The 576716-nt window shown below is 45.9% G+C and overlaps 4 protein-coding genes, 1 non-coding gene and 2 pseudogenes across 10 annotated transcripts; 1 reads left to right on the forward strand and 6 right to left on the reverse strand.

The window, feature by feature from the left end:
- Nucleotides 1-71045: 71045 nt before the first annotated feature.
- Nucleotides 71046-425776, reverse strand: pnpla7b (patatin-like phospholipase domain containing 7b). Of its 4 annotated transcripts, none has more exons than XM_043719899.2 (36): nt 425616-425776; nt 401506-401543; nt 394018-394092; nt 383715-383802; nt 376155-376237; nt 374532-374620; nt 371052-371192; nt 365295-365454; nt 362925-363005; nt 350882-351010; nt 349334-349414; nt 339415-339571; nt 322504-322575; nt 320341-320447; nt 318244-318402; nt 306122-306199; nt 300042-300247; nt 298534-298665; nt 291900-292023; nt 255162-255275; nt 243307-243382; nt 241188-241343; nt 216029-216092; nt 212555-212723; nt 210027-210209; nt 200495-200613; nt 148504-148660; nt 139041-139157; nt 137933-138002; nt 114554-114670; nt 111531-111679; nt 109242-109394; nt 104592-104708; nt 83497-83578; nt 82618-82724; nt 71046-76027 (listed from the first exon to the last, which is right to left on the reverse strand). In XM_043719899.2, the coding sequence occupies exons 1-36, from the start codon at nt 425656-425658 to the stop codon at nt 75956-75958; spliced, it is 4065 nt and encodes a 1354-aa protein (XP_043575834.2). In that variant the 5' UTR covers nt 425659-425776; the 3' UTR covers nt 71046-75955. The 4 variants fall into 4 exon arrangements, with proteins under 4 accessions (XP_043575834.2, XP_043575835.2, XP_043575836.2 ...); XM_043719900.2 differs by lacking the exon at nt 425616-425776 and adding an exon at nt 401668-402054; XM_043719901.2 differs by lacking the exon at nt 322504-322575.
- On the reverse strand, nt 314074-314172 carry LOC122565028 (U6 spliceosomal RNA; annotated as a pseudogene).
- Nucleotides 314689-314799, reverse strand: LOC122565029 (U6 spliceosomal RNA). The gene has a single exon (XR_006316064.2). It is a non-coding gene; the product is annotated as a U6 spliceosomal RNA (small nuclear RNA).
- On the reverse strand, nt 399493-400109 carry LOC148146139 (uncharacterized; annotated as a pseudogene).
- Nucleotides 425777-425904: 128 nt separating the features above from the next.
- Nucleotides 425905-427842, forward strand: mrpl41 (mitochondrial ribosomal protein L41). 2 transcript variants are annotated; one of them, XM_043719905.2, is made up of 2 exons: nt 425905-425963; nt 427208-427842. In XM_043719905.2, the coding sequence occupies exon 2, from the start codon at nt 427215-427217 to the stop codon at nt 427620-427622; it is 408 nt and encodes a 135-aa protein (XP_043575840.2). In that variant the 5' UTR covers nt 425905-425963; nt 427208-427214; the 3' UTR covers nt 427623-427842. The 2 variants fall into 2 exon arrangements, with proteins under 2 accessions (XP_043575840.2, XP_043575841.2); XM_043719906.2 differs by lacking the exon at nt 425905-425963 and adding an exon at nt 426201-426749.
- Nucleotides 427843-430365: 2523 nt separating this feature from the next.
- dph7 (diphthamide biosynthesis 7) lies at nt 430366-459210 on the reverse strand. 2 transcript variants are annotated; one of them, XM_043719896.2, is made up of 10 exons: nt 459191-459210; nt 448981-449173; nt 447889-448028; nt 442512-442599; nt 440707-440798; nt 439342-439505; nt 437723-437795; nt 434805-434870; nt 434177-434364; nt 430366-431686 (listed from the first exon to the last, which is right to left on the reverse strand). In XM_043719896.2, the coding sequence occupies exons 2-10, from the start codon at nt 449128-449130 to the stop codon at nt 431226-431228; spliced, it is 1422 nt and encodes a 473-aa protein (XP_043575831.2). In that variant the 5' UTR covers nt 449131-449173; nt 459191-459210; the 3' UTR covers nt 430366-431225. The 2 variants fall into 2 exon arrangements, with proteins under 2 accessions (XP_043575831.2, XP_043575832.2); XM_043719897.2 differs by lacking the exon at nt 459191-459210 and adding an exon at nt 459130-459147.
- A 7042-nt stretch (nt 459211-466252) lies between these two features.
- Nucleotides 466253-480415, reverse strand: zmynd19 (zinc finger, MYND-type containing 19). The gene is made up of 6 exons (XM_087998538.1): nt 480281-480415; nt 477233-477292; nt 474490-474596; nt 473187-473327; nt 470736-470916; nt 466253-469620 (listed from the first exon to the last, which is right to left on the reverse strand). Exons 1-6 carry the CDS (start codon nt 480329-480331, stop codon nt 469477-469479), a joined length of 684 nt encoding a protein of 227 aa, XP_087854664.1. The 5' UTR covers nt 480332-480415; the 3' UTR covers nt 466253-469476.
- Between the last annotated feature and the right edge of the window lie 96301 nt (nt 480416-576716).

Consider the following 576716-nt stretch of genomic DNA (forward strand, 5'->3'; position numbering starts at 1 on the left):
CATAATCAATCTCACAGTGACGCCCAAGACTGTCACAGTGACACTTCCATCTCTCTCCCAGTGATCTCCCTCACTGTTTCACAGTGACCCCCCCCATCTACTGTCACTCTCAAATTGACACCCCCATCACTGTCACTCTCACAGTGAAGGCCCCACTGTCACAGTGACCCCCATCACTGCCACTCTCACAGTGACCCCTCATCACTCTCACAGTGACCCTCCCATCTCTCTCCCAGTGACCCCCCATTCACTGTTTCACAGTGACCCCCCCATCACTGTCACTCTCAAATTGACACCCCCATCACTGTCACTCTCACAGTGACGGCCCCATCACTGTCACAGTGACCCCCATCACTCCCACTCTCACAGTGACCCCTCATCACTCTCACAGTGACCCCCCCACAGTGACATCCCCACCACTGTCACTCGCACAGTGACTCCCCTATCACTCGCACAGTGACCTTCCATCTCTCTCCCAATGACCCCATCACTCTCACAATGACCCCCCCTCACTCTCACAATGACACCCCCTCACTCTCACAGTGACCCTCCCATCACTGTTTCACAGTGACCCCCCATCGCTCTCACAGTGACCCCATCACTGTATCACAGTGCCCCCATCACTCCCACAGTGACCCCCTTTACTCTTACAGTGACCCCCAATCACTGACACAGTGACCCCCCATCATTGTTTCACAGTGACCCCCCATCACTGTCACTCTCACAGTGACGGCCCCATCACTGTCACAGTGACCCCCAGCACTCCCACTCTCACAGTCACCCCTTCACTCTCACTGTGACCCTTCCATCTCTCTCTCAGTGACCCCCCATCACTCTCCCAGTGACCCCACCATCACTCGCACAGTGACCCACCCATCTCTCTCCCAGTGACCCCCCATCACTCTCACATTGACCACCCATTCACTGTCCCATTAATCCCTCTTCACACTCACAGTGACCCGCATCACTCTCACAGTGATCCCCCATCACTGTCACTCTCACAGTGACGCCCCATCACTCTCACAGTGACCCCCATCACTCTCACAGTGACCCCCCATCACTGTCACAGTGACCCCCATCACTCTCAAAGTGACCCCCCCCATCACGCTCACAGTGATCCCATCACTGTTTCACAGTGACCCGCCCCCCCATCACTCTCACATTGACCCCCCCCACCACTCCCACTCTCACAGTGACCCCTCATCACTCTCACAGTGACCCTCCCATCACTCGCACAGTGACCCACCCATCTCTCTCCCAGTGAACCCCAATCACGCTCACATTGACCCCCCCCTTCACTGTCACATTACTCCCCATCACACTCACAGTGACACCCCCTCACTCTCACAGTGATCCCCCCATCACTGTCACTCTCACAGTGACCCCACATCGCTGTTTCACGGTGACCCCCCATCACTCTCACATTGACCCCTCCATCACTGTCACAGTGGCCCCACATCACTCTCACAGTGACCCCCCATCACTGTCACAGGATCCCAACCCACTCTCACAGTGACCGCCCATCACTGCCACTCTCACAGTGACCGCCATCACTGTCACAGTGACGCCCCATCACTCTCACAGTGACGCCCCATCACTCTCACAGTGACCTCCCATCACTCTCAAAGTGACCCCCCATCATTCTCACAGTGACCCCCCATCACTCTCACAGTGACCCCCATCACTGTCACATTGATCCCCCCATCACTGTCACTCTCACATTGACGCCCCACCACAGTCACTCTCACAGTGACCCCCCATCACTATTTCACAGTGACCCACATCACTCTCACATTGCCCCCCCATCACTGTCACTCTCACATTGACCCCCCCATCACTGTCACTCACACAGTGACCCCTCCATCACTGTCACACTCTTGGAGACCTCCCATCACTGTCACTCACACAGTGACCCCCTCATCACTCCCACAGTGACCCCCCATCACTCTCACTCTCACAGTGACCCCCATCATAATCAATCTCACAGTGACGCCCCAAGACTGCCACAGTGACACATCCATCTCTTTCCCAGTGATCCCCCCATCACAGTTTCACAGTGACCCCCCCATCACTGTCACTCTCACATTGACAACCCCCAACACTGTCACTCTCACAGTGACCCCCCCATCACTGTCACACTCATGGAGACCCCCCCATCACTGTCACACTCACAGTGACCCCCCCATCAATGTTTCACAGTGACTCCATCACTCCACCTCACAGTGACCCTCCCATCACTGGCACACTCACAGTAACACCCCCATCACTGTCACAGTGACCCCTGATCACTGTCACACTCACAGTGACCCCCACATCACCGTTTCACAGTCACCCCCCCCATCACTCTCACATTGATCCCCATCACTGGTTCACAGTGACCCCCCCATCACTCTCACAGTGACCGCCATCACTATCACACTCACAGTGACCCCCCCTCACTCTCACAGTGACCCTCCCATCACTGTTTCACAGTGACCCCCCATCGCTCAAACAGTGACCCCCATCACTGTTTCACAGTGCCCCCCTTTACTCTCACAGTGATCCCCAATCACTGACACAGTGACACCCCATCATTGTTTCACAGTGACCCCCCCATCACTGTCACTCTCACAGTGACCCCCTTTACTCTTACAGTGACCCCCAATCACTGACACAGTGACCCCCCATCATTGTTTCACAGTGACCCCCCATCACTGTCACTCTCACAGTGACGGCCCCATCACTGTCACAGTGACCCCCATCACTCCCACTCTCACAGTCACCCCTTCACTCTCACTGTGACCCTTCCATCTCTCTCTCAGTGACCCCCCATCACTCTCCCAGTGACCCCACCATCACTCGCACAGTGACCCGCCCATCTCTCTCCCAGTGACCCCCCATCACTCTCACATTGACCCCCCATTCACTGTCCCATTAATCCGTCTTCACACTCACAGTGACCCGCATCACTCTCACAGTGATCCCCATCACTGTCACTCTCACAGTGACGCCCCATCACTGTCACAGTGACCCCCACCACTCTCAAAGTGACCCCCATCACGCTCACAGTGATCCCATCACTGTTTCACAGTGACCCTCCCCCCCATCACTCTCACAGTGATTCCCCCATCACTGTCACTCTCACATTGACCCCCCCCACTGTCACTCTCACAGTGACGGCCCCATCACTGTCACAGTGACCCCCATCACTCCCACTCTCACAGTGATCCCTCATCACTCTCACAGTGACCCTCCCATCACTCGCACAGTGACCCACCCATCTCTCTCCCAGTGAACCCCAATCACGCTCACATTGACCCCCCCTTCACTGTCACATTACTCCCCATCACACTCACAGTGACACCCCCTCACTCTCACAGTGACCCCCCCATCACTGTCACTCTCACAGTGACCCCACATCGCTGTATCACGGTGACCCCCCATCACTCTCACATTGACCCCTCCATCACTGTCACAGTGGCCCCACATCACTCTCACAGTGACCCCCCATTACTGTCACAGGATCCCAACCCACTCTCACAGTGACCCCCCATCACTGCCACTCTCACAGTGACCGCCATCACTGTCACAGTGACGCCCCATCACTCTCACAGTGACGCCCCATCACTCTCACAGTGACCTCCCATCACTCTCAAAGTGACCCCCCATCATTCTCACAGTGACCCCCCATCACTCTCACAGTGACCCCCATCACTGTCACATTGATCCCCCCCATCACTGTCACTCTCACATTGACGCCCCACCACTGTCACTCTCACAGTGACCTCCCATCACTATTTCACAGTGACCCCCATCACTCTCACATTGCCCCCCCATCACTGTCACTCTCACATTGACCCCCCCATCACTGTCACTCACACAGTGACCCCCTCATCACTCCCACAGTGACCCCCCATCACTCTCACTCTCACAGTGACCCCCATCATAATCAATCTCACAGTGACGCCCCAAGACTGTCACTGTGACACATCCATCTCTTTCCCAGTGATCCCCCCATCACAGTTTCACAGTGACCCCCCCATCACTGTCACTCTCACTTTGACAACCCCCAACACTGTCACTCTCACAGTGACCCCCCCATCACTGTCACACTCATGGAGACCCCCCCATCACTGTCACACTCACAGTGACCCCCCCATCACTGTTTCACAGTGACTCCACCTCACTCCAACTCACAGTGACCCTCCCATCACTGGCACACCCACAATAACACCCCCATCGCTGTCACAGTGACCCCTGATCACTGTCACACTCACAGTGACCCCCACATCACCGTTTCACAGTCACCCCCCCATCACTCTCACATTGATCCCCATCACTGGTTCACAGTGACCCCCCCATCAGTCTCACAGTGGACGCCATTACTATCACACTCACAGTGACCCCCCCTCACTCTCACAGTGACCGCCATCACTATCACTCTCACAGTGACACCCCCTCACTCTCACAGTGACCCTCCCATCACTGTTTCACAGTGACCCCCCATCGCTCAAACAGTGACCCCCATCACTGTTTCACAGTGCCCCCCTTTACTCTCACAGTGATCCCCAATCACTGACACAGTGACCCCCCATCATTGTTTCACAGTGACCCCCCCATCACTGTCACTCTCACAGTGACCCCCTTTACTCTCACAGTGACCCCCAATCACTGACACAGTGACCCCCCATCATTGTTTCACGGTGACCCCCCATCACTGTCACTCTCACAGTGATGGCCCCATCACTGTCACAGTGACCCCCATCACTCCCACTCTCACAGTCACCCCTTCACTCTCACTGTGACCCTTCCATCTCTCTCTCAGTGACCCCCCATCACTCTCCCAGTGACCCCACCATCACTCGCACAGTGACCCACCCATCTCTCTCCCAGTGACCCCCCATCACTCTCACATTGACCCCCCATTCACTGTCCCATTAATCCCCCATCACACTCACAGTGACCCCCCATCACTCTCACAGTGACCCCCCATCACTGTCACTCACACAGTGACGCCCCATCACTCTCACAGTGAGCCCCCCATCCCTCTCACAGTGACCCCCATCACTCTCAAAGTGACCCCATCACTCTCACAGTGATGCCCCCATCACTGTCACAGTGACCCCCATCACTCTCAAAGTGACCCATCATCACGCTCACAGTGACCCCCCATCACTGTTTCACAGTGACCCCCCCCCCCATCACTCTCAAAGTGATTCCCCCATCACTCTCACTCTCACATTGATCCCCCTTCACTGTCACTCTCACAGTGACGGCCCCATCACTGTCACAGTGAACCCCATCACTCCCACTCTCACAGTGACCCCTCATCACTCTCCCAGTGACCCTCCCATCACTTGCACAGTGACCCACCCATCTCTCTCCCAGTGAACCCTAATCACGCTCACATTGACCCCCCCTTCACTGTCACATTAATCCCCCATCACACTCACAGTAACACCCCCTCACTCTCACAGTGACCCCCCCATCATTGTCACTCTCACAGTGACACCCCATCACTCTCACATTGACACCCACTCACTGTCACATTGATCCCCCATCACACTCACAGTGACACCCCCTCACTCTCACAGTGACCCCCCCATCACTGTCACTCTCACAGTGACCCCACATCGTTGTTTCACGGTGACCCCCCCATCACTCTCACATTGACCCCTCCATCACTGTCACAGTGGCCCCCCCATCACTCTCACAGTGAACCCCCATCACTGTCACAGGATCCCAACCCACTCTCACAGTGACCCCCCATCACTGCCACTCTCACAGTGACCCCCCCATCACTGTCACAGTGACCACCCCATCACTGTCACAGAGACCCCCCATCACTCTCACAGTGACGCTCCATCACTCTCACAGTGACCTCCCATCACTCTCAAAGTGACCCCCCATCATTCTCACAGTGACCCTCCATCACTCTCACAGTGACCCCCCATCACTGTCACATTGATCCCCCCATCACTGTCACTCTCACATTGACCCCCCACCACTGTCACTCTCACAGTGACCCCCCATCACTATTTCACAGTGACCCCCATCACTCTCACATTGCCCCCCATCACTGTCACTCTCACATTGACTCCCCCATCACTGTTGAAACTTTATTGCTGGAACAGCACAGCAGGTCAGGCAGCATCTAGGGAACAGAAGATTCGACGTTTCGGGCACATGCCCTTCTTCAGGAATGAGCAGAGAGTGTTCAGCAGGAGAAGATAAAAGGTAGGGAGGAGGGACTTGGAGGAGGGGCGTTGGAAATGTGATAGGTGGAAAGAGGTCAAGGTGAAGGTGATAGGTCGGAGTAGGGTGGAGGCGGAGAGGTCAAGAAGAAGACTGCAGGTCAGGAAGGCGGTGCCGGGCTGGAGGGATTCGGCTGAGACAAGGTGGGGGGAGGGGGGATGAAGAAACTGGTGAAGTCCAAGTTCATCCCCTGTGGTTGGAGGGTTCCCAGTCGGAAGATAAGACGCTCCTCCTCCGACCGTCGCGTTGTTGTGGTTTGGCGGTGGATGAGTCCAATCACCTGCATATCCTCGGTGGAGTGGGAGGGGGAGTTGAAATGCTGTGCTCCCCCATCACTGTCACTCACACAGTGACCCCTCCATCACTTGCACAATCTTGGAGACCTCCCATCACTGTCACACTCAGTGACCCTCCCATCACTGTTTCACAGTGACTTCACCTCACTCTAACAGTGACCCTCCCATCACTGGCACACTCACAGTGACCCTCCCCCCCATCATTGTTTCACAGCGACCCCTCCATCACTCTCACAGTGACCGCCATCACTATCACTCTCACAGTGACCCCCCCATCACTCTCATAGTGACCCCTATCACTGTTTCACAGTGACCCCCCCATCACTCTCACATTGACCACCACATCACTGTTTCCCAGTGAGCCCCCTCTCTCTCATAGTGACCCTCCCATCATTTGGCACACTCACAGTGACCCCGCCATCACTGTTTCACATGACGCCCCATCACTCTCACTGTGACACTCCCATCACTGTCATTCGCACAGTGACCCCCCATCACTCTCACACTGACCCCTGCATCACTCTCACACTGACCCCTGCATCAATCTCACACTGACCCCCCCATCACTCTCACAGTGACCCCCCATCACTGTCACTCTCACAGTGACGCCACATCACTCTCACAGTGACCCCCCCACCACTGTCACTCTCACAGTGACTCTTCATCACTCACACAGTAACCCCCCATCACTGTCACACTCACAGTGACCCTCCATCATTGTCACAGTGACCTTCCATCACTCGCACAGTGACCCCCCATGACTTTCACTCTCACAGTGACCCCCATCATAATCAATCTCACAGTGATGCCCCAAGACTGTCACAGTGACACATCCATCTCTCTCCCAGTGATCCCCCCCCTCACTGTTTCACAGTGACCCCCCCATCACTGTCACTCTCACAGTGACCCCCCATCTCTCTCCCAGTGACCCCCCATCACTGTTTCGCAGTGACACCCCCATCACTGTTTCACAGTGACCCCCATCACTGTCACTCTCAAATTGACACACCCATCACTGTCACTCTCACAGTGACCCCCCCCCACTCTCACAGTGACCGCCATCACTATCATTCTCACAGTGACACCCCCTCACTCTCACAGTGACCCTCCCATCACTGTTTCACAGTGACCCCCCATCACTCTCACAGTGACCCCCATCACTGTTTCACAGTGACCCCATCACTCTCACAGTGACCCCCTTTACTCTCACAGTGACCCCCAATCACTGACACAGTGACCCCCCATCATTGTTTCACGGTGACCCCCCATCACTGTCACTCTCACAGTGACGGCCCCATCACTGTCACAGTGACCCCCATCACTCCCACTCTCACAGTCACCCCTTCACTCTCACTGTGACCCTTCCATCTCTCTCTCAGTGACCCCCCATCACTCTCCCAGTGACCCCACCATCACTCGCACAGTGACCCACCCATCTCTCTCCCAGTGACCCCCCATCACTCTCACATTGACCCCCCATTCACTGTCCCATTAATCCCCCATCACACTCACAGTGACCCCCCATCACTCTCACAGTGACCCCCCATCACTGTCACTCACACAGTGACGCCCCATCACTCTCACAGTGAGCCCCCCATCCCTCTCACAGTGACCCCCATCACTCTCAAAGTGACCCCATCACTCTCACAGTGACCCCCCATCAGTGTTTCACAGTGACCCCCCCCCCATCACTCTCAAAGTGATTCCCCCATCACTGTCACTCTCACATTGATCCCCCTTCACTGTCACTCTCACAGTGACGGCCCCATCACTGTCACAGTGACCCCCATCACTCCCACTCTCACAGTGACCCCTCATCACTCTCCCAGTGACCCTCCCATCACTTGCACAGTGACCCACCCATCTCTCTCCCAGTGAACCCCAATCACGCTCACATTGACCCCCCCTTCACTGTCACTTTAATCCCCCATCACACTCACAGTAACACCCCCTCACTCTCACAGTGACCCCCCCCATCATTGTCACTCTCACAGTGACACCCCATCACTCTCACATTGACACCCACTCACTGTCACATTGATCCCCCATCACACTCACAGTGACACCCCCTCACTCTCACAGTGACCCCCCCATCACTGTCACTCTCACAGTGACCCCATATCGTTGTTTCACGGTGACCCCCCCATCACTCTCACATTGACCCCTCCATCACTGTCACAGTGGCCCCCCCATCACTCTCACAGTGAACCCCCATCACTGTCACAGGATCCCAACCCACTCTCACAGTGACCCCCCATCACTGCCACTCTCACAGTGACCCCCCCATCACTGTCACAGTGACCACCCCATCACTGTCACAGAGACCCCCCATCACTCTCACAGTGACGCTCCATCACTCTCACAGTGACCTCCCATCACTCTCAAAGTGACCCCCCATCATTCTCACAGTGACCCTCCATCACTCTCACAGTGACCCCCCATCACTGTCACATTGATCCCCCCATCACTGTCACTCACACAGTGACCCCTCCATCACTTGCACAATCTTGGAGACCTCCCATCACTGTCACACTCAGTGACCCTCCCGTCACTGTTTCACAGTGACTTCACCTCACTCTAACAGTGACCCTCCCATCACTGGCACACTCACAGTGACCCTCCCCCCCATCATTGTTTCACAGCGACCCCTCCATCACTCTCACAGTGACCGCCATCACTATCACTCTCACAGTGACCCCCCATCACTCTCATAGTGACCCCTATCACTGTTTCACAGTGACCCCCCCATCACTCTCACATTGACCCCCACATCACTGTTTCCCAGTGAGCCCCCTCTCTCTCATAGTGACCCTCCCATCATTTGGCACACTCACAGTGACCCCGCCATCACTGTTTCACATGACGCCCCATCACTCTCACTGTGACACTCCCATCACTGTCATTCGCACAGTGACCCCCCATCACTCTCACACTGACCCCTGCATCACTCTCACACTGACCCCTGCATCAATCTCACACTGACCCCCCCATCACTCTCACAGTCACTCTCACAGTGACGCCACATCACTCTCACAGTGACCCCCCCACCACTGTCACTCTCACAGTGACTCTTCATCACTCACACAGTAACCCCTCATCACTGTCACACTCACAGTGACCCTCCATCATTGTCACAGTGACCCTCCATCACTCGCACAGTGACCCCCCATGACTTTCACTCTCACAGTGACCCCCATCATAATCAATCTCACAGTGATGCCCCAAGACTGTCACAGTGACACATCCATCTCTCTCCCAGTGATCCCCCCCTCACTGTTTCACAGTGACCCCCCCATCACTGTCACTCTCACAGTGACCCCCCCATCACTGTCACTCTCACAGTGACCCCCCATCTCTCTCCCAGTGACCCCCCATCACTGTTTCACAGTGACACCCCCATCACTGTTTCACAGTAACCCCCATCACTGTCACTCTCAAATTGACACACCCATCACTGTCACTCTCACAGTGACCCCCCCCACTCTCACAGTGACCGCCATCACTATCATTCTCACAGTGACACCCCCTCACTCTCACAGTGACCCTCCCATCACTGTTTCACAGTGACCCCCCATCACTCTCACAGTGACCCCCATCACTGTTTCACAGTGACCCCATCACTCTCACAGTGACCCCCTTTACTCTCACAGTGACCCCAATCACTGACACAGTGACCCCCCATCATTGTTTCACAGTGACCCCCCCATCACTGTCACTCTCACCGTGACGGCCACATCACTGTCACATTAATCCCCCATCACACTCACAGTGACACCCCCATCACTCTCACAGTGACCCCCCATCACTGTCACTCTCACAGTGACGCCCCATCACTCTCACAGTGACCCCCATCACTCTCACAGTGACCCCCCATCACTGTCACATTGATCCCCCCATCACTGTCACTCTCACATTGAGCCCCCCACCACTGTCACTCTCACAGTGACTCTTCATCACTCACACAGTGAACCCCCATCACTGTCACATTGATCCCCCCATCACTGTCACTCTCACATTGATCCCCCCATCACTGTCACTCTCACATTGAGCCCCCCACCACTGTCACTCTCACAGTGACTCTTCATCACTCACACAGTGAACCCCCATCACTGTCACATTGATCCCCCCATCACTGTCACTCACACATTGATCCCCCCATCACTGTCACTCTCACATTGAGCCCCCCACCACTGTCACTCTCACAGTGACTCTTCATCACTCACACAGTGACGCCCCATCACTCTCACAGTGACCCCCCATCACTGTCACATTGATCCCCCCATCACTGTCACTCTCACATTGAGCCCCCCATCACTCCCACTCTCACAGTGACCCCTCATCACTCACCCAGTGACCCTCCCATCACTCGCACAGTGACCCATCCATCTCTCTCCCAGTGACCCCCCATCATTCTCATATTGACCCCCCCTTCACTGTCACATTAATCCTCCATCACACTCACAGTGACACCCTCTTACTCTCACAGTGACACCCCCATCACTGTCACAGGAACCCAACCCACTCTCACACTGATCCCCCATCACTCGCACAGTGACCCACCCATCTCTCTCCCAGTGACCCCCCATCACTTTCACATTGATCCCCCTTCACTGTCACATTAATCCCCCATCACTCTCACAGTGACCCGCCATCACCGTCACAGTGACCCCCATCACTCCCACTCTCACAGTGATCCCTCATCACTCTCCCAGTGACCCTCCCATCACTCGCACAGTGACCCACCCATCTCTCTCCCAGTGAACCCCAATCACGCCCACATTGACCCCCCCCTTCACTGTCACATTAATCCCCCATGACACTCACAGTGACACCCCCTCACTCTCACAGTGACCCCCCCATCACTGTCACTCTCACAGTGACGCCCCATCACTCTCACAGTGACCCCCATCACTCTCACAGTGACCCCCCATCACTGTCACATTGATCCCCCCATCACTGTCACTCTCACATTGAGCCCCCCACCACTGTCACTCTCACAGTGACTCTTCATCACTCACACAGTGACCCCCCATCACTGTCACATTGATCCCCCCATCACTGTCACTCTCACATTGAGCCCCCCACCACTGTCACTCTCACAGTGACTCTTCATCACTCACACAGTGACGCCCCATCACTCTCACAGTGACCCCCATCACTCTCACAGTGACCCCCCATCACTGTCACATTGATCCCCCCATCACTGTCACTCTCACATTGAGCCCCCCATCACTCCCACTCTCACAGTGACCCCCCATCACTGTCACTCTCACAGTGACCCCACATCGCTGTTTCACGGTGACCCCCCATCACTCTCACATTGACCCCTCCATCACTGTCACAGTGGCCCCCCCCATCACTCTCACAGTGAACCCCCATCACTGTCACAGGATCCCAACCCACTCTCACAGTGACCCCCCATCACTGCCACTCTCACAGTGACCCCCCCCATCACTGTTTCACAGTGACTCCACCTCACTCTAACAGTGACCCTCCCATCACTGGCACACTCACAGTGACCCCCCCTCATCATTGTTTCACAGTGACCCCTCCATCACTCTCACAGTGACCGCCATCACTATCACTCTCACAGTGACCCCCCATCACTCTCATAGTGACCCCCATCACTGTTTCACAGTGACCTCCCCATCACTCTCACATTGACCACCACATCACTGTTTCCCAGTGAGCCCCCTTTCTCTCATAGTGACCCTCCCATCACTTGGCACACTCACAGTGACCCCGCCATCACTGTTTCACAGTGACACCCCATCACTCTCACTGTGACACTCCCATCACTGTCATTCGCACAGTGACCCCCCATCACTCTCACACTGACCCCTGCATCACTCTCACACTGACCCCTGCATCAATCCCACACTGACCCCCCCATCACTATCACAGTGACCCCCCATCACAATCACTCTCACAGTGACCCCCCATCACTCTCACAGTGACCCCCAATCACTGACACAGTGACCCCCCATCATTGTTTCACAATGACCGCACCATCACTGTCACTCTCACATTGACCCCCCAATCACTGTCACTCTCACAGTGACCCCTCATCACTGTCACTCTCACATTGAGCCCCCCACCACTGCCACTCTCACAGTGACTCCCCCATCACTCGCACAATGACCCCCCCATCACTGTCACAGGAACCCAACCCACTCTCACACTGATCCCCCATCACTGTCACATTGATCCCCCATCACTTGCACAGTGACCCCCCATCACTGTCACAGTGACCCCCCATCACTGTCACTCTCACAGTGACGCCCCATCACTGTCACAGTGACCCCCCATCACTCTCACAGTGACCCCATCACAATCAATCTCACAGTGACACCCCAAGACTGTCACAGTGACACATCCATCTCTCTCCCAGTGATCCCCCCCCTCACTGTTTCACAGTGACCCCCCATCACTGTCACAGTGACCCCCCATCACTGTCACACTCACAGTCACCCCCCATCACAATCACAGTGGCCCCCCATCACTCTCACAGTGACCCTCCATCACTCGCACAGTGACCCCCATTCACTCTCACTCTCACAGTGACCCCCATCACAAACAATCTCACAGTGACGCCCCAAGACTGTCACAGTGACACATCCATCTCTCTCCCAGTGATCCCCCCTCACTGTTTCACAGTGACCCCCCCATCACTGTCACTCTCACATTGACCCCCCCATCACTGTCACACTCACAGTGACGCCTCCATCACTCACACAGTGACCCCCCCATCACTGTCACACTCACAGTGGCTCCCCCATCACTGTTTCACAGTGACTCCACCTCACTCTAACAGTGACCCTCACATCACTGGCACACTCACAGTGACGCCCCCATCATTGTCACAGTGACCCCTGATCACTGACACACTCACAGTGACCACCCCCATCACTGTTTCACAGTGGCCCCTCCATCACTCTCACAGTGATCGTCATCACTATCACTCTCACAGTGACCCCCCGTCACTCTCACAGTGACCTCCCCTCACTCTCACAGTGACCCTCCCATCATTATCACTCTCACAGTGAACCCCCTCACTCTCACAGTGACCCTCCCATCACTGTTTCACAGTGACCCCCCATCACTCTCACAGTGACCGCCATCACTATCACTCTCACAGTGACCCCCCGTCACTCTCACAGTGACCTCCCCTCACTCTCACAGTGACCCTCCCATCATTATCACTCGCACAGTGAACCCCCTCACTCACACAGTGACCCTCCCATCACTGTTTCACAGTGACCCCCCATCACTCTCACAGTGACCCTCCCATCACTGTTTCACAGTGACCCACCATCACTCTCACAGTGACCGCCATCACTATCACTCTCACAGTGACCTCCCGTCACTCTCACAGTGACCTCCCCTCACTCTCACAGTGACCCTCCCACCATTATCACTCGCACAGTGAACCCCCTCACTCTCACAGTGACCCTCCCATCACTGTTTCACAGTGACCCCCCATCACTATCACTCTCACAGTGACCCCCTGTCACTCTCACAGTGACCTCCCCTCACTCTCACAGTGACCCTCTCATCATTATCACTCTCACAGTGAACTCCCTCACTCTCACAGTGACCCTCCCATCACTCTCACAGTGACCGCCATCACTCTCACAGTGACCCCCATCACTCTCACAGTGACCCCCATCATTATCACTCTCACAGTGACCCCCATCATTATCACTCTCACAGTGATCCCCCCAACTCTCACAGTGACCCTCCTGTCACTGTTTCACAGTGATCGCCCATCACTCTCACAGTGACCCCACATCACTGTCACAGGAACCCAACCCACTCTCACACTGATCCCCCATCACTCTCACAGTGACCCGCCATCACCGTCACAGTGACCCCCATCACTCCCACTCTCACAGTGATCCCTCATCACTCTCCCAGTGACCCTCCCATCACTCGCACAGTGACCCACCCATCTCTCTCCCAGTGAACCCCAATCACGCCCACATTGACCCCCCCTTCACTGTCACATTAATCCCCCATCACACTCACAGTGACACCCCCTCACTCTCACAGTGACCCCCCATCACTGTCACTCTCACAGTGACCCCACATCGCTGTTTCACGGTGACCCCCCATCACTCTCACATTGACCCCTCCATCACTGTCACAGTGGCCCCCCCATCACTCTCACAGTGAACCCCCATCACTGTCACAGGATCCCAACCCACTCTCACAGTGACCCCCCATCACTGCCACTCTCACAGTGACCCCCCCATCACTGTTTCACAGTGACTCCACCTCACTCTAACAGTGACCCTCCCATCACTGGCACACTCACAGTGACCCCCCCTCATCATTGTTTCACAGTGACCCCTCCATCACTCTCACAGTGACCACCATCACTATCACTCTCACAGTGACCCCCCATCACTCTCATAGTGACCCCCATCACTGTTTCACAGTGACCTCCCCATCACTCTCACATTGACCACCACATCACTGTTTCCCAGTGAGCCCCCTTTCTCTCATAGTGACCCTCCCATCACTTGGCACACTCACAGTGACCCCGCCATCACTGTTTCACAGTGACACCCCATCACTCTCACTGTGACATTCCCATCACTGTCATTCGCACAGTGACCCCCCATCACTCTCACACTGACCCCTGCATCACTCTCACACTGACCCCTGCATCAATCCCACACTGACCCCCCCATCACTATCACAGTGACCCCCCATCACAATCACTCTCACAGTGACCCCCCATCACTCTCACAGTGACCCCCAATCACTGACACAGTGACCCCCCATCATTGTTTCACAATGACCGCACCATCACTGTCACTCTCACATTGACCCCCCAATCACTGTCACTCTCACAGTGACCCCTCATCACTGTCACAGGAACCCAACCCACTCTCACACTGATCCCCCATCACTGTCACAGTGACTCCCCCATCACTCTCACAGTGCCCCCTCCATCACTCGCACAGTGACCCCCCATCACTGACACACTCACATTGACCCCCCCATCACTGTCACACTCACAATGACCCTTCCATCACTGTCACACTCACAGTGACGCCCCCCCATCACTGTTTCACAGTGACTCCCTCTCACTCTCACAGTGACCCTTCCATCACTGGCACACTCACATTGACCCCCCCATCACTGTTTCACAGTGACTCCCTCTCACTCTCAGTGACCCCCCCAACACTGTCACACTCACATTGACCCCCCCCATCACTGTCACACTCACAGTTACCCCCCATCACTGTTTCACAGTGACTCACTCTCACAGAGACCCTCCCATCACTGGCACACTCACAGTGACCCACCATCACTGTCACTGTCACAGTGACCCCTGATCACTGTCACACTCACAGTAACCCCCCATCACTACTGTTTCACAGTGACACCCCCATCTCTCTCACATTGACCCCCCATCAATGTTTCACATTGACCCCCCCATCACTCTCACAATGACCACCATCACTATCACTCTCACATTGACCCCCCTCACTCTCACAGTGACCCTCCCATCACTGTCACTCTCACAATGACCCCCCATCACTCTCAAAGTGACCCCCATCACTATCACTCTCACAGTGACTCCTCTCACACTCACAGTGACCTCCTATCATGTCACTCTCACAGTGAACCCCCATCAATGTTTCACAGTGACCCCCCATCACTCTCACAGTGACCCCCCATCACTCTCACAGTGACCCCCCATCACTCTCACAGTGACTCTCCCATCACTCTCACAGTGACCCCTCCATCACTCTCACATTGACCCCCCATCACTGTCACACTCACAGTTACACCCCCATCACTAATTCACAGTGACTCCCTCTCACTCTCACAGTGACCCCCCATCACTGTCACTCTCACATTGACCTCCCCATCACTGTCACACTCACAGTTACCCCCCCATCACTAATTCACAGTGACTCCCTCTCACTCTTACAGTGACCCTCCCATCACTGGCACACTCACAGTGACACCCCCATCACTGTCACAGTGACCCCTGATCACTGTTTCACAGTGACCCCCCCATCGCTGTTTCACATTGAGCCCCCCATCACTCTCACAATGACCACCATCACTATCAATCACACAGCGACTCCCCTCACTCTCACAGTGAGCCCCCATCACTCTCAAAGTGACCCCCAACACTATCACTCTCACAGTGACCCCCCTCACTCTCACAGTGACCTCCTATCACTGTCACTCTCACAGTGACCCACGCATCACTGTTTCTCAGAGACCCCCACCATCACTCTCACAGTGACCCCCCTCAATATCACAGGATCCCAACCCATTCTCACAGTGACGCCCCCATCACTGTCACAGTGACCCCACATCACTCTCACAGAGACCCCCCATGACTCTCAAAGTGACCCTCCCATCACTGTCACAGTGACCCCCCCATCACTCTCACATTGACCCCCTCATCACTGTCACTCTCACATTGACCCTCCCATCACAGTTTCACAATGACCCACCATCACTCTCACAGTGACCCCCAATCACTGACACAGTGACCCCCCATCATTGTTTCACATTGACCCCACATCAGTGTCACTCTCGCAGTGACTCCCCAATCAGTCACAGTGACCCCCCATCACTCCCACTCTTACAGTGACACCCCATCACTCTCACAGTGACCCCCCAGCACTCTCACAGTGACCCCACATCACTCTTACAGTGACCCCCATCAATGTGACAGTGACCCCCATCAGTCTCACAGTGACCTTCCCACCACTCTCACAGTGACCTCCCCACACTCTCACAGTGAGCCGCCCATCACTCTCACTGTGACGCGCATCACTGTCACAGTGACCACCCCATCACTCTCACAGTGCCCCCCCCATCTCTCTCACAGTGACCCCCCATCACTCTCACAATGACCCCCCCATCATTGTCACTGTCACAGTGAACTGCCCATCACTCTCACTGTGACACCCCCATCACTCCCACAATGATCCCCCCATCACTGTCACTCTCACAGTTAGCCGCCCATCACTGTCACATTGATCCCCCCACCACTTTCACAGTGAGCCCCCACCATTCTCACAGAAATCCCCACATGACTGTCACAGTGACCCCACCATCACTCTTACAGTGACCCCCATCACTCTCACAGTGACCCCCCCCTTTACCGTCACTCTCACTGTGACCCGCCCATCACTCTCACAGTTACCCCATCACTCTCACAGTGACCCCCACATCACTCTTACAGTGACCCCCATCACTGTCACACTGACCCCCATCAGTCTCACAGTGACCCCCTCATCACTCATACCATGACCCCCACCACTCTCACAGTGACCTCCCCATCACTCTCACAGTGAGCCCCACATCACTGTCACAGTGAGCCCACCATCACTCTCACAGTGACCCCCATCACTGTCACAGTGACACCCCCATCACTCCCACTCTTACAGTGACACCCCATCACTCTCACAGTGACCCCCCAGCACTCTCACAGTGACCCCACATCACTCTTACAGTGACCCCCATCAATGTGACAGTGACCCCCATCAGTCTCACAGTGACCTTCCCACCACTCTCACAGTGACCTCCCCACACTCTCACAGTGAGCCGCCCATCACTCTCACTGTGACGCGCATCACTGTCACAGTGACCCCCATCACTCTCACAGTGACCCCCCCCTTTACCGTCACTCTCACTGTGACCCGCCCATCACTCTCACAGTTACCCCATCACTCTCACAGTGACCCCCACATCACTCTTACAGTGACCCCCATCACTGTCACACTGACCCCCATCAGTCTCACAGTGACCCCCTCATCACTCATACCATGACCCCCATCACTCTCACAGTGACCCCCATCACTGTCACAGTGACACCCCCATCACTCACACAGTGACCCCTCCATCACTCTCACAATGACCCCCCATCATTGTCACAGTCACAGTCAGCGCCCATCACTCTCACATGATCCCCATCACTGTCACTCTCACAGTGACCCACATGACTCTCACAGTGACCCCCATCACTGTCACTTTCAAAGTGACCCCCCATCACTTTCACAATGACTCCCCACCACTCTCACAGTGACTCAGCGCTCTCACAGTGACACACCCATCACTTTCACAGTGACACCGCATCACTCCCAGTGACCCGCCATCACTGTCACTCTCACATTGACCCCCATCACTCTCACAGTGACCCCCATCACCGTCACTCTCACAGTGACCGCCCATCACTCTCACAGTGACCCCCCATCACTGTCACAGTGAACCCCTCATCACTCTCACAGTGACCCCCATCACCTCTCACAGTGACCCCCCCACCACTCTCACACAATGCTTCTCTCATCACTTCTACAGTGACCCCGCATCACTCTCACAGTGACCCCCCATTACTCTCACTGTGGCCCCCCCATCACTCTCACAGTGACCCCCATCACTGTCACTCTCATAGTGATCCACCCATCACTCTCATAGTGAACCCCCATCACTCTCACAGTGATCCCCCATCACTTTCACAGTGACCCCCATCACTGTCACAGTGACCACTCATCACTCTCACAGTGACCCCTCATCACTCTCACAGTGACCCCCATCACTCTCACAGTGGCCCGCATCACTGTCACAGTGACCCCCATCACTGTCACAGTGACTCCCCATCAGTTTCAAAGTGACCCCCATCACTCTCAAAGTGACCCCCTATCACTGTCACAGTGACTCCCCATCACTCTCACAGTGACCCCCATCACTCTCACAGTGACCCCCCATCACTGTCACTCTCACAGTGACCCTCCATCGCTCTCACAGTGACCCCATCACTCTCACTGTGACACCCCATCACTTTCACAGTGACCCCCATCACTCTCACAGTGACCCCCATCACTCTCACTGTGACACCCCATCACTTTCACAGTGACCCCCATCACTCTCACAGTGACCCCATCACTCTCACTGTGACACCCCATCACTTTCACAGTGACCCCCATCACTCTCACAGTGACCCCCATCACTCTCACTGTGACACCCCATCACTTTCACAGTGACCCCCATCACTCTCACAGTGACCCTCTATCACTCTCACAGCGAGCCCCCCATCATTCTCACAGTGATCCCCATCACTGTTACAGTGAACCCCCATCATTATCACAGTGCCCCCCATCACTTTCACAGTGACCCTCCTATCACTATCACTCTCACAGTGACCCCCCCATCACTTTCACTCTCACAATGACACCCCGTCACTGTCAGTGACCCCCCATCACTCTCACAGTGACCCCCCATCACTGTCCCTCTCATAGTGACCCCCCATCACTCTCGCAGTGACCCCCATCACTGTCGCTCTCACAGTGACCCCACCATCACTCTCAGAGTGACCCCCATCACTCTCACAGTGACCCCGCATCACTCTCACAGTGACCCCCCCATCACTGTCACAGTGACTCCCCATCAGTTTCAAAGTGACCCCCATCACTCTCAAAGTGACCCCCCCATCACTCTCACAGTGACCCCCCATCATTGTCACAGTCATAGTGAGCCGCCCATCACTCTCACTGTGACCCCCCAGCACTCTCACAGTGACCCCACATCACTCTTACAGTGACCCCCATCAATGTGACAGTGACCCCCATCAGTCTCACAGTGACCTTCCCACCACTCTCACAGTGACCTCCCCACACTCTCACAGTGAGCCGCCCATCACTCTCACTGTGACGCGCATCACTGTCACAGTGACCACCCCATCACTCTCACAGTGCCCCCCCATCTCTCTCACAGTGACCCCCCATCACTCTCACAGTGACACCCCCATCATTGTCACTGTCACAGTGAACTGCCCATCACTCTCACTGTGACACCCCCATCACTCCCACAATGATCCCCCCATCACTGTCACTCTCACAGTTAGCCGCCCATCACTGTCACATTGATCCCCCCACCACTTTCACAGTGAGCCCCCACCATTCTCACAGAAATCCCCACATGACTGTCACAGTGACCCCACCATCACTCTTACAGTGACCCCCATCACTCTCACAGTGACCCCCCCTTTACCGTCACTCTCACTGTGACCCGCCCATCACTCTCACAGTTACCCCATCACTCTCACAGTGACCCCCACATCACTCTTACAGTGACCCCCATCACTGTCACACTGACCCCCATCAGTCTCACAGTGACCCCCTCATCACTCATACCATGACCCCCATCACTCTCACAGTGACCCCCATCACTGTCACAGTGACACCCCCATCACTCACACAGTGACCCCTCCATCACTCTCACAATGACCCCCCATCATTGTCACAGTCACAGTCAGCGCCCATCACTCTCACATGATCCCCATCACTGTCACTCTCACAGTGACCCACATGACTCTCACAGTGACCCCCATCACTGTCACTTTCAAAGTGACCCCCCATCACTTTCACAGTGACTCCCCACCACTCTCACAGTGACTCAGCGCTCTCACAGTGACACACCCATCACTTTCACAGTGACACCGCATCACTCCCAGTGACCCGCCATCACTGTCACTCTCACATTGACCCCCATCACTCTCACAGTGACCCCCATCACCGTCACTCTCACAGTGACCGCCCATCACTCTCACAGTGACCCCCCATCACTGTCACAGTGAACCCCTCATCACTCTCACAGTGACCCCCATCACCTCTCACAGTGACCCCCCCACCACTCTCACACAATGCTTCTCTCATCACTTCTACAGTGACCCCGCATCACTCTCACAGTGACCCCCCATTACTCTCACTGTGGCCCCCCCATCACTCTCACAGTGACCCCCATCACTGTCACTCTCATAGTGATCCACCCATCACTCTCATAGTGAACCCCCATCACTCTCACAGTGATCCCCCATCACTTTCACAGTGACCCCCATCACTGTCACAGTGACCACTCATCACTCTCACAGTGACCCCTCATCACTCTCACAGTGACCCCCATCACTCTCACAGTGGCCCGCATCACTGTCACAGTGACCCCCATCACTGTCACAGTGACTCCCCATCAGTTTCAAAGTGACCCCCATCACTCTCAAAGTGACCCCCTATCACTGTCACAGTGACTCCCCATCACTCTCACAGTGACCCCCATCACTCTCACAGTGACCCCCCATCACTGTCACTCTCACAGTGACCCTCCATCGCTCTCACAGTGACCCCATCACTCTCACTGTGACACCCCATCACTTTCACAGTGACCCCCATCACTCTCACAGTGACCCCCATCACTCTCACTGTGACACCCCATCACTTTCACAGTGACCCCCATCACTCTCACAGTGACCCTCTATCACTCTCACAGCGAGCCCCCCATCATTCTCACAGTGATCCCCATCACTGTTACAGTGAACCCCCATCATTATCACAGTGCCCCCCATCACTTTCACAGTGACCCTCCTATCACTATCACTCTCACAGTGACCCCCCCATCACTTTCACTCTCACAATGACACCCCGTCACTGTCAGTGACCCCCCATCACTCTCACAGTGACCCCCCATCACTGTCCCTCTCATAGTGACCCCCCATCACTCTCGCAGTGACCCCCATCACTGTCGCTCTCACAGTGACCCCACCATCACTCTCAGAGTGACCCCCATCACTCTCACAGTGACCCCGCATCACTCTCACAGTGACCCCCCCATCACTGTCACAGTGACTCCCCATCAGTTTCAAAGTGACCCCCATCACTCTCAAAGTGACCCCCCCATCACTCTCACAGTGACCCCCCATCATTGTCACAGTCATAGTGAGCCGCCCATCACTCTCACTGTGACCCCCATCACTCTCTCAGTGATCCCCCATCCCTGTCACTCTCACAGTGACCCCCTATCATTCTCACAGTGACCCCCCATCACTCTCACAGTGACCCCATCACTGTCACAGTGACTCCCACATCACTCTCACAGTGACCCCCCATCACTCACAGTGACCATCCATCACTCTCACTCTCAAAGTGACACCCCCATCACTCTCACAGTGACCCCCCATCACTGTCACTCTCACAGTGACCCCCATCACTCTCACAGTGACCCCCTCACCACTCTCTCAGTGACCCCTATCACTGTCACTCTCACAGTGACACCCCATCACTCTCACAGTAACCCCCATCACTCTCACTGTGACACCCCATCACTTTCACAGTGACACCCCATCACTCTCACTGTGACCCTCTATCACTCTCACAGTGACACCCCCATCACTCTCACAGTGATCCCCATCACTGTTACAGTGAACCGCCATCACTATCACAGTGCCCCCCATCACTTTCACAGTGAGCTCCCATCACTATCACTCTCACACTGAACCCCCTATCACTCTCACAGTGACCCCCTATCACTGTCACTCTCACAGTGACCCCCCCATCACTGTCACAGTTCCCCCATCACTATCACTCTCACACTGAACCCCCATCACTCTCACAGTGACCCCCATCACTGTCACAGTGACACCCCCATCACTCACACAGTGACCCCTCCATCACTCTCACAATGACCCCCCATCATTGTCACAGTCACAGTCAGCGCCCATCACTCTCACATGATCCCCATCACTGTCACTCTCACAGTGACCCACATGACTCTCACAGTGACCCCCATCACTGTCACTTTCAAAGTGACCCCCCATCACTTTCACAGTGACTCCCCATCACTCTCACAGTGACTCAGCGCTCTCACAGTGACACACCCATCACTTTCACAGTGACACCGCATCACTCCCAGTGACCCGCCATCACTGTCACTCTCACATTGACCCCCATCACTCTCACAGTGACCGCCCATCACTCTCACAGTGACCCTCCATCGTTCTCACAGTGACCCCATCACTCTCACTGTGACACCCCATCACTTTCACAGTGACCCCCATCACTCTCACAGTGACCCCCATCACTCTCACTGTGACACCCCATCACTTTCACAGTGACCCCCATCACTCTCACAGTGACCTTCTATCACTCTCACAGTGACCCCCCCATCATTCTCACAGTGATCCCCATCACTGTTACAGTGAACCCCCATCATTATCACAGTGTCCCCCATCACTTTCACAGTGACCCTCCTATCACTATCACTCTCACAGTGACCCCTCCATCACTTTCACTCTCACAATGACACCCCGTCACTGTCAGTGACCCCCCATGACTCTCACAGTGACCCCCCATCACTGTCCCTCTCATAGTGACCCCCCATCACTCTCGCAGTGACCCCCATCACTGTCGCTCTCACAGTGACCCCACCATCACTCTCAGAGTGACCCCCATCACTCTCACAGTGACCCCACATCACTCTCACAGTGACCCCCCCATCACTGTCACAGTGACTCCCCATCAGTTTCAAAGTGACCCCCATCACTCTCAAAGTGACCCCCCCATCACTCTCACAGTGACCCCCCATCATTGTCACAGTCATAGTGAGCCGCCCATCACTCTCACTGTGACCCCCATCACTCTCTCAGTGATCCCCCATCCCTGTCACTCTCACAGTGACCCCCTATCATTCTCACAGTGACCCCCCATCACTCTTACAGTGACCCCATCACTGTCACAGTGACTCCCACATCACTCTCACAGTGACCCCCCATCACTCACACAGTGGCCCCCCATCACTATCACTCTCAAAGTGACACCCCCCATCACTCTCACAGTGACCCCCCATCACTGTCACTCTCACAGTGACCCCCATCACTCTCACAGTGACCCCCTCACCACTCTCGCAGTGACCCCATCACTGTCACTCTCACAGTGACCCCCCATCACTCTCACAGTGACCCCCATCACTCTCACTGTGACACCCCATCACTTTCACAGTGACCCCCATCACTCTCACAGTGACCCCCCAGCACTCTCACAGTGACACCCCATCACTCTCACTGTGACCCTCTATCACTCTCACAGTGACACCCCCATCACTCTCACAGTGATCCCCATCACTGTTACAGTGAACCGCCATCACTATCACAGTGCCCCCCATCACTTTCACAGTGAGCCCCCATCACTATCACTCTCACACTGAACCCCCTATCACTCTCACAGTGACCCCCTATCACTGTCACTCTCACAGTGACCCCCCCATCACTGTCACAGTTCCCCCATCACTATCACTCTCACACTGAACCCCCATCACTCTCACAGTGACCCCCTATCACTGTCACTCTCACAGTGACCCCCCCATCACTGTCACAGTTCCCCCATCACTATCACTCTCACACTGAACCCCCATCACTCTCACAGTGACCCCCATCACTGTCACAGTGACACCCCCATCACTCACACAGTGACCCCTCCATCACTCTCACAATGACCCCCCATCATTGTCACAGTCACAGTCAGCGCCCATCACTCTCACATGATCCCCATCACTGTCACTCTCACAGTGACCCACATGACTCTCACAGTGACCCCCATCACTGTCACTTTCAAAGTGACCCCCCATCACTTTCACAGTGACTCCCCATCACTCTCACAGTGATTCAGCGCTCTCACAGTGACACACCCATCACTTTCACAGTGACACCGCATCACTCCCAGTGACCCGCCATCACTGTCACTCTCACATTGACCCCCATCACTCTCACAGTGACCCCCATCACCGTCACTCTCACAGTGACCGCCCATCACTCTCACAGTGACCCTCCATCGCTCTCACAGTGACCCCATCACTCTCACTGTGACACCCCATCACTTTCACAGTGACCCCCATCACTCTCACAGTGACCCCCATCACTCTCACTGTGACACCCCATCACTTTCACAGTGACCCCCATCACTCTCACAGTGACCCTCTATCACTCTCACAGTGACCCCCCCATCATTCTCACAGTGATCCCCATCACTGTTACAGTGAACCCCCATCATAATCACAGTGCCCCCCATCACTTTCACAGTGACCCTCCTATCACTATCAATCTCACAGTGACCCCTCCATCACTTTCACTCTCACAATGACACCCCGTCACTGTCAGTGACCCCCCATGACTCTCACAGTGACCCCCCATCACTGTCGCTCTCACAGTGACCACACCGTCACTCTCAGAGTGACCCCCATCACTCTCACAGTGACCCCGCATCACTCTCACAGTGACCCCCCCATCACTGTCACAGTGACTCCCCATCAGTTTCAAAGTGACCCCCATCACTCTCAAAGTGACCCCCCCATCACTCTCACAGTGACCCCCCATCATTGTCACAGTCATAGTGAGCCGCCCATCACTCTCACTGTGACCCCCATCACTCTCTCAGTGATCCCCCATCCCTGTCACTCTCACAGTGACCCCCTATCATTCTCACAGTGACCCCCCATCACTCTTACAGAGACCCCATCACTGTCACAGTGACTCCCACATCACTCTCACAGTGACCCCCCATCACTCACACAGTGGCCCCCCATCACTATCACTCTCAAAGTGACACCCCCCATCACTCTCACAGTGACCCCCCATCACTGTCACTCTCACAGTGACCCCCATCACTCTCACAGTGACCCCCATCACTCTCTCAGTGACCCCTATCACTGTCACTCTCACAGTGACCCCCCATCACTCTCACAGTGACCCCCATCACTCTCACTGTGACACCCCATCACTTTCACAGTGACCCCCATCACTCTCACAGTGACCCCCCAGCACTCTCACAGTGACACCCCATCACTCTCACTGTGACCCTCTATCACTCTCACAGTGACACCCCCATCACTCTCACAGTGATCCCCATCACTGTTACAGTGAACCGCCATCACTATCACAGTGCCCCCCATCACTTTCACAGTGAGCCCCCATCACTATCACTCTCACACTGAACCCCCTATCACTCTCACAGTGACCCCCTATCACTGTCACTCTCACAGTGACCCCCCCATCACTGTCACAGTTCCCCCATCACTATCACTCTCACACTGAACACCCATCACTCTCACAGTGACCCCCATCACTGTCACAGTGACACCCTCATCACTCACACAGTGACCCCTCCATCACTCTCACAATGACCCCCCATCATTGTCACAGTCACAGTCAGCGCCCATCACTCTCACATGATCCCCATCACTGTCACTCTCACAGTGACCCACATGACTCTCACAGTGACCCCCATCACTGTCACTTTCAAAGTGACCCCCCATCACTTTCACAGTGACTCCCCATCACTCTCACAGTGACTCAACGCTCTCACAGTGACACACCCATCACTTTCACAGTGACACCGCATCACTCCCAGTGACCCGCCATCACTGTCACTCTCACATTGACCCCCATCACTCTCACAGTGACCCCCATCACCGTCACTCTCACAGTGACCGCCCATCACTCTCACAGTGACCCTCCATCGCTCTCACAGTGACCCCATCACTCTCACTGTGACACCCCATCACTTTCACAGTGACCCCCATCACTCTCACAGTGACCCCCATCACTCTCACTGTGACACCCCATCACTTTCACAGTGACCCCCATCACTCTCACAGTGACCCTCTATCACTCTCACAGTGACCCCCCCATCATTCTCACAGTGATCCCCACTGTTACAGTGAACCCCCATCATTATCACAGTGCCCCCCATCACTTTCACAGTGACCCTCCTATCACTATCACTCTCACAGTGACCCCTCCATCACTTTCACTCTCACAATGACACCCCGTCACTGTCAGTGACCCCCCATGACTCTCACAGTGACCCCCCATCACTGTCCCTCTCATAGTGACCCCCCATCACTCTCGCAGTGACCCCCATCACTGTCGCTCTCACAGTGACCCCACCATCACTCTCAGAGTGACCCCCATCACTCTCACAGTGACCCCGCATCACTCTCACAGTGACCCCCCCATCACTGTCACAGTGACTCCCCATCAGTTTCAAAGTGACCCCCATCACTCTCAAAGTGACCCCCCCATCACTCTCACAGTGACCCCCCATCATTGTCACAGTCATAGTGAGCCGCCCATCACTCTCTCAGTGATCCCCCATCCCTGTCACTCTCACAGTGACCCCTATCATTCTCACAGTGACCCCACATCACTCTCACAGTGACCCCATCACTGTCACAGTGACTCCCACATCACTCTCACAGTGACCCCCCATCACTCACAGTGACCCCCCCATCACTATCACTCTCAAAGTGACACCCCCATCACTCTCACAGTGACCCCCCATCACTGTCACTCTCACAGTGACCCTCCATCGCTCTCACAGTGACCCCATCACTCTCACTGTGACACCCCATCACTTTCACAGTGACCCCCATCACTCTCACAGTGACCCCCATCACTCTCACTGTGACACCCCATCACTTTCACAGTGACCCCCATCACTCTCACAGTGACCCTCTATCACTCTCACAGTGACCCCCCCATCATTCTCACAGTGATCCCCATCACTGTTACAGTGAACCCCCATCATTATCACAGTGCCCCCATCACTTTCACAGTGACCCTCCTATCACTATCACTCTCACAGTGACCCCCCCATCACTTTCACTCTCACAATGACACCCCGTCACTGTCAGTGACCCCCCATCACTCTCACAGTGACCCCGCATCACTGTCCCTCTCATAGTGACCCCCCATCACTCTCGCAGTGACCCCCATCACTGTCGCTCTCACAGTGACCCCACCATCACTCTCAGAGTGACCCCCATCACTGTCACAGTTCCCCCATCACTATCACTCTCACACTGAACCCCCATCACTCTCATAGTGACCCCCATCACTCTCACAGTGACCCCCCATCACTATCACTGTAACACTGAACCCCCCATCACTCTCATAGTGACCCCCATCACTCTCACAGTGACCCCCACCACTCACAGTGACCCCCCATCACTTTCACAGTAAGCCCCCCATCACTATCACTCTCACAGTGACCCCCATCCCTGTTACAGTGACCCCCATCAGTCACAGTGACCCCCCATCACTATCACTCTCACAGTGACCCCCATCACTGCCACAGTAACCCCCCACCCCCCCCACCACTGTCACAGTGACCCTCCCATCACTATCACTGTCAGTCATTCCTCCCCACCCTTATTCACTGGCCATGATGCCCTCTCCGGTGGTTAGCCCTGACATATCCATCCCCTCCACAGACAGGGTTCAGTCTCGCCCAGAACCTGTCTCTGAGAGGGAGAAGTGGGACCTCAGAGGGAGCATTGGAGGAGGTCTCCCCTCTCACCCTCCCAGCAGCACTGAGACTGCGTGCTCTGTGTGAACGTTGGTTTGTGAATGTTTTGGTACACAGTCTGGTGAGCAGTTCACTGAGATATGTCCACCGCCAGCTGAGGGAGGTACATTTCAGGCTGCTGGGACTCAGTGTCTACTCAGGCCGTGGATGATAGGAGCCTGTAGGCCCTGCCCCCAGGGACATCATCAGAATACTCCAGGATGGGCTGGAGGGTCAGGCAAGTAAGAAACTGTGGCTTTAAGAGTTGTATTCTGTCCTGGAGGGTTTTTTTAAAAGAGAGGTTTTAGACAGAGGTGTGGAGTTGTCTATTCGAAACCAGTAAACACCTTGCTTAGGCCTTGGGTTTTTTGACTAAAGTTGGAGCAGCCTTGATGGGTGGGGTCATGGGCCCACTGAGCCAGAACTTCTGGTTTTAGTTTTCTCAGTCACAGTTGCTGGGGTGTTGAAGTTGGGTTTGGAAGCTGCAGTACATCTCTCCCCGTTACGCTCTCTCTCTTACTGAATTTGCCTTTTGCCAAGGGTGTGTTTTTGGGATGGTAATGTATTGGAACAGTTACAGTTTAGCAGTCAAGAAGTCTATTATTCTGTTAAGCTTTCTAATACAGTCAATTTATTCCAATTCCTTCTTTCTTTTGTTGTATTTTAATTATAACATATGAATAAAGTGTATTTTGCTTAACGTCATGTAGTTTAACCAATCAAATTGTATCTGGATCGCAATGTTTGGCACTGGGTTTTAAACTGAGAATAAGTTATGGTCGAGGCTATCTTCTTCATATATGTTGAAGGGGTTTCATCTGGTCCATTACACTGACCTCAGTTAACCATAGCTGTTAGGGACAGTACCAAATGAAAGAATACAAAATACACAATATAGCAAAGATTGGCGATGACTCAAGATTAAAAAAGCTTTAAAAACCACCAAAAAGTAACAGAAGGAGAAAATAAATTATCAGCACAAACTAGCAAGTAGCATGAAAACAGACAGTGAGAGCCTTTTAAAAAATATATAGGAAGGAAAAGATAGCCAATAGTGAATATAGGTCCCTCAAAGGAAGAGGCTAAGAAATAATAATGAGGAGACAGGAAACGGTAGAGGAGTTAACTAAATACTTTGCATCAGGATTCATGTTAGAGCTTACTAATAGCATTCCAAAAATACCAAGTAATCAATGACTAGAGGAGGAGAGGAAATGGATACAACAAATATCACTGGAGAAAAAGTCTGAGGGAAATCAATGGGATTAATGACTGCTAGTCCCCTGGATCTGATCTGTTGAAGACATACTGGCACTGGAGGCAGTCCCAGAGAAGGATCACTAGGTTGATCACAGATATGGAGTGGTTTTTTTATGAGTAGAGGCTGAGTAGGTTGGAGTTGTACTCATTGGAGTTTAGGAGAGTGAGAGGAGACCTTATTGAAACCTATCCAATTCTCAGGGGTTTGGCAAGGTAGATGCAGAGAAGTTGTTTCCCCTTATGAGAGTCCAGGGCCAGAGGGCAGAGAATAAGGGGTCACCCACTTAAGACAGAGATGACGAAAAATTTAATCCCTCCGAGGCTAGTGGAATTGTGGAATTCTTCACACGGAGGGCTCTAGGGACTGTTAAGTATATTCAAGGCTGAGATAGATTTCTAATCAGTAACGGAATCAAGCGTTATGGGGAAAAGGCATGGAATAATGGAGTTGAGGCTTCTCAGATCAGCCATGACCTCATTGAATGCAGACCTGATGGGCTGAATGGCCCACTTCCACTCCTATGTCTTAGTGTCATGGAACTACATTGTTTCTGCAACCCTTCCACATGGTGCCAGGGCAGCCTATTGCTCTTGCCCATATTTCTATCAAGATTGTTGGCAAAGAGAGTTGAAACTAAGGGCTGCGAGAATAAATCTAACCTCACATGGTACACCTGCTGATGCTACATTTCTGGAAAGTTCTCTGTCAACATTCAGCCACCATGCAGTACTGAAACTATGACTCAGTAAACTTACTGTGCACTACAAAGGGTGTTTTTCACATCAGTGAAATTTAGTTTGCACATTTGCAAGAGGCAACTTTTATGAATTCTTTCATGGGGTGTGGCCATTGGTGGCAAGATCAGCATTTGTGCCTGTCCCTAATTGAACTGAGTGACTAGCTCAGCCATTTCACAAACCGGTCAACCCTGTTAGTTGTGGGTCTGGAGTCACATGTAAGCCAGACTGTAGAATCATAGAGTCACACAGCATGGAACCAGACCCTTCGGTCCAACTCATCCATGCTGACCAGATATCACAAATTAATCTAGTCCCACTTGCCAGCATTTGGCCTCCCTCCAATCCCTTCCTATACATATACCCATCTAGATGCCTTTTAAGTGTTGTAATTGTACCAGTCTCCACCACCTGATCTGACGGCTCATTCCATACACGTACCACCCTCTGTGTGAAAAAGTTGCCCCTTTAGGTGCCTTTTATATCTTTCCCCTCTCACCCTAAACCTATGCCCTCTAATTCTGGACTCCTACCCTATTCACTCTATCCATGCCCCTCATGATTTTATAAACCCCTATAAGGTCAAATTTTAATTCCAGATGTTTCATTAAGCAAATTCCAGATTACAACAGCCATCATTGTGGGATTTGAATCCCCACTCTCCAAGGAATAATATCACAAATCCAATAGCATGACCATTATCCTCCCATCGTTTTATTTGATATATCTTCAATTTAGTGCGACATTTAAACTGCGGGAATTATGCGGTGCACTCTATACGTGATAACAACAACTACTTATATTTATGTAGCATCTTTCATGGTGTGAAATATCCCAAGTTCCTTCACAGGAGCAATATCTTGTAAGGAGATATTAAGGCAGCCATTGATCAAAGATGTAGGTTTCCAGGATCTCTTAAGGGAGGAAAGAGAGGCAGACACATGGAGAGGTTTAGGGAGGAAATTCTGAGATCGGAGCTCAGGTAACAGAAAGATTTGCTGCCGATCGTGGAGAGATGTTTAAGGTGCTGGGATCAGGGGAGTGCAGATGCCTGGAATACGTAGGTAGTCTCGTGAGGACAGGCTAGCCCTGTACCCTCTGGAGTTTAGAACAGTCAGAGGTGACTGACTTTAAACACTTAAGATCCTGAGGAGATGTGATGTGGTGGATGCTGAAAACATACTTCCTCCTGTGGAACAATCTGAATTAGGGGTCATAGTTTTAAAAAAGGGGCCACAATTTCCAGATGAGGAAACCTCTCTTAAAAGGCAGTGGATGCGGATTCTTTAAATATTTTTAAGCGCATCGTAGATAGATTGTTGGTTACTGAGGGGATGGAAGATTGCCGGGGATGTGTAGGAATGTAGAGTTGAGATTACAATCACATTAGCCACGATATGAGTGGATGGTGTAGCAGGCTGAAGGGCTGAATAGCCCCCTAGAATCATACAATACAGAAGAAGCCATTTAATCCATTGAGTCTGTTCCACAAAAACTGCGCTACTACCTACACTGGCTTTCCCACACTAGGCCCATATCCTGGAAGGTTATGACACTTCAAGTGCTCCTCCAAACACCTTTATAAGATTGTGAGATCCCCTTCATTCCCTTCTTCATACCTTTGTATCCAAAGGGGCTGTGGGTCTGGAGAAGATGACAGAGATAGGGAGAGCCGAGGTCAGACTATTTAAAAATAAAGGTGGCCATTTTAAGATCAAGATGTTTCTTGCCCGAAGCTGAGGTGACTCAGTGAGCTCAGCGATAACAGAGTAGAGCTGGATCTGGTGCTAGTCAGGAAATGGGAAGCAAACGTTTTGGTGACCTCAATCTTTTAGAGGGTAGAAGCTGGGTGATTGGCTGGAGGTGCATGGGAATAGTCAAGTCCAGAGGTAAAAGTCACGACTGAAGGGTTGTCATGGCTGCCGACCTGAGGCAGAGAGAGAGCTGTGTGATGATGTGGGGAGTGGTCAGAAACTGAGTCAAGATCGAATATGGGCTGGTTCAGCCTCAGGGAATTATCATGAGGTGATGGCGAGAAGTTGTTGGATCTTTTTTGCCACTCAGTGCTCAGACTCTGGCTGAGGGGGTCTCATATTTCAGAGACAGTAAATGAGGTAGAGCTGGATGTCGTAGCATAGAATCCCTACAATGTGAGAGGAAGCCATTCAGCCTATCAAGTCCATACCAACCTTCTGAAGGATATCCCACCCAGACCCATGCCCCAACTCTATCCTTGCTTTTCCCACGGGTAATCCACCCTAACCTGCACATCTTTGGACTGTGGGAGGAAACTGGAGCACCCGGAGGAAACCCATGCAGACACACGGAGAATGTGCAAACTCCACACAGACAGTTGCCCGAGACTTGAATTGAACCCAGGTCCCTGGTGCTGTCAGGCAGCAGTGCTAACCACTGCGCCACTGCACAAAAAAAGCTTGAAAAAAGCCCAGTAAAGCTGTGAAAACCAGCACTATACTGTCAGTAGTTGTAACCAAGGGGAAGTGTGGAGATGATGATGCACAGAAGGAGGTGAGAAATGGATGCCTGGGGGACACGACACGGTTATGGGATGGGATCAGGGATATAAGACACTGGATCTTATCCACTGGGTTCAATCTAGGTGGATATGAACCGAATCAGACAAGTGCAGTCCCACCCAGCGGGAGGGTCTCGGGTTGAGGATGGGATAGGACAGATCACGAAGGTTGAGGAGGGAATGTTTACCACAGTCACACACAGAAAGCCATCGGTGATTTTGGTTAAATCTGGTTGGATCCTGTCATTGAAGCAGAAACCCGTCGTGGGGCGGGGGTATTTAAGGATGGAGACTTCCAAGAGTTGGCAGGGAGCACCATGTTTAAGGCCTTTGAACTGGAGAGACAGGATCCTACTGACAAGGCTCACGTGCTGTTCTTTCAAGGCGGGGGGGGGGGAACAGCAGGTACGATGCAGAGGGGGAGCAGAACCCCAGGTTTACAGCATCGGTTTCCCTCAGGATCAGAAGGAGACTCTGGGAAAGGGGGTGGTTGGGGGGTGGGCGTGGTGTCAGTGATTTAGTCAGGATTGGGCTAGTCAGAGCAGGGCATATTGACCCCAATGAGGATAGAAACTTGAGAAAGGCACAGTTTTGAGGGTTAGCATTAGGCGGGAGATGGAAGGGACATTTGGCTAAGGTCAACTGTGAGGTCTATGAGCTGGCCCTGTGTGGTTGGAGAAGGGCTTATGCCCGAAACGTCGATTCTCCTGCTCCTTGGATGCTGCCTGACCTGCTGCGCTTTTCCAGCAACACATTTTCAGCTCTGATCTCCAGCATCTGCAGTCCCCACTTTCTCCTGTGTGGTTGGAGGTGAGGATGGGGAGGCCAGGGGTATATTTGTGTGTGATGTAGTTTATGTGATGACCCTGGAGTAGTGGCAGCTTGAATAGTTAAGTAGGGAGGGTCGTGATTGCGTTATGTGGTTCAGCCAGGGCTGGCAGTGGATGACTAAGTTAGCTGCTCACCATATCCCTTGGAGTGTCCATTGGCCTGAAGGGGGCAGAGATAATGGCCATATTGGGGTAAGGCCCAGGGTAAGGGTCATTGTTTGAATGGGGACGAGGGCCTTATTTACATAGTGAGGGAGCAGGAGCACCAGAGGCCAGGTTTGAAAGGGCAGCAGTTAGTGAACTGGGAAGGAATTTCTATTCCAGGATTGGATATAGGAAGGATGAAGGTTGGAAGGAGATGGTGGGGGGGAGGAGATTTAGTTGGGAGTGTTACAATGAAATGAACAAAGTTGGTCTGATCTCTAATTAACAAAATGGGAGTGGCTATGTTGGAAGAACTCAAAAGGACAGCAACGTTATAGGTGGTGGAATTCAGACTGAGAGAAAAGATTAAAGCTGGATCGGAAGACAGGCAACTCAAAATCTGCTTTAGAGTGAGGTATAATGAGAGTGAACCTAAATAAATTTACAACTTAACTCAATTCCAATTCCATCTTCCAGCCAATAGCAAGTCTAACTGGCTCCCTGATGGTCACACGGCTGGAGACTGAATATTAAGGGAACATCTTTCAATTAAAAACCAACCAAACATAGAAAACATTAGGCAGAGAATTGCCGCTGGCAGATGAAGACTAAATGAGCTGCATTCTTCAGAGCACAGTTGTAATGGGAGCAGTAACCTATTTAAGGTAAGCCATCCGAAGTAAAGAGACATCTATAAATGTCCCTTTTATTACTGAACCTTGTGTCATATGAGTGTCAGGGGTGCTGCAATCCATGCCTAAAATGGGATTCAAAACAGAGGTAAAAATTACATCCCAGTCACTGTTATGTCAGGAATGTGGAGACGTAACGAAATATGAAACACATTCTCTCTTCTCCCTTTCGTAAGCCGTATGTTAGAGAGGGGAATTTACCCTGGATCTTCCTGCTGTATCCACTTCCCTGACTATGTGAGAGAGTGGAGATTATTTAGGGTATTCACAGACCGTGAGGTCTTTCTCACCCTCCATGTTCTTGTCTAGGCAGGTCCTTTACTCCGGGTCTTCCTGCATCCTCCAATCCAAGCTACTGCCTCTCTCACAGACTGTCCTTGATGCACCTCAGCTAACACCCTGAATCTCAAACAAATCACAACTAGAGGTGCCCAGGTCCAACTCATCAAAAAACCTCTCACACAAACCGCGAGCACAGATTAATGTCTTTTATGCCAAAATGTAATTGCCTCGGAGAAGACTTTTCATGCAGCCAGTGTGCTGCTCTTTGCTAGGCCTGGGTTTGAGAGACCATGGGCGAGACACAACTGTTTGCCTATTGAAACCGAACAATGTGCCATCCAATGATACAGCAGCGAAAATATTCCCGTTGATTTATCGATCGCATCGTGCTAATTAAGTAAAGGCTTGGAGGTCAAAGTCGGGATAAATACATGAATTGTGACAGGGAGTCAATTCTGTGACATATTCTTTCAACCATGCCAGCAGGATGATGGATGGAGATGGTGGAAAATAGCAGTGTCTAATGGCCATTGATTTAACAGCTGAATGAACTGTACTTTACTGTCTCACAAGACAGCAGCTGCAGTGGAGTGTCATCTGGTTTTGTGTGTTGAATCTAAATGCATGTTTACATTTGGAAATATGTCAGTCTAGATCTTTGTATGTACACTTACTTATGTACGCAACCCATTATGTGGACATGCATCTATCCAGATGGGGTGTGTGTGTTAGCTGTCTCAGTGTGAGTAGATCTCTCTCTGGCTCAGTGATACGGCTATAGCCTTTGAATCAGATTTGGGACTCTCCCCAGGGGCTGACCCGATCAGATAGTCCAATTCAGAGTTTCACTGAGTGAATCGTGCCCTCTCAGATATTCTATCTTCCGAATCGGAAATTAAACCTGGCCAACACGCCTCCATTCACTTTGAGAGAGAGAACCGGCTGGAGCCCCTTTCTTGAAACTAGGGTCCAATTCATTAGGAAAAATGTAGAGAAAGTGTTTAGGCTTGTGGGTTATATATATGGGATAGTCACACTCAAATCCAATTAGGAAGAAGGTGCTTCCCCTGAGAATGATTAGAATGTACAATCCATTACCATTAGGGAATTCAGACCAATTCAGTAACGACTTCCAACAGAATATTGGATTCACATTTACACCAGGAGCATGGGGAAGGATTAAGATTAATTGTACAGCTCTGTCAAAAGGCAGAGATATCAACAAGTTGTTTCAAAGCCTTGTCCTGTGCTGTAAATTTCTGTGATTTTATCCCAGCAATCCTTCTTCTATCAAAAGGTTCTGGACATGTTTATTGGAGCAATCAGTTTGATTCATCGGTGTGTGTGCTATCTTTGTGACATTTTAATAGTTCCTTTGTATTTTTTGAACAGCGGTTCACAGAGCCACCTCAAGGGGCTGTAGCTCTGCGGAGTATAAAGGACAAGGAGAACAGATGGGCTGAATGGCCTGTTTCTGTGCTGGGTTGTCAGTAAAATGCTAATATTTGCCACAGACAGCTACCGGGGCCAGGGCTGGGAGTGGGAATATGCTGCTGAGTTCAGTAGTGGAGCCACAACAGATCTGCAGGCTCATTGCTTAGATAGACCTGGGGTCAAGGGAGTGGAGACACTTCCTCTGTGTGGTCCCCCTGCTATCTACAAGATATCATAGCTCTCTCAGACGGTGTCCTATCGTGTGTGTGTGTGTCTGTGCATGTATGTGCATGTGTGTGTCTAAGTGTAAGTGTGTGTGCGTGCGTGCGTATGTGTATGCATGTGTGCAGTCTGTCTGTGTCTATATGTTTGCAAGTATGTGCATGTGTGCGTGTATGTGTCTATGTGTGAATGTGTGTCTGTCCGCAAGCATGTCTCTGTGTGTATTTGTGTGTATTTGTGTGTCTGTGTGTGTATGTGAGTGTCTGTGTGCATCTGGATGTGTGTGTGTGTATCTGTGTGCGCGCTTGTCTGTGTGTGTGTCTGAATGGGTGCATGTGTGTATGTGTTTATGTGTCTGTGTGTGCTGCCTGAGTGTGTATGGGTGCATGTCTGTGTCTGTGTGTGTGTGTGTCTATGTGGCACGTGTCTATGTGCATCTGTGTGCATGTATGTGTGTGTGTGTCTATGTGGCACATGTGTGTGTGTGTATTTGTGTGTTTATTGGGGCGAGGGGGACAGGGCCCCTTTTCTCACCCTGCCTCTGGTGTAGAATTTGGGATTCTATACAATGGGGCCAATCTGAGCAATCGCCCTTGAAAGTTACGAGGTATGAAAATATTAGATGAAGCTGTTGGTTTCATGGCTATTTGAGTGTGTACGGTTGGAAAGGAAATGGCTTTACCCTTGTCCTGATTGCCACCATGAGTCGGGTGAACCATGATAGATGGCCATCGTGAATCCCACACAAAGTGGTTTCAGAGCTGCAGGATATCGAGAGCATTCTTGGAAGGTCTCAGTCAGCTAGCTCCCTTAGCATCAGAGCTCCCACACTGAACAGTGGGTCTCAGTGCTTGGCCTCCACGCTGCTTTAGAAAACAGGGAGAAATACACAAGTAAATGAGCTTGCAATTTAATCCAATGGTCTTCTCAATCTAAGACAGAAAGAAATGAGTTGTACCCTTCTAAATGCCAACCTGTGCCACCTTTAGAAAATAACCCATTGGTTTTAATACATTCGGAATAATGCTCTGATTTATTGATTGCGGAGCATTCCATTCTGTGGAGAGGAACATTATACCCAGAGGTACGGATAGTGCCAGGATAAGAGGGTCCTACGTTGGGGCAGCTCTCCCGTGTGTAGGCTCCTTCACCTGTGGGCAATGAGATTTGTTTTGCTCTGACATGAATGTGGCATCACTGTAAAGGTCAGCACTTGGTGTCCATCTTTAATTACCCTTGTACTGGGTGACTTACAAGACCATTTCAGAGGGCAAACGTCTCTTATAAGTCGGACTGGGTAAGGATGGCAGAATTCCATCATTTCGGAAGATGAATCAACAATAACTTCCTGGTCACTGTCACTGAGACTAGACTTTAATAGCTAATGTTAGTAATTGAATTGAAGCTCCACCATCTCCCAATTGTGGTAGGATTTGAGCCCATGACCCCACATTATTAAGCTGTTGTCTGGCTTACTAATCCAATTGCATTAGCACTCTGTTCCAGCCTGCCCTGTCTCCCTGACAGGCTGTGAAGAACTGGGAAGACGGACACCCTGTTGAGGTGACTCTGCAGTGCCGATGTGTGAGTCTAAAGGTACTGGAGTCTTCATTTCTAACCGAACCATCAAGGACCTCAACATCACTTTAACATGTCCCACAACAGATTTGACACATTTATGAACAAGGAACAAGAGCCAGCTCTGCTGTTCAATAAGGTCATGGCTGATCTGATTTTAACCTCAGCTCGAATTTCAAGCCTCTCCCTGATAACCTTCCGTCTCTTCGGTCTGTCTACCTCTGCCTTTTGAGGAAGGGAATTCCAAGACTCTCATTAAACAGAATTTGTTTTTACCCTCATCCCTGTTTTAAATGAGTAACCCTATATTTTTAAACTATGACCCCCAGTTCTAGATTCTCCCACAAGAGGACACATCCTTTCAACATCCAACTGATTATATTCCCTCAGGATCTTATAAAGGCTTCAATTACATCACCTCTGACACTTCCAAAAGCCAGAGGATACAGAGTTGAGAGCGTGGTGCTGGAAAAGCACAGCAGGTCAGGCAGCACCTGAGGAGCAGGAGAATCGCCCGAAACGTTAATTTTCCTGCTCCTTGGAGGGAGGCTGCCTGACCTGCTGTGCTTTTCCAGTACCATGCTCTCAACTCTGACCTCCAGTATCTTCAGCCCTCACTTTCTCCTGCCAGAGGACACAGGCCGAGCCTGTCTAGCCATTGCTCATAAGGCAACTGCTCATTCCAGGTATTAGTCTAGTAAACCTGCCCTCAACTGCAGGGTTCTCCATTTAGTTTGTGATTGCAGTAGTTTGCAAACGACTGAAATCTTTTCCATTTTTCCTGATAACAGAGCAGTTATTCCAGATAAGGTACTGGAGCTTTCACTTCTAATCCAACTATCAAAGTCGTCTACGTCATTTTAACATTTCAACAGATTTGACGAAACAAGAATAGACCAAACAGCCCTTTGAGCCAGCTCTGCTGTTTAGTAAGATCATGGCTGATCTGATTTTAACCTTAGCTTGAAATTCCTGCATCTCCCTGATAACCTTTCATCTCTTTGGTCCAAAGGCTGGTGATTTCAAATAAATCTTGTGACATGTCACTTCTGACCTTGTCCACCCTAGTCCAACACCGGCACCTCCATACCATGGCTCCCAGATAAAAACAGAGGCAAATATATAGGGGACCTGCAGGCAGTAAGGTCACCACCATCCTAGAGAGCTGCTCTCTCTCCTCAATAGAGGTGACTTAACCTGAGGGTCACCACACCTCAGGCAAAGGGAGAGGTTGAGAAGGCAAGTCCTTCATGGTAACCTCAGCTGGTGCAGGAATTGAACCCACACTGATGCCATCTCTGTATTGGACCAGCTGTGCAGCCAACTGAGCTAACCCACTCATAGATAAGCAATAGTAAGAATTCTTAGCTTGCCTTTACAGAGTATTCCTCACTGCTCTCCATCAGAATTAAGTCTTTCTATTGCCCTTGGAAATGATATCATAGGAAGCTAAATGAGTGCATGGCACTATATCAATAAGGATGTTGCAGTGTTTGAAACAGTTCTAATATTCTGTGTTCTTTCAGAGACGGTGCTAGGTCATCTCTTTGATCCTTACCCAAAACACTTCTTTTCTTTGCAAGTCCTGCCATGCAGCTATTTAAAATTCTCTTGAGTAAAATTAGCATTTTTGCACTTTATTATTGAACAAATGAGATTTAAAAGCAGAAAGAAACAGAGATAACATGGGAGGGAGGGAGAGAGAGAGAAAGTCCTGGGGACTCCTGACTATGGGAAGCCTCGAGGATGGACTCTCTTGTCGGCAGTGCATCAGCTGTGGTGGTGGCAGTACCCAGAGGGGCGCCCCCTGGCTGTGGGAGGTGGGGACCGTTGACTCTTGGCGATATTGGTGAAGTGGCTGCAACTGCAGAGCTGGCCTCTTCTAGGGCATCAGGCTCATCATTGGAACAGGGACTCGTTGAGACCCAGAACACCTTACAGAGACAGAGAGAGAGAGAGAGAGAAAGAGAGAGAGAGAGAGAAATGAAGGTTTCACCAAATTGATCTCTGGGATGGTAGGGTTGTCCTGTGAGGACAGGTTGAGGAGACTGGGGGGCACGTTTTCTACTGGTTAGAAGAATGAAGCTATAAGATAATGCTTCCCTTCACTGGCAGAAGAAAACCAGACCCTGTCTCAGAATAAGAGGAGGACATTGAGAGCTGCAAGGAAGAGGAAATCCTTCACACAGAAGGCAGTAACCTTCAGAATTCTCCTTCCCATGAAGGGTGGTGGTGGGTCAGTCATTGCCATGTTCAAGGCCAATATTGATAGCTTATTAGTTTTCAAAACTATTGAGGGATGTGGGGATAATGAGAGAATATAGAGTTGAGGTAGAAGATCAGCCATGGTTGGGTTAAATAGCGAAGCAGGCTCGAAGGGCCAAATGGCCTAATCCTGCTCTTCCTTCCTATGAAATATGAATGTGGGAAAGGCAAAGAGTGAGGCAGGAGTGTGAATGTAAAGTAATGAGACAACAAAGCACAGAGCGACGGAAAAAACAAAACAGCAGCAAGGAGAACCTTAGAACATAAACAAAAACACAGAAGTGTATTAAAAGCTGAAACAAAGGAGATATTAGGAGGGCCAAGTAGAAGATTGGCCAAATTGGTGGAATGAATGTGTAGGACAGGTATCAGTATTATGATAGGTGGAGTCAGAGACTTGGGAGAGATGTTGTATGAATAGGTTAGTGTGAAAATGTGAATAAGATAATTTCCATCATAGTAGTTCTATATCATGTATATACAATATATTAAAATAATTTATATATTCTATAATATTCATAGCTATATTATAGACAGTAGTTGTATCTAGCAGCATTGTGGTTATGGTGAAGTCCTGTCCTGTACAAAGTTGGTATATCCAATTGATTAAAGAAAAGATAATGTTTGCCAATAGCTCAGACTGTTTATTAACCGCATTTGCAGATACAACCCAACCACAGCAACAGATTAAGAATGGTCTCAGTGGAGGAAATGCAAAGGCAGTGAGAATGGTGGAACAGGGGAATAATTGGATTTAGAAGGAGAAACGGAAACTGTAAGAATTGGTACAAGTCTCCTGGACCTTTCCAGAGCTTTCAGCAGAGGAAGTGGTGGAGCCTGTTAGGGTGGGAGACAATGGTTCAGTTTCCTGATGGCAGATTAATGTTTTTTATTACGTTCTCAGAACCTTTTAGGGTAGATCAACTTTCCTTCATTAGTAAACCGTCAATAGCCCAGTCCACTGGATTTGTGTTGACAGCACAATCTTGTTTACCAAAGATTTGGAAACCCGTGTTCACAAACCTGACACTATATTTTTATGCATAATGTATACATAAAATATGTTTTATTTATACATAATATGAGGCACTCGATATATACTCTTCCTCCAAACTCTGACAAGTACAAATTTCTTCCTTACATTACCAAGCCATGCAATTGTCCAGACCAACCCAGAGTACACCATGATTCGCCAGAGCAACATGTGAAGGAACAATCCCAAGATTTAGTCCATGGCTCACAAACGCATTTGATTTGATCCATTGTCGTCACATGCACCGAGATACAGTGAAAAGTATTGTATTGTTTGCTATCCAGACAAGTCATACTTTACACAAGTACATCAGGGTAATTGAACAGAATGCAGGATATAGTGTTACAGCTACAGAAAAAGATCACGTCTACCATCATACAATCCCTACAGTGTGGAAAGAGGACATTCAGCCCATCAAGTCCACACCAACTCTCTGAACAGCATCCCGCCCAGACCCACCCACCCTACCCTTTTCCCATATCCCTATATTTCCCATGACTGATCCACCTTACCGGCACACCTTTGGACTGTGGGAAGAAACGATCACCTGGAGGAAACTCATGCAGACATGAAGGGAATGTGCAAACTCCCCACAAACAGTCACCCAACGATGGACACAAACCTGGCTCCCTGGTGCTGTGAGGCAACAGTGCTAGACACTGTGCTGCCCATAGGAAGGATTCGTTCCCAAGTCTTATAACAGCAGGGAAGACGTTGTTCTTGAATCTGTTGGTACATGTTTTCAAACGTTGGTATCTTCTGCCCAATGGCAGAAGGTGAATGAGAGTATAATTGGGGTAGGAGGGGCCTTTAATTATATTGGCTGCTTTCCCAAGGCAGTGGGAATTATAGATGGAGCCAATGGGTGGAAGGCTGGTTTGTGTGATGGACTGGGCTGCATTCACAACTCTCTGTGATGTCTTGCAATCTTGGGCAGAGCATCAACAAAGTCCAAGAGGTAACAGCAATGGCCCCTGTCAGACAGCACATAGGATCCACTTGATACACAACATAGACCATCAGAAAATGTTTAAACTTTTATCTCCATCTAAGTGATAAACCCCAAAAGGAATGAGCAACATGCATGATATGCCAAAATTGAAATTAATGCACCTATAAATATCAAGCCCTTTTTGTATCTTGCATGAAGTGCACTCAGGAAACTGGCACAGTGTGATGCAGTCTCCTTAAGATAAGCTAACTGCTTACAACGGGCCTGATATCCCATGCATTGTCATTTATATTCTCCTATCTTAAATCTAAATGTCAATCCACAGATTGACAGATTATTGTGATCCATGACAAATCTTTCAGCTGCAGCACCAAAGGTTTCAAACTGCAACTCTGGGTCTGTCCATCACCTGGCTAACCTTTACCCAGAGTCGAGAGTGTGGTGCTGGAAAAGCATAGCAGGTCAGGCAGCATCTGAGGAGCAGGTGAGTCAGAGAGGAGGAGAACAATCTTTACCCAGACTTGCTTTGATGCTCCTTGTAACAGAGGAGAATCTCAAACTGGAGTTGGTCTCCTCACTGAGAAACATCATCCAGGCGTTTGAACATTCTACTGATTAGATTAGTTTCCCTACAGTGTGGAAACAGGCCCTTCGGCCCAAAACGTCTCCACCAAACCTTTGAAGAGTAACCCAACCAGACCTATTTCTCTCTGACTAATGCACCTAACACTATGGGCAATTTAGCATGGCCAATTCACCTGACTTGTGGGAGGAAACCCGTGCAGACACGGGAAGAACATGCAAATTCCACACAGACTGTCACCCGAGGCTGGAATCAAACCTGGGACCCTGGCGCTGTGAGGCAGTAGTGCTAACCACTGAGCCATCATACCACCATACTTATGATTGGAGCTCCAGTGTCTGTGTATATTTGAGTCCAATGCACTCTAAAGATGTCCAGACAGGATTCTTACTCTCGAAAAGCTTTTATCTCAGGATAAAAGCATTTTTCCAAACTTGATGCCAAGAATGGATATTGGTCCATATGTATTTCCTCAGAGTAACAGGAGCTGACAACTTTGATAACGCCATTCAGTGGATATGGTTTCCCTCAGATTACCATTTGGATTGTCTGTCAGCCAAAAGATATTCCAACAACACAGTGATTGTTACATTAAGAATCTAGCAGGTTGTCTCTGTATCACCGAAGACATTGCAGCCGTTGGAATAATTAAAATTAATACAATACAAAGCTCCATCGACTCATAACAGTGGCAGATGAAACAGCAAAAGCAAAAAAGATGTCAAATTAGCATGAAACAAATCAATTCCTTCAGTTCAATCTCCAATATTAAACCTGTTTTGACCAAAATAGAAGACATATCAAAGATGCTTGTACCACAGGATAAAGGTGATTTACAAAAGTGCTTCCGTTTCTTCAACATTGTATCCCCATAAATTCAAGATTTTGTACCCAAGATATTTCCTCTCAGATCGTCTCCACAAAAACACACCATTACAAATGGCAGAAGATCACCAGCACATTTCTCAACTTCTCGAAATGCTCTATCACCCAGCAGGTGATATGTCAATGCTGCCAACCTCACCATATTGGAAGCAGGAATCATGTCTATCACAGGATGACAAATGCTCAGGCAGAAGACTGCAATATTGAACAAGAGACTCTTGTTCCAAATCTCAAAATGCAGCAGTTTCACATGTCCCTATTCAGAAAGCATTTCATTACACATACTGAACCACAAACAATTGGAAATGATCTGTCAAAAACCTCTCACAACTGCACTCCACCACCACAATGTCTACTCGTGAAAATCCAAGGTATGATGTGAAAGTACAAAACAAGCCAGGTACCTAATGGCCATCTTCGATGCTCTTAGCTCATGTACTGCGGGTCATTATCCAACACAATCTGTTGAGGTACAATGAACATCTGAATATAGGGGACAACATGTTATCAACCATTGCATTCGTGATATCTTTAATTTGACTCAGCTGACTTCTAGAACCCTCTAAGAATAAAGATATTCCTTTAGACTGACAAGTGGACCTTAATAAAACCAAACTGGAAGATTGCTTTAATATCGATCTGTTACATGTTGATCCCAACGCAGCAGATCAGATTCAGTAAGTTACAGCACATTACAACCAGCTACAACAACCCAAAAAAAAATCATACTCAGCACGTGGTATGAACACATCCAGCAGGACCCTGAGCTGGTATGTTTGTTCCAGTCGCTCAGAGACAAACTTGGACCCTCCTGAAATTTACCTTTTTTAGACAGATGATAATTCCAGAACCTCTACATTAAGACATTCTAAGGTGCATTGTACATATAAGTGACATGGACGCAGACTAAAAACAAGACGCTTCTGCATGAATCCGTGTATCAGTCAGGCATTAAAAAGGACATTGACTAACTTGATCAAGTTGTGTGAAACATGTGAACAATCGAGGCTGCCTTACTTTTTACACCAGATTCCTTCCACGCTGTGATGCATGAGATGGAGGTTTTCCCTATTCAATGCCATGGCTACATTTTGATAACTGACCACTTCACCTAATTCCCTTCTGTGAGCCCAATTAAAGATACTACCAGTGCAATGACTGTTGACATGTTATCTGCCATATTCAGAATGTACCTCAACAGACTGTGTTGGACAAAGAGCCAGAAGACACAAGAACACCCTTCCAAAATGTGCAGGAAATGAGGTGCTCAACATGTTACTCCCTCTACTCACTATCCTCAGTCAAATGGTCTCACACTGCTCATAAAATCCTTGATAGTCAGATGTGAAGTGACTTGCACAGATTTTCAGACAGGTTCCACTCCTCAAGACAATGGTTTGCCCTCACCAGCAGCTCCCCATGTTTGGAAGATAGATCCATTCAGTCCTGCCCTCTCGCACGCCCAACACCCAATCACACGTACTCGACACATCATTGGGAAGAAGGGATAAAATGGAACCATAGCGTAAACGAGCATGCATTTATCTCAATTCAGCCAAGAGAAAAGTGTGCATGTTTGAGATTTTTGTATGATTATGTGTTTGTGGAAAGATACTATGTTGTTGTGAAGGGGGTCACTTAGCTCAGTTGGCTGATCTGCAATGTGGAGTGACACCAACAGTATGGGTCCAATTCCAGCGCTGGCTAAGGTTACCATGAAGCATTCTCCTTATCAACCTCTCCCCTCACCTGAGGTATGGTGACCCTCAGGGTAAACCACCACCAGCCATCTCTGTATAATGAGAAAGCAGTCTTGTTGTGACTTTCCCTTTGCTGTGCAAAGTAAGTAGGGAGGCTATGGCCCAGCGGTATTATTACTGGATTGTTAAGGTAATGTCCTGAGTTTGAATCTGCCATGGCAGAATTGAACCAAAATCTGTAATTAGGAGTCTGATGATGACCGCCAATTCATTGTTGGAAAACTCCATCTGGTTCACAAATGCCCTTTGGGCAAGAAAGCTACCATCCTTATCTGGTCTGACCCACATCAATATGTGGTTGACTCCTAACAGTTCTCTGGGCAGTTAGGGATAAACAATAAATGCTGGTCCATCCAGCAATGCACTCAGATGTGAATTAAAAAAAAGCAATATTGTTGCATCAAGCCTGGGTCATATGACATTGACAACAATTGGTCAATAAACTTTAACCAAGCCAGTGACACTCATTTCCCAGAATCAATTTTTAAAAAAATCTTCAATCTTTTCAACAGAACCTGACCTGATAGTCTCTCACACCCACTCACCTGCCCATGACTGGACTGGCGAATAGTCTATGTACAAATTTCCTCCTTCCTCACTCCCCCGTCCTCATCCTGGAGGTTTCATCACATGAGCACATGGCCCAATACCCCGCCCCAGCACTCCCGCCATTTGTTGTCCAATGAACACATCATCGACATATACCTCCACCCCAAGCCAATGAGAAGCCATACAAGCTGAGAAGGAGCTGATTGGCTGATGCATGGCTGTCAGTCAAACCGCTTTTTAATTCCACCTCCTGACTAACTTTTGAAAATCTTTACAGACAATTACAAAACGTGTATAATTTCCAAAATGTTCTAGTCATTTTCTATATGAGCTACTTGGAGCAGTGTCCAGGAGATGACTCTTTATTTCCCAGAAATCCAAGGATGGTCTGGGGGGTTTATAAAACTGCAACTCAACATCTAGCCCTTGCTCTGACCGAGTTACCATTAACTTACTCAGAAACAGGAGAAAGTGAGGTCTGCAGACGTTGGAGATCAGAGCTGAAAATGTGTTGCTGGAAAAGTGCAGCAGGTCAGGCAGCATCCAGGGAACAGGAGAATCGACATTTCGGGCATAAGCCCTTCTTCAGGAATCTTCCTGAAGAAGGGCTTATGCCCGAAACGTCGATTCTCCTGTTCCCTGGATGCTGCCTGACCTGCTGCGCTTTTCCAGCAACACATTTTTTTACTCAGAAACAGACCATGGATAGAACTTGGACCACCCATCCTGTCCCCAAACCCTCATCAGCCCATTCCCCTCCCATTCCATTCCCCAACTATCCCAGTCCCCTGATCCTCCTCATTCACCCATTCCCACCATCTAATTCTTCCACTATTACATTCTCGCATCTCCCACCACCCATTCCCACCTCATCCCTTCAATATCTCATCCACCATCATCCCATTCCTGCTATTTCTCATTTCCCTGCTCCTCACTTATCCATCCCCCATCATCCCATTCCTGCTGTTTCCCATTTCCCTGCTCCTCACTTATCCATCCCCCATCATCCCATTCCTGCTATTTCACATTTCCCTGTTTCCCACTCGTCCATTCCCCAACTGTTGCAGCCTTTGCAATCAGGAGCTTGTCACTGGGACGTTTACCAATGGAGCTAGTGTATCATTGAACCAGAACACTGTGTGTAGTGATGGATATAATTGTCCAACTCTTGGCACAGCATCTAAGGTCTCCTGAGCACTGGGTTTGTGGGTAGGTCTGGCTGTGTTGCTGGCTGTAACAAACTTGCCTGAAGGATCCATGATGCAAATGACCAGAGGATAATCTCAGATCTCATGGCAGGAGAGGACACAAAGACACAAAAAGGTCACGACATATGCAACCAATCCTAGTGTGGCCAAAATTATTGGTTTGTATAAAAAGCCACAGTTTCATGCAGCTTGTCACTGCCAGCTGAAATTTGCCTCGAAGACGTTCATTCATTCCATGTTGGACAAACTTGGGTAAAGGTTAAATGGTTGAATTTGCCAGACTTTGGCTTAACAGAATTGCAAACGTTTTATCACCAACATGGTAATACCATGGCATCAGCTTAAACCCCACCACTGCCAAATGTTTGGGTAATTTGTCATTCAGGACACTTGCCAAATCTCTTAAGCAGGAGGTAAAGGACAGCAGACTTGTGCAGGTTTAAAGCATGGGAGCATTAGAGTCATACAGTCATTGAGGTCTACAGCATGGAAACAGACCCTTCGGCCCGACTCGTCCATGCCGACCAGATATCCCAACCTAATCTAGTCCCATTTGCCAACACTTGGCCTACATCTCTCTAAACCCTTCCTATTCATAACCCATCTAGGTGCCTTTTAAATGCTGTAATTGTACCAGCCTCCACCACTTACTCTGACAGCTCATTCCATACACACACCAACCTCAGTGCGAAAACATTACCCCTTTTATATCTTTCCCCTCTCGCCTTAAATCAATGCCCTCTAGTTCAGGACTCCCTGACCCCAGGGAAAAGACCTTGTCTTTTACCCTATCCATGCCCCTCATGATTTTATAAACCTCTATAAGGTCACCCCTCAGCCTCTGACGCTCCAGGGAAAACAGCCCCAGCCTATTCAGCCTCTCCCTATAGCTCAAACATTCCAACCCTGGCAACATCCTTGTAAATCTTTTCTGAACCCTTTCAAGTTTCACAACATCCTTCCAATAGGAAGGAGACCAGAATTGCACACAGTATTCCAGCAGTGGCCTAACCAATGTCCTGTACAGCCGTAACATGTCCTCCCAACTCCTGTACAGAGGAATCTTGATTATCCGAATGACACGGGCAGGGAGTATTTTGTTTGGATTATCAAATTCCAGACAACACAGTATAGCCAAGCATCGAAACCTTGTGATCTTGTTCAGATAATCCAAAACTCAGATAATCGAATGTCGGATAATCGAGGTTCCTCTGTACTCAATGCTCTGACCAATAAAGGAAAGCCTTCTTTGGCTGGTTCAGATTGTGAGGGTTATGTTGAATTGATGCTCATGTTTTCTACTTTGGCTTTTTAACAGCCTGGGCAGCTCATTTGGTAAAGAAAATGAAACACTTACTCTCAGGGCCATCCGTTCAAGGCCTCGGTTGGGTAGATTTTAGATTTAGATTACTTACAGTGTGGAAACAGGCCCTTCGGCCCAACAAGTCCACACCGCCCTGCCGAAGCACAACCAACCCATACCCCTACATTTACCCCTTACCTAATACTACGGGCAATTTAGCATGACCAATCCATCTAACCTGCACATGTTTGGACTGTGGGAGGAAACCGGAGCACCCGGAGGAAACCCACGCAGACACGGGGAGAATGTGCAAACTCCACACAGACAGTCACCTGAGGCGATGAATTGAATCCGGGTCTCTGGCGCTGTGAGGCAGCAGTGCTAACCACTGTGCCACCGTGCCGCCCAATTAGTTAAAAAAATCAGGGACATAGTAGATATGGTGAGATTGTTTCCACCTGTTAAGGAATCGAGAATGAGTGGGCTCAGAGTTCATAAATAAGATGCAAAAGCAACACAAGGAGAAATCTTTTCATGTACAGGGTGGTTAATGTCAAGGATGTGAGTGTGGTGGAGACAGATTCAATGGAAATGTTCGAAAAGGAATTACCTTATTATCTAAAAGCGGATGTGCAGGATTATAGAAAGGGGTGGGAGAATAGTGAACAGTGAGTTGCTTGTAAGTGCAGACAGGATGGGTGTATGGAGAAAGTGAGGACTGCAGATGCTGGAGATCAGAGCTGAAAATGTGCTGCTGGAAAAGCGCAGCAGGTCAGGCAGCAACAAAGGAGCAGGAGAATCGACGTTTCAGGCATGAGCTCTTCTTCAGCCCTTTCCTGAAGAAGGGCTCATGTCCGAAATGTCGATTCCCCTGCTCCTTGGATGCTGCCTGACCTGCTGCGCTTTTCCAGCAACACATTTTCAGGGTGGGTGTATGGCCTACTCCTGCACTATAACAATTCTGTAGGAATTTCTGACCATCTTCACAGGCTGTCTAAGGCAGGGGAACAACCCCCATCCTTGACAGTGAATCCTGCATCCTCAGGATAGATAGAATCCCTACAGTGTGGAAAGAGGCCATTCAGCCCATTAAAGTCTACATCGACCCTCCAAATAGCATTCCACCCAGACCAACCCACCCCTAATCCTCACATTCCCCATGGCTAATCCACTTAACCTACACATTCCTCAACATTATGGGGTAATTTAGCATGGCCAGTTAACCTCAACACATCTTTAGACTGTGGGAGGAAACTGGAGCACCCAGATGAAACCCACACAGACACGGGGAGAATATGCAAACTCCACACAGACAGGCATTCAAGGCTGGAATCGAACCCGTGTCCCTGGTGCTGTGAGGCAGCAGTGGTAACTGCTGAGCGACCATATTGGCCATATACTTTTAAAAAAATCATTATTCTTCTGAAAGGTAATGATGAATTGTTTTATTCTATGCACATTTACAAGCGCGTGCATATTGTGCCTTGTAATAGCTGTGGTTTTCGTTTTCAATTTAGAAATTATCTGTGGATATATGTTGGTTGAGTTAGTCTTTAAATTTGATGGATTACATTCAGTCCTTGGAGCTGTGTATAAAATAGACCCTTTTCTGAATGACTGGAAGCCGTGTTGAACAAATGGTCCTTGTATGAATCTCCTTGTGAATATCTCCATGATCTCAATCACACTGGGGCTAGGGAAATAGCAAATGAGAACCCCTACAGCATGGAAACAGGTGATTCGACCAACAAGTCCACACCGACCCTCCAGAGGAAACCCACGCAGACATGAGGAGAATGGGCGATCTCCACACAGACAGTCACCTGAGGCTGGAATCGAACCCAGGTCCCTGGAGCTGTGAGGCAGCAGCACTGAGCTACCACACCACCCCTTATAACCAGGGACTTGAAAACCACAGCAGGTAGCAGGAGGCAGTAAGTGTTACCTCTTTATTTATTGATAGTTTCTCCTGATGTCTATATGAATAATGGGATACAGTGACCCTACTTCTAGAGCCAAGATCTGGGTTCAAGACCCACTTGACCCGGAAGTGAGTCAAACTGTGTCTGAAAAGGTTGATTACGAAGAATATTTTTTTTATGTGAAAGATTACTGGAGTGCAGCTAGAGTTAGAGGAATTTGGGTAAAATAGTGTGGACGCTGCAAGTCTGAAATGAACCCAGAGAATACTGGAGAAACTCAGCAGGTCTGATAGAATCTGCAGAGAGAGAGAGAGAAACAAGTTAACATTTTGAATGCAATGTGACTTTTCTTCCGACCGGAGGAGTTTGCCTGATTCAGAAACTGTTAGTTGGGGGCAGAGGGCAGGTCATGACTGATACCTGGCCAATTGGTCACTGCCACATCCAACATGTGTGTCTTAAAGTGACTGCACGGTGCAGAGAGTCACAGATCCCAACAGTTATGGGTGGGGCAGCATTCCTCATGTGGAATTACTCCCCCGGTTTCAGGGCATTATGTTGATGACCTGCACAGGGTTTCTCTGAGAAAACCAACACATTAACAGTGCATCAGAAACAAAAGCAGTTTCCTCCACACTCTGCAGCTTTGCTGATGGACAGCAAGGGAACAGAAACAAGAGCTGGGTCAATCTCTGGGCCATGGGTGAGGTGCTGGAAGACTGGAGGGGGGGCTAATGGTGTGCCTTCATTTAAGAAAGGCTGCAAGGAAAAGCCAAGGAACTACAGACCAATGAGCTGAACGTCAGCAGTGGGTAAGTTGTTGGAGGGGATTCTGAGAGACAGGATCTACATGCACTTGGAAAGGCAAGGACTGATTAAGGATAATCAGCATGGCTTTGTGCAGGGGAAATCACGTCTCACAGATTGAAGTTTTGAAGGGGTGATCAAGAAGATAGATGAAAGCAGTGCAGTAGTCATTGTCTACATGACTTTAGCAAGGCCTTCGACAAAGTTCCACTTGGAGGCTTGGTTAGTAAAGTTAGGTCACATGGTGTCCAGGGAGAGATAGCCAATTGTATACAAAATTGGCTTGACAGTAGGAAACAGAGGTTGATAACCAGCAGTGATCTGTGGGGATCGGTACTGGGTCCACTTTTGTTTGTCATTGATATAAAGGATTTGGATGAAAATGTTGGAGGCATGGTTAGTAAGTTTGCAAATGACACCAGATTTGCGGAAGAAGGTTCTCTCAGAGTACAATGGGATCTTGATCAGGTGGGCCAATGGGCTGAGGCGTGGCAGATGGAGTTTAGTTTAGATACGTGTGGTGCTGCAGGGGCAGGATCGATACACTTAATGGTAGGGCCCTGGGGAGTGTTGTTGAACAGAGAGACCCAGGGATGTGGATACACAGGTAGACCGTGTGGTGAAGAAGGCGTTAGGCAGCCCGGAGAGCAACTCTCACTGCGTTAGAATAGCTGGTCCTTTCATTGGTGGGTGTGTCCTGGAACAGTGCAGGCCAGAGACAACCAATCAGCAGGCCCCTCGACAAAAATCCACTGCACCTCTCTGCGGAGCTGCTGGGCCAAGGCTCTCTCCTGAAGGAGGTGGGCGATAGACACTGTCCCACCGTACGTCGGCAGTGTGTGAGACATTGAGTGTACAGGGGAAATCGAATTGAGACCATCCCTTTCTCAGCATCATTCTTGCTGCTTGTTTGAGAGTACTGCCAAATGATGAACTCTATGCTCCAGGGACCACTTGGCAGAATCCAGCCACTTCCAGCTCATCCATTTGGAGAGAAAGCAGCCAGCTCAGTGCCTAATAAGCGGATAATGCACAATTTAGGTCAGATAATAATTAAAAACTATAATAAATACCTCAGCTAAGGCAATATTAAAATGCTTCTTCAATTTAAATCTCCTCTGACAACAAGTTAAATCCTGGAGCATGGGGTGCCTTGCTGGATGAACTCCGATTATGTTGCCGGGTGGATCGAGTAGGATTGGTGTCCATTGGGATTACTGATTGCTGATGTCACAATGACCATGAGCATTGCCAGAATTCAGTGCCACGTGCCAGAGACTTGGTGAGATTCCGAGAGGAAGGAATTTCTTTTCCAGTGCTGTTAGTTGGGGTTCAGGTAGTAGCTTGCTTTCAGAAGCAGACGATCAACTCTCTGAGTCCCAAACCAGAGCAAAACATTCCAAAACAGTACAGGTTGTACCTTCCTCATCCAGCATTCGTTGTTCTGATAGGTTTTCCGGTTTTCCAGCACGGCAGGGAGAATTTCCAGACCAGCTGATTCACCCTCATCATCACATAATTGTAGCAACCTTACAGTGCAGAAAGAGGCCTTTCGGCCCATCAAGTCTGCACTGATCCACTGAAGAACAACCCATTTGTGTTCCGCAATCTATCTGTGAATTTCTCATGACTAATCCACCTAGCTTGCACATCCCTGGACACTATGGGCAACCTAGCATGGCCAATCCACCTAATCTGTACATCTTTGGACTGGGGGAGGAAACTCACACAGATATGGGAAGAAAATGCAAACTCCACACAGACTGTCGCCCAAGGGTGGAATCGAACCTGGGTCCCTGGTGCTGTGAGGCTGCTGCGCCAACTGCTGAGCTGGACCTATCATCTAGGTATAGGTATGAGGGTACGCACTGTTGCTTTAGGGATAATGGAAACACCTTGATATGGAGGGGCGGGAGCAGAGATATGAATGGTTTAAACATTTCCATGCTGACCCCAACATGTGATCTCCCATGGTTCAGGACATTCTCTGGGTCAACTAAAGGCGCAGTCTCAGGGCTACCCAGACTTGGGGAGTGGGCTGGAGGTACAGTCTGTCTCGCGTGAGGTGCCGGGTGAGAACTCTGACTGCTACCATCAGGTAGTACCATGGCCATGACCCATCCCTCAGATGAAACTAATTAAAAAATCACCTGCTCATTTATCTCAACAGTTGATGAGGCCTCCCTGTATATCATTGGCTAGACATGTTTTTATTCTTTCCCAGGATGTAGGCATCACAGCTTGGGGCCATCTTTCATTGGTTCCCCCCTCCGTGCCCTTGAGAAGGTCCAGTGCTGAGCTGCTTTGTTGCGCCGTTGCAGTCCATGTGGTGTGGGGACCCTAGAAACACTGTTAGGGAGCAGGTTCCAGGATTTAGTGACTACATGTCAAAAATATGACCACAAATCGCTTTAAGACATGAAGCTGCTACAGAAATGCAAGTTCTTTCTTCTCAATATCCCATCAAACTGCAAGCTCTAGGATTATATTTCTATAGATTTAGTGTCAGTTTGCTGGACTCTCAGCTTTGCGCTGTTGCTCAGCTTGTGACATTTATCAACGGTCAACAAACCCACTGCTGAATGCTCCCTGCACCTTCTCACTAAATTCCTCTCTTACCAATACCCGTCTTTATTAGTGTCCAGAATCCAGTGCAGGGAGATGGTAGACTACAGTTAAACTCAGAGGAGGGAGGTGGAAACTACGTTTTGCACAGACAGTGTGGGGCATATTTGGAATGGACTGTCCAGGGAGAGGAGATGGAAACTATCAGCAAATTCAAAAGCGGAGACAGCAACCAGGAGAGGCAAAAGATACATTGGCCTGAGGGTTTTACTGACTAGAAAAGTTTGCTGATCCCCTCCACCTCTGTTCATTCCTATACATATCAAATGTCCCAAGAATCACTCATTAAGGTGGCAAATACAAACAATACCAACACCACTCTGGTGGGAACTTGGTCGTTTGTAGATGACATTTATGGGGCAAGACTCAAAAATTATCCTGATAAACCTAAACGTACCTCCTCCATGTCTCACAGGTGGCATGGGTGACATGGTGGCTCAGTGGTTAGCACCGCTGCCTCACAGCGCCAGGCACCCTGGTTCAGTTCCAGCCTCGGGCAACTGTCTGTGTGGAGTTTGCACGTTCTCCCAGAATCTGCGCGGGTTTCCTCCGGGTGCTCCGGTTTCCTCCCACAATCCAAAGATGTGCAGGTTAGGTGAGTTGTCAATTCCAAACTGCCCAAAGTGTCAGGGGTGAATATAGGGTAGGGGAATGGGTCTGGGTGGGTTACTCTTGGAGGGTCGGTGTGGACCTTGTTGGGCCGAAGGGCCTGTTTCCATACTGTAGGTAATGTAATCGCATGCAACATATTTCTGGGTGACACAGGACTCGCATTTATTCAGAAAGGGGAGGCCTGTGACCTGGAGAGTTGAGGGACTAGTTCTGTGGGGCTTTGTTTTGATGGCCTGCAGGAGATGGTCTACCATGGAGAATGTTTCTGTTTACAGCTCCTCTAGTGTTTTGAAGGGGCTGCCCCTTGAGCTTTGGTTGCACTTCAATCCCACGCTCCTGATCTATGGACACCCGGCTCAGGGAGGGCTGGACCAGTCTAAGGGTCTTCTCCTGGGCATGGCTGAGATGGCCATTAACAGGCCCAGGCAGAGGGCTACTTGGGGGCTCAGTGTTTCTGTCTGGCCCTCTTTCACGGTTAGATCGGTGCTTGGGTGTCCCTGAGGACGGAGTCCGTGCTGTTCACTGACATAGTCACAGCCTTTCGAGCCCGATGTGCACCATGGGGACTGGGTGCATCATCCACCTAAACATTACCTTTTTAATTTAGTACGGTTCTGTTTAGTTCTGTATGTTTTCATTTGACTTTTTCGTTTCTGCTTCGTTTCGATACGGTTCCCCTTTTGAGTTTTTGGATTCATAGAAGGGATAGAGGGAGATTTATTCTGTATGTTAACCCCTTGTTGATCCTGTGTTAAATGCAGACGGTGCCAAAAGAACTTTACGTTGAGTTGATTTGTGGTAGGGGGTCTTCACCTCTATTTCCACCCTGTCGCAGGAGTGTCTGGTGCAGACGGTGTCGAGGGAATCCTACTTTCAGATCTAAAGAGTCTGGGGAACTTTAAGTTTGAGGGGTAGAGGGAGCTTTACACTGTATTGAATCCATGAATATTGCTGCCTCTGTCCCTGGAGTGTTGATTTGGGGCAATGTTGAGGACATTTTCTGTCCACCTCCTGACTAAGAGTAGAGTGAGCTTTACTCGGTATTTAACCCTGGACTGTCTGTACTGGGAGTGTTTGATGGAGATGATCATTTTCATTTACTTCATGTTTAAACGAATAAGAACAGCTGAAGGGGTGACTCATACAGAATGTAGAATGGTGCTGAATCACTGATGGCTACCTGAGCTGTGATGGTCACCACAGAAGCACTGAGAGCCTTAGTTGCTACTATACTGATGCCATCCATCTGAGATGCTCATTCACCCTGGATTTCGTGTGAAATAACTGGCAAACCTCCTGCTGAAGAACTTGTTATCCCCCAGAGGCTTTCCTCTGAGATAAGTTTGAGTCATCAGAGGTATTTAAATGATAAGTATTAAACCATCCTGTCTTTTACAAGTGACAGACGTTTAGACAAGACACTTTTCCCCCGAAATTATATCAGGACTAAACACTTATCATGGTTATTGTATAAATTAATGATTGTGAAAGGGTTCACGTTTGAGGCTGCATTAATACCCACCCAATTTGTTGCTGTCAAGTGGACTTGGGTGAGATAAGGCAGAACATTTTTGGATCTAGTAGATGAAGATATATATGCACATTCCCCAATCATCTGTGACTATGTTAAACTCACTCCTCTAAATTGCTCCTGATGCTATCATGCAATGAGCTACATTTTGTTTAAGATAAAAGCCTCTTTTCACTAAGTCTCATTGGTGTCTTCCCTCTGCCTCTGTAAACCAAAGAAGGCTCTTTACCCTCAGTCAATGAAAGAGGGTGGTGGCATCCCGGACCACAAACAGGCAGCAATTGGCATCGCAGGAACCTGGCAACTGTGGAAGAAAGATCCCTGAGCTCAAAACATGAAATTTGCTTTCTCTTCTTGATGATACCACACTTGTTGGGTTTCTCCAGTAACGTTTTGATCAAGAATCATAGGGTCTTACAAGACTGAGAAGGAACATTGTGCCGACCATATCTGTATTAGGAGTAAAATGGCAGTCCACGAATGAATCAGAACGGTTGAAGGACAAGGGGGTGTGGTGCTCTCACTCCGTATCTTAATTACACTCGCGATGGAGTCAGATCTACAGGGAGCCATTGTACCTCCTCATAGCCATGTAAAATGTTCTGTCCATGCACTCAGTTGGGAACAGGGGGGATTGAGAGGGTAAGTCTTTTTGAGCGTAATAAACTTCGCCATTTCTGATAGAGACTCCATCATGTTCTATAAGTACCATCAGGCGTTTCCCAAAACATATTCTGAGGGGCTGTTGGCTTCACCAGGAAGGAGCACAAGGGTGGGCAAAGCGTTTTCAAGCGAGGCCCCACTGCTTTCTTTTGATATCAATGTCAACAAGTCCTGTCAGACAAGGTCAACCCCTGGCTCTTACCCAAGTAGATGGAGCAAAATTCCAGAAACACAAAACCATTGCGCCGTATTCTGGTTAACAGGAATTATTGCTTGCCACTGGAAAATTCTCCTCCTCTTCAACAAGTGGATCAGACACACAACAGATCATACTGAAACATGGATTGTAAGGGAGCTTTTAAATGTTTTTATTCATGGAATGCAGCTGTCTTTGGCGAGACCAGCTTCACTGTCCATCATCAATGGCCTTGCGAAGATTGTGGTGACCACCGTCTTGAATCATTGCATTCCACGTGTTGAGATGCATCCACAGAGCTTTTGAAATTTTCAAGGTTTTGACCCAATGACATTGAAGGAATGGAGATATATTTTCAAGTCAGGATAGCGAGTGACTTGGAGGGGAACTTGAAGGTGGTGGTGCTCTCCAAGTATCTGCTAGCCTTGTCCTTCTAGATTGTAGGTTTGGAAGGTTCTGTTGAAGGAGACTTGGTTAGTTACTGCAGTGTATTTTCCAGATGGTACTTGCTGCTATCACTGTCTGTCACTGATGGAGGGAGTGAACATTTGAAAAACGGTGGACAAGATGCTGATCAAGTGGGTTGCTTTTTTTTTTGGTTAATGGAATCAGGGAGTCTCTGGCAAGGCCGGTAGTTATTGCCCATCCCTAACTGCCTACAGGGCAGTTTAAGAATGGGACTGGAGTCAAATGTAGGCCAGGCCATGGAAGCTTGACAGTTTCTTTTCCCTCAAGGACATGAGTGAGCCCGAAGGGTTTTCTGACAATAGAGTCATGGCCAAGATTGGACTCTTAATTCCAGGGTTTTATTGAATTCAAATTCCACTATCCGCTATGGCAGGATTTGAATCCAAGTCCCCAGGACATTACCTGGGTCTTTGAATTAATAGCCTCACAATAATACCACTCCCCATTGTCCTAGATAGTACTGGAGCTGCACCCATTCAAGTAAGTGAAAATGAAAAAAGTGTCACCAGTACACAGCGGGGAGAATTAACCAATTACTCCAGAAATGCACCAAATCAGTAAGAGGTGCAAATTGCAAATCTGACCAGATTTATTGAAATCATTCAATATCTGGAATCTTACAAATTCCAACTCTGCCACGTTCAAACCAGTTCCTCACATTGACTTGAAACACTCTGAAACTTATTCTCTGATGTAGAATACGAGTCTAATTTCTACTTGACTTTTAATAAACTTTCCACTTTACAAAATAGCATCATTCTCTGCAAAAGTGGCAGCAAGATCAATAGGAAAAGCCCAAAAATGCACAGTAGATCAGCCAGCAGTTGGGATCGACTACCTTGGAGAGCGGTGGATACTGGGACACTGCATAACTTGGAGGCAAACAATGAAGAACAAAGAAAATGTACAGCCCAGGAACAGGCCATTCGGCCCTCCAATCCAAACCTGACTCAATCCAAACCCACTGTCTAAACCTATCCTAAGCATCTGTATCCCTCTGTCCTCACCTCCTCATGCATCTGTCCCGATGCACCTTAAATGGGTTAACCGTGCCTGCCTCTACCACCCCTGCTGGCAACTTGTTCCAGGCACCTACCACCCTCCGTGTAAAGTACTTTCCACGTGTATCCCCCTTAAACTTTCCACCTCTCACCTTGAAAGCGTGACCTCTCGTTATTGAATCCCTCACCCTGGGAAAAAGCTTGTCTCTATCTACCCTGTTCTATACCCTTCATGGTTTTGTAGACCTCAATCAGGTCCCTCCCCAATCTCCTTTTTTCTAATGAAAACAATCCTAACCTACTCAACTTCTCTTCATAGCTAGCACCTTCCATACCAGGCAACATCCTCGTAAACCTTCTCTGCACCCTCTCCAAAGCGTCCACATCCTTTTGGTAATGTGGCGACCAGAACTGTACACCATATTCTAAATGCGCCCGAACCAAAGTCTTGTACAATTTCAACATGACTTGCCAGCTGTTATATTCAATACCCCGTCTGATGAAAGCAAGCAAACCGTATGCCTTCTTGACCACTCTACCAACCTGTGCAGCCACCTTCAGCATACAATGGACCTGAACTCCCAGATCTCTCTGATCATCAACTTTTCCCAAGGCTCTTCCAAGTACAGTATATTTCGCTCTAGAATTAGACCTCCCAAAATGCATCACCTCACATTTGCCTGGATTGAATTCCATCTGCCATTTCTCTGCCCAACTCTCCATCTATCTATATCCTCCTGTATTCCCTGACATTCCCCTATCCTTCCTGCTCCTCCACCAATCTTCGTGTCATCTGCAAACTTACTAATCAGACCATCAATATCCTCTTCCAGATCATTCATGTATATCACAAACAACAGTGGTCCCAGCATTGATCCCTGTGGAACACCACTGGTCACCTTTCTCCATTTCAAGAAACTCCCTTCTGCTACTACTCTCTGTCTCCTGTTGCTCAACCTGTTCTTTATCCACCGAGCTAGAACACCCTGTACAGCATGTGACTTCATTTTCTCTATTAGTCTACCATGGGGAACCTTATCAAATGCCATACTAAAGTCCATGTATATGACATCTACAGCCCTTCCTTCATCTATCAACTTGGTCACTTCCTCAAAGAACTCGATTAAGTTGGTAAGGCACAATCTCCCCTGCACAAAACCATATTGCCTATCTCTGCCCATTCTTTTCCAAATACAAATAGATTCTATCCCTCAGTACCTTCTCCAGCAACTTTGCCATCACTGATGTCAGGCTCACTGGTCTGTAGTTACCCAGAATATCCCTACTACCTTTCTTGATCGGGGGACAACATTAGCAACTCTCCAGTCCTCCGGTACTTCTCCTGTGTTTAAGAATGCTACAAGGATATCTGTCAGGGCCCCAGCTCTTTCCTTTCTCGCCTCCCTCGGCAATCTGGGACAGATCCCATCCGGTCCTGGGGATTTGTCCACCTTAATATCCTTTAGCCCACCCAAGACATCTTCCCTCCTTATGTCAATGTGATCCAGAGTAAACAAACTTCTATCTCTAATCTCAACATTCATCATGTACCTGTCCTTAGTGAACACTGATGCAAAGTAATCATTGAGAATCTCACCCATTTTCTCAGGTTCAACACAACCTTCCTTCCTTATCCTTTAGTGGACCAATCCTTTCTCTAGTTACCCTCTTGCTTCTTATATATATGAATAAAAGGCCTTGGGATTCTCCTTAATTCTGCTTGCTAAAGTTATTTCATTATTTTAGCCCGCTTGATTCCTCGTTTAAGATTGGTCCTACTCTCCCGATATTCCTCCAGGGCCCGTTCTGTTCTTAGCTGCCTGAACCTTATGTATGCTTCCCTTTTCCTCTTGGCTAGTTGCACAATTTCTCCTGTCATCCACGGTTCATGAATCTTGCCTTTCCTATCCGTTATTTTCAAAGAGCTGTGCCTATCCTGCACTATCTTTGAAAGCCTCCCACATATCAAATATGGACTTCCCTTCAAATAGCTGCTCCTAATCCACATTTTCCAGCTGCTGTCTAATTTTGATATAATTGGCCTTGGCCCAGTTTAGTACTCTTCTCTTAGGACCACTCTCATCTTTGTCTATGAGTATTCTAAAACTTATAGAATTGTGGTCACTATTCTCAAAGAAATTCCCAATGCAACTCCTACCACCTGACCTGGCTCATTCCCAACACCAGGTCCAATATGGCCCCTTCCCAAGTTGGACTATTGTCATACTGCTCTAGAAAACTCTCCTTACAAATTCTGCCCCATCCAGACCTCTGACACTTAGTGTATCCCAGTGAATACTGGGAAAATTAAAATCTCCCATCACCACCACTCTGTTGCCTCTACATCTTTCCATAATCTGTTTACCTATTTGGTGATAGACAGTAATGGGTTGAAGGGAGATGGAGAGTGGGCAGGGAATTGGAGTTGAAGCTGAACTGAGATCAATCATGATCATATCAAATAGTAGAGCAGGTTCGAGGAGCTGAATTACCTACTAATTCTTCTAAGCTTTCTTCGGAAGTGCTGAGGCAGGGCAGAGAGACACCTTCATGAAGAAGGGTAGGGAAGCTGCATCAAAGCCAGAGAGAAGCAACAGACCGGGAGACAATAGTAATTAACTAAGTGAGGAGCAACAATGGATTCTCCCAGATCCAGAAATTCCTCCTTGTGATGGTGGTGGTGAGGAAGTTGGTGGTGGGAGAGGTGGTGTCAAATTCAGTCTGCTTCATGCTGGGTCTCCACCAATGCTATAAGGTAAAATAAACTTCCTTCTGAACGAGGTGGGTGAAGTGATGGCTTCCACCTTCCCATAAGACCAAAAATTCCAAAGTGCTGCTCACTTGATGCAGGTGTGGTCAGCTGTACACCAAAATCAGGATGAGACATTCATCGTAGCTCCTCCTGAAACATTACAATCCTCCCTCGCTGATCAGAGAAATGGTGAGCTGCAACAGTGCTCTGTCGGTGGCAGAACATCAGAGGCTTACAAAACTAAATTTCAAGACCAAATGGATTCAAAGGAAACATGCGATGTCAAAGATCAGAGTATCCTTAACAAAGTTAGGGTTGTCAAGGTTACGAGATGTTCTTGGATATTTTCCAACCAACCTGTTCAGGGATGTTATTACACATCTCTGGAGCAGGTGAGCCTTGAATCCAGGGCTCCTGTTCCAGTGGTGGGGATATTACCACTGTGTCACAAGAGCCCTAAAACTCAGCTCTTCCAGTTTTCCAGCTTCTGGTCACATTTATGAATCAAAGCCCATGCAGAGAGCCCTCTCTGGTGTAGGTAGATCTTAAACCTGCTTCTCCAGGTTCAGAGGTGGGAGCATTGCCACCACACCTCAGGGGCTTACTAGTTTCTGTTCATACCCAGAAGTGCTATTACACACAGCAGAGCAACTTTCCACCCCCCAAAATCACTGTGGCTTCTTTTCCACCCCATTTACCTGCCACCAGTAATCATTCAAGTAGCTGATTAAATATTTACAAGCAAAGCCCATTCAGAGATGCTATGACACCTCTCTGGTGGAGGTAGATCTTGTTCTTTTTCTTAAACGTAAGTCACCAAATGAAATCAAATTATGTTCAGGTGCACTGTGTTCAGGTGTGGGGATCGATGACTCTTTATCTGCTACTTATTTAACTAATTCATGCCAATTCAATCTCTTGGAACAGAACACACAAAACCATTGGAACTGCTTCAATGTTCTTGTCCAGAGAACTGAATTGTCTATAAAAGGCTTCAATTAAATGAGCTCTCCCTTCCTTGCTGAATGCATATCTACTCTTTACATTGTACAATCGAATTTATTTTACTCAAATAATCAGTCCTGCTGCTGGAACATATACCACTTGGCAGGGAGAAGAAGAGCAGACTGTTATTTAAATAGGAAAGATTACAAAAATACAACAGCAGTGGAATTTGGGGTTGAGAGGGAAAGCGTCCTAGTACATGAATTGCAAAAAGCTAACATCCAAATTCAGTGGGTAATAGTGAAGGCAAATGGAATGTTGGCCTTTATTTCAAAGGGAATGGAGAATAGAAATAAAAGTCTTGCCAAAATGATACAAGGCACTGGTGAGAGAACAGCTCGCAAACTGTGCAGTTTTGGTGCCCTTATGTAAGTGGCAGTCCAGATATTTACCAGGTCGATCTCAGGTGTGAAGGAACTGTTTTATGAGGAGAGGTTAAGTAGGTTGGGCTTGTACTCATTGGAAACAGAAATTCAGAGTTAATGTTTCAGGTTCAGTTCTGAAGGAAGGGACACTGGATCCAAAACGTTAACTGTTTTCTCTCCACAGACACTGCCAGACCTGCTGAGTTTTTCCAGAAATTTTTTGTTTCCGAATTCAACACCTGCAGTTCTTTTGGCTTTTTTAAAAATACCCATTGGTGTTTGGAAGAACAAGAGGAGGCCTTATTGAAACATATAATATTCTGAGGGAGCTCAACAAAGTAGATGAGAAGTTGTTTCCCCTTTGTAGGAGAGTCTAGGACCAGGGGGCATCATCACAGAGTAAGGAGTCACCCATTTAAGACGAGAGATGTGGGGTAATTTCTCTTCTCAGTGTGTGTGAATCTGTGGAATTCTTTTACTGCAGAGAGCTGTAGAGGAGACCTCCGCAGGACACCCTCTGTGAGATTGCGAAGGGTGGTGAATTAGAGGGCAGCTGAGAGCCATCACAGCAGAGACATTGCCACAGTCATCACGACTGTACAGGAGACCTCCGCAGGACACCCTCCCTCATCAAATCAGAGTACATCTGGGAGACAGCACTACACTCACCACGACTTGTCTGAACATCACAGAGGGACAGCAACACAGTCAGGGTGACTGTGAAGAAGGTGCAGGACCGTACACTGGTCGATCGGACGGTGTTTGTGAAGAAGATTTTGCTGGAGTGCTGCGGGTTCGAAGCAGCGGACGTGTACTGCCTGCAGGATTTCCCTGCGGCAGGCTATTTCAACGTGACCTTCAGGAGCGTGAAGAATTGCGAGCAGCTCCTGAAGGTCTTCAAGGAGAAGGAAGGGGAACCTCTGTTCTCCATCTTGTCGGCGGTCCCGTTGTGTGTGCTTCCTGCACAGAGGAGTCGGGTTGTAACAATCCAGATGTACAACCCTCACGTCCCAGCAGCAGATGTCCTGACCTTCCTGAGAAGGTACATCCAGGTCGAGGGAGATAGCTCCTTCAAGACAGACGGAGGAAATGGAAGAGGAGGGATCGAAGGAGGCAGAGGATTGGATTACTGTCAAAAGCAGGAAGAAGAAACCTCCCAAAGCCACCCAGCGAAGGGGGAAGCGACACCTACACGACGAGGATACAGGCAGTTCTTCCGACGGTGAGGACGGGCGCAAGGAGGGTCGTCACCAGAGGAAGAAACAGAGCGCCGGGGGGAAAAAGGAGGGCAGCACCACCCAAGCAGGAAAAGACGATCCCTCTGAGGGGTTGGGTAAAGGCCTCCCCCCACCCGGTGAGAACCAAGAGGTACCCACCGGCCCACAGCTCCAGGTAACTGGGAGCAGCGGGCCTGTGGCAGCCCCGCTGTCAGATAGAGAACTGGACTATGCGGACTCTGGGCCCGACCCGAAGACACCAGAGCGGGGAAATGGCTCCAGCATGGAGCCGGACAGCTACCTCAGCCCTGGGAGGGTCCAGCAGTTTGCCGTCACCACGGGGATGCACACAGCTACCCCAGAGGAGCAAGGCCAGCAGCAAATGGACAGTGTTAACCTCGTAAACTGTTAAAATGGGGTTAAAAATTACCAGCATCAATGTGCGTAGCATCAAATCGGCTACGCGATGTGTATCTACGATGGCCTTCCTGGCCAATGTTAAAGCCGACGTCCTGTTCCTGCAGGAGTGTGGGATACCGCACCTCAGCAGCTACAGGAAATGGTCGAGCTTGTGGGCCCATGGGCCGTCAGTTTGGTCGGGAGGCAACGATAGCCGCGCCTCCGGCCTGAGTATCCTGTTGCGAGGTTAAGGAGATGGTGGGCGGGCGCCTCCTCGTCGCCGACGTCATGTACGGGAATGCTCCCCTGAGACTGATTAATGTGTACGCCCCAGTGGGTAAGAGTGAACGGTTGGCCGTCCTGCAGCAGCTTCCACTGTTGCTGGCTACGTCCAGGCCGGTCATTCTGGCCGGAGACTTCAACTGTATCATTGATGCAGATGGACGATCCGGCGGGGGGACGTAAACTGGACGCCACGTCCAGAGCCCTGATGGACACGGTAAAAGATGCCAAGCTGCACGACGTCTTCAGCACCCCTGCAGACGGAGCGCAGCGTAGATACACCTGGTCACGGGCAGACGGGTCTATCCGCTCAAGGATAGATTACCTGTTTGTGTCCCGAACTCTCTCAGTCAGATCCACCGACGTCAAGCCGGTGTTCTTCTCTGACCACTGCCTCCTGCTGGCCGACTGTCACCTGCAGGACGAGCAGCGGGTGGTAAGGGAACGTGGAAGCTGAACACAAAGCTGTTGACCCCGGGAAACATTGAGAATCTCAAGAGGGACTACACAGGTTGGAGAACCGTGAAGCCCCTCTTTGAGTCCCCAGCGGACTGGTGGGAAACAGTAAAAGGGAACATCAAGAGGTTCTTCATCCTCGAAGGTGTTCAGGAGGCGAGAGAGAGGCGGGGAAAACTGTCCCAGCTCCAGGAAAGTATGCAGAACCTGCTCCTGCTGCAGACGATGGGGGTCGATGTCACGGAGGACCTCAAGGAGGTGAAGGGCCAGCAAGCCTCGCTCTTTGCCTCGGAGGCCTCCAAGATAATCTTCCAGTCCAGGGTCCGCTCGGTGGAGCAGGACGAGACGTGCTCATGTTTCTTCTTCCAGAAGGTGCACAAAGAGAGCTCCGTGCTCAGCAGCCTGAAGGAAGAAGATGGCTCGATAACGTCGTCTCAGGCTGACGTCATGAGGATCAGAGCTGAAAATGTGTTGCTGGAAAAGCGCAGCAGGTCAGGCAGCATCCAGGGAACAGGAGAATCGACATTTCGGGCATAAGCCCTTCTTCAGGAATGGCTTATGCCCGAAACGTCGATTCTCCTGTTCCCTGGATGCTACCTGACCTGCAGCGCTTTTCCAGCAACACATTTTCAGCTCTGATCTCCAGCATCTGCAGACCTCACCTTTTCCGTCATGAGGATCAGTAAATCCTTCTATGCCAGTCTGTATGACGCGAAGCCGACTGACAGCACAGCCTCCCAGTCGTTCTTGTCCTCTATCATGGAGGTCTTAGACGACGGAACACGTGAGAGGCTGGACCAGCCGCTATCGCTGGATGAGCTGACCAAGGCCCTCGAGTCCTTCGAAAAGAAGAAAACTCCCGGAAGCGACGGCTTACCGGTCGAGCTCTATTCCGCTCTGTGGGACTTGATTGGCCAGGACCTGCTGGAGGTGTATGTCAGTATGCTTCGGGCAGGTATCATGAGTGAATCCATGAGGAAAGGCATCATCACCATCGTCTACAAGCGGAAGGGGGAGAGGGAGGAACTCAAAAATTGGAGACCAATCTCACTGTTGAATGCAGATTACAAAATTCTGTCAAAGGTAATCGCCAACCGGGTCAGGTCTGCTCTAGGGTCAGTGATTCACCCTGACCAAACCTGTGCTGTGCCGGGCAGGAAGATCGCTGAGAGTCTCGCACTCCTCAGGGATTACAATCGCCTACGTGCAGGACAGAGGGTTGGACACCTGCCTGATCAGCCTGGACCAGGAGAAAGCCTTTGACAGGATATCACACAGGTGTATGAGAGATGTTCTCTCCAAAATGGGCTTTGGGGAGGAAATCTGCAATTGGATCAGACTGCTCTACACCAACATTGTCAGTGCAGTCTCAATCAATAGGTGGGAATCAGATAGATTCCCAGTCAGATCTGGAGTCAGGCAGGGTTGCCCTCTCTCTCCGGCCTTGTTTGTGTGCTACATAGAGCTATTTGCTGAGTCCATCAGGAAGGATGCGAGCCTGAGAGGGCTGACTATTCCTGGCAGCGGGGGCTTGCAGGTTAAGGCCTCCCTGTACATGGATGACGTCGCCGTTTTCTGCTCGGATCCGCTGTCCGTGCGCAGACTCACGTACATATGTGACCAGTTCGAACGGGCCTCAGGGGCCAAGGTAAACCGAGGCAAGAGCGAGGCCATGCTCTTCGGGAACTGGGCTGACCAATCCTCGATCCCCTTCACCGTCAGGACCGACCACCTGAAGGTGCTGGGTATTTGGTTCGGGGTGGCTGGGGTGTGGGCCAAGTCTTGGGAGGAGCGTATCAGCAAAGTGAGGCAGAAACTGGGCAGATGGAAGCTACAGTCGCTCTCCATCGCGGGAAAAACCTGGTCATCAGGTGTGAGGCACTGTCATTGCTATTATACGTGGCACAGGTCTGGCCTATTCCCAGAACCTCTGCCGCTGCAGTCACCTGGGCCATCTTCCAATATACATGGAGATCAAAGATGGACCAGGTCTGAAGGGACTCACTGTATAAAGATCTGGGCAACGGGGGAAAAAATACACCCAATGCCACCCTCACCCTGATGGCCACCTTTGTGTGTGGCTGCATCAAGCTGTGCGTGGATCCCCGGTACGCAAATACCAAGTGTCACTACGTACTGAGGTTCTACCTGTCCCCGGTGTTGCGAAGGATGGGCCTGGCCTCACTGCCGCGGAACGCTCCGAGTAGTTGGACCATTCCGTATCACCTGTCCTTCGTGGAGAAGTTTATGAAGAAAAACACCTTTGACCACAAGTCCATCAGGAAGTGGTCAGCACGTAGTGTCCTTGAGACCCTTCGGGAAAAGGAGAGGGCGGATCCTATCGAGCGGTTCCCTGAGCAGACTGTCAAAGCCATTTGGCAGAATGCCTCATTGCCAGAACTTTCCAACAAGCACCAAGACATGGCTTGGCTGGTGGTGAGAAGGGCTCTGCCTGTGAGATCCTTTATGCACGCCCGGACTCTCAGCCGCACCGCACGCTGCCCTCGAAGCGGCTAAGAGGGGGGAACGAGACCGTCTCACACCTCCTTCTGGAATGTGCTGTGCAGAAGAAGTCTGGAGAGGAATGCAGTAGTGTTTGTTGAGGTTCGTCCCGAGCAGCGCCGTGACGCGGGACTCCGTGCTCTACGGCCTGTTCCCCGGGACACACACTGAGGACGAACATCAACTGTGTCTGGAGGATCATCAACTCGGTGAAGGATGCTTTCTGGGCAGTCCGAAACCTGCTGATCTTCCAGCTGAAGGAGTTGACCCCGACTGAGTGCTGCAGACTGGCACATTCCAAGGTCCAGGACTACGTGTTGAGGGACGCGCTGAAGCTTGGGGCAGCTGCCGCCAAGGCGCGGTGGGGAAAGACCACCGTGTAACATCTGCCTGTCTAAGAAGAACAGGGGGCCCACGCAGTCATTTGGGCTCTGCTGGCACCTCAGCTCAATGTAATCACACCAACCTGTAAATAAGAATGATTACTCTGTTTCGATATACAAAGAAATGGAATGTGTACATATGTATGGCATGTCCAGTTGTATAGATCAAAGTATTTATGAATAAAGTATATTTTTGAAATTAAAAAAAATCACAGAGGGACTGGTGAAGCCCACTAGTGTTCCCCCCCCCCCCCCCCCCACTACTCCTCTAACCAAATGAAAGGGCACTTTGAGAAGGACAGGATAGATTTTCATCTCAGGAGCAGCCATTGCTCTGGGGTCGTGCCATGTGAGGAACCGTGTTGAGGCTTTGTGTTGGGTGACTTTGGTCAGGCTCAGGTTAGTTTTTTTTCCTCTTTGTTTCCCTTTTTTAAAAGGAGCAGAGGGGATGGAGGCTGGATCAGTTGCACGTCCTCTTGCAGGATGTGGGAGGTCAGGGTCACCACCAGTGTCCCTGCTGATTTTATCGTGAGAATGTACCCAACTCCAGCTCCTCACAGACCGCATTAGGGAACTGGAGTTGAATGAGCTCCAGATCATTTGGGAGGCTGAAGGGTTGATAGAGAGGAGTTACAGGAAGGTAGTCACACCTAGGTTACAAGATGAAGGTTGCTGGGTGACCATCAGGAGGGGGAAAGGGAATAAGTAGTCAGTATAGGGATTTCCCGTGGCCATTCTCCTCAATAACAAGTATTACCATTTTGGATACAGTCAGGTTGGAGGGAGAGACAACTACCAGGGGAAAGCCACAGCAGCCAGACCTCTGGCACTGAGTTTGGTGCTGTGGCTCAGAAGGGCAGGGGGGGAGAATAGGGGAGCGTTAGTGTTGGAGATTGATTGGTTAGAGGAACAGACAGGACATTCTGTAGACAAGAACAAGACTCCCTGATGGTACGTTGCCTCCCAGGCATCAGAGGTAGGGGCGTCTCAGATTGAGCCTACATGAGTTCTTAAAGTATAGGATTGGAGGTGAGGACCTCAATTGAATTGTTATCACACTTGAGGGTCTAAAGGTAGATAAGTCCCCTGGTCCTGATGGAATGCATCCCAAGACGCTGAAAGAAATGGTGAAAGTTATAGTAGATGAGTTAGTGGTAATTTACAGGACTCTGGGCAGGTCCTGGTGGACTGGAAGACAGAGAATGTCAAGCTGCTGTTTAAAAAAGGGTGTAGGCAAAACAATAGGCCAGTTAGCTTAACATCTGTGGTTGGGAAAATGCTGGAGGGTGTCATTAAAGAAGAAATAATGAGATATCTGGATTGAAAGGGTTCCATCAAGCAGATGCAGCATAGATGCAGGAAGGGAATGTCGTGTTTGACAAACTTACTAGAGTTCTTTGAGGATGTAACAAGCAAAGTGGATGGAGGGAAACAGGTGGACGTTGTACACTTGAATTTCCGGAAGGCATTTGATAAGCTGCCGCATAAAAGACTCATCCATAAAATAATGCATGAAGTTTCAGGGAATGTTCTAGCATGGATAGAGGACTGGTTAACTAATAGAAAGCAGAGAGTTGGGATAAATTTGTGTTTCTCTGGTTGGAGACCAGTGGTGCTGCAAGGATCTGTGTTGGGCCCACAACTGTTCATGATATATATAAATGATTGGAAGAGGAGACCAAGTATAACATATCCAAGTTTGCTGATGACACTAGATTGAGTGGAAAGGTCTGCAGAGAGATTTAGATAAGTTATGTGAGTGGGCAAGGGTCTAGCAGATGGAGTACAATGTTGGTAAATGTGAGGTCATCCACTTTGGAAGTAAAAATATTAGGTCAGGGTATTATTTACATAGTGAAAGATTGCAGCATGCTGTTGTGCTCATACATGAATCACTGAAAGTTGATTTGTAGGTGCAACAGGAAATCAGGAAGGTAAATAGAATATTGGCTTTCATTGCTAGAGGGATTGAATTTAAGAGCAGGGAGGTGCTGCTGCAGTTGTACAGGATATTGGTGAGGCCAAACCTGAAGTATTGTGCACAGTTCTGATCTCTTTACTTGAGGATAGGTATACTGGCTTTGGAGGTAGGTGCAGAGGAAGTTCACCAGGTTGATTCTGGAGATGAGGAGAGGTTAAGCCACCTGGGACTGGGCTTGTTGGAATTATGAGAAAGGATCTTATAGAAACATATAAAATTATAAAAAGGATTGATAAGATGGAGGCAGGCAAGTTGTTTCTGCTGGTTAGTGAGACTAGGACTAGGGGACATAGCCTCAAGATTAGGGGGAAGTAGATTTAGGACAGAGATGAGGAGGAACTGCTTTTCCCAGAGAGTAGTGAATCTATGGAATTATCCGCCCATGGAAGCAGTCAAGGCAACTTCATTAAATATAATCAAGGATGGGTTTTTACATGGTTGGGATATTGAGGGTTATGGGGATAATGCAGGTGGGAGGAATTGATACAATGGATAGATCAGCCATGATCTTATTGAGTGGCAGAGCAAGCTGGATGGGCCAAATGGCCTACTCCTGCTCCTATTACTGTGAAAGACATGGTCATTAAATTGATACAAGGCTGAGATAGATTTTTAATTAGTGAGGGAGTAAAGGATTATGGAGAAAAGTGGAGATGGGGATTATCAGCTCAGTCATGATCTCGGTGAATGGTGGAACGGATTCATTGAGCTGAATGGCCCATTCTGCTACAATGTCTTATTATCTTTTATATCGCAGACCCGTCCCTTCTGAATTGAATTTCAGTAAAAATAAGAGAGCCCTAAAATGCTGCAATAACAGTTGAATGCGAAGTCTGAGTGGAGGGTGCTGTTGGTTCCCCTTGTTCCAGGTGCTAATTGACAGATTGCATACTTCTTATCCCTAACTTAGCAGTTTTTTTTTAAAAAAAAGTATCTTTCAGGCAAGGAACAATGAATAAATCATCTTTAATGGATATATAAGGCACATGGGCACAATATAAAGTGGATACTGAAAATACTTCATGTTAGTTACATACAGATTCCATCGAAGAAACTACTCTCAAGTAAACTCCTTAATGATAAACATCTATTCACTTTGTCAACAACTGAAGCTTGCGTTAATAACTCTGTCCTACACAAGCCCCTAAATGTATTTGTAAAAGCTGTTTTAACAACCTACATAGCAAAATCCATCAAATACATCTAGTCACCCAGCGGAAATGGTAAGGCACCTGCTCGGAATTTCCTTTTTATCTTTTTTCTCCCCCTTTTCTTTCCTCCCTTTCCCTGCTGAATCTGGCGATTCAGTTACAGCAGGCAACATTCCCACTGCAGGATTCCAATGCAATATATGACCAGTTAATCGGATTTGGTGGGTGGGGGTAGAAGGAGAAGATAATGTTGACCACTGCCCTCTGGAGAATGTCCCATGCTTCATGCTATGAGATCTCTCCAATCCAACTGAATAGCAGCTTCGACAATGCTGCACTCCCAGCTCCATGCAGTAGGATGGGGCTTGAATTCCTGATCATCCTGCTCCGATGAGATTGCAGTCAATGCTGATAAAAGCCACTCGATTATACACATTCTGGTACACATTGCCCAAAAGGCAATTCTTTGTCTGCGAGCTTTAACAGTGGGTCATGAATAGCTGTGATGGCATCAAAAATGGACTCTCATTTGACACCTCCACTTTCACCCTGGTAAACTCTCCATCCTGCTTTGGTCACGAGGCATTGTGGCCAATGGTAGCTCAATCCCCTAACACCACCTGATAATATGTTCCAACCAACGATACACAACCAGGAATGGGACATACAATCATGTTCATCTGTGCTGTGCACTGCCACCTCACATTGTGTTGTTAGAGTGTCCACCTTCAGCAGATTGACTGGCTTCATGAATAAATGCACGGTTCCCAACCAACAGATCAGGCGGCCTCCATGGGAGAACCCTGAGGTTTCTCATTCTTGGTCCTTCTCCCTGGATGAGCCACTGGGAGATGCCATGATGGATGAATTTGAACAATAGGCACATCAAGGCTTCAATTAACACACTGACAGACTGCCCCATCAATGTATAGTGCAGGGCTTTCCAAACACAAAAAATTATACAGAGCTCATTAACAGAATATTAAAGAGAATTTTAAAAAAACCTTAAGATAATAAACATTCAGTATTTCACAAGCCAATATTTCATAGTTAACACACAACTTTCCCTTCTTTCCATTCAAACTCAGGCAGTGATTCTAAGAAAGATTGACCTCCCAGTTCAACATGTAGTCTGGGAGAGGTAGGGATTATACAAGGTACATTGCTAATTACATTAAAAGAGATGAGATAGGCCTGACATCAACTGGAGATTTTTTTTACACCCCCAATACATGCCCCAAAACATCCCTCCACAAGTGGGAGTGAGGATTTCTCTTCCTAGCTTCCTAGTAAAGGGACTCACTGCACTGCTCCAACATCAGAATCAGACATGTCCTTCCCCAGCAAGAGAACAGGACTGAAGCTGTTCAGACAGTTGTACCCTTGAAAACTGCACATCTGCGAGTTACAGCACATTGCTCCAGTGCAGCTCAGTAAAGTCACCACCCTGTGAAACACCACTCTGAAAACAGCATTTCGGGCAGGATGTGAACAGATGATCTTTTTTTTAAACCACTGTAACGATTCCCTGATGGCACTTTCATGCAGAGTTCTGTTTTGATTTCTCGAAATGGCTCATTGCTCATATAGTCCCCATACCTATTCGGATTGCAAAACTCTGTGGTTTAAATGCATTTCTGGTTTACACACTTCAGTGGGGTGTGTTCTGGTAGCAGCTGTGGCTAGCCTCATATGGGAGGAGATTGATTCTATTGTCAAGGCACTAGACACCAGTTAATAATCATTAGCCTCTCAACTCTATACAAATAAAGTTTCAGTCACATTAAATATTGCATTGATTATTGCAACAAAAAATAATCTTTCACCTGATCACAATCAGGATGGCTACAGGAACTGTGCTTCATATGTCAATAATCCTTTTGGCTATTAGTATTTTTTGTGGATTGTTCATTCTAGTTAAGCTTTTAACTTGCTTCAGGACTCCAATTACATGACAGAGGCATGATTTATAGAGTATGACTTTACCCTTTCATTCTCTTTTGATGGAACTGCCTGGAGATGCTATTAAAGTTCACGTGTTCCTTTCAGTGGTTTTATCTTCAACATTTTAAAAAAGCAACTAAAAAAACTCAAGAGAAATCACTGTTAAGACTCCCCCAAGTCTTTACCAAATTCAGGTTCCTGTGACAGCAGATGAAGTGCTTTGTGTATGAGATTTCTGCACTCACTCCCATCACAGAATCAATCTCAACCTGATTGAAAGTAAACACATTCTTCATACATTGAGCTGTACATCCTCCAGACACCTGCAACTTTAAAAGATTTGGAGTGCATCTCTGGGAAATCTGCCAGGGAGTGCCTGCTACATTTGAGTTTGTAAATTGGTGGCCGGTAGTGCAGAACTATGAAGGGAGATCTGTTGTGAATCTTACTCTTCATAGTATCATTGAATACAGCTTCCAAAGGGAGGGGAACTAAAGGAACAGGGGTTGTGAGCCACTCAGGTAGAGGGCCTGCAGCTGACAGGAGGTTACCTGTCTAGCCAGTCAGGAGCAGGATACTGACCTGTATCAGCTCATGACTTTCCTGGCCATTAAAATAAACATGTGGGCCAATGCACCAGGGAATTGTGGGCTATGAATGAATGTGTGCGCACACGATGGAGCTGTAAAACCAGAAACTGAGCACTTAGTCCATAAAGGTTGATACTTTTTATATATATGCTGGCTGCATTACGAGATAATGTTCCAAACTTTTAGCACACCTATATTCTGCAGAATGTTAAGGTTATTTTAAAGTGCGCACTTGCTGAACGAGTACTCCATAGCTGTTAGTCTGCCTTAGTTGAGCAGAGAACCACAGCTCACAACACACTGATATGCAGTGATGCTACCTTTCAATTACACTGCTCTCTTGTTTCCTTGGTATATCTGGACCATATTATTCATTCATATTTGGCTTGAAAAGTACAAAGCAGACATGCAGGGCTGGAGAGCAACCCAAGTTGTGATTTGACGTTCTGATGAGATTGGCAGAATTTGAATGGCAGGTAAGTGCACCCAGTTTACAACAGTGTTGTAAGTACTGCACGTAGGATTAGAGCTGTCACAATGCCGTGCCCATCTTTCCAGAACAGTCCAACTGTCCATACAACACACTCCTAGAAGGTACCCAATCTTACTGCAGCAATGACAAGAGACACAAAGGTATCAGTGTCAAACCTGAGCTGCATGCAGCTTGCCCACACCCTCCAATGTGCGAGAAGACAGAGGAAGGTGGAAGAGTGGAGGAAAATATTTAATCTTAGGATTCAAGGGTTTGAGAACGTTAGAGAGAGCAGGAACGGCCTCTGAAAGCTTCAGGACGTTTGAGGTTATAAATTTCACTCATTGGCTGAGTTTACAAGGCTCCAAACTGGGAAAACTGGCAGCGATTTGAGGAAACCCCTGGCTAAACCGAGCCTCAAGGAGTGAGGGCGCTGGGTTAGGCAGACAGGAGACATCAACCATGAGAGTTGCAGAAGGTCCTGAGGTCCCTCTCGGTCAAAGGAAAGAACACAGTCAGCCAATGCAAGTGTGGACAACTACATGCCAGCGTACAGCATGACACAGACACAGGTGAGTCTAGTACCAGAAAACTTATGGAGGACGGCGTCCCACAAAGTATCCTTCTCCGTGGTAACTATCAGTCACGATACCATGTCAATGAGCAGCAACAGATAAACTGGGCTCTGGGAATCACTTAGAGTTTGGAAGGTAGGGACTATGAGGTCTGTATTTTCTTTAAACTCAGATCCACTCTGATTGTAGCTAGCTGACGGGGAGGAAATAAATAAGTGATAGTAAACTAAGAGGGGTGTTAACAGAGGTTTAACTGTCAGCACAATACAAAGGGTAGGTGTTTTGTGTGAAAATCCAAACGGATTTGAAATGGACACTTTGTGTTTGGGGTAGAGATGGAAGCGGTCGTTTTGAATGGAAAACCCACTCAAAGAAACAAAACGACTAGCTTTTCGGGAGTGTGTTTTCGCAAGGCCTTTTTATTTGGCCACCTTTCCACACAGGAGCAGGAAATGGGTGATCCACTCCAGACGAGAAAGATCAAAGAAGTATGTGAGCGCTGCCTCCTGCTGGTGACCTGAAGAACAGTATTTAGGCAGAGGCTTGGTGACAGGTCTCCTGTTCCTTGTCTACTGCCCTTGCAGTTACAGGAGTGCACTGTGAGGCAACTGTAAATGGCTAAACCTTGGGTTTAAAACATACACATTCACTTTGGCAGAAACAAGATGAAACGCTACATCACGCCATTGAAAAGAGAACGTGTGGATATAAAGTGCTAAATGAGTCTGTGTGACTCGTTTCTGGAACTTCTACTGATGGATGGGCGTGGGAAAGAGAAGGTTGGGAGTGGGGAAAGAGGAATGAGGTGTTTTAAAGTAGTCCTGAAATAATTAGGATACTGACACACTAAGCATCTGACTTTTAAAGTTACAGTCTGAAAACAATCTCTGTACAATTTGGTTTACAAAACTGGATTCATAAGGCCTCAATTTCACACACACCAATTACAAACAGGGTGTGGCAGGCAATATTGCTATTACTGCTTTGCCACAAACACTCTTCCTCCATCTTAGCCCCTGGATATGAAATGGAAGAGGCTGTCACTCTTCGGAAAGTAAAATGTGACAAGGAACAGGGGATTGAAAACTAATAAACCCATCAGGATACAGTCTGCAAAGGTTGGGGCTTCATTCTGTTCCAGCCTCCGTGCTCTGAGGTCCAGAAGTGGAGCACTTTTCTTTCAATTCACATTCTTCATCCTGTAACACATTTAAAACAAAAAGACTTAAACACATTTTGCTGAGAAGGGATCTGCTAAGATTTTACTGTGTCTTTGAGCAGTAGGCCTCACCATTGGTTGGGCCTAATTGCCATGGCAACAATATCAAGGCTCTTGTTCTGTAAAGAATACCAAGGTTAAACAGATAACCTTGAACGGAACTGTTGATCTCTTTGTTTATTTGAGTGCAAATCTGTATTTAGGCCAACCATTCAATTTGACCTGCAAACAGCCCCACAGTTCCTATTTTTATGGACATTAATTAGCTTTCAAAGCCCGTATATGGTAGGTATGAGATGCATATTCAATAAGCAAAAATACCATTCTACATCATATTGGTAAAGTTCCAAAAATTAGTGTGTAGTGTGTGTGCCTGGAACAGGTCCTTGTCCTTGCTTTCAAATGCAAAGAGACAAGCGTTTGACGGCCCCACTGCAAAAGCGAGTTTACCTTCAGGGAGCCAGTGCATTCTGGGAAAACGCGGTGAAATAATCAGCAGTCCTTAAAGACTACATACAGCAATAAACTTACGGAAACGCAGCAGGGCTGCAACACCTATGTGTGAGAGAAGAATGGGAGCTGCCTCTGCCTCCCACCGAGAGTTTACAGGTTAATTTGAATTCAAAAGCTTTTAAAGTGCTGCTCCTTTGTCACCTGATGAAGCAGCAGCACTGTGAAAGCCTGTGATTTCAAATAAACTCATTGGACTATAACCTGGTGCTGGGAGACTTCTGACTTTATCTATTCCTATCTAATGTGACAGCAACCATTCCTCACTCAAGACTCACACACCCCACAATCTTGTACCCAAAAAAGGTGGCCTGTTTTCTGAGTCTGTATGTGTACAATTATAAAATGTCTTTCCATTAAAATGCTGTTGAGCAATCCTTGTAGGTGGATTGGATAGAGGACAATGCACTGCATGACCCTGTATATGGTATAAATGCAGACCCCATCCTATATTATAATTTGTAAAACCTAAAGCACCTCTTAACCGGTGCGCACAAGGAGGTGGCAGTGGCGTGGTAATGACACTAATCCAGAGGCCCAGGCTAATGTGACCAATTCGGACCAACGGCTAATGGAATATAAAGATGGTCACCTCTAGTGAAAGTAATCTGTTGTTCTTACCAGCCTGAGTTACGCGTGACTCAGTATCCACAGCAATGTGGTTAATTCTTAACTGCCCTCGGGATTAGTCAGTTTCCCATTTCAGTTTCAGCCATCCCCTCAGATCAATGGCAATTCAGCAAAAATGCTGTCCGTGTCAGCACCAGCCACATCCCGTGAAAGATTCAAAATAATGACAGCTTCCACAGGCATGTTGCTTTTAACATTTTAACATGGTCAGGAGTAGGCAACAGACCAATGTAAATGGCTGATGGGGCAGCCAAACAGGTAAGGTTAGAGACGGCTCTGGGAAGATGAAGGCAGAAATCTTTTAGGAAGAATTCTGCATTGCAGTTCCTTTCAGAGTTATAATGTCAGATAATGTCAGAAAGCTTACATGGCAACAGGCACAGAGTGGGCCAGAAAACAGGTCAGTGGGAGGGTGAGGGAGAGGGGAGTGAAGGACAGGCCGAATACATGATAGGATGCTAGGAGAGTCTAGAAATGTCAGATTCGCCCTTGGACTGCTGGAAATGGACAGGAAATTAAACTGATCAGTCTGGAGTGACAGCAGGGAAAGGCACTGTTATGGTCACAAATGTGTCAGAAAACAAGATGAATGAAGTGGTCCTGAGTAGGACGAGAACAAAGACTTATCCCATGAATACGGAGATAGTTTGCAGCTAATATAAGTTCCCATGGCAACCCCTTTTATTTGGAGGAAGAGAGTGGAGTCAGAGAGGTTATTTCATTTAAGAGTAGGAGTTCAGGAAAGTGGAGGAGGGGGTTGAGAGATAAATACTGGTTGGGCTTCTGATTGCAGGAAAACTGGATAAGCTGCTTTGTTGGGGGTAAAGCTGTAGAGCGACTGGACTTCCAGGCTTTTCTGTATTCATTTGCTTTTTCCCCCCCCACAACTAATAAACGGTAAGAATGACCGATTGCTCTGTGCTGTTAGCTGGTGGAGGACTACAGTGCTTGGAGCATAGTAACAGCAGGACATTTAATCACTGGAGCCTGTTTTGCCATTAAGCAATTATCGACCTGTTTAGGAAACTGAGTAAGATCAGGAGAGAGAGAGTTGGGACAATGGACAGGTATTTGAATTCACAGGATGTGTCTAGTAGTATTTCTCAAGAACCCTGGGGTCTTAACTATTCACTGTGTGTGTTAATGACTCGGATGTGACAGAATGCCACATTGGGCGGCATGGTGGCACAGTGGTTAGCACTGCTGCCTCACAGCGCCAGAGACCCGGGTTCAATTCCCGACTCAGGCGACTGTGTGTAGTTTGCACATTTTCCCCATGTCTGCGTGGGTTTTCTCCGGGTGCTCCGGTTTCCTCCCACAATCCAAAGATGTGCAGATCAGGTGAATTGGACATGCTAAATTGCCCCGTAGTGTTAGGTAAAGGGGCAAATGTAGGGGTATGGGTGGGTTGCGCTTCGGCGGGTCGGTGTGGACTTGTTGGGCCGAAAGGTCTGTTTCCACACTGTAAGTAATCTAATCTAAAAGATTTCTACATTGCTGATGATGAAAAGACAGATGGCATTGTAAGCAGCATAAATGGAAACAAAATTTTACAAAGACACATCACTACTGAAATTTCCAAAAATGTGGTAAATGGATTTCAGTGTGGGCTAATGGAAGTTCAGAACCTAAAAAAGACAGAACAAGGCACTATCTAAACGGTGAAAAGCTGATCATGGAGACAGTTCAAAGTGACTTGGAAGCCAAGGTACATAGATCACTAGAATGTCATGAGCAGAAACAGAAAAGAATCAAAAAGCTTAATGGGATGCTGGCTTTTATATCCAGAAAACAAGAATACCGTACAAGGCTTAAGAAGCCATGGTTAAACTATACAAAGTCTTGGCTGCAGTACACTGCAGGTTTTATGACCTCTGGACACCAAACTTTAGCAATGACATACTGAACTCAAAGGGACTATCACAGAGATTTACCAAACAAGGGTCAGCAGCAGCTCAGGTGGTAGCGTTTTCACATGTTTTGGGTTCAAGTTGCATATCCAGACTTGATCACAAAAATCAAGGCTGCCGATCGGTGCAGTATTGAGGGAGTCCATTGGAGATGCACTGTATTGGGTGTGATATTACGCTGAGGTCTGGTACACCCTCTCAGGCTGATGGAAAAGATCAATGGCAATATTTTAAAAGAAGGGCAGGGAGCTAGTTATCTCCGGTGTCCCAACTAACATTTATCCCAGAACCAACCTGGTAAAAGCAGATGATTTGGTTATTATCACATTGCTGTTTGTCGGAGCTTGCTGTGCACAAACTGGTTGCCATGTTTCCAATATCACACCCTGTAGCTACTCTGTAAAAGTACTTCCCTGACTGTAAGTGCTTTGGGGCATCCAGTGGTGATGAAAGGTTCTATACAAAAGCAGTTCTTATCTTTTTTCTCCAATGTGAAGAGGAGATTACATAGACTAGAGTTGTACTTTCTGGCATTTAAGACAGTTAAAAGGTGATTTGGTTAAACTTTCCAATACATTAAGGGCAACTGTGAAAGTAAATAGAGAGAAACTATTTTTACTGTTTGGGGGAGTCTAGGACATTCTAAAAATTACAGCCAGTCCTTTCGGGAATACAATCAGGAAACAGTGTAGATGTTTGGAACTTTCTTATATAAATGGTAAGTGATGCTTGATTAATTGTTAATTTTAAAACTGAGATTGATAGATTTTCCAAATTACTAACGAATATGGGACAAACCAGTTATGTCACAGTTCAGCTATGATCTCACTCAATGGCAATGTGATAGGTTCAATGTGTTAAATGGTCTACATCCATTCCTGTGATCTGACAGTGCGGATGGAGGCCATTTGGCCCATAATGTCTGTGCTAGTAATTTTCAAAGTATCTATCCAATTAATGCCCATGCTCCATCCCTGTAGCCTTGCAAATTTATTTCTTTCAAATATATATCCAATTTCCTGTTTGAAAGTCACTAATGAATTTCCCTTTAGGCAGTGCAACTCAAGTGGATATAAGTCAACGTGTAAAGGGCATGACATCTTCCTATCAGAGCAATGCCTAGGAACTGAAATCAATAACCCCGCTGAAGCATAGAAATATTGGTAAAAAGAATTATGAAGGTTTAACAATTTCCTGTTTCAGAAGCTAACAATCCTCTAACAGCTTTCTCAACCTGATTTGCAACTTCTAAATCTTTGTTCACGACTACCCCTAGGGCCCATTGTTCCTGTTCCCCTTTAAAGTTCTCATTTAACTGGCATTGCTTCACCACCTCTTTCCTACCAGAATGAATCACTTCACACTTCTCTGTGTTAAATTTCATCTGCCCCTTTCGCCAGTCTGTCTACATCCTCCTGAAATCTGTTACAATCCTTCTTGTTGTTGTATACATTTCCAGCATGTCATCTGCAAACTTTGAAATTATACCCCTGTTTTTCCAAGGCCAGGTCATTAATATAGATCAAACAGAGCAGAAGCCTGAACACAGAGTCCTGGAGGACACCACTTGTACACTGCCGTCTCATCTGAAAAACAATCCTACTACTCTTGGCTGCCTGTGTTGTAGCTGATTTCATATACATGCAGCCACTGTACCTTTAATCAAATCTCTACTGTAATATTCTGATACCCTCATTCAAACAAAAAAATTGATTTCAGCCTTGAAAGATCCAATCTTCTCAGCATCCATTGCCCCTCTAATATACTTTTATTATCCAAAGAGTCAGTGTGGGCTTCCATCTCCTCGATATTTCAATTTGTCCTTTCTCTAAGCATCTGAAGCCACACTGAATTTTTTTTTCCTTATTCATTCATAGGATGTGGGCGTTGCTGGTGGCAGCATTTAATGCCCAGAGGGCAGTTAAATGTCAACCACATTGCAGTGGATCTGGAGTCACATGTAGGCCAGACCAGTCAAGTTTTCTTCCCTAAAGGACACTAGGGAACAAGATATGGTTTTTTTGCACAATTAATATGCATCATCATTAGACTCTTAATTCCAGATTTCACCATCTGGCAAAACTGGACGTGAACAGGGGTTTCCAGAACATTACATGGGTCTCTGGATTAATAGTCCAATGATAATACCACTTGGCCATCATCTTCCCGCCACCCCACTTTCTCAATTCTCAAATACAACCTGCATTTGTATAATCCTCTTAACAAAGTAAACTGCCTCAACACACTACATTGGACAGTTACCAGCCAAACTTTGATGCTGAACTATTGAAGAATTTATTAAGACCAAGGGCTTGGTCAAAGAAGTAAGTTTAAGGAGCATCTCAAGATAAGAGATGAGGGTTAAGGCAGGGAATGTCAGGGTTTAAGGTCCAGGGGACTGAAGATCACCTATCAACGGTTAAAGATTAAAATGGAAGATGAGGAGGAGATCAGAGTGTGAGAAAGTTCAGGGGGGGTTGTGGAGCTGGTGGATCACAGTATTGTTCTGGTTTCTTCCTCACTTTTCCCTCTGCTCCCAATGTGATGATTGCTTTCTTTTTGCAGACATGTGAATCACTGGAACAGACAGACAGGTTTAACATCTTAGCTGGAAGACAGCATTCATTCAGTTCTAAACTGGAGTGTCAGCCTAGATTACCTCTCCAAATGTTGGAATTGGGTTTGAACCAACAAGCTTCTGACTCAGAGCTACGAGAACTGCCAACTGATGCAAGCTGATCAGTAAAAGTTAGAGATAGTCTGACTTATCTGTGCACCAGAGATACTTTAAGTCCATTATGCTCCCGTCAAGCTGAACAAGCTTTTGAGAGCTCTGGCGATTAATTACCTGTCATGCTCAGTCTTTCTCCTTTCATTTTCAAGTGTCAGTTTTAGATCAGGCAATGTATTGTTAACTAAAATATTGATTTAGCCAGTTTTGTCTGAAAAGCATCTCTCTCTGCCCATTAGCAGTTAAACGATGGATTATTTCACGAGACTTCTTGGCGTGCCCCAGCGGTGTGATGAAGATGTTAGTTTGAGAGCCTTGATGCAGAAATAACTAACAAGGGGTTATAATCTTAGTATTAGAGTCAGACAGTTAGGGGACTGGTTGAAGACAGCGGGATGTGTGGGGATTAGGAAACATTCCCACACAAAGGCTCATAGAAGTCTAGAACCTCTTGCTGAAAATACCAGCTTTCAGGACTGGGATAAATAGATTCTTGTTAGGTAAAGGTATCAAGGGATGCACAAAGGGTAAACTGTCAGCCTGCAACCTTCGTCTATTATTCACTGCAGCTGTTTTGAAGCCGGGGAGTGCTGTTTGTGCAGCGACTGTAAACAGTAAGAACGATAACAACAGAACCAGTGATAAATAAACTCAAGATACACAGCAGGTTTATCAGTGTCTTCAGGTGAGGCAGTTTGAAATGAATCACCTTCCTCCTTCAGACACTGAAGAGACCTACTGTGTGTTTCCAGCGTTTGCAATCTCTCACCAATACTGTACACTCCTTACACTGTTAGAGATTTCATCTTCATTCTGCTCACTGGGGACACCATCAAAGTCATCCCTCTCAGTGTCAAAAGCATCTTCCTCATAGTCAGTCTGGTAGTCAGACTCATCTGTGGAACAGACAGTAAATGTTAACTGAGTATGTACTAATGTACAGTCAGTACAGCATCTGGAACGAGGAGCTTTTTCCACACACTGACTGCAAATACCAAAGCTAATTCATAATGGGGAAATGTAGCACTCATGAATTTCACATCAATTGTTGACGTTGTGATTAATGCTGCTCTGTAAAGCACATGTCACCCTTGGCAGTGGGTGTCAGACTCTAGATTTGTGGGCTAGCTCTTAAAGAAACATAAACCATTGTTTCATTGAAAGAAGAAGCCTCGCTTTTTCCCAAATTTACTACGCTCTGCAGTTAAAGGTGTTAACTCTTCCTACGACAGATAGCTAAGACCCTTCAGCATCTGTTGATGTTCTTCATATGGGACCACGTACTAAGCTTTGTGACAATGGGAATCATCATGGCTGAGCCTTGATGGTGAAACAGTTTTCCCAGAAAGGATCACAGGATATGAAGAATCGTGGAGCAAATAGGATTCAAAATCTGTCTCCATGTATCCCAATGAAACTTCCAATGGATGGATAAGTGATGTGACTTGCTTTTTTTTTAAAAAATCAAAAGTCTCTGAAGTCCAGTGAATCCTTCAAATTGGAAGTACAGGTGGGGGTGGAGGGGGGGGCGGGCAATTGGAGTCAACCACAACAAGAAATGAAATAAATGTGATGAGACGATGAAAGGGAAGGGCTACACTGCATCGCATTAACATTTTGGCACTGATACACCGTGTGAAGCAGCCTCCACAAGAAGTCGTGACTTACCGTCCACAACCAACAACTTTGCAGGTTCGATTCTAGACACGATTTCAGCCAGGTCAGTGAAGGAAGCATTTGGACAGGTGACCTGTTGAAAGGGAACATGGACATTATACAGGGTGGATGAGAAAGGGAGAGCTTGTTTTAAGTCACTGGGTTTACAAAGTGGCTGTAACAGAATGCAGTGAAACACAAAGTGAGTCCAGATCAGAGACAACCTTCATGGATACACGGTTTGGAGATGCCGGTGTTGGACTGGGGTGTACAAAGTTAAACATCACACAACACCAGGTTATAGTCCAACAGGTTTAATTGGAAGCATTAGCTTTTGGAGTGTTCAGACCTGATGAAGGAGTGTCGCTCTGAAAGCTAGTGTGCTTCCAATTAAACGTGTTGGACTATAATCTGGTGTTGTGTGATTTTTAACTTCATGGATACAGTCAGATTCAGATTGTTAATCCCTTCCCTTTCAGCCACTGTCGAAATGCACTGCCAGTATTTTATTGCAAATTCTCCAATCATGCTTTTCTTTTTTCTCTCACATCAACAACCAACTTGAAACTCTCCACAACAATGTGCACTCCTAGAGCTCCTCTAACATTGTACAATATCCCATGACACTTAAACAACATGACAACAGATTACACCAGGAGGCATGACAGTTGGTGACAAAAATGCTTACCAAATGGCTAGATTTTAAGAGGAGTTATCCTGAGCATCGTGGCTAATATTAATGCCTCAATTAATCTGGTTCAGAAACATTACTTTTCAGGAGATATTAACAGCTCTCAATGACTCAAGCATCACCACATTCTCTCAAGGGCTCTGTTCCATTTCAACAGATCAATCACAAAGTTGATAAGAGTTTTTGAAAAGTGTTATATAGGACTTGGGCTCCACTGGCAGGGCCAACATTTGTTTCCTACCCTTTGAACAGAGTGGCTACCTTGGCTATTTCAGAGCATAGTCAAGAGTCAACCACTTTGCTGTCTGGAGTCACATACAGGCCAGGCCAGGCAAAGAAGGCAGCTTTTCCTCTCTAATCATTAAATGGGAGTATTCCAAATGGACTGACTGGGAACCTGTCAAGTAACTGGGAAACTGGATCTTGGAAGGGGAGAACCTGGCTGTGATTGAAATCAACCCTGAACATCCTGAAGGCTCAGAGGCTGCAACCCTAGGGACGGACTGAATCAGCTGGATATCAGGTAAACACACAGGTCCTCCATCCCGAGGGCCATGTTCCCTATTCACATGCAATCTCTAAACACCCTGGGAGCTGTCAGCAATCCCAATGCTGCATAGTGTTGCCAGTACTCCAGGGCTGTCCCAGAGGGTTCAACAATCAGAGGTTAGAATCAGCACGGGAGCATTAATAAAAATACTGATATCCTTTGAACACTCTTTCTTAATTACACAATATTGAACATGGAATAGAAAAGAAAAGGCTGGCTGACTTGGGATAGATTGTCTGGATCCATCTCATCTCTCTTGATGTTTAAAGCCCTTTTTAATAGGTGGAATTCCACAATGCCAGAATTAAACTGAAGCTCTATTTTAACCAGCTCACATTTAGCTAAGGTATAGATTAAGGAGATCTGTTGAGAAGTAATCACTGGAATCAAAATGGCTGGTCCAGTGATGGGTTAATTTTAAGTTTCATATGCATACTGATTTCCCTTTCTGGTTTGTGTGTGTTGTGTGGCTGTACTTGAAGGTGCAGGAAGACTCTCCAACACTGGAACAGGGACCAAAGGACAGGTATCAGCTGAGCTTTGTGAATGTTATTCTGCCCCTACAGACTTAGGGCTGCAGTACAGGTGCTCCCTCCCTGTCTCCATTAATTTCATCCTCTGACAGACCAGAGTAAATTAATTTAGGCTCACAGATCCTTTTCTTTTTTTTTTTAGAAAGTGATGTAACTCAATCTTTTAATTGGCAAAAGCAGCAGAGGGAGCAACAGAAGATTTTATTTTACATAGCAAGTTGCCATGATCTTGAACACACTGTAATAGAAATGTAGATGAAGCAGGGTGAATGGTAATTTTCAAAAATGAATTGGATCTACATTTGAAAAGGAAACATGCTCGGCATTGTGGGGAAAGAGTAAGGGAGTGGGATTGGTTGGATAGATCTCTCAAAGAGCCAGCACAGACATGTTGGGTTGGATGGCCTCCTGTGTCGGGAAGTTCGATGATTTGTATCTTTCTGTGAATTTCTGCTATTTTGAAGAGCTGCTATGGGGAGGATTTGAACTCATGTCACACATGTTACTGCCAGCTCTCTCCTCCAGGCTAAATCAAATCAGAGGATGATAGGTGTGTGAACGGGCTTTCTGCACCTTCGCTGACTCACTTTATGAAGGGCGAGAGGCTGTAGTTCACCAGTAACATTCCCAGTCCCTGGCACGTTGAACAACATCTGTCTGTTCTTGATAGCTTGACAAGGCGGCAACAACAGAGTTCGCGGAGGTTTAAGATTTTCTCTCTCTCTTTTCAAATGTTTAGGAACAATCCAACAGAATGTATTTCTGCTTCCACTAAAACAGTCTCTTCATTCAGCTTGTCAGAAATGTGGAGAGCTAGCCTTCAATGGTGACCAAAAGTAGACAGTAGATCACCTGGGCCAACAGTCATGAACAACAGCTTTAATGATTTAGTGGGGCAAAGGTTCAAAAGAATAATACAGGTGAGACTGACTAAAGAGGGAAACCCTAATCTTACAACTCAGTGATCTGAAGTGAGACTGGGTCTCTGGTAAGATTAGTTCAATCCTACAGCAAATTCAGTAACTTTAAAAACTGAGAGGAGAGCTGAAAGGGAGGCTTGTGTCAAGTTTTCATTTTCCATGCTGCTCTGAATACAGTGAGCTTGGCTCCTGGCAGAATGTAGTAATTAGCAGCACTCCCCGAATGGAGCTATTCAGTGGCAGAATCACCTTGGCAATTACTGTGTCTCAACTTTCAGGGGCTTCCATTGTCCTAGCTGCTGTTTTTGGCTTAAAGACAGGATTCTGACAAATATCTTCCTCCTCTGTGTTGCCCCTTTCTTTTCCACCTACTGCAGATTGATTTAGATTCTAGAGAGGCTGTACTCACAGTCTTACCCAACCAGGCACAACAAAGACTAGATAACACCACCGCATTCCATCAACAAAGTGTGAAAGGAAGAAAAATCTTGTATTTCCTTGGCCCAGTCATGAACCCAGGATGTCCCATAATCCTTCACAGCCAGTAAAGTATTTTTTGAAGTTGGAATGTAGGAAACATTGCAGTCAATTTACATATAAGATCCTATAAACAGCAATGAGATAATGGCTACATATTAATGATCTAGCTCTTGACATACAGGAGACAATTTCAAAGCGTGCAGATGATACAAAACATGGGACCGTTGTAAACTGTGAGGAGGCCAGTGCAGAACTTTAAAATGACAGGGTAAGCTGGTGGAACAGGCAGATGGAGGTACCTGCAGTTTAATGAGGAGAAGTGTGAGGTCATAGAGTCATACAGCACAGACACAGACCTTTCAGTCTAACCAGTCTGTGCCAACCATAATCCCAAACTAAACTAGTCCCATCTGCCTGCTCCTGGCCTATATCCTTACAAAGCTTTCCTATCCAAATGATTTTTAAACATTGTAACTGTACCCGCATCAACCACTTCCTCTGCAAGTTCATTCTCCACACAAAGCACCCTCTGTGTAAAAAAACCCTGCTCCTCAGGTCTTTTTTACATTTCTCACCTTAAAAATGTATCCCTGGTCTTAAAAGATAATTACCATTAACTCTACTATTTTATAAACTTCTATCAGATCACCTCTCAACCTCACTCTCCAGTGAACAAGTTCCAGCCTATCCGACTTGTCTTTATCTGGTAAGAAGGACAGAGTCTAAAACAGTGAGTACAATACTTAATAGAGTAGCAGAGGGGCCTGAGTACACAGGTACATTGATTATTGAAGGTGGCAGTTCAGATGAAAACAGCAGTTAATAAAGCACACGGTATTCTGGGCTCTATCTACTGGGGTATTGCGTATAAGTCCAAGGACGTGATACTAAACTTAGACAAGACTCTTGTTAGACCTCAGCTGGAGTAATGTGTGTAGATCTGGGCACCACATAGAACATTATAGCACAGTACAGGCCCTTCGGCCCTCGATGTTGCGCCTACCTGTGGAACCAATCTGAAGCCCATTGAACCTACACTATTCCATTCTCATCCATATGTCTATCCAATGACCATTTAAATGCCCTTAAAGTTGGCAAGTCTCCTACTGTTGCAGACAGCGTGTTCCATGCCCCTACAACTGTCTGAGTAAAGGAACTACTTCTGACATCAGTCCTATATCCATCCCTCCTCAGCTTAAAGCTACGTCCCCTTGTGCTAGCCATCACCATCTGAGGAAAAAGGTTCTCACTGTCCACCCTGTCTGACACTCTGATTATCTTACGTCTCAATTAAGTCACCTCTCAACCTTCTTCTAACGAAAACACCCTCAAGTCCCTCAGCCTTTCCTTGTGAGACCTTCCTTCCATACACTGTAGGATAGATGTGAATGTATTGGAGAAAATGCAGAAGAGGTTGATGAGAATGATTCCAGGCTGTGACTGTTCTCCTTAGAGAAAACAAGGCTCAGAGGGGACTTGGTAGAAGTTTTGAAAACCATGAGGGGTTTGGCGAGAGTAGATGGAGAAACTGCTCCTGTTTGTAAAAGGAACATGTACAAGATGGCAGAGATTTGAAGTGATTTACAAACAGAGCAAATGAGATGAGAGAAAATGTCTTCACATTTGTTCCCAGAAATATGGCTGGGGCAGGTTGAATTGAGCCATTTAAGAGGGCATTAGGTGGATTATTAGAATAGAAACAAGGTACACGGGTGTGGGGTGGGGAGGGGGGAAGCAGGGGGAATAGCATGAATTCATAATGTTCACTGGAGAGTGCAGACATGGGTCAAATGGCCTCTTTCTGCACAGGAATAACTGTGATTGAATATATGTTTGCAATGTTGGCTGAAGGATTAATGTTGGTCAGGGCACTGGGGAAACCTCTACTGATTTTCTTCCAACCTACAACTCCACTTAAGAGGGCAGACAAGGTTTAATGGAAGGACCACATCATCAACAGTGCAGCACTTTCTCACCCTCTCATGATTTAGTGGAGCGTCAATCTGGATTTTGTGTTCATGTATCTGGGGGTCAGAGCCCATAGCCTCTAACTCAAAAGGTAAGTCTGCTACCATTGGATGACAGTTAAACTAAATGTGGCAAAAGCCACCTCAAGGTCTTCAATCTTTCAATGCAGACGCAATCAGAGTTATTTCAGGCACCAGGAGTCAGCTATTTGGTCCATCCAAACCACCCTCACTCTCCTTAGAGCAATCCAGTCGGTCTCAGTCCCAGAGTCTTTCTGTGTACCTGTGAAATGCACATACAGGCCGGTCTGTCAGGAGTATGCCAAAGATTTGAAGTAGCAAGTGACAAAACTCAGACAGAATGGAAGTCCTCAGCCGAGGCACATGATTTCCTAACTTCGAGGCGCCCAAATTGTGTTGCTTTGTCTCTGTAAGTGTGAGGAAGAGAATCTCACCTCTCTATTGGACACTGCACCTATGTTCGGAAGGTAATCTACACACTTGATGCTGGCCAACTGCTTTCTTCCAGAGCGCTAGGCTGCAAGAGCTTGCTTGACTTTTTGAATTATACCCATTGCTTTGTGCCTACCTAGACTTCACTATACTGCTATCCTCTGGCGACTCTCTATCTTACGAGTCTTTGATCTCTCACATTGTTTCTTCTTCTGTCTTAGCTTGGTTCAATATAAAGCACCTCCTGCTTCAGTATCAGAGAGGGTGCAGGTTGAAGAACCCCATTTCCTGCCTCCCAAAATAAAGAGAATTTACACAACATGTAGGCTGGTAATTCAGTGTGGTACTAAAGGAATGCTGCACCGGCAACGGGATGGCACAGTGGTTAGCACTGCTGCCTCACAGCGCCAGGGACCCAGGTTCGATTCCAGCCTCGGACAATTGTCTGTGTGGAGTTTGCACATTCTCCCCGTGTCTGTGTGGGTTACCTCCGGGTCCTCCAGTGTCCTCCCACAATCCAAAGATGTGCAGGTGAATTGGCCATGCTAAATTGCCCATTGTGTTCAGGGATGCGTAGGTTAGGTGCATTAGTTAGGGATAAATGTAGAATATTAGGGTAGAGGGAATGGGTCTGGGTGGGTTTCTCTTCAGAGGGTCGGTGTGGACTTGTCAGGCCGACTGGCCTGGTTCCACACTGTAGGGATTGTATTCTATTCTATGAAGTATAGAGTCTTTTAGTTGTGATGTTAAACTGAGGCATCATCTGCTCTCAAGTGGGAATAAGATCCCCGATGACCTATCACAGCCAATAATGATGTCTTCAAACCACAAAAAGATTTTATGGCAAGTTATTTTATCCGTCACAAATAATTAACCAGTTCCTGATCTCTACCAAAATGTGTAACAGCTCGTTCTATCTCTTGTCCTGTGTATGCATGTGTCTTTCCCCATTTCTTATATTCTTTTTGGTGCTATTCATTTGTTATCTTCTAACCTGGTAGGAATCTACAACTAAAACATCTCTCCAAGATTGTTGTCCGTGCTGTTCACTGTCTTCAATGCATTCCCTTTCTTTTCCTATAACTATGTTCTCTGCTACAACAATCAAGAACGAGGGCGTAATCTTAAAGTTAAAGCTTGGCCAGGCAACAGCAATGCTCATTTATCTGGGAGATAGGAAAATTGTAAAAGATGGCTCTCTCCCCGAGAAGGTTTAAAGTGCTAGGAAGATTGGAGGTTTGGAGATAAAGATCATTAGATTGATGCCTGTTTCAGAGTATCAAGGGATATGGAGATAAGGTAGAGAAATGAAGTTAAAGCACTGATCTGCTCGAGTCTAATTGAATGATGGAATAGGCCCAAGGGTGTGAATAGCTTACTCACGTTCCTAATTTTCTTTATACAGTTATTTATGAGCCCTGAGGTAGGAAGCAGATTTTATATAAATTAGGCAATGTTAAATAATTAGCACCTCCAACCCAGAGCAGACAATGTTTTTGTTTTTTTCATCTTTTCTTCAATCTTCGTTTTTTTAATAAAAGATTTAGATAGTTTAGGAGAGTGGTCCAAGAAATGGCTGAGAAATTCAGTGTGTAAATGCGAAGTCTTGCACTTTGGAAAAAAGAATACAGGCATGGACTATTTTCTAAACGGTGAGAAAATTCCTAAAGCCAAAGTACAAAGGGATCTGGGAGCGCTAGTCCAGGATTCTCTAAAGGTTGACTTGCAGGTTGAGTCCATGACTAAGAAGGCAAACGTAATGTTGTCATCTATCTCATGAGGGTTGGAATGTAAAAGCAACAATGTGTTACTGAGACTTTATAAAGCTCTGGTTAGGTCCCATTTAGAATACTGTGTCCAGTTTTGGGCTCCACATCTCAGGAAGGACATACTGGCACTTGAGCGTGTCCAGCAGAGATTCACACGGATGATCCCTGGAATGGTAGGCCTAACATACGATGAACGGCTGAGGATCCTGGGATTGAATTCATTAGTGTTTAGAAGGTTGAGGGGAGATCTAACAGAAATGTACAAGATAATGCATGGCTTGGAAAGGATGGACGCTGGGAATTTGTTTCCGTCAGGTGGGGATACTAGGACCCGTGGGCACAGCCTTAGAATTAGAGGGGGGTCAATTTAAAACAGAAATGAGGAGACATTTCTTCAGCCAGAGAGTAGTGGGCCTGTGGAATTTTTTGCCATGGAGTGCAGTGCAGGCCGGGACGTTAAATGTCTTCAAGGCAGAGATTGATAAATTCTTAATCTCACAAGGAATTAAGGGGAGAGTGTGGGTAAGTGGCGTTGAAATGCCCATCAGCCATGATTGAATGGCGGAGTGGATTCGATGGGCCGAATGGCTTTACTTCCACTTCTATGACTTGTGGTTTTATCTTCCCGAAAATAGAAATTATGGACAAAATAAACTTCATACATTATTCACCACGCTGTTGATATTTCCCCAACACACTTGTGGGCTCATTAGAGGGGTGCAGTACAGGGTGAGAAATTGTTCTTCATTGTTGTGGATTGTCTCAGTGGTTGTGTTGAGCTTGGCCAGACCCCAGACAGTGGCAGACGCTATCTAGTAAATCAGCCATGGCACTGCTTATTAGTTAGCCGGAGCCATGTTTCTCTTCGTGTGTTGGTCATTTTGGGAAGTTGTTCAAGTTTGTCCCGTATTATTGTCCAAGTCAATGTTCTAATATTAATGTCCAATTTGTCTCTTTTACTCTTCACATTCGAGTGTGAAGCATAGTAAATATAAGAAGTGGAAGTAAATACAAAGTAGAGTACAAGTGGATGTAGGAGCAGGAATTTTAGGTGTTTTATCCAGGGTGCAGATGACACAGAGACACCAAGATGTTCCATAATCAGCGTTGAGGATGTCTCCTGTTACACACACTGAGATGACCAAATGCGTCGATGCCTGATTCACTCTACCACTTGTGGGGCTGGTGGTGTTCAAAGGAACAGGGAGAGGAGTTGCCAGGGAACTGAGCATATCTTCCACTGCCGAATGTTGGCCTCCGCAAGATCCCATCAAAGTCCTTAGTGCCTTCGCAAGCACTCCTTCCCCGTTGGGCACTCGCAGGCCAGGAACTCCTGTGAATTAGTACGAATGTTGGATCCCTTCACTGATGCTTCAAAGGTGGCCTCAAAGAATGCCTTCCATCTTCGTGAAAGTGTCTGACAAGAAAATGTTTGAAGTAGACTAGTTGCTCTGGGAGTCTCTCGTCAGGTACATGAGCACATGACCCGATCATGGAAACTGATTAGTGCCCCATGTTAGCCTGGGAGAGAATGCAGGCATTCCACCACCTATTCTGCCAACAACTCTGAAACATTTTACATAGAGAACATTGATAATGTTTATCCAGTGCTTGGAGGTAACTGCTGTAGACTGTCAAAGTCTCTGAAGTATTTTGGACCTGCAACTGGGCTCTGAGGACGGGTTACTGGACCTGAAACGTTAACTCTGATTTCTGTCCACAGATGCTGCCAGACCTGCTGAGCTTTTCCAGCAATTTCTGTTTTTGTTTCTGATTTATAGCAGCCACAGTTCTTTCAGTTTTTATCAAATCAAAGGGCTTTTTTCTGTTCTGTGAAAACACTATGACTAATCAGTCAGCGAATGGCCAAGAATGAACCAAGGAGTAGAGAGGCTGAGGACAAGACAGCAATTAAGTTGGGCACAACGTGACACCGGGTAGTGGGCCATAACTGGCTTAAAATTGGGAAAGGAAGAAATTGAGAACAGTACAAAATATTAAAATTAAAGACAATTGGAATCAACATGTAAAAAAGTATGAACATGTGAGAAATATCACATTTCGTGATGGCAAGATAGCGGAAGTAATCTCTACCCATTGGCTAATGCTGAATAATACAACAGTTAAAACTTCAGTGCCATCTGGTGAACAGATCCCACATTTACACCATGAACAAAGGCTGTTGACATAGGAAAATTACATTGAAAATGTAGACATCTAAATTCACTACTGGAAAGGTTGATACAAAACTGAGATCAAAAACATATCAACAGGAGATAGGAAGAGCATAATGAGAGCTGTGTAGCGTGCCGGGTACTCATGTGACTCAGCCAACGTTGTCTATCTTATACGGTGCAGGCAAGGATGCCTGGAGGCATGGTACATTGGGGAAACCGAGCAAAGGCTATGACAACGGATGAATGGGCACCGCACAACAATCAACAGACAGGAGGGTTCCCTCCCAGTTGGGGAACACTTCAGCAGTCCAGGACATTCGGCCTCGGACCTTCGGGTGACCATCCTCCAAGGTGGACTTTGGGACAGGCAGCAGAGAAAAGTGGTCGAGCAGAGGCTGATAGCTAAGTTCAGTACCCATAGGGAGGGCCTCAACCAGGACCTTGGGTTCATGTCACATAGAACATAGAAGAATACAGCGCAGTACAGGCCCTTCGGCCCTCGATGTTGCGCCGATCCAAGCCCACCTAACCTACACTAGCCCACTATCCTCCATATGCCTATCCAATGCCCGCTTAAATGCCCATAATGAGGGAGAGTCCACCACTGCTACTGGCAGGGCATTCCATGAACTCACGACTCGCTGAGTAAAGAACCTACCCCTAACATCTGTCCTATACCTACCCCCCCTTAATTTAAAGCTATGCCCCCTTGTAATAGCTGACTCCATACGTGGAAAAAGATTCTCACTGTCGACCCTATCTAAACCCCTAATCATCTTATACACCTCTATCAAGTCACCCCTAAACCTTCTTTTCTCCAATGAAAACAACCCCAAGTGCCTCAGCCTTTCCTCATACGATCTTTCTACCATACCAGGCAACATCCTGGTAAACTTCCTCTGCACCCGTTCCAGTGCCTCCACATCCTTCCTATAGTATGGCGACCAAAACTGCACACAATATTCCAGATGTGGCCGCACCAAAATGTGTCACATTACAGGTGATCACCATTGCACTACACACACACACCCAGATATTCCTACACACACACACACTCTCACATACACACTCTCACATACACACGGACACAGGTGCACACAGACACCCACACACACCCTTATAGACACACACACACTCTCACATGCACCCCCTCACAGACTTAAGACACTCTGCACTCACTACACACACACTTTCTCACACTCTCAACCCCCACCCCAGACACACACACACACACACACACACATTTTGTGGGGTGAATTTGTACTTGCAGAGTTACATTCTACTTTGCTCAAAAACTGCATGAATTTATGTAAAACTCTGTTATCTCACTTTTTAGATTAGAATGGCATAGACAGAGAACACAGGGGGCTAACACCTTCAACATATTGTTTAGCTATCACCATTGTTAACAGCTAACCCGAGAATGCAACTTTTAAAAAAAAGTTTTGTGATTTACACATGAAAGAAGTGAAACTATCACTGTATTCTAACAGATGAAAGGCTTAACAGACAATCAATTTTTCAATGTATAACTTCAGTTACATCACACTGTAAAGTTTTGCTATAAATTCTGTGTTACGATCGAGCCCTCCACTATCACCTGATGATGGAGCGTCGCTCCGAAAGCTAGTGTGCTTCCAATTAAACCTGTTGGACTATAACCTGGTGTTGTGAGATTTTTAACTTTGTTTAAGTATAGGATGGTGACAGTAGGAGGGAGATTTCAGAATCATGGTTACTACTTCCAATGACATGATTAAAGAAAAAAAACTGCTTACATACAAGATTCCCAGTTTACATGCTCATACACAGCAAGTTCCAACAAGGAGAAACTGCCATAAAAAACACCCAACAGGAAACTATAACAACAGGCAAGAAATGTGTACAAACAGAATACTATTTCTACATCAGTGGACAGGCATGCAGTATAAAAATGTAGCAAAGAGACTGGATAGTTAGGGGGACAGATAGGTTCTGTGGCAACGACAGAGACTCACCGTTGGTGTGTTCCCTCCCACGTGCCAGAGTTCATGATGTCTCTGATCATGTTTTCAGGATCCCTGAGGGGGAGCAGCCCCAAGTCGTGGTCCACATAGGCACCAATGACATAGGTAGGAAAGGAGATGGGGATTTAAGGCAGAAATTCAGGGAGCTAGGGTGGAAGCTTAGAGCTAGATCAAACAGAGTTGTTATCTCTGGTTTGTTGCCTGTGCCATGTACTAGCGAGGTGAGGAATAGCGAGAGAGAAGAGTTGAACATGTGGCTATAGGGATGGTGCAGGAGGGAGGGTTTTGGATTCCTGGATAATTGGGAATCTTTCTGGGGTAGGTGGGACCTCAACAAACAGGATGGTCTTCACCTGAACCAGAGGGGTACCAATATCCTGGGAGGGCACTTGCTAATGCTCTTCAGGAGGGTTTAAACTAATTCAGCCGGGGGATGGGAACCTGAATTATAGTTCGAGTATACAGGAGGTTGAGAGTTGGTGGGGGGGGGGGGGGGGGGGGCATTGATAGTCAAGGACAGTATTACGGTGGCAGAAAGGACGTTTGAGGGTTTGTCTACTGAGGTAGTATGGGCTGAGGTTAGAAACAGGAAAGGAGAGGTCACCATGTTGGGAGTTTTCTATAGGCCTCCAAACAGTTCCAGAGATGTAGAGGAAAGGATAGCAAAGATGATCCTCAATAGGAGCGAGAATAATAGGGTAATTGCTGTGGTTCTGTTCGCCGAGCTGGAAGTTTTTGTTGCAAACGTTTCGTACCCTGGCTAGGCGACATCATCAGTGCTTGGGAGCCTCCTGCGAAGTGCTTCTTTGATGTTTCCTCCGGTGTTTATAGTGGTCTGTCCATGCCGCTTCCGGTTGTCAGTTTCAGCTGTCCGCTGTAGTGGTTGGTATATTGGGTCCAAGTCGATGTGTTTGTTGATGGAGTTTGTGGATGAATGCCATGCCTCTAGGAATTCCCTGGCTGTTCTCTGTCTGGCTTGCCCTATGATAGTAGTGTTGTCCCAGTCGAATTCATGTTGCTTGTTGTCTGCGGGTGTGGCTACTAAGGATAGCTGGTCGTGTCGTTTCGTGGCTAGTTGATGTTCATGTATGCGGATTGTTAGCTGTCTTCCTGTTTGTCCTATTTAGTGCAGTCCTTGCATGGTATTTTGTACACTACATTCATCTTGCTCATGTTGGGTATCGGGTCCTTCGTTCTGGTGAGTTGTTGTCTGAGCGTGGCTGTTGGTTTGTGTGCCGTTATGAGTCCTAGGGGTCGCAGTAGTCTGGCTGTCAGTTCCGAGATGCTCCTGATGTATGGTAGTGTGGCTAGTCCTTTTGGTTGTGGTATGTCCTCGTTCCGTGGTCTTTCTCTTAGGCATCTGTTGATGAAGTTGCGCGGGTATCCGTTTTTGGCGAATACCTTGTATAGGTGTTCCTCTTCTTCTTTTTGCAGTTCTGGTGTACTGCAGTGTGTTGTGGCCCTTTTGAATAGTGTCCTGATGCAGCTTCGTTTGTGTGTGTTGGGGTGGTTACTTTCATAACTTCCCAAATATTGACTAGGAATACTATAGTTCAAGTATTTTGGACAAAAACTGACCCATCTAATGTGTGCAGGAGGGTTTCCTGACATATTGTGTAGACAAGCGAACAAGGGCGAGGCCACATTGGATTTGGTACTGGGTAATGAACCCAGCCAGGAGTTACATTTGGAAGGAGGTGAGCACTTTGGTGATAGTGACCGCAATTTGGTGATGTTTACTTCCATGTTTAGGGAAAGGGATAGGTAGAGACAGCAGGCCAAGAGTTTTAGCTGGGGGAAAGGCAATTACAATGTGATGAGGCAAGGTTTAGGATAAAAAGGATGGGGAAGGAAACTGTATGGGATGCGCACAATTGAAATGTGGAACTCATTCATGGAACAGGTCCACAGATCATTGATAACTATGTACCTGTCAGGCAGGAAGGAAGTGGTTGAGCGCGGGAGCCGTGGCAGTTAAATCTCTTGTCAAGAGGAAGAAGGAAGCTTATGTTAGGATGAGATGTGATTGCTCAGTTTTAGGGCACTTGAGAGTTACAGGTTAGCCAGGAAAGACCGAGAGAGCTAAGAGGAGCCAGGAATGGACATGTGAAGTTGCTGGCGGATTGGACCAACGAAAATCCCAAGACTTTCTATCAGTATATCAGGAATAAAAGACTGACGAGAGTAAGAATAGTGGCAATCAAGGACAGTTGTGCGTGGAGTCAGAGAAGATAGGGGAAGTGCTAAATGATTACTTTTATTCAGTATTCATAATAGAAAAAGACACGATTGTCAAGCAGAATACTCAGATACAGGCTACTAGACTAGATGGGATTGAGGTTCATGAGGTGGTGGTGTTAGCAATTCTGGAAAGTGTGAAAATAGATAAGTCTTCTGGGCCAGATGGGATTTATCCTAGGATTCTGTGGAACGCCAGGGAGGAGACTGCCAAGCCTTTGATCTTTATGTCACCATTGCCTACAGGAATAGTGCCAGAAGACTGCAGGATAGCAAACATTGTCCCCTTGTTCAAGAAGGGGAGTAGAGACAACTCTGGTAATTATAGACCAGTGAGCCTTACTTCGGTTGTGGGTAAAGTGTTGGAAAGGATGATAAGAGGTAGGATTTATAATCATTGAGAAAGGAATAAGTTGATTAGGGACAGTCAGTACAGTTTTGTGAAGGGTAGGTCATGCCTCACAAACCTTATTGATTTGAGAAGGAGACCAACCAGGTGGATGAGGGTAAACGGTTGATGTGGTGTATATGGATTTCAGTAAGGCATTTGATAAGGTTCCCCACGGTAGGCTATTGCACAAAATACACAGGCATGGGATTGAGGGTGACTTAGCGTTTTGGATCAGAAATTGACTAGCTGAAAGAAGACAGAGGGTGATGGTTGATGAGAAATGTTCATCCTGGAGTTCAGTTACTAGTAGGGTACCACAATGACCTGTTTTGGGTCCACTGCTGTTTGTCATTTTTATAAATGACCTGGATGAGGGCATAGAAGGATGGGTTAGTAAATTTGTGGATGACACTAAGGTCGGTAGAGTTGTGGTTAGTGATGAAAGTTGTAGGTTACAGAGGGACATAGATAAGCTACAGGGCTGGGATGAGAGGTGGCAAAAGGAGTTTAAAGCAGAAAAGCATGAGGTTATTTACTTTGGAAGGAGTAACAAGAATGCAGAGTACTGGGTTAATGGTAAGATTCTTGATAGTGTAGATGAGCAGAGACACCTCGATGTTCAGGTACATAGATCCTTGAAAGTTGCCACCTAGGTTGATAAGAGTTGTTTGGAAGGCATACGGTGTGCGTTAGCTTTTATTGGTAGAAGGATTGAGTTTCGGAGCCATGAGGTCATGCTGCAGTTGTACAAAACTCTGATGCGACTGCACTTGGAGTATTGCGTTCAGTTCTGGTCACTGCAATATAGGAAGGATGTGGAAACTTTGGAAAAGATTCAGAGGAGATTTACTAGGATGCTGCCTGGTATGGAGGGAAGGTCTCAGAAGGAAAGGCTGAAGGACTTGAGGCTGTTTGCGTTAGAGAGAAGAAGGTTGAGAGGTGACTTAATTAAGACATGTAAGATAATCAGGAGGTTAGATAGGGTGGGCAGTGAGCGCCTTTTCCTCGGATGGCGATGGCTTGCATGAGGGGACATAGCTTTAAATTGAGGAGTGATAGATATAGGACAGATGTCAGAGGCAGTTTCTTTACTCAGAGAGTAGTAGGGGGCGTGGAATGCACTGTCTGCAACAGTAGTAGACTTGCCAACTTTAAGGGCATTGAAATGGTCATTGGATAGACGTGAGGAGGAGAATGGAAGAGAGTAGGTTAGAAGGGCTTCAGATTGGTTTTACAGGTCAGCGCAACCTCGAAGGCTGAAGAGCCTGTACTGCACGGTAATGTTCTATGAAAAAAAATGTACTTTTTTTATTCATTAAGGGAAGGACCTATTTTCCTTTGACATCGTCTTATGACATGTGCAAGGCTGAAAGCACCTAATAAGTGATGTGTAATAGCACACAATGATCCAGCTGCTGTACAATGTCTCTGTAGAGAATGCATGAGTAAATGCACTGTGCTTTCTGCACTTCCCAAAGAATCACAGCCTCATAAGGTGGTCTATTGTGCTGGTCCCAGCTCTTTGAAAGGTCTATCTAATTGGTTCCACTTTTATCACACAGCCTGGCAAATTTTTCATTTCCAACTATTAATCTAATTACCTTTGAAATTACTATTGAATCTGGTAGGTTCTGTATCTTAGCTGGCTGTGTAAAAATCTCTATATATCCCTTTTTTTTTGTCAAGTACCTTAAAGTAAGGTCCTCCACTTACCAACCCTGCATCCAATTGAAATGGTTTCTCCCCAGCGACTGGATACATTGGGGTTAAAAAGAGCCCAATCTACCTCCATATATCACTTCACTTGATTCCCATTCAGCTCTCCAATCTCAATAAAAAGACATCAAACACAATCAGTTCTGAGGAAGGGTTGCTCAATCTGAAACATTAATTCGGATTTCTCTCCACAGATGCTGTCAGACCTGCTGTGCTTTTCTGGCTATTTGTTTCTGTATCAAACAGCGTGCCATAGAATCATATATTCCCTACAGTGTGGAAACAGGCCAGTTGGCCCAACAAGTCCACACTGACCCTCCAAAGAATATTCCACCCAGACCCATTCCTGTACCCTATTACTCTACATTTCCCCTGACTAATGCACCTAACCAACACATCACCGAACACGACAGGCAATTTAACTTGGCCAATTCACCTCATCTGTGGGTGGGAACTGGAGCAGCTGGAGGAAATCCATGCAGACACGGGGAGAATGTGCAAAAAAACTCCATACAGGCAGTGGCCGGAGACTAGAATCAAACCTGGGTCCCTGGCGCTGTGAAGCAGCAGTGCTAACCACTGAGCCACCGTGCTGCCCATGCTCTAATCCTATGGATTAAAACAAAAGAGCGAATGCCAGTTCAATTTATTTTCATAAAGGTCACCATGAAGGTCCCAGCTTCTGAAACTTGCCCCTTGCCTGAAACATGGTGACCTTCAGGTTAACCCCACCACCAGTTCCCTCTCTTTAATGAGAGTGCAGCCCTTGGCCCTCCGGCACTTTGGCAAGTTACACCACTTATAAAAGTAGGTGAGGGGAAGAGAAAGGTGACTACAATCATAAGAAGGAAATCCCATCTGAAGACCTATCTGTGACCCTGTACATTTCTGGATTTCAAAAGTACTCAGCAAAGTCCCCAACATCTATACCTTATATTCAGTGATCAGAATAGCCCATCCCTTAGTTCTCTCAAACACCAGAAACTGCAGTAGCGAATGATCATTCAGTAGCTTGACCTACTTGTGCCTTTCAGTGTACATTTGAAATGCTAATCCAACATCATGACAGTGACTACATTTTAAATATACTTCACTGGCTGCTGAGTGCTTGGAACGCGCTGACACCTTGCAAGGTGCTGGTTAAATGCAGGTCTTTAGTTTACTCACATAATTACTCATACCATTTTAAACACTGACAATTTGGTTCAATAAACTAGCTGTCTTTGTGATCGTGCTGTATGTAAATAAACCATGGTTAAGCCATTGAGGAAGGTTTTTTTCAGGCCAGTCAGACTAAAATTTTTCTTTTTCTTTAAATCATTTCAAACTGATAGTAATTCTTATGGCTCAAACAGTGACAGCATGAGCAAGCAACAGTCAATGTGAGTGCTCAGTCAGTCACTGGGATATTTCATCACCTTCTGAGTAACTAGGGAGCTGTAAAAACTCTATCTCCAAGGGCAAGAGCTGAGATGGAAGGTCGCTAGGTTCAATGGTCACTGTCTCCAGAATAACTTGACAGACAATCTGACAGAACACACAAGCAGACTGCATCCATCACAGCTTTATGGGAACAAAAAAAGAATTGGACATTTAGGAGGTAAAACATTATGGAGGTGGAGATGAGAAGGAATGGCTGTGATATCTCGACATGCCACCTAGTAATGAACCACTTTTCAGGTATTTTAGGAAGTTAATACTGAATAAAGGAGTAGGAAGGTCACTAGGAAAGGAAGATGAAAAGCAAGAAAGCAGCTTTCATTAGAGACTGTGCCTTGGTGCGAAGTCTGGCTACTGCACAAACCTCCTGTGTAATGACATTCTGAAACTAGTTGTTGATTAATTATGATCAGAGTCAGGAGAAATGGCTTAACTCCATAAAATACTCCCAATCTGAAATTGTTGACTTTAATAGTGGGAATATTGCAATAACAATGATGTGTTGATCTCTAAAGTGTCCTCATTTTCTCATTTTACACTTGATCTTAAACAATCTGTAATAAGCACAGTGGACAGCAACAGACATATCCACAAACCAGTGTATACAGAGGGTTTTGTAGCGTTCCACAAGCCATGGTTTATACACGTACACAGTCATGTCGTCTTGGGTAGTGCACCGGAAATCAAGCCTAGTCCAGGAATCATCACACAAGTTAAAGGTTTAGTTAAAATAAACAAATTTCCTAACTTATCTGTCATTTTAGATCCAGGTTAACAGAAAACACAGACCATGCCTCTGCATTTATGAATTATGATTTATTATAAATAAGATTGTGGCCACAGGTAAACACTGTGAATGACTGACACGTAATTTGACCAGATAAACCTCTAATCCTCCCTTTCTAAAACCCCCTATCCACACAGACAGACAAAATAATTTTTCTGCTCTGGGTGGAAGGAAAAACTGGGAAGGCAGCTCAATGGTCCCTGTCCACAAGATCTGATAGGTGGTCCTCCTCAATCTCTCAAGCAACAGTTAACAGCAACTGGTGAGGGGCAATAGACTGGCTTTCTTCAAGTTTTAGATATGTTCTACTGCAGAGTAAAAGATACCAAGTCCCTTTCCAGAGGTCGAAAGTTTCTGACTTTATTAATCACTCCCATAACTTGTCCAGCTACCAAGGAGCCAATCACATAGCTCTTGGCAGGTGAAAAGCCTCTGCCATTAACTGGTCACCACTCTGAAACCAATCAGCTACATGTTGCAAGTTTCCCTCTGTATATGTCCACAGGCTCAAGTCTGTCTGCAGTAACCTCCACCTACTACTTAAACAAACAGCAAGGAAGGAAAACGATTACAATGTGGGAAAAGTTACTTTTAAAAGATGCAGAAGTCCCTTCCAAACTTGTTAGTCAAAAACAGTCCCTTGCCAATTACACTCCACATTACGAAAATACACACACACAGTTTTCCATAACTGAAACTGTATCAAAAGACTGCAGTAGGGTCAATGGAAGAGTCCTGTTCAAAAAAAAGAGACAAACCAAGTAACTGTGGGCCAGCTCTGTTGCTGATCATACTAAGCAATATCACAAGTTAAATATGGATGAGGAAGATCATTTAAGAAATAGGATCACATGTAGTAATATGGCACATTTGTCAAACAATAAGATCATGGCTGAACATTTTTACCTGCTCCACCTTCTTATATCATCCTTACGTCCTGTCAATTCCATTCTCATTCAGAAACCTATAAATCGGCTTTAAATATGCTCAATAACTAGGTATTAGCAGTCTCAGGGATTCAATCATTTGAAAGGCAACGTTTCTCTTCACCTCAGTCCGAAGAGGCCAGAACTGTGAATCCTAACACTAGACTCCCTAACCAAGGGAGACATGCTTCCAGTATCAACCATATCAAGCCTCTTTAAGAATTTTATAGTTTTCACTGAGATACAGTCATACAGCACATAAACAGATCCTTTGATCTTATTCATCTGTGCCAACCAGTAATCCCAATCCGACCTAGTTCTATTTGCCAGTATTTGGCTCAAATCCTTCTAAAGGCTTCCTCTTCATGTCCCCATCTAGATGTTTTTTAAATATTGTAATTGTACCCACGTCCACCACTTCCTCTAGTGGTTTGTTCCATACATGCACCATCTTCTGCATGAAAAAGTTATCCCTCAGGCCCTTTTTAAACCTTTCCTCTCTCACCCAAACCTATACCCTTGAGTTTTGGACTCCTCTACCCTGGGAAAACGACCTTGGCTATTCACTCTATCCGTGCCTCTCATGACTTTATAAACCTCTATAAGGTCACCCCTCAGCCCTGCAACCAACATATCATTCTTCTCAACCTAAGGGAATATAGGTCTATGTACCTTTTGACCCAATTAACTTGATCTAGCAAGAAAGATCGTACAGTCTTTTTCTCATAAGTTAAGATTTTCCTGACTTTCCAACCTCTTAGAATATTCTCAGGGGTTAGTCCCACCTCTCCGTCCCAATGGCTGTGTTTCCTTTGATCAGTTTTGGGTTATGTGCAAATGCAGGTGGTATCACCATTTAGCTCCTGGATGTGCCTCTGGCATCATTGTGTTTTGTCCTGGCATCCTGGCATTTTAATTGGACAAAGTAATACAGAAGACCTAGTTTTAAGTTTAAATTAGAAACAAATTTATTTACAATAAGTTAAACAAGCACTGAAGAAAAAATAAAACAGTTCCAACTAACTCTTGGAGGAGGGGGAATAGTTTTTTTTAAAACACAATTTTAAGATCAGGACTAATACTCTAGAAACAAAATTGTCACTAGATGTACACATTTCCTGAACCAAAATGTGTTTCTCTGAGATTTCAGTCTCTTTTCAAGGGATTTTCACATTGCCCATAACAGAATAGCACTTTTGCTTAATCCCAGTAAAATACGATCACCTGAACTGCCCTGCCTCTCAAATTCAAAGAAAGGATTTGCCAATCCAATGCAAACTGAACAAATCTGTTTATCTCAACTCTCTCTCTCTCTTTCCCCTAAGGCTGTAACTAAGAAATACCATGAATGGGTGACTTGTGCATTTTCATACATCCCACAATTAAAGAAACAGTATCAGAAAAAGCTTTAACACCACATTTTGAACATTGACTGAGCCTCCCTTGAATAACACAACCCCCTGAATGACACTCTCTTGATTTGACATTGGGAAACTAAGTCAATGAGACAGCATCACAAAGCTTCTAATGAGAAGGAGCAATGATGAGATAAATCAAGCAACATTGACACTATGTTTGGAATGTGGTACATTCTGAAAATTTTCTGAAAAATATATATAACTTTTAAAAAGTTAATATTTATTGATGCGAAAAGGCATAAAGAGGTATAACTGTGGCCCAGAGAGAGGACTGAGAGATTCTCCTGAGGATATTACAGGAAAGTGGGGAATGCTGGATAAATGAAAGCAAGGGAAGGGCTTAGCACGCAATGTACTCAGTGTTCCTGGTAAAGATAGCACAGCATGACAGCAGCAGAATACATCACACATATTACTCAGGACATCAACAGTTTCCTGAATATTCAGTGTATATCAATTTCTGCAAACGAATACTCTGTCCAAAACCAAAAATGGCTTTGAAAAGTCAGTAAACATTCTAAGCAAATTAATAACATTCTGGGCATCGGTCGCATCGACAAGCATTGACTTGCTACAATTATTCAGAGTTCAGATTGTATGACAGATACTATTCCACTCTCCAGTACTACTGAACGTCGAACTTACATCAGAGGGCCGTGCCTTGGTGACATTATCTACCGATCTGTCTTTCAGAATATTGTCGATAACTCCACTCCTGCTCCACAGCTCAAACAGTGTCTTCCCATGCTGATAGCCCACTTCCTGCATTTGAATCACAAGTAAAAGGTCATCTCTAAAGCAGTAGTGAGCACTTATAGAAAGATCTGCATTTCTTTAGTTTCTTTTGTAACCTTAGGACATCTCAAATGATTTAGAATCTTTGTTGTAATATTTAAGTGCAGTCACTGCAATAACAGGATAGGAATGTCGCAGCTAAATTGTGCACCACAAGCTACCTCAAACAGTAATGTGCCAATGACTAGAAAATGTGCCTGTTGATTAAGGGATAATTATTGGCTAAGGTACCAGAGAGCGCTTCTGTCTTTTATTGAGTCATACTGCATGGAGAAGGACACTTCCGTCCAAGGTCCATGCCTGCCATGTTCCAAACTAAACTAGTCCCACCTGCCTGAATTTATCCCATATCCCTCCAAATATTTCTTATTCATGTACTTATCCAAATGTCTTTTAAATGTTGTAACTGTATCTGCAGCCACCACTTCCTTTGGAAGTCCACTCCACACATGAACCATACTATGTAAAAAAAAAAGTTGCCCCTTAACTCTTTCTTAAAATCTTTCTCCTCTCACCTTAAAAATATGACCACTAGTCTTGAAATCTCCCACTCTTGGGACAACATAACTGTGATTCACTTTGTCTACGTACCTCATGATTTTGTATACCCCTCAATCTCCTCCACTCCAGTGAAAGAAATCCCAGTCTATCCATATTACTCAAACCCTCCATTCCTGGCAACATCCTCGTAAACCTCTTTGGAACACTCTCCAGCTTAATAATATCCTGTCTTTAACAGGGAAATCAGAACTGGACAAGTTATTTAAAATACTTCAATGGAATCACCTCTGACCACCTGTGAGGCAAAACAGGGCCTTAGGATAATTTCTCATATGAAAGTCTTTGATCTTTGACTCAGTACAGCAATGAGGTCTGGGCCAGTTCTTGAACTACAAGTAACAAAAGCAGGAAATTATGTCGAACTTTTATCAAGCTCTCTGCGTGCCACAATTAGAGGATTGCATCCAGTTCTGATCACTTTTGGAAAGTGCGAGGGTCCTCAGGATGGTGGACAAATGATTTACTAGAATGATTCCAGAGATCTGGAATTTTAATTATAAGGTTAGATTGGAGAAGCTCGGATTGTTCTCCATAGGACAAAGGAGATCATGGAAAGATTTGAATGAAATGAATAAAATTATAAGTGGCTTAGATAACACAGAAGTGAAAAAACAATACTGTTCCCAATTGCTGATGGCACTAGGACAAAAGAATGCTAGAATTTGAGGAAGAATATGTTTCTCCCCCTACAATGTGTGATAATGAACTGGAACTCGTTGCCCACATGGATGATGAAAGCAGGGACTTCAATGGCTTTCAACAGGGACTTGCATTGGAACAAACTTGCATGGCTAGGAAAGGAGGCAGCGAAAGAATAAAACATACTACTTTGCTCCACAGAGACACAGCATGGACTCAATGGGCCAAATGGCCATCTTCTGTGCTCTGAATGGCAATGGGTTTCTCACTCAATTGCAATGCACGTTAGAAGAACAGATTGAAAAGCAAAGAATTTATGTTAAACTCGGGGTAATCATCAAACAGTCTGCTATGCCTTCAATGATGTTGCATCTCAAGAGTTGTTAGAGCTGCATTTATAGAGACAAACAATAAGGGAACAGACCCATCAATCCAACCCATCCATGCCAACCAGATATCCTAAATTAATCTAGTCCCATTTGCCAGCTTTTGGCCCATATCCCTCTAAGCCCTTCCTATTCCTGTACCCATCTAGATTCCTTTTCAATGTTGTAATTGTACCAACCTCCACCACTTCCTCTGGCAGTTCATTCCATACACACACCACCCTCTGTGTGAAAAAGTTGCCCCTTAGGTCCCTTTTAAATCTTTCCCCTCTCACCTTAAACCTGTGCTCTCTAGCTCTGGATTCCCCTACCCTGGGGAAAAGAACTTGGCTATTTACCCTTTGCATGTCCCTCATGATTTTATAAACCTCTATAAGGTCACCCCTCAGCCTCTGACACTCCAGGGAAAACAGCCGCAGCCTGTTTAACCTCTCCCTATAGCTCAAGGCCTCCAAGCCTGGCAACCTCCTTATAAATCTTTTCTACACCCTTTCAAACTTAACAGCATCTTTCATGTGGCAGCAAGATCAGAATTGAATGCAGTATTCCAAACGTGCTCGAACCAATGTCCTGTACAGTTGCAACATGTCCTCCCAACTCCGATACTTCAGTCAAATGGAGCATAATTATCCTGACTTGCAATTTGCAGATGGTAGCCTGTTTCTATGAACTCAGGAGGTGAGTTATGAGTCACAGAATTCGCAGTCTCTAACCTGCTCTTGCAGTCACAGTGTATATGTCAAATTTCTGGTCAATAACTATTTCCAGAATGTTCAATGATGTAGCCTTCAAACTGGTAATGCCACTAAATGTCAAGGGGAGATGGTTAGACTCTACTGAAATGCAGATTACAAATTTACTTAATACAGCTATCAGCTCAAGCGTGGATCTTGTCCTGATCAAGAAACAACGTACCAGCAATATATAGTCACAAAGAACAACAGGTCAAGGAACTGCCAATCATGGAAAAACTAATAAGAAGGACATCAGCAGAATATCTTATAGGGCTCCCGAGACTCTTGGAAGAATCCAAACAGAAGACAGAGTCCATTGAGCTTAGCTTTGTTTGAAATAAGAAATTTGTAAGCTTGATAGGAATTTGTGACTATACTGGATTGACAAATATATTTTTCATTGCAATGAACATAAAGAGAGATCAGACTATAGGAATCAGCAAGATTTGCAAGGAAGCACAAGCAATGAGTTAGCCAATGACCAGTCCACAGGAAAGGAGGGAGGAGGAGAAGTTCTTCAAGGTGAGTTTCCTGATGAAGGGCTTATGCCCAAAACGTTGATTCTCCTGCTCCTCGGATGCTGCCTGACCTGCTGCGCTTTTTCAGCACTGCACTTTTCAACTCTGACCTCCAGCATCTGCAATCCTCACTTTCTCCAATGACCAGTCCACTCTACGTGAGCTAACGAATGAATCAGTACTCATGTAACTCACAGTGCTACATGACTTGGCAAACAAATATCTACAGTCAATTTAAGATTGATCTTTGAAGCTACAGGGATGTGGAAGAGATAAGATGAAGCAGAATAATCAAACTCCTTATCTTCCCAGAAAGAATCCTCAGTAACAGCATACAGCCATTGCCATTTGCCAATCTCTGGCAGAATAGTGGAATTGCCAGATCACCTGAATTTGTGAAGTCTGAAACTTGAGTAGGAATAAGGTAGAGATGGAGTAGAGGTAAATTTAATTATATATGGAAAAGGTGAAAGGTTTAAAATGAAGAAAAGCTCTAGAGGAGATGTTTTATTTGGGTGTAAGGCTCTGAAAGGGTTAATATGGAGAAGTGCCTTATGCGGCAACGACAATGAGGTCATCCAGGCTTGTGGGGAACCTGAAAGATCAATAGCTCCCACTGAGGCCCTTCTCCGAGTATCCACACAACTTGTACTTCGGTGGGATTGGGTCATAATAGTCCCAGCCTCTTTTTTAGAATGAGAACTTTTTCCATGAGTGTTGCAGGGTCAAGGTCCTGGAACCTATCTACCTAACATTGTGGGTCCACCTACAGCATATGGGAGTCCAGTCGTTAAAGAAGACAGCTCACCATCGTTCTCTCAAGGGCAAGTAGGAATGGGCTATAAATGCTGGCCAGCAATATCCACATCCTGAGAGTGGTCAAAAAAAAAGACTACCTCGTGATTTTTCCTTTATCAAGCTAGAGCCCTGTAGATCTTTACCCTAAAAAGAGAGGATGGTAGCAACAAACCTCCCCTGTGGTGAGAACAGTGCAGATGGATTCATACACAAAAGTGCTCAATGATGAGGATTATCTACTTTGCAAAGATCATCAACTAGAAACAAACAGTTTAGTCCTAACTTGTGCACTCATGAAGTAGAGACACTGCATCTGTTGTCCAGCATGTATGTTAGTCCTGCATTGTAGTGTCACCATGATAGCAACTCAGTTTCAGGTATACCTGGTGCTGTTCCTAGCATGCTCTTCCACAGCTTTCACTGAACTAGAGTTGGTTACTTGGCTCGATGGTAATGGTAGAGTGAAGAATATGTCAGGTCATCAGGTTAAAGATTCTCATCGGAGTACAATTATACTGATTTCAAAACTAACCCTAACCACTCAGTCTCATGGTACTGCGAGTAAATGTTACGAATCTATCTTAGAAGTGCAATGCAACCAAATGAAGGATTTGGTGTTTAGTTCCACAAGTACACTGGGTGAGGAACTCCTCTCAATGCTATCATGAACAAATACATCTGTAACAGATAGAGCAGTGACGACAAGACCAATTAGGTTTCGAGTTTTTGATGCGTGGTTCTTTAATCACATGCAGGTCTTTTAATGGATGGATAATGATCAGCTGCAAAGAATGACAGGCCTGTTCGCGTTCTCGAACCTCAACCAAAGATTCCTACAATAGCTCAGAGTAACGCTCCACTTACTGCAATTTCATCAAATTTGCCAAACTCCAGGGTTTCATAGCGGTCGATCGGAGGTCGAATGTACTCGCAATAGTCACTGTTCTTCACCACCTCCAGCTGCCGCACACAGCAAACATAAGCAAGGCGAGTTTGGATTTCTGCCATGCCCAACACCTGTAATCAGGACAGAATAACAAATGACAAATGTCCCTGAATGAGAGAAGCTGAGTGAAGTGAGAGCAGATGATTCTCCTAACTGAGGCTACATATGACTGTAGTTTTTATAACAGGATGTTGAAAGAAACAACAACAGCAAACACAAGCAATACTCCAGCTGGTCAGATTCCCTCTTCACAGATGCTGACTGCTCTGACATTTTCTGTTTCAACCAGGCTGCCAACTTCTGACGTAGATAGCAGACTCCTTCCACTCAGTGAGGGGGCATTAACAACCAATACAAGATTCAATCAATGATGGCAGGGAAGAATTCTCCCTGTGGAGAACCACTTTGCCTCTCTACTGGTATACCGTACTGCTTGTCTGACATTCAGCAGTGGGTGAGCAGAAATTTCATCAAATTGAAGATTGGAAGAGCAAACCCTCAGTCCCCAATACCAATTCTATTCACCTCTCTGCAGGGTGCACAAACTGATTGCAATTGCTGCACCAAATTTGACCCCAAACTGAACGCTATAACTTTCATTCTCATCATCACAAAATTCATCAACATATACCTCTATGATATTTGCCATTTCCTCCCTTGCTCAACTGAAACCCTCGAGCTCCAATACCTTCACATACCGGAATTCCAATACACTCTTGGTGAGCTTTCCACTCTTCATAAACTTGAGCTCGTCCAACATTCTGCAGTAATTACCTCGGCTCAAACCTAGTCACAAGCACCCATTACAATCATGCTTCATGGCCTACGCTGGCTCCCCGTCTCACTGGAACGCCAGTCCCAGCACTGTACAACTGTAGACCATCTCAATGATCCACAAAGCACTTTTTTCCATTACTACCACCATGCATTCACTAATAGTCTGATTTGACTTGTGCCATAAACCAGAGATTATCACTTTTGTGGTTCTGCTTTCTCACTGAATACCTAGCATCGCAAAAACTCCTCAGCAGAGTCTCTTTCTTAACTCCACCTATTTTTGTTGGTATAGCCACCAGATCCTGCCCCTCCCACTTCTCCAGTCCAGAGCAGATCTCCTAAACTATAAACTCTGCCAACGTTCAAGATTTGATCAGCTAGATGGATGAAAGAAAAGGGGTTGAATATTATGGAAACCGGGTGGGTAAATCTGATCAGATTGATTGACTCATATGGTGAGTGAACCAACTTGATTGGTTGGAAAAAATGTTCTTTTCCAGGGCTATACCTCTATGGAAGAGGTTTTAATCTGTAACATGTTACAGTAGGGCTCAGATGAGATTATCTTTTAGTTTTTAAAGGCTAGATTTAGCAATCACAAATTCAATTGGATATGTTTGCGCTCTGTTGAATCAGGCAAGCCACATTCTCTTCTCTTGTGCCTGTGCTGCGTTATCACTGCATTCTTCAACAACAGGGAAGGCTGCCTTCAGGACTGTGTTAAAAATGAAAGGCTACTGATTATATCACTGCATTAAAGTGAACAAACACAGCAGGGTGGAGACGTCACAGCTCTGCAGAATTATGTTTACAGCTGAAACTCTTGTCCTTGCTTTCGTTAACTCTAGACTTGGTTATTTCAGTGCCCTCCTAGACAGCCTCTCATACGTTATAAACGTGAGATCTTCCAAAACGCTGCCAGTGTCCTTACACGCACCATGGCCATTCATTCTCTCATTGGCACTTTGCTTCCTAGCTTACATTGGATCCCTGTTATTGAATGCCCTACTTTAAAAATTCTCATCCTTGTTTTCAAAGTCTTTCATTGCATTGCCTTTCCTTACCTGTCTAAAAGTCAACAGTTCCATATCTCTGCTCTTCTAATCCTGGCCCGAACATCCTTGGTTTTAGTCACTCCACTGTCAATAGTTGTGTTAAGCCTCAACTCCCCCAAAACCTCTCTTAAATCCTACCTTCTGGCCAGCTGACCCAATCATACCTGATATGGCTTGGTCTCAAACTTTGCTTAATAATGCTGTAATGAAGAGCATCAAGCCTTTTAATAGATTAAAGTTGCTCAATAAACATCAGTGTTTGCACTGCCGATGACAGTGCTAGTTTTATTCTGCTTGTCATTGCAGTTACAAGGCACCAGCCACCCCTTCGGGTAGGGTCCTCGCAAGGGTCCTACAGGGATTTTTATTCTTTACCTTCACTTTTGCTGCCCAAGGATTAAAACGTTTCCATAGTAACCACCAGCCAGAAAGGGAGTCTCCATAATTTGTCAGATCGGTTTCATCCTGGCTGCCAACATCGATTGCTATCACGACCTTTGCACCCAAAGACCGGGCGATATCAGCTGAAAAGAAAAGATAGATAAGTGAGCAAAACCTCATGACCTTGGACGCAGGACTTCAGGAAACCGGCCACCTGAGTGAGTGAGCAGCGTCCAGCTCTGCAAGAAGTGACCACATTTCCAACCTCTCCAACTGCATCCCCTTGTGACTGATAGTGTTTGAGGAGAACAACCAATGATAGGGACAGTGTGCAGACTGGCTCACATTCCACTTATAAAAGATGCCAATGTTCACATCAACATAAACCACAATGACAGAGCTGGGGTGCGGTTCTCTTCAATCACTGATGATTGAGGCCAGAGGTGAGTAGGAGAAACAAAAAAAGCTGGGATTACTCTCCTTTCAGCAGTGAAGATTAAGGGAATAATTTAAAAGTTTGAAGGACCTCTTGCTGGACTACAAGATTTCACACTCCAGACTGAGTTACTTTGATGCTCGAGCCTGGACACGTTAGAAACTACTAATGCTTTGACAGGCTCATCATGCTGAGCAGCTAACTGTATTCTGCAGGCAACGTGAGTTCATTTTCCCCAAGAGCAACTGAACCGATTAATGTTTGGTCCTATTCTGTTCTTGAGAGACACAGAGTGGAAAAAGAACAGGCGTACTGTGGATCATTTCTCAGTGATTGCAAAGTGTGAACATGAGGTGAAGGCAGCATTAAACTGGCTTGTGGCAGTTCCCCGTCACATTCCATGGCATCAAGTTAGAGAACATCTACGGTTGAGTGTGAAGAATGTCCATCTTGGTAAAGTGAAATCCCTGATGTGCAATGCACAGCACGCAACGACAGGAGGTGGGACTGTGTTGAATGTCCAGGATTTAGTTGCATTCACATTAACTGGGATCTGCAGGTGGAAGATTACCTGTGCTGCAGGGTTCCTTATCCCATCCAGGACCATCAGGTTCTTTACAAAGTTTGGGGTAACTGGAGAAGCACTGTTTATGACCAAGGCTTCTTGGGTAACAGGGCACAAAGCTGTGAGATTTTGAAGAGGGAACCAACCACTGTATGGGTTACTGTGCATCGTTGCAAAGTATTTCAGAGCTAACAGAGTTGAGGTGGAGAGTGTCAAGTTCCCAAAGTGTGGACGCCACTGTTTAAAAAATGATGTGGATAAAAGATGGGGAATTATAGGCTAGTTAGTTTAACTTCTATAGTGGGGAAAATGTTTGAGGCAATTATCAAGGAAGAAATAGCAAGGCATCTAGATAGAAATTGTCCCATTAGGCAGACACAGCATGGGTTCGTGCTTAACTAATCTATTTCAGAGCTCCAATACCACATGCGCCCATGTTGGATTGACTGCAATGTAATATTTTAATTTAATAAAGGAAGTCAAATAACCATATGTTCCTGGTTTGCTGCATCTACAAAAATGCAATAAATACACCTAGAATGACAGGCAGTCCACCAACAATTTGACCAACATAATGAGAGCGAAATGAAAGACCATGTCACTATCATAATGTATTCTGTTTGTGAAGGACTGTAAATATTTATATGATGACAATACAGGTTGTCTCCAAACTTGCAAACAGATTACATTCTGGAATCCACTTGCAAGTCAATTTGATCACCAGTCGGAGTACAAAGTAGCCATTTGTAAGTACTGGAAATTATCATATGTCACGCCTTGAAAATTACAACCATGTATGGTATTGCACTTGTAAATGCAAGCATTCATAAATTAAACATTCATAAATCAATACTGCTTGTAAAATGTATTTCAACTTGAAATACAGAAATTGGAGCAGACCGTAGCTGCTTGATTTGAAGGTGCTCATTTGTAATGTGTCTTCTCAATAAGAACTTAGAACAGCATACAGCATTTTATTTTTCCATAACTTCTAAAATTACACAAAATAAATTGGTAAAAAGATAAACAAAGCTTTTTTCTTATTCATTTGTGGGATGTGGGTGTTGCTGGCTGGCCAGCATTTATTGCCTGTCCCTAGTTGCCCAGGAGAAGGTGGTGGTGAGCTGTCTTCTTGAGGTCCACCTGCTGTTGGTTGAACCACAATACCATTAGAGGGGAAACTCCAGGATACTGAACAAGTGACAGTGAAGGAACAAGAACATATTTCCAAGTCAGAACGGTAAGTGACTTGGAGGGGAACCTCTGGTGGCAGTGTTCCCATGTATCTGCTGTCTTTGTCTTTCGAGATGAAAGTGGCTATGGGGTTGCGAGGTGCTGTCTAAGGGTCGTTAGTGAATTGAATGCATTTTGTAGACAGTACATATTGCTGCCACTAAGCAACGGGGGCAAAGGAAGTGGATGTTTGTGAGTGTGGCTGCTTTGTCCTGGACGGTGTCAAGTTTCTTGAGTAGTTGCAGTTACATCCATCCAGGCAAGTGAAGAGTATTCCATCACACTCCTGACTTGTGCCTTGTAGATTAGATTCCCTCCTGTGCGGAAACAGGCCCTTCGGCTCAACAAGTCCACACTGATCCTCCGAAGAGTCACCCATCCGCCTCTGACTAATGCACCTACCTAACAACTATGGACAATTTAGCATGGCCAATTCTTTGGACTGTGGGAGGAAACTGGAGCACCCGGAGGAAATCCACGCAGACACGGGGAGAATGTGCAAACTCCACATAGACAGTCGCCCGAGGCTGGAATCGAACCTGGGACCCTGGCGCTGTGACGCAGCAGTGCTAACCACTGAGTCACTGTGCCGCCTGGTGGACAGGTGGTGAGTTTACTGTGGTATTCCTAGCTTACAACCTCAGAGGACCTGGAGCAGACTATTCTTTGGGAAAAAAAATGCACTCCATTGACTGTAAAGCTTTTCAGAACATTTGATAGTCATGAACTATGATATAAAAACATAATTTCATCTTTCTCTTTATAAAGCTCATTCAAATGTACCTGGTAGATTATTGATATAGCCTCCATCCATGAGCAGGTGACCATCCTTTGGATCACAAAGAGGCGGCAGGTAACTCGACAACGACATACTAGCTCGACAGTATCGCCAGAGAGAACCTGTGATGAGGATGAAACATTAACAATGATCAATAACAGTGATTTTTGAGAAGATTTGTAGCTCAGGTTGATGATCAGTATGTAAGTTAGCTCGCTGAGCTGGAAGGTTTGTTTACAGATGTTTTGTCACCATACTAGGTAACATCATCAATAAGAGTTTCTGGTGAAACTTCATTAGAGACTCTCACTGATGATGTTACCTAGTATGGTGACGAAACATCTGAAAACAAACCTTTCAGCTCAGCGAGTTAACTTTCATACTGACCAATAATATAGTTGAGTGTGAAGTGAGTCAAGTACAGCTAAACAAGATTCACTCATTTAGGAACACTACTTTTATAGGTAGAACCAGCAGTCTTGCATTCAGTAACTGTGATAAATCCACCATCAGGGACAAACACACTAATTTATGCAAATAATAAAAGCAAAATAGTTTGGAAGCTGGGGATATTGGGCTCGAAACATTAATTTTGTTTTCCTCTCTCTGCAGAGTGAGTCTGTCCAGCACCAATTTATCTAACATGCTTAAAAATGTGAGAGATTCACAGTCAGTAAAGTTGGAATTCTAAGATAGAGAAGGAAAAATTGGAAATACATAGATAGCTAAAGAAGCAACTCTGATTTAAAACCAGTAAAAGGCCTACTCTGGAAATCCCCACCACATAAACCTGGCAGATACCCCAATGCTGTACTGAGGGCAGTGTCATCTTTCAGAGATGGTGGTTCTGAATCAAAATGTTCACGTTACATAGAAGATCCCATGGCACCACCTGAATGTGTTTTCTCACCAACGTCCTACTATCTATCACTGACACCATGAACAAGAAAAATCAAAGTTTCTGTTCATCGTCATCTCACTAACGCTCACTACATTTTGGTTCCCACAATTCCATTACAATAGTGACTTCACTTCAAAAGTTGTTTCATCTAAGACAGAAAAGTTTAGTATATATTGAGTTTGCAAAAGCCATGGTAGAAATACAATGGACTCAACTTCATACCCTTATACCCCAAATTAATGAATTTCAGGTTGACCATAATGTTGAACTGTTTTTCCACCGCCTCCATTTCTTCAGGCAGTCTCATTTCCCTGCCACCCACCCCTCTGCCCCCACCACGCCCCTCCATTCTACTGATCCCTTCACCCACCTCCCGGCCTCTTACATGCCCTCGATCTCTCCATTGAAAACTACAATCTTCGCGTCAGCTATCTCAGTTTCTCTGCTCTCCTCACCTAGTCTGTCTCGTTCTGAAATTTTTTTTTAGAAACCCTACAGTGTGGAAAGAGACCCTTCGGCCCAACATGTCCACATCGACTCTCTGAAGAGTAACCCACCCAGACCCATTTCCCTATCCTATTATCCTACATTTACCCCTGACTAATGCACCTAGCCCACACATCCTTGAACACTATGGGCAATTTAGTGTGGCCAATTCATCCTACCTGTACATCTTTGAATTGTGGGAGGAAACCTATGCAGACAGATCAATGCACCAGACTACATGGAACTGCCTTTGCCAGTCGGTTTGATAACCAACTGTGCAAACGCCACACAGACAGTTGCCCAAGGCTGCTGCACTTCCCTCTCCCAGGTTCAACCCTAACTTGGTTATCAAACCGACTGGCAAAGGCAGTTCCATGTAGTCTGGTGCATTGATCTGTACCTTGCAGAGGCTCAACACCAGCTCTTGGAGACGTCTTCCCCCAATCCACGACCCCCATATCTGAACATCAAGCCATTGTTGCTAGGGGTATCACCAACCTCATTACCTCTGGAGATCTTCCACCCCCCCCCCCCCCCTCACTGCCTCCAACCTAGTAGTCTCCCAAGCTCAGACAGCCGCTTCCACCTCCTTCCCAAAATCCACAAACTAGACTGCCCCGATAGGCCCATTGTATCAGCCTGTTCCTGTCCCACTGAGCTTATTTCCTCCTACCTTGACTCCATCCTCTCTCCACTTATCCAGACCCTGCCCACCTACATCCGCGATTCCTCTGATACCCTCCACCACACGGATAATGTCCAGTTCGCTGGCCTCACTGCGTCCTGTTCACCACGGATGTCCAATCCCTCTCTCCCTCCATTCCTCAACTGGACGGTCTGAGAGCTCTCGGCTTCTTCCTCGACCAAAGGCCTAAACAATCCCTAACCACCTTCACTCTCCTCTGCCTGGATGAACTTGTTCTTTCACTGAACAATTTCTCCTTTAATTCATCTCACACCTGCCAAGTCAAAGGAGCACCCACATGGGTCCCAGTTATGCCCTGCCTCTTTATGGGGTCTGTAGAACAATCCTTGTTCCAGACCTAAACTGACCCCTTCCCGCTTTTGTCGATACATCAACGGCGACTTCAGTGCAGCTTCATGCTCCCGCCAGAACCTTGACAAATTTGTTCACTTTGCCTCAAATTTTCACCACTATAATTTTTGCGTCATCCATTTTCAGCACTTCCCTTCCTTTCCTTGACCTCTGTCTCTATTTCGGGGAATAAACTGTCCATTGTTATCCACTACAAAGCCATTGACTCCCATAGCTTCCTTCACTACAGTTCTTCACACCCCACGTTCTGCAAGGACCCATCCCAAACTCCCAGTTCCTTTTCCCAAGTCAGATCTCTTCTAATGATGCAACCTTCCAAAAACATGCTGCTAAGATGGCTTACTTCTTCCATTTCCTTGGTTTCCCACCCACTGTGGTTGACAGGGCCCTCAACCGCATCCGACCTATCACCTGTGCTTCTGCCTTTGCCTCTTCCCCTCACTCACTGTGTGAGCGGGTCCCACTTGACCTCACTTTACCAACCTCCGCAAAGGATCATTCTCCAGACAACTCCAGCAGAACACTACCACCAAACACAGCTTGCTCTCACTCCCCCGCCACCATTTCACAGGGATCACTCCCTTCAGGACACACAAGTTAATCCATGACCACCAACATCAACGCTCCTTCCTATAGCACCTTCCCCTGTAACCGCAGAAGAATCGACACCTGGCCCTTCACCTCCTCCCTGCCCACCTTCCAAGGGCCTAAACAGTCTTTCCAGGTGAAGCAGCATTTCACCTGTACCTCCTCCAATCTTGTGTGTGGTATTCACTGCACCCAGCGTTGCTTATATATTGGAGAAACCAAACGCAGACAGGGTGACTTGCTTTGCAGAACAGCTCTGGTCCATGTGCAAGCGTGATCTCAACCATCCCGTCGCTGGTCATTTTAACACAGCGCCCTGCTTGTATGCCTACTTATCTGTCCTTGCTATTGACAATGCTCCAGTGAATCACAGCGCAAACTGGAGGAACATCTCACCTTCAGACTCGGCACTTTAAGTTCAATACCTTCAAATTGTGTACCACTTCCTATTCCTTCCCTTGCTTTCAGCGTTACTTGTTACATTCTCTGTCACCATGTCCTCGCAGCCCTTCCCCCACCCCAGTGGGTCTGTTTTTTTCTTTCAAGTCTGACAGTTAGACACCCCATTGCTCTGCCATTCTCATATTCCAATCTTTTAATCTGAACTATCAACACCTTTTCTCCCCCAGCACTCTACATCCACGACCCCTCTGCTTCCCCCTTCCCCCCCCTCACCACTGTAGCATAAATGCTGCCCCCTCCACACTTCACTTCAGCTCTGAAGAGTCATCTAGACTTGAAACGTTAGTTTGTTCTCTCTGCATGGAGGCTGTCTGACTCACTGTGATCTCCAGCATTTGTTGTTTTCAGTACAGATTCCAGCAGTTATTTCTCCAATGTAGGAGCAAATTAAAGTCTTTTGTTGTAATGAATTAAAATGTTAACAATCTTGCAGCTATCAGCTGGCCTGAAGCTTCAACAATTCACTTTTATATTGGTGAGGCCTCTTCTGGAATACTGGATCCAGTTCTGGTCGCCCAGTTATAGGGAGATTATCATTAAGCTCGAGAGACTTCAGAAAAGATTTATCAGGTTGTTGCTGGTTATGGAAGGCTTCGTTGTAAAGAAAGGCTGGATAGTCTGGGACTTTTCTCACTGGAGCTTAGGAGTCATAGAGATGTGCAGCATGGAAACATACCCTTCGGTCCAACTCATCCACGCGGCCAGATATCTCAACTTAATGGATAGAAGATAGATAAATAGAATCCCTACAGTGTGGACACAGGCTATTTGGCCCAGCAAGCCCAGGTCAATCTGCCAGACAGTATCCCAACCAGACCCATTTCCCCTACTACTAATTTCCCTGACTAATGCACCTAAACTACACATCCCTGAACATTATGGATAGTCAGCATGGCCAATTCACCTAACACATCTTTGGACTGTGGGAGGAAACTGGAGCTCCCGGGGAAAACCTACAAAGACACAGGGAGAATGTGCAAACTCCACACAGACGGTCACCTGAGGCTGGAATCAAACCTGGATCCCTGACGCTGTGAGGCAGCAGTGCTAACCACTGAACCACCGTGCTGCCCATTTGGCTCATATTCCTCTAAACCCTTCCTATTCATAAACTCACCCATGTGTCTTTTAAATGTTGTAACTATACAAGCCACCACCACTTCCTCTGGCAGCTCATTCCATACACGTGCCACATTCTCCGTGAAAAGGTTGCCCCTTACGTCCCTTATAAATTTTTCCCCTCTCACCCTAAACCTGTTACGAAGATGTGGGTATACCTTTAAGAGAGTTAAAAGCAGCAGAACAACTGGACCCAGCACCAATTGTACTCAAAAATGGTAACAATGTAATCCGGGGTCAAACCACTCAATTAGTTCATTGCTTGGAGATAAAAATAAATTCGAATTTGGCCAATCAGTTTAAATTATACCTGAAACATACCAAACTCAAGTTTGAATCAAGTATATTGACAATCTTAAAAGCCAATGACACAATCCGATGCTCTGGAGTATAAGACCGGGGAAAATTGAACAGTTGGAAGGAGATCTACAGCGTGCTAGCATGTAAGAGACGGCTTGAAAACATATCTCTCTTAAAAGTCCCTTTTCGATCAGTAACCTGTAACGCAGAAATTCCTAACAAGGAGAAAAGAAGAAACAGGAAGATCCGAAAACAACAACCTATAGCTGCCTGGTTTTGAGATAAAAAGTGTTGTTTTGTAAATTTTAATTGGAGTTTTATCGGACCAGTATTGTAGAATAGGTTAGGGAAAGAAATTGTAAATAGTGGTTAGTTAATTATTCTCTGCTATACTTTAAGAAATAAAGTTGTTAATTTTTACTTTAAACAGTTCTTGGTCACTTGATTTTTACAGGTTAAATCTTTTCTGTTTTGCTGATTTTAAATTAAGCAGGAGGGTTTACCCCGTGTCATAACAAACCTACGTGCTCTAGTTTTGGACTCACCCACCCCAGGGAAAATACCTTGTCTATTTACCCTGTCCATCTCCCTCATGATTTTATAGACCTCCATAAGGTCACCCCTCAGCCTCCGACGCTCCAGGGAAAACAGCCCCAGCCTGTTCAGCCTCTCCCTGTAGTTCAAATCCTCCAACCCTGGCAACATCCTTGTAAACCTTTTCTGAACTCTTTCAAGTTTCACAACATCCTTCCAATAGGAGTGAGACAGGATTGCACGTAATATTCCAAAAGTGGCTAAACCACTGTCCTGTACAGCTGAAAGATGACCTCTCAACTCCTATACTCAATGCTCTGACCAATAAAGGAAAGTATATCAAACACCTTCACTATCCTACCTACCTGCAACTCTACTTTCAAGGAACTATGAATCTGCATTCCGAGATCTTCTTGTTCAGCAACACTCTCCAGGACCTTACCATTAAGTGTATAAGTCCTGCTCTGATTTGCCTTACCCTAATCCAGCACCTCACATTTACCTAAATTAAACTCCATCTGCCACTCCTCAGCCCACTGGCCCATCTGTTCCAGATCCCGTTGTACTCGGAGGTAACCTTCCTCACTGTCCACTAGACCTCCAATTTTGGTGTCATCTGCCCCATCTTCTGTGGTTCCACACATTGGCTGCCTTGTTGATCTTTGAGGGGCCATATTCTCTCCAAAAGGTTACCCTTTTGTCTTTAATGTATTTATAGAATCCCTTTGGATTCTCCTTAACCCTATTTGCCAAAGCTATCTCATGTCCCCTTTTTGCCCTCCTGATTTCCCTCTTAAGTATACCCCTACTGTCTTTGTACTCTTCCGAGGATCCACTCAACCTCTGCTGTCTGTACCTGACATATGCTTCTTTCTTTTTCTTAACCAAAACCTCAATTACTCTAGTCATCCAACATTCCCTGCATCTACCAGCCTTTCCTTTCACCCCGACAGGAATATACGGTCTCTGGTCTCTCGTTATCTCATTTTTGAAGGATTCCCATTTTCCAGCCATCCCTCTACCTGCGAACATCTACCCCCAATCAGCTTTTGAAATTTCTTGGCTAATACTGTCAAAATTAGCCTTCCTCCGACTTAGAACTTCAACTTTTAAATCAGGTTCATCCTTTTCCATCACTATTTTAATAGAATTATGGTAGCTGGCCCCAAAGTGCTCCCCCACTGACACCTCAATCACCTGCCTTGCCTTATTTCCCGAGAGTAGGTCGAGATTTGCACCTGGTCTAGTAGGTACATCCACATACTAACACAAAATTTTTTTGGGCACTGTTCACTGAGCTGGAAATTTTTGTTGCAAACGTTTCGTCCCCTGTCTAGGTGACATCCTCAGTGCTTGGGAGCCTCCTGTGAAATGCTTCTGTGGTGTTTCCTCCGGCATTTATAGTGGCCTGTCCCTGCCGCTTCCAGTTGTCAGTTTCAGCTGTCCGCTGTAGTGGCCGGTATATTGGGTCCAGGTCGATGTGTTTGTTGATGGAGTTTGTGGATGAGTGCCATGCTTCTAGGAATTCCCTGGCTGTTCTTTGTTTGGCTTGCCCTATAATGGTAGTGTTGTCCCAGTCGAATTCATGTTGCTTGTTGTCTGCGTGTGTGGCTACTAAGGATAGCTGGTCGTGGCGTTTCGTGGCTAGTTGATGTTCATGGATGCGGATCGTTAGCTGTCTTCCTGTTTGTCCTATATAGTGTTTTGTGCAGTCCTTGCATGGGATTTTGTACACTACATTAGTTTTGCTCATGCTGGGTATCGGGTCCTTCGTTCTGATGAGTTGTTGTCTGAGGGTGGCTGTTGGTTTGTGTGCTGTTATAAGTCCTAGTGGTCGTAGTAGTCTGGCTGTCAGTTCTGAAAAGCTCCTGATGTATGGTAGTGTGGCTAGTCCTTTGGGTTGCGGCATGTCCTCGTTCCGTTGTCTTTCTCTTAGGCATCTGTTGATGAAATTGCGTGGGTATCCGATTTTGGCGAATACCTTGTACAGGTGTTCCTCTTCCTCTTTTCGCAGTTCTGGTGTGCTGCAGTGTGTTGTGGCCCTTTTGAATAGTGTCTTGATGCAACTTCGTTTGTGTGTGTTGGGGTGGTTGCTTTCATAGTTCAGGATTTGGTCTGTGTGTGTGGCTTTCCTGTATACCTTTGTGGTGAATTCTCCATTCGGTGTTCTCTGTACCATCACGTCTAGGAATGGGAGTTGGTTATCTTTTTCTTCTTCTCTTGTGAATCGGATTCCTGTGAGTGTGGCGTTGATGATCTAGTGTGTTTTCTCTATTTCTGTGTTTATTCGACTGGGACATCACTACCATTATAGGGCAAGCCAAACAAAGAACAGCCAGGGAATTCCTAGAAGCATGGCACTCATCCACAAACTCCATCAACAAACACATAGACCTGGACCCAATATACCGGCCACTACAGCAGACAGCTGAAACTGACAACCGGAAGCGGCAGGGACAGGCCACTATAAATGCCGGAGGAAACACCACAGAAGCGCTTCACAGGAGGCTCCCAAGCACTGATGATGTCACCTAGACAGGGGACGAAACGTTTGCAACAAAAATTTCCAGCTCGGTGAACAGAACCACAACAACGAGCACCCGAGCTACAAATCTTCACCCAAACCTTAACACTGTGGCAGTCCCTGTCTATATTTGGAAAGAAATCACCTTACAAATTTGTTTCTCAATTTCCCACTGACTGTTGGGGGGGCGGGGGGGAGAGAAGGTCTATAATACAATCCCACTAAGGTGATCATCCTTTTCTTGTTTCTCAGTTCCACCCAAATAGCTTCTCTGAATGCATTCCCAGGAATATCTTCCGAGTACAGCCGTAATGCTATCCCTTATCAAAAACACCAGCCCCCCCCCCTCTCCCCTTTCTTTCCTTCCTATAGCATTTGTATCCTGGAACATTAAACTGCCAGTTCTGTCCATCCCTGAGCCATGTCTCCATAACTGCTATGATATCCCAGTCCCATGTTCCTAACCATGCTGTGAGTTCATCTGCCTTCCCTGTTAAGCCTCATGCATTGAAATAAATGCTGTTTAATTTATCAGTCCTACCTTGTTCTCTGCTTCCCTGCCCTGACTGTTCCGGTCTCAGATTGATCGCTTTCCTCGCTATTTCCCTGGGATTCCCCCCCCCCTTACTAATTTAAATACTCCTGAGCAGCTCTATCTAGCTTCCAATCAGTATATTAGTCCCCTTCCAATTCAGATGTAACCTCTCCTTCCTATACAGGTCACTTCTACACCAAATGAGATTCCAATGATCCAAAATATTTGAACCCTTCTTTCCTGCACCAGCTCTTCAGCCATGCATTCATCTGCTCTATCCTCCTATTCCTACCCTCACTAGCTTGTAGTACCAGGAGTAATCCAGATATTACTACCCTCGAGGACCTCCTTTTTAAATTCCTGCCTAACTTTCTATATTCTCCCTTCAGAGTTTCCCTTTTTCCTTCCTATGTCATTAGGACCTCCTGCTGGTCCCTCTCCACTTTGAGAATATTCTGCACTCTCTCCGACATACTCTTGATCCTGGCACCAGGGACGCAACACACCATTCTGACTTCTCGCTGCTGGTCACAGAAAAATCTGTTCGCTTGGAACCTGACATACCCCTCAATACATTAGAGCCATTCTCAGTACCAGAAACTTGGCTGCACACACTACATTCCCCTGAGAGTCCATCACTACCTACTTTTTCCAAAACAGCATAATTTTTTGAGATGTTGATGGCTACAGGAGACTCCTGCACTACCTGCCTCTCCTCTCCTATCTTTCCTGGAGGTAACCCATCTATCTGACTGTATCTGTGGCATTGCTCCCTTCCTATAACTGCCATCTATCAGACCCCCTAGCTTCTGTATATTCCTTGTTGCCTCTAACTGCCGCTCCAATTGATCCATGCAATGTGACAAGATTTGCAACCGAAGACACTTCCTGCAGACGTAATCATCAGTACCAAGGAAACTCTCCCTTATTTCCTACATCTGACAGGAAGAGCACATCACTCCACTGAAGGCCATCTTTGCTCCTTCACAATCTACTAACCCAGAAAATTGCCCAGTCTTACAGCTCTAAAAACACTGCTCCAGGCTAACTTAGTACGTATGCTTTATATTTTTAAAATTTAATCAAGAGACAGATCTCAATAAAACATATAATCAAGGAAGAACCCACTCTACTCACTCTTGTAGATTTAGAGCAAGGTTATACTTAAAAACTATGCACTTATCTGCTCCTGTGCTGTGAGCTCTCTCACACAGATTCCTCCAAGGTCAGCTGTGAATTTCATTGTTTGTTAATTTTTCCTTGACACATTCAGATAGCCAGAGATACTTGAACTCAAACAGCAAAGGCAGTAACTGTGCAGATTCACTGCTGTGTCAGACAGTAGTGTCAGTTTCTTTCTCTGATCATGTGGTCACTGCCTTTGTCTGTCTTCCTCCTTTTTAAAGTGCCGTTGTTTTGTTCTTTCTCCCCATCCCCCCAAACGTTCCAAAACAATGCAACATCATATAAAACAGTAATTACTGCTCCTAGAATTCAAGGAACTCACCTCCAGCACCTAAAATACCTAAAAAAAAGGAGCAGCTCTTGGTCACAATTTTTTTCCCATCGTCCATCTTGGATCACCGGGAGGTTGAGAGGTGACCTTATAGACGATTATAAAATTATGAAGGGTATAGATAGGGTTAATGGTGGGTGTCTTTTCTCAGGGTGGGGATTTCAAAACTCGGGAGCATATTTTTCAGGTGAGCAGAAAAAGACTTGCAAAAGACATTGGGGAAAATTTTTTATACAAAGGGTGGTCAGCATGTGGGATTTATTTCCTGAGGAATTGGTGGATGTGGGAACAATTACGGCATTTAAAAGACATTTAGATAAATATATTAATAGGAAAGATTTAGACCAGGAGCAGGCAAGTGGGGTTAATTTAGTTCGGGATTATGTTCGGCATGGACTGATTGGAATGAAGGGTTTGTTTCTGTGCTGTATGACTCTATGGTACACAATTTAATCTGGTCTGAACATTTCAAATAAATCCATGGAGAACGGGGAACACTAGAGTAGGACAACAGTGTCTCACGCCAACTCGGGGGATAGCTGATGGCTCACCATACTATACTACCCATAAATTTAATATGGTGTTTAGCCTTACTGTGGAGGTTGGTCCGAAAGAAAGGGCTGGATTTTCTGGGGAGTGGTGATCTCACACAGTTTGCTGCACCAGGTCATCTTTTACAATGAACAAGTGAGCTCTGCATTTCTGAGAGAAGGCTTACCTCAGGGCTACCTCAGCAATGAAGAGCAGTACGTCAATTCCGACAATTCATTTGCTCTACGATGGGCATTTCACAGGAAAAATCCTATTTGTGCTGGAATAATGTTCATCTGACTATCAAGTCAATAAGTCAACTCAAATTTGGAATTGCAAGTGACATCCCAGCACCCAGTTCAGGAAAAGACATCCTGGACCCCAGTTAGGAAGTGCATATGTGTAGGTGAATGATAGTTAGGTCCAAGACCAGTTCAGCTTTTGCACCCCTCATGGGAGCAGCCCACACATACACCCAAGCCTGGCCTACATGGGAGCCAGCCAGGCAGGTTAAACCTCAGAGGATTCAGAACCATGTCAAGAATCAACAACCCTGGCAAAGAAATGAAGAAGGGAGATGATTGCAAACAAGTAAGCAGATGCTGCAGTAACAAAAGCTCCTGGAATAACCATTTGTAGTTTCATAAGTCACCCTAGGTCGTGAGGAGGGAAAAGAAACACTATTTATCAGAGTATGGCTCAAAAGTGAGAATGAAATACAATTTCCTGACAAACTGCCTGCACCACAGGAAGCTGGACATGTTGCTTCTAAACTAAGTTGGATCTATGTTCATGCATTTCCCCAGAGAAACAATTAAAAAGTTCCAAAATGTTCAACCAGTACTCATGTAGAAATTGAGCTTCTGCCCTGTTCATTCAACACCTTTATCTCTTCCCAGCAACCACTTTAGTCTACCTACAGCAGTGTGACTGCAGGCTCTTGTCGGTTAGTCTGATTTACTTGTGAAAGGTAATTACTGTCTGCCTGTTGATTGCAAATTACTTTGCCATTTTGGGTAATCATTATAAAAATACATGTGCTGTGCTGATGAGTTTAAATGGCTAAAGAATGTCAATATTGCAAAGTACAGGATAGTTCATTTTGCTTGATGAAGTAAGGAGGACACCAAGTCCTTGGAAGGTCATAAAATAAATGAAGTAAGAACAGCCAAAAACCTGGGAATGTAGATAAATGATTCTGCATAAAACATCAAGATAAGGAGACGAGGTCATAAACTGAGAATGCCAGATGGGGACAGATTGTTGCTGTTTCTCTATTCAAATCATTGCACCTTCCTAAATTAAGCTTGATCTAAACTGGCGACTCCTCATCTAGCAAGAATTCTTGGCCTCTACAACGTGACCCTTCATTACTCTATATTAATATTATAGCAGTGAAGGGAAATAGAAGGCACTTTAAACAACCTATAAAATAAACATCAACAATAATTGCTGTTTCACATCTGTGCTCACGAGGCAATACCTCAATGAAATAATTTAAAATGTCTACAATGGGGAATTCCTCATCATAAACTGCATCCAAGGTAGTTGCTTTCTGTTTCAATTAGTTTTTACAAAGACATTTTTACTTAGTTGCTCCATGGTACTTTGTGTAGCAACACTCGCTAAAACATTAGAGCTACACTGCGGACTTGGCATCAACGTTGCCCTGTTGATTGTACATGTTAAGGTTAGTTTATTCACTGCTCCTCTCCCGTCACTACAATTGAACACTTCACAGAGCACAGAGGAATATGAAGATATGATGAGTGAGTCATTCTCAGAGGTGCTTTCTTTAACGCAGTACATAGCCTCAGATTGGCATCTCGCATTGATATAACAAACATGTTCGAAAAATTGAGAGGGAATGTGATGAAGCCACATTCAAATTAAGCCAAGTTAAAACTGAAAACGCTGGAGAAACTCAGCAGGTCAGGCAACACCAATGCAGAGAGAAAGAGAGTTAACATTTCAAGTGGAAACTGTTGGGAAATTAACAGATGTTGAATTTGCAGAGCGGGAAAAGCACAAAAGGAAATGTCTACAATACAGTGAAAGACAGGGGACATCAAATGACAAAAGAGTTGGATGTGCAGTGCAATAAGAAAAAAAAGTGTGTCCTGAGGAAGTGTGAACAATGGGAATAATTTACAACCAACAGTAAGAAAATGAGGATAACAAGTTTAAAACTGAGTCGAGTGTGTGGTGCTGGAAAAGTTTGTCGCGTTTGTGGGCAGCACGGTGGCACAGTGGTTAGCACTGTTGCCTCACAGCGCCAGAGACCCGGGTTCAATTCCCGCCTCAGGCGACTGACTGTGTGGAGTTTGCACATTCTCCCCGTGTCTGCGTGGGTTTCCTTCGGGTGCTCCGGTTTCCTCCCACAGTCCAAAGATGTGCAGGTCAGGTGAATTGGCCATGCTAAATTGCCCGTAGTGTTAGGTGTAGGGGTATGGGTGGGTTGCGCTTTGGCGGGTCGGTGTGGACTTGTTGGGCCGAAGGGCCTGTTTCCTCACTGTAATGTAATGTAATCTAATCTAATCAAATCATAGCAGATCAAGGAGCAGGAGAGCAAAACCCTTCATTAGGAACGGGGCTCTGATCTCCAGCATCTGCAGTCCTCACTTTCTCCAAGTTCAAAACTGACAAAGAAAGCAAAACAATCAAGGCAGAGATTACAGATTGAAATTACTGAACTCAATAACATTGAGACCAGATGGGAAAACACCATTGAGGTTCACAGTAACACTCCAGGAGGCTGTATACAGAGAGGTGTGCAGGAGAACTACGCGTAGAATTACAATTGCCAGAAAGTCTGGTTCTGAACGAAGAACCAGATTAGCTGCAAAATGGTAACCATTTAAATGATTCAAAACTTCTACTGCATTCTCAAAGAGTCAGCAGAAAGCAATAACTTCCAGTCCATTTGCTTCCTCACATTCAAAGCGAATGACCAAAGCAAAGTGAATTCTCACAGGCATAACAACCAGAAGCACCAGATGTTCATTATTGTGTGTCTTGGGCTTTCAATTCACTTTTCGACTGACAAACATCTGCCAAAAAAAACCCTGAGATGCTGGCTAACAATAGAGGGTCAAGGAAAGGTGATGCAGATAAAATTCTGACTCAACACAACCTTTCCTTTGGTGGATTAACCAACAGTGGAAAATATCAGCATCACTGAGTGCTATGGAACTTTCTTTTAATATTTTAGCTATGGTGGAAATCAAAATTGGACAATTATCTCAGTGAAGAACTGAAAATTCACAAGGCTCAAGCGAGAGATTACAATAAAACTATGCTCACCAGATAATCGGAAATCCCAGAGAATCAGCTGGACTGGAGGCAGAGCTTGGAAGTTTATTTTAAAGACATTAGTAACACTGTTTGATTCTCTTCTCTGGAAGGTAGAAGAAAGTACAGCAAACTTTGTTTTAACCTGACACCTTATGAGCCAGCAGACTCGATGTATCAGCAAAAATTATATAACTGAAATACCAGACGTTTACAATGTTACTGTCATCGCTGGGAAGTTGGAGTAGTCACCTGACGGTGCGAGTGAGAAGGCTCTCTGCCAGTAAGTTTTATTTAAGGCAAAGTTACATTATTATTTAAGTGATTTATGGGGAAATGAAGTAAAACACTGATGTATATTCCCTCTGAATTACGTTCTATTTCTTAGTTTTTACACTGAAGTGATCCACCTAATCATCAACCAGAATATTTGACCAAACGGGACACTGCTGGTCCACAAGGTACCAGCTAATAAAAGATTTACTGTACTTAGTAATTCTGAAAGTAGGGGTTCAATAGGTGATGATATTGGAGGATGGCCCATAATTATTCGATCACAGACATGGTGTTTGGCTGTAATAGTTGGGCTGGCGAGAATGTCATGTCGCACTCCTGACATTGCTATGTAGTTATTTTCGACACTGTGTACAGACTCCTTTGTTCTCTACATATTTAACATCTGCATGAAACAAGGCTATTAATTATTAAAACTAAAATGGAAGATGCTGGAAATATACAATAGGCCTGTCAGTTTCTGGAATGAGAAGCATTCTTGGTGTGCAACAATGCCTTGAATATTTTGTTCAGAGTTTACCGTCAAAATGTTAACCCAATATTTAAGATGCTGACAACACCATTGGTGTGAAAATAGAAATGGAAGGCTAAGTAAACATGCAGAAACATGTTGGACTCCTATTATTAGACACCCTGGAGATATTCTGTTCTATTGAAGTGAGTATGGGAGAATACTCATCTGGGCAGCAGCACGCACCCCAACTCAATTTCACCTCAGAATGTTTCTCAATCGTCTGCTGTCTGCAGTTCAGAAATTCAACATTTGCATGCTTTCGTCCTCCTCCAGCTTGGATGCTTCTGAGGAATCCTTCACATGAGGAAAGATAACAGGAAAGAGTGAACACTAAGTTGCACTCAGGCACCGGCCACCGGCCAACACTCAGGGACTAAGCTGTAAAGAACGTTTGGAACGAGCTCACTTGTCACTTGCATGACACCGAGTTTACTGCAGTCAATCCTCCAGTTATAACAAAAGGAAATCCTTTTCTGAGGAAAATTATCACTGAGAAGTAATTTACTTGTTCTTCAAATCCTTGAAGAAATTCTTGAATCCTGATTTGAAAGCAATTCGACTATGCATGCCGGCTAACTGCTGGATATATTAGCTGCACCTTAAATTTCTTTGAAGGCCCTCTTACACCATCCAGTTCTAAAACATAAAGGATATAATTATATTGTAAGCAGTTAAGAGGAGGTTCACTCACCTCATTTCTGAGATGAAGGCCTTATTTTGTGAAGAAAGGTTAAACAGTATAGGAGCAGGGACGGCTTGCCACAACTATACCGAGCCTAAGTGAGACCACACCTGTGTGTGCAGTTTTGGTCTCCTTATCGGAGGACGAATGTTCTGGTGATGGAGGGAATGCAGCAAAGCTTTCCTGGACTGATGCCTGGGATAGCAGGACTGACATACGAAGAGACACTGGACTGGTCAGGACTACATTCACTGGAGTTTAAAGAATGAGGGAGAATCTCATAGGAAACTATAAAATTACAACAGGAGTAGACAGGTAAACACAGGAAAAATGTTCCTGAAGATTGGGAGTCCAGAATTGGTGTCACTGACTAAGGGGTGAGCCATGTACAACTGAGATGAGGTGAAATGTCTTCACCCAGAGAGTGGTGCATGTGTGGAATTCTCTGCCACAGAAAGCGGTTGAAGCCACAATATTGAATGTTTTCAAGAAGGAGCTCAACACAGTCCATAGGACCAACAGGAACAGTGGGTATGGGGAGAAAATAGGAATAGGGCACTCAGTTGGATGATCACCCATTATCATGAATGGTAGAACACACTCAAAAGGTGAATGGCCTACTCCTGCTCCTATTTTTCTATGTTGCTGTGCAACAGTTGTGCCTCTATCCATTGGAGTTTAGAAAAATGAAGACATCCTGGTGAAACACCAAGTCACGAGGAAATTTCATAGGCTAGACACAGAGAGGGTATTTCTTCTTGTTGGGTGACTAGAGTCAATGACAGAATCCCTACAGTGTTGGAGGTGGCCATTTGGCCCATAGAGTCCACACTGACCCTCTGAAGAGCATCCCACCCAGACCCAAGCCCCTACCTTATCCCTGTAATTCTGCATTTCTCATGGCTAATCCACCTAGTCTGCACAACATTGGACTTTGGGAGGAAGCTGGATAACCCAGGAGGGAAACCCACACAGATACATGGAGAATGGCAAACTCCACACAGTGGCCCAAGGGTGGAATCAAACCAGAGTCCCTGGTGCTGCGAGGCAGTAGTGCTGACCACTGAGCCACCGGGCTACCCCTTTATGAATAAGCAGAGTCCCTTTTGAGCTAGAGATTTTAGAAGAATTTGTTTTCTCTCAGAGGATGCAGAATTCTTTTAGGAAGCAACAGAGACATGGTCATTGCGTTCATTGAAGACTGAGGAATACTGACTTTTGACAAACATGGGAGTCAAGGCTTATGGGCCAGAGGTGTAGTTGGGGAAATGGATTTGAGATTGAAACTGGATCTGCCATGATCTTGTTGAATTGTGGGAGTAGGGCTATCTAAAACGCTAAATGCTTTGCTCTAACTCGAGTTCCATATAGGTCTGCTCATTCTCACTAAACTGAGGAGCACCAAGATATCTGAACCACAGAACAAAGAAAATGTACAGCTCAGGAACAGGCCCTTCGGCCCTCCAAACCTGAGCCGATCCAAATCTACTATCCAAACCTGTCGCCTAATTCCTAAGCATCTGTATCCTTGTGCTCCCCACCTACTCATGCATCTGTCCAGACTCATCTTAAATGAATCTACCGTGCCTGCCTCTACCACTTCTGCTGGCAATGCATTCCAAACGCCCACCACCCTCTGTGTGAAGTACTTACCGCATGTATCCCCCTTAAACTTTCCACCTCTCACCTTGAAAGCATGACCTCTCGTTATTGAATCCTTTCACCCTGGGAAAAAGCTTATCTCTATCCACCCTGTCTATACCCTTCATGATTTTGTAAACCTCTATCAGGTCCCCCTTCAATCTCCTTTTTTCTAATGAAAACAAATCTAACCTACTCAACCTCTCTTCATAGCTAGCACCTTCCGTACCAGGCAACATCCTTGTAAACCTTCTCTGCCCCCTCTCCAAAGCGTCCACATCTTTTTGGCAATGTGCGGGCGTTCAGAACTGTACACAGTATTCTAAATGCAGCCGAACCAAAGTCGTGTACAATTTTAACATGACTTGCCAGCTCTTAAACTCAATACCCCGTCCAAAGAAGGCAAGTATACTATCTGCCTTCTTTACCATTCTATCCACCTGTGCAACCACCTTCAGGGTACAATGGACCTGCTCTCCCAGATCTCTCTGCCCATCAACTTTTCCCAAGGCTCTTCCGTTCATTGTATAATTTGCTCTGGAATTAGTCTTGCCTAAATGCATCACCTCACATTTGCCTGGATTGAAATCCATCTGCCACTTTTCCACCCAATTCTCCAATCTACCTATATCCTCCTGTATTCTCTGACAGTCCCTTATGCTTTCTGCTACTCCACCAATCTTCGTGTCATCTGCAAACTTGCTGATCATACTAACAGTGCCCTCTTCCAGATCATTTATGTATATCACAAACAACAGTGGCCCCAATACTGACCCCTGTGGAACACCACTGGTCACCTTTCTCCATTTCGAGAAACTCCCTTCAAATACTCTCTGTCTCCTGTTGCTCAACCAGTTCTTTATCCACCAAGCTAGAACACCCTGTACACCATGTAACTTCACTTTCTCTATTAGTCTACCATGGGGAACCTTATCAAATGCCTTACTTAAGTCCATGGATAAGACATCGACAGCCCTTCCTTCATCTATCAACTTGGTCACTACCTCAAAGAACTCTATTAAGTTGGTAAGGCACAATCTCCCCGCACAAAACCATGTTGCCTAACACTGATAAATCCATTCCTTTCGAAATCTAAATTGATCCTCTCCCTCTGCACCTTCTCCAGCAACTTTCCCACCACTGACGACAGGCTCACTGGTCTGTAGTTACTGGAATATCCCTACTGCCCTTTTGTACAGGGGGTCAACATGAGCAACCGTCCAGTCCTCTGGCACCTCACCTGTATTTAGGGACCCCACAAAGATATCTGTCAGGGCCCCAGTTATTTCCTCACAGACTGTCGCGATCATTACTATTTCCCAAATTATGGGGAAAGGAGGAGCTGCCGCACTTATATAAGGAAATGCTTTTTTGACAGAGCTCTGTCTGACTGCTGTAAGAATAAAATGCTCTAATTTAAGGATAGGAAAAATAAAGTATAATGTAAAATACTGGGAAGCGTCTTCTTCTCTGGTTATCTGACATGAGTAGGTTCCATTTGTCAACAAAAAACAAATGGGAAGCATTTTCACCCGAGTCCAAAGATTATGGGGTGAAACCCAACTCTGGGACTGCAATTAAAACCTCCGGGCTGAAAGGCCAGTGAGAATGCTTTTGTTACTAACTTTCAGATGAGCCATTAAATTGAGGCCGTGTCTGAGCTCTCAAGTAGATGTAGAAGACTGCAGTATTATGAGGAGAGGGGGATTATTTCTGATGTCTGGCCCACACTTGCCCTTCAATCAAACTCCCGAAAACAGATAAAGGAAAATACTGCGGATGCTGGAAGTCTGAAACTGCGTTTGCAGCAAAAACAATTATTAGCACGTTGCTGTGCACAAGAGTTTTGTGTGTGCAAAATGACTGCTACTTTTCCGACATTAGAATGCTAATTCACTGTGAAGTGGTTTGAGCTGTTTGGTGGTCATAAAATGCGGCATATAAATGCAATTCTTTTCTTTTTCAAAATGCAGCCGCTTCAATGTGAGAAGGATCGAGGGAAATCACTGCTACAGCAATGGGTATGTAAGACAGGACTTCACCAGGTTACCCAATGTTTACGGTATGAAGTCTGACACTTACTATGTCCCAGAGCTTTTGCTCCTGTTTGGATGATAGCTTATTCAATTTCATCTTCACCAGCTACCCAGAGGTAGAAGAGAGGGCATTTCTCATAGAAATGTCAGGCTGCGTGAGCTTTTCTGTGCACAAACGTAGTGAGACACTCAAGATGCTAAGCTTCATTGGGCTGAACAATTCCACCATTCTGAAATAGGAGAGAAAAAGGCATGAAACGGAAATCAAGCCAGAAACTGTCTCAATGGCGTGGCTGTTAAACAGCACGACACCTGGCAGGATTGTTGCAACAATCTGACGGATGATAAAGAACTTTCTCAGACACTTTCTCCTGTTTCCTCTCTCAGGCCAGGCTTTCAATCCACTGACACAGGTGCTGGAAACAAACTGGGGCATTTGCAAGATTTATAACAAGAGAACAGCAAACAAGTGCTTTGTTTCATTGACAGGATGTCAAAATCTGAAAGGATACAAAGGCAGGAGATTCAGTGAAAGTATGGGAATACTATGCTATGACCTTGATTTGGTAGTGAAAAAAAAATCAATACCAATGCAATCAGTCTTTAAAATACAATGAAGGTTTTCTTTATTGAACTGCACTCTGATTAGAGGAGAAGGGCTGTTACATTACAGAATCATGCAGTGCTACTGAGGACCATTTGAAAACTTGACATTTCGCAGATGTGAACAGGAAATGTTGCAATCTGGATTAGTCGTCAACAATGCATTTATATAGTGCTGTTGCAATAAAACATCATAAGATGTTCTATAGACATTATCAACACAATTTGATACCAAGCTGTATTGCAGAACTATTTGATTAGAATGTCTTTTTTAAAATAAAATTTAGATAATCTTTACTTAAATTATTTATCCCCCTTATTTCTCTCCAAGTGTCAAACTAGAATTTTTTTGTCCCCGAGGGATGATGGTAATTCAAACAATTCTCCAGAGTGAACTGAGGCAGGGTGGATTTGCAGCATATTGAACAATGTGGATATCATATTTGGGCTCAATGTAGCCTTTAACTGAAATCCTGGAGAAAGTCTTATGAGTAGCCATCACTGGTTAGTGATCAGGAATAAACACAGTGGCAGCATCGTCTCCCTCTCTGAATCCAACATTGCTCACTGTGGTCGTCTAACTGTGCTCCATCTGAGGTAAGTTAGCTGTGAACAGGTCAAGAACCAAACTTGGGATTGCTGTTGCTCAGTGCATTTATCAACGGTGACTCCTGGGGAATCTTTGGCAGCAGTCACATTTTGTCAATTCCATAAAAGTCTTTTTGATTTTAAGGATTGTAGGAGAACCATACAAGAACCCAATTAAGCTTGCAGTTATGCTCACCAAGCTGTGAAAAAGACTATCATCTTATTTTTCAGTATAAGTGGGAAATGGGAAAAGAACTGCCTTGAAGTCAAGGATAAAGGATTGCTGAAGGATTGTTGCATGTTTCTGAAAGCAAGTGACTTGACACTCATTGTGAGCACTGTTTCCACAGCTGCTGGTTCACGTAGGAGTTGAAAGTGCAGACAAGCTGGAGCCAAGAGTGTGTCAAATGGAGGTTCAGAGGGCTAAAAGCAGCTGATTGGTCTGTGAACTAGTGACCAGTCATTGTCAACAAAGGCCTTCTATCTGCTAACAACTGGGTTTATCAGGTGACTGAACAGCTTGGTACTGTGAAGAAGATTGTGAGAAGCCTACAAGCCACCACTAACTCAGGACCTCTCTCTGTTCTCCACTGTCAAAGCGACATTAAAACTAAAGGAAACCAATTTAGTTTTCCTCTATCAGTTGCTGTAAGCTTGGTCATTTGATGAATAATGCATAGGCCTTTAAAAAATGTGAACCAGTTAGCGCAGGACTCCTATAAACCAGTGTAAGCATCCAGAGAAGGAAGATCAAACAGCAGCACAAGGACCATCTCAGTAAATCCTGCAAATAGAAACATTGAATTTCTTTTCCAGTCTTTCCTTCTAACTAAGACACCTTTTTTTTGTGCATAAAGGGGAGTACAGCTTTAACTAGTAGAGTTGTATGCTGATGGTTCAGAATTGTCTGCCTGTAGCTACACTCTATTTACGTGTAATAAATAGCAATTCCTGTTAAATATGGAAATCTGATCAGTGTTTTCTGTCAATCTGGATCTGAAAATCAGGTAAAGTAGGATTCTGGCCTGCTTTCAAAAGTCTTTCTTTTGCTAGGAATAGCAGGGTTTGATGCTTAGCACTCCACTGCAGTGAGGCTGGACCAAGCATCAGTTTATATATGTTACAATTGCAACTATTACAGAGATAATATTAACCTACACAAAGGAATTGCTTTTATCTTTGAATGCTAATATACATTGGCGTTTTACAATAACTGGTTCATATTTTCACCTGCCCTCTGAAAAATATCAGGATATCAAAGTTTGGGCACTGACACCACATGAAGGCATTAAAGTTAATCCACATGACTGCAACAGTGGCTCTTGGATTGGTCAAGCATTTACTCTGATTTCTTGAGCTCCCATCATCTGTGACAGAGTGGATAAACAGTTTTGGGGTGTGGAGAGTAAAGTTTCAAATAATGATCATTCAGACACTACACAAACTTCACCCTCTGAAAACATGGACAGGCATCATTCGAGGAATATTAGCACCAAGATAGATTAAATTCAAAGCAATTATAACCCACAGAATATAAAGTAGTACAATAGCTTGCATATTGTTTGCCTCATTATATTATAATTCACTAACTTAGTAGTTACACCTGTTCCACATACTGAAAGTGATGAAATTTCAAATTCAAATACTAATTTCTACATGTTTCATTGCAAGAATGAATATGGAATTAAGTTCTGGTTATTGTGTTTCTCGCATTTCATTTCTCAAGTACTTCATTCATGGTAAAGTGACTTAGGATATTCCAAGGTCATGCAACACGTTTCTATCTCTTGTGCTTTAAATAAAAATGACATCCCTAAAACAGCAGTTTGTTGTTGAAAATAAAAACCCCTTTTATCTCTGAACTGAGGGGACTGGTTATGGATCAACCATGATCTTAATAAATGGTGACGTAGACCTGAGGCTGAATAGCCTATACCATTCTTGCATCTGTCAGCCAGTGGTGTAATTACAGATATTAGAAATAGTCACTAAGCTCGTGAACTGATTTTACAGTCCCAAAGAGACAAGACTCCAATGTAATAAAAACAGAAAATATTGGGGAAACTCAGCAGGTCTGGCAGCATCTATGTAGAGAAAAACAGAATTAATGTTTTGAGGCCAGAATGATTTTTCATCAAAATGTCTGCATTCTAAAGAAGTATGTCTTTTCTTAGATAAGGGGACCAAACCTGTTCACAGAATTTCAGCTGTAGTCTGACTAGTGCCTTGTTCAATTTTAGCGAAACCTCTGAACTTTTACACTCACTTCCTTTTGACATAAAAGGCCAACACGCCATATTCCTTCCCCATTACCTGATGAACTTGGATGCTAACTTTTATTGATTCACTTTATTGACTTCCAAATCCTCTCTTCTGTAGCTTTCTGCAGTCTTTCTCCATTTAAATAATATTCATCTCCACATTCTTCCTGCCAAAGTGCACACTTTCACATAAAAAATGTGACCAAAGTTACATTTTCCCACATTATATTCCATCTGTCACGTTTTTGTCCTCTAATTTAATCTGCCAATATCCCTCTGTTGACTCTGTGTCATCCTCACCATTTGCCCTTCCGCCTATTTTTGTGTCATCCGCAAACTTGGCAATAGTATATTCACTTCCCCATCCAAATCATTAACATATATCAATAATTGTGGTCCTAGCACTGACTCTTGTCGCACACCACTAGCTGCAGGTTGCCATTTTGAAAATGTCCTCCTTATCGCAACTCCTCTTCTGTTAGTTAGCCAATCTTCTATCCGGAACAACAGAAATTTGGAGAGTGGGGATTGTGAGTGTATACTTCAATTGCATATTAAAAATGTTTTTAAACTTTCAAAACAAATTCAATTTCACAGAACTGAAGTAACAAAGTACCACAACAAGGCTCTCAGTGACAAGTAACATTTTCCTGGGACATCTTCCACCAGAGTGTGGGCCAATCAATGTGATCAGATCAGTGGCAGTGCAGAGACATCGAACAACCGAAGATCACCAACGGAGATGGAGTTACCAAAATGAGTATTAACTTTTTACAATGCTAAGAATGGAGGTTTAAATCTCCTGTGTTAATGATTCAACAGCATCTCCCTAGTTAGGTGGGTAAAATTATCACTGGTCACATAAACTAGGCAAATTAGGTAGTGGAGGCAGGACTGCTCAGAATATCAAGGTGTACTCACCATCAGTATGAACCCGCATGGCAGAAGCAGTTATATCTGTAGTGATGTTAAAGTAAGGAATCCACAGATCCTGAAAAGAGAACATGTAGCATCCTTTCAGTGTCAGGACAGGCAACACAACCCCATCCCCCAACCTTTTCCATCAACAACCAGTTCTAATTTCGGAATTAAAAAAACTAAACCTGGAGGGAGACTGGGAGGGTGAGGGGGAAAACTGATAGTGGGGAATGATCACCTACAAGGTCAAATTTGAAACAATTGAGGAAAAGAGCACATTTAAGGAGAAGTTATTTACATACATGGAGGGATTTAAAAAATGATTTTTAGATTAAGGAAATAAATGGGAGGAAGATTTCATGGACAGCAGAAAGTTAGAATGGCTCAAATGGCCTGAATCTTACAGGCTGTATAGCCATGAAAATCTATCACAAAGTATAGAGGTGGATCATTACACCCAAACAGAATATTTTGTTATAGTTGTGCATATTTCAATTGCCTTAGATTATCTCATGTTGGAAACCTCTAACAACAACACTACAGCTGCTGAATTGCCCCCAGGCCATTGCTGTGCAGAAACAAGCAACCAAGGGGAATGGGAATTCTTGATCACTTTTCAAACCCACTGAGAGATGAGTCAAGTCATAAAGATTGGAAAGTGCCAAGTTGGGACTGTGCACAGAAACCAGTTCAAGTTGGTGCTGTGCAACCAAGTGACCCATAGTAATATACCAAGTTCTGTGCGACAATACAGTTTATCCAGTACAAAATGTTAAGCACATCAACTACTGAATGTTTACGTAGCAACTACCAGCTACATGGCATCAGGGGCAAGTGTTACTAATTATGACAACCAGCACGTAATATTTAAACTAGTATTTAGTATATAAAACATTGCAAGACTGTTTAGAATTCTGTGGTTGATGAAGAGAATGTTGAACCAAGGGAACATTTAGGAGCCCTGCAATAGTGTAGGTGTAGGTTTGAGAAGGTTTTGCAAGAAGGAAGCTGACAGTCAGTCAAGGTGACATCAGTACTCTTTTGAACATGTTGGCAGCTCAAGAACAGGGTTATATTAGCTGATACCAATACTGATGGTTACACCTCTTACCTCTATCTGTTTGTCCTTAAAGGTGTTACTGATGCTGCTGTTAAAAGCAGATCCTGAGAATATTGAGGTGATTGGGTATGTTAAATCAAGCACTTTCTTGAAAACATTTGTCATTTCCTGTTGATTAAAAATACATTGGTTATGAAACTTCATTTCAGACACATATGGACACACCATTTGCAGGAAACAACTGGAAGAGGTGTTTCATTCTAGAAAGGCCAGTTTGAGCATGTGACTCTGACACAGTACCTACAGCACAGAAACAAGTCATTGAACCGAACTCTACTCTTCTGGCATTTGTACTCCACTCACATTTTCTCCTACCTCTTTACCCAGTCCATCGACATCAGATCACCTACTCCATTAGTCAATGAGTGCAACACTTGACCTAACCACAAAAACAGTGGATGCTGGAAATCTGAAATACAAACTGAAAAAAAGCGCCTAGAGCTGCTGAGTAGGTCTGGCAATTTCTGATTAGTCTACAGTCTATCTTCTGTGTCAGAGAGGGTGCTAAAATTTCCAGCTTTTGTTTTTGTCATAATTTTGGGACAAAACTCAAAAATTTGGGAACAAGTGGACCTACAATTACGGCAGCAGCAGCTTCCTTAAGCTGCTAATTACTGGCATCCTCGTACTCTATCAATCGCTTAGATAAACAAAGTGGTGACACACTATGACAGATCACACTACTATGAATCAGGCTAATTAACTAAAAGTATTAAAAGTGAGAACAAACATAGCAATTTTAACAGATTACAGAATTTCACTTTCAGTGCCTTTCCAGAAAGGCTTTACGAAGTTCTTGACAACTCCATAAGAAAAGGGGTAGGCCGCTTAACTCCTGAAGCCTGCTCGCCTATTCAATTAGATCATGAAAGATTAGCACGCCAAAGCAAAAATCCTCCTCTAACCACATTCCCCTAACAACTTCGCCAAAATCGCAAATAATCCATCTTTCAGAGTTTGAAAACTTAAATTGTCTGAGCATCCACAGTATTTTAGTGGGAAATAGTTCTTCATTCCCACTGCCCTTTTTTGTTCAAATTAACACAAATTTTAAGAATGTGACCCCTTTGTTCTGGAATCTCTCAATTAAGGAATAATCTTCGCCACATTTGTTAAGTATTTTTATTATCTTAAAAGCATCAAGTAGATCACTGTCAACTTTTCAAACTAATAGAAATAAACCCAAGGTAATGTCTTACAAACATGCCCGTTAGGAGTGATTGGCCTTCTAGCCTGAGCTGCTTCAGATAATCATGATTGATCTGACTGACACCTCAAATCTACTCTCCCATTTAAGTTCTGACAATCTCCAAGTCCTTTGTCAGTTAAGAATATATCTCTACCTTAAAGGTATTCAAGGACCCCACTGCTATCACTCTCAGGGAGAGTTCCAAAATCCTTCAGCCTCAGAGAAAAGCTTGCTGCTCATTGCCACCTTAATTGGAAGACCCTTCATTGATAAACTGAGTAGCCAGTTTTACCTTTCACCTATCAGAAACATCCTACCTGCACCCACCTTGCCGAGCCCCCTTAAGTTATTAAGTGTTTCACTAAAATCACTTTTTGACTTCTAAACTCCCAAGGATAGGGGCCTAACCAGTCCAACATTATCTCACTAGACAACTGGCCATACTAAGTTGCCCATAGCGTTCAGGGATGTGTAGGTTAGCTACATTAGTCAGGGGTAAATGTAGGATAATAGGGTAGGGGAATGGGTCTGGGTGGGTTACTCTTTGGAGGGTCAGTGTGGACTTGTTGAGCCAAAGGGTCTGTTTCCACACTGTAGGAATTCTAAAAAAAAATCCTCACCCCTACTCAGACACCAGTCAAGCGAACCTTCTCTGGACTGCTTGCAATCCATTTACATCCTACTTGAAATTAGGAGACAAAACCTGTACCTAGTAGTTGACATGTAGCCTTACTAACATTCTATACTACTGTTGGTAGTCTTCTCTAATTTAATATTCCATTCCTCTTGCAATAAATGACAACATTCTGTTAGCCTTCCTAAGCACTTCCAGTACCTGCATACTAATCTTTTTGTAAATCTTGCTGTATACCCAGATCCCTTTGTACCTCAAAGTTCTTCAATTTCTTTCCGTTAAAATAATATGTAGCTTTTGTATTCTTCCTGCCAAAGTGGAGAAGTTCATTTTCCCACTTTATAATCCACCTTCCAAATTGTTGTACACTTACTTAACCATCCTAAATTTATCATGCCCTCTTCACAGTTTATGTTCAGATCTTCACATCATGAGCAAATTCGGCAATCACACATTTGAGCCCTTCACCTGAGTCATTTGTACAGATTACAGATGATTGAGGCAGCAACCCTGCACCAGACCACTCCTGACATCTTACCAGTCAGAAAACAATCCATTTATGTACTCCTGAAAACTATCAGCCAAATAATTCTCTATCCATATTAGCATGTTACCCTTTTCCCACAAGCTCTTATTTTGCATTGCAACCTTTGATAAGGCACATCGTCAAATGCCTTCTGACTAATTTATACATCCATAAATTCCTTTTTATCTATGCTGCTTGTTACTTCCTCAAAAGAGTGCAAATGAATTAGTCAAATATGATTACCAAGACTACAGTTCTGAAGAAGAATCACATTGGAGACATTAACTCTGTTTCTCTCTCCACAAAAGATGGCAGGCCTGATGAGTTTCTCCAGCCTTTTCTGTTTTTATTTCAGATTTCCAGCTTCTGCAATATTTTGTTTTTATGTCGATTTTAAATTTGCTCATTGGTGCTTGATATCCAAGGATATTGGTTAGGCCACTTTCCGAATATGGCACACAATTCTGGTCTCCTTAGGTCTTTTTTATATCTTTCCCCTCTCAACCTAAAGTTATGCCCTCTAGTTCTGGACTCCCCTACCCCAGGGAAAGGACCTTGTCGATGTACTATATCCATACCCTTCATGATTTTATAAACCTCTATAAAGTCACCCCTCAGCCTCTGACGCTCCAGGGAAAACAGACACAGCATATTCAATCTCTCCCTGTAGCTCAAATCCTCCAAACCCCGGCAACATCCTTGTAAATCTTTTTTGAACCCATTCAAGTTTCACAACATCCTTCCAATAGGAAGGAGACCAGAATTGCACTCAATATTTCAAAAGTGGCCTAACCAACATCCTGTACAGCTGCAACATGACCTCCCAACTCCTGTACTCAATACTCTGACCATAAAGGAAAGCATACCAAACGCCTTCTTCACTATCTTATCTCCCTGCGACTCTACTTTCAAGGAGCTATGAACCTGCACTCCAAGGTCTTTTTGTTCAGCAATACTCCCTAGGACCTTACCATTAAGTATATAAGACCTGCCCTGATTTGCCTTTTCAAAATGCAGCACCTCACATTTATCTAAATTAAACTCCATCTTCCACTCCTCAGTCCATTGGCCCATCTGATCAAGATCCTGTTGTAATTTGAGGTAACCCTTTTCGCTGTCCACTACACCTCCAATTTTGGTGTCATCTGCAAACTTACTAACTGTACCTCTTATGCTCTCATTCAAATCATTTATGTAAATGACAAAAAGTAGTGGACCCAGCACCAGTCCTGGGGATTTATCCACTTTCATGCGTTTCAAGACATCCAGCACTTCCTCCTCTGTAATATGGTCATTTTTCAAGATGTTACCATCTATTTCCCTACATTCTATATCTCCCATGCCCTTTTCCACAGTAAACACTGATACAAAATACTCGTTTAGTATCTCCCCCATCTCCTGCGGCTCCACACAAAGGCCGCCTTGCTGATCTTTGAGGAGCCCCATTCTCTCCTTCTTTACCCTTTTGTCTTTAACGTATTTGTAAAAACCCTTTGGATTCTCCTTGACTCTTTTTGCCAAAGCTATCTCATGCCCCCTTTTTGCCCTCCTGATTTCCCCTATTAAGTATACTCCTACTGCCTTCATACTCTAAAGATTCACTCGATTTATCCTGTCGATACCTGACATGTGCTTCCTTCTTTTTCTTAACCAAACTTTTAATTTCTTTAGTCATCCAGCATTCCCTACACCTACCAGCCTTTCCTTTCACCCTGACAGGAATATACTTTCTTTGGACTCTTGTTATCTAATTTCTGAAGGCTTCCCATTTTCCAGCTGTCCCTTTACCTGTGTATATCTGCCACAAGCAGCTTTTGAAAGCTCTTGCCCAATACCATCAAAATTGACCTTTCTCCAATTTCAACTTTTAGATCTGGTCTATCCTTTACCATCACTATTTTAAAATGAAGAGAATTATGGTCACTGGCCCCAAAGTGCTCCCCCACTGACACCTCAGTCACCTGTCCTGCTTTATTTCCTAAGAGTAGGTCAACTTTTGCACCTTCTCTAGTAGGTACATTCACATACCGAATCAGAAAATTTTCTTGTACACACTTAACAAATTCTTCTCCATTTAAACCCTTAACACTATAGCAGTGCCAGTCTATGTTTGCAAAGTTAAAATCCCCAACCATAACACCCTATTATTCTTACAGACAACTGAGATCTCCTTACAGATTTCTCAATTTCCCTCTGACTATCGGGGGGGTCTATAATACAATCCCAATAAGGTGATCATCTCTTTCTTATTTCTCAGTTACACACAAATAACCCCCCTGGATGTATTTCCAACAATATCCTCCCTCAGCACAGCTGTAATGCTATCTCTTATCAAAAACAGCACTCCCCCTCCTCTCCTGCTTCCCTTTCTATCCTTCCTGTAGCATTTGTATCCTGGAACATTAAGCTACCAGTCCTGTCCACCCCTGAGCCATGTTTCTGTAATTGCTATGCTATCCCAGTCCCATGTTTCTAACCATGCCCCAAGTTCATCTGACTTCCCTGTTCGACCTCTTGCATTTAAATAAATGCAATTTTAATTTATCAATCCTACCTTGTTCTGCGATTTGTCCCTGCATACCCTGTCTGTTTGACTTGGTCGTTTTCCAAATTGTATCAGTCTCAGATTGATCTCTTTTGTCACTACCTCCTGTGTTTCCGCTGCCACACCCCCCCCAGCATACCAGTTTAAATCCTCTCGAGCAGCTCTGGCAAATCTCCCTGTCAGTATATTAGTTCCCTTCCAATTCAGGTGCAATCCATCCTTCTTGTACAGGTCACATAAGAGATTCCAATGATCCAAAAATGTGAATCCTTCTCCCATACACCAGCTCCTCAGCCATGCATTCATCTGCTCTACCTCAGTAGCTCATAGCACTAGGAGTAATCCAGATTTTACTACTCTCTAGGACCTCCTTTTTTAAATTCTTGCCTAACTCTCTGTGATCTCCCTTCAGGATCTTAACCTTTTCCCTTTCTATGTCATTGGTTCCAATGTGTACAATGACCCTCCCCCTTGAGAACATTCTGCACCCTCTCTGAGACATCCTTGATCCTGGCACCAGGGAGCCAACACACCATTCTGCGTTTTCACTGCTGGCCACAGAAACATCTGTCTGTACCTCGGATTAGAGAGTCCCCTAACACAACTAATTTCTTGGAACCTGACGTACCCCTCATTAGATTCGAGCCAGTCTCGGTACTAGAAACATGGCTGTTCGTGCTAAATTCCCCAGAGAATCCATCACCCCCTACATTTCCCAAAACAGCAAACTTGTTTGAGATAGAGATAGCCACAGGACACCCTTGTACTACTTGCCTACCCCTCCTACCTTTCCTGCAGTTAGCCCATCTATGTGACTGTATCTGTGACTTTTCTCCCTTCTTATAACTGCCATCCATCACACCCCGTTGCTCTTGTAAATTCCTCATTGCCTCTAATTGTCACTCCAACTAATCCATTCAATCTAACAGGATTCGCAACCAATTTATTGCAGAAATAATCCTCAGTAACATGTAAACTCTCCCTAAACTCCCACATCCGACAAGAAGAGCATATCACTCTATTAAGGACCATTTTTGCTTCTTCCAATCTACAGAATCAGAAAATAGCACCATCTTATTCCTCTTCAAAACACTGCTCCAGGCTAACTTAACACTTATAGCTTATATTTTTAAGTTTAATCAAGAGACATATCTCAATAAAACTCTCTATTGTAGATTTACAGCAAGGCTATACTTAAAACTATTCACTAATCTGTTTTTGTGCTGTGACCTCTCCCAACCAGGTTCCTCCAAGATCAGTTGTAAATTTCACTGTTTGTTAAGTTTTCCCAGACACACTCTGATATCCGCCCCAACCCCAGCAGCAGCACAAATACCATTGCCCAGCTGATTTCACTTATGAAGAAGGGTCATTGGACTCAAAATGCTTCTCTCTCCACAGATACTGTCAAACTTTCTGTGTTTCGCCAGTGGTTACTGTTTTTGTTTCAATTAACCCTTGGGGACCTTTTGGTGCAAATCAGTGACAGATCAACAGACAACTTTCTGTTGGAAATGCAATTCTATGATCCCACTTAACACCAATAACAACACTACCAACATCACACCCTCTGACAATGAGAGTATTAATATCATACCACCAACCCCTCCAGCCTGTCCCACTATTCAATGGCATCATGGCTGATTTGTGCCCTAACCCCATATGCCTGTCTTTGGCCCATATCCCTTAATACCTTTGCTTACCAAAATTTATCTGTCTCAGAGTTAAAATTAACAACGGATCCTGTATCACTACTGTTTGTGGGAGAGTTCCAAACATACACCCTTTGCGTGTAGAAGGGTTTCATTAACATCTCTCCCAAACTGTCTGGCCCTAATTCTTAAACTGTGCCCCTAGTTCGAGAATCCAGTTCTAGTTTTGTGCAAACTGTGGAAAGAGTTTAGCTACCCTGCCTTTTCCTGTTAATATCTTTAAGACTTAGATTAGGTCACTCCTTAACCTTCTAACTTCTAGAGATAATAGGCCTAATTTGTATGATCTTTCCTCATGACTAACCCATGAAGTCCAGCTATCATGTTTGTAAACACATGTTGTCCTTCCTCCAAAGCCATTACATCCTAAGGTGTGACACCCAGATCCACATTCAGTACTCCAAGTGGGGTCTAACCAGGGTTTTGTATAACTGCAGCATAACCTCTGCATTCCTATGCTCCAGTTTTCTCAATATAAAGTCCAGCGTTCCATTAGCTTTCTTGATTATTTTCTGCATTTGTTCATGGCATTTTAAAGATCTATGCAGCTGAACTCCCAAATTTCTTTGCATATCCACTGCATGTAACTTCATACTATCTAGAAAGTATCTGTTCTTTTTCCGTGCAAAATGGATAATGTCACAGTTGCTAACATTGAAATCCATTGGCCAGTTTTGACCATTTACCAAATCTATCAATATCCATTTGTAATTTTACATTGTTGACAGTGTAGATGACAACGCTGTCATTAGCAAATCTGAATATATGCCATTATCCAAGCAGTTAATAAATAATATGAATAATTGAGGGCCTACCACAGACCCTTGTGGGACACGATTGATCACCCACCCATTACCCCTACATTTTGTCAAATGCCACTCAACTAATTTCCCAGCTATGTCATTAACTTACCTTTAATTCCATGGGCTTCTATGTCTCAATGTGGGATTTTATTAAACGCCTTCAGAAAGTAAATATAAACAACATCCATACTCCCTTGTCCAGTACCTTAGTCACCTCTTCAAAATATTCAATCAGTTTAGTTAGGCATGACCTACCCATCAGGAATCCATGCTGGCCTCCCTGATTAACTGAAAATTTTCAAGGTGTTCAGTTACCCATCCTTGACTGTAGACTCTGACTATTTCCCCCACTGTAGATGTGAGGCAACAGTCTGTAGTTCCTTGGTTTTCCACTTTCGCCCTTCAGCAGAGTGACATGCACAATTTTCCAATCCAGAGGGATGACCCCTGTCTCTCGGGAATGCTGAGAAATTACAGTTAGGGTATCTATAGCGTGGCCCCCCTACTTCCTTTAACACCTTTGGATGAAAACCATCAGGTCCCAGGGATCTGTCACTCTTTAATTCCATTGATTTCCTCTTAAACACTACGCTATTTATATTAGTTTTATTCAGTCTCTGCTTCCAAACAAGAATAATTTCCTTGTGACTTCTGGCAAGTTATCCTCCTTTTCTGCAAAGTCATGATTCAACATGTCTGCCATTTTCCCATATTCATTGACAATATCTTCACTTCCAGTCTTTATTGGGCCCACATTGCTCCTGACCACCTGCTTTCCTTTCATATAACTATAACATTTCTTCTTATTCATTTTGATGTCATTGGCACGTTTCCTTCCATAGTCCCTTCTAGCTGTCTTTATAAGCCAAGTTATGACCCTTTGCTGGTCTTTCTTTCTGTCACATTCTGCAGGATCTGTGGTTTTTGCATTTTTGTATACCATTTCTTTTAGCTTTATGCAGTCCCCTTATCTCTTTAATTGTCCATGGCTGTTTTCTTTCCCCTGTGAAGTGGAGCCTTTCCATCTCAGGGTTACAAACTGGCTTTGTTTTGTGTTAAATGTTTCTTCAAACATTCCCCACTATTCTTCAGTTGTTTTACCCATTAGCAGACTTTCCCACTTTTCTGTGGACAGTCCCTGTCTCATCTCGTCAAAGTCGGCCTTATCTTAATCTAAAACTATCATCGCTGGTTTATGCTTCTTGCTTTCAAATGTGACATTGAATTCATTCATGTTATGACCACTGTTTAATAAATGCTCACACACAGTTAGATTACTAACTGAATTTGACTCATTACTCATTAATAAATCCAATATTGTTTGCCCCCTTGTTGTATTCGGACATACTGCTGCCAAAAACTATCCTGGACACACTCCAGAAATTCACCATCTTTCTGTCAGGTGCTTGTCTGTCTCCCCCAATCTGTGTTAAAGTTAAAATCTCCCACTTAATACGACTCTGGATTTGGTACACACTTTCCTAATTTGTGCATTTATACAATCTAGCACTTCAAAGGTGCTACCCCCAGGAGTCTGTACCCAACACAAATTATAGTTTTAGATCCTTTACTGCTCTTCAGTTCCACCTGTAAGTTCTGTACTGACTGCTTTTCCCTCGTTATATCCTCCCTCACCATTCAAGTAATATGGTATTTCCAATAACAATAACTACAACATTGTCCCTGACAGTGACAGAATCATGGTTCCCAATAACTACAGCTTTAAACCCCTCTCTCCCTGAAGATGCCATTTAAGAAGTGCATTATTCAAGAAGCAATAGCAAGTAATCACTACTGAGCAGCTGTAGTGGAAGGTAATTAATTCACTGATCCCAGGCTGGATAATTCCACCTCTGCATTATCTCAATCATTGTTAGCTAACTGAGCCACACGATTTACTGGAAAAACAGCACCTGATGCAGCCAGCAACATCCCATTATTGCAGGGCACCTCAGTGTTTTTATACATAGTGACTCCTCTGCAAGTAACTCTGCCCTTTAAACGATCTTCCTCTCTAGTTGTGGTTGGCAGGTAACTGGTCTTACCTTGGCCCATTGCTGGGCTCTGTTCCTCATGCGGTTTGCGTTTCTCTCCTCTGCATAGAGTGCCCCCATGAATGAGCCAATTGAGGTCCCACCCACCATGTCGATGGGGATACCAGCCTCGTGCATCGCTCGGATGATCCCAACCTGAGAACAGCCCCTGCAAACACAAATGTAGTTCATGTGGTTGCAGCTTACAACATTGACCAGCATTTTCCAACATTAACAGACAGTAGCAAACACAGAATAGAGCAACTCAGTGTCAGACCTGCTATCTTTGGGCAGAGATGAAGATTTCTGAATTCTATTTTGCCTATAAGAATTACCACGCCCTTCTAGTCGCTGCCCACTTCAATGAACCATGCTGCTAGGATACTAACATTTCTGCCGTGGGCCTGCTGCAGTGCTCCAATGAAGTACAACACAAGCTCAAGGAACAACATCTCATTTTCTGCTGAGGCACCTTACAGCTTTGTGGTCTCAACATTGAACTCCCTAACTTCAGAAACTAACTAGATTATATCTATTCCCATTTTTCTTACAGCCTCTTCCTCATAAACCCTCACAACTGTGTCATATTTGTCGCACACTTACTTTACACTTAGTAGAAAGGACCAATTCTCTCTCTTTCACACCTTGATTTACACATTTTCACATCTTTGTTTCTTTCCCCACTATTAACAATCCCTGTGTTTTGTGCATCAGGCCTCCATCCCACCTGCCCTGTAGTTCCTCCTGTGCTTCTGTCAAAAGTATAAAAGGCACCTATACTTCAACACCTTTCAGTTCTGAAGAAGTCTTACAGGACTCAACACATTTACACCCCTCTCTCCACAGATGCTGCAAGACCTACTGAGTTTCTCTGGTATTCTTTATGTTTGGTTCCGATTTCCAGCATTCACAGTATTTTCCTCCTTAAACTGTAGACTTGTTCAATATGAGTTAGAATCTAGACCTCACTATCACAGGATAAAATTGGGACAAATAATTCAGATGCTTTCGAAAGGAAACTAGGTGAGTACACCTGAGAAAGGGGAATAGAATAAATACAGAGATGAAGTGGATGGAACGGGAAAGACTTGGAGTGGAACCCCAGCACTGATTAGTTCTGCCAAATGGCAGTCTCTGAACATGTATTACAATACCGAAAGTAATTTTTCCTTGTTGCTTTTTCTCCCCAACCAATCCAAAAGAAAATTAGATTAAAACTCAAATGAAAACAGAAATTACTGGAAAAGCTCAGCAGGTCTGGCAGCATCTCTGGAGAAAAATCAGAATGAATGCTTTGGGTCCAATGACCCTTCCTCAGAACTGATGGTAGCTAGGAAAAGGTTGATTTTTATACAGACGATAGGGTGGGGAGAGGAGGTAAGGAGTAAATGATAGGTGGGGATAGAGCCCAAAAAGAGAGAACAATTGGACAGTCAAAGGAATGGAAAAGAATCAGTTTAGTGGCTAACAATGGGTTGGGTGCAATAATGTTAACTCTGATTTCTCTCCACAGGTGTTAGCAGACCTACTGAGCTTTTCCAGCAATTTCTGTTTTTGTTTCAAAAGAAAATTAGCTTTAATTTGAGATTATGAACACCGCTGAAGACTCATTTGGTTGCACTCTTGCATACAAGTCAGAAGATCTCACTTGAGATGAGAGAGCCCTATCCAAGCTGACATGCCCCAATACAGTGCTGAATGAGTCCTGCACATTTGGAAGCACCATCTTCCAAGTAATTGATAATTGGAGGCCCTGTCTGCCACTCAGATGGACACAGAAGATCGCAGGGCACTATTTGAAGTGTGGAAGGTGACTTGTTCCATGCTCATGCCAACACCACTATCTTTGTTTATAATTATCCCTCAAGCATTATCACTGAACAGATTGCTGATAGAGTTTCTATTTTGGGTGCAGTTGGGAAATTAGTATGAATTATACTCATTAGGCTACAATTTCTGCAAAAATACTTTTCTTTAACTTCAAATGCAGAATCTTTAATGACAATAGAATCAGCTCGCATAACTGAACAAAATTATGTATTCTTGACATCGTCAAGTGATAAATTTTAGTGTTATTAACAGAATTGAAAATAAACTTGTCACAAAAAAAGTAGCATTGCTTAAACATGCTCAGTATATTTGGTTCATAACTGAAATTATATTGAGTTGTTTCACTTTGCACTGGCATTTTAGTTCAGTTTCCTAGCAAATTGAGTATATTCTTAAATGTGTAGCAATGATTTAATTGTGCCGACTAATTCCTCTGTACCACACTTGGGAAGAGCCTCCTCTATGGGCCACAAATAAGTTCAATCAGCAGAAATTTGCCAAGCTCAGTATTTAGGTCAAGGAGCTTTGTGGGTGGAACAAAATGATTCTGAGTAGTCATAAAGGCTGCAAATTTACGACTTGAGTTTTGGCACAAAACCTACACTCAACCTTGTTCTCAGCAAATTGACTACCATGCTTTTAACATTACAATAGCACAGGGGGGGCAATTAATTCTTCCAAGGGGCCACATGAGAAACTGGAGTTGTGTTGGAAGGCCGAACCAACAATAAGTTGAACATAATTCTGCTCAGTATTAATTTTCTCCCATTGTAAAAAGTACTAAATTATATAGTCTTGCACTGAAACTTATAATCAAAAGAATAAGGATATTCTGTTACAATAAAAATACGAAATTGTGGAATAGGTCAAATATAGAAGAAATAAACAGTAAAAACAATAATTTCAGTATTTCATTTTATTTTTAACATGTTAATCTCACAAACCAATAATGAAAAGTTGTTTCATTATTGTTCAGTATTACAAACAACAAACAACTCTATACAAAAAGCAGTAAGTGCTTTTGATGTTTTTCAGTTCATTTTACTTGTTTAGTGAGAAAAATCCAGTCTGTTTTGGGCTTGAACAAGTGCATTGAATGTCTGAGGTGGATATGCGAAGGACAGCTGAGAGGTGATCGTCAGTGATAGAGGATCTATATTTGGATTTGTTGAACTTCATCACTGAGAATGTCTGTTCGCATATATAGGTAGATCCAAAGAGGACTAGAATCTTCTGAGCATGCCTCCTCATGTGTGGAAAGTGGTCCTCTTTGAGGGAAGAGTAAAAATCAAGCAGTGAGACTGACCTAAAGTACTCGCCAGAAGTGTGTCAGACTGCAGGTCAATGAGTTCAAGCTGAACATCACTAGGTGCATTCTCCACATTGCATGTAAATGGGGAAAAATCATGTGCATTTCATTCTCAACCGTTTTAAAGTCTTGAAATCGCCTTGGAAATTCGCCATGCACTGCTTCTAACATAGATGAGTACCTGTGGAGGTGATCAGCTGAAGGTGTGGCTTCCTTCAGTGTTGGCAAGTGGGTGAGAATGTTGGCTTGAGAGAAGCTGCAACTTTCTCATAAAAGCCTTCACCAAGTTGTACATTTCATGCACAAAAAGGCCCTTGCACTGCAGTTTCACATTTAGTTCATTCATAAGTGCAGTCACCTCAACAGCAAAACCAAGGTCTGTAATCCAGTCTGCATCTGAAAGCTGTGGAATACCATTCCCTTTCTTCTCTCAGGTCCCATACACCTTTCAGCATGTTGCCCAGGCTGAGCCACCTGACAGCTGTGTGGTAGCCTATGTCACGATGTTCAATCTCAATTTCCTCCAAAAGTGCAACAAACTGCCTGTGATTCAAAGCTCTTGCCCTGATGAAGTTAACTATTTTAGTTACAACATTAACCACATGGTTAGTTTTTAACACTGACTTACACAACATTTCCTGATGTATAATACAATGCAAAAATACCAATTTCTGTTCAGGGTCAATTTCTGTAACTTTATCCTGCATTCTCTTAAAGAGTCCAACATTTTTTCCCGTTAGATTTGGACAATCATCCGTTGTCACACCCGCTAGCTTGTCCCATTTTAGTCCCAACGTGTCCAAACATGCATTTACCTCCGTGAACAAATCATTACCAGTTGTTGTTCCTTTCATTGACTGCATGGCTGCCAGCTCCTCTGTGATTTTAAAGTCCGTAGTTATCCCATGTACGAAGATGAGTAACTGGGCTGTGTCACGTACGTCGCAGCTCTCATCCAAAACCAAGGAAAAAAAGTCAAAGTTGACCGCTCTGTGCTGCAGCTGAAGCTCCAGATTTCTCATGATGTCCCCAATCCTTCTCATTACAGTGCGTCGGGAGAGGGGCACATTCTCATATGCCTCCTTTTTCTCAAGGCTTATTAGTTCTGCAGAGTCTAACAAGCACTCCTTAATAAACGCTCCATCAGAAAACTGCTTACTGTTTCTGGCGATTTTGTGGGATATGACATATCATGGTGTGAGCTGACATTTTGTGGGCTAGCCAGCAAGCATCACTTTTAGCTGTTCACGCACGCATGCACATACACACGCATGCGCGTCCATACGTAAATAAAAAAAGCATCCTTTTCAAAACAAAAGCAACACAGTTGTATTGCATGCATGGTGTAAATACTTTTTCATTTATGTTCTAATTTAAGATTGACCTCAAGCGGGCCGGACAGGAATGACCAAAGGAATGACCAAATTTTATGGCCCGCGGGCCGTAAAATGCCGAGGTCTGCAATAGCAGGTACACTTCCATTGGTTGCAAAGGACTTTGTGCCAGTCTGAGGTCACGATTGGTGCTACTTAAATGCAAGGCTTTCTTTATGCTGTTGAATTACATGCACCCTGATCTGTCCCAGTTCAGCTCTTGGTCTGTGTGGATTGCTGACTCAGTGAAACAGTCGTAATAAGGAATTTGCCTTCAGTTAAAAAACACCAAGGAACGTTAGATGGAGGTGAAACGGGGAGGCAGAAAAAGGCCTCTCCTACGAGCCCTGGAATAACATTAGATGATTGAAACAACGTGATGGTCTTTGCTCAGCGAACCCTCAGGATCAAATGATCTGCCAACAACATCTAGCCTCGCGACGGAAGACAGATGGTGGATGAAGCAGTGCAGAGTAAAACAAATGTCAGCATGTATTAGTGCAAAGAGAAATTACAACAGTTTATGGGCAACATCATCATCAAGAGATACATGGACAGATGCAACACTGCTGTGGTGCCACAGTGACCCATCACAGGTTAATAAAATTCCCTGCACTTCAGAGAGTAATTATGCGATACAAAATGGTAGTTCTGATTTCCAGAAACAAATGTCAAATTTTATTCGAGTTACAAAGTCATTGACAATGTCCAGATAACGTTAAAAGCAAAGTGAACTATTCGTGTATTTGCTGCATCACAAGATGCCCATTTAAAAAACAAAAGCAACTTTAAAACATATAAATGATCTATTCTGGCTTTAAATTTGTACATAAAGAGACACCAGGAACCAGTGTAACATGACGTGTAACATGGGTAAATAAGCTAAAACGATTAGCCAATGCTGAATTGCACAAATTCCAAATAGGTAGTTTATATTTCAAAAATCCTAAACAGGCCACTGTTGTTTATTTGCGCTTTACTGTTAGGAAACCCAAAGGTGTTAGCCTCAAAAGTTAATCAAAACTTGACCTACTCTTGGGAAATAAGGCAGGGCAGATGACTGAGATATCAGTGCAGGAGCACTTTGGGGCCAGCGACCATAATTCTATTTGTTTTAAAATAGTGATGGAAAAGGGTAGACCACAGCTAAAAGTGGAAGTTCTAAATTGGAGGAAGGCTAATTTTGAAGGTATTACACAAGAACTTTCAAAAGCTGATTGGGGGCAGATGTTCGCAGGTAAAGGGATGGCTGGAAAATAGGAAGCCTTCAGAAATGAGATAATGAGAATCCAGAGACAGTATATTCCTGTTAGGGTGAAAGGAAAGGCTGGTAGGTATAGGGAATGCTGGATGATGGAAGAAATTGAGGGTTTGGTTAAGAAAAAGAAGTAAGCATATGTCAGGTATAGACAGGAGAGATCGAGTGAATCCTTAGAAAAGGATAAAGAAAGTAGGAGTATACTTAAGAAGGAAATCAGGAGGGCAAAACGGGGACATGAGATAGCTTTGGCAAATTGAGTTAAGGAGAATCCAAAGGGTTTTTACAAATACATTAAGGGCAAAAAGGTAACGAGGGAGAGAATAGGGCCCCTCAAAGATCAGCAAGGCGGCCTTTGTGTGGAGCCGCAGGAAATGGGGGATATACTAAACGAGTATTTTGCATCAATGTTAATGTAGAAAAGGACATGGAAGATATAGAATGTAGGAAATAGATGGTGACATCTTGAAAAATGTCCATATTACAGAGGAGGAAGTGCTAGATATCTTGAAACACATAAAAGTGGATAAATCCCCAGGACCAGATCAGGTGTATCCTGCAACTCTGTGGGAAGCTAGGGAAATGATTGCTGGGCCTCCTGCTGAGATATTTGTTCCATCAATAGTCACAGGTGAGGTGTCAGAAGACTGAAAGGTGGTTAGCGTGGTGCCACTGTTTAAGAAGGGCGGTAAGGACAAGCCAGGGAACTATAGACCAGTGAGCCTGTTGTCGGTGGTGGGCAAGTTGTTGGAGGGAATCCTCGAGGGATAGGATGTACATTTATTTGGAAAGGCAAGGACGGATTAGGGATAGTCAACATGGCTTTGTGCGTGGGAAATCATGTCTCACAAACTTGATTGCGTTTTTTGAAGAAACAAACTCATGTAAGGGCAGAGTGATGAACGTGATCAATATGGACTTCAGTAAGGTGTTCGACAAGGTTCCTCACAGGAGACTGGTTAGCAAGGTTAGATCTCATGGAGAATTTGCCATTTGGATAAAGAACTGGCTCAAAGGAAGAAGACAGAGGGTGGTGGTGAAAGGTTGTTTTTCAGACTGGTGGCCTGTAACCAGTGGTGTGCCACAAGGATCTGTGCTGGGTCCAATACTTTTCATCAGTTATATAAATGATTTGGATGTGAGAATAAGAGGTACAGTTAGTAAGTTTGCAGATGAGAAAATTAGAGGTGTTGTGGACAGCAAAGAAGGTTACCTCAGAGTACACTGGGATCTTGATCAGATTAGCCAATTGGCTGAGAAGTGGCAGATGGAGTTTAATGCAGATAAATGCGAGGTGCTGCATTTTGGAAAAGCAAATCTTAGCAGGGCTTACTTATTTAACGTTAAGGTCCGAGGGAGTGTGTGGTTAGGTGGGCTTGGATCGGCGCAACATCGAGGGCCGAAGGGCCTGTACTGCGCTGTATTCTTCTATGTTCTATGTTCTAAAGAGACGTTGGAGTTCAGGTTCATAGTTGCTTGAAAGTAGAGTCGCAGGTAGATAGGATAGTGAAGGTGGTGTTTGGTATGCTTTCCTTTATTGGTCAGAGTATTGAGTACAGGATTTGAGAGGTCATGTTGCGGCTGTACAGGACATTGGTTAGGCCACTTTTGGAATATATTGCGTGCAATTCTGGTCTCTCTCCTATCAGAAGGACGTTATGAAACTTGAAAGGGTTCAGAAAAGATTTACAAGGATGTTGCCAGGGTTGGAGGATTTGAGCTACAGGGAGAGGCTGAACAGGCTGGGGCTGTTTTCCCTGGAGCGTCGGAGGCTGAAGGGTGACCTTATAGAGGTTTACAAAATTGAGGGGCATGGATAGGATAAATAGACAAAGTCTTTTCCCTGGGGTCGAGGAGTCCAGAACTAGAGAGCATAGGTTTAGGGTGAGAGGGGAAAGATGTAAAAGAGACCTAAGGGGCAACATTTTCACTCAGAGGGTGGTGCGTATATGGAATGAGTTGCCAAAGGAAGTGGTGGAGGCTGGTACAATTGCAACATTTAAAAGGCATCTGGATGGAAATATGAATAGGAAGGGCTTGGAGGGATATGGGCCGGGTGGTGGCAGGTGGGACTAATTTGGGTTGGGATATCTAGTTGTCATGGACAAGTTGGACCGAAGGGTCTGTTTCCATGCCATACATCTTTATGACTCTATGACTGCAATTTCCAGAGCAGGTTGAGATAACTGTCCAATGATGGGAGAACAACAATGATCAAATGAAGATGTGTTGTACAGCTCAACCACGTGGCTCCTTCATAAAAAAATCACTGAACCAAGGGACATGCACAGGAAAGTCACAGCCTTTATTCAGTCAGAGCACAGCAGCCTTAGTTTAGAGAAACAAAGCAGAGACAGCATATGTGCTCCCACTCTCTAATCAATAACTCTTAAAGGTAGCAAAAACAAAGGAACCTTGCACGTTCCACTGGTCATGTTGTTCACAGCTCCGAACAAAACATACAGGACGGTTATCGATCTTTTATGTTTTCTGTACTCTTCAATTCTGTTCTGAACTCAACCACCTGACTAAACAATGTCTATCAGCTACTGAGCAAAATCTACCACACCCAGAAGTTTCAGTTCTCTTCCCAATGGACAAGATTTGATCTCCCTCACCCTGCTCTTGAGGGACGCATTTCCACGCTGTTAATCTCTCCATCCACACTCAATACTGGCTGTGCGTACCTCTCATCCCCTCTCAATCCCACTGTGTTTCCACTTTGCAATAACATTCTTCATAAACCAGCTACACCCCCGTCCACCCAAAAACAAAATCCATTCCGTTGCATTTAATACCCACAGAATGTTCTCTTACAACTGGCTGTAGTTCTCATTGAATAATTACTGCGTCTTCCATGTTGCTGCTTTGTAAATATAAACCATCGAAGGAGAGCAAGAAACAGAACCTACATTGCGATGAAGAGAGCATGTGGTAGAAACGATGGCAAAGAAGGCACAATGGTTTGGTCCACTTAGCTGTCAATCTCAGTTACTGACCCCAAAGTATATGTTTATTCTTTGATGTGGGAGCAGGAGGCACCTCTGTGTATGTTTTAGCTAATCACTCTGCCCTGTAGAGTGTACAAAATTATAATTAAATGATGCAGGGCCTTATGAGAAGAAATGATCTTTAGACAACAGCCCAAAATGTTTGACATCATACACCTGGACCCTCTCTCTGAGGAACCACTGAAACATCTAATCAGCGCTGTAATGGTTCAAGAGCTTAGTGCTGAGGACAAAGCTGAAGCTAACATAAATATAAAATCCAATATATCACTGCCCATGGGCATACAGCCTGATAGCATCCCAGATTTATGTTCAGTGAGAGAATGGCCTTTTCCTTTCATCTGTGAGACTGATCAACTATCAGCAAAGAGGGAAACCAAAGCTGAAAAATCACTATGTATGTAGAAGACAACAGAGCTGTCCTTTGTCAATTTTTCACAGAACGCTGAGAGATGGGAAATGTGCTGTAGAACTGAAACACATATTCGACAGTGGCTTGCAAAGCCAAGCAGAACAGTAAGACAGTATGCCCAGTCTGCATTTTCATTTACACTTCAGTTGAGTTAAGTCTTTTAATACAAAAGTGCACTCTCTGACAATGAAACGTGACGTGATGGATTCTTCTGATCAATTAATTGAACACTGAAGTTAAAAGACCATAGCAGGGGATAACTAACAAGACCATTCTGGCTCTGTGACTCGGCTATTATTTGGGACAATCTTTGAGGAGAAAGTGAGGAGTGCAGATGCTGGAGATCAGAGCTGAAAATGTGTTGCTGGAAGAGCGCAGCAGGTCAGGCAGCATCCAAGGAGCAGGAGAATCGACGTTTCGGGCATAAGCCCTTCTTCAGGAATGAGGAAAGTGTGTCCAGCAGGCTAAGATAAAAGGTAGGGAGGAGGGACTTGGGGGAGAGGCGTCAGAAATGCGATAGGTGGAAAGAGGTCAAGGTGAGGGTGATAGGTCAGACTGGGGTGGGGGCGGAGAGGTCAGGAAGAAGATTGCAGGTTAGGAAGGTGGTGCTGAGTTCGATGGATTTGACTGAGACAAGGTGGGGGGAGGGGAAATGAGGAAACTGGAGAAATCCGAGTTCATCCCTTGTGGTTGGAGGGTTCCTAGGCGGAAGATGAGGCGTTCTTCCTCCAACCGTCGTGTTGTTGTGGTCTGGCGATGGAGGAGTCCAAAGACCTGCATATCCTTGGTAGAGTGGGAGGGGGAGTTGAAGTGTTGAGCCACAGGGTGGTTGGGTTGGTTGGTCCGGGTGTCCCAGAGGTGTTCTCTGAAACGCTCCGCAAGTAGGCGGCCTGTCTCCCCAATATAGAGGAGGCCACATCGGGTGCAGAGGATGCAATAGATGATGTGTGTGGAGGCGCAGGTGAATTTGTGGCGGATATGGAAGTTTCCTTTGGGGCCTTGGAGGGAGGTGAGGGGGGAGGTGTGGGCGCAAGTCTTGCACCTCCTGCGGTTGCAGGGGAAGGGGCCGGGAGTGGAGGTTGGGTTGGTGGGGCTTGTGGATCTGACGAGGGAGTCACGGAGGGAATGGTCTTTACGGAATGCTGATAGGGGAGGGAAATATATCCTTGGTGGTGGGGTCCGTTTGGAGGTGGCGGAAATGACGGCGGATTTTTAGATTAGATTAGATTAGATTACTTACAGTGTGGAAACAGGCCCTTCGGCCCAACAAGTCCACACCGACCCGCCGAAGCGTAACCCACCCATACCCCTACATTTACCCCTTTTACCTAACACTACGGGCAATTTAGCATGGCCAATTCACCTGACTTGCACATCTTTGGAGTGTGGGAGGAAACCGGAGCACCCGGAGGAAACCCACGCAGACACGGGGAGAATGTGCAAACTCCACACAGTCAGTCGCCTGAGGCGGGAATCGAACCCGGGTCTCTGGCGCTGCGAGGCAGCAGTGCTAACCACTGTGCCACCGTGCCGGATGATGCGCTGTACATGGAGATTGGTGGGGTGGTGGGTGAGGACCAGTGGGGTTCTGTCCTGGTGGCGGTTGGAGGTGCGGGGCTCAAGGGCAGAGGAGCAGGAAGTGGAAGAGATGTGGTGGAGGGCATCGTCGACCACGTCGGGGGGGAAATTGCGGTCCTTGAAGAAGGAGGCCATCTGGGTTGTACGTTTTTGGAACTGGTCCTCCTGGGAGCAGATGCGGCGGAGACGAAGGAATTGGGAGAATGGGATGGCGTTCCCTACGCTCTCGGATTAATGAGTTCAACACATGGCGTGACATCGAACAATTCTTCCGCCGCCTTCGCCTCCGCGCCTACTTCTTCAAACAGGGCTCTCGCCCACCCTTTGACGACCCCTTCTCACGCCTCCAACACACCCCATCCATCTGGACACCCCGTGCTGGCCTCCAACCTGCCCTCGACCTCTTCATAGCCAACTGTTGCCGCGATATTAACTGCCACCTGAACTCCCCCACCCCTCTCACCCACTCCAACCTCTCATCCTCGGAACACACAGCCCTCCACTCCCTCCGTTGCAACCCCAACCTCACTATCAAACCAGCAGACAAGGGAGGCGCGGTAGTAGTTTGGCGCACCAACCTTTACACCGCTGAGGCCAAACGCCAGCTCGCAGATACCTCCTCCTACTGCCCCCTTGACCATGACCCCACCCCCCACCACCAAACCATCATCTCCCAGACCATCCATAACCTCATCACCTCATGGGATCTCCCATCCACCGCCTCCAACCTCATAATCCCACAACCCCGCACCGTCCGTTTCTACCTCCTGCCCAAAATCCACAAACCTGACTGCCCCGGCCGACCCATTGTCTCCTCCTGCTCCTGCCCCACCGAACTCATCTCCGCATACCTCGACACGGTCCTGTCCCCCTTAGTCCAAGAACTCCCCACCTACGTTTGGGACAGCACCCACGCCCTCCACCTCCTCCATGATTTTCGCTTCCCCGGTTCACAACGCCTTATCTTCACCATGGACATCCAGTCCCTGTACACCTCCATCCCCCATCACGAAGGACTCAAAGCCCTCCGCTTCTTCCTTTCCCGCCGTACCAACCAGTACCCTTCCACTGACACCCTCCTTCGACTGCCTGAACTGGTCCTCACCCTGAACAACTTCTCTTTCCAATTCCTCCCACTTCTCCAAACGAAAGGAGTAGCCATGGGCACCCGCATGGGCCCCAGCTATGCCTGCCTCTTCGTAGGATATGTGGAACAGTCCATCTTCCGCAACTACACTGGCCCCACCCCCCGCCTTTTCCTCCGCTACATCGATGACTGTATCGGTGCTGCCTCGTGCTCCCACGAGGAGGTTGAACAGTTCATCCACTTCACCAACACCTTCCACCCCGACCTCAAATGCACCTGGACAGTCTCAGATTCCTCCCTCCCCTTCCTCGACCTTTCTATTTCTATCTCAGGCGACCAAATCAACACGGACATCTACTACAAACCGACCGACTCCCACAGCTACCTGGACTACACCTCCTCCCACCCTGCCCCCTGTAAAAACGCCATCCCATTCTCCCAATTCCTTCGTCTCCGCCGCATCTGCTCCCAGGAGGACCAGTTCCAAAAACGTATAACCCAGATGGCCTCCTTCTTCAAGGACCGCAATTTCCCCCCCGACGTGGTCGACAATGCCCTCCACCGCATCTCTTCTACTTCCCGCTCCTCCGCCCTTGAGCCTCGCCCTTCCAACCGCCACCAGGACAGAACCCCACTGGTCCTCACCTACCAATCTCCATGTACAGCGCATCATCCGCCGTCATTTCCGCCACCTCCAAACGGACCCCACCACCAAGGATATATTTCCCTCCCCTCCCCTACCAGCATTCCGTAAAGACCACTCCCTCCGTGACTCCCTTGTCAGATCCACACACCCCCACCAACCCAACTTCCACTCCCGGCACCTTCCCCTGCAACCGCAGGAGGTGCAAGACTTGCGCCCACATCTCCCCCCTCACCTCCCTCCAAGGCCCCAAAGGAAACTTCCATATCCGCCACAAATTCACCTGCACCTCCACACACATCATCTATTGCATCCTCTGCACCCGATGTGGCCTCCTCTATATTGGGGAGACAGGCCGTCTACTTGCGGAGCGTTTCAGAGAACACCTCTGGGACACCCGGACCAACCAACCCAACCACCCTGTGGCTCAACACTTCAACTCCCCCTCCCACTCCACCAAGGATATGTAGGTCTTTGGACTCCTCCATCGCCAGACCATAACAACACGACGGTTGGAGGAAAAGCGCCTCATCTTCCGCCTAGGAACCCTCCAACCACAAAGGATGAACTCGGATTTCACCAGTTTCCTCATTTCCCCTCCCCCCACCTTGTCTCAGTCAAATCCATCGAACTCAGCACCGCCTTCCTAACCTGCAATCTCCTTCCTGACCTCTCCGCCCCCACCCCAGTCTGACCTATCACCCTCACCTTGACCTCTTTCCACCTATCGCATTTCCGACGCCCCTCCCTCAAGTCCCTCCTCCCTACCTTTTATCTTAGCCTGCTGGACACACTTTCCTCATTCCTGAAGAAGGGCTTATGCCCGAAACGTCGATTCTCCCGTTCCCTGGATGCTGCCTGACCTGCTGCGCTCTTCCAGCAACACATTTTCAGCTATTATTTGGGACATAAATGTAGCAACTTGTTATTGGCACTGTCCTGTGGGACAGTTCAGCATAAACAAACACTTTGAGCTCCAAAACTCTGAAACTGCCTCAGAAACAAAATTTTATCACTCCTGAGAACTACAGCAAATTCTGCACAAATTCACTTCTTTAAGCATTCACCAAAACCCTACAGTGCAGAAAGAGGCCACTCAACTGCACTGACCCACATTTCAAGTGAGGCTGTACAAGGATTTCAAGTATAACAAGGTTAAACATCAGTCTACCTGAATGGCAGCGCATTCATCTCAGAGCAAACATTGAAGCTTTGAGTTTCGTTCTGGATCTTAAGCATGCAAGCCTTAACTGGTATTTCAGTCCAGTAATGATATTTTTTGCACCAAAGAATAATACATAATAAATGAGATTCTGTATTGAGACTGATACATTTCCCAGATTTACATGGGAATTGGTTTCTAAAACTTAGTTATAGTACACAAATGCCTACTGGCTGTGGTGGAACTGCTAATATTCATGTCTTAGTCCACAGATTAGCAGGAGGGTGGAAGAACACAGCAAGCCAGGCAGCATCAGGAGGTGAAGAAGTCAACATTTTGGGTGCAACCCTTCCCATCGATCAACCAGGTCGTACTCTCAACCTGTGTTAACATATCGCTACCTCACAACCCTGCCCCCTCCCACCCCCTTTTTCTGCTACTCCCCTTACACCCACTCCCAGTCCTGAAGAAGTGTTCCACCCAAAATATTGATTCACAATCTCCTGATGCTGCCTGGCTTGCTGTGTTCTCCAGTCTCCTGCCTGTTTACCTTGGAATCCAGCATCGCAGTATTTTTGTCTTTAGTCAGCAAATTAGCAGTGACTTGAGGGCTTGACCACCAAATTCCTCGTGAACATTCCAGTGCAATATTGAAAACTGACAGCTTCCCAGTGAGACATCAAAACAAGGTCTTGCCTGTTCTCTCAGTTAGAACGCAGTACAGGCCCTTCAGCCCTCAATGTTGCACTGGCCCGTGAAACCAATCTGAAACCCACCTCACCTACATTTAGATTAGATTACATTACAGTGTGGAAACAGGCCCTTCGGCCCAACAAGTCCACACCGACCCGCCGAAGCGAAACCCACCCATACCCCTACATTTACCCCTTAGCTAACACTACGGGCAATTTAGCACGGCAAATTCACCTAACCTGCACATCTTTGGACTGTGGGAGGAAACCGGAGCACCCGGAGGAAACCCACGCAGACACGGGGAGAACGTGCACACAGTCAGTCGCCTGAGGTGGGAATTGAACCCGGGTCTCCGGCGCTGTGAGGCAGCAGTGCTAACCACTGTGCCACCGTGCCACCCACATTATTCCATTATCATCCATATGTTTAGCCAAAGCCATTTAAATGCCATTAAAGTTGGTGAGTCTACTACTGTTGCAGGCAGGGCATTGCACATCCTTACCACTCTGAGTAAAGAACCTATCTTTGACATCTGTCCTATACCTATCACCTCTCAGTTTAAAGCTATGTCCCCCTCGTGCTAGCCATCATCATCTGAGGAAAAAGCCTCTCACTGTCCACCCTATCTAACCTTCTGATCATCTTGTATGTCTCTATTAAGTCACCTCTCAACCTTCTCCTCTCTAATGAAAACAGCCTAAAGTCCCTCAGCCTTTCCTCATAAGACCTTCTCAATACCAGGCAACATCCTGGTAAATCTCCTCTGCACCCTTTCCATGTCCTTCCTATATTGTGACGACGAGAACTGTCCGCAAAACTCCAAGTGCGGCCGCACCAGAGTTTTGTGCAGCTGCAGCATGACCACATGACTTTGAAACTCAATCCCTTTACAAATAAAAGCTAACACACCGTACGCCTTCTTAACAACCCTATCAACTTGGGTGGCAACTCTCAGGGATCTGTGCACATGGACACAGAGATCTCTCCGCTCATCCACACCAAGAATCTTACTACTAGCCCAGTACTCTATTTCTGTTACTCTTTCCAAAAGTGAATCACCTCACACTTTTCTGCATTAAAGTTGGATGTGAAAGAATTTGAAGCACTATTTGGAGAAGTATTTTTGGTGTCCTAGCCAGTAATTATCCTTCATCCTATAATCCTCAATAGGTTATCTTATTGCAGTTTGTGGGGACATTGCTATGCACAAATTGCCTGTTGTGTGTCCAATATTACGACAGTGACTACACCTCCAAGAAGTACTTCATCAAAGGCTGCACATCATTTTGGAGGATCAATCTTTCTTTCTATTCCCCCCGAAAATCTGTTACAAAGACAGAAATGATGTCCTGACTTAAACTTGCACACAGTGTCAGACGGTTTAGTGACAGGAGTAACTCAATTTAAATCAATCTCCTTTTTAATGTGTTTAGGTAAGTATTCAGTTGAGAATAACTGAGAACAGTCTGTTAATTAAATTCTGCAGTTTGAGGTGCCCGTCGCCTGCAAATTGCTAAGTTTGATCTGAAGCTTTAATACAGCTTCAGGTGGTCTGTCTGATGAAGTTACATTTGGAGCTTTCAAAGAGACAACACTCTGCCGATAGCTTTAATAGTGAGGCAGTCCAGAAAGCATGATTTCTGGACAAGGCAAAACACAAACTAAAGGGTAACTAACATTTAGAACTTAGGATGGAAGTTGTGAATATTTATTTGCATTTGCATCTGCATAGGAATCTGGATAAGCTTAAGATCTATTAGAAAGAGGGTAGAATATGTTACTTGATGTATTACTCTTTACTAAGTTTATTTGCTCGCCATGAAACCAAACTCAATAAGATATGCAATATCTGACAGACAGTGTTGCAAAAGTCCAGCTGGTATCTTTCAGCAAAGGAAGTCTCCTGCCCTCTCTGGTTACCCTGCCCATGATCGACTGTTCATTCCTTAAAAAGCTCACAATTCTTCACAGAGCAATCATAATAGTGCAGCTAGTGTCATCCATTTTGAGAAACAAGCAAAATCTTGACATGTGTGTCAAGGTGCTATATAAATGCAAGTTATGATGGAAAGTAATGCTTTATGATTGCAGACATCCCTCGAGTATCCTGCTTCTGGAACATTAACAACACAAATACACTGCCTCGATAAGTTATAGAGTATTTAAATAAAACACATGAATTCCAATAGTCAGGTTTGTTTATACTGCAATATAAGAACATAACAGTTGGATTATCAGATGATATATCTCTCTGGTCGAGTTTTGTTTAAATACCATAACTTACTTCCACCTAAAACTGAATGGCAAAGGTCTACACTTGCAAGAAATCAATTAGTTAGAGTTGGTCAGATGATAAAAAGATTCATCCCTTTCATAAATCTTTTACATTAATAACAGTTGAATTCTTTCATGTTTAATTCAGTTGCACCCTTTCTGATTCTGTTTTAATGAGATTCATTCAGTATCTAGGTCGGTACTATCTAGAGCAGTCAATTCAAAGCTAAAGATAGAATTGTGCTGGCGGAGGAGTTTAAAGGCCAGCCATATTTATCGTATGCCTATATTCAAGAACATTTAAATGTTTCTCAAAGCAGATTCAGCACAGAGTGCCTAATGAGACACTGACTCAACTGTGATGAGATCCAGCATTGTACGAATTCTGTTATTAAAGTTGTCATACATCTACCATCGCTGGGAGAGAATAAACCCCAGTAAAGATAGATCAACCTGAGCAAACACAGCCTCGAAAACCCTTCACACTTACGTTTGCTAATGTAAGACTCACTGATTACATCTAATGGAGCCATAATGACTCTCCAGTGGGACCCAACGATAAAATATCTAAACTTCTATTCAATACACCGTAAATTTAAAGAACATCTCTTTTCCTCAATTTACACAGAAGAAACCATAACCAAGAAGTTATAACTACCTGGAAAAACTGAACAAACTGAGGCTCCTTTTTCCTGGAAAGTACAGGCTAATGGCATAATTGATAACAGGTCTTTAAAACTGATGGTTCCACTTGCGGGAAGAGTCTAAAACTGAAGGTAATAAGTATAAGATATGATTTGGAGATGCCGGTGTTGGATTGGGGTGGACATAGTTACAAATCACACAACACCAGGTTATAGTCCAAGAGATCTACTTGGAAGTACTAGCTTTTGGAGTGCTGCTCCTTCATCGGGTGATTGTGGAGAATAAGATTGTAAGACACAGAGAAATAAACCTGTTCAAGTATAAAGATAGTCACTAATAAAGACAGTAGAGGTTTGACTCACAGAATAGTTAAATGTGGAATTCAATACCATGAAGTAGTAGTGAGGTGAACAATATAAATGGATTTAAGGGTAAACTAGATTAGTACAAGAGGGAAAAAGAACATAAATATTTGCTGATAGTGTTGGATGAAGTGGGATTTGAGGAGTCTCAAATGAAGCATTATATGATTGGACCAAATAGTCTGTCTGTGTTTTGTAAATTCTACGTAATTCTGTTTATCTAATTCTCAGACATTGTTTATCAAAACCAACTTTAATACTGCAGCATTGTGACTCAGCCCTGCTCCCAATGAAGGACCAAACAGATTATAGACTTAGAATGATGCAGTAAGGCAAAATGATGTGCACTTCACAAGGCCAGTCGTTTCATACCCCCCTGAACTTTTGCTTCCTGAAATGGGGAAAACAAATCCTAAGGCAGTCAAACTCACCCCATCCTCTTTGAGGTGCATTAAGGAATTGGAAGATCCCTTGGAATAACTCTTTAAACAAGAAAAGGTGAAGAAAGTTGAAGAGAAGACATTGACACTTAAAAAAGCAAGGCAAGCCCCACCTGTACTGAATCGGCCTAAACAGGAACATCCTGCTTTCAATATTTTTAGTTTGATGCTTGCTTTTTAAAAACTACTTTCCTGAAATGATCTGGTTCTCACCCATTGAATGCTGTCATATGCACTGGAGATCAAACTCAATAAACATTGCCTTTAATGGAAATTCTGCAATTGATAGTCTGTTTGGTGATTTCAGATGACAGTGCAGCATTTCAAACAGACGTAATGCTAAATGACACCTGATATCTCAAAATTCTTTCACTCCCAACATGGATGGCTAAGAGAAAACATTACATCATGTTCTTGTACAGGAGAAAGCTTTGAGATTAGTTCAACAGTTTGAATGCAGAACAAAAAGACTTTTAAAAATGCGTTGACCATTCAACCAAGCAATGTCAAGACACAGGATTTACCAAGTGATCCTTTCATTTGCAGGATTTTCCAACCACTTCACCAGTTCTCTAGCTTCCGAATGTCAATCAGATTCCTCTGGCAGCTGCAGAAACACGGATAAGGCAACATGCTTTGTCCAGAGATAGGCCGTACAAGGTGGAAAGCGATGCAAATAAATACTCACTCAAGCATTTAGATGGAGTTTTATATGAACGAATTGGAACAGCGGCAGCTCAGAATACCTCTCACTCTCAAGTGCTTTTTGAATGTAACAGATTTTTGCAATGTGTCACCTTTAAGAGGACAGGGAAGAGTGGGCAAACATCTTCATCACTTAGTGAGTTTGCCCATTTGGATTGTGTGGACAAACAGAAACATTATTGGACATTGAAATTAGCCCTGTGCCCAGAGGCATTTGCGGCATTCCAACAATCCCAGACATTTCCCGCAATCAGTGTGACCTTTGTTCCAGACATATTACGGCTGGGAGATTTGCAAGAAGGGTAAGGGGCGACTGGTTCACTGACTTATTTCCAGATAACCTTCTTGCATCAGTCCCATATCCACAACCCGTCCACATCCCAACTGAACCTACTCTTTTGTCCCTAGAAAATAAAACCAATCCACTTTCACAACTACCACCATCAAGTTTTTAGTCATCCGATTGCTATGACATTTCTGCAGCTACTGCAATAATGAGCAGAATGTGATGGAGTTGCCCAATAAGGAGTCATTGGGTGGTCTGGGCAAATGCTGCTTGGAGTACAGAAGAATGAGGGACGATCACATTAAAACATAACATTCTTAAGGAGCTTGACAGCTCAGATGTTGAGCAAATGTTTCTCCTGGCTGGGGAACTTGGAGTACAGTCTCAGAATACGGGGTCAGTCATTTAATGCTGACATAGAGTGAAATGTCTTCATCAAAGAATTGTGAATTGATGGTATTCTCTATCCCAGATAGCTGTGGATACACAGTCATTGAGTATATTCTATTCAGAAGTCAATAGATTTTAGATGCAAAGTGTTTGCAGGATATACCTAGAGTGACACCTTATTGTCAGTGGGAACTTTGCAAGATGGTTATCTTCCTTTTCCCGTACTAGTCTAAGGCTTACAGATATTAAGTGGTAAAGGATGACCACGTGGGAGTCACAGGAGGAGCATGTTCTTAAATAACAAAATAATTTATTATATAATAGTAAGATACCAATTTATAGTAGAGTAAGATGAGATAACTACATTACAATGCAAGTAATACAGCAAAAGGAACAAAAGTGATGTATCCACTCCCTCCACTCAGCAGCAGCAGTGGGCAACATCTACAAGGTGCACTGCAGAAATCCACCAAGGTTCCTTAGACAGCACCCTCCAATCGCACAACCACTAATATCTAGATGGAAGGGCAGCAGATACATGAGAATGCTATAACCTGTAAGTTTTGCTTCATATCCCTCACCGGCTTGACTTGGAAATATATTACCATTTCTTTAAGCTGGGTCAAGGTGCCAGAACTTACTTCCTCTCAGAAATATGTTCACACCTAGAGCACATGGACTGCAACAGCTCAAGAAGGCAGCTCACCACCAACTTCTGAACAGCAACTAGAGACAAGCAAATAATGTGGGCCCAGCCATCGACTCCTACACCCCACAAGCGGTTAAACAAAATGTAGACATTGCCTCTGACTAAACATTATAAAAGCTGAAAGCACTGCTTTTTGTAATATCACATTTGTTGAATTTTTCTTCATAATCCTCATGTGAAGAACCTTGAGATGTTTTGTGGTAAAAGTGCTCAATACATTAAGTTGCTATGGTTTGTTTGTTCTCTCCACTCTCATTATTTTGCTAGCTACAGTAACTAGTTCAGTACCAGGATGCTCAGCACCAAACAAACATTCAGGTCACACCAGAATTCTCCAGCTGAACTTGTTTATGTAAATGATGAAGAGTGGAGGCACAATCAATTCTTTTGTGGAACTGCATTTCCCACCTTCTGCCAATCTGATGAATGATTGTTAACCCTGACTCTCTGGTTCTTGTTTGTACCCAGCTATGAATTTTGCTCCTTTTCCCCCCTCCCCCCCCACTGCTTAAATAGTCTCTGACCCGATTTTCAGTGTTCCAAGTATTCTGGTTTTGTTAGAGCTCCCTGAAATTGCCCATTTCCTTTTATAAATATACAAATAATTTTAGCTATCCAACTGTTCATTGGCACGATCCACTTTCTAATGAATTTCTGTATTAATAACGCTTCAGTTACCTTTTCCCCAGGTTCCTTTAGTACGTGCAGATTCAATCCTTTCAGGACACAGAGTTTTGTTCTCTATAAGCTTATTAATATGCTCACCCCAACTCCTCCACACAAACCTCTTTAAGGCATTGTGAACTTGGATCCCAGTCAGCATGCAGAGGCAGGGGTGGGAGGAGAGGGAAAATCAGAAATAGGGTGATCGATAATGAAAGTGTATGAGATGAGAAATACTCAGCCTTTAGTCTGTAACATCATTCCAAATCTAAGAGGCCCATAGTTCTCGACGAAGCTCAGGTGTGTGCTTGGCAACCTGTTTCTGCCATCTGCGAAAGGAACTGAGGGACAGCTGACCCCAGCTGCAGGCACTTAAATACCGGGTACCCTCCAAACTATACTTCTGTTGTAGACAGTCAAATTCCATCACACCGGCTCCTGACGTTATCAAATAATTTATTTTAGTCATTATTATCCATGTAATGAAACCCCAGCCCTCCATTACAGTAACTTATCCAACTCCATCTGTTATTTTATATGTCATTTATCCCTGAACATCAATTAGTCTGTTTGCAATGTAACCCTGACTGACCAATGCATTGACTGACATTGTCATGGAAATGACCAGCACCATCTGCTGGTGATGTTGGAGAGTACAGAGGATGGATCAATGTCATTTGAGAGATTCAGACAGAAACTTCATTCGTCTGAACAGATAGTCTGTTCATATCACTGTCATTGAGTTAGAGAGATGTTTGGCACAGAAACAGACCCTTCAGTCCAACTCGTCCATGCCGACCAGATATCCTAAATTAACTTAGTCCCATTTGCCAGCATTTGGCCCATATCCTTCTAAACCCTTCATATCCAGATGCTTTTTAAATGTTGTAATTGTACTAACTTCCATCACTTCCTCTGGTAGTTCATTCCACACATACACCACCCTCTGCATGAAAAATTTGCCCTTTTGGTCCTTTTAATTCTTTCTCTCTCTTAAACCTACGCCTCCAGTTTTGGATTTTGTTACCTTTGAGAAAAGACCTTGGCTATTCACCCTATCTATGCCCCTCATGATTTTATAAACCTCTATAAGATCATCCCTCAGTCTTTAACAGTCCAAGGAATATAGCCCCAGCCTGTTCAGCCACTCCCTAAAGCTCAAAGTTTCACAACATTCTTCCTACAGCAGGAAGACCAGAACTGAATGCAGTATTCCAAAAGTGTATAAGAAAATGTTTGCATTTATATAGGGCCTTATGCTATCCCAACACACTTTAGAGACAATTAAGCACTTCTGACATGGAGGTACTATTATAATTATTGTAGGTCATCTGACAGCCCATTTGCACTCACTAAGTTCCCAAAAGCTTATTGATCACAAGTATTGATCAGATATTCCGTTTTAGTGATGCTGGCTGAAAAATAAATATCAGCCAGAATCCACGGAGAGCTCCCCTGCTCAATCTCACAATAGAACTGCAAGACCTTTTACTGAGAGACCCAATGAGACTTCGGTTAAATGTCACAACTGAAAGACAGATCGGAGAGAGCCACCCAGGTTCTGAATTTGCCCAGTTTTCATGACTGAATCAGTTTGCAATTCATGTCATGAGGGTAGAAATCCAACCGTCACAGAAAGAATTGTCACCCTAATGTTACGACATGCACACAATCCAGTAACTCAATGACACCCATTTGCAGCTGTAGCCAAGTGACAGTCCGGTCACAGAGGCAGGATGCCTCCTTCTCACTCTAGGGGGATGCAGGATGCCTCCTTCTCACTCATGCAGAAGGAGCTGTGGAAGAAAAGGATGTTCCTTGTTTCACAGGCACCTCCTAACATCCCAGAAATAGCCCAATCTTGCCTCTGAAGGTAAGACTAAAATATAAAGAGGATAGTATTAGCTATTTGCTAGAAGAACTTGTTAAAGAGTAGTCATTGATAAAAGACTTTTGCTTATAATCCTACTGTGCTTTATGGATAGCATGAAGCCATTGTTAATTATTGAAAATGTCAACAGTAACATTATTACTAACTGACACTAACTATATAGAAAAAGGTGACATTCAAATCATTGCTACAATGTAGACATATCTATGTTTTCCCACAGTTGCAGATATCTGTTGCATGAATGAGGCTGTGTGGGAACAAATCACTGCTCAACAAGTGACAAACAAACCACTTACACTCCACTCACTTTAACACAATAATAGGCAACCCAAATGGCAAAAGCCTGGACAAAGCCCATCATTAAAAGGGTCCTAACGTTACTAAATACCAGCGTACGTTTTTACAATGAGGTCAATTAAATGGGGCAAACTCCGCAATCTCCTGAAAAACAGTGGTTGATAGTATGCAAGGTTAGCAATAGAGAAAAGGAAATAATCTCGCAATTCGTGCTGATTTGCAGTTTTACTGGTATAGTTTCCTCACCAGACGATGCCGATGGTTTACTTCCAAGTAACACTGAGCTCTATTCAGCTTCCCATTATTAATGTAGTATATTCTGCACCATTGTAATAGCTGCTTAAGTCAAACCACCCACGTTTAGAAGGCCTACTCCCACCAGCAGCCTTCTGTTGCTTGCAGTTCCAAATGTTGTACCCAGAAAGTGACTGCAATTATGTCACACTCTACGTCTTTTGGAATTGATGACTCATCCACATTGGAACCTTACTCACAGGGCACTTGTTCACTTGTACAATCTTGTGTGTCAGAAAGCACTCTATCCTTGGTGCAATTTGTCAAAATTAAACTCATCTCCCAGTGTTTTCCAAGCTCAATAACTCTGGTTAACTAAACTAATGGCAGGTTGTACAAAAACAAGATTCCACTTTTTGCTTTAAATCATCTTAAATAAAGACATCTGTCATACAATCTCCAAACTTGTCCTTGTCATTCCTATGAATCAAGTCACCACAAATGGTTCGGCAATTCTCAAAAAAAGCAGCCTTCTGACAGAAACCAAGTGACAAATACCAGGATACACACGTTCCAGAAATGAAGTTTGGACTTTTGTTTTCTTTTCCAAATGCTACGAACTTGCTCAATGACATTAAGTTTTGTGTTCCAATCAATCAAACTAATGGCCAAAATAAATAAAAACAAAAATACTAATGGCCAACTAAGTACGTTTGAAATGTAGTCACTGTTGGAATGTAGGAAATGCAGCAATCAATTTGTGCACAGCAGGCTCCCGTAGACAGCAATGTAATCATGATCAGTCTTTTGTGGCATTTGGCTTGAAGGATAGACTTGAGGCCTGGTCTGCATCAAACAGCCTGAATAGATCTCAGGTGTGTCATGCAAAACCTCTCTTCCTAAGTACTTCAGTGATGCCAAGGTAAAATTTGCATAACGGGAGATTTTACTTTGTAGAGAGTTGGAGATGTGTTGACAGGGTAAGTAGTTGTTTGCCAATGTAATGGATTAGTGAAGCAGCTAGGGATAAATAGGACTGTCATCTAAGCAAAGATGCTGAAAATATAATGCTGACTCCAGATTTCAAGAGGGCAGGTTGTATCAAGATGACATTTGGACAAACTCACATGTTAAAGAAATTAGTAACATGGAAGATACATGGAATACATTGGAAATCATTCTGATGCAAAGGTTGGTGGTGTTTATCGCTGAAGATTATGGATATATAGCAAAACCAAGTCAATATGGAATGCTGGCTGTGAGTAAAAATACCTTTACAGTTGAGAACAACATTCTCAGAACAGTCTAGAGAACACGAAGAGGTAACGAGCTCAGCTAAAGGTAACAGAAACTGCTGTGGTCAGTGGACAGGGCAGCAAGGAATGACGTTTTCTCAACGTCTGAGGCCAGTTTAGCTAACTTTGGAGTCAGAAGCAATAATTGGGGCAGTAAAAGATTACTCAGTATACACACTGCAGAGGTTCTATATGGTTACTCTGCACCAGTTTTCACAGCAGCTGCTGGCAATGCTCAGCTACAAGTAATACAACGCATAGCGGTGCTGTGACTTCAAACATCAAAGATGTGCCTTTATCCAACACCTAACATGAGCAATGACTATTCAAAAAAAACTTTACAAACAATGAAGGAGTTGCTTTTGTAATGAAGCAAACACAACAATCAACTGTGCAACATCAAGCATCCACAAACATCAAAGTAATTGGATGATATGTTTTAGTGATAAAACTATCAATACCACTGTGTTCAGTAATGTCCTTTAGACAGGCAATCTGCTATCCTTACCAGGTCTGGCCTTCATATACCTCACAGCAATGTAGTTAATTCTAAAGCAGTCCTCTGATATGGCTTAATAAGCCACTCAGTTCAAGGGCAATTAGGGTAGGCACGCTGTTTCTGCCAGAGACATTCACATGCCATGAGAAGAATAAGTTTGATCAGATTCACACTTTTATAACTATTTTGCTGGTTTGGCATTCTCCATAAGAGACAATGCACCATGTAACGCAATATAATCCATGATAAAAGTTGTATGCATGCACAATTAATATGCCCCTTTAAGGCCACAGCTGAATTGCTAGGCATTGCTAAGGTTAACTCAGAGCTAACTGTTCTGAGCAAATCCTTTGCTCCATTAGATGTTCGAATCATGGAAAGGCTACAGCACAGGTAGTCGTTGGATTCTGCTGCCTGTGCTGATTCTCTGCAAGGCCAACTCAACTAGTCCTGCTTTCCCAAATTCCCACAACCCAGCAAATCTTTTCCGATAATTTTCCACTTCCTTTTTAATATCTATGACTCAATTGGTCACCGTCACACTTGGGCAGTACATTTCAGATCCTAACCACATGCAGTCTAATAAAATATTTCCTCATGCTATTAGTTCCCTCACATTAAGAATTGTTGTTCTTTCGTCTTTTAGCCTTCTGCAAATGGAATCAGGTTCTCTGCAACTACTGCGACCAGACATACGAGTTTGAATACCTCCATTAAATCTCCCCACAATCTTCTCTGAGCAAGTCTCCAATCCATCAACAGAACTGAAAGTCCTCATTCCTGAAAATACACACAATCTTTTCTGTCTCTTCTATGTATTTACATCTTTCTTAAAGTGTGGTGCACAAAACTGGACACAGTACTCCAGGATGAGTTGAATTGAGTTCAGCTAGTGAGCTTTTAAAATAAAATCCTTATTATTTCAAGTGCGACAGATAAATTTGCATAGGTGACAGTGTGACGGACGCAGAAGATTATTAAATGTAGGGGTTTTATTGTCTAAGATTTACTGCCTTCACGATTTCTGTTAGAGCTTTAGGGGTTAAGAGCCAAGCTGTTTCTCAAAAACAATTCCTCAATGTAACTCAATGCATTCTTACAACAATGCTTCACTTGGTCACTGAGCAATTTGCTGGAAGGTACAGGCAAACTATTCAATTCAAATATAAATATGATGCAAGATTTGTTTAAATATTGGCCTGACTGGCAGCTTTTAGGATTTAACAAGACAGTTCTTTAAATTAATCAAACTCCCTTCAGTGTATTGAGCAGCCTGACTTGTTTCAGTCACTGATTTTGATCTGGATTCTCCAAACATAGACTGTTTGACTGAAAATTCGAGAGAGGTAAGCAAAGAAACATAGTCGTTGGCAGGGGCAAAAAATGAGAGCGACCAAAGAGTGTAATCTTAGACCTAATGTTTGAATTACTATCCATGAAACAGTTCTTATTTTCCGATAAAGATAAACTCATGTAGCATAATTTCTCTAATTAACTCATTTTCCTAAATATTGTTTGTTTGGAATTTAAAGCTCACAAAATACTTTAACATTATTCTGCTTTTCAGCACAAAGACCAGCTGGCAGAGACATGAGATTCAATCAATAGCTGGATTCATCTGAAAGACTATTAGTTATCTATAGTTATGAATATAATTTGGCAAGATGTAAGATGTAAAAGCACTCTCAAGAGTAGGAAGATCCATGACCTCACCAACAAAAAGTGATCAGAAGTACAGGACCCAAAACTGTATTGAATGCAATTTAGCTGTGCCTCTTCGGAGCACTCAGGGACTTGGCACAAAATCTAGGCTGGTTCTCCAGTGCAAGGATGTGTGTCTCATGGGAAAGATATAATGCATCTTATGGGTAAGACTGGAGATCTGCAGCAAGCGATGTGCCACAAGGATCAGTGCTGGGTCCACTTCTTTTTATATTTTATATAAATGATTTGGATGTAGATGTGGGAGTTACGGTTAGTAAGTTTGCAGATGACACTAAAATTAGAGGTATAGTGGACAGCGAAGAAGGTTCCTTCAGAGTACAATGGGATCTTGATCAGATGGGCCAATGGACCAAGGAGTGGCAAATGGAGTTGAATTTAGATAAATGCTAGGTGCTGTACTGTGGCAAGACAAAGTACGGCAGGACTTATATACTTACTGGTAAGTTCCTGAGCAATGTTGCTGAACAAAGAGACCTTAAATGCAGGTTCATAATTCCTTGAAAGTGGGGCCGCAGGTGATGGGATAGTGAAGAGTTGAAAATCACACACCAGGTTATAGCCCAACAGGTTTAATTGGAAGTACTAGCATTCAGAGCACTGCTCCTTCATCAGGAATAGTGAAGGCAGCACTTGGTACGCTTGCCTTTATTGGTCAGTGCATTGAGTATAGGAGTTGGGAGGTTATCTGGTGGCTGTACAGGACATTGGAATACTGCATGCAATTCTGGTCTCCTTGCAATAGGATGTTTCCAGGGTTGGAGAGTTTTAGCTACATGGTGAGGCTCAGTAGGCTGGGGCTGTTATCCTTGGAGTGTGGGAGGCTGAGGGGTGGGTGACCTTCCAGAGGTTTATGAAATCATGAGGGGCATGGATAGGGTATACAGACAAGGTCATTTCCTTGGGGTGGGGGAATCAAAAACTAGAGGGCATAGGTTTAATGTGAGGGGGGAAAAGAGTTAAAAGGGACCTATAGGCAACTTTTTTCACACAGGGGTGGGGTGTGCATGGAATGAGTTGTCAGAGGAAGCAGTGGAGGCTGGTACAATTACAACATTTAAAAGGCATCTGGATGAACATACAAGTAGGAAGGTTTTAGAGAGGTATGGGCCAAATGCTGGCAAATGGGTCTGATTTTATTTAGGATATCTGGCTGGCATGGATGAGTTGGACGGAAGGGCCTTGTTTCTGTGCTGGATATCTCTACGACTCTATTGTAGAGCTGCCACCCTATCTGCTCTCTCAGGTGGACAGACAAGATCTCATGCGTTGTTTGAACTTCGTCCTCGTATCCTCACCAGTGTTTAAAACACATTTTCTGAATGTTATCACACAACTATTTGTAAGGTCAGTTGGCTAGATAGCTAATTTGCAATGCAGGATAACGCCAATAGCCTGGTAACATCGGCTGAGGTTACCATGAAGGCTTCTCCTTCTCAACATCTCCCCTCACCTGTGACATGGCGTCCCTCAATCAGTCATCTCCCTCGAAAGAGAGAGCAGCCCTCTGGTCTGATAGGTATATAACGACTTTACCTAACTACGGTGGAACCTTGCTGGCTTTCTTCATTTCAACAGTTATAATACTACCAATATGTTTGGGACAGCATGGTGGCTCAGTGGTTAGCACTGCTGCTGCACAGCGCTAGGGACCTGGGTTCGATTCCAGCCTCGGGCGACTGTTGGTGTGGAGTTTGCACGTTCTCCCAATATCTGCGTGGGTTTCCTCCAGGTGCTCTGGTTTCCTCCCACAATCCAAAGATGTGCAGGTTAGGTGGAATGGCCACGCTAAGTTGCCCATAGTGTTCCGGGAAGTGTAGGTTAAGTGAATTAGTCAGGGGTAAATGCAGAGTAATGGGAAGTGGGTTTGGATGGGGTACTCTTTGGAGGGTCAGTGTGGACTTGTTGGGCCAAAGGGCTTATTGCCACACTGTAGGGATTCTAATTCTAATGTCTGCACTGGCAGTAAAGTGCCTTTCTGTTGTAAAAGACATTTCATAGGCACAACTCTTGACTTTTTACAATAAACTAGATCAAAATAAACCCAGATGTTAAGGTCTCAATATATACCAGTGAACCAAGGAGATGGATGAGCCAAGATTCAATACTACATATTCATATTCATACTGCCGAATCCTTTCAGCCAGGAGTAGTTCAGGTCCACAGCAGTGAGAGAACTGTGCGAGTATCTGCAGGTGCCTGGGGAGTGGCTGGGAGTGGTGTGCAAACAGGCCGAAGGGAAGGATGGAGACAGGTCGGGCTCGGGTGGTGCTAGCTGCTAGCTAATGTTACATCGGCAGCAAATGTTAGAAAGGCAGCAACATTTAAACAGCAGCTACCCCACCCTGTCTTATCCACACTCACCCTGAAAACTAGGCAGCCGATACATCCCCTTTGTTTCTGGCACCGGGTGGGGATACAGAAGAGGGAGAATGCCTAATGTCTTTCCAAAATAAATCATGCATTGAGACTCATTTCATCCCTGACTGCAGAACTAAATTAAGCCATCAGAAGTAATCTATTGCTGCTTCCAATGAAAAGGTCAGTCAGACTAAATTCATTTGCACCTTATTTAAGTGGAGCTCTCAGTTCCCTTCCCCTGCAAAAACACACTATGCCATCTCAGTTCCCTAAGGCAATCCATTAGTGTTTCAAGGATGTTGAATTTTAGAATTTAACCTAAAACTTTAGGCCAGATTTGAGTATCATTCATTAAAACACTTAACACGCTCTAATGAATTACTTTCACAATGGTTCTTGAGCACTTATCCATCCGAACGCGACTTTGCCGTAATGATCAAATTTGAATAACTTTGGAAAGACAAATGCATAATTCTGCAATGGCCCATAAATTGTCAGCAGCCTGATTTCTAGATGGTGAGGTGCCATTTTATAACTTTTTCTTCATAAGCCTATGAAGCTTCAATGGTTAATCCATATTGTTCTGTCAAATGCTCTATTTGCACTGCATCCATATTGCTATCCAAAATCACTTTATTGACAGTACGGTAAAGCAATTAAACATCCAGAGTTGACAGCTCCACATGGTCCAGCTGTAAATCTGAATTTCAGAGTTACCTTAACAGCAACTAGCAAAAAAAACTGAGCCAACAGCTCAGAACCTGAGCTTCTTCTGCGGCCTTGATTTAGACACACAATCAGCAAATCTGGTGCAAGATTTGTTTTCTTTCCGATGTGCTCAGAACACAACTGACTGCAGACGTGACCCCAAAGTCTGGGCTGAGTCCCATGGAAGCCCAAGAACAGTTGTTCCTCGATGCTCTTCCTCCTGTAACTCCATTTTAATGTTTTACTCACACGTTAAGATTCCAGGATGAAAATAGAGGTTGATGGCGGAAGGGATTGGAGGGGGTGGTTTAACAGGGTGAGGTAAAAACAACAGGATTACACGTACAAAAAACAGCTGAATCACCTGCCATTTTATGCTGTCTGCTGGTGTCAGTGATTTAGACCCAGGAGCCCAAGAAGCTGCAGTTGTTCCCGCTGTCACAGAAAAAGTGAACGGCAGACAGTGCTTGAAATCACAAATAGTTTGACAAGAGCAATGTGGGGAAATTGTTCCCAGTGACAGAAGGGTTAGCATCTGAAGGAGAGAGATTCAAGGTGATTGGCAACACTAGAATACGTTAGTGAAAGACATGGGAAAACTTGACAGAATCCTGGAGAATGAATAGAATTAACTGGACACTGGATAATTGGGGTGACAGCCGTAAATTTCCATGACAGAGTCATGAGGATGAGGTAGGAAGATACAAGGAGGTTGGTGAGATTGGGTGGGATGCTGAATAGAGGACAGATGGAGGGAGGTGGGATGTGTTTGAAGGACCAGTTTCAGGGATGGGGCTGGGAGGTGTTCTTGAGGACCTGTGGAAAGATTGACAGTGCTCAAACTAGCGAGGAGCAAACTAAGAAAATATTCACACTATGTTATAGAAACAGGGCTGGCCTCAAAGAGCATTCAAATGGTGCAACCTGCAGAGGTATGGATACCAGTGCTGGTACGGGACCCTCAACATCTACCAAGCTCCAGGCTCCAAGTCACTGAACATAGGCAGATGCTTAATAACATGACCAGTCTGCAAGGGGAAAGCATGGCAGTCCCAGGAGCTCTCCTCACATTTGGTTGGCCTGCCCATTTATTTCACCACATCAGAAACAGCTCGTTTCACAGCACACCCAGCTGGTGAAATTGCAGAATGTAAAAGATGCTGGGATGTAATTGCAGTCAAAGTGCCTGGTCATGAAGAGTATAGGCAGAGTAGACAGAGATAAGCTTTTTCCCAGGGTGAAGGATTCAATAACGAAAGGTCATGCTTTCAAGGTGAGAAGTGAAAAGTTTAGGGGCATACACGCAGCAAGTACTTTACACAGAGGGTGGTAGGTGCCTGAAACGCATTACCAGCAGAGATAGTAGAGGTAGGCATGATAGATTCATTTAAGATGCATCTCGATAGATGCAGGAGTAGGTGGGAAGCAGAGGGATACAGATGCTTAGGAATTGGGCGACAGGTTTAGACAGTGGACTTGGATCATCTCAGGCTTGGAGGGCCAAACGGCCTGTTCTTGGGCTGTAAATTTTCCTTGTTCTTGTTCTAAAACCAATATTGGGCTCAGTCATGGCTTCCTCCATCTGTCTACATTTAATAATATGGGCATCAGAAGAAGTCTGCACATTCTTAAAAGCATATGGAGACACTGGAGAAGGTTAAACACTGGTTACATTGATAATAAAAGAACTGAGAGGTTATAGTTCAGGAAGGCCAGAATTGATTTCTTTTAAAAAAAAAAGGGACTGATTCAAGGCATTTAAAATTATGAAGGGGTTCCCGTGTGAGTGAGTGATAGAGAGAGAAAAGAGCTTTATTTATGATTTCTACCATATACAAAGGATACAGTAAAAATGAGAAATCGTTTCTCCAGGACCAAGGTACTACATGAACAACACAAACTACACGATCATACACAGGGCAGCATAAAGTGCATAAGACATGCAAAACACGCAAGACAGCACAATAATTCCTGACAAGACAATAGGCACAGTGGTGGACAAATTACAGTGTAATAATAAATGATCATTCATGTGGACATCGCCAAGATGTTTTCACTGATATGCCAGACCAAATCTAGGGACCATAAATTCAACAAGCAATTCAGGAGAAACATCTTTATCCAGCGCATTATGAGAATTTAAAATTCACTGCAAGCAGTAGTGGAAGTGAATAGTGTGAGTTAATTGTACCAGTACTCTGACAGTTGTTATAGAGTATGTGCATCAGGAATTATGTCATCGTCGTGTTAGATCTAGTGGCAGATGGTGGAATTTGTATTTCAAATTTGAATTCATAAATCCCAATGATCCACTAAAGTGCTTTAGGGAAGGAATGGTGTGAAGGTGCCAGTGATGGACTCAGGCGGACAAAGTCAGAAGTCACATGACACCAGATTATAGCCCAACCGACTTATTTGAAACCATAAGCTTTTGGAGCGCTGCTCTTTCATCAGGTGATGGAGCAGCAGTGCTCCAAAAACTTATAACCTGGTGTCGTGTGACTTCCGATTTGCCATCCTTACCTGATCCGGCAGACGTGGGACTCTAGATTCATAGCAATGTGGTTGACTCTTAACTGTCCCCTAACACAGCCTAGCAAGTCACTCAGTTGTTAAAAAAAATCACTAAAAAGTCTCAAAGGAATGAAACCAGACAGATCTCCTGGTATTGACTTAGACACTGGAAGCAAAAACAGCCCCACCGTCCCTGCGAAGTCCTTCTTTCTAACACCTGGGAGCTGGTGTCAAAACTGGGAGAGCTGTCTCACAGATGAGCCAAGTAACAACCTGACAAACATACTCATGGAATCATTCCTTACACAGACCACTCCTGCTTTCCCTGTACTTCCCATATCACCAGACAGGCCCAGCAGAGGTGATGGCACAGTGGTATACGTTCGGGGTCGGTAATTGTGGAATCAAACATAAGCTAGGAAATCCCTTGCTTATGACAATGTGTTGCACCTTCCTCACCTGCTGAATCAGTGGTCTGCCATGCTGAACAACACTGGAGGAAATACTGAGGGTGTCAAGGGCACAGAATGTACTCGAGGTGGGGGATTTCAATGTCCACCACCAACAGTGGCTCAGCAACAATACTACTTTTGATTGGGTCTAAAAGGACATAGCTGCCGGACTGGATATGAGAGAGGCGGTGAACAGAACTAGAAAAGAACAAAACATCACCAATTTGCCTACTGCAGACACATCTGTCCATCTCACTATTGGTAGGAGTGATCACTGCACAGAAACAAAATGCCATATTCAAACTGAGAATATCCTCCAATGTGTTGCACGGTACCATCACAGTGTTAAACAGGACAGACTTCGAAGAGATGTGACAACTAAAAAACTGGGTATCAATGAGGCACAGTAGGTCATCAAGGAGCAGAATGACACTCAAGCATAATCTGCATCCTGATGGCCCAGCACATCCCCATTCTCGCATTACTATCACGTCAGGGGACCAACCCTGGTTCAATGAAGGATGCTGAACAGCATGCCTGGAGCACCATCACAGTACTGACAAATGAGGAGTCAACCAGGTGAAGTTACAAAACAGGACTATGTGTATGCCAAACAGCAGATGCAGCAAGCGATAGACAGAGCTAAGCTGAAAAACAATCATACCAGACTCAACATGTTAACTGTTTCTCTGTCCAAAGATGGTGCTAGGCCTACTGAGTTTCTCCAGCAGTCTTTCAGATTTCCAACACTGGCAGTGGTTTGCTTTTTTTCAAGGATCAGATCTGAGCTGCGATGACCTGGTGGACAATTAAACACCAGACTGCAGGAGACTGCTTGAGAAATATCTCCATCCTTCATAGTGGGGGAGTCCAGTGCTTCAGTGTAAAAGGCTAAAGATTCATAACAACATTCAGCTGCAAGTACTGAACACTGCCCTCTTCAGGACGTCTCCAGCCAATTAGATTCATGCCTGGTTCTATGTCTGGAGGCACTGCATTTTGTGAAGGCTATTCTCTGGCAATGGACACCCTCCGTTGTAGAACTTGCAATGCCCCTAGTCAAGCTGTTGCAGTACAATTACAACAGTGGCATCTACCCAACAATGTGAAAAATTGCACAGTTATGTTCTGTACACAATGAAATAGAACAAATCCAACCCTGCAAATGACCACCCCATCAGTTTAATCACGATCATCAGTAAAATGATGGAAGGTGTCATAAAATGCTATCAAGCAGCACTTGCTCAGTGACGCCCAGTTTGGGTTCTGCCAGCTCTTGACCTCATTATAGCCTTGGTTCAAATACAGACAAAAGAGATAACTCCAGAGCTGAGGTGAGAACGACTACCCTTGACATCAAGGTCTCATTTGACAGAGTGTAGCACCAAAGAGCCCTAGCAAAACTGGAATCAGTGGGAACCAGGTGAAAATGCTCTTCTGGTTGGAGTCAAACGTACCATAAAAGATGTTATAGCGAACAGAACATCACACAAGAAATTCCTCATGGTAGTGTCCTAGGCCCAAGCACTTACAATTGTTTCCTTAATCCCATCATAAGGACAGAAGAGAGGATTGCACAATGTTCACACAAAGTCTCTTCCTTGGGGTGGGGGAGTCCAGAACTAGAGGCACAGGTTTAGGGTGAGAGGCGAAAGATATAAAACAGACCTAAGGGGCAACTTTTTCATGCAGAGGATGGTGCATGTATGATATGACCTGCCAGATGAAGTGGCTTGTACAACTGCAACATTTGAAAGGCATTTGGATGGGTATATGAATAGGAAGAGTTTGGAGAGATATAGGTCGGGTGCTGGCACATGGGACTAGATTGGGTTGAGATATCTAGTCAGCATGGATAAGTTGTACTGAAGGGTCTGTTTCCGTGCTGTACATCTCTATGACTCTATTCACAACCTCTCAGATACTGAAGCAGTCTATGCACATATGCAGCAAGATCTTACCAACATCCAGGCTTGGGTTGACAAGTAGTAAGCAAAATTCACACTACACGAAGGCGAGGCAATCACCATCTCCAACAAGACAGAATCTAACTATCATCAATTTACATTCAACTCAAACACCCACTAACCAGAAATCGAACTAGACTAGCCACATAAATACTGTAGCAACCCAACAGCAGGACAGAGGTTAGAAATCTTAAAGTGTGTAACTCACCTCCTGATTCCCCAAAGCCTGATCATCATCTAGAAGACACAAGTAATACTCCCCACATACCAGAATTAGTGCAGCTCCAACAACACTCAAGCTTAGCACCATTCAGGACAAAGCAACTTACTTGATTGGCACCACATCCACAAACATTCACTCCCTCCACCACTATCTACAGAATGTACTATAGAAATTCCCCAAAGATCATTACAGCACCTTCCACTAACCATCTTACCACCACCATCCAGAAGGACATGGGTAGCAAATTCCCTGCCTAACAGCATTATGGGTCTATCTGCAGTACATGGACTGCATTAGTTTGTGGCTCACCAGTAGCAGCTCACTGCCGCCACCTTCTCAAGGGCAAGCACAGAGAGACAATGGTTACTAGCCCAACATAGTTTCATAAAAACACAGCTACTCTGGTATGCCACCCAAGAACTGGCAGCAGCCAGGAAACAACATCTTAAGGCAGATTGGCATCTTTACAAGGAACAGGAGTAGAACGTAACAAAAATAAAATTATTTGAAAAATGTATTTATTCCAGAAAATGCAACGATATAACTCTTTCTGATATAATTCAAGGCAGGAGGTGATCATGCAATTGTACTAGCACATTGACATCATCCTTCTGACTGAATGTGACAATTCCAAAGGATCGGTCTGAGATTATCCTGAAACATCACCTTGCAAGAATCTCCTGATTCAGCTCACTAGTGTTTTGACAGCAATGTATCATCTTCCAGTCGCAGTACACAACCTGTGGATAAATGTCCTTGAGTTAAGCATATAGTAACTAATTCAAAAAAGATTCTCAGGAGAGGCAACGAGCAAGTTCATGTCACTTCCTTCAGGAAAGCTCACTCACATTCAAAATACAACAGAAAGTCAAAGCAATGTCAAGGGTTCACCAGGATAAGAGGCTTCTGTGGAAAAACAATTATGACAAACAAGCAAACTCTTTTTCTCATCTTTTGGTAATTTCAATGATTGCACCCCTGTACTGACTGCTTTAGTCCCCAAAGTACACATTTTCTGCCTTTGGTAGTTATCTGTCCTTGATCAAGGAAATAAGATCTGGATTGGCTTTGTGTCCTGCACTTAGCTGAGAAAATGCACAAGACAGACAGAGACTAGAAAAGAATGATGGTGATTCAGTACCAAGGCCTACCATGCAACCCAGAGCCAATAGGAACAGCCAAGACAATAAGGAAACTCAAAATGCCTGCCTGCTTGGAGACCCATACACCTGCAATAGCCAGTCTCTTTATGGTGGAGGAAAATGGAGCAAAAGGTGAATTGCTGAGCACATGAAAGGCCATGAGCACTGTTGCTCTGGATGTCCAAAAAAGTGCTGTTCTAGCATCTCAATATTCCATTTTGGATAGTCAAAATCCACACGCAGTACTAATCAGGGAACAGTACTACAGGTACACAGATGAGTTGGAAAGAAAATCTCTCCATCTCTGGATATCGCATTTATCCTCTGAGACAGTATTTTTGCTTCACAGAATCAGAGTGTTTTGGTGCAGAAAGAGACCATTTGGGCCACTGTGTCTGCACTGGCTCCTCAAATGAACATTATTATGTACTGCCAATATCCTTTTCCTCATACTCTAGCAAATGATTTCCATGCAGATAATCAACCAATTCCCTCTTGAATGCCTCCAAAGATGCCAAAGAAAACTATATGCCATTTAGTACTGCTGGAGCTGGTCGTAGTTAAACTGCAGCAGTCCAAGGGACAGTCTGCATAACTCAGTGCCCAGAGATTCATTTGCCTTTAGATCTTCCAGTTAACTGTGCAAGTGCACAGCCTGCAATCTGACAGCAGCTTGTAGTTGCAGCTTTGTCAAAATGGATCTAAGAATTTCACAGCTACATTTATTAAAACATGCTGCAAACCAGTACTGCAGAACTCATCACGCATCTAGTTAAGGTGCTTTCAATACAATTACAATGTTGGCATCCACCTGACATTGTGAAAAAATGCCCAAGTATGGCTTGGCTGTGAACAGCGGGACCACTCCAATCAAACTAATGGTCACAATTTCCAGGAAAGCAATGGCACAGATGAACAGATCATCTTGTGTCCCTTTTGGGGAAAACTGTGCAAAAAACAAAGTCAGGGTAAACCAGGTGCATGCCATCGCTCCCACTTCCTTCACCTAAACACCGCCCCCCACCCCCCCAATTCTTCCTCTGAATACAGCATATATTTGCAGGACAGGCACGTCATCAGAATGTACTCAAATTACTCAGTGCCATTATTCAAAGCTTCCATCAAGTTGAATCCACTGTGAGTTGGAACATGTTCTAGCTAATTACAGACACCAATGTTATGAATTCAATCTTCTATCATTTCTACCTAACACTTCAAAATCCAAAAACTAAAGGCTCCTTGATATTTTACAAATAAACCTATTTCAGGAAATATTAGCCTGAGGTCAAGGTCACTCAGTCTGACAGAGAAGGTGGGGGAAAAAAGGCTCTTTTCTCTCCCCTCAATAACATTCTCAAAAAATGCATCGTGATAAAAGCGAGTCAAATGTGGTTCAGGGATCGGAGGTGGAAGAGAAGCAGACAGCTTAATTAGTCGCTTATAACACTAATGATCTGAATAAACTGCTGTAAAGCAGTGCAGTGCTTTTGCCAACATTATTCAAGCACTCACTTTGATGAAATCATTAACTGAACTTCAGTCTGCTAATTTTCCCACATCGGCAGCAGGAGAACAGACGTGCATTTGTACAGCAGTTCTCATGATCTCAGGACATCAAAAAGAATTTTACTGCCAATGAGATACTTTCTGACATAAAATTACCATTGTGATGTAAGAGATATTACAGTCAATTTGCCTACAATAGGGGTCCACGATCAATAATGAAATCAATGAGATTATTAGTTCTCATAGAGATGTACAGCATGGAAACAGACCCGTCCATGCCGACCAGATATCCCAACCCAATCTAGTCCCACCTGCCAGCACCCGGCCCATTTCCCTCCAAACCCTTCTTATTCATATACCCATCCAAATGCCTCTTAAATGTTGCAATTGTACCAGCTTCGACCACTTCCTCTGGCAGCTCATTCCATACACGTACCACCCTCTGTGCGAAAAAGTTGCCCCTTAGGTCTCTTTTATATCTTTCCCTTCTCACCCTAAAACTATGCCCTCTAGTTCTGGACTCCCCGACCCCAGGGAAAAGACTTTGTCTATTTATCCTATCCATGCCCCTCATAATTTTGACCCTCTAGAAGGTCACCCCTCAGCCTCCGATGCTCCAGGGAAAACAGCCTCAGCCTGTTCAGCCTCACCCTGTAGCTCAAATCCTCCAACCCTGGCAACATCCTTGGAAATTTTTTCTGAACCCTTTCAAGTTCTAATAAAAACAGGTTGATCATATCGATGAGAACATCAGGAGAAGTCCGCTGTTCTTCCTCCAATTGTGCCAAGGGATCTTTCATACACACCTGAGGGGGCTGTTTGCAAACCTGACTTAACATCTTGTCTGAAATAAACTGTGCCCTGAACAAAGGCAACACACGCTTTTTAATGAATAGAGGGATAGGAAAGGCTCAGGTAGATATATTTACGTAAATATTCATTCTAAAATCAAAAGAGCAGAGTAGTAGTCAGAAATTGCATTTTTAGACACTGCAGGAAAAGGGAATACGAAAACAAGTTGAGGCAATGAAATGTGAGAAAAACAGAGTAGGTTGGTGTGTGCATCCCAGACAAGTTTGTTTATATAAACATACAAGAGCATAAGAAGCAAACTGAATGAATTACAGTCACAAATTCACCTTCAAGAGTTTGACATGGTCGTCGTGAGGGGAACAAGATTATAAATGGTCAGGCCTGGGATGAGGATTGAATATATGGGCTGAGAAGATCAACAGGAAGGATGGCAGAAATTACTTGAGAATAATGAGAGGTTAGTGGCAATGGGCTGAGTGTCTGGGAGCAGCTCAAGATTAAATTCGAACTCCATTAAGCCACTGTGCTTACAACCCTGTCGTATGATGCAGAATCATGAGTCTGCTATCATCCAGCCTCTGGAATGCTTCCAATAAGACAGCTTAGGACTATCATGAGAATTCGAGGCAGGACAAAATCACAAACATGCGGTGGAGGCCACGCTGCAGAAAATTCAACTTAGCTAAGTAGGCCATGTCCCCCACACAGATGGTGACAGAATCCCTAAGCAGATCCTCCATTGGGAATGGCGTTCGGGCAAACAACACAGGGTGGTCAGCACAAATGGTAGTAAGGATAAAAAAAAAGCAAAGCTCTACAAATGTCTGCATTGAAAACCCCTCCCCTTGGGAAGTCACTGCAGTCTAACAGCCCACGTGCAGATATGTCTAGGCACATTTTAAGGACCATCAGCACAAAACCCGACATTGAGAATGGTCATTAGAGGAAGGTAAGCATGGTGAACCATGTCAAAGGCTGGAGACTGTTCTAACTACAAGCTAGTATACAAGTAGTCAGTCACAGGCGCCATTTCAGGGCTACTTTAGTGGAGGAAGAACACTGGTTGGATGAATTCAAACATGGCATTTGTTTAAGGATGGGCATGAATTTGAGAAGTGAAAGCTTGTTCAAGCACTGGAGAGGAAGAACTTGAAGACAGGGCAGTTGACAAGGGGACAAGAATTTCTTTGTGATCAGAGATGTGAAGGGAGGGTGACAGTACCTGAGAAGAGGAAATCGGATAAGTGAGGATACTTCCACCAGTGAAATCAAACACATTGGAAATGCAGAGAGAAAACACTAAAAGGAATCCTGAGCCTGCAACTTAATCGTCCTTACTATCCTGTCCTTTTGCCAAGTGTGGTGCTGGAAAAGCACAGCAAGTCAGGCTGCATCCGAGGAGCACACGAGTCGATATTTTGGGCATAAGCCCTTCATTCCTGACCTGCTGTGTTTTTCCAGCGCCACACTTTTTGACTCTGATCTCCAGTCCCCACTATCTCCTGTCCTTTTTCCATTGCAACGTTTTGGGGACAGATCTACTTAAGCAGTAACTACAAACCTGCTGAACACTATTAAATAACTAGGATGATGAGTGTGATCATCTTCACCTCACAGGGCAAGGATGTTGTGAAACTGGAAATGGTTCAGAAAGGATTTACAAGGGTATTACCAGGGTTGGAGGATCTGAGCTATTGGGAGAGGCTGAAGAGGCTGGGGCTGTTTTCCCTGAGCACTGGGGGCTGAGGGGTGACCTTATAGTGGTTTATAAAATCATGAGGGGCATGAATAGGGTAAATAACAAGGTCTTTTCCCTGAGGTGGGGGAGTCCAGAGCTAGAAGTTTAGGGTGAGAGGGGAAAAATTTAAAAGGGGCCTAAGGGACATTTTCACGCAGAGGGTGGTACATGTACAGAATGAGTTGACAATGGAAGTGGTGGAGTCTGGTACAACTACAACATTTAAAAGTCATCTGGATGGGAAAGTGAATAGGAAGGTTGAGAGGAATATGGGCCAAGTGCTGGCAAATGGGACTAGATTAGGTAAGGATATCTGGCCAGTACTAACGAGTTGGATCTAAGGGTCTGTTTCTGTGCTGTACACCTCTATGCCCTCCTTTAGTAGGATTTAGGGAGCAGGTAGTGGACTTCGTGGACAAAATGAGATGGGAGTTAGCAGAAAAAATTGGAGTTCACACTTGAAAAATGGGAAAACCTCCAGGATACAGCCCGGTAGGCTAGAAAACGCAAGGGAAACAGCAATACCAGCTGACTGATTGAACTTAATCTTTGTGGCAAAGAAGTCATTGAGGTCTTCATAGCTGTTTCTTCAGGTCAGGATGAAGGACGAAAGTGGACGGTGCTATTGAGGTGGTTTGTAGTGGAGAACAGAGGCCAGGAATTGTGAGCAATTTTGGCAGAGAGTAGCGAGACTTGATAATGTTTTACAAGGTCGAAGCAGATATACCACAGCCCTGATAGCAATCAATAGCTGAATCAGGTCTGAGTCCCTGAACTTGAGACAGCTGAGAGGAAAGTCTTACGAGGGGGGTGAGCAGACAGACAGCAATGGCTTGAACGGGAAGAAGAGCAAAGAAAAGAGTGTGATTGAGTAGACTGGTGGCTTCAAAAATGTTGCAACTAGGGCCAAGGTTGGATAGTTAGTAATTTGAAAATGCATTTGTGGATAGCTTGCAGGAGGAGTACTTTTTTTCCCCAGATGCAAATACAGAAGGAAGTAGGTTTGAGAAGGGATATAGCAACTGAAGTCAATTGTTGGAACCACACCCCATTGAAACCAGTTAAATCAACAGCAAAAATTGTTTGAACTCGAGACATTCTTATCTGCTTAGCTTACAATCCCTTCAGATTGTACATTTATTATTGGGATTTCAGAGAAACTGCAGACTAAAAAGGCATTCTGTTATACAAAACATGATAAAGTGAATCAGGCAACCTTTACCTGACTGCGTAAAGAAAAAGATAATTGTAAAGGCGTTAGCAGTGGCAGGTCTTCCCCAAAGACCGACGTGCGTCAATCACCAATGCAGTACCTGGTTATTCTACCCTCCGAATTGAACAAGGAAATCACCATCGCTCTAGCTACACTACAAGTCAAAACATTTCAGTTTTTAAATCAATTTACAAAAGTAAGTGCAATTTTCACACATAATATTGTTTTTAAAAAAATCATCTCAAAGATGTAGCGATGGGACACTGAAAAAGGCATCAGCTGCCACTTACGCTTCACTTTCAAACTAGGTTGCTTAGTTAAAAAAGGGGAGAGAGAGTCAAAACGTTTAGACTGATAGACATGGCGAGCAACTTACAACAGACTATAGAATTTTTAAAAATCCATGTGTAGGATGTGGGTGTCAGTGTTCTAGGCCAGCATTTATTGCCCATCTCGAACTGCCTTTGATAACATGGTGGTGAACGAGTTTCTCAAACTCTGGAACTGCTACAGTCCACGTAGTGTAGCAGTGTTTGACAGTTCCCACAGAGTATTATGCAATTGAGTGTTTGCTATGCCATTTTCAGACTGCCGGCCTTAGGTCATATGGATGCCAAACTAGATACAGACCTAGATTTCCTTCCATAAAGGACATTAGTGAATTAAATAGGCTTTTTGGACTAATCAATAGTTTCATGGTAACCGTTACTGAGGCTAGCCTTTCATTTCAGATTTTGAATATTGCTGAAAAATCTCATGAGGGCATTTCGCAAATATACCAATGTAAAGGGGAGCAATGTCTGTATTATTCATGAGAGGAGCATGGTTTTTGGTTGGAAAGTGGATACTGACTAGTAGAGGTTTGCCTGTTGCAAACCCAGCATCTACTAGAGAAACTGATCCTTGAAGTGCACCCCCCAGCTGATCGAGAACACGTATGTTGCGAGATTCCAAATAAGTGGTTTGATTTTCACATGCAACACTGAATATCTAGCAGTGCTGTGAGGTTTCAAGGACAATCTGGACACGCACATCTATAAACCAACAAAAAGATGGGTTTAGTCATCTGAAAAATGCATGATGATACCAATAAAATGCGAGCATATCTAAGTGACAGGTGCCCAGCAGGACCAGACAACCTTGCTCTAAAAAAAATGCTTGTTGGATTAAAGCAGCTGAATGATATATCATATTGGGTTCACCCTCATTGTCTACTGGATCCGCACATGCAGGGCTGCTCAAGACATAAAAAAGTGATGTCCAGTCTTATCTTGAAGAAGTTCTGCACAACGTAAATTGGTCAAATGAAGAGCGATTTACAACAACCAGTTTTGGCCAAGTTTTCCACATATCTGGTGAAGCTTTCCTTTACATTTGTAAAGGTCATATAGGACTCTCAAATCAATAGCAATTCCGTGTTCATGTGCCCATTCCACAATGCTAGCCTATTCACCAACGTACCACATAAGGAGGCCACAGACATTTTACCCTGCAACACTACATCATGGTAATTGAAATCTGTCACCAATGTGTGAAATTCTGCGAACTAATGAACTCTACAATTTATGCAGCTACATTGAGTTTCAGTGACATCACAAATATCCTAGCTGATGCTGTTGTCACAGGACTCGCTCTGTCTAGTACTCTCAAACATCTTTGTTGGATTCCATGAGGAAAGTGCAACCTCCTACCCTCATATTGCTAAATATGTTGCTGGTATATTTACTAATCTTGAATTCAGAGTTGCATGTAAAAATTTCCTTACTAGTTTTAATCAACTCCATCCTGCACTCAAATTCACCTTTGATATGATCCAAATAAATAAATTCAGTTTCCCTGAATGCTAGTTGAGAAGTCTGCCAGGAGTTTCCCAACGACAGTCTGTTGCAAGCCTAACTTCACTGGTTAGGAATCCCAATACAAATATTGGCTAGAATTCCAAATGCTATAGGACTGACCTTATATGCAAACTCCTAAATAGGACTCAAACTATTTGCTCTCTGCACAAGCTAGATGCTAACTAGTGTGCATCAAAGCCATCCTGCAAGATAATGGCTCTCCTGAGCACATCACCTCTCACTGTATATTAGTAATCTCATGAATAAGCCTCAGGTTGCCTTGTTGTCGTGAAAGTGCCCAAACCCCCTGGAAGGATAAGGTACCTTAATAAAATTATCAACAGGTGACTCCGCATGTAGCTACGTGAGTGAAATGCCTTCATGAGACTCTTTTCAGCAATACTCAAAATCTGAAATGAAAAGCTAGCCTCAGTAACAGGCTATTGCCATCAAGCTAAAAAGACATTTTGCTGACTATTTAAATGAGGATTTGAAGTTCAGTGTGGGTGTGATGCTAGGTATGTAGGCTGTACGTCTCAAAGATTGGTGCATCATATCAATCAGCATGTCTCTTTGGCTGTTCACACCAGGCACGATATGTCCAAAGGAAGCAGCACACACTTAAAAAACATTAAGTAGTGTTCGACATTAGATAAGATTCTTGTGCCAAGAATTACATTGTCAATTTAAGCCTATTACTCAGGATTGCAGTGTGGCACATTCATACTATTGAAAGCTACATATATTCATTCACAGGGCACTGTCCTTTGCAGCCAGAAAGAACATACACACACAAACAAACACACACACATGCCTCAAATTACAAAAAAACTAGATGACAGCCATTGTTTGTTTCATTTCTTGAGGCAATGCCTTGACCATAGTCAAACTGATTGTTTTAAATTTAATCACAGCTTGGCAGTTATCGGTCAGTCATCATCTAACTGGTGCATTCTCCATGGCAACACCTCCATCCATTTTTCAACCAATCAGCATGATTTTTGCATACAGTATAAAAATGTTGCTCCTCTTCACATCGGATATGCTTGTAAAGTGCCCCGATGATTGCACAATCAACAGCTTTGACAAAATGTATATTTTTTTAAGCAACTCTCAAGCTCTGTGCAACCAGGTAATGAGTTACATGCTGGTGTTGCAGACTGCAGCTGATTGTGCAGTAATAAGGATTCTCTCTTGGATAGGTTGACAAAGAGAATTGGGAGAAAAATGACTTTTTGACTGAACAGTGAGCTGCATTAAAACAGTCAGTGAAACGAGTTCAGAAACTTCGGAGAGAGAGGGGAGCCAAGAACAAGGGATGACCAATTCATTCACGAGTCAAGTCAGTCAGAACTGCAGCAGCTAGGGATTGCAGTGAGCTAAGAGAGCAGGCAGAAAGAGACAATTTCAGTGAGTTTCGAGCAGCTTCCGACTGCTACATTAGAGATGGAGGTTGCTACCTTGGAGTCAAAGGTGTGTGCAAGGGGACATATAAACATGTGGGCAGCACGGTGGCACAGTGGTTAGCACTGTTGCCTCACAGCGCCAGAGACCTGGGTTCATTTCCCGCCTCAGGCGACTGACTGTGTGGAGTTTGCACACTCTGCCAGTGTCTGTGTGGGTTTCTTCCCACAGTCCAAAAACGTGCAAGTTAGGTGAATTGGCCATGCTAAATTGCCCGTAGTGTTAGGTGAAGGGGTAAATGTAGGGGAATGGGTCTGGGTGGGTTGCGCTTTGGCGGGTCGGTGTGGACTTGTTGGGCCGAAGGGCCTGTTTCCACACTGTAAGGAATCTAATCTAATCTAATCTAATTTATTACTTAGGTTGAGAAGGTATTAGAAACAGTGAAACTTATAGGGAGTGTATGTATTGTACATCAACACATGCAGATTGTTTTGAATGTAATAGAATCTTAAATATTAGGTGCCTGAAACTCTCAAAATATTCCGATTTACAAATTTGAAAAAGTACCCTCTAATTTAAGATGAGCAACATCAAAGACATTATACTCAATGAATTAAAATGGTACATTAACTGCCTGCCCACATCCCCTTTAGCTGCAAATTTATACTTAAAGAAAACTCTCAATTTTAAAGCTCAGCATTGAATGAGTATTAATTGGCTTGGCTAAATCATGTGCACAGTTAAATGCATGTTTTGCCAAATCAGCAGTTAATGAGAGGACACTATTCTTCTATGGCAAAGACTATAAAGACAGAAACTGCAGTACACCCACCACTGAGACACAAAAGAAATCACAACCACTTAGAAAATTACAATGAGGAATTCATGATCCTCACCCTTTATGAACAAACTTAAGTTCTTATAATGGTAGGCGATAATTTGTACATGCTTCTCATAAATGACTCACTACAAACGGAAATACTGAGTTGTTGCTATATCGATGAATTCTCCACACGGTAGGGATTCTATGATTCTAACTCCCCTATAGAAGGTGATGCTCAGGTACACTACTAACAGGATTGCTGAAGGTGGTCCTCAGATGAGACATTAAACTGTGGTTCCATCTACTTTCTCAACTGGAAGCCACATTTCTACTCAAATGCCATTATGCAGACAGGGCTGCGGAGTGACTGAGACTGAGAACTGAATAGTCAGGGCTCTGTGACATTTAAGAGAGATGGGCAAAAAGGAAAAGGTGGTGGCGCAGCGCTGCTAAGAAGGGATGAAGTCAGTGTTTTAATGAGAGACGTTCTCTGATTACAAGAGCAGAATGCAGAATCTGTTTTTTTTAAATCATTGATTCACAGACCATGGGCGTCACTGGCTCAGCCAACATTTATTACCCATCACTAATTGCTCAGAGGACAATTAAGAGTCAACTACATTTCTGTGGGTCTGGAGCCACGTATAGATCAGATCAGGTAAGCAGAACAGTTTCCCTTCCTAAAGGACATTAGTGAACCAGATAGGTTTTCCTGACAATCAACAATGGTCATCATTACACTAATGATGGCAAACCTATTTGGGTGGAGTTTAGAAGCAGCAAGGAGGCAGCAGCAATCATTTGTAGGAGAGGTTTCTCAGTGGTAACACACCAACATGGGCATTTACAACCTACATAGAGATGAGCTAAATCTAATGAAAACCAATCCTCTGGTGAAAGAATTCTGAGAATGCGCTTGGACAGACTTCTGGAGCAATATGTGAAGGCAATAGGAAAGGGCTAATTAATAACCTTGAAGTAAAAGAACATTTTAGAACAATCAGCACAGTATTGTAGAAATTTCCATGGAGTTTAAACAAAGTCACCAAATGCAAAACTAGGGCTTCAATCTAAACAAAGGCAATTATGAAGATACAAAGAGGAAGTTGGCTGCAATGAATCGGAAAAATATAAAGGTTTGGTAGCAGCTAGACAATGATTAACATTTAAAGAGTTAATGGTTGGTTTTCAATAAGCATATTTCTTCATGGCAGGACAAAAACCGAGTAAGTGAGAGCGCCATTGCTAACAAGAGAAGCTAATAATTGTATTAAATCAAAGGTGGAAGGGTGTAAGTTGCCAAGAAGAGTTGTAAGCCTGAAGACTGGGAGTATTTTAGAATTCAGCAAACCAGGAATGGAACAGAATATGAATGTAAAATAGCAAGAAATATACAAATGGACTGTAAAAGCTTCTACTGGTATACAAAAAAGTACTAGCAAATCTGGGCCTACACAAAGACATAGGAAGTTTATAATTGTCAAATGGCAGAAAAGCCAACTGAGTACTTTGTGTCTGGCTAAATTGAGGAAGACATATGATGTCTCACTGAAATAATTAAGATCCAAGGGTCTAGTCAGAGTGGGTAAATGAAAGCAATTAAGATTACTGAGAGAAAGTAGTATTGGAGAAATTAATGGGAGTTTTTAAACTTTCAATGGATCCAGTAAACTTCAACATACAATGTTGAAAAGGATAGCTACAGGGAGAGTGAATACATCAATGATCATCTTTTAAAACTATGAACTCTGCAATAATTGTTCCAGATTGAAAGTTTGCAAACGTAACCCCATTGCCTCAGAAAGAAGGGAGAAACAGAGTCCAAGGAATTATAGGTCTGTTAGCCTGATGTCAACAGTTGAGAAAATTCTGCAATCTATTAGAAAGAATGTGATAATTGGACATTTAGAAAATAATTGTTCAACATAAATTTAAGAAAGGGCAATCAATGATTATAAACCTGACATAGCTTTTTGAGAATGTTACTAGCAGAATTGACAATGGGCAAGCAGTGGACGTGAAGTGCTTGAATTTTTAGAATGCTTTTAGTAAAATCCCTTTCAAGAGGTTAGTAAACAAAATTAAAACTCTTGGAATTGGGGTAATATACTAACATGAACTGGTTAACAGGCAGAAAGTAGAGGCTACGAATAACTGGGTCATTCTCAATTTGGCCGGCTATGATCAGTTGCGTATCATAAGGATGGGTGTTTGCACCCCAGCTGTTCACAATCTATTATCAATGATTTGAATGTGGGGGCCAATCGTAATCTTGCCAAATGTGACAATGACACAAAACTGGATGGGAATGAGAGTTGTGAGAAGGGTACAAAGAGGCTTCAATGGGATTTAGTTAGGCTGGGCAAGTGGACAAGAGCATGGCAGATGGGCTATAATGTGGATGCATGAGGTTATTCACTTTGGTATGAGGAATAAAGGTGCAAAGTATTTCTTAAATGGGAAAAGGTTAGAGAGTGCCAATGTCCAAAGACACCTACGTGTCCTTGTTCCTAAACCACTGAAAGCCGGCATGTAGATGCAGCAAGCAATTAGGAAGGCAATTTGTCTGTCAGCACTTATCATAAGAGGGGTTGAGTGCAGGGGCAAAGGAATATCGCTTCAACTGCATATGATTCTTTATAAATGACTTGGAAGAGGAAGTGGAAGGGTGGGTTAGTAAGTTTGCTGATGACACGAAGGTTGGTGGAGTTGTGGATAGTGTGGAGTGCTGTTGTAGGTTGCAATGGGACATTGACAGGATTCAGAGCTGGGCAGAGAAGTAGCAGATGGCATTCAACCTGGAAAAATATGAAGTGATTAATCTTGGAAGGTTGAATTTGAATGCAGATTACAGGATTAAAGGCAGGATTCTTGGCAATGTGGAGGAACAGTGGGATCTTGGGGTCCACGTCCATAGATCCCTCAAAGTTGCCACCCAAGTTGATAGGGTTGTTAAGAAGGCGTATGATGTATTGGCTTTCATTAGCAGAGGGATTGAGTTTAAGAGCCACAAGGCAATGCTGCAGGTGTTGAAAGCCCTGGTTAGACCACACTTGGAATATCGTGTTTAGTTCTGGTTGCCTCATTATAGGAAAGATATGGAATCTTGAGAGAGGATGCAGAGGAGATTTATCAGGATGCTGCCTAGACTGGAGGACAGATACAATAGGGATATTTAAGCAATTCTTGGATAGGCACATGGATGAAATGAAGGTTAGTTTGTAGGTTAGTTTGATCTTACAGTAGGGTAAAAGGTTGGTACAACATTAAGGGCTGAAGGGCCTTTATTGTACTGTACTGTTCTATAATACTGATTAGCCTGTACCTGCAGTTGTGTACATGTCTGATCCCCTTGCTTAAGAATGGATATATGTGCTACAGAGTAGTCACAGACAGGATAGACAAAGTAGATGCAGAGTAGCTGCATTGTGGGGGACCTGAAGCAAAGTGATTGTAATAGTACAAGGGAGCAGATCAAGACCATTTTGTCAAGGTCAACCAGTGTTGGGCAATAAATACTGTCTTAGCCAGCAATGCACATATCCATGAATGAAGAAAAGAAACAATGTCTTTTAATGGCTGCAGAGGTTAGAACGAGGGACACAGTCTCGGGGAGGTGGGGCTGAGTGTCAAGTGAAGAGAGAGAGAGAGACACACACACACACAAAGAGAAAGACACAAAGAGAGAGAGAGTCAAAGACAGAGACACAGAATTATTCAGACAAAGGAATGGCTGATAGCAAGCATGGGAAGGAAAAAGCTTATAATGGGAGCAATGAGTTAGGAATGGGTTGGCTGTGCTGAAAACTGCCCATGTCATGTCAGGACCTGAGGTGTGGGGTTGGTTCAAGAACAAGAAGGTGGTATTGGGATCCTAAAATTATTGAAGTCAATATTGAGTCCTGAAGGTTGTAGGCACCAGCCCAAAACAAGAATATTGGTCAGGAAACATAATGATGTGTTGAAATAGCAGGCAACTGGAAGCTTGGGGTCACTTTTGTGGATAGAAAGTAAACATCTTGTAAAGTTGTCGCCCAGTATCAAGGAACGACATTGTGAGCAGTGAATACTGTAGACTAGATTAAGTTAAGTGCAGGTAAATGCTTCACCTGGAAAGTGTTCCCAAGGCCTTGGAGAGTGAGGAGGGAGGAACTAAATGGGCAGGCATTTCACCTTCGATGATCGTATGGTAAGGTGCCGTGGAGAAATGTTGGGTGAGGACCAAGATGTGCAGAAGGAACAGTCCCTGCAGAATGCTGACATAGGAGTGGAAGGAAGTGTGTCTCTGGTGATGGCATCCCACTGGAGGTGGGGAAATGGTGGATTATAATCCTTTGCGAACTGGGGTGGTAAGTGAGGCCCAGCGCGACCATATCAGCATCATAGGAGGGAAGAGTAGGGGTGAGAGCTGAAGTGCTGGAAATGGGTCAAAAATGGCTAAGGGCCCTATCAATAACAGTGGTGGGAAATGCTCAGCTGAGGAATAAGATGGCCATCGGGAAGGTGAGAATGCTGACTTGAGGCCGCACTCGTTTCAACCATGATCTACTAACAATCAGAGACATGAAAGACTGTGTTAATACCAGCCATCTTCAGAGAAGCTTCCTTCAAAATGCTGGCTGGATTTGAATTTAATAAATATCTGGACAGCTCTCCTGATGCTGCTTGTGGTATAACCAACACTGGAACCACAAGAGGTCCTTGCTTGGTTCTGATGCTGTCACAGTTGAAAAGCCAGATGAGGCACAGTGCCTTGGTTTACATTTGAAGTGAGATAGAGATGGATGCCCAAAGATGGTGCCAGAAAGAATGGGAAAGGGAGAGAAAATTCTTGAAAAGTTACAAGTAAAAGACCAGTTTGTAACACACAGATCCAAAGCCCAACCACGGAGACTGCCTCAAACATTGTGCCTCAGTTTGATCTAAACCACGTCCAGAGCTAACATCCAGTATTGGAAATGCAATGCAGCACCCATTTCCCTGGGTGTTTTGTGAGCAGCTGTGCAATTGTCAGATTAATTTACCCCTAATTAAAAATGAAGTTTTAATTAAACTTGGGTTCACTGAAAACATCAGAGCTTTGCTGTAGTGAGCCATCTTGTGCTTCAGTATAAAAACACACATGAGCATAAACACAACTCAGATTTCCGGAATCTCTGGACCTGAAACCGTGGTAGCGTGACTCAACTTTCTGATAGACTAACAGGATCTTGCAAGCAGACACGGGATATTGATTATTCATGGCTCTTCAAAATAACAGCTGGTATAATATTCAGTGACTCATTTAAGTCAGAAAAAAACAAACAATCTTCAACACCTCGAGCTAACTTAATGCTTTAAAGTGTTGAATTTAAAAATATGAAAGGTAGCTGATTCTTGTCCAGATGGAATTTAGCTTTCTGTTCTGTGGGGGAAAACTCAGAAAAACTGGAATATGACAGAATTTGTGACTAAGGTAAAGTTGAATTTTGGTATAGATAAAGCTGCAAATGGATGCGACCTGAAACATTGTACAACTGCAGAATTTATTGGAAGCTGTGCACATACCAGTGCAAATGCAAATGAATTCCTTAATGTACCAATGTCACCCTGTCAACACTTTAAAATATCATTCACAGAGACAGGGAACTGGCACACAGGCAGAATAGTTCATCTTTCTCCAATTTTAACAGACTTGAAATCACTTAAATTAAAATACATTATGAGCCTCGCTGTTCATCCTGGAAAATCACTGCAACCTCAAATAGCTTCTACAGAAGGCCCTTGCATCTCTCATTGCTTAATGTAGGAACTGAGAGTGAGCTGTAGGAACTATGCACAATTATCAATGTACGTTTAGTGTTTGAAATTACCCCAGAATCCAAAGACAACCATAATTCAATGCATTGTGTAATAATCTCTGTCAAGGTTTACATAAAGAGCCACCGCCTGGTTGTGATACTTGATAGTACATTGGTGCAGCACCAGTAGAAATTCACTGATCACTGCGTTCACATGACAGATGTAGAAATGACCAGTATCATGAGTGTTCCCTGCCAGATTTGCGAAGGGTCCGTTCTGGAGGCCCTCTGCCAGAAGCAGCAGTTGAGGCTTTGGTTAGCCCTTTAAAGTGATGTCTAGAAAGCCATTCAGTTCAAGAGCAATTAGGATAGGGGAAACAAATTCTAGTCTTCAGCCTGTGCACCAACTCACATTGTATGCACATGGACTGATGGATATAGCCTTCCAGCAATATTGTCATGTGGCCCAACTTCAGGTAAACCTCACTCTCATTTGGTGAAATGAATTTCCACCTTGGTATCTTTGGTGGGATAGTAGGCAACAGGACTATGCAGTGAGTAAATGTAGATCTTCAGCCTTGTGGAACCTATAGTCCAGAAGGGGAAACTAAGTAGAAATAAGTAATGATTTGGAAATGGAAAATAGCTTTAAGAAAGAAAGCCCTGTGTGGTTTCTGTAAATATACTTGCAGTCAATTTCAATCAGAGTCTAATTCAAGATTAAATACTTATAATTCAGCTATCAGGACTCACCTCGCGCCTCCACCTCCCAGCACCAGAGCAATAGAATTGCCAGTGAGAGTCCGAGCCAAGCGGGAGAAATCCGAGTGACGATCTGGCAGCTTCTGAGAGATTCTTTGGTACATCTCGAGCTGAGAAGGCATAAGACCAAACAGTATCATGCATCAGTTTGACTAACAGAGGTAAAAGTGTAAAAATTCGGCATAATATGGAAACGCCAAAGCACTAAGTTATACATTTGATGTGACAAATTACACCTTGCAAATTTTTTCCACCAAATTTTAAAGAAGGAATATTCCAAGTTCAATGTTGATCTGAATGTGGACTTCTCAGAGACAAACTAAACAGATACACTGAATACTAGTTTCTGCTGTGGCTATCTCACACATGACAGGCAAAGAAGTCCCTAATGTTGTGCTACTCATCCTTTTACCGAATCAGGAGCCATTCTGTCTCCCACAACTATTCATTGGCATTTCCTTAACTGAATACAAACTTAGGTTGCTGTCCTCCCCTCCTCAAACAACTCCCTTTACTGGAACAACCAGTCTTAAATATATAGTTTCAAAGGTCATGAACTGCTTTATTCTCAAAGAGACCATCATTTACAACATTGTCAACTATGACTATACATTTTGCTTGACAGGTGGAGCAAAACACTGTTGCTGGGAGCAATGGCACTTCTCCAGTACAGTCATACAGCACCCATCTTTAGTCAAACCCATCTGTGGTGTCCAGACATCCCAATCTGACCTAGTCCCATTTGCCAGCACTTGGCCCATATCCCTCTAAACCCCACCTATTCATATACCCATCCAGATGCCTTTTAAGTGTTGTAATTGTAGCAGCTTCCATCGCTTCCTCTGGCAGCTTTAGATTAGATTCGCTACAGTATGGAAAAAGGCCCTTAAGCCCAACAAGTCCACACCAACCCTCCGAAGAGTAACCCACCCAGACCCATTCCCCACATTTACCCCTGACTAATGCACCTAACATTATGGGCAATTTAGTATGGCCAATTCACCTGACGTGCACATCTTTGGATTGTGGGAGGAAACCGGAGCACCCGAAGGAAACTCACGCAGATACGGGGAGAACGTGCAAACTCCACACAGACAGTCTCCCGAGGCCGGAATCGAACCCAGATCTCTGCACTGTGAGGCAGCAGTGCTAACCACTGAGCCATCGTGTGCTGGTGTCCGTGGCTGAGTGGTTAAAACAACAAATGTGAAGTGTTTTGGGGTTGACCCACGCAGGTTCAAATCCTGTCAAGTACGTTTTTCAAAGGCGGCACGGTGGCTCAGTGGTTAGCTTGTTCCATACACACATCACCCTCTGTGCAAAAATGTTTCCCCTCAGGTCCTTTTAAATCTTTCCCCTCTCACCTTAAACTTATGCCCTTTAGTTGCGGACTCCCCCACCCCAGGGAAAAGACCTTGTCTATTTACCCTCTCCAGGCCCCTCATGATTTTGTAAACCTCTATAAGGTCACCCCCTCAGCTCCAGGAAAAGAAGTCACGGTCTATTCAGCCTCTCCCTATAGCTCAACCCTCTAACCCTGGCAACATCCTTGTAAATCTTTTCTGAACCCGTGGAAGGGAGACCAGAATTGTGAGCAGTATTCTAAATGTGGCCTCACCAATGTCCTGTACAGCCACAACTAGACCACCTCAACTCCTATACTCAATGTTCTGACCAATGAAGGCAAGCATGCCAATGCCTTCTTCACTATCCTATTTACCTGTGACTCCACTTTCAAGGAACTATGAACTTGTGTCTCTCTGTTTGGAAACACTCTCCAGGACCCTCCTGCCCTGATTTGCTTTACCAAAATGCAACACCTCACGTTTATCTAAATTAAACAACATCTGACACTCCTTGGCCCACTGATCCAGATCCCGTTGTACTCTGAGGTAACCTCCGGCTTTGTCCACACCACCACCTATTGTGGGGTCATCTGTAAAGTTACTAACCATGCATCCTATATTCACATCCAAATTATTTATATAAATGATGAAAAGCAGTGGACCCAGCACTGATCCTTGTGGCACACTGACGGTCACAGGCCTCCAGTTTGAAAAGCAACTTTCTATCATCACCCCCTGTCTCATACCTTCAAGCCAATTTTGTATTCAATTGGCTAGTTCCCCCTAGATTCCATGTGGTCTAACCTTACTAACCAGTCTATCCTGCGGAATGTTTTGCTGAAATCCATACAGATACTGTCCACCAGTCTGCCTTCATCAATCCTCCTTGTCACCTCTTCAAAAAACACAATTAGGTTGACTATCTCTAATCAGTCCTTGCCTTTCCAAATGCATATAAATCTTGTCCCTCAAAATCCCCCCCTACAACTTATCCGCCACTGACGTAAGGCTCACTGGTCTATAGTTTCCTGGCTTTTTCTTACATCCTTTCTTAAATAATGGCACCACATTAACCAACCTCCAGTTGCACACCAGGGCTGTTAACAACATCGGTTTTATTTTTATGGGCATCAGCACTTCATGTCTATCCTTAATTGCCCAGAGAGCAATAAGAGTCAACTGCATTGTTGTGGATCTACAGTCACTTATAGGTCAGACCAAGAATTCCTCCCCAAAAGGAAGGAATGCTCTCAAGGACACTGGTGAGCCAGATGGGTATTTTACAACAATTGATAATGGTTACATGGTTGCCAGTGGACGAGATTCTAATACCAAATTTTCAAGAGATTCCAATGCCACCATCTCCATAGTGGGAACCCATGTTTCTGCAATATTGCCTGGGCTTCTGGACAATGAACCCCCCTTCACCTGTGCAAGCATTTAAGATTACTTGCCATGACATTGATATTCTTTCTAGAAGCATCTCTCCTTTCGATGTTGGATCTACACAGCAGCTCCCTTAGCAAACTTTGCTCTCAATTACATCTGAGCTCTAGACCAGAAGCAGAAGCAAAACGATTCTAAATCCAGGCATACTCTAATACTCTACAGGTTTTTTAAAAAGCCTTATAATGATGATCGATTCAAAGAGCAAGCAATAGGCACACCGTAATTAACACCCTCTCTCACAAGATCAACCCTTTTGCAAATTAACTGCATATGAGGTCATTGAAATAGGAAATTCGAAGAGTTGAGGATAGGTTTCTTTGGGGATCCATTGCCAGAGGCCTGTTGGAACCATACTTTACAGGTATACATGACGTGTCTGGTAAGTTTACATCCCTGAGGAATTTACACTCACTCCAACATGGAGGTTGGAATATTACAGTGCTCAGATGAATATTTAATCCATAATCATCACTGCAAGAAAATAAGTCGTTAACTAGATCAATAGAAACTGGATACAAATCAAGGAAGTGCTCTTGGGAGAGAGACAATTATTAATTCGCATTTTGCTGTTTCTCAAATATGCAAAGCTCATCTTTAACAACCAACTTGAGCATCAATTGCCCAGTGCCGAGGAGTGTTCTAAGAATTAGTACTGCTTGAATGGGTGTCAAGTGTTTTTTTAACCACAGCTGGTGTCAGAAGTTTAATTCAAATTAGAACTTAATTTTATACTTGTTGAAAACTCATTTTACTTGTTAGCATAGTGGGCCCCTTGGCAGTAATCAAGGTTACATTACATAACTCATTTGTCTACTTGGGCAGCAACCCCTCCACCACCAGCGCACTGTGGCTGCAATGTAAGCCAACCAAAGCTGCACGGCAGCTACGCACTAGTACTCCTTTGACAGCACTTTTGAAAAATGTTCATTCATTCGTAAGTCAGCAGTTATTATCTCCCCCTAGTTGCCCTCGAGAAAGTGGTAGTGAGCTGGGTTCTTGAACTATTGTAGTCAATAGGTTAGCCTACAATGCCATTAGAGAGAGAATTCCAGGATACTGAACCAGTGACAGTGAAGGAACAACAATATATTTCCAAGTCAGAACGGTGTATGTCTTGATGGGGATCTTTCAGGTGGTGACATTCCCACATATCTGCTGCCCTTGTCCTTCTAGATGGAAGTGGATGGTGCTGCCTGAGGATCTTTGGGGAATTTCTGCATCTTGTAGACAGAACACACTGCTGCAACTGAGCATCAGTGGTGGAGGGAGGGGATTTGTGGATGTGGTGCCAATCAAATGGGGTTGCTTTGTCCTGGATGATGTCAAGCTTCTTGAGTGTTGTTGGAGTTGCACGCATCCAGACATGTGGGGACTATTCCATCACACTCCTGATTTGTGCCTTGTAGATGGTGGACTGGCTTTGGGGAGTCAGGAAGTGAGTTACTCATCACAGCATTCCCAGCCTCTGACCTGCTCTTGCAAAGTCTTATAAAGCTGCAACATGACCTCTTGACCCCATTACTCAATTTCCCAGCTTATAAAGGCAAGTGTGCCATACACCTTCTTTCCCACCCTATCTACTTGTGTGGCCACTTTCAGGGAGCTACAGACTTGAACCCCAAGATCCCTCTTCACAACAATACTGTTCAGGGCCCTGCCATTAACTGTATACTTTTCCTTAACATCTGATCTCCCAAAGTGCAGAATCTCACACTTACCTGGATTAACCTCCATCTGCCATTTCTCTGCTCATATCAGCAACTGCTCAAGATCCCGCTGTATCCTTTGACAGCCTTCTACATGATCCACAATGCTACCAAGCTTGGTATAATCTGCAAACTTACTAACCCACCCATTTACATGTTCATCCAAGTCATTTATAGGTCACAAGCAGATATCCCAGTGTGGAACACCACTAGTTAGAGACCACCAGCCAGAAAAACACCCTTTCACCACTACCCTCAGTCTTCTATGGGCAAGCTCATCTGAATCCACGTGGCCAAGTCACTGAGGATCCCATGCATCTTAATCTTCTGGATGAATCTACCATGAGAGACCTAATCGAAAGCCTCACTAAAATCCATGTCGACACCATCCACTGCTCTACCCTCATCGGTCATCTTTGTCAACTCCTTGAAAAATTTGATCAAGTTAATAAGATATGACTTGCCCTGCACAAAGCCATGCTGACTGTTCCTAATTAGACCATGCTTTTCCAAACGTGCGTAAACCATATCCCCAAGAGATTTTTTGTAATAGCTTCCAAATGACTGATGTGAGACTCATTGGTCAAAGGTTTCCTGGATTATCCCATTTCCCTTCTGCAAAAACATTAGCTACCTGTCAGCCCACCGGCACCTCTCTAGTGGTTAGCGACAATACAAAGATCTTGGTTGAGGCCCCAGCAATCTCCTCTCTTGACTCTCTCAATAGCCTGGGGTAGACACCATCAGGCCCTGGGGGCTTATCCACCTTCATGTTCTTAGAGAGATCCAAAATGTTGTAGCATATTTGCAAATTTATATCCTTATCCTGGGTGAATACTGACGCAAAGTACTCATTTAGGATCTTGCCCATATCCTCTACCTCCAAGCTCAAGTTTCCTCCTTTATCCTTGAGTGGTCCTACCTTCTCCTTAGTTATCCTCTTGTTTTAATGTATGTATAGAATGCCTTGGAATTCCCTTCAATCCGACTTACCAAGGTCATTTTATGGCGCCTTCTTGCTCTCCAAATTCCCTGCTTGAGGACTTTCCTGCTTTCTTTATATTCCTCACGGGCCCTATCGGATTTTAGCTTCCACAGAACAGTACTGGGAAGTTGTGTGGAGTCCGAAGAGATACGAATGGGGCTAAACGAATATTTTTCATCAGTATTCAAACAGGAAAAAGGCAATGTTGTCGAGTCAAATACTGAGATACAGGCTATTACTCCAGACGGGATTGAGGTAAATAAGGAGGAAGTGCGAGCAATTCTGAAAAGTGTGAAGATAGGTCCCCTAGGCTGGATGGGATTTATCCTAGGATTCTCTGGGGAGCTAGGGAGGAGATTGCAGAGCCCTTGGCTTTGATCTTTATGTTGTCATTGTCTACATGAGCAGTGCCAGAAGACTGGAGGATAGCAAATGTTGTCCCTTTGTTCAAGAAGGGGAGTAGAGACAATCCGGGTAATTATAGACCAGTGAGCCTTCCTTCGCTTGTGGGTAAAGTTTTGGAAAAGGTTATAAGAGATAGGATTTATAATAATCTAGAAAGGAATAAGTTGATTAGAGATAGTCAACATGGTTTTGTGAAGGGTAGGTTGTGCCTCACAAACCTTATAGAGTTCTTTGATATGGTGACCAAACAGGTGGATGCAGGTCAAGCAGTTGATGTGGTGTATATGGATTTCAGTAAGGCATTTGATAAGGTTCCCCACGGTAGGCTATTATACAAAATACAGAGGCATGGGATTGAGAGTGATTTAGTGGTTTGGATCAGAAATTGGCTAGCTGAAAGACGACACAGAGGGTGGTGGCTGATGGGAAATGTTCATCCTGGAGTTCAGTTACTTGTGGCGTACTGCAAGAATCTGTTTTGGGGCCCCTGCTGTTCATCATTTTTATAAATGACCTGGATAAGGGCATAGAAGAATGGATTAGTAAATTCATGGATGACACTGAAGTCGGTGGAGTTGTGTACAGTGCGGATGGATTCTGTAGGTTACAGAGGGACATACATAAGCTACAGAACGAGATTGAGAGGTGGCAAATTGAGTTTAATGCGGCAAAGTGTGAGGTGATTTGGAAGGAATAACAGGAATACAGAGTACTGGGCTAATGGTAAGATTCTTGGTAGTGTAGATGAGCAGAGAGATCTCGGCATCCATGTGCATAGATCCCTGAAAGTTGCCACCCAGGTTGATCGGGCTGTTAAGCAGGCATACGGTGTATTAGTTTTTATTGGTAGAGGAATTGAGTTTTGGAGGTCTTGTTGCAGCTGTACAAAACTCTAGTGCGGCCGTGTTTGGAGTATTGCATACAGGTCTGATTGCTGCATTATAGGAAGGATGTGGAATCATTGGAAAGGGTGCAGAGGAGATTCACCAGGATGTTGCCCGGTATGGAGGGAAAGTGTGATGAAAAAAGGCTGAGGGACTGGAGGCTGTTTTCGTTCGGGAGAAGAAGGTTAAGAGGCAACTTAATAAAAGCATACAAAATGATCAAAGGATTAGATAGGGTGGAGAGCGAGAGCCTTTTTCCTCGGATGGTGATGGCTAGTATAAGGGGACATAACTTTAAATTAAGGGGTGATAGATATAGGACTGATGTCAGAGGTAGATTCTTTACTCAGATTAGTAAGGGTGTGGAATGCCTTGCCTGCAACAGTAATAGACTCGTCAACTTTAAGGGCATTTATATGGTCATTGGATAAACATTTGGATGATAATGGAATAGTGTAGGTTAGGTAGGCTTTACATTGGTTTCTCAAGTCAGCGCAACTTCGAAGGCCGAAAGGCTTGTATTGTGCTGTAATGTTCTACGTTCTATAGGCTTCTTCTTTCCTTTTGACTAAATTCACAATCTCCCTCGTTATCCAAGTGCTCCTTACCTTGCCATCCTTGTCCTTTCTCTTTATTGGAACATGCTGGTGCTGAACTTTGATCAACATCTCACATGTGGTCTTGCCCAATAACACTTCCTCCCATTTAACACTCCCTAGCTCCTGCCTAATACTGATTCAATTTGTTTTCCCCCAATTTAGTACCTTCCTTTTAGATCATGACTTATCCTTATTCATTAGCCATCTTAAAATCTAAGGAGTTGCGATCACTATTTCTAAATGCTCTCCCAGTGAAAAGTCAGTCACCTGGCCAGGCTCACTAGCCAATACAAGGTCCAGTATGACCCCTCCTTTAGGTGGACTATCCACATACTGTTTCAAGAAATCCTCTTGGATGCACTTAACAAATTCTGCTCCATCTCAGCTTAGTGCAGCATTTCAAAATATCCTGGATCTGATACTCGGTGACATTCTTAAGCCTTCAGCAACCTCATACTTGAGCCTCAATGGTTGACACAGCACACATGATGACAAACGCAGTAACCCCATCCTGTTCATTAGGCAGGAACTCCTTATAATTAGTACGCACATATTAATTACTGGTAACCTCTATTCTATTCACTGTGCAGTAATGCTGGAGTACATTATAGATAGAGCAGCACACACTATGACTAACATACTAACTCATCCTTTTTACTGTATAAAACACACACCATGAATAACAGAGCAACCTTCAATTGCTGACTGGACAGAAATTCCATTTGGTACCGACTCTTTCACACACAATTATTATTTCAGTTTGTTTCAGATTTGCAGAAAGCCATAAAATAGAATGCACCTCCGACTGGAGGACAAGTTTTAGTTGTGTTGCTATAATAGGATCGCATGGCAAACACCTTTCCATACTCGCTGTATTATGAGAATGAGAAGTAAAGCACAGAGGAATTATTTCATGGAAAAAGGAAGAAATACAATTTTTTTCTACTCAAAGAGCACAAAATCACACATTTTAGAGGAGTAGCATTCTAAACTTACATTTCACCTGATGTATAAGGCGTACAGCAGCTTTAACGCAAGGTGGTAAATGTTTATTTGCTAGGTAGTTAAATGAAATACATTGGGTAGAAAGAAATCCAGCAAGATTTCATAGATTAAACTTTTGTATTCGGAATGCAGTTTCTGGGCTCATCCAAATGTTAAGTGCCTTTCTGCTCAGTCTGGAATTACATCTATTTCCTCTTTGGTTTCCCAATATCCCAATCAGTACAGAAAGCAGTTGCTAGAGAATGTTCCACACAATGGATGAGGGAGAACAGCTAAGTAAAACAAAAAGATCTTGCTCGAATGTCTTTGTATTTGAGGCACAATTTACCTTTGGTTGTTATGCGATTTTCAAAAAAAACGTACGCCTCAAATATTTATATTCCCATTCAAAAAGGAATTTTGTCAGGAGGAACTACTGCCCGAGAGTTGGGAAACAGGTGGAAGTGGTAGAGCCCAGATGTTGGAACAGGGAGAATTTTCTTTTCTCTCTCTCTCATTACAAATAGATGATGTGGATTTGATTGCTGGAATACATAGTACTGAAACTTACTAAGACACAAGGGGAAGCTTTAGTATAGTAGAATGGATATAGTAGAATGGAGCAGAAAGGTAGCAGAATGCAATTTATTGCAGAAACGTGTGATATGTAGCATCGTGGAGAGCGAAATACAAAGTAAGATATGCATGAAACAGAAAGGCACTGAACAGAGTGGTGGAACAGAGAGAAGAAGGTGCAATATTTGGGCTTGAACACAATCATCAAAATAGTTGATAACTGTACATCCAACGACCCTCTGTCAACCGTGTGTCATATCCTCTGCTTTAAGGACCTCTGTCAGTGGGATATCAAGGTGATGAGACTCAAACTCACACTCCTTCCTGGAGGCTGACCTTTTGCAAAGGCATTGGAAGAGACAATTTGAAACATAATGCTCAGCTAGTCAAGAAGAGGCCCAGAAAAAAAAACAGGTGAGTGAATCATAATGGTTATGCAACAGCTGGCATATTGTGGAATTATTGGATACTTTAATATCAAAGATCACTCTCCCTCAAGGTGATGCTGTTCCAATAATGCCAATCTGATAATCCTATAAAATAAATCACAGTAGCAAACCATATGCAGTTACTGTTCCGAGCTCCTTACCAGTTTAGGTAGCCTCTTGCGAGAGAAGACCCGGCGAGGACAGCAGAGATGTAGATGACCAGAGCACCAACTCCTCATGTTGAGCCACTCGACGGTGCGAGCTGGCGTCGGGCCATCCTCCTTGTGCAGTAGGATGAGCTGTTTGAGAGCTCGTACGGCTGTGTTCTCCAACATGCGCTCCAACTGCAAACAAAATCACACACAAATTACAGGACACTGAGCCGGTGCCACGGGACACACCGTCAGCTACTCTACGGTGCGCTACTCCCACTGTGTCTCCGTTTGCTGGTCGCAATACCAGGTTTTGTAGGTGCAGCACTTCACTTTCACACCCAAACAATTTAAGTCAGAAACGGGTTAATGTGGCAGCTAGCAATGATGGTCACCTGATTGTCCTGAAGTGAACCACACTTCTCTAGTCCCTTGCCTCAATGGTCAAAAAAAGTCATATGCAAAGTTTTCATGTGAGGAATGCTTCAGGTCCAAAAGAATACAATGAGCCCCTTGGAATAAATAGTGGGACACTAGTATGACTGACAGTGTACATACTATGTTGAAACAAAAAATCAAAATACAGTGGACTCCAGATATAAGAACATAGAAGCGATATAGGGCATTGGGCTCTTCGAACCTGTTCCTCAAGTCACCAAGATCACGGCTCACCTGGTTATGATTTCATCTCTACTTTTGTGTCTGCTCCCTCTTAACCCTCAGCTCCCTTGTCAACAAAAAAAAATCAATTTAACTTGAATACATTTAAACCTCCATTTTCATCTGAGGAAGAGACTTCCATAGATTAACGACATTCTTAAAAATAAATTATCACATCTGACAAGAGCGTGACCTCTCACTCTCAAATGCCCCTAGTTGACATCTCTATCCTAAGAGGGAATATCCTGCCAGTACCTACCCAGTTTAGTCCCCTCAGAATCTTACATGCTTCAATAGTAGTAAAACAAATAAGGGCAGGACTTGTACAGTTAATGGTAGGGCCCTGGAGTGTGTTATGTAACAGGGAGGCCTAGGAATTTAGGTGCTTGACTCTTTGAAAGTTGCATCATCGGTAGACAGAGTCAAGAGTGTGGTGCTGGAAAAGCACAGCATCCCAACGAGCAGGAGAATCAACATTTTGGGCATAAGCCCTTCATCAGGAATGAGGGCTTGTGGGTTGGGGAGCTGAGAGATAAATGACAGGCCGGGGGGGGGGGGGGGGGGGGTGGGCAGGAAGGCAGATGGGAATGCAATAGATAGATGAAGGTGGGGGAGAAGGTGATAGGAAGGAGAGGAGGGTTGAGCGGATAGATGGGAAAGACGATGGACAGGTCAAGAGGGCAGAGGCGAGTTGGAGGCTTGGGACTGGGATAAGGTGGGGAGAGGGGAAATGAGGAAACTGGTGAAATCCACATTAATTGGCTTGCGGGGTTCCAAGGCGGAAGATGAGGCATTCTTACTCCAGGCATCAGGTAGTTAGGGTTTGGCAATGTAGGTAACCCAAGGATTTTGCATGTCCTTGGCGGAGTGAGAGAGGGAGTTGAAGGGTTCAGCCACGGGGGCGGTGGGGTCGGTTGGTCCGGGTGCCCCAGAGATATTCTCTGAAACAATCTGCAACTTGGCATCCTGTCTCCCCAATGTAGAGGACTCCACACTGGGTGCAACAGATACAGTAGATGACAATTTGTGGAGGTACAGGCAAATTTCTGTCGGATGTGGAAGGATCCTTTGTTGGGTTGGGGGGGGGCAGTGGGTTTTAAAAGCAGAGCTCATATTTTTAAGGTGAGTGGTGAAAGATTTAAAAGGACCCGAGGGCAACATTTTCACACAGAGGGTGGTTCAAATGTTGAATGAATGGCCTGAGGCAGTCACAGATATAGGAACATTTACAACATTGAAAGACATTTGGACAAGTAAGTGAATAGGGAAGGTTTAGAAGGATATGGGGCAAACAAAGTAAGTAGGACTAATTCAGTTGGACGGAGGTGGACGGAGTTGGACTGAAGGACCAATTTCTGTGCTGTATGAATCTAAACCAAGTTTTATTCTTCTAAACCCACATGAAATCCATGAAAAAGTGGAGACATTTTCAGTAGATATCACATCTGTGGACAGAGAGAGAGAGAAAGAGAACTCAACTTTCAGATCAGTGACCTTGCATCAGAACAGTGAATGCTTCTGATGGAAGGTCAATCTAAAACGTTACCTCTGCTTCTCTCTCCACAGTTGCTGCATGACCTGCTGCATATTGTCAACATTTTATGTTTTTATTACCATAGAATTGGCTCTGACAGAGTATGCAGACAGCAAAGGAGCCACGTGACCAATGTACACAATACCTTCCAGTCAGCGATGTGACAGGACCTTTCATGAAAAACAAATAATTTAAGTCATTCATTCTTACGTTATCCCTTCCTTTTGTCCCAAAGTTGGCAATTCACTGCACCGATAGAGACACATACTGACATAATGAAAGGTGAACATCGACATGATTGCAATTCCTCTAAATACTGTGTGAAGTGCAATTATTGATTTACCTCTCCAACAGTTGGCTCCTGCTCTCCCAGGCCAACAATAAGGATGCAATCAGCCTGCCTGATACAGCGCTGGGTCCAGGGAGTCATGCTGCTGTCAGACTGGTAGAGCACAATTCTATGGATATCTTCTTGCTGAGCTAGCCAGCTTGATAATCGGTACTCATGGATGCTACACAAGGAAAAGCCAAGGGATCATTCAGAAATGGAACATTGAAAATCTACACACATCAAATCAACATCAGTGGAGAAAATGGACAAGCAAACAACAAGAGAAGGAAGGACTTTAATAGACTTTGAAAAGGAAGTGCAGGAAATGAAAGAGAGAGATACTCCAAGCACAGAGAGGGAGAGTCAATGCATCACTTGTGAACTGGTAAAAAATCACCAGTATCCCAGATGGCAGAAAATATCATCAAGGTGGCCTTGGACTTATAGCTTCAAGACATTCTACCACCAGCTAATTTCTGCGTCTGTTGGAGATTATATTGATGGAAATCGATTGCTGTGCATAATCAACAATTCCATTAACATTAGAGGTCCCTCCAAGGATGACAGGCAGCAAACAAAATCGGTTTTGGCCTTTTTTTGTCTTGCAATTCCTATCCCAGACAGAAAGGGGCACTCTGAACTATACTGAAGATGGGAAAGCTCCAGGGAGAAAGTGTTAGTGGGGCTGGATCTGTGGCTTTAAAGTTGGCCTGCTTTTTCTTTTTGCAGTTTAAGGCAGACAGACCTGCTATGCTTTGTTAACATTTTCATTTTAAACATGCCATGCAGGCTTGCTGCTTTTCCAATATCTCGGATTTTCCAGCACATTCCCTCAGCAAGTTTCAGACTACAGTAGAAAGTGAGGACTGCAGATGCTGGAGATCACAGCTGAAAATGTGTTGCTGGAAAAGCGCAGCAGGTCAGGCAGCATCCAAGGAGCAGGAGAATCGACGTTTTGGGTATAAGCCCTTCTTCAGGATTCCTGAAGAAGGGCTTATACCCGAAACGTCGATTCTCCTGCTCCTTGGATGCTGCCTGACCTGCTGCGCTTTTCCAGCAACACATTTTCAGCTCAGACTACAGTAGTAACTCAATGCTTCTTTCTATTGTTACAAGACACTACAGTCACACAAAACAATCTCCAGCTTTCTGATTGAACAAGTGACCACAACATCACACATTTGTAGAGCACCTTTATCTTGGAAAAGCAATCCAAAGGTCCCTCACCAAGATGTAAAGATGCTTGCGGGATTGGTAATGCTTGCTTAGCCTTTTTATTTCAATGCCTAAAAATTCTTGTTTATCAATAATTTTTCAATTCTAAAGACGAGTCTGACCTAAATTTTAAACCTATTTCTTCTCTCAAATAATGCTGATGGACTATTTTCCTATATTTATTTCAGATTTATGAAAACTTTGATTTTTTTTAAAATCAGAGATGTAGTTACAGAACCATCAAACTCACATTTGCAATTCTCTCTTTAAAATAATGCTGATACATAAAGGAGAAACTGCTTTCATTAGCAGGAGGTTGGTAACCACAGAGGACAGAAAATAATTGGCAAAAAAACCCAGCAGGAAATGTGGAGGCACTTAAAAAGAATACAACTAGTTACAGTGTTGTGGAATGCACTGTCTGAGAAGCTTGTGGAAGCAAATTCAAAAGTAGCTGTTAATAAAGAATTAGACATTTACTTGAAAAGGGGAAATTTGCAATAGCATAGGGGTCAATCAGGCCGTGATGTAAACAGCTCCTACAAAGAGTCAATAACTAACACTATGGTAAAAACAATGACTGCAGATGCTGGAAACCAGATTCTGGATTAGTGGTGCTGGAAGAGCACAGCAGTTCAGGCAACATCAGAGGAGCAGTAAAATCGACGTTTCAGGCAAAAGCCTGAAGGATGGTAAGATAAATGAGAGGAGGGTGGGGGTGGGGAGAAAGTAGCATAGTGTACAATAGGTGAATGGGGGAGGGGATGAAGGTGATAGCTCAGGGAGGAGGGTGGAGTGGATAGGTGGAAAAGAAGATAGGCAGGTAGGTCAAGTCATGGGGACAGTGCTGAGCTGGAAGGTTGGAACGAGGGTGAGGTGGGGGAAGGGGAAATGAGGAAACTGTTGAAGTCCACATTAATGCCCTGGGGTTGAAGTGTTCTGAGGCAGAAGATGAGGCGTTCTTCCTCCAGGCGTCGGGTGGTGAGCGAGCGGCGGTGAAGGAGACCCAGGACCTCCATGTCCTTGGCAGAGTGGGAGGGGGAGTTGAAATGTTGGGCCACAGGGCGGTGTGGTTGGTTGGTGCGGGTGTCCCAGAGATGTTCCCTAAAGCGCTCTGCTACGAGGCGTTCAGTCTCCCCAATGTAGAGAAGACTGCATCGGGAGCAACGGATACAATAAATGGTATTGGTGGATGTGCAGGTAAAACTTTGATGGATGTGGAAGGCTCCTTTAGGGCCTTAACACCAAGGGCCAAATGGTCTCTTCCTGGGCTGTACAATTTGATACATAGCTACACCAAACCAATGTTGTCCAAATGAAATAGCTGAATAGCCAAGTGTAAGACTGCAGAAATATCATTTCAGCTAACCATGCTAGTTTAACAGAAAATTCCATGCATTCGCTTACGCAATGCAGGTAAATGCACTTTGCATACATCTATTTAGTTAACAAATCTCTGCCACCGCTCAGCAGCCAAAGAAATGGAGCACTGTATCAATTATAAAGAGTATCTCCTTATTACCTTGCCAAACACCCAAGATCTGTTTAAAGCATGAAAGCATACACCATGCAAATGAGCAGTGAGGTCAACACCTAACAATGGTGGTTAATATTTAATATCATTTACTAATCACAACTAACTTATCCATGTCTAGATTCCCAATTAGCCACAAGTGGCCAAAAGCTATCTCTTGGGACAACACTGGTCTAAACCAAGAAGATTCCAATTTACGTACAGCACAATGGAAGAGATTAAGGGAAACCTGAATTTCTTTTTAATCCCCAAGTGATAGCACTTCACCCAGTACAATACTTTATAAGCAGAGCATAAATAAACCAGCCTCAGCTGGAACAACAATCCACTGCAAAAGATTAATTTTCTGTTCCCTAGCCTCAATGCCACTTTGGTGGAATGGGGTAACTCAGCACTGTGCAGGGAACAAAACTAGGACCTTATACATTTATCATGCCATGTCACCAAACCAACTAAGAAAACCCAAAGTTTAGAATAAAGTTTAGGTTCAAATCATCCCAATCTGCAGTGCGCTGAATTTGGACTTCTCAACTTTCAGATGGGTGATCCATCCAGCCTATATGCTAAATTTGTTAGCTGTATGTTTACCGTTATCTCTTGGCATTATGCTATATAATCTGCCCCAATTGACACTCCCCGTGAAACCAGAATAACTAAAATGAAAGACAGTGTAAGATCAGAGAGAACAAGCTAGGTGAGTGAGGTAGGAAGTCAGCTAAGGCAGAGTGTGACCTGACCTGTCCAAAGCAGTAGATCCAAGACGTTGTTTGATGACATCACTGTTCAGTAGCAAGGTAGGACCTGAAATGAAACAATTGACTTCAGTTTTACATAAATTTAAATAGATGTACTAATAAGATGTATTACTTATCAGACTAAGGGATTCACAGTAAAGAATTACTATGAGCACTTAGGCTACAACTGACACGTAAATAAATAATACAAATGAACAAGTTCAAACAGCCAGCAGGGATCAATGGAAATGGGGAAATCATTCATTAGTCTGAAAATATTATCTGCACTGCCTCGAGGCTTCGTTTTAGTGCAAAGCTGTGGTAATTGGGTTTCCTGAAGAAGGGCTCATGCCCGAAACGTCAATTCTCCTGCTCCTTGGATGCTGCCTGACCTGCTGCGCTTTTCCAGCAACACATTTTCAGCTCTGATCTCCAGCATCTGCAGCCCTCACTTTCTCCTGTGGTAATTGGCCAGCCAATCATGATGGAAGGACAGAAATTCAGGGTATTTTGTGATGACATTGTGGTGTGCCAAATCAAGAGGACTTGCCCTACTCATTCCAATAATCTCAGCTAGGTACGCCTAATCAGACAGCACTATGGAAGCCAAAGGGTCAGCAGCAGTCACCACTTCCTGTTCAAACATCATTCTGACCAAAGAATCAATTTCTAAAAATGCACGACATTCTAAAAATTGCATCATCCTAATTCATAGTAATAGGCACACTATGGTTGTTGTACATAGTTGTCTTTGGCTATTTCTGAGGGAAAATGGAATAAATTGTAGTTGAAGGGTCTGACATGAAAGCAAAATTTGAAATAATATGTGCAGCATATTGACCACCTGCAGACTGCCAATGATTCAATCCACATACCTGCTAATGCATGCTAGACTAACAAGGTACCCCTCACCATAGATGGTTAATGGAGGAAGAAGGATATAAACTATCCTAACATGGCGTTGTGCTATGTCTACCAGATATAAAAACACCACAAGGATGTGCATCAAAGCAACGTTTATACGCACTACAGAACAGGATTTATACACTTAATGGTAAGGTCCTAGGGTGTGTTGCTGAACAAAGAGACCTTGGAGTGCAGGTTCATAGCTCCTTGAAAGTGGAATTGCAGGTAGATAGGATAGTGAAGGCAGCGTTTGGTATGCTTTCTTTTATTAGTCAGAGTATTCAATACTGGAGTTAGGAGATCATGTTGCGGCTGTACAGGACATTGGTTAGGCCATTGTTGGAATTATGCATAAAATTCTGGTCTCCTTCCTATCAGAAAGATGTCGTGAAACTTGAAAGGATTCAAAAAAGATTTACAAGCATGTTGCCAGAGTTAGAGGGTTTGAGCTATAGGGAGAGGCTGAATAGGCTTGGATTGTTTTCCCTGGAGCGTCAGAGGCTGAGGGGTAACCTTATAGAGGTTTATAAAATCATGAGGGGCCTGGATTGAATAAATAGACAAAGTCTTTTTCCTGGGGTGGGGGAGTCCAGAACTAGAGGGCATAGGTTTAGGGTGTGAGGGGAAAAGATATAAAAGAGACCCAAGGGGCAACTTTTTCATGCAGAGGGTGGTACGTTTGTGGAATGAGCTTCCAGAGGAAATGGTGGAGGCTGGTACAGTTGCAACATTTAAAAAGCATTTGGATGGGTATATGAATAGGAAGGGTTTGGAGGGATATGGGCCGGGTGCTGGCAGGTGGGACTAGATTGCGTTGGGATATCTGGTCAGCATGGACAGGTTGGACTGAAGGGTCTGTTTCTATGCTGTACATCTCTATGACTCTCTGACTCAAATTCCTCCATCACCTCATCCACTTCCCATCTCCCTAGCCTCCTGCTGTCATACAATTCTGATATCTCAATTTTTCTCTGATTATAGTCTCTCATTTCATCTGAATTTTCTTTACTCCAACACCAGCAGTCATGCTATCAGCAGTCAAGGCCCAAAATTCACAAATCCTCTCCTTAAACCTCTTTATCTGCCCTAAAGAGGCAAGAGAGAATCTTACCACTCCACCTTGCCTTTCATGGCTATTACTATTGATGGCACCAAAACCATCAACAAAATGGAGGTCACCGTGACAGGAAACTGAACCAGACTAGCCACATAGTATGACTGCTAGAGTAACCCAAATGATGGGCATTCTGCAGCAAGTAACTCCCCTTTTGACTTTCCAAATTATTTCTCAGCTGCAAGACACAAGTTGAGGGAATATACTCCAGTTGCTTTTGAGTACGGACCTCCAAGAACATTCAAGAAACACAGCACATCCACGACAAAGCAGTGTGCTTTATCAGGATCCCACACCCTCCGAACCGTCTGACATCCACATCTTTTAAACTTACAACCTCCACCATTTGACCCCTTGAGCCTGCTGTTTAATAAGGTTATGGTTGATCTGATCATGACCTCAACTAACTTTTCTAGTGTTTGTCCATAAACCTTGATTCCATCATAATTAAAAAATCTGAATATATTCAAAGCTGAGTGAGATAATGATTCAGTCTCCATATCTCTATGGGTTCAAGAATCCCAAAAATTCACAAACGTCAAAAGAAATTTCTCATGTCTGTAATAAATGAGCAGTTTCCTATTCTGAATTCTAAACTCAACAATCTACATTTAATAAGATCACTTCTCATTCTTCTAAATTCCAATGAGTATAGCTCCAACTAATTCAACCTTCCTCAGAACCCCTTCATCCAAGAAATCAAGCTGATGAACCTCCCTTAAGCTTCCACCAGTACAGTATACCCCACTGTAATAAGGACAGCAAAGCTGTATGTGGTCTCACCAACACCCTGGACAGCTGCTAAGGGGTCACTACTTGTTATCTAATTTCCAAGTCATGAAATAAAGTGTATTCCTTATAATGACTTCTGTTAATTGTTATAGTAACCCTATTTCCCTTGGAACTGACATTAGCTTGTTGTTTACTTGCAATTAGAACTTTTAAAGGGAGACTGGTGACATGCCCAGGTATTGTTGCCAACTGGTTACGATTGATGTTTAAAAAGGTTAAAGGTTGTAGGTTTATGATGGTGTCTGAAATACGGTGTGCGCAGTTCTGGTTAAGGCACTCCAATGACACAGTAACAAACTTCTGGAGGAATCTCTACCAAGCAGTTCCTTGTCAGACCTGCCTCAAAGTTCCCCTCAAAGTTGCTCACCATCCCGAATTGAAACTATACCACCATTCCTTCGCTGTTGCTCGATCAAAATCCTAAAACAAACTCAATAACAGCTTCGAGGGTGTACCTGCAGGAAGATCCTTCACCTTATTACAAATGCTTAGGAACACCACAATAAATATTGGCTTTGCTAGCAGTGTCCACAGCCCTCAAACAATAAAGATGCATTTCTTAAAACTTATCCCTTTTGGACTCTTGCCCTAATATCTCCTTATGTGGCACAGTGCCATCCATCAGAAAGGAGAATGAAGCAGATGCAGTGAGTGACTAGCACAGAGAGAGAAAACTAGAAGTGAAAAAATACTTGCTGTTTACAATCTTAGGACTGCCCAATCTGATTTATGGCCAATGAAGAACTTTCAAAGTGTGGTCTCTGCTGTTTTCAGAAACACAGCAGACAATTTACACACAGTAAAGTCTTCAGACACAATGTGATAACAAAAGCACAATTTTTTTTATGATGTTGAGAGATTAATATTCAGCCATGACACTAGAGACAACATCTCTGCTCTCTTCAAAAGAATCTTTTACACTCTTAAAAATGGGCAGATGGGACCCGACAGACAGCATTATGTTCTCTCTGCATCATACTGCGCGTCAGATTTTTGTACTCTATTTTCTGGACTGGAGTTTGAAGCCACAGCCTTCGGACTCAAGATGAGAATATCCCTCATTATAACGTGACTAATGTTGAAACAGAGAAAGCAGTGGCAATGTGGCGGCACGGTGGCTCAGCATCAGGGTCCCAGGTTTGATTCCAGCCTCAGGCGACTATCTGTGTGGAGTTTGCACATTCTCCCAGTATCTGCGTGGGTTTCCTCCCACAGTCCAAAGATGTACAGGTCAGGTAAATTGCCCATAGTGTAAGGTGCATTAGTCAGAGGGAAATGGAACTGGGTGGGTTACTCTTCGGAGGGTTGGTGTGGATTTGTTGGGCCAAAGGGCCTGTTTCCACACTGAAGGGAATCTAATCTAAAAAAAAAAATTGAAGGGTGTGCAGGAAAACATATCCTCAAAATAATAGCATGTGTCATTGAGGGACTGATAAAAAGTCTTGTCTGTGTGAATAATGTGAAGAACTTATATTTAAAGGATGTCTAAATATATACTCAGGCCAACTATAAATGTTTTAGATATACTTGATTAGAGGCAATATTTTTCTCTCATAGTTATTTGTAACATCTATCTGTCACACCTGGCTGCTGCAACTGGTCTTTGCTAATTCATTTCGGTCACCAGCTTTGTGAAGGCTAATTTTCAAGTTAAGTAGGTGCATCTGTCACTGAGCTGCGACAGGTCTAGCTAAAACTGTAATAAATGGTCTTGGTTAGTGCTATCCACAACCGATTCGGGGAGTCAGGTTTGGAGCTCCAACTTCCAGGTCCTTTTACTACAGAATCTCGACACACACACCAACACCATCCCATCATACACCAGCCCCACTCTACCTGCCCGTCACAGATCCTGAACTGATCTGATCCCAGATGGATCTAAGCTCTGAAAGCTATCAGAGGGCTGATCTGTTCAGAATTTTCCCAATAATTGCATTTCTTTTGTGCAAAATTAAGTTCTTGGCACCAATTAATCTGAATAAGGGCCAGTTTGCCATTTGTTACCGGAGGAAAGTAAAATGTTTTGACAGATTGTGTCCTCACCATTGATGAAGGCAATGCTGCCACCAGTCTCTCACTCCATAACTACATAAATCCAGGCACATCACGACAACTGTGATGGTGACAGTGGTGAAGAGGAACTTAAACGTTTCACCAACAGTGACCCAAGGAAAGCTGTACCAGTGTTGTTTCCTCTTACAGAACAGGTTAATGTAATCACCAAAACAAAACCACAAGCTCAACCTCCTGGCCAGTGTTCCCATACCCTGTCTCTCCATTCCAAATCAGCTGTACTCAACAATGATCTTACAGAGTTCCCACATGTATGAGGATTCCTCCTAACCCCTCTACCTCCTTGCCATCTCATTTTTAAATTATTTTTTAAACATCAAGTTCATCTTCCCTTCTTTTGGTGGCTTTGGTAAGGAAGGAGGGCCTGGGAGGCTGCTGCAGTGGAGAATGGGGTATGTATCTGGTCGTGGCTGACTCCTAGTGGGGCCTTCAACTAAGCTACTTAGGCGATGGCTGAAGATGAGATGGATCCATTCCCCAGACTCCAATGACCAATCTGGGACACCTTGTTGGTGGCTATGGCAGCCTGGGACCTCTTTCAGTGGCTTCGGAGGCAGTTTTTGTCAGTCTCAGAGTTGTGACTCCATATGGTTTTTTTCCCTTCAGCAGTCTGGCCTGGGATTCCAAGGAGAGCTCAGGTCCTTGAGCCCAGACACTCTGAAATGGACTAGGATTGACTTGGTCTTAAATTGTCCTTTTTTAAAAAGTTTTTTATAAAATATTATATTATCGTGGAAGGACTGTTATTCTAAACTTTTTATTTCCTTATTTTTCTAATTTATTATCATGACTTTGTACTTTTGAAGATCTGTAATACTGGACTTTTTATTTCCTTATTTTTCTTTCTTTTTCCTCAGTACTTGTACTTAAGAATCTGTACTTAGGTACCTTTGTACCTAAGATGGCACCATAAGTGGCGACTTGTAAACATTTCACTGTCCTCATGTGAGTACATGTGACAATAAAGCTAATTCTAAATTCTAAACTGAAAAGAAAACTAGAGCAATTGGCTGGTTAGTTGATTGGGTGAGGCTGGAAGAACACAGATCAGTAATGAAGTACTATTCTATAGAAAAGGGAAAGGAAATAGATGAAGAAATTAACATATTCTATTGTTTTACAAAGCACATGCAAAAGGAGTAGTCTATAGTGAACTGGAATAGTTCAGCAGGAAAGATCGTGGTAAAGAGTGGTGAGGACAAGATTTATGGTAAGAGTTCCAGCACAGCTGTGCTTTTAAGCATCAATGATGAGCCAGAGTTCGATACTTCAACACCATTTCCCAAGACTGGAAGGATAAGGAAAACAAATACAAGAATCCCTCTTATCCACTCTTACCACCTCTAACATCTAGTTACAGCAGAACAGTGAATCTGCCATAAATGAGGTAACTGCTCTCCTCCCTAGAGTTCTCCCAAGAGTAGATGGTGTGGTCAAGTGAATAACAAGATAACTAATGATAGTGGGTACAAACTTTAACAAACAAGTCAGGAAAAAATTGGCAATTAAACACTAATTACTGATACTGTTCTAAGTTTGAGAGAGAATCTGGTTATGTGGAAAAACTACAGAAGTTTCAATTCTTCTGCTTACAGCAAGGAAGATTTAACAGGGTGTTCAATATTATGGCTTTGAAGTAAAAACCAAAATTGTTGGAGCAATTCAGCAAGTCTTCACCTAAAAGAAATAAATCTTTTCTTACTCAGCAAATAATCATTTAAGCAAATTGAATAGTAATTGGACGTAAGCACTGTACTTGAAAAGGAGACAATTTCAGGGCCACAGATAAAGCCCAAGGAAACAAGACTAACTTGGTGGTTCCTTTAAAGAACAGTTCAGATCCGAAGGGTGGAAAAGCCTCCTGTATTTTATGATTCGATGAATTAGGGCTAAAGATATCACAAATGGAGACAAGGAGTTATTTGTGTTCTGGAACCAGAGTAAACCAGATAACTAACCAGTGGGCAACACTCTCCATTGATCAATGTCTGGATATATCAGTTCACAACCTATTGATCTTTTGCCCAGGAATCAAGGTTGCAAACAGGACTGATAAGCCTGGCTATTTCAAACTCAATCATGATGATGGGAGTGACAGAGTCAAAACTGACAACAATCAAATTAGGATTGATGTTGGGAAGCAAAAAAATTGAAAGAGATTTCCTTGCCGTGGAAGCATAAACCACAAAATTAAGAGTCAGGTGATCTGTAAGTTCTGAAAGAATCAATAAGAGGGGACAATTTTTTTTATACTCTTTGTGAAATATTAGATTATTGGAAATTAGATGGATCTGCATTAAGCAGAAATATCAGGCCTGCAAAACAAAGATCCGGATAATTTAACAGTCGTATGCACAGCACTATGTCATAGACAAACAGCATGCATACCTCTTGATAGCGAGAAAAACATTACAACACAAAAAAATTTCACAGAATAATGCAAATGCCATCAAATAGATAAAAAGGAAAACATAATGTAGCACAACGATGCTTGGTCCTAATTGTGATTAGTAACAGCACAGTTACCATTTTGGGTTGCAGGTGAACTCGGGGTAGAATTAATTGTGGCTATTCCTTCTCATGGAGCCCTCATGTACCAAATCAGCAAAGTCAGCCAGGGTAGAATGGAGAAATTTCTCTGAATGGTTCCTTGTTGCAGTTACTTGGATGATATGCTCTGTAGTTTAAAAAAGGAATGCATTTCTAACGAAGGAGTCACTTGCAATTTGGTTCTTATTGCAAGCCATTCAACAAGGTGGACTGGTTAGCAAGGTTAGATCACACGGAATTTAGGAGAGCAAGCCATTTGGACATAAAATTGTCTTGAAGGTAGGACAGAGAGAGTAGTGGTGCAGGGTTGTTTTTCGGACTGGAGAGTTATGACCAGCGGTGTGCTGCAAGGATTGGTGCTGAGTCCACTGCTTTTTGACATTTATGTAAATGATTTGGATGTCAACGTAGGAGGAATAATAAGTAAATTTGCTGATGATACCAAAATTGATGGCATAGTGTATAGTGAAGAAAGTTACCTCAGAGTACAATAAGACCTTGAGCAGATGGGCCGATGAGTGGCAGATGGAATTTAATTTAGATAAATGTGAGATGTTGCATTTAGGTAAGGCAAATCAGGGCAGGATGATTAGAGTGGTGCTGGAAAAGCACAGCAGGTCAGGCAGCATCCGAGGATCAAGAAAATCGACGATTTGGGCAAAAGCCCTTAACCAGGAAGGGCTTTTGCCCAAAACATTGATTTTCCTGCTCCTCGGATGCTGCCTGACCTGCTGTGCTTTTCCAGCACCACTCTAATCTTGACTCGGATCTCCAGCATCTGCAGTCCTCACTTTCGCCTCCGAGGGAGTGTTGCCAAACAATGAGATCTTGTGGTACAGATCTTGGTGTGTAGGTTCATAGTTCCTTGAAGGTGGAGTCACAGGCAGATAGGGTAGTGATCACAACATTTGGTACACTTGCCTTTATTGGTCAGTACATTGAGTATAGGAGTTGGGATGTCATTTTGTGGCTTTACAGGACATTGGTTAGGCCACTTTTGGAATACTGCATTCAATTCTGGTCTTCCTGCTATAGGAAAGACGTTGTGAAACTTGAAAGGGTGCAGAAAAGATTGACAAAGACGTTGCCAGGGTTGGAGGGTTTGAGCTACAGGGAAAGGCTGAAAAACTGGGCCTATTTACCTTGGAGCATTGGAGGCTGAGAACCTTATCGAGGTTTATAAAATTGTGAATACCCAATGTCTTTTTCCCCAGGGTAGGGGAGTCCAAAATTAGATTTAAGGTGAGAGAGAAAAGATTTAAAAGGGACCTAAGTGATAATTTCTTCATGCAGAGGACAGTCCATGCATGGAATGAACTGCCAGAGAAAATGGTGAAGGCTGATACAGTTACAACATTTAAAAGCCATCTGGTTGGTTATTTGAATAGGAAAGGTTGAAGGATATGGGCAAAATACTGGTAAATGGGACTAGATTAATTTAAGATATGTGGTCTGCATGAATGAGTTGGTCCAAAGAGTCTGTTTTCACACTGTACAACTCTTTAAATCTAAACAATGCATTGCTGCTATCAAATGAAACATCACAACAATGATAAAGGGAAGCTTCATCCTAGAGTAAGGGGAAAAGCTTTGCCTGAGGATTGAAGCAAGTACTTTTAGACATAGATTCTATAACTGGGAGAAGGATAAACGCAGAATCATTGCACACAATACAGCCTTCAAGCTGCAGATGATCAATCCAGCATTCTCACTGCAATACAATTTCCATTCATCCATTTACAAAACAATTAGCCTTAAATTATAAGCTTGGAATGTCACTGTTGGCCAAAGGAGGAGAAGCCACAAAAGGATTTGACTCTCTAACCTGATCTCAGCCAGTCGAAGGGTCTGTTTCTATGTTGTAAAGCTCTAGGATTCCATATGAATACAGGCAATGACATTCTCCCACAAAAGGTGAAAATATTGATGGAAAAGAGAAATATAGAAATACCAACTCTCAAAACCAAGGCTGCAAGTCCAGATACAAATGATCAAAGCACAGCAATGACAGACCATTCCTGTGGTCGAAGGCATTGCTCAGGCTGCTCACTTCTCAATGTAGCACTGACGTTTCCAGAATGATCACACTGATTGCCAAACTAATTTTAAATAACTCTTGATTGCAACCTTTTAATATCTGCTCACAAGGTGTAACTAAGGTGTAATTACGCACAATTTAAAAACAAGCAACAGCAATAAAAACAAAAGGTCACAGGTCAGATAGATGCTGATATTCAAAATCAATGTTCATTTTCAAAGAAATGATAATTTGCCATTCTGATTCTGACAGAACAGAGGGGAAAAATTCTTGCATTTTCTCCCCACTTGAATTACTTCAAAATGAAATATTCATTTATTCACTGAATCCTTTCATTCATTTCCTTTAATATGCTGGAACATGAATACATTTCAAAAACAACAGTTAATATTCATAGATGCAAGACACATTAACCAGCCATTAAGCTGTTTGAAGAAAGCTCTGTTGTACCTGCTTCAGTTAAACAGACCCTGTATACTTTTGGATCAGTGGTGCTGGAAGAGCACAGCAGTTCAGGCAGCATCCAACGAGCAGCGAAATCGACGTTCTTGCCTTACACGTTACCAATTACATGGGGAAGTTATGGTTTTGTTTACATTGATTGGGATTTAAAAACCTTCCATGGAAAGCAAATGCTATCAGTCTGAAAGATAATTTATTGGGTTGATGTATAAGAGTGAAAAAGTCTTAACAATGACATATAGATGATAGGTTTTACACTGATAGGGTCTTAACCAGAGTACAATGTGCAGGTTTTATCTCCTTACCATCGTAAGGCCACGTTAACCCTTGAAGGTTCAGAAGTTCTCCAGAAAGATTCTTAGGATAAAGGTACAAGCAGAAACTAAGACAACAAGGTCTATATTATTTGAAAGCTGAGATGATCCCATTGAAATGCAAATTGTGATGGGTTCGACAGGAGTAATGCTGTGAGAAGACTCCCTCTAGCTGGGGAACAGAGAACACAGGGTCACAGTCCCAAAATAAACGGTTGGCCACTTTGGACTCAATTGAAATGATTTCTTTCTAATTCACTGAATGTGGGGTCACTGGCTAGGTCCGCTTGCATTGCTAATTCAGCAATAAACCAGCTGTAGGTTTGCAGTCACATTTGGCCAGACCAGGAAAGGATGGCAGTTTCCTTCCCGAAGAGCATTAGTGAACCAAATAGGTTTTCTCTAAACGTCCAGCAGTTTCATGGTCATTGGACTCTTTATTCCAGGTTTTTACTGAATTCAAATTCCATCACCTGCCATGGCAGGATTCAAACCCGGCGTTCCAGAACATTACCTGGATCTCTGGATTAGTAGGTTAGTGAGAAGGACATCACTATCCCTACAAGATTTCACTTAAAGGTTGATGAATCTTGGAAATTTTCTACCGCACATGGCTGTTGAGGCTCAGTTGCTGACTATATTCAAGTGTTCCTGCTCCTCAGATGCTGCCTGACCTGCTGTGCTTTTCCAGCACCACTCCCTTGACTCTGATCTCCAGCATCAGCAGTCCTCACTTTCTCCATCTATGGATTTTTGTCTACAAAGGGGATATGGGGTTACTGCAGCAAGGTGGAGCTGAAATAGATCAGCTATAATCTTACTGATTGTGAAAGCACACCTGAAGGTCGAATGACCTACTGCTGTTTCCATTTATGCCTTTTTGACCCTTATTCCAATGCTAAAATAATTGACCCAACAAAAGTGAGAATCTACAATTCTGCTTGAATAAGGCAACCAAAATTAGAGAACGATACAGCAATGTTCACAGCATTCAATAATCCATCAAGTACTTCTCAATCCCTTTGCTCTTACCTCTCTTACTACACACTCCTACTAATAAAATTCAAAATGTCACCAGTCTTTGTTTTTGTCTAATTAACCTGTACCTGAACGTTCAAAGAATTCTGCACTTGGAGCCGCTTTTCATCCGCAACCTTCACCCACCGAAATGTGCTCCAATGGCTTCCAAAATGCAAAACTAACCCTTATCCACATTAAACAACATGCAGCAGCAGCTTACCTTACCTCAAGTTGTTTGTCAAACTACTTATTCACATTACCAGTAACCTTTGAGAAAATCCCATCCAGTGAATGCAGGCTTTGCTGGCAAAGATCATGCCTACTGCCCCTTGTCCTCAAAAGGCTGATAGAGAGCCGTCTTTTTGAAATCAACCATGAGCCTCACAGCCATTACAAAAGGGCAGTTATGGGTGAAGTGCATTACTGTGGCCCTGGAATCATGAGTAGGCCCCAGTGTGTAAGGTTAGATTTCCTTCCCCAACAGACATGGGGGAACCAGGTGAGTTTTTGTTTCAGCTCGCAGCTTCACGCTCATTACTGAGGGCAGCCTTTCATTCCAGGTTTAAATCGCCGATAACAATTTAAATGCACTCAGCTGCTGCAAGGAGATTTGGACTCATGTCTCCACAGCATCAGTCTGCATTATGAATCCTGCAATATCATCACTGCACTCCAATTCCAGCAATCCCCATGCATAATCTCTAAATACAAACACAGAGAATGCTGGAGAAACTCAGTACGTCTGGCAGCAACTGTGCAGATAGAAACAGAGTTAATGTTTCAAGTCTGATATGACTTTTCGGCTTCTTTGTCACTGGCTGTGGGAGTGGCAGCGCCACCCAGCCAGTGCCAGTGAGAATCACAGTGCCGCCCAGCCAGTGCCAATGAGATCGACAGCGCCGCCCAGCCAGTGCCAGGGAGAACGGCAGCGCCACCCAGCGCCGGTCAGGCTGACAGCGCCACCCAGCCAGTGCCGGTGAGAACAACAGCGCCGCCCAGCCACTGCGAGGGAGAACGGCAGTGCCGCCCAGCCAGTGCCAGGGAGAACGGCAGCGCCGCCCAGCCAGTGCGGGTGAGGCCGACAGTGCCGCCCAGCCAGTGCCAGTGAGGCAGACTTTGCCACCCAGCCAGTACCGGTGAGGCCGACATCGCCGCCCAGCCAGTGCCGGTGAGGCCGACAGCACCACGGAGAACGGCAGCACCAGGGAAAACGGCAGCGTCGCCCAGCCAGTGCCGGTGAGGCCGACAGCGCCAGGGAAAACAGCAGCGCCGCCCAGCCAGTGCCAGTGAGAAGGCAGCGCCGCCCAGCCAGTGCCAGTGAGGCCGACAGCGCCGCCCAGCCAGTGCCAGTGAGAACAGCAACACCACCCAGCTAGTGAGAACGACAGCGCCGCCCAGCTAGTGAGAACGACAGCGCCGCCCAGCCAGTGAGAACGACAGCGCCGCCCAGCCAGTGAGAACGACAGCGCCGCCCAGCTAGTGAGAACGACAGCGCCGCCCAGCTAGTGAGAACGACAGCGCCGCCCAGCTAGTGAGAACGACAGCGCCGCCCAGCCAGTGAGAACGACAGCGCCGCCCAGCCAGTGAGAACGACAGCGCCGCCCAGCCAGTGAGAACGACAGCGCCGCCCAGCCAGTGAGAACGACAGCGCCGCCCAGCTAGTGAGAACGACAGCGCCACCTAGCTAGTGAGAACGACAGTGCCACCCAGCTAGTGAGAACGACAGTGCCACCCAGCTAGTGAGAACGACAGTGCCACCTAGCTAGTGAGAACGACAGCGCCGCCCAGCTAGTGAGAACGACAGCGCCGCCCAGCTTGTGAGAACGACAGTGCCACCCAGCCAGTGAGAACGACAGCGCCGCCCAGCTAGTGAGAACGACAGCGCCACCTAGCTAGTGAGAACGACAGTGCCACCCAGCTAGTGAGAACGACAGTGCCACCCAGCTAGTGAGAACGACAGTGCCACCTAGCTAGTGAGAACGACAGCGCCGCCCAGCTAGTGAGAACGACAGCGCCGCCCAGCTAGTGAGAACGACAGTGCCACCCAGCTAGTGAGAACGACAGCGCCACCTAGCTAGTGAGAACGACAGCGCCGCCTAGCTAGTGAGAACGACAGCGCCGCCCAGCTAGTGAGAACGACAGCGCCGCCCAGCTAGTGAGAACGACAGCGCCGCCCAGCTAGTGAGAACGACAGCGCCACCTAGCTAGTGAGAACGACAGTGCCGCCCAGCTAGTGAGAACGACAGTGCCACCCAGCTAGTGAGAACGACAGTGCCACCCAGCTAGTGAGAACGACAGTGCCACCTAGCTAGTGAGAACGACAGCGCCGCCCAGCTAGTGAGAACGACAGTGCCGCCTAGCTAGTGAGAACGACAGTGCCACCCAGCTAGTGAGAACGACAGTGCCACCCAGCTAGTGAGAACGACAGTGCCATCCAGCTAGTGAGAACGACAGCGCCGCCCAGCTAGTGAGAACGACAGCGCCGCCCAGCCAGTGAGAACGACAGCGCCGCCCAGCCAGTGAGAACGACAGCGCCGCCCAGCTAGTGAGAACGACAGTGCCACCTAGCTAGTGAGAACGACAGTGCCACCCAGCTAGTGAGAACGACAGTGCCACCCAGCCAGTGCCAGGGAGAATGGCAGCACCGCCCAGCCAGTGCCAGGGAGAATGGCAGCACCGCCCAGCCAGTGCCAGGGAGAACGGCAGCACCGCCCAGCCAGTGCCAGGGAGAACGGCAGCACCGCCCAGCCAGTGCCAGGGAGAACGACAGCGTCGCCCAGCCAGTGACAGTGAGAACGACAGCGTCGCCCAGCCAGTGACAGGGAGAATGGGCAGCAGCCAGTGTTGGTATATTAGTGACTAAAGCTTGACAATATTCTAGCCTTCACATCTACCCGTGTGCCAAATATGCTGCATGGTGCTTTTAATTGGACCACATTAGTCATAGTAGGTGTCAATTTCAGTGTGTAACTGGGTTCCGGGGGAGTGCTTCTCTTTATCTAACTTGTTACAATAATCGCAAACATGGATTACCAATGTTTGACATCCCTCATTTGATTTTAATATCACCGATTGCTCATGAACTAAAAATGGTTTTGAAAAGGACAAATGCTGAACTGGATTGGTTGCTGTTGATCACCTGACTAGGTTGAACCGAGCTCAGGAAACTATAACTAAAGAAGGATTAGTTCTCAGATGTTCACACAATTGACTGAGGTCATGGAAACACCATCAGTCAATCACTACATAGTCCGACCTGGATATATTTTAACATTTTGAATCCCCTGGAATTTCTGACCAAATTCACTGCTGTAAGAGAACCATCAGTGAGAGGAAAACAGTAATTTAGTGAAAAAGATAACCATAACTTCATTGAGCATTAAGTGCAGCCTCATCAATGTCACCAAATCCCAGGAATATATTTCAGAAAAGAAAATGCCTGCTGATGGAGAATAAGGCATAAAAACAAACATTTAAGGCAAATGTTTTCCTTTAGCTTCTTAACTGCTAAGCCATTTAATTCACACAGGACTAAGGGCAGTTGATATTACACAATAGAAATAAACTACTAGAATAATAAAAACAGCTCAATTAAATCATCTGAGATATAACAATGGGACAAATAAACTTTTGTTTTCTGATAAGCCACTGCATCAACAATCACCATATCTTACTTAACTTCATGACAATATTTGAGGATTTTTCACTAGGGTCACTGATTCCCTTTAGGGAAGGAACCTTCCATCTTTACCTGATCTTTATCCCACCTTTACATGGGATACCGCAATGTGGTTGACTTTCAATTGCTCTGCGGTCAATACCAATGTTGGCCTGGCTAGCAGCGCTCAAATCTCATGAGCGAATATACATACAACAAGAAAAGTAGTCGGGCTGAGCTAAATGCTTGGCGATGATTTCAATATCTCTCAAAAGAAACCTGCTTTTCGCCTGTAAACAGCTAATGCACCGTCAGCAATCGGACTGCATCTACGCTCCTATGAAAGCGATGTCTGCATACAGCCAGCTGGAAGAACCTCAACCATGCATGGACTTAATGGACTCTAATTCAGGTGAACAAATTCCAATATCTTTGACTTTAAGTAATTTGTGACTACTGTTCTTTCTGTTTGCTTTCTTTTATACAGGGCTGTGTGATATTTTGCAATCTACCTGTTCAGAGATATTGTTACATACCTCTGGAGCAGTGGGATGTGAACCAAGGAACCATTAGCCCAGCAGGCACGGCACTATACTGCACCACTACAACCCTCTTACAGGATTGCAAGAATCTGTGTCACAAATCACTTCCCTGGGCTTCAAATGCAGGAATAAACCTTACCCTGTTTTAATCCCAAAGAATTCATTTTTGGGGTCATTTTTAACTTGGACGTCACATCCTACTGTCTGTTTTTGTGTCTGAGAGAAAGATCGGATGATAGTTTCTGGGAGAGCTGAGGAATGTGGACTCAGGAGGAGAGGGTGACGAACCAAAAACAGGAGCAGGAAGTGAGGCAATCAATGTGAGAGCAATTCAAGAGGAAATTTCAAACCTAGATCAGCAAAAGGAAAGAATCGTGATCTATTGTAGAGGTGAATGAGCTTCAACAACACATTGAGACTGGAAGAGACAAAGGGAAGGCGAAAGTGTGAGAACGAGGGACAGGGAGGGAGGGAGCGCGGAGGAGGGGAGAAAGACAGGGAACAGGAATTGAGGCAATCAATGTGAGATCAGTTCATAAGGAAATTTCAAGCCCAAATCAGCAAAGGGAAAGAATTGTGATCTCTTGTCAAGTTGAATGAAATGTAACAGAACATTGAGAGGGGTAAGAGACAAAATGAAGGCAAACGTGCAAGGGGGGGGGGGGGGGGGGGGTCGGGGGGAGGGTGGGAGGGAGGGGTAGAGAGAGACGGGGTTGGGGGGGGAAGAGATGGAGAGAAGTAATTGAGGCAATCTAACACAGCAATTCAAGGGGAAATTTCAAGTCCAGATCAACAAACGGAAAGACTTGTGATTCCACACTGTAAATAATCTAATCTAATCTCTTGTTCAGGTGAATAAGATTTAGCACCTTCTGTGTTGGGGGCGGCGGGTGTGGAGGAGAGAGAGAGAGAGAGCTCGAGGGAGAGAGAGCTAGAGCTCGAGGGAGAGAGAGAGAGAGAAAAAGATAGATAGAGCTCGAGGGGGAGAGAGAGAGAGAGAGAGAGATAGAGCTCGAGGGAGAGACAGAGAGAGATAAAGAGAGAGAGAGGTAGAGCTCGAGGGGGAGAGAGAGAGAGATAGAGCTCAAGGGGAAAGAGAGATCGCGTGCTCGAGGGGGAGAGAGAGAGAGAGAGAGAGAGAGAGAGAGAGAGAGAGAGAGAGAGAGAGAGAGAGAGAGAGAAAGAGAGAGAGAGAGAGAGAGAGAGAAGAGAGAGAGAGAGAGAGAGAGAGAGAGAGAAAGAGAGAGAGAGAAAGAGAGAGAGAGAAAAAGAGAGAGAGCCCGAGGGGGAGAGAGAGATAGAGAGCTCGAAGGACAGAGAGAGAGAGAGAGAGATACAGAGCTTGGGGGGGGGGGGGGAAAGAGAAAGAAAGAGAGAGATAGAGAGAGAGAGGGAGAGAGAGATAGAACTCGAGGGGGAGAGAGAGAGAGAGAGAGATAGAGCTCGAGGGAGAGAGAGATAGAGCTCGAGGGGGAGAGAGAGAGAGAGAGATAGAGCTTATGGGTGAGAGAGAGAGAGAGAAACAGAGCTCGTGGGTGAGAGAGAGAGAGAGAGAGAGAGAGAGAGAGACAGAGACACAGAGAGAGAGAGAGAGACAGAGAGAGAGAGAGAGAGACAGAGACAGAGACAGAGAGAGAGAGAGAGAGAGAGAGAGAGAGACAGAGAGAGAGAGACAGAGAGAGAGACAGAGAGAGAGACAGAGAGAGCCCAAGGGGGTGAGAGAGAGAAACAGAGCTCGAGGGAGAGCGAGAGACAGACAGACAGAGCTCGAGGGAGGGAGAGAGAGCACGCAAGGAAGAGGGCGTGACAGAGATTTTACTGAAAAATCCAAGGGCTCTGTCCGGATTACATGAATGACATGTTCAGCGCCTGAAATACCCACATCCTGTGAAAAAGGCTATGATTCATATACGAGACAACCAAAGCACTTGCTACCGAAACCTAAATATTCAATAAATTCTGCAGGCACAGAGTTAAATAATGGAGTGAAAGGCTGGAGATATGGATCTGGAACAATCCCTTATGAGTTGAGCAGAGAGTATTTTTTTGAAACCTGGAGTAAGCACAATATGGTATTTACAAGATGGTGTTCCAATAAAAAATCAATGGATAAAGCTCATTAAATTGTACGTGGAGGGTGAGTGCACAAGGGAACATTTAAAGATCTGAAGTTTTGCTCCAGCCTGATTTCGAGAATGCAGCAAAGAGAAATGTAGCAACAGATCTAACATGGCAATGAAATTGTAATTGTTGATGTCAACTAACCAATTACAAATTATAGAATCCCTTTAATGTGAAAAAGAGGCCATTTGGCCCTTCAAGTCCCCACCAATCCTCTGAAGTGCATCCTAGTCAGATCCATCCCCCTACCCTATCCCCCAACCCTGAATTTCCCATGGCTAACCCAACTAACCTGTACATGCCTGAATACAGTAGGCAATTTAGCATGGCCAATCCACCTAACCTGCAAATCTTTAGACTATGGGAGGAAACCAGAGCACCCAGAGGAAACCCACGCAGACATGGGGAGAAGGTGCAAACTCCACACAGATAAGTCACCTAAGGCTGGAACTGAACCCAGATCCCTGGCACTGTGAGGCAGCAGTGCTAACCGCTAAGCCATTGTGCTGCACAAATGTTGTGCACTTTTCTGCCTTTTGTGTCTACAGCATTAATCTGTACTGTATTGAAGAGACAAATAGTTTACCAAGAACATAACATTTGAGTAAGCAGCATATAAAGTTGTTTGGGCATTATAGATTGGGGCAGCACAGTGGCTCAGTGGTTAGCACTGCTGCCCCACAGCAGCAGGGACATGGTTTAAATTCCACCCTCAAGCAACTGTCTGTGTGGAGTTTGCACATTCTCCCCTTGTCTGCATGGGTTTCCTCAGAGTGTAGGTTAGGTGGACTGGCCATGTTAAGTTGTCCAAAGTGTCTAGGGATGTGCACTCTAAGTGACTTAGCTATGAGAAATGCAGGGTCACAGGGTCTAGGTGGAATGCTATTCTGAGGGTCAGTGTGGACTTGAAGGGCCGAATGGCCTGCTTCCACACTGTAGGAATTCTCTGATTCTATGAAAATCTAGCTTTGAATAGGGAATCAGACGACAGGGTTAGAACTGAATGATTTACTGTTATATACCACCTAGATGATTATATTTACTTTAGCAGCTTGCTGGAAGTGAAAAAGCAATTGTAGTTTTGTTTAAAATCTGTAATCACAATAATCCAATTTAGTGCAACAACCTTGGATACAGCAAATCCTGATTCAATTCTCTGTCTCATTTTCTCAGGCATGTACACACATGCTATCATGCATAATAATAAAAACCACAAAATTAACACTTGACCGCTGCACACAACAATGTTATTTACAGTGATCAGTGAGAGCCTCTAACTATTTTAGATATTTTTTAACCAATTTGTTCAGGGATATTATTTCACATCTCTGGTGCAGTTGGAGCTTGAACCCAAGCCACCTAGCTCAAAGGTAGAGATACTACCACTGCACAAAAACCCTGCTCTGATTTCTTTTTTTAAAATCGAGTGAATCAATCTGTTTGGAGATGTTATAGCACACATCTACAGCATGACCATGATCCTCCTGGTCCAGATGTAGAGACACCACCACTGCCCCACAAGAGCCCATAATTCACAGGGACATACATGCTGTCATGTGACACAGCTGTTCTGACTCATAAGGTGTCACAGACCATTGTTAACTTGCATTGAATTCCAGAAGGATATCAGACCCTTCAGTTGACTACAGCCCTTCAAATGTTTGGACACTGCATAATCAGAGAATGTTCACCTGCCCCCATCGTTTCAGGACATGATCAAATTCAACCAAGATGGTGCCAAACCCTCACCAACTCCTATTCCTTTTGGATATCTTCACTTCTAGTAGGTTCGCCGATGACAGAAGGTTGGTGGAGTGGTGGATAGTGTGGAGTGCTGTTGTAGGTTGCGACAGGACATTGGCAGGATGCAGAGCTGGGCTGAGGAGTGGCAGATGGAGTTCAACCTGGAAAAGTGTGAAGTGATTCATTTTGGAAGGTCAAATTTGAATGCAGGATACAGGGTTAAAGGCAGGATTCTTGGGAGTGTAGAGGTACAGAGGGATCTTGGGGTCCACATCCATAGATCCCTCAAAGTTGCCACCCAGCTTAATATGGTTGTTAAAGTAGCATTTGGTGTGTTGGCTTTCATTAGCAGGGGGATTGAGTTTAAGAGCCACATGGTTATGCTGCAGTTCTCTGAAGCCCTGGTTAAACCACACTTGGAATACTATATTCAGTTCTGGTTGCCTCATTATAAGGAAGATGTGGAAGCTTTAGAGAAGGTCCAGAGGATGCTGCCCGGACTGGGAGCATGACTTATGAAGAAAGGTTGAGGGAGTTAGGGCTTTTCTCATTGGAGTGAAGAAGGATGAGAGGTGACTTGGTAGAGGTGTACAAGATGATGAGAGGCATAGATGGAGTGGATAGCCAGAGACTTTTTCCCAGGGTGGAAATGGCTATCATGAGGGAGCATAACTTTAAGGTGATTGGAGGAAGGTTTAGGGGAGATGTCAGAGGTAGGTTCTTTACACAGAGAGTGGTGGGTGTGTGGAATACACTGCCAGCAGTGGTAGTAGAGTCAGATACATCAGGGACATTTAAGCAACTCTTGGATAGGCACATGGAAGTTAGTAAAATGTAGAGTATGTAGGTTAATTTGATATTAGAATAGGATAAAAGGTCAGCACAACATGGAATAGTACTGTGCTGTACTATTCTATGTTCGAGTGCCAAGTTTCTCATCACCAATTCTCTGTTCCCACTCACCCCACTCATTATCCTCCTTTCCCCACATCAATGTTAATGGTGCCCCTCCAACCACTTTGTGGTTCCACTCCTCTTTCACCTCCACTGATGTCTCTCATCGCCAACTGCCCTCTGAGCTTCCCAGTGACCTCCTACTTCCTGTGTAACAGGCAGCCATGGCTCTACCTTGAGGAGACTATGGTATACATGAATGGAAAAGGTTTCGAGGGGTATGGGCTAGGAGCAGGCAGGTGGGATTAGTTCAGTTTGGAGTAATGTTCTGCATGGACTGGTTGGACGAAAGGGTTTGACTCCTTGCTGTATGACTCTGACAACAGGAAATATAAAAGCAATCAATTCGTAATGCACCATGTAAAAGGAGATAGATGTTGAAATGCCAAGTGTTTCCATCCTGCCTAACAACAGGAGAAAGTAGGCAAAGACAATGAAACTCAAAACAAATTTCAGAAACAACATTAGTTGCATGCATCTCTCAGTGAGAATCTATCAGTGCACTCCAGCTGAAATTGAACACACCCTGATGGCTATCGTCAATCACTCCATCTCCTAACACTCCAAAATAATTTCCACATACCAGGAGGTCAGCCAGTCTCCTGATTATTAATGATACCCACCGTATAAAAAGCAATAAACAAGCACTGGGACTACAAGGCCAATTCTAATGACAATTTCTTCTCAGGACAACAATAATAACAACAATAATTGCTTTTGTGGCTTTCAGCTTCCTGTGCAATATTATTTATACTAGACATGAAGTTTAAGGATAAGCAAATAATTATTTCTCGATGAAACCACTGTTGGGATGCAGGTGATGGCTGTAATAGAATCTTATCTAGAGGTGTGACAGGGCTTTTACATTACATCATAGCATTATACAGCAGGAGGTGAAATCATGACTGGGTTCTCTCTCTTTCTCTCTGAAAGACCCATCCCATTAGTACCACTCCTCTGCTTTGTCCCACAGCCCAGAAATAATTTCCCTTTCAAGTATTCATCTAATTCCTTCTCATAACAATATTTAAATCTGCTTCCACGATCCTTCCAGGTACATCACTCCAGATCCTAGCTCACAGAGTAAAAGAGAAACATATTGCCAAGCCTTTTTCTTTCTCAATTATTCAAGTCACCCTTTAGCCTTTCTTGCACAAAGGAGGTCAACCTTTAGTTCCTCTCCCTCAATGTTGACAGGACATTCTATATAATACTGTATGGCAGAGTAGAGACTTTTAAAATGTCCTGACAATAACCCATTCTGCATCCTTGTATTTCCTGAAGGGCATGCGCTCAAGATTCGGGCTGATTCATCTGTGTGCAGTAATGTGATGTTACTTTTCATCAGAAAGAATGGATGCCTTACACAAGTCTCTCACCTTGATTCTATATTGTGCTGGGATGGGAGGGCCTGGATAAGAGTCGCCTGGGGAATTTACCACACTCCCCTTCTCCCACTGCAGCCCGACTTCACAAATATTCTGTGCTCATGTCAAGTCCCTTGGAATTTAGACACTTGCTAACAGCAAAGCAACTTATTTTGCAGGTCTGATGCACCAGACGCTGATGATGGGAGATTATCACAGAGTCAGTTGATGGTCAATGTCACCGGACTGATAGGTCTCATGATCGCACCAGGTTTTCTACATAGATATTGGCATAAATGGAAGAACAAAAAAAAACAAAGAATGGCAGATGCTGGAAATTGGAGCAGAAATGGCTGGAAAACTCAGGTCTGACAGTATCTGGAGAGAAATCAGAGTTAATGTTGCAAATCCAGCACCCTTCTTCAGAGCAGGAAGATCAATGGAAGAACGTTTAGTTATAAGGAGGTGGTAGCGTACTGGTAATGTCACTGGTCATAGCAGTCTAGAGCTCCAGGCCAATGTTCTGCAGGCATGAATTTGAATTAGATGGTGAACTTTAAATTCAACAAACATCTGGGATCGAAAGCGGATTAATGGCGACCATGAAACTCTGTTGGTTGTTGTACAAATCCATTTGGTTCACAGATGCCCTTTAGGTAAGGAAATCTTCGCCTTTCCTCTGATCTGGACGAAACGTGACTCCAGACCCACAGCAATTCTAAACTGCCCTCTTGGTAACTAAACATTGGTATTAAATGGTGGCCCAGCCAGTAGCTACCACATCCAACAACAAACAGGCCAAACAGATGATGAGCGCGGGAGGGATAGAAGTGAACTAGAACAGAGAATAGGTGTGATGATAGCGTGGGAAGCATAATGAATACTGGCAGAGGTAGCAGTCACACACTCTCTAGCATGACACTGTGTTGCAGCTGCATTTCATGAGCATCCTTGTATCCTTTGCTACTCCAGCAAAATATCATAAGGGGGTTTTACAGGAATGTTATCAAAGTTTCAGAGCCTAGCATCTCAGCGAACAATCACCAATGATGGAAAATCAGAGATGTTCAAGAGGCCAAAGTTAGCAGAGCCCAAGGGGCTGTGGGTCTTACAAGAGATTACAAAGATTGGGTGGAGGGAGAGAGAGCGCAAGAGCAAAAGTGAGGTAGAGAGAGCGCGAGAGCGAGTGCACGTTCCTGAGAGACAGCGAGAGAGAGAGAGAGAGAGAGCACGCACAAGAACCAGAAAAATGCAGATGATATAAAGTGTTTAACGATCAAACGCAATGTATATTGGAGCCAATGTAGGTCAGCAAGGATAGGAGTGAAGGGTGAACAGGATTTGATTTCTTTTATGATTTCAAGATTATGGAAGATATAATTGGAGATTGGAAATGTATTGGAATAGTTAAATGTGGAGGTTAAGAAAAAGGCATGAATGAGAATTACAGTGGATAAGATGAAGCAAGAACAGAGAAGCTCAATATTACAGAAGTGGAAAGAGGCAGTTGTCGTGATAGTGTGGTGATATTCAGGAGAGTCTTGTTCTTGCTTAACATCAACAAGCACTCATATGCGTGCGTCTATGTATATAAAAATATTCAAATTGGGATCAACTAGCATGTCTACTGTTGCCATGGTTGAGATCAGCAATCCTCACAGAGGTCAGTTTTCATCAGAGGCCCTGCTGGTCCTGATGGATTAGTGTTACAACTTGAGACTTTCTGGTCTTTAGGTTTGGCATGTGTTGGTGCTACAACTCAGGGTCATGCAATCTAGAATCATAGAACTTATACTGCACAGGAGCCTGTATGGTCAGTCATGTCAGAGTTGGTTCACTGCAGGAGTGACTCAGCTAAACTGGGTGGTGCCATTTCAGACAATGCTTTTAGCCATCAGACCCACTGCTGTGTCTTAGTTACCAATTCATGGAGTGGATTAATCCACACTTGCTGCCATTTAGCAAATGGCAACTTTAAGTGAAATTTTCCTGCTCAAATAACCATTGTATGATATAATGAAAACTGGAAACCTGTCCAAATGTTTTGATACATTAACATTTATGAAAAACAAAGCCAAGTGAAGTCCTACATTTACAGTTTGGTTCGCAAGGATGATTAGATTAGATTACATTACATTACAGTGTGGAAACAGGCCCTTCGGCCCAACAAGTCCACACCGACCCGCCACCCACCCATACCCCTACATTTACCCCTTACCTAACACTACGGGCAATTTAGCATGGCCAATTCACCTGACCTGCACATCTTTGGACTGTGGGAGGAAACCGGAGGAAACCCACGCAGACACGGGGAGAAGGTGCAAACTCCACACAGTCAGTCGCCTGAGGCGGGAATTGAACCCGGGTCTCAGGCGCTGTGAGGCAGCAGTGCTAACCACTGTGCCACCGAGCTCCCTACGAAAGCCATGAAAACAAACACAACAGATCTGTCTGCACCTGAAAATGCACATTCAACATATTCACAAATAAGGCAGCCTCGTTTTTATTATCTTTCTGTGGTCCTTGCTGGCTAGGCCAATATTCATTGCATATTTCTAACTGTGCTCGAGAAAGAGGTCACAAAATCCCATCCTGGCTACTGTGGCAGAGAATTGGACTTTAATGCTCACTAATTACTCCACATGCTACCAGATAACCCAGAATAGGAGTCCAAATAGGAGTCCATTATCAAAATGGAGTGCATTACTGGCAAGTTCAGGATAGACAACACAACAGGACCTGGATGGGTATATGAATAGGAAGGGTTTGGAGGGATATGGGCCGGGTGCAGGCAGGTGGGACTAGATTGGGTTGGGATATCTGGCCAGCATGGACAGGTTGGACCGAAGGGTCTGTTTCCATGCTGTATATCTCTATGACTCTATGACCAGGCAACTCATTCCGTTAAAGAGCTGCAGTAGCACAAGACCCTGAATTCTAGCCTTAAACCCTAGGACACACAGTAACTTGACATGCTGATAACTGGTGAAAGCCTCACCTGCCATTAAGTGCAGATGGCACTGCACTTATTTACCATTTTGTCTATGTTCTACATTTCTTGTTTGAATGACTATTTATGAATATGTTAGTGTGCTCATGTTCCGCACAAGAGATAACAAATACACTGATACAAAATTGATATTAAAAACAGCCTGCAAGTCCACAATCCCAGCCTTGACTGCAGCTTAAGATTCCATCTCACCATTTTCATCCACCTCCATTTCTTCCAATGACATCTTCTACTAACATAATTGAACTATATTGTTACTGGTTTCAGAATAGATTACTTGAATATTTTCACAAAAATCAATCTCTGGTCAGAAATACTGCTGACCTAACAAAGTCACAAACTTGATTCAAAAATTACATAAAATAAATACTATAGACATGTGTGTTGTGGGTGAATGCAGACAGTTTACAGTGTGGATAAACTGTATACAGATCTAGGCATTGTGCTGTGTAGAGTATAAGCTTTTTAGACAAGAGTATTATTGAAGTTGTACTTTACCTATGGCACTAAGGGCATGTCGGAGTTCCAGAGTGAAAGCAGTAATGGGAACATCCTCAGAAACTGGCAGAATGGCCACAGTGGCGAGATTACTGGCAGGATTTCCCACTGATTCCAGTTTGTTGCTCAGTGCATGAGTGATTCCAATGCTACGACCTGACACAGAAAAAATAATTACATGCAATGACAAGCAAAAATGTTAGCACGATTCTGACATACCTACAGTGTGCTGGGATTTTTGCTCCCATCAAGGTACATCTGGAACCTACAGAAGCAGTAACCATCCAAACTTGGACCTTCCTGAATGTTGTACTATCCAGTACTCTATAGCACTTCTAAAGGTTCTGTCTCACTGAATTCAAGTTGTGTGTGAGGTAGCTGCTCTAAAGTGACTGTTCTTCACGTATGGAGCTAGAAATTACTGCACTACAACTGTCCAATCCTGATCTCACACAACACTATATAGCAGCTGAACGCTGGATGAGATTTGCTCTCTCTGCTCCAAAGTTACCAGCAGACAAAGCGGGATGTTCTGCGTGTGACTCAGTGTTACAGAGAGCAGTGTCTTTACCCAATAGGCCATCAGGGAAGTTTAATGTTACATCCTTAAAGCATAACTAAGTTCGACACAACTCTACAGAGATATTGGTTGCATAGCAACAGAAAATCTTTGGCCACATTTCAGATTTAGCTAGGAAACAGTTAGGAATCCTGACAGTTGAAAATTTCTGATTCATAATTACTTTATTGGAGAGACAGAGAGAGCTCCTTTCTTTACAAACCCATCCAGCATCAGCCACATCTAAGTATGTATTGCAAAAACCACAGCAATTCAATTCAGAGGCTGCTGCTAGGTCATGAATAGCACAATTTGTCCAAGTCTGTTTGTTTGTCAAACAATTAAAGCAGTAAAACCCATCCTTTTCATCTCTCTTAAAAGTTTTGGCTTGTATTTTTCACAATGTCATTGATGTTTGGAGACCGCAGGCATTCCCAGTTCTCTTTAATCTTTTGACATTTTAGTTCCAAGAATTCCCTTTGCAACCCAGGAATTTTCCATTTTCCAGTTCTCATAATGCATAATTATGGGTGTGTCCCCATCACTAAATAATCCTCATTCTGTAAATAAATATGCTGACAACCAATGGAAGATTGAGAGTTGGCTCGCAGCATGGTGCACTTACAAGTCCTGAAGGTTACACATATCAATATAAAGGATTTGGAATGAAAAAATGTGTATAAACTGAGCCTATTTCAAATAAACAAAACAGATCATAGTCATTTGCTGGTTCATTCCTCAGGGCATTGCCTTCATCAGTCAGAATTCAAATGTAAACAAAGCTTGCCAGTTAGCCGCCATCTAACTAGTGTACTCTCCATGGCAACATCTCTATCAATCTACCAGTTGCCAACCAATCAGCATGCTCTGCCCAGACAGTATAAAGATGATGTTTCACTTTACACTGGCATTGGTGCAAATCTGAGTGCAAGACAAAAGGCCTCCACGAAATGTGCTTTTTATTTTCAGCGTTACTCAAGTTCTATACTACCAAATGACGAAAAGAAGGTACATTTACAATTTGAGGAAGAAAACTTATTTTATATTTTCCGAAAATATTTCAGGTTAATAAGTCTATTTGTCACCAGTTCTCTGATAAGCAGTTTCAATTATGTGGAGAACGGTTTCCCTCCTTCACTTCTAAAAGGCTGACAGAGAAAAAATGGTGGCTCAGCGGTTCACACTGCTGCCTCACAGTACCAGGGACCTGGGTTTGATTCCAACCTCAGGTGACTGTGCGGAGTTTGTACATTCTCCTCGTCTACATGGGTTCCCTCCGGGTGCTCCAGTTCCCTCTCACTGTCCAAAGTGCACGTTAGGTGGATTGGCCATGCTAAATTGCCCAAAGCGTCCAGGGATGTGTACGTTAGGTGCATTAGCCTTGCAAAATACAAGGATGCAGGGATAGGGTTAAGAAGATGCTCCTCAGATGGTTGGCGTGGACTTATTTAGCCAAATGGTCTGTTTCCAGACACAAGGGATTCTAGGAACTCAACTTGTAGTTATTGTCCATGTAATATAATGGTAGGGGGAACGTGCGACTGTTGTTAATGTTATTACCTGTTAATGGACCACTGACTTGCTGCAGGTTACCAAGGATTTTTTGGCCAAGTAGATGAATGAGTCGAGTAACCACCTAAAACACAATAACACCAATTCACGTGTAACTCTGGAATCAAATTAACTAAAAGATAGCAATTTCAGAAACAACTTATTCGTAAAGCACCTTTAATAAAGCAAAATGCCACAAGACGCATTTTCAAACAGAATTTAAAACCAAGCTACGTATGTAGCTATTCCATTTTGTGACCAGCACCTTTGTCACACAGGTAGCTCTCAGAAATATTATAAAGGAACATAGAGAGTAGCAATGTGAAAATAACTAGGGAAGGAATTTTAGAGATTAGTATCTAGGCAACTGAAGGATTGAAAATCAATAAAATGGACCAGAATTTTCAATAACAAAAACATAAATTGCTAAAAAAGCTCAGGTCTGACAGCATCTGTGGAGAGAAATCAGAATTAACATTTCAGGTCTAGTAACTCTTCCTCAGAACTGATAGTAGTTGTAAGTAGTTGTTTTTTGTGCAGAAGATCAGGTGCAGCGGGGGGTAAGGATTAACTGATAGGTGGAGCTGGAGCCCAAAGAGAGAACAGTTGGGACAGAAAGTGGATAACTGTCAGCCTAGGAGAACGAATAGCTATTAATGGGGACTATTAGTGACCAACAATGGGTAGCGGGTACTAGCAGATCATACGATAACAAGGTCTGGTGTGTGGGGGTGGGGGTAAGGAATTGGGAGAAGATGCCTCAAGCCCTAAAATTGCTGAACTCTATATCGAGCCCAGAAGCTTACAGGGTCCCTAAGTGGAAAATGAGATTATGTTCTTCCAGATTGGAATGAATTCACTGGAGCACTGCAGCAAGTCTGAGATGTAGATGTTGGCCAGGGAACAACAGCAGGCAACTGGAAGCTCAGGTTCTTTTTCTGAGGATGGAACGTAGGTGTTCTGCAAAGCGGTCACCCGGCCTATGCTTCATTTCCCCAATGTCAAGGGGACGACATAGTCAGCAGCGAATGTAGTAGACCAGATTGAGTGAAGTGCAAGTGAACACTACTGAAGCACTCTTGGAACTTTTCTTTCTAAAACTCGTTTGCACAAGCATATAAAATGCACTTGTGCAATACTGCGACAGTGACAGTGATCTTACAAAGACAATTCTACTCTAACATACCAGAGCTGTAAAACAAACTGGCAACCCCCTCACCCTGAGCTCACTGCCATCAGAGACACCTGAGAATGCACAATCCTGGAGCACAGCAGTCAAATGTTAATTTATTCCAGACTCATTATTCACTTAAAACACTGAAGAATGCTGCTCCCTTTCAGTCAACAACGCAGCTAATGCGAGTCAAAAAGAATCTTTACGCACAATAAACAGTCCTAGAACCGGGAAAGTATTTTCAAAGCTCTTTACTGCCAAATAGAAAGGCAAGACATGCTTATGTAGTTGGTAAATAAATTCACAGGAATTGCTGCTGCTGCTGGTGTGCTGTTCTACATCTCAAATATTTTGCTCAGTGTACACTCTCATTTGACACGCACTCGAAACTAGGAGCAATTTTATGGGGACTATTAGTGATCAACAATGGGTAGTGGGTAATAGCAGATCATACGATAACAAGGCCTGGTGTGTGGGAGTGGGGGCAAAGAATTTAATAGTCCCCATTAAAACAACTGCTGGCTTCTGTCAACAAAGTGCAAAAGTACAAACTTACGACCACAGGAGCAGAAATTAGGCCCTTCGATCCACCATTTGATCACAGCCGATGGGTTTTTCAACCCCATTTTCCTGCTTTCTCCCAGTAACCTTTAATCCCCTTGGCAATCAAAAACCTATCTACCTCAGTCTTAAATATACTCAATGACCTGGCCTCCACAGCCTTCTGTGGCAATTAATTCATCACTCTCTGGCTAAAGAGGGTTCTTGTTCTCTCTGTTCTAAAGGGTCATCCCTTGACTCTAAGGCTATGCCCTCGGGTCCTCGTCTCTCCTGTCAATAGAAACATCTTCCCAACATCCACTCTGTTCAGGCCATTCAGTATTCTGTAAGTTTCAATCAGATCCTCCGTCATCCTTCTAAACTACATCGAGGCTAGTCCTAGAGTTCTCAAACGTTCTTCATATGTTAAGCCTTTCATTCCTGAAATCATTCTCGTGAAACTCCTCTGGATCTGCTCCAGGGTCAAAACATCCATCCTGAAATATGGAACCTTAAATTGATAACAATACTCTAAATCTGGTCTGACCGGAGTCTTATAAAGCTTTCAATGAATGCTTTTATATTCTAGTCCTCTCAAGATAAATGACAACATTGTATTTGCCTTCCGAATTACCAACTCAACCTGCAAGTTTACCTTAAGAGAATCCTGGACTAGGACTCTCAAGTCCCTTTGCACTTCAGATTTCTGAATTTTCTTCCCATATAGAAAATAACCCATGCCTCTATTCTTCCTACCAAAGTGCATGACTTCTCACTTTTCACACATTGCATTTCATCTGCCTTTTCTTAGTCCACATTCCTAACCGGTTTAAATCTTTCTCAGCCTCCCTGCCTCCTCAACACTACCTGCCCCTCCACTATCTTTGTATTATCTGCAAACTTAGCATAATGCCCCCAGTTTCTTCACCCAGATCATTAATGTGTAAAGTGAAAAGTTGTGATTCCAACATTGACCCTTGCAGAAGTCACTGGCTCCCATCCTGAGAAGGACCCTTTTATCGCCACTCTCTGCCAGACAGCCAAGCTTCTATCCATGCTAGTACCTTGTCTCTAACACCATGGGACTTTATCTTACTCAGCAGCCTCTTGTGTGGCACCTTATCAAAGGCCTTCTGGAAGTCCAGATGGATAACATCCTTTGGCTCTCATTGGTCTAACCTGCTCGTTACTTCCTCAAAGAATTCTGCATGACCTCCCCTTGATACAACCATGCTGATTTTGCCCTATTTTACCATGCACTTTCAAATATTCAGAAATCTCACCCTTCACAATAGACTCCAAAATATTACCAATGACTGAGGTCAGGCTAACTGGCCTATAACTTTCCATCTTTTGCCTTACTCCCTTCTTAAACAGGGAGGTTACATTAGCAATTTTCCAATCCTCGATTCCAGTGATACCAGAAGGATCGCTATGAAAGGCTCCACCATCTCTTCAGTTATCTCCTTCAGAACTCTAGGGTGTAGTCCACCTGGTCCAGGTGATTTATCCACCTTTAGGCCATTCAGTTTTTCTAGCACCTTCTCCTTTGTGATGGCTACCGTAGTCATTTCCAACCCCTAACTCTCTTGAATTTTTGGGATATTACTCATGTCTTCCACCATGAAGACTGACACAAAGTACTCATTCAGTTCCTCAGGCATTTCTTTGTTCCCTATTAGCAGATCTCCAGCATCACTTTCCAGAGGTCCAATGTCCACTTTTGCCTCTCTTTTGCTCTTTGTATATCTAAATAAACCTGTTGCAATCTTCCCTCATATTACTGGCCAACTGACTCTCATCTTTATTTCTTTCTTCATTGTCCTCTGTTGGACTTTGAAGGTTTCCCAACCTTCTGACTTCCCACTGCCCTTCACCACATTATATGTGTTTTTTATTTTTATGCAGTCCCTGACTTCTCTGGTCAGCCATCTTCCCTTTGGAGAAAATGAGGACTGCAGACACTGGAGAGTCAGAGTCGAAAAGTGTGGCACTGGAAAAACACTGCAGGTCAGGCAGCATCCGAGCAGGAGAGTCAACTTTTCAGGCTTAAGCCCTTCATATCCTATCAGTATCACGAGGTCTTAGAAAATCAAGGTGCAAATTTGTCTTTGTTACCCGAATCCTGATTATTAGTGAGTTTTGAGCAAGTTTGTAGCTCAAGGTTTGCTCGCTGAGCTGGAAGGTTCCTTTTTAGACGTTTCAGTGCAGTGTGTGGTGGAAATAATAGAACATTATTTCAATGAGCCACCACACCCTACAGCACAGAGGAAAATCACATATAGTGTATTCACAAAGAACGGGCACCAATGAACACAGTCCGCTGATTCCTCAGCAACAAACCCCAACAAGCAGACAGAACACATTCCAGAAACCCTAGCCACTCTCCCCTACATCAAAGATATCTCGGAAATGACTGCCAGCCTACTCAGACCCCTTGGCATCATGGTAGCCCATAAACTCCCCCAACACACTAAAACTGCAGCTAATGAACTTGAAAGATCCTATACAGACAACAAGCAAAACTAATGTCATTTACAAAATACCTTGTAAGTACTGTAACAAACATTACATTGGACAGGCAGAAAACTAATCACCAGGATACGTGAACATCAACTAGCCACAAAAAGAATTGACCCACTCTCACGAGTATGGTTACATACAGGTGAGAAAAGATACCACTTCGACTGGGACAACATACCCATCCCAGGACAAGCCAAACAGAGACACGCACAAGAATTCCTAGAAGCATGGCATTCCAATTCTATCAATAAACACATTGACTTGGATCCCATTTACCACCCCCTGAGAAAAAGAGCAGGAAATGACATCATCAACCTAAACACAAATAGAAAGTGGGCCACGCCACCAGTGCTTCATCTGGAGGCTCACTGATTATGTTACCTAGCATGGCGACAAAACATCTAAAACCAAACCTTCTAGCTCAGCAAGCAAACAGATATCCAGATCCTGACTACTGTTTGGAGGCCTGTAGATAACTCCTATTATGGTTTTCTCACCTTTACGGTTCAACTCTACCCACACAGATTCTACATCATCTGACCCTACTTTGTTTATTGCTATTGATTTAATGTCATTTTTCACTAACAAGGCAACCCCACCCCCTCTAGGCAAAAGTGAGGACTGCAGATGCTGTAAACCAGAGTCAGGATTAGAGTGGTGCTGGAATTCCTGATGGTCTCCATTCCTGATGAAGGGCTTTTGCCCAAAACGTCGATGTTCCTGCTCCTCAGATGCTGCCTGACCTGCTGTGCTTTTCCAGAACCATTCTAACCCCACCCCCTCGTCTTTTCAATAGGACATATAGCTTTGCATGTTTAGCTCTAAGTCCTAATCCCCTTGCAGCCACGTCTCCGTAATGCCCACTACATCATACCTGCCAATTTCAGTTTGTGCCACCAGCTCATTTACCTTCTTTCTTATACTGCTCACATTCAGATACATCTTCAGTCCTGTACTGAACATCCCTCTTCTCATTGTTAATCATTTATCCAGAGTGTTTGAAGTTTGATTCCTAACCTTTTCCAAACACTCGGTCCTACTTTGTGTGCTGGAAATTTAAATAACCTGAGTTCTCCTTTCTTTTCTTTTTTTCCATATTTTTCAATGTGGAGTCCAGCCCTACAGACATTAACCTGCAGTTTTGCTTCCCATTGGTCATTACACTTTTTAGGAGTTTTACTCTTCCCTTCCACTTCCTTGTTTAAAGTCCTGTTGACCACCTTTTTGCTAGAATACTGGCCCCAGCTCGGTTCAGGTGGAGACCGTACCAACAGTACAGATCCTTCCTGTTCCAATACTGATGCCCGTGCCCCATGAAAAGGAACCCCTCTTTCCCACACCACACTTTTAGCTATGTGATTACTTTGTTTATTCTTGTGTCCGAATGCCAATTTGCATGTGGCTCAGGCAGTAATCCACAGATTATGCCCCCTGAGGACCTGGGGGCATAATCTTTAATTTGGCTTCTAGCTCTTGATAACCCCTGAGGAGGTCCTCTTTCCTAGTCTTGCCTATGTTTTTTGGTTTGATGTGGACCACAACAACTTGATCCTCCTCCTCCCTCTGCAATCCCCTTTTAAGCTGGTCAGAGGTGTCCCGCACCAACACACCATGCGGGACTCTTGATGCTGCTTACAAAGGATACTATCTATTCCCCCTAATTATAGAATTCCCTACAATTACCAGCTATCAACAAGGGGAAAGACCCTTTCCAAACAGAACTCATTTCAACATCCCCAGACCATTACTGTGCTTCCCATCACATGAACTTAACTTCATCCTCAATAGAGTTTACAGTTCCTTTCCAGAAGAAAAGAAATTGGATTTGGAGTAGGTCACTCAACCCGTCAAGCCTGCACTACAATTCAATATCTCGTCTGACATTTCTACATCAACTTCATCTTCCTATGCTTTTCCTCATCTGTCAATTCCCTTAACATCCACAGCATTGAGCTCTGTCTTGTATAAACACCAACAATGAGCACTCACAGCTCCCTACAACAGACAATCCGAAGATTCACAACACTTTGAATAAAGATAGGTTTTATTGCAGTCCTAAAGGACTGACGTCTTATTTGAAGGCTGTGACCAAAACTTTAAAGCTCCCCATGATCAATTATTATTCTAATTCTTAGAGGTTAAAGGTCAACTCTACTCACCAGTACCTAGTCTAGTGAATCTCTGTTGCAATTTCTACAAGGTTTCTCCAAGTTCTAAATTGTTGACAAAACATCAGGTGTGGCTTCATCAAGATCCACAATAGCTAGTGTTAAGATCAGTGCTTTTTTCATTCACTCACACTGACCTGGCAGTATTTATTGTCCATCCCTAATTGGCCAGATGGCAGTTATGTGAATCTGGAGTCACATGTAGACCAGACCAGGTAAGGATGCTGGATATCCTACTCAGAAGGATATTAATCAACCAGATGCTATGACAATTGACAGATGGTGCATGGTCACCATTAGGCTGGTTTATAACACCAGATTTCTACTGAATTCAAGTTTCACTATCTGTCATGGAGATACTCAAACCCATAGCCCTAAACATTTGCCTGAACATTTGCTTTCTTAATTACTTGTTGCATCTGCAAGTTAGCTTTCTGATTCATGTACATGGATAGTCATGTTCCTCCAGCTGCCATAGTTTCCAGTCTCTCAGCAATCTTTCAACCCAAACCCCATCTCCAGGGATTTCATAGTGTGCTGCCCAATCCTATTTCCCATCTCAATCTCCAAATAGATTCATAGTGCGAGCTACCCATTCCCTCACTCCCAGTACCATCCTCGGTTGCACAGTGTGCCATGTATTTTCTCACACTCCAACCATGGACGATTCTTCAGATGCACATGTTGCAGCTGCTCTCCAAGCCACTTCCAGTTCTGAAGGGAACAAAGAGCCTCATCTACTGCCACAAAGATGATGGTGATCTCAACCACACACAGAAATTTCTGGAAAACACGTGTCCGTCATTTTCTGAACATTCTTATTTAGCAAAATAACAAAAGAAAATGCTTCAGCTTTCAAGAAAGATGACTCAGGCCACTGTTACCAGGGAAACAAAGCCCCATGCTGTTATGCTGAATGAACGCCTCCAGAAATGTCACAAGCATCATTCAAATAAAACTTTTAACCTTCTTTGGTATGAGTGTCTCAGAACAGACCTTTAATAACCATGGTAATAACTGAGCAGCCAACCGTATTTGTTGATAAACTAAAATGTACCCAAAGCTGCACTGAGACCTAATTAAAAAATGATAATTAAATGAAGAATTTAATCATCAGTGAACTAAGCAAACTTTAATCCATACTCAAGCGCATGCAATGACAATCAGCCCTTGCAATACACAAAATGTCATTTAGATCATCAGTGAACTCAAAGCCCCTTCCGAGTAACTGTTCAGCGTGAAAGAAAAGCAAACCACACCATGAACTGGACAGGATAGGCAGCTGAGCCCCATCTCAAATATGACAGATGAAATATAACTCAGACAACTTGCCTTTTCAAACGTTGATGTGCTTCCTCCAATCAAACAGAATACGCAGCAGAGATACTCACCAGTTAGCCTAAATATTCATTCATGTGCTACCCCAGCATCTCCTATCCAATTCGATCTCCACATATCACCTTATCAGAGTCATACAGCACAGAAACGGATCCTTTGGTCCAACAGTCCATGCCAAGCATAATCCCAAACTAAATTAGTCCTACCTGCCTGGTCCTGACCCATATCCTGCCTAACCACTTCAATTCATGTACTTATCTAAATGCCTTTTAAACGTTGTAATTGTGCCCACATCCACCACTTCTTCAAGAAGTTCATTCCACACACAAACCACCTTCTTTATAAAGAATTAATCCCTCATGTCTTTTTAAATCTCTCTACTCTCACCTTAAAAACATATCCCCTACTCTGGAAATTCCCCATCCTCGGGAAAAGACACCTACCATTAACCCGACCTTTATCCCTCATGATTGCATAAACTTCTGTTAGGTCATCTATGTATCTCCTACACTCCAGTGAAAAGTGTCCCGGTCTTTCTAGCCTTTTTTTATAACTCAAACCTTCCATACGTGGCAGCATCCTAGTGAATCTCTCCTGAACCCTCTCCAGCTGGGTCTTTTCCCTCATTATACGACCAACCCCACTTAGAACTCTCCCTCTGACCTCTGACTCTCTCTTCAATGAAAGCTACCAGTAATGACATTACCCATCTCAATTTCTCTGCTCCCACCATTCAATCTAACTTGCCTTCTTCTGAACTTGCTACATTCCATTCTGTCAGGTCCGATCACAACACTGACACCAAACCTGCCGACGAAGGTGATGTCAGTTTCTCAAACTTCCTTCTACCTCCCCTTAGACCCTGACCCCGCTACTAAACATCAAGCCATCATATTTAGGACTATCCTTCTTCTCCTTTCTCTATCAGCTTCTGATCTAACTTTCTCTTAAACGTATCCATGTTCCTGGTCTCAGCTACTCTTTGTGATGATGAGTTCCACATTCACACAACTCTCTGAGTAGAGAAGCAAGCTCAATTTCTGAAACATTTCCAGCACTGGAGAATTTTAATTTCAGGGTTCCTGCATATGCAAGTTTATTTTACAATCTGGTTAGTGTATGTGATATTTAATGATTATTAGAGTAAAAAAGAATTGACAACATTTGCAGAAACACTCAGTCAAACCAAAATTAAGTAAAGAGAGAGCCTGGAATGCACTTAAGGAGATTTCTTCAGGATTCTAATTCTGAAAGGAGGGAATGGACCGTAATAGCTTAGCTTCTTTAAATTATTTCAGTGTGAATTGATTTAAAAGAGTGCAGGATTGTTCTGGCAAGCATATGTTGTCAAGCAGATTCACCTGACTTCCTGAACCCAGTATTTTCTGACCCACTGTATAACCTACCTACCCCACATTGCAGATCCTATCTTACCCGATTCCTGTAATAAATTTGCAGAATTAATGACATGTGGGACAAACGTCTTTTAGTTTTGCTCTAAACTGCCTTTCTTCGACAACTCTGGACGTTGGCTCTGCTTTCTTCCCACAAATGTTTTCGGGTCCACTATGTTTCACAAGCAATTTTGCTTTTGTTTCAGATCTCCAGCTCTTCATTTTATCATGATGGCAAGATTATGACCTAACCATAGAGGTAAACAGGAAACTGAACAAATTACAGTAGTTATATAGGTGTGGGAGTCAGTGCTACTGGTTGTATTGCATCTTAGATATTGTCGAGGAGCAGAAAAACCAAATTGGAGAAATGTTGAAGACCTTGATGACCTGTTTTGAGTCCTCTATTAAAGTAAATTTACGAATTATGTGCTCAACACCAGAGCTCAGAAAGAAATAGTTGCAGAAAGGCCAGCAGAAAAAACAAAGTCAGAATGCAAGTTGGAAACACTGTGAAGGACATAACACAAAATCAAAGGAAGCATGTTCAGTAGTGGGAAATAAAATGTTTTCACTGCAGCATGTGTTTAGCTGGAAGGAAGAAAAGCAAGTAGATAACAACAGTTCCTGAGCAGCATCGAGTAATGATTCTGTCAAATTTCACAACACCATACAGGAAGTTGGCACCTTGTCATCCCAAAAGTGACAAATGCTTTGTGACAGCCTGCCGCCAGCAACAGCATGGTGGCTCAGTGGTTAGCACTGCTGCCTCACAGTGCCAGGGACCTGGGTTCGATTCCAGCCTCGGGAAACTGTCTGTGTGGAGTTTGCACTTTCTTCCCGTGTCTGCGTGGGTTTCCTCCGGGTGCTCCGGTATCCTCCCACAGTCCAAAGATGTGCAGGTTAGGTGGATTGGCCATGCTAAATGTAGGTGGAAGGGGGAATGAGTAGGTCTGGCCGGGATGCTCCTCAGAGGGTCAGTGCGCACTCGATGGGCCAAATGATGTCTTATTAGCACTGTAAGGATTGTATGATTCTATTTGAAGTATTTGCCTGTTACTTTAATGCACGAAAGCTGACATGAAATCCTTAAATGTTAATCCCACGCAGAGAAAACACAATTTCGCAGTACGTAATACAATAAGTGGGTTCCCACATTGCATCCTTTGTAAAAAAAAACACAAGTTCAAAAAAGGTCAAAAGTCCACTTTGATGTAGAAGTCAATTTTCATGTGCAGCAATGGCTCTTGTTTTTAATTAATTTAGAGTGATCAAGCTTTGGTTTCCAAGATGAAGTTGCACTCAGACTGTTTATAAGACCTTGGTGCTTTGTTAATCGTAGTGTAGCATAGTTGATTTTGCCACGATACCCATTTTGCCACTAACGTCAAGACTAATTCAAAGGTGCGAAAGTGGGTCTTGCAGGTGCTGGAGACTGGAGTCAAGATTAGAGTGGTGCTGGAAAAGCATGACAGGTCAGGCAGCATCCGCAGAGCAGGAAAATCGAGATTTTTTTGGGCAAAAGCCCTTCATCAGGAAGGAATCCTCTCATTCCTGAGGAAGGGCTTATGCCCAAGACATCGACCTTCCAGCTGCTCGGATGCTGCTTGACCTGCTGTGCTTTTCCAGCACTACTCTAATCTTAATTCAGAGGTGCGGTCTTGTTACTGTGCTGACAGCATTGGCACTGTGCCACAACCAGAGCCCCAGGATCAGCTCCCCGTTTCTGGCACACACCCATATGATTAGAATCTTCTTCCACTTGGCAGTGATACAAGTGCTCAAGGAGACCTAGCTCCTCTCTCTCAGTGCTGTGAAAAACTCTATCAGCACCACATAAATTATTTCACAATAGTTGCATAAAAGATTCAGTTTTACTGTAAACACAACACAGCAGTGCAAGATTTCAAAGGACAGGCTCACCTGCTCAAGAAATAGAAACAAAGACTGCTGGAAATGCTCTGCTGTCAGTCAGCATTGGAGAAGTTAATTTAAAATGACTTTTCAATAGACCTTTCATGATCCCATACCTGACCTGTTGAGTAGGTCCAGCATTTTCTGTTTTTGCTTCAGATTTTCCGCATCCACAGGATTTTTGCCGTTCTTGGATTTGAGGGCGGCACAGTGGCTCAGTGGTTAGCACTGCTGTCTCACAGTTCCAGGGTCTCAGGTTTGATTCCAACCTAGGGTGACTGTCTGTGTGGAATTTGCACATTCTCCGTGTCTGCATGGGTTTCCTCCGGGTGCTCTGGTTTCCTCCCACAATCCAAAGATGTGCAGGTTAGGTGCATTGGCCATGCTAACTTGCCCATAGTGTTTTGGGATATGTGGTTAGGTGCATTAGTCAGGGGTAAAAGTGGAGTAAAATGGTAGGGGAATGGGTCTGGGTGGGTTACTCTTCGGAGGGTCGGTGTGGACTTGTTGGTCCGAATGACCTGTTTCCATATATTGGGATTCGATGATTCTATTTTATGACCCACAGAGAGTTTGAAAACCCAGCTATAATAAAAAGTCGACAGCCATAGGTGAAGGACATGTCATGTACCTTCTTAAGGGTCAATCATTCAGACCGAAACAGTTTTTTCAACTCTATTCTTGGGGACTGGTGCAAACTGGTTATGTTTCTGCAAATTGTGATGTGAAAGAGCACTTAATCAGTTTCTGGACACGAAGAAAGTAACATTCCGACAGGAAATTCTGTTTATTGAAGAGGCGTGTTTTCCTTACCTGAGGGTACCTGCGCTTGATGGAGTTCAAAGCTCCCTCAGGAAGTTTGGCTAATTCAGAGTCTCTCACGGCATGAACAGTGGTTGCGGAGGGCTGGCGTGTAAGAGCTTCCACCTGTGTGAGGGCAAGAAAACCACGGAACCATTAAGAATAAATGTTAACCTGGTCATTCAACTTCTGACATTCATCTATGGTAGTATTGGAGTGAAGATCTTAAGTTGTAGTATTATGTCCTAGCACAGTAATATTTGAAAGTCTAATACCCACTCAATTTTCCACATCATTAGGAAAATCTTTCACTGCATTAATTATAAAAGCTGAAAGCTCTGAACAAACAAAGTTACTAACACAAGCTAATGGTTACTAAACTGAACTGAATTGAGTCCAGACCCATTTGATAAATGTTTCCTCTTTCTGTTAGGTATAAGGGCCCCAGAATGAAAGGAAATTTCTGCAGTTCCAAATCCATTAGTAGTTGGTACTAGTTAGACTTCCTACTCAGAGGGAGCTCAAGGGTGGATCACTTGGGCCCTAAACTCTAGAACCACCTACTCACACTGCCTTCCCCATCTCTACCAAGCTTTTCTCTGAAACAGGTTCCTTGCAGCCGACCTCCTTTACCCAGCGTTTGGCCATCTAACCTGATATCTCTGTTCTGACTCTGTAAAACTGAGGAATTGATCAATACATGATTAATGCACATTCCATCACCAAACATGAGTTGTCAATCTTAGCGAGGGTAAGGAACACTCGGGCACCTGAGGAATTTGTTGGCAATGTGGAGTGGCACAGCTGAAACAAGAAAGAAATCTAGATATGTTTTAAATGATTTGTCCAGAGATGTTATCACATACCACTGGAGCAGGTGGGACTTGAACATGGGTCTCCTGGCTTAGAGAAAGGATACTACCACTGTGCCACAAGATGCTACATGTTTTTCCTAATCAACTTGCACAGACACACTTTTGGCTCAGGTGGGATTTCAACCCAGGCCTTGCGGACCAGACATAGGGACGCTGCCATTGCAGGAGACCCAACAAGATTAATGCCCTAATGGGACACTCCTGTATCTTGTCCTAATGGTCCATCTACAGGGTTAGGAGTCAGCAATTCAACTTTTCCCTTTTGGTCAAGGAAGTGCCACATAGTTAGGCTGTTATTGAAATAAGTAGCAAGAGATAAAAGGTACAAAGGATTCAGTCTTTCTTATTTCCAAGGATGTGCAGGTCAGGTGAATTGGCCATGCGAAATTGCTCATAGTGTTAGGTGCATTAGTCAGAGGGAAATGGGTCTGGGTGGGTTACTCTTTGGAGGGTCGGTGTGGACTTGTTGGGCTGAAGGGCCTGTTTCCACACTGTAGGGAATCTAATCTAATCATATCTGAAATTTGAATGGATTCTAGGGCAATTGAGCCATTGGCATTTACAAAAGGGAAGGGTAAACACTGGAAACTATTCAGAAGTGATTAGCTTTAAAGAGGGTGGCAGAATAGTTGAAATTGTAAAGATAGATTCAAAAGATTCACTTGCTGTTCCTGACAGATGAATAAAAATGGACATACAAAAATGAACACAAAACAACCAACAGGTTCATTCAGCCTATCAACCACGATATCTTCAGTATTATATCAGATCTCATTAAACATGTAATATTTAATAGTTTAGCTAAGGTAAATCCCTGAAAATTGCTGCATAGTAAGACATTAGGGATTGCTATGCTACTCTAAAGATTTCACAACACTACCTCCTTCAAAGATTTCCTCAAAATTCTTCGGTTCAACTGTGTCCTGTTATATTTCAGAAAGCTCAGGAAATGGAGGATAGAACTGGCGCCAATCTCTAAACACCTTTACAGAGCTTTCATCCACATTGTGAACAGAGACCTCGATCCCAACAAGCATGGTTTCACAAGCATGAAGACCAAAATTACTAGAAATACTCAGCAGATCAGGCAGCTTTGGTGGAGCGAGAAACAAAGTTAAAGTTTTGGGTCGGGGATCCAAGATGGCGGCGACCCAGTAAGACTGAGTCTATAGTGCTCCTCCCAAGACTTGGGCACAGTGGGTCACCTACCCCCTACCAAGCTCACCAAATCATTTATAATAGTTTTGTAATTTAATTAGTTGTGTAATATTACATTTAAACAATTTAATCCTAAGTTAAAATGACTAAAGGGAAGGGAGCCCGCAGCTCTCAGCAAGCAGGAACCCCTCCCCCACCCTCTCCAGCTGCAGCAGAGGCGTCCACAGCCGCCCCGGGGGACTTACCTACAGTAGCAAGCCTTGCAGAAATGCTTTCCAAGCTTGACTCGAAGATCGATGCTTTTATTGTCGAATCCAGAAATCGTTGGGAGTCGCTCTCGGCCGCGCTGCAGAAGCACGACCGAGAGATTGAAGAAATTCAACACCGAGTCGGAGGGGCGGAGCTAAAGGCCGCGACCTCCGAGACAACCGCTCAATCGGCCGTGGATCAGGTCCGGACACTCGAGCAGCGAGTCCGGACCTTGGAAAATCATATTGACGACCTCGATAATCGAGGTCGCCGAAAAAATATTCGTTTGCTGGGCCTTCCCGAACGGGAAGAGGAAGGCCAGCTTACAGCATTCCTGGAGCAGTGGCTGCCACAACTTTTAAATCTGCAAGCTGGATCAGGCCAGGTAAGGGTGGATTGGGCCTACCGGGTCGCAATACGCGGGCCCGGCTCGAACCAGCGCCCGCGCCCGGTCCTGTTCCGGCTGCAGAGCTACAGGGAGAGGCAGATACTCCTAGAAGCCTCTAGAAATCTCGGAAAAGACCCCCAAGCTATGATCTACAAAGGATCCAAGATCATGCTATTTCAGGACTTTTCTCCGGCTCTGGTTCGAAAGAGGAAGGCATTCAAAGAGGTGAAGAAGCGTTTAAGGGACTTAAATGTTTAGTACTCCTTACGCTACCCAGCGATGTTACGCTTTAACCATGAAGGATCCGTGTATAACTTTGGATCACCAGAAAAGGCTAAGGAATTCTTGGACTCTATTAGATAAACTGTAAGACATAATGGATGTTGGTCTGCCTTTCCCCCCCCCTTTGGTTTATATCCCCTCCTTTTTTTTTTCTCTTACCTTACTGCTTAATATTATCACGGGGGGTGGGGAGAGGGATTTGATTTTCTCCCCCCCCCGGAGTTGTTTTCTGTTATTATTTTATGTATATATGAGGAATGTATGTATATGTGTGTATATATGTATATATATATAAACTGGGGGATTTGGTTAATGTTGGTGGGGGGAGGTGGTTACCTTATTCAATTTTACCTCTGTCTTTAGGAGCGGGGTTGTTTTCCCTTCGTTATTTTGTATTATCATATTTAATTATTATTTGTTGAAGTGGTAATTTTATAATTATATGTTTATATATGGTATTAACATTACCAAATATACCCAGGTGTTGGTATGGGTGGGGGTGGGGTGCTCACTGTTAACTCTAGCTTTGTATTATATTTGAATTGTCCTCATTTTATTGAGGAGTGCCTGGGTCAAGGGTGGGGCATTGGTTGGGAGAGGATATGAGGGACTTTTGGAGAGGAAGTGACGCCCCCTGGGAACAAGGGGGAAAGTCTCCACTTAGATACGTTTTATATTTTTTTTATTTAGAAATAGTTTTTTACTGAATTGTTGAGGGTGTATTAAAGAGGCTTTATTTTTGTAAATTTTACATGTTCCACGCTCGGGATGTTCTGGATAGGGTTCCCCCTCCCGAGGGGTCTCGGATTGGCCCAGAGGATTATGGTTGATCAGTCGGTTAAGTGGTGTACCTGGAATGTCAAGGGGAGTAATTCGCCACTCAAAAGGAAGAAATTATTATCAAATCTTAAGAAGGAAAGAGTTGATATAGCTCTCCTACAGGAGACACACCTGTCAGATAAAGAACACTTGAAATTACGACAGGGCGGATTTGATCAGGCCTTTTTTTCTTCTTTTAGCTCAAAAAGCAGGGGAGTTGTTATTCTTGTTCGGAAGAATTTCCCTTTCAAAATCCTAAAGCAGATAAAAGACGAATCTGGATGATATATCTTGATTAAAGCCCTCATAAATGGAGAGGAATATGGGATTTTAAATTTGTACTGCCACCCGGCACACCCCTTTAAATTTATAACGGAAGCCTTTTCAAAATTGATGGCTTTTGATGCCCGTCATATAATTATAGGGGGAGACTTTAATTGTATTATGGATCCGGAAATAGATAGGATTCCCAAGAGTACTGTAGGAGTATCTCCCAGATCTAGACAATTGATGGATCTGAACAAAGAATTAGGATTAGTAGATGTATGGAGATGTCTTCATCCACAGGGTAGAGATTTTTCTTTCTACTCTAATCCACATAAATGTCATACCAGAATTGATATGTTTTTTGCCCCCTCGATTTTTTTAAATTCCATATCATCCTGTAAAATGGGTAATATAGCAATTTCTGACCACGCTGCTGTATATATGGAAACTAAGGCGAGGAACAGTGGGACATCCCCTCGGCATTGGCGTATGGACCCCTTCCTAATGAAAGATAGTAAATTTGTAAAGTACTTCTCTCAAGAATTTAAAACTTTTTTAGAAATTAATTCAGGTACAGCTAGCAACCCGTCAATGATGTGGGAGACCATCAAAGCTTACACGCGAGGCTTGATCATCTCCTACTCAGCGACCCAGAAGAAATTAAAGGGAGAACAACAGCGTCTGCTTGAAGCCCGCTTAAAAGCGGCTGAAACAGCATACATTGATAGACCTTCTATTATTAAATTGCAAAGGATTACAGCTCTTAGGACAGCTCTAAACACTACACTTACTCAAACGGCTAAGAGGGAAATATTATTTGCAAAGCAAAGGTTATATGAATATGGCGACAAACCGGGTAGATACTTAGCATTTCTTGCAAAGAAAAAAAAGGCCCCTCAGACTATTATGTCTATCAAGGAAAGTACGGGTATTTTGACTCATGATCATAAAAAGATTAATGCGACCTTTAGAGAATTCTATTCTGAGTTATACAAATCACAGGATTGTGAAGATAGGACGAAGAGGATGCAGTCATTTTTTAAAAATTTGACTTTTCCAGACCTAACTCCGGAACAAGTATCGGTCCTAAATGCTCCTCTTACACCCCAAGAAATAGTTGATGCAATTAGGCACCTTCAAAATGGTAAGGCGCCGGGCCCAGATGGCTTTCAAGCTGAATTCTATAAAGAATTTACAGAAATACTGGCTGGTCCACTTATGGACATGTATAACTATGCATATAGTCAGGGCTGTCTCCCGCCTTCACTGAAAGAGGCAAATATCTCTCTTATCCTTAAAAAAGGAAAGGACCCAGAAGATTGTGCATCATACAGACCAATATCCTTGCTAAATGTAGATTTTAAAATCCTCTCTAAAACATTAGCACTGAGACTAGAAAGGATACTGCCACATATTATAAAGGAGGATCAGACGGGGTTTATTAAGGGCCGTAGATCATCCAATAATGTTAGAAGGGCTCTGAATATGATTCAAGCTTGTCATCAGGGAAAGATACCAGGAGTAGTGGTTTCATTAGACGCGGAAAAGGCATTTGATAGGGTCGAATGGTCATATTTGTTTTACACATTGGAGAGGTTTGGCAGGTGTTTACCAAATGGGTTTCAACATTGTATAGTGATCCCAAAGCAGTTGTGGTTACCAATGGATTAGGCTCGGATAGCTTCAGTGTGGGTAGGGGCTGCCGTCAGGGATGTCCCCTCTCGCCATTGTTATTCACGCTAATAATTGAACCACGAGCAGAAGCTATACGAGCTGATCCTAATATAGCGGCCCCGAGGATTGGTACAGGTAAACATAAAATTACCCTTTATGCAGATGATGTTCTTCTATTCCTCAGTAACCCTTTGATGTCCATACCTCGCTTAATCCAAGTTATTAATACATTTAGTGCATTCTCAGGCTATAAAATTAATTTTTCAAAATCGGAGGCTATGCCAATGGGTGGCCTTGCTGTGATACCCCGCTTAGCGGACGGTTCCCCTTTTCCCTTTCGCTGGTCCCTGGAGGGTTTCTTATATTTAGGCATTTTTATTACTCCAGTATTTGGTCAGTTGTATAAGGCTAATTTTGTGTATTTATTGGAAAGGATAAGGCAGGACCTCCAGCGATGGGGAGACCTACCAATTTCCTGGTTGGGTAGAATAGCATTAATCAAAATGAATATCCTGCCCCGTTTCCTATATCCTATGAGAATGCTTCCGGTGATGCTGCCGAGGACGGCTTTATGTAAATTATACGGCTGGCTGGGTTCCTTTATCTGGAATCATAGGCGGCCCCTCATTAAGCTGAAGAAGCTACAGCTTCCACAGGCAAGGGGTGGATTGGACTTCCCAGACTTTAGGAAATATCAGCTAAGTTCCCTATTAAGTTACATAGCTGATTGGGTCTTGTCTGATCAACAATCAATCTGGTTGGACATCGAAGCTTCTCAAGTAAAATACCCACTTATTAACCTTTTATTCTCAGAAAAGAGGAAAATCATTACAGATCACTGTAAAAACCCTATAATACTAAATACAATCAAGGCTTGGAATATAATGCGGCAAAATGAGGGTAATTCACATAAAACATCCCCCTATGCACCGATAGTGGAAGCATGGGGATTCCAACCGGGGTTAACAGATGCCACTTTTAAACTCTGGAGATCCAGAGGTATCTCATGTCTAGGGGATTTATTTAAAGATGGGGTCCTGATGTCTTTCGGACAGCTGCGTCAGAAATTCGGATTACCCAATGGAGACCTCTTTCGATACTTCCAAATTCGAGATTATATACAGAAGAAGACTACGTTATTAGATAGTCTTTATAAATCCGATAGAGAATGTAGTGTCCTACGACCTGTGGGGGTATCTTCCGTCAGTAATATTTATCATTTACTACATGATGAAGTATCGGGAGATATGGATAATCTGCTTAAAACATGGGATCAGGATCTGGGACTAGAAATCTCCACAGAAACGTGGAATGATATCTGGGAAAATGCTAGAAGAATTACTATTTGTAACAGAACCCAGGCTATCCAGCTGAAGATACTTCATAGGGCCCATATAGCACCGGTTCGATTAGCAAAATTTAAAGCAGGAGCATCTCCAATGTGTCCTAAGTGCAAAATAGAGGTGGGCACTCTTGTACATTGCTTATGGACCTGTCATAAGATCCGTAGATATTGGACTAAAGTAGCAAGTACCCTGACAGAAATTTTAGGAACGGAAATAAAAGTGGACCCTGTATCTCTCCTCTTGGGCTTTTCGAACTTTCCCTCCCTGGACACGTACGGGAAGAGACTATTTTCTATTCTTTCTTTCTGTGCAAGGAAAAATATTTTGGTGAACTGGGCGGCGGAGGGCCCCCCTGGACTTTCAAATTGGCACAGACTAATTATGGAATGTATTCCCCTTGACTTCCTTACAAATATGGTGCACCGAAAGACCGAATTATTTTATAAAATATGGCAGCCCTTTTTGAATTACATAAATACAGATATTTCGGCTATCCTAACAAGGGCTTTTATTTAATTGAGACTACAGACCTGGCTGGTCCGTGGCCCCTCGGGGAGGAATCCCGCACGAATACGGGTTTTATTATATCTGATGCTAACACATCCCGAGCATGTAAGAGACTTAAATATACACCCTGGTTAGTTGTAGGTTAGATTAGTAGATAGTTGAGTTTTGTTTGTTTTTTTTTCTTTTCGTTTTTTTTGTTGTTTTGTTTTTTTTTGTCAAATTTTGGCTATTGTATATTTGAGCTAATTATATATAAATGTTTATATCTGAGAGTTTTGTTTATTTTTGTAAACTTGTAAAAATGTTAAATTTCTAATAAAAATATCTATTAAAATAAAAAAAAAGTTTTGGGTCAGTAACTTTTCAGAGTTCAGCTAAAAAGACACAGATACTATAACGTTAATTCTGTTTCCAGTCATATCTAACTTGTCAAGTATTTCCAGCATCTTCTCTTTATATTTAAACACAGTCTGAGGCCTTCATTATTTTTCATCAACCTGTTCAGACATGTTGCAACACACCTCTGTACCAGAGGAGACTCGAACCTGGACCTCTTAGCCCAAAGGTAGAAACACTAGCACTGATGGCAAGTCCCTAAATACTGGCACACAAATCAATCGTCCCCAGTAAATGACCACCAACTACAATCAATTAAATTACACGATACACAACCAACACTTTAGCTGTGGCTCTCATACCTCAATGTCAGAAACACTTGCTCGTCTGTTCACTGTTCCTGGCAAGTTAATGGAAATGGTTTTGAAATGCCCTTATGTTCGAGTACAAGAGTTGTAATAGGATCAAGGGTTTTAAATGAAAATGTCAGAAATAAATTTAGATCATTTGCAAGGATGAAGTAGTTTGTTCATACACTGTGATAAACATCTTAAATTATCGATAAGACAAAATAGCTGAGATGTAAAGTTTGGAATATTCAGAAGAGTGTAAGGCTAGGTTGGAGGAGTTGGCATACTGTATAGGTGAGGCTCATAAGGTTGAACAAACTGTCCCCTCATCATTATTCGTCTTAAATTTGACACTTCATATCAAAACAGAATCATACATGGGACAAGGGCATTTCTGACAAATTGATATCTTCTGCCCATTCCTTGTCATTCAGGAAGATGGTGGTGGGTCACCTTCTTCAATAGGATTAGAATTTAGTCATTGCATATTTTGTTATGGTGCCAGATGTTGTTCTTGAACTAACTGGATCCTCAGACTCTGAAATAGCTCAAACTGTCACTATGATAGTTTCCCGTAGTAAATACATTTCTGACACTGCTGCAGTAATACAGCCTAGGTAACAGATGTCTTTGGACAAATTCATAGTATTATGCTGAATGACATGCTTAAGTGGAGTGAAAGTTTTTACTGTTATCTGCCTGGAGCAATTCTTGGCCCTAGAACCGATAGTATAGTTCAAGTAATTCTAGGCAAAGAGCTATATATATTGCAGGAACATACCTATCAAATAAATTTGTGAAAAGAAAGGAAAAAGAAGCTAAAGCTAGTACACAACACTCATAGTTACCTCTGGCCACACAACAGAAGGTACTGCAGAAGGAATTCCAAAATGACTTTGGACGTTCTTTCAAATTACGCAAACTCACAGTTCAGATGTAATTAACTTTCAAGTCCCATTTTAAAGCATGGCATTGGTGTGTGGTTTCAGTGCTATTTGGTTTCAGTGCTGCTTTGGTCAAATGCTTTAGCAAGCTAAAATAACTCATCCCCCTTTGTGTACCACTGATAGTAATCCCCAGAACAAGCTCCTGCCCCTAGATTTATGTTATTGTGAATGAGAGATGATGAGGTGCATTAGGCCTGCTGAAAGGACAGAAGCAAAAGAGAGTGCAGGCGATTTATAAGAACTCTCAACACACACCTTGTTAGGCCACACCAAGATATCTCTTTCTTTACCTTAGCATTCATTGTGGTCTGATTACTCTCCTGTGAAGCACATTTCAAAGATTTTCTAAGTTCACATAAAAGCAAACTGTCACCTTTCATGCCCTACATCTAAATGTCCAGAGTTCTGGCTTTTGTTTCCTCCACCACTTCCAAAAGAACATACTGGAAGTCACAACTAAATTTCCAAAAGCAAGGTCTCACAAAGGGCACTGTGATGATCAGAGAATCCACTACCACCTTGGTCTAAACATGGACAAAAGAGCTGTACTCAAGAGACAAAGGAAGTGTGAAAACCCTCAACACCGTGGGCAGCATGCTGGCTCAGTGGTTAGCACTGCTGCCTCACAGCACCAGGGACCTGGGCTGGATTCCTGCCTCAGGCAACTGTCTGTGTGGAGTTTGCACATTCTTCCCGTGTCTGCGTGGGTTTCCTCTGGGTGCTCTGGTTTCCTTCACAGTCCAAAGATGTGCAGGTTAGGTGAGCTGGCTGTGCTAAATTGCCAACAGTTTTCAAGGATGTATAGGTTAGGTGCATTAGTCAGGGATAAATATAGGGTAGGGGAAATGGGTCTGGTTGGGCTATTATTTGGAGGGTCGGTGTGGACTTGTTGGGCTGAATGGCCTGTTTCCACACTGTAGGGATTCTATGATTGTGGAATGTGATATTAAGGAGCTCCAGCAATATCGCAGTCAATGGGAAATGGAGGGAAAATTCTCCACTGGTTGAGCTCATACCTAGCACAAAGAAATGTGGAATTCTAGTTGTTGGAGGTTGATCACATAGTCCCAAACATTAGTGCAAGAGTTCCCTGGCATAGTCCTAGGTCCAACCATCTTCAGCTGCTTTATCAATGACTTTCCCTCCATTAGAAGATCAGAAGTGGGGATGTTCACCGATGATCGCAGAAAGTTCAGCACTATTCATGACTCCTTAGACACCGAAGGTGATCATTCCAATGTGCAGCCACACCTGGTCTACATCCTGGTTTGAGATGATAATTGTTAAATAGCATATTTCTGGATATGGTTGAGGGTACTCACATTGACGGCAGAGTCTCAGTTGAGGAGATACTCGAAGTGCTACTTCCAATGAATACTCACTGCCTGTCTGCTGTTCATAAGCACAACTCTGTCGGTAGCTCTCAGTGGGACAGGTTCTTGTGTGCTTGAGCTGTGGATGGTCTTGTCTGTGCTGAAGAATCCACACACATCATGGCTCACAGTCCGTTGTTTTACTTCCTGAGCCTGTCCTGCCCACTAGCTGTTCTTCAGGTCACTTGTATTTTGTTGGACCTTGGCCTTCATTTGTCTGCAGACCTAATACCTTTCCATCAAGTCTGAAGTTAGAGACAAGGAACTAGTTGTATTTCCAGATTCACGAAGTATAAAGGGAATTGACAGGGTTTCTAAACATCTCAATTAGATCAGATCAGATCCCCCACCCACGCCAACCACAATTTCTTCTCCATGTGCAAAGCCCAAAGCATTTTTAGTTCCTCATAATAACCTCAAATATCGTCCTGATGTTCTTTCTCAAAAACGTAAGCAGCCAAAAAAGAGAGTTTTCCAAATGAAATCAGATAATTGTTCTGTAATAACTCCGGTGGTATTTCTTTATTAATTATACATTTAATAAAAATGGGAGGCTAAGCTTTGATCATTTTTACACCTGCAAGTTAGTCTTTCACGTAACTTTATCTTCAAATCCCTTTGTTCACAAATGCACTGGAGCATCAAATATCTTTTCAACATTATTTCCATCTGTCATTCTTACATGTTTAGCACATCAGACTTCTTTTATCTACACCCACTTGCTTTGTAACTTTCTGCTCAATTTACAATTTAGTATCACCTTCAAACTCAGATTCCTCTCTATTCTTAAAAGTCAATAAGCACATAAATAGCTATACCTAATATATATCAATGCGATATACATAAAAAAAGTGACCTTGGTTTGGAAAAGAAGAGAGATACTTTCTTAAATATCACTATCTCAAGGGAATGTAGACCAAAAATAATCTCTACGTTGTATTGTATTAACTTTGCTTTTCTCTGGGTAAGCAGTTAAGGGTCAGTGACAGTTCTGGGCCATATTTTCTCGGATGAAGGATGGCTGACATCTAACGTCCTGACTTTCCTACTACTGGACTACAATGTTTTTTAACAGAAATCTGTCGCCTCGTTTCACACAATGGGAAAAAAAATGCATTTATATAGTGCTTTTCATAACCTCAGACCACCACAGACATTACACAAGTAAGGCACTGTTGAAATGTAGTTGCTGTTAGAACATACTGGAAGTCACAACTAAATTTCCAAAAGCAAGGTCTCACAAAGGGCACTGTGATGATCAGAGAATCCGCTCCAGTAATGCAGTCTGAGGACTAAATAGGACCAGAATTCTGGACTTTTCTTTGAAATAATGCAATGAGATATTTTATGCCCACCCGAGAGGATATATCAGGCCTTGATTTAACATCTCACCTGAACAACTGTGGCACTCCCTCAAGTATTTTCTGGAGAGTCAATGTAGGTGTTGTGCTCAAGTCTTTGGAATGGGACTTGAGCGCAATCCTCCGGCTCTGAAGAGTGTCAGCTCCTTAAATAGTGAGCCATGTCATCTTGGGTTTAGGGGATTGGTTGCATCAAAGACCCTGGATTAAACCATGCGTTATATGATTTTGATTTACTTTCTCCAGGAAGTGGGAGATTGGACCAACATTGCTAATTTGACATGGCTCTTCCAAGCATCACTGGCACGGGTTGATACTTGGTAAGGGTGCACAAGACACTCACTACCAGTACTTAGAAGCTCCCACAAAACTATATTTAACAGTACCCACCATGGTTATTCACATAATCATTCTTCAATTATTTAGGGCTACAGATTATCTTTTTGCAGCGGACCACATGTTTTATAAGATGGCTCTCCTTAGGAGAATAGGTGGTCTGAAATGATATGTTGCACTGATTTATATAAATTCCAAATGGTGAGGAATTAGAAGGATTACTATGCATACAAAGGTCAGGCAGTCAAACGTGGTAACCAGTACAGAGTTTATTTCTAATTTAATAGGTCAAGTATAAAATAGAATCAAGACTGAAGACTGTTTCTGTGCTGTACATCTCTATGCCTCTATGACCAAATCATTTAAAAGGTATGTTCAACCCAATAACAGACCACAGGATAGTAATTAAAAGCAACATATCAGAAGAAGCCTCTTGGCAGTATGGAGCAACTTAGAATCAATAACCATATTATAAGAATATTCACTATGTGATCTGAAGAAGAAAGTGAAAGGTCCATAAACCATGGCTTTGGGCTGCAGTCAAACTAACTTAGGGAATAGAAAATTGCCAATTGAATATAAAATTGTAATAGTAAAGTGACTGAAAGTGGGATCTATCTGAATGGAAAGTGAATCAATGTTAGAGAGGTTTAAGCACGAAAATGTAATTCCAAAACTTAAGGACTGCAGGTCTAACAGAAAGCAACAATTGGAGACCAAAGAAAAGAATGAGTGCAGAGTGGGTGTGTGAAAGTCTCAGGTGTTAATGAAGACAAAAGTAATATTTTCCGCACACAGATCAGGGAAGAAAAATGATAAAACTACAGGAGAGCTTATCAAAAACAGACATAAGTAGGACAATACCAAAGGATTATGAGTTGATGGATTTCTAAATGAATATTTTACTTTAGTGAAGAAGGAGAATACTATACCAGATGTACAGGCAGTTCAGATATTATCAAAACTGTAATTCGTAAAGGTGAAGTATGCAATAAGAAAAACATTAATAGCAATGTGTTGGAGGCTGGATGTACCTTCACACCTGAATGGTTTCTCACTTAGGGTATTAAAAGAAATGGGCAAGGAAATTAGTGTATCAGCTACACATTCTCACACTACTGTGTGCAAATCGATCAGGAAGGGCTTATGCCCGAAACGTCGATTCTCCTGTTCCCTGGATGCTGCCTGACCTGCTGCGCTTTTCCAGCAACACATTTTCAGCGGTAAATGGTGTCTCCCAGGATCAATGATGGAGAACACAAAACCATCTGATTTTGTACTGCAAGTGCCAGACTACACAAGTCTGGCCAGATGCAGCTGTACATTCTACCTCAAATGGATTGGTTAAGGTGGTGAAGATTCTTCCCTTGACGCTACAACTGACCCCTAGAGCAGACTCAAGTAATTCTGTGACAGAAAAACTTCCCCATCAATTGGATCTTTTTATCATTACTTTTACTCCTCAAAATACCAAACTTCCATCCTGTTTCAGATTGAGTGTTGCGGTTCACTTTTAATTTTAGCATTTAAACACCGTAATTATTGTAAATCTCCATTCCTATCTTCAACCAACTGAGTGAATCCCAGCTTAGCAGAGCCCCAGAAAATGCAATATCTGCATGGTTCCTCATTGAAGCTTTAGGTGGTTCTAATTAGATGATTGCTCAAGTTTTCCAGCCAAGCTGCTATGCTTGCAATGATAACATGTTTCTCATAAAGGACAATTAAATGAAAAATTCTAATAGTCCCACCAGCAGTATGTATCTTTTTCAACTCTGTCCTTTGCGGTTTACACTCATTTGGACGGACAGAAATTTCTTAAGCGTGTACAAGAAAACATCTGTATTCAGTGTGTGGATATGGCTACAGAGAAGGAGCAAAATTTGACTTTCCCTTGGGAAATAAGGCAGGGCAAGCAACTGAGGTGTCCAGGAGGGGGGTGGGGAGTTGCAATGTGAGCCTCCCTCATCCCAATGGGAAATTAATGCAGAGTTGCAAAAAGAAAATTAACAAAAAGCAAATATCACTCTAGATAATACTATGTTTTCCAATCAGGAACTCTCAACAACAAAAGAACTCTGAGCATCAAACCAGCCCGGAATGGTACTCATTTCCAATTAATGGTAATTTTTAATCACATATGAATATGATTGAATGACCAGGTACTGAAACAGTTTTAATTTGTTACTATTTCAAAAACAAAGTAAATCCAATAAACTTAGCTGGATTTTCTGACCTTAATCCTAAAATTTACAAGCATTCCCCAATCTGCAAAGTCTTCAATACCGAATAATTAAATGCTGACATCACTGTGTTTATTTACCAAGTAGACTTTGTGACATTAAAGACGGCTGGGTCACTTTAACAACAGAATATTAAATTGCATAATCCTCCCCTCTGTACACCTATTTATCATCCTGCTGGTCAAAAGTGGGAAAATTAATCGTTTCTTAAATTCCTTCAATGCCCTTTTGTCCAAAATGTCAGTGCTAAGAAATCTGAATTTGTAGCCAATCAATTCCTAAACTTTTAATTGTGTTTCATCTGGTGATCACTCAGTGCATCCAGGCTAATCCAGAGAAGGGTGTTTTGCTATCAATGTCTGAGTGGAGAAATACACTACAATGTTGTGCTGAGTCACACAGGACCGTTACTGGGCAGTGCCTGTTGGCTATGTTCAACTAGGGCAGCAGATAAAGTCTTTACAAGAGGCTTCAGTGCTCTCCAAGTCTAGAGGGTTAAATTAACTTCCAGTGTCTGATTGCACTTTTAGTTATCCTTGCTAATTATGTCAGGGATGGAGTCAGTGGTGAAGCACTCCATGGATTTTTATCTCACCAGGATTCATTGTCTAAGTTCAGATGATGAATATAGCTTCAACAAAATAAATACTGGGGAGCTTGTTTGCTCCTCCTCCTCACTTGAAAAGAATGAGATCAAGAGAGGACAGCTACTCTCTAAACCATTGTCCGAGTGACCATTCTGCATGCATTAGCTCATGATCAAATTGGCGAGAATCCTTCTTTCATTGGAGGCACCACCTGACCCTGGTTTCTGATCTCGGACATCATCCACACCAAGCACTAACTCCTGCCTTCTAAGGGGATTTTTGGTAACCCTTACGTCATCCAGTGATGTTTAGTACCCACAGTCAAATCTCTTACAGGCATCCCAGATCAGAACACTACATCAGGCAGGATTAGAACATGGAACCTGCCTTTCTAACTGGCTCAGGGTCACACCATACACACATACTGAGCTTCTGGGAGCTCCATAGCATTTCACTGCAAAGATTATCAAATTACTCAAACAGTTTACTGATACACAATCATTAGTTTTTGATTTTTAAAACTATATTTTTAAATTGACTCAGATATATATATATATAAAACTAAGGACTGCATGAAAAGTGAGCAAGTCAGAAAATGATCAGAGCAGTTAAATATGCTTACAGGTGATCTATGGTTGCTAGGCGATGACAGCATCAACGATCCCTTAGCAATTACTCCATCAGCTGATGACGAAGACTTGGTCTAAAAATACCAGCTCACGCTTAGCAAGCTCAAGAGAGCAAGCAGCTTATTGTTCGGTGGCTAAATGCCACAGGTTGTTGTGAAAGGTAAGCTGACTTTTATCAGTGCTACTTGCCAGAAATATTTTAGTTGAGTGCCTTTGTACAAACTCTCACTTCATTGTGGCTTATGACAATAACAGAGTCATTGCCTACCAGGTAGCAACTGAAGCAGCCCCCTCTGTGAAATCTACTTCTTAAAATTCTAAATTAGGATAGTCCATTAGATTTAATTTGGGTGAGAAGTTATTGACACAACACATTAACCTCTTGTGTCTCTCCACAGATGAACAGTGTTTTCTAACACTTTGTTTCATTGTCCATTTATTGGTAGGGTAGTGTAAGGGACCCGAAGAACTGTAGTATTGGACTTGAAAGGTTTACTTTGCTCCTCTCTCCTCAGACAATGATAGACCTGCTGGGTTTCTCCAGCATCTTCTGTTTTTACCTTGATGCTCAGCATTTTGCTTTTATTATAATGGCTCTTTTGTTACTGAACCAGTAACCCTTGGATATATATCCAGACCCAAGTTCAAATCTCCCCCACAGTTGTTGGCAGAATTTTAATTTAGATAGCACCTGGAATTAAAAAGTCATTAGCAGCTATGGTGACCATGGAATGGATTGTCATAAAAAATCTATCTGAGTCATTAACGCTGTTTAGGGAAGAAAACCTACCACCCTTACACTTTAGGGCCTAAACATAATTCCAGGCCCACAGCAGTATGACTTACTCCTAATTGTCCTCTGTATTAGCCTACATAGTCATATGACACTGCAACAAAAAAAGTTAGCATATAACCAGGACAACCACTCAGCATCTGGCAGCTTGTGCCTAACAGAGAGATGGCAACAGCATGACATAATGATACACACTAAATCCTATTTATCCCAGTCAATAGGTGCTCTCCCCCACCTTCCACCATGCACTGCTGATGAACCAGTACACTTCCATCTCTTGGAAGAAACACTGAGGGTAGCAAGGTGCCAGAATGTCCTCTGGATGGAGGAATTCCATGGCCATTTAGACTGGCTATTAACAAGATGACTGATCAAGCTAGGTGATATTTGAAGGACAGTTTGGGTCTGTTGCAGGTGGTGAGAGAACTGATATGAAGAAAAAAATACCCAATCTTGTCCTCACCAAACCACCTGTCGAAGACACATCTTCAGTAGGAGTGACCACCATACCATTCTAGTGACCTCACAGAGGTCACACTCCATCAGATAATGTTACACGTGGTAACAGCTTGCAGCTCAAAACTGAGCAATCATGAGACACTATGGGACATCTGCACCAGCAAAACTGAACCCAACCACAGTCTGAAACCTCACAGTTTGGTGTATCTCCGACATGAATATTACCATCAAGCCTGGGAACTAATACTGGTTCAATGAAGAAAGTGGAAAAGTGTATATAGGTGCCACCAAGAATAAAATAAAACTGGGTGGCCAAGGCACAGAGCTGTATGCATGTTGCATTGCATAGGTAGCTATTTATAGAGTTAAACAATCTAACAACCAATGGATCAGAACAAAGTTCTCTGCTTCTGACACATCCAGTCCTGAATGGCTTCGGACAATTAAGTAGAGAAGACAACTCCTGACTACCACCATCCCCAAGCCCAGCACATCACTTGCAACCACCTTCAAAGTAGATTGATGACCTCTTGACTACCACCCTGGATCCCCACCATCGTAGGTGACAATGGTAGGACTGAGTTCATCCTTTTAAAGTACTCTTCGAACTTAGTTAAATATACTGGTTAAAATTGTATTCCACATGTAATATAATTGCAAACTCATGATGGATAAACTCCATTAAATATTACCTAGAGCTCTATACAAGTCATGACATGTTCAGAAGTGATAAAAAGGACTAACTCAGACCACATGGAAATCACTTGTTAAAAGTGGTTTGAATGTGGATACATCTAGGGAGGCTGTTAGCCTTTTCACCAGTAACTACTATGAACATGTCTTGCTAAACTGCTGTGAAATGGGACAAGTACAAATTCATCTTTTTAAGTGGTCAGCGATAATGAATGAACAATAACAATGCACAACTCCCAAGCTTACTTGAATGGTAGTTACCGAAACCAGGCTCAAGGTATTACCATGGAGGGTCTAATCACATGAACAGAAGTAAAGTTTACATCTAACATGGCTCACAACCAAGCCAGGAACAGCACATAAAATAAGTATTTGTAAGATATTAAAAGTGAGCTTCATCATCATCAAGAAGAAGTTAATTTCAATCAAGATTCAAGCAGCTCAGTCAACTAGAGGTTGAGTGGATCGTGCTCCACTGTGAACACAACTGAAAGAAAGTGAGGACTGCAGATTCTGGAGATTAGAGTGTGGGGTGCTGGAAAAGTACCGATCAGAGCCCCAAAGGATCCTTCCGTACTGAAATTTACCTGTACTTCCACAAATGTCGTCATCTATTATTCCCAATTCCTCTACCTCATCTGTTCCCAGGATGACCAATTCCACCATAGAACATCCCAGATGGCCTCTTTCTTTAAAGATCGCAATTGCCCAGCCAGTGCATCTCCTCCAATTCCCACACCTCCGCCTTTGAACCCCATTCCTCTCAATGCAACAAGGACAAAACCCCCCTGGTCCTCACCTTCCACCTGACCAACCTCCACACATCGCATCATCCTCCACCCCTTCTGCCACCTACAAACAGATCCCTACACTAGGGATATATTTCCCTCCCCAGCCCTATCAGCATTTTGGAGAGATCATTCCCTCCATGACTCCCTTAGGCGTCACGGTGGCTCAGTGGTTAGCACTTCTGTCTCACAGTGCCAGGGACCCGGGTTTGATTCCCACCTTGGCTGACTGTCTGTGAGCAGTTTGCACATTCTCCCTGTGTCTGTGTAGGTTTCTTTTCAAAGTCCAAAGATGTGCAGGTCAGGTGAATTGGTCATGCTAAATTGCCCATAATCTTAGTTGCATTAGTCAGAGGGAAATTGGACTGAGTGGTTACTCTTCGGAGGGTTGGTGTGGACTTGTTGGGCTGAAGGGTCTGTTTCCACGCTGTAGGGAATCCAATCTTTTGGGCGGCACAGTGGCTCAGTGGTTAGCACTGCTGCCTCACATCGCCAGGGGCCCGGGTTCAATTCCCGCCTCGGGCAACTGTCTGTGTAGAGTTTGCACATTCTCCCTGTGTCTGCGTGGGTTTCCTCTGGGTGCTCCAGTTTCTTCCTGCAGTCCAAAGATGTACAGGTCAGGTGAATTGGCCATGCAAAATTGCCCATAGTGTTAGGTGCATTAGTCAGGGGTGAATGCAGGGGAATGGATCTGACTGGGTTGCTCTTTGGAGATTCCGTGTGGATTTGTTGGGCCGAAGGGCCTGTTTCCACACTGTAGGGAATCTAATCTAATCTAAAAAGTGCAAAACTTGGGCCCACACCACTCCCTTCACCTCGGTCCAAGGCCCCAAAGGATCCTTCCACTCTGACAGATATTTACCTCTACTTCCACAAATGTCATCTACTGCATCCGTTGCACCCGATGTGGTCTCCTCTACATCGGGGAGATCAGACACCAATTTGCAGATCATTTTAAAGAACATCTCTGGGACACCTGCAACAACCAACCCCACTGCCTCCTGGCTGAACACTTCAACTCCCCCTCCCACTCCACCAAGGACATGCAGGGGTCCTGGGCCTTCTCCATCACTAAAACCTAGTCACCTGCCTGGAGGAAGAAGTCCTCATCTTGCACCTTAGGACGCTGCAACCACACAGGATCAGTATGGATTTCACCAGTTTCCCCATTTCCCCTCCCCCCACCTTATCCCTGTCCCAACTTTCCAACCCGGCACTGGCCTCTTCACCTGTCCATCATCCTTCCCATCTATCTGCTCCACCCTCCTCTCTGCCCTATCACCTTCTCCCCGACTTTCATCTACCTATCACACTCTCAGCTACCTTCCCCCCAGCCTCACCCCCCTCCCATATATATCTCAGCCCCAGAGGCCCACTAGCCTCATTCCTGATGAAGGGCTTAGGGCTAAAACGTCGACTCTGCTGCTCCTCGGATGTTGCCTGACCTGCGGTGCTTTTCCAGAACCACACTCTCTACTCTGAACACAAGTGAAGACATCTACCCTTTGTTATGTATCAAGATGCTGTCTTAATATGGTATTCTTAAGACCATGAAGCTCATGAAAACACCCTCATAATGGATGCAGTTTTGTAGCTAGTCTGAGCTGAAAGTCTCTTCAGATCTGCTTTTCCAACTTAATCTATAACAATTATTGATCCAAGCCTTTCAATTAAATGAAAATGAACACTAGATCCTACTGCATTTAGCTGTTCCAATTCCTTCCATTGCAATATCAAAAAACGGCTGTACACTCAAATATCAGTAAAGTGTTGTGATAAAGACTGTGCTCAGAACTAGCAGTACTCCTTGTCAAGTTGTTCCAGTATATCTTCAACACCAACACCAACATCAACCCAACAAGGTGGCCGCCACCTCCAGCAAAATGTCACCACTAGACACATATTCCCCCTCCCCTCCCTTGTCTACCCCCACAGCCACATGTGACCTTCCCCTGCAACTGCTGAAGGTGTAACCCCTGCCAATCTACCTCCTCCCTCTTCAGTATACAAGGTCTGAAACATACTTTCCAGATGAAGCAGCACACAACCTACACTTCTCAAAATCTAGTCTATTGCATTTGCTGCTCACAATGATGGCCTCCTCTACTTTGGGGAAATGAAGAGTAGACTAGGTGAGCGCTTTGCAGAACATCTACGTTCTGCCCGCAAAGGAGATCCTGAGTTTCCAGTTGCCTGCCACTTTAACACACCACCCTGTTCCCTGATCAACATCTCTGTCTCAAGCTTGCTGCAGTGCTGCAGTGAAGCTCAGAGCAAGCTGGAAGAACAACACCTCATTTTCCACTTGGGAATCCTGCAGCCCTCCGGATTCAATATCAAGTTCAATAAGTTTAGGGTCTGAACTCCTCCATGTCCTAGAGCCCTACGCCACACATCCGGCCTTGTTATGCCATAGTCTGCCATCACACGCTACCTGTTATTCGCCACTAAATGTCTCCATTAACAGCTATTCACCCTCCCAGCCAGATCGTTTTCCAACTGTTCTCCTCTCTCTTTGGGCTCTATCTCTACCTATTGTTTACTCCTTAGCCCCTCCCCACACATTATCTTCTGCATATAAACCAACATTTTCCTCGCTACTATCAGTTCTGAGGAAGGTTCACCGGACCCAAAATGTTAACTTTGATTTCTCTTCACTGATGCTGCCAGACCTGCTGGGTTTTTGCAGCAGCTTCTATTTTTGCTGAAGATGAAAACCTGCTGAAGTTTGTCATGTCCACAAGAAAATGTGCACAACATTATAAGCCTCTCCACAGCTAAGGTTTCTTCAAACTTTCAGCGTTCCTGGATCAGAATCCTGGAACTCCTTCTCCAACAGCACTGTGGGTGTACTACAATACAGACTACAGCAGCTTAATGAAATGGTTTGTCACCACCTTCTCAAGAACAATTACAGATAGGCGATAAATGCTAGTCTTGCCAGCAACACCCACATCCTATTACAAACAACAAGAAAACCTTCATATTCAGAAGTACAGACTTCTTTTTAAAAAAAATCAAACCTGATGTTGGGGAACAGCCACACATCTTTCAATGCATACAGACATTTGGAAAACAAGATCATTTTTCTTTTGTTGTCTCACCCATGTAGTTCTGCCCATGATGTTATGGAAAAATGAACACTTTGCTGATTCAAAAATAGCATTGAGAAAGGACAGACTGCATTATAACAAGGAGAAATCTAGGGTTCAGTTGATATTCTCTCCCTCTCTCCCCCGTTGCCTGTATGTATGAAACCATCCATTGCTGCAGAATGAGCCTGCTTGTCCAGGCACATCTGCAAAATACAGAAAAATCTCTTCGGGACATCCAACTGAAGCATCAGCAAAAAAAAAGTAACAGATCTCCAGAGGAGATCCACAGTTACTATTGTCTAAATGTACAATAGTCACTCAGACTTAATGACTGCAGAAATTCCACAAAAAGATGTAAAGGAAAGCCACTCAATCATTGGATGCAGCAACTGGCCAATGATAGATTTGGTGTGGACAATGGGAACAGAGATGCTATAGTTAGCTGACAGAATCCAGTTTATGATAAGAAATATTTATTAACACACACCTTCAGAGCAAAAGACTAGTCAGTCTGGGAAATAAAGAAACCACAAAGTAATCTGGACAGGCAGAGAAAGGAATTTGCCTAGAATTTCACCAACAGTTTGAGATGTGGGACTATCGCTTCAAGTACTGATTTGTCGAATTGAGCCAAATCTTCACTATAGGAGTTCAACTTTGTGACCTGGAGCAAATCAGTTGCTGCAAAGAATTTGTTCCTGTGAATTCATCATCAATAACTTCCAAATCCTCAATTTTCTTCAGTCAACCAATAGAGAATAACCACGCCCACAGTTTTCCAACTTCCACCTCAAAAGAAGTGCAATAGTGATTTTTTGGACTCTTTAAACTTATACGTACATGCTACCTTTTTTGCAATCACATTTTTGCAATCACATTGCAGGAGTGTGTCTTGTGCAAATGTATGAGATAGCGCTGTTGCATTTAAATTTAAGATGTCAAGACATTATATTTATTCCTTCTTCTATTAGGCTTTGCGATAATCTGTATTTTATCTGTTCTTAAGAGTCAGAGCACTCAAGGGTGTTAAAACACATTTTAAAACTATCTTGCTGCAGGAATTGAAACATAGGAGAATTGTACTCATCAGAATGGTTAGAAATAAGTGTGGACCAAGAGAAAATATATCAGGATGCAATATCCTGTCATTTGTGGAGCATGGCTTCAAACCAAGATTAATGGAAGTAAAGCCTCTTCACCCTGCACACTGTGAAAGCCTGAAGTATATTTGGGCAAAACATAAAATATGAAATAGTTTCCTCTCGGTCTCAAACGGAAAGGCACAGAAACAATAGAGTTACTGTTTTGAGGTCGAAGTTGCTATCTAGCCGGGAATATCTGTGTGGTTCCTGAGTTTTGGGGGGCAATACTAAGAGTTCTTTATCCCCCATTGAAGGTCTGGTTTGGGACCATTCAATTCACACAACGAAGCACAATGTAAAAACATCTCATTTCCCACCTCAAGGACTTAACTTGCCAGGCAGCTTTAGAGAAAAGCTGGATGGTCTATAATGGAGCTCTTGGGAGAGGCAGTTCATTAATCTTCAGCAGTTCAATTTTATCATTCATTCTTTACGCAAGGTGACTTTTCCAGCACCCAGTCCCTGCTAATGAACTGTGACAGAGATAAGCCTCTGCTGAAACGAGGAAAATTATCACCCTCCTGGAAAGATATTGCGAACAAAAGAACCTTTGAGTCACTGCACATGGTGATAAAGGGAAATATGCAGAGCTACAGCGAATATAACAGATTTCTCCAAAAATGCTCACTGCACATAAAAATGCAAGTCATTGTTATTTTGCAAATCACAAAATAAGGAGACAGTTCTCAGTAACTAGTGACAGCTTTTTCCAAAAGGTCGCTGACTTGAAATTTTAATCCTTTTCCTCCCCTACAGGTACTGCCAGATTTGTTGATTACTTCCAGCATTTGCTGGTTTTGCGTGAAGCGTCAGTTTCTGTTAATTTGAAACAACTGTTTGAACGGTGATGATTGCCGTGATGGGGAACCTGCTCAGAGAGAGTTACTGAGAGCTGGATTTGCAGTGTGTGCATACACAGTCAATCACCAGCAGAGAGCCAAACACCACGGGACAGCTTTAGATTAGATTACATTAGATTAGATTACTTAGTGTGGAAACAGGCCCTTCGGCCCAACAAGTCCACACCGCCCCGCCGAAGCGCAACCCACCCATACCACTACATTTACCCCTTACCTAACACTACGGGCAATTTAGCTGGATTGATTCAGCATAGAAACACTAAGCAGCATAAAACATTCAATGGGAAAACTTATTGATGATCAATTTATTCTTATTGTAACTTTCTTATTTATTTTCCATTTCTTGAAGAGGCAAAGAGAGATAATAAAGCAGTGAAAAAAAAAGCCCTTTAGCCCTTCGGGTCCATGCTGGAATATATTGGATATCATGATGTTTGATATTTTCCAAAACCTTAGCCAAGTGAGCATTCTGTACAAGGCAAGGTTGAACACAAAACATCGCAGATTATTCTACTTAGGGAGGTATAACAGGTCATCCTGATGCTGCATGCATGTGCACATATGTGTCTGTGTAACTCATGGCATTAATGTTGTATATAACCCAAATCCAAACTGTAAAGTTAACTCATTGTGAATTTTTCTGTATAGATTTGTACAGTTAAAATTCCCAGAAATGTTTGAGGTTAAACTAATTTGATGTATTTTCCACGGCTTTCAAATGTAAAACCACATTACCCCCTTGTGGATGTAAGACTCAAGACAGTACTGAGTCACAAAATCATTTGAGAAATGATTATTGTGAAGAATGCTACAGTGAATGTTAATATAATGCACATAAATACTGACAGTTTCTCATTTTGAAACCCCGAGAGATTTGGGGAAATCAAAACAAGAGAAACAGAATTGAGCTGTGAAGAGTTAATTTATTATTTTTCTGTGCACGACATTAAACTTGTGAAAGAAACACCAGAAGAACAAAGATTAATCTCTTCATCCTACACTGGCAATCACTGGAGTAAACCAATGCTGAGTCAGTCACTCTACCTCAGAGTACTGCACAAGTTTAGGAATTGAAGGAAGGAGGGAACAAATTGGTTATTTAACAGGTGTTCGCGAGACTCTTCCAAGGACAGTTTGTAATTTTTGGTGTTGCTTTTAATTCTTGTTAATTCATTTATTTGGCAATGCCAACACGTAGCAGCAATGTCTTCTGCATTTGTGCAGACACTTTGGATGATAGGGCTCTCACACAAGCAGAATTAGAAGAATTCATCAACATCCTCAACAAGGAGGTGGTACTTGTCAAAAAAAACTACGTTTGGCTTAAACAAAGATAATTACAAAAGAATAAGGGCAGAATTAGTTGGAGTGAACTGGGAAAGGAATTTCACAGCAAAGAAACTTGAGGAACAATGGCAAGCATTCGGCAAAATATGACTCACAACAAGAATATATCCCAGTGGCAAAAAGGATTAGAAAATGATGGTCGACCAGGAAAGTAAAAGATAGCATCAAAACGAAAGAAAGAGAAAAATTTGGCACAAATTTTTGGTAAGCCAGAGGATTGGGCAAGTTTTAATAAACAATAAAAGATGACCAATAGTAATATAAAGACTGTTAAGATAAACACTGAGGGTAAACGTACAAATAATACCAAGATGGACAGCAAGGGCTCCTTTAATTATGTAAAAAGGAAGACGGGCCCCAGGTTAACATAGGCCTCTTAGAAAATGAGGCTAAAGAAGTAATAACGGGGAACCAGGAAATGGCAGAGGAGATGAATAAATTTACAACTATCTTCACAGGAAATGGCACTAACATCATAAAAATACTAAGTAAGAGACAAGAGGAGGAGAAATAAATACAGTATCTATCATTTGTGAAAAATTGTAAGAGAAACTAATGGAGCTGAAGACTGATAAGGCCCTGCTCTTGATGGGAGGTCAAGGTAAAGTAATGTAATAATCATACCAGACCAAAGGGCAGATCTCAGAGCGAGAGCGAGAGATACCCAACTGGTGGTGGTTTAACCTGAGGTTCACTATACCTCAGGTGAGGAGAGATGTTGAGGAGGAGCTTCCTCCATGGTAACCAGTACAGGAACGAAATGCTATTGGCATTCCACTGCAAACCAGCCATCCAGCTAACTGAGCTAACTGACCCTAACAGTGGGAAATACCCTAGTATGCTCGAGAAGTAGTTACAGAGATAGTTGACATTGTCCTAATTATCTTCCAAGAATCCTTGGACTCTGGAAAAGTCCAATATAATTAGAAAACTGCTAATGTAACACTTTATTTAAAAAGGGAGGGAGACAAAGAATCGGATAAGACCGAGACCATTAGCTTTGCATCTGTTACTGGTAAAATATCAAAGTCTGTTATAAAGGATGCAATGAAGGTCACGGGGGAAGATGAGGTGTTCCTCCTCCAATTTGTGGTCTGATTTGCTGTGGCAATGGAGGAAGCTAAGGATCGTCATGACAGAAAGGGAGTGGGAAGGGGAGTTAAAATGGACGGTCAGGTCAGCCCCTGAAGGCCCAGCTGCGATGCTCAGCAAAACATGCCGTTAGCTTACATTTGGTCTCACCGATGTAGAGACCACGAGTTTTGGGGGAGGTGGGGGGGGTAAGGTGATTTTACTGGCGGGGTATAGTTGGAGTTGGCATAAGTGCTTAAGGAAAATGCATTGGATGTGGAAACTCGTCGGGTGGTAGGTAAGGACAAGGAGGACCCTGCCTTTAATGCGTTTGGAGAGGGAAGGCGGCTTATAACAGTGGAGCGGGAAATGGAGGAGGTGCAGTGGAGGGTTGTCTGGATGCAACAGCAGAGGCAGTGTGGCTTCACAAATGGGAAATTGTGTCTGACAAACATTTAAGAATTCTTTGCAGGTAACAATTAGGATAAATACAAGGAAGCACACCTACCAGCCTTTCACCCTAACAGGAACATGCTGTCTCTGGACTTTCGTTATCTCATTTTTGAAGACTTCCAATTTTCCAGCCATCCCTTTACCTGTGAACATCTGCCCCCAATCGATTTTTGAAAGTTCTTGCCAAATACCACCAAAATTGGCATTTCTCCAATTTAGAACTTCAACTTTTAGATCTGGTCTATCCTTTTCCATCACTATTTTAAAACTAAGTGAATTATGGTCACTGGGCCCAAAATGCTTCCCCACTGACACCTCAGTCACTTGCCCTGCCTTATTTACAAGATTTTTGCACCATCTCTAGTAGGTACATCCACATACTGAATTAGAAAATTTCCATATACACACTTAAATTCCACTCCATCCAAACCTTTTATGCTATGGCAGTCCCAGTCTATGTTCGGAAAGTTAAAATCCCCAACCATAACCATCCTATTATTCTTACAGATAACTGAGATCTCATGACAAATTTGTTTCTCAATTTCCTGCTGACTATTGGGGGGAGGGGGGCCTATAGTACAATCCCAATAAGGTGATCATCCCTTTCCTATTTCTCAGTTCCACCCAAATAACTTCCCTGGATCTATTGCTAGGAATATCCTCCCTTAGTAGAGCTGTAATGCTATCCCTTATCAAAAACACCACTCCCTCTCCTCTCTTGCCTCCCTTTCCGTCCTTCCTGAAGCATTTGTATCCTGGAACATTTAGCTGCCAGTCCTGTCCATCCCTGAGCCACATCTCTATAATTGCTATGATATCCCAGTCCAGTGTTCCTAACCATGCCCTGAGTTCACCTGCCTTCCCAGTTAGGCCTCTTGCATTGAAATAACTACAGTTTAATTTATCAGTCCTACCTTGTTCTCTGCTTTGTTGCTGTCTGCCTGTTTGACTCAGCCAGTCTCAGATTGATCTCTTTCCTCACTATTTGCTGGGTCCCTTGCTGAGATATTTGAATCATCGATAGTCACAGGTGAGGTGCTGCTAGATTAGCTAATGTGTGCTATTATTTAAGAAAGGCAGTAAGGAAAAGGCAGGGAACTCTCGACTGGTGAGCTTGACATCGGTCATGGACAAGTTGTTGGTGGGAATCCTGAGGAACAAGATTTACACACATTTGGCAAGGCAAGGATTGATTAGGGATAGTCAACATGGCTTTGTGCATGGGAAATCATGTCTCTCAAATTTATTGAGTTCTTTGAAGAAGTAACAAAGAGGATTATGAGGGCAAAGCGGTGAACGTAATCTATGTGGACTTCAATATGGCGTACAACAAAGTCTCTCATGGGAGACTGGTTAGCAAGGTTAGATCTCATGGAATACTGGGAGAACCAGCCATTTAGATACAGATCTGGCATAAAGGTAGAAGGCAGAGGGTGTGGTGGAAGGCTGAAACTTTATTGCTGGAACAGCACAGCAGGTCAGGCAGCATCCAGGGAACAGGAGATTCGACGTTTCGGGCACAGGCCCTTCTTCAGGAATTTGAGTGGAAGGCTGTTTTTCAGACTGGAAGCCCGTGAGCAGTGGAGTGCCACAAAGATCGGTGCTGGATCCACTGCTTTTCGTCATTTTATATAAATGTTTTGGAAGCGAACATAGGAGATACAGTTAGTAAGTTTGCAGATGGCAGCAAAAGAGGTGGTATAGGGGACAGCGAAGAAGGTTACCTCAGAGTACAACAAGATTGTGATCAGATGGGCCAATGGGCCAAGGGGTGGCAGATGGAGTTTAATTGAGATAAATGCAAGGCGCTGCATTTTGGAAAAACAAATCAGAGAAGGACTTATATATTTAAAGCGAAGGTCCTAGGGAGTGTTGCTGAACAAAGAGACCTGGGAGTGCAGGTTCATAGTTCCTTGAAAGTGGAGTTGCATGTAGATAGGATAGTGAAGGTGTTTACTGTACTTTCTTTTATTGGTCAGAGCATAGAGTATAGGAGTTGGGAGGTCATGGTGTGGCTGTACAGGGCATTGCTTAGGCCACTTTTGGAATATTGTGTGCAATTCTGGTTCCCTTCCTATCGGAGAATGCTGTGAAACTTGAAAGGGTTTAGAAAAGATTTACAAGGATGTTGCCAGGGTTGGAAGATCTGAGCTACAGGGAGAGGCTGAATAGATTGTTTTCCGTGGAGCATCGGGGTGACTTTATAGAGGTTTATATAATCATGAGGAGAATGAATAGGTAAATATGCAAAGTCTGTTTCCTGGGGTGGAGGAATCCACAACTAGTCGGCATTGTTTTAGAATGAGAACGGAAAAATGTATAAGGGACAACTTTTTGTGCACAGAGTGGTGCGTGTATGGAATGAACTGCCAGAGAAAGTGGTGGAGGCTAGTACAATTCCAACATTTAAAAGACATCTGGATGGGCATATGGATAGGAAGGGTTTGGGGGGGGGGTGGGAATATGCGCCAACTGCTGGCAAATGGGACTAGATTAGGTTACGATATTTGGTCGGCATGGATCAGTTGGACCAAAGGGTTAGTTTCCATGCTGAACATCTGCATTACTCTAAGCAATTTGGATTTTCAGAAGGCATGCTACACATTAGGCTGTTGAATAAGATAAGACCCCATGGTGCTAGGGTTAGTTTATTACCATGCACAGAGGATTAGCTGACAATTAGAAGCCAGAGTTGGGAAAAGGTGGGTTTATCAGGATTGCAATCTGCATATAATGGAATGTCACAGGGGTCTATGCTGGTGCCACAATTATTTACAATATGACTTAGATGGGAAAACTGATTGGAGTATAGCCAAGATTGCAGACGACACAAAAAAGGTGGAAAGGTAAACGGAGGGAATGATGTAGTCTGCCCAGGGATATGGACAGGCTGGGGGTTGAGTGGGTAAAATCTTGGTAGATGGAATATGATGTGGGAAAATCTAAGGTTAAGCACTCTAGCAGGAAGAATAGCGGAGCTGACTAGTATTTAAATGGCGAAGGCCTGCAGAAACCAATACACCTAGGATCTTCAGGCACAAATCACAAAAAAACCAGCATCCAAGTTCAGCTTGGAATAGGGAAGGCAAATGGAATTTTGGCTTTTATTTTAAAGGGGGTGCAGCTTAAAATTAGGGAGGTCTCCTAAAACTATACAAAAGGCCTAGTCAGACCACAGCTTGAATACTATGAACAGTTTTGGGCACAGATCTAAGGAAAGATATTTTGGTATCAGAGGCAGTCCAGAGAAGGTTAATTCAGTTTATATTGGGTATGGAGGGATTTTCTTATGAGGAGAAGCTGAGTTAATTGGGTCTGTACTCACGGGAATTTAGAAGAATGAGAGGAAGCCTTTTTGAAAGATACAGGACTCTTAGGGAACGTCAGGATAGATGCGAAAAGGTTGTTCTCCCTTGTAGGAGAGTCTAATACCAGCCAGCATAATTTCAGAATAAGGTGTTGCCAATTTAACAGAGATGAGGAGGAATTTCTTCTCCAAGAGGGGAGTGAATTTATGGAATTCATTACCACTGTGGACTGTCAAGACTAGGTCGATAACTATATTCGAGACGGAGGAACTAAGGGTTATCATAGAAAGGCAGGAAAATGGAGTTGGAGATCATCAGATCAGACCCAATCTCAATGAATTGAGCAGACTCAATAAGCTGAATGGCCTCCTTCTGCTCCTGTGTTTTATGGTGTCATATAGCAACTCCTGAAAATATGCAGCCTTAAGCTAGAGATTCCATATTCATTTGCAAAGAAATCATCATCTCTTCCTGATTCTTTGTCAGCTGTGTATTCCTTTGTTCACAGATTGTAAACTGTTCTCTCGTCTTTTTTTTAGAATATATTCATTCACAGGATGTGGGCATCGCTGGCTGGCCAACATTTATTGCCTGTCCCTAGTTGCCCTTCAGGTGGTGGTGGTGAGCTGTCTTGTTGCAGACCAGGTTCTTAGGTTTGCAACTAAACCCTCATCGCACTGCAGCCACCTATTCTATCCACTCTGCAGCCTGCCTTACTCCCCATCCACGCACTCCCACTCTTGCCAATTGCAGCTTTCACTTATCCCTTTTTGCCACAGAATTCTTCTCTCTCCTACCCCTGGCTAATACTCACCTTCCTTCGATTGCAGTTTTCCCCTTTCCTCCCCCTCTTGCAGCATCCCCTCCTCCCCCATAACTCCCCCATGAGCTCTCAGCAGCAAATACAAGTGAAAAGCAACCTACAATTGGAGCAGCAGCTATATGTAGACTCCATCTATTCTATTCCCAGGGAGTGAGTTTTCTCAGCCCACCCACAACACTGTGATCAAACATTCCTTTGCATTCTGGTTGGGACCTTCATGAGCAACTTCACCCAGCAACTCAGTGTATTTTGAGCACTGGCAGAAAGTAAATGTTTTACAAACAGACTGGTTTAACAGGGAGAAATCACTGACACAAAAACTGGATGCTGTAATGGAAAAAAATCATAATTGCAAGTGATGAAATGGGCTGATCCCACCTTGTGAGCAGTGTTTCCTTATTTAATGCAAAATGCCCTTGTTATTCAGCTGCCTGCAATAGAGGAGAAAGCAGCTTATTGATAATGTAACTAGGCTACTAATGCAGAAGTCCAAGCTAATGGCAGCTGGTGATATTTAAATTCAATTCATAAATTAGCAAGTTTTGAGAAGATTTGTAGCTTTAGTTGAGTTTCTGAATGTAAATTTGCTCACTGAGCTGGGAGGTCTGTTTTCAGACGTTTCGTCACCATACTAGGTAACATCATCAGTGAGCCTCCAGTGAAGCTTCACCAGAAGTTCACTGATGATGTTACCGAGTATGGTGATGAAACGTCTGAAAACGAACCTTCCAGCTCAGGCAGCAAACTGACATTCAATTCAATAATCTAGGGTATAAAGAAAATTTGAATGTCAGTGCCCATGGAACGATCAACTGTTACAAAAACTGGTTTGGGAAATTTCTGAGGAAAGGAAATCTGCCATCCTTCCCCAGCCTGTTCTATACATGACCCCAGTTGCACAGCAATGTAGTTGATTCTTAACTGTCCTATGAAATGGCCTGGCAAGGCAAGGAGAAACATAACCCTCCTGATACCTCCATCCTTTGAAAGAATAAAGAAAAAAGCCTCACAGCGTCAGGAACCTGGGTTCAATTACAGCGTTGGACAACTGTCTGTGTTGTGTTTGCACATTGTCCTGGGTCTGCTTGGGATTCCTCTGGGCATTCCAATTTTCTCCAACAGTCCAAAGATGTGCAGGTTAGGTGGATTGGCCATGCTTTATTATGCCATAGAGTCCAGAGATCTGCAAGCCAGGTGGGTTAGCCATGGTAAATGGGAGGTTATGGGAATGTGAAGGACTGGGTCTGGATAGGATGCTGTTCAGAAGGTCAGTGCAGGTTTGATGGGCCAAATTGCCTCTTTCCACATTGTTTGACTCTATGAGAACTACTGCGGCTTTGTGAGTGGGAAAACATATCTCACAAACTTGATTGAGTTTTTGAAGAAGTAACAAAGAAGATTGATGAGGGCAGAGCAGTAGATGTGATCTATATGGCCTTCAGTAAGGTGTTCGACAAGGTTCCCCATGGGAGACTGATTAGCAAGGATAGATCTCATGGAATACAGGGGGAACTAGCCATTTGGATACAGAACTGGTTCAAAGGTAGAAGACAGAGAATGGTGGTGGAGAGTTGATTTTCAGACTGGAGGCCTGTGACCAGTGGAGTGCCACAAGGATTGGTGCTGGGCCCTCTACTTTTTGTCATTTACATAAATGATTTGGATGCGAGCATAAGAGGTACAGTTAGTAAGTTTGCAGATGACACCAAAATTGGAGGTGTAGTGGACAGCGAAGAGGGTTACCTCAGACCACAACAGGATCTGGACCAGATGGGCCAATGGGCTGAGAAGTGGCAGATGGAGTTTAATTCAGATAAATGTGAGGTGCTGCATTTTGGGAAAGCAAATCTTAGCCGGACTTATACACTTAATGGTAAGGTCCTAGGGAGCGTTGCTGAACAAAGAGAGCTTGGAGTGCAGGTTCATAGCTCCTTGAAAGTGGAGTCGCAGGTAGATAGGATAGTGAAGAAGGTGTTTGGTGTGCTTTCCTTTATTGGTCAGAGTATATTGAGTACAGGAATCGGGAGGTCATGTTGCGGCTGTACAGGACATTGGTTAGGCCACTGTTGGAATATTGCGTGCAATTCTGGTCTCCTTCCTATCGGAAAGATGTTGTGAAACTTGAAAGGGTTCAGAAAAGATTTACTAGGATGTTGCCAGGGTTGGAGGATCTGAGCTACAGGGAGAGGCTGAACAGGCTGGGGCTGTTCTCCCTGGTGCCTCGGAGGCTGAGGGGTGACCTTATAGAGGTTTACAAAATTATGAGGGGCATGGATAGGATAAATAGACAAAGTCTTTTCCCTGGGGTTGGGGAGTCCAGAACTAGAGGGCATAGGTTTAGGGTGAGAGGGGAAAATATAAAAGAAACCTCAGGGGCAACGCTTTCACACAGAGGGTGGCACGTGTATGGAATGAGCTGCCAGAGGATGTGGTGGAGGCTGGTACAATTGCAACATTTAAGAGGCATTTGGATGGGTATTTGATTAGGAAGGGTTTGGAGGGATATGGGCTGGGTGCTGGCAGGTGGGACGAGATTGGGTTGGGATGAGATTGGGTTGGGATATCTGGTCGGCATGGACGGGTTGGACCGAAGGGTCTGTTTCCATGCTGTACATCTCCATGACTCTATTTAGCAACTTGCACCATTTTTCTCTCACTTTCTTTGTGGAACCATTAAAAAAGGTGATCTTCAATTCAAAAGGTATAAGGCTTCAGACGTAAAAGATTCCAAGGCATCAAAAGTAGAATAGAAGTATTCTCCGCAGTCTGTACTCTGAGAACTTGTTTCTGAGCTGCTAAAACAAATTACCTGCGGAATTATCTCATTGCTGTTTGTGGGACTGTGTTCGATTAATAAATGCTACATTTTTCCACAGTACAACAGTGACTGTACTTAAAAAGATTGGCCATAAAATCATTCATGTACAATAGCAGCTTCTAATAAGCATTAAAGATTGTGTGGCGCTCATGACTGTACCCCAAAGAAGGGCTGTTATTGGGAAACCAACAGCTAATACCAAATTCAAATAGTTAGAATGGAAGCATCGATATATATTTCAAGATATTCAAGACTGTTCTTCCGCACCTTTTCAGGAAGCGTGTTCCAAAAATGTATGAACTTCTGAGAGAACAATATTCACCTCGTCCCAGTTTTAAATGGGTGACCCTGACATTGAAATAGTTACTCTTATTCTAGCTTTTCCCAGGAGAAAGTGAGGACTGCAGATGCTGGAGATCAGAGCTGAAAATGTGTTGCTGGAAAAGCGCAGCAGGTCAGGCAGCATCCAGGGAACCAGGAGAATCGACGTTTCGGGCATAAGCCCTTCTTCAGGAATGAGGAAAGTGTGCCCAGCAGGCGAAGATAAAAGGTAGGGAGGAGGGACTTGGGGGAGGGGCGTTGGAAATGCGATAGGTGGAAGGAGGTCAAGGTGAGGGAGATAGGCCGGAGTGGGGTGGGGGCGGAGAGGTCAGGAAAAAGATTGCAGGTTAGGAAGGCGGTGCTGAGTTCGAGGGATTTGACTGAGACAAGGTGGGGGGAGGGGAAATGAGGAAACTGGAGAAATCGGAGTTCATCCCTTGTGGTTGAAGGTTTCCTAGGCGGAAGATGAGGCACTCTTCCTCCAACCGTCGTGTTGCTATGGTCTGGCGATGGAGGAGTCCAAGGACCTGCATGTCCTTGGTGGAGTGGGAGGGGAAGTTGAAGTGTTGAGCCACGGGGTGGTTGGGTTGGTTGGTCCGGGTGTCCCAGAGGTGTTCTCTGAACCGTTCCGCAAGTAGGCGGCCTGTCTCCATAATATAGAAGAGGCCACATCGGATGCAATAGATGATGTGTGTGGAGGTGGAGGTGAATTTTGGCGGATATGGAAGTATCCCTTGGGGCCTTGGAGGGAAGTAAGGAGGGAGGTGTGGGCGCAAGTTTTGCATTTCTTGCGGTTGCAGGGGAAGGTGCCGGGAGTGGAGGTTGGGTTGGTGGGGGGTGTGGACCTGACGAGGGAGTCACGGAGGGAGTGGTCCTTTCGAAACGCTGATAGGGAAGGGGAGGGAAGGGTGGTGGGGTCCGTTTGGAGGAGGCGGAAATGACGGCGGATGATCCGCTGTACATGGAGGTTGGTGGGGTGGTAGGTGAGGACCAGTGGGGTTCTGTCCTGGTGGCGGTTGGAGGGGCGGGGCTCAAGGGCGGAGGAGCGGGAAGTGGAAGAGATGCGGTGGAGGGCATCGTCGACCACGTCTGGGGGGAAATTGCGGTCCTTGAAGAAGGAGGCCATCTGGGTTGTACGGATTTGGAACTGGTCCTCCTGGGAGCAGATGCGGCGGAGACGAAGGAATTGGGAATATGGGATGGCGTTTTTACAGGGGGTAGGGTGGGAGGAGATGTACTCGAGGTAGCTGTGGGAGTCGGTCGGTTTATAGTAAATGTCCGTGTTGATTCGGTCGCCCGAGATAGAAATGGAAAGGTCGAGAAAGGGGAAGGACGTGTCTGAGACGGTCCAGGTGAATTTGAGGTCGGGGTGGAAGGTGTTGGTGAAGTGGATGAACTGTTCAACTTCCTCGTGGGAGCACGAGGCAGCGCTGATACAGTCATCGATGTAGCGGAGGAAAAGGTGAGGGGTGGTGCCAGTGTAGCTGCGGAAGATGGACTTTTACACATATCCTACGAAGAGGCAGGCATAACTGGGGCCCATGCGGGTGCCCATGGCTACTCCTTTGGTTTGGAGGAAGTGGGAGGATTGGAAAGAAAAGTTGTTCAGGGTGAGGACCAGTTCAGTCAGTCGAAGGAGGGTGTCAGTGGAAGGGTACTGGTTGGTACGGCGGGAAAGGAAGAAGCGGAGGGCTTTGAGTCCTTCGTGATGGGGGATGGAGGTGTACAGGGACTGCGAAAATCATGGAAGAGGTGGAGGGCATGTGTGGTGTCCCGAACGTAGGTGGAGAGTTCTTGGACTAAGGGGGACAGGACCGTGTCGTGGTATGCAGAGATGAGTTCGGTGGGGCAGGAGCAGGCTGAGACAATGGGTCGGCCGGGGCAGTCAGGTTTGTGGATTTTGGGCAGGAGGTAGAAACGGGCGGTGCAGGGTTGTGGGACTATGAGATTGGAGGCGGTGGATGGGAGATCCCCTGAGGTGATGAGGTTATGGATGGTCTGGGAGATGATGGTTTGGTGGTGGGGTCATGGTCAAGGGGACAGTAGGAGGTGGTGTCCGCAAGCTGGCGTTTGGCCTCAGCGGTGTAAAGATCGGTGCGCCAAACTACTACCGCGCCTCCCTTGTCTGCTGGTTTGATAGTGAGGTTGGGGTTGGAACGGAGGGAATGGAGGGCTGCACGTTTCGAGGGTGAGAGGTTGGAGTGGGTGAGAGGGGTGGAGAAGTTGAGGCGGCTAATGTCGCGGCGGCAGTTGGCTATGAAGAGATCGAGGGTGGGTAAGAGGCCAGCATGGGGTGTCCAGGTGGATGGGGTGTGTTGGAGGCGGGAGAAGGAGTCGTCAGAGGGTGGGCGAGAGTCCTGGTTGAAGAAGTAGGCACGGAGGCGAAGGCGGCGGAAGGATTGTTCGATGTCACGCCGCGTGTTGAACTCGTTGATCCGAGAGCTTAGGGGAATGAAGGTGAGGCCTCTGCTGAGAACTGATCTTTCATCCTCAGAGAGGGGTAGTTCTGGAGGGATGGTGAAAATACGGCAGGGCTGGGAGCTAGGACCTGGTTTGGGGCTGGAGCTGGGAGTGGGGATAGGGTTAGATTTTCCCATAAGAGTAAATATCCTTTCCATATCAATCTTGTCAAGACCCCTCCAGATCTTAAATACAAATACACAGGTTCAGAGTGGATGAGTAAACCAAGCAGAATGTGGATCAGGAAGAGAAACCATTACTGTGTTTTGACAGGTGAGAACATCACACACTATGGAAAAGTAAAGCAGCATTAATGCAGTCACAAAGAATGGTATTCAGGACTTTGACAGGTGATGTGGTCCAAACACAAGTCTATATTAGCCCACAGGATTTGCTGTAGAGTGTCAGATCGGGCAAACTTCCTGCCTCACTAATGCCATTTCTTGGGTCAGTATGACATAGACCAATGTCCTCAGAACTAGAAGTCGCATTCCTGATCCCAGCTGCTCAAACAAACACACCATTTAGCAGATCAGAACATGACTGACCATCCAATATTTATAATAGAATCGTACAATGCTTTACTACGAACCACTCCAATGAGGTCTCCACGGCCATATTCTCCTGCCAGCTCCTTCTTCTTATCATTCCTCATGATGACGGATCGGAATCGACCATTCAACACAATAAACGTGCAGTCTGATCTGTCCCCTTGCCTGTGAAAAATACAGAGATCACAAAGTCATTATTACTATTACCTGGAAAACAAGACGGGCTTGTGGATCCAAATAATGTAACCCAGTGTACAGTCTGCATGTCGAGGACAATTCATTGAGGATACAGTTGATCGAGCCTCCGGTCATATTTTATTTGTTTGTGTATTTTCAATTGCCTAGCACGAAACATATCTGCATTAACTGCAGTAAGTTATATTTCTATGAAGACATACAACTGTTTAAAATCCAGATATTAAGTTACAGCGGTTATCGCCTATAGCCTATCCAAACACCAGCAGATTCATCAAATTGCTAGAAACACCAACTTGCTAGCTCTAGTGAGACAGTGCAGTCAAACATTCCGAACAAATGCTATTTGTTAGAACACTTCAAATACTGAAACCTTTCCCTAGATTTACTTTTGATGACATCCATTATAAACATGAGGATTAGGATATCTGAAGAAGGGTTTATGCCCGAAACACATTTGACTCTCCTGTTCTTGCGTTGCTGCCTGACCTGCTGTGCTTTTCCAGCACCAACATTTTCGACTGAGGATGTCTTGCGGCAATTGTTCAAGAGCCTTGATTCGACTGCAACTGGCGTATTACATATACAGTCGCGCCTCGACATACGATCGACCCCATTCACGAACAAATCGGTTTACAAACAGGATTTTACATAAAATTTTGCTTCAACATACGTACGAAATTCAAGGTACGAACAAATGGAGTGAAGTGCAGGCTTTTGTTGAGGCATCACCCTAACAAAACTGTGACCAACAGAGCAGTGAACATTTTAAATGACAATGTGATGTCCCATTCTGCAACAAAGAAAAATTCTGCAACAAAGAAAAAAAAAGTTTCTCTGGATCGTTTTCTTGTGGCATCACCAACCTCCAAGAGACAAAAAAGAGATAAGACTCCAGAAATATCCGAACTATGGGAAAAATTGATTCAGTTCGCGAACTTTTCGGTTCGCGAACCGGGTCCCGGAACGGATTAAGTTCGTAAGTCGAGGCGCTACTGTAGTTTTATTTTCCTTACCTAAGGAAAGATATACTTGCCTAGAAGGGTAGTTCACCAGACTAATCCCTGGGATGGCAGGATTGACAAAGAGAAACTTAACAAATCTGACTTATATTCTCTAGAGTTTTGTAAAATGCGAGGTAATTTCATTACAACTTAGAAAACTGTTACAGGGCTGAATAAGAGGAATGTAATTACCCTGGCCAGTGAGTCTCGAAATGAGGACACAATTTCGGAACAATGGAGAGGGCCATTCAAGATCAAGATAAGGGGGAATTCCTTTGGTCAGACAGTGATGAATTGATAGAATTGTCTATAATTGTCTATGAAAGCTCAACCATTGAGCAGGTTCAAGATTTCCAAACAGCAAGCAATCAAGGGATATGAAGATGTTGGCATGAACAGTGCAGGGGTAAAAGCAGCCATGATCTGTTTGAACAACAAAGCTGGCTCAATCGGCTAAATGGCCTAACTCTGCTCCTTTGGCCTTTACCTTATGCTGCTTATTCTCTTCATGGGTCTGCTTTGATTCAGATTGTAGTGCATTTGCGTCCAGGTCAGAAGGTTGTAGGCTCACTCTAGTGACTTGAGCACATTACTAATACTCATAACCCAGTGCAGTACCAAATAGAAGTGTCTTCTGGGTGAGATGTTAAACTGTGGCCTCGGTATTCCTCTCAGGAGTGAGTAAAAGATCACATTACAATATTTTCAAAAGGAATGAGAAAGCTCTCCATGGTCCCTGACCATTATCTCTCAATCAAAGCCACAAAAGCAGATAGCTGGCCATTATCACATTAATGTAAGTCTTTGCGGATGCCCAAGTTAGCACAGAGTCATAGAGATGTACAGCATGGAAACAGACCCTTCTGTCCAACCCGTCCATGCCGACCAGATATCGCAACCCAATCTAGTCCCACCTGCCAGCACCCGGCCCATATCCCTCCAAACCCTTCCTATTCATATACCCATCCAAATGCCTCTTAAATGTTGCAATTGTACCAGCCTCCACCACATCCTCTGGCAGCTCATTCCATACAAGTACCACCCTCTGTGTGAAAAAGTTGCCTCTTAGGTCTCTTTTATATCTTTCCCCTCTCACCCTAAACCTATGCCCTCTGGTTCCGGACTCCCCGACCACAGGGAAAAGACTTTGTCTATTTATCCTATCCATGCCCCTCATAATTTTTTAAACCTCTACAAAGGTCACCCTTCAGCCTCTGACGCTCCAGGGAAAACAGCCCCAGCCTGTTCAGCCGCTCCTTATAGCTCAAATCCTCCTACCCTAGCAACATCCTTGTAAATCTTTTCTGAACCCTTTCAAGTTTCACAACATCTTTCCGATAGGAAGGAGACCAGAATTGCACGCAATATTCCAACAGTGGCCTAACCAATGTCCTGTACAGCCGCAACATGACCTCCCAACTCCTGTACTCAATACTCTGACCAATAAAGGAAAGCATACCAAACGCCTTCTTCACTATCCTATCTACCTGCGACTCCACTTTCAAGCAGCTATGAACCTGCACTGCAAAGTCTCTTTGTTCAGCAACACTCCCTAGGACCTCACCATTAAGATTTGCTTTCCCAAAATGCAGCACCTCACATTTATCTGAATTAAACTCCATCTGCCACTTCTCAGCCCATTGGCCCATCTAGTCCAGATCCTGTTGTAATCTGAGATAACCCTCTTCGCTGTCCACTACACCTCCAATTTTGGTGTCATCTGCAAACTTACTAACTGTACCTCTTATGCTCACATCCAAATCATTTATGCAAATGACAAAAAGTAGAGGACCCAGCACCGATCCTTGTGGCACTCCACTGGTCACAGGCCTCCAGTCTGAAAAACAAACCTCCACCACCACCCTCTGTCTTCTATCTTTCAGCCAGTTCTGTATCCAAATGGCTAGTTCTCCCTGTATTCTGTGAGATCTAACCTTGCTAATCAGTCTCCCATGGGGAACCTTGTCGAACGCCTTACTGAAGTCCATATAGATCACATCCACTGCTCTGTCCTCAACAATCTTCTTTGTTACTTCTTCAAAAAACTCAATCAAGTTTGTGAGACATGATTTCCCACGCACAAAGCCATGTTGACTATCCCAAATCATTCCTTGCCTTTCCAAATACATGTACATCCTATCCCTCAGGATTCCCTCCAACAACTTGCCCACCACCGAGGTCAGGCTCACTGGTCTATAGTTCACTGGCTTGTCTTTACCGCCCTTCTTCAACAGTGGCACCGTGTTTGCCAACCTCCAGTCTTCCGGCACCTCACCTGTGACTATCGATGATACAAATATCTCAGCAAGAGGCCCAGCAATCATTTCTCTAGTGTTCTCAGGTACACCTGATCAGGTCCTGGGGATTTATCCACCTTTAACTGTTTCAAGACATCTCGCACTTCCTCCTCTGTAATCTGGATATTTGCAAGATTGTCTGTCACAGTAGGAAATACACTTCACAAATACTCAACTGGCTATCAAGTGTTACATAGAACATAGAACAATACAGCACAGAACAGGCCCTTCGGCCCACGATGTTGTGCTGAACATTTGTCCTAGCTTAAGCACCTATCCATGTACCTATCCAATTGCCGCTTAAAGGTCACCAAAAATTCTGACTCTACCACTCCCGCAGGCAGCGCATTCCATACCCCCACCACTCTCTGGGTAAAGAACCCACCCCTGACATCTCCCCTATACCTTCCACCCTTCACCTTAAATTTATGTCCCCTTGTAACACTCTGTTGCACCCGGGGAAAAAGTTTCTGACTGTCTACTCTATCTATTCCTCTGAACATCTTACAAAACCTCTATCAAGTCACCCCTCATCCTTCGCCGTTCCAATGAGAAACGGCTTAGCACTCTCAACCTATCCTCGTACGACCTATTCTCCATTCTAGGCAACAACCTGGTAAATCTTCTCTGCACCCTCTCCAAAGCTTCCACATCTTTCCTAAAGTGAGGCGACCAGAACTGCACACAATACTCCAAATGTGGCCTAACCAAAGTCCTGTACAGTTGCAACATTCTGCAATGTCCTGAGGCCATGAAAAGTGCATTACAAATTCTCCAAAGATCTTTAGACAGCACCTTCCAAACACACAACACACTTCCATCTAGAAGGACAAGGGCAGCAGATATATAGGAACACCACCATCTGCAAGTTCCCTCCAAGTCATTTTCCATCCTGATTTGGAAATATATCACTGTTCCTTCACTGTCACTGGGTCAAAATCCTGGAATTTCCTTCATAAGGGAATTGTGGATCTACAGCACTTAGAATGCAGCGGTTCAAAAAGGCAGCTCACCACCACCTTCTCAAGGGCAATAAATGCTGGACCAGCCAGCGACACCCACATCCCACAAGAGAGTATATTTCTTTCTTTCTCAATGTTTTCTCCAGATTTATAAAACTTTATGGACTGAATCCCATCCTGTCCATATCCTCTTAGTCTGACATCATCATCACTGTTCCATGTCCCTTGATTCAAGGATGATATCCACCCAGGTTCTGCATGTGGCTGAAAACATTGATTCGTAACTTGCTGATCTTGAACCTGTAAGGTTATGGAATCTGAATGGCAATTGTGATTCTCTGCTTCACCATTAAAGAGAGTGGGCGGCACGGTGGCACAGTGGTTAGCACTGCTGCCTCACAGTGCCAGAGACCCGGGTTCAATTCCCGACTCAGGCGACTGACTGTGTGGAGTTTGCACGTTCTCCCCGTGTCTGCGTGGGTTTTCTCCGGGTGCTCCGGTTTCCTCCCACAGTCCAAAGATGTGCAGGTCAGGTGAATTGGCCATGCTAAATTGCCCGTAGTGTTAGGTAATAAGGGGTAAATGTAGGGGTATGGGTGGGTTGCGCTTCGGCGGGTCGGTGTGGACTTGTTGGGCCGAAGGGCCTGTTTCCACACTGTAAGTAATCTAATCTACTCCTGACAGAGTCCACGTGCGATGCATTCTGAACTATTGGTTGCAACTCCTCCCAGTTGCAACTCGACCCAATCATTAAGGCAGTGCGGGAAAGCAAGAAAGCTCCCTGTAAGCATCATAAGCTCCAGCCAGCTTGACGCCTGGAGCTCAGAACTTATGTTTCACTGCAGAGCATCTGAGGATTGAGAGCTATGTCGATAACACGTTTCTTCTTTTTTCCACCTCTATGGCTTAATTTAACTATTGTTTTAATTCTCCACCTTGATAATTTGATTGCCTTTTCCTGGAACTTCCATAGAACTGAGCTTAAACTTTCTCAGGGTAAAAACAAAGGCTGCAGATGCTGGAAACCGGATTCTAGATTAGAGTGGTGCTGGAAAAGCACAGCAGTTCAGGCAGCATCCGAGGAGCAGGAAAATTGATGTTGCGGGCAAAAGCCCTTCATGAGGAATAGAGGCTGATGAAGGGCTTTTGCCCGAAACATTGATTTTCCTGCTCCTCGGATGCTGCCTGAACTGCTGTGCTTTTCCAGCACCACTCTAATCCTTAAACTTTCTCAGCTCCAGATGATTTCCCGCCTGGAACTTTAAAATTAAACTCGTTACATAGAGGTGAATCTATTTCTTAGCAGTCCCAAATCACCTCCCTTTCTCAGGTGCAACAATTTTACACATCCAGTTTTAGCCAAGACTTTGGGCCTGACTGAAACTACATAGAAAAACGAATCAATCCCTAACTTTCTAAACTGAAAACAAAGTGCAATTATTAACTATGTTCGCTCGTAAAAACTTCCCAGTGTAAAGAAATCCCCATGCTGGCTTATCTGCCTCAGACTGTTATAAAAATAATTATGGTTACAGAAAAACATATAAGTTAATCATTAAACCCCTTCTGACATGCAGAAAGCTTATATTCTACTAGTCCAAAATTCAAAAATCCAAAATAATTTGCATTCAAATATGTATCAATCACATACCTTACATAATATCATGATGCCAATACCTCATCTTCTGGCTCAATGGAGCCTGGCCTGTTGGCCCATTGTTTTATAGTACCTTGGAACGCTCTGAGGTATTTGAGAGCCATTTTTACAAGTTCTTGTGAGTCACTGACAGAATACAGGTATATCATACATCATGGAAAATTCATCATTCACTCCTAAAAACTTTTCTCTAATTAGTTTCAGAGGATCTATTACCTCATAGCCATAAATTAATTCAAAATGATTGAAACTCATTGACTCATTATATGAATCCTATTTACGAATTTCCAGTCCTGTGTCCCAATCATGAGGATACTCATTACAGTATATTCTGATCAATATTTTTGATGTTTTTACCCTCGCTCCCCCCCCACCCTTAGACAGGGATACAGGGAGGTCCAGCTGCAATATCCACATTATTACCTTGACTAGATTATCTAATTCGACCTGGGACAAAGAATCTTGGATCTTCTTGTTAAGTCTATTCTACATTGCAAAGTGCATTTTTCCTACTGAGATATCCATGAAGTACATATAAATATTTGCATTGGCTCTCCTACCTGTACACAGCTCGTCCAGCTTCTACCGCCATCCAATCCAAGGCAAAATCAATCTGTCGTACAAATGGAGACATTCTCCTCACCACAGTGTGAGCTACGGTTAACACCACATTTGGTTTCTCCCTCATTATCCTTTAAGAATGAAACAAAAAGCAATACAGCATAATGTGCACTCTCTGTCAATCAAATTGAGTCACATAAAACAGGTTTGGCCAACATGGTGTCTTGTGAACCATAACTGTGATAAACAGGATGATCAAACCATTAACAAATTAATTTGGATCCCTAAGCTTATCTTGGACTGAAAGATTGAGTTCAAACCTCAGTCCTGGATTTGACCCAATCAATCATAGTCAAAGCTAAGAATCACTTAAGTTCCACTCTCAGGAACTCCCTACTAAATTTCTACAGCTTAAAAAACAAACGTTGTTTTGTCTCTGAATATGACTTTATTTAGTTTGGTGAAGCACTTTGGGAGATTTTTCTAACCTCAGACAATATGTACACACAAATAGTTGTTGATACCGGAGTTGTGAATTGTGAGGAAGTGCCATATTGTTAAATATGGTCATTCTTTGAATAAGAAGCTAAACTAAAGCCCTGCCTGCATACTCAATAAAGATGATATCATTCTATTTGAAAAGAGGGTCTATTTCTTTATTCTGCTGTTTGTCAATTTTCTTATCTTTCACCCTTTCTCTACTAATAGTTGTCTTGTTCTCTTCTTCTTTTCTTCAAATGGGTTTTCAAACTACCCAAGGGACGACACGGTGGCTCAGTGGTTGGCACTGCAGCCTCACAGCAGCAGGGTCCCAGGTTCGATTCCGGCCTCGGGTAACTGTGTGGAGTTTGCACATTCTCCCTGTGTCTGCGTGGTTTCCTCAGTGTTCTCCGGTTTCTTCCCACAGTCCAAAGATGTGCAGGTCAGATGAATTGGCCATGCTAAATTGCCCATAGTGTTAGATGCATTTTTCTTTTTTCAAAGAGTGAAATGGGTCTGGATGGGTTACTCTTCAGAGGGTCGGTGTGGACTGGTTGGGCGGAAGGGCCTGTTTCCACACTATAGGGAATCTAATCTAAGAGACTCAGATGAATTCAGTCCAACTTTAAAATCACGCATTGCATTCTCACTTACGTAGCTATAACCAACAATAGTTTTACATTTATAATGGAAATGGCCTGTGTAAACTTGCCACACTAATTACACCTTTCTGCCACTGGTGACATTGCAGACTCTCTTTAATCTTGCTGCCACTTTCATTATGGTCTTGACACTCCAACTGGATTCCTAAACTATAAAATCTTTAGAACAGAACACGTCTCCCAGTATAGTTCTGATGGAGATACTTATTCTCTAAAAGAGGAAAATCAACTAGTGTGCCACATTTTCTTCTTGAGCCTCAAAATTATCTATCAATTCACTCAATAAAAAAAGCTCAAATACTTCAATCCCTTTCTAATTAAAGACAGCAGTTGAAAAACACAGTTGGGAAGACTGTTGAACTTACTCGTAAAAGTGGCATTTGGAGATGCAAAGGAAAGTGCAGTCCCTTTGGGCCTTGATGCTGAAGATGAGAGGTTCACCAGTCAGCACAGCAAGCTGTCCTACAATCTCTCCAGGATGGGCCACAAACAGACAATTCTCATCTTCCCTGTCAATCATCCGCTGGTAAACATGCAACAGCCCCGATACCACAAAATGAATGCTGACATCCTAAAGAAGAAGAGAAGTGCAAGCAGTGAGTTCTCTTTTCTGTAAATGACACCACTCCATTTTCGACAAAAACAAACAACCTCACACATACCAGCAGGCCTCCCCCACCACCCTCTCCCCGTGCTTCTCTGGCAGCAAAAACACTCAGTGCTGGTGCTCATAAATAACCTTCTGGTGCCAACTGCAGTCTGCAGAACATCAAGAGTTGGAGACGGATTGTACAAAATGAAAGAGCGAGCTAGCAACCAATGACTTTAGGAGGACATTGCAAACCAACTCAAAGCTAAGCATGGTGCGCTGAACCCAGACAAGATGTACCCCAGCTTTTCAATTTGAGAATTAGCTTGGATGGGAGGGGGAGGTGAGGATTTGCAGGGTCTCAATGGATATTGAAAGATGGGCAGGAATTGAAAGCCTTAGAACAATATAAATGCAGCAAGAGATGAATTTCTGAACTTGCAGTTAGATAGATATAATCTGGCTTTTCTGAAAAATGGCAGTAGAGACCATGAGGATTGTTGCTTGCCCAGTGTCTTAACTCAACTTGCAGTCAGTACTTCCAACAGTTTCACAATTTGCCAAATTGGAAAGAAGGGGATAGAACCAAGAGGATTTTCAGTGAGATTTAGGTCTCTCCATAGGTTGGCAGCCTAGGTTTCAAGGCTCTCGTTTGGCAGCCCTTCAAGTCAAACTGTATAGAAAACAGGTTAGAAATCACCATCATCTTTCTGAAACTCAAGATTTGAGATGAGACCATGCTGCAGACTGGAAGTCCAATAGCTTGAGAGAACACTTTAGTTTGTAAAGTTGTAAATTCCAAAATAGTTCAGTGGTCACTTGCCTATGTCAATACCACTTGACTAATGCTTAACTGTGTCCCAGTATTGCTACACTTATAGTTAAGCCATTACTTTGACAGGTAGAGGAGAATGAGTTAACTGTTTAATTGTGTTGTGTTTAACAATACAAAATGTACATCCTCAAGGACATGTATAGTTAGAATAAATTGAATGAAACCCCACCTTCTCACCAAAAGTGGATAAAATATAGTCAGTTCTGATATAATGTGATCATTCCATGCACATGTGATCTCACGCAATAGCTTCGCCACTTAAACTAAAATGGGGCCAGAATTGCATTATAGTGAATATAGGCTAGTTATAATAACACAGTATGTTCAATGTTGTAAAATATTCCAAGGTGCTTCACAGGAATGCATTCAGATAGAAACGGATACAGGACAGGTCTCCAAAAGACTAAGAGACGTGAAGTTTTAAGGTTAGAATTCCAGAGATGAGGACCTAAACACGGGAAAGCCTCACATCAAGGGTCACGCAAAGAAGATCAAATTCCTGGGAAAAATGAAAACAGCTGAAGAGGATAAAAGATAAGATGTGGAGATTTCTTGAACGTTATTTGATAAATAGAAAACCTGAAATAGAAAAATAGAAAATGTGATTAAATAAATGGGGTTGGTTGAGGGGGAGAGGGAAGGGGAAGGGAAGAAGGGATATAAAGGGGAAGAAGGAGTTCAAAGAGAAGGGTAGAGAAAGATTCAGACAGAGAGTATGGGATCAATGATAGGAGACAAATGGAGGCAGATCTGGGAGGAGAGAAGGAGGAAGGATGAAATGGGAGTCATAGATATGAAGAGGGTGGTGTGAGCAGGAAAGGATGAAGAGGGAAGATTGGACAGCAAGAAGCAATGAGTTTCCCTGGATCACTTAAAAACAAAACTATTTATCAACTGCCTCAAGCCCCTCATTTCAATGAGCTTTGTTTCCAGATTAGAATATCTTCCAACGGGCAATGAAAATAGTATTACAATTGTACATTTAGCAGGACAATATAATACTGGTTCTTAATGGCATGACTTTCATACTGACTATCCTTCCTCTGCCAAACGATGAGACAATCTCATTCACAGAGACTATTGAAAGATCGACATGGGAAATTCTAATAAGGCACAAGCAACATCAGAGCTTCACTTGACACCAAACACTTCAAATGTGAAGGAACTCTATTCCTCAACATGACAACTAAAAAATTAAAAATAAAATAACACTTCACAACTTTATCAGAGAAACACATAGGCACATCTCTCTTGAATAATTATCACCATCATTCCAACTAGAATTTCAAATAAGCTGTCCACTTCATGGGTGAAGTTATATTACTGCAATAAGGAGCTTTTTAACAGAAGCCACACAATTTCATTAATGCCAGTGACCTCTGAACTTTTAAAACCAGGTGCATTGAAAAGGCTCCACAAATTTCTGTCAAGCAAGACACAAAGCAAACTGCATCCCAGTTCATACACCTCCTTTGGTTCATGAAAGACATTTTGAACAATGATGTTTGATTGCAGTGAAATTAATGTTCCAGTCACACACCATCGAATTCAGATGACAGCTGTCCTCTTTGGGCATCTATGAGGACCTTACCTGCCCACTCATGCAGCACACCAAAGAATCACAGAATTGTTGTTGTGCATTCGGTCCACTGATACTTTGAGTGAGTGAGCAAAGTTCTGGCAGATGGTATACAATGTTAATAAATGTGAAGTCATCCGTTTTGGTAGGAGTAACAGTAAAAAGGATTATTATTTGAATGGTAAAACGTTGCAGCATGCTGTTTGTCAGAGGGACCTGGGTATCACTGTGCATGAATCACAGAGGTTGGTCTGCTGGTACAACAAGTAATTAAGAAGGCAAATGGAATTTTATTTTGCATTGCTAAAGGGATTGAGTTTAAAAACAGGGAGGTTATGTTGCAGCTGTATACGGTGCTGGTGAGGCCACATCTGGAGAACTGTGTGCACTTTTTGTCTCCTTACTTCAGTAAAGATGTTCTGGCACTAGAAGGCGGTACAGGGGAGGTTGACAAGGTTGATTCTGGAGTTGAAGGGGTAGGCTTATGAGGACAGACTGAGTAGGTGGGATTATATTCATTGGAATTCAGAAGAATGGGGGGGGGGGGGGGGGGTTCTTATAGAAACATGTAAAATTATGAAGGAAATAGATAAGATACAAGTACAGAAGATGTTTCCACTGGCAGGAAAAGCTAGGGCAAGATGGCATAGCCTCAAGATTAGAGGGAGCAGATTTAGGGCTGAATGGAGAAGGAACTTCCTCACCCAGAAGGTTATTAATCTAGGGAATTCCTTGCCCTGGGAAGTAGTTGATGCTACTTCAGTAAACGTTTTTAAAGCTAAGGTAGATATTTTCTGAACAATAAACGATTTAAGAGATATGGTGAGAGCACATGTAAGTGAATCTGAGTCAACAAAAAGATCAGCCATGATGTTATTGAATGGTGGAGCAGGCTCGAAGGGCCAGACGTAGTTCTTATGTTCATTGTGTCTGCACCATCCCTCTGAGTGAGCGACATGAAACAGTGCTGGCCTCTGGCCTTTTCTTCTCTCCTAACCCTTCATGTCGTTTTGATTCAAGTAATCATCTTTTGCCCTCTTGAATGTCTCAAATAAAGGTTCCTCCACCACAATGGAGCATAAATATAATTAAGTTTTGCGACTGTTGCAAAGGGTTTTGGTGAGAACCCACTTGAAAGTACACAGTGCAATTTTGGACTCTGTATTTAAGGAAAGCTATACATTACTGGTAGTGCAGCAATGACTCATTACATTGAGTCCAAGGGCAAGAGAGTGTTGTTGGAAGCTAAGAAGAGTTTGTAAGAACCTGAAGTGATCTCAATGAAATGTGCAAGATTTTGAAGGGATCTGTGACAGGGTAAACAGAGAGATGGTTTCCTTTGGCTGTAAAATCTAGAACACAGGAGCACAATCGCAGAATAAGAGAATGACCATTCAAGATTGAGATGAGGAGAAATTTCTTTACTAAGACTATATGAATCTTTGCAATTCTCTGTTTCACAAAGTTATGGATGGTCCATTGTGGAAGGTGCGCATTACTGAGGTGAAACAGATCTACGATTTCTGAGAGAATCAAAGGATATGGGAAATGAGCCAAAATGGAGATGAGGACAAAGATCATCCACGTTTGTATTTAACAGAACAGGTTCAAGGGACTGTGTCATCTATTCCTGTTTGTTTCTTATGTTAAGTTTCAAAAATCAGTACTTTTGTTGAGTTTTCCACTTACCATTGTGCCTTATTTGGAGGTGTATATTATGAAAAATTTCTCAATAACTTTCATAGTTTAGGAGAAAAGCATCAATTTGTATTTGTAAAGCACCTTCAACATAATTGAAATACAGAGACACTATTATACGTTACACCAAGCCACACAAATAAAGGTTGAGACAGGTTTTAAATAACAACTTAAAGACAGAGAGCAGAAAACGGAATTTCAGAGCATTATGGTGCTCAGGCAGCTGGGTATGGTGAAGTCAATAATGGAGTGATTAAGTTTAAAGGTGTTCAGGAAGCCAGAATGAGATGTGTGAAGATAGCTCAGGGGACGGAGGCTGGATTGGATTACAGCAATAGGGAAAGGCAAAGCCACATGGGGGTAAAGGCCACAATAAGAACTTTAAAATGGGAGGCATTGTTCCAATAACTTGAAGCCATGATTTGGGATTTGGTGAGAGTTCAGACATAAGCAGCAGAATTATGGACTCAACATGCACCATTCAGATTCATTCAAGGCCTGCAGTGGTTTCAAGAAGTTCCACCATTACTAATGTTCTGAAGATGCATTCTGTGAAATATTATACAGAAGGTAATTGACTGAACATGTTGATACCTTGAAGTTTCTGAGTCTGCAACACTGAGGTCACATGACCCAGTTTGTGGCTGCAATAAAGTTTTTGAATTTGAACAGTGAGGGGATAGCTTGCCTGGAGCAACTACTTTTGCTCTCTCTCTCTTTGACAACCCTCTCATTAAACGTGCAAGCTGAAAACCTACTGGAAGGGCTCATCACAAGTGACGTGTTCCTAAAAGAGAATGTGAGATTTACACCATCTCCAAAAACAATGAATCCTGTCAGCTATAAGTGGAAAGTGATTTCAGCATAGACTAACATTTGGATAATCTGTGAATTCTTTTTTCCTAAATTGAACTGTTACTTGCTCAATATACTTTCAAGATAACACAACAGAGGATTGATATTTTTCTTCTATTGTGGAGGTTGTGTGTGCATGTTTACGAGGTTTAGGTGTGTGCATCTGCATAGTTTAAAATGTTTGTTAATTAGCTTTGCATCTTTGCTTGAGGAAGGTTTGTTTGCAATAAATCAGTTTGTTATTTATTACTGAAGGAATTTGCTTTGAAGACTAAGTGATATACAAGTCTAATATATAAATAAAAAATTGGCAACATCACTTTCCTTTCTAAATTCAAACTTCTGTTGTGGTCAGTGAAGGAGAGGAACGAAGCACAGTATCAGTTCACCTCGCCTAACAGGATCATAACACAGCGACGGGCAATAATTATGACCTGTTCAGCACTTTTCGTTGCCTAGGAGTCAAGTTAGTTACGTCCAAATTTGCCAATAACAGCAATTACCCAAAACATACTCTGCATACGGGCAAATCCAGCCCATGACATCTGCTGGCCACAGGAAGCATCAGCGCAAGCATTGCTTCACACTGACCGGGTGCAAACTGAGCTTCCAGCCCTCTCTAGCTGGGGAAGGACCCGTTCAGGAGAGGGATGGCCTTGACTGGGGGCTGAGGCTGCTGCTACATCTCTTGTCCCTAACCTGCAGCTCTCTCTTACCATTGCTGATGAAAGAGCGGTGATCCATATCCATTTCCGTTGCTATCCAATGACATCGGGTTCCTCTTCACAGCACCTGCTCTCTTTGCAGCACTTACAATCAAATCAAATCTTTTGTATACACTGCTGGAAGGTTCATGCTTGAAGAGCTTAAGCGAATGCAGTCCTCTTACCTGGTCACCTTGTTTTGCTACAACTGTTCCAGCTTTAACCTGTTGAAGAATTACTCGACTATCCAGCAGTAAAGGATCCTAAGAAACCAAGACAAAAAGCAGAGATAAGGGTAAACCTTTTCAACCCATCTTCCTGTCATTCCAACTTCAAAATCTCTCGTTCTGTGAAAAGGACTCTGATTAGTGGCTGTTATGGCTGGACTTGGGGCAGCTAAATATAAAGTCTTAGATGCCATATTGGGCCTACATTTCAACTTTACTTCTACTGCAGTAATCCTATCTCAAGGGCAGGTAAGGAAGTTCTCATCTGATACATATCACATCAAACGTTTAATCTTTCAGCCTGGAGGTAATAAAAATTGATCTTTTTTTTAAATATTGCTGCAGGGTTGTTAGAGGCTCAGCTTCAATTACAGTCAGTTAGTATCCACATGGAAGGAGGATGACTGTCACTGTGCTAACCTGGCTCACTGTTGGAGACTTGCCCATTACCACTGAGCCTGGATGCTGAGAAGAACTAAGCAAGGTATCAGTGAACAGTGAGAAGGATAGTAACAAATTTCAGAAGGACAGATTCTGGCAAAATTGGCCTTTGAAATTTAATGCAGAGAAATGAGAAACAATTTAAGCTTGATTGGAAATATGAGGCAATATAAACTATGCGATATAATTTATAAGGGGGTGCAGAAACAGATGGTCCTGGGAGAGTCTTTTAATGTCACCTGGGAGAAGAGATTAAAGATAATTGGCAAGAGAACTGGGGTCGTATGAGGTGTAAATACACAGTACATTATTTCAAATGCACTAGTTGAAAACATAGTGAAAGCAGATTTAACTTTTTTCAAGAGAGAGGTGGATGGAAATACCTGAGGACTAAAAGAGTATGAGAAACTAGCAGGTGAATGGGACTAATTACATAATGCTTTCAATTTCCTTTTTTCATCGACATGAAGATCTGAATGAAATCCTACGTGCTGTTCCGTTCCATGACTCAAACTCTGCAACTAACTAATAAAGTTAGACAGAGCACTAATTATCTCACAATACCTGGCGCATACACCAGAAAGCAAACTCACTGAGGATTCAGATGTTACTCTTTAAACTACCTTATTCCAGGTTGCAAGTACACTGACCATTATTATTCACTCTCATAACTACCTTATCTAATTTAAATACAATTTGCGAGCAATTTGGATGGGAAAAAATAATCCAACACTACTGCCTTCAACACAAAGAACCTTGTTTGAACTTTAATTCAGGTCATACAGTCACAGTCACACAGAACAGAAACAGACTCTTTGATCCAGCCAGCCCTTGCCAAACATAATCCCAAACTAAACTGGTTCCACCTGCCTGCTCCTGTGGTCAAGAATATATGTACGGGGGGTCCAAGATGGCGGCGACCCAGCAAGTCTGAGTCTACAGTGCTCCTCCAAGACTTGGGCAAAGTGGGTCACACATCCCCATCACACTCACCAGATCATTTAAAATAGCTGTTTAATTTAATTAGTTGGTTAGTATTAAATTTAAACAATCTAATCTTCAGTAAAAATGACTAAAGGGAAGGGAGCCCGCAGCTCTCAGCAAGCAGGAACCCCTCCCCCACCCTCTCCAGCTGCAGCAGAGGCATCCGCAGCCGCCCTGGGGGGACTTACCTACAGTGGCGAGCCTTGTGGAAATCATCTCCAAACTGGTTGCAAAGATTGACGCTTTTATTGAAGAATCCCGAAGTCGATGGGACTCACTCTCGGCCGCGCTGCAAAAGCACGACCGAGACATTAAGGAAATTGAGTGCCAAGTCGGAGGGGCGGAGCTAAAGGCCGCGACCTCCGAAACTACAGCACAATCGGCCGTGGATCAGGTCCGGACTCTCAAACAGCGAGTCCAGACCTTAGAGAACCACACTGACGACCTCGATAATCGAGGTCGTCGAAAAAATATTCGTTTGCTGGGCCTTCCCGAACGGGAAGAGGAAGGCCAGCTTACAGCGTTCCTTGAACAGTGGCTTCCACAGCTGTTAAATCTGGAGGCTGGATCAGGCCAGGTAAGGGTGGATTGGGCCTACCGGGTTGCAATACGCGGGTCCGGCTCGAACCAGCGCCCACGCCCGGTCCTGTTCTGGCTGCAGAGCTATAGGAAGAGGCAGATACTCCTAGAAGCCTCTAGAAATCTTGGAAAAGATTCCCAAGCCATGATCTATAAAGGATCCAAGATCATGTTATTCCAGGACTTTTCCCCAGCTCTGGTCCGAAAGAGGAAGGCATTCGATGAGGCGAAGAAGTGTTTAAGGGACTTAAATATTCAGTACTCCTTACGCTACCCAGCGACGCTACGCTTTAACCATGAAGGATCCGTATATAACTTCGGATCGCCAGAAAAGGCTAAGGAAAGTTTGGACTCTCTTAGATAAATTGTAAGAGATAATGGATGTTGGTTTGCCTTCCCCCCACTCCGGTTTACACCCACCCCTTTTCTTTTTTTTTACCTTACTGTTTAATATTATCTTGGGGGGTGGGGAGAGGGATTTATTTATTTGTTCTCTACTTAACGATTTTCTCCCCCCCACTTTGTTTTTTTTATTATTCTATATATATATATAAGCCGGGGGGTCTAGTTAATGGTGAGGGGAGGTGGTTACCTTATTCTATTTTACCTCTGTCTCTAGGAGCAGGGTTGTTTTCCCTTGTTATTTTGTATTATTATATTTAATTATTACTTGTTGAGGTTGTAATTTTATAGTTATATATGTTTATACATGGTATTAACATTACCAAATATACCCAGGTGTTGGTGTGGATGGGGGGGTGGGGGTAGGGTGCTCACTGTTAACTCTAGCTCTGTAGTATATTTGAATTCTCCTCATCCGATTGAGGAGCACCTGGGTCAAGGGTGGGGCACTGGTTGGGAGAGGATACGATGGACCTTTGGAAAGGAAGTGATACCCCCTGGGAACAAGGGGGAAAATCTCCATTTAAATATGTTTTATATTTTTTTTATTTAGAAATAGTTTTTTATTATACTGTTGTGAGTGTATTAGAGAGCCTTTATTTTTGTGAATTTTATATGCTCTATGCTCAGGATGTTCTAGATAGGGTTTCCCCTCCTGAGGGGTCTCGGATTTGCCTGGACGATTATAGTTGATCAGTCGGTTAAGTGGTGCACCTGGAATGTCAAGGGGAGTAATTCGCCAGTCAAAAGGAAGAAAATATTATCAAGTCTCAAGAAAGAACGAGTTGATATAGCTCTCCTACAGGAGACACACCTGTTGGATAAAGAACACTTGAAATTACGACAGGGTGGATTTGATCAGGCCTTTTTTTCTTCTTTTAACTCAAAAAGCAGGGGAGTTGTTATTCTTATTTGGAAGAATTGCCCTTTCAAAATCCTAAATCAGATAAAAGACGAATCTGGACGATATATTCTGATTAAAGCCTTTATAAATGGAGAGGAATATGGGATTTTAAATTTGTACTGCTCCCAGGCACACCACTTTAAATTTATAACGGAAGCCTTCTCAAAATTGATGGCTCTTGGTGCCCGTCACACAATTATAGGGGGAGACTTTAATTGTATTATGGATCCGGAAATAGGATTCCCAAGAGTACTGCAGGAGTATCTCCCAGATCTAGACAATTGGTGGATCTGAACAAAGAATTAGGATTAGTAGATGTATTGGGATGTCTCCATCCACAGTGCAGAGATTTTTCTTTTTACTCCAATCCACATAAATGTCATACTAGAATTGATATGTTTTTTGCCCCCTTGATTTTTTAAAATTCCATATGATCCTGTAAAACAGGTAGTATAGCAATTTCCGATCACGCTGCTGCATATATGGAAATCAAGGCGAGGAACAACGGGACATCCCCTCGGCATTGGCGTATGGACCCCTTCCTAATGAAAGATAGTAAATTTGTAAAGTACTTCTCTCAAGAATTTAAAACTTTTTTAGAAATTAATTTAGGTACGGCTAGCAACCCATCAATGATGTGGGAGACCATCAAAGCTTACACGCGAGGTTTGATCATTCCTACTCAGCGACCCAGAAAAAATTAAAGGGAGAACAATAGCATCTGCTCAAGCTCGCTTAAAAGCAGCTGAAACAGCATACGCTGATAGACCTTCTATTATCAAATTGCAAAGGATTACGGCCCTTAGGACAGCTCTAAACACCACGCTTACCCAAACGGCTAAGAGGGAAATATTATTTGCAAAACAAAGATTATATGAATTTGGCGACAAACCAGGTAGATACTTAGCATTTCTTGCAAAGAAAAAAAAGGCCCCTCAAACTATCACGTCTATCAAGGAAAGTACAGATATTTTGAGTCATGATCATAAAAGGATTAATGCAATCTTTAGAAAATTTTATTCTGATTTATATAAATCGCAGGATTGTGAATACAGGACTAGGAGGATGCAATCACTTTTTAAAAATTTGACCTTTCCGGGCCTAACTCCGGAACAGGTATCGGTCTTAAATGCTCCCCTAACTGTCCAAGAAATACTTGACGCAATCAGGCAACTTCAGAGTGGTAAGGCACCTGGCCCAGATGGTTTTCAAGCTGAATTCTATAAAGAATTTACAGGAATATGGGCTGGTCCACTTATGGGCATGTATAACTACGCATACAGTCAGGGCTGTCTCCCGCCTTCGCTGAAAGAGGCAAATATCTCTCTTATCCTTAAATAAGGAAAGGATCCAGAAGATTGTGCATCATACAGACCAATATCCTTGCTAAATCTAGATTTTAAAATCCTTTCTAAAACGTTAGCATTGAGACTAGAAAGGGTATTTCCACATATCATAAAGGAGGATCACACGGGGTTTATTAAGGGCCGTAGATCATCCAATAATATTAGAAGGGTTTTAAATATGATTCAAGCCTGCGATCAGGGAAAGATACCAGGAGTAGTAGTCTCATTAGACACGGAAAAGGCATTCGATAGGGTTGAATGGTCATATTTGTTTTACACATTGGAAAGGTTTGTCGTTGGAAAGGTGTTTACCAAATGGGTCTCAACATTGTATAGTGATCCCAAAGCAGTTGTGGTTACCAATGGATTAGGCTCAGATAGCTTCAGTGTGGGTAGGGGCTGCCGTCAGGGATGTCAGCTCTCGCCATTGTTATTTACGCTAATAATTGAACCACGAGCAGAAGCTATACGGGCTGATCCTAATATAACGACCCCGAGGATTGGTACAAGCAAATATAAAATTACCCTTTATGCAGATGTTCTTCTATTCCTCAGTAATCCTCTGATGTCCATGCCTCGCTTAATCCAAGTTATTAATACATTTAGCGCATTCTCAGGCTACAAAATTAATTTCTCAAAATCAGAGGCTATGCCAATGGGTGGCCTTGCTATGATACCCCACTTAGTGGACAGATCCCACTTTCCCTTTCGGTGGTCCCTGGAGGGTTTCTTATATTTAGGCATTTTTATTACCCCAGTATTTGATCAGTTATACAAGGCTAACTTTGTGCATTTACTGGAAAGGATAAGGCAGGACCTCCAGCGATGGGGAGACCTTCCAATTTCCTGGCTGGGTAGAATAGCACTAATTAAAATGAATGTCCTGCCCCGTCTCCTATACCCTATGAGAATGCTTCCGGTGATGCTGCCGAGGCTGGCACTACGTAAATTATATGGCTGGTTGGGTTCCTTTATCTGGAATCATAGACGGCCCCTCATTAAGCTGAAGAAGCAACAGCTTCCACAGGCAAGGGGAGGATTGGACTTTCCAGATTTTAGGAAATATCAGTTAAGTTCCCTGTTAAGTTACATAGCTGATTGGGTCTTGTCTGACCCGCAATCAATCTGGCTGGACATCGAGGCTTCTCAAGTAAAATGCTGACTTATTAACCTTTTATTTGCAGACAAGAGGAAAATCATTACTGATCACTGTAAAGACCCTATAATACTAAACACAATTAAAGCTTGGAATATAATGCGGCAAAATGAGGGCAACTCACATAAAACATCCCCCTATGCTCCGATAGTGGGAGCATGGGGATTTCAACCGGGGCTTACAGATGCCACTTTTAAACTCTGGAGATCCAGGGGTATCTCATGTTTAGGGGACCTATTTTAAGAAAGGGTCCTAATGTCTTTTGAACAGCTGTGTCAGAAATTCGGATGACCTCTTTCGATACTTCCAAATTCAAGATTATATACAGAAGAAGACTACGTTATTAGATAGTCTTTATAAATCAGATAGAAAATGTAGAGTACTATGATCAATGGGGGTATCTTCCATCAGTAGTATTTATCATTTATTACATGATGAAGTATTGGGAGATATGGACAATCTGCGTAAAACATGGGATCAGGATTTGGGACTAGAAATCTCTATAGAAACGTGGAATGACATTTGGGAAAATGCAAGAATCACCATCTGCAACAGAACTCAGGCTACCCAGCTGAAGATACTTCATAGGGCCCATATAGCACTGGATCGATTGGCAAAATCTAAGGCAGGAGCATCTCCAGTGTGTCCCAAATGTAAAATAGAGGTGGACATTCTTGTACATTGCCTATGGACCTGTCATAAGATCCATAGATACTGGACTAAAGTAGCAAGTACCCTGACAGAAATTTTAGGAACGGAAATTAAAGTGGACCCTGTATCTCTCCTTTTGGGCTTTTCGAACTTACCCTCCCTGGATATGCACGGGAAGAGATTATTTTCTATTCTCTCTTTCTGTGCAAGGAAAAATATTTTGGTAAACTGGGTGGCTGAGGGGCCCCCTGGACTTTCAAATTGGCACAGATTAATTATGGAATGTATTCTCCTTGACTTCCTTACAAATATGGTGCACCAAAAGACTGAATTATTTCATAAAATATGGCAGCCCTTCTTGAATTATATAAATACAGATACTTCGGCTATCCTAACAAGGGCTTTTATTTAATTGAGATTACGAACCTGGCTGGTCCGCGGCCCTTGGAAGAGGAATCCCGCACGAATACGGGTTTTGTTACATTTGATGTTAGCACATTCCCAGCATGTATCTCACTATCTAATTTCTGTGTTATCCGTTGTTTTTTTTTCTTCTTTCTTTTATTTGAATAATGTAAGAGACTTAATTATACACTCTGGTTAGTTGTAGGTTAGATTAGTAGTTAGTTGTGTTTTTCTTTTCTTTCTCGGTATTTTTCTTTTGTTAAATTTTGGCTATTATTTATTTAAGATTTAATTGTATATCAATGTTTGTACTTGAGAGTCTTGTTTATTTTTGTAAATTTGTAAAAATGTTAAATTTCTAATAAAAATATCTATTAAAAAAAAGAATATATTTACTGTCATCCTACAAAGACTAAATTTCAAATGAAAATCTTTGGGAATAGTTGCAACATTCATGTTACAGCGATAGTTCACCACTAAAATGAAAAAATAATGTTAATGCAAAGCCAAGTGCTTTGCTTACTTTAAAGGTAGAATTTAGAAGAGAAAACACAAATTGTATGAATAACAGTTACTTCAGTATTCTGGTTTTAAAAGTACGTTGCAAATTGAAAATCTATTGCACAGTACTGCATCGATCTCTCTTGTTGCTAAGTTTGTCCGGTTTGAACTATACGGTGGATTCAACGATTATGCTTCTGTGAACAGTCCTGGGTCTTTACTATGTCAAACATACTACATAAAGGCACATATATAACATCAGTATCTGTACTCCTTGGACCCACATTTCTGTCAGAAGGACACCTGAGTGTGGTGGACAAATACTAACAACTGGGAAAGAATCGCTAAAGACCAAGACTTCTGAAGGCTGACTGTTGGGAAGGACAGTCGAGGAGGCAAACAAAAACCAAAAGCTCAGCTGGTTGAGAAGAGGAACCAGAAAGAAACAGTTCACTGTCGTCTCTGCATCAACATATATCCACTTCAGGCACTGCTTACGTTAACCACCACTGCAGAAGCAATTCACACAATAAGTTTGCTTTAAAATATGGATCACGTCATAAGTTTGCATATCATCCTTGCGCAGGACCATGCTAATCATCCCTGTATCATTCCAATTTCGTCACTGGTAATTGATCTCTGTCTTATGAAATAGAAGGTTGCCAGCATCATTAGAAATGCAAGTATGTGCTGTGGTTATTGGAATGCACACATTTCAAACAGCAAATAGAGTTTGCTGCTAAATCGCAGAAGTGAGAGCCCATTTTAAGTAGACATGCAAAGTTAGCCGGTCAGTACAGGTCAGTACTGAAGGTATATTGTTGAATTGTGTGGACCTGAAGTCAGACCCAACATGACAAACAATGGCGTACCTTGATACAGACTTTAAATCTGGAAAACATGTAGAAAGTACCAGTTAGGCAACCGTATAAGTGTAGTGAAGATTGCATTTATTCTCAATTACTTCTATTAATTTAGGTTCATAGGGCAAAAATATCTTTCCTTACCAAAAAACACTGAAGATCACAGTGAACTCACTGAGGTAGGGCGAGGGTGACTGAACTGATGTCTGGTCAGGAGCTTATATACAAGAGAGGTTCTTAAGGATCTTCAAGTGCTCATTAGTATTCCACAAAATAGTTCAGACCTTTTTTTTTACAGCATGGAACACTTCACAAATTTGGATGTCATCCTTGTGTAGTGCCATGCTAACCTTTTCTGAATCATTCCAATTAAAGTTTTAGTGATTGGCCTCCGAATTGAGGCTTTTGAACTCTTATTTCTCCTTTACTTTTCTACTGAGGAAAAACATGCAAATTGCGGCAGCATGCAGGAAATTTCCATTAAATACACAATATTATATAAGATTGACAAACAACCAGATACACTAATACCCATCTAACTGTACAATGAATAAGACAAATGAAAGACCATTTCATTTATTAACATTAAAGTTGATTTATTTTTAAACAACTTCACTAGGTTGAATATTTTCCTGAAGCTCAATATTTAATTAGCATTTTCATAAATCTAACCTAGTTACGTGCACTGGTTTGACATTGGGAAGCTTTCCATCTTTTGGCAGATAATAATTAGGGAGCGACCCTGGGCACACAAGAGCACATGGGCATAAGAAACCCACGGTAACAGAGAAAAGCCTAAGATGTAATACCCACCACTGAGACTGATTCAGCTCCTGCGCACTAACTGGGTTCAATGATATTTACAATAAGGCCTCACAAAGTGCAGGAGCAAGCTGAAACTTTGGGAGCTGCGACGGATTTATGAGAGATGTGCTTCCACTATAGCAGAAAGGCCTCCCATACTTTCACAGGATCCCCGTGCTTTTCACCCCACTCTTTCGCATGCAGATACATTTAAAGGTTGTGACAATTTAAAAAGTTCAAAATCGGGTCACTGTATAGAATCATACAGCATGAAAACAAACCAGTTCCTGCTCCTGGCCTATATCCCTTGAAACCTTGCCTATTCATGCACTTCTCCAAATGTCTCTGAAGCACTGAAATTGTGCTCACATTCACCACTTCCTCAGTAAGCCCATTCCACACACGAAACACCCTCTGTGTAAAAAATTTGCCACATCATTTCTTTTTAAAATCTCTCTACCCTCACCTTAAAGTGTGCCCCCGGTTTTAAAATCCCCATCCTAGAGAAAAGACCATCAACCCTACCTAACATCCCTCATGATTTAGAAACTCCTACAACATCACCTCTCAGCCTCCGGTGCTCATGAAAAAAAATTTCTAATATAAGCAGAAAAAGGTTTTAAAACTTTGAGAATCATTTTGAAAGTTGCTCATAATTCTTTGTCGTATCGAGTATTTTCTCTCAACTGTTAACAGCCTATATTAGAGAGGTCAGGTTCGGTCATGTATTGCACCATCAGAACATACGATTAACTGAAGCAGCCGCTTGGGAAAACAAATCAGATGGCTGCTTGGATTGAAGGAGGGAAAATGATCATTAATCGGAAAGCTGCCACCACTGTTCTGGTCACAAAGCAAGCATTAGAAAACAATCAATCAATGCTGTTTTCAGATCACTGATTTTGTTGGAAACAAATAATAATAGCCTGTTACTATCCAAACAGGCACTGCACTGTAATGTAAAACAAATTTGAAAAACTTGCTATGGAAATTTTTTCATATTAAAGAACCTAACTTGTGTGTAAGAAAGAAGGACTCTAAATTTTATATTGGTTATTATTTTCATTGCCTTCCACTTTGTAATCCTTCCAAACCAAGGACATCTGCTGGTAGGATTTAGCTGTTGGACTTCACCACTGTATCCTGTAGAGGATTTCAAATATTTGCTTGAGCATAATCAGATTCTGTTTATAATGGTCGTGAAGTTAAACAATTGTCACTGTAATTTGTAGCAATCACAATAGCAAGATTAGAGCAAGCCAGTCAAGCATTTCAATCTGCGAGGAATTCAAGCATGTCCCTGCTGAGAGACAGGGGGATCCCTGTAAGTTTCCAGTCTTGATACTACCTTCCAAAAAGGTTTCAATTGAGCTCAAAAATTGTGAATCAGATTGAACACAGACCCAAGCAGAGAAAAGAAAAGTATAAATTCCTAAATTCATATTTAAATGGAAACCAGTTAGTTTCAGGCAAAACAATTTTTTAAGAAAGTGCAACTCACTAAGCATACTGAGTCATAGTTTACTATATCGAATGCATGCGTGTATTTCACACCCATAAATAGATAAATCATTCACATTCACAGACAATCAGTGCTGCAGATACCAGCAGGGTCTTTTCCAATTCAGTGTAACTGTGGAGGTTTATGCATAACAACAACAGAGCTTTGAGGAAGGGTCACTAGATCTAAAATGTTAATTCTCTCTCCACAGATGCTGCCAAGTTTGTCCAGCTATTTCTGAATTGTTTCTGATTTCCACTATCTGCAGTTCTTTGTTTTTTTCCATCACACATTACTTAACTTTCAGTTTGTAATTATTCAGAACCATTCAATAATCATTGAATTATTTATAATATGTCATCCATCTCTTTTTTCAGATACTTAGCAACTTGTGCTTATTTTTAAGCAGGCAAGATATATCGGTCAGTGTTGATACTATTTGCATACACACCTCCAGCATTCAAAGCAACATTCCTGGTCAATATGATCAGTTATTGGCCTTTCACCATACTCAAATACGGCCAGAACAGATCAAAGGTTCCTCTCTCCAAGAGGCTTAAAACTTAGCATAATTGAAATGGCATCATAACAGGAAAAGATAAAAATCAAACACTGAATGTATTCAATATATTGTTGGAAATTCCAGAAATGAACTGAAGTCCCACAACTGGCACTTCATTTGAAACGCTGGAGACATGTTGAAATATTACATAAATGAAAGCTTCTTCAGCAGTGGGAGATTTGAAAGACGATTTGATGGCATCTTGGATTGTAAAAAGAGATAACATTCAGGGTCTCTGGGACCGTGGTGAATCAAGGTCAGTTTAGGCACTATTCCTCATCTACTATGATATGTCAAGTCACAGGGATCCCCCATCCACAAATTCATGTTAAATGTAGCCTCCAGAGTAACCAAATAAGCCCCTAGGTAACCCAACCAGTCTGCAAACATACTCCATGAGCATCTCCATGATCTTTGCAGCTTTGGTTTGGGAAACTGGCAAACAATCATCACTCTCTTCTGAGTCTCCACGATCATAATCTTCTCTTTCTTCCATCCTTTCACTTTGATTTCCTGATCCAAGTCTTTAAAACTCTGCAGATCATCCAGGTGGTTTTGTTATCTTCATACTGTGTGGGTAGTGTTTTGACATTCACAAACATTCCAGTCACAAACAGTAGAAGATTTTTAGTGCCACCCATGTTGACAGAGACTATTGCAATCGTAGCTTCACTTTCCATTGTTGCACATTTTCAGGCTTGTTTCTGATTTCACTCGAGCAGAAGCCAAACTCTGCTCCCAAGTCAATGACACACTCATATGATAAACGTGCACAAATTTGGATAATCCAGGATTACCAGTCAGGAACTTGGACTGATCAAGGGCTTCCTTTCATGGACTTCCTCCGCCCTCGGCAGGAATGATAACTTAGCCACAACCAAATCAGACTCATCACAATTCCCTATATTCGTACCTAAGTAGTAATCCAGCACTTGTGACATTAATAAACTGACGTTGTAAGTAAATATCTTGAGAACTCACATCAAGTTTCATCAAGGTCAGAAGATCCTTCTTGGCAGCCTCTAAAATCGCATGCTGCTGTCTGTGATTGGTGATTACACTTGCTCGTTCTTCACCCTCAATGTAGTGGTAAACCACAGAAGGCTGCTCCATCATGGTTACACTCTTCTTTAGGGAAGACTATGGAAACAAAAAATTGATGTCAGATATCGCTAGCATGATTGCTTGCTACTTTTCAAAAACAGGATTAAATCTGCCCCAGCACTTTTTGTCTTAAAGCCAAATGCCTATCAGAACTGCTTGCTCGGCCAGCTGGCTCGGGGGAAATGTGTTCATTTTGCTCTCAGGCCCCTGTGTAATTGATACATTTGGTAGCAGAACTTACTCAGAAACGGTTGAAGACTTATAATCTCTATCTTGATACCTTCAGCTTAGGCCATAGGGCTCAGTTCAAATTTTCAAGTAGATACAATTTTTCAACTTGTCAAGAGGAATCTAAAAGGAAGTCGAACTAGAATCATACTGCATAAACATAAGTGAACAATTTGTCTTGAAGTCTGACATAATGTCATGTTGTCTCTCACACATTTTCTTAAATTCCATAGTATTCAATAGGATCCATGAAACAAAGTATCATTGTAAAGCTTATTGAACTGAACTTCTTTCTTACAGAGACCTATGAAGAAACTATCAGAGTGCCCAGGGTACTGCAGATGCATGCAAACTCTGTTTCAAATCAAGCAAGATCTAAAACAAGTCAATGCTTATAAGCTTAAAATCACTTTGGTGGCACAAAATAAACCTACTGACAAACGTAATAGTGTCAAGACCATCTTCCAACAAAATCACCTGTTAGTTTAGTTGCCTAATAAGGACTGCATGTTTCCTTCCCATAGGGAGGTAGTCCACTTTCCCAAGCTCAGGACTACTTGCTCAGGGTTTAACCAGCTCTGAACATTCGGCACCAAGTGTACCTGCTTGGAGCTACTTAGACCACACATCAAGACTCTACTTCCTTCTCTTCCTTTCTCCTTCTGAGAAGGGATAAAAATCATAATGACATAATTCTTTATTGCAAAATGTACAGACTGTGGTTAAAAACTATGAAGAATGTGCCACTCAAATACTGTATTCATTCATGATTTTTAAATATTGCCCAAATTTTCTATAACAGATTTACACATGGTGCTCTTTATATTATGATACCACATTTATACGAACATTACAGAAAAGAAATGCACATATTAGCTGTGACTTGTGTAACCAAATCCAGATTAAAATGGAAGTTGACGTTTAACGAAATTAACTTTTCATGTCAGAAATCCCTCTGAAGAAGGGTTAACAGACCTAAAAGGTTAATTCTGCTTTCTCTCCACAGATGCTGCCAGACCTGTTTAGTTTTTCCAGCAATTTCTGTTTTTGCAACTCATTTCTAGTACCTGCACTTCTTTCGTTTTTTTTAATCCAAAATTAAAAGCAATTGCCTTCCAAAGCATGATAAATTTAAAAGCCTATCAGATTGAAAGCCAGTAACCCACAGCACAACTAACTCAGGAGCGCTGTTGGTTGGTTGGATTGACATTAAGGTGGAAGCTTTTGATGTTTGAAGTCATTATCTTACTTGTTCACCGTACCTATTTAAATACTATTACTTTGTGGGTTTTTTGTTTACAAAGATTCTTTTACTATTTCAATTCAACTTTGGAGTCCTGCCACTTATTTCCGTCAGCTTGGTTTTTCCACACTTTATACTCCTTAAATAAATATGATCATCAAGGCATTCTAACAGATTTCAAAGTTCTCTGGTATTCTTAGAATCAGGATTCTTAGAAGTACAATATATAGATTAATGCTTGAATTTAAATGATTCCTTACCCTAATGAAACCTTAGAAAACAGCATATACAATTACTTTTGAAGTGCATGAATTATCATCATTTAAGCAAACATGACATCCACTGGGTCCATCATTATTTAGAATGGAAGGTTTTTTTTCAAATTTAGTATTGGTACAGAACTGAGGGCAAGTTTGATGCAGGTTGCCCTACTCAGTTTTAAATCCACTTAGCACTCCCTGTTGATTTTGGGACCTAGAACCTGGACTGAAATCAGTATGTACCTTGACAGCAGACATGACAGGACTGGAACAACGTTCCTCCGCTGACTGGCTGATCCTTGCCCTTTCATAAGCCATATCCATGTCAGATTTACTGCTGGTCGCTCCTCCTGCAACAACAACCACCAATGATCTCAAAGCGAGAGAGCAAATTATTAATCCAATTTCACAAAGATTGTCATCTGTATTAAACATCTGGTTTATACAAACATAACCACGATACTGGTTCGCAGATTCACTTTACAGACAAATGAAACCAATTTGTCAATTTGGGGTCTGGATTATATGTAATTATTATTTCCTCTGTGAAAGTGCTCAAATTTGGTTTGCAGTCCACTAATAAAAGGATTCAGTGCCTGGAGTTGAAACCTCAGTTTCATGGCGGGGGAGTATTTCTTAGTTTGTGATTATTGGGAATAAATCTACACCCAAATGAAAAATTAACAAAGCTTTCAGCACCACAGGAACAACAAATGAGCCAGGAGCGATGACAGCATGTCTTGATCTGATATAACCGAAGTGAGCAATACGTCAAAGGGGAAGAGCATCTTTAAATTGAACCATCAAGCAGCAAGGTTGTTTTGCACACTTTGAAATAAGTGTTAAGCAACATCGCTCAGTTTAAAGCTGAAGATGCCATTTTATTTCAATAAAATAGATTTGTTACTGCAATCTCTGTTAGGTATATACACAAATGGCAGTGACACCTCATTTTCCCTAAGCTGCATCAAAACTACTATGCATCATTGATTACAGTCACATAATCACAGCTCTATAAATGGGAAAAGAAAGATATCAATGTGCAAATTCTGACCAGGCTGCTCATAGTGATTACAAGTGAGGGAAACTGACATGCCAGGCATGACCAAATTAATCTTAAATGCTCTGCTTGAAATGATCGGCACTCCCAGACAAGAATTAGCTACTTAAGGAAAGCTACTTGATGGATAGCACCATGACTTAGTGATTAGTAATGCTGCCTCACAGCGTCAGGGACCAAGGTGACTGTCTGTGTGGAGTTTGCACATTCGCCCCATGTCAGTGTGGGTTTCCTCCAGGTGCTCCGGTTTCCTCCCACAGTCAAAAGATGTGGGGGTTAGTTGAATTGGCTGTGCTAAATTGCCCATAGTATTCAGGAATGTGTTGGTTATGTGCATTAGTCCGGGGAAATGTAGAATAATAGCGTACGAGAATGGGTTTGGGTGGGTTACTCTTTGGAGAGTTGGTGTGGACTCATTGCACCACTCTAATCTAGACTCTGATTTCCAGCATCTGCAGTCCTCACCTTTGTCTTATAATGCCAAATAGCCTGTTAACACACTATAGGGATTCTATGATGCATTACAGTGACTTCTAGCATGTCTCAAACTAATCCAGTCAAGGTCAGCATCTTCAGAAATACGAGAAAGAAAACTGCAAGGAATAATCTAACACAATTTAACAGAGTATGAGCAGTGATCCTATGTATTTGTTTCTCTTTTGGTTTTAAGTGTTTGGTATGAACAACGAATAGCCCAATAAAAATACTAAATGTGCATCTGTATTAACTATTAAAATAAAAACCACGCAACCTTTTTGTCTATTCTGACACTTGGATTATGGGATGGAGGTCTTTGGTGAACCAAGAAAATAGCTGCACACTCCACACACATCTCATTTGAAAAGATCCAGGAAACCTAAATTGCTGTGGATGTTTTGGTTGCATCCGTTAATTGGCGGTAGGTTTTGAGCCCAAAGCCAACCTGGGTATTGCTACACATGAACTAAATATCACGTGTGGTGGTCTGGCCTAGCCAGGTCTGCAGAGAGGCTCCTGCAGTACACAAAAGGAAGAAAGAGTCTGGCAGATCACCCCAAGATAGGGTAGATACTTCACATCATACCCATATCTGATGATATAATACTTTCCATGTGGCAGAGTTCTTTACACTTTCTAGACCAACGAAGTGGAATTCCTGGAATTCATGCTTACCCCCCTGTTGTCAAGTGGAGCACTGCCACCACCGCTCAATCAAAATGGCCAAATTTAGCAAATGACCGGGAAGAAAATTTGATACCTACCTGGTTTGGCCAGCTCAGTACCAGTTTCATGACCCTAACTACCTAGGGCAGAAAACAAGGCATTCAAGTGTTGCCAATATCATGCTGCATACACTAGTCACTGACCTGGGATATCCAAAGGCACAGAGACTGAGCGCCATCTCTTGTTTAAACAATCCCCTGCCACATTCTTGTAATCTGAAATAAGGAATAAAGAAAATTCTAATAGATCTTAATCTTAAAAAATATCTGGCTGATCTGTCTGAACAGGCTGATTAACAAGACCTACAAAGAAAACTGACAATGTGATGTAGCTCAGTTAGGAAGTATATGCTATGCACAGTGGTAATGTCTTGACCTCTGAGCTGGGAGGCTTGGGTTCGAGTGCCATCTGCTCCAAAGATGGGTAGTGACATCTCTGAACAGGTTGGTTAGAAAATATCTATATTGGTACCATAAATGTCTCAGAACTGACAACCAGACTTCTCCGACCACTGGGATTCAAGACAATCCATAAATCGACACCCACGCTCAGACAATAACTTGCCAGGACAAAAGACCCATTACCCATCATGTGCAAGACTCACGTAATTTACAAGATTCCATGCAAAGATTGCACAAAAACACTAGATAGGACAAACAGGCAGACAACTAGCAATCTGCATCCATGAACACCAATTAGCCATTAAACGCCACGACCAGCTGTCCCTGGTAGCCATATGCACAGATGACAGGGACCACAAATTTGACTGGAACAACACAATGACCATAGGACAAGCTAAACAGAAGACAGCCAGAGAATTTCTAGAAGCATGTCACTCATCCACAGACTCTATCAACAAGCACATAGACCTAGACCCGGTCATTACAACAAACAACTGGAACTAGCAGCCTGAAGCACCAGGCACGGAACAAAATAAATTCCAGAGGACACAGTACAGCAGCGCTTCACAGGGGGTCCAAAGCACTGAAGATGTCACCCAGACAGGGGAGGAAACATCTGCAGATCAACGTCTCAGCTCGGTGAACATACTCCAACCATGACAACCAACACCCGAGCTACAAATCTTTATGCAAACCTTGAATATTGGTACCAGGGCGCTCTTGTGATGTCATGGTAGCATCCCTGCTTCTGAGCTAGGGGGCTTGGATTCAAGTCCCACCTGCTCCAGCAGAGTGCAATAATCTCTCTAAACAGGTAAATATGTGAATATAACTATTTTCTATGGGAATCACTGGTCATTTCACTTTTTCCATAGCCAACAGCAGAAAGGTCCATCCATTATTATACAACAGACCTAACCAAGTGTATCAATAATCCTGAGTATCGGTTGGCAGTAATGCTGTGCTTACTACTTTTGTGCCTAGTTTCAAATCTAGCACAGACTGACAGTATCAATCTCATCTCATGTGAAATGCGCTCAGGACTTTCACATTTATGCCCTGGCAGACCTCAGAAATACCCGAGTGAATGTCCATAAAAGAACGACAATGATGACTGGCCTGGAAAATAGGAAGGATCAGGTATATTGAGAGTCTTTCGCAGCAGTTGGGAACCATGCAATGCTGAATGAAGCTCTGTGTAGTCTAGCTGACTGGCCGGTGCTCGAGACCGAATAGGAGTACCATAAATGCAGCACAGCACAACACAATTGAAAACTTCAAAGGCAACTTTAAAGTGATTGAAAAATTACAATTATGAAGTGTTCTACTCACATAGCATCCACAATTATTAAACTCAATTCAGCATCCCTCTCCACATTTCATATGGCATCAGGCCAAACACGAGCAAGGAAACCGCCTGCTGATTAACACCAACCTAACTGATGAATCAATCCTACTCCATGTTGAACACTACTGAGGAAGCACTGCAGGTAAAGACATAAGCTTCAACATCCATCACCAAAACTGGATTTTAACACCACTATTTTCTGAGCTGCTGAGTCTTAAACCGCATTGCTGCTAGATTTAGGTGGGGAGGGGGAGCATTTGCTGAATGAATAAGAAAAACAAAAACCTTATTTGACCTTGTCTTTAACAACCATCCTGGAGCAGATGAGTTTGTCCACAAAACGCAAAAGTGACCACAGCACAACCACTGTGGAGACAAAGTCCCATCTTCACAGTGAGAATACTCTCTATCCTGTTGTGTGGCACTACCACACTGCTTAACAGGCCAGACTTTGGACAAATCTCGCAATTCAAAACTAGGCATCTCTGAGGTGCCATGGGCCATCAACTGCAGCAGAATTGTATTCAACAACAATCTGAAACACATGGCCTGGCATATCCCTGACTCTGCCATTACCATCATGCTGGAAGATCAACACAGGTTCAATGAAGTATACAGAAACACCAGACATCTAAAGATGAGGTGCTAACAAGGTGAAGCTACACCACAGAACTCCTCACATGCTCAACAGAAAAACTTGAAAGTGACAGGGTTAAACAATCCCATACCAACAGATAAGACCTAACCTCTGCAATACTGCCACATCCAGTTGTTAATGGAGGTGGACAATTACAACACAGTGGAGGAGGCAGCTCCACCAATATCCCATCCTCAACAATGCAGAGCCCAGCAGATCAGCACAAAGCACACTACGTGAGTCACTTGCAAACATTTTTCAGCTAGGATTACTGCATGGACAATGCATCTCAGCCTCTACCTGAGGTCTTCTAATTCATAGTGAGCAGTCTTCAACTAATTCTATTTACTCCATATCAAAGTATCAAGAAATGACTAAAGGCACTGGATACTGAAAAAGGCTATGGGTCCTGACGTCATTCGGCAAAAGTGTTGAAGACTTTGCACTCCAGCACCGACTGTGCCCCTAGTCAAGTTCCTCTAGTACAGCATCTTTTCACACATGTGGAAAATTGTGCAAGTATGGATTGTCCACAAAAAGCCAAAAAAAAAAATCTAACAGCCAACTACTACCCTAATGATAAAATTGGGCAGATTCAACAAGGTTTCGTCAAGGGGAGGTCATGCCTGACAAACATGTTAGAATTCTTTGAGGGAGTATTGAGCAAGTTAGACAAAGGAGAGCCAGTGGACGTGATCAATTTGGATTTCCAGAAGGTACCAGGTGCCACACAGCACAATGCTATATAAGATAAAAACCCATGGTATTGCGGGCAATATACTGGCATGGATAGAGGATTTGCTGACTGGCAGAAGACAGGGAGTGGGGGTAAAGGAGTCTTTTTCAGGACGGAAGCTGGTGACTAGTGGAGTTCTGCAGGGATCAGTATTTGGACCACAATTATTCATGTTACAGATTAATGACCTGAATGAAGGAACTGAGGGCATTGTTAAGTTTGCAGGTGACACAAAAATAGGTAGCATTGAAGAAGCAGGGAGGCTGCAGAAGGACTTGGACAGGCCAGGAGAGTGGGCAAAAAAGTGACAGATGGAATACAATGTTGGAAACTGTGAGGTTATGTACTTCAGTAGGAAAAACAGAAACATACAGCATTTTCTAAATGGGAAAAGGCTTTGGAAATCTGACGCCCAAAGGGATTCAGAAGTCCTAGCTTAGGATTTTTTTTTTTTATTTTTTTTTTAAGGTTAACGTGCAGGTTCAGTTGGCAGTTAGTGCTCCAGTGAGGCTCAGTGCAAGCAGGAAGGAACAGCACCAAATCTTAGGGTCTGAGACACTTCCTTCCATGTCCTTTACCCATTCCCACATCTCGGGCAGTCATGAAAAGGGCTGCTTTTATGCTCAAAACATCAATTCTCCTGCTCCTTGGATGCTGTCTGACTGGCTGTGTTTTTACAGCACCATGCTCTTCGATGCTTTCAGCACAGCGTACCCACTTTTGCCTACTCATTGTCCCCATTTCTCCTTTTCTGGTTTATTATTAACCATCCCTTTGAGTGCTTAACTGTCACTCTCTCTCTCTGGGTTCTGTCTCCACCTATCTGCTCACTCCTTTCCCCCTCCCTTCCCTAACATCAGCATAAATATTAATTTTCCCTGCTACTTTCAGTTTGCAAGAAGGGTCACCAGACTTGAAACATTAACTCTGCTTTCTCTCCACAGACACTGCCAGACCTGCTGAATTTCTCCAGCAATTTCTGTTTAGGTGATACAGAGGAACCTTGATTATCCAAATATCCGAATATCGGATCATCCAAAGATGATTTCAAGGTCCCGCAAAAATGTTACATCAAAGAGGTAAGTGTATCTGACTTACCTGTACTGAGGAAGATATGAAAATGCTGGCAAAAACAAAGAAACACAAGCAGCTCAAGCAACAGTGGCTGGATATGTCTTAGGTAAGGGTTGTTACACAGCCCATTGCGTAATTAAGTGTTTTACAGTATTCCTGGCACTTTACCAGATAGTTAATTTTAAAAAAACAGCCGAGAACGTAAATGCATGCACAAGGCAGGGCTTCCATCTTTCTATTGCGAGACCGAGTTCCAGGAAACTGATAGTGTAAGTGGTTTTGCGATCATACCAGCTGTTCGGGACCTTGTTTAATGCTGGGATTTCATGGTATGGGTGTAGTTCTTCTTCATTTAACCTGTAACTTGCAGACTGCAAAGATTAGTTTGTTTCAATGGCAGACTCATTAAAATTACAGATTTAAACAAATTCTCCGGTACAGCACAGTGTTAGATCAGTATGGTTTCCCCTGTTTAAGTTGAAATAAGTTATCTGAATCATCAATTATCCAAACAAAATTGTGCCCGCCTATCTCGTTCGGATAATCAAGGTTCCTCTGTACCCAAATTCCTAATTTAGATTCCTTTTACAACTAATTCCTGGATAGATATTTTCTAATCTACCTGCCCACAAATGTAACACACCTCTGGAATGGGTGGGACTTGAACCCAGGTCTTTTGGCTCAGAGGCAGTAATACAACTGCTGCACCATAACAGCCCTCATTCCCGGGTATCAGCTATATTGGAATTATCTGAATTTGATTTCCAGCTATAATTCATTCCTGCTCTGTTATCCTATATTCCAGCCACCTGGAAGTCTGAACTGGATTTCAGTCTGCAATGCATTGTTGAAGTGCCTTTATGTACTGACAAGGATAAACTGTGCACTGTTGGGGCTTTTGTCCTTAATTATAAATAACATTAATATGTATAATGGTAACAAAAAAATTGTAATAGCTGACAACAAAGCAGGGATTACTGCCCTTGCTGAAAATGCTGCATTCATTATGTGTGATCAGTACCAAGTAAAACATGTAAACTGATAATAAACAAAAGTGGAGCAAAATTCCAGAACAAAACAGACTCGCCAATTGCAAGACCTGAGTTGAATGTTTGGAGGTGCCATTCCTCTGGCATTTTAAGATGAGATGCTTTCTCTATTAAGTAATTACATACACAAAATGTGTTTACTGTGTACCTACTTGCTTTGTTCGTGTGGAGAGTACAATGAATCTAAAGTCTTAGAACATAGAACATAGAAAAATACAGCGCAGTACAGGCCCTTTGGCCCTCGATGTTGCGCCGATCCAAGCCCACCTAACCCACACTAGCCCACTATCCTCCATATGCCTATCCAATGCCCGTTTAAATGCCCATAAAGAGGGAGAGTCCACCACTGCTACTGGCAGGGCATTCCATGAAATCACGACTCGCTGAGTAAAGAATCTACCCCTAACATCTGTCCTATACCTACCACCCCTTAATTTAAAGCTATGCCCCCTCGTAATAGCTGACTCCATACGTGGAAAAAGGTTCTCATGGTCAACCCTATCTAAACCCCTAATCATCTTGTACACCTCTATCAAGTCACCCCTAAACCTTCCTTTCTCCAATGAAAACAACCCCAAGTGCCTCAGCCTTTCCTCATACGATCTTCCTACCATACCAGGCAACATCCTGGTAAACCTCCTCTGCACCTGTTCCAGTGCCTCCACATCTTCCTATAGTATGGCGACCAAAACTGCACACAATACTCCAGATGCGGCCGCATCAGAATCTTATACAACTACAACATGACCTCAGGGCTCTGGAACTCAATTCCTCTACCAATAAAAGCCAGTACGCCATATGCCTTCTTCACCGCACTATTTACCTGGGTGGCAACTTTCAGAGATCTGTGTACATGGACACCAAGATCCCTCTGGTCATCCACCCTACCAAGTATCCGACCATTAGCCCAGTACCCCATCTTTTTGTTACTCTTACCAAAGTGAATCACCTCACACTTACCTACATTGAACTCCATTTGCCACCTTTCTGCCCAGCTCTGCAACTTATCTATATCCTGCTGTAACCTGACACATCCTTCCTCATTGTCAACAACTCCACCGACTTTCGTATCATCCGCAAACTTGCTCACTCAACCTTCTAGCCCCTCCTCCAGGTCATTTATAAAAATGACAAACAGCAATGCTCCCAAAACAGATCCTTGCGGAACACCGCTAGTAACTGCACTCCAAGATGAACCTTTACCATCAACTACTACCCTCTGTCTTCTTCCAGCCAGCCAATTCCTAATCCAAACCTCCAACTCACCCTCAATGCCATACCTCCGTATTTTTTGCAGTAGTCTACCATGGGGAACCTTATCAAACGCCTTACTAAAATCCATATACACCACATCTATCGCTTTACCCTCATCTACCTCCTTAGTCACCTTCTCAAAGAATTCAATAAGGTTTGTGAGGCACGACATGCCCTTCACAAAACCATGCTGACTACCCTTGATCACATTATTCCTATCCAGATGTTCATAAATCCTATCCCTTACAATTCTCTCTAAGACTTTGCCCACAACAGAAGTGAGACTCACCGGCCTATAGTTACTTGGGTTATCCCTACTCCCCTTCTTGAACAAGGGAACCACATTTGCTATCCTCCAGTCTACTGGCACTATTCCTGTAGACAACGAGGACATAAAAATCAAGGCCAATGGCTCTGCAATCTCCTCCCTTGCTTCCCAGAGAATCCTAGGATAAATGCCATCAGGCCCAGGGGACTTATCTATTTTCACCCTTTCCAGAATTTCCAACACCTCTTCCCTACATACCTCAAAGCCGTCCATTCTAATTAATTGTGACTCAATATTCACATTGGCAACAATGTCCTGTTCCTGAGTGAATACTGACGAAAAGTAGTCATTCAGTGTCTCCCCAATCTCTTCAGCCTCCACACGCAACTTCCCACTACTATCCTTGACTGGACCTATTCCTACCCTAGTCATTCTTTTATTCCTGACATACCTATAGAAAGCCTTAGGGTTTTCCCTAATCCTACCAACTAAGGACTTTTCATGTCCCATCCTTGCTGCTCTTAGCTCTCTCTTCAGATCCTTCCTGGCTACCTTATAACTCTCAATCGCCCCAATTGAACCTTCACACCTCATCTTTACATAGGCCGCCCTCTTCAATTTAACAAAGGATTCCAATTCCTTATTAAACCACGGCTCCCTCACACGACCCTTTCCTCCCTGCCTGACAGGTACATACTTATCAAGGACACTCAATAGTTGCTCCTTGAACAAGCTCCACATATCAATTGTGCCCATGCCTTGAAGCCGACTTTTCCAAGCCACGCATCCTAGGTCGTGCCTCACCGCATCATAATTTCCCTGCCCCCAGCTATAACTCTTGCCCTGCAGTGCACACTTATCCCTCTCCATCACTAGAGTAAAAGTCACCGAATTGTGGTCACTGTCCCCAAAGTGCTCACCTACCTCCAATTCTAACACCTGGCCTGGTTCGTTACCCAGAACCAAATCCAGTATGGCCTCACCTCTTGTTGGCTTGATGACAATGGATTCACGCTTAACTTATCAAATTCATCTTTAGTCTGCCAGCTCTCTTCACAGAAATCCAGTAATCCACAGTTTCTCAATCTACAATACAATTTTTCTCTGAAATGCAATGACTGTTGAAGATATTTATAATAATTATGATAAATGGGGAACTTCAAAAAGAAAACCCAAATATATTACTGTTGCCTTATTGCTGACGACCTAGCAGTAATAGGAGATTCACAGGGACAAAATGTTGGTCGGGAAGCATTGTTTATTTACTTTGTTCTATGGAGGGCCCCCAGACCCCAACGAGGTTTTACAACTGAATAGTTGATCGTGTGTGCAATACTCAACTGGGGACTGTGGCCAACTTTGGGTTTTCGTACAACTGCTTTTGGAAATCCTTCCTGTTATATGCATACATAATTCACATGCCGTTGAACTAGGTAGATTACTGAGTTGCTCCCTTATTTTTCTACACCCCATCTAAATTTCCAAGTGTACTTTAATGGTCAGCGAGTACCCCATGTTGTGTTTTAAGTTGTGCACCCTGACTGACAGCTTTACAGGGGTGCCAGACAAACATTCGATTTTTTCCCCCTGGTTGAATTTCAAAAAAGTTTCTGGATGGATTAATAATGGGAAAAGAAGCAGAAGCAATATCAAAGCTGCAACAGAGATCACAAATCCTTTCTTAAGGAACTGAATAGTCATCTGACCAAGTCACCAGCACTGATGTTGCTTCTTCAGCTCAGCAACAATTTTGCTGGATGGTGTTCTATGATGAGACATGGGACACTTTACCATTGAATCCCTACAGGAAGTAGGCCATTTGGCCCGTTGATTTCATACCAATCCTCTGAAGAGCATCTCACCCTGACCCACCAGGCCCCTACCCTATCCCTGTATTTCCCATGGCTAATCCACCTAGCATGCACATCCCCGGACACCACAGAGCAATTTAGCATGGCCAATCCACTTAACCTGCATATCTTTGGACTGTGGGAGGAAATCCATGCAGACATGGGGAGAATGTGCAAACTCCACATAGACAGTCACCCGAGGGTAGAATCGAACTTGGATCCCTGGACCTGAGAGGCATTATTACTAACCACTGAACCACCGCGTTGTTCCATAAATGCAAGTTACTACAGGCATGTAAGTATTAAAGAATTTTGAATGTCTATCTGGTGCTACAGCAGCACAACCTGAAGAAAGGTTAGGATTGAAACTGAAGAGGTTAGACTGGAATCCTGAGGGTAAACCAGCAGCCTTAACATGCTTGCTTCAGCACCATTTCCTCACAGGTTACAAAAATATCTCCAATCACCTGTTTGCTTTCTATAAAAAAGGATTAGTCATACAATTAAACACATTATTATTTCCTTATGCTTGCTTTACTTAACATACTGGCATTGGCTGCTACAAATGTACTGTATATTCAGACAAATCTGAGGGATGGCGTGAGGAAGTAACATTTCAGGCAGTGGAACTCTGCTTCATTCTATTCTGTCTATTTGTACACTCGCGTTTAAATTGAGCTCTGAAAGATCATTTACTATTCACCCAAAAAAGTAACCCTATTTGACTGGAAACAGGCTAAATTAACATCAGGGCGATACTAATCATTAACCCAAAGATGTTGCAGCTTCAAGTGCAAGTCAGCATCCTCATGGTATCAAGTTTCCTCGCTTTTCCAACTGCCATAATGTTAAGATAACAAAATTAGAATGCCTCAAACAATGTGCTTTATTTAAGCGTGGCATGGGCTGCGATTCAAATCAGGTTGTACAATCACCTTCACAATGAGGGAGAACTGGCTAAACTAAAAATATACATGACAGTATCTTAAAGAAAAGAGGAAAATAAAAACAGGCTCTGCTTTTAAATATGAATCCATCTGTGAATTTTAGATTCTCTGAATGCTCTCTGAAGTATTAACCAGTTAGATCTTTTGTGATGCTTATAGGTCCTGCTCTATACTTCCATAAGATTGTACTCTTACCACAGATTTTAGGAGATTGCAACTTTTTTAAAGAAATCTGGCTTCGATCAATAACTGCTGTCAAAACGATTAGTGATTACTCTGCCATATATAGCTGAAATCTGCACAGACAGATCAGTACTTGCATGACCTAGCTGCAATTCTTTTTTATATTTCCTGTCCCAGTTGAAGCTCACAGACTCACGGTCATGCAGCGAAGGTGGTGACTATTCAGTCCATCACTTCTCTACTGGCTCTTTGAAAGACCAATCCAAACAGCCTGACTCCTGTACTTTCTGCATAGTCCTGTAAAGTTTGCCTTTTCATTTTCTCTTTGGAAGATTACTATGGAATCTCCTTTCAGCATTCTCTCAGGCAGTACATTCTAGATCATAAAAGCTCACTTCATAAAGTGAAATTCTCATTCCTCTGGTTATTTTGACAATTCTCCCAACTGTTTTCTCAGGTTTTTGACACTCCTGCCATTGGAAACAGTTCCTCTCTATTCACTGAGGGGCAGGGGGTGTAGATAAATAGTGTGTTAGAGAGAAGAGGAGGAAGTGCACCCAAGTGTGTGTTTGTGCATGCAAGTGCCAAGGCAAAGATGCCATCTATGCAGAATTCAGAGAGCCTCGGAGGCAAAAGCTGAGGATTTTGCATAGTATGTCATAGTGCAAGTAGTGAAGCTACATGTGGATGGGCAGGAGAGCAGTGCTATGGAAAGGTGGGGTGCTAGAGAGGGTGAATCCACAAGATGGGATGGAAAAGAAAGGCTGAGAGACAGGAAGAGAGGGAGACATCAGGGCGTTCCAGGGGAGGGAGATTGAGGCTAGGGTGGAGAGAGAGAAAAGCTGAAAAGGTTTAAACCTGTTTACAAAGGAACACTCAGCTAACTAGGAAAATGCGTTCACTGAGGTAATTAATTCCCTGCCAATGATTATGGAATCTCTAATTTGAAGCTATATATTTTCAGGACCTACTATATGAGGAAGTGTGTACTAGATGCTTTAGATTAGATTAGATTAGATTCCCTACAGTGTGGAAACAGGCCCTTCAGCCCAACAAGTCCACACCGACCCTCCGAAGAGTAACCCACCCCCCTCTGACTAATGCACCTAAACACTATGGACAACTTAGCATGACCAATTCACCTGAGCTGCACATCTTTGGACTGTGGGAGAAAACCCACACAGACATGGGGAGAATGTACAAACATTACACAGGCAGTCACCTAAGGCTAGAATCGAACCTAGGACCCTGATGCTGTGAGGCAGCAGTGCTAACCACTGAGCCACCGTGCTGCCCCTGCTGTTAATTAAAACTTTAACGATTATTAAATTTAAATCTGAGATTAAAGCAACTACATGGTTAACATGTTCCAATTTTCACAAGTGACGGAAACGCATAAGCTGTGACCTTACTAGTCTGTCTCAGAATAAAAACTGATGATTGATTTAGCATCAATTAACATTTACAAAACAGAATCCCAAATAACGCCACCTTTTGTCGGAAGAAATGTTTCCTAATCTTAACTGCAGGAAGGCTCTAATTTTTCTTCTAGATTCAGCAACTGGTCAAAATAGTTTCTCTCAGTTACTTTTAGTTATTTGAAAGCATTGATTAAATTAACCCTTCACTTTATAAATTAATTGGAATAGAACCATGGTTTCCATAATCTCTCCTCATAATTTAACTTTGACTGAGAGGAGAGAAAAAAATTAGATAAAGGCAGGATAAAACAAGTCAAAGTACTGCCAGGAATTATTGTTAATTTTAAAATAAGTTTGAGAGTCAGAGATTGCATCCAAATATGATTTGAAGTGGATGGTGATCTTGATTCTGACTGCAATAGAAGTTATGGATTAAAAGATTAAAGAAAACAAAGACAACTGCATTGGAGCTACAGGAAGAAATGATAATTAAAAACATCGCATTTATTTTGGCCCTAAATTGATGAAAGAAGAGCAAAATGTGGACACGTAAATAAACACTGAGACCACATTTCCTGCAGGCTTGCCAGACTTCAATCCACCCAATATAGATCATAGCTATACAAGTAAATATTTGTACAATAAACCAAACGGAGCAATCAATCTCAAAACACCAGCACGTTACAGCACAAACAGTGATCACGCCATTTCAAGAGCACAAAGGTCATGAATATGCAGCTGCTGGGACTCTAGTCTGCATTTACTGCAACTTGATCACTAAACCTGTAAAAAAAGTTATATTTTAGTAATCTCCTTGTAGGTATAAAGATCTTGACTGGAAGCAAAGAGAGGGGATGAAGTTCACGAGTGTGGTGAGCAAACTGTACAACAAATGCCTTTTAAAATTATTTACTGAATTTGCATGCTGACTTTTTGACAATGTACAAGTCACCTGTAGTACAGCATGTGCAGTCACTCTCCAATTCAATAATAATCTTGTTTATTTTTCTCACCAAAGCAGATAAAACCATATTTCTAACATTATACTCAATCCAAAAAGGTTGTGCTCACTCAGCCTATCAGCATTCGCTGGCAGATTCTTCACATCTGTCTCACAACTTGCGTTCCGGTGTATCTTTGTACTGCCAGCAAATCCCATTCCAATATACTACAGCAGCAAATGCCAAGCCACCTAAGAAGATGGTGGTGGAGTGATATTGTCCCTGCACTGACATTGCAGACATCCGGGCTATTGCACTAGAGGGACAGAGTCAGATCCCACCACGTGGAATTTAAATTCAATGAATAAAACTGGAATATAAAGCTTGTTTAGGTAATGTAACCATGACAACCATCATTGTATTTTATTCAAGCCCATCTGGTTCACTCATGTTCTTTAGAGGAGGTGGTTTTCTATCCTCACTTGGTCAGACTTATGCACAGTTTTAGATCCGCAATACGAAGTTCAATTTTAACTGCCATCTGAAATGGTTCAGCAAGCCACCCAATTTGATGGATGTGCAGGAAGTGCTGGTATTGCCAGCGACATCCATATCCTTTGAAAGAATACACTTTCGCCCTAGTCGTTGATAAAGATTGTAAATAGTGAAGACCCGAGCACTGATCCATGTGGCAGCTCGTTAGAACTTGACAATCTGAAAATATTAGTAACTAACGGTTAGTCACCCAATCCTTGGTCCATACCAATATATTACCTCCAATACAATGAATGCTCAACTTGTGTGATAACCTCTGAGATGGCACCTTATCAAATGCCTTTTGTAAATTCAAACACACTATATTCACAGATTTCGCTATGATGCCTTGATTATCACACTGTTACAACACAGTGGTGAACCCTTCTGCGAACTAAACCAAACACCCAGAAAAGTTCACCTCACTTTATAAGCTGTTAAAGTATGAGCGACAGAGAACTCCCAAATTACATTATTTAAAGAAAATATATCAATTTATTCATTAACTCTAAAAGTGAACATTAAACAACAACTATTTACAACTCTAAGCCTCTTTTCTCTTCACTGCTTGTTATCTACCTCCAACTGTATAACAATATACTGTTCCAATTACAATCCGTATTAAAATTACATCAAGTTTATTTCAAAAACACACAGTGGCTGTTGTCTCTGGTGTCTTTCTCCTTTTGGCTGAAGATCTCCCTGTCTTTTACTGCAAAGGTAGTTTCACACAAAAAAGGTACCTTTGATAGAGTGTGCTTTGAATAGCAGTCTGTCTTTAGATGGCAGTTACTCTGTGTCTAACTTTCAAACTGCCTGCCTCTTTTATTCCCCCAACATCGAACTGCCTCATTGGTTTGATGTTGGCAAAACAATAAATTTAGTATACATGGACATAATTTAAACTGATTGGTTGCTATTTTGACCAATTTAACCAAAACCCAGATATCTGTTTCATAGCCAAGTGTTATATATTTTCAATTTTCCAGTATACTCCAAGACTGCTAGCTAGTCATATGACAGGTGCTTGCAAGCTCTCAATGCAAAACAGCATCCACTCTTTCAAAGATACAGTACATGCTTTCAACTTCATAACAACACTCACCCATCATCTCCAGCAGCAGTAAGTGTTGAAACACTGAACATTACCTTTGTGAGATAGTGTGTTTCAGGTTATCTTTATTAACTCACTCACCAGCTCGCAATATTCATTGATACCAAATTCCCGTTCATTTTTCTTAATTTTCTTGAGAGTCGCTGGCTGGTCGGTATTGACAGCCCATGCCTTTCATAAACCTTTACTAGGAGAAAGTGAGGACTGCGGATGCTGGAGATCAGAGCTTAAAAATGTGTTGCTGGAAAAGCGCAGCAGGTCAGGCAGCATCAAAGGAGCAGGAGAATCGACATTTCGGGCATGAGCCCTTCTTCAGGAATGAGGAAAGTGTGCCCAGCAGGCTAAGATAAAAGGTAGGGAGGGGGTGTTGGGGGAGGGGCATGGAAATGCGATAGGTGGAAGGAGGTTAAGGTGAGGGTGATAGGCCAGAGTGGGGTGGGGGCGGAGAGGTCAGGAAGAAGATTGCAGGTTAGGAAGGCGGTGCTGAGTTCGAGGGTTGGGACTGAGACAAGGTGGGGGGAGGGGAAATGAGGAAACTGGAGAAATCTGAGTTCATCCCTTGTGGTTGGAGGGTTCCTAGGCAGAAGATGAGGCGCTTTTCCTCCAGCCGTCATGTTGCTATGGTCTGGTGATGGAGGAGTCCAAGGACCTGCATGTCCTTGGTGGAGTGGGAGGGGGAGTTGAAGTGTGCTATGGTCTGGCGATGGAGAAGTCCAATACTATGGTCTGGCAATGGAGTCCAATGCTATGGTATAGTCCTCACCTATCACCCCACCAACCTCCATATAAGTCCTCACCTACCATCCCACCAATCTCCATATACATCGTATCATCCGTCGTCATTTCCGCCACCTCCAAACGGACCCCACCACCAGCGATATATTTCCCTCCCCTCCCCTATCAGCATTCCGAAAAGACCACTCCCTCCGTGACTCCCTCGTCAGGTCCACACCCCCCACCAATCCAACCTCCACTCCCGGCACCTTCCCCTGCAACCGCAAGAAATGCAAAACTTGCGTCCACACCTCCCCCCTTACTTTCCTCTGAGGCCCCAAGGGATCCTTCCATATCCGCCACAAATTCACCTGCACCTCCACATACATCATTTACTGCACCCGCTGCACCCGATGTGGCCTCCTCTATATTGGGGACACAGGCCGTCTACTTGTGGAACGTTTCAGAGAACACCTCTGGGACACCCAGACCAACCAACCCAACCACCCCGTGGCTCAACACTTCAATTCCCCCTCCCACTCCACCAAGGACATGCAGGTCCTTGGACTCCTCCATCGCCAGACCATAGCAACACGACGGCTGGAGGAAGAGCGCCTCATCTTCCGACTAGGAACCCTCCAACCACAAGGGATAAACTCAGATTTCTCCAGTTTCCTCATTTCCCCTCCCCCCACCTTGTCTCAGTCAAATCCCTCGAACTCAGCACCACCTTCCTAACCTGCAATCTTCTTCCTGACCTCTCCGCCCCCACCCACACTCCGGCCTATCACCCTCACCTTAACCTCCTTCCACCTATTGCATTTCCAATGCCCCTCCCCCAAGTCCCTCCTCCCTACCTTTTATCTTAGCCTGCTGGACACACTTTCCTCATTCCTGAAGAAGGGCTCATGCCCGAAATGTCGATTCTCCTGCTCCTTTGATGCTGCCTGACCTGCTACGCTTTTCCAGCAACACATTTTTAAGCATAAACCTTTACTAACCCATTATTTACTATAAGTTTCATTCATTATATTTTACTATCATCCGATAAACCAAATTCAAAACAACAACCCTTTCTAATCAAAACAACCTTTTCAAACCCATTACTGCATTTTCACACCTTATCAGCCCTTGCTACAACCTCCAAGTGCAGCATACAGAATAATACCATCCCCATCAAGTCTCCACAAAACATTATAATATTAATCAGCCCTGGACCTGAATAGATTTCCCAATTAGTAAGTACCTATTAAATATCTTTTAGCTGGGCCATTATTCTTTCAGGATGCTGACAAAACAGTGCTTCCATGAAACTGTATGAATGAATGAAACTCATACCGGCAAATAGCGAATAAATCTCACAACCCAGCTGCAGTAATTAGTTTGATATCTTTTAGTCTTTTATTAATTTCTAATTTATTTAGAGCACATAGGCCTAGCATTTTTACTAACATTCACTAATTTAAAAGACAAAAGGGATCACACCTCCTAATTATGCAAGCAGACTGGACAGACACTCTTCATCCCATAGAAGTAGCAGTCAGCATTTAGCACATTTTAACCCATCTCCAGACTTCCACAAAGCCCTTCAAACCTTTGTGTACTATAAGTAATGCAACACAACAGTAATGGAATTTTAATATAGGTATCAGCTGTGTATAAAGGGGCTCTTGTAAGAACTGTATTTTGGAAAATGAATAAAAGAGGCTATTTTCATCACTCACTGATTTTGGTCGTTATTTGAACACGATCCCACACCTTCCTCCAAACTACACATTAATCATCTCCAACAATACAAATTCACCTTTCAGTTTCTCAACGTTGTTTATTAATATAATAGAAAGCAAAGTACCAATTGTAGCTTTATTCCAGGCTTTGTGACTACCGTTAATTGTCCTTCATTTTCAGTGCATTCCCCCCTAGGTTCAATATTCAAGACATATTAATCCTTGCCAACTATTGAGCAGACAATATGTACATAATTGCCACTTTCAAATTTCCTTTTTGTTACTATCCCCAAGTAGATGGTATGCAAGTCACCACAGAATTTAGATTCATGAAGTAGGTCATACCCTTTCCCAAACTTACATCTGATCTGAAGATATGGATATCAAATTCCCCAACATTGCACCAACAGAGTAATGCGGCTATTATGCTTGACCATGCACTTTATGTAAGTGTAAGGGCTTGAAAAATATTTATACCGTGATGTTTTCTAATGATTATTTTGGGACTTGGTTTATGTGAAGCATCATGATCCCAGTAAGAACCCCATTGCTCAGGTCAGTGATTCTGTAATTTGAGCTGACACCAAATGAGATATAATCTTTTGTAAGATCTGTTGTAAGCCTCTGACAAATGGCTAACATACTTACCCAAAGACTATTAACAAAAAACAGTGACTGAACCTTATTGTGGAATAACCAAATTGAAGACAATTTTTGGTAGATTGTTTTCCCATTCCCAAAATCAAATTTGTTTGGGAGATCTTTCCATATAAAATTCTATTATTTCATATAGTCAGAACAACATTATTCACAAAGTATTTCAAACCTCAGCATTTAAATTAGGTAGGCTTTTTACCTGTTTCCAAATTGTGCGCTGGAACATCAGCACCTCTGCTCACTTTCTCAAAATGATCTTCATCGGCCCCTAAACTGCTGTGTTGCCGTTTGACCATTTTTCCAGGGCTGGATGGGGCAATGCTGGACAGCGACACTAAGGGGATGGCCTGACTCTCCTGCAGGATATGAAGCATTTACCAAAATCACAACTAATCCATTATTCACACAATTCCTTCATGCACATGGAACAAATGATATATGTGGTGGAAGAGCATAAGCATCAAACTCAATTACGCATTTCCAAAACGGGTAGGTTGTGGGCACATGATCTTCCCAGAAACCACAGGCCTAACTTTAGTAGTTCACTGTATTAGCAGAAAATTAATATGAGGGAAATTACAATATTTTCTCATCAGGAATTTCAGCAAACATCACATATAAATAATTTTAGAAAGATTAGCTGAATTCTGGTATTAGCTTTCATTTAACAGGTCAGATGACAGTCTTTCAACCCTAAACCCTAATTCAATCCTGGACAGATGAAGCAAGAAGCCTCCCTCTCCAGAGGCCTTTTTTAAAAGCCTAAGCCCTTCTCTAATCCAAAGCTGACTATTCTCAACACAGCCCTGATCAGCTGTACTGTCAACTCAAGGTCAACAAAACCTCCACTACCTAACTGACAGCAAATGTCACTCACTAATTCGCCCTACACTGACTCACGGTTGAAGAACACCTCAATTTCAAAACTCTCAGCTTTGCTTTCAAATCCCTCTATGGTCTCACCCCTCCTTACTCCTGTAAAAGTTCTTCAACCCTTAAACTATCTGTATCATCTCAACTTGCATAATTAAAGCAAGTTTTGATTTTAATCATTCAACCATTAGTGACAACATCTGGGTTGCTTGGACCTTAAGTTCTGCAATTTCCTTCCTAAAATTTTCCATCATGTTTTCTTCCATAAAGGCACTAAAAGCTTTCAGCAAACTTTGGACAGCTATCCTAACGTCTCCTCATGTCACTCCCCATCATTTTTTGTATTAGCATGCTTGTGATGTACCTTGGGACTTTTAGTTATGTTAAAGGTTGTATAAATGCAAGCTGCAATTCAATCATGCAATCCAACCAGAGTAGTTGATACTGGGCAAGTGACAGGCTTCAGAGACAGGCACGAGTTACGACAGGCACCTCAAAGCTTTAGTGAAGAATTACTCGTGGTACCTTTCCTATTCCAGGAAGAGATCTGACAGCAGCATCCTCTCCCAAGTCAATTTGATCAATATCAACGTGCTGATCATTTAAAAACAACTTCAGTGGGCAGGAAGTGGCTGTTCATGTACCTGACAGAGACTCTGGAAACAACTACTCCCCTAGGAGTTTGTTCATGCTGGGAGACTCCCAGGAGGACAACAGAAACAGTTCATGGATATTTTCCATGGAAATGCTACTTTAATCTATTCTAGGCTGTCCAAGGTGCTTCAAATTCCCAGCTGAGATTTCTGTTCAGAATTGGTGTATGTTAGAAGTGTGCACAGTATATGGGGAAAACAAAGGCAATGCATTATTGCTACTGGATAGGAACCAAACTAACGCTCAGGAGATCTGGTTTGAATTATTTTGTGGCAGATGGCAGAATTTGAAAATCTTAGAATGAAAAGTCTAATGGCTGCCATATCAGTTATCTCAAAAAACCTCATCTGGCTAAGAGCCTATGTTCTCTGAATCAAGAAAAGAAGAAAAGTACTGGAGCTCCACATGTGGACACCCATGTTGTGGTATCTGAAGCACTCCTGAAGAGGTCCAACATCCTTGCCAGCTCATGGCATTCCCTGGTTTGTAACCAAACAAAATATAGAAAATTCATTTGAGAGATAACAAACATATCACGATACTTACTCATAGGAACACAGACAAAGTCAAGGCATCAGACAGTGTGTGCAAACCTCCAAATAACTCATCTTTCTAACTCTCTAAGCATCATCAAGTCTGCAGATAACACAATGCACTTTTCGGCCACCTCCAAACCCAACGAAGCTCGGAAGCAAGTCTTCCCTGATTCTGACGAGCTGCCTAACAGAGAGATTCATCTTCTTCAAAGCTTATGTTGTACAAACTAAGGGCGCACCTTAGGTCATGTTGGTAACTTTACATTGAATCTATTTCATGAGGTTTCATAACCTGAGCTTCTGTCTCCTACTGCCCCACCCAATCATTTCACCCATCTCAAAAATTATCTAATTATGAAATTGAAGCTTGCATACAAATTGAACAAAATTTGAATGTCACAAGGAATGCTCTAATGGATGCAGCTGGGAGACAACCTGAAGATTAAATTAGATTTCCTACAGTATGGAAACAGGCCCTTCGGCCCAACAAGTCCATCCAACCCTCCGAAGAGCAACCTATCCAGACCTAATCCCCTAGATTTACTCCTGACTAATATACCTAACACTATGGGCAATTTAGCTTGGCCAATTCACCTACCCTGCAAATCTTTGGATTGTGAGAGAAAACCAGACCACCCGGAGGAAACCCACGCAGGCACAGGGAGAATGGGCAAACTCCACACAGACAGTTGCCTGAGGTGGGAATTGATCCCGGGTCCCTGGCGCTGTGATACAGCAGTGCTAACCACTGAGCCACCGTGCCGCCTACTTGGAGTTGAATCTTCAACTCCAAGAGGCTCCAGACAATCCAGGATGCAGGAGGATTGGCAACCTTAACTTCAAGTTTGGGCCAATGCCTTTTGGTTACATGCACCTGGTGAGCTGGTCAAATTCTTTTTACATCTTTCCAGCGAACAATTACTTTGACCATCATGTTCAGAGGTTGGACTTCAGTTTTTCCCTAAACTTCCTTTCTCGAAACTCTTATTGTTCAATAACAAGATGCTGTGAGGGCATGTTTGAAAAGAAACAAGATGCATGTCAGGCCGCATGCTGCTTCAGTGCAGTGCGCTTGAGGGGATGAGTGTGGAGATGGTTTTAGCCTTATTCATCGCTGATGGGCAGCAGCTGCTGGTTGTGCAGATTCATTACTAAGCATTAAACTGATCAATTACATGAAAGTAACACAAATTAAACAGGAAAGTTAACATTGCAGGAAGTAATTAATTTCCACTTCTAGTTGATGGGAATTAATTGCTTGAAGTACTCTGTTCCCAGTCTCATCTGAATTTTAGTTTCTAGCTCATTTAGCAAATTTATTCTGTCTGCCCTTTCCAACTTTTTGAACTGCATTAAACACAATGTGAAGATTACGGTACTGGAACCATTGAATAGAAACTATTAGCAAAGTGTCGAGATATTAGATTTGGGATCGGGGGAAGGTGAACTTGCATACATTTTAAAATGTTAATGACCATTGTGAACTCAACTGTCTCGTAACTCACAGAGAATATCAACAAATTTGCAGAAGTAAGCCATTTGCCCCCTCACGCCTGCATTACTGTTCAGTAAGGTCATGGCTGATTCCAGCTCACTGTTACAGCCAATACAAACATACATGAACAGTGTATGTCATCAAACTGTTTTACTGACTGGGGTGGAGGGGTTGCAGTGGGTGGTGGAGAGGCAGGAGTGGGCTTCTCTTTCAAATTACCTTTCGGAGATACTCTCTTAAATCAATGATCTGTCACTATTTCAAGGCAGACCTTGAACATTCCCCAAAAATGTTGAAACACTGAGCTGGAAGGTGATCTCTAAAGATACTTCCTTTCTTCCATCGGACAAAGAGTCAGGATAAAGGAGGTATTTTCAGGACGGCGACCTGTAACTAGCGGAGTGCCACAAGGATTACTGCTGGGGCCACAAGTATTTACAATATGTACTAATGACTTGGATGAAAGAAGTGAATGCACTGTCGCCAAGTTTATGGATGACAGAAAAATAAGCGGGAAGCGCGAGTGGCGAGAATAGTACAAAGACTCTGCCGAAGTGGACAGGTTAAGTAAGTGGGCAAAAGCTTGACACATAGAATAAAAGGAAAACAGTGGCACATGGGGATCTGGGATTCTTTGTGCATGAATCACTAAAAGCTAACACTGAAATTCAGCAGGCAATCAGGAAGGCAGGTCTACGGTTGGCCATTATTTCCAAGACAATAGAGTACAAAAATAGGCATGTCTTGCTAAAACTATACAAAACATTATTAAGATCACACCTAGAATACTGAGAATAGGTTTTTTGACTCTTAGTTCAGAAGAGAAACACTGGTATTGGAGGGAGTCCAGAGAAGGTTCCCTCTCGTGTGGATGTTTTTTCTTATGAAACAGGTTGAGGAGGTAGGGCTTATAACCATTGAAGAAATAAAGCACATCTTATTGAAAATTAGGGTGGCTTGACAAAAGTAAAGATTGTTTGCCCTTGGGGAGTCTATGGTGAGTACATAATCTCAGAGTAAAGAGTTGCCAATTTCACAGCTGGGTGAGGGGGATCTTTTTCTCTCAGAGGCTAGTGAATCTGTGGTATTCTTTACTGCAGAGTGCTGTCAAAGCTGGATCATTAAGTACATGAAGCATGATAGAGAGAGATTTGTAGTAAGTAAGAAGATCAAGGTTTCTCAGGAAAGGGGAAGAAATTGGAGTTGAGAATATCAAATTCATTAATTCAATACTTTTCCAGAAACACTGTAAATCAATGGTTTGTTCAAAAACTGACAGGACTTTATAAATAATCGATGTCACCACACTTAAGAACATTGTGTACAATTTTGCTCACCACATTAGAAAAAAATATTGCAGTGAATGAAATGATACAAGAGAGGACAATCAGAATGATCGAGTGGGAAGATAAAATTGAATCCAAGAACAATTATGTAAATTAAGCATGTTCTCAGTGGAATAATAGAGGTTGAAAGGTGATATGATTGCTGTTATTAGGATTCAATGGGGACTAGATATTCCAGGCCACGATGAGTGATTTCACCTTCTCCAGAATAATACGAGGAGAGGACACGATGTGTGTGTTTAAATTCGACAGGCAAGAATGTACTGTAGGAATAACACTCCTCACAGTTTAATGGACAGGAACTTCAGGCAAGCATCGAACGTGGAAAAGTTGCTGTCTGAGATGACTCTCTCTCTTTGGACAATCATGAGCGCATCTTCTATTCATGAAAAGCCAGATGAAGATTGCTGTGCTAAAATACTTCGACTAAATTTGCCACAATCCAAGAACATGCCTATTTCAATTCAATGGAGAAAGTGAAGGGCCCATGCCCAAAACGTCGATTCTCCTGCTCCTTGGATGCTGCCTGACCTGCTGCGCTTTTCCAGCAACACATTTTCGGCTATTTCAATTCAATCTCAATCTTAATTGCTACAAATTCTCTGGCACTGAAAATGAACTTTTACACATGTGGAATTTTTTTTTCAACATTTTGTTGCATTAAACTTATAAAAGAAACCAATTACACGTTGTTAAAATGTTTTTTGCCTCCTTTTCTCTCTCCCACAATCCACTCTTTCCCTTGCTCTCTGCACCAAATTTGAAACTGCACTCACCAATGTGAGTTCTGATTCTGCACTGCTCATTAACAAATTGTTAATTAGACTAGTTTAAGAGATGTAGTGTGGTCTGGACCAGACCCCCTCAAAATATTTTAAGAAGGTAGCCTAGATCTTTACATTTGCTCCAGATCCAATTTGACTGGTTAAGTACTCGACGGTAAGCAAAACACAATTTATTCAAACATTATACTTAAAATACAACAGAAGAAAGAGGAACTTAGAATAACTAAACTATTGGAAAGCTTAACTCAATAACAGTTATAGTAACTATTACTAATCAACGGTTCCAATATAGTAACATCCCATAAACACGCTGCATAGTAAAAAGACAAATTCAGAAAACAGACTTTCTCACATGCAACACCTGTAGTAGGAAGAAAAACCCCAGCTTCTAGTTGTAACTGAGAGACAGGAAACATAACTTCGACTTCTTCAAGACTCCATCAGCTTCTGCTGAATTTAAAAGCTTAAAAAAAACTAGAATCTTGGTCTGTGAGAACTGGCTACAACCATCCAGGCTGCTTCTATTGTTACAACTGTTAAAAAAAAACCCAGTTGTTTATATTACCCCAGACGGCTTGTAACTTCTTGTTCAATCTCTCTTTTAAACGAAACCAGGACAAAATACACCTCTTAAAGCCACAGCATCATCACAATAGTGAAAACTGCCCTTTTTCACACAATACCATTTCTGTCACCCATTCTCAGCAACTTGTTTGGCAATAACTTGAGAAAATTAAACTGGCAAGTGCTGTTTATTCACTGACAGTGATAAATCCAGAGGTGAGAGGAGAAAGGAACCACAGCAAAATTCAACCACTGGGAATCAGGAGAAGATTCTAAACCAATTGGAGTTATACTTGACACATAGGAAGATAGTTCAGATTGTTGAGAGTCAGTCATCTCAGCTCCAGGAGTTTCTTGGATAGCTATTTTTAAATCAACAAGAGACAGTACGGCACATCTCTGGTTCAAAAGGTAGAGACACTACCACTGTGACACACCAGCCCTCACTCCTCAGGATAGATATTCAATAATCAATCTGTTCAGAGATATTATTATATTTTTCTGAAGCAGGTGGGACTGGAACCCAGGCCTCCTGGGCCAGAGGTAGGACACGAGAGCCACAAGAGCCCTAGTTTCATGGGTTAGTGTCATAGGCACAACCATCTTCATCAATGACGTTCTCTCCATCACAAGGTCAGAAGTGGGGATGTTCGCCGATGATTGCACAATGTTCAGCACATTTCATGACTCTCAGGCACTGAAGCAGTCCATGCTCAAGTGCAGCAAGACCTGGACAATATCCAGGCTTGGGCTGAAGGATGGAAAACAATTTCCATGCCACACAAGCATTGGCAATGATCAAATTCTACCATCATCCTTTGACATTATAAATATAACTATGAGAAATAAGCAATTCAACCTCTCAAGCTTGTTATGCTGATCTCACCTCAGCCTCAACATCTCATTCGTGCCTGCTCTCCACAACCTTTCAACCCATTACCAATTAAAAATGTGTATCCCCTCCTCAAATTTACTCAATGTGCCAGCATGTATTCCACTTAATGGCACTCAATTAAATGAATCACTGAATCCTCCATTAACATCTGGGGTTACCATTGAACTGGATTAGTCATATAAATTCTCTGGTTACTAAAGTAGATTTTCACTGAATCTCTAAAGTGTGGAAATATCCTTCAGCCCAATAACTCCACACTGACTCTCTGAAGAGTAATTCACCCAGAACCATTCCCCTAACCTATTATTCTACATTTACCCCTGATTAATGCACCAAAGCTACATATCCCTGAACACTACAGGCAATTTAGTTTGGTCAATTCACCTAACCTACACATCTTTGAACTGTGGGAGGAAACTGGAGCATCGGGAGGAAACCCACGCAAACACGGGGAGAATGTGCAAACTCCACACAGACAGTCACCTCAGGCTGGAATCGAACCTGGGTCCCTGGCGCCGTGAGGCAGTTCTGATAACCACTGAGCCGCCATGCCGCCCCAGATCAGAAGTTAGGAATTGTGCCACAACGGACTTATCGCCTGACTCCCCATGAGATGCTGAAGGGTTAATTTGTTCTGCTGACCTGCAAGAAATTGGATGTCCCGAGGGTAGGGTGGTATGTTTTTGTCTTGCAGGTACAATGTAAAAAATTTACTCTAGCTGGGCTTGAAGTTTTGCTTTCCGATGCTTCATCACCATACTAGGTAACATAGTCAGTTAGAGTCTCTGATGAAACACTGGTGGTATGACCTGCCTCTCTCTTTATAGGTCTTGATTTCTTAAGGTGGGTGATGTCATTTCCAGTTTTTTTAAGGGAAGGTAGCTAGGACCTAAATCGATGTGTGTATTGATGGAGTTCTGGTTAGAATGCTATTCCTTTAAGAATTCTCGTGCATGCCTTTGTTTCGCCTGTCCTAGGATGTCTGTGTTGTACCAGTCAAAATGGTTTCCTTCTTTGTCTGTATGGATGGAAATGCGTGATAGTGGGTCATGTCTTGTGGTGGCTAGTTAGTGTTCATGTATCCTGTTGGCAAGTTTCCTGCCTGTTTGTCCAATGTAGTGTTTTTTTTATAGTTCTTTCCACGTGAGAGGATCCTGGGGATCCTATCCACTACATGGACTAGTAATTGTTGTTGTTATAAATCCTTGTATGCTGTGTGTCAATAACCTGCTTAAATACTGGCTGGCAGATTCTTATGAATAAGCTAGTTGCGCCTTTTAGGTGGTTATCACGGAATGGTAAAAGGAGGGAATGTTCAGAAGTAAATTTATATGGTCATCTCCTATTATTTACATGGTCACTTCCTGCCATTCAGAATTAATAAGAACATTGCAGTTGGAATCCTGACTATGCTTCGTTAAAAATAATTTACAACAGATCTGGCCATTAAGGGATGACTTACATTATATAGTTTCTGCAGATAATCAGGTCACTGCATTGTCTTGAGTGGCTTGTGGCTGTGGGGGAGTGGCTGGGGGTTGTCCTTTGGGCATTCCTGACTGTGATGTGAGATTTTGTATAAAGGAAGAACTGTTCCTTTGTTCAGAGAGTTTTGCTTGGCACGCTTTGCAAAGAGTGTTAAGTGATCCTTCAAAGCTTGTACTTGCTTAATAAATTTTGCCTGTTCACAGAAATTAGTGTATTGCAGTTGCATCAAGTGTGTATGACTCTCAAGAAATATAACCTAATACCCAAAGCCTGTTTATCATCTACAAGGCACAAGTCAGGAACGTGACTGAATACTTCCCACTTGCCTGGATGAGTGCAGCTCCAACAACATTCAAAAAACTTGACAATATCTAAAACAAAGCAGCCTGACTGATTGGTACCACATTCACAGCCTCCACTACAGAGGCACAGTAGCGACAGTGTGCACCTTCTACAAGATGCACTGAAGACATTCTGAAGGCTCCTTGCACAGCACCTTCCAAATCTATAACCACCACCATCTAGAAGGACAAGGACAGCAAATACATAGAAACCCCACCATCTGCAAGTGCCCCTCCAAGTCACTCTCAATCTTGAATAGAAAATATATTACCATCCCTTTATTATCACTGGGTCAAAATCCTGCAACTCCCTAACTGCATTGTGGTTCGACCTACACCAAATGGACTTCCACAGTACAAGAAGGCACCATACCATCACCTTCTCAAAAGCAACAAGGAATAGGCAATAAATGCTGGCTCAACAGCATTGCTCATATGAATGAAAATAAAGACACTCAAAGTGTAGCATAGTCAAGAGCGACTTTTAACCTTTAAACCTATAGATGCCAAAGCTTTCTAGCATTGGGGGCTTTCTTTGAGTCGTGTCTGGATCTGTTGTAGATTCATTCATTGAGATTAAATTCTATAATTACTCAATAACCCCATTGTTAAATCATGCAATTATGAAGACGGAAGAAAACTGATTAAATAAACTTTGATCTTCGACAGTCTATCAATTCCTATGGTTTATGCCCAAAACCACCAAACACTGGAAAGAGTTAACAGAGTGTAAAGCAATACACCAAGTCCCTTCAGCATGAACTTAAACAATTAAGTTGCAGCACTAAACAAAACAATTAAGTTGCAGGAAACCAATCCCATTGCCTCTGATTTAACACCAATATCTGATGAAACAACTTTTAAAAAATTAGCCCTAGTTTGTTTTCTTTAAACTCCATTATGAGTCAACAATCAGGGATAATAGCTGTCCCAGTATGGGGCACCCTCTGCAAGCTGTGATATACATCATGAAGCAACAATATTATAATTCTAGCATTTCATATGGCAGTAAATATAACACAAACTAGCCACACAATATATCTGTACCCCTAAGTGGTGCATTAGCGAAACTCGTCAAGCACTGATCTGCATTTTTAGGCTGAATGAGCAAAGTTATTTTTCACTTGTTTTTGTCACGTACCGAATTGAACAGCTCCTTTGTCAGGCCCAGATAGTTGTGTAAAGCCAAAAAGGTCACTCTTTGCAAGCGCACCATGATTATCTGAGGAAAACAGAAACAGCTCTGTTACTCTCAGTGTCACGTTGGTTTTAACAGAATTTCCCAAGAGCACATCAGGTAAATGTGAGACAATGAAAAGCAGTTAGCAATACATTTTCAGATATCCTCCTTCCAAAGTGAACTTGAACACAGGGAACAAGTTGTGAGCTACATAAAAATTCAAAGTAAATACTGACAATTACTGGTTTATTATTGATGGCAGTATCAATGTGCAGTATGGAAATTACAGCCTCTGGAGAAATATAGAGATATAACATTGAAATGCCCTTTATATTTGCTCAATAGATTTAGTGACATCACCACTGTGGAAATTTTGTGAATTGGCAAGTAATACAATTATTTCCAATGTATAAAAAAAAGCTTTATACCAAGAGGAATGGTAATTTCACAGGAATTGCCAATAGGTGAAACAACTTTAGTCATCATGCAGGTTTTTGCCATTTCTCTGATTCTCTTGCCAATTATCCAAAGCTGCCTCCTCTAGTTACCAACGTTTCCCCACCCATATAAGTTTTGTCTTATTCTTGAAACTCTTCGTGAATTTGAACCTCACTAACAAATCTCCCCTCAACCTAAGCTATTCCAAGGAGAACGATACTAGCTCCTCCTTGAGCTCCTCATCCCTGATATAATTCTAGAACATTGCCACTGCACCTTCACCAAAGGATTGACATCCTTCCCGAAACGTGTGGTCCAGAACTCAAAACTCCGATACCTGCTTTTGCATACACTTCCTCCATTTTAAAAATATCTTCTTAGTAGCTTTCTCAATTTATTTACCACTTTTAAAGATCGTGTACCTGCAACTCCAAATCTGCTTCCAATCTCTCTAAGGTTTTTTGGCTTAATTTAAATTGCCTTTCTTTTCAGCCAAGTCATCATGGACACTTTTTTGCCAGTATGTCTGTATCCTCCTAAAGTCTACTCCCTGCTTACTGTTTAGTACATTTTCAAGTTAGGAGTCGACTGCAAACTTTAATATTAAGCCTTATAATGCCAAATCCACATCAAAAGAGCAGTGGGTCCTCTACCAATTCCTGGAAGACACTACTGCACCCAATCCATGAACCAGCTGTTCACCACTTTCTGTTCTCTAGCCAAATTTACATCCAAGCAGCATGATTAATCCAGGAATTTCAGTTCTGAAAACAAATCTATCACATGTATTCTACCAAGTGTGTGTATTTTGAAAGTCCATATATCTAGTAACAACCACAGAAGTCCATTAACTAATTTTAAAATGTGAACACTGGAGGAGAGATGTAGGAGCGTGTCTGGTCTCACTTCCCCAGAAACGAGGCTGCACCAAGTCATGGCAATAGCAACTCTTTCGACTGGCCAAGAGCAACCCTTCCATACTTCCCGGCCAAGGGAAGGAAACCAAGTCAAAATTTCAACTGCACCTTTCCGTACGACAGTGCTGTTTTAAAAGTAAAACAATACTCTTACCTGAACCACTCTGACCAGGGTTTCTGGGTACTTCTGGAAGACTGATTGAAATGCACTAGCAGGCAAGCGCAGTACAGTGGATGCACACACTGCCCTGGCAGAAACAGTTTTGTATGGAGCAGGATAACCCTAGAAAATGATTAAAGCATTAACGCTTCAGAAAACTTACAAACTGTATCCTTTAAAACACTTCAGATAGCACTGCTACATCACTGAGGCTGAATGCTTAACCAAGCATACAAATTAGAAGCATGAATAAGCTATTTGGCCCTTTAAGACAGCATCAAAATTTAAGAGGATTTGACTGATCTGATTGCAACCTCAAATCCACATTCCTGCCAGTCCCGAATAGCCTTTGAACCTCGTTGCAGTGTTTCAGTTTATCTGGTCAAAATAGCTAAAGGAGGCCACAAGGTGTGAGGATAGATAGAGAACTCATGTTGCTTGAGTTGAGTTTCAGGAACACTTTTCCATTTTATATCAAGATAACTTAGTTGCAAGCCTAATGCAACACAAAAGTAAGTAATGTACGTTTAAGTAATCAAAAAAAGGACTAGGTGCCACATGATGGCCTAGTGGTAAGGATAATGCCAAGTACAGGACGAATTCATGATCAACTCAAAATGCTCTATCTACCACACTCGGCATGCTAAGAACATCACAATCAGTCCAAGTAAGGAAAAGTTAAAGAAATGGAGGGTGGGAGAAAGATAACAAGCTAAGAGTTTCTGCTCCGAGGTGTTATCCAGTGATTTAATCATGAAGAGGAGAATCAGCTGAAGATAGGATCAAATCTAACCAAACACCTGTTTATTGTTAATTAGAGTTAAGGACCAGCACGTTCCTGTGAAAACAAAAGTTAAGGATGGTAAGATTTCTGAATCCTGGATGACAGAAGAAATTAAGAACTTGGTCAAAAATAAAGGAGGCATATAGAAGGATGTTTAGGTAGCTGAAGAGTGAGCCCTCGAAGAATACAAAGATAGCAGGAAAGAACTCATACAAGATACTACGAGGTCAAGAAAGGTCAAACAGGTTTCAGGAAAATCCCAAGACATTTCATACATATAAAAGAAGCAAAAAAGGGTGGCTGTGTCAACTCAAGGACAAAGGAGGGAGTTTGTGTGTGGAGCTGGAGAAAGTGGGTGAAGTGCTCAACAAATGCATTGCATCGGTATAAACAGAGGAGAAGGACACTGTGGATGGTGAGTTTTGGAAGGGGTATGTTGATATTCTGAGCACGTCAATATTAAAGAGAAAAGAGGTGCTGGGTGTTTTAAAAACATTAAGGTAGACAAGTCTCCAGGACCTGATGGGATCTATCCCAGAATGGTGAGGAAATTGCTGGGGCCTTTTACAAAATCTTTGTATCCTCTTTAGTCACAGAAGAGGTCCCAGAGGACTGGAGAACAGCCAACATGTTTCCTTTGTTTAAGAAGGGCAACAGGAGTAATCCAGGAAATTGTAGACCGGTGAGCCTTATGTCAGTAGAATACAAATTATGGGAGAAGGTTCTTAAGGACAGGATTTACTCACGTTTGCAAAATAATGGACTTGTTAGCAATAGGGAACAGGGCTTTATGTGGGGTAGGTCATGTCTCATAAACTTGATTGAGTTTTTTGAGGAAGTGATAAGGATGATTGATGAGTGCAGGATAGTAGATATTGTCTACGCATTTTAGCAAAGCTGTTGACAGGATCTCTCAAGGCATACAGAAAGTGAAGTCAAGTGGGATCTGTGGTGAGTTGTGAAGATGGATTCAGAACTGGCATAATCACAGTAGGGAGAGAGTAACAGTGGAAAGGTTTTTTTTTCTGAATACAGATCTGTGAGGAGTGGTGTTCCACAAGGGGACCCTCTTGCTGGTAAATATATATATATAAATGACTTGGAGGAGAATGTAGGTGGTCTGATTAGTAAGTTTGTGGATGACTCAAAAATTGAGGGAGCTGTGGAGTGTGAGGAGAATTGACAGAGGATACAGCATGATATACATGGGCTCAAGGTAATTTCCTCAAACTCCAGGAGCAGTAATTACTGCTTTATTGTTTGGTACTTTGGAGGGAAAAAAAGATTAAAACAATGGCACTTTAAAAAGGAAAAAGACAGACACAGGCAGAGATCACATGGGCAGTGATTCAAACGGAGAAAAAAAACGACACTGCTGTCGGACGCAGCAGTGAATCTACAGTTACTGCCTTTGCTGTTTAAGTTCAAGGATCTCTGGACACCAGAGTGTGTCAAAGAAAAATTGACAAACAGCAAAATTCACAGCTGACCTTGGAGAAACTTGCATGTGAGAGCTCACAGCACAGAAGCAGTTAAGTGCATAGTTTTAAATGCAATCTTGCTGTTCTTTTTTTTCGTAAATCTACAATAGTGAGTAGACTGGGTTCTTTTTTTTTATTATATGTTTAATTGAGAACTGTTCCTTGATTAAATTTGAAAAAAATATAAAACATATATACTAAGTCAGCCTGGAGCAGTGTTTTTTAGAGCAGTAAGACTGTGCTATTTTCTGAGTTTGTAGACTGTTAAGATGCAAAGATGGCCTTTAGTAGAGTGATGTTTCCTTCCTGTAAAATGTGGGAAATTAGGGAGAGATTCCATGTAACTGGTGATTATGTCTACATTAAAGGTGTTTGGTTGCGAATCCTATCAGTTTGCATGGATCAGTTAAACAGACAGAGGCAATAAGGAATTTACAGGAGCTAGGGGGTGTGATGGATGGCAGTTGCAGGGAGAGAGAAAAACTGCAGACAGTGTCATGTAAATGGGTTACCTCCAGGAAAGGTAGGAGAGGAAGGTAGGTAGTGCAGCAGTCTCCTCTAGTTATCACCACCTCAAACAAGTATGCTGTTTTGGAAAATGCAGGGGGTGATGGACTCTCAGGGAAATGTAGCATGAACAGCCAAGTTACTGTAACTGAGAATTGCTTTAATGACGAGGGGTACGTCAGGTTCCAAGTGATCAAATATGATAGGGCACTCTCTAGTCAGAGGCACAGACAGATATATGCGTGGCCAGTAGCAAGAAATCAGAATGGCGTCTTACCTCCCTTGTGCCAGGATAAAGGATATCTCGGAAAGAGTGCAGAATATTCTCAAAGTAGGTTGTGGTATACAGTGGAACTAACGACATAGGAAGGGAAAGATGAGATCCTCGAGGGTTGTACTACCTGGATTACTCCCGGTGCTACGAGTTAGTGAGGGTAGGAATAGGAGGATAGCGCAGATGAATGCATGGCTGAGGAGCTGGTACAGGAGAGAAGGGTTCACATTTTCAGATCATTGGAATCTCTTCTGGGAAAGAAGTGACCTGTATAGGAAGGACACATTGCACCAGAGCTCAGAATTAACAAAGGGATGATCACCTTATTGGGATTGTACTGTAGACTCCCCAGTAGTCAGTGGGAAATTGAGAAACAAATTTGTAATGAGATTTCAGTTATCTGTAAGAATAATAGGGTGGTTATGGTGGGGTGGTTGTGATAGGGGATTTTAACTTTCCAAACATAGACTGGGACTGCCATAGTGTTAAGGGTTTAGATGGAGAGGTATTTGTTAAGTGCGTACAAGAAAATTTTCTGATTCAGCATGTGGATGTAGCAATGGGAGAAGGTGAGGTGCCAGTGGGGGAGTACTTTGGGATCAGCAACCATAATTCTATTAATTTTAAAATAGTGATGGAAAAAGATAGACCAGATCTAAAAGTTAAAGCTCTAAATTAGAGGAAGGCCAATTTTGACGGTATTCAGCAAGAACTTTCAAAAGTTGATTGGGGGCGGATGTTCAAAGGTAAGGGGACGGCTGAAAAATGGGAAACCTTCAAAAATGAGTTAAGAGTCCAGAGACAGTATACTCCTTTGATGATGTAAGACAAATCTGGGATGTGTTGGAAATACTGGATGACTAGAGAAATTGAGGTTTTAGTTAAGAAAAAGAAGGGAGCATATATCAGGTATAGACAAGACAGATCGAGTTAATCATTAGAAGAGTATAAAGGCAGTAGGAGTATATTTAACAGGGAAATCAGGGGGGCAAAAAGGGCACCTGAGATAGCTTTGGCAAATATGGTTAAGGAGAATCCAAAGCGATTCTATAAATACATTAAGGGCAAAAGGGTAACTAGGGAAAGAATATGGCCCTTCAAAGATCAGCAAGGCAGTCTATGTGTGGAGACGTAGGAGATGGGAGAGATACTAAACAAAGTATTTTACATCAATGTTTACTGTGGAGGAGGACATAGAAGACAAAATGTGGGAAACAGATGGTGACATCTTTAAAAATGTCCATATTGCAGAGGTGTGGTCCTGGATGTCTTAAAATGCATTAAGGTGGGCCCTACACCTCTGTGGGAAGCTAGGGAAGTAATTGCTGGACCCCTTACTGACACATTTGTATCATCGATAGTTACAAGTAAGGTGCAGGAAGATTGGAGGTTGGCTAACGTGATTCCACTATTTATAAGAAAGGTGGTAAGGAAACGCCAGGGAACTACAGATCAGTGAGCTTGATATCAGTGGTGAGCACTTAGCATAGCCTTGGAGTGGGAAAGGAGCAGTTACCAAGGGAAGACATTTAATTGAGGAAAAGGAAATTATGACAGGAGTTGGAAAGTACAGACTGGGAGCAATTGTTCTACAGAAAGGGCACAGCAGACATGTGGAGAGTATTTAAGGATAGCTTGTTGTGAGTGATGCATGAATTTGTTCCTCTGAGACAGGTAAGAAAAGGTAAGATTAAGGAACCTTGGATGACGAGAACAGAGGAGCTTCTCATCAAAAGAAAGAAGGCAGCTTACAGAAGGTGGAGGAAGCAAGGATCTAGCACAGTTTTAGAAGATTACAGGCTTGCAAGAAAGGGGCTCAGAAATGGACTGAAGAGAACCAGGAGGGGGCACGAAAAAGGCTTCGCAAGAAGGATTAGAACGAACCCAAAGGCATTTTATTCATACGTGAGGAATAAGAGAATGATCAGGGAGAAGGTAGGGCCGGTCAGGGATAGCGGCGGGAACGTGTGCGTGGAGTCTGAGCAGATAGGGGAAGCCCTAAATGAGTTTTTTGCTTCAGTTTTCACCAAGGAAAGGGAACTTGTTGTAAATGAAAACTTTGAGGAACTGGGATACAATCTTGACCAGATCAAGATTGATGAAGTTAATGTGCTAGAAACTTTGGAAAACATTAAGATTGATAAGTCCCCAGGCCCAGACCAGATTTATCCTAGGCTGCTCTGGGAAGCGAGAAAGGAGGTTGCTAAGCCGCTGGCGAGGATACTTGCCTCCTCACTCTCCACGGGAGTCGTACCGGAGGATTGGAAGGAGGTGAATGTTGTTCCTCTTTACAAGAAGGGTAATAGGGAAATCCCTGGCAATTACAGACCAGTCAGTCTTACATCTGTGGTCAGCAACGTTTTGGAAAGAATTCTGAGGGATAGGATTTATGACTATTTGGCAAAGCATAGTGTGATTAAAGGCAATCAGCATGGCTTTGTGAGGGGCAGATCATGCCTCACAAATCTTATTGAGTTCTTTGAGGTGGTGTCAAGACAGATCGACGACAGTCGAGCAGTGGGTGTGGTGTATTTGGACTTCAGCAAGGTTTTTGATAAGGTTCCCCATGGTAGGCTCTTTAACAAAGTCAGAAAGTATGGAATACAGGGAGATTTGGCTATCTGGATTCAGATTTGGTTGGCTGACAGAAGACAGAGAGTGGTTGTAGATGGAAAGTACTCTGCCTGGAGGTCAGTGTTGAGTGTGGTCCCGCAGGGCTCTGTTCTTGGGCCCCTGCTCTTTGTAGTTTTTATAAATGACTTGGATGAGGAGGTTGAGGGGTGGGTTAGTAAATTTGCAGATGACACAAAGGTTGGAAGTACAGTTGATAGTACAGAGGGCTACTGCAGGCTGCAGCGCAACATAGACAGAATGCAGAGTTGGGCTGTGATATGGCAGTTGGAGTTCAACCTGGATAAATGCAAAGTGATGCACTTTGGAAGGTCAAACTCGAATGCTGAATGTAGGATTAAAAACAGGATTCTTGGCAGTGTGGAAGAACAGATGGATCTGGGTGTGCAGATACATAGATCCGTCAAAGTTGCCACCCAAGTGGTAGGGTTGTTAAGAAACCATATGGTGTTTTCGTTTTCATTAACAGCGGGATCGAGTTTAAGAGCCACGAGGTTTTGCTGCAGCTCTACAAGTCCCTGGTGAGACCACACTTGGAATATTGTGTCCAGTTCTGGTCACCCTACTACAGGGAAGATACAGAGGCTTTGGCGAGAGTGCAAAGAAGGTTTACCAAGATGCTGCCTGGACTGGAGGGCTTGCCTTATGAAGGCAGGTTGAATAAGCTCGGACTTTTCTCTCTGGAGAGGAGGAGGAAGAGAGGAGACCTGATCGAGGTGTACAAAATAATGAGTGGAATAGAGAGTCAATGGCCAGAGACGTTTCCCCAGGGCAGGGTTGACTGGTATGAGGAGTTTGACGATATTAGGAGGAAGGTATAAAGGAGACGTCAGAGATAGGTTCTTTACGAAGAGAGTTGTGAATACATGGAATGCGTTGCCAGCTGTGGTGGTGGAAGCAGAGTAATTGGGGACATTAAGCAACTGCTGTACATGCATATGGATAGCATCGAGTTGAGGGGTGCGTAGGTTAAGTTACTATATTTTACATTAGGATTAAACTTTAGCACAACATCGTGGGCCAAAGGGCCTGTTCTGTGCTGTACTTTTCTATGTTCTAGATCTGGCTTGAAGGTAGAAGGTGGTGGTGGTCAAGAGTAGCTTTTCAGATTGGAGACCTGTGACCAGCAGTGTACCTAGGACCAGTGCTGGGTCCACTACGTTTTGTCATTTATATAAATGAATTGGATGTGAACATAGCGGATATACTTAGTAAGTTTGCAGATGACACCATAATTGGAGGTGTAATGGACAGCGAAGAAGGTTACCTCAGAGTACAACGGGATCTTGATCAGATGGGCCAATTGGGCTGAGGAGAGGCAGATAGAGGTTAATTTAGATAAATGTGAGGTGCTGCATTTTGTGAAGACAAATTAGGGCAGGACTTATACATTTAATGGCAAAATCCTGGGGAGTGTTGCTGAGCAAAGAGACCTTGGAGTGCAGGTTCATAGCTCCTTGAAAGCGGAGTCACAAGTAGATAGGATAGTGAAGGCAGTGTTTGGTATGCTTTCCTTTATTGGTCAGAGCATTGAGTACAGGAGTTGGGAGGTTATGCTGGGCTGTTCAGGACATTAGTTCGGCCATTGTTGGAATATTGTGCACAATTTTGGTCTCCCTCCTTTAGGAAGGATGTTGTGAAACTTGAAAGGGTTCATAAAAGAATTACCAGGATTTGCCAGCGTTGGAGGGATTGAGCTATAGGGAGAGGTTGAATAGGCTGGAGCTGTTTTCGCTGGAGGGTCGGAGGCTGAGGGGTGATGTTATAGAGATTCATAAAACCAGGCAGGGCATGGATAGGGTAAACAGACAAGGTCTTTTCCCTGGGGTGGGGGAATCCATAACTGGTTAGGGTGAGAGGGGAAAGATTTAAAAGAAACCTAAGGGGCAACATTTTCACACAGAGGGTGATGCGTGTATGGAATGAGGTGCCAGAGGAAGTGGTGGAGGCTGGTACAATTAGAACATTTAAAAGGCATCTAGATGGGTATATGAATAGGAAGGGTTTAGAGGGATATGGGCTAAGTGCTGGCAAATGGGGCTACATTAATTTAGGATATCTGGTCAGGATCCGAAGGGTCTATTTCCATACTGTACATCATTATAACTCGGTGGAGAAATGGCAGATGGAGTTTAATCCTGCATTTACATGGCTTACCCACCTAACCTATACATCCCTAGACATTACAGGGCAATTTAGCATGGTCGATCCACCTAACCTGCACATCTTTGGACTGTGGGAAGAAACCGGACCACTCAGCAGAAACCCACACAGACACAAGGACAACGTGCAAGCTCCATGCAACAGTCACCTGAAGTTGGAATCAAACCCAGGTCCCTTTGGTGCTGTGAGGCAGCAGTGCTAACTGTTGAGCACCGTGCCAAAACACCAAGTCAAAAACTGGTATTTATAGATCAATTAGCTTAGCATTGGTTATGGGGAAAACATTAGAGTCTTTTCAAACAAGTAATACCAGAGCATTTAATAGCGCACAATATAATCAAGCCGAATTAACAATGCTTCATGAAGGGAAATCATGCCTGACAAATATACTACAGCTCTTTGAAGAGGTAACAAACAGGGCAGATAAAGGGAACCAGTCAATGCAACATATTTGAATTTCCAAAAGGCATGCATAAGGTACCACACATAAGGCTACTTAATAAAAGTCCATTGTGTTGGAGATAGTCTATTAGTACGGATACAAACTAAATGAAGTGATAGAAGACAGAGTTGGGATACAGTTTTCAAGATGGTAGTCTGTAACTAGTGGAGACCCAGAGGGATCAATGCAAGGGCTAAAATTATTTACAACACATTAATGTTTTGGATGATGGACGTGAATGTAGTAGCCAAAGAAAGCAAATGACAAAAGAAAGAGGTGGGAACGCAAGAACCGAGGATGATGCAATATGTCTACAGAGGGATACAAACAGGTTAAGTTAGTGAGCAAAAAACCTGGCAGCTGAAATACAATGTGAAGAAAATAGGATGTTATGCACCTTGGCAGGGAAAAAAAAAGTTGAATATTATTTCAATGAAGAAACACTGCAATGAGCTGTAGCACAGAGGGATTTGGGGATTCTCATGCATGACTCACAAAACGCTAACACACAGGTTCAACAAGTGGTAGGGAAAATAAATGCAATATTGGCCTTTATTTCAAAGGGAATGGAGTATAAAAATAGATAAACCTTGTGATAAATACACAAGGCACTTGTCAGGCAACTGCTAGAAAACTATGAACAGTGTTGCCCCCTCCTCCTCTCCACCCCCCGCCCCTTCCTATCTAAAGAGAGGTATACTAGCATTTGTAGTAGTCCAGAGAAGGTTCATTAAGTTGATTCCATCTATGGTGGGAATTTTCTATGAGAGGTTGAGTTGGTTGGACCTGTACTCATTAGAACTTAGGAGAAAGACAGGAGACTTTATTGAAACTTAAGATGGGTAGGTAGGTGAAGAGAAGTTGTTTCCGCTTGTGGGAAAGACTAGGACCACAGGACATAACCTGAGAAAGGAGTTGACCATTGAAGACAAAGATGAGGAGGAATTTCTTCTGAAGGTACTGAATTTATGGAATTCTTTACCACAGAGGGCTGTCAAGGTTAGTCGTTAAGTGTATTCAAGGATGAGAAAAACAGATTACAAATCATTAAGAGAATAGAGGGCTATTAGCTCACCATGATCTCATTGAATGATCGAGCAGACTTGATAAGCTGAACAGTTAACCTCTACGCCTACATCTTACGCTACAAAATGTTTCATCCTCACTAAAATTGTTCTTTTTTCCTTGCATTACATTCCTGAGAAGTGGATGATTAGAAGTTTCAACTTCCTCTCTCTTTTGGGTACAATCACTTTTAGTGATTTTGTTTCAGAAGAGAACATTAGGAGAACTCCTACATCTAACCTCTTTCAAACAGTGTTATAACTTGGATTTGTGAAAGACAGAATCTGAATGATGGAATTTCTGACAGTACAGCACTCCCTCAGTACTGTCATGAAATGTGTGCCTAGATTTCATGAAACCTAAACCTATGGCTTTCAAGAGGTGCACTCACTGTTATGACATTAGCTTATTTGTACACAGATGTTCACAGACAGCATCAAATATGTGTTCATCTGTTTTAATGACACTGGTCAAGGAATAAATAGTGCTTGAGGCTTTTTTTTTTACAGCCACCTGACTGGGTAGATGAAGCGTTGTTTCCCAACGACACTGTTGTACTCCCTCCATAGAGCAGTGAAGTGTCAATGGAACAATGTGCTCAAGTCTCGGGAGTGGGTGTTGCCCTTACAATCTTCTGATTCAGAGGTTAGAACACTGAACACAAGACGGAGATGAGAAACAAGAATGCATGCACAACACTGAAGTTGAAAGATGCATTCAATCTGATAAATGTGATCTTAACAAGCCAGTACATTATAGAAACAAAATGATTCTCTCCCAACATACTGTCACTCGTTGAAATATATATATATATATTTGTTTCACCGTATCTGAATGGAACACCAAGGTAAGCACTACTGTTCAATCAAAGCAATTGCGATCTTATCAAATAATTGAATTGGGTGTTTGGTACAAACTGTAGAAGAGAACTGTAGAATGTAGCGCAGACATTTAAACAAGCAGTAAGCTCAAGTCACTGACTGTTATTCACACAAAATCACACAGATTTCAGTTCGTCTAAGCAGAATTAGTTGTTCCCAGATCACGGGTACACCGTGTCAAGTGCACCGAGCTAATAAAATCTAAAATACCTCAATATGCATCCTTGTCATGATCACTATGAGAAAAGCTCTTCACATGAGTGTCTCATTTTCTCACAAGAGAATTATGTCAAAATGAATTATGGTCATGAGCAGGTTGAAAATTTGGCTTCAGACATCATTTTTCAGCTATCAAGGTTTGGGGGAATTTGACTGCTACTTGCAAGGTAACAGTGGAAAGAATGAGAAAATGAATCACGTGCTCTCAAGTTTTCTCGAAACAAAACTGGAAAATTTAATCATATACAATTTCTCCTTAACCAAAATACAAGAAAGGGAACACAGGAAGCTGAAGGTGAAACAAACAATCATGCAAACATAATTTTTATTAAGTGCCTATATTGTTTGTACAAGGTTGCTACAACATGAAAGGAAACTCCTTACATGTTTAAATTTTATTGCTTTAATCTTTTCCGCTCATGAAATGAGGGAGTCACAAGCTGGGCCAGTAATTACTACCCATCCCCAGTTGTTTTTGAGAAGGTCCTTTTGGAATCTCTGCAGTTCTCGGTATGCAGTGACCTTGGGTGTTATATTACCATTTGATTCACCTTGAAGATGAAAGCTAAAAGCCTTCTGTTAATTAAAAGGAGCTCAAACAAGGAAATAAATCTCCAGATGCCAGCAGGCTATGATTTAAATAAGTAGACTTAACATACAGTGGAAAATTAATATTTGTGTTGATGTCATTCCATCAACATTACAAAATATGCAAGTGCAAAGCATTAAATAATTTGGACTCAGATACTCTAGTTGTGCAGAACATATGTAAAAAGGTGACAGATCCATCTGAACTGCTGATAGCTGAAGAATTCTTTGCACCTTGTTGACCACAACCTTAATAGAACAGGCAAATATCAGGCAAGACATTGATACAATTGTTCCAAGGGCAGATATTTAGAATTAGTAGTGGAACTAGATGCAAAAAGAGTGCTCTCTTAAATCTACGTGATCAGGTCTGAAGATACAACACAACTGAATTAAACTCAAAACAAATACCAAGCGCTTTCTGACAAAATTTTCTGTAAAGGTTACTTCCATTCTGGTGAACGGTTCTAACTGGTCTCAAGGCCCTAGTACTTGAGTTGTGGTGGTAGGATCAAGATGTAATTCCTGCATTTAATCAGTAACTAGTGACTCCTTCTAGAATATATTTGTGTGCATGCTCAGTGAGGGCAAAAGTATGGTAGGTAGTGATATAGCCCTATAATCCAGCAAACCTTGTCTGGATCCAAATTCTGCCTGACATGATGGAAAGCAATTGCTGATGTTCAAGTAACCACAGCCCAAAAGGAGTCAGGTTTAAGTTAGGGAAGGCTCACCCTGGCAAATATGACCTCAGATATAAGAACAACTAATTTCAGTAACTGTATTTACTCGACATCACAGGAACTTTAAACTTTGTGGAAAAAAACCCACACTTTTATAAATCAAAAAAATTATAAATTGTTCAATTTTTGCAAAAATTAAATCAAGTCCGAGCATCTCCATCTAAATGAAAAAAGCAAACTACTGTATAGTTAGTTGTGACTCATCTGGCATCTAAAAAACATATTAAAATGGCCTGCACATAGTGCACTATTTACTTACAGTAATAACATCCAGAATACTGAGAAGACTATGCACACTGTCACCTGGAAGGACTTCTTTCACCACAACTTCAGTGCCATCCTGTTCAAACAAAGAACAAAAACTTCGACATTGATTCAACTTACTACTTGAAGTCATTAATGTGTTTCAATTGATCTTACTAACCACCCCAAACTGCATTTTTTGATTATCTGGCACAGTTGATCAGTATACCAATAAACTAAAAAGAGAAAGACATCACATCTCCATGCAGAACTCATTTGCTCGCAAAAGAGGGCAGCACGGTGGTTCAGTGGTTGGCACTGCTGCCTCACAGCACCAGGGACACAGGTTAGATTCCAGCCTCGGGTAACTGTCTGTGTGGAGTTTGCACATCTTCTCTGTATCTGCATGGGTTTTTTCCAGGTGCTCCGGTTTCCTCCCACAATCAAAGATGTGCAGGTCAGGTGAACTGGCCATGCTAAATTGCCCAGTGTTCAGGGATGCATAGATTAGGTGCATTAGTCATGGGCAAATGTAGGGTAATAGGAAAGGGAAATGAGTCTGGGCAAGATACTCTTCGGAGGGTCTGTTTCCAAATTGTGAAGGTTCTAGAACTTAATATTTTTGTTAAATTGGTCTTCCTCAACTTGAACGTGTCTCCCAGTTCTACTGATATAAATTGTATCATTATTAAATGAGGCATACTGGAGCAAGTCATTGGTGCATAAAGTTTCAGCGTTGTACCAACATTCGATTAGATCAGCCGGCTAACAAGTAATCTAACCTCATCCACCCACCTTGATCCCATAACTGTTAATACCCATGCTCAACAAAATGCATCTATAAGACTTAGTTATCCAATGGGTCTAGTTTCTCAATGTGTATCCAATGCCAGGGAGAGTCATTTATTTCAAGATATCTCTGTTGCCCATCATTTCTTTGGTTAGACACTATGAACTGCAAGTTCGCAGGCAAGAAGCGATTTGGATTTCATCCCAGGCTATTCCTAAGTAGCTAATAATGGATTGCCAACAACAGAGACCTGGGTTGTTTTTTAGTTATTCATTTTGTGGGCCATGGGTGTCACTGACTGGGTAGTATTTATTGCCTGTCACTAGTTGCCCTTGAAAATGTGGTGGTGAGCTGCCTTCTTGAACTGCTGCGGGTTTACCCACAATGCCATTAGTGAGGGAATTCTGGGATTTTGGCCCAGCGGCAGTGAAGGAATGGCAATACATTTCCAAGTCAGGATGGTGAGTGGCTTGGAAAGGAACTTGAAAGCTCCCAAATACCTGCTACCTTTATCCTTCTAGATGAAAGTGGTTGTGGGTTTGGAAAGTGCTATCTGAGGATCTTTGATGAATTTCTGTAGTGCATCTTGTTGCTGCTGAGCATCGCTGGTGGTGGGAGTGCATTCTTATGGATTTGGTGTCAATCAAGCATGTTGCTTTCTCCTGGATGGTTCAAGCTTTGAGTGTTGTTGAGACTGCAATCATCCAAGCAATTTACACTCCTGACTTGTGCCTTGTAGATGGTGGACAGGCTTTGGACAGTCCGGAGGGGAGTTACTCACTGCAGTATTTCTAGCCTGTCCTAGTAGCTACTGCATTTGTGGTAAGTCCAGTTGAGTTTCTGATCAATGATAACCCCTAGGATATTGATAGTGGGTGATCAGTGATGGCAACACCATTGAATCTCAATGGGCAATGGTTAGATTGGTTTAGAGGAGTTAATGAGCTGGGTAGTTTGAGAGAATTGGATAACTATCAGGAGAAATATAGTCAGTATCACAATATGCTGTGGGGAGGGATTACTGTGTGATATTGTGGGGGTGGTGAGATGACTATTATCATTACAGTTAGTAGCAGAGGACACTGTCTGGGAAGAGCAGAATGTGGAGGCTAGTCTTATATCAGTAGTGCTGATCAACAATTTTAGCTGTTGACTATTTTTTCAGAATTGGAAGAACAACCAAGCTCTACACCGTTAGGGAGCTGATTAACCCAGGCAGGGTAATCCATAGCAGGGATATCTGTCAGAGTTATAGACAGTAACAAAGATCACTGACTGGGAGGATTTACTGGGCTGACAATGTGATTCATTCCTCTATCATAGATGAAGCTCTATGAGTAATGACTCCTGCTCAGAATATCAACCCAGCTTCATCACACACATCAAACAGTGTAACTCCTCAAAGACAACAACTCCAATGTGATTAGACTCTGCTACTTTAACATAACTATTAAAAGCGAGAAAAGTGAGCTTATTAAAGTCAGTGGCTCCAATGGCTTAATTTTTGACCTGAACCAGAACATGTCACTAATTAACAGGACCAAAATAAAATACTCCTAAATGGTTCTTAGACACAAAAGGTCTGCACACTCTTACATTCTCATTGATGCAGAGTTCCAGTTTCCCATCCTGTACTACATGGATGCTGTCATCAATCTCCCCTGGACGGAAGACGTATTCCCCTTCATGGACTTGTACAAAGATCATGTGTTTACATAGTTCCAGAAATAGCGGTTTCTCAAAGTGTCCCAGCACCCTGCAAGGATAAAGAATGACACATGTTGCACTGCAATACAAATAATAGAAGCTGCTGAAGATGCCACATCAAGTCTACTGCATTTGTAAAAGGGCAAAATTACATCCGATTTTCTTTTTAACACTGCACTCTCACTGACCCTTTTTACAGATTAATGGCAGAACCACAGGCATGTGTATGACCAGTTCTGATTCCCCTTTGTAAGGGGCTTCATTCAATATCCTAACACAGCTGATGTGAACCATACCATGAAATGGAAGCATAAAATGAAAGAACTTAATAGTGTTTCATATCAGGTTGCTCTTGCAAGCCTCCGAAAGCCAGTTTTGGAATACAGAGGAACCTCGATTATCCAAAGGACACGGGCAGGCAGTATTTTGTTCGGTTAATCGAATTCAGAATAATCAAATGCTGGAAAACATAGTTTAGCCAAGCATCGGGACCTTGCAATCTTGCCATAAATCCGATAATCGAGGTTCCTCTGTATCTTGGAATATCACTACAATAAAAACAAACTGCTAGAAAACAACACTAATTCCTTGGTGTGCATCAAGTCCACTGCTCTGTGCCAGGTCAGCTACAGAACACCTTACAAATGTCAGTGGGATAAGCCCTTTAGTTGAGTTGAAGGAATAGGAATATAAATATATGTTTTGATAACCAGCCAGGACCAGCTACTGACCATTTTATCACTCTTACTGGAGAGGGTCATGTTAAAATCTAGTGGGAACAAAGTCCACCTTTACGGTGACATCTACCCCCAGTAGTGAAGTAAACTCACCCTATCTCAAACCCTTGCCCAACAATATGCTACCAAATGCTGCCAACATCTACAAAACTACACCCGAGTGAGGGTCACTGCCTTTGTTGAACAGTGGATAAAATCTTTCTCAATTTGACTCTCAATGCATATGTGCTGCATATCACAGAGTAATTCAGCAGTCACAATACCGTGAACGTACAGAACCAGGGGGCAACTTTAATGCTATCTACACAGGACTCAAATTGTCTCTCACCACATCCCTAAATTTCTTCCCTAATCTCAATTTAAAACACAGGATGTAGGAACATAGGAATAGGGTTAGGCCATTCAGCCCATTGAGCCTAGCCTGCCTTCTAGATCATGGCTGATGATCTCTTCAATGCCATTTGCCCACAATTGCTCATTATTCCCTAATGTCTTAGTCTCCAGAGACCTATTGATTTCTGTCTTGAACTTGCATGGTCCTCTAGGCAGAAAACGCCAAAGGTTCACCATTTCCTGAATTAATCTTTATTCCAAACTTAATAGCTCCACTTATATTCGGTGTCTTTGTTCCTGGTGCTAGTATCACCAGCCACAGAAACGTCCAGTCTAATACCTATCTTGTCCCAAACCAAGAATTTTCAAAGTTGCAATTAGATCAGCTCTCAATTCTTCAAAATTCTAGAGAATACTGACACAATTTCCTCAATCTCTCCACGTAAGACAATCCCACCAACCTAGGTAATCTGGTAAACATCCTTTGAAATCCCTCTATGGTGCATTCCTCCTTAGATAAGGAACCCAAAAATATATGCAATACTCCACTTGATGTCTCACCGAGGCTGTATAAAACCTCAGCAAGATTTCTTCAATTCTGTACTCAAATCTCCTTGCAACGAATGCCAAAATACCATTCACTTTCCTAACTGCATGCTAGCGCTTAATGATTCATCGACAAAGATGCCCAAGAGTCCTTTGGAAACCTGTAATTCCCGATCTCTCAGCATGAAGGATAAAAGAAATATTCTGACTTCCGGCTTTTTCTACCAAGGAGAATAACTATTAACATCTTGGGGTTAGCACTGACCAGAAACTGAATTAGACTGTCCATTTAAATAATCCCGGCTGTAAGTACAGGTCAGAGGTTAGGAATGCTGCAGCTAGCAACTCACTGTCTGATGCGCCAAAGTCTGCTCGCCATCCTCAAGATGTAAAACATGAGTGCGGTGGAACAGTCCCTATTTGCTTAGATGCGTGCAGCTCCAACAGCATCCATGGCAAAGCATTCCACTTGATTAGCACCTCATGTTAAAACATTCACTTCTTCCACTACCTCCCGGCACGTTCCATGCTCTTTGAATCATAGAATCCAGACAGTGTGGAAGCAGGCCTTTTGTCCTACTGGGTCTACACCGACACTCAAAGAGCATCGCAGCCAGATCCATCCCTTTGGGAGTAAAGCCCTCAGATCTTGGACCTCGAATGCTTCAGAGAATAGATTAGATTGGATTCGATTACTTACAGTGTGGAAACAGGCCCTTCGGCCCAACAAGTCCACACCAATCCTCCGAAGAGCAACCCACCCATCCATTTACCCCTTCACCTAACACTAGGGGCAATTTAGCGTGGCCAATTCACCTGACCTGCACATATTTTGGATTATGGGTGGAAACCGGAGCACCCGGAGGAAAACCACGCAGACACGGGGAGAATTTGCAAACTCCACACAGACATTCCTGAGGCAGGAATTGAACCCGGGTCTCTGGCGCGATGAGGCAGCAGTGCTAACCACTGTCCCACCGTGCCGCCCGAATACTGTTGCCAAATTGTAATTTCTTGTGCATTGGCCAAGTCAGTGATCAGAGGGGGATTATTTTATGACTTTTAGTCGCATCTGCTCCAATCCTCAATTTCCAGTTGGATTCGACAGCAAGAACCTGAGCTGCTTTTGTTTCCTCACAAGATTGGCAACGAGGCAAATTACAGCACTCCTATCCGACTCCTTAATGATTGAGATTAGCTGTTTCAAGATTGGTTGATTCTTTCAGACTGCCCGGCTTAAAATTGCACTGGGTCATGCTTGGACCATCCGAGGATCCCTGATCCTGTGCCAAAGTACAAGACCCAAATTTTTAAAAACGTCCACAAGTTCAGATCCCATATTTAACATGAAAGCATAAGGTGAAAACAATCTTCACTAATGTCTAGCCAAAGTTATCAAGATAGCATATATTTCCACACACAAAAGGAGTGGCATCACTTCTAAATGATCTAGCTGTAATTTTCCATTCAAAAATCTCAAATCAATTAACTTTACTCTAACTTATGAACTTATTAATCATTTGTGCCTTCAACCCACTAGGTCCAAACTCCAGAATTCCTTTGTAATACATTACTGCCTTTTGCTCTTAAGAGCATAACTTGATTACACAACTTTGACTAAGATTTGATCACAAAGAAACTCAAAGGGGAAGCAGGCCATTTGGCCCATCGAGTCTGCACTGACCCTCTGAAGGGCATCCCATCTAGTCTGCTACCCCATCCAGTCTGCTCCCTCATCCCTGTAACCCTGCATTTTCCATGGCCAATCCACCCATCCCATACATTCCCTAAACACTATACCCAATTTAGCATGGTCAATCCACCTGACCTGCACAACTTTGCACTGTGGGAGGAAACCGGAGCACCCAGAGCGAACCCACACAGACCTTGGGAGAATGTACAAACACCAAACAGATAGTCATCCAAAGGTGGAATTGAACCTAGGTCGCTGTGCTCTGAGGCAGCAGTGCTAACCACTAAGCCATTGTGCCTCTCAAGTGTTTCTCGCACTCAGTTTCTTTGTGAACAGCTCTACAAATCACCTTGGAAAATGTTATGAAAGGTGCAATACAAATGTAAGTTATTGTTGTTTACACTACCAAGCAGTGATAATTTAAATTTCAGGTATAGGGTTTGTGCTGTCATCAGATTACTACAGTCCTCATCAAGTCAGTGAACTAAGGCTGATTTTGCCAGTATTTTACAATATTTACTATATTTAAAGATTGTTTATTGAGAGGACAGATAACTTGCCCAATAAAATGATAATGCAGCTTAAAGCCTGAGTCATAGCTTCCCAATAGTCTTACAAAGTTGTTTATGCACATTTATTTTGAAATAACTAACTCATAACTGTCAGTATTGAAATTATTTTAGTCATTAGCCTACAATAACATATAGCCAATTCAGCTAAGAAATCACTTAGGTAGAGAAAGAGAGAGATGAAGATAGATACATTGTCATAGAAAGCATTAGTGTGTGCTATAAGCATCATTTTAATTTTAACCTCCCGTTCTGTATCTATTCTCACCCTCCCTCTTATTTCCTCTTATCGTCCTAAACTCCTGCTTTGCTGTTACTCTGTCTGCATTCCCTCTCTATAGGTCCATCTCCCAATATTCATTCACCACTACACCAGTTCATGCTTAATCAACTGTCTAACTTCAGAAAGCAGTTTCATGGCTCCTCTGAGTCAATTCAGAACACTGTAAAGTTTAATCATGACCACTGCAATCTTGTATTCAGATTTAAAAAGGAAGACTGACATTGTAGGACCTCAGGACATTCAAAGTATGTCACAGTCAACACACAGCACCATTTTGCACACAGCAAGATTCCACCACATCATTAATGACCAGGTCATTATTTTTAATAATGCTGGTAAGAAAAGATAAATTTTAGGAAGGGCACCATGGAGTTCTCCCCTGTTCTTAAAACTGGTAAATTGGGATCTCGGAAGGATGCAATTGCACTGGAGAGGGTGCAGAGGAGATTTAGCACGATGTTGTTTGGGCTGGAGTATTTCAACTATGAAAATGGACTAGAAGGGCTGGGGTTGCTTTGATCAGAAGGTGGAGGAGGGAAATCAAGGACATAAATAGGATGGATTGAAAAAAAAAATCCCCTTAGTACAGGGATCAATAACCAGTGGGGGGGGGGGGGGGGGCGAGAAAGAGGAGGTTAGAGAGGATTCATGGAGAAATGTTTTCATCCAGAGGATGGTGGTTATCTGGAACACATTGCCTGAAAGCAGGATAGAGGCAAGAACCATTAAAGTATTTAAGTATTTAGATGAACACTTGACTCACCATTGCACACAAGGTTATAGGCCAAGTGATAGGAAATGGAACTGGAGTAAATAGATGCTTGATGACCAGCATGAAGAAGATAGGCTGAAAGGCCAATTTCCATACTGTAATATCCTATGACTGTTGTGATCTACCTTGGACTGCAAAAACAACCTCAGTTTAGCAACTTGTCTAAACAGTATCATCTCCAGTACAGTGTTTCTTGAATAATCCACTGTTAATCGTAGACTATGTGTCTGGAGTGGGACTTGAACCCACAAACTTTAGATGGGAGGCTACCACTGGGCCATAGCAAACATTATTTAATATGATTCAACATTCTGTTGACTTTAATTATTGGTGATATGTTTAGCATCAGGTCCACTGAGATGGAAGATATGGCTGTCACCAGTACTCAAAGTAATGGAGACAAGTTGTTGGATTCAGAACATTACTCAAAAAGTTTACTGGTATATTAAACAATCCTGAAATAAGTACAAATGCCCTCTAAGGAACATCAAATTTGCATTGCAGCAACATCAATTACAGAGGAACCTTGATTATCCGAAGGACATGGGCGGGGAGTATTTTGTTTGGTAAATCAAATGCCGGATAACATAGTTAGCCACGCATCAGGACCTTCCGATCTTGTTTGGATCATCTGAAATTCAGTTAATCGAATGCTGGATAATCAAGGTTCTTCTGTATACAGGGAAAGTGGCATTACCTACTTGGATGCTTACCTAACATTCTTGAGCATATAAAGAACCTCAGATGGCAAGTGGGAATTTTTGACATCAAATTCGGTCAGGTCAGCCTCCAGAAGTGAAGAGGGCGGTTCCTTTGGCTGCAAGGTTGGTGGCTCCTTCTTGAGTCGGAGTATTCTGCAAGACATCAGTAAAACAAATTAACAATGCATTTTATAAATGTTGAGATACTTTGAAAGTAACATGAATCATTGAAAATAATTGAATACATGTCTCCATCAGCACTACACCAAACAGCTCATCTGTTAGCAAGCGCACCTATTCTTAGTAAATTCTCAAGACACCCACCCTCAATGATAATCCCTGTGGGTAACTATTTCTAGCAAATTGTACCATCTGTTCACTATCTTCTTTTAAGGCTTCACATCTAAAGCAGTGCATTTTGAGATGATTATACAATAGCAACAAAATCCTATTCCCCAAAATATTTAAAATAAAGACGAGAAAGCACCGAAGACACTTCTGATTGACAAGGGTCATCAATGACTAAGTAGTTCCTGAGCAAGTATTCCCATTCCTGCCAGAAACATCAACATTACAATATCTGTGAATTCAAGAAGACCACATTCACATTAGCAGTCAAACTTCACAACTCTAAGTTCAAGCATTGTCAGTACTATCCTGCACAGAATTAATGATCAGCTGAAAATCTGCAACTTATATCCAACATTAACTATCTCCTGGACCTCTCTGATCTAATGCATAGAGGTACCAAGACTCATTAAACATAGAAGCAAGAGGTGATCATGTCTGCTCCGCTACTCAATTATTCATGGCTGATTTGATGACCCTCAACACTACTTTTCTGCCTTATTGCGGATTAGAAATTTGCCTGCCTCAGTCTTATATATATTTAATGACCCAGCCTCAACTGCCTTCTGCGGCAAAGAATTCCACAGATTCACTATCTGCAAAACAAAGTTCCTTTCCCATCTGTGTTGAATATGCAACCCTTTTATTGCAAGATATGACCTCTGGTCCGGATTGTCCCTCAAGGGGAATCAACCTTTCTGCATCTGCCCTCTAAAAGTCTTGTATGCTTCAATGAGGTATCCTCTCATCTTTCTAAACTCTAATGAGTACAGGAGCACATGATGCACTGTGGCTGCCAAAGATTAGCAGATGCTGCAGCTACTAAAGAATGAAAAAGGCAGAGACATATTTAGTGTCTGGGGGTTAATGATGTCCAGACCTAATTTAACATCAGTGCAATCACCCCATAGTGCACAGAAATGCTTCAAAGCAATTTTAGAATGCAACATTAAATTATTCCCACTATTCACATAACCAGTTTGATACCTACAGCCACTGACCTGTCACCCATTTCTCCAGGAATGACCAAAATTTAGAAAGGCAAAATTTATTACTGTACAACTGGCAAATGTTTGCATATGATTTTATAGCCATTGAATGCATTGGTTTATGATAACCTTGGCTAGAGAGCTTGTTTCCATAAGGGATCTAATTTGATGATGAGATACTAAGAGCAGGATGAGTGGCATGGGAGGGTAGAAGAAATAGGATGGGGAGGGAATAAATGTAAAGAGTGTGGGCATGCTGAGGACAAGAGTGTGTGATGCATTTATAGCTGTTGCTGGCAATGACAATAACCACCAAAAGTAAGTGATATCAAATACTTCTTTTAATTCATCATGGGTTTCGAAGTTGGCTGGAAAGGCCAGTATTTGCTGTCCAGCTCACATTTCCCTTGAACCTAGTAGATTGCTACATATGGTATTTGAGAAGGCAGTCAAAATCAACCACACTAATGTGGGTCTAGGGTCACATGTAGGCCAAACCAGCTGCAGATGGCAGATTTACACATCTGAACAACATTGGTAAATCAGATGGGCATTCAGCACGATCATGGCCATCATGATTACCATTATTGAGACTGATTTTGTACTGCAGATTTATTGATTGAAATCAAAAATCATCAACTGCTGTGTGGGATTTGAATCTGTATACCCATAGGCAGTGACACTACCTCTAAGCTACCATCTCCCCTTCAAATATTTACTAAAACAAACCATTACTTTGAGTGCAAATGTTTTGCACTTTTCTGTTGGCCACGTAATAACAACTGATTGCAACCAAGTGACATTCAAGTGACCGCCTTCCTAACCTGCAATCTTCTTCCTGACCTCTCCACCCCCACCCCCACTCCCACTCCAGCCTATCACCCTCACACCTTAACCTCCTTCCACCTATCGCATTTCCAACGCCCCTCCTAAGTCCCTCCTCCCTACCTTTTATCTTAGCCTGCTGGACACACTTTCCTCATTCCTGAAGAAGGGCTCATGCTCGAAACGTCGATTCTCCTACTCCTTGGATGCTGCCTGACCTGCTGCGCTTTTCCAGCAACACATTTTCAGAAAAATGTCAGAGCAGAGCGAGGAAAAACTATATCACTATTCATACTGGGGTAGAGTTTTAAAACTCGAGCTGCAGAGATTTTGCACAAATTCAAGGATAAGTCACCTGCTCATCCTATCAAAGTGAGCAGCAGTACAAAACACCAGGTTGGAAACGGTAATTTGGATGAATTGTGACTCAAGCCAGCAGAACTCAAAGGCAATACAATAAAAGCACTTACAATTTGATATACATCCAGGGCCAGATGACATTAATCATCTAAGATTTATGCTCATTATCTATTGGATTAAATCAACACCAAATTATTAATCTTTTAAAATACTCTGCTAAATTTATTCCTTGCTTTGACAGGCTATACATAAGGAAGGTATACATATGGGGGCATAAAAAATTAAGAACATTTGAAGTCCAGTCCTGCTGTAATATAGAAAACATAGCAACTAATCTACACACAGCTCACAACAAACATAAACATGCCAATAAGCAGATAATGTGGTTCAATGATGGAGAAATGTTGACCAGGACTTCGGAGAGAACTCATCTGCACATCCTCAAAATCGCACACATCCAGAGGGAGCCTTGTTAAAATGCCTCACCCAAAGAACAACACATCTTCAGTACTGTATGTGTGGTCATTTTATATTATGTGCCCAAGGGTATATTAATAGTTCTAGCCTAGCCAATAAACAAGATGCCTCTCTAAAATAAACATTTGGGAACTAGGACTCCAGGGTCTCTTAATAGCAACTTCTCCCTGTATATCAATGCTGTTGCTGTCGTAACTAAATCACAGTGAAAACCATTTGGTACTTGAGGGGAGAACAATTTGAGCTAATTTACAATGGCCTTTCAATGACATATCTTAAAATGTAAATATATTTAATAAACAAACGCAGTACTTAATTGAAAAAAGAGTCACAATAACTATTTGAGCTGGTACAGAATATCCATCCAGAGCATAACTAATGAAATACAAGAGATCTGAACAAGTATCATGGCAGAGTCTGCCATTTCTCTCTATCCCTCCCCTTCATTAGGGATTAATTATAATTAGACTAAAGCAATTTGTACAGGGTGTACCTTCTAGCCAGGTTCAGTACCTTCTGCCTCTTCCTCAACCTCTGACGAGGCACATTGTTCCCAACCAGCGATGAGGTAGATAGTTTCACCTAGGTTTTAAAGTAGTACAGGTTAAATAGCTGCAAGATCATCCTGTACCCTGTTTTAAGTGTTCTTACTTAATTTGTTTACAGCCGTACAAGCGAATCATTGTAAGCAAAGATGGACAGATCAAAAGAGAAAGAATATGAAGATGGGTAAAGGAGAAAGGGATGCTTGTTACTTCTGGGATCAAACAACAACAATAATAAAAAACCAACACAAAACAGCATAAAAAGATGGAGAAGAAAGGGGAGCCCAACAAGCTAACTCCCAATTCCTTTCAAAATCTCAATGAACTGGTTCCCAAAATTCTGGAGCTATCGCTGAAAATAAACTTGACAAGACTAATACTGAAGTATTCAAACCTAAAATAATCTAAATTTAAAGTGTTCATTTGTAAGGAACAAGCACCACCTTCTGGTGTTTCTGAGGCAGTACCAAGAGATCCCCGTTTTAATGCCATACTTACGAAAAACAGAGGGACACCAATATTGTAGAACACAGTTCTTCCCATTTATCCAAATATGCCCAGGAGATACTGTGTAATCTGATTAAGAACATATTTTTCTTTTTGTGCCTGTCTTAAAGAACTGATTCCTGCTGCAACCAAAATGACACGATTCAATTTCTACACCGTCCAAGACAAGCCAGCAAACAGCATAGAATTTGGACAGGGAGTTTTGGTTTGTGGACCCATTCTCACTGGAAGCTTGGGTTCCATTCATTTCACATAGGGCTTCTCTCAGAAGGAGGGAGAGGAGATAAGAGAGTAGCTCTCATTCCGTTAAACTGAGTTGTACACAAAATTAACTCAGGAGGGAAGAAAAAACAAACAAATTGTGCCAATAATTGTAAAACAAAAATCACACCATGGCAACAAGCAATTGTCAAAACCAAAATAGATATGTCAAAATCAGCAGGACCAAGCTTCAGCCATGCACATAACAAAAGGGCAGCACAGTGCCACAGCAGTTAGCACTGGTGCCTCACAGCTCTAGGGATCCAGGTTCAATTCCACCTTCAGGTGACTGTTTGTATGGAGCTTGTACATTCTCCACATGTCTGTAAGGGTTTCCTCCCAAAGTCCGAAGATGTGCAGATTAGGTGGTTTGGCATGCTAAATTGCCCATAGTGTCCAGAGATGTGCAGGCTATGCATTAGCCATGAGAAATACGTGGTTATAGGGTACGATCTGGGTGGGAAGCTCTTCTCTGAGGGTCAGTATGGACTCAATGGGCCAAATGGCGTGCTTCCACACTGTAGGGATTCTATGATCCAACCTAAACAAGACCATGTGATCATGAGTACAGGCTCACATTGCCACCAATTTCCCCAGCACACCCCACAAACACCCACCATCACTAATTCAAATAATTCAAGGTATAAATTCAAGCAATTGTTCCAGCTATTCAGGCTGAGAAATGAAACGATATTACTGACTCAGTCATAGAAGAACAGACCACATGTAACACGCATGTAAATGGTAGGAAATGAAGTAATTACACAAACTGTTGGACAGATTTGGACCCATGGCTAAATTACCTTTCTCATGATTTTTCTTCCATAAAACATCACCTTGTCCCTCTTCCGGAACCTGTACCGAGTCACGCCCTGCTGCTGCTGTTCTGCAAGGGAAATCAAAACCACAGACGTGAGCACATTACCCAAAAAACACTCTTACAGGAAAAGTGCTTAAAGCAATCTACCACAAAGGAGGACATGATTCTTAGCTGTGAAAATGTGGCTCGACGTTTGACTGAAACTGCCCTGGGCATTACTGCCAAAGTATCAGACCCTCCCAAAAAAAAGGAAAAAGAACCTTGGTTTTTGATCAGGTGGTGTTTTCTACATTAAAAAGGTACAAAATGCATTTAAATGTGATTACATCCAAAGCCCATTAATCAGGTCTGTTGAGGACCTCACATCAGAGCATGGTCAAGCTCTTCTGTATTGACAGAAATATTCTATTCATATCTCAAGTATTGATTCCTGCCCTGTAAGCAAAGGGACTGCAGATCTCTTGGTTTCACTCAATTAATTGTCCGCCTCTCAATACCACCAAATAAAATCTGGTCTTCAGTCTCGTTAATGATTATGCAGAAACTGACCACCACATTTCCACACTTAACAAGACTGCTACAGATTCTCATTTTCACCAGAAAGGGTTGATTGAATCTCAGTCTACCGTCTCATCTGGAAGACGATGCGGTCTTCAGTGCAGCATTCCATCAGTGATGAACTTAGAAATCAGCTTAAATTGTGTTTTGCAACCAGGCTTGAATAATCATTTTGCTCAGAAACAAAACAGGCAGAAGCACCCTTCTATAACCTTGATCCTGTTATCTCTACTTACCTTCACTATCACCTTAAATATCTACAGATAACAATGTAGAGAACTCAAATGAAAACCCGAGAAGGATAGTACAGGTTTGTAAAGAATGCAGTAAACACAAAAGGCAATCTCCATCTGTGTTTATTACACCTCATTAAGAAGAGAAATGGCACATCTCAAATTTAACTAAAGAGTGGGTTCTCGTGGTATAATGGTAGCGTCCCCATGTCTGAGACAGAGGACCCCACTTCAAAGCTGATCTGTGCTCCAGAGGCGTGTCATAACATGCTGGAATGTGTTGATTTAGAAACATTTAACTAAAGAGTGTCCTTGCACTTTACGTGGTTTGCAAACTAGCTGGCAAAAGTTTCAAGAGCCAAAAGATCAGGAGAGAGATTTTTCCTCACTCAGGAGGAGTTAATATCCTTGATTAACATTCCCCAAAGTCAGTGGTGTAAGCATTAAGCAGGATTTCTCTCCACTTGCCAGTACGTAGATGAACTAGAAGGGCATCTTTGCAGACTGTTGGTCATATACTGAGCTCTCAACATTTTCAATATCAGAACGACTTTTACAAAGCAGTCAAGGTTAAGTGTATAATATATTGTAGATGTTACAAAATTAATATACAAGAGATGGGAATAGATTGCAGCTAAATTCAAAAAGCTTCGCTCATCACTGAATGATTAGCAATGTATAATGAAATAATTAAAGTCGCCATAGCCCCATATTGCTCTCTTAATAAAAAGAGACACAAGGTTGAAACCTGAAGTCCCCAAACTCTGTCCATCATCAACAAGGACATGTATGGAATGGAATGGAATATTTCCACCTGCTAGAATATATACATGTCTAACAACTCTGGCTAGATGCAAATTTTCTCATCCCCACTGATGACTAGTTCCCCATTTACAGATATTTTCTAATTATCCTGTTCAGATGTTATTACATACTTCTGGAGCAGATGGGACTTGAACTCAGGCCTCCTGGCACTACAACTACACCACCAGAGCACATTTAGTTTCCAATATATATGCAACCAATTCAAACCTAATTAAATCTTAATTAATATATCCATCACCAAATGCAGCAGTAATGTCCCACCTGCTCCAAAGGTATGTCATATCATATTTGGTTAGGTTCATTCAAAATATCTATACTCATCACCCATTCCCTGATACCATTAGAATGCAGAAATTACTTCAGACCATATTAGCTGACAACAAATAGCCCTGCATCCCCAGCATGGGTATTAGTCTTGTAAACCTTCTCTGAAATGCTTCCAAAGCATTCACATTGTTCCTTAAATAAGGAGAACAACACTGCTCAGTCATCCCACCAATTGTATTCAATGCCCCTCGCAATAAATGCTAACATTCTATTAAAAATCACACAACACCAGGTTATTGTCCAACAGGTTTAATTGGTACCCATAGGGAGGGCCTCAACCGGGACCTTGGGTTCATGTCACATTACAGGTGATCACCATTGCACTACACACACACACACACACATATTCCTACACAAACACACACATCCACACGGACACAGGTACACACAGACACCCACACACACCCTTATAGACACCCACACATGCACCCCCTCACAGACTTAAGACACTCTGCACTCACTACACACGCACACTTTCTCACACTCGCAACCCCCACCCCAGACAGACAGACAGACACACAGACAGACAAAGACCCACATGCACACACATATTTTGTGGGGTGAATTTGTACTGGCAGAGTTACATTGCACTTTGCTCAAAAACTGCATACATTCATGTAGAACTCTGAGCTCAAAAACTGCATGAATTTATGTAAAACTCTGTTATCTCACTTTTTAGATTAGAATCAATCTAAACATCAGGTCATAGACAGAGAACACAGGGGGCTAACACCTTCAACATATTGTCTAGCTATCACCATTGTTAACAGCTAACCTGAGAATGCAACTTTAAAAAAAAGGTTTTGTGATTTACACATGAAAGAAGTGAAACTATCACTGTATTCTAACAGATGAAAGGCTTAACAGACAATCAATTTTTCAATGTATAATTTCAGTTATATCACACTGCAAATGTTTGCTATAAATTCTGTGTTACGATCGAGCCCTCCACTATCACCTGATGAAGGAGCGTCGCTCCAAAAACTAGTGTGCTTCCAATTAAACCTGTTGGACTATAACCTAATGTTGTGTGATTTTTAACTTTGTACACCCTAGTTCCAACACCGGCATCTCCAAATCAGGTTTAATTAGAAGCACACTAGCTTTCGGAGTGCCGCTTCTTCATCAGGTGGTAGTGGAGGGCTCAATCCTAACACACAGAATTTATAGCAAAAATTTACAGTGTGATGTAACTGAAATTATACATTGAATAATACCTTAACTGTTGTTGAGGCTTTCATCTGTTAGAATACTTTGATAGTTTCACTTCTTTCACCTGTAAATCACAAAACCTTTTCTTTAAAAGTTGCATTCTTCAGTTAACTATAACAATGGGTATTAGCTAGACAATATGTTGAAGGTGTTCGCCCCCTGTGTTCTCTGTCTTTGCCATAATGATTAGGAGATGCCGGTGTTGGACTGGGGTGTACAAAGTTAAAAATCACACAACACCAGGTTATAGTCCAACAGGTTTAAGGAGCATCGCTCCGAAAGCTAGTGTGCTTCCAATTAAACCTGTTGGACTATAACCTGGTGTTGTGTGATTTTTAACTTTGCCATAATGTTTAGACTGTTGTAAACTAAAAAGGGAGATAACAGAGTTTTACATTAATTCATGCAGTCTTTGAGCAAAATACAATGTAACTCTGCAAGCCCAAATTCACCCCACAAACGTATATGTATATGTGTGCATGTGTCTGTCTGTCTGTCTGGGTTGGGGGGTTGTGAGTGAGAGACAGAGAGTGTATATGTGTTTGTATGGGAGTGTAGAGTGTCTTAGGTCTGTGAGGGGGTGCATGTCGGAGTGTGTGTGTCTGTATCCATAGGGAGGGCCTCAACCGGGATCTTGGGTTCATATCACACTACAAGTGACCACCATTGCACTATACACACACACACACCTACATACACACACAGACACACATGTACACAGACACGCACGCAGACACTCACACACTCCCACACACACACGCATCCTCTCAGAGACTTAGACCACTCTACACTCATGCACACACATATACACTCTCTCAGACACTCACAACCCCCCCACCTCAGACACACACACACACTCACACATGCACCCCCCTCACAGACTTAAGACACTCCACACTCACATACACACACATATAGACTCTCACTCTCAACCCCCAACCCAGACAGACAGACAGACACACACACACAAAGATCCACATGCACACATATACATATACGTTTGTGGGGTGAATTTGGCCTCGCAGAGTTACATTGTACTTTGCTCAAAGACTGCATGAATTAATGTAAAACTCTGTTATCTCACTTTTTAGTTTACAATCAGTCTAAACAGTATGGCAAAGACAGAGAACACAGGGGCTAACACCTTCAACATATTGCCTAGCTAACACCCATTGTTACAGTTAACCAGAGAATGCAACTTTTAAAAAAAAAGTTTTGTGATTTACACGTGAAAGAAGTGAAACTATCAAAGTATTCTAACAGATGAAAGCCTCAACAAACAATTAAGGTATTATTCAATGTATAATTTCAGTTACATCACACTGTAAATTTTTGCTCTAAATTCTGTGTCTGACAATTGTGTCGTCCACAACCACCTGATGAAGGAGCGGCGCTCCGAAAGCTAGTGCTTCCAATTAAACCCGTTGGACTATAACCTGGTGTCGTGTGATTTTTAACTTTGTGCACTCCAGTCCAACACTGGCATCTCCAAATCATAACATTCTATTAGTTTTCCTAACCTCTTACTTTACCTGCAATGCAATCTTTCGCAACTTGTGCACCAGGACACCCAATTCTTCTCCTTCTGTCGAGCTCTACAATCTCTCATCATTCAGATAATGCACTTTATTATACTTGCTGCCCAAATAGACAATTTCACATTTTCAATATTCTACTCCATTTTGGAAATTTTTGCCCACTCACTTAACAGTCAGTATCCCTTGTAACTTCCTTAGACCCTCTTCACAACTTACTTTCACAACATCATTGCTTACTACGTGTTAGCAGCAATTTAACAAGCACATCTTTGGTTCCTTCATCCAAGTTGTTTATGGAAATGATAAAGATGGAGGCCCCACATTGAAACAGGAACAGGATTGGACATTTGACCCATCAAACCTCTTCTACCATTCAATATGATCATGGCTAATCTTCTATCTCAATGCCAAACTCTCACTCTCTTCCACACCCCTTAATGCCTTTATTATTTGTAAATGTATTTACATATTAAATATTCAGGTCCACCATCCTGAGACCAAAAAAAATTCTCATCTGAGTCCTAAATTGCTTACCCTGTATCTTGAGTCAGTGGCACCTTGTTCTAAATGTCTCACTCCTAGCAAGGGGAAACATCATCCATGCAATCAGTATGTTCAGCCCGAGCAGAATTTTAGACATTTCAATGAGATTCCCCCCCCCCCCCCCACCCCCCCAACTTATTCTTCTACATTCCAATGAACACAGGCCTTGTTGATCCAATCCCTGCTCATTCAACAGTCCTGACATCCCAAGGAATCGCTCTGGTGAACCTTCACTACACCACCCCCAGCCACGTTAAGTATATCCTATCTTAGCTAGGGAGCAGAAAACCTCACACAACACTCCAGGTGTGGTCTCACCAAGGCCTGGGACAGCTGCAGTAAGACATCCTTGATCCTTTCCTCAACTCCTCTTACGAAATGAAGGTCAACAACATGCTTGCCTTAACTCCTGACACCTGTTTGACCCATGTGGCAAACTACTCGTCAGATCTTGCAATCAGAAAATGACCCGGATATACCTATTGTGATCCTGCTAGTCAGCCAATAACCAATCCATGACAACATTTTACATCCTATACCATAACTTATCTTTCCTGTAATTATCTTTAATGTGGCATCCATCAAATGCCTTTTAATTCAAGTACAGTACATCTACTGGTTTCCCTTTATCCTTAGCAATATTACCATCTCAAGTAACTCCAACAAACATGATTTCCCTTTCACAAAACCATGTTGACTTTTCAAATTACCTTGAACTTTTCCAAGTGCCCTGCTGTAATGTCTTTATTATTAATCTCTAACCTCTACCCTATATCAAACTTTAAGTTAACTAGCCTGTAGTTTCCCCATTTCTGTATCTCTCCCATTTTAAATTGAGAAGTTACATTCATTCATTTCTCCAAATCTAGACAATTTTCAGAAAATTAATACCAACCGATCGGTTGTCTCACTGACCACTTTACTTGACACTATGAAGTTCATCTGGATCCACAGACGTGTCAGGCTGTTATTCCAACAATTTGCTCAGTATCACTTCCCTTGAGATTATAATCAAGTTGCGCCCTCCCTTCCAATTCCACAATTTACTGCTATTGCAAAATGGTACATGTATTCTCTACAATGAAGTTTGATTAAATAAACCTGTTCGATCCATCTGCCATCTCCTTATTATGCACAATTAATTCCCCAGATCTGCAGGACCAATGGTCACTTTATTAACTACTCATTTTTAAACATCCTATAGGAACTCTTTGTTTAATATTTCTAACTAGCTTTTTCTTGTCCTCTGACTTTTGCCATTTTATTAATCTTTTAGTTAATCATCCCTACATTTTGTCTTGTCTAACCTTCTGATCTCCCACCCCCCCTTTGCATAACCATTTGCTTTCTCTGTAAGTCTGTAACTACCTTAAACATTTTTTTTGTTTTACCCCAGATGGCCCCATTGGAACTTTGTTTTCTCATCAGGGTTTATCTATTCTGGGCATTCTGAAATATTCCCTAAAGTATCTGCCACTGCATCTTACTGACCTATTCCTTCATCGAATTTAAAAATAACACACCAGGAATTTGCCAGTTCACTCAGCTGGCTTGGCTTCAATACCCACAGTCTCCTCATTTAATTTAAAATTTTAGTCTTGTACCCACTCCTCTCTCACTCAAACTGAAAAGGTATGATTGCTGCTACTTGGGCATGTTGTCTACAGGCAGGAATGGGGAACTCACCTTACCAGCAGACTGACCCATTGATTCCAAATAATTGTATATATTCTTCTAAGGCCTATTACTGCCATGGTGAAGCATTAGCTTTTAGTTGTCAGAACATATATTTCAAGGTAGAGAGACGGAGGAAAGAAGGTGATTTCAGAATAATCTTTTCTATTTTAGCAGTGAGAGTCTGAGGGATCAGAACCTGCTGAACAACAACTTAAAACCTGGGGCGATGCAATGTTTATCATAAGGAAGAAACAACATCTAGGCAACAATGTGGACTTTCTCACTGTTCTTTATTAGTCTGCGTGATAGCAAATTTCCTGTTCATAGCTCAGAGTATGCTCACAACCCCTAACATGATGGACTGAAGGATGGGTATCGTCTAACTACTGGCGCTCTGTCACAAGATGGTAGATGGTATATCTGCCTGCAAATACATTGCATTGCTCCACAATCGTGTCCTGTAAGGAAGAAAATTAATACAAGTTTACTAATTTTTTTTTTTAAATAAAAACTTGAGTTGATGTGGAGAACATTTTACTTTTTAAAAAGTGAATTGAAAAGGGAATGGGTCACACAGTATGTTACCGCACCAAAGTATTTGGTTAGGACACTGGTCTGGTCTTTACTTACTTGATTGTTTCATTCTCCTGTAGATGAAAAATACAACAATTGCGACAATAAGAATGGCAGCAAGCGCTCCAATCATCATTCCTGTGAGCTGTAAAGAAAAAGGAAAATATTTAACTAAAATACAGAAAAATCACATACTGTGCTTAAACTACACATCACCATAAACCATTGCTCATGTTATCAACCAGCTAATCCTTTTCCTCCTTCAACCTGCATAATAGAACTTGAAGGTTTATCATGCGATCCCATTCTCTCTGACAGTAAGAGTTTCTGGGGCTATGGGTCTATTGGGACTATGACCGTTTAGCTCTGATCCCTGCTTCCTTTAAGTGCAGCTTTCAACGTGGGCCTACGGGAGCACGAAGCAAGCATTATAGCAGTTCCCCATTCACTGTCTGCCATTCAGCACCTTGATCAAGTGATAGCTGCTCATGTCAGCCTAGAAAATGGTTCCTGGCAATCTATTCAATCATGTGGGGCAAAATCATGTCGGCCAATGTTGTCTATCGCATACGCTGCAGGCAAGGATGCCATGAGGCATGGCACGTTGGTGAGACCGAGCAGAGGGTACAGCAATGAATGAACGGGCACCACACAACAATTAAACAGGAGTGTTCCCTCCTAGTCAGAGAACACTTCAGCGATCCGGGACATTTGGCCTCAGGCCTTCAGACAACTATCCTCCCATCCTATTAAGTTAAAAATCACACAATGAGTGGGTTATAGTCCAACAGGTTTATTTGGAAGCACTACCTTTTGGAGCGTTGCTCCTACATCAGGGTGTTTGTGGAGTTGAAGATCATAGGACACAGAATTTATAGCAAAGGTTTATAGTGTGATGTAACTGAAATTATATACTGAAAAAGACCTGGATTGTTTGTTAAGTCTTTCATCTTTTAGAATGGGCATGCTGGTTTCAGTTCTTTCATATGTAAACCCCAGAACTTTCTTAAAGGTTACATTCTCAAGTGAACTCTTAACAATGGGTGCCATGTTGACCCAGATAATGCATTGAAGGTATGAGGTGCCCTGTGTAAGGCTGTCTGGGCCCCAATGTTCAGACTGATTCTAATCTAAAAAAGGGATTTTAAGAATTTTACATGGATTCATGCAGTTTTTGAGCACAATAAAATTAATTCTGCAAGTACAAATTCATCCCACAAACTTGTGTGTGCGCACGCGCGGGGGGGATATGAGTATCTGTGAGTGTGTGTATGTGTGAGTGTGCAAGTGTAAAGGGGTACAGGTCTGTGAGATGGTGCACGTCAGAGTGGGAGTGTGTGTGAGAGTATGAGAGAGCATCTGCAACAGTGTGTCTAGGTTTGCAATAGTGTGTCTGTAAAAGTGTCTGCGGGAGTGTCTGCATATGTGTGTGTCTGAGTAGTACAGTGGGGTCACCTGCAGTGTGACATGAACCCAAGGGTCCTGGTTGAAGGGTTCCTCTTCATCTGAACGCATCCTGTGTAGGCGAATGGCTAGTCCATAGGGGATGGCTATTTTTAATATGTTTCGGGTTGAAGCTGGAGAAGTGCAGCACAGTGAGGTTATCTGTAGGTTTGTAGTAGAGTGAGGTGCTGAGGTGCCCATCTTTAATGGAGATGCATGTGTCCAAGAATGAGACAGATACTAAAGAGTAGTCCATGGTGAGTTTGATGGTGGGATGAAACTTGTTGATATCACTGTGTAGTTGTTTCAGTGACTCCTTGTCATGGATCCAGAGGGAGAAAATGTCAATGTACCTGGTGTCTAGTGTTGGTTGGAGGTCCTGCGTAAGAAGTCTTGTTCAAACCTATGCATGAAAATGTTGGCAAATTGGGGTGCAAATTTGGTCTCCATGGCAGTTCCATGTGTCTGGATGAAGAACTGGTTATCCAAGGTGAAAATGTTGTGGTCAAGGATAAAGCAGATGAGTTGTAGGACGGTGCTCAGAGACTGGCAGTTGTTGGTGTTGAGTACGGAGGCTGTTGCCACGATGCAGTCATTGTGGGGGATGCTGGTGTAGAGTGCGGAAACGCCCATTGTGATGAGGTATATTCCCAGTTCGATTAGTTAGAATCGGTCTGAAGATTGGGGCCCAGACAGCCTCACACGGGGCAACTCATCTTCAATGCCAACAGCTGGGCCAACATGGCACCTATAGTTAAAGTTCACTTGCAAATGTAACTTTCTTAAAGTTCTAGGATTTACAGTACGAAAGAACTGAAACCAGCATGCCCATTCTGAAAGAGGAGACTCTTAAACAATCCAGGTCTTTTTCAATATATAATTTCAATTACATCACACTGTAAACTTCTGTTATAAATTCTGTGTCTGATGATCTTCTACTCCACAACCACCTGATGAAGGAGCAGTGCTCCGAAAGCTAGGGCTTCTAATTAAACCTGCTGGACTATAACCTGGTGTTGTGTGATTTTTAATTTTGTACACCCCCAGTCCAACACCGGCACTCTGTAATCACCATCAATCACAACCAGAAATACCAGAGGCCAATTAGTACACATTATCTGTAGGTCTAGTTAGGCTAATACAACACAAACTGAGGATTAAAGATACAAACTTCTGGCCTGTTTGATTTGACATTATCCACAGGACAGAGCAATTTTCAAAAGTTATGTTTTAAAATGAATGATTCAATTTTAATAGAGCGGGCACATGGTATGCTCAAATCATAGATGAAGCCAAACAGCTGATCATAACTATGGTATCTCTACGTTATATACCTCAATTCGTCTCACTCTACTTTCCTATCCTTCCCCAGAGTATTGCATGTTTTACTTTTTAACTGTATATCCTGTTCACCTTTGAGGGCCATTATTGAATCGGATTCCACTGGTCTTTTGGACAATGCATTCCAGATTATCATAACTTGTTGTACAAAGCATATTCTTATCTTGCTCTCACTCTTTCATAATTACCTGCACCTCAGATTTATGTTTTCGGGTTATTGATACTCCTGCAAGTAGAAACTTTCTCCTCACTTACCCTAACAAAACTCTAATTTTAAGGATCTTCAATAAATTTCCCAATAACCACCTGATTTTATGATAGCAATCCCCAGCTTCTATATATAACTAACGTCTCTCATCACGGACAAACCTCTAGCAAATCTTTTCTGCACTTTCTCTCAGGCCTTAGAAATATGAGGTGGTAGGGCCCAAAATTAGACACAATACTCCAGCGGAGGTCTAACTATTCATTAATAAAACAACTTCCTTGTTTTTCTACTTTAAAACTTTCTTTATGAAAATCCAAAGACTTATGCGATTTAGATTAGATTAGATTAGATTCCCTACAGTGTGGAAGCAGACCCTTCGGCCCAACAAGTCCACACCGACCCTCTGAAGAGCATCCCATCCAGACCCATTCCTCTGACTAATGCACCTAACGCTACAGGCAATTTAGCATGGCCAATTCCCCTAACCTGCACATCTTTGGACAGTGGGAGGAAACTGGAGCACCCGGAGGAAACCCACGCAGACACGGAGAATGTGCAAACTGCACACATACTGTTGCTCGAGGCGGGAATTCAACCCAAGTCCCTGGCACTGTGAGGCAGCAGTGCTAACCACTGAGCCACTGTGCTGTCGCCTATCTTGTCCTGTTGCCTATCTTGTCCTGTTTTGTTTATATTGGCTGTTTGCACTGTTCCTTCCAAAATACATCACAAGCGCAACTATCTGAACTCTGCTGACATCACAAATAAGTACTACCATGTTTTTGGTCCTATAGTTTTCATCCTGTCACTAACATCTCTTAATCCACACTCAAAACACATATCATTTTCGTAAGTATAAACTGGTGATAGATTTTAAATCATTTCTGCCTTGCAGCGTGATCCTGCTCAACTGCCCAATAGATCCATAAATGTTCAAAGGTGACTGAAAGCCATAAATGTTGATATTTTGGTTGCATTAGATATAGCAGTTTAATTCTGATAAAACGCAGCATTCGAAGACTCAACTACTATTCGGCAAGTCAATAGATGCCAAAGTACTGTACTTACCTAACTCAATGAGCATTTCCTATTTCTGAGATAGAACTCAACTGTGAACCTGTAGGTGTCCAAGAGTTCAGCAACACTAATTCCTCTCTATCCTGGATTCGTTTCTCGGTATGTGCATCACTTAGTTAATACTGTTCAGCTGCCATCTTGCCCAATCCCTCTATTTTCATTTTTACATTACATTACAGTGTGGAAACAGGCCCTTCGGCCACCAAGTCCACACCGACCCGCCGAAGCGCAACCCACCCATACCCCTACATTTACCCCTTACCTAACACTACGGGCAATTTAGCATGGCTAATTCACCTGACCTGCTCATCTTTGGACTGTGGGAGGAAACCGGAGCACCCGGAGGAAACCCACGCAGACACAGGGAGAACGTGCAAACTCCACACAGTCAGTCGCCTGAGGCGGGAATTGAACCCGGGTCTCTGGCGCTGTGGGGCAGCAGAGCTAACCACTGTGCCACCGTGCCGCCCACTGCATAAAACAGCATTGTTCCTTCCATCTATGGGCAGTAACACCTGCACAAGAGGGCATACTATTGGGAAACAGTTACCCAGTGCCTCCTTCGTGGTATTAAACCATTCCTGTCCCATCTGTTTTTATCCTAAAGATAAAACTCAAGATGATTCAAAGCATTGAACAGCAATTCACTGGTTTGTATCAGAAAAGCAGTATCAGCTTTTTTTTAAGATTACATTACAGTGTGGAAACAGGCCCTTCGGCCCAACAAGTCCACACCGACCCGCCGAAGCGCAACCCACCCATACCCCTACATTTACCCCTTACCTAACACTACGAGCAACTTAGCATGGCCAATTCACCTGACCTGCACATCTTTGGACTGTGGGAGGAAACCGGAGCACCCGGACGAAACCCATGCAGACACGGGGAGAACATGCAAACTCCACACAGTCAGTCGCCTGAGGCGGGAATTGAACCCGGGTCTCTGGCACTGTGAGGCAACAGTGCTAACCACTGTGCCACCGTGCCGCCCATAAGCGCCCATGCCGCTTGTAGTAATATTTGGATTGGCCTCGAGTGGGAATCCAAAGGAAACTGGGCAGAGGAGGAAGGAGGCATGGGAAGAGGTAGAGGTATAGTAAAATCGGTTCAAACAGTTGTAAAACATAGTGGGGACAAAAGGGATAATAAAGTTAATTTAAATGTTAAAATGCTATTAAAATGCTAAGTTAAAAATCACACAACACCAGGTTATAGTCCAACAGGTTTGATTGGAAGCACACTAGCTTTCGGAGCGACGCTGCTTCATCAGGTGATTGTGGAGGGCTCGATCGTAACACAGAATTTATAGCAAAAATTTGCAGTGTGATGTAACTGAAATTATACATTGAAGAATTGAGTTACATCACACTGCAAATTTTTGCTGTAAATTCTGTGTTATGATCAAGCCCTCCACAATCACCTGATGAAGGAGCGTCGCTCCGAAAGCTAGCGTGCTTCCAATTAAACCTGTTGGACTATAACCTGGTGTTGTGTGATTTTTTAACTTTGTACACCCTAGTCCACCACCGGCATCTCCAAATCATTAAAATGCTACTTTGTGATTCAAATATTAAAGCATTCAGTCATCACCATCAATTTCAAATCCAGTACCTGCAAATAGTGGACACAAGATTGAAAACAATCCAAGAATCATCATTCACATTCCGACATTGTACATTGATTTCGGCCCAGAGAACAAGGAACAAGTAGTCTAGGTACTACTTTACAAGATAAAACAACTGTCAATCGCTACTACAGGTAGCTAGACATTTAAAGTTTTAGTATCAGTAAGAACATGAATCCAATCAGGTTACCAAGGAATGACAGCCCAGAATGTGTATGTTGCATTTGTGTATGCATTTATATTACCCAGCTCCTTTCCTATGAGATTCCAGAATGGACGTTTTGTTCCACCTCCCACTCATTTAAAGCCAATCAATTGCCAATCAGAAAATGCAGCCCTGTGACAGAAGGTTTGCTCGATTGTTGTAGCATCTGAAAAACAGATGCTTAAGACTGCTTCACAGAATTTGGTGTTTATTCTGAAGTAACTGAAAACCAGCTTTGTCGCATGAACAAAATGTAATGTGAATGGATTTCAATGGGCTGAGAAGTAGCAGATGTGGTTTAATTCAGATAAATGCGAAGTGCTGCATTTTGGGAAAGCAAATCTTAGCAGGACTTATACACTTAATGGTAAGGTCCTAGGGAGTGTTGCTGAACAAAGAGAGCTTGGAGTGCAGGTTCATAGCTCCTTGAAAGTGGAGTCGCAGGTAGATAGGATAGTGAAGAAGGCGTTTGGAATGCTTTCCTTCATTGGTCAGAGTATTGAGTACAGGAGTTGGGAGGTCATGTTGCGGCTGTACAGGACATCGGTTAGGCCACTTTTGGAATATTGCGTGCAATTCTGGTCTCCTTCCTATCGGAAGGATGTTGTGAAACTTGAAAGGGTTCAGAAAAGATTTACAAGGATGTTGCCAGGGTTGCAGGATTTGAGCTATAGGGAGAGGCTGAACAGGCTGGGGCTGTTTTCCCTGGAGCGTCAGAGGCTGAGGGGTGACCTTATAGAGGTTTACAAAATCATGAGAGGCATGGATAGGGTAAATAGGCAAAGTCTCTTCCCTGAGGTCGGGGAGTCCAGAAGTAGAGGGCATAGGTTTAGGCTGAGATGGGAAATATATAAAAGAGACTTAAGGGGAATGTATGAGCTGCCAGAGAAAGTGGCGGAGGCTGGCACAATTGCAACATTTAAAAGGCATTTAGATGGTTATATGAATAGGAGGGTTTGGAGGGATATGGGCTGGGTGCTGGCAGGTGGGACTTGATTGGGTTGGGATATCTGGTCGGCATGGACAGGTTGGACCAAAGGGCCTGTTTCAGTGCTGTATATCTCTGACTCTAGAGAATTTTCTCAAAAATTGCAATGAATGAGAGATTCAGATATTAGTGTTGATTCTCCCACATATAGAAAAATCAGAAAAAGTATTTTAACATTTTGGCCACATATTCTCAAGAGCATAGGTCAGTCAATCAACACCAAAGGACAACAGTTTTCAGGGTGAAATCTTTCTGAAATAGCCCAAAGCAACAGAAGATGTAGAAGGGAGGCTAAACAAACATGTTCATATGGCACCTCTAGGGAACTGTATTTTTCACTGAGAGATATCTTGCTAAAAATAGCTTGTGTTCAACTAAAAGCAGATCCTATTGTAAACAAAAAACAAAGAACTACGGATGCTGAAAATCAGAAACAAAAACAGAAATTACTGGAAAATCTCAAGTCAGGCAGCAACTGTGGAGAGAAAGGAGAATTGGGTCCAGTGACCCTTCACCAGGACTGATTGTAACTGGTAAAAGGTTAGAATATATCCTGGAGAAGGGGTGGGGGAGAGGAATAAAAGTAAACAAGAAGTGGAGATGGAGCCCAAAGAGGGAGGAAAAAACAGATGGGCAGTCAACGGAATGGTAAAGGTCAGCGTGGGACAATGAATAGGTGCTAATGGGGACTATCAATGGCTGACAATAGGCTGTTTGTGGTAGCAGCCCATGTAATGACAAGGCCTGGTGTTTGGGAGTTGGAGTAAGGACATGAGAGAAGGTGATCACGCCCTAAAATTGTTGGAACTTGATATTGAGTCCAAAAGGCTGTAGAATTCCCAATGAAAAATGAGGTGCTGTTCTTCCAGCTTGCACTGAGCTTCACTGGAGCACTGCAGCAAGCCTGAGAGAAATACTGGCCAGGGAACATGGTGGAGCGTTGAAATGGCAAGCAACGAGAAGCTCAGGGACAGAACATAGGTGCTCTGCAAAGTGGTCACCCAGTCTACATTTTGTTTCCCCAATGTATAACAGACCACATTGTGAGCAGCGAATATAGAAGATGAGATTGAGTGAAGCCCAGGCAAATCTTTGCTTCACTTGGGTGGTGCGTCTGGGACCCTGGATATCGAGGATACAGGAAGTAAATGGGCAGGTGTTACAACTTCTGCGGTTGCAGGAGAAGGTGCTGTGGGGGTATGTAGAGGTGTTGGGAGTGAAGGGAGAGTGGTCCAAGGTGTCCCAGAGGAAATGGTGCTTCAGAAAGTAGACATGGGGAAGAGAGGGGAACGTGTGTCTGGTGGTAGCATCTCGCTGGAGGTGGCTAATGATCCTCTGAATATGGATGCTGGTGGGATAGTGGGTGAGGACAAGGGGGACCCTATTACTGTTGTGAGAGGGAATGGAAGGGGTTGAGGGCCGAAGTGCGGGAGATAGAGCCCTTAGCCAGGTTCAACCTATCATGGTGGTAGGGATGTCTCGGTTGAGGAAGGTGGTGGACATTTTGAAGGTCCCCTTGTTAAAGTTCACATCTTTGGAACAGATGCGATGGAGATGGAGGGACTGGGATAATGGAACAGAGTCTTTACAGGATTACAGGGTGTGAGGATGTACATTCAAGGTAACTGTAGGAGTCCGTGGGTCTGTAATGGAATTGTGGCCAGCCTAACCCCAGAAATGTCAAGGAAGGGAAAAGGGGAGTCAGAGGTGGACCAGGTGAAGGTGGAAATTGGAAGCAAAATAGATAAACTTTTCCAATCTTGAATGAGAAAGGGAAGCAGTAATGATGATGTCATCGATGTACCATAGAAAGAACTGGGTGTGGGGGCAAGAGTAGGACTGGAACAAGGAATGTTCCATATATTCCACAAAGAGACAGGCATAACTGGGAGCTATGTGGATACCCATGGCCACACCTTTGAAGTGAGTGAGAGGAATTAAAGGAAAAGTTATTCAAAGTGACAAGCTGAGCCAGGCAGACAAGGGTCCCGGTGAACGGGATGGTTCATCCCCATAGTGTTGGATTGGTCTCATGACAGAACATTTTCTGGCAACTTCACTGTGCATGTTGATGATTACTTACTGGACAGTACTGTGGAATTTGAAGACTGTATTATTCATAAGATTAGAGTTGAATATAAAATTTGGGAGTATGGTTTGTGGGGTCTTCAAACATATTTGTTTAAATATTAAGCAAAGAAGTCTAGCATAGCTTTAAAACAATAATCATATCAAATAATCTTACTGACTAAAAGATGTTATATCTGAAGAAAACAAACAGTAATTGCAAAAGAGTCATAAATGACTCAAAGCGTTAACTCTGTTTTTCTCTCTCTATATTATTGTTGGTATGTAGTTTGTACACATATTGAACAGGATGGGGCTACACTTGTCCAATCATTTCTCCCTTGCACAAACTTAACTCAATCATCTGTTGCAAAGGTGTGTTTCAGCAACTGCCCCAACCCAGGTTAAAAGCATTCAGGAGAAAGTCAGGATTGCAGATGCTAGAGATCAGTCAAAAAACACAAAGGGCTTATGCTCGAAAGGTCGATTCTCCTGCTCCTCGGATACTGCCTGACCTGCTGTGCTTTTCCAGCGCCACATTTTTTGACTCAATTAAAAGCACTCTGGACAGCTTGAGGAGCAGGTCAGTGTGCCACACTGTATCGCAGGTAGTCAAGAAGACTACTTAGCCTATGTTCCAGTTCCTTTAGAAGCATTAAGAAAATTCAGTTTGGATAAATACATACTTAAATTCTCATCCTTAAGTAACCCAAAGAACACAAAGTGAATCACATTGCGACTGAAACACTTGCTTTTGTGGAGACAGTCAATATGAGATTCTAGACATTGAGTGAAGATGGTCTAACCATTAAATGTTATGTAAATGATCATACCATACATCGTGAAAGAAAGGTTATGCTTGATTAAAACAAAATGTTGGACCAAAAGTAAATTTCAAAATCAAAATGGGTGGATGGAAGTTACTAATGGTCAGGTTGTTTTACATTTATGAAGAGTCCTAGAGGAGGAATGACTCACAATGTACTGCTCTATACACGAAACAATGTTCAGCAATGCAATTAATTTTTAAAAGACAGTTCTTTTTGTATGTTAATGACATTTAATTAAATGCTCTAATGGTCATTAGCTGGGGCTCATTTTAGCTCCTATATAGGTTGAAACTGTGATGGTTGAGGCAGTTGATTAGATTGGATTATAGTGTGGAAACAGACCCTTCGGCCCAACAAGTCCACACCGAACCTCCGAAGAGCAACCTACCCAAACCCATTCCCCTTCATTTACCCCTTCACCTAACACTACCGGCAATTTAGCATAGTCAATTCAGCTAACCTGGTCCATATCTGTAATATGTACATCTGTGAATAAATGCCTATAAAGTTTAAAGATCATCTCCAGTTTTGTCCTTCCATCAGCTGGCTTTCTGCAATCTAAGTTATAGTTGCATACCATTGTGGTCTGAATTTTCTCCTCGACGAACTGTTGTACTAATGCTGGAACGTCCGCACTGATTGGTATTGCAACCTGTGACATAGAAAACGGAAAGTTTTTACTTTGAAGAAGAATGCAACATTCATTTTAATTTCAAATTTTAGGAAAGCGCTGTATCACAATATAGAGGAACCTCAAGTATCTGAAGGGCACGGGAGGTTGGGGGGGGGGGGAATTTTGTTTGGTTAATCAAATTCCAGATAATTGAATGCTGGAAAACATAGTTTAGCTGAACATTGGGACCTTGCGATCTTGCTGGACAGTCCGATATTCGGGATAATCAAATGCCAGATAATCGAATTTCCTCTGTATATTCTGACCAGTCCTTTCTCTGCTTAACTCAAGAACATTTTTCGTAGTTACTTTACAATAGATTCCCTGGTCGAAACAAATGGACTAAAAACATTGAAATAGCAAGCTTAAGTCATTAAACCCTTTAAATCTACTCCGATATTCATTATGATCATTGCACATCTTGCACGTCAGTACCCTACTCAAAGATAAGAACAATTCATTCAGAAGTGCCCCAAAAGCATTTAAGTATTTTTTTGAAAAAAAAATAGTCATTGTTACACAAGTAAACATAGCACAGATTCATACAACGTGGAAACAGACCCTGCGGTCCAACTCGTACGCGACGACCAGAAACCCCAATTGGATCTAGTTCCATTTGCCAGCATTTGGCTCATATCCCTCTAAACCCTTCCTATTCATATACCCATCCAAATGCCTTTTAAATGTTGCAATTGTAGCAGCCTCCAACACTTCCTCTGGCAGCTCATTCTATACACGCCCCATCCTCTGCGTGAAAAAGTTGCCCCTTAGATCCTTTTAAATCTTTCACATTAAATCTATGCCCTCAAGCTTTGGACTCCCCTACCCTGGGAAAAAGACCTTGGCTGTGTACACTATCCATGCCCCTCATGATTTTCTAGACTACCAAAAGGTCACCCCTCTGTCTCCAACACCCTAGGAAAAATGCCCAAGCGTATCCAGCATCTCCCTATAACTGAAATGCTCCAGTCCCAGCAACATCCTTGCAAATCATTTCTGCATGTCCTTACAAGTTTAACATTCTTCCTCTAGAAGGGTGGCCAGAATTGTACAAAATCTTCTAAAAGTGACCTAACTAATGTCCTGTAGAGCTGCAACATGTCCCTTAAACTCAATATTATGACCAACAAAGACACACATGCCAAATGCTGTCTTCACTACCCTGTCGACCTGTGACTCCCGTTTCAAGGAACTTTAAACCTGCACTCCAAGGTCATTTTGTTCAGCAACACTCCTCAGATTCTGGAATCTGCATTGAAAACAACAAATGGTGGAGATCACAGCAGGTCAGACAGCTTCCATGGAAAGAGAGCAAGCTAATGTTTCAAGTTTAGATGATTCTTTGTCAGAGCCAATGTGAAGTATGGAGCGGGAAGCATTCATGCTATAACAGGGGGGAGTGTGGGGGGGTTGGGGTGTAGAGTGCTAGTGGAGAAAAACTGTTGATAGTTCAGATTAAGTGATTATTCTCACATTCTGATCACTTAATCTGAACTATCAACATCTTTTCTCCTCTAGCACTCTACACCTCCACAGAACCTCACGTCCCTCTCCCCAAACCAAAGCATAAACATTGACCTCTCCACACTTCACTCTGACAAAGAGTCATCTAGACTCAAAACGTTAGTTTTCCACGGATGCTCTCTGACCCACTGCGATCTCCAGCATTTGTTGTTTTCTGTTCAGCTGATTGCTGTGGCCATTTTAAGTCAGCATTTTTTAAATTTTTAAACCCATTTTAGCCCATGAAGATTCCAGATATTAACATTAGATGATAGAATTTGAAAATAAATTATCCCTTTTTATTAATATCATGACAAATCTAACTCGAAGTCTGAAATACTTGTTCTGCTGATCAGCCACCAACTTTTTCCAATCACTAACCCTGCCTCTTGCATAACAAAGCATTAATCATTGATATAATTTGTGACAACTCTAAAGGTGAAGAATTGCACAACTTGGAAAATTTGTATTAAAGCTTTCTTCATAAGCACAAGTCATGTACTGCTTCTTGGAAGGAAAACCCAATAAAAGGGCCCTGTTGCCACCAACTCCTGCAAAACCAAAAGACAATTGTTTTCTCATGGCTTCTCCTAATTTTAATGTGGAGGTGCTAGTATTGGACTGGGGTAGACAAGGTCAGAAGTCAGATAACACCAGGTTCAAGTCCAACAGGTTTATTTGAAATCTCAAGCTTTCAGAGCACTGCCCCATCATCTGGTGAAGTGAAGAAAAGTATACAGGCATAGAATTTATAGGCAGAGAGATCAAAAGGTTATACAAATGGTCGAGTGGAGTGTTGAATAATAAGTCTCTGCAGGTGGTGAAAAGTATTAGATGATATGAGTGAAGTGTCAACAGCTGAATAGTAACTGAAGATGTTGTGGTTCTGTTCGCCGAGCTGGAAGTTTTTGTTGCAAACGTTTCGTCCCCTGGCTAGGCGACATCATCAGTGCTTGGGAGCCTCCTGCGAAGTGCTTCTTTGATGTTTCCTCCGGTGTTTATAGTGGTCTGTCCCTGCCGCTTCCGGTTGTCAGTTTCAGCTGTCCACTGTAGTGGTTGGTATATTGGGTCCAGGTCTATGTGTTTGTTGATGGAGTTTGTGGATGAATGCCATGCCTCTAGGAATTCTCTGGCTGTTCTCTGTCTGGCTTGCCCTATGATAGTAGTGTTGTCCCAGTCGAATTCATGTTGCTTGTTGTCTGCGTGTGTGGCTACTAAGGATAGCTGGTCGTGTCGTTTCGTGGCTAGTTGATGTTCATGTATGCGGATTGTTAGCTCTCTTCCTGTTTGTCCTATATATAGTGTTTTGTGCAGTCCTTGCATGGTATTTTGTACACTACATTAGTTTTTCTCATGTTGGGTATCGGGTCCTTCGTTCTGGTGAGTTGTTTTCTGAGCGTGGCTGTTGGTTTGTGTGCCGTTATGAGACCTAGGGGTCGCAGTAGTCTGGCTGTCAGTTCTGAGATGCTCCTGATGTATGGTAGTGTGGCTAGTCCTTTTGGTTGTGGTATGTCCTCGTTCCGTGGTCTTTCTCTTAGGCATCTGTTGATGAAGTTGCGCGGGTATCCGTTTTTGGCGAATACCTTGTATAGGTGTTCCTCTTCTTCTTTTTGCAGTTCTGGTGTACTGCAGTGTGTTGTGGCCCTTTTGAATAGTGTCCTGATGCAGCTTCGTTTGTGTGTGTTGGGGTGGTTACTCTCATAGTTTAGGACTTGGTCTGTGTGTGTGGCTTTCCTGTATACCCTTGTAGTGAATTCTCCGTTCGGTGTTCTCTGTACCATCACGTCTAGGAATGGGAGTTGGTTATCCTTTTCTTCTTCTCCTCTCGTGAATCGGATTCCTGTGAGTGTGGCGTTGATGATCCAGTGTGTTTTTTCTATTTCGTGTTTTTAATGATTACAAACGTGTCATCGACATATCTGACCCAGAGTTTGGGTTGAATTTGTGGTAGGACTGTTTGTTCTAACCTTTGCATAACTACCTCTGCTATGAGTCCCGAGATTGGTGATCCCATGGGTGTTCCGTTAATTTGTTCGTATATCTGGTTGTTGAATGTGAAGTGTGTTGTGAGGCACAAGTCCAGTAGTTTAAGTATGCCGTCTTTGTTGATAGGTTCAGCGTCCTGTTTTCTGTTCTGTATGTCCAGTAGGTTGGCTATTGTTTCTCTGGCTAGGGTATCATTCGACGTGACGGCACTGTTCACTTCGATTGACAAAACCCTAGCCAGAGAAACAATAGCCAACCTACTGGACATACAGAACAGAAAACAGGACGCTGAACCTATCAACAAAGACGGCATACTTAAACTACTGGACTTGTGCCTCACAACACACTTCACATTCAACAACCAGATATACGAACAAATCAACGGAACACCCATGGGATCACCAATCTCGGGACTCATAGCAGAGGCAGTTATGCAAAGGTTAGAATAAACAGTCCTACCACAAATTCAACCCAAACTCTGGGTCAGATATGTCGATGACACGTTTGTAATCATTAAAAACACGGAAATAGAAAAAACACACTGGATCATCAACGCCACACTCACAGGAATCCGATTCACGAGAGAAGAAGAAAAGGATAGCCAACTCCCATTCCTAGACGTGATGGTACAGAGAACACCGAACGGAGAATTCACTACAAGGGTATACAGGAAAGCCACACACACAGACCAAGTCCTAAACTATGAGAGTAACCACCCCAACACACACAAACGAAGCTGCATCAGGACACTATTCAAAAGGGCCACAACACACTGCAGTACACCAGAACTGCAAAAAGAAGAAGAGGAACACCTATACAAGGTATTCGCCAAAAACGGATACCCGCGCAACTTCATCAACAGATGCCTAAGAGAAAGACCACGGAACGAGGACATACCACAACCAAAAGGACTAGCCACACTACCATACATCAGGCGCATCTCAGAACTGACAGCCAGACTACTGCGACCCCTAGGACTCATAACGGCACACAAACCAACAGCCACGCTCAGACAACAACTCACCAGAACGAAGGACCCGATACCCAACATGAGAAAAACTAATGTAGTGTACAAAATACCATGCAAGGACTGCACTAAACACTATATAGGACAAACAGGAAGACAGCTAACAATCCGCATACATGAACATCAACTAGCCACGAAACGACACGACCAGCTATCCTTAGTAGCCACACACGCAGACAACAAGCAACATGAATTCGACTGGGACAACACTACTATCATAGGGCAAGCCAGACAGAGAACAGCCAGGGAATTCCTAGAGGCATGGCATTCATCTACAAACTCCATCAACAAACACATCGACCTGGACCCAAAATACCAACCACTACAGTGGACAGCTGAAACTGACAACCGGAAGCGGCAGGGACAGACCACTATAAACACCGGAGGAAACATCAAAGAAGCGCTTCGCAGGAGGCTCCCAAGCACTGATGATGTCGCCTAGCCTGGGGACGAAACGTTTGCAACAAAAACTTCCAGCTCGGCGAACAGAACCACAGCAACGAGCACCCGAGCTACAAATCTTCGCACAAACTTTGAGTAACTGAAGATGATGACCTTTAATCCAATTAATTGAGGCAGAGCGATAATTACTAAAAATTAAAAATGGGGTGCTGCTGGAGACAAACCAAATGGGTGGAATAAGATGATAGGTATGAGTCGCATGCTGAGGGTCTAACCAAAGTAACAAATAATCCAAAATTGTATAAACTAATTATGGTTGAGAGATCATAAGTTATCAAGGCAATGGAGTTAAAATAGGACAGGAAGGGAGATTTTACTGTATAGAGAAATTACATGCTGCGCAACATAAACCCAAGATCACAGTTAAGTTTCTGCTCGGCGATTCTGCGTTGTTGTGTATCTTAAAGGCCACCTTGGATGACATTTACCCAAAGAACAGAGGCTGAACATCCTTGACTGCTGAAGTGTTCCCTAACTAGGAAGGAACATCCCTGTCTAGCAATTGTTGTGCGGCATTCATTCATCCATTGCAGTAGCATTTGCATGGTCTTGCTGATACATCATGCCTCGGGTCATCCTTGCCTACAACGTATGAGGTAGACAACATTGGCCGAGTCTCATGAGTATCTACCGTGTATGTGGTGGATATTGTTTCCAAATTTGATGATAGCATCCATTTCAATGATCTGACATGTCTTGCAGAGTTTAATGTGGCAGGGTTGTGTGGTGATGTGGTCAATGTCGTCCTGAAGGCTGGTTAGTTTGCTTGAACAATGGCCTGTTTAAGCTAAGGCAATTGTTTAAAGGCGAGACGTGGCAGCGTGGGGAGGATCTTGGCGAGATCTTCGTTATCATCAATGACATATTGAAGGCTGAGAAGTACATGGCATAGTTTCTCCTCTCTAGGGAAGTACAGGACGACAAAGAGTACTCTAACAGTCACCTGTCTATCTTCTGAGGAGCTCATTATGGTTTTTCGCTGTGGCACATTGGAACTGGCGATCAACGAGTTGAGCATTGCATCCCATTCTTATGAGGCATCTTTAGGTGTCAGTTGCATTCCTCCTCGTCTGAGAGGATCCTGTGTATATGCAAGGCTTGTCCATAGAGAATGATTCCTTTAACATGTTTAGGGTGGAAGTTAGAGAAGTGCAACATTGTGAGGTTATCCGTGGGCTTGCAGTCGAGTGAGGTACTGAGTGCCTGTCTTTGATGGAGATGCATGTGTCCAAGAATGAGATGGATTCTGAAGAGTAATCCATGGTAAGTCTGATGGTGAGATGAAGCTTGTTGATATTGTTGTATAATCATTTCAGTGATTCCTTGCCAAGAGTCCAGAGGAAGAAAATGTTGATGTTATCTGGTGTACAGTCTGTTCTGATATAATGCAATCATTCCCGTGCAATTCCACATTACAAGAAAATAGTGTAATAGCATCACCATTTAAACCAATGGGACCGGAATGGCATTATAGCAAATACAGGTAAGGAATGTTCCCATTCTACAAATAATAGTCTAAGTTCTCCAATTGTGTTATAGCCAATTCGCACTGAAGAAACTCGTGTCATAGCAGAACAAACTGTATCTGTTGATTGGAGGTCCTATGCAGCAAAGATGTCTTGCTCAGACTTGAGCATGAAACTATTGGCATATTGAAGTGCAAATTTGGTCCCCATGGCTGTTCCATGTGTCTGGATGAAGAACTAGGTGTCGATGGTGAAGACTTTTTGGTCGAGGATGAAGCAGATGAATTGTTGGACGGCATGTGGAAATTGGCAGTTGTTGGTTTTGAATACTGAGGCTGTTGCAGCATGGGGGATGCTGATGTAGAGTGCCGAAACGAAATTGTTTCTGGCTTGCGGGTGCTGAGTTTCTGTAAGAGGCACTTCTATCATCCCCTTTGTTTACTATTCAACTGGTGACACTTTACTCACACCATCTGAATTTTGATCTGCAGAGATTTATTATTCAACACTCCACTTGCACAATCTCTCTGCCTATAAGTTCTGGGCCTGTATACTTTTTTTCACTTCATCTGACGGAGGGGCAACACTCCAAAAACGTGTGATTTCAAATAAACTTGGAGGACCATAAGCTGGTGTCATGTTACTTCTGACCTTCTCCTAACTTTTGAGCAACCCTTCACACATTTCTATTGAGACTTCATCAAAATCATTTGATGCATGCTCCGAGAAGACCTACAAAATTCTAATTTCATAAAACACACTTGGTTCTACTTGAAAGGCCAATCTAAGTGCAAAGTTACTGTACTGCATATGAACCAGCCACAACAATATCAACATAACCCCCAGGATGTGTAATGATAAATAACTGAATTCCCTACGTTGGAAATGGACTACAGGCTCTGCTGTTACAATGCATGTTGAAGAAAGGTAGAGAAACAGATAACTTACCTCAGAGCTTACGCAGCCATCTGGTTCTTTCAATACGTCTGGAGCAATGAAAGAAAAAGCAGACAATCAAAATGATAAACTGGTTACTACATAGTTCTGACTAAAGGAATGGTACAGTACGAATGCAGTATAATTTTGCATGCTTATAAATAATATTCATACATTTCAGATCATCTGGCAAAAATGTACTTGTTACTTCCATGGCCCGTGGAATCTGTAAAATAGCAATTTACTCAGTGCTTCGTCAGATTTTTTCATACATAATTTATCTCCCCATTTTTTCTGCGCAAGACAGCTCCCTCCAGTGATCCAGACAACTACCAGTGACAGTGTATCTGATCATCAGGATATCACAGTCAAGTCAATCGGTATACAATATGCTTTCTGAATCAGGGGTCAACAGTGTGCTTGCAACACTTGTCCTGGGTGAAATTGGGAATCAAAGCAAAACCCTTCCATCCGGAAGAGAAGCTATTCTTTAAAAAAGTGAAGCTTATTTTCATAAATTAGCAAAGACAAGCACTTCATTGTTCTGGTTATTCGATTCTACAAAGTTGTGGTTTGGAAAAAATGTATTTGCTGCTCCTCTACTCTGCGATTTCATGTTCGACTATCCCCAGTAAGCTAAACAAATATTGTGACATTGTACCTGTCACATGCTTCATCGAACAGTCACCCAGCCGTAAAAGGTGCAGCCACAGGGACACAACCATTGCACTAATTTTAACTCAAAACACCTAATAAACTCATAATTCAGAGAAATATTATTCAAGTGCAAATTTGCTTACTATCTGGTATCCAAGGAAGCGAAACTTTTTTTAAAAAAAAGCACGAATACGCTTTTTGTCTTGCGATCTTACCAAAGGTGAAATATGCAAACGCGTGCAAATACCTCTGCAGAGTTCACATGGTCAGTGACGGTATCTAATTACTCAGTCTTGTTTACTCACGAGAAATCCAATTCACCAAATCGATTTCCAAATTCGTCACGTGGCCAGTGGCTAACTTATGAGATTTCGGAATAAACCAAATTTTTTTTCATCATGAAGATGGTAGAAGTATGAAACGTGCTGCCTGAGAGGGTGGTGGGGGTAGGTACTCTCAGAGCATATGAGGAGCGCTTAAAATGCTAGAGGATACAGTAGTAGTTTATGGATGAAGTGCAGGTAAATGGGAGAAATGTAGTTTTTTTGTTGTTGTTCGGCATAGACATGTTCAGCCGAAGAGTTTGTTTCTCAACTGTATGACTATGACTCATGTGTGAGATGTAGAGTTTGTAATTGTAACCTTGTTAACAACTAAGAAAACGTTGTGCCACCCCATTCACACCCCCATTCTTTAGAATAGAAAATTAGTCACCATCTTTTTTTTAAACTCATTATAATCAGTGATCAGTATAATCTGGCATGAATAGATTAGGGAATTTGCATTTTGTTCTATATAATCATGACTCTCAGTGTAACATATACGTAAATGAACATTCTCTCTTTTGTCAAATAAACCACTACCCTTTGCGCTAAATATTTACTGTGTTAATGTGGAAAAACAACTTTTTCCCAGTTATCACAAGGCTATAAATACATGGGTTTTGGATTGGTGGTGCTAGAAGAGCACAGCAGTTCAGACAGCATCAGAGGAGTAGCAAAATCGACATTTCAGGCAAAAGCCCTTCATCAGGAATAAAGGCAGAGAGCCTGAATCGTGGAGAGATAAGTTAGAGGAGGGCGAGGGTGGGGAGAAAGTAGCATAGAGTACAATAGGTGAGTGGAGGAGGGGATGAAGGTGATAGGTCAGAGGGGAGGGTGGAGTGGATAGGTGGAAAAGAAGATAGGCAGGTAGAACAAGTCATGGGGACAGTGCTGAGCTGGAAGTTTGGAACTAGGGTGAGGTGGGGGAAGGGGAAATGAGGCTGTGGTAGCGAGTTTGTTTCAGGACATGGTTAAAGACCTTCAGGGCAGAGGAAATTACCTTATAAATACATGGGTCAATGGGTTGAGAAGTGGCAGATGGAGTTTAATTCAGATAAATATGAAGGGCTACATTTTGATTAGATTAGATTACTTAGTGTAGAAACAGGCCCTTCGGCCCAACAAATCCACACCGACCCTCCGAAGAGCAACCCACCCAGACCCAATCCCCTCCACCTAACACTACGGGCAATTTAGCATAGCCAATTCACCTAACCTGCACATTTTGGGAAAGCAAATCTTAGCAGGACTTCTACACTTAATGGTAAGGTCCTAGGGAGTGTTGCTGAACAAAGAGACCTTGGAGTGCAGGTTCATAGCTCCTTGAAAGTAGAGACGCAAGTAGATAGGAAGGTGAAGGCGGCGTTTGTTATGCTTTCCTTCATTGGTCAGAGTATTGAGTACAGGAGTTGGGAGATCATGTTGCGGCTGTACAGGACATTGGTTAGGCCACTTTTAGAATATTGTATGCAATTCTGGTCTCCTTATTGAAAAGATATTGTGAAACATGAAAGGGTTCTAAAAGGAATTTGTGCTATAGGGAGAGGTTGAACAGGCTGGGGCTGTTTTCCCTGAAGCGTCGGAGACTGAGGGGTAACCTTATATAGATTTATAAAATCATGAGGGGCATTAATAGGATAAATACACAAAGTCTTTTCCCTGGGGTGGTGGAGTCCAGGACTAGAGGGCATAGGTTTAGGGTGAGAGGGGAAAGATATAAAAAAAGACCCAAGGGGCAACTTTTTCATGCAGAGGGTGGTACGTGTATGCAATGAGCTGCAGAAGAAGTGGTGGAGGCTGGTACAATTGCAACATTTAAAAGGCATCTGGATGGGAATATGAATAGGAAGGGTTTGGAGGGATGTAGGCCAGATGCTGGCAGGTGGGATTACATTGGGCTGGATTATCTGGTTGGCATGGACGAGATGGACTGAAGAGTCAATTTCTGAGCTGTACATCTCTATGACTATTTCATACACAAATGAGTCATATAGGATAGAAACAGGCCCTTCAGCTAACCATGTCTATGCTGACCAACAAAAATAAAGTTACACTACTCCCACTTACCTGCACTTGGTCCATACCCTACTATACCCTGGCATTTTTAGTGCTCATCCAGATCATTCTTAAATTGTGAATATTTTGTTGAGAACATGGACTAGCTCCACCCACACGAACTACTTCTCTGAAGCAAATTAGCCCAAAACACACATAAGCATAACAAAGATTTCAGTGAAACTGGAGAGAGAAGGAGGATTTGCATTTAACAAAATTATTCATAACAAAGTACATCACAGTCAATGGTGTGCTTTTAAAGTGCAGCTATTGTTACCATGTGGGAAATGTGACAGCCAAAAAAATCCTACAAACAACAATATGATAATGACCATACATTTTTAAATTCACATTGGATGAAGAATAACCAGCATTCCAGGTCACGAGAGAGAATGTCCCGTCACTTCACAAACAATACTGCTAGCTTGTTTATATTCATCCCACAGCAGAAAAGACCTCAGTTTAATGTCTCATCTGTACAATGTTCATAAATTAGTGGCCATTAATTGAGTACATACATATAAAGGTGAACGGAAAGTCACTAAAGTCAGAGAGGACCACAGATAATTCTTACATTAAACATGATTTGGAGATGCAGGTGTTGGACTGGGGTGTACAAAGTTAAAAATCACACAACACCAGGTTATAGTCCAACAGGTTTATCTGATGGACTATCACCTGATGAAGAAGCGTCGCTCCGAAAGCTAGTGCTTCCAATTAAACCTGTTGGACTATAACCTGGTGTTATGTGATTTTTAACTTCACTAAACAAAGATGACTGGTGATGGTTTAACCTGAGTTACCATGTCTCAAGCCTGGGGTGAGGTCGAGAGGGCGAGACCACAGCTAGTGTGGGAATTGAACTCATACTGTAGGCAAGGACAGCGAAGAGGGTTACCTCAGATTACAACAGGATCTTGATCAGATGGGTCAATGGGCTGAGAAGTGGCAGATGGAGTTTAATTCAGCTAAATGTGAGGTGCTGCATTTTGGGAAAGCAAATCTTAGCAGGACTTATACAATTAATGGTAAGGTCCTAGGGAGTGTTGCTGAACAAAGAGGCCTTGGAGTGCATGTTCATAGCTCCTTGAAAGTGGAGTCGCAGGTAGATAGGATAGTGAAGGCAGCGTTTGGTATGCTTTCCTTTATTGGTCAGAGTACTGAGTACAGGAGTTGGGAGATCATGTTGCGGCTGTAGAGGACATTGGTTAGGCCACATGCAATTCTGGTCTCCTTTCTATCGGAAAGATATTGTGAAACTTGAAAGGCTTCATAGAAGATTTACAGGAATGTTGCCAGGGTTGGAGGATTTGAGCTACAGGGAGAGGCTGAACAGGCTGGGGCAATTTTCCCTGGAGCGTCGGAGACTGAAGGGTGACCTTTTGGATGTTTACAAAATTATGAGGGGCATGGATAGGGTAAATAGGCAAAGTCTTTTCCCTGGGATCGGGGAGTCCGGAACTAGAGGGCATAGGTTTAGGGTGAGAGGGGCAAGATATAAAAGAGACCTAAGGGGCAACTTTTTCACACAGAGGGTGGTACGTGTATGGAATGAGCTGCCAGAGGATGTGGTGGAGGCTGGTACAATTGCAACATTTAACAGGCATTTGGATAAGTATGTGAATAGGAAGGATTTGGAGGGATATGGGCCGGGTGCTGGCAGGTGGGACTAGATTGGGTTGGGATATCTGGTCGGCATGGACGGGTTGGTCCGAAGGGTCTGTTTGCATGCTGTACATCTCTATGACTCTATTAGTCTGAATCGCAATAAGCCATTCAGCCTACTAAGCTAACCAATGCCCCATATATACAGAGAACACCAGTGACACTGGGTGTGAACTAAGAATGGCAGGACTGAGGAAGTCTATAAATTCTCCAAAAATTGAGTCTTCATTTCATTCGCACCAACTGACTTGGAATATCTATTAACATTCAACAGCAATGCGTTCTCTCAGTACCATGCTGGAATGCTCAAGTTCCCTTTTTTAGACATGAGCTCAAACTCTTGACTTCGAGGCAGCAGGATCAAAGCTCTGCAACATTCCAGCACTCGAAATGCACTGTGACAGCTGATGAATTCACACCCAAAATCTTACAAATAGCCCATAAAACCACAATAACCAGACAAAATAATTCAAGGTCGCACTCAGAGGTGGGGATAAAAGAGGGGGAGATGTGGCATTGCTTGTCAAAGATAGTATTACAGCGATGGAAAGGACGATGGATGAAGACTCGCCATCTGAGGTAGTTTGGGCTGAGGTTAGGAATAGGAAAGGTGAGGTCACCCTGTTAGGAGTTTTCTACAGGCCTCCTAATAGTCCTAGAGACGTAGAAGAAAGGATTGCGAGGATGATTCAAGAGAAGAGTGAAAGTAATAGGGTGGTTGTTATGGGGAACTTTAACTTTCCTGATATTGACTGGGAAAGCTATAGCTCGAGTTCGTTAGATGGGTCGGTGTTTGTCCAATGTGTGCAGGAGGGTTTCCTGACACAATATGTAGACAGGCCAACAAGAGGTGAGGCCATACTGGATTTGGTTCTGGGTAACGAACCAGGCCAGGTGTTAGAATTGGAGGTAGGTGAGCACTTTGGGGACAGTGACCACAATTCGGTGACTTTTACTCTAGTGATGGAGAGGGATAAGTGTGCACTGCAGGACAAGAGTTATAGCTGGGGGCAGGGAAATTATGATGCAGTGAGGCACAACTTAGGATGCGTGGCTTGGAAAAGTAGGCTTCAAGGCATGGGCACAATTGATATGTGGAGCTTGTTCAAGCAGCAACTACTGAGTGTCATTGATAAGTATGTACCTGTCAGGCAGGGAGGAAAGGGTCGTGTGATGGAGCCGTGGTTTAATAAGGAATTGGAATCCCTTGTTAAATGGAAGAGGGCGACCTATGTAAAGATGAGGCGTGAAGGTTCAATAGGGGCGATTGAGAATTATAAGGTAACCAGGAAGGATCTGGAGAGAGAACTATGAGCAGCAAGGAGGGAACATGAAAAGTCCTTAGTTGGTAGGATTAGGGAAAACCCTAAGGCTTTCTATAGGTATGTCAGGAATAAAAGAATGACTAGGGTAGGAATAGGTCCAGTCAAGGATAGTAGTGGGAAGTTGCGTGTGGAGGCTGAAGAGATTGGGGAGACACTGAATGAATACTTTTCGTCAATATTCACTCAGGAACAGGACATTGTTGCCGATGTGAATATTGAGTCACAATTAATTAGAATGGACGGCTTTGAGGTATGTAGGGAAGAGGTGTTGGAAATTTTGGAAAGGGTGAAAATAGATAAGTCCCCTGGGCCTGATGGCATTTATTCTAGGATTCTCTGGGAAGCAAGGGAGGAGATTGCAGAGCCATTGGCCTTGATTTTTATGTCCTCGTTGTCTACAGGAATAGTGCCAGAAGACTGGAGGATAGCAAATGTGGTTCCCTTGTTCAAGAAGGGGAGTAGGGATAACCCTAGTAACTATAGGCCGATGAGTCTCACTTCTGTTGTGGGCAAAGTCTTAGAGAGAATTGTAAGGGATAGGATTTATGAACATCTGGATAGGAATAATGTGATCAAGGATAGTTAGCATGGTTTTGTGGAGGGCAGGTCGTGTTTCACAACCCTTATTTAATTCTTTGAGAAGGTGATTAAGGAGGTAGATGAGGGTAAAGCGGTAGATGTGGTGTATATGGATTTTAGTAAGGCATTTGATATGGTTCCCCATGGTAGGCTACTGCAAAAAATACAGAGGTATGGCATTGAGGGTGAGTTGGAGGTTTGGATGAGGAATTGGCTGGCTGGAAGAAGACAGAGGGTAGTAGTTGATGGTAAAGGTTCATCTTGGAGTGCAGTTACTAGCAATGTTCCGCAAGGATCTGTTTTGGGACCATTGCTGTTTGTCATTTTTATAAATGACCTGGAGGAGGGGTTAGAAGGTTGGGTGAACAAGTTTGCGGATGATACGAAAGTCGGTGGAGTTGTTTACTGCCCAGGAACAGGCCTTTCGGCCCTCCAAGCCTGAGCAGATATAAACCTAATTCCTAAGGATCTGTAACCCTCTGCTCACCACCTACACATGCATCTGTCCAGATGATGCTGTGTCCTGGAACGAGGAGGCTGGAAATCAAGCCCATACTATGTCTCAGAACCCCATGACAGACCAAGTTTCCAAGGGTCACTGTACAAGATTCACTGGTCCAAGGGTACTGGGATGGGGACATGACTTGGACATTGGTCAGCTTGTGAGGCAAGAGGATGGGAGACGTGAGCCAAATGTAAGTAATGGATATACGGAGCATTTGGTTGCCAGCACCAATTTAAGAGTACGAATAGGGAGTGCTTAAACTAATCTCATCCTGTTTCCATATTAATCACTAAAGGGGATTCACTGACATACTTTTGCAACTTCAAAGCTGAGGTTAAGGAAACATCCATCTTTCCAAGTCATTGTTCAACTTAGTTTTAATAATCATTTATATGTCATAAATTAAGATCTGAATTATTTTGGTCAAGATTGCTACAAAAATAAAAATTGAAAGCTACCCTTTCTCAAGTACACTAATTTCAAGGTCTTGGGCTGTTCTCTTGCAATTCCAAATTAACATCCTGATCCTATTATTGGTTAATCATCTTAGGTACTTATGGTTACTAATCTCAAAATCGAGGATTACTTAAATGCAGTTAGTAGGTTTATGTCAACTTAAGATGACAGGAGTTTGTAGATGCGGATTTTACACTTTTTTTCGCAATATTATAGTGTCTATGCAGCCCCATGAAAATCACAATCCCACTTTTATCTCCAGCCTGTGAAAAAATTACAAGTCATTGCAGCTCAGACCTACCTCAGGTTAGTAAAGGGGCAGGTTTATAAAGGCTAGAAGGTAAAAGCCCAATTTGAACAGCACTTCCAGTCCAGTTCAGGATTTGTACCATAAGTGCAAATCAAGGAAAAATGTTTCCATAATATTTCATTGTAGAAAGATGTTTTGAATATATTCTTTAAACCTTCAAAAATGGCAAATCATTAGAACTTATGAAATCAAGAAACCTTTAAAAAGCAAGAATTTCTGAATATACAATATTTAAACAATGAACATGTTTCTGCTGAACGTCAAGTGCATATAACAAAGTCTATGCAGATGTCATTACTGCAGTCTGTCTGCTCACTAAGTTATTTCTCTCAGAATTACAAAGATCCTCTATTTTACAACATGGAACAACACACACCATCACATCAGTAATATCCTACAGTAAATGGATCCACAATCTTAAGGAGCACCCCAACCAGTTTCTTCAGAACCAAAACATATATTACCTACAATGGCATTCTGGTATCCCTCCAACCCAGCCCCTCCATCACTCAATGTGCTCATTGTTTTAAAATAAAAGTCAGAATAGTGTTCAACTGTTAGCAGCATTCCCTGGGTATAGATTGGAAACACTGTACTGAGATCCCAAACAAACTGGGAAAAAGAATACTAAGATTTTTACCAACAAATCCAACAACAATTACCATCGCATATGAAGGAAACCAGGGCATTAATGTCACTATTTGAATTTATTCTCAAAATGTGGGTTATGCTGGCCAAACCACGTCTGGGGATGTGGAGAAAGCTGTTAACAAGACATTCAGGATTGAGAGTTTTATAACTAGGGACACACAGTACAAAGGTAATGATGATTTAGGTATAAATCTTAACTGTAAACAGGTGAAAGTGGGTTACCTCTGCCGAGAGCAAAGCCAACAAGACTCAAGCAAGGCACACAGGGACAGGGTAGGGGATGGAAGAGCTCTCTCGTGACTCAATGGTAGCATCCCTACCCTGTACCAGGAGGCCTGCATTCAAGTCCTCAAAAGTGCATAATAACATCTCTGACCAGAAAAATAGGTTAATTTTTTTTTTAAAAGGAGAAAACCTTATCTGACATGGACAGCTTGCAAGTTTGATGAATCATTGCTTTTAAAAGGGGAACTGGATAGATGCACGAGAAGATATTTGCAGAACTATAGAGAACGGCAGAGGAAAGAAATGAGACAAGTTGCTGTTGCAGAGAGCTGATATAAACTCAATGCAAATGATCTCCTTCCATGATATTACCCTCTGACATCATTTGGCAAGAAGCCTCATATAGTAAGGGCCACTTGAGTAAAGCATCAGAGGTAACCAGCATCCTGAGGAACCAGCCCCAACAAATAAACATTCTGAGACAGGAAAGATCTTAAAGGAACATTTGCACAATACCATTTATTAAACAGTCCGGACTGCTGCATAATTTGTTTCACAAACATATTAGTACTGACAATCCAATGAAGCTTTGGAAGAATGATAGGATGGAGAGAACATAACAGAAAAATAATTATAATTGTAAATATGTTGTTTGCTCCATTTCACACAGAATGCTTTACCATTTGCAATAAGGTCAGAATACACAATGCCACGCTGTATTCCAACAGGGGCCGGGGGGGGGGGGGGGGGGGGTTTGAAACCCTATGTACATATTTCCTTGAATGCTGAAGGGACAGTCAAAGGATTGTGACCAAAGCGCTAACTGTAAGAAACATATATGCGATCCCAACTCTGTTCTTACTGGATGTTAGAGAGAAAATAGCAAAATACTAACTGGAAAAGCAGTGTTTGTATTTGCACAGCATTAAAAACATGCAACTGCAGAGTTCATATGGTCAATGACATCATCTAAACACAGTTTTAATTACTTGAGAAATCAAATTCACCAAGTTCCCAATTTGTCACATATGGCCAGCAGCTTATTCATTTACAGATTGCAGAGATCCATAATTACATAGAATGATGTGTATTTTGCAGTATAATGACAGTGATCATAGTTATTTGGTTAATGACACCAGCTCCACCCATAACAACAGTCACTCCAGAGTAAAGGAATTAGCCCAAACTACACACAAGCATCAATTTAATCTCAGAAACAGTAGACATGAACAGAAAACAATCATATCTAACAACAACTTCCATAACCTCAAAGCACTTCACAGCCAATATAATGAATTGTAACTAATAGTCACTGTTGTAATGTTGGAAATGTGGCATCCAGAGGACCCACAACAGCAACAAGGTATTAATCAGACATTCTAGGTTTTTAAAATTATGTTGGTTACAAGATAAATAGTGGCTTAGGAGGCCAGTCCATCCTACAAGATGCAACCGACTGTAATGATCACAGTGAGATTAGCGCAGGAAATAGAAAAAGATAGAGAGATCAGAGGGGGCTATAGAGGCACAATCAGAAACTGGAAAGCAAGCATTTTCCCAGGATTGTTACATACAAGGAGATGTTTCAATGGTTCGGCCACTTTTGGAATATTGCATGAAATTCTGGACTCCCTTCTATCAGAAAGATGTTGTGAAACTTGAAAGGACTCAGAAAAGATTTACAAGGGTGTTGACAGGGTTGGAGGATTTGAGCTAAAGGGAGAAGTTGGATAGGCTGGGCCTGTTTCCCTGAAGCATCGGAGGCTGACGGGTGACTTTATGGAGCTTTATAAAATCATGAGGGGCATGGATAGAATAAATAGAGAAGGTCTTTTCCCTGGGGAGGGGGAGTCCAGAACTAGAGGGCATAGGTTTAGGGTGAGAGGGGACAAATTTAAAAGGAACATAAGGGGCAATGTTTTCACACAGAGGGTGGTATGTGTACGGAATGAGCTGCCAGAGGAAGTGGTGGAGGCTGGTACAATTACAGCATTTAAAAGGCATCTGGATGGTATACGAATAGGAAGGGTTTGGAGGGATATGGGCCAAGTGCTGGCAAATGGGACTAGATTAGGTAAGACATCTGGCCAGCATGAACTAGTTGGACTGAAGGGTCTGTTTCTGTGCTGTACATCTCGAGGACTCCAAAAACAGTCCTGATTTCTCTCAAACTATTTTCCTAAGTGTTGCCATTCTTTCTGCACTCTTCCTAATGTCTTCACATTCTCCTTAAAGTGCAGTTGTAGAACTGGATACAATACTCCAGCAAAGGCCAAATTAGCGACTTATGCAAGTTGCCTCCTTGCTCTTATTAAGTGTCCTCTAAGCACGTTCTGTCACATTTAATGACTTATTAACATATACATTCAGGTCCATCTGTCCCTGAATCCCCTCTAGAATTGTGCTCTTTATGCCCATTTTCTCTCCATGTAATCTTAAAAGGAATCACTTTACATTTCTGCACAATGAACGTCATCTGCTACCTATCCTCCCTTTCCACCAACTTGTTTACATCCTTTTTGAAATTCTAGATTATCCTCCTCAAAAATCATAATGCTTCCATAATGCTTTTGTATCTTCTACAAACTTTGAAACTGTACTCTGTACCCCAAGTTCTGGGTCAATAACATATCTTTATATGCAGAGGTCCTAATATTGGCGCCTGAGAATCTGCACTACAAACCTTCCACCAGTTCAAAGTAAACATGACTCACTGTTTCTGTCACTCAGCCAATTTAATATCCATGTTGCTACTCTCCCTTTTATTCCACAAGTCATAGAATCATTGCGTCAGACAGCGCAGAAACAGGCCCTTCAGCCCAACCTGTCCATACTGATCAGGCATCTTAAACTGAACTATTCCATCCAGCTGTGAGCTGACTTGTCTTTTGTGCAGCACTGTTATCAAAGACCTTTTGGACATCTATGTACAGCATATCAACTGCATCAATACTCACTGTTCTTTATCATGGTCTATATTCAGTTAGTCTTTCATTTTAGTTAGCTTTTAATTTGTACAACTCTAATTTCCTTGCAAATGTGTTCCTCCACAGCTTTTCCACTCGTTAGTAACCTATAAAACATGAGCTGAAAATGTGTTGCTGGAAAAGCGCAGCAGGTCAGGCAGCATCCAAGGAGCAGGAGAATCGACGTTTCGGGCATGAGGTCTTCTTCAGGGTTCCTGAAGAAGGGCTCATGCCCGAAACGTCGATAAGATTTCCTGAAGAAGGGCTCATGCCCGAAACGTCGATAGATTTCCTGAAGAAGGGCTTATGCCCGAAACGTCGATTCTCCTGCTCCTTGAATGCTGCCTGACCTGCTGCGCTTTTCCAGCAACACATTTTCAGCTCTGATCTCCAGCATCTGCAGTCCTCACTTTCTCCAAACCTATAAAACATGTCAAATAATGCAATTACCATGTCTCTTGACTCCATAGCTCCAGCCAAATAGCTTCTGTCCTTCGCTCTTAGTAAATACTGCCTCTCATGCCTTTTCTCTTCCTTTCCTGGGTTTCCTAAACACCATGTAGCCAGGTCTCAGTTACAGACACAACATTGTATTTCCACACGGTAATCTGTGCCCAACAACAGTCTTATCGATGATAAGAATCATTTTATGCAGTCCAACAAGCAAACTGCATAATCACACTGAGGACACACTCTACAATGTTCCATATTCCAACCAGCTTGCTAAATTGGATGCTTCAAAACAGTTCTATCAGCCCAAACCTGAGCATTCACAAGCTGGTCTATATGGTCTGCGTTACATTTCAGTCTGTAATTTCATGATTCAGTATGTCTCTCAGCATTATTACCATCAAAAAAGAAGTGCAGATGTACATGGCAATCATCTATGATGTTAATATGGTGAAGTTACAACACAGGCTCACCGTGCCCCAGATCAGAAAAATGGCAGCCTTTCTGTCCATTGTACTCATGCTGATAGAGTTTTTTTTTTAAACATACCTCAGCCTTTCCCCATAATTCTGTAAATTAGTCCTCTTCAAGTCCATGTTCAATTACCTTTCAATAGTTCCTCTGGGAAGAGAGCGCAGGTACTGTCTTCCAAGTCTTAACAATGAAGAAATTTCTCATTTCCACTCTAGCTCTTCTATCTATTATTTTAAAACCAGGCTCTCTAGTTACCAACTAACTTGCCAAGGAAATGGTTTTAGATACAGTCCTTGAGGAAGAGAAAGGAAGCAGAACAGAATTTAAACAAGGAATCATAAGGAGTAAAAGGGGCCATGAAATATTCTTGGCAAGTGGGATTAAGGAGAATCCCAAGGTATTTTATATGCCTATTTGGAGCAAGAAGATAGCTAGGGAAAGGGTATGAAAACTCAAGGCAAAGGTGGGAATTTATGTGTGAAGCCAGAGAAAGTGCATGAGGTCTTTAATTTTGCATCAGTATTCACCAAGGAAAAAATGGTGGAGTCTTAAAAATACATTAGTGTAGATAATTCCCCAAGGCCTGATAGAATCAATTCCAGGATATTGAGGGAGGCAAAAGAGATTGCCGAGGCCTTGACAGATATCTTTATATCCTCTTTAGCCACAGGCAAGGTCCCAAAATACTGGAGAATAGCCAATGTTGATCCTTTGTTTAAGAAGGGCAATAGGAATAACCCAAGAAATGATAGGCTGGTAATAAATACTGCCTCTCATGCCTTTTCTCTTCCTTTTCTGGATTTCCTAAACACCATGTGCGCAGGTTTCAGTTACAGACACAACATTGTATTTCCATATGGTAATCTGTGCCCAACAGTCTCATCAATGAAAAGAATCAGTTTATGCAGTCTAACAAGCAAACTGCATAATCACACGAGGACACTCTTTTGTCATTTCTATAAATGATTTGGAAGAGAATATAGAAAGCATGGTTAGTAAGCCTGTGGACAACAACACAATTAGTGGCATAGTAGACAGCGAAGAAGGTTTTCTAAGATTACAAAGGGATCTTGATCAAATGAGTCAATGGGCTGAAAAGTGGCAGAGAGAGTCCAATCCGGACAAATGTGAGGTAGTGCATAATGGCACAAATGGTGGTAGGGCCCCTCGGTAGTGTTGTAGAACAGAGGGACATAGGGGTGCAGGTAAATAATTCTTTGAAGTTTGCGTCACACATAGGCAAAGTAGTTAAAAATGCATTTCGCACGCTTGCCTTTATTGCTCAGTCCTTTGAGAATAGGTAATTCTCCTATTTGAGAATAGGAGTTAGGAAGTCACATCGAGGTTGTACAGGACATTGGTGAGGCCTCTTCCACAATATTGTGTCCGGTTCTGGTCTCACAGTTATAGGAAGGATATTATTAAGGTGGAGTGGGCTCAGAAGAGATTTACCAGGATATTGCCAGGCATGGAAGGTTTGAGATATAAAGGAGGGCTGGATAGGCTGGGATTGTTTTCCACTGGAGCATAGCACATTGAGGGGCAACCTGACAGAAGTTTATAAAATAATGAGAGATATCTATAGAGTTAATGGTAGCTGTCTTTTCCTTAGAATGGGGCATTTCAAGACAAGGGGGGGCACATGTTTAACGTGAGAGGAGAGATTTTAAAAAGACACAAATATTTTACACAGAGGGTGGATCACGTGTGGAATGAACTGGCTCGAGGGTAGAAGATAGAGGGTGGTGGTGGAAAGTTGCTTTTCAGACTGGAGACCTGTGACCAGGGGTGTACCACAAGGATAGATTAGATTAGATTACATTACAGTGTGGAAACAGGCCCTTCGGCCCAACAAGTCCACACCGACCCGCGAAGCGAAACCCACTCATACCCCTACATTTACCCCTTACCTAACACTACGGGCAATTTAGCATGGCCAATTCACCTGACCCTGCACATCTTTGGACTGTGGGAGGAAACCGGAGCACCCGGAGGAAACCCACGCAGACACGGGGAGAACGTGCAAACTCCACACAGTCAGTCGCCTGAGGCGGGAATTGAACCCGGGTCTCAGGCGCTGTGAGGCAGCAGTGCTAACCACTGTGCCACCGTGCCGCCCACTATAAGACACTATTTGTGTCTTTTGAATAGATGCTGGGTTCATTGCTTTTCATCATTTATATAAATGATTCGGGTGTGAACAAAGGAGTTAGGGTTAGTAAGTTTGCAGATGACACCAAAATTGGTGGTGTAGTGAACAGTAAAGAAAGTTATCTCAGAATACAACAGGACTTTCATTAGATTGAGAAAGGACATGAAGGGAAAGCCTAGAATTAAAGAATCCAAAGAATGTTAGAAATAAAGCAAAAGGAAAAAAGTATTAACTAAGATAGTTTTGCTGGGAAAAGCAGGAAGTCCAGCTCTGTACATGAACAAGTTTAGGCAGCTACGAAACTTAAAAATTAGTAATTAAAGAGGAACAAAAGCCTTTGACAGATCATTTCAAACTTAAAGTACCTCCAAGGGAAAACAACAGGGGTTTGAATAAAGAGTTTACTGACCAAGCATGTGAGGTGGAAAATAATGAGGATTGGGTTTAAGACATAAAAAAGTCAGTAATCAGGTTTAAACAAGGACATGAGGTGATGAGCATGTGACCAAACTTTAGAGGATATCAACACTAATGTCATCACTCGAGTCAGTACAAGGGTACTTTCATTATCACTATTCTGTTAATGTGATCGGTCAACAAAAGACTAACAAGTTCATCACAAGCACAGCAGGGATGTAGCGAGAACATTATGTTCATCAGCAGGTGTTTGACTGACATGTTTAGTGGGCAAAAAACTGTATAAGTACTAAAGATTGTGAGTGCCATTTTCATAGTAGTCTGAGAGAGCACGAGGTTGGTAAGTGCTGGTACCGCTACTCTGCTAAGGTTTTAGAACCCCTACTTGGACTAGGGCTTGGTGTCTTCTTACTCTGTAACTGTGATACTGTAATAAATGTTTAAATAAATATGCTAAACTTTTAATGGACTGCTTGTAAGAATTTTATTCCAGGCAATTGAACGATCTCAGAGAAAGAACCAGGGAAGGTTGAGTAGACTCCAGTAGGGAATCCTCCCTTACCCATTGAAGCTCTCGGGGAGACTTTGACAAGTTGGGCCAGTGGGCCAAGGAGTGGCAGATAAATGTTAATGTGAGGTGCTACATTTTGGAAAGGCAAATCAGGGCAGGACTTATACACTTAATGGTAAGGTCCTGCGGAGTGTTGCTGAACAAAGAGACCTTGGAGTGCAGGTTCATAGTTCCTTGAAAGTGGAATTGTAGGTAGACAGAATAGTGAAGGCGGCCTTTTATATGCTTGCCATCATTGGTCAGTGCATTGAGTATAGGAATTAGGAGGTCATGTTGTGGCTGTACAGGACATTGATTGGGAGACTGTTGGAATACTGTGTTCAATTTCAGTTTCCCTGCTATAGGAAAGATGTTGTGAAACTTGGAAGGGTTCAAAAACATTTACAAGGACGTTGTTAGGGTTGAGTGTCTGAGCTGCCTCACCCACTGTGATTTACAGCCCTTATTGTTTTCTGTACAGATTCCATCATCTGCAGTTATTTTGCTTCTTCAAAACTGTACTATTTACTGGGGTCCAAATCATTATGAAACCAGAGTAGTATTGGTCATAATACCAACCCCCCTGCATCCTACTCTCCAGTTAGGCCAACAGGCATTCACCCCTACTCTCTGGCTCCTTTTCTTTAACTATTTGCATATTTAAAATTCAACATCCTTTTAAAAAATTTGCTTATATTTTACAAATAAACCAGTAAAGAAGTTCATTTACTAGTGTGTTTTTTTTTTCAAATATTCTTTTGACAACTTGCAGAACACCTTTAATGTAATAAAACATCCCAAGGCTTGTTTACAAGTGTTCTCCAGAAAACCAACACCAACCCACATGAGAAAATATCTGATCAGATAACCAACAGATTGATCAAAGAAGCCAGTTTAAGGAGTATCATATAGAATCATAAATTGGTTACGGCTGGAAAGTGAAGTCAAGGTGCCAAAAGTTTAGGGAGAGAATTCCAGAGCTTAGAAATGAGTGGACAACAACTAATATATTGTGGATTAGTGGTGTGTATAGTCAAGAGGTCAGATGCAGAAATCACAAGTGTTATGACACATAGATGGCAAGCCAAACCAAATCATCATCATTAGATTCACAACACAGTGGAATTAACATTCAATGACCCCCCACACTACTTAACTGTCCCATATCACACTTAATAAACAACAAACTTTGGACACGAACTTTATAACTTAAACTCAAAACTGACAATGTATTACTAACAGTAGAACATAGATAATCAGCAAAGTAATCTAATTAATACTTACAATCAAAAGCCTAACTTTTTTTTATCATACCCCTACTCTCACACAGAAGAAATAAATCAAAAAAAGAAAATAGAAGAATTGTAATTTGTCAATTCAGTTAAACAGTTTCCAATGATTGTCCAAAGATTTTGTGAAAGCTTGGTATCGATGGGTTGTTCACAGGCAAGTAGTACTGTATGCCTTGCTTGAATTCTAAAGTCATTAATTAATGCAAACAGTTTCAGCAGACTTCTAGAAATATTTACTTATTTCTTACAGACTGGCATTGTTCCCTCAGAACTTTAAACAATTCAATAACTGCAAGAAACTAGGAAGAGAGCAAAACCAAGCAGCACTGTCCCTCGAAGTCCACAAAAATTACACTGTTTCCTGCCAAAACCTAATCAGAACTAGTTTTCCCTTCATTAATCAACTCAACATCCAACTAGCTGCCAGCCCCAAGCACGGCAATAGCTTGCTGCTGATTCGTCAGCAGTTTCTTCAATCAGGAATTAAACTGCATTATCTTTCCAGGCCAATTTTTAACATAAAACATCTGTCTTTATTATCTTCTCTTTTAAACAAGCTGTTGTTCAAAGTTCAACTTTTAACTTCAACTGATAGTTCCAAACCAAAAAAAAAAGAGAAAAATAAAAGAAAAATAGCGATGTTTCTACACAAGAGTTGAATAGCTGGAGAAGGTTACAGGAATAGGGAAAGGTGAGGCCATGTAGTAAATGCTGGGCTTAAAAATGTGGGTTAATTTGAAAATCCAGACATTGCTTACCATTAAGCCAGCAATGGAAGTTAGCAACCATATTGGAATGGGTGAACAGGAATGAGTGAAATTTTAGATACAGACAAGTTAGCGCTTCCATCCAGCACATTAACCGTAGAACCCCAGGACGCACAGGTCAAGTCAATAGGTGAAATAGGTATGACTGACCACCAGATAAACTGAGGCTAGTCAGAATTTCAACAACACAAGCAGGTTGGTCAGATGTGGTTTGGACTTTAACAAATCTGTATTGACTGCCCCTTCTTAATTTTATCCTTAAAAATTATCTAATAGTTTTTCCATTCCTGATGTTAGACTGACCTTTGTTACCAGTTTTATCCTGTAATCCATTCTAAATAATTAACATTTGTAATCCTCTCCAATATTCAACCACTCCAATATTCAGAAGGATTAAAGATTGTAATCAGAATTTATACTATCTCTATTTTAAGCTTATGACTGAATTGCAAAAGCAATATGATTCAGATAGAGCTCAGCAATCTTACAACCAATGCAACAGATAAAATCTCTGCATTGTTGCCATATCCAAAGAATATTGCTGGGCAATTAAATAACTAACTGAAGGAGAGCTCCATGACCATTCTTAGCCTTAACAATGGCAAAACCCAGCCCAAACACAAAAGATAATTCTTAAAAAAATCTAAGATCACTTTCCAGTTGATGAACCATTTTGGATCCCTCCTGAAGTCTCTATCATCAGAAGTGCCAGCCTTCAACCATGTGATTCTCTCAATATGGTATAAAAGAACAGCTGAGCTTACTGACCCAACAATATCTTAGTTCACGTAAGTGTAATGGAGCAGGAGGTCATCATGCGCACTCCAGCCCTCTGAATGAGTTGTATGACTGCCATTCTCCTACCTTTTCCCATAAAAATATTGTTTCTATTTAAATAATAATCATCTTATTCCCTCTTGAAGTCTTTATTGAATTTGCCTCCCTTTGCTTTGAAGTAGCACATTCCAAACCAATCCACTCATTGTGTGGGGAAGCTTGTTCGCACATCTCATTTGCTTTATTCTAATGTTCCTGATCTTTTTAATAAGGACCAGTTACTCCTTAACTACTCTGTCCAGCCTCTCATGACTGGAAATTTCTATCATGTTAATTTTGTCTCCAAAGAAAACAATCCCAACTTCCCCAATCTATCTTCACAACTGAAATTTCTCATCCCTGAAACTACTCTCAAACCTCTCTTGCACCCTTTTCAATGTGTTCACATACTTCATAAAGTGACTTCACAACTATCTGCAAAACTGTTTCAGCACACAGCTATAACACTGGATTCTGTTCAACAATGAGGAACGTTGTGCATATACACGGAGGTCACAAAAAGGAGGTTAAATTCAATTTGGTCGTTTACCACTTGATCAACCTACTCTCAAGCGTCAAAGTAATGAAAGGTGTCGTCCAAAGTGCAAACAGGTGACAATTACACGCCAATAACCATTAGACAGAAACCGAACAGGACCAGACATATTCATGTTGTGGCTACAAAAGCAGCCCAAAGGCTGGGGATTTTGCAGCAACTGACTTACTGTACTTCCTGACTTCCGAAAGCCTAAAGTGTAAAAGTCAGAAGTGTGCAATATTCACAACTTGCCTTCTCAATATAGTTCCACAAGAGTGAAGAAGCTCAGCACTTTTGATACAAATGCTTAGACTGTATTGTACAGCTTTGTTTTAAACTGTAGCTATAATTCAAGGTAAAATGGGGCAGTGGTCCAGAGACAGAGAGGTAGAACGTCCAACAGAAGCTGTCTGGAGACAAAGCCACAGAAGAATATGGAATCACCAACTGGTACTTTCCTACAGGAAGTCAATTTGATTATGCTCAAAAGAGTTGAACAAAGGAGAGTTTGCTTAAAAGGATACAAGATTCACCCCAATGACACAAGGAAAAGAATCCTGTTAAAACAGGGAATAATTTTGGACTTTACATGCAAGGCTATTTTTAAAGTACAATATAATGTATAAATGTTTTATGGGAGTTTCAGTGCAGCATTTCTGTACTTCAGAGTATGAGATGCTTTGTAATATTTAATTGATTTTAGTACATTTGTCACTGTAAAAATCTTAAAATGTGAAATGTTGTTGTGCAATCCTTTTAAGGCAGTCACTGGGAATTTTAAGAGTTCTGTCTCCACAGGGGTCATATCATCATCCAGGTCACAAATGACTGCTCAAATGGCACTCCATCCATCACCTTAGTCATTCACTACCTCTGTAGCCAGTGCACAATCACTCCAAGTGGGTACCATCAATCAGATATTCTGTTGCCATAGCTGCTTCAACAGCACCTCCTGAACTCTCAGTCTCTAGCGCCTAGAAGATCAAGCACATGGGAAACCCACTATCTTCAAGGTCTCCTTCAAATCAATGCATTATCACAGTCCTTTTACCATGGCTGGGTTAAAATCTTGGATATCAGCATAGCAATGTGGGAACACCGTCATAAAAACGGCTTACTGGTCGAGCTCTTTTCTGCTCTGTGGGACTTGATTGGCCAAGACTGCTGGAGGTGTATGTCAGTATGCTTCGGGCAGGTACCATGAGTGAATCCATGAGGAAAGGCATCATCACCCTCATCTACAAGCGGAAGGGGAAGAGGGAGGAAATCAGAAATTGGAGACCAATCTCACTGTTGAATGTGGATTACAAGATCTTGGCAAAGGTCATTGCCAACCGGGTCAGATCTGCTCTGGGTTCGGTGATTCACCCTGATCAAACCTGTGCTGTACCGGGCAGGAAGATCACAGAGTCTTGCACTCCTCAGGGATATGATCGCCCATGTGCAGGACTGAGGGTTGGACACCTGCCTCATCAGCCTGGACCAGGAGAAAGTCTTTGACAGGATATCGCATACATATACGAGAGATGTTCTCTTCAAAGTTTGGGTGAAGATTTGGATGTTCTCTCCAAAATGGGCTTTGGGGAGGGAATCTGCAATTGGATCAGACTGTTGTATACCAACATTGATTGAGACTGCGCTGACAATGGGTGGGAATCAGATAGCTTCCCAGTCAGATCTGGAGTCAGACAGGGCTGCCCTCTCTCTCCTGTCTTGTTTGTGTGTTACATAGAGCCATTTGCTGAGTCCATCAGGAAGGATGTGAGCCTAAGAGGGATGACAATTCCTGCAGGTTAAGGCCTCCCTGTACATGGATGACGTCGCCGTTTTCTGCTCGGATCCACTGTCCGAGCACAGACTCATGTGCATATGTGACCAGTTCGAACGGGCTTCAGGAGCCAAGGTAAACCGAGGCAAGAGTGAGGCCATGCTCTTCAGGAACTGGGCCGACCAATCCTCCATCCCCTACACCATCAGGACTGACCACCTGAAGGTGCTGGGTATTTGGTTCGGGGGGGCTGGGGCGTGCGCCAAGTCTTGGGAGGAGCGGATCAAGAAAGTGAGGCAGAAACTGGGCAGATGGAAGCTACAGTCGCTCTCCATCGTAGGAAAAACCTGGTCATCAGATGTGAGGCACTGTCGGTGTTGTAATGTATTCCCAGAACCTGTGCCGTCACAGTCACCCGGGCCACCTTCCATTTTGTTTGGAGATCAAAGACATACTGAGGTTCTACCTGTCCCGTGTTGCGAAGGATAGGCCTGGCCTCGCTGCCGCGGAACGCTCCATACTTGGACCGTTTCGTATCACCTGTCCTTCGTGGAGAAATTTAGTGTCCTTGAGACCCTTCAGGAAAAGGAGGGAGCAGATCCTTTGGAGCAGTTCCCTGGGCAGACTGTCAAAGTCATTTGGCAGAATGCCTCATCGCCAGAACTTTCCAACAAGCACCAAGACATGGCTTGGCCGGTGGTGAGAAGGGCTCTGCCAGTGAGATCCTTTATGCACGTCCGGACTCTCTGCCCCACTGCATGCTGCCCTCGAAGCGGCTGTGGAGGGGACGAGACTGTCACACACCCCCTTCTGGAATGTGCCTACGCCAAGGAAGTCTAGAGAGGAATGCAGTGGTGTTTGTCGAGGTTCGTCCTGAGCAGCGGCGTGACACGGGACTCCGTGCTCTACAGTCTGTTCCCCGGGACACACACCGAGACCAACATCAACTGTGCCTGGAGGATCATCAACTCGGTGAAAGAAGCTCTTTGGGCTGTCTGAAACCTGTTGATCTTCCAGCTAAAGGAATTGACCTCGACTGAGTGTTGCGGACTGGCACAGGACGTGTTGAGGGACATGCTGAAACTTGGGGCAGCTGCCGCCAAGGTGCAGTGAGGTAAGACCACCGTGTAAGGTCTGCCTGCCTAAGAGGAACAGGGGGCCCACTCAGAAACTGGGCCCCGCTGACACCTCAGCAAAATACCTGGATGGTCAACACACAGACTTGTATATACGAATGATTAATTCCGATCTCTGTTTGTAAAGAAATACAATGTATACGTATGTATGGCATCACCGATTGTATAGATAGCAAAATAATTTTATGAATAAAGTATATTTTTGAAATTAAAAAATGCTATGCGAGGTGTGTGTCAAAGGATCCTCCAGAAAGCTTGAACTGTACTGTGCTTAGTAAATTTGGTTGCTTGTTCACAAAAGTTGGTGTTTCAGTTGCATCAAGAATCTCAAGAATAAAACAACCCAACAGGGAGTAGATGTAGATTTCATATTTGATTATAGGGGATTTATTCCCACCTGCAAAGGGGAGGATTTATACCCAGGTCTGTGGGAGGTGGGGGGAGGGGGTGGTGGTGGGTTATACCCAGGTCTGAGGGAGATGGGGGTGATACCTGACTCACGAAAGGCAAATGGTGATTATACTGGAAATCTGGCAACAGGAGGGATTAATTATTGCAGATACTGGAATCTGTACTGAAAACAGAAAATACTGGACATAACAGTGGGTCAGACAGCATCCATGGAAAGACATCAAGACTCGAAACGTTAGCTTGCTGTCTCTCTCCATGGATGCTGTCTGACTGGCTGTGATCTCCAGATTTGTAGTTTTTCAGAGGAAGGGGTTATACCAATATCTGCAGGAGGAGGTCAGGAGTTTACACCTGGCCCTGAGGGAGGATAGGGGTGTCATACCCAATGAAAGTGAGGACTGCAGATGCTGGAGATCAGAGTCTAGATTAGAGTGGTGCTGAAAAAGCACAGCAGGTCAGGCAGCATCTGAGGAGCAGGAAAATCGACATTTTGGGCAAAAGCCCTTCATCAAGAATGAGGCAGGGAGCCTCTGGGATGGAGAGATAAATGGGGCTGGGGAGAAGGTAGCCAAAAGTATAATAGGTGGATGGAGGTGGGGATGAAAGTGATAGGTTGGAGAGGAGGATGGAGCAGATCGGTGGGAAGGAAGATTGGCAGGTAGGATAGGTCATGAGGATGGTGCTGAGCTGGCAGGTTGAAACTGGGGTAAGATGGGGGGTGGGGAAATGAGGAAACTGGTGAAATCCACATTGATGCCCTGGGGTTGAAGTGTTCTGAGGCGGAAGATGAGGCGTCCTTCCTCCAGGTGTCGGGTGGTGAGGGAGTAGCGTGGAGGAGGCCGAGGATCTGCATGTCCTTGGCAGAGTGGGAGGGGGGAGTTGAAATGTTCGGTCACGGGGCGGTGGGGTTGATTGGTGCGGGTGTCCCGGAGATGTTCCCTAAAGTGCTGTTATACCCCGCTCTGAGGTTGTGGTGAGGGTTATACACAGTTCTGATGTTAGGGCGTGGGTTTCTCAGCACGGAGGGAGGGAGGTAAAATTGGGGGGCTGTACCCAGCTATGAAGGAAATGGGGGTTATACGGAGACCTGAGGGAGGGCATTATTCTTGGCTGCCTGGGGGGTTGGGATTAATTACTGGATCTGAGGGAGGGAGGTCTTATACCGGGCTCTGAGGGGGTTATACCGAGTTCCAAGGGAGGGAGGGAGGGTGCAGATCATACACAGTTCCGAGGGAAGGTGGCTTTCACACCCTGCTCTGAGAGATTGGATTCCGTACAGTGTGGAAACAGGCCCTTCGGCCCAACCAGTCCACACCGACCCTCAGGGGAGTAACCCACCCAGACCCATTTCCCTCTGGCTGATGCACCGAACACTGTGGGGCAATTTAGCCTGGCCAGTTCACCCTGGCCTGCACATCTTTGTGATTGTGGGAGGAAACCGGAGCGAACCCGCGCGGACACGGGGAGAACGTGCAAACTCCACACAGACAGTTACCCCGAGGATGGAATTGAGCCCCGGCTCTGAGGGACGGGGTGGTGGGGTTTACACCCCGGTTTTTATACCCGGCTCTGAGGGGGGTGGCGCCCTGCTCTGGGGAATGGGGGGGTGGGGTGACCTTTGAATGAACCAGTACCTGGGTCAAACATCACCTCCGGGTCCGGCGGCCCGGTCTCCATGGCCACTGTATGGTGTTAGTCCAGTCCAGTCCAGCCCCAGTTGCCGGACCACAGTGTGAGCGGACCGCGGTTCTCGGTTCCTCCCGCTCCCCGCCCCCCACCTTGAGGCCGGCGCCGGCACCGGGACCGCCCTCTGACCCAACAACTGCCCCGCTGTTGTGACGCGGCTCCTCATTGGCCAGCTCCCACGGACAGCCGCAACAAGCCGCACCGCCATTGGACCGCAGCCGGGCGACCAATGACGGAGCGGATTGCTGCACAGTGCGTGCCTGCGCGAGGAGAGCGAGAGGGAGGAACGGTTCATGGTGAGAGACAGGGAAAAGGACGTGGGACTCGGGAGGGGAAGGTGAGGGAGTGGGGGCACGGGGAGGGAAGGTGAGGTGAGGGAGTGGGAACAAAGGTTCTTCAAGAATGTTCCTGGGATGGTGGGACCGTTTGAAGAGAAATTGCTGAAACTTAAAGGGATAGACAGAGTAGATGCAAGTAAGCTATTTCTCCTCGTTGGGAGTCTAGAACCGGAGAGCACGTTTTAAAATGAAGGAGGATGCCTCTTAGGTCTGAGTTGAGGTTTTGTTTGTTTACTTGATTGTAGCCTTTGGTTTAGTTGATAAGTGGCAAGTTATATTTGTGCCAGGGAATGATCATCTTCCATATGAGAGAATCTGAATGTCTCACCTTGACAGTAAATGAAGTCGCTGCTGAATCCCCCGTGGATGAGTGCAGCTCCAATAAGCTTGCATCATCCAAGATAAAATCAAGCTGCATGATCAGGCCAACTTTAAACATTCTCTGCTTTCACTAGTATAGTATGGCATGGCTGCACAGTGAAATATCGACAAGATGCAGCATTTTATCAATGCTTTTTCAACATCTTCCAAACCTATAACGTCTAGTACCTAGAAGAATGACGACTGTAAATACATGAGAAGACCAAGTTGTACTCCAAGCTGCATCATTCTGACTTGGAACAATATAACTGTTCCTCATTGTCACTGGATCAAACTCTTGCACCCTGGCTTTGAAATTCTAATAGTCATGGCTCTGATTGTCCATCTTTTTATGGATGAGCTTACAGGGTGTGAATAGTGCTGGTGAGGCCAAATTTATTGATAATTCTTTGAACTGCTGTAGTTCATGTGATGTACATACACTTGTGCTGTTGTAAATGTAGTATTTTTATTTTAGACTTTGTAATGGTTTGGTGCAACTAAATGGGTTGCTCATTTAATAGGCCATTTAAGAATGCATCCTAGAGACAATCACATTCTGGTGTCATATGAACACAAGGCCAGACCACCAAAGGATTAATTTCAGTAACTCAGTTGAAACCTGTGGAGTTGTTCTTAGAGGTCTTTTCACCACATAATCTCCATTTGTGTTGCACTTATTCTGAATGTTACTGTTACACAACTCCTTTCTTGGAGCAAGTTTTCTGAATTTGAATTGGGAACGCAACAAATTACTTTTGGGGGATATTTTTTCAAGGCCTTGACTTTAGCTCCAGAAACTATTCAGATCACCTATGTCTCTCCTTATCTTTCTTTGTTAGGTGTAACATGGGATTACTATCAAATCTGGTACGGGGTTTGGTGCGTGGAGCTGACCGGACAGCAGAACTCACAAGCAAGCGTGGACCCCGCAGCTTCTACAAATCACGCGGAGCCAAACCAGCAGGGGTACTTACTTCCAGTGGCAAATTTATCAAAATCAGGAAAATGGTGCCCGAGTTCGTAGTCCCTAATTTAGAAGGTTTTAAACTAAAACCCTATGTGTCTTACAAAGCACCAAAAGGAACAGAACAACCTCTGACAGCCAAGACACTCTTTACAGAAACCATTGCTCCACAAATAGAGAAGGACTTTCAGGAAGGGAACTTTGACCTGAACAATCTTGAAAAATATGGCTTTGAGCCATCACAAGAGGGCAAGCTCTTCCAACTATTTCCAAAAAATTATGTACGTTGATAAGAATTGGATTATTTCCTACACTGATTTTTGAGAGAAATAGGAAGTAGTAGCCATGTATGATAGTATCTCACTAAAACTACACCTATGCTGGCTATTACTCAAGTAATTATAGTTTACTGGACTGGAATATTGAAAGAGAAGTAATGTCAAGTCCTGTGTTTACATCCAGACATGTGGTGTATGGTTTTATTTTAATTAAACCTTGTCTTTCATTATATCTGGAGTTGTGTTGCTGAATTCACACATTCTTTCGCTCCTTCGACTCACTAATCTTTGTGGCAACATTCAGTTCTTTTCTGTAAAGTAATACTTGCTTTAACTTCTCGATGCACATTTTGCTGTCATGCTTTTATCTTTAAAGGAATACATACTTATTGCATCGTTCAGATTTAAGAACCTGGTTTTAGACTTAACTAAATTATAATCAGCTGACTTTAGATTCAAGGAGGTCTGCTAAGGCTTTAAGTTCTGCCATGAAGCTTCATTCTCAACTGACAGATCTTTGGGCACATGGGGCCAGGATAACCTACAAGATAGTGAGATCCATTGTGCAGGACTAGTTTCTTCATTCACCTTCTCTGCTGTTACGCTGCCTCGTCAAAACACTTTTGGACTGAAAAGAGTGATGCACCTTGCTGGACAAGTTGTCAGTTTGAATGGTTGGAAGCGAGCTCCTTGGAGTCATGGGTGATCTGGTTGTGGCCTCACTCCTATTTCCTGTCTGCACCACCTCTTCCCCCACTTCTAACCATCAACTCTTGATGATCAAAAGCTATTGCTGCTCTCCATGGAAGAGAATTCCACAGATGACCCTCAGCTAGAAGTAGGAGTGTCCTAAGTTTTAAAACATTTCAGCACTGACAATGCATTAACAGGCATGAGATTAGAGTCTGTCTGTATCCCAACCTGTGACTGGCCCTATTTTCAAAATGGAATTTACAAAATATTACATGAATGGACTGCCTGGAGATTGTACATTTTTTTTGCTCAAATAATGCATCTGCAAAGAATGTACAAATTCACCCCATAAACCTGTGTGTGCACACAGGAGAGAATGAGTGTCTTTGCAGGTGCGCATGTGTCAGTGTGAGAGCTAGTGTAGTAGGGTCTCCTGCAGTATGGCTTGAGTCCATCCTCATGGGTTCTGAACTTGGCAACCAGCCTCTGCTCAGCCACTCTACACTGTTGCGTATCCCAAAGTACACCTTGGAGGATAGTCATCTGAAGATCAGACTGAATGTCCCTTACTGCTGAAGTGTTCCCAAACTAGGAGGGAACACCCGTCTGATGATTGTTGTGTAGTGTCCATTCATTCTTTGTCGTAGCATCTGCTTGGTCACCAATGTACTATGCCTCATGGCATCCTTGCCTGCAGCATGAGATAGACATTGGCAGAGTCACTGATTGTTGCAGTGATCAGGGACATTCTGCCTCAGATCTTTGGGTGGCTATTCTCCAAAGCAGACTTCAGGATAGGTAACAACGCAGTGGCCAAGCAGAGGCTGATAGCCAAGTTTGGTATCCATGAGGATGGCTTCAACTGGGACTTGGGTTCACATCACACCACAGGTCATCCAACTATACCACACGCAGATACAAGTCTATGGGGTGAATCTGTATTTGCAGAACTATAGCTGCAGCTACATTCTAATTTTGTCCACTGCAGTCCAACACCGGCTCTTCCGCATCAACAGGTGCAGTAATATCATGGAATTGCAGGATTGTGATGGTAGCTTAGTCTTCAGGGTACAATCCACCAAGTCTCATGGTTTACTGAGTCAAATGTTAGACTCTCAGATGTACAGCACAGAAACAGACCACTCTTGCTTGTCCACACCGACCAAATATCTGAAATAAATATAATTGCATTTGGCCCATATCTTCCACACCCTGCCTATTCATATACCCAGCCAGAATCCTTTTAAATATTGTAATTGGACCCACATCCAACACTTCAGAAAGTTCATTCCATATGCAAACCACCCTCTTAAAAAAAAATTGTTCCTGTGCCTTCGTTAAATCTCACTTCAAAAATGTGTCCCCTCGTCTTGAAATCCCCGTGCCCCCACTCCCCTCGTCTTGAAAACTGCCATTAACTATCTATACTCAAGATTTTATACATTTCTTGAAGGTTACCTCAAAATACAAGGGTGCAAAACAAAAGTGGATGCCAAGTAGACAAAGAACTGGGCTGACAGCAAGTATAAATGGGAATAATCCAATCATCAACAAAAAGATTCAGTCTGATTTGAAACTGGAATTGTTATATTCTGTTAAGTCCAGAACGCTGCAAAGTTTCTTACTGAAAAAACAAACAACTGCTACTAGAACTCACATTGGAGCAACATAGCTCAAATTAAGAGAGAATAAAATAGTAGAATGGGCTGAAAACTAAGAATCATTCTCCCCTACAATACCCCACCTCACTTATCTACCAATCTAATTTTCAAATTGAGGTATTCAAGATAAAAGGTTAGATAAAATAAATGTGGATGGATGCTACTTCTTGTGAGGCATTCTAGGACAAGAGGTCATAGTCTTCAGTTAAGGGGTAGCAAATTTAAAACAGTTGAGGAGAAACTACTTCTCCCAAAAGGATGAAGGATAGGAACTATAGTCAAATTGGCAAAGAGCATCATTGCAAGATTTCCTCAGAAAAATACCTGGATGTGAAGAAACTAACATCATCTTTCAAGAAAATAAAAGTTAAGCATAAAGAGAGGCTGTTCAAGCATGATCAAACAATTAAATATGTAATTTATTCTGGAACAAAAGTTTACATATATTTACAAACTAATTTATACAATAAAGGCAGTCATAGAAAAATTGAGACAAAAATAGTTTTTGACAAAACACTTCAGTAAAATCAATTTATTCAGACCTGACTACAATAGATTTGCAGCAAATCCCAAAGCAGCCTTCAACAAGAACTTGGTGAGGTTTGAGATTTTACAGAGCAAAGCCCACAGGACTAAAGGGTTAAGGTTTGTTTCAAGGAGGATCAATTGCATAGATTGTCATCTCACCATAAAAGTTATTCCAGTTCAAATGTTTTACCAGCCACACATCATTGTCCAAGATAAGTTTGTGAAGCACCAACTTTTGTCTGATTGCCTGAGGTAATAGATAGGTATGACACCAAAAACTTAAGAATTTTTTTTAAAATCACAAATAATAACAAAGAAATCTAAGAGATTTGGATGTCTTCCAAAAACCACTCATTTAATTTTTGTTTTAACCTCTTTTGGTATGCCCGGTGCCACCACAAAGGCTATAGAGGTTGCTGGTTTTACAATTCATATCATGTTTCTGAATTATTTACAGACCATTAAGTATTAAATGTTTCACGTAACTGACTAATTAATTGTATATTTAGATATACCTGGACTCCTGCTGGACTCAGTGAAGAGGTCAGGAAATGCCAGTCACATAAACCTGCCACATCTATATTGGAATATTACTCCACCTTTGTCACATAAGTGCCTGACCTTGTAATATTGCTATAGTACATCAAAACCAGCAAGTCCATCTCTTCTACTCCTCCACACACCAGTTTTGCAAATTTAATACTTTACAAATGAATTTTTCATGAAACGTCAACTAGATGACAATATTACTTCTTTCCCATCTCCAAACATGCAAGATATGGTCATAAAAAGAACATGTAGCCAAAAGACTGGCTTTACTTTTAGTCCAATTTACACCAGAGTCAGGATTGTGCTGCTTTACTACAGGGTCCATATTCAGTTGGAGAGATGTACCACTGGCCTGCAAACTGTCAGGCAACTCATCTCTATAATCATCTGACTCATCTTCTACAACCATATCAAATAAGCCAGTGGGAGACTCGTATTGAATCTTCAGGTGCTGGAACTTGACCTTAGCTTCCTTTACTCCTTGTTCATGTTCAGTTTTGCTCTGAATTTCACCTGATGATGATACAGGGCGATGGTCAGCGTTGAGCTGTGGATGAAGTGATAGTCTTGACCAATCTGCTCCATAAGCCAATGAGTTGTGCAATATGTAGGAATAAAGAATAGGGATTCCTTTGTCGCGAGCAGCTGGAAGGAAAGGCATCAGATTTAATTTTTGAAAAATAAAGTTTAAGAAAATTGGCATTCTACAAGTAAGCTAAGAATACAAACAGAGCCTTAGGATTGAAATTTCAAAAGGATATGATCTATTTCTCCGTTTACAAGTGCGGGTTAACAAACCAAATATGTCTGCCTGAGTTACACATTACATTGCTGTATTGAGATTAGAAGGCACATCTACATCTAACCTTATCTTTGCCCCATTTGACAACAAGGCCTCCCAGATTAATTCGATTCGCACACTGCTTACACAACAGAAAAAAACCCTTTTGGATGAAAATAAAAATGTGTACCTGATGAGAAGTTAAAAAAGTTTCACAATGTGGGTGTGGCTATATACATCACAATCCCTCATTGCCAGTGAGAGAAAGTGGATTATGTTCTTGCATCATTGCAGTCAATGTCATGTCAGAATTCCCATTAGGAAGAGAATTTCACTTCATATATTTTAACTGCTGTCATTAATGAACAAAGAGTAATTACCTTTATTTGAACTTTATAATTTGTACACCTACATTGCCAGTGTAAATACAGTAACTAATGAAACTGTAAAATTCATTATACCACACCAGGTGTCAAGATTTTTGCTTTGAGGGCTATTCTTTGATGTTCAACACCTACTTCTTCCATTCTCACTACCTCCTTATTGGTAATACAGTCACCTATTAACATTAGCTTCTGCATTTATGCAGGATGTATGTAATATCTGGACTCAGTAGCAGTATTAGAATTCTAATTCTCAACTATCAATAAAACTTAAACGCCTACAAGTGTTATTTCCAAGGCACAACAGAACTTAAATTGGCACAAGAACACAGGCACAAGTTAGCAAAAGTTCCCCCCCAATAAAAACGGATACTTTTATATACACAAAAAGCCATCACCCCTTAAAATACATCCCACAACTAGGTAATGGCTAAACAGAATTCTGAAGAGTTATTCTGACAACTAACTCTCTTCACCACAGATGCTGCCAGACCTGTTCAGTTTCTCCAGCATAGTTGGTTTCAAATTTTCAGCACCCACAGTATTTTGTTTTTAAAACACTCCACCTCAAGTAATTCATTATGAGAGAAGTTTTGAAACTATAGAGAAAATACCTGTTTTGTACTGAATTGGCTACTACAATAACATTGACATTTTCATGGTTAATGGAGTTCCTGAAATGGAGCCTTAAACTTGAGATTCCATATTCATATAGAAGCATAGGAGGAATAGGCCATTCACCCACTCAACCTTGTTCCATCTTTCAAAATGGTCACAGCTGATCATCAAGCTCATTACCCTAATACCCCTCCTCCAATATCCTTTGGTCTCTTTAGCCAAAGGAGTTTATCTATCTCCTAGAAACCAAACATTTTGGCCTCAAATACTTTGTGGTTGTGAATTTTGCAGGCTCACCATTCTTTGGGTGAAGGAGATTTCTCATCTCAGTCCTTTTTCTTCAATGACACCTAGTTCTGGGCTTTCCCCACCATCAGAAACATCCTTCCTGCATCTAACCTGTCTAGTCCTTAAGAACATTATCGTTTTCTATTAGATCTCCCCTCATTCTTAGTTTCAGTGAATACAATCCTAACCAATTCAAACTTCCTTCATATGTCAGTCCTTCCAACCTCAATTAATTTGGTAAACCTTCGCTGCACTTCTTCTACAGCAAGAGCAGCCTTCTTCAGAGAAAGACCAAAATTGCACACAGTATTTGGGTGTGGCTTCACCAATACCTTGTATAATTGCAACAAGACACCCTTGTTCCTGCACTCAAAACATCTCACTATGAAGGCTCGATGCAAGTCAGGGTGAAAATTGCTATAAATCCTGTCACCCCGATTTAGAAAACGCAAAATCTGAGGTAATGATCTTCGAATTGCAAGGATATATTATCCAATACTTTTGTACTCAAGGTCTCCATTTTAGACCACATCTTCCAGAGAGCTGCTGCGCTGACTTAAGCTAGTAAACAAGACAAGGAAGACCCAAATTCCAGAACTAAACTTCAAGCAGGTCCAGATCAAAATAAAATAAAATTTGTATCACCTAACAGAGATTAAATGAGTTGTTTGCTGGGTACAGTTCCGAAACAGTCAGCAGTTCTCTGCTACCTTGACCAACTAAGTACTCTTCATGCACAAGACCACATCAGTCATTGTAGCTGAAATTAATCCCACCCATATTAACATCAACATGGATGCTATTTAGCAATGAATAGCAAATCATCTGGCTGATTTCTTCACTGACCTAGCCCAGGGGCACAGAGATCAGATGTACCATTCAAATTGCAATCTCAGCTGAGATAACTCACAAAAGAATTGAACCAATGTGGTTTAGTACTGCAACTAACAGTTCAGTTACTAAGCTACTGGAAGACAGCAGGTAAGCTGATTGTTGCACAATACTTTGATTTTAGTGGCTAGATGTCAATCTTTATAAGACACCTTTTAGCTTTATAGCTCCCACCTGCTAAAGAGTCATTATGCACCCCCTCACAGTCCAAGATGTGGTACCCATTGTGCATGCATGCTGCAAGCAGCAGATGCTCTTGAGTTGGATGCCACTTCACTCTCCAGACACCTCCATGGACGTGAGTATCTGCCAAAGGCTGTTTCATCTGCCGGGAATCCCAGATAAGAACATGTTCATCATAACTGCAATGAGAAAAAGACTTCACATCATTGGCAAAGAAACAAATTAGTTTGCTTCAATAGTTACTCAAACTATATACTACAAGAGCTGGAATTAAAATAAACTTTTCAATATTCTTGTAACAAATTTGTGTTGCATGTTTTATTTATAAAAATTCAGCTTTTATGACAATTGTGGCAGCCTTTTAACAATAACAACAGAGACCAGTCACTACAAATTGGCAAAGAGATCAATGGAATGGAATGGAATATATAAAATAAAAGTGCACAGTAGGTGCCTGCATTGATCAAATTTTGTACTTTGGCAATGTTTCAATTATTGTCCTTACTAGTGCCCAAAGACAAACTGGGGCAAAGTTTGAGTCACCTTCATAGTAACAGAAAAAGGACCTTCACACAATAAGCAGTTGCTATGTTTCTACTAAGTTGAGCAGAAATCTTACCTTCCTGTAGCCAGGATATGTTCTTTGTGGGGGTTGCTTTGGATGCTGCACACTCCCATTGAGTGCCTGAAAACCAATTACTAAAAATTAGTCTTTTCTATCCCCTTTTCAATGCAAACGTTTTGAAAACTTCAGCTGGTAAAGACTGCATTACAACTGGCAGTTCCCAAGTTCAAAGCTGACTCAGCAAAACCTGCTACCCCAAATAGCATGTGGGGCAGAAGCAGTACAGCTGGACTCAAATGTCCCTAGGCTAAGGCTTGAGAAATGTCAGCCCACATTTCTATTCTTGATCGTTACTCATGATGTCGACTGAAGACAGGGCAGATTCTCCTGTGACGTCTAATTCACTGAGAAGATTCCATAGTAATTGTCAGTGAATTTTAATTGGAATACTGCACGCAACTCTGATCTCCCTCCTATGGGAAGGATGTTGTGAAACATGAAAGGATTCACAAAAGATTTACAAGCTATAGGGAGAGGCTGAATAGACTCGGGCTGTTTTCCCTGGAGTGTCGGAGACTGAGGAGTGACCTTAGAGGTTTATAAAATCATGAGGGGCATGGATAGGGTAAATAGACTAGGTATTTTCCCTCGGGTGGGAGAATCCAGAACTAGAGGGCATAGGTTCAGGGTGGGGGAGGAGCAATTTTAAAAAGTGATAGAGGTAACTTTTTGACGCAGAGGATATTGTGTGCACGGAATGAGCTTCCAGAGGAAGTGGAGAAGGTTGGTACAATTACAACAATTAAAAGACATCTGGGTGGGTACATGAATAGGAAGGGCTTAGAGGGTACGGGCTAAATGCTGGCATAGGACTCTAAATGGGACTGGATTAGTTGAGGATATCTGGTCAGCATGGATGAGTGGGACCAAAGGGTCTCTTTCCATGCTGTACATCTCTATGACTATGTAGTGCAATAGTTTTGATTAACAGGAAGGAAATAAGAAATCTCAACTAGCTGCCCTCTCTGTTAATCATTCTACACAGACAGATATTTATGACATTACAATGGTTTTAAACAGGTGGATTTTGTCCTCAGAGGTTTTAAGCCATAGATGAACTGCCTCTTCAAAAAGAATAAAGTTAACAGCGTGAGGGGTCTTGGTTCTTTGTTTTATAAAGAAAGCTTGAACAAGAGAAGCAGCCTGCTTGTTTAGCATTCTGTAATTGGAGTTTTGAAGTTGGTTGTGGGATGCTACTATATTGAAACAGTTACTTTTCAGTAGTTAAATAATCAATTGTTCGAGTCTGATGTTCCCATGCTGTACAGATGCTTCACTCCAATTCGACCCAATATCCTAAAGTAATCTAGTCCCATTTGCCAGCACTTCACCCATAAGCCTTTCCTATTCATGTACCCATCTAGATGCTTTTTAAATAGTGTAATTGTACCAGCCTCCACCACTTCCTCTGGCAGTTCAAACCATACATGCACCACAATCATGCATGAAAAGTTGCTCCTTAGGTCCTTTTTAAAATTTTTCCCCTCTCACCTCAAACCTATACCCTCTGGTTATGGACACCCCTACCCTGGGCGTCCTATTCATCCTATCTATGCCCATGATTTTATAAACCTCTATGGTCATGCCTCAGCCTCTGATGCTCCAGGGAAAATATCCCCAGCCTATTCAGCATCTCCCAATTGTTTAAACCCTCCAACCCTGGCAACATCCTTGTAAATCTTTCAAGTTTCACAACATCCTTCCTATAAGCAGGGAAACCAAAAATTGAATGCAGTATTCCAAAAGTGGCCTAACCAATGTCATCTACAGGCACAAAATGATCTCCCAACTCCTAGACTCAGTGCACTGACAAATGAAGGCAAGGGTACCAAATGCCTTCTTCACGAGCTGTCTTCACTTTCAAGGAACTATGAACCTGCACCCCACTGTCTCTACTTGGCAACACCTCCCAGGATCTTACCATTAAGTTTTCCAATAGAATTAAAATTAAAAACCAAAAACTGTGGATGCTGTAAATCAAAAAAACAAATTGCTGGAAAAGCTCAGGTCTAGCAGCATCTGTGGAGACTGCTGCATTTGTGGAAGGAAATCAGAGTTAACATTTCCTCAGAAGTTAAGCTTATACCAATTCTTCTTTTGTTCGTATTTTGATTAGGAGAATGAAGAATAAAGAATAAAGTGTGTTTCGGTTAACACCAAGTAGCAAAGCCAATTGAATTACATCTGGAATACAGCATCTTACACTTCCCTTTAAATAAGATAAATGTTAGGGTCTATGCTATCCCCTTGACATAACTGAATGATGGTTTGATCTGGTTCTTACAAATTGAACTTTGATTCTCTCTGTACAGAAGAACACAATAAAATTGCAAATCTAAAGAAAGCATTTGGGGGGGTGGGGGGGTGAAAGAGAGTCCTTGCTAAAATCACTGTGACCAAAACAACAAGGGAACTTGCAAGTGTATGAATTCATTGCTGCAAAGTTAAGCATGGAATTGGCTGATGCAGTAGCTTGAATCATTGCCCTTTTGCCTCTGGAAACTATTGCCACTGAAGGAATAAATAAAATTCTTTCCTTTATCTTCCTGCAAGTTTTATCCTAGTTTGCAGAAGCCTCAATTTAATTTCTGTGGATGAAGGCCCTCAGTAGAACATTGACCATGGAGGTGCACTGAGTGAATTGTACCAAGCATTCAATCCGTGCTGAACTTAACCTACAAGAGACAGATTGGCGTAAAGGATCTCTCCAAATGACCCAAGTGACTCCAACTGTGGGAATGTTTAATACGTTTGAGAATGTATTCTGTTGTCTAGGCTTGATACAAATCACAATTCTTAAAGCAAAGAATCACAAGTATAAAACCTTAAATTAGAAAATTCCTATTCAGATCCATAAAGCCATACTGGCCTACTAACCAACACGTTAAACACAAAATACACAGGCACGGTACCCATTGCTGATGAAAATTGGTCTCTCAGTTCCCATCCTCATATCCCAGCCTTTGAGCTTGCTGTCATCTCCACCTTGAGTGGGAAATAAAAACAGACAGTAAACTTAAAAGCCACAATTTTCTTACCAGCTTAAGAATTGAACATCTTCTCAAATATGCAACAATGATTTCCATACCAAAATCAAACTGTTTCTATGCCTAAGGAGGAAAAGAAATATCTGTCGAGGACTGCTAACCTGCTGACACATTCAGTGCAGATACAAAGTCAGGAGTTGACTTAGCTGTAACGTTTTCCAGAAAGACAATGTCAAGGTGTTCTCACATGGAAGTTTCAGTGGCCAGGTATGTAAAAATCTCAGCAAACTTTGGGGAGGTGGGGGAGAAAGGGAGGATGAGGGGTGCTGAGAAAGCATATGGATGCTCAAAGAATTCAGTTAAAAAAAACTGCAGTAGATAAAGAAAATTTTGATTGTGCGCCCTATCATGTTGACAGTTGAGATTACAAGGCTTCCAAATAAATATTATTTAGACAACATCACAGAATCTCCAGTGTGGAAACAGGCCATTCAGCCCATCAAGTCCACAGTGACCCTCCAAACACCATCCCCTACCCTATAACCCCGCTTTGCCCATGCCTAATCCACCTAATCCACCCCAGGACACTATGGGCAATTTCGCATGAACAATCCACCTAACCTGCATACCTTTGGACTGAGGAGAAACCAGAGCACCCAGAGGAAATCCACGCAAACACAGACAGAATGTGCAAACTCTACACAGACAATTGGAGGGTAGAATTGAACCCAGTTCACTGGTACTGTGAAGCAGCAGTGCTAACCACTGAGACACTGCCACCCAACAAATATAGATAGCCCTCCAGTAAGATCATTAGGTCCCAGCCATCTTGTTCCCAGATTCTACTCTCAGGTTGACAAACTGTCAAGTGCAAAAATGAAGGAAAAAACTGTCACTTAAACACTTGTGCCAGTCCTGAGTAAAAAAAAAAAAGAGCCCCTTCCTCCTTGCCAAGCTTCTACTATAGTCACAGTTCAACTTGCTGAGGCCATTTTTAAAAAATGTAAAGTTAAACAACTTGAGGACAGAGCACAGCCTCCCTTTAACTTACCTAAAAAGGCAGACTTTGTTGCTTCTTCAGTTCTGGAAGAATCTATTAGTCCTCCATCTTAAAGAATTCAGTTGCTGTTCTAAATTGGGCAGCAAGCTCACCCCTTTAACTGGCCACCTCTAACAATGGAATCTGAATCTGGTCACTTCAAACATTCACCACTTAAGACAGGCTTATGAGCCCTATTGCACACGATGCCGGAATTCTGAAACCGGAGGGGGCAAATCCTGACCCAGATGATATGTTCTCTTTCCATTCAGTTCAAAATATTATGAAATATAGTCTGAATTATCTATATTTAGATGAGGGGAATATAGTCACTTGGGGGATACAGTACTAGAGGACAGAACACAACTGTGCAACAACTTCAGGGTTGGGGGGTGAAAAATCAAAATTAAGATGTAAAAACAAAAGTTCAACTCATGCACAGATAAGAAAAAGCACATTTGGGCTGATCTTTTCACAATTGCTCAGGAGGACTCCGTAAACCTACCTGAATAAACAAAATCTGTGTTCCAGTAGTCGAAAGCTGCAATCCAAGCTTCAAAGTCATGTGCCTTCCAGTGAGAGACTATATCTAGTGTTGATCTACACCCATCCACAGAAAGGAGGCTCAGGTAGCCTTTTGAGTCACTACTGATGATTTTCAGCGGCTCACTTTAGCAGAGAAGGGAAAATACCACTGAATTAAAACTCTTATATTGCACAAAGGAACATTCAGCTCCAAGACCAGAAAACATAGTAGCAGCAATAAGAATTTTATGCAATACTTACACATTAATTTGACAGTGTGCAAGGGTAAGGGAATGAAGTAATCACAAAATCTACTTTTTAAAGAAACTTCCTTTTAGCAAAATCCACATTAATCAGGGTGGCAGTTATAGCATTTTTGCTATTTGTTAGCAACAAATTAGTCCGATGAAGAGCAAGATCAATCCAACTGGCTGAGCAACCTTCACTACCTCTACATTGTATGGGGACATAGTAAAGTATCTTAGCTTAATGATTAGGCTTAAAATACTGGGTCAATATACTTTAAAGAAATGCAAAATTGAAGGATATTTGCTTAACTTCCTATGAAATAAAGAATGGAATAGACTGTATTACCTCCAATTATTGCTTTTAGATAGACTGGGGAGCTAATAGGTGTTACACATAGGAAGAACTAGATTGAATGTTGGGTGACATCATTTCCAGACAACAGTTGACCCAACAGGATAAATTGGTGGTGAGGTGAATGTATAATGGACTAAGTTCTTTTTGGGTCAGAGCTCACAAAGAACAGACAGTTATAAGTCATGGCCAATGTAGTTTCTCTGAATATTTATAATGGACACAGAGATAAAAGTTTGAAGAAGAGTTTTTCCACATTTTATTGAGTAAAAACTGTACTAATCACACAACATATTGTACACCAGCATTTGTTTCCTTCCAGTCCAGCATTTTTCACACTTTCCCATGCTACCCCCACCAGCTAAATGTCACTGCACAATAAGGTAGATCTGAAACTAGTTAATCACATACCAAGTTCCAAACAGTCAAGAAATGGCTCGTTGAAAAAGGCAACATACATACAAGGTTATTTTTAATTTTAAAACTGGATAGGACAGCAAATGTACTGAGAAAAGGATGGTGGGAAAAATTTTAATACAAACCTTCAAAAGGGAAGGTTACATACACAAAGCAGTAAATTTCAGGGACATGAGGGAGAACAGTACAAAACCGAGACTAATCAAAATTGTTCCATGAAAGACCTGGTGCAGACTTGATGTGTCAAATGGTCTCCTGCGTTGTATTATTCTATGAAATACCATAAAACACAACTCAACAAAAGGAAGGGGCAGGAATAAAGACTTACTGTTCTCTTCCCGATGACCAATCCAGCGAAAGAGCAAGGCATTCTAGGCCTATGCTAACACTGCACATTGGCTCCAAGGAGCAGCTGTTTTTCTACTGAAAGAAAATATTATACTGAGCCATAAATAATTCTGTTTTAATACCTAACTCCAGCTGTCATTCTCACCTCTTCCTTGATGACATCAAACTCATGATTGAGATAAAAGTCCACAAGTGTCAATTTGAGGCTTGACAGTAATTATTTACAACTTGTCAACTGAAGGAAGAATTAGAGGCAATACCATGCTTGCCCTTGCCAAATATCCATAAATTATTCCTATTTCAGGATGGAGAAGTGGGGGTGACGAATGAAGACTAATTGAAACTGCAATTATATAAAGCAGCATTGTATAAACCCATTTAAACCTCAAATCTTAGCCATTAACAACAGTAATTTTGCAAGAACTTCACAAAAGTGAATGTGCAAGGAGGTTTGCACACATTGCATCCAGAAATATGATTTTCTACTTTGTTGCGTCCATACATCTATCTGACAAAAGTATATTGAGCTGTCAGACTCAAGATGCAAGTCTATCAGAAACAGCAGTTATTGTGGGAACAATTTGAAGCAACAGCTCCACAATATACTTCTACGTTACACTGGCTCCAAAACAATTTTTTAAAAAACTTTTGTTATTTCAAATTAAGTCATTATATAAACTCAGTTGTATAAAATGATTTAAAATCTATGCCCTCAACAAAAGCAAACAATAAGACTATAACCTGCTTCTATTTTAAAAAAACAATCATGAGGGGCACATAGCCAAAGGTTTTTTTTTCGCAATAAGGGAGTCCAAAACTAGATGGTATAGGTTTAAGGTTAAAAGGGAAAGACTTAAAGACCAGAGGGCAACTTTTCCACATGGAGGGTGGTGCATGAATGGAATGAGCTGCCAAAAGGAAGTCACAGAGGTGGATATAATTATAGCATTTAAAAAGGCATCTGGATGGGCATGAATAGGAATGGCTTAGATGAACAGAGGCCAAATGCTGGCAAATGGACCAGGTCAGATTGGATGTCTGGTCAGCATGGATGAGTTGAACCAAAGGCCTGTTTCCGTACTGTATGACTACGTAAAACAATATAATTAATCCCAACGGCAGCATGTTAAATTTATGCCTCCAACTCAAACTGGTCAAAAAAATGGAAACAAGTCCATATCACAATAGTACAAAAATCAAGCAAAAAAAAAAAAACAGCTTTAAATATTAAGCTTCAACCAATATAACCTTCTGAAGCATTTCTGGCATTACAGACATTATCACGACCAGCTTATTATTCTTCCAGCTGGAGAACTCAGGTCAGATAGTATCTGAAAGAAAGCAAGTTCGCATTTCACTTTGATGACCTTTCATCAGAACTCAGGATTTCAACATAAATTGCCTATTTCTCTAATGCAAAACTTTGATAACTGCTTCAACCTCTTTTTCCACAACTAACAATACATCGTGGGGTGAACTGGAGACAGTGGCCACATCCCAGCAGACGTTAAATTCAGTTAAAGCATTACCTAAAATGTATTGAGATGCATATTCTACCAATACAGAGGAACCTCTATTATCGGGCAAGATCGCAAAGTACCAATGCTTGGCTTAACGATGTTACCCAGCATTCGCTTATCCGGCATTCGATTAACCGAACAAAACACTCCCTGCCTGCATACTTCAGATAATAGAGGTTACTCTGCAAATGCAATATAAATGTAAAAGATGATTAGCATCTCAAAAGTTTCCTTAATAACCCTATAGAACAATGAATCCACATACCTCACATTGTGTCAAACTACGCAGTTCCAGACTTCCCTCAGCATTCGCAATGCCAAGAATAGGATGCCCTGCCACTGGTATATGACACCTACAGTCAAAATAGCTTTAGATTAGATTCCAAACATCAAGCATTCATTTCACTGAGAGAAAACGGTTTTTTAAAGTTTAAGTCAACAAATTCCAAACGTTTAAAGGACGTTACTGCCTGAAGTGGTAGATACAACATACAGCTCAATATTAAACTTGCAGATTACAAAAATCTCAGGTTAGGTCTGTAGTCTGTGGAGAGTTAGCCAGCAGTAGGAAAATACAATTGACTAGCGTCACGGAGGTTCCAGTCATGACTGCTACAAACTGACTCTTACAAATGTCAATTCTACGCATGACATTCCTTTGCTTAACCTAACTGATCTCTCCAACAAGATCCTGGTCATCACGTTGGGAAGACTGAAGCTACCAATGCTTCATGCGGCCAACTGTCCGAGATTGAACAAGACTGCTTGCAATCTTGTGAACTTCCAACATGTTATCCATAAGATCACCTAATTTTAGATTAGTGACACTACTTTGCCTCTACCTCAACTCATACCAACATACAAATGAGATGGACCAGCCTACTTGGCCTTAAGAGCCTGCTCTGCCACTAAATAAATGGTTGACCTGATTATCCCATATTCCCACAACCTAATTCTAAAAAACTCTCATCAACACAACACCAAGAATTTATTTAACAACCTTAAAGAGACACGGATTCTGGAAGTCATTTTTTTCAAAGTTGTGTAAGCAAAGACTCAAGATCGCCTGAGAGAAAACAATTTCTCATCTTTGAATGCTAGTTCTCAATCCTGTGGAAGAGGTAATGTCTTCTAGACATGCAGCTGGTCAATACTACTCAGGATCACGTTTATCAAGTTACCCACTAAACTCCAATGGATGCTTTCCTCAAGACAACCTGTCCATTCCAGATATCAGTCTGGTAAACCTTATTTTAAACTGTTTCCAACACATTTACATCCTTCCTTAAATAAGCTCTTTCTTCGATGTACCACACGGAGTGCTGTACTCTCAGAGGTGATGTCTTTTGGATGTGACATTACAGGCCAAATGGGTCAACATAAAAGATCCCAATATAGAAGCAAAATTATCCTATGCTCTAGCCAATATTTAATGCTTCATTTACAATTAGATCACCAAACTTAGATGATGGTAATTATTGTATGGTCATTTGAGACTTGTTTGTATGCTGGCTGCTGCATTTCCTATATTTCAAAAATTCTGACTGTAAAACAATTAGTGCGAAAATAGGGAGGTGATGGCTTTGTATTATCACCACTAGACTGTTAATGCTGAATCTCAGGTAACGTCCTGGAGACTAAGGTTCAAATCCCACCACAGCAGATAGTGGATTTTACATTCAATAAAAATCTGGAATTAAGAATCTAATGACAACCATGAATCTATTGTTGGTAGTCAGAAAATCACATCTATTTTACCAACATCCTTTAGGGAAGGAAAATGCCATCCTTACTTGGTCTAGCCTACATGTGAATCCACAATCACATAATATGGTTGACCTTGAACTGCCCTCTGGGTAATTAAGGATGGGCAATAAATGCCAGCCTAGCCAGCAACACCCTCACTGCATGGATGAACATTTTTTTTAAAAAAAGCACGAAGTAAATAAGGCCTTACTGTGTAATGTCATTTTACAGAAAATTGGGGTTGACCATTTGACACTTCAATGCATGCTTTTCCATTCAATGTGATCAAGGCTGATTATCCAACTCCGTCACCCGTTCCTGCTTTCTTTCCATACCCTTTGATCCCTTAACAACAATAATACAAAATAATAACTACTGTCTTATTCTTGAAAACATTGTTTTGGCATCAACCCCTTTCTGTAGCAGAATCCCACAGCCTCACCACTGCCTGGGTAAAGACATTTTTCCTAATTACAGTCCTAAATGGCCTACTCCATGTCCTTCGACTCTTGGTTCTGTATTTCAGTCATTAGGAGCATCCTTCCGACATTTACTTTGTTTCACTTTAAGGTCACTAATAAAATTGTGACAACATCTTTAACATTAGGAGTTTCAGTTTAACATTATGCCCTACATACATCCTGTACTACCTGCTCAAGACATCTCATGTTTCTGCGCCCAGTCCTTCTTCTCCGCTCCTGTCACTGTCCTCAGCCCTTTCTCGCCACTGACACTACCTCCCCTTCCCTGCTTCACCCAACCCAAAGAATTCCCTTTCCTGTCCTTTCAAGGTTTTGAGAATTTTTTTGACTCTCCAGTAGCCATTTCTGCTAGCTCCCATTCGGAACAGTCTTTGGCTCCACTTAGTGGCAGACGGTAGTCAATGGAGGCAGTTGCACCCTGCAGTGACTAGTCCTGTCACTAGATGGGGCAGGATCAATTAAAATTCAGACAAATTTAATTCTAACATTTGTACACAACAATTACATTTATATTGTATTCTTTCTAATATTTTAGAATTGTTTCATAGGTTATTTATGAATGTAGACATTTAAGCACATACACCATTTCAACTTAAAAGTTTCTTTTGCAGCCAAAGGTCCGGAAGTACCACACTCATTGAGTGATTTATTTTGCAATTTCTTTTCCAGCTGGAAACATGCAGTACAGCATGTACAATTGCATATTTCGAGCAGTACAATTCAATCAATCAGAGCAAAGAAACAATCTATCCTATCCATACCTTACATATGCTTCCTTCTTTTTCTTAACCAAACCCTCAATTTCTTTAGTCACCCAGCATTCCCTATACCTACCAGTTTTTCATTTCACCCTGACAGGAATATACTTTCTCTGTATTCTTATCTCATTTCTGAAGGCTTTCCATTTTCCAGCTGTCCCTTTATGTGCGAACATCTGCCCCCAATCAGCTTTTGAAAGTTCTTGCCTGATACCATCAAAATTGGCCTTTCTCCAATTTAGAACTTCAACTTTTAGATCTGATCTATCCTTTTCCAACATTATTTTAAAACTAATAGAATTATGATCGCTGGCCCCAAAGTACTCCCCCACTGATACCTCAGTCACCTGCTGTGCCTTATTTCTCAAGAGTAGGTCAGGTTTTGCATCTTCAAGTAGGTACATCCACATACTGAATCAGAAAATTGTCTTGTAAACACTTAAATTCCTCCCCGTCTAAACCCTTAATAATATGGCAAACCCAGTCTATGTTTGTAAAGTTAAAATCCCCTACCATAAGCACCCTATTATTCTTACAGATATAAGACCATAAGACATAGGAGCGGAAGTAAAGCCATTCGGCCCATCGAGTCCACTCCGCTATTCAATCATGGCTGATGGGCATTTCAACTCCACTTACCCGCATTCTCCCCGTAGCCCTTAATTCCTTGTGAAATCAAGAATTTATCAATTTCTGCCTTGAAGACATTTAGCGTCCCAGCCTCCACTGCACTCTGTGGCAATGAATTCCACAGGCCCACCACTCTCTGGCTGAAGAAATGTCTCCGCATTTCTGTTCTGAATTTACCCCCTCTAATTCTAAGGCTGTGTCCACGGGTCCTAGTCTCCTCGCCTAACGGAAACAATTTCCTAGCGTCCACCCTTTCCAAGCCATATATTATCTTGTAAGTTTCTATTAGATCTCCCCTTAATCTTCTAAACTCCAATGAATACAATCCCAGGATCCTCAGCCGTTCCTCATATGTTAGAACTACCATTCCAGGGATCATCCGTGTGAATCTCCGCTGGACACGCTCCAGTGCCAGTATGTCCATCCTGAGGCGTGGGGACCAAAACTGGACACAGTACTCCAAATGGGGCCTCCTTACAAGTTTATTTCTCAATTTCCCTCTGACTATTAGGGGGTCTATAATACAATCCCAATAAGGTGATCATCCCTTTCTCATTTATCAGTTCCATCCAAATAACTTCTCTGGATGTATTTCCAGGAATATCCTCCCTCAGCACAGCTGTAATGCTATCCCTTATCAAAAATGCCACTTCCCCCTCCTCTCTTGCCTCCCTTTCTACCCTTGCTATAGCATTTGTATCCTGGAACATTAAGCTGCCAGTCCTGCCCATCCCTAAGCCATGTTTCTGTAATTGCTATTGAGGATCTAAAATTTGAATTTAGGTAACAATTATATGTAGATTTTTATTTACTCAAAATGGTTTCTCGATTTAAAAGAATACTATAAAATGGCCCGTGAACCTGTACTGCTGGTTTGCAGAACTAAGCTGAAATTCAAAGATAAGAGGACAATAGAGTTTTCTAAAGCAGAATACTGACACAATAATTGACCATTTGAACTAACCTTGAACCAGTACATTTACAATTTACATAAATAAGATATCTTTTAGCATAGAATAACATTGGATTAGCCTGTCTTCAATCATGTCACCGTACTACAGTTGATTGGACCTTTCTTGTAATTAAGAACCCTTTTCCAGAAAATATCATTGGATTAACTTGCTGTAAATCATGTCACCTTATTATATGATAGGTCTTTCTTATAATTAAGGCTGTACTATTTCTTAAAAACAAATAATAATGTTAATTTTCAAATGTAATTGCGCAACTTCACCACGGAACACAGAAGCTTCAATCTCTGTGTTGCTGAATAGAATTACATCAAGATAGCTTAATTTAATAAGCTAATGACCTTTGCTTTTTGAATAGACCGCATTTGTCGATTCTTTTGACCGATCTCAAACCAAGAGACCCCTCTTGAAGAGTTGTAGATCTTCACTATGATATGCCAGTCCCATGTTCCTAACCATGCCCAAAGTTAGGTCAACTTTTTCACACAGAGGGTGGTACGTGCATGGAATGAGCTACCATAGGAAGTGGAGGAGGCTGGTACAATTGCAACATTTAAGAGGCATTTGAATGGGTATATGAACATGAAGGGTTTGGAGGGATATGGGCTGGGTGCTGGCAGGTGGGACTAGATTGGGTTGGGATATCTGGTCGGCATGGACGGGTTGGACCGAAGGACCTGTTTCCATGCTGTACATCTCTATGACTCTATAAATCTATAAACTTAACATCAATTTCTAAAGACAACCACAGTTCATGTGAATCTGTGATTCTTAGGAGTGCAACTACAAGTCTCGATGTCCGTTACCATCTGTCACAAAAAATCCAAAAACCAACAACTTATTCGAGACAACACTTCTAATGTGCATCTTATCCAAATCCCCATACTTCAGAGCCTGAACTGTGAGAAGAAGCAAGCTGTTTGGCCCTGGTGGCGTTTCAGAGATGAACTTCTGATCCAACTGTCTATTGTCATCTCCACTGCAACTGAGTGCTACCAAAAAATAATTCAACTTTAATAATGGACTACCCAACGCGTGAAACTCTTCATGCTTACCATTTGAGATCTAATACTGCTGGCATTTCAATCCTCTGTATCTCTGTTAGTGGAGAATAGTGCTGATCCTCATTGAAACAGTAAAGATAAAGACGCCCATGTCTCAAATGGGGCTCATTGCTGTCAGAGTCTCCTGCACCCTAAAAAAAACCCACAAATTAAACAAGTTAAACACAAAACTGCTAAGCATGCTAAGTTCAAGGGGAGTCTTTGAGTTAAAGTTTTTGAATTAAATATTTTAACTGTAACAGGAATCACACCTGAACCACAGCCTACTCTCGACAATCATCACGACAGATGAATTATACACAGATCAGTTTGTGAATTGCTGAAATTAAGATGTTTAATTTTCAGAGCTTCGGAATTATCAGGACAATTGGAGTATTCCTACTTCTGTCCCACTGAGTGCAGCAGTTATGAAATAAAACAAAAGCCTTCTAATCTGCATTCATCAGTTCTAAGAAGGAAGTCCTAGTACATTAAACATTTAAAAAATAGTTAGTCTTATAAGTTATCAACACATTGAGACACCATTTTGAAGTACGGCTATAATACTGCTCACCTTACTTAAGGATGCAAATGCACTGGAAGCATTTCAGAGGTTTACTTGACTAATACCTGAATGGGTGGTTTGCCTCAAGGAATGGTCGTCAGTCTAGATTTGCATCCACAGGAGTTTAGAGAAGTAACAGATGACTTGATTGAAATAAATATTTGCTGGTGTTTTGAAAGGTTCCATGTGAAAAGAATGCTTCCTTTTGTGGGCAAATACAGAATAGTATGTCACTATTAAAATAAAGGGTTGACAATTTTAGACAGAGTTAAAAGGAGAATTTTTTTTCTCAGCATTAAGAAATTGTGGAACTCTTTCTCAAGGCTGTGAAGTGGAGTCCTTCAAACGTTTAAGGCAGAGATACATAGATTCTTGATAAGCCAACAGGTGAAAAGTAAAATCAGGGCTAAGCAGAAACAGAGTAAATCAGATCAGCCATGATCGTACTGAATGGCGGACTGGACTCAAGGGGCTGACTAGTTTAATCTTTCTCCTATCTTTGCTGCTTGAATCAAGGTCTCTTACGAATGGCACTATACCTTCTCATTGGGATTCTTCAGTTGATAAGTGCCACAAGTCAGTACATTGTGCCATGTTTCAATGGGGCACCACTCTACAGCATCTGCACTATACTCTGTATCCACCACCTGCAGGGTTCGAGCTGTGCATCGAGCCTCCATGTCATTCATTCATTCCAAAACCTGGTGCGATCATTCAGAAGAAATGCAGCATCTAACAAAGAAAGTTGACAATTAACGTCAATTTAGATGGATAAAATTCACTAACAAAAACCATTTAATTGTTTAGCAAGGAAGTAGTTCCAAACTTATGCAAAAAGCATTATACAGATTTGAAATAGCATCATAATGAAAATACGTAACTTAAAATATTGATTTTGATATATTACAAAGTACAGACGTACCATCTGCAGCGCAAAGTGCAGAAATAGACAAATAGGTTTCATTTAAGCAACCTACAGCATCGTCAACAGAACTTATTCCTTTCTCCCTAATCTATCTTATCTACTTTCACTGCATAGACCATACAACATAGAACATTACAGCACAGGCTCTTTGGCCCTTGATGCTGCACAATCGTTTATCCTAAGATAAAACTAATCTACATACCCCTCATTTTATTAATCATCCATGTGCCTATCATGTACAAACCAATCTGAAACACTCAGCAACACTCCCTAGGACCTTACCATTAAATGTATAAGTCCTGCTAAGATTTGCTTTCCCAAAATGCAGAACCTCACATTTATCTGAATTAAATTCCATCTGCCACTTCTCAGCCCATTGGCCCATCTGGTCAAGATCCTGTTGTAATCTGAGGTAACCCTCTTCACTGTCCACTACACCTCCAATTTTGGTGTCATCTGCAAACTTACTAACTGCACCTCTTATGCTCGCAACCAAATCATTTATGTAAATGACAAAAAAAAATAGAGGGCCCAGCACCGATCCTTGTGGCACTCCTCTGGTCACAGGCCTCCAGTCTGAATAACAACCCTCCACCACCACCCTGTCTTCTACCTTAGACCTTGTCTATTTATGCCCCTCAATTTTGTAAACCTCTATAAGGTCACCCTTCAGCCTCCGACGTTCCAGGAAAACAGCCCCAGCCTGTTCAGCCTCTCCCTGTAGCTCAAATCCTCCAACCCTGGCAACATTCTTGGAAATCTTTTCTGAACCCTTTCAAGTTTCACAACATCTTTCTGATAGGAAGGAGACCAGAATTGCACGCAATATTCCAACAGTGGCCTAACCAATGTCCTGTACAGCCGCAACATGACCTCCTAACTCCTGTACTCAATACTCTGACCAATAAAGGAAAGCATACCAAACACCACCTTCACTATCCTATCTATCTCTATGACTATGACTCCGGCCTGAATGTTTGAAAACTGGTTGTTAACCCTATTGAATTACTTTTTTTTTACAAAGTTTTTAACATATGACCCCCACAACTGCCAAAGCCACCACAAAGGCCAAAAACTTGAGATCTCTTGATATAGCATTTATTTTTCTCAACAGCCATGACCATGAAAACTAAATTTTAAATATGTAAAACCAACATTAGGTAGTGAATTGCACCTGTGACCTTATGTTTATTTAGCACTGGCTAAAAAAAGCTCCCATTTCTGCAACTTCAAGGACTGAGGCCAGACAAAATCTCCAAGTCTAAAGCTTCATCTATTCACTCCAAAATGATGCTCCCTTAACCCCATTCAAAATACCAACGACAGTACCAGATGCGTTGCTTTTTCAGCACTATTTGCCAAAACTCAGCCAAACCAACAAAAAAGGTGAGGAATTTCAAACTTAAATTGAAACCATTGCAAAGAGGTTGCCACATGCACTTTAGAACATTTCAAAGTTATTTTGCTGGAAGATGGTCTTTTTTAAAATTCATAATGTTCCCACATCAAATCAGTGCAGTGGGTTTCCACTGATTTGTGGGGACTTCAAGGAATCTCTTGAAATTAAACTTTATATACACACACAAAAACAAAGTCACAGGGATACTAATTAGAAGTTGCTAAATATTAAAAATATTAGATGCATTAAAACATTGCAGGTCATGCAGTGAAACTGGTAAACAGTCATGCACTTTAAATTATTCTGTTATTTAAAACAACAAAGACTTTCATTTCTCTAGACTATTGTATGACCTCAGGAACTCCTAAAGAACTTTCCAGCTAATTAACATTACAACGCATACATTAAAAATAGTCTATAACAAGGTTATTAAAATTGTTACGATGCAGAACACCTCTGCTAATTATAACTAAAACACCTAGATAAGCTTGCCCCGTCTCAATCTGCTAAACGAAAGAATGAAAGAAACCCCTGATGTCCAATGCTTAAAGAAAAATACCCAATTCTAACAGTAAACACTAAACAAAAACTACTAATAAACCCAAGTCCCCTTTTTCTTAACAAATCACTGATGCCAACTCAAAGTGCTGCTCTAATAACAATTTTTGAACATTAATCTCAATGCCCAGTCTCTTATACTGTCTTCTTTCTGGTCCTCCCAAATCTGCTCTCTTCTCCCTGGGCATTGTTTATAAATAAAAATACTCGCAGTAAAAACAAACAAACAGTCTTGTTACTCTTTAAATACTCTTCGGAGAGATTTCTTTGAGCTCACTGAGAACCCTTTCAGATGGGGTGCTCTCATGTTTGATGGGCAGTTAGTTCCAACTAATTTTCAAAATTGCCTTCCTTTTTATACTCCCAAGACTCTCATTGGTCTCATGTTAGCAATAGAATTAAATTCAAATGGTTTTTGGTATCCTGGGCATAATTTAAATTAATTGCTTACATTCAAATCCTGTTGCCTTAACATCAAAACAATCCCAAGCTGATTGTTACACATTATCAATTCTCAGCGCTCCCTACACCTATTAGCAAGTCAGTTCAGCTCTCTCAAAGTGACCATACACTCTTTCAACTTGGTAAGAAAATATACACTGGATAAAAGCAAATTACTGTGGATGCTGGAATCTGAAACCAAAAGAGGAAATGCTGGAAAATCTCAACAGGTCTGGCAGCATCTGTAAGGAGAGAAAAGACGATGTTTCGAGTCTAACTGACCCTTTGTCAAAGCTGAAAATATACACGCTAGTTTCAAATCTATTTGTAATAACTCATTTTCAGCTATATTCATAATTTAATCAAACTACTTGAATATTTAAATGTAAAACACTGAGTTTTCAAATACTGCCGAATTGCTCAACTTCATGGAAGAATTCATACTTGGTAAATGACAAATTAATCGGGTGGAAACTTGAATAAAACAAAATTCATCACTTCTGGGGGGAAAAAAAAGTCCAAATTTGAGTATAATTTGTCCTTCAAACAGAAATCCCATCTTACCTGACTGCATTTAGGCCTCGCAATTTCAATCTCACCAAGCTGGATGAAGTTTATTTACTCAACACCCTCCACAGAGAAATGGTCTACCTTCCAAAAAGCAACAGATTTCCACTATATCCAGAAATTTCCCCAACCTAAAATTCCTCCGCATTACCAGAGAGGAAGCGGCAGTGTTAATAACAATCCAGAACCCCAGGCCAAAATTCTGGAGACATAGGTTTGAATCCCACACAGGCAGGTGGTGATCTCTGAATTCAATAACAGCTGGCCTAACATCAACCATGTAATCAATGCCAACTGCCAGGAAAAACCTGGCTTATTCATGTTTTTTAGGAAATGAAATCTCCCATCTTCGCCTGATTTGACCAACATGCAAATCCAGACCCACAGCAATGATGTTGACTCTAAACTGGCCTCTGGGAAATTAAGGGTAATGTTAGGTCTGCCAGCTACATGCTCATCCTGTGAACAAATAGCAAAAAATGTCTACTAGACACTTCTGAATCCAACTTCTCCAGAAAACCAGAGTGTCTGTCTCAGTATTTGAGGCTGGAAAGCTTAATAATGAGTTTAGTCAGTAGTAGTTTAATTGTTACTCAAGAATTTGACTAAGGTTTTAATTATCTTAACTTTCCTGGTAACTATTAACAGAAATAGAATCCTGCAAATATTCAAACTTTAAGGGTTCTTTTTGTTGGGAGGATTCCAAATGCAGGGAAATTGCTCATTGGAATAGTCAATTATCAGGCAATTTGTACAAGGCTGGGATTTCGCATAGTCATTGGAGTTGTGCATCTGGGACCATCACCTCAGCAGAATATCCAAGCAACAATGTTTTGCTGCAGTTTTTTTTTGTCTCCCTGCAATTCTTGGAATCGTATTTGAAATGAGTGAGCAAGATGTGATAAATTGGACAAGTGAGCAGTTGGGATAAGTTGGAGAGGTATTTAATAAGGTTCAACAGCAAGAACGGAAGTTATGCAATTACCTGAAAGTTAAACTAGGTTTTATGCTACTTAAGGAGGTAAAAACAATGACTGCAGATGCTGGAAACCAGATTCTGGATTTGTGGTGCTGGAAGTGCACAGCAGTTCAGGCAGCATCACTGACGTTTCGGGCAAAAGCCCTTCATCAGGAATAAAGGCAGAGAGCCTGAAGCGTAGAGAGATAAGCTAGAGGAGGGTGGGGGTGGGGAGAAAGTAGCATAGAGTACGATGGGTGAGTGGAGGAGGGGATGAAGGTGATAGGTCAGGGAGGAGAGGGTGGAGTGGATAGGTGGAACAGCAGATAGCCAGGCAGGACAAGTTCTGACACGTCATGGGGACAGTGCTGAGCTGGAAGTTTGGAACTAGGGTGAGGTTGGGGGGGGGGGGGGGGGGGGGGGGGGGGAGGGGAAATGAGGAAACTGTTGAAGTCCACATTGATACCCTGGGGTTGAAGTGTTCCGAGGCGGAAGATGAGGCGTTCTTCCTCCAGACGTCTGGTGGTGAGGGAGCAGCGGTGAAGGAGGCTCAGGACCTCCATGTCCTCGGCAGAGTGGGAGGGGGAGTTGAAATGTTGGGCCATGGGGCACTGTGGTTGATTGGTGCGGGTGTCCCAGAGATGTTCCCGAAAGCGCTCTGCTAGGAGGCGCCCAGTCTCCCCAATGTAGAGGAGACCGCATCGGGAGCAATGGATACAATAAATGATATTAGTGGATGTGCAGGTAAAACTTTGATGGATGTGGAAGGCTCCTTTAGGGCCTTGGATAGAGGTGAGGGAGGAGACGTGGGCGCAGGTTTTACAGTTCCTGCGGTGGCAGGGGAAGATGCCAGGATGGGAGGGTGGATTGTAGGGGGGCGTGGACCTGACCAGGTAGTCACGGAGGGAACGGTCTTTGCGGAAGGCGGAAAGGGATGGGGAGGGAAATATATCCCTGGTGATGGGGTCTGTTTGGAGGTGGCGGAAATGTCGGTGGGTGATTTGGTTTATGCGAAGGTTAGTAGGGTGGAAGGTGAGCACCAGGGGCGTTCTGTCCTTGTTACGGTTGGAGGGGTGGGATCTGAGGGTGGATGTGCAGGATGTGAACGAGATGCTTTGGAGGGTATCTTTAACCACGTGGGAAGGGAACTTGCGGTCTCTAAAGAAGGAGGCCATCTGGTGTGTTCTGTGGTGGAACTGGTCCTCCTGGGAGCAGATGCGGCGGAGGAATTGGGAATATGGAATGGCATTTTCGCAAGAGGACGGGTGAGAAGAGGTGTAATCCAGGTAGCTGTGGGAGTCGGTGGGTTTGTAAAAAATGTCAGTGTCAAGTCAGTTGTTGTTAATGGAGGTGGAGAGGTCCAGGAAGGGGAGGGAGGTGTCAGAGATGGTCCAGGTAAATTTAAGGTCAGGGTGGAATGTGTTGGCAAAATTGATGAATTGCTCAATCTCCTCGCGGGAGCACGAGGTGGCGCCAATACAGTCATCAATGTAGCGGAGGAAGAGGTGGGGAGTGGTGCCGGTGTAATTACGGAAGATCAACTGTTCTACGTAGCCCACAAAGAGACAGGCATAGCTGGGGCCCATATGTGTGCCCATGGCTACCCCTTTGGTCTGGAGGAAGTGGGAGGATTCGAAGGAGATCTGGAGGTAGTGGGAGGATTCAAAGGAGATCTGGAGGAACTTTAAGATTTTCTGGGTAATACTTCAAACCCAATTCTAGCTGAGATTCCAAGAAGTTTGCAAAGACACTATGGTCTTAAGAGGGTGCATTTTGTCCTTTTTTTTTAAAAAAAAAATGAGGTTTTAAAACATAGGAACAAGCTGTCTATTTGAATCCAAAAAACAGGTTTGAGGCTTTGGGGTTTCTTTTGGTAAAAGTTGGAACAATAGAAGCAGCCTGAACAGAAAGGGGTACGTTACCCCACAAAAAGGATTTTCCATTTTAGTTGTTCAGTAGCAGCTGCTGGGGATTGAAGCTGGATGTAGATACTGTTTTTCTTCTTATTTCCAACCAAACGCTGGGGGTTCTCTTCCTGCTACTAGAATTGCACGTGTGAGAATCTATTTTACTGAATTTGCCTTTTGCCAAAGTTGTGGTTATTGAAAGCTACTATATTGGAACAGTCACTGTTGAGTAATTAAATAATTTATTGTTAACACTGCTGGAAAAGTTAAGTTACTCCAATTTCTTCTTTTGTTGCATTTTAACTAACGTATGAACAAAGTATGTTTTGCTTAACATAGCGTAGTTTGACCAATCAAATTGCAACACCTTATACTTAGCTAGCCAAATAAGTAGGACACACAAACCTGAACAGGCAAATCTTGGTCAAGTAATAAATTGCACATTAAATAGCAGATAAAACAAAAAAAGCTTCAAAATTGGCTCAGCAATCGACTCAGATCTTAGCGATCACCTTCGGTCACAACATCCCTAGAACTCTAAATTATGAATTTCAGTTCCTCTTCGAGGAGCGAACCTGATTCCCAAACAACACAATTTCTTATCAGAGTCTAATGGCGATAAATAACAGAGGGGAGACACAAACACCAAGTAATGCTCACCTCCATCATGAGTGTCTAACCACGAAAACATTGTCACTGCTGAATTTCCTATTGATCAACATCCTGGGGAGGTCACTAGACTAGTAACCTAACTGGGAGAAAGTGAGGACTGCAGATGCTGGAGACCAGAGTTGAAAAGTGTGGTGCTGGAAAAACACAGCAGGCCAGGCAGCACCCGAGAAGCAGGAGAATCGACATGTCGGGCATAAGCCCTTCTTCAGGAAGGGGGCTGGTGTGCCAAGCGGGCACACCAGCCTCATTCCTGAAGGGCTTATGCCCGAAACATCAATTCTCCTGCTCCTCGGATGCTGACTGGCCTGTGTTTTTTCAGCACCACACTTTTCAACTCCAGTAACCTAACTGCACAAGCTGCAAACTCCATATATAATAGAAGACACATGGGTGAAGGAAGACTCCCTAGCTGCCTGTGCTCTTTCCCCAAGGTTTGACACACGACATGCAATTCACACACCAACTTCTGCAAAACAGCACCCGTACCCAATTCCAACCTTCCAGCTCAGCTCCGTCCTCCTGACCTGTCCCATCTATCCATCTTCCCTCTCATCTATCTGCACCGCACCACACCACTCTCCGACTTATCACCTTTATCCTGACCTCGATCTGCCTATTGCACACTCAGCTACCTTCTCCCCCATTTATCTTTCCACCCCAAGGCTCACAGCCTCATTCCTAATGAAGGGCTTTTGCCCAAAACATCGGTTTTCCTGCTCCTTGGATGCTGCCTGACCTGCTGTGCTTTTCCAGCACCACACTCTTGACATTAATTTCCAGCATCTGCAGTATTCATTTTCACCTAAAGCTTATTAAAGCCTGTGCAAGCTAGGTGACCCCTTTGACCCTCTTCACAGGCACGTGAAGTCGAGTCAAAGAGGCCCCGAACAAAGAAAACACACCCCCTTTATACAGATCAGTTGGCAAATGCTTACAAATGCTCTGCCCACTCCGCCACAGTCACATCACTCAAGACAACCCCCCAGCCACGTGTTAACCCAGGTACAAAGATAGGTTGAGATCATCCTCTGAAATAATGCAAATGTAAATGCCCTAATCCTGGGGAATCGTTATGCAGACGATTTAGTGATTCCCCAAGATAATGTAAGTGTGATATGTTGTAGCTTCAGATGTCTATGAAAGCATTTCTGAATGGAAGAGTTAGAATGATAGTTTAATTTGATAATAGTAAGGGGAGTAGCAGCAAATGACTGTCTAAATGGGGTTGGAGTCATCCACATTCCAGAATGTGGAGTCAATGCAGTTTAACCCTTTAATATTACATTAACATCCAAAAAGAGATGTTCAATCTTTTAACATTACACCTGGAAGAGCTCAGTTTAACATCAAAAGAAATTCAAAATCTTTCAACGTGAAACAGTCTACCTGATTAGCCCCATCTACCACTTTAACCATTCATTCCCTCTAACATTGGTGCACTACAATTCTAGTGTGCACAAGTTTAAAAATCACCAGGTTATAGTTCAATGTTTATTTGAAAGTACAAGCTTTCAGAGTGCTGTTCCTTCATCAGGCAGCTAGTGGGACAGGATCATAGGACAATTTATACTACAAGATCAAAGTGTCGTACAACTGATGTGACGTATTAGACAAACCTAGATTACTGTTAAGTCTTTAATCGCTTAATACGGGGGTGCAGGCTTTGATTAATTATTTAAATCCCAGAATTTCTGTCAAGTCACAGCCCCAAGAAAGTACACAAATATGCTGTCATTTTTGTCTCAAAGTGAAAAACAGTCACCTACAATGAGGGACAGACAACAGTGAACTGAGATCAGCATGTACCTTGCAACCTTAAATATCAACATTAAGTGCTGAATAAACAGACATACTACACTAACAAAAAAAAAATCAGACCAACGACAATTCACCTCAAGCAACCATATCCTTTGAAGGTCTTCTTTAAGCCAATCCACTTACACCAGATATCATTTCACTTTCTCTTTCCACTAAGATGTCAAGTGCTCTAAAAGCTCATGATTTCACATAAACCTTTTGGACTAACTTGGTGACTTGAGAGTTCGGACTTTGTCCTCTAAAATGAAAAGATTAAGGAGGCACTGTTATTCCACTATATCCTAGCACAGCTAGCATTTGGAATACTCCCTGAAGACTTTTTTTACACCTTGCCATTATCACCCACATTAACTACTGTCCTTCCTTTCTCATATTAGCACATTCCCAACTTTTTTATGACTCCTTCCATTAACATCTGTATACAAATTCCTTTCACTAACTTCCATACTACCAATTTCTCCTTCATTGGTCTTCCCTCCCCTTCCTATTTCCCCTTTGATATTTATTCTGCCTGCTCTCTCTTTGTCTCCATTTAATTAGAGATTCATTCCTACTGACAACATACAGGTGGAAATCCAGGCCTGCAACAGAGAAAAGAGTGGGAGGTCATGCTGACAAGAACTAGGTTCTGATCAGAATGGATGGGGAAAGAGGGAAAAATGTACTGATTTGCATCAAACGTTGGTTTGCTCCTCAATATGCTCAGCTGTCGACTTTCACCAGCCCTACAATTTCCACCTCTGGCCCCATGAACACCCAACATTAGCAGCCATGGATCAAAACACCTATCACTGTCACCAAAACTTTACAGCCTTAGTGGCGCCTGACTTAGCTCGTTGTCAACGTTAGCCCAGTTTACTCATGGGAACAGTCTTGAGACTTTATTCCTGATGAAGGGCTTTTGCCCAAAACGTCGATTTCGCTGCTCCTCTGATGCTGCCTGAGCTGCTGTGCTCTTCCAGCACCACTAATCCAGAATCTGGTTTCCAGCATCTGCAGTCATCGTTTTTACCTTTTTACGTTTGACTATGTTAAAAGCATTACACAAAAGTTGTCGTCAGCGTGTATGGTGACCAACCAACAGGGTAGACTAAAACTAAAATCATTCGCACAACACTCAAAACATCCAGGACCTGTACAGAACCAGCCTAATCCTTTTAGCAGCCAGGACAAATAAATCCTCCCATTTGAAGGGCTTTACTCCTCTAAAGCGAACTAAAGACGCTTAATTTCCTCAAATTGCATTAATCCCACATAAAGAATCGACCAAGGGCAAGACAGGGACTACAAACCCACCGGCGCTCTCCTCTCCACCAGGTCCCAAAATAAACCACAGATGGGGCACATTCCTGGAGACTGAATCATATAGCATAACCTCCCACAATGTACTCAAAACAACTCTTATGATTTGAATTCCCCGCAGAAATCCCTCGCGGGGACCACCTTGGTCAGTTGGACAGACTGCCCTCGCGCCTGCTTTTCCCCAACCGCCACCAGCACTCACCCTCCTCGCGCGCTCTCCACCTCGTTCACTCGCTTCCGGTTTAAGACAACTTCCTCCCGCCCACACTCCGCCGGTGGGTGATTGACAGCCCTTGTAACCAGTCACGGTGAGGTGACCGGGTTCTTGCCCTCGCCGCCCGCCCTATCGATGACGACGATTGGGGAGGGTTGCGTCGGAAGGGCAGCACGTGACTGCAACCCTTCAACCGCCGCTGGGCGTGAGCTGGTGCTTCACATGGAGCGGGCAATCAACTGGACCATACTCCAGAGGTACCTCAAATATGTTCATATGGCTAGGATTTGGCGGTGAAGGAGGCTCCGCCAAGGATATGCAAGTCCTGGGCCTTCTCCACTGCCAAATCCTAGCCACCCTATGTCTGGAGGAAGAATGATTCATCTTCCGCCTTGGGACCCTCCAACCACCAAGACATCAATGTTGATTTCACCAGTTTCCTCATCTCCCCACCCCACCCCCAACCTCATCCCCTCTCTTCTCCCCACCCCACCCCCAAACTCATCCCCTCTTCCCCACCCCCAACCTCATCCCCTCTCCCCCCCCCCTCGCAACTCATCCCCTCTCTCCCCCCCCTCGCAACTCATCCCCTCTCTCCCCCCCCTCGCAACTCATCCCCTCTCTCCCCCCCCTCGCAACTCATCCCCTCTCTCCCCCCTCGCAACTCATCCCCTCTCTCCCCCCCTCGCAACTCATCCCCTCTCTTCCCCCCCCTCGCAACTCATCCCCCTCCCCTACCCCCCCAACTCATCCCCTCTCCACTTGATTTCAAATGGAGTTGAAGCCAAACCTTAAGGGGCTTAACAGGGTAAATACTGAGAAGATATTTACCACCATGAAAGAGTCTAGGTCCGAAGGGTGTAGTCTCAGAATTAACAGGTGCCAATTTAAGACTGAGATGAAAAATAATTTCTTCTTTCAGAGGGTTGAGAATCTATGGGGTTGAAATCGACTGATCAAAGCACCACTCAACATCCAGATCTGTTCCAATTGTCGAAGGTTTATTATTTATAGCAGTAGTCCAAACAACCTTTCCACTGAATAAAGGAGAACATACACTCTTTTATAAATTAACTTGTAGCCCATCTTGGCTGTCACAAACCAAACGGGTTATTAACTTGCATGATTGCATACAATTCAAACTAGGCTCATCCTGTAGCTACATGATCTGTCCATGGACAGCTTTAGATCATCCCTTGATCTCATGACATTTACTTCTTATCATTTATCCTTGGGCCGTCAATGCATCTTATTCAACCATATTCCAGCCTCTTCTATTAACCTTAGGCTGAGTATCCACACGTATACAGTTAAATCCCATAATGCTTATATACTTAATTCTCAATTTTGATGATATGTACCTACCTTTTGTTATATAACACAGCACATAACTATACTTTGATCAACATCATACAATATATTACTATAGATAGCAGCTTCTGCCATGGTTTCTTCCCTTCCAAACTCCAACAGAGCTCTTTGCCACAGAGAGCAGTGGGGCGCAGAACTTTTGTTTACATTTAAGTCTAAGATTGATTTCTCTTCTGACCAAGAATCTAACGTTATGGGACATTAGTAGTGTTGGATCAGCCATGGAACCTATTGAATAGCAGAGCTGACTTGAGGCGCTGTATGGAAATGTTCCTATTTCTTACGGTCTTATAACTAGATCAGAGGTCATGATGTTATTGATTGGTAAAGCAAATGGATGAGCCTAAATGCCTTCTCCAGCTCTCAAGTCCTATTACCCTACGAAGTTTCTCATGGAATTCCACATTTATGAGTGAATACCCTTAAGTGGAAACACACCAACATCTACGATACCTTCAGAATTTTATCAGCTGCAATCAGGTCATTTCTCAGCCCTTTTAAAGCACAGCACTACAGCTTTTCAAACCTTTCTCATTGGTGGAAGCTTTCTCTTCTGATATTGCTCTTGTAAATCATTTTTGCAGTTTGTCAAATGCAACAATATGATTTTGTAATATGGAGACTGGAATTGCTCACAGTACTCCAAGTATGGTCTTGCCAATGTTCTGTAAAGTTTAATGAAACATCTCTGCTTTTCAATATCTCTGTCTCTCTCAAAGTAAACTCCCCATGCTGTTTGCTTAAAATTACAAACAAGAAGAGTAATATTTGTTCTAAGATCGTAACATACCCAATGCAAATCTACAATCTGCCCAGTTTCAGGACTGATTATCACCACCACCACACCTAGAGTAATCGAGGCAACTTAGTTTGCTTAAATGCAACCTGTAAGATGTAAGACTGAAATGCAACCCTAGGTGTGGGTTGCATTTGGGTTCAAGACCTCAAATTAAAAACTTAAATTATATTTATATGTTCTTCAGCACATGACTGAGTTGCTGATAGAAGGTAGTCCGTGTACATAACGTATTGAAGGTGGCACTACAGGTGGAGAGCACAGTTGATAAAGCACATAGCATCTTGGGCTTTATTAGTAGAAGAATAGAGTACAAAAGTAGAGTTGCAGGTAGACAGGATAGTGAAGAAGGCATTTGGTATGCTTTCCTTTATTGGTCAGAGTATCGAGTACAGGAGATGGGAGGTCATGTTGCGGCTCTACAGGACATTGGATAGGATAAATAGGCAAAGTATTTTCCCTGGGGTGGGGGAATCCAGAACTAGAGGGCATAGGTTTAGGGTGAGAGAGAAAAGATATGAGAGCGCTAAGAGGCAACCTTTTCCACACAGAGGGTGGTATGTGTACTCAATACTCCGACCAATAAAGGAAAGCATACCATACGCCTTCTTCACTATCCTATCGACCTGCAACTCCATTTTCAAAGAGTTATGAACCTGCACACCAAGGTCTCTGTTCAGCAACACTCCCTAGGACCTTACCATTAAGTGTATAAGTCCTGCTAACATTTGCTCTCCCAAAATGCAGCACTTCACATTTTTCTGAATTAAACTCTATCTGCCACATCTTTCTGATCAAGATCCTGTTGTAATGTGAGGTAACCTTCTTTGCTGTCCACTCTCCACTACACCTCCAATTTTGGTGTCATCTGCAAACTTACTAACTATACCTCTTATGCTCACATCCAAATCATTTATATAAATGATGAAAAGTAGAGTACACAGCACCGATCCTTATGGCATTCCACTGGTCACAGGCCTCCGTTCTGAAAAACCCTCCACCACCACGATGTCTTCTACATGTGAGTCAGTTCTGTATCCAAATGGCTAGTTCTCCCTGTATTCCGTGAGATCTAACCTTGCTAACCAGTTTCCATGGGGAACCTTGTCGAATGCCTTACTGAAGTCACTATAGATCACATCTACCACTCTGCCCTCATCAATCTTCTTTATTACTTCTTCAAAAAACTCAATCAAGTTTGTGAGACATGATTTCCCACACACAAAGCCAGTCCTGCTCATCCCTGAGCCATGTTTCTGTAATTGCAATGATGTCCCAGTCCCATGTTTCTAACCCCGAGTTCATCTGCCTTCCCTGTTAGGCCCCTTGCATTGAAATAAATGCAGTTTAATTTATTAGTCCTACCTTCTCCCTTCCTGGCCTGACTGTTTGACTCGCTTCTGTTCTCAACTGTACCAGTCTCAGATTGATCTCTTTCCTCACTACCTCCCTGCGTCCCGATCCCCTACCTTACTCGTTTCAATCCTCCCGAGCAGCTCTAGCAAATTTCCCTGCCAGTATATTAGTCCCCTTCCAATTTAGGTGCAATCCGTCCTTCTTATACAGGTCACTTCTGAAAGGTCAATAAGCTAATGATATGTGAGCTGCTGAGTGCAGTAGCCCTTTTATATTAACAGTAATTATATTAACAGTACAATGACAATTTAACAATTTTTAAATTAATTCATAGGATATGGGTGTCACTTTCTGGACCATCATTTACTGGCTATCAGTAATTGCCCCGAGTATATTTGAGAGTTTCCGAGGGTCTGGAGTCACTTGTAGACTGGACTATGTAAGGGCAGCAGATAAAGAACATTAGTGAATCAGATAGGATTTTTCAACAATCAACAGTGGTTATACAGTAAACATTAGATTACCCTTTTATTGAATCCAAATCTCACCTGGAATTCAACTAATGTCCTTAGAACATTAGCCTGGGATTCTAGATTGCTATGCCTGCATCTGGGAATTCATTTTTTTAAAAACAAATATATTGATATCTACAGCAGTCATAAACAGGGCTTCTCCAGAATATTAATCCAGATGCTGGGAACAATTTGGTTATGTTTAAACAAAGATTTTACAGTTAAGTTTGCTGTGTTAATTGAACATTTGACATGGCTATGTCTGTTGCTCAAGAATTTATAGAGACAGTGTGAAAGTAAATGCTATGCAGCACAAAAAAAATTAATTTGAAGACCTGTTCTTTCTGGTTTATGGAGTTCACTGCCAAATTCATGTTGGTCAACATTTTTATTCATTAGTTTTCATTTCAGACAACCCAAAATATAAAGCAGAAGACTATCTTTACAACTGTGATTTCTTTTATTTTCATAGTGGGACATGAATTGCTCTCTTGAGTTAGGTGGCTTGGTAAGACAATGGAGCTAGACTCCAGCATACCTTTCAACAGATCCTTTTTCTCAGACAAGAAAAATGATCTTGTGACAAGAGTTAGAACACACTCTCTATATTCTGAAATGAAGAAAAATAATGTCCAATTAAAGTGTGTATTTGGAAAACAACCCACTCACTGCGTGTCCAAAGATATCCACAAATCTTCCTACTACTGAGAATACAAGTCAACCATTAAACAACAGCGATATCGGGTTATACATACAACATCTCAATTGCTCTAAGGACATATTACTGCATAATGTTCATTTTCTGTCACTACCAGACACACTTCCATTTGAACCTATTGGTGTTTACATGTGTTTGATGTTGTGTCTTTATCTTTTTCTCAGGGTTTCTTTCACTCAAAACTTCGCTTTTTTTTGCAAACTATGTTTAGTTGAAATTTGTTAGTTGCACACAAATAATTAGTTGCAAACAACCAAAGGGGGAGATAATTTCCCAATCCCCCCTTTTCACCTGATAAGGCGAAAAGAAAGAATCTAACCATCTACTGTTAACATTCACTGGTGTCACAATCCCCAAATCACCCATTGTCAAAATCCTGGGTGTTACCATTGATTGGAAACAGAACCAGTCATAAGTACAATGGCTGTAATTTTCTAATGGGTAACTGTGTTCTTACTCCTCAAATCCTGTTGAGCAATGAGGTACAGGTCAAGAGTGTATTGAAATACTCTCCAATGGCTTGAATGAGTACAGATTAGATTAGATTAAATTCCCTACAGGGTGGAAACAGTTCCTTCGGCCCAACAAATCCACACTGACCCTCCGAAGAATAACCCACCCATTCCCATTTCCCTCTGACTAATGAACCTTACACTATGGACAACTTAACATGGCCAATTCACCTGTATCAGTAGAACTGGGAGACATGTTCAAGTTGTGGAAGACAAATTTAGCAAAAATATCAAGTTCTAGAATCCTTACAATGTGGAAAGACCCTCCGAAGAGTATCTCACCCAGACTCATTCTCCTTTCTTATTACCCTACATTTGCCCATGACTAATGCACCTAATCTACACATCCTGAAGACTGGACAATTTAGCATGGCCAGTTCACCTGACCTGCACATCTTTGATTGTGGGAGGAAACCAGAGCACCTGGAGAAAACCCACGCAGACACAGGGAGAAGGTGCAAACTCCACACAGTCGCCCAAGGCTGGAATCAAACCTGGGACCCTGGTGCTGTGAGGCAGCAGTGCTAACCACTGAGCCATCATGCCACCCCAATAACACTCAAAAGCTTACTATCGAGGAAAAAGCACCCCATCTAACATCTTAAACATGCACTGGCTACTATCAATACAGTAGTCCGTGTGCACTACATATAAGATGTGCTGCAGTATCTCACTAAGAATCCTTTGACAGCAACTTCCAAACACATGACCTTTACCGTTCAGGTCATGCACAGGAAGTAGCTGACTTGTTCCAGTGCAGGGCATACACCAACCTGACATACACCACTGTTTCTTCACTGTCACTGGTTCAAAATCCTACAGCTCCTTTCTTGACTGAGTATACTTACAACACAGGCTACAAAAGCTCAAGAAAGCAACTTACCTTTACCTCAAGGGCAATTAGGGAAGTGCAAGTTGTCATATTCCACACCTGAACACAAAGAGACACATCTTAGATACTCAGTCTGTGCAATTAGAAAGAGGGTTTGAAATGAACATTTTGAAGGGTCACTGGACTCAAAGCATCGACTCCTTCTGTTCACATGCTGCCAGATCTACTGAGTTTTTCCAGCAATTTCCATTTGTTTCTTAAATTAAGAATTTTCCACTCAGTTATAGATCCTTGGAATTGTTACAACAGATCTGCAAATGAGTGAATTCAAAACTAGAATAAAATGGATTATTTGGTGCTAAGAAATTTTCAGATACTATGGGAAGATAAAATTGAAGTGCATCAGCCATATTCATTTTGACAGACAGAGCAGACTCAAAGAACATTCTTCTGCTAAAGTAGCAGGTCAAATAGCACGAGTGTGATGCAAAATTATTCAATCTGGCTTAATCCCCACCACAGTGGTAGTATGTTAGAGCCTCCCTCCTCGTCTTACCCCATTAAGTGGTGCCACTCAAGCTAGATATAACCACATTGTTTTTAATGAAGAGGTGCCAATGGGTTCTTTCTGAACTATGGCTATCTACCTGAATTTTGAGAGGATCAACATTCCATCATATTTCCTCTTCCATGGCCCCTAGATTTTCTCCATTAAGTTTTGTTATTTTGCTTGGATCCAAAGTAAATAACCTCTCAGTGAATTTCATACACCATATTTTGAACTCAAGTGATTTGCTGATATGCTTTTTTAAGTTCCTGTTAATAGCTACAATCAAAATTTAACGTTAGATCCTTAACAAGTTTGGAACAATAAGTTTCCAGTCACTTAAACATAGGACCCAGTAGTGAAAAGCCACATTCACTCATCATACAGCAACTAGTTTACACACAAACCTGCTTCAGCTTTATTTAACAATTTTAAATACAGGCAAGATACTGTATTCAGTGCATGAAACAATCTGGGAGCACAGCAACACTGCAGTCGCTAGTGTTCTGCATTTTTGCAACTGACCACACAATATAGTTAGTAATTGGGATTGTAACAGCTTTGATGCAAAGAGCTCTGAAAATGCAAGTCTGGACGTGGTTTTGAACACCATTATGTCTGACTGTGCTGGGACAGCTCAATACTGCGGAGCAAGTCTTGTAACCAAAACAATCATTATAATCGATAATGGCGCCACGAGGCAAATGAGCATATTTAAAACTACTGGAGGGACAAAATTGGAAGCAGACCAGATCCAATTTAGTCTAAATTTGGCTTAAAATTACACACAAGACTGTGACACAGTCCAATATGTTTCAAATGTTTCTATGCAGGGGTTATATCTGAATGGGCCATATTATTCTCAAATTTAAAACTAAAATTGTTACATGTGAGAATTTGGAAGCCCTCAGTGTTGACTAAACTATTGAATCAATGTTGCTCCACAGCGCTTACACATGGTGTGAAATACTCCAAACCAGCAAGAGCACAAATGTTTAGTTACAGACCAGTAGGAATTGCAGAAAACGATTTTGTACTACTATTACAGACAGCTGCTATGAAATAGATGTCACATTTGAAACTCGTGGTGATTTCTGTTCAATGGCCAACACAGTTGAATCATGTGTCCATTCACCGTTGTATAGTTGATATTATCCATAGAATCCGAATACAAACTGATTTGGATTGTTGCACATTAATAATGCAGTTTGCTTTTGACAGGAAAAAGTAATAGTTAAGAGATTCAGAACATAAACTTTGAAGAGGACAGGGGCAACTACATCCTAAACCTTATGGTCGGCTGCTTTGGTTAAAATACAAATTCTAAAAGACATCACAAACCTAAACTCAACAAAGTTGAAGTAGCACATCCTCCAGGGCACTTAACTACAAAATATGGCAAATTCATGTTTAGAAGAGACAGCACCATGCTAAACCCATCTTATAACCAGGAGGAAGCTGCCTGATGGAAAATCAAGATGAAAATACTATACTGGTTAACCTGAGACTGCCCGCACAAAACATCCAAAGCTTTCTAAACTACTGTAAACTCCATTGTAATATCTCAGTTGGTAGTTCGAGTGGAAGGAAAAGAAAGAGAATGCAGCAACTCAAGATCCACGGAATTCCATTACACATAGAACAGGTATCCCAATCAGAGAGCGAGCCTGGGTTTCTGTCAGGAAAAGCAAAGCTTGGCACAGCAACAGCACAACACAGTAACAGCAACCCATTTAAAACATGCACACAGGTACAGCAGCTTTCACAGGTCTCTGCTTGTCCAACATATTTCAATAGCCCACCCTCACCACTCAAAATGCTGCAGCGGAAAGGCAAGGAGACTGTTAACATGTGCAAGTATTTATTAAGTTCCAGGTCACAATTGGAGTTTTGCCTCATCGATTGCAAGAAAAAAACATCTTAGGACCATCTGCACCAATGTTCGTTTAAAACTGCTCACAAGGTGTACAATTATGGCTACAAGGGAGTAAGTTCTCCAAGGTGTACCCTTCCAACACTTACTGTGCAAAACCTACCCAAGCTGAGGCATACTCAATACCCTCATGCTCTCAAGCACGGCGAATATTTTTGCCCAGCAGGGGTTTCAAGCTGGATACCAGCCATCTGCTGACTCCAATGAAAATAACTTAAGATTAAAAAAAAGACTTAGCACTTGCAAAAACATTGTACGTTAACTAGAATTTCTCATGTTGCAATGAAATGATGCCCTCAAATTCCAGCTCACTTGAGATCGACTTGCTGTCCAAAAAGGAGCAGGCAGTGAACATGCAGCAGGACAGGGAGTGTGCAAAAAATGTTTCTGTATGCCCACAAGTCACCTGGCCTTCTTGGTTACCTCAGATTCATGGGCCAGGTTGCAGCAGCATCTTGTGGTTGCCTGCTGAGAGCACCCAGACCAGGAATGACATTTTTTGAGAGGGATATGTTAAGGAATCCAGGTCAAAAATCAGAAGCTTCAGGAACTTAGTTATGCGATTGTGCAGATACAGTGCTGGACAGGAGAGCAAAGGGAATTAAGAATAATCGTAAATAGAATAGAGTGACAGAACCAAAACCTATCTCCAAGATCTTGATTTGAACTGAAAACAAAAGGTAGCTCCTGACGTTCAGAAACAGTCTTGGTGAAGGAGCTTATGTCAGTTATCAATTTCACCCTCTGACCAATACCCAAATATGGAACATTCTGTACCATTTTCAGATACCTTTCCAGCATAAGCCCACATATATAAAGAATTCACATCACCAAGTGAATGAACATTACTATTAACTCAATACACCATGTCCTTTTAAATAAAACACCCCATGCAGGTCCTGAATTAAAATTGTGGGAATAACAGCCAACAATTGTTTTCCCCTGATAGTTCCAATATAACTGGAAGTTATCAATTTAAAGCACCACAAACCATCCCCCGCGACCTTTGCTACATTGAATTTAACCTCCAACACACAGTCAGGTAGTGGCAGACTGTGTAGTGTGCTTAAATTGGGTTACAAGATTGAAACTACAAAGATGCTTATTGTGAAACCCACTCACTCCAGCAGCCATCACTGTAACCTCAGTAATTTTTTTCCCCCTTTACAAAGGTTAAAATATTTAAGTTTTTTTTCTCTCTCCTTGTCAAGTGGACAAGATCCAGAGACCTGGTGTTAGTACATTCTCTGGAACACAGTTAGCTGGGTCTTTTTTTCTTCTCTATAATCAAATTAGCAGCAAGCTGTCCCAGAGTCACACAATGCTACCGGAGCAAATTTTTTTTAGGTAACTCTGTTCAGCTACACGTTATCACCGAACTTCAAACAAATCAGATTTTACAACATAAAAAACTGTACATAAGATTTTGTTCAAATACATATCAACATATAAATATAGACACAGAAGCTTCTGGTTAGGAACCTCTATAGTCTTCGTAGCGATCGATCTTAGGAAGGGTAGCCCCAGCCCCCTCTTCTCACAGAGACCTCCTCAAGTTCATTCTGTTCTATGTACTTCCTCAGTGCTTAGGAAACTTTATGTCCAGTCTGAATTGTGCAAAACAAATCTGACGCCACCGTTGATTTGTGGCGAAAGCATGCGGGGCAAGGGTGAGGAGGGGCAGGGGAGGGAGGGGGTCATCGCTCAGGCTCAAATTCCTGCTGCAGTGGGCGCCTCTTCTCATGGCAATGCTTCTTATGGGCAGGCCAGTCTTTCTGCTGGCACTGGGAGCCACAGTATCGTGCCACCTGGCAGCGCCCACAGATGTTGAATTCACGCAGCTGAAATGTTTACAAAGAATAAGCGTCAGCAAACAAACAGGTGGTGAGAAATGCTGCAGTCTGATCATTTAATAGTAAAAATGTTGATATTATTTCATTTTATATCCATGGGATCAGCCTGGAATTCCAAAATAAAAATCCATACAGTGAACAAAGTGCTTATTTAACCTATCAGAGTTGAAAGTTCCTCATTCCACGCCCTTACGGACTGAAAGGTAGTGACTCAAGCAGGGGCAACATCACACAGAGGTTGCAGTAGACCCTCTGACAGACAAGGTCACTATTTACATAGCTACTGTTCACAAACTATGTCAGTTGCTACCAACGCCATACACCCCTTCTCCAACCAGGATGAAAGACACCTAACAGTGCTGTGACAAACTTGGAAATGCACTGCCATCCTTCACTGTTGTTGGTTCAAATTCTGGAACTTACTCCCTATCAACACGATCCATATACATACAGCAGCAGTTTAAAGAAGGCTGCTCACCACAATCATCAAGGACAATTAGAAATGGGCAACAATTACTAACGTCACCAGTAATTCCCACATCCAGTGAGTGTTTAAAAAAAGCAGTGCAAGTCACATTACAGTGTGGCCAAAACTCCTCCCGAAGGACGCTATTTGGGCATCTGTTTGATTTCATCTTTATGGGATCCTGCAAACAGCAATGATTGTTGTACTCATTTACATGATCACCAGTTCAAAATGAATTCATTGGATGATTGAATGAAGCCACAATCATCATGCCTTGGGATGTAATGTAATGATCCTATCACTAGATGGCAATACATACAGCTTAAGTTTGAGACAAATTGACAATCTATATATTTTCCTTACCAACCTGTTCAGAGATGGTAACTGGCCAAGGCCCTAATATCTACAATTCCCCACACAAAACCTATAATTGTACGTCACTCCTTTAAATCTACCTATGAGACCAAGCTTTTGCTCACCTGTCCCGTAAGGCCTACGATTAAATTTGTCTGATTACATTCCTAAGCAGCTCCTTGTCTGATTCTTAGCCACATTAGAGAGACTTTATAAAAACTACATACCCAGCATCCTCTTGTAAACAATGAGTGCTCACCTCTGTTATAACTTGCACACTCACCTGCTTTTCCATCATAGTGCATGGTGGGTAGTGGCATTCGTAATATGTGCATGAGTCCTCCTCATCCTCCATAATGTCACCATTGGCATTGTAGTAACGTGTGAGATTCAGCTCAGGGAACTGCTCTTCAATGGGATCTGCAGGCACCTGCTGGATTGCCAGCCAATAAAGACTCTGCTCCCTGTATGCAAGAGAAGCCATTAGTAACAACAATTGGTCACAAATTGCGCAGAGAGGCATGGCAATAGTAGTTCAATGCATTGGAGGGGAAAACCACAAATTAAAATGCAACTTCACAAATTAGAATTTTGTACTGCACAGGAGGGTAACTACTTGTATTATTTCTCCGAATGTGCAATTCGCCAAGTACCATTCCACTGCTGTCACCCTGTAACTCTGTATATACCTAATTTTGAATACTTAACCACAAACTCAAACAGTGCTTAGCGAGTTTTGAGAAGATTTGTAGCTCAGGTTGAGGTTTTGGATGTAGGTCTGCTCGTTGAGCTGAAAATGAACCTTCCAGCTCAGCAGGCAAACCTACATTCAAACAGTGCTCTCCACATATGAACTATGACATGAAAACATTTTTCCTCGTATTACTCAATTGATGATTTTACAATTGGGAACAGTTGTTCCTTATCCACTCTGTACAGACCTCACCATAATTCTGAATATCTTTCAAATCTCCTCATAACCTTCCCTTTTTCTACCCAACTTTCTCAGCCCTGAAACCAATCTCCTGAATCTTTTCTGTAGTCTCCAAAATCTTCACAGATGTTCACACCCAGAGCTGGATACAATATTGCAGCTGAGTCCAAACTAATGGTTTATACTAGCTCAACATAATATTCTTCCTCTTGTGCTCTATGCCATTAATAAAAACCATTAATGACTTGTCGCTCTACCTGTCCTGTGGCTTCAATCACTTATGTACTTAGATATCTAGGTTTCTGTGCTCATGCGATACCCTTTAATTTATATTGCTTTTCCACATTCTTTCTAGCAGAATGAATCAATTCACATTTCTCTGCACTGGAGGTCATCGACCATTCCACTAACTTGTTCTTTTCAAGTTATACATCACACTTAGTTCACAATGCAACTGTGCCCTGTATATCAAAGTCTAGATCTTTAACTTTGAAAAGTGTGGCGCTGGAAAAGCACCGCAGGTCAGGCAGTATTGAAGAACAGGAGGGTCAACGTTTCGACATAAGCCCTTCATCAGGAATGAAAGAATGAAATCTCTTGCCCCTTGGATGCTGCCTGACCTGTGCACTTTTCCAGCGCCACACTTTTCGACTCTGATCTCCAGCATCTGCAGTGCTCACTTCCTCTAGATCTTTAATGTACCTCAAGAAAAGCGAGAATCCCACCACTGATCTCTGGGGAATTCAACTAAAATCCTTGCCCCCCAAAATTGAGAAACACCCACATTGCCACTATCTCTTTCACTTCATTATTTTTAGCTTTGCTCATAGGTCAGTTCTGTGGCACTTTATCAAATACCTTTTAGAGGGCAGCACATCGACACCATTGTCCCCAATAAATCGGCTCTCAAATAAAAAACTACCAGCAAATTAAACATGATTTTCCTTTAAGAAACCCATACAAGCTGTCCTTCATTAAGCCACATTTGTCTATGTAACCATTCATTTTGCCTCAAATCATCATTTCTGGAAGCTGCTCCTACAAAGTTAAACTGACTGGTATGTAGTTGCTGCACTTAAAGCTTCAACCTTTTTTGAACAACGGTATAGCATATACAATTCTCCAGTGCTGCAGCACCATCCTCTAGTCTCAGTACGAAAATTACAAACAATATATCTGCAATTTCCACCCTCGCACCCAATGAGGCTGAGGGAAACTGCTTACCCCAGTGCCTTCTCAACTTCAAGTACAGAAAACTTGTCCAATACCATCACCATTTCAATTCTGAATATTCAGTATCCGAATTATCTTCTCTTTTACCATGGCCTCGGCAGCATTTTCATCTGTGGTAAGGACAGATGTACTTATTTATACTTTTGCTGTGTCCTCTGCTTCTGTGTGTTAAGTCTCCTTTATGCTGCCCATTTGGACCTGCCACACCTTTTACACCTCTATACCCACAAAATACGTTGGGATTCCCTGTCATGTCAGCTGAGTTTTTTCTTCATATTTGCTTCTTCAACTCTTCACTGAATTTTTTGTTTTCAAAATTTGCTTTCAATTTTTTTCCCCTGTTATAAGCGCACTTTTGTCTACTTTATCCAAATTTTTCTCTTTTACCACCCAGGGAGCTCTGCAATTCCTTTTACGCAAATGGTTTGGACAGCTGCATTTTGCCCCTGACAGCAGTGTCTTCTGATTAAGTGAACTGCAACATGCTGTAACATTAAACTAAAGATTATTAGTTACTCCATAAGGACTTCTCTCATCATCCCACAGCATCCCTAACCAATGACTTGCCTCTGTTTGCTGGAGATTTCCTCTGCCTTTGGCCTCCAACCTATGGGGACAAGCTTGAGGTTGTCCAGTCGGTTATCCACTGTCACGCCATTGATGTGCACCACCTGGAAACCTGGAGCAATTCCTCCTCTGTGCCGCTCCCTGGGCAAGTTGAAAACAGACAATGATTATTAAAGCTTTTATGAATTTGGACAGAAAGCATAGCCATCCACCAGTAAACTACAGAGTTTACAATACATTTTAGTGGCTTTGTATCCAAAATGGTTGTTTAGTAAGCTGAGGGAGGTCTTGTTTCACATGTTGCAATAGGAAGGTGCTGAAATTCAGTGGATTCCCCATCCAGTTGAGAATTAAAGAAGAGAGACTGAGAAGATATTAGAAAGAATTAAAGGGAAGATTGGGCGAGGGGAGGAGGAGGGAGAAGCGGAAGGGAAGAAAACTCAAATACAAAATTTAAGAATATGGAATTAATTGCGACAGTTGAAGCAGAGTCCATTATTTATTTCATAAAGGAGTTATAGATGTTGGAAAAAGATTATTAAAGGGTATAGGGAGGGTCAAAATAGAAAGATGGCTGGCGTGGAGAAAGATACAGACTTGTTGGGTTGAGTTTCTCTTTCCTGCTTGAGAACACAGATTTACTATCGGGGAACATTGTATAAAATGAAAACTAATGTTTAATTACTTCTGACTCATTTCTAATCTTTCTGTAAATTGTAAAAGTCATGCATAGCATAATCTTCAATAAATGCTAATAACTTGGCCCTGTACCATACATGTGTCGACCTTCACACAATGAATGCATCAACTCTTAATCACTTAACATAACGTGGGTTTTATTCATTGAATCCGACAATCACACCTTCTTACATATACAGATTGGGAAGCATACTTTCAAACATTAGTCAACAACTAATTTTCCTCAATCAGAAATTCGGTGGGTTTTGCAATATATAAAGGGCATCAAAACAATATAACTTTGACATAGTTGGAAGAGTATAAAATTCTCTGCATTCTGTGCTGTTGTAGACTTGGATACCAGAACAGCTCCCTACCTCAATTACTTAAGGAAGCTTTCTTTACAGCAAAATTGCAAACAGTGCTGGTATGAAGCCAATCACAAAACTAGGGTTCTGAATCCCAAATTAAATTCCAAAAGACAACCAATCACCCTTGCTGGATTCATACATAGGCCTTTGTGAGAACAGTCATGTCACTGCAGCACTCTTCATAAAGACAGCCTTATAAACCTCTCCAAGGGAGGGAGATTTTGAACAACACCTCGCCCTACTGTGATACTCACCAGAGCAGCTCATGCAAAGGACGACCAGAACCCCTCCTCTTGCTGATATCGAATGCATACGCAAATATTTTTGCACCGTTTCCATCAGCATCTATTTCCATACGAGCCTGTGAGGGAATGAGATAGTTCATTAAAGAATGCAAACCAGATTCAAAGGGACAGGAATAAGCCATTCAGCCACTCAAGACTTTACTGCTACCGGTTTAGACCCCAGCAGATCTAAGTCAACTCCATTTACACACCTTTGCTTCATATCCCTCAAAACATACATCAACCTCATTGTTGAACATTTGAATTAACCCAAACACATACAAACTTTTAGCAAAGAGAGAGAGTTCCACTGGTCTGCAAATGGATAAGGAACCTCAGATGCCACTCCTAAATGGTCCTACTCTTAAAACTGATGAAAGAATTCTAATGCTCATCCTCACAGCACCATGGATTTTCAACTATTTCAGTACAATAGATTGGATTTGAATTATCCTGCATTAGTTAGCACAAGTACAAGTGCACATAGATTATCTTTATGATCTATCACAAAAAAATTGGAATCCTTTTGGTAAATCAAATATCTGTCCAAACAAGTTTGGATGAGCAAAAGCTCTACAAACCTGGAATGCTACAACAAATAGCACCAGTCATGATCTAAAAGTAATTTCTCTCCAAAATGCAATTGTTTTCTTTGCCAACTAATCAACAAACCACATCTCCAAGAACTTTGATACACAAACTCTACATTCTGGATTGGTTATGGCTTTTCTTGCAATACTAAATTGTTAAAGTATACTTCGTATATAAGAGTATGCTCAGAATATTCTGACCATCACATACCCACTAAGCAAGAACTTGCATTTGGCATTGCACCCATACAGCAACATTGCCTCGGAGCTAAGCTCCAAGGGACTGCACGTAGCAATCAGCATGCCAAAGCCATTCACAGCATTTACTTCTGGTTTTGAAGTCAGTGTTGTGCATGGAACTTGGGTCAGTGCTGAAGAAAAAGAATTAGTGGGAATACTGCTGATCAGTGGTAAAATATCCCAAGCTGCTTCTCAGGACTGTTAGCAAACAAAATAAGACACCAACCAACACGAGGTGGTAACTGGGCAGATGACTAAAGTTTGGACAAAGGTGTTCTCGCACACGGTCATTAGGAAATTCCATCATAAATTGCCAACTGAAAAGTTTAGTATAACCTGCCAGTTATACTACTTTAGGCAATTTCCAGAGTACTGAGCAAGCTGACAAGAGTAACACATTGCCAGACAAAAACTAGGTGCACACTCATGCCTTGCGAATTTAGTAAGTAACTCACTAAACCAGCCAAACAGACACAGCTGAAGGGACTTCACATCAGCTTCATGAACCTTCCATCTGACCAACATACATTCCACAAGCAGGTGCAGTCTGAAGTCCAATAGTAAGTTATTGTCAACTGTTCTTCAACTCATTCTCTCACATTATCAAACAGAAGGAAGCAGTCAAAGGAATGAAATCCTTGTTTCTGTGCACTTAAATGCTTTAAAGGAATTTGATGTTGCTCGCCACAGAAGCCCATTAAAACCTATCATACTGTGCAAAGTCCTTTTAACAATTATATGGAAGACAGTGATGTAATGGAAACGCCACTGAACTAGTAATCAAAGGAGAAAGTGAGGACTGCAGATGCTGGAGATCATAGTCGAAAAGTGTGGCACTGGAAAAGGACAGATCATGGAAAATCCGAGGAACAGAAGAGTCAATGTTTCAGGTATAAGCCCTCAATGAGGGGGGGGACGACAAGAGAAGGGGGCTGAGAAATAAGTAGGAGGGTGGGGGTGGGGCTGAGGGGAAGGTGATAGTTAGATGGAGGTGGGGGGGAGAGGAGATGAGCTAACTGGCGAAATCGATGTTGATGCCATGTGTTTGGAAAGGCCCAGGACTTGCATATCCTTGACGGAGTGGGAGTTGAAGTGGTCAGCCACAGGGGTTGTTTGATGCATGTGTCCCAGAAACGTTCAGCTAGTAAATCAAATGCCCAGCTTAATGTGGGCAGAATGGGGATTCAAATCCCACCATATTGACTTCTATTGATTGGAAAAATATCTGGAATAAGACTCATCTTAGTAAGTGACCATAAAACAATCTATCATTGTAAAAACCAATCATACCAGATCTGATGCATATGTGACTAAGGTAATGCGATCAACTCTTAACTGCTTCTGAAAATGGCCCCTCAGTTCTAATGCAATTGGGGACGAGCAACCCACATATCCTATGAAATACTATTTAAAAAATCTAATTTATGTAGTACTTCCAATATAATAAAATATTCTAAGGTGCTTCTCGAAAGTATCCCAAAACAAACTTTCACACGGAGCTACATTTGAATTGTAATGTGAGAAATCCACCTAAAGTCATACCATAGCCCAGTTTCATGCAAGTAGACTCTGGTAGCCAAAATGTATGGTCTACCGTCCTGAGTGAAAGCTGGTCACAACAGTTGCAAAATCAACAGGTGATTTGCCAGCACCATGACTAATAACAACATCAGACATAATGGCAACAAGTTATTTGCACAGCACCTTAAAGTAATAAAAAAAGGTTTCAAGATACTTCACAGGAGCCTCATCAAATGTCTATACTGAGTCATACAAACTAATATTAGGTGTGACAATTGAATAGAAAGTCAACCAGAAGGAGTAAAAGGTGATTGAGAAGGGAGAAGTTGAGTTAAATTAATTCCAGGGGTCTGTCCACTTACCTCAAATGTATAATTCTCCACTAGTGGGATGTCTTGCTCATCTATTAGTGTGTACTTAGTCTGAAAACAGAGAAACAGATTTCTTGTTAATCTATTTTTCAAAAACAAATCTTGGCCTTTGTAGGAGCAGCAACCTAACCATAAAATCTGTGAACACAACTGGGGAGACAGATAGCAGCAGCTATCAGTCAGCACTATAATGGCTATGAGTAGGCACAAGGCTAAACTCCCAATTGCTGAAATAGCAAAGTCACAAAAGTAACCAGGGAATGAGCACATACTTGCAAGGATAGAATTAGTTCAAAATATACCATTGAACTTCAGTCCACCCCCAGTGTAAATGGGTCAAAACGATGGGAACTGAATCGTAATACTAAGCAGCTAGCATTTGGCAACAGTTGCTGTGACAAATGCATCCCAGCATCTTCGCTCAAAACTGGAGCCCCGCCAGGGGTGCATACTCAGCCCCCTACTGTACTCACTGTATATCCATCCATGACTGCATCGCCAAATACCAGACTAATGGCATTTGCAAGTTCGCTGATGACACCATCGTAGTCAGTTGAATCTCAGTTGGTGACGAAACAGACTACAGACAGGAGGTGGAAGACCCGGAAGAATGGTGCACTGAGAACAACCTAGCTCTCAATGCTGGCAAAACCAACGAACTCATTATTGACTTTCAGCAGGATGTTACTCATGCCCCTCTACACATTAACAGCACAGAGGTGGAATAAGTGGAGAGTGTCAAGCTCCTGGGAGTGGTCATCCACAACCAGCTTTCTTGGACTCTTCATGTGGACGCACTGGTTACAAAGGCCCAACGACGTATCTTCTTCCTTAAGTAGCTGAGGAAATCTGGCATGACGGCAAATACCCTTGCCAACTTTTATAGGTGCGCAATTGAGAGCATTCCGTCTGGATGTATGACCACCTGGTATGGCAACTGTACCATTCAAGATCAGAGAAGGTTACAAAGAGTGGGGAACTTAGCCCGGACAATCACAAAGGCCAACCTCACACCTATAGAATCCATCTACCAGGCCCAATGTCAAAGAAAGGCAGCCAGTAATCTCAAAGATCCATTGCACGTTGGCAATGATTTTCTACAACCTCTACCTCAGGAAGGTGGTACAGAAGCTTGAACATATGCACCAGCCGGTGCGTAACAGTTTTTACCCTACTGTTGTTTGAATACTGAATGGATTCTCAAACTCTTAACATTTGCCTGTACCTGTGTTTTTGTTTTTGCCGCTGTTTACCTATTATTTACTTATCTATGCTACTGAGCTATGAGATCTGCCTGTATTGCTCGCAAGACAAAGCTTTTCATTGTACCTCGGTACACATGACAATAAGTTCAATTCAATTCATACTGTCACCCAGTATCAACCACCCCTCTCCCCCCAGGACCTTTGTCATTGACTGTGTCTGCACTGATGTTACCCAAGAATTCCCACAATGTAACTCAGTAATTGCTATCAGAAGAATTATGAAATCAAATGTCACTGCAATCTCCTCCAAAATTCTCAAGGAGAAACAATTAAGTCCCAACTCATTTCAAAAACTTTATGTTCGGGAACATTTCAAGTGGCCACAATTGGAGAACGTGATGTGGAGGTGCTGGTGTTGTACAGGGGTGGGCAAAGTTAAAAAAAAACAACACCAGGTTATAGTCCAACAGATTTATAGTATTTGGAAGTAAGAGCTATTGAAGAAACACAATGATCTTGGAAGGCTATTTTGCTAGAGGAAAGGAAACGTGAGTGGCACATCTGTGACCCATAAGCATATTGCCAGAAATGTAAAGACAGTGGTTATTTGCTACTCCCTGGTGAGACATTCTCAGAGACTAGAGTTCAACCAGCTTAAATTCTAAGCACCAACCAGTTATGGCAATGCCACTTGCTTTGTATATGAATCCCAAAACTCTGGAGAAAAACTATGGACAGCATCGGCAACCATACCTCCCAAAGCACTTTTCGCAATGCTATGCTCATTCCATTAAGGACTGGGACTATTTCCCCATTTAAGGTGTTCATGTAGTAAATCCTAAGTATTGGCACATCAGGTGTGGGATAGTCAGTTGCCATGCATTGCTCCCTCTAACCTCAATAACATAACTGTAATTAAAACAATGCTGAATCTACCATACAAATACTGTCTAACAAGCGACAACTTGCTGTGTTAGAAATCATTAATCCAATCTCACCCCATGCAAGCAACTGAAGTTTGGTGCACCTAAACGGTGACAAAGGATTGCCGTTTTGGAGGAAGGAAAAACTTTACAACCCATTGATCTGGAGTTTAGAGAAATTCTTGGGAGATTTACCGAGACTTTGCTGCGCAAGGAAATACATGAGATCTGGAAGCGCTTAAGTTCTCTGGTTCGCCCTCAAGCCTCAACTAAACTCTCTTCTGGACAGCACATCCTTTAAGTTCCCAGTTATTCTGACAATGTGATGGCTACGTAAAGCTGACAATATCTCATGCCATACACTGAATAAGATGTGCTGCAACAGCAAAGTCTTTACCAATGTGGGGTCAGTAAAATTGTTTTATTTAAAGAGAGCTAAGTTACTCGGCGTTTGGATAGCGGCATACACACACGGCCTGCGCCAGGCCATTCCCCACTGAGCCAAGTGTAAAGCAGGGAGTTGGGCTCTCCGCCACCCAGCAGCGCGGGCACCGGGCAAGCCACAGATGTCTCGCCAAGTTTCGATGTCAGGCTGAGGCAGGGCCGTAGCAGATGGGAGCACATGGTAACGGCAGGGAGACACCGCGCTCCCTGGAGCCGCTTCAGGTCAACGTGGAGCGTGATGCCGGGAGGCACGGGGCCCCGAGCTCACCTTTCACTCGGGGAGACAGTACAGGCCCCAGCCCTGGCTGCTTACTCTGCCGCTGGCCACATGGCCCCAGCGAGCGGCCAGGCCTCGGTTCGGTCTCGGTCCCGTCCCGCCCCACGCCCCTCCTCCCCTGCAGCTGCGAGCCGGCTCGGGGGCGGGATACCGCCGACAGCTCCCCTCTCGCTCACCCCACAGCTCTCACCTTGCCCGCCGCCCGGCCGAGCCGCACAATCCCCAGCTTGAAGTCGGACATGGCCCCCGCTGCTCTCTCCGCTCCGACACGCGTCCGGACACCGGCCCCGCGCCCCCGCGCAAACACTTCCGGAGGGCGCGAGAGGGTCAGCGGCGGCGCCGCGGCCAATAGGAGGCCGCCTCCCGCCGTCACGCGGGGCAACCGTTACCAAGGTGACGTCAGTTTCGCGGGAAGCTACCCAAGGGGCGGGGCCCCGCGCTCACCGTAAACGCTCTGTCCCTCACAGGACGGGGGGGGAGGAGTGACAGGGGACGGGGGGGGGGAGGAGTGACAGGGGACGGGGGGGGGGGGAGGAGTGACAGGGGACGGGGGGAGGAGTGACAGGGGACGGGGGGGGGGGGGAGGAGTGACAGGGGACGGGGGGGGGGGGGAGGAGTGACAGGGGACGGGGGGGGGGAGGAGTGACAGGGGACGGGGGGGGGGAGGAGTGACAGGGGACGGGGGGGAGGAGTGACAGGGGACGGGGGGGGGGAGTGACAGGGGACGGGGGGGGGGAGGAGTGACAGGGGACGGGGGGGGGAGGAGTGACAGGGGACGGGGGGGAGGAGTGACAGGGGACGGGGGGGGGGAGTGACAGGGGACGGGGGGGGGGAGGAGTGACAGGGGACGGGGGGGGGGAGTGACAGGGGACGGGGGGGGGAGGAGTGACAGGGGACGGGGGGGGGGAGGAGTGACAGGGGACGGGGGGGAGGAGTGACAGGGGACGGGGGGGGGAGGAGTGACAGGGGACGGGGGGGGGAGGAGTGACAGGGGACGGGGGGGGGAGGAGTGACAGGGGACGGGGGGGGGGAGTGACAGGGGACGGGGGGGGGGAGGAGTGACAGGGGACGGGGGGGGGAGGAGTGACAGGGGACGGGGGGGAGGAGTGACAGGGGACGGGGGGGGGAGGAGTGACAGGGGACGGGGGGGGGAGGAGTGACAGGGGACGGGGGGGGAGGAGTGACAGGGGACGGGGGGGGGAGGAGTGACAGGGGACGGGGGGGGGGAGGAGTGACAGGGGACGGGGGGGGAGGAGTGACAGGGGACGGGGGGGGAGGAGTGACAGGGGACGGGGGGGGAGGAGTGACAGGGGACGGGGGGGGAGGAGTGACAGGGGACGGGGGGGGGAGGAGTGACAGGGGACGGGGGGGGGGAGGAGTGACAGGGGACGGGGGAGGAGGAGTGACAGGGGACGGGGGGGGAGGAGTGACAGGGGACGGGGGGGGAGGAGTGACAGGGGACGGGGGGGGGAGGAGTGACAGGGGACGGGGGGGGAGGAGTGACAGGGGACGGGGGGGGGAGAGGAGTGACAGGGGACGGGGGGGGAGGAGTGACAGGGGACGGGGGGGGAGGAGTGACAGGGGACGGGGGGGGAGGAGTGACAGGGGACGGGGGGGAGGAGTGACAGGGGACGGGAGGGGGGAGGAGGAGTGACAGGGGACGGGGGGGGAGGAGTGACAGGGGACGGGGGGGGAGGAGTGACAGGGGACGGGGGGGAGAGGAGTGACAGGGGACGGGGGGGAGAGGAGTGACAGGGGACGGGGGGGGAGGAGTGACAGGGGACGGGGGGGGAGGAGTGACAGGGGACGGGGGGGGAGGAGTGACAGGGGACGGGGGGGGAGGAGTGACAGGGGACGGGGGGGAGAGGAGTGACAGGGGACGGGGGGGAGAGGAGTGACAGGGGACGGGGGAGGAGGAGTGACAGGGGACGGGGGGGGAGGAGTGACAGGGGACGGGGGGACAGGGGGACGGGGGAGACGGACGGGGGACGGAGGGACGGGGGACGGGAGGGACAGGGGACGGGAGGGACAGGGGACGGGATGGACAGGGGACGGGAGGGACAGGGGACGGGATGGACAGGGGACGGGGGACGGGAGGGACGGGGGACGGGAGGGACAGGGGACGGGGGACGGGAGTGACAGGGGACGGGGGGGGAGTGACAGGGGACGGGGGGGGGAGTGACAGGGGACGGGGGGGGGGAGTGACAGGGGACGGGGGGGGGGGAGTGACAGGGGACGGGGGGGGGGGAGTGACAGGGGACGGGGGGGGAGTGGCAGGGGACGGGGGACGGGAGTGACAGGGGACGGGGGGGGAGGGACGGGGGGGGAGTGACGGGGGGGAGTGACAGGGGAGGGGGAGTGACAGGGGACGGGGGGGGGAGTGACGGGGGACGGGGACGGGGGGGAGAGTGACAGGGGACGGGGGGAGTGACAGGGGACGGGGGGGAGTGACAGGGGACGGGGGGGTGAGTGACAGGGGACGGGGGGGAGTGACAGGGGACGGGGGGGAGTGACAGGGGACGGGGGGGAGTGACAGGGGACGGGGGGAGTGACAGGGGACGCGTGACAGGGGACAGCGGGGGGGAGTGACGGGACGGGGGGGAGTGACAGGGGACAGGGTGGGGGAGTGACTGGGGACGGGGGGGAGTGACAGGGGACGGGGGGAGTGACAGGGGACGGGGGGGGTGACAGGGGACGGGGGGGAGTGACAGGGGACGGGGGGGGAGAGTGACAGGGGACGGGGGGAGTGACAGGGGACGGGGGGGAGTGACAGGGGACGGGGGGAGTGACAGGGGACGCGTGACAGGGGACAGCGGGGGGGAGTGACTGGGGACGGGGGGGGAGTGACAGGGGACGGGGGGAGTGACAGGGGACGGGGGGTGACAGGGGACGGGGGGGGGTGACAGGGGACGGGGGGGTGACAGGGGACGGGGGGGTGACAGGGGACGGGGGGGTGACAGGGGACGGGGGGGAGTGACAGGGGACGGGGGGGGAGTGACAGGGGACGGGGGTGAGTGACAGGGGACGGGGGGGGAGTGACAGGGGACACGGGGCGTGACGGGACAGGGGGAGTGACAGGGGACGGGGGGGGAGTGACAGGGGACAGCGGGAGGGAGTGACAGGGGACACGGGGCGTGACGGGACAGGGGGAGTGACAGGGGACGGGGGGGGAGTGACAGGGGACAGCGGGAGGGAGTGACAGGGGACGGGGGGAGTGACAGGGGACGGGGGGGCGTGACAAGGGACAGCGGGGGGGGGGAGTGACAGGGGACGGGGGGGTGTGACAGGGGACGGGGGGAGTGTCAGGGGACAGGGGGTGAGTGACAGGGGACGGGGGGGAAGTGACAGGGGACAGTGGGGGGAGTGACAGGGGACGGGGGGGAGTGACAGGGGACGGGGGGGAGTGACAGGGGATGGGGGGGAGTGACAGGGGACGGGGGGAGTGACAGGGGACGGGGGGAGTGACAGGGGACGGGGGGGGAGTGACAGGGGACGGGGGGAGTGACAGGGGACGGGGGAGTGACAGGGGACGGGGGGGAGTGACAGGGGACGGGGGGGAGTGACAGGGGACGGGGGGGAGTGACAGGGGACACGGGGCGTGACGGGACAGGGGGAGTGACAGGGGACGGGGGGGAGTGACAGGGGACAGCGGGAGGGAGTGACAGGGGACAGCGGGAGGGAGTGACAGGGGACGGGGGGAGTGACAGGGGACGCGTGACAGGGGACAGCGGGGGGGGAGTGACAGGGGACGGGGGGGAGTGACAAGGGACGCGTGACAGGGGACAGAGGGGGGGGAGTGACAGGGGACGGGGGGGAGTGACAGGGGACGGGGGGGAGTGACAGGGGACAGGGGGGAGTGACAGGGGACAGGGTGGGGGAGTGACTGGGGACGGGGGGGAGTGACAGGGGATGGGGGGAGTGACAGGGGATGGGGGGGAGTGACAGGGGACGGGGGGGGAGTGACAGGGGACGGGGGGGAGTGACAGGGGACGGGGGGGAGTGACAGGGGACGGGGGGAGTGACAGGGGACGGGGGGGAGTGACAGGGGACACGGGGCGTGACGGGACAGGGGGAGTGACAGGGGACGGGGGGGGGAGTGACAGGGGACAGCGGGAGGGAGTGACAGGGGACGGGGGCGGAGTGACAGGGGACGGGGGGGCGTGACAAGGGACAGCGGGAGGGAGTGACGGGACGGGGGGGAGTGACAGGGGACGGGGGGGCGTGACAAGGGACAGCGGGCGGGGAGTGACAGGGTACGGGGGGGAGTGACAGGGGACGGGGGGGGAGTGACAGGGGACGGGGGGGAGTGACAGGGGACAGGGGGGGGGAGTGACAGGGGACAGGGGGGGGAGTGACAGGGGACAGGGGGTGAGTGACAGGGGACGGGGGGGAGAGTGACAGGGGACGGGGGGGAGAGTGACAGGGGACAGGGGGGGGAGTGACAGGGGACGGGGGGGAGTGACAGGGGACGGGGGGGAGTGACAGGGGACGGGGGGGGGAGTGACAGGGGACGGGGGGAGTGACAGGGGACGGGGGGGAGTGACAGGGGACACGGGGCGTGACGGGACAGGGGGAGTGACAGGGGACGGGGGGGAGTGACAGGGGACAGCCGGGGGGAGTGACAGGGGACGGGGGGGTGACAGGGGACGGGGGGGAGTGACAGGGGACGGGGGGGCGTGACAGGGGACAGCGGGGGGGAGTGACAGGGGACAGGGGGGGAGTGACAGGGGACGGGGGGGGAGTGACAGGGGACGGGTGGGGAGTGACAGGGGACAGGGGGGCTAGTGACAGGGGACGGGGGGGAGTGACGGGGGACAGGGGGGGTGGAGTGACAGGGGACGGGGGGGGGAGTGACCGGGGGGGGGGGGGGGTGAGTGACAGGGGACACGGGGCGTGACGGGACAGGGGGAGTGACAGGGGACGGGGGGGGAGTGACAGGGGACAGCGGGAGGGAGTGACAGGGGACGGGGGGGCGTGACAAGGGACAGCGGGGGGGGGGGAGTGACAGGGGACGGGGGGGGAGTGACAGGGGACATGGGGGGGAGTGACCGGGGACGGGGGGAGGAGTGACAGGGGACGGGGGGGGAGGAGTGACAGGGGACGGGGGGGGAGGAGTGACAGGGGACGGGGGGGGAGGAGTGACAGGGGACGGGGGGGGGGAGTGACAGGGGACGGGGGGGGGGAGGAGTGACAGGGGACGGGGGGGGAGGAGTGACAGGGGACGGGGGGGGGAGGAGTGACAGGGGACGGGGGGAGGAGTGACAGGGGACGGGGGGGAGGAGTGACAGGGGACGGGGGGGGGAGGAGTGACAGGGGACGGGGGGGGGGGAGGAGTGACAGGGGACGGGGGGGGAGGAGTGACAGGGGACGGGGGGGGAGGAGTGACAGGGGACGGGGGGGGAGGAGTGACAGGGGACGGGGGGGGGAGGAGTGACAGGGGACGGGGGGGGGAGGAGTGACAGGGGACGGGGGAGGAGGAGTGACAGGGGACGGGGGGGGAGGAGTGACAGGGGACGGGGGGGGAGGAGTGACAGGGGACGGGGGGGGGAGGAGTGACAGGGGACGGGGGGGGAGGAGTGACAGGGGACGGGGGGGGGAGAGGAGTGACAGGGGACGGGGGGGAGGAGTGACAGGGGACGGGGGGGGAGGAGTGACAGGGGACGGGGGGGGAGGAGTGACAGGGGACGGGGGGGGAGGAGTGACAGGGGACGGGGGGGGAGGAGTGACAGGGGACGGGGGGGAGGAGTGACAGGGGACGGGAGGGGGGAGGAGGAGTGACAGGGGACGGGGGGGGAGGAGTGACAGGGGACGGGGGGGGAGGAGTGACAGGGGACGGGGGGGAGAGGAGTGACAGGGGACGGGGGGGAGAGGAGTGACAGGGGACGGGGGGGGAGGAGTGACAGGGGACGGGGGGGGAGGAGTGACAGGGGACGGGGGGGGAGGAGTGACAGGGGACGGGGGGGGAGGAGTGACAGGGGACGGGGGGGAGAGGAGTGACAGGGGACGGGGGGGAGAGGAGTGACAGGGGACGGGGGAGGAGGAGTGACAGGGGACGGGGGGGGAGGAGTGACAGGGGACGGGGGGACAGGGGGACGGGGGAGACGGACGGGGGACGGAGGGACGGGGGACGGGAGGGACAGGGGACGGGAGGGACAGGGGACGGGATGGACAGGGGACGGGAGGGACAGGGGACGGGATGGACAGGGGACGGGGGACGGGAGGGACGGGGGACGGGAGGGACAGGGGACGGGGGACGGGAGTGACAGGGGACGGGGGGGGAGTGACAGGGGACGGGGGGGGGGAGTGACAGGGGACGGGGGGGGGGAGTGACAGGGGACGGGGGGGGGGAGTGACAGGGGACGGGGGGGGGAGTGGCAGGGGACGGGGGACGGGAGTGACAGGGGACGGGGGGGGAGGGACGGGGGGGGAGTGACGGGGGGGAGTGACAGGGGAGGGGGAGTGACAGGGGACGGGGGGGGGAGTGACGGGGGACGGGGACGGGGGGGAGAGTGACAGGGGACGGGGGGAGTGACAGGGGACGGGGGGGAGTGACAGGGGACGGGGGGGTGAGTGACAGGGGACGGGGGGGAGTGACAGGGGACGGGGGGGAGTGACAGGGGACGGGGGGGAGTGACAGGGGACGGGGGGAGTGACAGGGGACGCGTGACAGGGGACAGCGGGGGGGAGTGACGGGACGGGGGGGAGTGACAGGGGACAGGGTGGGGGAGTGACTGGGGACGGGGGGGAGTGACAGGGGACGGGGGGAGTGACAGGGGACGGGGGGGGTGACAGGGGACGGGGGGGAGTGACAGGGGACGGGGGGGGAGAGTGACAGGGGACGGGGGGAGTGACAGGGGACGGGGGGGAGTGACAGGGGACGGGGGGAGTGACAGGGGACGCGTGACAGGGGACAGCGGGGGGGAGTGACTGGGGACGGGGGGGGAGTGACAGGGGACGGGGGGAGTGACAGGGGACGGGGGGGTGACAGGGGACGGGGGGGGGTGACAGGGGACGGGGGGGGGTGACAGGGGACGGGGGGGTGACAGGGGACGGGGGGGTGACAGGGGACGGGGGGGTGACAGGGGACGGGGGGGAGTGACAGGGGACGGGGGGGGAGTGACAGGGGACGGGGGTGAGTGACAGGGGACGGGGGGGGAGTGACAGGGGACACGGGGCGTGACGGGACAGGGGGAGTGACAGGGGACGGGGGGGGAGTGACAGGGGACAGCGGGAGGGAGTGACAGGGGACACGGGGCGTGACGGGACAGGGGGAGTGACAGGGGACGGGGGGGGAGTGACAGGGGACAGCGGGAGGGAGTGACAGGGGACGGGGGGAGTGACAGGGGACGGGGGGGCGTGACAAGGGACAGCGGGGGGGGGGAGTGACAGGGGACGGGGGGGTGTGACAGGGGACGGGGGGAGTGTCAGGGGACAGGGGGTGAGTGACAGGGGACGGGGGGGAAGTGACAGGGGACAGTGGGGGGAGTGACAGGGGACGGGGGGGAGTGACAGGGGACGGGGGGGAGTGACAGGGGATGGGGGGGAGTGACAGGGGACGGGGAGGGAGTGACAGGGGACGGGGGGAGTGACAGGGGACGGGGGGAGTGACAGGGGACGGGGGGGGAGTGACAGGGGACGGGGGGAGTGACAGGGGACGGGGGGAGTGACAGGGGACGGGGGGGAGTGACAGGGGACGGGGGGGAGTGACAGGGGACGGGGGGGAGTGACAGGGGACACGGGGCGTGACGGGACAGGGGGAGTGACAGGGGACGGGGGGGAGTGACAGGGGACAGCGGGAGGGAGTGACAGGGGACAGCGGGAGGGAGTGACAGGGGACGGGGGGAGTGACAGGGGACGCGTGACAGGGGACAGCGGGGGGGGAGTGACAGGGGACGGGGGGGAGTGACAAGGGACGCGTGACAGGGGACAGAGGGGGGGTGTGACAGGGGACGGGGGGGAGTGACAGGGGACGGGGGGGAGTGACAGGGGACAGGGGGGAGTGACAGGGGACAGGGTGGGGGAGTGACTGGGGACGGGGGGGAGTGACAGGGGATGGGGGGAGTGACAGGGGATGGGGGGGAGTGACAGGGGACGGGGGGGGAGTGACAGGGGACGGGGGGGAGTGACAGGGGACGGGGGGGAGTGACAGGGGACGGGGGGAGTGACAGGGGACGGGGGGGAGTGACAGGGGACACGGGGCGTGACGGGACAGGGGGAGTGACAGGGGACGGGGGGGGGAGTGACAGGGGACAGCGGGAGGGAGTGACAGGGGACGGGGGCGGAGTGACAGGGGACGGGGGGGCGTGACAAGGGACAGCGGGAGGGAGTGACGGGACGGGGGGGAGTGACAGGGGACGGGGGGGCGTGACAAGGGACAGCGGGCGGGGAGTGACAGGGTACGGGGGGGAGTGACAGGGGACGGGGGGGGAGTGACAGGGGACGGGGGGGAGTGACAGGGGACAGGGGGGGGAGTGACAGGGGACAGGGGGGGGAGTGACAGGGGACAGGGGGTGAGTGACAGGGGACGGGGGGGAGAGTGACAGGGGACGGGGGGGAGAGTGACAGGGGACAGGGGGGGGAGTGACAGGGGACGGGGGGGAGTGACAGGGGACGGGGGGGAGTGACAGGGGACGGGGGGGGGAGTGACAGGGGACGGGGGGAGTGACAGGGGACGGGGGGGAGTGACAGGGGACACGGGGCGTGACGGGACAGGGGGAGTGACAGGGGACGGGGGGGAGTGACAGGGGACAGCCGGGGGGAGTGACAGGGGACGGGGGGGTGACAGGGGACGGGGGGGAGTGACAGGGGACGGGGGGGCGTGACAGGGGACAGCGGGGGGGAGTGACAGGGGACAGGGGGGGAGTGACAGGGGACGGGGGGGGAGTGACAGGGGACGGGTGGGGAGTGACAGGGGACAGGGGGGCTAGTGACAGGGGACGGGGGGGAGTGACGGGGGACAGGGGGGGTGGAGTGACAGGGGACGGGGGGGGAGTGACCGGGGGGGGGGGGGGGGTGAGTGACAGGGGACACGGGGCGTGACGGGACAGGGGGAGTGACAGGGGACGGGGGGGGAGTGACAGGGGACAGCGGGAGGGAGTGACAGGGGACGGGGGGGCGTGACAAGGGACAGCGGGGGGGGGGGGGGAGTGACAGGGGACGGGGGGGGAGTGACAGGGGACATGGGGGGGAGTGACCGGGGACGGGGGGGGGAGTGACAGGGGACAGGGGGGGGAGTGACCGGGGACGGGGGGGGGGATGACAGGGGACAGGGGGGGAGTGACAGGGGACAGGGGGGGGGAGTGACAGGGGACGGGGGGGGAGTGACAGCGGACGGGGGGGGGGGGAGTGACAGGGGACAGGGGGGGTGTGACCGAGGACGGGGGGGAGTGACAGGGGACGGGGGGGAGTGACAGGGGACGGGGGGGGGGAGTGACAGGGGACGGGGGGGGAGTGACAGGGGACAGGGGGGGGAGTGACAGGGGACAAGGGGGGGGAGTGACAGGGGACGGGGGGGCGTGACAGGGGACGGGGGGGAGTGACAGGGGACGGGGGGGAGTGACAGGGGACACGGGGCGTGACGGGACAGGGGGAGTGACAGGGGACGGGGGGGAGTGACAGGGGACAGCGGGAGGGAGTGACAGGGGACGGGGGGGTGACAGGGAACGGGGGGGAGTGACAGGGGACGGGGGGGCGTGCCAGGGGACGGGGGGGAGTGACAGGGGACGGGGGGGGGGGGAGTGACAGGGGACAGGGGGGGAGTGACAGGGGACGGGGGGGAGTGACAGGGGACGGGGGGGGAGTGACAGGGGACGGGGGGGGAGTGACAGGGGAAGGGGGGGAGTGACAGGGGATGGGGGGGGAGTGACAGGGGACACGGGGCGTGACGGGACAGAGGGAGTGACAGGGGACGGGGGGGGAGTGGCAGGGGACAGCGGGAGGGAGTGACAGGGGACGGGGGGGGTGACAGGGAACGGGGGGGAGTGACAGGGAACGGGGGGGAGTGACAGGGGACGGGGGGGCGTGCCAGGGGACAGCGGGGGGGGGGGGAGTGACAGGGGACAGGGGGGAGTGACAGGGGACGGGGGGGGAGTGACAGGGGACAGGGGGGGGAGTGACAGGGGACAGGGGGTGAGTGACAGGGGACAGGGGGGGGAGTGACAGGGGACAGGGGGTGAGTGACAGGGGACGGGGGGAGTGACAGGGGACAGGAGGGGAGTGACAGGGGACGGGGGAGTGACAGGGGACGGGGGGAGTGACAGGGGACGGGGGGGAGTGACAGTGGACGGGGGGGAGTGACAGTGGACGGGGGGGAGTGACAGGGGACGGGGGGGGAGTGACAGGGGATGGGGGTGGAGTGACAGGGGACGGGGGGGAGTGACAGGGGACGGGGGGGGAGTGACAGGGGACCGGGGGGAGTGACAGGGAATGGGGGGGGAGTGACAGGGGACACGGGGCGTGACTGGACAGGTGGAGTGACAGGGGACGGGGGGAGTGACAGGGGACGGTGGGGAGTGACAGGGGACGGTGGGGAGTGACAGGGGACAGGGGGTGAGTGACAGGGGACGGGGGGGGAGTGACAGGGGACAGGGGGGGGAGTGACAGGGGACAGGGGGGTGACAGGGGACGGTGGGGAGTGACAGGGGACAGGGGGGGAGTGACAGGGGACAGGGGGTGAGTGACAGGGGACGGGGGGGGAGTGACAGGGGACGGGTGGGGAGTGACAGGGGACGGGGGGAGTGACAGGGGACGGTGGGGGAGTGACAGGGGACGGTGGGGGAGTGACAGGGGACGTCGGGGGGAGTGACAGGGGACGGGGGGGGGAGTGACAGGGGACAGGGGGGGGAGTGACAGGGGACGGGGGGGAGTGACAGGGGACGGGGGGGGGAGTGACAGGGGACGGGGGGGGAGTGACAGGGGACGGGGGGGCGTGACAGGGGACGGGGTGGGGAGTGACAGGTGACGGGGGGGGAGTGACAGGGGACGGGGGGGAGTGACAGGGGACACGGGGCGTGACGGGACAGGGGGAGTGACAGGGGACGGGGGGGGTGTGACAGGGGACGGGGGGGAGGAGTGACAGTGGACAGGGGACGGGGGGAGTGACAGGGGATGGGGGGGAGTGACGGGGCGGGGGAGTGACAGGGGACGGGGTGGAGTGACGGTGGATGGGGGGGAGTGACAGGGGACAGTGGGGGGAGTGACAGGGGACGGGGGGGAGTGACAGGGGACGGGGGAAGTGACGGGGACAGGGGGGGAGTGACAGGGGACGGGGGGACGTGACAGGGGATGGGGGGGAGGGTCAGGGGACGGGAGGGACAGGGTACGGGGGGGGAGGGACAGGGGACGGAGGGGGGACGGCGAGTGGGGACGGGGGGGGGAGGGACGGGGAACGAGGGACAGGGGACGGGGGGGAGGGACGAGGGACAGGGGACGGGGGGGAGTGACAGGAGACAGGGGACGGGGGGGGAGTGACAGTGGATGGGGGGGAGTGACAGGGGACGGGGGGGGAGTGACAGGGGACGGGGGGAGGGACAGGGGACGGGGGGGAGTGACAGGGGACGGGGGGGGAGTGACAGGGGACGGGGGGAGGCGTGACAGGGGACGGGGGGGGAGTGACAGGGGACGGGGGGGGAGTGACAGGGGACGGGGGGGAGTGACAGGGGACGGGGGGAGGGACAGAGGACGGGGGGAGTGACAGGGGACGGGGGGGGAGTGACAGGGGACGGGGGGAGTGACAGGGGACGGGGGGGAGTGACAGGGGACGGGGAGGAGTGACAGGGGACGGGGGGGAGGGACAGGGGACGGGGGGGAGTGACAGGGAACGGGGGGGAGTGACAGAGGGCGGAGGGGGGAGTGACGGGATGGGGGGGCGTCACAGGGGACAGGTGGAGGGGAGGGACAGGGGACGGGGGGGGAGTGACAGGGGACGGGGGGGAGTGACAGGGGACGGGGGGGAGTGACAGGGGACGGGGGGGGAGTGACAGTGGATGGGGGGGAGGGACAGGAGGGGGAGAGTGACAGGGGACAGGGGACCGGGTGGAGTGACAGGGGACGGGGGGGGAGTGACAGGGGACGGGGGGGGAGTGACAGGGGACGGGGGGCAGGGACAGAGGACGGGGGGGAGTGACAGGGGACGGGGGGCAGGGACAGAGGACGGGGGGGAGTGACAGGGGACGGGGGGGGAGTGACAGGGGACGGGGGGGGGAGTGACAGGGGACGGGGGGGGAGTGACAGGGGACGGGGAGGAGTGACAGGGGACGGGGGGGAGGGACAGGGGACGGGGGGGAGTGACAGGGAACGGGGGGGGGAGTGACAGAGGGCGGAGGGGGGAGTGACAGGGGATGGGGGGGCATCACAGGGGACAGGTGGAGGGGAGGGACAGGGGATGGGGGGCGAGTGACAGGGGACGGGGGGTGGAGTGACAGGGGACAGGGGGGGGAGTGACAGGGGATTGGGGGGGAGGGACAGGAGGGGGAGAGTGACAGGGGACAGGGGACCGGGTGGAGTGACAGGGGACGGGGGGGGGGAGAGACAGGGGACGGGAGGGGAGTGACAGGGGACAGGGGGAGTGACAGGGAGTGCCAGGGGACAGGGGGAGTCACAGGGAGAGCCAGGGGACAGGAGGAGTGACAGAGGATGGGGGTTGACGGGGAGTGACAGGGGACAGGGGGAGTGACAGGGGACAGGGGGAATCACAGGGAGAGCCACGGGACAGGTGGAGTCACAGGGAGAGACAGGAGACAGGGGTGTCACAGGGAGAGCCAGGGGACAGGGGGAGTAACAGAGAGAGACAGGAGACAGGGGGAGTCACAGGGAGAGCCAGGGGACAGGGGGAGTCACAGGGAGAGACAGGAGACAGGGGGAGTCACAGGGAGAGCCAGGGGACAGGGGGAGTCACAGGGAGAGCCAGGGGACAGGGGGAGTCACAGGGAGAGCCAGGGGGCAGGGAAAGTGACAGGGAGAGCCAGGGGACAGGGGGAGTCACAAGGAGAGCCAGGGGACAGGGGACAGGGGGAGTCACAAGGAGAGCCAGGGGATAGGGGGAGTCACAAGGAGAGTCACAGGGAGAGCCAGGGGACAGGGGGAGTCACAGGGAGTGCCAGGGGACAGGGGGAGTGACAGGGGGCAGGGGGAGTGACAGGGAGAGCCAGGGGACAGGGGGAGTCACAGGGAGGGACGGGGGACAGGGGGAGTCACAGGGAGAGCCGGGGGAGTCACAGAGAGAGCCAGGGGGAGTCACAGGGAGAGCCAGGGGACAGGGGGAGTCACAGGGAGAGCCAGGGGGATTCACAGAGAGAGCCAGTGGACAGGGGGAGTCACAGGGAAAGCCAGGGGACAGGGGGAGTCAGAGGGAGAGCCAGGGGACAGGGGGAGTCACAGGGAGAGCCAGGGGACAGGGGGAGTCACAGGGAGAGCCAGGGGGAGTCACACGGAGAGCCAGGGAGAGTCACAGGGAGAGCCAGGGTACAGGGGGGGACACAGGGGGAGTCACAGGGAGAGCCAGGGTCAGGGGGAGTCACAGGGAGAGCCTGGGGAGTCACTGAGAAAGCCAGTGGACAGGGGGAGTCACAGGGGACAGGGGAGTGACAGGGGACAGGGGGAGTCACGGGGAGAGCCAGGGGACAGGGGGAGTCACAGGGAGGGACAGGGGACAGGGGGGAACACAGGGGGAGTCACAGGGAGAGCCAGGGGACAGGGGGAGTCACAAGGAGAGCCGGGGGAGACACAGGGAGAGCCAGGAGACAGGGGGAGTCACAGGGAGAGCCAGGGGACAGGGGGAGTCACAGGGAGAGCCAGGGGGAGTCACAGGCAGAGCCAAGGGGAGACACAGGGAGAGCCAGGGGACAGGGGGAGTCACAGGGAGAGCCAGGGGACAGGGGGAGTCACAGGGAGAGCCAGGGGGAGTCACACGGAGAGCCAGGGAGAGTCACAGGGAGAGCCAGGGTACAGGGGGAGTCACAGGGAGAGCCAGGGGTAGTCACAGAGACAGCCAGGGGACAGGGGGAGTCACAGGGAGAGCCAGGGGACAGGGAGAGTCAGGGGATAGTGGGAGTCACAGAGAGAGACAGGTCACAGGGAGAGTCAGGGGACAAGGGGGGACACAGGGGGAGTTACAGGGAGAGCCAGGGTCAGGGGGAGTCACAGGGAGAGCCGGGGGAGTCACAGAGAAAGCCAGTGGACAGGGGGAGTCACGGGGAGAGCCAGGGGACAGGGGGCATCACGGGGAGAGCCAGGGGACAGGGGGAGTCACAGGGAGGGACAGGGGACAGGGGAGGGCACAGGGGGAGTCACAGGGAGAGCCAGGGGACAGGGGGAGTCACAGGGAGAGCCAGGGGACAGGGGGGGACGCAGGGGGAGTCACAGGGAGAGCCAGGGGACAGGGGGAGTCACAGGGAGAGCCGGGGGAGTCACAGAGAAAGCCAGGGGACAGGGGGAGTAACAGGGAGTGCCAAGGAGAGACACAGGGAGAGCCAGGAGACAGGGGGAGTCACAGGGAGAGCCAGGGGACAGGGGGAGTCACAGGGAGAGCCAGGGGGAGTCACAGGGAGAACCAAGGGAGACACAGGGAGAGCCAGGGGACAGGGGGAGTCACAGGGTGAGCCAGGGGACAGGGGGAATCACAGGGAGAGCCAGGGGACAGGGGGACTAACAGGGAGAGCCAGGGACAGGGAGAGCCAGGGGGAGTCACAGGGAGAGCCAGGGGACAGGGGGAGTGACAGGGAGAGCCAGGGTACAGGGAGAGTCACAGGGAGAGCCAAGGGGAGTCACAGGGAGAGCCAGGGGACAGGGGGAGTCGCAGGGAGAGCCAGGTGATGGGGGGAGTCACAGGGAGAGCCAGGTGCAGAGGAAAGTGACAGGGAGAGCCAGGGGACTGGAGGAGTCACAAGGAGAGTCACAGGGGGAGTCAGGGGACTGGGGGAGTCACAGGAGGAGTCAGGGGACATGGGGAGTCACACAGAGAGCCAGTATACAGGGGGAGTCACAGGGAGAGCCAGGGGACAGGGGGAGTCACAGGGAGAGCTGGGGGACAGGGGGAGTCACAGGGAGAGCCAGGGGACAGGGGGAGTCGCAGGGAGAGCCAGGGGACAGGGGGAGTCACAGGGAGAGCCAGGGGAAGTCACAGGGAGAGCCAGGGGACAGAGGGAGTCACAGGGAGAGCCAGGGGGAGTCACAGAGAGAGCCAGGGGACAGGGGGTGTCACAAGGAGAGTCACAGGGAGTGCCAGGGGACAGGGGGAGTCACAGGGAGAGCCAGGGAACAGGGAGAGTCACAGAGAGAACCAGGGGACAGGGGGAGTCACAGGGAGAGACAGGGGACAGGGGGAGTCACTGGGAGAGTCAAGGGACAGGCGGAGTCACAGGGACAGCCAGGGGACAGGGGGAGTCACAGGGGGAGTCAGGGGACTGGGGGAGTCACAGGAGGAGTCAGGGGACATGGGGAGTCACAGTGAGAGCCAGGGACAGGGGGAGTCACAGGGAGAGCCAGGGGACAGGGGGCGTCACGGGGAGAGCCAGGGGACAGGGGGAGTCACAGAGAGAGACAGGAGACAGGGGGAGTCACAGGGAGAGCCAGTGGGCAGGGGGAGTCACAGGGAAAGCCAGGGGACAGGGGGGAGTCACAGGGAGAGCCAGGGGACAGGGGGCGTCACGGGGAGAGCCAGGGGACAGGGGGAGTGACAGGGAGGGACAGGGTGAGTCACAGAGAGAGCCAGGGGACAGGGGGAGTCACAGAGAGAGACAGGAGACAGAGGGAGTCACAGGGAGAGCCAGGGGACATGGGGAGTCACAGGGAGAGCCAGGGGACAGGGGGGGACACAGGGGGAGTCACAGGGAGAGCCAGGGTCAGGGGGAGTCACAGGGAGAGCCGGGGGAGTCACAGAGAAAGCCAGTGGACAGGGGAAGTCACAGGGAGAGTCAGGGGAGAGGGGGCGTCACGGGGAGAGCCAGGGGACAGGGGGAGTCACAGGGAGGGACAGGGTGAGTCACAGGGAGAGCCAGGGGACAGGGGGAGTCACAGTGAGAGCCAGGGGACAGGGGGGTACACAGGGGGAGTCACAGGGAGAGCCAGGGGACAGGGGGAGTCACAGGGAGAGCCGGGGGAGTCACAGAGAAAGCCAGGGGACAGGGGGAGTCACAGGGTGATCCAGGGGACAGGGGGAGTGACAGGGAGAGCCAGGGGACAGGGGGAGTCGCAGAGAGAGCCAAGTGGAGTCACAGGGAGAGCCAGGGGACAGGGGGAAGGGGGAGTCGCAGGGAGAGCCAGGGGATGGGGGGAGTCACAGGGAGAGCCAGGGGGCAGGGAAAGTGACAGGGAGAGCCAGGGAACAGTGGGAGTCCGGGGACTGGGAATGTCGCAGGGAGAGCCAGAGGACAGGGGGAGTCACAAGGAGAGTCACAGGGAGAGCCAGGGGACAGGGAGAGTCACAAGGTGAGTCACATGGAGAGCCAGGGGACAGGGGGAGTCACAGGGAGAGCCAGGGGACAGGGTGAGTCACAAGGAGAGTCACATGGAGAGCCAGGGGACAGGGGGAGTCGCAGGGGGAGTCACAGGGAGAGCCAGGGGACAGGGGGAGTCACAGGGAGAGCCAGGGACAGGGGGAGTCACAGGAGGAGTCTGGGGACAGGGGGAGTCACAGGGAGAACCAGGGACAGGGGGAGTCACAAGGAGAGTCACATGGAGAGCCAGGGGACAGGGGGAGTCACAGGGAGAGCCAGGGGACAGGGAGAGTCACAGAAAGAGCCAGGGACAGGGGGAGTCACAGGGGGAGTCAGGGGACAGGGGGAGTCACAGGAGGAGTCAGGGGACGGGGGAGTCACAGCAGGGGACAGGGGGAGTCACAGGGAGAGCCAGGGACAGGGGGAGTCACAAGGAGAGTCACAGGGAGAGCCAGGGGACAGGGGGCGTCACAGGGAGAGCCTGGGGACAGGGGGAGTCACAGGGGGAGTCAGGGGACTGGGGGAGTCACAGGAGGAGTCAGGGGACATGGGGAGTCACAGTGAGAGCCAGGGACAGGGGGAGTCACTGGGAGAGCCAGGGGACAGGGGGCGTCACGGGGAGAGCCAGGGGACAGGGGGAGTCACAGGGAGGGACAGGGTAAGTCACAGAGAGAGCCAGGGGACAGGGGGAGTCACAGAGAGAGACAGGAGACAGGGGGAGTCACAGGGAGAGCCAGGGGACAGGGGGAGTCACAGGGAGAGCGAGTGGACAGGGGGAGTCACAGGGAGAGCCAGTGGACAGGGGGTGTCACAGGGAGAGCCAGGGGACAGGGGGAGTCACAGGGAGAGCCAGGGGACAGGGGGCGTCACGGGGAGAGCCAGGGGACAGGGGGAGTCACAGGGAGGGACAGGGTGAGTCACAGAGAGAGCCAGGGGACAGGGGGAGTCACAGAAAGAGACAGGAGACAGAGGGAGTCACAGGGAGAGCCAGGGGACATGGGGAGTCACAGGGAGAGCCAGGGGACAGGGGGGGAACACAGGGGGAGTCACAGGGAGAGCCAGGGTCAGGGGGAGTCACAGGGAGAGCCGGGGGAGTCACAGAGAAAGCCAGTGGACAGGGGAAGTCACAGGGAGAGTCAGGGGAGAGGGGGCGTCACAGGGAGAGCCAGGGGACAGGGGGAGTCACAGGGAGGGACAGGGGACAGGGTGCGTCACAGGGAGAGCCTGGGGACAGGGGGAGTCACAGGGAGAGCCAGGGGACAGGGGGAGTCACAAGGAGAGTCACAGGGAGAGCCAGGGGACAGGGGGAGTCACAGGGAGAGCCAGGAGACAGGGGGAGTCACAGGGAGAGCCAGGGGACAGGGGGAGTCACAGGGAGAGCGAGTGGACAGGGGGAGTCACAGGGAGAGCCAGTGAACAGGGGGTGTCACAGGGAGAGCCAGGGTACAGGGGGAGTCATAGGGAGAGCCCGGGAACATGGGGAGTCACAGGGAGAGCCTGGTGACAGGGGGAGTCACAGGGAGAGCCGGGGGACAGGGGGAGTCACAGGGAGAGCCGGGGGACAGGGGGTGTCACAGGGAGAGCCTGGCGACAGGGGGAGTCACAGGGAGAGCCAGGGGACAGGGGGAGTCACAAGGAGAGTCACAGGGAGAGCCAGGGGACAGGGGGAGTCACAGGGAGAGCGAAGAGACAGGGGGAGTCACAGGGAGAGCGAGTGGACAGGGGGAATCACAGGGAGAGCGAGTGGACAGGGGGAGTCACAGGGAGAGCCAGTGGACAGGGGGTGTCACAGGGAGAGCCAGGGTACAGGTGGAGTCACAGGGAGAGCCCGGGGACATGGGGAGTCACAGGGAGAGCCTGGCGACAGGGGGAGTCACAGGGAGAGCCGGTGGGCAGGGGGAGTCACAGGGAGAGCCGGGGGACAGGGGGTGTCACCGGGAGAGCCAGGGGACAGGGGGAGTCACAGAGAGAGCCGGGGGAGTCACAGGGAGAGCCAGGGGGAGTCACAGGGAGAGCCAGGGGACAGGGGGTGTCACAGGGAGAGCCAGGGGGATTCACAGAGAGAGCCAGTGGACAGGGGGAGTCACAGGGAAAGCCAGGGGACAGGGGGAGTGACAGGGAGAGTCAAGGAGTGTCACAGGGAGAGCCAGGGGACAGGGGGAGTGACAGGGAGAGCCAGGGACAGTGGGAGTCACAGGGAGAGCCAGGGGGAGTCACAGGGAGGGCCAAGGGAGACACAGGAAAAGGCAGGGGACAGGGGCAGTCACACGGAGAGCCTGGGGACAGAGGGAGTCACAGGGAGAGCCGGGGGACAGGGGGAGTTCACAGGGAGAGTCAAGGGACAGGCGGAGTCACAGGGAGAGTCAAGGGGTGTCACAGGGAGGGCCAGGGGACAGGGGGAGTCACAGGGAGAGCCAGGGGACAGGGAGAGTCACAGAAAGAGCCAGGGACAGGGGGAGTCAGGGGACAGGGGGAGTCACAGGAGGAGTCAGGGGACAGGGGGAGTCACAGGGAGAGCCAGGGACAGGGGGAGTCACAAGGAGAGTCACAGGGAGAGCCAGGGGACTGGGGGCGTCACAGGGAGAGCCTGGGGACAGGGGGAGTCACAGGGAGAGCCAGGGGACAGGGGGAGTCACAAGGAGAGTCACAGGGAGAGCCAGGGGACAGGGGGAGTCACAGGGAGAGCCAGGAGACAGGGGGAGTCACAGGGAGAGCCAGGGGACAGGGGGAGTCACAGGAAGAGCGAGTGGACAGGGGGAGTCACAGGGAGAGCCAGGGGGAGTCACACGGAGAGCCAGGGGGAGTCACAGGGAGAGCCAGGGTACAGGGGGAGTCACAGGGAGAGCCCGGGGACATGGGGAGTCACAGGGAGAGCCTGGCGACAGGGGGAGTCACAGGGAGAGCCGAGGGACAGGGGGAGTCACAGGGAGAGCCGGGGGACAGGGGGTGTCACCGGGAGAGCCAGGGGACAGGGGGAGTCACAGGGAGAGCCGGCGGAGTCACAGGGAGAGCCAGGGGACAGGGGGAGTCACAGGGAGAGCCGGGGGAGTCACAGGGAGAGCCAGGGGGAGTCACAGGGAGAGCCAGGGGACGGGGGGGTCACAGGGAGAGCCAGGGGACAGGGGGAGTCACTGGGAGAGCCGGGGGACTCACAGGGAGAGTCACAGGGAGAGCCAGGGGACGGGGGAGTCACAGGGAGAGCCAGGGGGATTCACAGAGAGAGCCAGTGGACAGGGGGAGTCACAGGAAAAGCCAGGGGACAGGGGGAGTGACAGGGAGAGTCAAGGATTGTCACAGGGAGAGCCAGGGGACAGGGGGAGTGACAGGGAGAGTCAGGGACAGGGGGAGTCACAGGGAGAGCCAGGGGGAGTCACAGGGAGAGCCAAGGGAGACACAGGGAGCGGCAGGGGACAGGGGCAGCCACACGGAGAGCCTGGGGACAGAGGGAGTCACAGGGAGAGCTTGGGGACAGGGGGAGTAACAGAGAGAGCCTGGGGACAGGGGGAGTCACAGGGAGAGCCGGGGGACAGGGGGAGTTCACAGGGAGAGTCAAGGGACAGGGGGAGTCACAGGGAGAGTCAAGGGGTGTCACAGGGAGGGCCAGGGGACAGGGGGAGTCACAGGGAGAGCCAGCGGACAGGGGGAGTCACAGGGAGAGCCAGGGGACAGGGGGAGTCAGGGGACAGGGGGAGTCACAGGAGGAGTCAGGGGACAGGGGGAGTCACAGGGAGAGCCAGGGACAGGGGGAGTCACAAGGAGAGTCACAGGGAGAGCCAGGGGACAGGGGGCGTCACAGGGAGAGCCTGGGGACAGGGGGAGTCACAGGGAGAGCCTGGCGACAGGGGGAGTCACAGGGAGAGCCAGGGGACAGGGGGAGTCACAAGGAGAGTCACAGGGAGAGCCAGGGGACAGGGGGAGTCACAGGGAGAGCGAAGAGACAGGGGGAGTCACAGGGAGAGCGAGTGGACAGGGGGAATCACAGGGAGAGCGAGTGGACAGGGGGAGTCACAGGGAGAGCCAGTGGACAGGGGGTGTCACAGGGAGAGCCAGGGTACAGGTGGAGTCACAGGGAGAGCCCGGGGACATGGGGAGTCACAGGGAGAGCCTGGCGACAGGGGGAGTCACAGGGAGAGCCGGTGGGCAGGGGGAGTCACAGGGAGAGCCGGGGGACAGGGGGTGTCACCGGGAGAGCCAGGGGACAGGGGGAGTCACAGAGAGAGCCGGGGGAGTCACAGGGAGAGCCAGGGGGAGTCACAGGGAGAGCCAGGGGACAGGGGGTGTCACAGGGAGAGCCAGGGGGATTCACAGAGAGAGCCAGTGGACAGGGGGAGTCACAGGGAAAGCCAGGGGACAGGGGGAGTGACAGGGAGAGTCAAGGAGTGTCACAGGGAGAGCCAGGGGACAGGGGGAGTGACAGGGAGAGCCAGGGACAGTGGGAGTCACAGGGAGAGCCAGGGGGAGTCACAGGGAGGGCCAAGGGAGACACAGGAAAAGGCAGGGGACAGGGGCAGTCACACGGAGAGCCTGGGGACAGAGGGAGTCACAGGGAGAGCCGGGGGACAGGGGGAGTTCACAGGGAGAGTCAAGGGACAGGCGGAGTCACAGGGAGAGTCAAGGGGTGTCACAGGGAGGGCCAGGGGACAGGGGGAGTCACAGGGAGAGCCAGGGGACAGGGAGAGTCACAGAAAGAGCCAGGGACAGGGGGAGTCAGGGGACAGGGGGAGTCACAGGAGGAGTCAGGGGACAGGGGGAGTCACAGGGAGAGCCAGGGACAGGGGGAGTCACAAGGAGAGTCACAGGGAGAGCCAGGGGACTGGGGGCGTCACAGGGAGAGCCTGGGGACAGGGGGAGTCACAGGGAGAGCCAGGGGACAGGGGGAGTCACAAGGAGAGTCACAGGGAGAGCCAGGGGACAGGGGGAGTCACAGGGAGAGCCAGGAGACAGGGGGAGTCACAGGGAGAGCCAGGGGACAGGGGGAGTCACAGGAAGAGCGAGTGGACAGGGGGAGTCACAGGGAGAGCCAGGGGGAGTCACACGGAGAGCCAGGGGGAGTCACAGGGAGAGCCAGGGTACAGGGGGAGTCACAGGGAGAGCCCGGGGACATGGGGAGTCACAGGGAGAGCCTGGCGACAGGGGGAGTCACAGGGAGAGCCGAGGGACAGGGGGAGTCACAGGGAGAGCCGGGGGACAGGGGGTGTCACCGGGAGAGCCAGGGGACAGGGGGAGTCACAGGGAGAGCCGGCGGAGTCACAGGGAGAGCCAGGGGACAGGGGGAGTCACAGGGAGAGCCGGGGGAGTCACAGGGAGAGCCAGGGGGAGTCACAGGGAGAGCCAGGGGACGGGGGGGTCACAGGGAGAGCCAGGGGACAGGGGGAGTCACTGGGAGAGCCGGGGGACTCACAGGGAGAGTCACAGGGAGAGCCAGGGGACGGGGGAGTCACAGGGAGAGCCAGGGGGATTCACAGAGAGAGCCAGTGGACAGGGGGAGTCACAGGAAAAGCCAGGGGACAGGGGGAGTGACAGGGAGAGTCAAGGATTGTCACAGGGAGAGCCAGGGGACAGGGGGAGTGACAGGGAGAGTCAGGGACAGGGGGAGTCACAGGGAGAGCCAGGGGGAGTCACAGGGAGAGCCAAGGGAGACACAGGGAGCGGCAGGGGACAGGGGCAGCCACACGGAGAGCCTGGGGACAGAGGGAGTCACAGGGAGAGCTTGGGGACAGGGGGAGTAACAGAGAGAGCCTGGGGACAGGGGGAGTCACAGGGAGAGCCGGGGGACAGGGGGAGTTCACAGGGAGAGTCAAGGGACAGGGGGAGTCACAGGGAGAGTCAAGGGGTGTCACAGGGAGGGCCAGGGGACAGGGGGAGTCACAGGGAGAGCCAGCGGACAGGGGGAGTCACAGGGAGAGCCAGGGGACAGGGGGAGTCAGGGGACAGGGGGAGTCACAGGAGGAGTCAGGGGACAGGGGGAGTCACAGGGAGAGCCAGGGACAGGGGGAGTCACAAGGAGAGTCACAGGGAGAGCCAGGGGACAGGGGGCGTCACAGGGAGAGCCTGGGGACAGGGGGAGTCACAGGGAGAGCCAGGGGACAGGGGGAGTCACAAGGAGAGTCACAGGGAGAGCCAGGAGACAGGGGGAGTCAAGGGAGAGCCAGGAGACAGGGGGAGTCACAGGGAGAGCCAGGGGACAGGGGGAGTCACAGGGAGAGCGAGTGGACAGGGGGAGTCACAGGGAGAGCCAGGGGGAGTCACACGGAGAGCCAGGGGGAGTCACAGGGAGAGCCAGGGTACAGGGGGAGTCACAGGGAGAGCCCGGGGACATGGGGAGTCACAGGGAGAGCCTGGCGACAGGGGGAGTCACAGGGAGAGCCGGGGGACAGAGGGAGTCACAGGGAGAGCCGGGGGACAGGGGGTGTCACCGGGAGAGCCAGGGGACAGGGGAAGTCACAGGGAGAGCCGGGGGAGTCACAGGGAGAGCCAGGGGACAGGGGGAGTCACAGGGAGAGCCAGGGGGAGTCACAGGGAGAGCCAGGGGACAGGGGGAGTCACAGGGAGAGCCAGGGGGATTCACAGAGAGAGCCAGTGGACAGGGGAGTCACAGGGAAAGCCAGGGGACAGGGGGAGTGACAGGGAGAGTCAAGGAGTGTCACAGGGAGAGCCAGGGGACAGGGGGAGTCACAGGGAAAGCCAGGGGACAGGGGGAGTGACAGGGAGAGTCAAGGAGTGTCACAGGGAGAGCCAGGGACAGGGGGAGTCACAGGGAGAGCCAGGGGGAGTCACAGGGAGAGCCAAGGGAGACACAGGGAGCGGCAGGGGACAGGGGCAGCCACACGGAGAGCCTGGGGACAGAGGGAGTCACAGGGAGAGCTTGGGGACAGGGGGAGTAACAGAGAGAGTCTGGGGACAGGGGGAGTCACAGGGAGAGCCGGGGGACAGGGGGAGTTCACAGGGAGAGTCAAGGGACAGGGGGAGTCACAGGGAGAGTCAAGGGGTGTCACAGGGAGGGCCAGGGGACAGGGGGAGTCACAGGGAGAGCCAGCGGACAGGGGGAGTCACAGGGAGAGCCAGGGGACAGGGGGAGTAACAGGGAGAGCCAAGGGGAGACACAGGGAGAGCAAGGGGACAGGGGGAGTAACAGAGAGAGTCTGGGGACAGGGGGAGTCACAGGGAGAGCCATGGGACAGGGGGAGTCACAGGGAGAGCTGCGGGACAGGGGGAGTCACAGGGAGAGCCAGAGGACAGGGGGAGTCACAGGGGAAGTCACAGGGAGAGCCAGGGGACAGGGAGAGTCACAGAAAGAGCCAGGTGACAGGGGGCGTCACAGGGAGAGCCAGGTGACAGGGGGAGTCACAGGGAGAGCCTGGGGACAGGGGGAGTCACAGGAGGAGCCAGGGGACAGGGGGAGTCACAGGGAGAGCCAGGGACAGGGGGAGTCACAAGGAGAGTCACAGGGAGATCCAGGGGACAGGGGGCGTCACAGGGAGAGCCTGTGGACAGGGGGAGTCACAGGGAGAGCCAGAGGACACGGGGAGTCACAAGGAGAGTCACAGGGAGAGCCAGGGGACAGGGGGAGTCACAGGGAGAGCCAGGAGACAGGGGGAGTCACAGGGAGAGCCAGGGGACAGGGGGAGTCACAGGGAGAGCCTGGCGACAGGGGGAGTCACAGGGAGAGCCTGGCGACAGGGGGAGTCACAGGGAGAGCCGGGGGACAGGGGGAGTCACAGGGAGAGCCGGGGGACAGGGGGTGTCACCGGGTGAGCCAGGGGACAGGGGGAGTCACAGGGAGAGCCGGGGGAGTCACAGGGAGAGCCAGGGGGAGTCACAGGGAGAGCCAGGGGACAGGGGGAGTCACAGGGAGAGCCAGGGGGATTCACAGAGAGAGCCAGTGGACAGGGGGAGTCACAGGGAGAGCCAGTGGACAGGGGGTGTCACAGGGAGAGCAAGGGTACAGGGGGAGTCACAGGGAGAGCCCGGGGACATGGGGAGTCACAGGGAGAGCCTGGCGACAGGGGGAGTCACAGGGAGAGCCGGGGGACAGGGGGAGTCACAGGGAGAGCCGGGGGACAGGGGGTGTCACCGGGTGAGCCAGGGGACAGGGGGAGTCACAGGGAGAGCCGGGGGAGTCACAGGGAGAGCCAGGGGGAGTCACAGGGAGAGCCAGGGGACAGTGGGAGTCACAGGGAGAGCCAGGGGGATTCACAGAGAGAGCCAGTGGACAGGGGGAGTCACAGGGAAAGCCAGGGGACAGGGGGAGTGACAGGGAGAGTCAAGGAGTGTCACAGGGTGAGTGACAAGGAGAGCCAGGGACAGTGGGAGTCACAGGGAGAGCCAGGGGGAGTCACAGGGAGAGCCAGGGGGAGTCACAGGGAGAGCCAAGGGAGACACAGGGAAAGGCAGGGGACAGGGGCAGTCACACGGAGAGCCTGGGAACAGAGGGAGTCACAGGGAGATCTTGGGGACAGGGGGAGTAACAGAGAGAGCCTGGGGACAGGGGGAGTCACAGGGAGAGCCGGGGGACAGGGGGAGTTCACAGGGAGAGTCAAGGGACAGGGGGAGTCACAGGGAGAGTCAAGGGATGTCACAGGGAGGTCCAGGGGACAGGGGGAGTCACAGGGAGAGCCAGGGGACCGGGAGAGTCACAGAAAGAGCCAGGGACAGGGGGAGTCAGGGGACAGGGGGAGTCACAGGAGGAGTCAGGGGACAGGTGGAGTCACAGGGAGAGCCAGGGACAGGGGGAGTCACAAGGAGAGTCACAGGGAGAGCCAGGGGACAGGGGGCGTCACAGGGAGAGCCTGGAGACAGGGGGAGTCACAAGGAGAGTCACAGGGAGAGCCAGGGGACAGGGGGAGTCACAGGGAGAGCCAGGGGACAGGGGGAGTCACAAGGAGAGTCACAGGGAGAGCCAGGGGACAAGGGGAGTCACAGGGAGAGCCAGGAGACAGGGGGAGTCACAGGGAGAGCCAGGGGACAGGGGGAGTCACAGGGAGAGCGAGTGGACAGGGGGAGTCACATGGAGAGCCAGAGGGAGTCACACGGAGAGCCAGGGGGAGTCACAGGGAGAGCCAGGGTACAGGGGGAGTCACAGGGAGAGCCCGGGGACATGGGGAGTCACAGGGAGAGCCTGGCTTCAGGGGGAGTCACAGGGAGAGCCGGGGGACAGGGGGAGTCACAGGGAGAGCCGGGGGACAGGGGGTGTCACCGGGAGAGCCAGGGGACAGGTAGAGTCACAGGGAGAGGCGAGGGGGTTCACAGGGAGAGCCAGGGGGAGTCACAGGGCGAGCCAGGGGACAGGGGGAGTCACCGGGAGAGCCAGGGGACAGGGGGAGTCACAGGGAGAGCCGGCGGAGTCACAGGGAGAGCCAGGGGACAGGGAGAGTCACAGGGAGAGCCGGGGGAGTCACAGGAAGAGCCAGGGGGAGTCACAGAGAGAGCCAGGGGACAGGGGGAGTCACAGGGAGAGCCAGGGGGATTCACACAGAGAGCCAGTGGACAGGGGGAGTCACAGGGAAAGCCAGGGGACAGGGGGAGTGACAGGGAGAGTCAAGGAGTGTCACAGGGAGAGCCAGGGGACAGGGGGAGTGACAGGGGGAGTCACAGGGAGAGCCAGGGGGAGTCACAGGGAGAGCCAAGGGAGACACAGGGAGAGGCAGGGGACAGGGGCAGCCACACGGAGAGCCTGGGGACAGAGGGAGTCACAGGGAGAGCTTGGGGACAGGGGGAGTAACAGAGAGAGCCTGGGGACAGGGGGAGTCACAGGGAGAGCCGGGGGACAGGGGGAGTTCACAGGGAGAGTCAAGGGACAGGGGGAGTCACAGGGAGAGCCAGGGGACAGGGGGAGTCACAGGGAGAGCCTGGGGACAGGGGGAGTCACAGGAGGAGTCAGGGGACAGGGGGAGTCACAGGAGGAGTCAGGGGACAGGGGGAGTCACAGGGACAGGCAGGGACAGGGGGAGTCACAAGGAGAGTCACAGGGAGAGCCAGGGGACAGGGGGCGTCACAGGGAGAGCCTGGGGACAGGGGGAGTCACAGGGAGAGCCAGGGGACAGGGGGAGTCACAAGGAGAGTCACAGGGAGAGCCAGGGGACAGGGAGAGTCACAGAAAGAGCCAGGGACAGGGGGAGTCAGGGGACAGGGGGAGTCACAGCAGGAGTCAGGGGACAGGGGGAGTCACAGGGAGAGCCAGGAGACAGGGGGAGTCACAGGGAGAGCCAGGGGACAGGGGGAGTCACAGGGAGAGCGAGTGGACAGGGGGAGTCACAGGGAGAGCCCGGGGACATGGGGAGTCACAGGGAGAGCCTGGCGACAGGGGGAGTCACAGGGAGAGCCGGGGGACAGGGGGAGTCACAGGGAGAGACGGGGGACAGGGGGTGTCACGGGGAGAGCCAGGGGACAGGGGGAGTCACAGGGAGAGCCGGCGGAGTCACAGGGAGAGCCAGGGGACAGGGGGAGTCACAGGGAGAGCCGGGGGAGTCACAGGGAGAGCCAGGGGACAGGGGGAGTCACAGGGAGAGCCAGGGGACAGGGGGAGTCACAGGGAGAGCCGGGGGAATCACAGGAAGAGCCAGGGGGAGTCACAGGGAGAGCCAGGGGACAGGGGGAGTCACAGGGAGAGCCAGGGGACAGGGGGAGTCACAGGGAGAGCCAGGGGGATTCACACAGAGAGCCAGTGGACAGGGGGAGTCACAGGGAAAGCCAGGGGACAGGGGGAGTGACAGGGAGAGTCAAGGAGTGTCACAGGGAGAGCCAGGGGACAGGGCGAGTGACAGGGAGAGCCAGGGACAGGGGGAGTCACAGGGAGAGCCAGGGGGAGTCACAGGGAGAGCCAAGGGAGAAACAGGGAGAGGCAGGGGACAGGGGCAGCCACACGGAGAGCCTGGGGACAGAGGGAGTCACAGGGAGAGCTTGGGGACAGGGGGAGTAACAGAGAGAGCCTGGGGACAGGGGGAGTCACAGGGAGAGCCAGGGGACAGGGGGCGTCACAGGGAGAGCCTGGGGACAGGGGGAGTCACAGGGAGAGCCAGGGGACAGGGGGAGTCACAGGGAGAGCCGGCAGAGTCACAGGGAGAGCCAGCGGACAGGGGGAGTCACAGGGAGAGCCGGGGGAGTCACAGGGAGAGCCAGGGGGAGTCACAGGGAGAGCCAGGGGACAGGGGGAGTCACAGGGAGAGCCAGGGGACAGGGGGAGTCACAGGGAGAGCCAGGAGACAGGGGGAGTCACAGGGAGAGCCAGGGGACAGGGGGAGTCACAGGGAGAGCGGGTGGACAGGGGGAGTCACAGGGAGAGCCAGGGGGAGTCACACGGAGAGCCAGGGGGAGTCACAGGGAGAGCCAGGGTACAGGGGGAGTCACAGGGAGAGCCGGGGGACAGGGGGAGTCACAGGAAGAGCCGGGGGACAGGGGGTGTCACCGGGAGAGTCAGGGGACAGGGGGAGTCACAGGGAGAGCCGGGGGAGTCACAGGGAGAGCCAGGGGACAGGGGGAGTCACAGGGAGAGCCGGGGGAGTCACAGGGAGAGCCAGGGGGAGTCACAGGGAGAGCCAGGGGACAGGGGGAGTCACAGGGAGAGCCAGGGGACTGGGGGAGTCACAGAGAGAGCCAGAGGGATTCACAGAGAGAGCCAGTGGACAGGGGGAGTCACAGGGAAAGCCAGGGGACAGGGGGAGTGACAGGGAGAGTCAAGGAGTGTCACAGGGAGAGCCAGGGGACAGGGGGAGTGACAGGGAGAGCCAGGGACAGGGGGAGTCACAGGGAGAGCCGGGGGAGTCACAGGGAGAGCCAAGGGAGACACAGGGAGAGGCAGGGGACAGGGGCAGCCACACGGAGAGCCTGGGGACAGAGGGAGTCACAGGGAGAGCTTGGGGACAGGGGGAGTAACAGAGAGAGCCTGGGGACAGGGGGAGTCACAGGGAGAGCCGGGGGACAGCGGGAGTTCACAGGGAGAGTCAAGGGACAAAGGGAGTCACAGGGAGAGTCAAGGGGTGTCACAGGGAGGGCCAGGGGACAGGGGGAGTCACAGGGAGAGCCAGGGGACAGGGGGAGTCACAGGGAGAGCCAGGGGACGGGGGAGTAACAGGGAGAGCCAAGGGGAGACACAGGGAGTGCCAGGGGACAGGGGGAGTAACAGGGAGAGCCAGGGGACAGGGGGAGTCACAGGGAGAGCCAGGGGACAGGGGGAGTCACAGGGAGAGCTGGGGGACGGGGAGTCACAGGGAGAGCCAAGGGGAGACACAGGGAGAGCCAGGGGACAGGAGGAGTCACAGGGATAGCCAGGGGACAGGGAGAGTTAAGGGGTGTCATAGGGAGAGCCAGGGGACAGGGGGAGTGACAGGGAGAGCCAGGGACAGGGGGAGTCACAGGGAGAGCCAGGGGGAGTCACAGGGAGAGCCAAGGGAAGACACAGGGAGCGGCAGGGGACAGGGGGAGTCACAGGGAGAGCCTGGGGGCAGAGGGAGTCACAGGGAGAGCCGGGTGACAGGGGGAGTCACAGGGAGAGTCAAGAGACAGGGGGAGTCACAGGGAGAGTCAAGGGCTGTCACAGGGAGAGCCAGGGGACAGGGGGAGTCACAGGGAGAGCCAGGGGACAGTGGGAGTAACAGGGAGAGCCAAGGGGAGACACAGGGAGAGCCAGGGACAGGGGAGTCACAGGGAGAGCCAGGGACAAGGGGAGTCACAGGGAGAGCCAGGGGACAGGGGGAGTCACAGGGAGAGCCAGGGGACAGGGGGAGTCACAGGGAGAGCCAAGGGGAGACGCAGGGAGAGCCAGGGGACAGAGGGAGTCACAGGGAGAGCCAGGGGACAGGGAGAGTGACAGGGAGAGTCAAGGGGTGTCACAGGGAGAGCCAGGGGACAGGGGGAGTCACAGGGAGAGCCAGGGGGAGTCACAGAGAGAGCCAGGGGGAGTCACAGGGAGAGCCAGGGGACAGGGGGAGTCACAGGGAGAGCCAGGGGACAGGGGTGTCACAGGGAGAGCCAGGGGACAGGGGGAGTCACAGGGAGAGCCAGGGGATAGGGGGAGTCACAGGGAGAGCCAGGGGACAGGGGGAGTCACAGGGAGAGCCAGGGGGAGTCACAGAGACAGCCAGGGGACAGGGAGAGTCAGGGGATAGGGGGAGTCACAGAGAGAGACAGGTCACAGGGAGAGCCAGGGGACTGGGGGAGTCACAGGAAGAGCCAGGGGACAATGGGGGACACAGGGGGAGTTACAGGGAGAGCCAGGGTCAGGGGGAGTCACAGGGAGAGCCGGGGGAGTCACAGAGAAAGCCAGTGGACAGGGGGAGTCACAGGGAGAGCCAGGGGACAGGGGGCGTCACGGGGAGAGCCAGGGGACAGGGGGAGTCACAGGGAGGGACAGGGGACAGGGGGGGACACAGGGGGAGTCACAGGGAGAGCCAGGGGACAGGGGGGGACACAGGGGGAGTCACAGAGAGAGCCAGGGGACAGGGGGAGTCACAGGGAGAGCCGGGGGAGTCACAGAGAAAGCCAGGGGACAGGGGGAGTAACAGGGAGTGCCAAGGGGAGACACAGGGAGAGCCAGGGGACAGGGGGAGTCACAGGGAGAGCCAGGGGACAGGGGGAGTCACAGGGAGAGTTAAGGGGTATCACAGGGAGAGCCAGGGGACAGGGCGAGTGACAGGGAGAGTCAAGGGGTGTCACAGGGAGAGCCAGGGGACAGAGGGAGTCAAAGGGAGAGCTTTGGGACAAGGGGAGTAACAGAGAGAGCCTGGGGACAGGGGGAGTCACAGGGAGAGCCGGGGGACAGGGGGAGTCACAGGGAGAGCCAGGGGACAGGGGGAGTCACAGGGAGGGACGGGGGACAGGGGGAGTCACAGGGAGAGCCAGGGGACAGGGGGAGTCACAGGGAGAGCCAGGGGACCGGGGGAGTCACAGGGAGAGCCAGGGGACAGGGGGAGTCACAGGGAGAGCCGGGGGACAGGGGGAGTCACAGGGAGAGCCGGGGGGATTCACAGAGAGAGCCAGTGGACAGGGGGAGTCACAGGGAAAGCCAGGGGACAGGGGGAGTCACAGGGAGAGCCGGGGGAGGCACAGGGAGAGCCGGGGGACAGGGGGAGTCACAGGGAGAACCAGGGGGATTCACAGGGAGAGCCAAGGGGAGACACAGGGAGAGCAAGGGGACAGGGGGAGTCACAGGGAGAGCCTGGGGACAGAGGGAGTCAAAGGGAGAGCTTTGGGACAAGGGGAGTAACAGAGAGAGCCTGGGGACAGGGGGAGTCACAGGGAGAGCCGGGGGACAGGGGGAGTCACAGGGAGAGCCAGGGGACAGGGGGAGTCACAGGGAGGGACGGGGGACAGGGGGAGTCACAGGGAGAGCCAGGGGACAGGGGGAGTCACAGGGAGAGCCAGGGGACCGGGGGAGTCACAGGGAGAGCCAGGGGACAGGGGGAGTCACAGGGGGAGTCACAGGGAGAGCCGGGGGAGTCACAGGGAGAGCCGGGGGAGTCACAGGGAGAGCCAGGGGACAGGGGGAGTCACAGGGAGAGCCAGGGGGATTCACAGAGAGAGCCAGGGGACAGGGGGAGTCACAGGGAGAGCCGGGGGAGGCACAGGGAGAGCCAGGGGACAGGGGGAGTCACAGGGAGAGCCAGGGGGATTCACAGAGAGAGCCAGTGGACAGGGGGAGTCACAGGGAAAGCCAGGGGACAGGGGGAGTCACAGGGAGAGCCAGGGGACAGGGGGCGTCACGGGGAGAGCCAGGGGACGGGGGAGTCACAGGGAGGGACAGGGTGAGTCACAGAGAGAGCCAGGGGACAGGGGGAGTCACAGAGAGAGACAGGAGACATGGGGGAGTCACAGGGAGAGCCAGGGGACAGGGGGGACACAGGGGGAGTCACAGGGAGAGCCAGGGTCAGGGGGAGTCACAGGGAGAGCCGGAGGAGTCACAGAGAAAGCCAGTGGACAGGGGGAGTCACAGGGAGAGTCAGGGGACAGGGGGCGTCACGGGGAGAGCCAGGGGACAGGGGGAGGGACAGGGTGAGTCACAGGGAGAGCCAGGGTCAGGGGGAGTCACAGGGAGAGCCGGGGGAGTCACAGAGAAAGCCAGTGGACAGGGGGAGTCACAGGGAGAGTCTGGGGACAGGGGGCGTCACGGGGAGAGCCAGGGGACAGGGGGAGGGATAGGGTGAGTCACAGGGAGAGCCAGGGGACAGGGGGAGTCACAGGGAGAGCCAGGGGACAGGGGGGGACACAGGGGGAGTCACAGGGAGAGCCAGGGGACAGGGGGAGTCACAGGGAGAGCCAGGGGAGTCACAGAGAAAGCCAGGGGACAGGGGAGTCACAGGGTGATCCAGGGGACAGTGGGAGTGACAGGGAGAGCCAGGGGACAGGGGGAGTAACAGAGAGAGCCAAGGGGAGTCACAGGGAGAGCCAGGGGACAGGGGGAGTCGCAGGGAGAGCCAGGGGATGGGGGGAGTCCGGGGACTGGGAATGTCGCAGGGAGAGCCAGAGGACAAGGGGAGTCACAAGGAGAGTCACAGGGAGAGCCAGGGGACAGGGAGAGTCACAGGGGGAGTCAGGGGACAGGGGGAGTCACAGGAGGAGTCAGGGGATAGGGGGAGTCACACAGAGAGCCAGCGGACGGGGGAGTCACAAGGTGAGTCACAGGGAGAGCCAGGGGACAGGGGGAGTCACAGGGAGAGTCACATGGAGAGCCAGGGGACAGGGAGAGTCACATGGAGAGCCAGGGGACAGGGGGAGTCACAGGGAGAGCCAGGGGACAGGGAGAGTCATAGAAAGAGCCAGGGACAGGGGGAGTCACAGGAGGAGTCAGGGGACAGGGGGAGTCACAGGGAGAGCCAGGGACAGGGGGAGTCACAAGGAGAGTCACATGGAGAGCCAGGGGACAGGGAGAGTCACAGAAAGAGCCAGGGACAGGGGGAGTCAGGGGACAGGGGGAGTCACAGGGAGAGCCGGGGGACAGGGGGAGTCACAGGGAGAGACGGGGGACAGGGGGTGTCACGGGGAGAGCCAGGGGACAGGGGGAGTCACAGGGAGAGCCGGCGGAGTCACAGGGAGAGCCAGGGGACAGGGGGAGTCACAGGGAGAGCCGGGGGAGTCACAGGGAGAGCCAGGGGGAGTCACAGGGAGAGCCAGGGGACAGGGGGAGTCACAGGGAGAGCCAGGGGACAGGGGGAGTCACAGGGAGAGCCGGGGGAATCACAGGAAGAGCCAGGGGGAGTCACAGGGAGAGCCAGGGGACAGGGGGAGTCACAGGGAGAGCCAGGGGGATTCACACAGAGAGCCAGTGGACAGGGGGAGTCACAGGGAAAGCCAGGGGACAGGGGGAGTGACAGGGAGAGTCAAGGAGTGTCACAGGGAGAGCCAGGGGACAGGGCGAGTGACAGGGAGAGCCAGGGACAGGGGGAGTCACAGGGAGAGCCAGGGGGAGTCACAGGGAGAGCCAAGGGAGAAACAGGGAGAGGCAGGGGACAGGGGCAGCCACACGGAGAGCCTGGGGACAGAGGGAGTCACAGGGAGAGCTTGGGGACAGGGGGAGTAACAGAGAGAGCCTGGGGACAGGGGGAGTCACAGGGAGAGCCAGGGGACAGGGGGCGTCACAGGGAGAGCCTGGGGACAGGGGGAGTCACAGGGAGAGCCAGGGGACAGGGGGAGTCACAGGGAGAGCCGGCAGAGTCACAGGGAGAGCCAGCGGACAGGGGGAGTCACAGGGAGAGCCGGGGGAGTCACAGGGAGAGCCAGGGGGAGTCACAGGGAGAGCCAGGGGACAGGGGGAGTCACAGGGAGAGCCAGGGGACAGGGGGAGTCACAGGGAGAGCCAGGAGACAGGGGGAGTCACAGGGAGAGCCAGGGGACAGGGGGAGTCACAGGGAGAGCGAGTGGACAGGGGGAGTCACAGGGAGAGCCAGGGGGAGTCACACGGAGAGCCAGGGGGAGTCACAGGGAGAGCCAGGGTACAGGGGGAGTCACAGGGAGAGCCGGGGGACAGGGGGAGTCACAGGAAGAGCCGGGGGACAGGGGGTGTCACCGGGAGAGTCAGGGGACAGGGGGAGTCACAGGGAGAGCCGGGGGAGTCACAGGGAGAGCCAGGGGACAGGGGGAGTCACAGGGAGAGCCGGGGGAGTCACAGGGAGAGCCAGGGGGAGTCACAGGGAGAGCCAGGGGACAGGGGGAGTCACAGGGAGAGCCAGGGGACTGGGGGAGTCACAGAGAGAGCCAGAGGGATTCACAGAGAGAGCCAGTGGACAGGGGGAGTCACAGGGAAAGCCAGGGGACAGGAGGAGTGACAGGGAGAGTCAAGGAGTGTCACAGGGAGAGCCAGGGGACAGGGGGAGTGACAGGGAGAGCCAGGGACAGGGGGAGTCACAGGGAGAGCCGGGGGAGTCACAGGGAGAGCCAAGGGAGACACAGGGAGAGGCAGGGGACAGGGGCAGCCACACGGAGAGCCTGGGGACAGAGGGAGTCACAGGGAGAGCTTGGGGACAGGGGGAGTAACAGAGAGAGCCTGGGGACAGGGGGAGTCACAGGGAGAGCCGGGGGACAGCGGGAGTTCACAGGGAGAGTCAAGGGACAAAGGGAGTCACAGGGAGAGTCAAGGGGTGTCACAGGGAGGGCCAGGGGACAGGGGGAGTCACAGGGAGAGCCAGGGGACAGGGGGAGTCACAGGGAGAGCCAGGGGACGGGGGAGTAACAGGGAGAGCCAAGGGGAGACACAGGGAGTGCCAGGGGACAGGGGGAGTAACAGGGAGAGCCAGGGGACAGGGGGAGTCACAGGGAGAGCCAGGGGACAGGGGGAGTCACAGGGAGAGCTGGGGGACGGGGAGTCACAGGGAGAGCCAAGGGGAGACACAGGGAGAGCCAGGGGACAGGAGGAGTCACAGGGATAGCCAGGGGACAGGCAGAGTTAAGGGGTGTCATAGGGAGAGCCAGGGGACAGGGGGAGTGACAGGGAGAGCCAGGGACAGGGGGAGTCACAGGGAGAGCCAGGGGACAGGGGGAGTCACAGGGAGAGCCAAGGGAAGACACAGGGAGCGGCAGGGGACAGGGGGAGTCACAGGGAGAGCCTGGGGACAGAGGGAGTCACAGGGAGAGCCGGGTGACAGGGGGAGTCACAGGGAGAGTCAAGAGACAGGGGGAGTCACAGGGAGAGTCAAGGGCTGTCACAGGGAGAGCCAGGGGACAGGGGGAGTCACAGGGAGAGCCAGGGGACAGTGGGAGTAACAGGGAGAGCCAAGGGGAGACACAGGGAGAGCCAGGGACAGGGGAGTCACAGGGAGAGCCAGGGACAAGGGGAGTCACAGGGAGAGCCAGGGGACAGGGGGAGTCACAGGGAGAGCCAGGGGACAGGGGGAGTCACAGGGAGAGCCAAGGGGAGACGCAGGGAGAGCCAGGGGACAGAGGGAGTCACAGGGAGAGCCAGGGGACAGGGAGAGTGACAGGGAGAGTCAAGGGGTGTCACAGGGAGAGCCAGGGGACAGGGGGAGTCACAGGGAGAGCCAGGGGGAGTCACAGAGAGAGCCAGGGGGAGTCACAGGGAGAGCCAGGGGACAGGGGGAGTCACAGGGAGAGCCAGGGGACAGGGGTGTCACAGGGAGAGCCAGGGGACAGGGGGAGTCACAGGGAGAGCCAGGGGATAGGGGGAGTCACAGGGAGAGCCAGGGGACAGGGGGAGTCACAGGGAGAGCCAGGGGGAGTCACAGAGACAGCCAGGGGACAGGGAGAGTCAGGGGATAGGGGGAGTCACAGAGAGAGACAGGTCACAGGGAGAGCCAGGGGACTGGGGGAGTCACAGGAAGAGCCAGGGGACAATGGGGGACACAGGGGGAGTTACAGGGAGAGCCAGGGTCAGGGGGAGTCACAGGGAGAGCCGGGGGAGTCACAGAGAAAGCCAGTGGACAGGGGGAGTCACAGGGAGAGCCAGGGGACAGGGGGCGTCACGGGGAGAGCCAGGGGACAGGGGGAGTCACAGGGAGGGACAGGGGACAGGGGGGGACACAGGGGGAGTCACAGGGAGAGCCAGGGGACAGGGGGGGACACAGGGGGAGTCACACAGAGAGCCAGGGGACAGGGGGAGTCACAGGGAGAGCCGGGGGAGTCACAGAGAAAGCCAGGGGACAGGGGGAGTAACAGGGAGTGCCAAGGGGAGACACAGGGAGAGCCAGGGGACAGGGGGAGTCACAGGGAGAGCCAGGGGACAGGGGGAGTCACAGGGAGAGTTAAGGGGTATCACAGGGAGAGCCAGGGGACAGGGCGAGTGACAGGGAGAGTCAAGGGGTGTCACAGGGAGAGCCAGGGGACAGAGGGAGTCAAAGGGAGAGCTTTGGGACAAGGGGAGTAACAGAGAGAGCCTGGGGACAGGGGGAGTCACAGGGAGAGCCGGGGGACAGGGGGAGTCACAGGGAGAGCCAGGGGACAGGGGGAGTCACAGGGAGGGACGGGGGACAGGGGGAGTCACAGGGAGAGCCAGGGGACAGGGGGAGTCACAGGGAGAGCCAGGGGACCGGGGGAGTCACAGGGAGAGCCAGGGGACAGGGGGAGTCACAGGGAGAGCCGGGGGACAGGGGGAGTCACAGGGAGAGCCGGGGGGATTCACAGAGAGAGCCAGTGGACAGGGGGAGTCACAGGGAAAGCCAGGGGACAGGGGGAGTCACAGGGAGAGCCGGGGGAGGCACAGGGAGAGCCGGGGGACAGGGGGAGTCACAGGGAGAACCAGGGGGATTCACAGGGAGAGCCAAGGGGAGACACAGGGAGAGCAAGGGGACAGGGGGAGTCACAGGGAGAGCCTGGGGACAGAGGGAGTCAAAGGGAGAGCTTTGGGACAAGGGGAGTAACAGAGAGAGCCTGGGGACAGGGGGAGTCACAGGGAGAGCCGGGGGACAGGGGGAGTCACAGGGAGAGCCAGGGGACAGGGGGAGTCACAGGGAGGGACGGGGGACAGGGGGAGTCACAGGGAGAGCCAGGGGACAGGGGGAGTCACAGGGAGAGCCAGGGGACCGGGGGAGTCACAGGGAGAGCCAGGGGACAGGGGGAGTCACAGGGGGAGTCACAGGGAGAGCCGGGGGAGTCACAGGGAGAGCCGGGGGAGTCACAGGGAGAGCCAGGGGACAGGGGGAGTCACAGGGAGAGCCAGGGGGATTCACAGAGAGAGCCAGGGGACAGGGGGAGTCACAGGGAGAGCCGGGGGAGGCACAGGGAGAGCCAGGGGACAGGGGGAGTCACAGGGAGAGCCAGGGGGATTCACAGAGAGAGCCAGTGGACAGGGGGAGTCACAGGGAAAGCCAGGGGACAGGGGGAGTCACAGGGAGAGCCAGGGGACAGGGGGCGTCACGGGGAGAGCCAGGGGACGGGGGAGTCACAGGGAGGGACAGGGTGAGTCACAGAGAGAGCCAGGGGACAGGGGGAGTCACAGAGAGAGACAGGAGACAGGGGGAGTCACAGGGAGAGCCAGGGGACAGGGGGGACACAGGGGGAGTCACAGGGAGAGCCAGGGTCAGGGGGAGTCACAGGGAGAGCCGGGGGAGTCACAGAGAAAGCCAGTGGACAGGGGGAGTCACAGGGAGAGTCAGGGGACAGGGGGCGTCACGGGGAGAGCCAGGGGACAGGGGGAGGGACAGGGTGAGTCACAGGGAGAGCCAGGGTCAGGGGGAGTCACAGGGAGAGCCGGGGGAGTCACAGAGAAAGCCAGTGGACAGGGGGAGTCACAGGGAGAGTCTGGGGACAGGGGGCGTCACGGGGAGAGCCAGGGGACAGGGGGAGGGATAGGGTGAGTCACAGGGAGAGCCAGGGGACAGGGGGAGTCACAGGGAGAGCCAGGGGACAGGGGGGGACACAGGGGGAGTCACAGGGAGAGCCAGGGGACAGGGGGAGTCACAGGGAGAGCCAGGGGAGTCACAGAGAAAGCCAGGGGACAGGGGGAGTCACAGGGTGATCCAGGGGACAGGGGGAGTGACAGGGAGAGCCAGGGGACAGGGGGAGTAACAGAGAGAGCCAAGGGGAGTCACAGGGAGAGCCAGGGGACAGGGGGAGTCGCAGGGAGAGCCAGGGGATGGGGGGAGTCCGGGGACTGGGAATGTCGCAGGGAGAGCCAGAGGACAAGGGGAGTCACAAGGAGAGTCACAGGGAGAGCCAGGGGACAGGGAGAGTCACAGGGGGAGTCAGGGGACAGGGGGAGTCACAGGAGGAGTCAGGGGATAGGGGGAGTCACACAGAGAGCCAGCGGACGGGGGAGTCACAAGGTGAGTCACAGGGAGAGCCAGGGGACAGGGGGAGTCACAGGGAGAGTCACATGGAGAGCCAGGGGACAGGGAGAGTCACATGGAGAGCCAGGGGACAGGGGGAGTCACAGGGAGAGCCAGGGGACAGGGAGAGTCATAGAAAGAGCCAGGGACAGGGGGAGTCACAGGAGGAGTCAGGGGACAGGGGGAGTCACAGGGAGAGCCAGGGACAGGGGGAGTCACAAGGAGAGTCACATGGAGAGCCAGGGGACAGGGAGAGTCACAGAAAGAGCCAGGGACAGGGGGAGTCACAGGGGGAGTCAGGGGACAGGGGGAGTCACAGGAGGAGTCAGGGGACAGGGGGAGTCACAGGGAGAGCCAGGGACAGGGGGAGTCACAAGGAGAGTCACAGGGAGAGCCGGGGGAGTCACAGAGAAAGCCAGGGGACAAGGGGATTAACAGCGAGTGCCAAGGGGAGTCACAGGGAGAGCCAGGGGACAGGGGGAGTCACAGGGAGAGCCAGGGGGATTCACAGAGAGAGCCAGTGGACAGGGGGAGTCACAGGGAAAGCCAGGGGACAGGGGGAGTCACAGGGAGAGCCAGGGGACAGGGGGCGTCACGGGGAGAGCCAGGGGACGGGGGAGTCACAGGGAGGGACAGGGGGAGTCACAGAGAGAGCCAGGGGACAGGGGGAGTCACAGAGAGAGACAGGAGACAGGGGGAGTCACAGGGAGAGCCAGGGGACATGGGGAGTCACAGGGAGAGCCAGGGGACAGGGGGGACACAGGGGGAGTCACAGGGAGAGCCAGGGTCAGGGGGAGTCACAGGGAGAGCCGGGGGAGTCACAGAGAAAGCCAGTGGACAGGGGGAGTCACAGGGAGAGTCAGGGGACAGGGGGCGTCACGGGGAGAGCCAGGGGACAGGGGGAGGGATAGGGTGAGTCACAGGGAGAGCCAGGGTCAGGGGGAGTCACAGGGAGAGCCGGGGGAGTCACAGAGAAAGCCAGTGGACAGGGGGAGTCACAGGGAGAGTCAGGGGACAGGGGGCGTCACGGGGAGAGCCAGGGGACAGGGGGAGGGATAGGGTGAGTCACAGGGAGAGCCAGGGGACAGGGGGAGTCACAGGGAGAGCCAGGGGACAGGAGGGGACACAGGGGGAGTCACAGGGAGAGCCAGGGGACAGGGGGAGTCACAGGGAGAGCCGGGGGAGTCAGGGAGAAAGCCAGGGGACAGGGGGAGTCACAGGGTGATCCAGGGGACAGGGGGAGTGACAGGGAGAGCCAGGGGACAGGGGGAGTCACAGAGAGAGCCAAGGGGGAGTCACAGGGAGAGCCAGGGGACAGGGGGAGTCGCAGGGAGAGCCAGGGGATGGGGGGAGTCCGGGGACTGGGAATGTCGCAGGGAGAGCCAGAGGACAAGGGGAGTCACAAGGAGAGTCACAGGGAGAGCCAGGGGACAGGGAGAGTCACAGGGGGAGTCAGGGGACAGGGGGAGTCACAGGAGGAGTCAGGGGATAGGGGGAGTCACACAGAGAGCCAGGGGACAGGGGGAGTCACAAGGTGAGTCACAGGGAGAGCCAGGGGACAGGGGGAGTCACAGGGAGAGTCACATGGAGAGCCAGGGGACAGGGAGAGTCACATGGAGAGCCAGGGGACAGGGGGAGTCACAGGGAGAGCCAGGGGACAGGGAGAGTCACAGAAAGAGCCAGGGACAGGGGGAGTCACAGGAGGAGTCAGGGGACAGGGGGAGTCACAGGGAGAGGCAGGGACAGGGGGAGTCACAAGGAGAGTCACATGGAGAGCCAGGGGACAGGGAGAGTCACAGAAAGAGCCAGGGACAGGGGGAGTCACAGGGGGAGTCAGGGGACAGGGGGAGTCACAGGAGGAGTCAGGGGACAGGGGGAGTCACAGGGAGAGCCAGGGACAGGGGGAGTCACAACGAGAGTCACAGGGAGAGCCGGGGGAGTCACAGAGAAAGCCAGGGGACAAGGGGAGTAACAGCGAGTGCCAAGGGGAGACACAGGGAGAGCCAGGGGACAGGGGGAGTCACAGGGAGAGTCAAGGGGTATCACAGGGAGAGCCAGGGGACAGGGCGAGTGACAGGGAGAGTCAAGGGGTGTCACAGGGAGAGCCAGGGGACAGGGGGAGTTACAGGGAGAGCCAGGGACAGGGGGAGTCACAGGGAGAGCCAGGGGGAGTCACAGGGAGAGCCAAGGGGAGACACAGGGAGAGCAAGGGGACAGGGGGAGTCACAGGGAGAGCCTGGGGACAGAGGGAGTCAAAGGGAGAGCTTTGGGACAACGGGAGTAACAGAGAGAGCCAAGGAACAGGGGGAGTCACAGGGAGGGACGGGGGACAGGGGGAGTCACAGGGAGAGCCAGGGGACATGGGGAGTCACAGGGAGAGCCAGGGGACAGGGGGAGTCACAGGGAGGGACAGGGTGAGTCACAGAGAGAGCCAGGGGACAGGGGGAGTCACAGGGAGAGCCAGGGGACATGGGGAGTCACAGGGAGAGCCAGGGGACAGGGGGGACGACAGGGGGAGTCACAGGGAGAGCCAGGGTCAGGGGGAGTCACAGGGAGAGCCGGGGGAGTCACAGAGAAAGCCAGTGGACAGGGGGAGTCACAGGGAGAGTCAGGGGACAGGAGGCGTCACGGGGAGAGCCATGGGACAGGGGGAGGGATAGGGTGAGTCACAGGGAGAGCCAGGGGACAGGGGGAGTCACAGGGAGAGCCAGGGGACAGGGGGAGTTACAGGGAGAGCCAGGGGACAGGGGGAGTCACAGGGAGAGCCAGGGGACAGGGGGAGTCACAGGGAGAGCCGGGGGAGTCACAGGGAGAGCCGGGGGAGTCACAGGGAGAGCCAGGGGACAGGGGGAGTCACAGGGAGAGCCAGGGGGATTCACAGAGAGAGCCAGTGGACAGGGGGAGTCACAGGGAAAGCCAGGGGACAGGGGGAGTCACAGGGAGAGCAAGGGGACAGGGGGCGTCACGGGGAGAGCCAGGGGACAGGGGGAGTCACAGAGAGAGACAGGAGACAGGGGGAGTCACAGGGAGAGCCAGGGGACATGGGGAGTCACAGGGAGAGCCAGGGGACAGGGGGGACACAGGGGGAGTCACAGGGAGAGCCAGGGTCAGGGGGAGTCACAGGGAGAGCCGGGGGAGTCACAGAGAAAGCCAGAGGACAGGGGGAGTCACAGGGAGAGTCAGGGGACAGGGGGCGTCACGGGGAGAGCCAGGGGACAGGGGGAGGGATAGGGTGAGTCACAGGGAGAGCCAGGGGACAGGGGGAGTCACAGGGAGAGCCAGGGGACAGGGGGGCACACAGGGGGAGTCACAGGGAGAGCCAGGGGACAGGGGGAGTCACAGGGAGAGCCGGGGGAGTCACAGAGAAAGCCAGGGGACAGGGGGAGTCACTGGGTGATCCAGGGGACAGGGGGAGTGAGAGGGAGAGCCAGGGGACAGGGGGAGTCACAGAGAGAGCCAAGGGGAGTCACAGGGAGAGCCAGGGGACAGGGGGAGTCGCAGGGAGAGCCAGGGGATGGGGGGAGTCACAGGGAGAGCCAGGGGGCAGGGAAAGTGACAGGGAGAGCCAGGGAACAGTGGGAGTCCGGGGACTGGGAATGTCGCAGGGAGAGCCAGAGGACAAGGGGAGTCACAAGGAGAGTCACAGGGAGAGCCAGGGGACAGGGAGAGTCACAGGAGGAGTCACATGGAGAGCCAGGGGACAGGGGGAGTCACAGGGGAGTCACAGGGAGAGCCAGGGGACAGGGGGAGTCGCAAGGAGAGTCACATGGAGAGCCAGGGGACAGAGGGAGTCGCAGGGGGAGTCACAGGGAGAGCCAGGGGACAGGGAGAGTCACAGAAAGAGCCAGGGACAGGGGGAGTCAGGGGACAGGGGGAGTCACAAGGAGAGTCACATGGAAAGCCAGGGGACAGGGGGAGTCACAGGAGGAGTCAGTGGATAGGGGGAGTCACACAGAGAGCCAGGGGACAGGGGGAGTCACAAGGTGAGTCACATGGAGAGCCAGGGGACAGGGGGAGTCACAGGGGGAGTCACAGGGAGAGCCAGGGGACAGGGGGAGTCACAAGGAGAGTCACATGGAGAGCCAGGGGACAGAGGGAGTCGCAGGGGGAGTCACAGGGAGAGCCAGGGGACAGGGAGAGTCACAGAAAGAGCCAGGGACAGGGGGAGTCAGGGGACAGGGGGAGTCACAAGGAGAGTCACATGGAGAGCCAGGGGACAGGGGGAGTCACAGGCGGAGTCAGGGGACAGGGGGAGTCACAGGGAGAGCCAGGGACAGGGGGAGTCACAAGGAGAGTCACATGGAGAGCCAGGGGACAGGGGGAGTCACAGGGAGAGCCGGGGGACAGGGGGAGTCACAGGGAAAGCCAGGGAACAGGGGGAGTCACAGGGAGAGCCAGGGGACAGGGGGCGTCACGGGGAGAGCCAGGGGACAGGGGGAGTCACAGGGAGAGCCGGGGGAGTCACAGGGAGAGCCGGGGGAGTCACAGGGAGAGCCAGGGGACAGGGGGAGTCACAGGGAGAGCCAGGGGGGTTCACAGAGAGAGCCAGTGGACAGGGGGAGTCACAGGGAAAGCCAGGGGACAGGGGGAGTCACAGGGAGAGACAGGGGACAGGGGGCGTCACGGGGAGAGCCAGGGGACAGGGGGAGTCACAGGGAGGGACAGGGTGAGTCACAGAGAGAGCCGGGGACAGGGGGAGTCACAGAGAGAGACAGGGGGAGTCACAGGGAGAGCCAGGGGACATGGGGAGTCACAGGGAGAGCCAGGGGACAGGGGGGGACACAGGGGGAGTCACAGGGAGAGCCAGGGGACAGGGGGAGTCACAGGGAGAGCCGGGGGAGTCACAGAGAAAGCCAGTGGACAGGGGGAGTCACAGGGAGAGTCAGGGGACAGGGGGCGTCACGGGGAGAGCCAGGGGACAGGGGGAGGGATAGGGTGAGTCACAGGGAGAGCCAGGGGACAGGGGGAGTCACAGGGAGAGCCAGAGGACAGGGGGGCACACAGGGGGAGTCACAGGGAGAGCCAGGGGACAGGGGGAGTCACAGGGAGAGTCACAGGGAGAGCCAGGGGGCAGGGGGAGTCGCAGGGGGAGTCACAGGGAGAGCCAGGGGACAGGGAGAGTCACAGAAAGAGCCAGGGACAGGGGGAGTCAGGGGACAGGGGGAGTCACAAGGAGAGTCACATGGAGAGCCAGGGGACAGGGGGAGTCACAGGCGGAGTCAGGGGACAGGGGGAGTCACAGGGAGAGCCAGGGACAGGGGGAGTCACAGAAAGAGCCAGGGACAGGGGGAGTCACAGGGGGAGTCAGGGGACAGGGGGAGTCACAGGAGGAGTCAGGGGACAGGGGGAGTCACAGGGAGAGCCAGGGACAGGGGGAGTCACAAGGAGAGTCACAGGGAGAGCCAGGGGACAGGGGGCGTCACAGGGAGAGCCTGGGGACAGGGGGAGTCACAGGGAGAGCGAGGGGACGGGGGGAGTCACAGGGAGAGCCAGGAGACAGGGGGAGTCACAGGGAGAGCCAGGAGACAGGGGGAGTCACAGGGAGAGCCAGGGGACAGGGGGAGTCACAGGGAGAGCCAGGGGGATTCACAGAGAGAGCCAGTGGACAGCGGGAGTCACAGGGAAAGCCAGGGGACAGGGGGAGTGACAGGGAGAGTCACAGGGAGAGCCAGGGGACAGGGGGCGTCACAGGGAGAGCCTGGGGACAGGGGGAGTCACAGGGAGAGCGAGGGGACGGGGGGAGTCACAGGGAGAGCCAGGAGACAGGGGGAGTCACAGGGAGAGCCAGGAGACAGGGGGAGTCACAGGGAGAGCCAGGGGACAGGGGGAGTCACAGGGAGAGCGAGTGGACAGGGGGAGTCACAGGGAGAACCAGGGGGAGTCACACGGAGAGCCAGGGGGAGTCATAGGGAGAGCCAGGGTACAGGGGGAGTCACAGGGATAGCCCGGGGACATGGGGAGTCACAGGGAGAGCCTGGCGACAGGGGGAGTCACAGGGAGAGCCGGGGGACAGGGGGAGTCACAGGGAGAGCCGGGGGCAGGGGGTGTCACCTGGAGAGCCAGGGGACAGGAGGAGTCACAGGGAGAGCCGGGGGAGTCACAGGGAGAGCCAGGGGGAATCACAGGGAGAGCCAGGGGACAAGGGGAGTCACAGGGAGAGCCAGGGGGATTCACAGAGAGAGCCAGTGGACAGCGGGAGTCACAGGGAAAGCCAGGGGACAGGGGGAGTGACAGGGAGAGTCAAGGAGTGTCACAGGGAGAGCCAGGGGACAGGGGGAGTCACAGGGAGAGCCTGGCGACAGGGGGAGTCACAGGGAGAGCCGGGGGACATGGGGAGTCACAGGGAGAGCCAGGGGACAGGGGGAGTCACAAGGAGAGTCACAGGGAGAGCCAGGAGACAGGGGGAGTCACAGGGAGAGCCAGGGGACAGGGGGAGTCACAGGGAGAGTGAGTGGACAGGGGGAGTCACAGGGAGAGCCAGGGGGAGTCACACGGAGAGACAGGGGGAGTCACAGGGAGAGCCAGGGTACAGGGGGAGTCACAGGGATAGCACGGGGACATGGGGAGTCACAGGGAGAGCCTGGCGACAGGGGGAGTCACAGGGAGAGCCGGGGGACATGGGGAGTCACAGGGAGAGCCGGGGGACAGGGGGAGTCACAGGGAGAGCCGGGGGCAGGGGGTGTCACCGGGAGAGCCAGGGGACAGGGGGAGTAACAGAGAGAGCCAGGGGACAGGGGGAGTCACAGGGAGAGCCAAGGGGAGACACAGGGAGAGCCAGGGGACAGGAGGAGTCACAGGGATAGCCAGGGGACAGGGAGAGTGACAGGGAGAGTTAAGGGGTGTCACAGGGAGAGCCAGGGGACAGGGGGAGTGACAGGGAGAGCCAGGGACAGGGGGTGTCACCGGGAGAGCCAGGGGACAGGGGGAGTCACAGGGAGAGCCGGGGGAGTCACAGGGAGAGCCAGGGGGAGTCACAGGGAGAGCCAGGGGACAGGGGGAGTCACAGGGACAGCCAGGGGGATTCACAGAGAGAGCCAGTGGACAGGGGGAGGGACAGGGGGAGTGACAGGGAGAGTCAAGGAGTGTCACAGGGAGAGCCAGGGGACAGGGGGAGGTACAGGGAGAGACAGGGACAGGGGGAGTCACAGGGAGAGCCAGGGGGAGTCACAGGGAGAGCCAAGGGAGACACAGGGAGAGGCAGGGGACAGGGGCAGTCACACGGAGAGCCTGGGGACAGAGGGAGTCACAGGGAGAGCCAGGGGACAGGGAGAGTGACAGTGAGAGTCAAGGGGTGTCACAGGGAGAGCCAAGGGACAGGGAGAGTCAAGGGGTGTCACAGGGAGAGCCAGGGGACAGGGGGAGTCACAGGGAGAGCCAGGGGGAGTCACAGGGAGAGGCAGGGGACAGGGGGAGTCACAGGGTGAGCCTGGGGACAGAGGGAGTCACAGGGAGAGCTTGGGGACAGGGGGAGTAACAGAGAGAGCCTGGGGACAGGGGGAGTCACAGGGAGAGCCGGGGGACAGGGGAGTCACAGAGAGACCCTGGGGACAGGGGAAGTCACAGGGAGAGCCGGGGGACAGGGGGAGTTCACAGGGAGAGTCAAGGGACAGGGGGAGTCACAGGGAGAGTCAAGGGGTGTCACAGGGAGGGCCAGGGGACAGGGGGAGTCACAGGGAGAGCCAGCGGACAGGGGGAGTAACAGGGAGAGCCAAGGGGAGACACAGGGAGAGCCAGGGGACAGGGGGAGTAACAGAGAGAGCCTGGGGACAGGGGGAGTCACAGGGAGAGCCGGGGGACAGGGGGAGTCACAGGGAGAGCTGGGGGACAGGGGGAGTCACAGAGAGAGCCAGGGGACAGGGGGAGTAACAGAGAGAGCCAGGGGACAGGGGGAGTCACAGGGAGAGCCAAGGGGAGACACAGGGAGAGCCAGGGGACAGGAGGAGTCACAGGGATAGCCAGGGGACAGGGAGAGTGACAGGGAGAGTTAAGGGGTGTCACAGGGAGAGCCAGGGGACAGGGGGAGTGACAGGGAGAGCCAGGGACAGGGGGAGTCACAGGGAGAGCCAGGGGGAGTCACAGGGAGAGCCAAGGGGAGACACAGGGAGCGGCAGGGGACAGGGGGAGTCACAGGGAGAGCCTGGGGACAGAGGGAGTCACAGGGAGAGCCTGGGTACAGGGGGAGTCACAGGGAGAGTTAAGGGACAGGGGGAGTCACAGGGAGAGTCAAGGGCTGTCACAGGGAGAGCCAGGGGACAGGGGGAGTCACAGGGAGAGCCAGGGGACAGGAGGAGTCACAGTGAGAGCCAAGGGACAGGGGCAGTCACAGGGAGAGCCAGGGACAGGGGAGTCACAGGGAGAGCCAGGGACAGGGGGAGTAACAGGGAGAGCCAAGGGGAGACGCAGGGAGAGCCAGGGGACAGAGGGAGTCACAGGGAGAGCCAGAGGACAGGGAGAGTGACAGTGAGAGTCAAGGGGTGTCACAGGGAGAGCCAAGGGACAGGGAGAGTCAAGGGGTGTCACAGGGAGAGCCAGGGGACAGGGGGAGTCACAGGGAGAGCCAGGGGGAGTCACAGGGAGAGGCAGGGGACAGGGGGAGTCACAGGGTGAGCCTGGGGACAGAGGGAGTCACAGGGAGAGCTTGGGGACAGGGGGAGTAACAGAGAGAGCCTGGGGACAGGGGGAGTCACAGGGAGAGCCGGGGGACAGGGGGAGTCACAGAGAGACCCTGGGGACAGGGGAAGTCACAGGGAGAGCCGGGGGACAGGGGGAGTTCACAGGGAGAGTCAAGGGACAGGGGGAGTCACAGGGAGAGTCAAGGGGTGTCACAGGGAGGGCCAGGGGACAGGGGGAGTCACAGGGAGAGCCAGGGGACAGGGGGAGTCACAGGGAGAGCCAGGGGACAGGGGGAGTAACAGGGAGAGCCAAGGGGAGACACAGGGAGAGCCAGGGGACAGGGGGAGTAACAGAGAGAGCCTGGGGACAGGGGGAGTCACAGGGAGAGCCGGGGGACAGGGGGAGTCACAGGGAGAGCTGGGGGACAGGGGGAGTCACAGGGAGAGCCAGGGGACAGGGGGAGTAACAGTGAGAGCCAGGGGACAGGGGGAGTCACAGGGAGAGCCAAGGGGAGACACAGGGAGAGCCAGGGGACAGGAGGAGTCACAGGGATAGCCAGGGGACAGGGAGAGTGACAGGGAGAGTTAAGGGGTGTCACAGGGAGAGCCAGAGGACAGGGGGAGTGACAGGGAGAGCCAGGGACAGGGGGAGTCACAGGGAGAGCCAGGGGGAGTCACAGGGAGAGCCAAGGGGAGACACAGGGAGCGGCAGGGGACAGGGGGAGTCACAGGGAGAGCCTGGGGACAGAGGGAGTCACAGGGAGAGCCTGGGGACAAGGGGAGTCACAGGGAGAGTTAAGGGACAGGGGGAGTCACAGGGAGAGTCAAGGGCTGTCACAGGGAGGGACAGGGGGAGTCACAGGGAGAGCCAGGGGACAGGAGGAGTCACAGTGAGAGCCAAGGGACAGGGGCAGTCACAGGGAGAGCCAGGGACAGGGGAGTCACAGGGAGAGCCAGGGACAGGGGGAGTAACAGGGAGAGCCAAGGGGAGACGCAGGGAGAGCCAGGGGACAGAGGGAGTCACAGGGAGAGCCAGGGGACAGGGAGAGTGACAGTGAGAGTCAAGGGGTGTCACAGGGAGAGCCAAGGGACAGGGAGAGTCAAGGGGTGTCACAGGGAGAGCCAGGGGACAGGGGGAGTCACAGGGAGAGCCAGGGGGAGTCACAGGGAGAGGCAGGGGACAGGGGGAGTCACAGGGTGAGCCTGGGGACAGAGGGAGTCACAGGGAGAGCCGGGGGACAGGGGGAGTCACAGCGAGAGCTGGGGGACAGGGAGAGCCAGGGGACAGGGGGAGTAACAGAGAGAGCCGGGGGACAGGGGGAGTCACTGGGAGAGCCAGGGGGAGTCACAGAGAGAGCCAGTGGACAGGGGGAGTCACAGGGAGAGCCAGGGGACAGGGATAGTCATAGGGAGAGCCAGGGGACAGGGGGAGTCACAGGGTTGGACGGGGGAGTCACAGAGAGAGCCAAGGGAGACACAGGGAGAGGCAGGGGACAGGGGCAGTCACACGGAGAGCCTGGGGACAGAGGGAGTCACTGGGAGAGCTTGGGGACAGGGGGAGTAACAGAGAGACCCTGGGGACAGGGGAAGTCACAGGGAGAGCCGGGGGACAGGGGGAGTTCACAGGGAGAGTCAAGGGACAGGGGGAGTCACAGGGAGAGTCAAGGGGTGTCACAGGGAGGGCCAGGGGACAGGGGGAGTCACAGGGAGAGTCAAGGGACAGGGGGAGTCACAGGGACAGCCAGGGGACAGGGGGAGTCACAAGGAGAGTCACAGGGAGAGCCAGGGGACAGGGGGAGTCACAGGGAGAGCCAGGGGACAGGGGGAGTCACAGGGAGAGCCGGGGGACAGGGGGAGTCACAGGGAGAGCTGGGGGACAGGGGGAGTCACAGGGAGAGCCAGGGGACAGGGGGAGTAACAGAGAGAGCCAGGGGACAGGGGGAGTCACAGGGAGAGCCAAGGGGAGACACAGGGAGAGCCAGGGGACAGGAGGAGTCACAGGGATAGCCAGGGGACAGGGAGAGTGACAGGGAGAGTTAAGGGGTGTCACAGGGAGAGCCAGGGGACAGGGGGAGTGACAGGGAGAGCCAGGGACAGGGGGAGTCACAGGGAGAGCCAGGGGGAGTCACAGGGAGAGCCAAGGGGAGACACAGGGAGCGGCAGGGGACAGGGGGAGTCACAGGGAGAGCCTGGGGACAGAGGGAGTCACAGGGAGAGCCGGGGGACAGGGGGAGTCACAGGGAGAGTTAAGGGACAGGGGGAGTCACAGGGAGAGTCAAGGGCTGTCACAGGGAGAGCCAGGGGACAGGGGGAGTCACAGGGAGAGCCAGGGGACAGGAGGAGTCACAGTGAGAGCCAAGGGACAGGGGCAGTCACAGGGAGAGCCAGGGACAGGGGAGTCACAGGGAGAGCCAGGGACAGGGGGAGTAACAGGGAGAGCCAAGGGGAGACGCAGGGAGAGCCAGGGGACAGAGGGAGTCACAGGGAGAGCCAGGGGAGAGGGAGAGTGACAGTGAGAGTCAAGGGGTGTCACAGGGAGAGCCAAGGGACAGGGAGAGTCAAGGGGTGTCACAGGGAGAGCCAGGGGACAGGGGGAGTCACAGGGAGAGCCAGGGGAGTCACAGGGAGAGGCAGGGGACAGGGGGAGTCACAGGGTGAGCCTGGGGACAGAGGGAGTCACAGGGAGAGCTTGGGGACAGGGGGAGTAACAGAGAGAGCCTGGGGACAGGGGGAGTCACAGGGAGAGCCTGGCGACATGGGGAGTCACAGGGAGAGCCGGGGAACAGGGGGTGTCACCGGGAGAGCCAGGGGACAGGGGGAGGAACAGAGAGAGCCAGGGGACAGAGGTAGTCACAGGGAGAGCCAGGGGGAGTCCCCTGGAGAGCCAGGGGACAGGGAGAGTCACAGGGAGAGCCAGGGGACAGGTGGAGTCACAGGGAGAGCCAGGGGACAGGGAGGGACAGGGGGAGTCACAGGGAGAGCCAGGGGACAGGGGGAGTCACAGGGAGAGCCAGGGGACAGGGGGAGTCACAGGGAGAGCCAGGGGACAGGGGGGGTCGCAGGGAGAGCCAGGTGATGGGGGGAGTCACAGGGAGAGCCAGGGGGCAGGGAAAGTGACAGGGAGAGCCAGGGGACTGGAGGAGTCACAAGGAGAGTCACAGGGAGAGCCAGGGGTCAGGGAGAGTCACAGGGGGAGTCAGGGGACTGGGGGAGTCACAGGAGGAGTCAGGGGACATGGGGAGTCACACAGAGAGCCAGTGTACAGGGGGAGTCACAGGGAGAGCCAGGGGTCAGGGGGTGTCACAGGGACAGCCAGGGGACAGGGGGAGTCACAGGGAGAGCCCGGGGACATGGGGAGTCACAGGGAGAGCCTGGCGACATGGGGAGTCACAGGGAGAGCCTGGCGACATGGGGAGTCACAGGGAGAGCCGGGGAACAGGGGGAGGAACAGAGAGAGCCAGGGGACAGAGGTAGTCACAGGGAGAGCCAGGGGGAGTCCCCTGGAGAGCCAGGGGACAGGGGGAGTCACAGGGAGAGCCAGGGGACAGGTGGAGTCACAGGGAGAGCCAGGGGACAGGGGGAGTCACAGGGAGAGCCAGCAGACAGGGGGAGTCACAGGGAGAGCCAGGGGACAGGGGGAGTCACAGGGAGTCCCCCTGTCCCCTGGCTCTCCCTGCGACTCCCCCTGTCCCCTGGCTCTCCCTGTGACTCCCCCTGTCCCCTGGCTCTCCCTGTGACAGCCCTTGACTCTCCCAGGGAGAGTCACAGGGAGAGCCAAGGGGAGTCACAGGGAGAGCCAGGGGACAGGGGGAGTCGCAGGGAGAGCCAGGTGATGGGGGGAGTCACAGGGAGAGCCAGGGGGCAGGGAAAGTGACAGGGAGAGCCAGGGGACTGGAGGAGTCACAAGGAGAGTCACAGGGAGAGCCAGGGGTCAGGGAGAGTCACAGGGGGAGTCAGGGGACTGGGGGAGTCACAGGAGGAGTCAGGGGACATGGGGAGTCACACAGAGAGCCAGTGTACAGGGGGAGTCACAGGGAGAGCTAGGGGTCAGGGGGTGTCACAGGGAGAGCCAGGGGACAGGGGGAGTCACAGGGAGAGCCCGGGGACATGGGGAGTCACAGGGAGAGCCTGGCGACATGGGGAGTCACAGGGAGAGCCTGGCGACATGGGGAGTCACAGGGAGAGCCGGGGAACAGGGGGTGTCACCGGGAGAGCCAGGGGACAGGGGGAGGAACAGAGAGAGCCAGGGGACAGAGGTAGTCACAGGGAGAGCCAGGGGGAGTCCCCTGGAGAGCCAGGGGACAGGGGGAGTGACAGGGAGAGCCAGGGACAGGGGGAGTCACAGGGAGAGCCAGAGGGAGTCACAGGGAGAGCCAAGGGGAGACACAGGGAGCGGCAGGGGACAGGGGGAGTCACAGGGAGAGCCTGGGGACAGAGGGAGTCACAGGGAGAGCCGGGGGACAGGGGGAGTCACAGGGAGAGTTAAGGGACAGGGGGAGTCACAGGGAGAGTCAAGGGCTGTCACAGGGAGAGCCAGGGGACAGGGGGAGTCACAGGGAGAGCCAGGGGACAGGAGGAGTCACAGTGAGAGCCAAGGGACAGGGGCAGTCACAGGGAGAGCCAGGGACAGGGGAGTCACAGGGAGAGCCAGGGACAGGGGGAGTAACAGGGAGAGCCAAGGGGAGACGCAGGGAGAGCCAGGGGACAGAGGGAGTCACAGGGAGAGCCAGGGGAGAGGGAGAGTGACAGTGAGAGTCAAGGGGTGTCACAGGGAGAGCCAAGGGACAGGGAGAGTCAAGGGGTGTCACAGGGAGAGCCAGGGGACAGGGGGAGTCACAGGGAGAGCCAGGGGAGTCACAGGGAGAGGCAGGGGACAGGGGGAGTCACAGGGTGAGCCTGGGGACAGAGGGAGTCACAGGGAGAGCTTGGGGACAGGGGGAGTAACAGGGAGAGCCTGGGGACAGGGGGAGTCACAGGGAGAGCCTGGCGACATGGGGAGTCACAGGGAGAGCCGGGGGTCAGGGGGTGTCACAGGGAGAGCCAGGGGACAGGGGGAGTCACAGGGAGAGCCTGGGGACAGAGGGAGTCACAGGGAGAGCCGGGGGACAGGGGGAGTCACAGGGAGAGTTAAGGGACAGGGGGAGTCACAGGGAGAGTCAAGGGCTGTCACAGGGAGAGCCAGGGGACAGGGGGAGTCACAGGGAGAGCCAGGGGACAGGAGGAGTCACAGTGAGAGCCAAGGGACAGGGGCAGTCACAGGGAGAGCCAGGGACAGGGGAGTCACAGGGAGAGCCAGGGACAGGGGGAGTAACAGGGAGAGCCAAGGGGAGACGCAGGGAGAGCCAGGGGACAGAGGGAGTCACAGGGAGAGCCAGGGGAGAGGGAGAGTGACAGTGAGAGTCAAGGGGTGTCACAGGGAGAGCCAAGGGACAGGGAGAGTCAAGGGGTGTCACAGGGAGAGCCAGGGGACAGGGGGAGTCACAGGGAGAGCCAGGGGAGTCACAGGGAGAGGCAGGGGACAGGGGGAGTCACAGGGTGAGCCTGGGGACAGAGGGAGTCACAGGGAGAGCTTGGGGACAGGGGGAGTAACAGGGAGAGCCTGGGGACAGGGGGAGTCACAGGGAGAGCCTGGCGACATGGGGAGTCACAGGGAGAGCCGGGGGTCAGGGGGTGTCACAGGGAGAGCCAGGGGACAGGGGGAGTCACAGGGAGAGCCCGGGGACATGGGGAGTCACAGGGAGAGCCTGGCGACATGGGGAGTCACAGGGAGAGCCAGGGGACAGGGGGAGTCACAGGGAGAGCCAGGGGACAGGGGGAGTCACAGGGAGAGCCAGGGGACAGGGGGGGTCGCAGGGAGAGCCAGGTGATGGGGGGAGTCACAGGGAGAGCCAGGGGGCAGGGAAAGTGACAGGGAGAGCCAGGGGACTGGAGGAGTCACAAGGAGAGTCACAGGGAGAGCCAGGGGTCAGGGAGAGTCACAGGGGGAGTCAGGGGACTGGGGGAGTCACAGGAGGAGTCAGGGGACATGGGGAGTCACACAGAGAGCCAGTGTACAGGGGGAGTCACAGGGAGAGCCAGGGGTCAGGGGGTGTCACAGGGAGAGCCAGGGGACAGGGGGAGTCACAGGGAGAGCCCGGGGACATGGGGAGTCACAGGGAGAGCCTGGCGACATGGGGAGTCACAGGGAGAGCCTGGCGACATGGGGAGTCACAGGGAGAGCCGGGGAACAGGGGGAGGAACAGAGAGAGCCAGGGGACAGAGGTAGTCACAGGGAGAGCCAGGGGGAGTCCCCTGGAGAGCCAGGGGACAGGGGGAGTCACAGGGAGAGCCAGGGGACAGGTGGAGTCACAGGGAGAGCCAGGGGACAGGGGGAGTCACAGGGAGAGCCAGCAGACAGGGGGAGTCACAGGGAGAGCCAGGGGACAGGGGGAGTCACAGGGAGTCCCCCTGTCCCCTGGCTCTCCCTGCGACTCCCCCTGTCCCCTGGCTCTCCCTGTGACTCCCCCTGTCCCCTGGCTCTCCCTGTGACAGCCCTTGACTCTCCCAGGGAGAGTCACAGGGAGAGCCAAGGGGAGTCACAGGGAGAGCCAGGGGACAGGGGGAGTCGCAGGGAGAGCCAGGTGATGGGGGGAGTCACAGGGAGAGCCAGGGGGCAGGGAAAGTGACAGGGAGAGCCAGGGGACTGGAGGAGTCACAAGGAGAGTCACAGGGAGAGCCAGGGGTCAGGGTGAGTCACAGGGGGAGTCAGGGGACTGGGGGAGTCACAGGAGGAGTCAGGGGACATGGGGAGTCACACAGAGAGCCAGTGTACAGGGGGAGTCACAGGGAGAGCCAGGGGTCAGGGGGTGTCACAGGGAGAGCCAGGGGACAGGGGGAGTCACAGGGAGAGCCCGGGGACATGGGGAGTCACAGGGAGAGCCTGGCGACATGGGGAGTCACAGGGAGAGCCTGGCGACATGGGGAGTCACAGGGAGAGCCGGGGAACAGGGGGTGTCACCGGGAGAGCCAGGGGACAGGGGGAGGAACAGAGAGAGCCAGGGGACAGAGGTAGTCACAGGGAGAGCCAGGGGGAGTCCCCTGGAGAGCCAGGGGACAGGGGGAGTCACAGGGAGAGCCAGGGGAGAGGTGGAGTCACAGGGAGAGCCAGGGGACAGGGAGGGACAGGGGGAGTCACAGGGAGAGCCAGGGGACAGGGGGAGTCACAGGGAGAGCCAGGGGACAGGGGGAGTCACAGGGAGAGCCAGCAGACAGGGGGAGTCACAGGGAGAGCCAGGGGACAGGGGGAGTCACAGGGAGTCCCCCTGTCCCCTGGCTCTCCCTGCGACTCCCCCTGTCCCCTGGCTCTCCCTGTGACTCCCCCTGTCCCCTGGCTCTCCCTGTGACAGCCCTTGACTCTCCCAGGGAGAGTCACAGGGAGAGCCAAGGGGAGTCACAGGGAGAGCCAGGGGACAGGGGGAGTCGCAGGGAGAGCCAGGTGATGGGGGGAGTCACAGGGAGAGCCAGGGGGCAGGGAAAGTGACAGGGAGAGCCAGGCGACTGGAGGAGTCACAAGGAGAGTCACAGGGAGAGCCAGGGGTCAGGGAGAGTCACAGGGGGAGTCAGGGGACTGGGGGAGTCACAGGAGGAGTCAGGGGACATGGGGAGTCACACAGAGAGCCAGTGTACAGGGGGAGTCACAGGGAGAGCCAGGGGTCAGGGGGTGTCACAGGGAGAGCCAGGGGACAGGGGGAGTCACAGGGAGAGCCCGGGGACATGGGGAGTCACAGGGAGAGCCTGGCGACATGGGGAGTCACAGGGAGAGCCTGGCGACATGGGGAGTCACAGGGAGAGCCGGGGAACAGGGGGTGTCACCGGGAGAGCCAGGGGACAGGGGGAGGAACAGAGAGAGCCAGGGGACAGAGGTAGTCACAGGGAGAGCCAGGGGGAGTCCCCTGGAGAGCCAGGGGACAGGGGGAGTCACAGGGAGAGCCAGGGGAGAGGTGGAGTCACAGGGAGAGCCAGGGGACAGGGAGGGACAGGGGGAGTCACAGGGAGAGCCAGGGGACAGGGGGAGTCACAGGGAGAGCCAGGGGACAGGGGGAGTCACAGGGAGAGCCAGCAGACAGGGGGAGTCACAGGGAGAGCCAGGGGACAGGGGGAGTCACAGGGAGTCCCCCTGTCCCCTGGCTCTCCCTGCGACTCCCCCTGTCCCCTGGCTCTCCCTGTGACTCCCCCTGTCCCCTGGCTCTCCCTGTGACAGCCCTTGACTCTCCCAGGGAGAGTCACAGGGAGAGCCAAGGGGAGTCACAGGGAGAGCCAGGGGACAGGGGGAGTCGCAGGGAGAGCCAGGTGATGGGGGGAGTCACAGGGAGAGCCAGGGGGCAGGGAAAGTGACAGGGAGAGCCAGGCGACTGGAGGAGTCACAAGGAGAGTCACAGGGAGAGCCAGGGGTCAGGGAGAGTCACAGGGGGAGTCAGGGGACTGGGGGAGTCACAGGAGGAGTCAGGGGACATGGGGAGTCACACAGAGAGCCAGTGTACAGGGGGAGTCACAGGGAGAGCCAGGGGTCAGGGGGTGTCACAGGGAGAGCCAGGGGACAGGGGGAGTCACAGGAAGAGCCCGGGGACATGGGGAGTCACAGGGAGAGCCTGGCGACATGGGGAGTCACAGGGAGAGCCTGGCGACATGGGGAGTCACAGGGAGAGCCGGGGAACAGGGGGTGTCACCGGGAGAGCCAGGGGACAGGGGGAGGAACAGAGAGAGCCAGGGGACAGAGGTAGTCACAGGGAGAGCCAGGGGGAGTCCCCTGGAGAGCCAGGGGACAGGGGGAGTGACAGGGAGAGCCAGGGGACAGGTGGAGTCACAGGGAGAGCCAGGGGACAGGGAGGGACAGGGGGAGTCACAGGGAGAGCCAGGGGACAGGGGGAGTCACAGGGAGAGCCAGGGGACAGGGGGAGTCACAGGGAGAGCCAGCAGACAGGGGGAGTCACAGGGAGAGCCAGGGGACAGGGGGAGTCACAGGGAGAGCCAGGGGACAGGGAGAGTCACAGGGAGAGCCAGGGGACAGGGGGAGTCACAGGGAGAGCCAGGGGCAGTCACAGAGAGAGCCAGGGGGAGTCACAAGGAGAGCCATGGGACGGGGGGAGTCACAGGGTGAGCCAGGGGACAGGGAGAGTCACAGGGAGAGCCAGGGGACAGGGGGAGTCACAGGGAGAGCCAGGGGACAGGGGTCTCACAGGGAGAGCCAGGGGACAGGGAGAGCCAGGGGACAGGGGGAGTCACAGGGAGAGCCAGGGGACAGGGGGAGTCACAGAGTGAGACAGAGGACAGGGGGAGTAACAGGGAGGGCCAGGGGACAGGGGCAGTAACAGAGAGAGACAGAGGACAGGGGGAGTCACAGGGAGAGCCAGTGGACAGGGGGAATCACAGGGAGAGCCAGGGGACAGGGGGACTAACAGGGAGAGCCAGGGACGGGGAGAGCCAGGGGGACTCACAGGGAGAGCAAGGGGACAGGGGGAGTCACAGGGAGAGCCAGGGTACAGGGAGAGTCACAGGGAGAGCCAAGGGGAGTCACAGGGAGAGCCAGGGGACAGGGGGTGTCACAGGGAGAGCCAGGGGACATGGGGAGTCACAGGGAGAGCCTGGCGACATGGGGAGTCACAGGGAGAGCCTGGCGACATGGGGAGTCACAGGGAGAGCCGGGGGACAGGGGGTGTCACCGGGAGAGCCAGGGGACAGGGGGAGGAACAGAGAGAGCCAGGGGACAGAGGTAGTCACAGGGAGAGCCAGGGGGAGTCACCGGGAGAGCCAGGGGACAGGGGGAGTCACAGGGAGAGCCAAGGGACAGGGGGAGTCACAGGGAGAGCCAGGGGACAGGTGGAGTCACATGGAGAGCCAGGGGACAGGGAGGGACAGGGGGAGTCACATGGAGAGCCAGGGTACGTGGGGGAGTCACAGGGAGAGCCGGGGGACAGGGGGAGTCACAGGGAGAACCAGGGGACAGGGGGAGTCACAGGGAGAGCCAGGGGACAGGGAGGGACAGGGGGAGTCACAGGGAGAGTCACAGGGAGAGCCAGGGGACAGGTGGAGTCACAGGGAGAACCAGGGGACAGGGGGAGTCACAGGGAGAGCCAGCGGACAGGGGGAGTCACAAGGAGAGTCACAGGGAGAGCCAGGGGACAGGGGGAGTCACAGGGAGAGCCAGGGGACAGGGGGAGTCACAGAGAGAGCCAGGGGGAGTCACAAGGAGAGCCATGGGACAGGGGGAGTCACAGGGTGAGCCAGGGGACAGGAGGAGGGACAGGGGGAGTCAGGGGACAGGGGGAGACACAGGGAGAGCCAGGGGACAGGGAGAGTCACAGGGAGAGCCAGGGGACAGGGGGAGTCACAGGGAGAGCCAGGGGAAAGGGGTCTCACAGCGAGAGCCAGGGGACAGGGGGAGTCACAGGGAGAGCCAGGGGACAGGGAGAGCCAGGGGACAGGGGGAGTCACAGAGTGAGACAGGGGACAGGGGGAGTAACAGGGAGGGTCAGGGGACAGGGGCAGTAACAGAGAGAGACAGGGGACAGGGGGAGTCACAGGGAGAGCCAGGGGACAGTGGGAGTCACAGGGAGAGCCAGGGGACCGGGGGACTAACAGGGAGAGCCAGGGACGGGGAGAGCCAGGGGGAGTCACAGGGTGAGCCAGGGGACAGGGGGAGTGACAGGGAGAGCCAGGGTACAGGGAGAGTCACAGGGAGAGCCAAGGGGAGTCACAGGGAGAGCCAGGGGACAGGGGGAGTCGCAGGGAGAGCCAGGTGATGGGGGGAGTCACAGGGAGAGCCAGGGGGCAGGGAAAGTGACAGGGAGAGCCAGGGGACTGGAGGAGTCACAAGGAGAGTCACAGGGAGAGCCAGGGGACAGGGAGAGTCACAGGGGGAGTCAGGGGACTGGGGGAGTCACAGGAGGAGTCAGGGGACATGGGGAGTCACGCAGAGAGCCAGGGGACAGGGGGAGTCACAGGGAGAGCCAGGGGACAGGGGGAGTCACAGGGAGAGCAGGGGGAGTCACAGGGAGAGCCAGGGGACAGGGGGAGTCGCAGGGAGAGCCAGGGGACAGGGGGAGTCACAGGGAGAGCCAGGGGGAGTCACAGGGAGAGCCAGGGGACAGGGGGAGTCACAGGGAGAGCCAGGGGGAGTCACAGAGAGAGCCAGAGGACAGGGGGTGTCACAAGGAGAGTCACAGGGAGTGCCAGGGGACAGGGGGAGTCACAGGGAGAGCCAGGAGACAGGGGGAGTCACAGGGAGAGACAGGGGACAGGGGGAGTCACTGGGAGAGTCAAGGGACAGGCGGAGTCACAGGGACAGCCAGGGGACAGGGGGAGTCACAGGGAGAGTCAAGGGACAGGGGGAGTCACAGGGACAGCCAGGGGACAGGGGGAGTCACAAGGAGAGTCACAGGGAGAGCCAGGGGACAGGGGGAGTCACAGGGAGAGCCAGGGGACAGGGGGAGTCACAGGGAGAGCCAGGGGACAGTGGGAGTCACAGAGAGAGAGACAGGGGACAGGGGGAGTCACAGAGAGAGCCAGGGACAGGGGGAGTCACAGGGAGAGCCAGGGGACGGGGGAATTCACAGGGAGAGCCAGGGGGAGTCACAGGGAGAGCCAGGGGACAGGGGGAGTCACAGGGAGAGCCAGGGGGAGTCACAGAGAGAGCCAGGGGACAGGGGGTGTCACAAGGAGAGCCAGGGGGAGTCACAGGGAGAGCCAGGGGACAGGGGGAGTCACAGGGAGAGCCAGGGGACAGGGAGAACCAGGGGACAGGGGGAGTCACAGGGAGAGCCAGGGGGAGTCACAGGGAGAGCCAGGGGACAGGGGGAGTCACAGGGAGAGCCAGGGGGAGTCACAGGGAGAGCCAGGGGACAGGGAGAGCCAGGGGACAGGGGGAGTCACAGGGAGAGCCAGGGGACAGGGAGAGCCAGGGGACAGGGAGAGTCACAGAGAGAGACAGGGGACAGGGGGAGTCACAGGGAGAGCCAGGGGACAGGGGGAGTCACAGGGAGAGCCAGGGTACAGGGGGAGTAACAGAGAGAGACAGGGGACAGGGTGAATCACATGGGGAGTCACAGGGAGAGCCAGGGGACAGGGGGAGTCACAGGGAGAGTCAGGGGACTGGGGTTGTCGCAGGGAGAGCCAGAGGACAGGCGGAGTCACAGGGAGAGCCAGGGGACAGGGGGAGTCACTGGGAGAGTCAAGGGACAGGGGGAGTCACAGGGAGAGCCAGGGGACAGGGGGAGTCACAGGGAGAGCCAGGGACAGGGGGAATCACAGGGTGAGCCAGCGGACAGGGGGAGTCACAAGGAGAGTCACAGGGAGAGCCAGGGGACAGGGGGAGTCACAGGGAGAGCCGGGGGACAGGGAGAGTCACAAGTGGAGTCACAGGGAGAGCCAGGGGACAGGGGGAGTCACAGAGTGAGCCAGGGAACAGGGGGAGTCACAGAGAGAGCCAGGGACAGGGGGAGTCACAGCAGAGACAGGGGACAGGGGGAGTCACAGGGAAAGTCAAGGGACAGGCGGAGTCACAGGGAGAGCCAGGGGACAGGGGGAGTCACAGGGAGAGTCAAGGGACAGGAGAAGTCACAGGGAGAGTCACAGGGAGAGCCAAGGGACAGGGGGAGTAACAGGGAGAGCCAAGGGGACAGGGGGAGTCACAGGGAGAGCCAGGGACAGGGTTGTCACAGGGAGAGCCAGGGGACTGGGGGAGTGACAGGGAGAGTAAAGGGGTGTCACAGGGAGAGCCACCGGACAGGGGGAGTGACAGGGAGAGTGAAGGGGTGTCACAGGGAGAGCCAGGGGACAGGGGGAGTGACAGGGAGAGCCAAGGGGAGACACAGGGAGAGCCAGGGGACAGGGGGAGTCACAGGGAGAGCCTGGGGACAGGGGGAGTCACAGGTAGAGCTTGGGGACAGGGGGAGTAACAGAGAGAGCCTGGGGACAGGGGGAGTCACAGGGAGAGCCGGGGGACAGGGGGAGTCACAGGGAGAGCCTGGGGACAGGGGGAATCACAGGGAGAGCCGGGGGACAGGGGGAATCACAGGGAGAGCCAGGGGACAGGGGGAGTCACAGAGAGCGCCAGGGGACAGGGGGAGTCACAGGGTGGGACAGGGGGAGTCACAGGGAGAGCCGGGGGACAGGGGGAGTCACAGAGAGAGCCAGGGGACAGGGGGAGTCGCAGGGAGAGCCAGGGGACAGGAGGAGTCACAGGGAGAGCCAGGGGGAGTCACAGGGAGAGCCAGGGGACAGGGGGAGTCACAGGGAGAGCCAGGGGGAGTCACAGAGAGAGCCAGGGGACAGGGGGAGTCACAGGGAGAGCCAGGGGACAGGGGGAGTCACAGGGAGAGCCAGGGGACAGGGGGAGTCACAGAGAGAGCGAGGGGACAGGGGGAGTCACAGGGAGAGCCGGGGACAGGGGGAGTCACAGGGAGAGCCAAGGGACAGGGGGAGTGACAGGAAGAGGCAGGGGACGGGGGAGTGACAGGGAGAGCCAGGGGACAGGGAGAGCCAGGGGACAGGGAGAGCCGGGGGGAGTCACAGAGAGAGCCAGGTGACAGGGGGAGTCGCAGGGAGAGCCAGGGGACAGGAGGAGTCACAGGGAGAGCCAGGGGGAGTCACAGGGAGAGCCAGGGGACAGGGGGAGTCACAGGGAGAGCCAGGGGACAGGGGGAGTCACAGAGATAGCCAGGGGACAGGGGGAGTCACAGGGAGAGCCTGGGGACAGGGGGAGTCACAGGGAGAGCCAGGGGACAGGGGGAGTCACAGAGAGAGCCAGGGGACTGGGGGAGTCACAGGGAGAGCCGGGGACAGGGGGAGTCACAGGGAGAACCAGGGGACAGGGGGAGTCACAGGGTGGGACAGGGGGAGTCACAGGGAGAGCCGGGGGACAGGGGGAGTCACAGGGAGAGCCAGGGGACAGGGGGAGTCGCAGGGAGAGCCAGGGGACAGGAGGAGTCACAGGGAGAGCCAGGGGGAGTCACAGGGAGAGCCAGGGGACAGGGGGAGTCACAGGGAGAGCCAGGGGGAGTCACAGAGAGAGCCAGGGGACAGGGGGAGTCACAGGGAGAGCCAGGGGACAGGGGGAGTCACAGAGAGAGCCAGGGGACAGGGGGAGTCACAGGGAGAGCCTGGGGACAGGGGGAGTCACAGGGAGAGCCAGGGGACAGGGGGAGTCACAGAGAGAGCCAGGGGACAGGGGGAGTCACAGGGAGAGCCAGGAGACAGGGGGAGTCACAGGGAGAGCCAGGGGACAGGGGGAGTGACAGGAAGAGGCAGGGGACGGGGGAGTGACAGGGAGAGCCAGGGGACAGGGAGAGCCAGGGGACAGGGAGAGCCGGGGGGAGTCACAGAGAGAGCCAGGGGACAGGGGGTGTGACAGGGAGAGCCAGGGGACTGGGAGAGCCAGGGGACAGGGGGGGTGACAGGGAGAGCTAGGGGACAGCGGGAGTCACAGGGAGAGCCAGGGGACAGGGGGAGTCACAGAGAGAGCCAGGGGACAGGGGGAGTCACATAGAGAGCCAGGGGACAGGGGAGTCACATACAGAGCCCGGGGACTGGGGGAGTCAGAGGGAGAGCCAGGGGACACGGGGAGTCACAGAGAGAGCCAGGGGACAGGGGCGGTCACAGAGCCAGGGCACAGAGAGAGCCTGGGGACAGGGGATAGGGGAAGCCTGGGGACTGAGGGACTCACAGAGCCAGGGCACATCGAGAGCCAGGTGACAGGGGGGTGTCACAGAGCCAGGGGAAAGGGGGAGCCAGGGGACTGGGGGTGTCACAGAGCCAACGCAGAGAGAGAGAGCCAGGGGAAAGGGGGAGTCACAGAGCCAGGGCACAGAGAGAGCTAGGGGACCGCAGAGTCACTGAGCTAGGAGGGAGGGGAGTCACAGAGCCAGGGCACAGAGAGAGCTACGAGACAGGGGAGTTACAGAGCCAAGGCACAGAGAGAGCTAGGGGACAGGGGTCTCACAGAGCCAGGGCACAGAGAACTAGTGGACAGGAGAGTCAAAGGTGAACAAAGAAAATTTACAGCCCATGAACAGGCCCTTCGGCCTTTCGGCCCTCCAAGCCTGTGCTGATCCAAATCCACTGTCTAAACCTATCGCCCAATTCCAAAGCATCTGTGTCCCTCTGCTCCCCACCTGCTCATGCATCTGTCTAGACGCACCTTAAATGATCTACTGTGCTTGCCTCTTCTACCTCTGCTAGCAACACGTTCCAGGCACCTACCACCCTCTGTGTAAAGTACTTGCCGCGTATATCCCGCTTAAACATTTTTCTCTCACCTTGAATGCATGACTTCTCATTATTGAATCCCTCACCCTGGGAAAAAGCTTATCTCTATCTACCCTGTCTATACCCTTCATGATTTTGTAGACCTCAATCAGGTCCCCCCTCAATCTCCTTTCTTCTAATGAAAACAATCCTAACCTACTGAACTTCTCTTCATCGCTAGCACCTTCCATACCAGGCAACATCCTCGAAAACCTCTGCACCCTCTCCAAAGCATCCACATCCTTTTGGTAATGTGGCGACCGGAACTGTACACAGTATTTTAAGTGCGGCCAAACCAAATTCTTGTACAATTTTAACATGACCTGCCAACTCTTCTACTCAATACTCCATCCGATGAAGGCAAGCATACCATATGCCTCATTGACCACTCTATCCATCTGTGCAGCAACCTTCAGGGTACAATGGACCTGAACTCCCAGATCTCTCTGCTCATCAACTTTTCCCAAGGCTCTTCCGTTTACAGTATAATTCGCTCTAGAATTGGACCTTTCAAAATGCATCATCTCACATTTGCCCGGATTGAACACCATCTGCCATTTCACCGCCCAAACTCTCCATCTATCTATATTCTCCTGTATTCTTTGACAGTCCCCTATGCTTTCTGCTGCTCCATCAATCTTCGTGTAATCTACCACCTTGCTGATCAGACCACTAATGCCCTCTTCCAGATCATTTATGTATATCACAAACAACAGTGGCCCCAGCACTGACCCCTGTGGAACACCACTGGTCATCTTTCTCCATTTCGAGAAATTCCCTTCAACTACTACTGTCTCCTGTTGCTCAACCAGCCCTTTATCCACCTAGCTAGAACACCATGTGACTTCACTTTCTCTATTAGTTTACCATGACGAACCTTATCAAATGATCTCACCAGCACAAAACCATATTGCCTATCACTGATAAGCCCATTCTTTTCCAAATATATATAGGTCCTATCCCTTAGTACCTTCTCCAGCAACTTTCCCACCACTGACATCAGGCTCACTGGTCTGTAGTTACCTGGAATATTCCTACTACCCTTCTCGTACAGGGGGACAACATTAGCAACTCTCCAGTCCTCTGACACTTCACCTGTGTTTAAGGATGCTACAAAGATATCTGTCACAGAGCCATGGGACAGGGAGAGGCACAGAGCCAGGGGACAGGAGGAGTCACAGAGCCAGGAGACAGGGAGCCAACAGAGAGGGGGAGACACAAGGCCAGAGCACAGAGGTCCAGGCGACATGGGGAGTCACGGAGCTTAGGACTGGGGGGCACAGAAAGCCAGGGGAACGGAGAGCCTGGGGACCGGGGGAGTCAGAGAGCCAAGGGATGGGATAGTCACAGATCCAGAGAATAGAGAGCCAGGGGTCAGATGGGAGTCAGGGGGATAGAGAGCCAGGGGACAAGGGAAGTCACAGACCCTGAGAACAGAGATCCAGGGGAGTCACAGAGCCAGGAAGCTGGGAGCCAGGGTACAGGGGGACTCACATAGCTAAGGCACAGACAGCAGGTAGATAGGAGCAGTCTCAGTGTCAGGGAACAGGGGTAGTCACAGAGCCAGGGCACAGAGAGCCAAGGGATGGGGAGTCACAGAGCCAGGGAGCGAGCGGACAGGGAGCATCAGAGAGCCAGGGCACAGAGGTAGAATCGGAGAGCAAGGGAACAGTCAGAGCCGGGGTCAGAGAGCCAAGGGACAGGGGGAGTCAGAGATAGGGGATAGAGAGCTAGGGCACAGGTAGAATCAGAGAGCCAGAACATAGAGGGCACATGGGAGGCACAGAGCCAGGGTACAGAGAAAACGGAGACAGAGGACAGAGAGAGACCATATGATATAGGAGCATGATTAGGCCATTCACCCCATTGTGTTTGCTCTGCCATTTGATCATAGCTATAATGTTTCTCAATTCTATTCTTCTGCCTTCTCCCTGTAAGCCTTGATCCCCCTACTAATAGAGTCTATCTACCCTGACTTAAAGGTACTCAATGACTTTCCCTCCATAGTCCTCTCTGGCAATGATTTTCACAGATTCACCACCCTCTGGCTGAAGAAATTACTCTGAAAGGGTCGAAAAGGTCATCATCCATTCACTATGTACCATCTGGTCCTAATCTCTCCTACTAGTGGGAACATCTTCACCACATCCACTCTATCCAAGTCTCAGAACTCCATAAGTTTCAATCAAATGCCCCCTCATCCTTCTAAACTCCACTGAGTACAGAATCACTCTTCAACTAATCCTCATTTGGCAAAGCCTTCATACCCGGGATCAATCTTATTAACCTCCTCTGGATTTTCTCCAATTCCTTAGGTATGGGGCCCAAAACTGCTCACAATATTCCAAATGTGATCTGACCAGAGCCTTATACAGCCTCAGCAGTACATCTATGTTCTTGTATTCTAGTCCTCTTGAAATTAATGTTAACTTTGCACTTTCCTTCTTAACTGCCAACTGAACCTTCATGTTGACCTTGAGACAATCCTGAAGTAGGACTCCCAAATCTCTTTGTGCTTCTGATTTCCGCAGCCTTTCTCCATTCAGAAGATAGTCTATGCCTCGACTCCATCTATCAAAATGCATAATCTCATACTTGCCCACGTTGTATTCCATCTGCCACTTCTTTGCCCACTCTCCTAGCCTGCGCAAGTTCTTTTGCAACCTCCCTGCTTCCTCAACACTACTTGTCCTTCCACCTATCTTTGTGACATCTACAAACTTCGCGATGATGCCTTCAGTTCCTTCTGAGAGGGCTGGTCCGAGAGTCAGAGTATGGGGGAGGCAGAGGAGCACAGAAAGCCAGCGTGCAGTATGTGGGGAAGGGGGAACCAGAGATCAGTGAGGCAGTGTAAGAGAGCCAGAGTAGGGGCGGTGTGAGGGAGAGAAGAGATAGAAAACAGAGTTAACATTTCAAGTCATGTGACTCTTCTTCAAAATTCAGCCACTTGGCTATCTAAGTCTGTATCTACCCATTTTACAATCATCCCATCCCCGTCACCTCCAAACATATCAAGTAAACGTGACAGATTTTGTAGTACACCATTGTTGATGACACCCCCTCCTTTCTGTATTGAGTTACCCTCACTTAGTTTCATTATCCCCTCTGCATCCCAGCATCCTGCATCCAATTCCGACTGAGTCACCCACTCTCCCGTGAATAGCACTAGCTACCCAATTACCCTGGCCTGATTTTTAATGAATGGACCTCTCCAAACTGACCATGGTCCCTCTCATTAAGCGATTTAGCCACACATCTGTGTTGCTCTGTACACTGCTGGCTCAAGATGCAGGTGTAAGATTGGTATCGCAATGTGCCATAGAACAGAATGTCCATACCTTTTCAGATGACTGCTGACAAGTTCTGTCTGAGAACCAAAATCACAAAACGACAACACTAAGAGAGCAAGTGTGGGTCCCGGGGATGCATCCTGGGTCAGTCCCTGCACAGACTGTGACAATGTAGCAGCATTGCAATGGGAGGTATCAGAAGTATAACAGTAGTAGAGCAGAAATGTGCGATGACATTACGAGAGGCTGGTACACGTATGTGGACATGGGCTGCACGCAGTCCCCAGTCTGTGCCCTTAGGCATTGGTGCCGGGTGTTGGAGATGCAGCTCGGGTCGGTGGTGAGCTAAGAGTTCTCAGGTGCCCACTCAGACTTAAGTGTTGGTGAGATTTGTGGGAGAATCGGACAAGAATTCCAGTGAGGTCAATCTCGATGTCAGGAGCGTTTTCTACGTTTTTCACAAGCGGTGTGGCAAGTTTCTCATTACATAGCTGTGAGTTGCCAAATAAAGGGGCATTATTGCTTGTTAAAAGCCTTGTAGGTAGCACAACTCATTTCATTAATATTCCACTTTCTATCTTAGCAAACTCATCAAACAAGCTAGACATCAAATAATCCTGACAAGGAGATCAGAGCTTGTACCCAGTAGATCATCACTTGCTCCAAATGACCTCCAGGTTGCATGACACCAAACTGTAGCCAAGGCTGATCCCCGGGCACCAGCCACATACCAACCCCCCCCATCCATAGACATTGGCATCCAGCATCTACCAATCCCTCATGACCATCACGGCACCTCTGTGACGCAGGAGCACAGATCTGTATTGCAGGGTGCACCAGTAACCAGCAATGGTGAGGTGCAGTAGGGATATTTTGCATGCATGGACAGGGTCCCAGCTCAAGGACTGGACCAAGTTGCATCTCAGAACACTAGCTTGGTCTTTGAACACCTACCTACATGCTCTCAATATCGCCGCCATGCCTTGCTTTGCTGCACAGTGAAGCAGTCAAGAGGCTTTTCTTAGTCAGCAGTCCTCAGTCAAAGTAGTGTACATCTTGCTGTACAGCAGTGTGCAACGTCATTCTCACACCCATACCATGTGCCAGCAGCTTTTTCAACAAATGCATGGTCAACAAGCAGCAGCCATGTGTTAATGTCTTAGGGGAGTGATCCTCACTGAAGTCCATGTCAGTCAGGGGGTACTAGGCACTACACCAAGGGCAGCAAGGGATTTTGCCATGGTCAGGCATCTGGATGGGGTGATTCTATTCAGGGAGTCCGTACCTTTGCATTTGGGGAAGAGGATCACAGTCAGTCCTATGGCTCGATAGTTGCCAGTGTAGCAGTGAGTCTAATCCAATCAGGGAAATGTACTGACACCACTCAGGGCCAAAACATCGATTTTCCTGCCCCTTGGATGCTGTCTGACCTGCTGTGCTCTTCCAGCTTCGCATCTCAAGGTTCCCCATGGGAGACTGGTTAGCAAGGTTAGATCTCATGGAATACAGGGGGAACGAGCCATTTGGATACAGAACTGGCTCAAAGGTAGAAGACAGAGGGTGGTGGTGGAGGGTTGTTTATCAGACTGGAGGCCTGTGACCAGAGGAGTGCCATAAGGATCGGTACTGTATACTCTACTTTTTGTCATTTACATAAATGATTTGGATGCGAGCATAAGAGGTACAGTTAGTAAGTTTGCAGATGACACCAAAATTGGAGGTGGAGTGGACAGCGAAGGGGGTTACCTCAGATTACAACAGGATCTGGACCAGATGGGCCAATGGGCTGAGAAGTGGCAGATGGAGTTTAATTCAGATAAATGCGAGGTGCTGCATTTTGGGAAAGCAAATCTTAGCAGGACTTATACACTTAATGGTAAGGTCCTAGGGAGTGTTGCTGAACAAAAAGACCTTGGAGTGCAGGTTCATAGCTCCTTGAAAGTGGAGTCGCAGGTAGATAGGATAGTGAAGAAGGCGTTTGGTATGCTTTCCTTCATTGGTCAGAGTATTGAGGACAGGAGTTGGAAGGTCATGTTGCGGCTGTACAGGACATTGGTTAGGCCACTGTTGGAATATTGCGTGCAATTCTGGTCTTCCTATCGGAAAGATGTTGTGAAACTTGAAAGGGTTCAGAAAAGATTTACAAGGATGTTGCCAGGGTTGGAGGATCTGAGCTACAGGGAGAGGCTGAACAGGCTGGGGCTGTTTTCCCTGGAGCGTCGGAGGCTAAAGGGTGACCTTATAGAGATTTACAAAATTATGAGGGGCATGGATAGGATAAATAGACAAAGTCTTTTCCCTGGGGTGAGGGAGTCCAGAACTAGAGGGCATAGGTTTAGGGTGAGAGGGGAAAGGTATAAAAGAGACCTAAGGGGCAACTTTTTCACGCAGAGGGTGGTACGTGTATGGAATGAGCTGCCAGAGGATGTGGTGGAGGCTGCTACAATTGCAACATTTAAGAGGCATTTGGATGGGTATATGAATAGGAAGGGTTTGGAGGGATATGGGCCGGGTGCTGGCAGGTGCGACTAGGTTGGGTTGGGACATCTGGTCGGCATGGACGGGTTGGACCAAAGGGTCTGTTTCCATGCTGTACATCTCTATGACTCTATGACTCTATCTATTGACTCTGAATTCCAGCATCTACAGTCCTTACTGTCTCCATTAAGGGTACTTCTTAAAACCAAGTCATTTTACTTGTGCAATAAAAGTGAGGAATGGGTTGCGGATAGGTGAGGATTTTGTGCTATTTCACCCTGGGGTACAGAAGTGGATATTTAGGATATAAAGCAAAATCCATAAGGGCATTTGAAGGTGGAGGGAAGTAAAACTATGTTAAAATTGCTGACTTCTAGCATTGTTACTGGCTAGTATTAAATATACTCCGATCCATAGTTGGAATCACAGTTAGGATTTTGCCTGCAAGAGTCTGAGGACCAAAGTATTGCTGGAAAAAAAGATGTTGTTGAAACTTTTTATCAAGTGATCATCAGGACAGATTCAAAAATACCAAATTTCAAAAGGAGCAATAAATTACACTTTAATAAAAAATGGTTAGTTGGCAAGTAGACTGATCAGAAACTTGGAAGTTGGTACTCTTGTGTCTTCCTGATGAGTGCAAGACAAACTGCTTTGACAAAATGTTGCTTTTCCAGCAATCTGAAGACCAGCTCTCATAGCTTATATGAGGGATCACAATGATGTGTTTCTGACACAAATAAATTTTATTCTACATTAACTCACCCTCAATCTAACTTTAAAATAGCTTCCTTTTGCTTATGGGTCTCAAAGACTGATGCCCTCATGTTTCAGTGCCTCATATTCTTGCCTCTATGTCAAAAGACTTCAGTATACAAAATAAGTTAGCACCTAATTGCTGTAGTGAGGGAGTGCTGTAACATCAATTAGGTCAAAGTTTAAAGTTGGGATTCTCCTGCTCCCTCAGGAGAATGTACAAGATATTAAGGCGCTATATCTGAAGAAATAAGGAGGTGGTCCATCTGCAGTGCTTTGGCCAACATTTATCCTTCAACATCACTAACAATAAATACACTTCAAATCAGCATTGCATTCCTGTTTATGGGATATTACTGTGTGCAAATTTCCTATGTTACTACATTTCAGAAGTACTTTATAGTAAGGTAAATGTAGGGTATTTCCAATGTTGCAAAAGGTACTACATCAAGGGGAGAATTTTCATTTCAATATTCACATCAGACATCCAGAATGTATGTTGAGAAATAGTTCGCTGTCACTCCCACCTGGTGTCGGGAGACCGAAGGCAGAAAGACCATTTGTCAGGGTCCATGTGGTGAATTGTAGCCAGTTAGATTCAAAGCAAGGCTCAGGCATACACGTAGTTTAGCTTATCCAGTGATTCCAGAGCTGATCACTGTCTGCAGTTCATAACGATCAGTCCTGTTTCTGAACTACGGAATCATTAATTCATTATGTATACACAACACTTGTCAGCTCATCCTGTTTGAGTCACATGTCACCCACGATTGTTCCAATGATTCCTGTTCCAAGATTGGCTGCAATTGAAGGTTAACAGCTCCCAGTAATAGATATTATATTCTCCAGAACTGCCAGTTAAGACCATAAGACATAGAAGCAGAAGTAGGCCATTCAGCCCATCAAGTCTGCTCTGCCATTCAGTGAGACCATGGTTGATCTGTTAATCCTCAACTCCATTTTTCTGCCTTTTCCCTATAGTCATCGATTCCTTTACTGATTAAAAATTAGTCTACATCAACCTCGAATATACCTCATGATGCAACCTCCACCGCCTTCTGTGGCAAAGAATTCGACAGATTCACTAAATTCTGAGAAAAGAAATTCCTCCTCACCTCTGTCTTAAATGGGTAACGCTTACTCTGAGATTATGCCCTCTGGACTCTTCCCCCAAGGATAAACAACTTTTCTGCATCTACCCTGTCAAGTCCCCTAAGAACCTTACATGTTTCAAGGTTAAAAATCACACAACACCAGGTAATAGTCCAACAGGTTTAATTGGAAGCACTAGCTTTAGGACCGCCGCTCCTTCATCAGGTGGTTATGGAGCAGGATCAAAAGACACAGAATTTGTAGCAAAAAATTACAGTGTTACACTACCTGATGAAGGAGCAACGCTTTGAAAGCTAGTGCTTCCAATTAAACCTGTTGGACTATAACCTGGTGTTGTGTGATTTTTAACTTTGTACACCCCAGTCCAACACCAGCACCTCCACATCATTACATGTTTCATTAAGCTTTCTCTCATTCTTATAAATTCCAACGAATACACAAAAGTTTACCAGACTGATTTCTGGGATGGTAGGACTGGCTATGAGGAGAGTTTAAAACTTTTGGGGTTATTTTCACTGGAGTTCAGGAGAATGATGGAAAATCTCATAGAAATCTACAAAATTCTAACAGGATCAATCAGGGTAGATGCAGGAAGGATGGTCCTGATACATCTTAACGGACATTAATAAGTTCAGGGCAGCTCCAGACTGACTGTTCTTGCCAGAGCACAGCAGGCTTTTAAAGATGATGATGGTCAAAGGGGTGCCAGTCTTTTGGCAGATGTCCAATGGGTGGCGAGTTATTTTGGGAATACCATGTGGTAAAGTAAGAATAGAATCTGATGTAATGGAATCCATGGGCCGGGTTGGTAAGACACAACAAGGTTTCTCCCTGGACCTCATTTCTTAAAAAAATACCTCAATAAAACTGAGCCAGCACAGTTGGCTCAGTGGTTAGCACTGCTGCTTCACAGTACCAGGCACCCGGGTTCAATTCTGGCCTCGGGCGACTGTCTGTGTGGAGTTTGCACATTCTCCCCGAGTCTGCGTGGGTTTCCTCTGGGTGCTCCCGGAGTCCAAAAATGTGCGGGTGAGGTGGATTGCAATGCAAATTGCCCATAGTGTCCAGGGATGTATAGGCTAGGTGGATTGGATGTGGGAAATGCAGGTTTACAGGAGTAGGGTGGGTGTGGCTGGGTTGCTCTTTGTGGACTTGATGGGCTGAATAGCCTGCTTCTGCACTGTAAGGATTTTATGAATTTGTACAAGAAAGGATGGATTCTTATTGATTGAAGCCATTTGAGAAAGATCATATTGGTAAAGGAAAACTGAGCTTTAGGTTGAAAACAGCTTTCAAGTTTCAGTACTGCAACCTCAATCTTTACAACAGCAAGTACTCAACAACATCATTCTTTTCACAGAAAAGTTACATTTTCCCAATCCAAATCCTATCAAGAATGAGGAAAAAACAAACCCAGTTCCCCACACATTCCTCCTGCAGTTCCATCAACCCAAGCCCCTTCAGCAAGCACTAATAACCATCAGAGAAACAGAAAGCTGAGCAACTTTAATACAGCGTTTCTTTACCTTGGCTTTCTTTAACCACCTAGCAATGCAGATGATCATGTCAATAGGTTTAGGGAGGGATGGGGGAATACAGTGAAAACATTTACAGTAAAAATAAATAATCTAAGTAACTCATTAGAGAATGATTATGACTGTTAATTAGTGTTTCTGACTTGGGGGAATAATGTGGTGTAAGGGTTATAGGGTGCTGGAAGATGTCATGGAACTGCTCACCACTGGGCATAAATAAAATAGTGCAGGCATTCAGTCTTATAGATAGAAGATGGAAGATAGATAAAGTTCTGTGAATAGTTTCTTAATAACTTAACACCAAGTTTAGATCTTTCGCAGATTACCAGGTACAGCAATATTTAGTGGCAGTATGTAATGAAAAGAGTTCCAAAGCAGTCCAAGTCTGAAGACAAATCTTGATCTTGCCTTCTTGGCCAGTTTGTCTTGAAGGAGAAAGTGAGGGCTGCAGATGCTGGAGATCAGAGCTGAAAATGTGTTGCTGGAAAAGCGCAGCAGGTCAGGCAGCATCCAAGGAACAGGAGATTTTGGTACTTACTGTCTTTAATTTCCGATATGGCTAGGAAGAACTGTTTATTTAGTGTATGGATTCTTCTGTGGATGAAGAACAGTAGAGGTCCTTTACAGGTCTGTGAGAGTGTTGTCCTGAGCTGGGGTAGGTCTAATTGCAGGGAATGTAGGTAGCGGCGCATGGCTGCAAGCGTGGAGCGAAGGATCCGGAGGGATTCCTGAAGAAGGGCTTATGCCCGAAACATCGATTCTGCTGCTCCTTGGATGCTGCCTGACCTGCTGCGCTTTTCCAGCAACACATTTTCAGTTTGTCTTGAACCCAAACTCATAGATGTGGACATGAAGCTACATAACAAAAGAGGTTGGTGCATTGCCACCCCTCCCCCACCCTTTTGTGACATGGGGCTGTCTCACTGCCTGACCTTGAGTACACATACTGTATACCCCATCCACAACTCTATGTGTGAAACTTTTCACCTTTGCAAGTCTGCCTGTCTTCCCACGTGCAGCCATTTGCGTAAGTCTTTTTATCATTCAATGTTTGTCTGAGAGTCCGGTGTGTATCTATGTGTGAGTGCATGAGCTTATTTAGTCATTCAAATGATAGCTACTTTGACTGTATCATACCTGCATTCACCCCAATTGATTCATATCTATTTATATCAGCAATGCACAAAAATCTACCCATGTTAGATTTTAAATTATTAATAGAGCTAGAATCTACTGCTTTCAGAGACAATTTCACACACTTCCTCAAATTTGCAAAGAGAAGTATTTCCTGGTGTCTTTCCTAATGCCGACTCTCAATTTAAGGTTCAGTCTGATTCGCACCGTGGAAAAACTCCCTGCACGCTATACTTTCTTTCAAAATCCTACAGAATATCAATGAAATCCCACATCTTGTATCTTCCAGGGAATATGAGGTTAATTTGTATAATCAATCTTCATGATCTAACCTTTGAAGCTCCCGGAATATTCTGGTGAATCTGAACTGTGGGCGGCACGGTGGCACAGTGGTTAGCACTGCTGCCTCACAGCGCCAGAGATCCGGGTTCAATTCCCGCCTCAGGCGACTGACTGTGTGGAGTTTGCACGTTCTCCCCGTGTCTGCGTGGGTTTCCTCCGGGTGCTCCGGTTTCCTCCCACAGTCCAAAGATGTGCACGTCAGGTGAATTGGCCATGCTAAAAAAAATTGCCCGTAGTGTTAGGTAAAGGGGTAAATGTACGGGAATGGGTGGATTACGCTTCAGCGGGTCAGTGTGGACTTGTTGGGCCGAAGGGCCTGTTTCCACACTGTATGTAATCTAATCTAATCTAAACTGCACACTTTCCAATATATAGATACCTGCCTAAGCTGTGGTGCCCAAAACTGAGTACAATACTTCATTTAGTGAATCTAACTATGGCTTTATATTGCTGTTGTAGATTCTCTTTATCTTTATATTCAGTCTTCTGGTTGAAAAGGATAACATACATAGAACAAAGAACAGTACAGTAAAGAGTTTCAGCCCTCGATGTTGTGCCGACCTTTTATCCTACTCTAAGATCAAACTAACCTACATACCCATCATTTTACTATCATCCATGTGCCTATGCATGGGTTGTTTTAATATCTCTAATGTATCTGACTCTACTACCACTGCTGGCAGTGCATTCCATGCACCCACCACTCTCTGTGTAAAGAACGTACCTCTGACATCTCTAAACCTACATCCAATCACCTTAAAATTATGTCCCTTTGTGCTTGCCATTTCCGTCCTGGGAAATAATCTCTGGCTATCCACTCTATCAATGCCTCTCAATTTCTTGTACACCTCTATCAAGTCACCTCTCATCCTTCTTTATCCCAATGAGAAAAGCTCTAGCTCCCTCAACCTTTCTTCATAGGACATGTCCTCCAGTCCAGGCAGCATCCTGGTAAATCTCCTCTGCACCCTCTCTAAAGCTTCCACAGCCTTCTTATAATGAAACAACCAGAACTGAGCACAATATTCCAAGTGTGGTCTAACCAGGGCTTTATAGAGCTGCAGCATAACCTAGCAGCTCTTAAAATCATTTTCCCTACTAATGAAAACCAACACACTGCGTGTCTTCGTAACAACCCACTCAACTTGGTTGACAACTTTGAGGCATCTATGGACGTGGACCCCAAGTTCCCTCTGTTCCTCCACACTGCCTTGAATCCTGCCTTTAGCCCTGTAATCTACATTCAAATTTGACCTTCCAAAATGAATCACTTCATACTTTTCCAGGTTGAAATCCATCTGCCACTTCTCAGTCCAGCTCTGCATCCTGTCAATGTCCCATTGCAACCTACAACAGTCCTCCACACTATCCACCACTCCACTAATCTTCGTGTCATCGGCAAACTTACTAACCCCACCCTTCCACTTTCTCATCTTAAGTCATTTATGCAAATCACAAAGAGCAGAGATCCCAGAACAGATCCCTGCAGAATACCACTGGTCACTGAGCTCCAGGCTAAATACTTTCCATCTACTACCACCCTGTCTGTATCCAGACAATCAAATTTCCCTGTATCCCTTGCCTCCTTACTTTCTGACTAAGCCTATGATGGGGAACCTTATCAAACACCTTGCTAAAATCCAGGCACACCACATCCACTGCTCTACCTCCATCAATGTGTTTTGTCACATCCTCAAAGAATTCAGTAAGGCTTGTGAGGCATGACCTGCCCCTCACAAAGCCATGCTGACTATCTCTAATCAAACTATGGTTTTCCAAGATCTACAGAAAACTCCCAATAAAATGACTGCTCCTTTCCTGTTTCTGACTTCCACCCATACTGACTCTGTAGACAAGCCCTCCTTCATGACCTCCCTTTCTGCAGCTGGGATATTATCCCTGATTAGCAATGCCACTCCCCCACCTCTTCTACCTCCCTCCCTATTCCTTTTGAAACATCTAAACCCTGGATATCCAACGACCATTCCTGCCCCTGTGATATCCAAGTCTCTGTAATGGCCACAATATCATAGACCCATGTTCTAAGATATGTTCTGATCCATGTTCTAAGTTCATCACCCTTACCCCTGACACTTTATACATTCAAATAGACACATTTCAACCCATCACACTGACTGCAACTGTCTATCCCTTCTCACAGACTCTCTACACGCTGTTTCTGCCTGTTCACCAGCTACCCAATCCTCTGCTCCATAGCTCCAGTTCCCATTCCTCCTGCCAAATTGGTTTAAACCCTCCTGAAGAGCTATAGCAAACCTTCCGCCCAGGATGTTGGTGCCCCTCCAGTTCAGGTGCAACCCGTCCTCCTTGTACAGGTCCCACCTTCCCCAGAAGGTATCCCAATGATCCACGTATCTGAAGCCTCTCTCCTACACCAGGTCTGTAGCCACATGTTCAGCTGCACTCGCTCTCTATTCCTAGCCTCACCAGTAGCAATCCTGAGATTACTATGCTGCCCATCCAGGCCTTTAGCTTCCAACCTAACTCCCTATATTCACTTTTCAGGTCCTCCTCCCTTTTCCGAGCTCTGTCAATGATACCGATGTATACCACGACTTCTGGCTGCTCATCTTCCCCCTTAAGAATCCTGTAAACTCAATCGGAGACATCCCTGACCCCGGCACCCAGGAGGCAACGTACCATGAGCCTTTCAACTTTTTCTTTGGACCTAGTACCTAGGTACATGCAGTCCAAAATCTTTTTTGGACCTCCAAAGTTCCTAAGTTTTACACCATTTAGAAAATTCACAGATCTGTCATTTTTGGGTCTAAAATGAACAACCTCAAGCTTATATACTCTGAAATGTATTTGCCACAGTTTGGCGTTTGAACTTAATGTATCAAGGTTTCAGTAATATTATGAGCTACACAAACGCTGCCAACAAATGTGAGTCATTGGTGATCTTGGATATATGGCATTCTAGTGTATCAAATTGTGTGTTAAGTCATAATCAAATCTGGTGACCAACCTAGTGTGGCAGACTGCTAGAGAGCCCCTCTTTCCAGTTTGTGTACATATTCATTATCTCTACTCTCCAACTTCCATAACGCAGCTAGATTTGGGCTGGATTTTCACTCCAGGAAAACTGTTTCTAGATCCTGCATCCACTTCTGTGACTGAGCAGTTGCTGACACAAGACTTTCATGGTCCACTCCCTGAGCTGACCAAAAGTTCTCCATCCAATTAAAGGTGGTGAGTGGACAGCCAATAAGAGGTCTTCTAATATCATAGGAGCAGAAGACTTTATTGGAGGGTAAAGAACAGAAAGGGTACTTCAAGGTGTAAATGCCCTTGTTTTTTTTTAGATAAAATATAGCTTCAGCCAGGCCATCAATGTTGATAAGGGATGGAAAAATCCCTTTCCTCACACCTAGATAGGTAGGGGGCTGCTGGAACCATGGATGTCCACTTCCAGGCTCCTACATTGGCCCCAGTCAGAAAACTAGAGACTGATTGAAAATTCTCATTCAACCTCCTTTTATTAGCCTTAACTGGGCCCTTAACTAATGGGGTTTATTTTGCATGTGGCCCCCAACTCACAAAACTGGCTTGCTCCAGGAAATACCAGCCAGTTTTTGCTGGCCTCTTTGGTGCTGTCCATCTCCTTCCCACCCCACAGCAGGGCCCAAGAACTCAGCGCATTGACGTCATTTGTAAGTACTAATGGCTTCTCCAAAACAAGTGTAAGGTCAACCAGTTCACAACTGCCTGCTTCCTCTCCCTCACTTTGTTTAAATAATGAAGTTACATTTGTAATTTTCCAATTTGAAGGGATAAATTCTGAACAAGAGAGCTTTAGGAAATTATGTCTCAGCATCTACAATTTTGTCACCTTTAAAATTCTGGGATGGCAACCATTATGTGCTCGGGAATTCACCAATCTTTAGTTCCACTAATGTTTCTGATGCTGTTTTCTTGCTTATGTTAACTTCAGTGACACTGTTCATTCCCATTGAATGCCAAGTCTATTAGCTGCCTCCTGCACTGTAACAGTTGACATAAAGGAGTGAGTTTTCTAAGAGAAGATGAAAATTGGGAGGCTGCTTCAATACTAGATTGCAAACCTACCCCCCCAATGAGAATTTGTAGTTGCTTTTGATTATTGTGAGGGTCGGATGGTGGCTCAGTGGTTAGCATTGCTGCTTTACAGCACCAGGGATCCGGGTTCGATTCCAGCCTTGGGAAACTATCTGTGTGGAGTTTGCACATTCTCCCCGTGTCTGCATGGGTTTCCTCCGCATACTCCAGTATTCTCCCACAGTCCAAAGATGTGCAGGCTAGGTGGATTAGCCATGGGGAAAGCGGGGTTAAAGGGATAGGGTATGGGTGGGAGGTTGGTGTGGATTTGATGGGCTGAATGGCTTCCTTCCACATTGTAGAGATACTGTGATTGTGAAGGTAAAGTGTTCAAAGAAGAAATCATAAAATCCCTGCAGTGTGGAAACAGGCCATTTGGCCCAACAAGTCTACACCGACCCTCTGAAGAGTAACCCATCCTTGTCCCCTGACTAATGCATCTAACCTGCACATTCCTGAACCCTATCCAGCCCAAATCTAGCTGCGTTATGAAAGTTGGAGAGTAGAGATAATGAATATGTACACAAACTGGAAAGAGGGGCTCTCTAGCAATCTGCCAAACTAGGTTGGTTACCAGATTTGATTATGACTTAACACACAATTTGATACACTAGAATGCCATATATCCAAGATCACCAATGACTCACATTTGTTGGCAGCGTTTGTGTCGTTCATAATATTACTGAAACCTTGATATATTAAGTTCAATAAATCCACCTAACTTGCACATCTTTGGACTGTGGCAGGAAACCCATGCAGACACGGGGAGAATGTATAAACTCCACACAGACAGTTGCCCGAGGCTGGAATCGAACCCGGGTCCCTGGTGCTGTGAGACAGCAGTGCTAACCACTGAGCCTGTTGTACAATTACAGCTGGGGACAGGCTGCCTGGCAAATTGATAATGTTAAAGCTTCCCACAAATCGGAGGCACTGGGCTGGTGATGTCTTCTTTAATTTGTTGAATTTCTATAGAATGGGTTAGAATCATTCACTCTTATTTAGCCTCTTAGGCATCACTTAAAACTCACACCAGCTTGCAGCTGCTGAAGGCTGTCCGTGAAAATTATGCAGAATGTTAATATCCGGTTATTAACATTGTTAATTTTGTTAATGCTTTTCTTTAAAGCTATGAATAAATAGGCTATGAATTGTCTGTGCACAATGGTAAGGTCCTAAGGGAGTGTTGCTGAACAAAGAGAGCTTGGAGTGCAGGTTCATAGCTCCATGAATGTGGAGTCGCAGGTAGATAGGATAGTGAAGAAGGCATTTGGTATGCTTTCCTTTATTGGTCAGAGTACTGAGTACAGGAGTTGGGAGGTCATGTTGCAGCTGTACAGGACATTGGTTAGGCCACTTTTGGAATATTGCGTGCAATTCTGGTCTCCTTCCTATCGGAAGGATTTGTGAAACTTGAAAGGGTTCAGAAAAGATTTACAAGGATGTTGCGAGAGTTGGAGGATCTGAGCTACAGGGAGAGGCTGAACAGGCTGGGGCTATTTTCCCTGGAGCGTCGGAGGCTGAGGGGTGACCTTATAGAGGTTTACAAAATTATGAGGGGCATGGATAGGTAAATAGGCAAAGTCTTTTCCCTGGGGTCGGGGGGTCCAGAACTAGAAGGCATAGGTTTAGGGTGAGAGGGGAAAGATATAAAAGAGACCTAAGGGGCAACTTTTTCACACAGAGGGTGGTACGTGTATGGAATGAGCTGCCAGAGGAGGTGGTGGAGGCTGGTACAATTGCAACATTTAAGAGGCATTTGGATAGGTATATGAATAGGAAGGGTTTGGAGGGATATGGGTCGGGTGCTGGCAGGTGGGACTAGATTGGGTTGGGATATCTGGTTGGCATGGACGGGTTGGACTGCAGGGTCTGTTTCCATGCTGTACATCTCTCTGACTCTATATAAGCAGCACCTGTAACTCTAGGAGGAGGAGGAAGGAGCTGTAAGACGGAATAGTCAGTAAATGCTATCCACAAAGGAAGGTATCTCGGGTTTCTCTCTCATCTGCTTGATATGAAAGATGAGCTCCTAATAGCTTTTTAACTATTATAATTGGCCTATTGATTGATGTCGGCAACCCTGCCCTCATTTCACCCTCATGTATATCGCTGGTTTTGAGAACAGATGCGGAATATAAGAACACAGGCTGTCAGCACCATTTTCTTTGGCTGCTTGCCTCCTCTCTGGTCCAAAGTAATTATTCAAATATTATGCCACTTCTGTAGTTTAATTTGCAATATTACTCTCCTCCATATGTTTGCAAAGGGCCCACATTACCTTTAACTAATCTCATACTTGTTTGCGAGTGGTGAAAATGCTTTGTGTTGCTATTCCACACACGTTTCTTTCCACATTTCCCTTTTGCAGTTGTGATGTTGTCATTTTCTGTTCTTTGCATCTTTCCCAGTCTCCTGAAGCTGCACTACTCTTTGCACATTTGTACTATTTTGTTTCATTTAGTCTCAATTCTTGGGGTATTCAGATCCTACAGTAAGCTTAACATTTCTTTTACAATATCTCCCACATTCACCAATTGCTTTAGCTAGTAACAATTTTGGTCAATTTGTTGTCACCGGTCTCTATCCCATCCAACATTGAAGTCAAAACTTTATTACTGATTTTTTTCTGTGAGTTTCTGATTTTATTTCAGATTTCCAGCATCCACTTTTATAGAGTCCACCTCCTTATTGGTTTGAGAGCACATTGCTCCAGAGTTCTTCTGCCTCTCCAAATTTCTTTGCGAAATAAGGTAATCTATTTTTTAAAAAGCATATTATACTATGAGCTAGTCTCTAATCTCACACAAGCGCAGCAGGTCAGGCAGCATCCAAGGAACAGGAGAATCAACGTTTCGGGCATAAGCCCTTCTCCTGCTCCTTGGATGCTGTCTGACCTGCTGCGCTTTTCCAGCAACATATTTTTCAGCTCTGATTTCTCCTAAAGCAGATTATCCCCTCACCTCCTTTATAATTGTTCTACTCTTTTTTTTCCCACAGTTATCAGACATATTAATGGATCTTTCATATATTTGAGTTGATTTTCTCTGCACCTTCCCTGTAGATATATAACACTATATTCTGCATTCTGTTCTATTACCCTGATGTACTTATGTAAGGTATGATTTGTCTGGATAGCAAGCAATACAATACTTTTCACTGTATCTCGGTACATGTGGCAATAATAAATCAAATGAAATCAAAGGCTTCTCCCTGTCTATTGTATCCAGCCTGCTCTTGATTTTGAAAACCTCTACCAAATCTCCCCTCAGCTTTTTTATCTCTCCAAGGAGAACTCCTTCAATCTATCCTTACAACTGAAGTTTCTCATTCTTGGAACCATCTTTGTAAATCTCTTCTGCACATCTTTCCTGTAATGTGGTGCTGACAATACTTCAGCTGAAGTCTAACAAATGTCATGTACCATCAACACAACTGATTGCTTTGAGACTGCATTGGGAAGGAGGTGTGCAGAATTACAACAGTGCACACTGGGGGAAGGTGGGTTTAACTAACAGCAACTTCATTGCTCAGACCTTTGAGGTATTGGAACAGTCTACAATTTTCTGAAAAGCAACAATAAAGTATCAGGGTATGGACACGGGTTGTGTCAGATTAGAGGAGAAAGTGAGGACTGCAGATGCTGGAGATCAGAGCTGAAAATGTGTTGCTGGAAAAGCGCAGCAAGTCAGACAGCATCCAAGGAGCAGGAGAAGGGCTTATGCCCGAAACGTCGATTCGCCTGCTCCTTGGATGCTGCCTGACCTGCTGCGCTTTTCCAGCAACACATTTTTCAGCTCTGATCTCCAGCATCTACAGTCCTCACTTTCTCCTTTAGGAGAAATCACACAACACCAGGTTATAGTCCAACAGGTTTATTAGGAAGCATTAGCTTTCAGAGCACTGCTCCTTCATCAAAAGGTTCTCCACAACCACCTGATGAAGGAGTAGCGCTCCGAAAGCTAGTGCTTCCAAATAAACCTGTTGGACTATAATTATCCTGGTGTGATTTGTAACTTTGTACACCCCAGTCCAACACCAGCATCTCCAAATCATGCTTTAGGAGAGTTTGCAAAGCGTGGCTACGCTCTGGCACCAGCTGTTCCTGCTTGTAAAAGAGAAAAAGAATGCCAGGGCATTGATTTAAAGTGATGTGCCAAAGAAGCAAGGTTGATGTGAGAAAACTATTTCATTCAGTGAGTAGTTAGGGTATGGAGTGCACTACCCGGAAAAGTGGTGGAGGCAGGATTAATGGAGGCATTTAAGAGGAACATTGGATGGTTATTTTTGGATGGAAATGGTGTGCAAGGATATGGGGAAACGGTAAGAGACTGACAGGAGGTGATGATGCTCATTGAGGGGCTGGTGCAGGCATGATGGGCTGAATGACCTCATTCTTCAACATAACAATTCTGTGATGGGGTGGGAACTTCCATTCCAAGGTGTTAGGTGTCACTATAAAATCTTTGAAAAAGAAGCTACCCATTGTTGGATTAGGAACTGCTGCATTTTTAATGGCATATTAACTTCCCAATTATTACTAAGCTCCCTCACTGGTCCTGAAAAGCACATTTTATAATGCAAAATGTCAAATTTCTACTGATTGAAAAAAGATCAACAATTTGAAAAAATAATTGCTTTGTTAAAAGTGTTTATATTACTTTCTCATCTAATGAAATCCAATGATAATAATTTGTTTTTCTATCTGAAATCTTAATCTGGAATTGGAGGATAAAGTGCATCACCTCTTGGTTTTCTGTCTGTGAGAATACTTGAAGTTGATTGGTTGCTTAGCCTACTTGTTGGTACCACTGGTATTCCATCCCCAGAGATTTGTTCATGATTCAAACCGCTATTGGGAAAGGGGAAGTCCCGATCACTGAGATTGTCACATTTCTGTGAGCAGCTTATATCTACATCACCGCTGACCACAAAATTCAGACCCATTTGGACAATTTGTGACCCAGGATGCACTTAGCAGATACATTTAACTTGATATCAGATTAAGTTGTAACCAACTGTTCTTGTTTTATTAGTTAATGACATCTTCATGTTGGCTTTCCCTTAACTCCTACTTACCATATGCACACCAGCTTTATATTTAATGCAATTCTAATCCCTTTAATCTTCATATTGGATATTTGGTTAATTATTAATTTTGGCTGGGTTTATGGTCAACACCACAGTTTAGTGGAACATTGCATGTGCATGTGTAAATTCGGAGTAAGAAATCCCCAGAGTTCATGTGTGTCAGTTACTGACCATCACCCTGGCAACCACTGTTGCATTTTTTAAAATGAGGACCTAAATGAGTTCATGTTTTATCAATTTCTCTCCTAGAACATGGTATCAAAGCCTGTGAAATATATGCAGAATCATTGGCTCAGTTTACTCTTACATCCATCGCAATATTTAGTAATTGCAATTTTAAACATTCTTTCGTACATAAACTTTCATAGCCTTCAAGAATTAGGCAATAATAGTTTGCTGCTATTAATGTGCAACTTGTGCCCTGTGTTTTCAGGTTTAATTACAGAAAAGCACAAAAATGGTTTTTAAAAATAACCATGTAGGAGGGTCATGATTTCAAAATTCTCCTCCCGATCCTTGCTGCAACTGCACTGAGCCCTGTGCTCAGTGGTCATGATGTGGCAGTGCCAGTGTTGGACTGGGGCGGACAAGGTCAAAAATCACACAACACTGGGTTATAGACCAAGCACAAGCTTTCGGAGCACTGCTCCTTTCTAGATGCCTGAGGAAGGAGTGGAGGCTCCGAAAGCCTACGGTTTCAAACAAACCTGTTGGACTGTTACCCAGTGTTGTGTGATTTTTGACATTTTCAATGGTGGTTGCTCTGTCTCCATCATTGGGAGCTCATACAAACTGCAGCTTTGTAGCTCTGTCGAGCCAATTAATTATTTGAGTTAAACCCAAAACTGGAGAAACTTAGCAGGTCTGGCAACAGAGAAACAGAGTTAACATTTTGGATTTGGTGCCCCTTCTTCAGAACTAGGAAAAGGTGGTAGAAATACTAAAGACTTGGGGATTCAGTTGGAGGCAAGGGATGTGTAAATGTGTAAGTGATAAGTGGAGATGGAGAAAGAGAGAGACAAAGACAGTTAGGCACACAAAGTGATTGATAATGGTAAACCAGGGAGAAAGAAGAACTGCTAATAGAGATCATTAGTAAGTGAGAATGGATTGGCTGAACTGAAAGCAGCCCATGTGATCACAGGGCATGGAATGTGGGGCTGGGTATAGGACATGGAAGAAGATCAAATTATTAAATTCGATATTGAGTCCTGAAAGATGCAAGATCCCCAAGCTAAAAATGAGATGCTGTTTTTCAGCTTGCGCTGAGCTTCCCTGGAGCACTGCAGCAATTCTGAGACAGAGATATTGGCCTGGGAACATGGTGTTGAAATGGTAGCTGGAAGCTCAGGGTCATTTTTAAGACAGTACGTAGGTGTTCGACAAGGTGATCACCCAGTTTGCACTTTGTCTCCCCAATGTAAAGGAGACCATATTGTGAGCAGCAACTACAGTAGGTTACGTTGAGTGAAGAAGGGCTTATGCCCGAAACGTCGATTCTCCTGTTCCCTGGATGCTGCCTGACCTGCTGCGTTTTTCCAGCAACACATTTCCAGCTACGTTGAGTGAAGTGCAGGTAAAGCGCAGCTTCACTTGGAAGCTGTGTTCGGGGCCTTGAATAGTAAGGAGGGAGGAAGTAAACCCCACCTGCTGTTACTCTTTCTGCGACAATGGGGTTGTGGGGAGATATTGGGAGTGAAGGAGGAGTGGACCAAGGTGTCCTGGGTGAGTCTTTTATTTGAATTATCTGAGTTATTGTATAGTCACTTATTTACTTCTGCCCAAAGCTGCTTAATATCTCCTGCCTCCTCTGTGCCTCTTTCTCTTATAAAATTCCATTGTCATTCTGTTTAGCAGCCATTCCAATTAGCAGATTCGCCCAACTCTTAATACAGCTTTACTGCTGCTGACACCCTTTTTATTTATTTCTTCCAAGGTATCCCTGTTCCAGTTTATAATTAATACTGAGTCAGGGACACGTGTCCAGCTGATTGATTGTTAGGTACCTCTGTTTTGAAATGGAGCACATTTTCTGGTGAGCCACTTCAAAGCAGCAGCAAATTGTTTCTGTGTCAGTAAACAGCGAAGCATTCACCCTATCCACTTGTTCAAATGGATGCGAGGCCCCATGTAACATCCTAAGAACAGCGAAAGGTTTTCCTGGTGTCCTAGCCAACATTTATTCCTCATCTAAACATCGTGCTTTGCACAAGTTGGTTGCTGTAATAGATTGGGAAAGGAGGAGATGCAACAAGACCTCCACTCCTTCCTCATGACTCTCCTACATGGTTATTTTTAAAAACCATTTTTGTAACTGTGACCCCACATTAGAAAAAAATGTCTTTGATCTTTAAGATGTGGAGGAGCCGGTGTTGAACTGGGGTGGACAAAGTTAAAAGTCACAAAACACCAGGTTATTGTCCAACAGGTTAATTTGGGAGTACTAGTTTTCAAAGCGCTGCTCCTTCATCAGGTAGTCTGACACTGTAATCTTTTGCTACAAATTCTGTGTCTTATGGTCCTGCTCCATAACCACCTGATGAAGGAGCAGCGCTCTGAAAGCTAGTGCTTCCAAATAAACCTGTTGGACTATAATCTGGTGTTGTGTGATTTTTATCATTGATTTTTAAATGCTTTTTGCCATCTGGTGGTCATAAAAGGTGTTACATCTTCACTTGAACAAAAATTGACCAGTTTTTCTTATTGCTGTTTGTGAGATCTTCTGTATGCAAATTAGCTCCCGTCTTTGTCTATATTACAATGGTTACTTAAAAGCAATAAATTGGTTGTGAATTGTTTCAGGATACTGTGCATGAACAACAATCTGTAAATGGAAATTCTTTCTTGCCATGAATCTGGAAAGGAATTGATGTAAGACAAAGAAATTTTGAATTTATCATAAATTCAAACAGATTAGTTTTGAGGATCTCTGCATCCCCCTCTCCTCCACAAAGCTGGATGGGAGGGTGAGCAGTGAGGGGGATGCAGAGATGTTTCAGTAGGATTTGGACAGGTTGAGTGAGTGGGGAATGCATGGCAGATACAGAATAATGTGAATAGATGTGAGGTTTGGTACACTTTGGTAGCAAAAATAGGTTGGCGGATTATTATCAGAATGGCAATAGATTGGGAAAGGAGGAGATGCAACAAGACCTGGTGTCCTTGAACACCAGTTACTGAAAGTAAGCTTGTAGGTGCAGCAGGCAGTGAAGAAAGCGAATAGTGTGTTGGTCTTCATAGTGAGAGGATTCAAATTCAGGAGCAGAGATATCTTGCTGCAATTGTACAGGGCTTTTGCAAGATGGTACCCTGTGTATTGTGCGCAGTTTTAGTCTCCTTACCGGAGGAAGAATTTGACCTTATAGAAGCTTATAAAATTATGAGGTGCATGGTGAATAGTCAAGACCTTTTCCTTATGGTAGGGGAGTCCAAAACTAGAAGACATTGGTCTAAGGTGAGAGGGGAAAGATTTAAAAGGGACCTAAGGGGCAACTTTTTCATGCAGATGGTGGTGCATGTATGGAATGAGCTGCCAGAGGAAGTGGTGGAGGCTGGTACAATTGCAACATTTAAAAGGCATTTGGATGGGTACGTGTTTAGTAAGGGTTTGGAGGGATATGGGCCAAATACTGGCAAATGTAACTAGATTAATTTGGAATATCTGGTCGGCATGAACAAGTTGGACTGAAGGTTCTAATTCGGTGCACTACATCTCTATGACTCTATGAGGGGAATGCAACAAAGGTTTATCAGACTGATTCTAGGATGGCAGGACTGACGTATGAAGAGAGACTGGATGGATCAAGGTTATTTATCCTGCACTTTGGAAGAATAAGGGGGGATTTCATAGAAACCTATAAGATTCTGACAGGACTAGACGTCAAATACAGGAATCCAAATCCACACAGAGGGTCACTTAACCCTTCCCCCAGAGAAGCAGCAGCACAAACCAGAGTTCCTCAATCAGGCTAAAATAAATTAATCAGAGGAGATGAGATTGAATTTGTTCCAAGACAATGTGCATTGATGCAAGTTTGTTTGTAAATTATGCAATACGATGAATCTGTTGTTTCTCATGTTGATGAAAGTAAATTTCAAATCACAGAGCAATTATACTTTATGCAAAATGCTGTGAAAACATTATTTGGCAAGTGGCATATTCTTTCACTGAGTGACTTGAGAATTAGAATCCCTACAATGTGGAAGCAGGCCATTTGGCCCACTGAGTCCACACCGACTTTCCGAACAGGATCCCATCCATCTCCCACCCCATCCCCGTAACCCTTGCATTACCCATGACTAATCTGCCTAGCCTACACATCGCTGAACACTATGGGCAATGTAGCATGGCCAATTCACCCAACCTGCACATCTTTGAACTGTGAGGGAAATGGGGCACCTGGAGGAAACCCACACAGACACAGGGAGAATGTGCTAACCACTGAGCCACCATGCCCCCACCCCCCCCCTCAAATGGAGTGATAATGATCAGCTTCTCTCTCCCACATACGTGAAAACAACAGGGATTCTTACAGAACTGAATTATAAACATCACATCACATTATTAAAGACTCACATTTAAATGTTGACCAGCATTACATGAGCTCCTCACTCCACCAACCTCTGGGTGAAAAGTAAAATCCTTCAGATGAGGGTTTTTTTTTTGTTTTGCTTGTTTATTGCAGTAAGGGTATGGAATGCTTTGCCTGCAACGGTAGTAGATTCACCAAGTTTAAGTGTATTTAAGTCGTCATTGGACAGGCATATGGACATACATGGAATAGTGTAGGTGGGATGGGCTTCAGATTGGTATGACAGGGTGGCGCAACATCGAGGGCCGAAGGGCCTGTACAGCGCTGTAATGTTCTATGTTCTATGTTCTATTGCCCTCTCAACTTTAAAAGAGGAAAGAACCTATATTTAAGTGCACTGCCCCTTTCCCAACCACAGAGCATCCTTGAGTCCCAAGCAGTTTACAGTCCCTGAAGTATGTCAGAAATGTCAGTTGTATTGGGGGAACAGATTCAGGAGTGAATTGAGAAGGAACTTCTTCACCCTGAGAATTGTAAGTCTTTGGAATTCCTTGCCCAGTGAAGTGGTTGACGCTACTTCAGTAAACGTTTTTAAATAGACAAAGTCTTTTCTCTGGGTTGGGGTGTCCAGAACTAGAGGGCATAGGTTTAGGGCGAGAGGGGAAAGATATAAAAGAGACCTAAGGGGCAACTTTTTCACACAGAGGGTGGTACGTGTATGGAATGAGCTGCCAGAGGAAGTAATGGAGGCCAGTGCAATTGCAACATTTAAAAGGCACCTGGATGGGTATATGAATAGGGTTTGAAGGGATATGGGCCGGGTGCTGGCAGGTGGGACTAGATTGGGTTGTGATATCTAATCGGCATGGACAGGTTGGACTGAAGGGTCTGTTTCTATGCTGTACGTCTCTATGACTCTATGACTCTAAGACAAGAGGGGCAATGCTTTTACACAGAAAGTGGTTCCAGTGTGGAATGAATTTCCAGAGGGAGTGATGGATGCGAGCACAGTTACAATGTTTAAAGGAAATTTAGATAAATACATGAATAAGAAATGTTCAGAGGAATTTGGGCCAAGTGCAGACAGGTGGGACTAGTTTAGTTTGGGATTATGGTTGGCATGGACTGGTTGGACCAAAGTGTCTGTTTCCATGCTGTACGGCTCTATGACTATGATCTAATTCAAAATCTCTCTGAAACAGTACAATGCAGAATATTGCAATGTCATTCTGGGATGTAGCCAGTTTTTTGGATGGGATCTCAAATACAATAATTGTATCTTGAATTAGTGTGAAAATTGGAAAACATGACCATGAATGGATTCAAGGGAAACTCATTTCTCTGATCTTTTACACTGGTAGCTGACTCTAGCCAGATTGTGTTGATAGTATGAAAAGCAGAAAAGATACCCCAATGAGCTTCAGAAACATCCATTGATGGACGTTTATTGGTCAGGAAACCAGGAAAACTCTACTGCTCTCTTTAAAATAGTTTCACCTGACAGTACCTTGACTGACTTGCCTGAAAGACGTTACTGTGGTTCGGTTCGCCGAGCTGGAAGTTTTTGTTGCAAACGTTTCGTCCCCTGTCTAGGTGACATCCTCAGTGCTTGGGAGCCTCCTGTGAAGCTCTTCTGTGGTGTTTCCTCCGGCATTTATAGTGGTTTGAATCTGCCGCTTCCGGTTGTCAGTTTCAGCTGTCCGCTGTAGTGGCCGGTATATTGGGTCCAGGTGTTTGTTGATGGAGTTTGTGGATGAATGGCAAGCTTCTAGGAATTCCCTGGCTGTTCTTTGTTTTGCTTGCCCTATAATGGTAGTGTTGTCCCAGTCAAATTCATGTTGCTTGTCGTCTGCGTGTGTGGCTACTAGGGATAGCTGGTTGTGTCGTTTCATGGCTAGTTGATGTTCATGGATGCGGATCGTTACCTGTCTTCCTGTTTGTCCTATATAGTGTTTTGTGCAGTCCTTGCATGGGATTTTGTACACTACGTTAGTTTTGCTCATGCTGGGTATCGGGTCCTTCGTTTTGGTGAGTTGTTGTCTGAGAGTGACTGTTGGTTTGTGTGCTGTTATAAGTCCTAGTGGTCGCAGTAGTCTGGCTGTCATTTCAGAGATGTTCTTGATGTATGGTAGTGTGGCTAGCCCTTTGGGTTGCGGCATGTCCTCGTTCTGTTGTCTCTCCCTTAGGCATCTGTTGATGAAATTGTGAGGATATCCCTTTTTTGCGAATACCTTGTATAGGTGTTCCTCTTCCTCTTTTTGCAGTTCTGGTGTGCTGCAGTGTGTTGTGGCCCTTTTGAACAGTGTCTTGATGCAACTTCGTTTGTGTGTGTTGGGGTGGTTGCTTTCATAGTTCAGGACTTGGTCTGTGTGTGTGGCTTTCCTGTATACCTTTGTGGTGAATTCTCCGTTTGGTGTACTCTGTACCCTCACGTCTAGGAATGGGAGTTGGTTGTCCTTTTCTTCCTCTCTCGTGAATCGGATTCCTGTGAGTGTGGCATTGATGATCCGGTGTGTATTCTCTATTTCTGTGTTTTTAATGATTACAAAGGTGTCATCAACGTATCTGACCCAGAGTTTGGGTTTTCATCATCAATAATAGAGGAAGAATTTACTTCACAACATAGATATAATTTTCTCTTCCTATTAGGGAATATGCTTCACCTCTACTTTTGCTACAATTTAGCTGTCCATTTCCTTTCATGATGCACTCTTTTCTGAGGATTCATTGTTCATTCCTACTGTTACAATAGGTTTCCCATTTAGGTTCCAGCAATTAGCTTTAATATGTCCAATCTTACCACCGTCTTTTTTATGTTGCCTCAAAGTTCAAGCCTTTCTCCTTTAATATTTTGACATTCTTCTATTTGCTCCCTCAGACTGATAGCTTCTCCATTCCCACATTTTCTCTTCCTCCTATCCCTCTGTTAATTTCCATATGACTATTTTCCCACAAAAAAACTGAGCTATCATAAGCATCTGCTAAAATTGCCACATTTCAGATTTTGATACTGAATGCCCCTCTATTTACGAGTTACTTGAATACGACTTCAGAATTCTTCCATAATGATGATTCCCATCGCTTTCACAAAATGTTTCCATAATTTCGGTGATTGAAGCCACTGGTCACACAGCAATTTTTATTTCCTTGCAAATTCTACAAATGTCTTGTTACGTTACTTGTAGCCCTAAATTTTAATTGATAAAAATCAGGGATAAGCATTAAGTATATCCCTTTAATAGTTTTTTAGTCTATGTATCTTCTGAAAAACCGACAGACCCATTTGTAGTTGTACCTTCCCAACATTCTGAAACATTAATGTCCAAGCGTATTTTGGTCATCCCAGAATTTCCTTTTCAAATATGAAGAGCTATGTTTCAATTCCATTCTTTTTGAATATAACCCTAAATTTAGATTTCTAGTTAAATTATATCCCTAACTTAAATGAGAGACGTTCTCTGAAATACAATCTCTTCTTTTTTCCTTTACTCTGAGTGTTTCTCTAGCCAAACCATGTTGTCTAATTTTCCTCTATCTCTTTGGAATTCAGCCTTTTTCAATTCCATTTCCCTTGCATTTCATTTCTACTGTGAAGGAACTGTGCTTTTAAAAGAGATTTTACCAAAGAATAAAAACAAAACTATGTATATAACAATTTGAAGTACCTCATGATAAATAATTAAAAAGAAAATCTCAATTCATTTTCCCTCTGCAATTTTCTTTCCAGGCACTCCACTCTCGTAAAGTATTACCACAATACTCACTTTAAAATTTCTTCATCAAGTGACAAAGTTATTAGCAGTTCCTTTCAGTAATTTTCTTTACATCCTTTCCTTAAGATACGATAGACGTGGTAAACTTTTAAACAAAAGGCTGCTAAAATAGCTCAACACTTCTTTCTAACTCTGATGGCCTGGAGACTGACAAAATTAAACAACACTTCTGTGGGACGCAACTGTTCTGGGCTCAACCTCTTAGATGCTCCTGGTCATCTGTCTCTGTAGGTCATAAAAGGTCTACTTAAGGAATTAACTCCCCAGGAGCCATTTAACCAAAGTCACATGCTTTCCTGGAAAGGCTGTTTTGAATCCTTTGTTCAAAAATGACTTTTTCACCTTTTTTTAAAAACTGTCACCTAAAAACCTAAAACAAAAACCCATTCACAACTCCCAAATAATAAAAATCCGTTATAAACACAATCCTGAATAAGCAGGAGCAATATTGTTTGAGGGTGAGAGAGCTGACTGTTGGTAGTGGAGGGTTCCTGATTGTGGGGATGGGGAGTATCTGATGATAGTATCAATCATGTTTGAGGGGGGAGACTAATGGTCATGGGAAGGTCTGGTCATGGTGCAGAGATAGGGGTCTGGGTGATTCATTTCTGCTGCTTCTGGCCTGTAAACAGTGCTGTAAACACGTTTACACAATTCACAGATTCTACCCTTCTCGTGTTCCTTCAACTAGCAAATTTGTCCTGGGAGCCGTTCATTAAGGACAGGATAATTATAAAACAGAAGAGACAAATGGTATAAAGGTAAATATAAAGGTAAATGACAGTGGTTAAGGTGTTTAGCACATTTGCCTTCAGTGCTCAGACCTTTGAGTATGTGAGTTAGGATGTTATGTTGAGGTTGTACAGATTATTTGTGAGGCCTCTTCTGAAGTACTGTGTCCAGTTCTCATTGCCCTATTATAGGAACGCTATTATCAAGCTGGAAATGGTTTGGAAGAGATTTACCAGGACGGTGCCTGGTATGGAAGGTCTGAGTTATAAAGAAAGGCTGGATAGGCTCAGACTTTTTCCACTGGAACGTAGGAGGCTGGGAAGTGATCTTGTAGCGGTCTATAGATAGGACTAATGGTAGGTGTCTCTCCCCTGGAAGGGGGTTTACAAGACTCAGGGGCATACTTTAAGGTGAGAGGAAAGAGATTTAGAAAGGACATGAGAGGCAAATTTTCTTACACTGAGGGTGATTCACGTATGGAATGAACTTCCTGAGGAAGTGGTGGATGCAGAAACAGTTACAACATTTAAAAGAAGCTTAGATAAGTACATGAATAGGAAGTGTTTGGAGGGACATAGGCCAGGAGCAGGCAGGTGGGACTTGTTTAGTTTGGGATTATGTTCGGTATGGACTGGCTGAACCGAAGGGTCTGTTTTCGTGTTATATGACTCTATGAAGGACCACGTGTCACCCATTCCCCAACCCCCATCCCTTACAATGGGGAGAGGGCAGGTTTGGTTACAATTCCACATTTACTGCTTTTTAACCCCTGCCACAAGCCCAGCCCAACCAGAATTTCGGAAAGTTGAGATTCAGCCCTTATTGTTGTGGTTCTGTTCGCCGAGCTGGGAATTTGTGTTGCAGACGTTTCGTCCCCTGTCTAGGTGACATCCTCAGTGCTTGGGACCCTCCTGTGAAGCGCTTCTGTGATGTTTTCTCCAGCATTTATAGGTGCCTAGAGGCATGGCACTCATTCACAGATTCAATCAATAAGCACATCGACCTGGACTCAATATACCGACCACTGCAACGGACAGCTGGAACTGACAACCGGAAGCGGCAGATTCAAACCACTACAAATGCCGGAGGAAAGATCACAGAAGCGCTTCACATGAGGCTCCCAAGCACTGAGGATGTCACCTAGACAGGGGACGAAATGTCTGTAACACAAATTCCCAGCTCGGCGAACAGAACCACAACAACGAGCACCCGAGCTACAAATCTTCGCACAAACTTTGAACATTCAGACCTTATCATCAGTCTTCACAGTCAAAAAAGAAAACATTACGTGTGACATTACAGGGAAATTAATAATGTTTCAAAGATCACAAGTCACTGAAATAAATGTAAGTGACAAAAAAGTATTAAAGATGGTGGGTGACACACAAACTGATAAATCCCTATGACTCCGGTGGTTTCCACCCTCGAGTTTGAAAGGTAGTTTTTGAAGAAGTTGTAGATCTTTTAACCATAAGGTACTGAATTTCTTTCAGTTTGTGTATTATCCTTTTCTATTGGAAAATTGCAAATGTATTTAACAAAGATGAGAGAAATAAGCCAGGAAATTATTGACCCATTAGTTTCATGTTGGTTGTGGGGAATATATTGGAACCTATAAATAAGAGCAAAGTGGCCGAGCACTTAAGGGAGATGTGAGCTGATTAGAGAGAGATGTAAAAGGATATGACATGACTACTGAACTGAATTGGACATTTTGATGATCTGATCTGTAGAATATCATTGATATAGATGTATGAATTTCCATAAGACATTTGATAAGGCCATTGACTTGGTGCAGAATATTAACCTAGTTAGGAGATTGGTTTGGTGGTAGATGACAGGTACTGGATATACACTTGTATCAGAAGGAACTGTTCCACTAGGATCTGTATTAGTACCTCAACTACTCACCATATTTATTAATAATTTAGACAACCCAATAAAGAGCCAAGTTTCCCAATGACAGAAATTTTGGCAACATAATAAGTGATGCAGCTTAGAGCGCAAAATTACAAAAATCTTTGGTGGATTAAATAAATGGGTAAAATCATAGCAGATGGATTTCAACTTAAAGAGCAAGTGTGATCAAAAAGGATAGATTGGAATAATTTTGAAATTTTCAGAAGCTAAGAACAGTGAAGGATTTGAGGATTGCTCTACACAGATCAATAACATGTAGGAACTAGATACATAAAAGAATCAAAAGGCTAACAGAATGTTAGTTCTTATAATTAAAGGACTGGAAATATAAAGAGGGAAAGAGGTTTTGCTGCAATTATGCAGAGCTTTGGTTAGACCATATCCAGAGTACTGCACTGTGTACAGTTCAAAGCACTACTGCTTTAGGAAGGCTATACTGCTCTTCAGATGAGTGAATGCAAATTCACAAGAATGTTACAAGGACATACAGAGTTTACTGATGAGGAGACAGGGCATAAATTACGCTGCTATTCCTTGGAATATAGAAGATTAGTTTGGAGCTGATTAGATTGACATGAAGATTTTGAAAGAAATGAGAAATGGAAATACAAAGAAACACTTTTCCAACTGCAGTAGGAGAGGGATAAGGGGATATAACTTTGACATCAAACCAAGGCCATTCAGGAGAGAAATTGTGAAATATTTCTCCACGTAAGCTATGGAAAACACACAAACTCCCTCCATAAGCGGGAAGTTAAGATGAGTGGATGGGATTAGAGTATGGATCAGTGGTGATCTTCATTATTGTTCTCACTCTGTGCTTCATCAAATTGTCAATTAAGACTTCGGGCTTAAATCTCAGGTGTTTAACTTGAATCTCCATTTTGAAGTCTGTGTATGCGATGATTAGTGGCACGTCAGCATTGTCTTTGGTGAAATGAGATCTATGCCTTTCTCTGTCTGATGCATGTATACAGAGCAATCACTAAACAATTGCTCAGCCTGAACCCCACTTGGAAAACAACAGTGTTCAGTCCAACTGTCACATTTCTTTTGCCAGATTTCCTGAACTTACTGCAGGAGTTCACCCGCTCGCCTGTCACAAGGCTGGAAGAGTGGTGTAAACACAAAGTTGTTCCATCTCTGAGTTTGCTACCAATTGGAAAACCGCAGCAGAAACCCAGACCCATTATCTTGCGTTAGGGTTCAAGTTTGACTCTGGTTGAATGGAGGAGGGGTTTCCAATTGCAATGGGCTGGTCTGGCGACTACGTTTATGGTTCTCTCAAGCCAATTCCTCATGGGTAAGGAACATCACAGCAGGGTTCCACAAAGGACAAAGGCAGCAGATACACCACTCGTAGGTTCCCTTCCAAATCAAATGCTTTCATGACTTGGAACTGGAGCATCATTCTTTCACTGTAACTGGGTCAGTGTTCCGTAACAGCACTGTGGTTGTCTCTATATCATATCGGCTACAGCCACTTGAAATAGTGACTTACCTCCACAGGGGTAATTAGGGATGGGAAATATGACTGGAACATCCACAATCCATGAAATGAAAACTCTGAATAGAGTATCCCTTCCAGCCTGAGCCTTTCCACATTCACAATTGATCCATATCCCAGCTCGAATTCTCTATCTCAGTTGCGTATCTCTTAACATTTTAACTTAAGAGAAACCTTCAACCTTAGATCCGATATTTACAATTGACCCTTCCTACTCCGCCATGTACCCCCAAACGTTTGAGAGAGAAGGTTCCAGATTTAATCCTTTTAGTGAGGAAGTGCATCTTGACATCATCCTGATTCTAGTTTGTAGACCATTGGAATGGCTGGTGAAATTGGGAATCCTTGGAAGTCTCCACTCCAGAGGCTTGCAGATGCTCAGTCACTAGGTATGGTCAAGGCTAGGAATGAACTTTAAGGAATCAAGGAACATGGGGATCTGGTAGGAAAGGGAACTCACGTCAAGGATGGAAAATGATCTTATGAAATGGTGAAGGAGCATTGAGAGGCAGCAAGGCCTTTCCCTGCTCCTATGTCTAATGGTAGGAGGTATATGCAATTGAGCCAGAATTGTGTGGATGCAATTGAATTGAATAGCTCTGTATCGGCTGGGGACTATTTGCTTCTGAAATTATTCTCAATTATCGGATCATTCTTTTACCCCTCTTCCTTAACTGGAACTCTAAGAAGTATTGGTCAGAAAGAAATGCAAAGGTTTGTAACATAATGTTTCTCCTTTTCTTGAGCCAGTCCATCAATGGAGGCTGAAGGGATGATCTTGTTAGTTGATACCAGAAAGGATCCTGCAGTTTTGTCCCTCAACCATGAAATGACCAAAGATTTCAATCTTCAGACCATGCTTAATAATGGCAGTGATGCTTATAAACTCAAGGCGCCAACAAAAGAGTCATTTGCTTATGATGGCATCAGTGCAAAAGGAGATACAGCCTCACCACACCCAAAAGGAACACAGCAAAACATCCCGATGTTGAAAATGGGTTTAAGGAATCAGGAGGGGACGTTGGGACCTAATACTATGAAGCATGATGAGATGAACAATCTCCAGAAGATGCTGGGACAGATAAAGACTTACCCTCCACGTTTTCCTGAACGCAGACTCTATCATCTACCTTCCCATTTTATCGGGGACAACGACTCAGTACTTCAGCACTCACCTTCTCCTGGCGTGCGCCTGATGACTGCTTTAGCAAGGTATGAACTCTAGGTGTGCTGATTGGCACAATGTGGACTGGAGGTGTGTGTGTGTGTGAGAATGTGTAAGAGCAAGAGTGTGTTTGTGTGTCAGAGAGAGGGTGTGTTTGTGTCCACATGTGTATGTGTGTGCAAGCGTATCTGTGCATTTGTGTGTGTATATGTATGTCTATGTGTATTTTGTTTGTGTTTGAGTATGTGAGTGTGCGTGTTTGTGTGATAGGATTGGATTGAGCTGTGATGTACCTCAGGCTGAAATGGTGAATCAGCACTCATAATCTCAATTTGACTGAATAGATAAATGTCAAAATCTGTGCCTGTGTAGCAGAAATGTGAGTTTGAGATGCAAGAGTTGAACATTCACACATTTACCCAGGGTTAAAGGAATATATTCACTGATAAAATGCAACATTGCTCTGCTGTCCAAGATTATAATTTTCCTGATCTTTCCCTCCTAGTCCATTTTTAACTTAGCATTACAATATCACCCTTTTAAAAATATCTTTTTAATATGGTAACATCCCTTTATATGCTTTGTACCAGCTATTTACTGAGCATCCATGGTCTAAAGGAGAGCTGATGATGCTGATGTTTAATCAATGCACGATGGCTGCCCTACAGCTTAGATGGGCACCAAACTTGCATGAAATTTCAGAATTAATTCTAATCAGCCAGTTTAGTCTTGAGTGTGTGGCTGTGTCAGGTCCAAACTTTCAGGGCTTGTAGGAACATCGGAATGGGAGGACCCAATTAGCACTTTGAGTCTGTTCTTCCATTTCACCAGATTGTTACTGAATGGCAGCCTGAGCTTCGTACACTGGGATTAACATGTCATGGATTCCAGGTTGCTCCCAATCTTTTTCCAATGGAGAATAGCCACTTAGGTATGGAAGGAGACTGGGGAGGGAGGACCACTTTTTTCATTCTTAACTGTTATCTAATTGTAACTGCTGACTAGTCACTATGGGAACACGGCTCTAACCACATGAGGTATCGTTAGTAGGTGACACCTTATACAACATAGATAGGTACATTGCATACCTGCATATTTACTGAACAAACACCTACCTCTGTTTATAAACCAAAGGAAATAAATATTCACTGATCAAAAGACATATGCACACCCTTGCTTATCACTTTGATCAAGAAGTACACAGATAGCTTAAATTTCACTTGCATATGTTGTGCAGTTGAGAGTACTCCATTCAAATCACAGGCCCAGATTCCCCTGGCCTCGGAAACGCCATTAGCCATGCGGCTGATGCAACTACCACCCCCACGCTGATTGATGATGTCACTTCTGCCCCCATCATGGCCACTCCCACAGCCACTTCCGGCCCTCACATCATCGCCGATGCCACACGCTCAGTGACTTCCGCCATCCCTACTGCCGTGGTCACCACCACTTCCGCCCCCACCAACGCCACTCACCTGCATTCTGCTGACACGCCCCCCACAGACCCCACTGTCACTATCCCCACCCCCCAGAACCCCGAGGGGAACACTACCCCTGCTCATGACTCTACCCCCATTCCCCCCACCATCACACCCACTCCAGGTACTGGCTCCGACCCCACTCCCAG

The sequence above is a fragment of the Chiloscyllium plagiosum genome, unplaced genomic scaffold, assembly GCF_037043375.1.
Source record: "Chiloscyllium plagiosum isolate Xiang-an unplaced genomic scaffold, Cpla_swu_hap1 HiC_scaffold_21, whole genome shotgun sequence".
Taxonomy (NCBI): domain Eukaryota; kingdom Metazoa; phylum Chordata; class Chondrichthyes; order Orectolobiformes; family Hemiscylliidae; genus Chiloscyllium; species Chiloscyllium plagiosum.

Coding starts and splice junctions, on each gene's coding strand:
- pnpla7b (XM_043719899.2), bottom strand. CDS start 425,658: ATGGAGACCGGGCCGCCGGACCCGGAGGTGATGTTTGACCCAG. Junction 306,200..318,243: donor TGACCTTGATGAAACTTGAT/GTGAGTTCTCAA, acceptor TTGGTTTCTTAG/GATCCTTTACTGCTGGATAG. Junction 104,709..109,241: donor GCAAATTTGATGAAATTGCA/GTAAGTGGAGCG, acceptor ATTCAAATGCAG/GAAGTGGGCTATCAGCATGG.
- mrpl41 (XM_043719905.2), top strand. CDS start 427,215: ATGGGATTACTATCAAATCTGGTACGGGGTTTGGTGCGTGGAGCTGAC.
- dph7 (XM_043719896.2), bottom strand. CDS start 449,130: ATGAATGACATGGAGGCTCGATGCACAGCTCGAACCCTGCAGGTGGTG. Junction 437,796..439,341: donor CACAGATTTTGTTTATTCAG/GTAGGTTTACGG, acceptor TTCCCACTCAAG/GTGGAGATGACAGCAAGCTC. Junction 434,871..437,722: donor CCAATTTTCATCAGCAATGG/GTACCGTGCCTG, acceptor ATTGGTTTTCAG/GCACTCAATGGGAGTGTGCA.
- zmynd19 (XM_087998538.1), bottom strand. CDS start 480,331: ATGTCCGACTTCAAGCTGGGGATTGTGCGGCTCGGCCGGGCGGCGGGC. Junction 474,597..477,232: donor TGGAGAATTATACATTTGAG/GTAAGTGGACAG, acceptor ATTCCCTCACAG/GCTCGTATGGAAATAGATGC. Junction 470,917..473,186: donor GAAATCTCCAGCAAACAGAG/GCAAGTCATTGG, acceptor TCTTGCATACAG/GGAGCAGAGTCTTTATTGGC.